This window comes from Manis pentadactyla, chromosome 7 (genome assembly GCF_030020395.1).
Source record: "Manis pentadactyla isolate mManPen7 chromosome 7, mManPen7.hap1, whole genome shotgun sequence".
In the NCBI taxonomy this organism is placed as follows: Eukaryota; Metazoa; Chordata; class Mammalia; order Pholidota; family Manidae; genus Manis; species Manis pentadactyla.
This window is the reverse complement of record NC_080025.1, coordinates 17168416-17739220: the sequence shown is the minus strand read 5'-3', so window position 1 is coordinate 17739220 and position 570805 is coordinate 17168416. Positions and strand designations below refer to the sequence as shown.

The 570805-nt window shown below is 40.3% G+C and overlaps 2 protein-coding genes, 1 long non-coding RNA gene and 1 other non-coding gene across 14 annotated transcripts; 1 reads left to right on the top strand and 3 right to left on the bottom strand.

Moving 5' to 3' along the window:
- Positions 1-126278: 126278 nt before the first annotated feature.
- Positions 126279-171765, top strand: TRMT9B (tRNA methyltransferase 9B (putative)). 4 transcript variants are annotated; one of them, XM_036894379.2, is made up of 5 exons: positions 126279-126718; positions 142572-142771; positions 158027-158181; positions 163879-164052; positions 168874-171765. In XM_036894379.2, the coding sequence occupies exons 3-5, from the start codon at positions 158028-158030 to the stop codon at positions 169899-169901; spliced, it is 1356 nt and encodes a 451-aa protein (XP_036750274.2). In that variant the 5' UTR covers positions 126279-126718; positions 142572-142771; position 158027; the 3' UTR covers positions 169902-171765. The 4 variants fall into 4 exon arrangements, with proteins under 4 accessions (XP_036750274.2, XP_036750276.2, XP_036750278.2 ...); XM_036894381.2 differs by lacking the exon at positions 142572-142771; XM_036894383.2 differs by lacking the exons at positions 126279-126718; positions 142572-142771 and having other exon boundaries at positions 158100-158181; positions 163879-163916.
- A 15527-nt stretch (positions 171766-187292) lies between these two features.
- Positions 187293-208625, bottom strand: LOC130684422 (uncharacterized). The gene is made up of 5 exons (XR_008998703.1): positions 207893-208625; positions 206499-206538; positions 197017-197819; positions 196361-196517; positions 187293-187498 (listed from the first exon to the last, which is right to left on the bottom strand). It is a non-coding gene; the product is annotated as an uncharacterized LOC130684422 (long non-coding RNA).
- A 6251-nt stretch (positions 208626-214876) lies between these two features.
- DLC1 (DLC1 Rho GTPase activating protein) lies at positions 214877-548805 on the bottom strand. 8 transcript variants are annotated; one of them, XM_057505150.1, is made up of 18 exons: positions 548491-548805; positions 534565-535712; positions 459449-459598; positions 452100-452243; positions 384390-384423; positions 241816-241887; positions 237120-237201; positions 231301-231364; positions 227494-228914; positions 226854-227030; positions 224262-224421; positions 223957-224155; positions 222182-222395; positions 220607-220721; positions 220079-220297; positions 219057-219274; positions 218126-218299; positions 214877-217367 (listed from the first exon to the last, which is right to left on the bottom strand). In XM_057505150.1, exons 2-18 carry the CDS (start codon positions 535585-535587, stop codon positions 217247-217249), a joined length of 4587 nt encoding a protein of 1528 aa, XP_057361133.1. In that variant the 5' UTR covers positions 535588-535712; positions 548491-548805; the 3' UTR covers positions 214877-217246. The 8 variants fall into 8 exon arrangements, with proteins under 8 accessions (XP_057361133.1, XP_057361134.1, XP_057361135.1 ...); XM_057505151.1 differs by having other exon boundaries at positions 452100-452240; XM_057505152.1 differs by lacking the exon at positions 459449-459598 and having other exon boundaries at positions 452100-452240.
- LOC118917008 (small nucleolar RNA SNORA29) lies at positions 376938-377077 on the bottom strand. Its single transcript, XR_005026634.2, has one exon. It is a non-coding gene; the product is annotated as a small nucleolar RNA SNORA29 (small nucleolar RNA).
- Positions 548806-570805: the final 22000 nt, after the last annotated feature.

Below are 570805 nucleotides of genomic sequence, written 5' to 3'. Positions count from 1 at the left end.
CTTCCTGGCCTGGGGGAGCCTCCCGGTGTAGTGTCCTGGGTGGTCAGGTGCACGCCTGCGTGTTCTTTAGTTCATGTCCACGTTACAGATGGATATGTAGAGTCTTAGGGCCTAGGAATGTGCAGTCTGATGAGTTGTGACTCAAGTCTAGAGTCGGTCAACTTTAGAAACAAAATAACCCCACCCCCGTTTCCCAGGTGACTCCCTCCAGAGGGCAAGACAGTTTTCCCCCGGTGCCAGGTTACTGCTGTCTTGCCAGTTTCAAACTCACCTCCCACCTCGAGGGAGGAAACCACCCAGTTCTGTAGGTGTCAGCTGTGTGCTCCACATCGCATTCACTGCCCCACAGCTGGCTAAGGCCTGTATTTGGCATTGTCTCAAGACAAAACACCGGATACTTTTCATAAGGTAGTCAACAAATCACTACAGCCCAAGCAGGGTCTGCAGTTTTGCCGAAGGAAGAAAAAAATCTGGGTTCTGTATAATGGGTTATACTTTCTTTAAATTCGATGGCAGTGAGTTTAAAGCTCACAGTTGAAAATATTTATAGATTTGATTATAGGATACTAGGTTGTTAATGCTGGAAGTAGCTTAGAACTTTTAGTCCTTTTACAAATGGTTAGAAGCAATGACCCAGAGAGGGGAAGTAATTTGCCCCAAATCACACAGCTCATAGAGGTTTTAAGATCACCTCTCATTCCACTATGGCTAACATTTAATTAACATCCCTCTTCATACAGAACAGGCATTTAGGTTCACAACTTTGAGTTGCACATATTTCTACTACACAATGAGCAAATTCAGAGAAGAGGTAGATACTCATTGTGACAAAGGGAACACAGAAAAAGCTGAGTTAAAAGCTAAAGCTCCAGTTTCAACAGGGTGCAGAGGCAAATAAGTTCATTTATCATTTATATTGCCCTTGGAGCAAATTGCAGCTGAGACCCTTAAGAAATTCCTAATCACTTAAGATGATTATTAAGGAATATTAATGTGAATTTATGACCATAACCTTGAATCTAATCCTATCTCCCTCAATTACTACCTTCAATAAGCAGAAGAATGACTTTAGTTGGATTTGGATTTCCACATGCTCATTTCATACTTGAAACCATAAGTGGTGAAGCAAATATCCATATGAACATGGCCACTAACTTTTGCGATGCATTCTTGTCCTTAACAGCAGCTTGCAAAATGTACAATAGTAAATACTTAATACATGTGCTCATGATTACTCAGCAAGTAAAATAAATTGATAAACATGCTTGTATTTCTTACCTAGTTCAAATCAGGTTTTATTATGAAATCCCCCCACCCCCAAAAAAGTAAAGTGTATGGTTCAGAAACATAATGTGAATTATCATTTGTCCTTTAGAGTTTCTTTCCCTCATAAATGTGACAAATAACCACATTTGATTCTGGTGTAAAATAAAATGGTACAATTATGATGTGAGAGGAAGAAAATGGGACTGTAGGAGGAATCTTGCCGTGATCTTCCTGGCATTTGTGAATGGTTATAATTCATGTTTGCTGGTTTATACATTTACATAACTGGTTCTCATTTATGTAACTTATTTATGTAAGAGGCTGTACTACCTCTGTGGCCTCTGTGTACTGTACAGTTTTCCTCTGAGTCAGGAAGTCTGGGGCAAACAATCACTGGCTGTACAACAGGTCACTTTTCTGACATTCTGTGCCACTAAAGAGGCTAAGCACTTTGATGTGGCTGCTTTTTAAATGCAGAGGAGAGAAACATTAGTATCTTCCTTCATTAATTATCAGACATGGAAAATTCGGACTTCGGTCTCTGACTCATCCAGTAGATTGCAATGGAGCAGAGGGAACCCTGGTAAAACAGCCCCAGGCCCAGGAGGAGTATGATGGGTGTGCTCTTTCCCTCCCAGCATTACTTGCTTGTGTCTTTGCTAACACAGTAGTAAAATCATGAGATTTGTATTTCATTTCAGTGTTTTTAGTGTTGTCTTCTAAAATAGATCAGTTATGTAAGAGAGTAAGAAGAAAAGCAAATCTGTTTCCTAATTTGGAAAATGCTTATCACCCTCATTCCCTGCGTAGCTCTGCCCTCCCCCTGCCACACCAGAAGGAGACTTTTCCTGATATAGATAAACTAGTTAAGAATAATGTAACATAGTGCTTTTCTTGTACACGAGTCAGCTGAAGATGTGTATATGAACCTCCTTTTTTTTTTCTCTTTTGCCGTGGGTGAATTTACCATTTGTTTCTTCACATTCTTACCATTAAAAAAGAGAGAAGGCTGAATTTACGCTTTAAAGTGCCAAGCAAAATTATGTCGTCTTCCTGACTCATGTCAGTTGGTAACTTCTAGCCAATGCACTGAACAGAGTAAACTCTAAAGTTGAATATCATCAGTACCTGGCCCAGAACATATCTAGACAGAAGCACAGAATGGAAGGGATTCTTGAGACCTCCTCTCTCACACCTCTCATTTTATGTATATGAGGACACTGAAATCTGAGAAGCTGTGGGCTTCCTAGAAGTCCTACTGGAGAGAGAATCCAGGGACCTGGTGTTGACTGTAGTTACGCCTCTATACCTGGGAGGAAGTCCTCTAGTCTCCGTGAGCCTCATTTGCTGTCTGTAAAATGAGGGAACTCGAACTGTCTCTCAGGTACCTTCTGCCTCTGGAGCTGAGCCCTAGGGGTTTGTTGGACACCATGAGAGGAGGCAGAGTCTCCCAGGCTCAGAGGTGACACCTGATGAACGGTAACAGCAGAAGGTGCAGGCTGAGAATAGAGGAGGGGAGAGGGAGGCACACTGTTGGTGGGCACCCAGCCCCGGCCAGAGGACAGGAACCAGTTTCTCGGATGTGAACATTGCAGTCACGGGACAGGGATCCGCCACCCCGCATACCTCCTCCCCCTGTTGTAAATCCGTGAGAGGCTGGAGGAAAGCCCGTGGGGGGGCTGGTTACATAACTTGGGCATTTGTGGGGAAGTTTATGTAAGATGCTAAAAATACAGTATATGATTGCTGTAATGCTGTTCTAAGTGAAAAGCCCTAATGAGGACAACCCGAGTAGGTTAAATGGAGGTGATGCTAAGTATGTGTCTAAACCTACCTGCCTGCGATGACTACCATCTAACCAAGTACAGTTTATTAGTCGTTACTAAAATATTGTTACTCCGTGGGGATCACTGCCAAAATGCTGAAGGGGCGCTACCCTTACCAAGGGCACCACTCTTAATTCTTTCTAATGCTCTGAAGGATCTAGAAATATTAAGTATATAATCCATATCCTGTATTATTGGTAAACAAATTGTTAAAATGAATGCATTTCCCAGTATCAAGCTATTCAAAAGAAACAAACATAGGAATAAACCCCATACAGTATCAAACAAGTTCTCAGAATTGACTACATATGAATTCTTTGGTACTTTCTGTCCTCTTTACTTTCTCCCGCCCTTCGCACTTATCATCATCAGATATGTTGTATGTGTGAGATCTGTCTCCACCTACCAGAATGCACATTCCTTAAGAGCTGGGAGCCCATCTTGCTCACTGATGTGTCTCTAGATGACTGAGAAGGTGTCAGATAATCATTGTTGAATGAGTCACCCACAAATTAGTATCACCTAATATTCTTCATTCTTGTTATTGACCAAAATACATTTACCATTTCTCCTCTCTTCCTCTCATACTTCCCATGTGGTCTGCAGAAAATCTTCTGATTCTGCCTTCAGAATATATCTGGAATCTGACTCCTTCTCACCTCTCCCTCCTTCTTCAACCCCCTTCCAGCCCTGCCATCACCCTGGCCCAAGCTACCAGCATCTCTCCTCCTAAAATAAGACAATCAGTTTGGGTATTCTGTAGGTCCAAGAAATAATTTTGCAAGTGGAAACATATAAAGAAAGTTATATTCAGCAATATATATATATATAATGCACACAATATATATATGTTGGTATATATAAATCAAGAAAACAACATATATAACAGTCTCACATAACAAAACTGTCACAATTTGAAAATTATAACACTCTCATACATTGGATAGAATCTACTATTATTATCACCATTATTATTTAGAAATGCTTGCTTAACTCCTGGGACTATCAGAAAGTCTTTGAAGATTTGAGAAGATTTGGGTCAAAGCCTATATGGGTCAAAAAATCTAAGCATCATCCTCCACGCCTCTGTTTCTCTCACACTTCACAGGCGGGAGGCCAGAAAATCCTTTTGGTTCTACCTTCAGAATATATCCAGAAGCTGCCCCCCCCCCCACTCCTCCCCTGCCACCGCCCTGGTCCAAGCCACCACAGCCACGCTCACCTGCATCACTGCCACAGCCTTCTAACTGGCCTCTGCTTCTGTCATTGCACCCTCAGCACGGCACCCAGAGCGATCACCTTAAAGCATCAACACAAAGCATCAACACTATGCGCCTCGGAACGCAGCATTTACTTCTCATTTTAGCTCAGAAGTAGATCCAAGATCCTGACCACACCCCAGAAGCCGGGCATTGATCTATCCCTCCTACCAGCCTGTGTGATCTCACCTCCCACTGGTCCCCCCAACCCCCACAGCTCTCCAGGCACATGGGCCTCATCAGGGCCTTGGACCTTCCTGTTCTCCCTGCCTGGGATGCTCTTCTGAGAGATATCCTCAGACTTTTGTCCAAATGGCACCCTCTCTGGGATGACTTGCCTGGTCTTCCCTCTCCTTCCCTATCTCTCTGCCCTGTTTCTTTCTTTAGCATTTGTCCCTAGTATACTGTATGCTTTACTTATCTTATTTATTATAAATTACAAAAGGGAGATTGCACTTATATAATAAACTGCTTTATTCACTGTTGGATTTTCAGTGTCTAGAACACATAGTAGGTCCTCAATAGAAAAGCTGTGCATGAAAGAATAAGAAAGGGGCTTTGGTGCTACACACAGAAACGTGTGCTTTGATGCTCCACTTCTGCTTGTGATGGCTGTGGTCACTTGTACCACAGCTGGAGGAGAGTGTCAAGTCTATGGAATTATGGATGTGGGATGGAACTTCTAACAGTTTCCTATGAGAGGCTCTAACAATATAATAATTGTATTTAAGAAAGATAAGTAGAATTAAAGTTGTAATATCAGCTTCCTTGAAAAGGAATCACTAGCCCCAGTGAACAACACTGAGTAAATTTACTCTTTTGGAAACTTCACATATGTGCTGGCAATCTGGCAAACTCCCTGTGCCCATCCAATATAGAGGCTCCTGTGTTACTGTCCACCTCCTATGTGGTTTTGTTTCATTTTACGTTCCCAAGACAGTTGGGCTGTCAGGACAACGGCCTGAAATGCAGTTTTGCATGGCTTATTTTCAGCCCCTCTGTGACTCTTTTGGAATCTGAGTTATTAGATAAATCGTAAGGATTCAAGGCTGCAATTCATAAAATAATGACTGAGTGGATGAAGTGAATATTTGTATAATTTTGCTGAAAGGCTGGAGTTAGTTGGGTGGGGAGGGCATTGAGGTGGTGAAGGAGATCATGCCTGTTATGTAGGAAGACACCTATGGCTAGGTGAGGCCAGGTGAGCTGTGTGCCAAGATGGTCCACAAGGGCATAAAAGGAGAGATGATGAGTTCAGATGGATGTATTATTTATAACCAGGAGATGAAAGTGTATAGATCAGAGAATCAAGATAGGGCATAATGGTAGAATGAGCAACCAGGTTAGTGGTTGAGAAAATTAAAAGGAAAAGAGGAGATGGAAGACATGGAACACATCAGCTTGATATGTATTACATATCATCTTTATTCACCATCCTGCGCACCCTTTAGGCAGGCCTGGTTTAGGGCCACAGACCAGAGAAAAGGATCTCTTTTGCATCTCTATCCCAATTCTGAAGTAGTTAGATGAAGGGACATTCTTTCAAACTTAAGTGAAACAAATTAACTAAACAATACAAAGATACTCATCCAGCATGGAAAACTAATCATCACAAAATGAACATACTAAAGGCTTTTGAACAAGTTTAAGAATGACAGATACATACTGAGGGATGTCAGACTCTACTGAACTTCTAGAAAGTTCAAGAAAGACATGATGCTTTCCCATGATTCATCCTTTGATATATCTGTCAATAAGAGCTAGATGGCCCAGGGGTCTAACCCCAGATAGTTCTCATATTCTTAATTAATTTCACCAATCCCCTTATGAAATCAAATCCAAAACACATAATAACTTTGAGTAAAATGCATGGCAACCAGAAATGGCTTGACTAGAGCTCCAAGTAAAATGTGAAAAATAAGAATATGTTCCATTTTCTTTATGATGTCCCTGTCCACTCCTGAGTGACTAGTTTATATGAACTCCCAGAATTCTGGCCACTTATTTAATTGATTCTGACCCTGATCAGTGCCTGAGAAAATTCAGGACCTCAGATCTCTGACTCACTTCTTGGTGACACTTCCCATCCAGTGTGGATGGAACCACAGACTCCCACAAGCACATTTATTACCAGGGTAACTTTGTTAAAAGTGCCTTTGCCCTTGAAGGTTTATCAGTCTAGGAATCACTATATCATTGTCCCCTTTTACATCAACTAAGACCTAAATTAAGAATTTAAGAATTAAGAAGTAAGGCTGGCCCACAGAAAATGCTTCTCCAGGTTTAGATCAAGCCTTTCTGAGCAGACAGGCATTTTGAGTAAGGAAACAGCTCCATTTTGCTTCCTCTAAATGTGATGTAGCTAAGTTATCTGGCTCCAAATATAACTAGATAGCTCAAAGGCAGCCAGCAATAGCTGAGTTTACCAAGCTTTCATCTATATCTGTTTAAACAACTTGCTTCAAAAAATGTTGGGAACTATTTATATGATAAATCAAACTTGTTTTGTGTTTATCTTAAAACAAAACAACAACAACAAAAATAGAGCCTCCTATATGCATAGGAAAAGTTTGCAACTGCAGAGATGGAGTGAATTGAAGGGCACTGTGCCACGTGCAATAATGCCCCAAACCGTATTTCCCATAAGATAAGCCACCTGGGTTCTGTATACCCGCAGGCAAAGTTTCTCCAACTCTGGGTATGATGAGGGGGTTGGAATATATTTCTAAAGCTCCTTCTAGCTCAGAGAGGCAGTAATTTCTGAACAAACACTTTCGGTAATCTCCGAGTGGAAAATCAAGCAGTTTGGGCCCACTTGTGAAATCTCTTATTTTGTAATTAACCCCTTCTACCTCCCCGCTTCCTCCCCTGAGGTTTTCCCTTCGCGGGGTGTCTACGCATGCGCGCTGCGCTTCCCGGGTAGTGTGGTCGTTTTTGCACGGCGCGGTCGCTGTGACAGGTGGTGGCTGGGGATGGAATCCCTACCCTGGGGGGCGGCTGTTGGAGGACCAGGGCGGTGTGACAGCGGTAGGTCCCTCTAGGCAGCAGAGGGTCGGTGCTCGGGTAGAGGGCTGAAAAAGCGGAAACAGCCGCGAACGCCCCAGCGGAGCGTGTCCCGGGTCTTTGTGCCCTCGGAGGGGCGCAATCCGGATGCACATGCCAGGTTCGTCCCCAGCTGGACCCGCGCCCTGGGTGCTCTGCAACAAAAAGGGGCCCACGCAGACCCGGGCTCGGCCACCTGCCAGGGGGGCCTGAGGAGCACGGAGGCTGCGAGGCGTGGGGAGGGAGCGGGTTGGATAAAAGAGCCTCTGTTACCGTACTACACAGGGTAAGCCGCGCGCAGCGAGCACCTTTACCAGGTCCTCGGGGAGGCTGCGGCCACGCAGGGAGAGTGTGCTCCGTCAGGTACCACCCATCTTTGAAAGCATCTTTATCTAGATCAGCAAAAGGGGAGAAGTGATCGATCTACACACCGTGTACATGGTCACCTTGAACCTTGTATCCACCAGCCCCAGCCTGGCAGGACCCGATCGATGGTAGCTGCTGGCCCAGATGTGCAGAGACCGCAGAGAAGAGGCCAGAGCCTCAAACACCTTGGGGCTAACCAGGCAACTTCCTGGAGTTTGTAAAGATAGCCATCCACCATCAGGAGAAACAACAGCTCCACGGGAAGCCTCCCATTGGCCACTCTTTTTACCCTCAGTAGCGTCCCTCCAGATGCAAGAGATCTTTTTGCTCCCTGGGAAAACCTTGTTTACCCACCAAGACCACCAATGGAGGCTTACCACCGTACCCAGGCCATCCCTACGGTGACTGACAGAGGAGAGCAGTGGTGATGGCCGGCCCCACAGCAGGCGCTGCGGACACAGAGGCAACTGAGCCTGCAGACTTGGCTCGGGCAGGAGCAGCCTTCATGGAGCCAGCAGGGAGTGGAACCAGCATATCCACAGCAGGTGCTTCTCACCGGTCCTCAGAGGTCTTCATATCATTGGAGCAAGTGTTGCTTCAAGCACACCCTCCAGCCTGTCAGCAGGAGCGGCTGGTCCCTCTGTAGAGGGCGGCTCTTGCCTGGTGATTACAGGGGCAGAGATGACCAGCAAAACTGTTGCAGAAACAGTTAAAGGTCCAATAGCATGGTCCTTGTCTTGGCCTTGGGGAATGAAGGCTACACAGTGAATAGGACAGAAGCCAGAGTCTCCTAGCCCAAGGCTGAAGCCCTCAGGGACAACAGGAAAGGACAGGATCCCCATCGGAAGTCACTCCCAGCACCATACAACTGGGGAGATCAGGTCACCACTCAGATCATCCTGCTCCTTAGCCTGCCCCCATGAGGGGTGAAGGAAAGGAGAAAGTCCCAGCAGCCTAGGGGACTGGGAACATAGCTCTTCCCCATCCGAATGCCAGCCTCAGTACTAGCAAAGGAGTCCAGGTTAACTAAAAAATTAGGAGAGTTAAACTACAACAAATTCAGGGTTTTCAAGCAGAAATGTCTCTTCATGAATTTCAAAGCCTGCCTTAATGCACATAATGGAGGGGGGGACATCAAATCCAAGATGGTGGAGGAGAGCAGCACGGAGGCCACCGTGCAGTCCAGAGTGCGGCAGGAGCTGGGCATCCCTGGGACCATCTGAGACCAAGGGGACAGTAATTTTGAAGCCCACTAAAGAAAGGAGTTAGGGACTGGAGACCTAGGTATTTCCAGTTTAGCTTGCCTTTGATTTAAGTAAATACAGTTGATCCTTGAAAAACACAGAGATAAGGGGCATTGACTCCCACACAGTCAAAAATCCACATATAACTTTTCACTCCCCTAAAACTTAGCTAAATAGCCTACTGTTGACCAGAAACCCTACTGGTAACATAAAGTCAATTAACACATATTTTATGTGTTACATGTATTACATACTGCATTCTTTACAGTAAAGTAAGATAGAAAAAAGAAAAATCGAACTTCTCAAGAAAGGGAAAATGCATGAACAGGACTGCACAGTATTTGTTGAAAGAAAATCCACGTAGAAGTAGACCTGCACAGTTCAAACCTGCATTCCAGGGTCAACCATAACTAAAAATAAATGAATAAAATACATCTTAAGAATGAAAGAGAATACCACAAAGGACAATTCAAAGGTACCTCTCTTTTCATCATGAAATTCGTGTACATGTGTTGGTGAGAAAAGTGTGTAGTAGGAGAAGGAGGAATCAGAAGACAGCTGCATTCACACCTACAGTGACCCGTGACTCAGTGGGCTGTTCAGAATAGTCTCTCACCTTCTGTCTTAATCTGTTTGGGTGGCTATAATGAAAATACCATAAATGGGGTGGCTTATAGACAACAAACATTTATTTCTCACCGTTCTGGAGGCTGGGAAGTCCAAGATCACAGTACCGGCAGACCCAGTGTCTGGTGAGAGCCTGCTTCGTCCTTGATGGCCATCTTCTCCCCGTAACTTTACACGGCAGAAGGGCCAAGGGATCCTTCCAGGGCCTCTTCTGTAAGGGCACTAATCCCATCCGTGAGAGCTCCACCCTTATGACCTGATCACCTCCCAAAGACCCCACCTCCTAACACTGCCACTTTCAGGGTTGGATTTCAAGATATACAATTTAGGGGGACACAATTGATAGCACCTGTTTCTCCAAAATACAGATATTTCATTATTTAGCCTTGTGATTCTCAAACTACCATGGTTTAAGAATCATTTGGCATGTTCTCTGAAATGCTGATTCTTGGCCTTAGACAGACCCAACCAGGGTTACAGGGTAGCACCATCCTGAGAGACTGTGACAGAGATCCAAGAACTGCACTCAGACAAACACCGGCACATGGTCCAATGTGAGAATTGACCTTGAGTCAGCAAGAAGCTGTAGGTTCCTCCTGTAGATCCCCTCATCTTTTTGAAGTATGTGCTGGTTTGTTTTAATCATACCTACTGTAGACATGCACTTATTAATACATATTGGAATAGATGTCCTGGTTGCAGGTGCTCTACCAGTTGAACTGTTTGAGTTCTTGAAGGTCTTCTTTTTATAGTGTTGCATAATGTCTGCCTGATTTTATAGCTGCTGCCTAGCATGCCACTGTGTGGGTGAGCACTAATGCAACCATTCCTCTAAGGGAGAAAGGATGGGTTGGAGAAGAGAGACAATGGCCTTCTGTATTCTTATCCTTGTGGTCACTTCCTTTGCAAAGTAGAGGGCACGTGCTGACCCTCCAAGGCTTTATAATGCTACCGAAATTTTAAATTATAAATAAATATGCCAAGAAAAGAAAATCGGTTTTCAACAATGGGTTGGGGGGATGCGAGGTTGTAAAGCAGTGGCTATGTAATAGAAAATAAAATTACACAATTCTTTTGATGTTTTGAGCAGGTATCTAAATTGGGAAACATAAATGGATCTTTCTCTTAATCAATGACTGGAAACTAGATATGAAGACATTCCTCATTCAGGAAAGGTAGTAAGATGCCCTATTGTTTTAAGATACCTAAGAATTGCTGCTTTCTCACAACATTATCTTGTCCCAGCCTTCTGTCATGTGAAGTCTTTTAGCAAATTGCAGGCAACATCGGAAACTTCATTTTGTTGTGGTTTTATACACCTAGAGAATGAGAGGTCTACAGTGTAGACACGTCTGGTGTAAGGCCTAAAATTAAGGCTTGTTAGGATGCACTGCCTTGACCACTGATGAGACTGGAGGGTCTTGGCCTAAAGGCCGTTTCCCCTCCTCATATATAAGGTCCCCGGACAAACAGCCCTCCTTACAAAGAAAACCAGAGGCACTTCCTAATTATCTTGCACTTAGTGGGGTTCAGTTCCCTGCCAGCTGGTGGAATTATTCAAACGAGCCAATCACATCCAAGGGACCAGATGTCACTTCATTCTTGATACTACAAAGTCTGCTTTCCACCACTCCTGTTTGTTCATTTCGTTCCCATGTGGTCTTGCGGGACCTCGGTGTCCCCCGGGGCTGTGTGTGTAACATCTGGGCATCACACCTGCCCAGTGTCGCATGTCACGTGCTCGTCCATCCCCATAAACCTACGGCAGGAATCCCTCCCACACCAATGGGGTGAATAGGAGATGATTAAAACACTGAAAAAGGATCTTTGTTAAACTAAAATAAACTTATTTGTTTAAATAAAACACACTTGTGTGTAACTTTAGAAGACATTAGAAATCAATTTTTTAGCCAATAACAAGACAGCCAGGACAAGCCATCTACTTGGATACTTTGTTTTCATCAGAGCCCGACGTTGTGATTAACTGGCTCCAAAAATACAGGTGGCTGGCCGGCTGCACGGTGCCCGCCAGGGCCGCAGGGGACCATGGCTGCTGAGAGCCCAGAAGTTAGTCACCATCGCGCGAAGGAGGGAGTCATGTCTCAGGACTCAAACTAGGTAGTGGCGAGAAACCAGGCCTCCCAGGAATCTATTTACTGGGGGTTAGGAGTGTGACTAACATCTGTTATTCACATAACCCATAGTAAGAGCTAAGCTCCTGAGGGTCAATCAGGGCGGTGGACACCAGGGCTCCAGAAGGAAGGCATGAATGGGAAAGAAAGGAAGTGGGGGGCGGGGAGGGGTGGGATCCTCACTAAGTCACTGTTCTGCCCAAAGGCACATGCCCAGCAGGGACATAGGGAACCTTCAGGAATTCTACCCTGGGATGACTTCCACCCCCTAGAGTCCCTGAAGGACCCCGCAGTTTGCATAAAGATTATGTTATGTAAGGGATGCCCTGGGAGGTGAGGTCAGCAAGTGACAAGGGAGAGGCCTTTGGCCCACAGAAGGCAGCCCCGTGCTACCTCCATAGCGCTCCTGTCCTGTGGACCATCAAGCCTTGTTTGCACATCAGCAAATGCAACTGGGGGGGGGGGCCCATTATCAAAGCAGCTACCATTTATTAGTTACTGTGTGCCACACCTGTTGCACTTTCTCCTTTAATCTGCTGAACAATTTTTTGAGATAGGTACTGTCATCCACATTTTACCAACAAGGAAGCTGCATTAACTTACTTAAAGTTGCACAGTTAATATAAGGTGGAGCCTAGATTCAAACCCAGAGTCAAGGTTCTTCATAGCCACTAGGATGTGTGTTTGGTCATTTCTGAGGGGAAGGGGCTGGGGAAGGGGGCTGTCTAGGACCCTCATCTCCAAGTACAATGCTACTAAAGAGAGAGATTACGGCTTTAATACAAACATAGACAATTGTGTCTTAGAGCAAAACAAATCAACTAGGTGTCCCGTAAGCATATACCATTCAGGGCTTAGTCAGCATACAGATGGATCCACGTAGGAAGTGACAAACTAGTTAAGAGGAAATAAATGCATATCCACACTGTGTATTTTGATGCCACTTTCCAAAAGCTTGCAACTTACTATGCAAATTCATGGCAATAGTATTTTGTGTTGTACTTAATTATAGCACAGTCCCAAACATGCCTGCTCTGAAGGGCCAGCACTTTAATACACAGCCAAGCACTGCACTGGCTGTATATTTATTTATCCTGTCTTGCGTAAGCATGTTTACATAACATCAACACCAAGAGCAGCAGCCCAGCGATGTCATGCTAATGGTGAGGCTGAGCTCAGCACCTTAGGATGGTGCTGCCTTCTGATGGAATCTAATAAACTCACCTTGAGACCACAGCTCCTGTGGACGTGTAGTCCGTTCACTGGCTTTTCTGCTTTTTAGGGGTGGACGGTAGCCTTAATTTAATTTCCATTTATTAGTTAGGTGTTGATTCAAGGAGTTATATTATAAAATCCTTCAAAGTTTAAAAAGCTGACCTGATGGAATATGTGGCCCCCTTCATAAAGGTCTCTTGTGAAAATTCACTGTTATGAAATACCTTAGACATAATGGTTTATAATGGTATTTGCAGAGCTTAATGAGAAGGCTGAAGGATTCACTTGTGGATTATGTACATTTGAGTTATATTTTGTGCTGTGTTAGTTCAGAACAGTGTACCTATTGGCATTAAATTACCGTTTGGGAGACACTGCCTTTCATTAGACCTGCCCATGGTTAGACCAGCCTCTGTCTACCACTCCAGCACTTCCTTTAATTAGTACTGATGTAGATTCTGTAACAGTATCTGTACATATCTGTTGTATGGCCTCTACTTTGCTTCGATTCCTTTTTATCACACTGAAAGTCTTTTATTTTTCAGATGGATATACGTCTCCTCCTCTCCAAGTCTCAAAACTTCTGGCAGAATACTCTGAACATTACGAACAACACCCACACAAGATTTTGTCTGACAATAAGAGTTTCAAGTCAGTTAACAATTGTGGAGCTTTTGGAAGTATCTCATAGGCAGCAAACCTAAATGACTCCTCCCGGATACAAGTCATCTCTTGGGCAGATTCTTGTCTTAGAGCAAAATGCTTCCAATTACTTGTTTATATAATCAAACGGCCATGTGCCCCTCTGAGACCCCGTGTTAGGAGGAAATTCAACATCTCAATAAGCGTTCACTTGTAAAAGAGTTCACTGTATCCAGAAGCTGAAGATCTTTTAAACGTATATCCTATTTCTGGGTTATTCACCTACTAATTTCTCTGCTTTCTTACTCGCTTTTTCTCGGCCTTTCCCTCAGATCTGTCAGTAATACTTCACTTTCCCAGCCCATGTTTACAAGTACTTTTAGAGCTCTTCTGCGTCCGTCAGTTACCTTACAGGTGCTTCTTATTTAATAAAATCAGGTATATTAAAGTCCGAACTGCTCTAAAAGTTAAATTGGGAAGGATGTTGTTCTCCATTACAAAGCATTCCTCCCTTTACAAAAGGGGCCAAGGACTTCTCACCTCTTTTCTGTAAATACTATTGAGCACATTTGCAAGATGATGAATTCTGTCGATGGGCACTGGTGATGCTGATATATCAATGTGAAAATACTGAAATCTACACTTAAAAATGGTTAAGATGGTCAATTTTGTATTACGTATATTCTACCACAATTAAAAAATATGTTATTGGGGAGGTGGAGCCAAGATGGCGGCGTGAGTAGAGCAGTGGAAATCTCCTCCCAAAACCACATATATCTATGAAAATATAACAAAGACAACTCTTCCTAGAATAAAGACCAGAGGACACAGGACAACATCCACACCACATCCACACCTGCGAGAACCCAGCACCTCACAAAGAGGGTAAGATACAAGCCCCGGCCCCGCGGGAGCCGAGCGCCCATCGCCCCAACACCCCGGCCTGGCGGGAGAAGAGCAGGCAGAGCGGGAGGGAGACGGAGCCCAGGACTGCCGAACACCCAGCCCCTGCCATCCGGGCCAGAGCGCAGACACAGTGCATGCGCGGGGCCCTGCATACTAGGGAAACAGGGCAGCAAGAACGGTGAGCGGGTCCCGGAGGCCTGGCGCCGGAGGACATAAGAAAAGTGAGTGGCCATTTTTTTTTTTTTTTTTTTGCTGTTTTGTTTTGGCGAGCGCTTTTTGGAAGTCTTAAAGGGATAGGGACCCCAATACTAGGGAAACAGGGCAGCAAGACCGGTGAGCAGATGCCTGAGGCTGGCGCAAGAGAATAAAGAAAAACGAGTGGCCATTTTTAAAATTTTTATTCATTTTTATTAAAAAAATTTTTTTTTTTCCTGTGGTCGTTGTTTTGTTTTGGCAGGTGCTTTTTGGAAGTCTTAAAGGGGCAAGGCGGGATGCTTAATCCAGAGGTAGGGAATCCGGGGATCTCTGGGCACCCTAATCCCCTGGGATGCAGGGAGCTCGGAGGCCCCTTACGGAGATAAATAGCCTCCAGGCCGCTCCTGCTCCAACGCGACTCCACCACTTTGGGGCAGCTGCCCGAGCCAGGCCACGCCCACAGCAACAGCGGAGATTAACTCCATAGCAGCCGGGCAGGAAGCAGAAACCCTGTCTGCGAGCAGCTGCGCAGCACAAGCCACTAGAGGTCGCTGTTCTCCCAGGAGAGGAGGGCCACAAACCAACAAGAAGGGAAGTCCTTCCAGCCGTCACTCGTCCCAGCTCTGCAAACTATTCCTATCACCATGAAAAGGCAAAACTACAGGCAGACAAAGATCACAGAGACAACACTAGAGAAGCAGACAGAGCTAACCAGTCTTCCTGACAAAGAATTCAAAATAAAAATCATAAAAATGCTGACAGAGATGCAGAGAAATACGCAAGAGATATGGGATGAAGTCCAGAGGGAGATCACAGATGCCAGAAAGGAGATCGCAGAAATGAAACAAACTCTGGAAGGGTTTATAAGCAGAATGGATAAGATGCAAGAGGCCATTGATGGAATTGAAACCAGAGAACAGGAACGCATAGAAGCTGACATAGAGAGAGATAAAAGGATCTCCAGGAATGAAACAATATTAAGAGAACTGTGTGACCAATCCAAAAGGAACAATATCCATATTATAGGGGTTCCAGAAGAAGAAGAGAGAGGAAAAGGGATGGAAAGTATCTTGGAAGAAATAATTGCTGAAAACTTCCCCAAACTGGGAGAGGAAATAATCGAACAGACCACGGAAATACACAGAACCCCCAACAGAAAGGATCCAAGGAGGACAACACCAAGACACATAATAATTAAAATAGCAAAGATCAATGACAAGGAAAGAGTCTTAAAAGCAGCTAGAGAGAAAAAGGTCACCTATAAAGGAAAACCCATCAGGCTAACATCAGACTTCTCGACAGAAACCCTACAGGCCAGAAGAGAATGGCATGATATATTTAATGCAATGAAACAGAAGGGCCTCAAACCAAGGATACTGTATCCAGCACGACTATCATTTAAATATGATGGCGGGATTAAACAATTCCCAGACCAAAAAAAGCTGAGGGAATTTGCTTCCCACAAACCACCTCTACAGAACATCTTACAGGGACTGCTCTAGATGGGAGCACTCCTAGAAAGAGCACAGAACAAAACACCCAACATATGAAGAATGGAGGAGGAGGAATAAGAAGGGAGAGAAGAAAAGAATCTCCAGACAGTGTATATAACAGCTCAATAAGCGAGCTAAGTTAGGCAGTAAGATACTAAAGAGGCTGACCTTGAACCTTTGGTAACCATGAATTTAAAGCCTGCAATGGCAATAAGTACATATCTTTCAATAGTCACCATATTGTAAATGGACTGAATGCACCAATCAAAAGACACAGAGTAATAGAATGGAAAAAAAAGCAAGACCCATCTATATGCTGCTTACAGGAAACTCACCTCAAATCCAAAGACATGTACAGACTAAAAGTCAAGGGATGGAAAAACATATTTCAGGCAAACAACAGCGAGAAGAAAGCAGGGGTTGCAGTACTAATATCAGACAAAATAGACTTCAAAACAAAGAAAGTAACAAGAGATAAAGAAGGACACTACATAATGATAAAGGGCTCAGTCCAACAAGAGGATATAACCATTCTAAATATATATGCACCCAACACAGGAGCACCAGTATATGTGAAACAAATACTAACAGAGCTAAAGGGGGAAACAGACTGTAATGCATTCATTCTAGGAGACTTCAACATACCACTCACCCCAAAGGATAGATCCACTGGGCAGAAAATAAGTAAGGACATGGAAGCACTGAACAACACAGTAGAGCAGATGGACCTAATAGACATCTATAAAACTCTACATCCAAAAGCAACAGGATATACATTCTTCTCAAGTGCACATGGAACATTCTCCAGAATAGACCACATACTAGTCCACAAAAAGAGCCTCAGCAAAATCCAAAATATTGAAATTCTTCCAACCAACTTTTCAGACCACAAAGGTATAAAACTAGAAATAAATTCTACAAAGAAAACAAAAAGGCTCACAAACACATGGAGGCTTAACAACATGCTCCTAAATAATCAATGGATCAATGAACAAATTAAAATAGAGATCAAGGAATATATAGAAACAAATGACAACAATAACACAAAGCCCCAACTTCTGTGGGACGCAGCGAAAGCAGTCTTAAGAGGAAAGTATATAGCGATCCAGGCACACTTGAAGAAGCAAGAACAATCCCAAATGAATCGCCTAACATCACAATTATCGAAATTGGAAAAAGAAGAACAAATGAGGCCTAAAGTCAGCAGAAGGAGGGACATAATAAAGATCAGAGAAGAAATAAACAAAATTGAGAAGAATAAAACAATAGCAAAAATCAATGAAACCAAGAGCTGGTTCTTTGAGAAAATAAACAAAATAGATAAGCCTCTAGCCAAACTTATTAAGAGAAAAAGAGAATCAACACAAATCAACAGAATCACAAATGAGAATGGAAAAATCACAACAGACTCCACAGAAATACAAAGAATTATTAAAGACTACTATGAAAACCTATATGCCAACAAGTTGGAAAACCTAGAAGAAATGGACAACTTTCTAGAAAAATACAACCTTCCTAGACTGACCAAGGAAGAAACACAAAAGTTAAACAAACCAATTACGAGCAAAGAAATCGAAATGGTAATCAAAAAACTACCCAAGAACAAAACACCCGGGCCAGATGGATTTACCTTGGAATTTTATCAGGCACACAGAGAAGACATAATACCCATTCTCCTTAAAGTTTTCCAAAAAATAGAAGAGGAGGGAATACTCCCAAACTCATTCTATGAAGCCAACATCACCCTAATACCAAAACCAGGCAAAGACCCCGCCAAAAAAGAAAATTACAGACCAATATCCCTGATGAATGTAGATGCAAAAATACTTAATAAAATATTAGCAAACCGAATAGAAAAGTATATCAAAAGGATCGTACACCATGACCAAGTGGGATTCATCCCAGGGAGGCAAGGATGGTACAACATTCGAAAATCCATCAACATCATCCACCACATCAACAAAAAGAAAGACAAAAACCACATGATCATCTCCATAGATGCTGAAAAAGCATTTGACAAAATTCAGCATCCATTCATGATAAAAACTCTCAGCAAAATGGGAATAGAGGGCAAGTACCTCAACATAATAAAGGCCATATATCATAAACCCAGAGCCAACATTATACTGAACAGCGAGAAGCTGAAAGCTTTTCCTCTGAGATCGGGAACTAGACAGGGATGCCCACTCTCCCCAGTGTTATTTAACATAGTACTGGAGGTCCTAGCCATGGCAATCAGACAAAACAAAGAAATACAAGGAATCCAGATTGGTAAAGAAGAAGTTAAACTGTCACTATTTGCAGATGACATGACATTGTACATAAAAAACACTAAAGACTCCACCCCAAAACTACTAGAACTGATATTGGAATACAGCAAAGTTGCAGGATACAAAATCAACACACAGAAATCTGTAGCTTTCCTATACACTAACAATGAACCAATAGAAAGAGAAATCAGGAAAACAATTCCATTCACAATTGCATCAAAAAGAATAAAATACCTGGGAATAAATCTAACCAAAGAAGTGAATGACCTATACTCTGAAAACTACAAGTCACTCTTAAGAGAAATTAAAGGGGACACTAACAAATGGAAACTCATCCCATGCTCGTGGCTAGGAAGAATTAATATCGTCAAAATGGCCATCCTGCCCAAAGCAATATACAGATTTGATGCAATCCCTATCAAATTACCAGCAACATTCTTCAATGAACTGGAACAAATAATTCAAAAATTCATATGGAAACACCAAAGACCCCGAATAGCCAAAGCAATCCTGAGAAAGAAGAATAAAGTAGGGGGGATCTGACTCCCCAATTTTAAGTTCTACTATAAAGCCATAGTAATCAAGACAATTTGGTACTGGCACAAGAACAGAGCCACAGACCAGTGGAACAGACTAGAGACTCCAGACATTAACCCAAACATATATGGTCAATTAATAGTTGATAAAGGAGCCATGGACACACAATGGTGAAATGACAGTCTCTTCAACAGATGGTGCTGGCAAAACTGGACAGCTACATGTAGGAGAATGAAACTGGACCATTGTCTAACCCCATATACAAAAGTAAATTCAAAATGGATCAAAGACCTGAATGTAAGCCATGAAACCATTAAACTCGTGGAAAAAAACATAGGCAAAAACCTCCTAGACATAAACATGAGCAACCTCTTCTTGAACATATCTCTCTGGGCAAGGAAAACAACAGCAAAAATGAACAAGTGGGACTATATTAAGCTGAAAAGCTTCTGTACAGCAAAAGACACCATCAATAGAACTAAAAGGAACCCTACAGTATGGGTGAATATATTTGTAAATGATAGATCCGATAAAGGCTTGACGTCCAAAATATATAAAGAGCTCACACGCCTCAACAAACAAAAATCAAATAATCCAATTAAAAAATGGGCAGAGGAACTGAACAGACAGTTCTCCAAAAAAGAAATACAGATGGCCAACAGACACATGAAAAGATGCTCCACATCACTAATTATCAGAGAAATGCAAATTAAAACTACAATGAGGTATCACCTCACACCAGTAAGGATGGCTGCCATCCAAAGACAAACAACAACAAATGTTGGCGAGGCTGTGGAGAAAGGGGAACGCTCCTACACTGCTGGTGGGAATGTAAGTTAGTTCAACCATTGTGGAAAGCAGTATGGAAGTTCATCAAAATGCTCAAAATGGACTTACCATTTGACCCAGGAATTCCACTCCTAGGAATTTACCCTAAGAATGCAGCAATCAAGTTTGAGAAAGACCAATGCACCCCTATGTTTATCGCAGCACTATTTACAATAGCCAAGAATTGGAAACAACCTAAATGTCCATCAATAGATGAATGGATAAAAATGATGTGGTACATATACACAATGGAATACTACTCAGCCATAAGAAGAGGGCAAATCCTACCATTTGCAGCAACATGGATGGAGCTGGAGGGTATTATGCTCAGTGAAATAAGCCAAGCGGAGAAAGAGAAATACCAAATGATTTCACTCATCTGTGGAGTATAAGAATAAAGGAAAACTGAAGGAACAAAACAGCAGCGGAATCACAGAACCGAAGAATGGACTAACAGGTACCAAAGGGAAAGGGACTGGGGAGGATGGGTGGGTAGGGAGGGATAAGTGGGGAGGAAGAAGGGGGGTATTAAGATCAGCATGCATGGGGGGGTGGGAGAAAGGGGAGGGCTGTACAACACAGAGAAGACAAGTAGTGATTCTAGAACATTTAGCTATACTGATGGACAGTGACTGTAAATGGGTTTATAGCGGGGACCTGCTATAGGGGAGATCCTAGTAAACATAATATTCTTCATGTAAGTGTAGATTAAAGATAACAAAAAAAAAAAAAAGAAAGAAAGAAAAGGGGGATTACTCCATGATAGGATAAAACTAACTGTAAATCAACGATTAATGCATGCTTTAAATATCCTTAACTTTGATCACTTAAACGGTGTCAGATGATCGGCTGTGGAGGTACACTTTTCTGATAATATTCCTTTCTCTTAAAAAAAAAAAAAAGCAGTTCCTGTGTGGTGACCTCCAACGATTTCTACACAATGGTATAAAGGGCCGATCAAAGTGTGGGCAAAGGGTCTGTTTGTATTTATACAGAGGATCAAAGCCTAATTTGGCTACCCAGAAAATGAACTAAGATACGATATGAAGAAGAACTTCCAACATCAGCACTCTCTGGAAGAGTCATACCAGAAGACGATCATCAAAAAACCTCAACAAAGATCCAGGCGATGCTGCATTCATCCCACCAGTTCCTGGACTTGCCATGGGAATGAAGAAGGAGATATCTAAGCTGGCCTGTGCATACAGTAAAACAACAAATCTGACTGGATCTACACTGTTGGAACTCAACCAAGAATTAGGAGAAGTGCAAGTTGTAGTGCTCCAAAATCTTACAACTACAGACTATCTACTGTTAAAAGAACATATGGGATGTGAACAGTTCCCAGGAATGGGCTGTTTTAATTTGTCTGATTTCTCTCAGACTGTTCAAGTTCAGTTGGACAATATCCATCATATCATAGACAAATTTTCACAAATGCCTAGGGTGCCTAACTGGTTTTCTTGGCCTCACTGGAGATGGCTGGTAATTATAGATCTGCTTTGGTTATGTAACTGTATTCCTATTATGTTAATGTGTGTGCGCAATTTAATTAGTAGTTTAAAACCTATACATGCTGAAGTTACTCTACAAGAAGATATATCAAAGAAATAACCAATCTTCCCATGTTTTCTTCTGTCTGCTACCTCTATAGCTTTTCTTCTTCCTTCCTAATTACAACCCTTAAATAGAATTCGTGCCTCATATCGAATTTACCGAGTATCATAATTCCTCCAAGTGGTAAAGATACCTCAAGACAAATGCTGGGCATAGAAGCCACAGGGCATAAATCTGCAAAGAAGTAAAAAGCTAACCTTTTCAAACAATATTGCTTCTCTGTCACTTACCAACTTTACATTTCCCTGTATGGTCCCAGATGATGACTGGTTAGCCAGAGACGGGTAAGATTCCTCAAGGGAGGAACAACCTAAGACAGGCACAGTCGCAGGGGGGCCATCAGGTGAGAAATTGGGGATCAACAGAGGTGAGGCTTAGAACCTCTCCCCCACTGTTTTGAGAGAAATCTTCTGCATCCGTGGATGTTTTATTGACCTTGTCTAGCTTGGATTAACACATAGTCTACAGGCACACACCTGATCATCTACATTTGCTTTCTTACAGCACTAAACTAAGTTTTCTACTTTTATCTTACATCTACCTACCACTGCAGCATTTTATTTAAAAATAATAATAATAATAATAAAGGGAGAAATGTGGGATCCACATATAAATCAAGTATAAAAATCAAATGAATATTCATATTTTACCTGATGGTTTACGGTTCATAATGCGTGATCAAAACCGAAAGTTTCTGTGATGACTGCCCTTGCACTGTTCACCATGTAAGAACTTATTCACTATGTAAGAATTTGTTCACCATGTAAGAACTTGTTCATTATGCTTTAGAAGATTGGAGACTGTTGAGAGTCAGGCTTGGGGTTGATTAATGATTGTGCATTGAGTCCCCTATACAGAATTTTATTGTTGTTAACAACCATTTGATCAATAAATATAAGATATGTCCTCTCAAAAAAAAATATATATATATATGTTATTGGGCATCTACCATGGGCCTGCCCTGCTGCCAATGCTGTAGTCACGGCACTGAGTGAAGAGATCCCCCCTCACGGCCCACATGGCATGTGACAGTCTAGTCTACTGAACAAGTGTGTTTCCACACAGTGTATTTTGGTGCCACTTTCCAAACAGCTTGCAACTTACAGTACAAAGTTACCGAAGTAGTATTTCATGTTGTATATAAAGCACAGTCCCAAACATGCATGCCCTGAACAGCACAGATCAGCAGCCACAGCAAATGTGGCAATGTGATAAGAAGAAAACACGCAAGGGTAGAGATTGGCGTGCTGTTTCACAAAAGGTGACATGGTGGAGAAGGTTCTCTTTGGTAAGGTGACATCTTAGTAGAGCCCTGAAGGCTGTGAGAAAGAAACTTGTAGGGATAACCAGCCGGGGACACTGTTCCAGGTAGAAAAAAGTCCAGACTGGCTTTTGAGGCAGGAGTGGCTCTGCATGTTGGAAGCATAATAGAGAACCTGAAGGAGCAGAAACAGAGAGTGAAGGGAGGGTGGGAGATGGGGTCAGAGCAGCAGGGAAGAGGGGGAGGTTGTGGGACGAAGCAAAATTATATTACTGGGTAAGACAGAAGCCGTTGAAGGGTCTAATAGAAGGGTTCATGATGTGACTTCCCTCTTCAGAGGTTACGTTGGCTGCCTTGTAAGGAGCAGACCTCAGTTCAGTGAGCGTGGAAGAAAAGAGAGAGCAAATGGAAGGCAACTGCAATGGTCCAAGCAAAAAATGGTGGGGACGGGACTAGGATATTCAGATCTGGGATCCAATTTACCATATGCTTTTTCAGGAAATCCAAAACAGCTCCAGGCTCCCATAATAAAAGATTCCAAATTGGAAAATACAGTATTATCCCCAAGTTCTAGTTCTTATTTGGGGGGAATCTGTTTCTTAGTGTACATGCTCGAAAAAAACTCTTGGCACGATAATTCTTCAGGTTGTCAAAAACAAATCAGCAAAAAAAAAAAAAAAAAGAAATCAGCAAACCTCACATTTTATTTCATAGGAAAGTTTTGTTTGTATCTGGACAGAATTTCTATTTGGGTGAGGATGGGCTCTTATTAAAAGACAAACTATGTTCTTTGTTATATAGATGCTCCTTATTTTTGAAGCTGTCAACATTCCATAATTACGAGTAGTCAGGTTGATGTAACTGGCTATGTTATGTAGCTTTTGAAGCACCTTGTGTCTCCAGAGCTCAGAAAGTACATAATGCTCATTAATGTATCTTCCCATGGAGTTTTTAGCTCACTCCTGTCATTGATCAACTTTTATGCTTAGTGTGGTCAAACTTTCTTCTGGAAAAAAACCTGACTTTGGCCCTGAAGTCTCCTTTTCCAATGGCTATTAATCAATTCTGCAAGATGCCCCAAGTTCTTTTTGGAGATAGGCTGTCATAAATCAGTAAAAATAGTCATTGGTTAGCCCCAGAGTGGAGAAGTACAAGCTATCATATGTGCAAGGTAGCATGGTATGGACAGACATATGCACATGGGAAAGACTGATTCTCTCTGGGGTTTACATGGGTCCTACTGCTTACATATCACTCTCTTCTCAGTCTAACAGAGTGTTGTAAATAGCATGTAATCCAAGAACCTACTATCAAAACAAATATATTTTGTGAGATGTGAACTGTCACTTCACTTTAGCAATGACTTGAGATCATTGCTTAGGGTGTATATAGAATGTTTTCATACGAGCCTGTATTTCTTGAAAAACATTGAATTTACAGGAAAAAAATTAACAGGGCTTTTTAAACAGAGTCTAAACTGGCCTCCTCATTCTTAGCGTACAAATAAATTATGTGGCTAATATGTGTGTAAACATATGCTGAGAAAATAACTTGTGCTCTATATTAAAAGGTATTATTTGCTGTGTGTGTGTATGTGTGTGTTTTCAAAAAATATTTTTAAGTATTTATAAAAGGAAAAATAATTTGGCTTATCTCAAACCTCAGATAAAAGAGAAAAAAGCTGGCAGGCCTAAGAGAGGGAAATGGTCATAATACATTTCACGACCTGTGGACTAGAAGAGGGCTCAGAGCAAACCACATTAAAAGCAGTGCTGTGTCTCTTCCGTCCTGATTGGGAGGGTAGGAGATTGGAGTCTGGGGACCTAATCCTCATGGATGGAGCTCATCTGAGAATGAAAAGAAGCCACCAAGACGGTTGCCCCTTGTATGTCAAGAATTGGCATATTTATGATCTTAGGGTAAGTGCATGAAGAAAAGGGTACAAGGGAAGAGGGAATGGTCCAAGGTTCTGGTACAATCCTGCTCTGGCTGCAAAACCACAAATCCCTGAACTTTAAGGGGTATGTGTCTATTCCACACCAACTATGGAAGTCACAAATCATGTGAGGGGTTCTAACTAGGATAGCTCTAGACTCTATGGCAGGTAACTATTTTATTCATAAATGAAGTATTTCAATTTGAAAGCAATCACCATAATCACACAGAGTATAACTATATATACTTATATGTAATATGTATCATATATATTACATATATATCAGTTATAAGAATTGCACAAGAATATGTTAGTAAGTAATAAAACTACCTCATTATTCAGACTGGGTCTTGTTTTGAAAAAATACTGTTTTCAAAAACTGAATACAAAATAAACCTTTTTAAAACAGCATGTGGGAGGTAAGGAAAACAAAATAATAAAAATGTCATGAAAGTGAAGGGGGAGAAGCAAGCCCTGATAGTCATACTTTCACAGACTCCTGAGAGCTCAAGACTGTTTGAAGATCTTAAACACCCAAACTTCCTGCATCCTGGGAAGTCAGCTCTGCTACACACAGTCCAGGACCGGAACTCATTTACGATATCTGAAACCTTTAAGTGCTAAGTTTGCAGCTATAAAATCCGCAAAAGCAATTTCAAAGTCAGCGAGGCCCTACATAGGCTTAGGGGGTTGTCTTTGTTAATTATGCTCTTAAGTACATCTCTGTAACCACTTGTAGTTGTTTATACCCTTATATGGAAAAAGAATGTATTTTGCTGGAGAAAAACAAAAATAATGAACTGGATTTATGGCTAATTTCTCCCAATTATCTCCTTCCAAAGGCCTTGATTCAAGGGTGTTCAGTGAAATAATGTTTCAGCTCTAGTTGTTAGAATTGCAAACACTACATAGGAAACAGATATTTCATTTTTAGATTGTATATTGTAACATTCTGAATTGCCTTTTTCCCGTCAAGACCTGGGCATTAAATTTCTTTCTGACTGAGGAGGTAAGTGAAGCAGTTAGGGGATGATGGTGATATTGTGTGACTGCTGATTTTCAGTTTTGGTGGCTGCCCTGTGATTAGGTAGGAGAGTGCCTTGTGTTTGGGAAATGCACAGTGAAGTGTTGATAGTTACTGCAGCAACATGACTACAATTTACTCAAATGCCTCCGGATAAAAAAACAGCAAAGGGAGAAGTAACATGTGAAGTGTGATTTTACAAACGTACCTTTACAACTTAAAATGTAAACGATTAGTTGAGGAAATAAGAAAGCTTTTTGTATTATTCTTGCAACTTTTCTCTAAGTTTGAAATTACTTCAAGATAAAAAGTAAAACAAATAAAAAAAAGATACATTTGAGTAGAGTTAAATAGAACCAGGGGATAATCCTTCCCATCAAACTGACAAAAGACTGTGGCATATTTATTACTCTGCTTATCACCTCCTCAACCACGAAACACACATCATGGAAGGGATTTCTGCTGGCTGCTGAATTTAAAGAGTTTAATTCCTGAGAGCTACAGGATGTTTGCTTCATGTAAGCTGACAAGTTCATGAGCTAAGAGAAGGATAAAGAAGGGTCTGCCCTCAAGGTCCCCGAGTGGTGTGTACTATTGGCACAAAGTAGAGAACCAGGTTGTTTGATACTCTGAAATCAGAAATTAAACAGCCAGCTTCACTCGTGACTAAGGTTGCCATTATTCACACACTAAAGGACAATTGAGGTCTTTCTTTGTTATTCTTATTAATAATACACATCTGTCTCAAGAACAGTTAACATTAGATCACATCCTGTATTCACAGTCTTCTGGTGTTCTCCTCAGCTATAAACTTTCTCCATGGTGGTATGGGTCCAAGATTCTAATCAAAGGCTCACTGATTCTAGCATCATTTAGTGTGGTCCTCAAATCAAAAGGTCCTCTCACAGCTCATCTTCAACAAAAATGTCCACTCTTTCTAGAGCCAGCCATTAAAAAGCTCTCATGGGAAATAAAATGACTTTTGCATAAACAGTGATTTGTAATGTTTCTATTCTTATCACAAAACATATCTCAAATTATTGTAATCATATCCAAATATCTTAATCACATATCTAAATATGACAAGATGACCAACCTTTGTGTATAAAGACATCTGACCTACCATTGCCCTGTTTTTGTGACCACACATCCTACTGCTCCCCTCGAGGGATGGGAGGTCCACTTCAGGGACAGTATTCAGCAAACTGAAATGTATTGTTATTATGTGCTAGAATTGGTACATAATATCCATCACTGGCATGCTGCAGGCTCTCAGATGGAATAAGCCAGCTCAGCATGACTACCCAGTGGTGCAGAATTTGGGGGAAAGGGCTCGGTTCATTGTTGTCGGGAAGCCAGGCAGAGTGAAACCAAAGCAGAGGAAGCAAGCAAGTTCATTATGCTCTGCAAAAGACCTAATGTCGGACAGGACCCCAGTGTTCACAGAGGGCTTCTTTTTATGTGGTTTGCCAGTGGTTTTAGGTGGGGCAATCTATGCTAATGAACTCTGATTGACAGCTCAGCAGTTATATGTCAGTCTTTACTGTGCTTGCTTGTTCCCAGAATTCTCTCTGTTTGCCCACCAGTTGGGGGTTCAAACCACAATGCAGATTTATGCAAACTATGTTACAATGAAGCTAGGTTACTTTAGGTCAGCTTTAGCGCACCACCCTCTTAGGCTGTGGATTAGGGATTGTCCATTATGGTTTTAATTTCTCTGGCAGGTGGCTTTTTACTGGTAGAGACACCTGTGGTTGGCCAACCTCTCCTCCTGCTAATGTCTAGCTTCCTGCCTAACAGATTGATAACTGGAAAATAATATTGCCTGAAGTTGTAACTTCCATTTGTTTACATTTTGTTGGGGAGGCAGAATAAGCAACGCTGTGAAAAACTTCGAAGGACCCTTGCTTTATACAAAACAATCCTTAAAATCATGGGCTTGGTGGAATTCTAGTTTTAGCTTTCTATAACTCTTTAATTAAGCCTTAAGAGAATGGTGGCATCCAAAGAGGGGTATACACTCCTGGGTGTGCTTGAGAAGATTCACTGGAATCACTACTTTTCATCTAAACACAGGGTGGGGAGTCAGCTTTACTCATATTTAATATACAAGTTGACCTTTGTGCTGTCCCTCTGGCTACACGCCAGCCATTCACTTGTGGGCAAACTGCACGTCAGGAAGAACCCGAGGGAAAAGTGGGATGCCGCCATACTCACACTCATGCAGATACATGCCTTCTTCGGCTTTCAGTCTGGATAGAAATGCTGTTTTGCATGATCCAGTGAAGTTGGGTCCCACATTACCAATTGATGCATTTATGCATTTTGAAAGAGAGGTGACACTAAAACAAGTGTGAAACCCAGACTGAACTGAGCAGTGAGTCTATGACTTGATGTCACTTTCAGGCTACTGAGATCTAAAGAAACTGAAAGTGGTGGCACTTGTTCCCAGTGGGACTGAGTAGCATTTATTTTGCTAATGTGTAAGTGGAGCTCTAATGGGTTTGGTTATAATAGTTTTCAGTTGTACATGGCTCACTATAGATGGGCAACTTTCTATACTGGAACTAGGAAGCCATGATAACTAATTATAAAGACCAAGTGAGTCAGTTCCACCAAAGTAGCTGATTCATGAAACAGTGGGGACCCTGATGCAGGAACTCCAATGCCCTGAAACAGCAGGAGGCGGGGCCCACTGCCGTGGGAATCCTCAGTTGCATTTCAGGTTTGCTGAGCAGCTTTTTGCTTTGACTTCGGGTGACACACTGAAGTCAGGGCAAACCTCCCTCTCATCTAGGAATACCTTGGGAAAGGCCCCTTTTCCATTCTAACCATAGGTTCTCAAAAATGCATATACTCTAAGACAATGTAATAATAAGCTGGTTACACATGACTTCATGTTTGCTCTATACATGGCACTGTGGTTACCATATGCATTAGCAACCTTATTACAAAATGTTCCTAAAGAAGTTACATGACACTGAACAGGCCTCACCTTAAAACAACCATGACTTAAGAGTCTAAATTCCAGAAGCCCAATCCATGTGTAGACTTTCTTTTCCCTGGTAACTATTATAATGCATAAGTTTTCTCTATGCAGATATCTCAGGTGTATTTTAATTATTCCAGCTGTTAACAGATCACTGAATCTGCTTTCAATTCCTTCTGCCTGAATGTTTTCAAAATACGGTACATGAAAGGCCCATTCTCTTGCACTGCTGTCCTTGCAATTGAAGCCCAGCCCAGGGATGGGGCAAGGCCTGTAGGGACCCTCAGTGTCTGGCCTGCTAAGATCACTCAGAAATGCAGCTCAAAACAAGGAGTAAGCACTATCTTGGGCTACATTCTAGCTCTGGAGCGATGCTAGGAATTCATGGAACATATATTACATGACTAGAAAATTTCTTCTCTGGACAGGGCAGAGGTAAGTGTAATGATCGCTCAGGAGAACTTACCATGGGGTCTGTGGTTTGCTAAGTGCTGATATATTATTCCACACACTTAAGGTTCTAGAGCCACACAACCTCATTCAACTACAGAACTCAGGAAAAATAGTTTACAAGCTGAGTGACTTGGGCCTAAGTTTCCTCATCAAGAAAGGCAGGACAATAACAATACCAACTTCAGAGGATTGCCATGAGGATTAAATGAATCATTATTTTTTTAAAGTGCTGAGAACATGCCAGTAACATAGTAAGCTGTCAAGGAAAAACACTTGTGTGTTTCTCCTCTACACTCCATGACAATGTTCTGTACTCTGGTCACCAAATGTTGGGGAGAGTTTCCCACACCAGGCAGTTGCCACACCAGCTGGGTGTCCTACAATTCAGTTCTGAAGCTGTCTACCTGGAGTAAGAGTCACATGCCACAGCTTAAGGACTCAGTCTCACAAGGCTGTCCCTCCTCCCCACCTACCTCAGACACAAATTGCAAGTGCAGATTGTCACCTGTGTTTTTGACTGACCTGCTATAAATCAGAGGTTCCCAGGACCCCCTCCTAGGGTTTGATTTATTTTCCAGAGCAGCTTACAGAACTCAGGAAAATAGTTTACTTACTAGATGTTAGTTTATAAAAGGACCATAACTCGGGCACAGCCACATGGAAGAGATGCATAGGGCAAGGAATGGGGAAAGGGGCTGAAACTTCTATGCGCTCTGCAGATGACACCCTTGTCACTCCTCCACCTGTTCACCAACGTGTCTGAACTCTGTACTTTTGGGAGTTTTTATAGAGGCTTCATGACACAGAATGAGTGATTATATAATTAGCCATTGGTGATTGATTCAACCTCTAGCTGTGCCATCCTGGAAGTCAGAGGGTAGAACTAAAAGTTTGAACCCTCTAAACACTTGGTTGGCAAAAACAACTTCATTAACATAAACTCTGGTGGGGTTGAAAGGGGCTTGCTATGGATAACAAAAGACAACTCCATCACCCTTTTTTTTTTAAGTATAGTTGACATACAATATTATATTAGTTTCAGGTATACAACATAGTGATTTAACATTAATGTCTTAGGAAATTCCAAGGGTTTTGGGAGCTCTGTGCCAGGGATAGGGATAGAGACCACATATACATTTCTTATTATAAATCACAGTATCCCATAAGTGTTCAACATATGTTGGTTATTTTACTCTAAATCCTCATAACAATCCTAAGAGGTAGATATTATTATTCTCATTTTGTAATTGGGAAAATAAACTCAGAGTAATTTTGCAATTTTCTTGGGTCATACACAAGTAAGTGATTATCATTGTATTTGTACCTAAGCTGGTTGGTCTGCCTCCAACATATAAGTTTTCTTCTCTAGATGACACAGCTCCATGAGAAAAAATACGTATGTTATAAATGAGAAGCAAGCAGACCCCAATAATACAAAGAAGGATATCTCAGTCATATCCGACCTTCATTTCTATTTTGATCAAAATATCTGGAAATCATATTTGATCTACACCTTTTTCAGACTGTAATGATTATGACAATGAATTGTGAGCTCTGAACTTGGAGGAACTATTTTATGAGATGTGGGAAAATCTAATGATTTCTTCAGTAATATGTAATAGTTGTGTGTGAAATGTGGCCTTGGAGTTTCAAATTTAATCACAGCACTGCTATCCCTATTATTTTTATATATGAACCAATTTAAATTTCTACTCAGTTTTAAAATTACTTATTGTCTTTTCTGGAGCTTTGTTGTTTTGGTTTACTTTTACATATGCTTGTGTGATAAAGATTGGAAACTTTTTTCTTTTTTAAGAATTAGAGATGTTTCACTTTTATAAGCAGATCATCCATTGAAATTGAGAGGGCTAAGCAAGTAACAAAATGTAGCCTACTTCTCTTTTTTCCCTGTGCTGTAGATAACTGGGATTGTTCAGGCACCACATCTAATCCCTTACATAAGTCTTATGCAAGAGATGTGAGCCAGTTCTTTCCTGAACCAGGGCCAGAGCTAATTCAGATATTGAAGGGCCTTTGCTTCCTCATATTCCTGGTAAGCATGGCATACACTTACTTTACTTAGTTCACTTAGGTTATTTTTAAATCACTTGGGTAAACACACACACTCACATTTAGAAACATTCTTGCCAGAACAGTGAAAGCTCATACTGTATTTATTCAAGCATGCTTAGCCTGGGCGGGGAAGAGGAAAGGGAGAGAAAACTTTGTGATGATTAACACTACTTCATTCATCTTTCGTAGAAACATATACAATAACTGTAGACATTTGTAAAACAAGCTATTATTATTCATCAACCCTTTTGCAGGACATAACTCCCATACAGCAGGCTAGCAGCTGTCTGTTAACTGACTCAGAAATTTGATTTTTCTTATTTTATGTGTGAGGTGATGGTTAGGCAGTCTTTGAGTGACTCCACTCAGGGACAAAGAAGAAATCAGAAACAGAAGTAGACTGGGTCTCAGAGATCCTGTCTGACCACAAGAACAAAGAGTATCAGAGAGGGAACATAAAAAAAAGAGCAAAAGATACAATTCAAGAAAACTTCTGATTTCTTCATTCAGAGCAGGGTAGTCTGTGACAGCTCCATTAGTCCTGGTCTTAGTGGTTCACCCCAACAATGCACAAGAATTATATCAGCGGTATTTTTGCTGTCTGGGTGAAGGTAGTAGCTGCCTTCTGCCACTCCTCTCAGATTATTAATTCATTCAATATTGCTTCAGGGAAGCTATTGCTCTAGTGGCAGGGAGTGTACTTTGAACATCAGATGCCTCTTGGTTTCTCTCCTCATGGAATTAATCAGGAGGATATGGTGCAGTACAATGGTTCTCAACCCCGACTGCACTTAGAATCAACCAGAAGCTTTTATCAAACATCATGTTTGGTCCCATGCCCCTGGGGTGGAGCCAGAAAGCAGCCACAGTTGGGAACTACTGGTCCAGGGGAATATTGCTGTGATACAAGCAGCTGCTAGCAGGGTATGTTGCCATGTTCTTTATTCCTTTATTTAAACTATCTTCCCAAAGTGTGTATTCTTATCTCTAATGATATGTGAGATGAGTTTAGGGTGTTCAGAGAGAAATATTTTTCATGCAAATAGTTCTTTGTTTTATGTATCGTTAAAAAAATATTTAACTGGCATGGCAAACTCATGAATTCACAGATATTTTTTGCTCTGTACAACAGTATAAAAGTTTCCTTTAAAATAAATGAATGAAAATTAAAAAGTGAGTCTGTTTAAATAAAAAGTATTAAGTAGACAATAGTACAGGTACTATGAGGATATTTAAAAAATCATGAAGTTGGTATGAGAATGACCAGAAATTAGCAAATGCTAATTTAAACAATATGAGAAAATGAATGTGCAGGGAAGAGACTATCATGGAGTGTCCAAATTATTCTTGGTGGTGTGTTCCTATGCATACACTACCATAGAGATGAGAAGGAAATGAAGCTGACTCTTTTCAATTCCCTAAATAAGCATTTAACTAGTGGCCACCTCACTGGTTGCCAGTTCACTGAATTAACGCCTAATCAGTTAACCAAATGAATGCTGAGAGACAAATATCTTAAATCAGGTTTTTTTGGGGTTTTGCCCTGGGATGCAGAAGCAAATGTATGGAAAGAACTGGGATAGGACATCAATCCTCCAAGGCAGAGAAGAGAGTAAGCTGCCTTGAAGTAAAGCTTACTGTTTCCAAGCACATGTGAGAGAAGTATTCTAGTATGTGAAATTTGAAACACACTTGAGATTCACATTCAGCTGAGCTGGGCTTAGACACTCATGGTGAGATGACTGCTGTGATACTGAAGAGAAGCTAAAATTAACCAATAAGAAGCCTGTCAGTAATGTAACAGCTGATCACCGTGAATTCATTTTTGCAGAAATGGCTTTCAGAGTAGCTTTCGAATAGCAGTTACCTCCCTTCTGGCAAACTGGAATACATTTTGTGTGTGTCTTTTTACCTTCTCTAGACTAACTGCTGGAGTGTAGGGTCACAGCTTTGCATCCCTTCTAACACCTGACTTTTGTTAGCTCGCTAAGAGGCACAAGCCCTATTTTGGTGTGTTTGGGTAGAGTACCATTTGCTCACATGGCAACTTAAGGCACTAATCCCAAATTCAAGTATCATTTGAGCCCAGCCAATTCAAATATCTATGAATAGGAATGATGAGTATGAGATCTATTCGTGTATCTATGAAGAGGAAATGACTTTTAACAAGGATTAAAACCCCCCCCAAATTAATTGAAAAAGATGAATAATTTCACACTATACATTGTGAACTGCACACATTTAATTATAGAGTTTACTTGATAATTTAATTGGGCAATTTTAAATATACAGTGAGTATTCTAATATCAATTTATATCCTTTCTTCCCAACAGGTGTTGACTTCCTTCCTTGATGTGACTAGTAGAATTGTTTCTGGAGTAGACTGCTTGGAATTCTCATCTTACATTGATCCTCCCGGTTCTATTGATCTTTTTATATACCTGCTGTGTGATTCTAGTCCCGGTGTTTGTACTGACATTGTCATTCTCATGTATTAAAGGCAGAAAATAGTCTCTTGCGTTGTAAATGTTTAAAGTACTCATTTTAGATACAGTCTTCACCAGCTATCTTTAGAGAGGTTGCTTTTCCTCAAGGGATTCTTGTTAAATGCCTGCCATTAACACTAACATTATAGGACTGTCTCCTTTATTATGTGACCTTGCATTTCTTCCTCTGACTCAAACTTCTGTATCCTGCCTTACGATGGCAATAGAAACATTTAAAACAGCAATTTCAGACAGGAAGAATAATTTCCTCATCTGAACTGAGCAGAGATATGACCCCTTTACTGTTCTGAGTCAGTTAACACCACTTGCAGTCAGACATTAGGTGCTCCAACTGGCAGCAGAATTTCAAGGTTTTAATGATTGGCCATTTCATAATCACTATTGTATGGGCCTCATTAGTATTATGGGGCACACAGTATGTGCACAGTAAATTTTTTAAAACTTCCCAATGTACTACCTGCATATAATGCTGTATTTCTCTCTTAAAATTTGATCCCTCTAGGAGATTTTCATGTTTTCATTTAGCCAATTGGTGCAGCCAGAATAGAACCAGCTATATGGACGTGAGGGACACAGGCACTACCCAAATATCATGATGTTTAAAGAGTGTAAGATAGATTGCCTAGCCCCAATTTCCCTCCTGACATCTGTAACCAGAGGCATTTATTTCACTTACTACTTTGAATTTGAAAACTAAGTTATTCCTATAAAGGGCTCTATATGATGCTCCTAGAGATTAAAATCTGAACTGGGTTTAGTGCACAGATGCCTTGAGATGAGACAGTCTTCTGGCGGATGGCATAGAAAAGGAAAAAAATATGCCCTGGTGCTTTCTGTGATGGGATAATGGAGGAGAGACTGTAGCCACTTGATGTGTTCAGGAAGGGGCCTGGGAACAGGAGTTGCTGGGTTCTGATTGTGGAAGGCTGTCGACACCTGGACTGCGGCTTTGTGACAGTAGCAAGAAGGTTTGCAGAGAATCTCTGGGTCTAGACTAGAACTTTCTGCAATGGTGGAAATATTTTCTATCTGCTCCATCCAATATGGAGCTGCTGGTCACATTTGGCTATTGAGCTTTTAAACTGTGGCTAGTGCAACTGAACAATGGAATTTTTTATTTAAAAATTTAAATATAAATAACCGCATGTGGCTAGCAGTGACTATGTTAGACACCTCAGGTCTAGACCACATTCCCTTTCAGAGTTCTGCCTCTGTGTTGCCAAGATCAAACAAACCTCTAATTCTTTAGATCCCCCCTTTGTTTTTTTGTTTCTTTGTTTTTTTTTTTACTGAAATATTTCCAAATGAGATAGGCCAAATTAATATTACAACTATTACTACTTCCATGTTATTGAGTATCTAATAAGTACTGAATACATTTATTATTATTTCAATTTTAACAATAGACCGTCAAGGTGAGTATTAATTTTGTAACAGATGAAGAAACAGATTCAGAGAGATGGTGAAAATAGTAAAGGACAACATTGGAATTTAAACCTAGATCTGTCTGACTTTGAAATCTATAGTCTTTCCTCTACATCACACTAGAGGTGCCGAAAAATATTTTAAAAATTACATATATGTCTGCTATTCTAGAGCAAACCATACCTTTATTATGTTTTGTTAGCATGAATAATAACATTTTCTCTCAGTCTATCATTTTCTGTACTTATTTAGCTCTGTGTGACACAGCCAGGAAGAGTGACTAATGTTTACAGCAGAAGTGGTTCTCTTAGGAAACAAATGGAATCATAAAAGGCATGGACAAATGTATGACTAAAAGTGACAAATTGCCATGACACTCTGGGATATAGTTGCTTTTACAGCTTGTTAGTTAGGACAGCTGCATGTTCCCAATGCATGTTAACCTGAGGTTACTGTTCATGGCTGAACACTAGGACGGACTGACGATCGTATGACTCCATTTGAATCTCCATGTTCTTAGGATGTGCCATTCGTAAAGTAAGGAATTAGAATTCCACACAGAGCTCAGTTGTAAGCTAGGAATTTATTCATTCAGGGATGGTCTCAAGTTTCATCTATTAGGGTCATTAGCAAAAATGTGAACTGCTTGAAAACGTGAGACTTAGAAAAATCAAACGTATTCCGAAGTACTCAAAGCAACTCATGAGAAGCGATACTAATTTTAGAGAAGGCAGAGAAGCATAATGCAACTGACAACACAGTTGCAAAGAGAACTCCAATTAATGAATTTTCAAGTGTTTTTTCCAGTTGTCACATTTAGTCTTCTTGAACCAGAGTTTAGATGGCAGCAAAATGAGGCGAAGTAGAAAAACAAAAGACTAAGTATACAATTATAGCCATAATCTCAAGAGAAAGCCAGGTTTCTGAAGAAGCAAGTAAGGCCAAGGGGCTGCTATTTTAGGAACAAATGGTACCCAGAAATATGAACTTAAAAGGAACTTTTAAAACTAAGAATTAATCCTCAGGAGAAAAACCAGGTGATATACAAAGTAAAAGCCCATAATAACTAAGAATGGGCCATATATTCATAAAAAGCCCCAGTGGGGGGATGTTGGCCTTGACAGGTTCAGAGATATTCTAAGAGAAAATGAGATCAGCAACAGAAAGTCCAGTCATTAAGGGGGTGACAGCACAAGGCAAGAAATAAAGTCTGTGAGAGGAGAGTAGATGCTGTGGTCTGAAGACTTGTGCTGTCTGCTCCCCCAGCTCATCTGATGAAATCCTAACCCCCCACCCCAAGGTGACGGCAGTAGGAGGTAGGTTTCTGGAGGTGTTAGGTCGTGAGGGTGGGCTCCTCATGAATGGATCAGTGCCCTTGTGGAGGAGACCCCACAGGTTGCCTCGGCCCTCCTGCTGTGCAAGGACGTGCTGTGGGGGGCAAGATGCCAGCTCCAAAGCAGGAGGAGGCCCTCAGCGGAACACCACCATGCAGGCCCCTTGATCCTGGACTTCCCAGCCTCCAGAACTGCGAGAAACACCTTTCTGTTGCTGATAAGCCACCTGGTCCGTGTACCTCGTTACAGTAGCCCCAAAGGCCCAACACAGGATGGGAGCTGAGCTACTGAAGAGCTTGTACTTTAAAAAGGAGGCTGACAAGCGTCCTGACTACCCAGCAGAGGGGATGCTAAATGCCAGACTGACTCATCGCTGAGCAAGCAAGCTCTCATCTCAGAACGGGGACAATGCCGTCTTGGCTGCTGGGGGTGAGGAGCTGGACCCGGAGAAGCCTCAGCCCAGTCTTTAAAGATGGGGAGATCTCTTGACGTGTGACCTTATGGAGAAGCCCTAGGAACCAACCCCAAGGACCCCTCTTCCTGGGGCCGGCTGAGAGGAGGCAGGGTGCCAGGCCCCTGTCTGCCCGGGAATGGATTTGGAGGGGGGCGGTGGCCATGGGGCAGGCAGCAAGGAGGGCAATTTAACCCAATTCTCTTTATCTCCACTTGCCATCGCTTTACCTAAAGGCCTAATCAGAGGTAACCAGAGATCTTCCCCCTGGTCAGTATAGGATGCTCTCTGAAGCAGGTGTTTTCTGATGACAACAGCAGATGATCCTATTTTCCTTTCAGTGTCTTCTTTCATCTCCATGAGCAGCAGATGCTACAGGGTCTTAGGTACTGTTAACTTGTACCAGGAAGATGGCAGAATGTTCTCTCTGTATTTGCTCCAGGGAAGGAGAGAGCTGCTAGTACATGAGGCCACGGTCCTCCTCCAGGGCCCGATGCAAGGTCCCCAGTGGTACCACCCCATGAAGGACGTGCTCACATGGCACGGTGCTCTTCCACGCGCATCCATTTCGTTCTTCTCAATGAGTCTTCTTGTGTTTCTCCATCCATGTGCGTAAAAGCAGTGGATTTCAGTGTCTAGCTTGTCATCTTTATGTGACAGGAGCCTTGGCTTCTGAGAGGAGTCAAGGATGGGGAAGCAATGGGTGAGCGAGGTGGACCTGGAGGCCTGCCATCAAAAAGTCAGCGCGGATTCTGTTTTTGCTCTTTTCCACCTCAATTTCCTGTAGTCTTGCCTATGTTGGATCCTCCCTTTTCGTTCTCCTATCTGTTGGGTTTCAGGGTTTTGGGGGAATTATTGACTGGACTCGAGTCACACACATTGGAGCTACTTGGCAAACAACCAATTAATCTCATAATTATCGTACGAAAAGCCTGAACACTAGCAAAACATATTAAGGATGTGCCTGTAGAAGTTTACAGATAGGTTCTGCAATAAAGAATGCAGTTTATGTTCTGTCTCATAGCATAATATGCCCAGGAGGAGGCAAGGATGCTATTGAACAGTGAGAAAGAACATTGTAAAGACTTTTCCGGAGGCCTGCTGTTTTAAGGATTATGTTGTAAGATGGAGATAAATCTAATAATTGGAATAGTGTTTTCTCAGATCTAATTTTAAAAAGTGTTAGCTTCCGGAAATCTTACTTGCTCCTTTGTTTATTATTTTGAACATGCATTTTCTGTCGTCTGTGGTAGGATTTGAGAAGTGCATGACTGGATCATGGGCTGTGGGAGTGACATGCCTTTGCTTAAATGACTAGCATCCCTGAATGGTTTGCAAAAGCCATTAGAGGTGAGAAGGGTAATTGAAGCTTCTAGAATCAAGAAAAACAACAAAAGAAACTCATTCTTATAAATGGTATTGTCTTATATAACTCTCTGGAAGACAGCCAGTTCTCACTTCTAAGTGCTCTTATGAGTCAATTTGTCATTTGATATTTTGTGGAGTTTGCAGTAAATTGAAAGAAGTGAATTCTTCTACTAAAGCTCTATGATAAACTAAATTCACTCTATTCTGTGCTTTCGATCCTTGAGGGAAGCTATTTTACCTACTTCCTCTCTTTCCCTAACCCCAGAATAGTTTCTTACCTGTATTAGGTGTCCACTAAGTATTTGTGCAATTAAATTGAGTTTTGGGAATTTTTCCTTCTTTTGGAAATGCAACTTTAAAACTATGAAGCCAGGAAGTTTTGCAAGCACTTCCGCCGTGGCCCCAGGCATGAACCCGCAAGCACCTGCCTTCCCTGAGGCTGGTGAGGTGAACCTTCCCCTCCCCTCTGCCTTCCTGCTCCTCCATCCTCCTCTCTCTTCCAGCCTCTCTACTGGTCCTTCCCTTCCCACTCCTTACTGAAGATTCGAACCAAGAAATCTATACACACAAAGAACAAAAACAAACAGGAAAACAAGATGCCAACTTATCAATAGCTGGGCAAGGACTCCGTAATCCCAGGGCAAGGCAGGTTTGTAGGATACAATTTAAGTAAGGAAGTCTCAGGAAGGCTTCATGCTTCCATGTCCCTGAGTCTAAGACTATCAGGGAGTCCATATAGCTTCCAATATACACCAAAATTGATATAAGGTCTTACTGCGAGGCTGCAGCCTCCGTTAAGGTCCCCAGCCAGAAGCACAGAGCCTGCCATGCGGACACAGGAGAGAGAGCAGGGCAGTGACTCAGACGGGTTTGTCCTTTAACACGTAGGCATTAGGGTCACAGGTTAAAAGTGGCCCCGTGAGAGCCTCATGTTCTCACCACCCAGGAAACCCCTGGTTCTCCCTTGGATGGGAGCTAGTGGAGGACTGGGGGTGGGCAGACAGATGTGCTTGCCTCCCTCGTGGACAGAGATTGGAAGTGGGAAGAGGGCACTGGAGATTCCCAGGCAGGGAAGCGTAGACACAGAACTGGGAAGGGAGTTTAGGATGCTATTCAGCCTGTTCTTGAGGAAAGCAGGCCTTAGAGCTGGGATTTTGCCCTGGGCCCAACTCAGTAGATGAACTGGACTTTTGCTCGACTCTTCCCCGGCTCCAAGATCACCATTTTCTCTCTCTCTACCCACCAACCTGCCGGATTAGACCTCTTTAAGTTCCTTAAAACAGCCTCTGTCTCCATGTCTTTGATTACCTTATCCCCTTCACCATTCTGTTATAAAGTTATATATCCTTCAGACCGCAGCTCGGATATCATTTCCATAAGACGGTCTGCAGTGGCCCCAGTCAGAAATAGTCAGGCCCTGATATGGTGCCCCAAGTGTGTCGTGGGTGCAAAGAGCAAGCTTCTGGCCATCTCAGTCGGAAGCCTGGTACCCCGGCTCTTTAGCTTTGATCTTGAGAAAGTTACATATCTTTTTCTCCTACTTGATTTCCCTATATATCCTATAGGGAATAGCCCTGTTGTGATAGTCAGCATCAAGTAAATCATACAATGTAACTGTATGATTTATGATTTATAAACTGCATAACCCTGCCTGGCACACAGGAGGGCCATCACCAGAAAGGGAACCTACCGTTACTGCTTATAGCCATATTTTAGTGTCTACTACAAAATATGGTGCATTATATTTATTTGTGGACCTGGATTCATATTTATATTTAAATTTCTTGTCACTGGATAATTCACTCGCTGAGGCAGCAACACGAGCTGCCCATTTTTATACCCTTTCCATCCCCACCCTGGTGTCTCGCTCAGTGCACGCAAACTATACATGTGATCAATGGGATGGACTTAACAGAATGGAAAGCCGAAACAGATGTGACCGTCTCTATCAATTCATATCACACTATATCATTAATTGCCACTTACCTAAAAAGGGTACCATATTAACTAATCAGTATTGTAGAACACCGCATGTATTAGTTGATCCAAAATATCAAATGACCTAACTTTGTATTTTTGTATATATCAGATGCATTTTTTAAAACAGGGTTTGTTTGAATAAAGTAGTAGAAGCTATCGATCATTTGCCTTAACTTTGGCTTAGTCATTGCCAGAAGTTTAGACCTTGCCAAAATTTTTTCCTCCAATGGCTTAAGAACTATTTCCTTTAGATGTAATCTGATTTTTCTATTATGGAACGTTCTTATCAAGATAGTTTAATAGACTTGACAAATGAAAAGTTTGTTGAAATGCGTTCATAATGGAGGGTAATGATGATTCTTTTTTTTAAAATTTTGTTATCATTAATCTACAATTACATGAAGAACATTATGTTTACTAGGCTCCCTCCTTCACCAAGTACCGCACCCCCTGCACCCCATTACAGTCACTATCCATCAGCTTAGAATCACTACTTGTAATGGTGATTCTTTATAGGCCGGACCCTGTGCTTTTCTGTTTTACCAGGGTGGGTTTATGCCACATCCGGGATTGGAATGGTGTCTGAACATCTCTGTGGAGTAGACAGACTCCTTTTGTAAGTGTGTTAGTTTCAACCACATGCCTCGTAGGCTTAGTTTGAAAAAATAAAATAAAAAACCTGTGAGTATAGTAAATCTGTATCACACTCACTCTTCAAAAGGCAGAGATTCTTTCAGAAACTGGAAGTAACAAACAGGGCCCCTTTGTTCCAAGGATGCACTTCTCAAGAGTGATTCCAACCTCAACAGGCTGAAGGGGCCCACGGCTGGCCCCGGGCGAGCCTGCCAAGAACCCAGGGATGTTCCTGGGAGTCTTCGGCTGCTGGAGAAGTGTCGACAGGCTCTCGAGCAGAAAGGCCAGGTTGTTAATAGGAATACATAGCTTGGGTCATCACAAAGCAACCTACTCAAACTGCTCAGCCCACCCTCCACTTCATGTCTATCTTCCAAACAATCCATGTACAGATTTCCTTTTATAAACCTTCCTCTAGTAAAGTACCTTCCTGCTTCCCTCCACTCGGAACAAATAAAAGCTTCAAGGTTCTCTAAGCCAGCTGGAGTCAGCTTCCCTCCACCCTCCACCCCGCAAGTTCCCCTGGATTCCAAGCGCCGGGGGGCGGGGAGGCCTGGGGTTGAAAGCAGCTCCCCACTGGGTCTGCTGCATCTCCCTTGGCATCTCGCTCACCTCAGGCTCAGTCATGTCTTCCGGCCTCACAGCGAGATGAAATGTATCCTTTGCCTACAAAGAATGTGGGAACCTCTGCATTCCATGAAGCTCTTCTATTTTACTTTCTTTTAAAAAGGCTCTGCTTTTCTAAAAACACGTAGAGGATACGCCTATTCTGATGGTTTTAGGGACATCAGTGCCTCACTGCACAGATATTAATGCTAGATAATAAAGCTCTGAATTTGTACAGTTGAAGATTAATGAGAGATCAATTATATCTCAATAAGGCTGAAATAAGTTAATGGGGCAGAGAGAGAGAGAGAGAGAGAGAGAGAGAGAGACAGAGAGACAGACAGACAGAAAATGCTAGTTGCCTTAATACTGATTTTCCTCTTCTATAATCATAAAATCTTTGACATTGACCTGAGGTACTTAACCATCTGGAACAGAGACTTCCTTTTTCAAGTTCCCTAGCAGCTAAAGGAGGTCATGTAGCTAATTCTGGCCAATGAGATGTAAGGAGAAGCCCCAGATGCACTACGCAGAGCATGCCCTAAAGTCCTCGGCATGTCCGTTCTTCCAGCACATCCTCAATCCTGCTGCCTGGACCGGGGACTTGGTGCCAGGGCAACCTCCTAGGAATGACAGAGTAACGGCACAGAAGGAACCTCGTGCAATGGGCCACCCCGCTGCCTCACGTCATCCCTGGAATGTCAAGCTCTGCCCTATTAGGGGAGAAAGAAACACATTTCTATCTTGTTTATTCCACTGTTAGATTGAGTTTCTGTTTTTTTGTGTGTAGTCAACCTTATCTTTCACAAGGTGGATTTGCCATGAAGCTAATACAGTGTGAGTTTCAGAAACCCTCACTTGCCTGGCATTCGAGAGCTTGAGAAGGAAAACAGCCTTGTGCTCACATGGTCGTTTTGTATTCTTTTCCTTCAAGGGCTCCCCCAAATTTGCACTGGCCCCACAACCCTGAATCCATACTTCATCTTCAGTGAGTCAGTGAATCTCTTCATGTGTGCCCCTTCTGGTGAGCCTGCCTTACATACATAGCACAGCAGACAGTGTGGTTTTCTCTTGCATTCGGTAAATTTTGGTGTACTTGGTGAGATTTGGGAATATCAGATCCCATTGTTTCTCAAACTGTATTCCTAGATATTAATGACTCTTTTAAGAAACAGGAGTATCATGATCAAACAATTTGGGGAAATATAATATTAGCTAAAATGTTTTTGTCTATGTTCTTAACTCCAATCTCTCTCAGAGGATGTAATTTGCAAATGTGCATAGGGAACCTCTCAGAGAAAGAGAATGCTGTGTTTCCTAGATTTATTGGACTACTAAGTGCCCTTTTAAAGGACGAGTTTGTGAGCTAGTTTTCTGTGGAGCACAATTTGGAAATACTCAGGTTGCAGCAGGAAAACTTTCTGGGTCCATGTCTTAGGGCAAACTATGTGTTTTACCTTTGTAGCTTTAATGGAAACAAGGCTTTTCTTCCTCATCTTATTTTTTTTTCAGTTGCTCCCTGTCTGGAGTTTGTTGCTCAGGAAGCATTAATTCCAATAACATTGACATTTTTTTGACTGATATTGGCCCATCCCTCAAGTGTCCAACAAATGCTAGGAGTGTTAGGTACGAAGTGTTAGATCACCTGTGGGGGAAGGAAAGGGTGTGATTTCAAGGGAAATGGAGTCACACAGAGGTTTCATCTCCCATGAGGAGGTGTTTGGATAGCAGGGTATGGAAAGCTACAATCACGGTGAGGAAGTGGTTCTGCATCAAAGACCCTCCCCAGCCACCCTCAAATCACTGCTTGTGGAAGTGTCCTAGCTCATTGGGGGAGCTGGGTTACCATTATTGGGAAATAATCAAGTCTCTATGCTTCTGGTCTCTAACTGAAGTTTAAGTATTCACAGTTGTATTTGTCTTCTAGGGTTTCTGTAACAAGGTGCAACAACCCAGGTGGCTTAAAACAACAGAAACTTACTTCCTCTCAGTTCCAGAAGGTGGAAGCCTGAAATGGAGCCGTTGTGAGGGCCATGCTCCGTCCGAGACTCTGGGTGGAATCCTGCCTTGCCTTCCCTTCTGACGGTGGCTGCTGACCCTTGACATTCCTTGGCTCGGCGTAGCACCCCTTCAATCTTTGCCTGTCTTTATGTGGTGTTTTCTCTTCTTACACGGGTTGGGATTTCAGCATAACTCTTGGGAGAATACAAGTCAACCCATGGCCACTTTAAAGAACCCTGCCTTATCTGCTGGGCAGTATGATGTCATGGTGGGGAGAGCTCTGACTTGGGAGTCGGAAGGCCTGAGCTGGTGCTGGGCAAATGTCTAGCCTACATTTTCAAATACATAACTGAGGATAACAATACAGGCCTTGACTTCGCTCTAAGATGTGTGACAAAGATACAGGAAAGTGCTTTGAAGACTTTCAGTGATAATGGAAGTGCTGTGAACATCTTTAGAGGGAAACATGGCTACTGTGGGTAACTGAACTTTGGTGTATCATCTCACATCTTATGTCAGACAATCATTTGAACTCTAGTCCATCCAGCTTCCTACTAGACAAGGATAGAAATTATTTTATTGCTGCCCTTGCACTGGTAACTAAACAATGTCAGGTGGTGAGGAGAATCCTTGTCAGTGCAGCCAACTCACAAATTGATTATATAGTACTGACTAATGGAAAAATGTCCATATTGCTTTAATAGCAAGTCTCTAACTGTGTTTTAACTTAAGGTAAAAGACTGAAAAATGACAGTGGGAGACTTTTCTTAGACTAGCTATAAATAAGTATATCCAAAATTACTCATCATCCATTGATCCATTTTGTGTGTGTGTGTGTGTGTGTGTGCGCGTGTGTGTGTGTACTCTTAAAGTCTTTGATGTAATAACAAGAAAGTAGTAGAGTTGTGGTACATAAACTGGGCTCCTAGGTCTCTAGAGGCACTGGAGGTAGTCGTAGGAATTTTCATGCCAGTTTCAATTTTGCAAAACTCCCTAAGGTCATAGTTTTATTTAGTTAGCACAGCGTAACTAAAACATTCTTTTTCTTTTGGATTGAATTGATTATATAATTTTGGTTCTACTGGTTGTCTCATGCTGAGTAGATGTTCACTTTGGCAATCAAATATCTTTTTAAGTACATAAGAATGAATTATTTATGATGTGTAATTTAAAAAATACAGGATTTTATAAAATGTGAATAGAAGGAGATTGAGATTTAAGAAGGGGTTCTTGGTAGTTAAACTGTTGAAGAAAAGGTAGATTAAAGGGTGAATACTGATCCTTCAACTCTCTTTCCATGAGCATTGACAAAACAAGGCAGTCTTCCGAATACTTTGTGCTGTTTCTACTTACACCCATTACTTGACTTAAATGCCTTTCAACTATGACCTTCTACAATTTCCTGTACAGTATTTCACTGTCTAAAATGTAGTTGGCTGATGGATTTCTTTAACATTTCAGAATGTCCTCTATTATTTTAATGACTTTGTGCAGTGTGACTTCATTGTCAGCACTATAAGTAGAGCCAGAACACTACAGAGAATAATCTCTCTCTCCAAGAAAAAAACCCAAGACAGGAAAGAATGCTTTCATGATGCAGTACTTAAAGGAAGAGAAAGCCGGGAGGGCAGAAACACGGTCCCTGAAAGATCTCCAATCCCAAATCAGAACATTCTACACAAGCAGACAGTCATGTCCTAGTGCATTTGTTGAAGCAATCTGCCTCGTTCATGATGAGATATTCCCACATGGTTTTCCCACAGTCTCTGAAATCCCCAGGACCATCAAGAGAACTATGTCCTTGACCCTTTGGCAGTTTCTTCTATCTTCCCTAAACTTTGGTATGATCTTACGTACTGTACATTTTTTCTTAGAGTAGAATTGGTTCTTATAACAAAGCATTTTGCACTTTTTGGGAAAGACATTCCAGGGATTCTATAAGCAGCTTATCTTTACTTTTTCCAGTATCTTGTCTTAAAATCAGTTCATTTCCTTTAAAGGAGGAGATAGGACATAACATTCTCTGCTGGAGCACATGTGCAGAGAGAAAAATCACTCCCTATGTGATTTAAAAAAAAATGTAAATGTTCTCATGAAATACAACGTAACTCCCAGCATTAACGGTACAGCTCAAAATTTTATTCAGTGAACCGTTTGTGGAACTACAACTAAAAAAAAATGAATTTTGCCAGAGCCCTAGAAACTTCTCTACAGCCACCTCCCTGCCACTCTCTACCCAACTCCATCCCAGAAAATAACCATTTTCCTGACTTCTATTACCGAGATTAAATTAACCTCATTTTCAAACTTATACAATGGAACCAGACAGCATACACTCTTTTGTACCTGGCTTAACATTCTATTTGTTGAGGCTGGTGAAGAAATAATTTGTTCATTTTTATTGCTGACTCACATTCTTTGGTATGAAAATGCAACAATTTATTTTTCCATTCTATCTTGGATGGAACGTTGGGTTGTTCCTAATATTTGACTATTAAGGATACTGCTGCAATAAAAATTGTTGCACATGCCTTTAAAAGAACACATGTACATATTTCTCTGGATATATATCAAAATGTGTAATTTCTGGATAATAAACAGTGGCATGCTGGAGCAGGCTTGTATGGATGCATAAGGTTTCCACAGTTAAATCTTTAGGACTTTTGCAATCTAGTTGTTAAAATAGCCGTCATTAAAGGTTAAGTTATATAAACTTACAGTACATGAAATTATTTCAAAAACAATAGTCAAAATCCTTCATCTAATTTTTTCACTACATTTTGCTATTCTCTGTGCTTTCAAGGTCATTTGCTTTTATTATATCTTTATAGTAGAAAAATAATATAATAGTGTGTTATTATACATCTCCTCTCACCTGCATTCAAGAACATCATGTTGCTAGCGGCACCCTGGTTTTTGTGGTAGTAAATACACCATGGAAATCAGTAATCACTAAAAAATCAGGAACTGACTTAATGTTGAGTTAATTAGTGAGATTTAGCAAAGATGGAGAAAATATTAATAATGCAGGTAAAGCATATAGGTGTATCCTTTCTGTAACCGTTACATTATACAAAGCATAAACTGGGAAAACATTTTTGAATATTTGAAAATGTTATCCAATTTAGTAAAGAACTGCTCCTGTTTCGATAAGTGAGTGAAGTTCCAAAATATGTCTTTTTTTGGTTTCACTTTTGTCTTACTTCTTAATATAAACAAAAATATCAGTCAGTGTTTATGTTGGAAATACACTTGGCGGGTGTTAAACGTTTGCCAGCAAATCACTGGTTAGAAGGCATAATTATGTTCAGTGTTAATAGAAAGGGCCAGGTTTCCAATTTACACTCCCATCAGTAGTATATGACGGTTTCAGGTCCTCCTAGTGAACACTATTTTGTTGCAAGTACTTTTTTCCTTTAATTTTAGTCATTTTGGTTCTCTGTCAAGGTATAACATTTTTGTTCTTATTTGCATTTTCCTAATGACTAATGATGTCGAGCATGCTGTCAAATGTTTATTAGCCATTTGGATTATCTCCTTTGGGAAGTGTCTATTTTTGTATCTTTTGCATTTTCTTACTGAGTTGTCTGCATATTCTTCCTACTGCTTCAGGAGTTCCTTATATATTCTTTGTTCCATATACAGCTTTTATCTGATGTCTTATATCTTCTTCTATTTGTCTTTGTCAGATATACTTCTGTCCATTTATAGTTTGACTTTTCCTTCTTTTAATGATGTCTTTAGATCTTAATTTTAATGTAGCACACTATCAATCTTTTCCTTTATGGTGTTGGTGAACCTACATAAACCAAGGTCATGAAGATAGTTTCCTATGTTACCTTCTAAAAGCTTCATTGTTCTTTCATATTTAGATCTACAGTGCCCCTGGAATTGATTTTTGCGTATGGTGTGAGAAGAGGGTTAAAATTAATTTCTTTCTACAAGTGAATCTAAATAGCATCTGATTTTTCCACATGGATATCTGTGTACCATTAGTTCAAAGGACTATCTTACCCTATTGCAGTGTGGAGTAACTGATTATAAGTCAAACAACTATATATGTGTGTGTGTCTGTCTGTGGACTCTGTTCTGTTCCATTGGTTTATATGCCTCTCCATTAACTAAGACCACAGTGTTTAAAATAAGTCTTGATAAAAGGTTGTGTAAGCCCCCCAACTTTGTTCACACTCAAGACTGTCTGGGTTATTCTTGGATCTTTGTTTTTTTTGTAAAAATTTAGAATCAGCTATTTCTCAACCAAAGAGAGAGAGATCCAAGGGGAGGGGATGTCACACAACATAATCTGTTGGTGTGTATACAGTTTGTAAAAAGTCTCTTCTGAGTTTGACGATGCATTAGGTTGGGACTTTTGCATTAGCTATTGGGAACAGTAGCATTAGATGACTCGGGCTGCAAATAGTAGACAACTTCAAGCAACCGGGTTAAATTTAAAGAACTTCGTTGTCTCACTGAACAAGAATCTGTCCAAGGGAGTGTAGCCCCACCCTCGGTATATCACTATCTCTGGGTCCACCTGTGTGTCAGTCTGTCCCCCACGTGCTTTGGTTTTACCTTCAGGCTGAGAGATGACTGTAATTATAGGTAACCTGTCCATGGAAAACGATACTCAAAGGAGGAAGCACTGTTTCTTTTTGTGTCTTTCTCAGGACACAAAGCTCCCCCACCAGACTTCCCCTCTTGCCTCATTGGCCAGAATTATAACTCATGTTGCTGCCTAAATCAATCACTAGTTAAGAGAATAGGACACCAAGACTAACTTAGGATGTCAGACTAAGTTTATTTCCTATGAGGTACCTGATTTTGCAGGAGTCAGTGTTTACCTGAATCAAAACGAAGTTGTGAAAATAGCTGTAGGGTAAACATATATCTGCTTCTGCTTACAGAGACCATCTCTTTGGATATTCAACGTGCAAACACATCTCCTTCTACCTACGCATCCAAAGATAATCATGTCTATAGGAATTAAAATTGCTGTGCAAACAACCCATGTTTCCTTCAGTTAATATGTTCAGCTCCAGTTCTGGTGTTTCATGGACGTTGTGACATCTCACTGGGTTTGGACAGAGCTTTTCATGATCCATTATCCTCAATAGTGTGGAGGTTAGTTGAAGAAGTTAAACAATCTCTGGATAATGTTTGCAAATATTGGAGTTTTTTCAGCAGAACAGTTCCCTTAAAAATGTCACAGGAATAGGTTTGATTTGTTTCTTATCCATTTCACATGCCAGAGCATGTGTCTGTAGAATCCTTGAGGCTGAGAATGTGTGATCCTCTGTGCCTTATCTCTTCTCTTGGTCTTCAATCAATGTCCTCTGCCTTGATTTTACTCAAATAATAGCCAGTACTAGCAACAGTCCAACATTTCCCTACACTTTTGTTTCTCTTGTTAGCTAGGGAATGGTTAATGGGCAGTGTGTGGGAGACTAGGCTTGTCTTTTACCCCAATCTTATTTCCTTGAAGTCTCCAGCCTCCCTCTCTGATTTCAGATGCTCACCTTCAGCCTAAGGTCATGTCTCTATTGCAGGACTCAGTGAAAGCTACAAAAGTGGACTATCCTCAGAAACATCGAGAAGCACTCCTGCTAGTTTTTCACAGACTATGTCCTGTCTGTGACCGAAGGTACATTAGGTGATGGTTTGACTAAATGTTTGACAACTGCAGATCAGTGGGTGTCATCTAACCTAAAATGATGGAGCCTGATTCCTTCACTCAACCAGTTTCACACGTTAGGGCCTGCTTCTCACAGAATCCCATTCCTGGAGTTATGATTCAATCTCCATTCATAGTACCAATAAGAAATGCCTGCTCTGTATTGTTTTAACAGAAAAGGGATATGGTGAAAGGACTTTAGGCAGGCACACAATCTCTGTGTGAGCCAGAAAACTAAGCTTAGGCAGAAACAAGGGCGGCCAAAATCCTGTCTTGGAAGAGGTTAGGCGCTAGTGGCACTCTTGTCCTTACCAAGCAGAGATGCAGGGTGAGAGCCCGTGGAGCCAGGCACCAGATGGCCCTGCTAGCCACATAGCTCGTATTGGCCCGGGAACACGCCTGACATTGTTTTGGGGCCACACTGCACTGTGGTCCCTTCTCTCACCGTTCCAGAAAGGGTGCAGGTCACGAAGTCCCTCCTACCATGGCTCTTCCCGTAGCACATCTATCCCATCTCCCCTGAGCTGCTCTGGCCAGGAAAGAAGGCGAAGACAAGGGCGAAGACCTCCCATTTCCTTCCCTCTATCTCCTTTCTCCTCCCGGAGCCTACCTGGTTCAGAATGAGCTGGCTTCCCCTGCATAGCCCTCCCTGACTTCCACATTTCCACATTTTCCTTCAAGATACTTAGTCTTGCAACCCGGCTTTAAGGTGACAAGGGACCCCCTTTACACCACGGATGCAGTTCTGTGGTCCGAGTTGGCCAGGAGTGACCTCTGATACTGAAAATCACAGAATGGCCCAGGAATAAGGCATTTCCAGTGGCAGGAAAACACACTGGTTTAACAGCTCCCCCCAAATTATTCCCCAGTACACCATACAGATTTGCTAAATCCACTGGGCAATGGCCAGCGAAGTGACTTTGAGGTTCTCATATTGAATGGTTCCAGGACGAACTGATTACACCAGTGCCAACCAGCATGGTTAGAGATTACCACAGTGTTGAAATCCATTAACTCCAGTTGGTTATTATAGTAGTTTGACAATAACTGAAATAAGCAGAAAAATTAATCAGTAATATACAGCCAGCACATGGAGACAGTCTTAGAAAATGCACATACAATAATTCTAATACACTTTTCTGCTCTGAGCCTTGGTGAGCCAGAGTTTGGGACCTGGCTGAAGATGTCCTATTTTGGGCATTGGAGAATTGTCTGGATTCTTGAGCCCGAGAAATTAGGTGTGATAATAAAGGTTTATGGCTTTACACTGCTGAGTTTTGAGGTAATTTGTTAACTGAGGAATAGATAACTGCTATAGTAGTGTTAGCATAACGATAATTCAGCAAGCTAGCAGCAGAGCAAGTATCTGTGCCATGCAGAGCAAAACACCTGAAGCTAACAGGCATACAATCCGTGCATAAACCCTTTAACTGGCACTAAGCGTGAGCATGTCAGACTGCAGCTGCCTTTATGTGGTGTTTCCCTGGCACCAGGATGCTTTGCTGCAGCCGCTTTCCCCAGTCCACACAGTTCTTGTTCAAATGCAACCCATCTCATCCAGAAATCAACAGAGGCCCACCTGGTGCTTTTCTCCACGCTCCATTTCTGTCTGGAGGTGGAGGACTTTGATCCCATGAACCTCCACAGAGATGGAGCAGAGAGAAGACTGAGATAAGTACTTTCCGGAATGGCCTTCCAATTTTCCTGTGTTTGTTTTCATTGGATTTTTCTCAAAGGGGTAAGATAAACCAAACCAAACCATTTAAAGTAAATGCTAAAATGACAAACCAATTTGGAATAAGCAGGGGGTCAAGGAGGAGGCAGTTTGAAAATGCTAAGTCAGGTATTAATACTTTAATCTTTCCTTAATTTTCTTGAAAAGCGCTGACTTCTCCCTCGCTTAAAAATGTACTCAGACCCTCTATTCTTTGGGTTGCTTGAACTGCTCGACAATGTTTTCTCTTGGCACCAAAGTATGTTTACATAATTCAAATCTCCAGTCTGTTCAGATCTTGTTGAAACTTGTTTTGCTTTGCCAACTCCTTGTAAAGTAAATGCATTTTTAGAGTTTGGGCCATAGTCTTAAGCCACGTTTGGCTAGATGTTTGCCTGATACCATCAATTTCTGTCACCCTGTCAAAAGGCTCTTGGAGATGGGGTTAATTTTCTTTCTGCAGGAATGTGACCCAATGTGTTTAATGAACCTGGAGCCTGGTTTTCGTGCATTTGCAGTGGCTCTTAGATGGCAGCTCAGAAAACAAACCAGATGCTGCCCAGTTACTAACATCAGCCAATGGAGATCAAAGGAGTTCATCTCCCGCTTCATCAAGTAAAAACGTGACACAGGTGCACTTTGTTAATTGGACGTGAAGGGCAGATGTGGGATCCATGGGCCCGCTGGTTTTTTACAACAGGCCAAAAAGTAATCAAGACCGTACTCGGTGGGGTGGGGGGACTCCAATTCAGGTGTTCGAAGTGATGACGTCCCGAAGCCTGACCCGTCTGCATTCCTTTCTTGGGTTTCTATTGGTCTCCTGAACGGTCCTTTGTTGGTGAGATTACTTATTCATTTCAAAAAGTTGTTGCTGCTTTCATTTGGAATTATTTCAATGATAAACTCCAGAAACAATGTAAGGGATACTTATGTATGTAACATCAAGACTGAAACATGTTAAAATTTAGATTCCACTTTTTGGAGAGACAACATATTTTAGACCAAGTCAAGGATCTAAGCCTTGTGGTGGACATGCCCTAAAGTTAGACCCGATGACCCAAACTCATATATGCCTTTAAAACAAATCTGGAGATCAGAGGCTTGCAATGAGAGAACCTCTCTTGTCTTTGCTGACTTTCAAAAAAGAAGCTGCCTTGAATCGTACAGTTGCAAGGAGTGTGTTCTGCCTACAGCCTGAAGAAGCTTGGAAGCAGATTTTTTTTTTCTTTCTTTTTTATTAAAGTATCGTTGACATACAATCTTGTGAGGGTTTCACATAAACAACACAGTGGTTCAACATTCACCCATATTATCAAGTCCTCAGCCCCTCTACTGTAGTCACTGTCTTATCAGTGCAGTGAGGTGTTATTGAGTCTATTAATTGTCTTCTCTGGGAAGAAGATTCTTTTCTGGTTGAGTTTCCAAAGGAGAATATAGTCTGGTTGACATTTTGATTTCAGTTTTGTGAGACCCTGTTCAGAGAACCCAGCAAAGCCGTGCCTGGATTTCTAACCTACAGAAATTGTGAGACAATAAATGGGTTGTTAGTTAAGCATACAAGTTGTGGTAAATATAATTCTGAGATAGAAAGTGAGTACAAGTCTTTGCGTTCCTTTATCTTCTTCCCCAGAGGTAACCCTGTGGCATGATATTCAGGCTTACTAGCATCAAGGGAAATACAACTTGAAACAATGAGATGCCATTTCACACTGTTCAGATTGGCAAAAATTGAAATGGAGTAATCAACGCCAAATGGAGCAAACACTTGTTACGTGTGTCTACTCTTTTACTACGTATATTCTACACAGGTTTTGGCACATATTATCCATTAACACTATGTGGGATTTTTGCGTTTTATAAGTTTTAGATAAATAGCACACTTTCACAACTTTTAAATTTAATATTCTGTTATCGAAATTCATCTATTTTTGACACCTATGATGATTTTTTTTAACTTAGTAAAAAAATATTCCATTATATTACAATACCACAGTTAATCTTTTCCCTAAACTATACCGAGGTGGACACACTTATATTCATTTTAGGGGCAGTTTCTCTACAAAACATACTTGGAAGTGACATTGCTAGATCACATAGACAATATAAAATTTCTCTCTGAAGTGGCTATACCAATTTTCATTCTCACTTCCAGTATATGAAACTTGTGATTACCCCAACATTTGGGGTTGTCAGGCATTTTAATGTCTGCCAATGTGATGCGTGTGAATCTCATCGTTGTCATTTATGTTTCCCTTCCTTTTAGTAAGGCTCTGCCTCACTTCCTGTTTTTAGTCATTCTGGTTTCTTCTTGGATGAATGCCTGTTCATGTCTTTTGCTCATTATTCTGCAGGATTGTTGTTATTTTCCTCATTGACTTGTAGAATATGTTTATATATTCTGGCTCTCAATCTTCCCCCAATTATATGCAAAGCAGATGTCTTATTCCAGTCGGTTCCTTTTCAAAAAAGTTATTTATAGTGAACCTTGGTTTCTCAAGTGCACAATGTGGATTATACCACGTAACTCACAGAGAAACGAGATAATACTTATGCAAATTCCTGCTCCACTGCTAGGCACAGTTTAAGTGTTCAGTAAACGTGAGTTCTCTCCATGTCCCTTTTAAAGGAGGATCTAGTTAAAAGACTAAGAGAATGGGCTCTGGAGTTGGACTGAGGTCTTACTGAACCCCCACATTACCACTTGCTAGCCCTGTGACCTTGGACCATGCTGCTTTAACTCTCCTCAGATTCTCGCTTATAAACCAGAGATAGATGCTTGCTTTATAGAGTATTGCAAGGAATAAAGCTCTAGCTTAAACACTGTTTATAACACAGGGAGCCCTCAAAACAGCAGTAGCTGCTATTATTATTATTATTATTGTTGTTGTTGTTAGTGACGGTGAGAACTGCAGAGAAGTAACAAACATGAACCAGAACAGGGTAAAATCTCTCTCTACAAGATGTACTAGCTCACCGCTATCAGAACGCAGGGTGAAGGGGAGGTTACATCTGCCAGGGGTTGGTAGAGATTCAGCCAAAAGGCTTCACAGAGGAAATGTCATTGAAATGCAACTTGGAAGAAGGGTGGGTGGGATATAAATAGTCCAAACTTGAGAAGAAAGACATTTTTGAAAATAAAACAAAAAAGAATGTGGGTTGTATTAAGAAAAACAAACAAACCCATCAGTATTCCTGCCGTACAAAAGTGTGGAATAATGTGAGAGGGTGTTGCAGACATTCTGGAGAGGCATGTTCAGACCAGATCATGGAGGTTTAAGACTTTGAAGTCAGAGAATCATAAAAAGGGCATTTAATTTTTGAAGATATCATAGTACATTTTGCACTAAATAGGATCCATGCCCTAAAAAGGACCCTCTCTATGTAACTATGGAGTACGTTTGGCGATGGAACACCGTTTGTCCATGAGGGTGGTGAATGAATTTCCAGAGGGAGAGTGGGGAGGACTGGGGATGTGTATCTAACTGATGTAAAGGAACCCGAGGGGCACGTTAGGGCCATGGGTACTGGGTCAGTGGCATGACGGAATCCAACGTGAAGCTGCTTATTTATTACCATCCCATACTAAGTATCAATAAGTTATGATTTTTTTCTCCTCTATCTGGGATCAGTTCCTAAATAAGACCCAGAAAAGGTAAGGAAGTACATAAATTTCTTATAGGCATCCCTTATGAGTCCAGATAATAGTTGCAGCCACATTGAAAAAAAAATGGATGAAACATTTGTTCATTTTTGCTTTTGTTTCCCTTGCCCAAGGAGATGCATTCAGGGAAAAGTTGCTCATGTTTATATTCAAGAGACTTTTGCCATGTTTTCTTCAAGGAGTTTCATGGTTTCATGACTTACGTTTAGGTCTTTGATCCTTTCTGAGTTTACTTTTATGTATGGGTTTAGACAATAATCCGGTTTCATTCTCTTGCATGTAGCTGTCCAGTTTTGTCAACACCAGTTGTTGACGAAGCTGTCATTTCCCCATTGTGTATTTCCTTCAGAAAGTTTCGTTTTGGACCGAATGCTTACCAGTCATTATCCATGCAAATCATAGAGTCTGGTGGTACCAAGTTATGCTAGAGTTACAATTATCTTTATTTCTTGTGTTTTATCTAGACATGTCCCCCCAGTTTACTATCACATGATCACTAACTTTAAAAGATGCTTTGGTCTTACTTATATGAGGAATCTAAAATAGTCAAACTCACAGAAACAAAGTAAAAGGATGGTGGTCAGGCAAGGGGGTGGGGGATAAAAGGAGGAAGTATTAGTCAAAAGGTACAAAGTTTCAATTATACAAGATGAATAAATCTTAGAGATCTATGTATGGTACAGCATACAGCCTGTAGTTCACAATACTATATTATATATTTTAAAATTTGCTAAGAGGGCAGATTGTGTATTGAGGGTTCTTATCACAAAAAATAATAATAAGAGGGTGCGAGGAAACCTTTGGAGATGATGGATGTTTATGGAACAGATTGTGGCGATTCACAGGTGTGCACTTATCAGCAAACTCATCAAGTTTTATACATTACTTATGCATAGCTTTTTGTATGTTAATCACACCTCCATAAAATGGTTTAAAAAACGCTTTGATCTCACATGATTGTTTTCTGACCACTGAACATTCCAAAACCTATTTTAGTCAGAAGAGAACTGACTTGCAAAAGATAACTAGATACAGTTGCAAAAGTCTATGAGTCCAAATTATGAGTCTGAGGTTAGAACTGTTCTCATTATTTAAACAAGGTCTAGGCTTCAGCAGGGTGAATGCTTTTTCTTAAACAGAAAATGGTGAGTAATTCTTTTAACAGAACGAGAAATGAGTCATGCCACAAGAAATTTCCTTCTCTTGACCTCTAAACACCCATTAGAAAAAAATCCAAAGCCATTTATTTCTAAAGGAAAAATGAAGACCGTTCAACATGAAGTTACCATATCATTGACCTTCTTGGCCCAAATGATTCTGCTGGTGTCGACTTCCCAGTGGGCCCGGATGGAGCTGAAATGTTCTCTGTGAGATCAGTAATTTCCCCTCATTTCTACCAGGCTTTTTGTAAAGCATCTGGCAAGAAGTGAGTAAATAGCAGCTATATTCACCAATGTCTGTTTTTGAGAACAATTTCTTAAGTATCCAATCTTCTCATCCTAATCTAATTGGTATAAAGTATACGTTTTTTGAAACAAGGTTGTTGTAATGAAAGTTTGTTTATCTGGGACTGTAGAAACACAATGGTTAATTAATGAGGATACCCCATCCTCACTGGAGCCAGAAAAAAAAAGAAGTCTGATATCTTGATTTGGGCAATGATCACATGAGGAAGGGCACATGTCAAAATTCATCAAGTTGTATGTCAAGATGTTGCATTTTACTGTATGTATTGTTTATTGTAATATAAAAAGCAATAATAGAAGAAAAAATTTTTAAAGTGAAGAAGTGTGAGACTCAGGAGTTGACAGTGAGCTTTTAAATCTTCACTTCGAAAGACTGTTTGCCTGTTTTTTTGAATTAAAAAGTTATCACTATTTTACAGAAAGGGAAATGGGTCCCTGAGAACTCAAAACTTCTGGTGGTACAGATACAATGGTGGTTCTACTGTGAGACAAGATTTGAGACCTTTCATTGTCAAATCGTGATTCACCAATGAGACTTGAAATTTGCCATTTTTCATCAAGAGGGTTTTATCTTTGTTAATGAATAAGTGAGGCAATTTTTTAATACTCCTATCGGTTTGCTGTAATTTTCCCCAAGTAGTGCTCCAGATGGCATGCTAAAGACCAGAACACGGGGGATTAAATGTTTTTAGGATATAGTGCCATCTCTAATAATACTTTCTTCTAGATAACATGGCCAACCTTTTTCTTCCTAATACCATCTAATTAACCAAGAAGGGAGCTGCCAGTAGAAAAATTCCTATTTTCCCTTCAGAATTAGGGCTCATTTTATGTTGACTTTAGCACCTGCAAAGCTTGGGCAGAAACACAGTTCAAGTTAGTGAGCACTTTGGCCTTGTTGGTAAATACAACATATACACTTCTAATCAGTTTCTTTGAGAATCACACACAAATTATGTTCCAGGCAGGCTTTTTAAAGGTCTTTGTTTGGCAAGGTGGCTTCATAAGCGGAACCACTGATGTTTTCTGATACAGTTCCAGGTGCTGCAGAGTATACACTGAGGCCAGAAAACTTTCCTCTCATGGTTTGTGTTGTGTTTAGCTCTTTGCTTCCTGTGGTCCAAGTCCTAAGAATTCCCAAATTGAGCACAGGACTCTGTTTAGAAAGGACGACTCCACTCGGATGTGGTCTGTAGGCTCTTCCCTGCCATCAGCCCCTGCAAATCATGGAATGAAAGGGCTGATGCTGGCGCACCAGGGGCAGAGTTGCAGAAAGCCTTCCTACTTTTACTTATGCACAATTTCCCTCACACTTTCCCTTGTTGCCATGATAGTCAACCTCTTAATATCTCACCCTTAGGAAATGGAAGCAAAGCTTATGGATTGGGCATGATCAGCACAGAAGGAACCCACTGCAGCCCTGGAGTCTCCCACCCGTGGCCGGGGCAGCCCACTCACTGCTGGCAGCTCGTGACAGATGGGGTGTTAATAACCACTCTTGGAACACGGCTTGGCTGTGTTCAGGCCCCGTGTTCAGTTTCTTGGCTGTGTATTTTGGTAGAAGTCTTCGGCATGGAGTTGGGCCTAAAAGCATCACGTGAACAAAGCAAGGTGTAGGCGTGTCGGGGGCCTCAGTCCGTGACCGACAAGACCTTCTCCAGGTTTTCCTCCTGCCCCACTCATTGGGGGGCAGGAAACAAGACAAATCTCTAACGTCATTTAAACGGAGTCCAACCTAAAAAAACAAGACATCCTTCCTGGAGAGAGCAATTCTCCTTTGGATCAAAATGTTCTGCGTCTCAGCCTTCTCCTTAAAGATGGTGTGGTTCATACAGAAGGTGGTCAGGGGTGGCCACACAGCCTGAGTTTCGGGGGCGTGGGGCGCTCTAGGCTTGTGTTGAATCTGGAGTGTGATCTGGCAACATCTGTGGCCCTCTAGAGTCACCTGGTCAGCTGCTGCCAAACCTGTCATTTGGGGCTAATGAATTCCTGGGTCTGTCCTTTGGGTGGCACCAGACACCTCCTGCTCCCGTCTCCCAAGGCCTGCTGACTTCCGGGCTCTACTTCAACCTCCAGAGAGTCGCCTGGCCAGAGAGTTCACCCTTAGCCTCTGCTGGGGCCACTCTGCCTTACCTGGCAGCCCCACGGCAGGTCCACTGGCCCTCAGCACAGTGTCCTCATCTCATGGGAAGGAGGGAAACCTGGGAAGCCACCTCCCCACAGCATTGCTCTTATCTGACTACGTTGCAGTTCCAAGTTTATGTGGATCGACAACTACCCTCTGTTTGCAAGGGGGCTGCTTATGAGATGCTTCCTCCCTGAGACTCCGACAAGCAAGGCAAGAGCCCACATACTCAATTTCTATAACCGGTTTCAGAGCGAAGGGTCAGGGCACATCTCTGTGGCCATCTCACTGTCCTCTCTCCCCATGCTCTTTACATAATCGTCTCAGCATTATTATTATTATAATCATAAGCAAAATAGGTATAACTTCTCAGGGCTGGAGAAGGGCCAGTTTCTCGGCTCCTCTTCTGCTGTTTGCCCATTACCTAAAACTCTAAGCTAAAGAAAAAGGTACATGAATCGAGCTAATTCTTTTTTGTGGCAAAAGCCTCCTCTGGAAGGCTGTTATTTTGCTTCATTTAAGCTACATCGTTAATGTTTTTTTAGGCTCTAAATGTTTTGCCTCATTTAAAGGGAACCGTAGTTTAAATGACAGAAACTGAACATTATCTGTCATTTTGTCATTGTTAATTTTGCTTTGTGTTCCTTTTATAGAAATCTTAATCTCCCTCCCTCAGGCTGATGGGCACCTTGAGGGTATTAGGGAAGTAAGGAGTGGAAAAAAAAAAAGCACATATAATTGTCACATTATTTCCCCTGTTACATTTATGCAATCCCAAATCTTCAAGGAAATTTAGCAAAATGGGTATAACTTCTGATGCTGTTTTCTAGATAAGGAAGCTAAACTTAAACAGATGTCAAACTGTATTTATTCCACTGGCTCCAAAGCCCACCTTCTTTCTTGGGCACCATGCTGCCTCTGCTGAAAAGCTGGAAGTTTAGACACAGATCAAGAGCTAAGAGAGGCCAGGTTGGAGCCATGGCAACGACATCATTCACACCGACTACAAGTCAGGGGCCAGGGCACCCTGTGCCGGGCAGTCTGGGGTGCCCCAGAGCTCAGGCAAATACCCGGCCATCCAGTCAAAGAAATAAATCTTGCATATCTGATGGCCTGTTTATAATAAAATCAGAATCAGCAGATGACTTCATTAAAATAGAACAAGCTTTGAGGCACATTCTCTGAATTCTTGATGTCACCTGGGAAGCTCAGACATTGTTCCATGATCCTGTAGAGAGAGGAGAGCAGATTCTGCTATTTTGACTTCATCCCATGCTGTCTACCCAGTCTCCCCTGCTCAGGCTAATGTCATACAATTTGAGTTCACAGGACATAAAGCTTACTGGGTTCTTATCTTGACGACTAAATAACTCACTTCAAGCCTGCTTTATTTAGGCTTATAAACATATTGCCCTGTGTTCTGGTGCACAGTTTACTCCACATATATCTTATTTCCCCCCTTATCTTCATTGATTTTATAAAGCATGGTGACTAATGAACAGTCTGATGGAGGAAGGAGCTCCCACCCTTGGACAGGGTGAGGGGGGCATCCTTGTGTGGATATGTCCTTGCTGGGGGTGTGAGAACCTGAGTGGGACGGGAAGGACATGCTAAGAGAGGGGTGGCCTGGTGTGGGGGCTCAGGGCTCCACAAATCACAGCTCTTAGAGTGCCAGGAGGGGGTCCACGGAGGAGGTGGAGGTGGTGCCCAACCTTGGGGTGCTGGATCCTGGGTATGGTGAAGGAGGGGTGGTGGCAGCAATGTGAGACTGTTCACACAGTGGGGAACTGATGAAATAAGTAGACATATTAAGGGTGATGGGAGATGGATTTCTCACTGTCAGAGAAGGCGAGAAAACTAAGTGAACCCAGGGGTGTTGCATTGGAATTGGTAGTGCCAACAAGAACACAGGGGTTTTCAGTCAGAGAGGTAATAAAGAAATAGAAGTAGATCTAAATGTACACACATACATACATACATTGCCTGACTCTGTCCACTGGATGAAGTGATGCTTCCAAAATGCAGTGAGCAAAATACCCAGTCCAGATCTGGTTTTCTCAATATCACTTTCCACAGAAGGGGAACCAAGTTCCCTAGAGAACCACCTGGCTGATTCCAGGGCTGAGGCAGGAAGTGAGCCGAGACAGAAGAACTCTTTTTTGTAAAGATTTCTTAGAAAGTACGCAAAGAATGAGGGGGACATGTCAAAAGAACACAGGGCCAGCCTGGAGGGGCTCCTCCAGGCCACATCTGGGACAACTATGCTTTAAAATAAATAATAATACTAGTAGATTATAACCTATTGAACAAAAAAGAAATCCGTGAGTCTAGACTGACATAACTAAATTGCAACTTGACAAGAAATGGCCTGTTTATCCTTAAAGTACCTTGGCAGAAAATACTTACTACAAAAAAAAAAAAGGTAACTTTACACTGGAGTGGACACCTTAGTCAAGTGATCAGAGTGACCATCAGCAGCAGCAGGACAAACTGGAACAATGTGTCACCAGCCGTGTGCAATGAGAAGACACCAGTATCATGTCTGCTATGTTCCTCCCAAGGATGCGTGACCTGAATCTACTCATGAGGAAACAACAAATAATCCTAAATTGAGGGACATTCTACAGAATAATTGATTTGTAACCTTCAAAAGTGCCAAGATCATGAAAGTTACAGAAGTCTGAGGACCAGTTCCAGACTGAAGGAGAATGAAGTAGATCCAATATGTGGTTCTGAACTGGACCCACTTGCTATAAAGGATGCTGTTGGGACATTTAGCAAGATGGGAGTCTGAGGATCAGACAGTTTCCTACAGTGATACAGTTGTGTATCAATGATAACATATGTTATGTAAGTTGATACAGTTAGGTATCAATGTTAATTTTCTGATTTGGGCGGTAGTGTTGTGGTTAAGCAGAGAATGCCCTTGTTTGCAGGAAATGCACATTGGATACTCTGCAGTTATGGGGGATCAGGGTAGTAACTTATTCTCCGTGATTCATAACAAAGGCCTTTGTGCTGTACTGACAACTTTTCTGTGGAAGACAAACCCTAAATAACAAATCAGAGAAATAAATATGCAAAAAAATTAAAACAAAGTGTATTTAATATAAACTTACACAGACCCTGGCATGTTTCTTTCTAAGGCTCTCAGATGATCAGACAAAGCTGTCTGTCCACCATGCTGGTCTAAGCTGAAGCAGAAGAATGGAGTTTTAGGTACATTTTCTCCAAATTACTATTATTAGTACTAATATTATTACTTTCAACTTTAAAACCATTGCAAATGTATGGAAAAGTTGCAAGAATAGTTCAAAGAACTTCCATAAATCTTTAAACTTTACCTACAGTCAACAGCTGTTAACATTTTATGATATTTGGTTTCCACCTCTTTCCATTTTTCTTCTGAACTCTGATGATGGGGTGCAGATATCAAGCCCTTTCCTCTTAAATGCTTCTGCCTCTGTCTCCTAAGAACAAGGATATTCTTTTACCAACCACAGTACGATGATCAAATTCAGGCCAGCTAGCACTGATACAGTATGGATAGTCCACATTTTCATTTTGTCAATTATCTCAACTATCTCCTTTATTCCCCAGGGCAAGATGCAATTCAGGCTCACACCCCTTTAATCTGGAACACCACCTCAGATTTTCTTTGCCGGTCATGACAGCAAGAGCTGTTTTGTAAAATATCCTTTCATATGGATGTTTTTCTCTGGATTATTTTTCTTTCCCCTCCTCCCCTTTTCTGGGCCAATTTTCCCATGGGTTATAGATATCGTTTCTTTTACTGCCTTCCCAAGTTCCGCCAAATTCCAGAAATTGACACTTGTTTTGATGGGTGGATTGTTCACAACATAAGCTTCTTCTAATTATGTTTTTCCACTTTGCTGGCTGAACCTGAAGAATTCAGTTATTCAGAATTGTAAAAGACAACAAAAGGATGAGTTGAGAACTAAATTCAGTTGGAATGAACTCTTCATCCCTGACTAAGCAATGAAGAATCACGCTATACAGCAGAATACAAATCATGTCCACAGTATGAGACTGGCATTAATTACCAACTGCATCTTTAACAGCATATATAAAACTCTCAGCTTGGAGGGATGAGGGTACTCTTCCTGCACAGGTCTTCTCCATCCTGTCTCCATGTTGAGCTTTAACACTGGTTCTTTCCCTAATGACAGCACATCGGTGTACTGCAGGGAGACTTAGAAGTGACAAGAGACAGAACTAATTTTCAGAGCTAGCTGGAGCAAAGGGGTTATTAAGTGGGCCTCATTTTGGGGAAGGTGGGGTAGGATGGGATAGAAAGCACGGGTAGAAGGATTACGCTAACTACAGAAACAGATCTACACGAAACGCAGGAGTATAATGTGCTAATTAAGTAACAAGACATTCACCTCCTGTAGCAGTATTATAATCTCAAGGCTCTCTGTTATTGGTATTTTCATCCCTACCAATATGGGTAACTGTTAGTTTATAAACGGTACAAATGGTAACATACAATTTAATAATACTGGGAATGTGTGTCCAGCTGGAAGGCTGCTGCCCTTATCAAATGCCTATTTCTGCTAGTGTTTTTTGATAAATTATATTATGTAAAAGCTAAGCGATATCAATACACATATCCTTCTACTAAAATGACCCCTCTCCAAAACAAAAACTGGAAACATTGTTTAGAAACGTTTAAACAAGCATTTAATTAATTAACATTACCTACGAATTTCTTAAAAAGTACTCTCCTGAGAATACTGGGATTTTGTTTCAATCTGTTTCAGACGCAAAATAGAAGACTCACTAGAGATTAGCCGGTCCTGCCTCACTTTAACTTCTGAGCCGATGCTGCCCCCTGGCGTTCTCTGAGGGTCTCCAGCTTCGAGGCGAACGTGTTTGGTATTTCCCGCTGCCTGCTGGACATTACACGAGGCCCTGTCCCCTCTCGGCAACCTCTTCAGGACTGACTTGCAGACGCCTCGTCCTCTTCTCTCTGACTTTCCTATTCCTGAAACTGTTCCCAACCCCGGGCTCAGTGCCCGAGACATGCAGTGCCTGGCACACCACAAGCTGTTAGTTGAAAGAATGAGTGATACTTGCCACCCAGACTAGAAAACATGAAGACATTTTAAATTCTCTCTTTGCTTCCCACGAAATGGCCAGGACCGTTTACCCACTGTCACTCCTTAGCACAAATCTTTACAGCTTCAAGTCTGGACTAGCAGCTCCCACTTACATGTCTCTTTTTCCAGTTGTAATCTCCACCACCCCTCTTCTTTCTGCCAGTAGCTCACTTGTCTTGAATGTCCGTTGCCCTTGCTTTCTGGACCAAACATGTACAAACAGGGTAGATACGGCATTAGAATCAGTATGTAGATGTCTGGATTCCAACTCTGTCACTTACAAACTGGGTAAATTAATTACATTCATCTTCCTACCCCCCATTTTCTTCATCTATAAAATGGGATTAATAATCACTTGTTCCAGGTGTTTATGTAGATACTCCTGAAGTGTGGGAGAACACGAATGTTATTTTTAGATCGCTTCCATTTGAGTCATTGGTTAAGACAGAATACTCTTAAGGAGAGAACTGCTTTTTTGTTGAGCAAATATCTTGGCATGTCTTTGGGGTCTGAAAGGCAAAGCTACTTTGTCATCCCCCTTCCCCACAAATCTAGATCATGGATTGAATTCACAGAGAGCTGACTCTCTCTTCTTAGTAAAATATTTGCTATCCAGATTATCTATAGACAGTCCAGGAAAAAGGGCAGGAGGGTGAAGAGCCAGAAATTTTTTTGTAATACTTATACATTTATTTTTTATATACATTATATGTTTTGTTATTTCTGCTCCCTTTTTTCTTCCCTTCTTCCTTCCTTCCTTCCTTCCTTCCTCCCTCCCTCCCTCCCTCCCTCCCTCCCTCCCTCCCTCCCTCCCTTCCTCCCTTCCTTCCTTCCTTCCTTCCTTCCTTCCTTCCTTCCTTCCTTCCTTCCTTCCTTCCTTCCTTCCTTCCTTCCTTCCTTCCTTTCCTTCCTTTTTAAAAAAATATACCGAGGTACGTACGTACAGTAAAAGGCACAAATCTCTGGGTACAACTTGATGAATTTTGACATATGTATACACTCATGTAACCACTGCCCAGATCAAGGTCTCAAACATTGTTTTCCCCATTTTTCCCCCTTTTGGAGAAGCCTGAAATTTGGAAAGAAGGAATAAGGGGAAGAGGTCTTTGGAGAGATGAAGAGAAAGTGTTAGATGTAAAATATTCAGTCTTAGGTTCCTTTCTACTCTGGTCTGTACTTAACGCCCTGTGTTTTTTCTCTCCAACTTTCAGGAAAGTTTGTGGCTACAGTGCACGGTGTGAGTGATATTTTAGGGAACAAAGAAGGGAGTTTTTTTTGCAAGAGGGATGAAGAGGGCAGAAAGAGAATGTGCCCACAAGCCCATAGCCTGGAGGCCGCGACCGGGAATCACTCAGGGAGGAGGGATTGGGGAGAGGAGGGGGGAGAACACAACACCTCCCACCCACCCTCACCCACTAGTACACACGTGGTCAGAAAGCCCCACAGATATTCTAGAGTGTGTTGGACTTTGAACCTTTTGAGGAATGGATGCTCAAGGCATTTTATGTCAGTATTAAAGGACAAACCCACAGAGAGCTGAAGGACTTGGGAGCATCCGAGTTGGATTTGAAAAGCCCTTCAACATGCTGCCCAGGACAAAGGAGGCACTCAAACGCTGAGCGCTAAGAACAATAGCCAGGCCACCATCAAGCTATTAACATTACTGTTTATTCAGGAGTCAATCTCCTAAGAGGGGTTTAAGATCTCTTAAAGTGTGAAAGTGAATTTCTGATTCTCTCTAGTGTGCACTGGTATTTTATCTTCATATGTGTCTCTCTCTAAAACAGTGTAAACTGTGACACCATAGCTGTGTCTTCTACATATGCCCCGAAGCTCCTCATCTGATACTTTATACGAGTAAATGCTGCAAGTGTTCTCTGATTAAAAAACCGTCCTGCTGTGTGGTGCTAACTCTTCATTTATGCACTCCACTGATGAACTGGGACAGCCTGGATGATCTGACCTTCACGTGTTCTCCAGATTTCAGCTCCCTTCCCTGCCAGATCTTCAGGGAAGGGCTTTCCTGACCGAGAAGGAGGTGATTTTAGATTACCTTTCCTGTCATTCTTCCATACACAGGCTGTGCTTGGGATTTTAAATTATCTGTAAAATCACCTCAGTTAAAAACATACTGGGATCGTAGTGAAAAATGCTAGTGCAACAAGGCTGTGGCTTGGAGCCTATCCAAGGGAGTCCATAAGCTAAAGGACCTCGCCAAACAGCACTAGCTCTGGGCAGCCGCCCTGTAAGCAAGGCTCCAGGCTGCCTGTTGCTGGAGGTCCCAGTGCATTTATTCTCAAGGTTGTGGCCCAGATGGCTTCCATACAACCCATGGGTTTTTGAAATTGATGCTCATGAGATGTTTCTTTGACCAAGAGCTGGAGTTATCATCTGTGACACCTCTCACTCATTTCTCAGCTCACTCAAAGCTTTTCCTCCAAAGGAATCATCCGAACTCTTGGGCATCAGTTTTAGCACTATTTTTCTGGATCTGTCTACCCAGGTAAGGGAAACAGAAGCAAAAATAAACAAGTGGGACTATATCAAGCTAGAAGACTTTTGCATAACAAAGGAGACCATTAATAAATGCAAAGGCAGCCTACTCTATGGGAGTAGATATTTGCAAATGATATATCCAATAAAAGATTTATATTCAAAATATATAAAGAACTTATACAACTCAACACCAAAACATCCCCAAACATTCCAATTAAAAAATGGTCAGAGGACCTGAATAGATATTTTTCCAAAGAAGACATACAGATGGCCAACAGGCACATGAAGAGATGCTCAATGAAACCCACAATGAGATGTCATCTCACATCAGTCAGAATGGCTAGTATCAATGATACTAGAAATTAACAAGTGTTGGTGGGGATGTGGGGAAAAGGGAACCCTCATATACTGTTGGTTGGAAGGTAAATTGGTGCAGCCACTATGTAAAGCAGTATGGAAGTTTCTCAAAAGACTAAAAATAGAAATACCATATGACCCAGTAATTCTACCTCTGGAATTTACTTGAAGAGAACAAAAACACTAATTTGAAAAGACATATGCACCTATATGTTTGTTGCAGCATTATTTACACTAACCAAGATATGGAAGCAACCTAAGTGTCCATACATAGATGAATGGATAAAGAAGATGTGGTACATAGACACAGCAGAATATGACTGAGCCATAAAAAAGAATGAAATCTTGCTATTTGTGACAACACAGATAGACCTAAAGGGTATTAAGCTAAATGAAATAAGTCAGACAGAGGAAGACAAAAGCCATATATTTTTGCTTTTATGTGGAATTAGTAAAAAACACATGGACTAGCAAACAAAACAGGAATAGACTCATAAATACAGAGAACAAACTGGTGATTGGTGGGGAGGAGAAGGGGATGGGCAAGATAGGTAAAGGACATAAAGAGGTACAAACTTCTAATCAGAAAATAAATAAGTCCTGGGACAAAAGGTACAGCATAGGGAATATAGTCAATATTGCAATAACTTTGGTGACAGATGGTAATACTTATCTGTAACTACACTTACCATGGTGAGCATTTTGTAATGTATATAATGTAATGTATATAATTGTGGAGTCACTGTGTACACCTGAAACTAAGATAATATTGTATGTCAACCATATGTTAATTAAAAAAAAAAGAATGAATGAATGAATTTGCCCTGCCCTCCCAAATGCATGCATATATTTTAAAGGGGAAATACATTTCTACAAGTTTACAGTGGGATCTAGTCAGCACTTTAAAAATAAGGGTGCATTTCACCACATCATTTACTGGATGACATCCAGTAGAACCCTGACCCTATTAGGCCTCAGCTCAGTCACCGAAACCCAGCCTCCAGGCTCTCCCCTGTGGTCTCCCATCCTCACCCACTGTTCCTGGTACCAGCCCCTTCCCCCAACTCTACAGCTAACACCCCACCTCCAACTCCAGTTCCACCTGAAACTGACTCTCAAACCCTTCATCCCTCAGCTGCTGCCCAGCCACAAATCCAGGCCCTACTCCCAAACAGAATATCCTACCAAGTACCCACTCGAACCCAAGCACTAGGAGGTCAGGCACTTGGTTTTGTCCACTGCTGTACTCCAAAGCCCCAAGGACTGCCTGGCAGAGGAGAAGCTAGGTAACATATGCTCAATAAAACAAAGAATGAATGAATTTAACCACCACTCACACTGAAATACCACCTGGTATAAATACACGACATGCAACTAAAAACTTCTGCTTTAAAGTAAAATAAAATCAGGAGAAATATGCAGCCTAAACCCTGCTTGTACAATTTTCAAGTGACTTTTAAAAGTTTTCCAATACGTGATGTCGCTTCAAGCTGTCATGCCACTGTAAACAGAGTAACAGACACAAGCTGAGAACACAAAACTCTATATATTTTTGTATAAAGAACAAAAATAACATGGAATGACTCTGTCGTAAAATTTAGACATGACTTTAAAAAAATCATGTTGAAATCCCCCAGACTCAGTTTCCAATATAAAACTAAAGTCCAAAAAGCAAAAAAAAATGATCTTTCACCCCATTTCTAGATCTGAGGTTGGGGAGGAAAAAATGAGGGCCATTTTAGAACCTGATTTTGTTTGAAGTCCCCTCACCTCAGTTTATAAACAATTAGAAGTTTTCAGATAAAATAAGCCACAAAGCAGCAACTCAAAGTTCCAAAGGCACAATTTTGCTAAATGCTTTTTAAAAATCTACGAAGCTCAGTTTCCCGTTAAAACCAACAATAGGAAGCACATACAAATATATGAACTGATTTTTTTTTCTCCAAAGAGGTGTCTACATTTGCTGAAACCTTCCCTCTCAAAGTTCTTAAAAATATTTTTAAATGAAAAAATACCTCTTTTAAAAAATAAAAGCCTACCTTCTACTTGGTTGGAACTCCAATTACAAAGAGCTAACGTTGGATGCACTAAACATGTTCCCTCTCCTGTGACAGCTTTGAGATAAAGGGACATGTATTTGGCAGGGCCTAGGGGCTCCCCAGAGCTGGGCCTGGAAATGGGACGGCGTGCTCCTCAGAAGGCCTGCTCCTGAGATCTGACCCCCGGGGAGGAGTTCCCGAAGGCAGCACCCCCACCAGCCGGTGGACAGTGCCCCACAGCCCACCCCACCTGCTGCATTTTATAATCCCTGAGGAGGATCCCGAGACGGACCGCTGGGATTTGGAGAAAATAGTGGAATCTCCAGAATCTCCTCATTGTGTTAGTTCTTCAGGCCCCTCCGAAAGGATCTTGTCTTTGACGGAAAAATAATACAGAACAGTATACCCTGTTTGGCCCTAATGCTCTGAATCTACACTGCGGCCTTGAGGACGTTGTCACTGGGAGGTGACTAGGTCAAAATGTTAGGCAACTTTCTGTGCTATTTACAGGACTAGTTTAAAACTCAGACACATGCCTGGGGTTCTATAAATTTAATTTCTCCATAGATTGTGATCCTTTCTGCCTCTGCTGAAATGGCAGGGGAGTCTGAGCCGCGCTCAGTCTCTACCCTTCCCCTCTGACCCTTCACCTCTCTTCCCAACCCTTCCCTTTGTTTTTGGATTCAGAAAACTGCTTGAACTGCTTGTCACAGACAGGTTTTTTTTTTTTTTTTTTCAAATTAAAGGCAAATCTTAATAAAATGTCTTAGTATTCTACAGGCTTCTCCAGCTAGAAATCCTCCGAGGCTTAAGGATTTGGGAAATTCATTCCTGGCTCTTAAAACAGTTATTAAAAGGAGGGAAAAAAAAAAAGGTATTTTGATATCTATGAGTTTACTGTTATGGAGAAATTAAATTTATAGAACCCCAGGCATGTGTCTGAGTTTTGTGGGCCCGGAACCCTCTGACGCAATTCCAGAGCACGAGGCTTTGGAAGGCAGATGGGGAAGCTTCTCTCAGCTCCTGAGGGCAGCTCTTTAAAGTCCTACACAGAGATAGGAGATGAATGAGGCCTTGGGTCACTGTCAGGTGGTCAGTGGGAGCCAGAGGCCAACAGTTAGAGGGAACTTTGAAAAGACTCCTCCCCTACTGAAAGGAAGCATTAGGAAGAAATCCACACCAGCAGCAGGAGACTAGGAGGTAGGGGTGTTTTGTTCCTGCTGCCTCGGGGCCAGGACCAGACATCCTGACACCATGTGCTCTGTTCATTATTCGACAATGAATTGCCTTCTCTTGCCTCTTAAGCAGAACACAAACTCAAAATTACATTATTTATCTGTCATTACTGCCCCATATTCCTGCAATATTATCTCTAGTTCTAATCTGAATGACTTGCTCACAGCTGCCTAAGCAGACGACTCTTCCTAGACCAGAATCTCTGAGCTCAAGGTTCTGAGTACCTGTCCAGGGTCCCCGCCCCCATTTCAGCACATGGTGGGCAACTGGTGTCTGTTACCTTGCCCTCTAGTCCAGACGGTGACACTCCTTCTCCCATATGTGTATGTGGATAGTTAACTTGCCCTTTTTTAGCAATGCATGTTCTGTTGAGGTGATCTATATAATCGTTTGTTTAATTTTTACAGTAATTGTGCAAGGTAGGCGTTATCAACTCATTTTAGACACAAGAACACTTTAAATTGAATCATAGTTCGCTCAAAGCTAGAAAGCAGTGGGACAGGATTTAAATTTAGATCTAATTTTCAAGCACTTGCTTTTTTCCTACTATGCATGATTGCCTCTTGCATATCCTGTTTTGCAAAATATAAAATCTAGAGCAAGACGTCCTACCTCATTCAACTAGCCGTGTACTGGAGCTGGCGTGGGGGAGCCAGTTTGAGCATCTCTTCCCAGTTCTACCTTCAGACTTCACATCAGTAACGTGAAATAAGTCATCATGGAAGCATTTACACCCCCAAATTAGAAAATGCTACAAATCAGTGCTTTTCAGAGAACCGATGGTTAAATATTTACTAGTACATCACTGCCTTCAAACTATGGTGATCTCTCCTCTTTCTCAGCTGCGGGTTTGTACATTTTAGAATTAATTATATGGTCTTATACTAAATTGCACATCAATAAATCTTATCCATGCAGACCGTCTAGCACAGGAGTTAGCAAACACTCTGATCTTTTAAACACAAGGTATAAGGACAACTGGATTTTAAGACAGATGTACTACAAGGTGCTAAATCTACCAACAGAGGGCGACTGCTTCCCAAACATTCCCTTCTCTTTCAGAATAGGGCTGCAAACAATGCAGATGAAAAAATATCTCACCTGGCTTTGACAAAATTTGTCAGAAATTCAAATATACATTAGAAATAAATTAAGACTATTCAAATAAAGTTATACTGGTGGAACAAATATGCATTACCCATGCTATGGTATTGGAAATAAAGGAGAACCTTGTACAAAAAATCTAGCAGAAACAGCAAATGAAGAGCTCAGAATTGTAAAAGGTAATGACACTTTTTCTAAAAGGACGATCGTACTACGCATTTTGAATTCTCTTATCTAGGCCTTTTCATAATATATGAACTATGCATTTTTCAGAAAGCTTATTAAAATATTCAAGGTTCTTAAACAATTTATAAATGTAATATAACTACAATCTAAATCTCAGTGGCAAAAACCCAATAAGATTATTTTATATTTTACCTAAAAGAATAAAATAGCCAGAAGTCTTTGAAAATACTGAAAAAATGAGAACAACCTTAACAAGAGGGAACTTGAACTTTCAGATTTTGCATCATACTATATAGCATAATAATTAACACAGTGTGACACTTGTTCCAAAACATACAGAAGAACATACTAGAATGTATAGACCTGAGTATTTGGGATTTGATTAAAGTGGCATATCAAATTGGTGGGAAAATTGTGAATTATTCAATAAATGGTCTGGGAGCATTATTTGGGGATAAAAAGTTATATACCATGCTCTAAAATAAAGTCCTGATGGGCAAGAGAGTTAAATTCAGTATTTTGTCTATATGTGTGTATACATATATGCAATACATCAAATGCAATGCATTTATGCAATATATTACATTATATTTATATGTATATATATATATATCCTCCAGCATTCTATTCTATGTATAGATAGATATGTAGAGATATCTACATTTCTTGACAATAACAAATGTACATTTTATGCAAAGGGATATTTGTACATAAATGTACATTTATGAAAAGCGATTAGCTACATTTGTGATCAGGTCTCCATGTGAATAAATAAACTCCTGTAGAACCACTAGAAGTCAGCACCCTATCTTGCATGCTCCACTCATTGTTTCTCTTTCCTTTGCAGGGTGGGTCTCATAACTTACTAAAGATAAGCCTTCACCAGTGATGGAGAAGATGGCTGTGGCTGTCCCCCTCATCTCAACCCTTTGCTGTTGCCTCTGGTATGGTGCCCTCATGGTATTGTGGCTCTTTGGGGAACAGTCCTGCATGGGGAATAGCTAATTTCACCCTAATTCCCACACTAGGGAAGGGACGCTACTCTCTGATCCATTGATCAGGCTTCCAGCGGCTAGGAGAAGTGATTACTCTTATAATCTAGGCCTATGGCTTACTGGCATATGTCAGATGTTTCATGTAGATTGCTTTACAGCTAATCCACCAGGGGTCTTCAGTTAATCCCTACTTTTCCCTCAAGTGCTGACATGAATTGAGCTTTTTCTGGATGAGTCTTCTTTTCACTGAAATCTCTGGTTTGCGTAGCCCCGCTAGTCTACCCATTTTACCATATGTTTCTATTTCTCTATATCTGCTTTTACAAGCATCTATTCTATGCAGCCTCAATTCCAGATTGGCTTTATTTTTGGAATATTTCTTTTAATATTAAGATGTGCAATGATTCACCAATTAAAGATTAAGTGTTTCCTGAAAATCTGGAGATACTGGTGAGTATAAAACACTATATCATTCTGATGCAATGAAAATGAAGCTCAACAGCATAAATTTCAGTTTCAGTTTTAAGAATAAACAGTAAATCAGGATCTGAGCAGACATTAATGCAAATCTGAAAGTCCACTTTGAATTTGATCCAGCTGCCTATTAGCTGGCTAATAAATGTCTGTAAATTTCTTTTTAAAGGTTAAGCTCCTAACACATTTATCTCAGAGTGAACTCAGTCAGATTGACACATTCTTGGTATGAACTTCAATTGAATGGCTTACAGACCAGTTGTCAGCTCTGAATCTCCACCGAGGCAGGCTGCCTTCTGTATCTTAGCTACTTGGTACAGTCCTTCAGACTAGCGTTGCTGTGGAAAGAGAATTGCCTCTTGGGCCACAAAGCAGATGGCAAGACCACATGAGAAGGGAGAGTCATTGCTTCATGTGTGAAAAATCCATGTAGAAAATTCCATGTATCTTATGAGAGACTCCACCTTCCAAGATGACAGCATGCACTCACAAGGTATTAGCAATACTTCCCATGGGTTTTTTCTCACTGCCAGCAAACTCTGAGTGTGTGGAGGAGGGGCCTGGGCTCTAGGGTCAGACACTGGCTCAAAATCCCACACCACTTAAAGTCACGTGTCCAGGGGAATTACTTAATGTATTTGCCTCAGACATAAGTGGGGATCGTGATGACCACCTCTGGGGGCTGGTTGTTCTATTAGTTGAGTTCAGGCATGTCAGTTGCACAAAACAGTGCCTGGAATCGAGAAGGCACTCCCCAATAGGAATTCCCTTCCTGCGATCTCCATGAATTCATTAAATCACCATTTCCCAAAGTGTGCTTGCTCAACATCCTTCTCAGCACCAGGATTTTAATAGTTATTGCACAAAGAAACGGTTCTGTGTCTAAATGCACTTGGGCAAAGCTGGGTTAAACAAAAAGTAAATAAATGGGTTACAGATTTTCTTTGTGTTTCTGTTTCCTTTTTAAACTGCAGGACATCTAGGGAACTTTTATATGGATCTCTAACTCAGCATTTCCCAGTCTTATTTGAGTATGCAGTGCATTTATCATGAAATACTAGCAATCTGCCAGGCACATTTAGGGCCATACTGCTTTACACTCCATCAAAGAAATAAACTCCTCAGCCACAATCGCTTTTCCTACATCTGTACCACAGTATTAGGATGAGACTGGTTGTCATATATTATTTTAAAGGAACTTTTCATTTTTTTCCATATTAATGTTCATATACTTGAAGGAAAAAAACGATGGCTTGCTATAAACAATCAATATACATTTCTCCTCTTACTGAAACAATCAGAGCCCAGGTTTGGTAAGTAAGTATATGATATACTTACACACTTGCACAGAGTTCTAGGAGTTTAAAAAATGCAGTAAGTCCATAAGGCTATTCAGTCTCACCTCTGCCAGGACAGGGTTACTTCCACTAAAATGCTTTTCCACTCTTTTAGGCTAATGATGCTGTGCTCAGAATGGAGTTTGCTTCAGCTCCAGATCCCCAAGTGAAGTGAGGTTTCTTCTTTTCTCCCACTTGGAAGACATGAGAACTCGTTACGACTCCACTGCCTGGGGAAGGTTCTACCAGCCTTCCCCCTCTTGCAGATGAGCAGGAGAGAAGAAAATGTCTGCCTCAATAAAGGAAGGAGAGGCGAGGACAAGGACATGGGGGAGTGGTGCCGCCTCCTTGGGGGCGCATCCTGTGCAGGTAGTTACACAGAAGAGCCTCGTCTTGGTTTAATGCTCTGTTGTCCATGTCTTGCAATCCTTAATCGTTTTTGGTTCTGCACATTTATTTTGTACTGAGCTCCTCGGATTATGTAGCTGGTCTCACTGGGGAGAAATTTTGAAGACAGCGTTTGAGCTGTGTGTGCTGGCTGGACTCTAGTGCTGACTGAGATCATACTGGGCCAGAGCTCTTGACCCCGGTGCTACAGACAGAAAAAAAAATGTGATCGCGCTACACTGTGCCACCCCAAGAAAAAATGGAAATGATAAAGACCTATTGTGTGGGTGAGCCTTTCTGAAACTAATAAAATATTTGATTCATTCTCCCTCCCCTGAAACCCTGAGCAACTTACAGAACCTGAAAGAAGAGCCTGGGGTTATCATGCTCTTAACACAGCCAGGAGTTTGCTCAGCCCTCCGTTTCCCTTAGAAAGTGTTGCCATGGGGAGGTCTGGCACACCTGCCAGTCACTGCTACACACCATCATTTAGCGAGCAAGTGGTTGAATTCTACCCTAAAAGGAAATGCGCAAGAGTGACCGTGTTAGCCGTCTTGGATGGCTTGTCCGTCGCGATGAAAATGTTCACAGAGTCTTACAGGCAAAATTATAATTCCACCACTCTTCATTCATTAAGGATGTTTCTGGCCGCTGTATATGCATAGTGGAAAACCTTCTAGGTGCGGCTGTTACAGAGGAGAACTGCAGAACATAAAAATGTTCATGGAATTCGGTTCTTAGAAATTGGAGTTGATAGGCTGGACCACAGAGACGAATGAGTATGTGTGTCCCCGTCAATTTCCGAGGAGTACTAAATAAAAGGAGTTTTCATACTGAGCCAAGGTGGGAGAACAGATAACAGAGATGGAAACATTGTGCGGAGGTGAGAAGATTGTCAAGAACCTGTCTTGTCCCAGGTCACAACAGGAGCCCCTCACAGATGGGGTGGGGTCGGTGCTGGCAAATGTACCCCTCAGTAACCCAGGGCAGGGTACACACAGAATGGCTGGCTCCCTCTAGCCTCTCTGACTCATTTTTCCCTTCAGCCTGAGAAGCAATCTCTCTGAATTCTTCTGGGTCTTGATGTCCCTTGTGATCAAAGACTTAAAATATCACGACTTTTGGATAACTGTTAATAACCACTTTGCAAATTCCTTCAGCTCTTTAGCTTTGGGGACAAAATTTCTTAAAGAGGCATTTTGCAGGTAAAGCCAAACAGACATCACTTTAAGTGGTTTCATCACAAGACCCTATAATGAAAAAGGTCAGTAAGCCTTTAGTGGATTTTTTTTTTTTTTACTTTTTTAGATATTTATTCTGCCAGCCAAACCCTTATTGCCCATCCACCATTGTTCTATTTTTGTCTCCTGAAAATGTCATTGATAAGATTACTTTATCATCAAGTGTATTTTTTTCAATTTAATCTGATTTCCTATTCCTCTTCTTACATTCATATTCCATTTGTAAATATTCTTTGAACACTGCTATCGGCAATCTCTCCCATCTGGTAGTCTTCCATTTGGCTAGTTGGTTAGCATCCTGACTTTTCCCACAGGACTTATGAAACGAGCCTGCACATCTTTGCCTCGACTCAGTAGCTAATCTTCTGAAGGGAAGAGAGCAGGTTCTTCCTGGTTTGGTTGAATTGGAAGGTTTTCACGTCTGGCTTGCAGTCATTCCCAAGTGCTCTTTTGACTTTGGCTAATGGCCTGAGTTGCAAAGTATTTTGCAGGCTTGTAACTCCGGGAGGAAAATATTTTCCCAGCCCGGGGCAAAATACCTTTGAAACTGAAATCAGTCAAAGGGAGAAATAAAGTGGGAGAAACCCATTTATTGCTTACAAGCAGTTGTCCGCTTCTGCTCACCTGTCTCTCGCGACCCAGCTGCAAAAAGGGACCCCACCCAACCTCTCTGGTCCAGATATGCCCTCCATCCCCCTTGTAATTACCTACTGATATGGAGATGTACAAAGGTCAGACTAGAGATTCTAGAAATATTGCAATTTTACCCACAAGGCCTCTCTGTGTGGGTGCCCTCCTCCCATTTAATCGCTTAGCATGGAGGGGAGAGGAAAGCTCCCCTAGAGAGCTGCCCACAGGTCCTGAAAACAACTGAATCATTTCTGCAGTGCTACCTCTTCTCCTTCACTCAAAATAGTCTTTAACATATGATTCCCATTTTCTGTAATACAACTGCACATGCTTGTCTTTATCTTCTCCAGCTGTCTACTTGTTCCAAATGGTCACGGCATTTCTAGGTAAATGCACTATGAGGAGAGGGATGTTTTTAAACTCATACTGGAAGTAATTGGGGTCCAGGAATATTGAACTGATGTTTGAAAAATGTTAAAACTTATTTATTTTTGCATATAAATATGCTATACAGAGTAAAAAAGCAATAGGAGTGCTCATATTTCTTCCAGGTAATCTCTTTGACAAGATAAGGTTTTCTCAAAAGGTCAGCAGACTGCATTCATTAATATACTGTTGGTATGTAAATTAATATATTGTTGCTTCTGTCTAGGACTTTGACAAAATCAGAAATAATATAATCCCCCATAAAATTCTTATCTACCACTTCTTATTCTTCCCACTAAAACCTCAGTCATGCATGTCAAATGCATGTCAAGGAGGCTCTGTTATCCATCCATAGAAGATGTTTTCATTTGCTGGAGTTAAAATGAATGAAAACATCTAGTGTTTTTCTACTCCTAGTGTTATTCCTACTAATGAATCAGTTCCTCCTTTCCCTCTGCCCTACTTTTTATCATTCAACAAATATTTAAGAATGTCCCTTGATGACAGTCCCCTAGAGAATGGGAAATATAAATGGATAGAGTGAGATACACATTTAAGAGGAAGTGATAAAGAGGGAGCACCTCCATTTACTGGGGACCCCACGTATGCCAGGCACTCCGCTGGGCCCTTTATATACCATATTCCCAGGCAGACCCAGAATTTTGCAGGCCTAAAACATAAAATTTAGGACCTTCTTTAGAAAAAAGAATACACAGAAAAACAAAATTAGGTACACGGATTTTGAAGAGGACTGAATCAAATCCCATAATTTTCTTATTTATAGACTTATAAAAAAATCCCTTTCACACTTGGAATAAAATCCAGACTTATTACCTTGGCCTTGGAGGTTCTATATCCTATAAAGGATATCCTATAAGGAATAATAGCTTATAATAGGAATAATAGATATAATAATTCCTTATATCCTATAAGGAATAAGGAATATTAGGCCAAAAGGAGCCACCCATTCTGTGTGTGACCTGCTCTACATTCCTGGGTAAAGAGACCTTGTGAATCAAAACAAATGTCAGAGGTTGCACACCAAAATAAGATTCACCCCAATTAAGTGGGGAGTCCTTACTGGGTACTTGAATCTTGACTGTAATTATCTGCTGAAGCATCAATTTGCTGGTAACAATGTCAACGGTATTGGGATTTTAATTTGAGACTCTTAAGAGACAACATCAGCAGCTAGGGCAATATGGTTCTAAGAACACATTTTAAACAAAAGAATTGTAAAAGACTTAAAGCTCCACATTAGCTTACATGCCCTCACACAGGGAAGTGACCTGAGACCTTAGGTACAAGTATCTCTAGTACCTTACCAACTCAGATCTAGACCATAATATGTGTACTTTTTCAATACCCACTGCAGAAAGGCCCATCATAACAAATTTTCTTGAAGGTGTCTTTTTTACCTGTCCTTGATCCCTTCATTTCTTAAGATAACACACGCATTCTCTCCCTTTTCCTCGCCCTTGCTCTTTCCTCCCCACCGACGAAGAGACTCAAACTTTAAAAAAAAATCCTAAATTCTTTCCCACTTAACAAAAACATCCTCCAAATTTAAAACTACTGAGAAATAATCTTGAAGGAGGAAATGTGGCTGATACAGTGTGAAAAATAATAAGTGTGACCCTTTGGGGAAGAATTAAAAATAACTTGGCAGGACTGATGAATCTAGCACCTTATGTTAGCAATAATGAAGAGGATATTTTTGTTGATTGAATAATGCATAATTTCTTCAGCTCAGATTGTTCTCTTCATAGTCCTTCAATTTTTCTTTTGTAAATAGACATAAATTAGTTATCAGAATTGCTCTGGTGAGGATGTTTTTTTAACAATCAGTTGTAGAGTTTCAGAGAAAGTCTAACGGGAAAAAAATACAGTGGAGGTCTAGTCCCCACTGGAAACCAGATCTAGTCCCCACTGGAAACTGGAGTGTCCTTGTGACCTGGCCCTGAGAAAGAGCAACTCATTTGGACTCCATTCCTTGTCCATCCTAATTATTGAACTATAACCATTGAGGATAGCTAATTGTTCAAAAAGTGGCATTATTAGGTTCCTTACTGTTTGAACTGCAGCCCTGCTCTGTGAAAAACAGAATGAAATGTACTTAAGAGCAGGATGTAAAAATCCAAGTCAGAATGGATAACTGAAGACCTGCCCTTCATTAGGGTTTCAAAGTTCAACTTTAGATGATTACATTTTCTGTATCGTTGCCACCCAAGTCAGGCTTCCAGAACTTTCCTACAAATACAGGGCATCTCTCTGATCTGAGATCTTGAAAGATTCTATCCTAAGCGGTCTCTATGTACTTTGTTTCTGATGAGTGATCTGTTGCGGCAGACATTAATTCCGCAGGACTGAGAGTAAAGGAAGCTTCCAGATTATTGTCTTAGACCTCCATCAGTTGCACCAGTGATTAAGACATCCACAAAAACATTTTTGGAAAACAGAGTAACAGTGATGAGTACAGCAAAAAGAAAAAAAAAAAGGAAGAGTGGATATCATGGAGGAGAAGAACTTCCTCACTTTTTGAAAGTGATTTGACTCTATTAAGCCTTCCTAAATCCCTCCCCACCCTACGTGGCACTGGCCTTCTTCACTGGAGGCCCACTGCTCAACATACCCCCTTCTATCAAAGCTATGTAATACTTGGTTGCATTTATTCACACATGAGCAAAAATGTTCATAAATGAGGCATAAGCAATGAACAAATGAAGAAAAATAAAGACATTTAATATTCTCGCACAGAGGTTCTCCCCACCTCTCCCCAAAATAAACATGACAAGTTAGGAAAATATCAACCTCAGAAAAATCAGTCTTGGTATTGTAAAGTATTTTAGCCTGACATTGAGGGAAGGTCTGTCTGCCAAGTTTTAAATATAGTTTCAAGTATTTCAGTGATTTCCTCTGGCTCCAGTAAGGCACATAAATTTTTAGTATGTCTCTTTCTTCACTTCTAGTTAGAACCCTGCTGAAGAGAGAAATGTTTTGTAGATAATTGAGTAAATGTCCATTTATACAAAGAGGCCATACAGACAGATTACTCTGAATTTTGGGGTATTACTGAATACAGGCATGCTCCCTAAGACCCTTATGTTTATAAGATTTTCAGAGGCTTGAGAATTAGAAAAGTTATGTTCAATATAGCAAATGATAATTGTGTTTTAATATGCCTAAGTATTTCAAATTTGTTTATCTAGCTATAAGATTATAGATAATATGACTTATTAGAATAAAAACATGAGTATATTCCTTTTCTTGGAACAATGACTCTCCATGTCTTTCAGATTTTAAGAAATGAACATGTAATTAACCACTGAAGACAAATTCAACAAGGGGTCTATCATTATAGACCATCTGTTATATTTGTGGACTTCAAGACAGAGCAACTTTCCAAAGCCATACATATCTCCACTGTAGTCTTCCCTTGGGGCGTGTGTGTGTGTGTGTGTGTGTGTGTGTGTGTGTGTGTGTAAAAAGTGGGAGGAAGGACCACGGCTCTGCTCCAGTGCTCTCAGCTGCATTGATTTCCTCATCTTACAGTCTCCTTTTCAGAACCTCTTCATGTTACTGAATCTTTGAAATACAGCTGAGCATAAATATTTAGCCATTTAATATGCATTTATATTATATATATTATACTTATTTAATGTATCATATTTCTGAGTACTCCTCTAATGTTCAAACTCCTTGCCCATTCGGCTCCCATATCGATATCTTGATGTTGGCTTTTGGGGACCTATGCCTCTATCTATGTATCTGTGCATCTAGAAGATGTGCTACAACAACATAGTCCAGCATGGTTTTCAAAGTGGGAACCTAAACGTGTACTCACGGAGGCTTGAATTGTCCCTTGAGGAGGCGAACATTTCTTTAGAAGGACACAGAATGTACTAACCACAACAGAAAAAAATTAATCGATCTGGACTTCATCGAAGTTAAGAACTTTTTCTCAATAAAAAAAGGCACCATTAAAAAAGTGAAAAGACATTCTAAAGACTGGGAGAAGATATTCACAATGCAGGGGTCTGTCCAAGGACCTATGTTTACAATAGGAATCCTGCAGTTCAATAAGAAAAAGACAACCCAACTTTTAAGAAAATGGGCAAAATATTTAAATAGGCATGTCACAAGAGGATATCCAAATGGCTAATAAGCATTTGAAAAGGTTCTCAACATAATAATCATGGGAGAAATGAAAAAAAACTGAAGTGAGATATATTAGGATACACTCTCCAGAATGGCCAAAATTAAAAAGGCTGAGACCACAGTCTCCCATACACTGCTGGTATGACTACAATGTACTTTGAAGACGTATTTAGTGGTATTTACTAAAGTTCCACAGAGATATAATGTTGGGCAGAAGCAGTCAGACTCCAAAGATTATGTCCTTTATGATTCCACTTAAATAAAGTTTGTACGGGCAAAATTAATCTATAGTGATACAAGAGTAGTGACCTCTGCAGGGCTGGGTATTCACGGGAGACGGCATGAAGGAGGCTTTAAAGGTCCTGGAAATATTTTCTATTTTAATTGGACTGGTATTTACATGAACACACAATATGTAAAAATCAATAGAATCATACACTTGGGATATGTGAAGGGATGTATGTTATTTACTCAATAAAAATGTCTTTTTTAAAGCAAGGATAGAAAATAAAAGCAGAGGAGGATACATCAAGTTTGAGGAACTGCTGAGGCTAATACACTATCTTTACATATAAAAGAAGAACAAAAATACTGAGAAAGCTATTTCAAAAAAGAACTACAAATGCATGATATTATGTATTATTTTAAATAAAAAATTAGTTGACATGATAAATATTCATTGTTAGAATATATTTAACATATTTAAATAACCCCAATATAATAAATTAAATTATAATTTAATGTTATAAAATAAGAATTATAAAGGCAATTGGTTTTATTTGCATAACCTGACTTTAGTAAGGAGCTTAATTCTACCATGCCATCTAAAATAAATCTGAGTCTCTTCCTTGCTTAATTTGCACTTCATTAATTAACACCTAATTTATAAGTATCTCCACAGTTGAAGCATTTTTGCAAATAGGGCAAACTAAAATAAGTACGGACATACTTAAACATCTTGGCAATACAAATGGGTCTGTCCCATTCTATTTAATAATTTCAAAGTCTCTTCTCCTGGGAAGCTTTCCTGGCCTGCTTAATAACAAGTAATAACTTCATTCTTGATGTTCCTGTAACATTTTGTTCTAACCTCCATCACAGCACCTGTCTCTTTATAAATAATATTTGCTCAACTGCGGGCTCTTTGAGGACAGAGCAAGCCTTATTAATCTTTGAATGCCTTTTGCCTTGTACACTGAGGGCATTCAAAAAACGTCTGTTGAATGACTGGATGCATCAATAGACAATTCTGTCTAGAAACTCTGTCTGACAGACTTGGGATGCATTTCCCAGCTTCGAAAATAAAGACCGTCCAACTCGGCCATTGGTTCCATGGACGCCACAGCCTTGTTCACATTCTCCCTTCTGCCTGCAGGGCCCTTATCCTACAGCCGTCCCCTCAGAGTTGGTCTTGAATAACTGCTCTTCGCTCCTGTGATTCAGCACAGGAGTTCAGAGCCTCGATCACCCACCTCAGACTGGGTTGGGTGTCACCGGTAAGTGCTTCTGTGACAGCAGCTGTGGCTCTCTGAGCCAGCTCTTCCCCAGCTGCAAGTTTTTGCTTTACATCCGTTTCCCCATGTGCTTGGTCAGAACTCTAATCTCCACCCCAGGTTTGAGGGCCAGCAAAATAGCAAAGTATATCCAGAATAAAGGTACAATGGAGTAGAGGTTCTGCTCTCTAGTGCCTGTGCTCATTATCAGCAGGGGTCGCCTGCGGGGAGGGAGCCTTCCAGGCCCCAGAGCTCAGAGCCTCTCTCCTCTCTCACGGGAAGAGCCAAGCCAGCACCCAGCGGTCTACCTTGTACCAGACGAGGCACGTCACTGCCCCAGCCTCCTCAACCCTTGGGCTTTGGTGGGGACCTGAGGCTCTGCTGCTCAGCTCACACTATCACTGGCCGCCCACTTCCAGGGGACACCTGCATGCCCAGCGTTCCTGAGCTCAGGCTCATTTTGTGTAAGAGCTTCCCAGCAGCACCCCCAGGAGGGAGGGGCACACTCTTCTAGCCTTGAGCCTCTTCAGTTCTGAATCGGATGCAGCTTAGAAGACACTGCTAAAGCCACCCTTTGTGCCCATTGCACTAGCGAAGGGCTCAGGCCTCTTCCCCATGCCAGGGCTCTGTTCCTGACTGCCCAGATCCACGATCTGAATCATCTGTAATGGAGGCTTCTTGCCAGCCTGCTGGCATGTCCAGGGGTAGAGTGCTAGTGAGCAGCTCTGTATCAGCTGTCTTCTGCCAGTTCAGACGTGGTGCTGGTCCTCGGAGGGATAAGCCACCACTGCTGGGACTCCTCTCCTTAGTGACCTTCCCATGGAATGAGTGCAGAGGGACCCCTGGGATTTCAGAGAATGGGTGTTCTGCACAGCAGCTGGGGTGATGCTCAGGTAGCTGGGGTGATGCTCAGTGACCCAGGGTCACTGCCACCACCAGCCTCTGTTCCCAACCAGGCAGGCAGTTCTCCACCCAAACCTTCTCCAAACTAATCTGTGTTTTGGTCCCATTTGGCACTGGCCACAAGAGGGACCTGGTTGCCACAGTGGGTCTTCTACTTCAGTACCTCCCAAAGTGGCCACATGTGTTTGGGGCACAGTGAACAGCCGCTCTGGGCCAGAATGCTGTGGGCTGGAAGCGGAACTCGTGCCGGCGGGGAGAGCGGACCTGCACCCGTCCTTCTCCCTCCAGCTACAGCACACCTTATTCTCGCCAACCCTACTGACTCCGGATGAACCACACCAGGGGATAAAGAGCAGGTCCGAGATGAGAGCTGGGAAAGAATGACAATTAGGATTTAAGCTGCTTTCACTTCAGTTTTCCTTCAAATCCATAACAAGGCTGCGTAACAGATACAGACTCAGGCAATATGGGGAGCGGCCTCATCTCCCCACGGCCTCACACAGATGAGGGGCCCCGAAAGGAGTTCTGGGTGGGAAAGGAAATCACCAGGCAGGAGCTTGGTGGGAAGTTCATGAACTTGCCTTTCAAATATTAGCCTTCCATCCCAAGCTTTACCTGCTTTATATACACCAGGTAAGGCAATTCTGCATTCTGCTCATCAGGCCCTGAGAAGGCTTAGCCTGGGCAGCACGCCCTCTATCCTCTGTGCTCCTTGAAGGAAAGAGAGTCGTGTCTTTTATCTCTGTACTTCCAGCCGAATACTGTACCAGGCCCAAAGGAGGCACCCAGAAAATGTTTGTTGATCAAATGAGTGCACTGATTGCTTTGGGTTCTCAGGGGAGGTGGATGAAACCTAGAAAGGTTGCTCGATGGTCATGGGGGGTTCTCCTTTGCTCTCATGTCCCTAGGTCTCAGTTATGTAGGGATGGGAGCCTGCGCTGTCCCACAGCTCCAGCTGGCCTTCAGAGAAGTGGGGAAGGGACCCTGTGTCCCGGGCTGGAGCCATTCCCAGGGCGTGATGAGCTTAGCAGAAGAGCCAAGCAGCAGGACAGAGACCAGGACAGGAGACGGGGGACGGGTTGCAGACGCTGCATGTAGCTTCATCTTTCTCTTGTCATGAAGATGAAATACCTCAAGTCCTGTATGCCACTGCCCGTCAAATACTTACCCACAGCATTGGTGTGAGATGAAGTTTGCAGAGACTTACAGAATAATAATAAAAATATGGATAGTGGTGTGATTGTTTTCATAAAGCTAAATTTACTGTCTTTTAAAAGAATTCCCTAATATAGGAATTTATATTTCCTAGGTTTTGTGGGGTGGAGGGAGAGGACTATTTCTTTTATGACATTATGATGATAACAGGTGGCATTTTATTAAAAAAAGTCTTTAGTTAACAAAAGTTGGTGTCGCTTTTCTGCTTGTCTGTCTAAATTTTACTGGTCTATGATATCTGAAAACTTTGGAAACCGCTGACACAATCTTTCTTGTAGTTTTTATTTTGAATCCCTCACTTGTATTTGGAGACCTTCTGTGAGCTTTCTACACATTTATCATCACTGATCTCAAGTGCAGAGTAGCATTTAAAGCTTTGCCTCTGGCAAGCGCTTAAAGTCCACGTCACCTCTTAGCTCCAGACCTGTATATCTTGCTATCTTCTTGACATCCTCATGGGACAAGATTAACATGTCCCAAGCTAAACTCATCATCACCAAAGCTCAGATCTTTCCCCACTGGCTTCCATGTTTCTGTAAATGACAATATTATCCACCCGGTTACACAAGTCAGAAACCTTGGAATGTCTCTCATTCTGCATATCCAATCCATTGCCAAAATATATCTTGAATCTAAATCTGTCCACTGAAGCCAGATGACCTTTTACAAATGTAAATCAGACCATGTCTCTTACCTTTACTCTTTGAATAGAATGTATAAATGATCTACCCTGAGTACCCACCCATATTTCTTGTCTGTATTAGGGTTCTCCAGAAGAACAGAATCGTCAGCAAGTACGTGTATACATATACACACATAGAGAAAGAGAGAGAGAGACAAAGAGATTTATTTAAAGGAGTTGGCTTATTATGGAAGCAGGCAAGTCTAGAATCTGCAGGGCAGAGGCTGCAGACCCAGGAGAGAGCCCACGCTGCAGCTTGGCAGGCCACCAACTGCAGAATTCCCTCCTGCTCAGGGTGGGCTCAGTTTTTGCACTATTGAAGCCTATCATTGACTGGAAGACAATCTGTTTTACTCAGTGACCATCTATTTAAATGTTAATCTCATCGAAACACACTCTCACAGAAACCTCCAAAGTAGTGTTTGACCACATTTTTGGGTACTGTGGCCCCACCAGGTTGGCACATAAAATTAACCATCGCCTCTTCACCCCCTCACCTACCATGCTCTAGCCATGTGGGCTTTCTTCCAGTTTTCAAAAAATTGCTTTCTGTCTTTGGATTCTTTGTAAATACTCTTCCTTCTGCCTAAGATGTTCTCTTCCATTCTTCACCTGGTTAACATCTATTTATCATTCATTCATTCATTCACTGCATTTATATGGCAAAGAGAAATCAGGAGGTCCCATTTTGGGTGTCCAACCTGATGGAAAAGATTCCTTCGAGCAGGACTGTGTAGAGGGAGAAAGCATCACCCCGGAGACCTGAGACTTCCCCCATGCACGGGGAAACTTCCATAAAGGCTGCCCTGATTGCTGTGCAGACTCGGGAAGGGTGTCATCTACATGTCAAACACGTCAAGGAATTCAGCTAGAAACATTACAGGTGGGATCAGCTTCAGGGGGAAGATAGGAATAGACTGTGACCCCCCTTCTGGAGAAAGCAGTGTGCCTAGGAATTAAACGGAAGGATCGTAGATGAATCCACTTACACCCTCTAACTTTCAGGGTGAGAGTAAGCGGCAAGGGCCGGCCTGGGGGAAGTGGAGATAGACCACTGGGAGTCACTCTTTGCTCAGTGAGTCAGTGTGTTTGGTCAATGGGCTGCCAGATGGAGAACAGTGGAGATGACCCCAAAGTAGGGGAAACTGGCACGGAAGGGGCTTGCCGCTGCCACGCACTGCCCCACCAGGCAGTTGGGGAGGTGCTGCAGAAAGCCACCGAAGGGTAACTGGGGCTTCATAGGGACTTAAGAGGTTAATAAAATATGCAGAAGAAATGGTAGGAACATAAGCTCACTGCGAGGTAGGTGACAGTACTTCCCACTACCTCTGTCCAGGTTGTTCCATCTCCAAACTTGAAGTGTCTGCTGCTAATATAAATTTAGTATAAATACATAAATGTTGTAAATATAAATGCCTTTTCAGCTAGACCAGAAGGCCTGGAACAGATTGAAGATAAGATGTTACATTAATCCAAATGTATTAATGATGTATTAATTCAAATCAACTAAAGAAAAATAATATATTAGATCCAAGAGATACAATGTATGAAGAATAGGAAATCCAAGAAGGTAAACAGAAGGTCAGAGTGGAAACAACTGTTGAAAGGGATAATAAGAATTTCTTAAGCTAAATCAATGCCTAAGTTAACGTTATCTAAAGGATACTAAATACTGATTCCCGGGTAAAATTCATGAAGATAGGTGTCAAACCTGGAAATAGGAAACGGTATGGTGGGTTTTAAGTTCTGGAATAAAATTTTACATATTGCAAATGACCAAGGAGAAAAAGAAAGATTAAAAATCAAGGGAGAAGTTAGACAGCCTGGCACATTTTCCGTACAGCGGGGGAAAAACTATAATCTAAAAATGATAAATCGACTCCTTGAAGGAAGGTCAATGCAAGCACAGGTTCGGGACTAGGATAAGGCATCCCGGGCCCCTCACTCTTGAGTTGATATTCACTTCCAGGGGCCTGCAAGGATAGGGTCAGCACCTGAGAGTGAGCCCTCCTGAAATTTTGGGTCCTGGGTGCCCTGGGTAACCTGTCCCTAGTTGTAACATTCTCTGATGCCTACGGACCTGAGGAAGTTTACCACCCACATGCATTTCTTTGAAGAAGTGTTCCGAGATCTACTTGAAGAGACTGAGAGAACAATCAGGAGAGAAAACTAAAGAACGGGGGAATTGTACTACATAGTATGGCATGAAACACTGGAGCCGTTCAACATGGAGGTGAATCTAATGAAGTTATCATAAATAGTTCTTGGAAAAGACAATGGGGATGTTAAAAAAAAATAGGTTAGTGAATATCAATATCCCTTCAATTTATTAATTAGATCTCTGTTAACTAATCTAAATACAAATCCTTATATTTTATGGCAGGTTAGCAATTTAATGCCTTCCTTTATTGACCTAATCACAGTCCCTGGAACGTCACCTCTGTCATTCTAGTGTATGGAGGTGAAATGTACTGCTGACAGTTAAAATGGTAATAAATTCCATAGTTTTTTTCCCCCATTATTTATGTAAGATTATTTGAGGTGGGATGAATGATGCCACAAGAGCTCCTATAGCTCCTTTTCAAAAAATATGTGTTTTCTTCAGTAATATGCTTCCCCAAAGTCTACTTGACATTCCCTATGCATCTGAGTACTCTAAGTTTGGGACATGGGACAGTAACACTTTTGAGTTTGTGATGCAGTAATGTCTGTCTTCACTGCATTGAGCTGGATAAAAACGTGTCCTGGTGCCTACGGGAAAGCTGTAAGCAATGTCCATGGTTGAGATCCCTGACATTCTACTTTTTCCTATAAAAAATTTTTTTTGTGAAGTTTGTAACTAAAAAATTTCTGGGGAATTACCAGAAAAAAAAAAAATGCTTCAGAGCATTTCATTGTTTTCTGTGCAGAGGTCTTTGCTGCAAATAACTGATATAAGAGGAGTAAATATAACCAAATGTAGCCAATGACCAGGTCAACTAACATGATGATGAGCTTAATTGAGTCCAGCTGAACCAGTAACAATTTATTGAGCAACTAGAGTGCAATAGACACAGTAGAGAAAAAGAAATGAAAGGGGGTACGGTAGAAAGAGGAATAAATGCCCACCCTGCCACGAGCTGGTTAGAGACCTTGGGGAGGTCTGTCCTCTGGTCCTCAGCTTCTTCATAATCACCTACTTTGATTTAAAAAATTCAAATCCCACCTTAAATGAGATTAACAATACTTAGCTGTAAAAGCAAAGCACTTGCCCTCGTGTCTGAAATGATCATCACAAAGACCCTGCCAGTGTCCATGAGCTCAGGAAGCCCCGTCCAACAGCGGGCAAGAGCCTTGAGCGGCGCCTCTGCGGCAGCTGTCTCAAGGCACTGGGCTGGGACTAGGGAGCGCCGGGTGCCCAGTTCCAGGTGTGCAGACGGCTCCCGGACCCCAGACACAAGGAGGCTCACTGCTCCTGACCAGCAGGCAAGAGAAAGCTGTTTACTACCTTGCTTCCTCTCTGGCTAGCCTGCCAGTGGGATCCATCTGTGCCTTGTGCATCAGAGAATCAGTCTCATTATTTCTGCTCTCTAAAAACTTCTTTTGCGTACCATTTGACTCAGGAATTCCACTCCTAGGAATTTACCCTAAGAATGCAGCAGCCCAGTTTGAAAAAGACATATGCACCCCTATGTTTATCGCAGCACTATTTACAATAGCCAAGAAATGGAAGCAACCTAAGTGTCCATCAGTCGATGAATGCATAAAGAAGAGGTGGTACATATACACAATGGAATACTATTCAGCCATAAGAAGAAAACAAATCCTACCATTTGCAGCAACATGGATGGAGCTAGAGGGTATTATGCTCAGTGAAATAAGCCAGGCAGAGAAAGACAAGTATGAAGTGATTTCATTCATCTGTGGAGTATAACGACAAAGCAAAAACTGAAGGACCAAAACAGCAGCAGACTCACAGAACCCAAGAATGGACTAACAGTTACCAAAGGAAAGGGACTGGAGAGGATGGGTGGAAATGGAGGGATAAGGGGGAAAAAGGAAAAAGGGGCGTTCCAATTAGCACACATAATGTAGTGGGGGGGACACGAGAAAGGCAGTATATACAGAGAAGACAAGTAATGATTCTATAACATCTTACTATGCTGATGGACAGTGACTGTAATGGGGTATGTGGGGGGGACTTTATAATAGGGGAGTCTAGTAACCATAATGTTGTTCAAGTAATTGTACATTAATGACATCAAAATAAAAAAAAGAAAGAAAAACAAAAAACAAAAAACAAAACTTCTTTTGCATCCTGGTTATTTTAGCCTTGTTTCTGTACAGTTGAACATAAAATGTCTAAAGGGAATGAAACCCACATAGATTCCAAATGCTAAGTAGATGCACTTGATGCACAAAAAAAGGAGCATATTTCTGGGCTCCAGGTATAATGAGCAGTTCAACATAAATGTGGAGGATCAGTTATAAAATGAAACCTAAATGTGTAGATTTAATTAGCATCATCAGCAAACTTGCCATCTGATAAAGGGTACAAATGAACATCCAGATGGAAGAGATGTGTGGGGCAGGTATGTGGGAAGGGGCATGGGGCACCCTCTTGGGGTGCCAGCCTCCCAACCCCTCGGCGTGTTCACCCACCTGGAGCTCTCCCGCACATAAGCATGGATGATCATTAACTCCATTTCCAGCCCCTCTCTCCTCTTGGATATGGCCACCCTCCAGGAGCCCACTAAGAGTCACCCTGTTAGAACAAAAGACACTGCTGTCACCCAGGCAACTCCCAGGGACTTAGGAACTGGGGCAGAGAGCAAATATGAGAGAACAAATGTGAGAACAAAAGAGGCTCCTAGTGCTCTTATCACTTAGGGAATTACAAGAGTTTTAGGAGCCCTGTACCAGGAACTGGTGAGATAGAAGGTAAATAGGTAGGTAGGGAGGTAGACAGATAGTGGGTATCTTTCTATTATCTCACAGTAGCATTATAGAAATATCAGCAAATTTCATCTCTAACAAAGTAAAAATGGCCCACATGATAGCTGTCAACTCATTCCAAATTAATTTTTCATGATCTCTATGTTAATGATTAATTTTACTGCTCATGAGCTGTCCAATACTCTGCTTTATAAAATAAAAAGCCATCAAATCGATTTATGAGATTATAAAAATAAATTGATATCTGCGAGCTGGTTACATATTGATGAGTATCAAGTCCATCTATAGCATGGGTTTGAGAAATTACTTCAGACAGTATGAAAGTAATTCTCACTTTAACTTAATCTTCCTTGAGCTAACACTAAATATTACCTTAATACATAATAGAATAGAATAACGTTTTGCCTTGCAGTGGCTAACTCCCTATTCAGAGAAATTGAGCAAAGGTATGACAATATTCCATCTAAGATAATCCTTGGGGAAATCTGCCCAGTTTAATGTTCTTTCCAGAATGATGGCACTTAAATTGGATGCCATTTTACCCTTCTGGACAGAAATCTCAACTTGTTTTAAAACAAAAGAACATCTGAGATTTAAGCATATTGGACATATAGCTATACTTCTGTATTTTTATATACATAGTAACTTCTGCTGTGGGGACACAGAGGACCTCACAGATTCCATTCCGTGGCTGCTACTTGTGACTTTCTTTTCTTTAATCACTTCCTTCCAATTATTTGCCTTGTAATGAATTACAAGAAGAAATATTTGTCTTATGCTGATTATGTACCTGATACTTCCTTGCTAATTAAACTCTTGCTATCTGAATATCTGTTATAATACTTTGCAAAAGGCACATCAAGTAATCCTGCTAAATAAAACAGATCCAGGTGCCCATGTAAGTGAAAACATTGTAATTATGTGCAAGATATGTACATACACACACACATATACATGCATGCACAAGCATGTATCTGCATGAAAGTATATACATATATTTCTATCCTAGCTTCATCTGCTGAGAGAGCCTAGAATGAATGATACCTCAGTAGCAATAGATACACCTGGCACCCAGATCATGTTTTCTTAAGAGCATTGTCTGCACTTTCCTTATCAGGTAAAGTCCTGAAATTTATGACCCTTACTGGCTTTGCTCCCCAGGTAGGCTACTTACTAATAGATTAAAAAGTAGAGGCTAAGAAATGCAACCATAACAAAGAGCTAGTAAATAGCTGAATGGAGATTTGAATGCAGCTCTATCTGACTCCTGTCAATGCCTAGTTTCCTAACCCCTAAGCCTTTCTGTCTTGCTTTGAGTCGGCATAGATAAGTTCAAGTTTCTAGACTATGTTCATTATTCACTTCACAATCAGTGATTCTTTCCCATATCTGTGGTTATCTCATGCAAAATGTTTCAAAGAATGGGAGGCAGCTGGCATAGCAAAAGCTTGTATTGAGAAGTTATTTCTATGAGATCTAGCATTTTATTCAACTTCTAAGAGCCTGAGGCTTTCGGATAAAATACGAATCACAAAGAAGAAATCATTCACTTAAGATAAAAGCAGGCTTTTTTTTTTTCTTCAGAAATAAAACAAAGTGAGGAGGTTTAAAAATTTCCTTACTTCTTTTTTAAGCAAACCCCAATTCTCACCTAAATCTGAACCCCAACTCCCCTCCTAAATCACCTTGTGGATTCAGGTGAGCAAGGAATACACTTCTGTTAAGCAACCAAGATTTGGGGGCTTGTGTTTTGCAGCAGTTATCCTACCATGATTAATACAGAAATGGGTGCACTGACATAGGGCACCGCTTTAACAAAAACCTAAAGTCTGTCCTAGCGCTCAGGTAGTGGGAGGTGAAGACATGGAGAAGACAGGCTGGCAGCCTTACGACTGATGTTGAGCAGGGGCCAAAACTTTTAAATGGTTGCCTGGGATAACCTGGAAGGCAGTCTACTAGCTGCCAACTGAAACAGAGGCAGCGAGTATAGATTGTTACAGGCTGTGATTGCTTTATAGGGAAAGAAAGCTGAGCTTCCTATAAATTGGCTGATCTGCAAGCAGGAATGAAAGGGAGAGTCTAGAAGCCTTCATGGCCTTGCAGGGCTGGAAATCCTGACTGCGATCTAGATCCTGGACAGTAAAAAGTACAACTGAGAAAGATTTTGAGTGGGAAAGACTCAGTAATGACCAACCCAACTGGACTTAATAGTGGTGAAAGTAAACCTCTCTTCCATTAAGCCATTCAGAGTCATGAGTTTTCTTCTTTCGAGAGTTAATGTACCCCTAACTGGGACACATCCATTGCCATATTTAATCATACGAACACCCATCCTTCCCAACCAGGCGTAGCTGAGAATCTAGACACACATAATTGCTGTGCATACACACACACACACACACACACACAAGTAGTACACAGGCTTTTTAAGAGCTCTATCTTAGCCGAATAAATTCATTTTGATTTTAATAGTGTCACCAGGGCTGTAAGCCATTGTATCAGTGATGCTCAGTCTAGTTTTGAGGCTGTTGGACTTTTAACATCCAACACCTTTTATTTTCTCATCAGCTAAGCCTGCTCACTTTCTCATCAATGTATTCAAAAGTTTAGCTGCTGAGCAATACCATATTTATAGTCATTTTACTCTTTAAATGAATAGTAGAAATAGATTTTCTCCCTTCTAATTATTGTGGGTTCCAAATAGTAGGAAATGAAGAAGAAACTTGCAAATATATGGTTAATATCATCAATATAAATAGTAAAGCTGATTAAAAAACCCCCCACAACTTTAAAGCCTAGATCATCCCAAATAATTTCTTAGGTAAACACCACACACTTTCATATTATGAGATACATAATCACTAATGCAGAGGTATGAATACAAAAAGAAACTGATGTTTCTAATAATTTCTGAAGTGAAACTGCTCTTCACAAGGAAGGCTGCATTGACAGAATAGTGTTCATTTTTTAGAAGAGTGCGTTCTTGCTAAAATCATGTTGTAATTTTTTTTTGGCGGGGGGGTTACATTTCCCTTTGAAGATGAGTTTCTTTAACTAGTTATGCAGAAGTGATTCACTCTTTCCGGTCTTAGCGTTAGCAGCAGCCGGGCAGAACGTCACAGCTGACGCCTGGCGATAGGCCTTAATGATGCTTCCGGGGTCTGAGTGCTTGTCCCCCCAACCTGCCGCTTCTCGCCTGGCCTGTCACCTCATTTCCCTCGCGTATCGCAGTAGCTTTTCCGTTGGTCCCCTGGCTTTTGTCCTTGCCCGTGCTGCACAGCCACCAGAGAGATCTTCCCAAATGAAAGTCAGATCAAGTCACTCCTTTGCTCAAATCCAATGGCCCCCAATTTCTCTTGGAAAGGAAACCAGAGCCGGTACCACGGCCTCCAGGCACTCCGGCACATGACCTGCTCTCCCTAGCCTCTCAGACCTTTTCTCTTTCAGCCTTTCGGCATCTGCCGCTGGCTTTGCTGGGAACACTGTCCCCAGGTCCTCACGTGGCTTACTCTGCCTTCCCTGCATAACCCCGGGGTCACCTCTGTGATGTCTCCGGGACCACTGCACCTAAATACAACCTGAACTCGCTATGCCCTTGCCCGTCTCTGCCCACTGCCAGCCCCTCCCAACCTACCCTTTATTCTCTTTTTCCATAGTCCATTTCGCCTTCCAACATACTACATTGGAATTTACTGTCAATTCTCTGCTCTCCCCTTTCCACTTCTAGAATGTAGGCTCCATGAGGGATAGTTTTGCTCACCAGTGCACCCCCAGTTCCTAAAAGTGCTTGGTCTATTGTAGTTGCTCAGACCTATTTGATGAAGGAATGGGTAATTTGTTATTAATAAGCCATTTCATCTTTCAAATTGAAATCATGATTTATACAGAATACTTTGTTCATAAAAGGCCCTGATATGTTTTTGTTTTTCCTTTCTTTGTCAAAATGGGAACATCTTTATTGCACATAATGTTCCCTGCATCCTTATCTCTCAAACATCCATTTCTAAACTCAAGGTCACTTCTAAACTCAAGGTCAGCAGATCCTTATGTTTTCAAGGGTTAGAGTTACTGTAAATATGTGCATTTCACAGTACCACATTGGTAATTTGAGTTTTGATTTGATTTTACCATGTCTTCCAATTTCTTTCATTCTTCTGTGGGTAGAAAGTGTTTGTAACAAGATGTGCCTTACCACTTGCAAACTTGTTTCTTGCCATGCTGGTAAGATATTTTTTAAATAAATGTGGCTCATGATAGTTGGCTCTGTTGTTTCCATTGTCATCCCTTTTTCTTTGCTAGGTTTTCCTTCTAGCCAGTGGTTCTTAATGAGATTTGATTTTAGGACTAAAGGCCATTAAAGTGTACAAAATCTTGTACTGCTTTCATGAGAGGATTTACTATGTGATTGCATAAATCCTCCAGAGGTCAGGTTTTATGCCATATTCATGCATAGTGCCAGTCAGTTAAGAAATAAAATAGTATGACTTAATTTTTCTGAAAAACAGCATTATTAGGAAATGCAAGAAAGTTGTGTTCAGGGTGGCAGGATGACTTGTTTTTGTACACTGCAATCTGTCCTATGAAAAAGCAGATTGACTATAGTTTTCTGACTACCTGTAAACATTCCTAAGTGCTTGTTACTCTGTAGGTAGTTAGAAAATATTTATCTTAAGTGTATTTTATCCCATAGGTTTCCCTTCCTGGTTGCAACTGGCACTGATTCTTTTCCCAAAGGGTATGTGTTTACTGGGCTCCCACTGACACTAGGGGAAGTGGCTCCAGACCTGGAAAATTTCCATTTCCCTGGGCCCTGAATTTGGAAGGACTCCATTGCATTTTGCTGCAGTTGAGAGAAGGAGGCTGTCAGTAGTGGTTGGCTGGCTGCAGATGCAGTGCAATATGCACCGGCTTACCAATCAGGCTGCATTGCCTGGTTGAAATGCTTCCCGCTGTCTTCTTTACTTATCTTCATGTTCTAGACTGCACGGACTATATAGACTGTCTTTGGTGTTCATTCTAATCTAATGAGCATAAAGTGACTATTTTGTGGGGAGGGGACTTTTCCTATTTTCTCTGAGCATAGAAATGTCCTAGGTAGGGGAAAGAGCTTTGGATGAAGACCTAGAAGAACCTGGAATGATAGGATGACTTGGTCAGCATGACCCTTGATGCGGAGGGTCTAAATCTTGTTTCAGGTGATGTTTCCATTAATCCACAAAATCTAATCCTTACTAACTATTTCTCATTGCCTTCTGGGAATGGATTAAGCAGGAGAGCCTGACTGGAAGGAGCCTGTCTCAATGCTTTCTCCATCACCAGGAGTATCCGCTGTCATGTCTTTCATTTACTGCCCAGAAGTCAGACATGGTAACATCTAGTGACTGTCAGAGGAAGCTTCAAAAAGACTTTGAAATGCAACTAGATGCTCTTCTACTTAACTTTAAATAGGGCATTAGGTTGGGAGCTCATTTGAGTTATGATTCTCAGTTCCATGTAAAGACAGTAATCTTATTGGCTCAGCATCAACCCAGTATTTGAGTTTATCCTTATAACTTGTGATAGTGAAACACCATATAGTTCCCTATCACTGCCTTTATGGACTGAATGTTTGCATTCTCCAAAATTCATATATTGAAATAACCCCCAATGTGATGGTATTTGGAGGTGTCACCTTTGGGAGGTGATCAGGGTTAGATTAGGTCACCAAGGGCCATCATGATAGGATTAATGCCCTTACAAAAAGAAGGGGAGACATGTGATCCCTTTCTGTGCTCTCTTGGCCATCCACCCATCCAACCTCCAGAACTATGAGAAATAATATCTGTTATTGAAGTCACCCTTCCTGTGGTCGTTTCTTACAGCAGCCTGAGCTGAAGAGGACACTGTGCTTGTTTGGTTTCAGCAACATTTCCACCTTCTACCCAAATCCAATGATACCTCTTCCCCTACATGGGTCTCTCCTTGGGTTCACTGTCTGATGGCCCAGGCTTTTACTCTGAACCTCTTTCTGCCTTCCTGAGTCTTGTTCAAGAACCCACTATTTTCTGCTGCTCCTCCCTGACACCAGCTGCCCGTCTTCTGATCCTTCTCTGGATTTCCTGGCTATGAGATATTGTCCACCCCACAATCCCACCCCAGTGGGTATCATCCCTAGGTCCCAGCCACAACAGGTCTGATCTACATCACTATTAATTTAGCATCAGTTGTATGAAATATCTGATAAGCTAAGCTATTGAAATATTTGGCATTAACCATGTTTGATGCTAACTGTGGATGGATAATCTTCACCCTGCCTAGAATTGGGATTTTATCCACAGTACCTATTTCCCGTAAGTCATGATATAAAACAAATACATAGTTCTTTGCATTTTAGTATTTTAAGTATTCATAAGTTGTATGCCATTTTGAAGATTAAAATTCTCCAGTTAGATGATTGATCAGGATTGTTGTAATATATCACTAGACTTTTCTAACTATATTAATATAATGTAATATAATGTAACATATATGTTCCCTATTTTAGGAACATAGTCAAAGGATGGCTATTCTTAGTAAGCCATTACAGGAAGTTCTGTGTTATGATTTCTGAAAAAATTGAACAAACTCCAATGCTATAAAATAGCTCAGATTCTGTTGTTCCATTAAGTAAGATAGATCAGGAAGACTATGGTTTTCTATAGCCCCATCAACCAGTGATCCCATTTGAGCTCAGGAAGCAAATAAACTACACACCCCTGTGGTGGTTAATTCTGTGTGTCAACTGGGCAAGAATATGGTGCTCAGGTGTTTGGTCAAACACTAGTCTAGGTGTTACTGTAAAGATGTTTTTTTAGATGTGATTAGTATGTACAATCAGTTGACTTTCAGTAAAGCAGGTTACCCTCCATAAAGTGGATGGGCCTCACCCAATCCATGAAGACCTTAAGAACTAAGACTGAGTTTCCTGGAGGAAGGAATTCTGTCTCAACTGCAACGTAGAAATTCTGCCTGGGTTTCCAGCCTTTGGGCTCAAGACTGCAAGTTGACCCCTACCCGAATCTCCTGCCTGCTGGCTTACTGTACAAATATGAGTCTGTTCAGCCCTCCAATTACATGAGCCAATTTCTTAAAACTAACATCTAGACAGATGGGAGGGGAAGAGAGATGATACTGGTTGTGTTGGTTCTATTTCTCTGAACCCTAACAAAACCAGTCCAGCATAACCCCTTACACTGATCTTGGGCACTGCTGCTGGCTATTAAATAGGCCACCTTCACCTCAGCCATCTCCCCCGAGGCCACTCTATCAGCAGTAAGGGCGTAGCCTCATTCTGAGAAACCATCATTATTGTTGTCAATTATTATTGTTCCCTGATTCATCCTGCTTATTAGCAAGACAAGCTTTAACAATAGCAAAATCACAGAACACTGGTGTCGCCAGGTCTCAGGGACAGCACAAAGTGACGGTACATGTTGAACTAAAGGATAGTCCATAGCTAAATGCATTCAGTATAATATCAATTCCTCAAAGAAAATAAATTGCAACATTCAGAAGGAAATAGCTGACAGCCGTCCTCTTATCTTCCAGGACGAGATAATAACTAACAGAATTTTTAAAATATCCTAAAATGCAGCCTGCATCAAATAATTTGGGAAATGGCCAGTTTTATTTCACCTTGTTCCAGGGAGACAGAAGATGTATAAGCAGACACGCGGGGAAACGTGCAAGGACCTGCACTGAATGTGTGGGGTGCGGTGACTCCACCAGCGTCCTCGGGGGGCGCAAACCTTCGTAAGAGACCAAGAGGGAAAAACAGTTCTTAGTGTTCTTGTAAAATTCAATAAAGAAGATTTTGTCTGAGATACTCGGTGTTACTAGCAGTCAAGAGGAAAATAAATGAGAAAAATAATGAAACCATTATCACCTATCAGGTTTATGAATATTAAAACATTTATAATACTCAGTGCTGATCAGGATGTGATAAGCCAGCAGTTTCACACACTGCTGCCATCAGTTTCAACTGCTGAAATATTTTGAAAAAGAAAGATATCACTATTATTTCTATTAACATCTACAATGCAGTCACTGATCTAATAATCCCACTGGAAAATCAAAGCATTGGAACAGGAGGATTTATGGACCTGGATACTTATTAAAGCATATGCATACTTATTTTAAAAAGACAGTTGCAAATAACCTAGATGTCTGTAAAGAAAGAATGGTTGAAATAAATTAGACTAGCCACCCTATAAAATATTAAGCATCTATAAGTATTAACTTGGAGGGCTGTTCATGAAATAGTCAAACGAAAGTGTAAGTAGCAGAGAGATGTATAGAGTGTGAATCCATGTTCATAAAAAAGACCTTCATTGGTGTAACTCTGGGATGAAATATGTTCCCAGCCCAGAGCAAATAACCTTTGAAGCTGAAATCAGTCAAAGGGAGAAATATAAAGTGGGAGAAACCCATTTATTGCTCACAAGCAGTTGTCTACTTCTACTTGCCTGTGTCTCTCGTGACCCGGCTGCAAAAGGACCCCACCAAACCTCTCCCGTCCAGATATGTCTTTGCTCCCCCAACCCTGTAATCACCTACTGAAAGGGAGACGGACTACTTCTCTCTACCCCTTGGAAACACCTACTGATATGGAGATGCACTAAGGCCAGGTGAGAGATTCTGGAAATAATTGCAATTTTACTCACAATTGGGTCAACATGTTTGTTTGCATGTGTTTACACAGAGAAAGATGTGGAAGAATACACACTGAAGAGCTAACCTTACCTCAGATCAGATGGAATCACACACCGGGTTGGGGAATGTGCATGTGAGATTGTTAAGGATTCATTTTTATGACTCTGTATTATTAGATTTAAAAAATTTCTGTACATTTTGATGTTTGGACAGCTTAAAAAGCCTCCTTTGGCTGAGGAGAGATTGCCCCTCCCCAGGCTAGCCCTTTGTGAGAGAGAGCAAAGGGCTCAGCCTGGCTTGCCTTTGATACGCAAACTAACCAACGCAGAGCCCCACCTCCTCTGTCTGGCCTGGGCACCCCAAGAGGTGATGGTTCTCTGCCTTAATCACCCCAGGGACAGGTACTAGGTATCTAGGGAGCACCCCATAGCTCAGAGCCCCCGAGAATTATTCAAACTAGTTAATCCTATACAATTCCCCTGCCCGCCCTGCCTTCCCCAAGGAGTGGCCGATGTAGGCTCTGACCCTGGCTTGCCCTTTGCTCTGTGCTCTCCTGCCACCCTGAGGCCTGCCCTCCTGATCCTTCCCTGCACGCTGTGTGCCTCCTGTGTCTAGGACCTGTGAGAACAACAAACTTCGCTTCCCTGAGCCTCTCCGGTGTCCCCTCTTGCGGCCACAGCTCCTGACCACACAAAAGAACACAGAACAGACCTGTTATACAACCATGGACAATTCCTGTCATTTAAAAACATCTGACATTTAAATAAAGTAAACTCTAAAACAAAAACCTAACAATTAAAAAGGCAGGGGAAGCTTTGTTCTGCCTGAAGAACGGGTCGTAGAGTCTTGTGTTGTTATGACGAAGGGCTACAGGACGGACCCCACCCATAAGGCCGCATGGACGCTCACCCTTCCAGCGTCCTCTGCGTTCCAGGGATGGCACTGCTCCACCCTGCGGCTTCCTGGTCCCCCAGCCCCACTGACCTGCACACTGCTGGGAATGGTGGAAAAGCGCTAGCTAGGGATGCCCACACCTCATGAGTCCTGCCCCTCTCTGGGTCTTGTCTGTTCTCATGGCAGCGAGACGAGCCAGCCACCTCTGTCCCTGTGGCTGTCATACTCAGGCTGTGTGTCACTCAGCTCTCGGAGGCTTCTTTGGCCCTAGACCCTGGAATTCCTATCCGGGTCCCCTCTGGTTTGCCTGATGAATATTCAACAGCAAAGTTCAGCATGTCCACCTTTGATTCTCAGGAAGTTTTACCAATTATAGTGCAACTACAACGAAAGCCCCGTCGCTGCTGAACTGTTGGATCCTGCGGTTTCCAGGAAACTTGCTTCTTGTTCGTTCTAGGCCTGGGCTTCCAGATGGACTAGGTGGCTAAAACAGATGGCTGTGATGCCTCTGCCTTTCAGCCGAGAATGTCTGATCCGGTGAAGACAGGCAATTGGCTTCAGCATCCGCGTCTTCCTTACCTGCTCCCGTCCCCTCTTGGCCCTCATCCCTCGCTCCTTCTATTCCTTAGTCTTCCATTTCAGCTAATGATCAAGTGGGGAGAAACAGCCTGGGATGCGTAACTCAGATGCAGAGACATAAGCATTTTAAGAATGGCTTTCAAAAATCAAAAGACCTTGACCTTTTCCTACTTTAATTACCAAAGCAATAGATACCCACGTTCCAGGCATCAGACAGAGGCAGGCCACCGAGACAAGGCCCTGAGGACACAATGCACCCCACACCTGTGTGTGAGGAGAGAGTGAACGTAAAACGGGCAGAGAACCCTCGGGAAGGCCTCTCTCCAAGGTGCCCTCCCTCCCGGAGCGGGCACCTTCCGTTAAGCCTTTGATACGAGGCTATTTCATGAGAAGAAGCACGAGTTGCTGGTGGAGACATTTAATTTTAGCCTCTCATTCTTTACTTTTAGTATGATTCAGCCTATTTGTTTCGAGCTTGGCTTCATTTTAGGAAGCAGATGTTTAACCTCCTGTTCTTTGAGCTAGTAATCTCTATAATTAAGTTCTAAAAGAATACTGGAAGGGGTACAACCTAGTTCTTGGATAAAATTGTATGTGTGCGTGGGAAATGCACTTCCTTCCGATTACTGTAATTATAATCTTGAGCGTCTATAGCATTTATTTAGCATTTAACTTTCAGCAACAAAGCTTCACTTGAAAAACATCGTAGAGATTCTCGAACGACTCCTCTCGAAGTCCTTTCTTATTTTCAGTTACATATTTGTGGCCAGTGAGTGTTGATGGACTCTCTCCATGGTTTAAAGGACTAACAGGCTAAGCTAGGCGATGGCTCGACCTTGTCACACCCTGACACGTCCGTGGCTTTCGTACACGAGCAGTTTCACATCTAGTGAGCTAAACCCTGTGGCCCTCCTCCGCTTTGAAAGGGTGTCCTCGGGGACCCACCTGGGCCTCCAAGGCCACCATGGCAGGGGGAGGGAGGGCGAGGGGAGGGGAGGGGATCTTTTTTGGACCAGGGCTTAAAGCGACTTGCGTCACTTTTTCCTGGATTCTAATGGGCAGACCCATACCCAAGTCAACTGCAAGCAAAGCTGTGATATGCAGAAGGACCTTTATTAGCCCAAATGAAGAAGCAGTGGATAAAGGGATATTTGTGGGATAGATAGACATCAGTTTCCAAATGAGAGAGAAACGTTTAAAGTCCACAGAGCAGAAAAACAGAGCAGGAAGAGGATTATTGTATCAGCATGCTATATCTGTTTGTTTGACGTTGCTTTCACACTGTTTATCAGAATCCACTAAAGGTACCGAGAGTACTGATTCTCAGAACACGTGAAACACTCCTAACTGGGGGCTATGTGAGGGGCAGACAGGCCGGATGGAGTCAGGCTAGGGTCACAGTTATGAGTGGCCTCTGTGAAGGGACACACCAAGTGTTGGAGTGTGTAAAAGAGAACAATATTCAAGTAGGAGATATTTCTGGAAGGCACAGAAGTAGCTAGATTTTCAGTTTTTGAAATTTTCCTTCCCCTATTGCTCCTGTCCTCTTTCTTATTTCCTAGGATTGCCTCAATATGACTCTTTCCATTTCTCTACTTTTCCTGCTTTTCCTAACTGGTCATAATTTATAAAAAGGTTGAAAATTTAATCCAAGAAAGAAAGGTGCAAGATTAGAGACAGGCTAACGTGGGGGCTCAACTTTTATAAAGGAAACAGTAATGCATCCAGAGACCTCAGACAATTGATTCTGAGGCCCACTTCTGTCATGAAGGATGCCACGATGGATAAAACACAGACCCCTTCCTCAAGTAGCCCACGTGGGTCAGGAGGAGGTGAACTGTGACTATCATATAATACGCCATAGGAACTAAGGACTCCACATACGAAGTACAATGAAAGCTTAAAGAGCCTGACACAGAAGGGATAGCAGAGTGTGTCTTAAAGAACGAGACCCTCAAAGTCAAAGAAGCCTGAGCTGACACGACTAGGTCTACAGGAGTGAGCCAAGCTGGCTGTGGGAAAAGGACAGGGGACAATGCCAGGCTGGGCTCAGAGGATGCAAGGCCCCAGGAGCCAAATTAACATATGTGAACATTTTTGGGCAAGTGATAGCAAGTCGTCACTTGACGTCAGAAAGTAGAATTATTCCATGAGAACTTCCAAACTGGTGTTTGGAAAACAACGTCTTTTCCAGTGTCCGCAGGCCACATAGTTTAGGAAACATTTCCTAATGTATCTTCTTCCTGGAGAGTCATAAGAATCCTAATGAACAGAACATATACTTGAGAATTCTTGAAATAAACTTGTTAAGTTTATCTCAGTATTTCCAAACTATAATAGTGCATGCATTAGTTTCCTATTGCTGTCACAAACTACCACAAGCTTAGCTACTTAGAACAAAACCCATTCATCAGCGACCAGTTCTGTAAGTCAAAAGTCTGATGCAGCATGACTGGGTTCTCTGCTCAAGTTCCAGTAAGGTTAAAATCGAGGTGTTGCCCACGTTAGCCTCTCATCTGGAGGTTCTGGGAGGAAATTCACGAGCGAGCTCATTCTTACTGTTGGCAGAATTCCACTCCCGGCCACTGCAGAGCTGACGGCCTGCCTCCCTGCTGGCTGAGAACCGGGAGTTGCTCTCAGCTCCTAGAGGTAGGTCCCTTCCAGGTTCCTTGCCCATGGGATTAGATTATGCTTAAGGTCAACTGATTTGGGACTCTAATTCCACCTGTGACGTCTCTTCACAACAGGAAATAGATTAATATTTGATCGAGTAACCAGGGGTCAGGAATCCTGAGGATCCGTTTTAGAATTCTGCATACCACAGTAAACAACTTTTTTTCTCATGAAAGATCTTTGAGGATACTGTACAACAATGTCCCACAATTGCCCAGATTGGTAAAAACTGGATTGACATTGTAGAAAGAAGGCTCTCGAGAAAGCACTGGAAATCAGAGATGTGGAGACATGGAAATGGGCTAAGGAGTTACTGTGGTTAAAGGAGAAAGATAAGACAAGCAGTTAAATTAAATGTGTTTGGAGACAGAATCAATATAACTTGATGAGCAAATAGGGGAAGTAAGAAATTGGAACCTTTCAGGTTTTTAGCCCAGAGTATGAAGTTAATTATAGTGGTATCAAACTTAGAAATTCAGAACAGGAAGTGGGATTGGCATGAAGAGATAATGAGTTTGGTTTTCAATATGTTGTTTGAGATCTAAGGCATAGATAGCAAGAAAAAAGTTTTACACTTTGGTTAAATATGGGAGCTGATGATATATATTAGGAAGTCATCACAATGGATAAGATTTCTTACAATAGGTCAATACAAGGAGAACAGAATAGAATGGTGGCTGGAGTTTATTAATAAATTCATTAAAATATAAGCAATGCCAAGTTAAATCCATAAAATCACTTACTTATTAGATTAGGAGCAGGCTACGATCAAATTCATCTTTTTTTTCCCCCCCAAAGCAGGGCAAAAGTTTTATTTGAATATACTCCAAGGGAGGAGTGGGGGCCAGAGCTAAGGTAGAGGAAGACCTCAAATTTACCTTAACACTTATTTCATAGGCTATCTCATGGTAATCTTGCAGAGAAATGAAAATAACATAAGGGCTTGAAGAGCTGCATAAACATTTCTATTTAAATGGTGGTGATCCGTGATTCATTGTCAAAGGAATCAGAGAAAGAGCCCTGGTCTTGGAGTCTGGGAAGGATCTGGGCTATTCCACTGAAAGTGAGTTCACATAGTAGATTAAACAACACATATACACACTTCCTGAATAAGTGAATAAGTAGTTGTGTGTCCTTGAACCAGTCAACCCAATTCTCAGATCTCTACCTTTCATCGATATGAATGTTGCATTAGGTATTCTGCAAAACGCTTTTATCTCCAAAATTCTAAAGATTATAAACCACACGGGGTGGAGTGCCCTCTTGCAGAGCACGGCAGAGTTCTCGTCTTTGTTCATCCTTGTTAAATACGTACTTCTAAGATTTGGATAAGTACATTTTTTAGCAACTATGCAGTTGAAACAAATCTGAGAGACATGGCTAAGTGACAGATGGCAAAAATCAATATTAAATTGTTGGCAGGTTGCTGGAAACAAAAACACAAATAATTAGCCAATACTTTGACTAAATAAAGATTGTCGCTGGAGCTTAGAATATACTTCTCAGTAAATATAGTATCAAAGATCGTATATGGTTTTACATCCTATTTGGTCAATTCCCGGGCTGTGGGTTACCCCAGACGGCCTCCACTCCCCTGAGCACAGTGAACCGTACCTGCCGCTGCCTCTATCCTGTTGTTCCATGCTCCCAAATCACTTCCTATCTCATTTCTCTACACATCCTGTCCCCAAACCAAAATTTCCTTCAAAATGATCTCAACGAGATGCTCTTCTAAAATACTTTATTATTTCTAAAAAGTTTGAATGATCACATTAATACAATGTCTCCTCTTGGAATCCTTCCTCATCAGAACAGATGTGTCTTCCTTTCCTCACCCTTTTCAGTGGCTGCATAGTATTTCATGGTGTAGATATACTACAATTTATTTAAACTATTATTGACAAGTGTGACCTTTTAAAATTATTCTAAGCTAGTCTTTTTGTTTTCATTAAAATGATACCTACACATAGCAGAAGAAAAAAAAATCAAACCACTTGGAAGCTTCCAGAATGGAAAGTTAGGGTCTCGTCACCTAGTTCCAATCCCCTGAAGTCACTGCTTTCATCAGCTTCCATTTCACTATGCTGCTGTGGTTAATTTCATAGCTTAATGATTTCTTGGACTAAAAAATTCAGTATCTACATGAAAGATGAGACATATAAAGCATTTATCCTATCTTCCACAACCTCCCCCTGCCTCCAGTGCCCCATTATACTGAGAAATTAAAATGATATGGGTAAGTCTCACTGATGTGGAATGAGTACAGGCTCCCACAGCTATCTGCAGCCCTATGCCAATTGATTTTCAGTGAATGAAAAGATGAAAAAAATCAAACAGAATTTTTGGACAGGAGGATAGTCAATGGGGAGCTCTCTAGTCCAGGGCCCCTCCCCGACCTTCCCCAGAGGGGCAGCCCTTCCCTGCTTCCTCCAACCTGTTCCCTTTCAAGATGAGATATTCCCTTTCTGAGATGTGCCTTCTAGCCTGGATGGGCTGGCTGGTCGTTTGTATGACATATTTCACTTACCAGATGGGGACTGTCTTTGCAGATGTATATCTGCCTATCCATTTACAAAGAGTACGAGGAAAAGCTCCCCCAAATGTCCTTATTTACGAGTATCAGTTACTGCTTATGCACACCTGGAGGTAGTGCATCTGCTTTTACTGAGTCTGCTGTACTGAAGCCAAAGCCTAAACTCACTACTGATATTTCCTCTTTGCACAGAAGTGGGTCCTGCCCAGCACAAAACTTCCCTGTCGGAAAAGAAACAGGACACAGGCCCTGGGCTTGTCATTGTAATTAGGTTGAGAGATGAATGATTGCATTAAAGGGATTACAAATCTCTTCAATTACCTTGATTTAATCTCTTTTATTAATGTAATAGAAATCTTGGTCAGAGAAATCAACCAGGAATACTATGTCATTTGCTAATGAAAAAATTGAGTTTAAATAACAAGGCTGGGACCCAGCTGAAGGTATACGGCTCCGAGCATAGCACAGTAATGCAATCTTCTTTGCTCCTTTCTATAGGTTTTGGAAGGAAATGAGGGAGAGAAAGGAGGGAGGGAGGAAAGGGAAGGAAATAAAGAAAAAGAAACTCAAGTAAGAGGATTTCTTACTCATCAGGACTATTGATTTATGTAGCTAAAATTATGCCTCACTTAATCCAGCCCTTTAATGAAAGCGGGTTGCAATGTAGTATTCTAGAAGTTTTACGTCTCTCGACTCCCTGATTCTATGCCTTGCACATGGATGTATCCTGGTGGGCCTGTTTATAGTGGGCTGAGAGTTTTCTTACTATGAAACTGTGTCCCTTGATCTACAGTCTGTGGACCGTGGACTCTGAGAGGGGTGTGTTAACTTTGGAAAGGTGATATTTAGGAACTGGGGTCTATAGCCCTGAAGGTAGGGCCACATTTTGAATTTATGACAGCACTTTCAGAGGACACTGTTTTCCTGTGGGAAGATGGAAGATTTGGGGCATGGGGTGGTCTGAGTATTCTTACATAAAGAGCTTCAGCTTGCTTCCTGAAGTGTTAAGACCTAAATGCAAGAATCTTATTCCAAAGTTGTAAGCAGCTTCAGCGGACTCTAAAGTTTGGATCTCATCAGAATTTGGTTTCTACTTTCTACTTAAATATTTGTTGAATTCTTTCTACCATGTGTAAGATGCCATGCTGTGCATGCCAGGGGCTCTAAATTGAATAAGGCAGATGCTGTTCTCTCTAAAGGGAGTGTGGGAGACAGAAACAAAGTGAAAGGGAGGGAACAACACTTGAGGTAGTTGGTGGTGGGCAGAGATTTGCACAGCAATGGCTAAGTATGACTTAGCAAGCCAGAAGTTCCAGCTTGGAACCCTAATAGGAAAGCACCGCTTTTAAATACAATCTCAACATTTGATTGTTAATGGAGTATTTTCCCAGGTCTGGGGGCTAAAGAGAAGACTGAGTACTGAGGTTCATTTAAAAATCCATTTCAGCATCTGGGTTACATGTACCGAGTCCTGCCAAGTACTGTCAGTACTTTGAATCAGTAACTACCTTCCATCTCTGTTGGCAAGTAAATGCTTGCAGTGCCCTAAATAAGGGCTGGGTGATGAGGATTTAAAAGGAGGATTTGATCCTACATCGGAATCCTTGAAACAAACCAACTCTTTCCACTTCAAGGACCTCACTGACAGATGAGATAAATGCTTTTAATATGTCCTTCCTGGAAAACATCTGACAAAACATCTCTGTAAAATTCCTGGAACCACAAGACTAATAGACTTAAATATTTTACTGCTGTCATGTGGGAAGGCTCTTGGAACATTGAATTTAAGCTAGAACATTAAGTTTAAGCTTTTCAATCTTTTAGCTTCTAGGCAAGAACTGATAAGGACAGTGAAATGGGAATGAAAATATATCCAAGAGCCTTTACTGTACTTTGACCCACCAGCACACTCCCTTATGCTCGGCTCCCAAGGCAACCATTACAGGTAATCAGAACCACTTGGGAGTCCTTCTCAGTCGTTGAGAGGGCACGGAACACCAGGATGAGTAAGGCTGCTTATTTGGAATGCTCTCCAAATGTGAATTAGATATTTTCCAATGATTATTCTTAAAACCTACAAAGATAAAATCATAAATCACAAAAACTGAGATCTGGAAGTAGGGAAAAGTAAAAAACTGATTTTGATTGATCCCATGCAACGTGTCAGGCACTAGTGCCCATCACATTTCATATCTCCTTTAATCCTCCAGACACTGGGGAAGGTAGAAATTCTGACTAGCTTGTGATACGATGCCAGCTAAATGTCTTCACCCTTTAAAACCCCTTGAGTGTTACTTAAAGAGCATAAATCTGGTTCCCTGAGAGTCCAGTGGTCACTGATCGTGAGATGGGGTGGAGGTACTGTGGTATATATCGAAGATGCTAGAGCAAAAGGGCTCTGCTTAAGAAAAGCAGAGAAACCCAGGCAGGAAACGAAGAGAACAATGGGGTTGTGTGGGGGAACATCCAAGAGGCCGGCCACTGAGGAGGGATGTCAAGAGGGAAGAGGAATGTTTACGGGATTTGCAAAATAATAACGTACGTGCTAAGTGGTTGCACAGTAACAATTCCCTCCATTTCTAGTCCCCCTGCCCCAAACCCACATTGGATCGGCTTTATGGACACATGTTTCATCTTGCTTCAAAGAGGGCACGGGGTGGGAGCAGAAGCTGCCGAGGCCAACAGAGGGGGAGCAGCGACTTCTGAAACCAGAGTTTGGGCAAATGAGACTCTCCAGAATCCCAGTGGCTTCCTCAGGCTATCATCATAGCCAGGAAACGGATCCAAGGATTTGATACCAGATCTGTGGGATCACAGAGTCCATTTCTCTTTTGTCTATACCAGTATATTCACAAATGTAGTACCCGGCCAGCCAGTAGTGGCAACCTCATGAGGGAGCCTGATAGAAATGCAAATTCTCAGGCCCCACCTCAGACCTGCTCAGTCAAAACTCCCGGCCTGGGCCCCAGAAGCCTGTATTTTAATAAGCCCTCGGGGTGATTCTGATTCGTGCTGAAGTTTGAGAACCACTGTTCTATAGAAAGACTCTATACTTCCTCAGGGGCTTAGGAAGCATCCGAGCCAACCCCTGTATCCTACAAACAGAAAGCCGAGGTTCAGAGAAGTGAATTGACTTTTCCGAAGTAAAATTGCTAGCTTTGAAAAAAATAGCTGAACCTAGAACTCAGGTTTTTAAAAAAGTTTTGTCCAATTAAGTTTTTACATCCTTGTCAAGGTCTCCCAAAATGTTGAGCATGAATCAGCATTGCCAAGTTCAACACAAAGTTCTCAATGCCATCTACCCAGACCTCCTGGAGTATTTTAAATACTTGATCATAATTCTCTTCTTGAATCACATTGATTTCTTGGCTTTGGTGATACCACCTTCTGCTTTTTTTTTTTTCTTGAAAAAGAGAAAGCAGCCCCTGATGGCTAAGAGCTAGTCTGATGCCAACAGCCAGGCGCTGGTGTTGCTAGGAGCTGGTTCTGCACTCACAGCCGGGGCCCGGGGCTCCCCTCTGGCACAGAACCAACTTTGCAGAGCGCCAACCTCAGACAAGGCCGCTCTGTGGCCACTAGGCATCAAAACCCAAAGACAAGGTTGCTTCATAATGCATCCTAACACAGTCCTACACACGAACAGTGTTCCAATGTACAAAACACACAACTCCCAGCCTGGAGAACACAAGGACTGCTGCTCCTCCATGGGTTACTGTCTTTCCCTGGCTCCAGTCTTCCCTTCTCCATAGATCTGTTCAGGAATGCAGCCCTAGAATCATCCTCTCTTCCTGACAGTGTCCAGGCCAGACCAAAGCCCTGCTCACTGTCCCCCAACTCATCCAACACAAGCCCCAATCTTACAAGAGTCATTTGAACACCCTGTTGCTGAGACACCCATGGTTCGCCGTGTGCACATTCTCTTCCTTGCTGCACCGAGTGATGAACTCACCTTTGTTCAGGGACGGGTATGTTCCTCGTGTCTGGCTACACAGCATAGGCTGCTGCTTTTCTCTTCTCTTTTGCTGAATCATCTTCTTCCAAATGTCTAGAGCTTCGTTTTGCTGCCGCCTGTCCTCTTCTCTCTACACTCCCTCTGCAGGCAATCTCATCCACTGCATTTGACTACCTCTGACTCCCAAGTGTACGTATCCAATATCCAGCTTTGACTTTTCCATGAATTCTCGTCCCTTCCTATATATCCATGTGACTATGCAATAGGTATCTCACACTTGCCCATGATAAAGCTCCATGTTTTTCCATTCAAACCTGCCCCACCACCAAAGTTTTCCATCTTAGAAAATGGTACTATCATTAATTCAGTAGGCCCACCCCAAAACATCTTAGAATCATCCTTAATAATTCTGACCCTCTTTCACAATGTCCAACCCATGAACATCCGGTGGGCTCTACCTTTAAAATATAGAGCAGTCCCCCCTTCTCCACAGGGGATATGTTCCAAGACCCTCAGGGGTCCTGACTGCAGACAGTACTGAACCCACCATATACTATGTCTTCCTCTACATACATTCCTACAAAGAAGTTTAATTTATAAATTAGGAATAGTAAGAGCTTAACAACGATAACAATGAAATACAACAATGATAATAATACCACTGACCCATGAACAACATGGGTTTGAACTGTGCGGATCCACTTATATGAGGATTTTCTTCAGTAAATACATTGGAAAATTTTTTGGAGATCTGCTACAATTTGAAAAACCATTTTCTTTTCTCTTGCACACATTACTGTAAGAGTATGATATATAATGCATGTACAAAATTTGTGTTAATTGACTGTGTTATCGGTAAGGCTTCTGATTAACCATAGGCTATTAATTGGTTAAATTTGGGGGAAGTCAAGTTATATGTGGGTTTTTGACTGTGCAGGGATCAGTGTCCCCCCATGTTGTTCAAGGATCAGCCATATACTGCAATGAAAGTCATGTGACTGTGGTCTCTCTCAAAAGACCTTAGTGTGCTGTACTCACCCGTCTTCAAGTGATGATGTGAGATGACAAAATGAGATGAAGTGAAGCAAATGCTGTAGGCAATGTGACTGGACTGCAGTTGACCGAGGTAACTGAAATCAAGCAGAACAAAATCACAGTTAAGGGGAGCACAGCATCCCAAATCCAACTGCCCCCACCAGCCCCACTTCCAGCGTCCTGCCATCATCTCTCTACAAGGTTCAGCAGTAGCCCCTTAGCTAGACTCCCAGGCCCCACCAGGGCCCCCTCTCCTGGGGCAGACACCAGAATCTAATCGTGCTGGTTTAGCAGAGGGTAAGTTACCAGAAGGCATGTTAGAAGCAGTGGGAGGCTGAAGAATCAAAGGAGTCTGAACCGCTAGTCAACTATGATGGCCCATCAAGACAGCGACTGCCACTCAGCTGGCAGGCTGCCATTGCCAAAACTACCCTGCTTTGCTGCCACAGTCAAAAGAAGCCACTTCTCTTGGCAGTGATACTTACTAGGAGAAAATAGAAGAACCGGGTGTCTCATAGCCATTACCTTACTAAATCTCCTGTGAGTGCATCTGATTGGTGAGATCTACGCACAGGGGATGTGATTTTAGCTTTCTAGGCTTTGCAGGATGGGGAGGGACTCAGGAAAGAGGTTGGAATGGATACTGAGTTAACACTCCCCTGTTTCACCTCTCAACAGCCAGGGTAATTCTGCTGAACATAAACCTCATTATGCCACTGCCCCGCTTGACACCCTCCCAGGTTCCCAGGTGGGTGGCCAGCATGCCTGGATTGAGATCCCAGGTCCTCACAAGACTTGATCTAGCAGCGGCCTCTCCCTCTGCTTTCTTTCGCTCTTTCTTCTGCAGCCACTCTGACCTTTTTACAGTTCCTGAAACAAGCAAGAATCTGCCTGCTTCTAGACGACTTGCCGTTCACCCTGAGCAGAACGGTTTTTCTCTTGGATGCTCATGTGCCTCACTGCCCTATTCACATAGATCTCCAGCCAAAGGGCCAAGGAGGCCTTCCCCAGCCACCCTAATGAACCAGTACTGCCCCCACCCACCCCCACCGCTTCCCCACCTACCCCTTGATCACACATCTGCCACTTTCTATGTCGGTATCTGGCTTTATTTTTCCTCACAGTTCTTACATTCTCTGGGATTATATTTACCTGTTTAAATGTTTGTAATCTGTGTCTCACTGTATACAGCTTCACAATTTTGTTTTGTTATACTTGGGACCAAGAAGAACAGTGTCTGGCACATGACACGTGCTCAACACATATTGTCAAATAAATGGATCTTTCAGTCCATCAAGATAATTCCTCAAATGTGAGCTAAGAAAAGTAGGTATCAGTAATGAAGCACATGTAGTTCAGATCCACAACTCCTCATCCTCCATTCTAAGCTCCAAAAGGCTCTACTAATTCAAAGTTTGATTTTATTTAATAACATACTTACCTTTTTCATGGAACATTATTTTTACTTGAAAGATCAAATGATAGAAAACTCTGGTTATTCAGACTGGGGTATTTGGCAAGCATTTTCTTGAAGATGGAATGGAGCGGGCCTGTTGCTTCAAAGAAGACAGCTGCTAATGTTTATTGCTAATGATAACATTTCAGCTTTTACGTGAAAATTAAAATTTTGGGGAACTTGTATTCACACTTTCAATACTTGAAGAAGACTTTTCTGATGACATCGATGATGATAGTAATGAGTGGACTTTTTAAATTTTATGTAATGAGATGTGTTAATACTTGGAAGATCAGCATAACTCAGTCATATTTGTCAAATGACTAATGCACCTTGTTACAAAATGGCCTAGTAAAACATATATTAAAAGAGCAAGGCAGATCAACAGATTTTAATAAGTCAGAGGGCAAATATTTCATTGGTAAGGTTTCAGATTCGACATTTTTATGAACCTACTATTACCAAATTATGGTGTAGTGTTAAAGAAAAAATCCACACTTACCTGAAAATGTTATTAAAACTTTTTTTTTGCAAATAAAAGTCTGTGTGAGGCTCAGTTTTTTCATATACTTCAATCAAAACAGCATGTTACAACAGACTGAATGGAGAAGAGACACAGAAATTCAACTTGCTTTTAATAAGGCAAGCAAGCATTAGAGAGATTTGCAAAATGAGATAATGTGTAGGGGCCGGCCTACGGCCGAGGCTGAGTCCCACTATGGCTGAACACCGCCCTTCCACTCTAGTTGATCAATGCCCTAAGATGGCGCACGCTTCCTGGGCACCACCCTGCCTGGTTCGGTGGCATTAGCATAAGGAAGTTGCTCCTATAGGCTTGCATGATCTTGATCACCATAGGCCAGCTTCCTTTATATAAGGCATAAGCAGGAAAGAGAAGCACTCTCTCACTCTCTCACTCTCTCACTCTCTCACTCATTCTCTCTCAATCTCTGTCTCTCTCTCATTCTTCCTCTCATTCGCTCCCCCCGGCTGTTGCTTCTTCTCACTCACCTTCTCCCGGCCTTCCGAGCAACAATAAACAACTGAAGTGAACCAGGTCTGTGTACGTATCGCTGTCGTCACCGCCACAAGGGGCGAACGCGGTAATAATGCCCTTCTCACTATTTCTTTTTGTTCTTTATATTTTTCATTATAAATACGTGTGTTAAAAGGTAATGCATCTCACTGTCATTTTTAATGAATCAATAAATATTTCTAAATTTTGTTTTAATTTCTAGCATGATAAATATTGAGAGATACATCCTGTATAAACAAAAGATCTAGTTTTTAAGTGTATAAAGAGATCCAGAGACCAAAAGTTTGAAAATCACTGTTTTAAAGAATTTATCAAATTGAAGTATATAAATCTAATGCCAAGGAAACGAGGGATGACTACCAAAACCACCCCACGGGACTAAACAGCCAAGGGAACGGATGCACGTACTGCAAGAAGAAGCTGCAGAATTCGGATGCTGTCACCACAGCCGCCGCTTCAGAACTGCACCCCTTTGTCATCTCGGAAGGCTGCTAAAACAGGAATGCACCTGCCTAATGAATAACAGCCACCTTATTTACAGATTCTGGAACTTGCTACCTCTGCCATGATCCACGCCTGCCACATGGATGCCCATGTCCTCTCTTTCTCTCTAAACAATTCAGTTTAAACATGTCTTCTGTAAGTACTGCCTATTGGTAGAACCAGATGCACATCTAAAAACCCTAGTCAGATGGGAGGCAGGCACAACAGTCATTCAGCGAGGCGTTCCATTGTGTTGGCCATGATTCTTATCTCATACCACCACCACAACAATAACAAATTACAAAGGCATTGTAAGAAAATACAGGCAAGTATTTTTATAAAAAACGTTTATAATCATGGAAAGGAGAACGATTTCATAAGCTGAATACAAACTCCAGAAGCCACTGTAAAAAAAGCTTGATAGTTTTGATTACCTAGAAATGTAAAGCTGTTATATGACAAAAGATAGACAAACAGAAAGACATATATGACTGGGAGAAAATATTTACAACATTTATAGCAAACAAAGGACTGTTTAAAATGTATAAATGGCTCTTGCAAATCAATAAGAAAAAGATATCCAACCCAATGAAATCAGAGAAAGTGAAATGAATAGGCAACTCACAAAAGAACTGTTAAGTAAAGAATTATAAAATTGTTCAACTTCCTTAAGTATTAGGAAAATGCAAATTAAAAGAACAAAGAGGATTTTTTGATCTAGAAAGTTGGCCCCCAAAAAAGTTACAAAGATTTTAATGTCCAGAACTGATGAGGGGGTACTCTGATACTGTACAGCTGGGACAATAAATAGGCAGAGTTTTTGTGGAAGGTCACTGAAGAATATCCATTAAATTTTTAAATGCACTCTAAATATCCTTTGATACAGCTATTCCACCTTTCCAACCTTCAGGACAGTCGCCTATGTGCATAAACAGACATATACTCTGATTTTCATTATAATAGTTCTCACAGTAATAAACTCAGAAATAATGTAAGTCCCTATCAATACAGAAATGATGAAATACAACGTAGTAAACTGACGTAATGGATGCACGGCAGCGGTGAAAAAGAATGAGGTAAATCTCTATGTGTGAGTTAAAAAGAGTGTCCAAGACACAGTTGTTGAATAAATAAAACAGTTTTGGAATAATACATGCAGTATGACAACATGTCTGTAAAAACTGTTCTCCATCGTCCCCCTCATATTAATAGAGGCAAATACATCTTGGCAACTGCACAGGAGTCGAGAGGGACAGTACACTGCCGTAACAGAGATTACTTCTGGAAGGAGTGTGCATTTGAGATGTCATAGGGTTTGTGAAAAGAGCCTTTTTTCTGTACATCTTCTTTACTGGTTAAATTTTTGCCAAAATAGTTTTGGATATTAGGCATATCATTAAAATGTATAACTTGTGTTACTGTCTGTCCTTATAATATTGGGCTGAAAAAAATCTATTTTTACATTTCAGGGCATAACTTGGGGCTGTTCAGCACAACGATAATCATCCTGGGCATTTTTAATGCTTAGCCATGTTCTCTGAAATCAGATTATGTGTATATTTTGGATAATGGCCACATTCTTCTCATTCAGAAGAATGAGAAGATACATATTACTTACTCACAGATACGTATTTCTTGATTTTGTAATTGGGCAATAAATACTTTTTCTTTTCTATTTATAGTACTAACTACTGAGCCTTTAGTAATAGAGTCAGGATCACCAGTCACTACCTTCCTAATATATCTCCAAATAATCATATCCTTATTTTTCCACCTCTATACAAGCATGAATTTGTGACCGCTTACAGAAACCACAAGGGAAAAGGAATATATGACAGAATACTCTAAACACCCTGTCTTTCCTGAAATCAGTATTGATTTAGAGCTGTTGCATCATTACCATCTCCTCTGTAAATACATCAGTCAGGCAAAAATAGCTTGTGTGAACTGAACTTCCTGCTCCGAAGTGCTGTGTCTGTCGGGTAACTGAGAAGCAAGGAAGATGTGAAATTGCCACACAAAGGAATTCAGGTCAAATTTAATGATAAATTTCCCATCTGTGAAAGTAATTAAATATTTGAAGAATTACAAAACTCTGATGAACACCTATTCTAAAAAAAAATTTGCACCCCCCTCCATTAGCATCAATAACACTTGGCCATTCCACAAACATTTTTTTGGGTGCCTCTCATGTGCCAGGTTCTGTCCCTTGTATCACTGGGAGGTATAAAGATAAATGAGCCATGATCCTCCACACCAAGAATTTATCAAACCTGTGGGAGGAATGAAATGAGCTCATCTATTCATGCATGTGTGCATTTGCATCCGCTCGTTGAGTGTGTGACTGAGTGCTAATAAATGCCAACCACTGGGATGCACTAGAGATACAATGGGGACCAACACACTCAACTATGAAAGCACAGTAAGGGAGTAAAGTTCTGTGACAGTTTAGAGTGGTGCAAGATTACCCTGACTGTGATAGGAAACAAAACATCCTATAAGGGAATTTGAGCTGAGTCATATGTAGGGTTTTAATTGGTAAAGATAGGAAGGAGGGAATTTCAGGTTGAAGGAACAGCAGAAGCAAAGGGCAGAGCAACAAAATAATAGAGGATATGTTGGCATAGTGCCTAATGTCTAATTGATGCTCATGGCATGATAAACACAACAGGATATTACAGGCTATAACTTCAGATCTCAACAGCTCATAATACAGGCAGGTTTAGTACTCAGTAGGTGGCCTTCCACATGGAGATACATGGACCTGCGAATCCAGTTGTTCTGTCTTCCATACGAATTCCATGTATGAGAGAAAGAGAGAGAGAAAGAAGTCTTATCACAGAGGAGGCTGGTGCTAGGGAGTAAGCACCAGAACTGGAAGGGCCCACATGCTGTCGGCCAGACCTAAGGATTCGGACATGGCCCCATTTAAGTGCAAAAGAGACTGGGCTATGTTATCTCCCCAGGTGTGAGGAGGTCAACAGACCTGGTTTGTTGATCACTTAACATTCTCTCTGTCACACCGACAAGATTATCTATAAAGACTACTTTCTTCATGTAAGAGGACTAGTAGCATTTAAGTATTTGTGTTTAAAAATTGATACACTGAACATAATCACCATTATGTATGTTGCATGCAAATGTTGAATAACTATTCTGGAAGATGATGTCCTAGATTCTGAAAATACAAGAAACGATAAAATTTACTGAAGCAGTTTATAGTTTAGCCAGGGACCAGGATTTACATATAATGAGAGAAACAGCACAATGTAACATATAGTTAAGTGCCAGTACAGAGCAATACTTTATATGGCGTTAGTTTAAGATTCTTACTATATTACTATTAAAAAAACACATGTACTGTCCTCTGGACTTCCTTATATAGTTTTAAGGTAGGCTTATAGTGTCCAGAAGCACAGAGACAAATATATTGCCCTTTTTAAACTCAGAGCTATGGAAAAGGGAAGACTTTGAGAGAATAGTATTTGCTCTCTGAGGGAGATTTAATTCATACAGCTGTCATGGTGATTTATTCAGAGAGGCTTCTAAAGGAAGTTACTTGATATCTCGACAAGTTTGAATAAAAAAGCTTTTAACATTTTATTTGGCTCATGTACATATTTTATGCAGAGGTGGTATATCCTAATCATTAAGAATACTGGAACGAAATTATTTCAAGCCACAGCTCCGTCGTTTATTGGCGACGGGCCAGTTACTTAACCTCCCTGACCCCAGCTTCCCCATTTGTAAACAAACAAAAAAGGATAATAACAATAATTGTAATAATGCTGCTGTAGGCTCTCCCGAGGATTTCATAAGTTAATGCATTATTAGACTTTGTCCACCACCAGGCACATAACATTTTTTTTACATGAAGTATTATGATGATGTTAAAATTAGTACTTCTGAAGATTACTTAACAATATATGTTGGGCAAAGATACAATTAAGGTAAAAGTGGACGTAATGTCATCCCATTTTGAGTTTTCATATATTAAATAGATTGACAGACAGACTGAAAGGAAATGAACCCAAATGTTAACAATGGTGTCTCCCATTGGTAAAATTATGGATTATTTTTTTCTTTTTCACACAATTCTGAATTCTCAGATGTTTTCAGACTAAACCTTTTTTTTCATATGCACCCTATTATCTCAAAAATCCCTTACATCTTTTAAACTCTGTATGCACAAATAACTGTTTTATTAACATGATATGTGATTTTTTAAATGTTATTTTCTCACAAGGACAAGAAGACCTCCCTGAGGAAGCTCTTTGTTTTACTCTTGTGTTAGAATAATTGGCCAAAAACATTAAAAATTAATCTGCTGAAAAGCAAAAAGGGTTTTTTTTTTTGCTCCTAGATTTAGTCTTTCTCAGTAATAGTAATAGCTCAGTAGGAAAGAGTTAAAATATCTTTTCAAATCTTTTTTTCCCCTTCTTCCCCTAACATGCAACTGGATCTCAAACCACTACATGTTGGAATAATTCCGAATAATTTCTAACATAAAAGTTCACTAACCATTGAACATGACAATCAGAAAAATATAAAACTCTAGAATTCCAGGCCATTTCAGATCTCCTTTAAAGCTGGAACTAAGATACACTGAATTTATACATATTCAGTAGCTTATGAACTTAGGTTGAATAAATTGAATTTTTGAAAAATAATATTCTTTTTTATTTCCATGTAAGATGGCTTTCTCTTTTGCATGCACATTTATTTTTTTTCAGTCAAATGAATCTCTGTGAAAAGGGAATTCTTTTAACATGTATTCAGTTTGGATATAGAAAAATTGTGTTTGATATTTCTCTTAAATTGTTCTCTTTACGTTGTAGTGATCTGATTTCTGATCCGATAGAACTGAGGATAGAAATGAGGTAACCATGGAAGGTTACCTATATTTACGGTACACTTGCCTGTGCGTAGCCAGAATAGTTAAGTGTAGAAAAGCTTCTGCTTGGGGAATGAAAGAGCTGCTGTCCCACGTGATGGCCGAGTTTGCCTACAACCATAGTAAGTGCACGGGCAGGGGACTTCAACAACTTGTTTGCCTTTGGCGGTGACTACAACCCGTGGGCCATTTCACCTGCAATCTTCCCCTTAGGAAGGCATTTTCTCCTGTTTTGTTATTCTTGTTGGATAATGGCTAAAAATGTTTGCTTTGAGATAAAAAACAGCACTCTCCCCCCTCCCACTCAAAACACCCTTCTATGGTTTTTTGTGGCTGTTTTCATTGCTCCGTTGGATTCTTTTGTGCTTTTAATCGCCTTCCGACTGATAATCTTTTTTGCTTATTTTATTTCCTTTTCTTCTTTTATGTCACGTGGGAAAAAGGAAGCAGCAATTCCAGGTCATCAGAGATGCCCGCAGTCTTCTGACAAGACACCCGTTTGCCGTGATGACCTGCGCACGCAGCTTCCCCATGGCCCAAGGCGTGCGTAGTCTCTGCTCTGGTCTCCGCCCCAGACCTGGAATAATGGGATAAAAGCAATCCTTGCAACCCTTTCCCATGTTAGTTTGCATCTTGGTTTGACTGTTGTTTCTAAACATAACAACTTTCTTGCCCACAATACAGAAGATGAAGCCACCTGGAGAAGGAAGGAGAAACAAGAGTTGCAAAGGCTGAGTTGTGAAAATACCAGCCTCATTCTTTGTCCGGACACCTGAAGGGCCTCTGTATTCTTTGGCAACACCACATCAAAGAATCCCGGCTCTGGTGGGGACATTAAGATAGCTTTGAAGCATGACACCCTACCGGACATATGGATTCCCTTTGCAAACATCAGCAGTGAGCTGGCCTCTTCGACTGCCCATCCAGAGACAAAGAATTGAACCTCCTGATGGAGCCCTGATTTCAGGCAGTTCAAGCTTCAGGAATCTCTTTCTCTTGTCGAGTCTACATTATTCCCTATAAGTTGCTTTCACTGGTCCAAGTCTGCCCTCTGGAGCCTCTCAGAATAAGTCTCCTTCCTCCTCCATATTGTGAGTTCTTTCTAAATTCTTCACGTAACCTAAATAGAAGCTAACACTAGCTGTTGACTCCACATCCAATCCTTTGAAATCCAGCTTAGAAAATAAGAACGTCTTACTCAAACTTTGGATCATAAGCAAATAAGAAAGGCACCGAATCCCTTCTTAATTTTATGAATTTCTAGATCCAAGCAAAAATACATTTTGTTTTGAGAACTGCGAGAGACCTCAGGGATCAGTAAGCTCCCTCACAGTTCAGGGAAGCAACCTAAGATCCAGACAGCTTGGTAGAGACCAGGGACAAAGAAGTCCAGATATTCGTAGGATTATAGTAGAGCAGTATTGTCTTGCTTGTTCTCAGAAGACAATAGCTATACTTTGATAACGCCAAGTCGTTTTCTAACATAGGTTTCTTATTGCACAGTTTTCTGAAACTGTTTTACATTGCTAACTTCCAGTAACATGTATTAGTTCCTAATCTTAAATACTAAAATGTTGTTTTTTTAAATTTGAATAAGCATCCCCCAAAGTTCAAAAGTATCATCAGAGAAATATAAAAGCAGTCATGTTGAAATTCAACCTCCATTTTCCCCAGAATATCAAATCTCTAGAAACCACACACAACACATACACACAGAGTGGATCAACTTCATTTTTCCTAGAGTTGCCTTTTATGTAAACTCAAGGTTACATTGCCAATAGGTAGATACAGTTCAGGTACTTAGCCAGGGAGCTGACATTTGACTTTTTCTCACAAACAGGATGTAAATGTAACAAATAATTTAGCTACAAGAGGGAGCACATATGTCTATGTCTTTGATGTAGCCATGAATAGCTTTCTGGAAAGTGGAGGCTGTGGGAATTAGGACTTCTATATTTAAGACAATTGGACTTATCTGCACTGCTGCACTTGAGAATTTAAAGTAGTATTAAAGTATAAAAGCAGAAGGGCTTTCCACATTTAATACTGCTTCTCACACTTGGTTGGTAATCATGTAAGGTGATTGGTAAGGATGCAGTCTCAACAAAATCCATGAGGACAAAGTTGTGGCTATAAATAGGGATATGCTTTGCTCTGAAACTACGTATTTTCTTTTTTAAAAATATATAAGGAAGAATATTATAATGAGAATTTCATCACGTGGAGAAAATGACTATAAACATTGTGGTATACCAGTTCAGTATTTTTCCCACACATATATGTAAATCTTGAATATTTACAAAATATTGATCAAAATGCTTTTTTCACTTAACATTATATTGTACTTCCAGGTCATTAAATTGCCTTAAAAATCATGGCACTCTATTTTTCTACATGCTAGATGTTCCATTTTTTATATAACACATATATTGCTGTTGGAATTTATTTCTTACAGCCTTTCCCTACCATGACAGATAAGTTCATTTTTCTGCTCCCTGTCCATTCCAAGCCAAAAACAAACAACACACACAGAAAAATCAGACCTGAGATTCTGTGCTTGAGACTGCTTCTTGAAAAAGAATTATGTAATAGCTCAGTTAAAAAAGAGAGAGAGAGAGAAATAAACCAGGAGACATGTGTCACTCACTATTCCAGCTAAAAGTCGACTCAAAAAATTACAGAATCAGACACAGAAGCTGATCAAAGAGCAACATGACAGAAATTAAGGATACAGAAACAATACATAAATAGCCACCGAGATGGAGCAGCAGCAGGAAAATGACACAAAAGATAGTGAAGGGTGACACCATTTCCCCAAGGGGCAGAAGAAACAAGGCTATTTTACATTTTCAGGCAACATTAGGAATGCAGAGGAGGAATGATGGGCTGGCACTGGTGGGAAGAGCAAATCATCAGTGAGTATAAGAATTTTTGCCATAAAGTCAAGAATGTTCTTCTGGATGATGCCAATAGAATAACAAGAATTTACATGTTGTCAGGCTGGTGAAGAAAACAGGATGCATTTGGAGCTAGATGACCCATGCATCTGTGGTAAGGGAAACGAAAGCAAGCAGCTGGAGCACCAGGGTGTCGAGACGAGCAGTAGGAAGAGCAGCAGCTATATATTTCACTCAATACTGGGCAATACAGAGGGTGTCAGACACTCAGATGTCAGGGGTAGATGCTTATGTGCCTTCAACAAAACCTAATTCAACACCTGCATAGGCTTGGCGCTGGGCTGGATTGCGAGGTCTCAGGGATGAATCCCACACCTATGTTCCCTCTAGGAGAGAGATGGGACACATGAGCTCTCATGAAATTCTGCAACTTTCTTTCTTGTTTCAGTTCAGAACTCTACATTCAATTGTGATATTTGTGATTAGTTGATCAATGTCTGTCATCCCACTAGACCATAAATTCCATGAAGGTAGGTGTTTTCTCTGTTTCACTCACTGTTCTTTTCCTAGCGCAGTGCCTGGCACACAGTGAATGTTCAATGAATACTTGTTGAATAAACAGATAATGAATAAATACTTTTGGTAAAAGTTAGTAGTATGTGTTCTAAGAGGTATGCAGATAAAGATTCCTAATCAAGACAGAGATTAATTCCAGATGAAAGCTAAAAGATTTTAAGGAAGAGATGGACTGGAAAGCAGGAGACCCAATCAAACAATTATTATCATTTAGGTGAGAAGTAACAAGACATAAACAATGAGGGTGGAGATCATAAGGGGGAGAGGCAGATACATAAGAGTATTAAAAAGACAAAATCAGCAGAGTGGCTCACAGTGGGATATGCAGGGCAAGGAGAGGCAGCTTCAGGAGCACCAGGAGCCTGGGAAGGTAGGGATTCACAGAGGAAGGCAAAGAGCAGCTGGATTAGGTCCGCAAAGGACACAGGACCTCAGCTTCCAATGCACCTGAAGGGCAGGTCAGGCAAGTCACCCACTAATGTGCATCTGGAGGTTTGTAAGACCAGCTCAGGGATACAGATTTTTGATTTGTCGACTCAGAGATTCTGCAGTAATAAAGGTGGATAAAATCATCCAGGGAGAGATTATGGAGAGAGGAAAGCAGAGTACCAAGGACAGGGGCTTGGTGAATGTCGACATTTTTGGCAGGACTATTTTTTATGTAGTTCAGGAAGACAGAGGCCCTTAAAACCCAATGAGATAAGAAACCATCTTGTTCCTCCTGCTGGAACATTCACTGTTTACTCCAAGGAGGCCTCCAGGCTTCACAGGCCTGGGGAATACCAGTTCCTTGGATAGAGCAGACAGCTCCACACTGTTTGGCACCAAAGTGTCTGGAGAAGTGAAGGGTTTAGGACTTAGGTGGATGACCAGCTGGACTCCAGCCCATGCACACACGCAAATGCCAAGGTCAGCTCTTAGTTAGCACTCCTAGTCCTAAAACGTGCTAATATGTGTTATCAACAGCTGGGAGCTCTTTGATCCGCAGGCTTGTCTGACAGGTTTGTTGTGGGGAATCCTTTGAAAGCAATGAGGTCATAAAACTTGAGCCTTTTCTGTTTCTGTTGTCAGACTGGTTTGTCTCCATGATTACGCTGGGCAAACTGGAGCACTTCTCCATCCCTTCCTGTAATCTGTAGCTAATCCTCCCCTCAGTGTACCGTTCCACCTGTTGAGGGGGCTCACTTTCTTATGCACCAAGATATTATCATGCTGAATCACTCAAAAATATGGAATGACTGAAAGGAGCAGTATTGTTAAGTTCCCATTATAGCAATAATAAGCACAGAAAGTGGCTAATAGCCAGTACTTGGTCAAAGTTGAAATGAACAAAATAATTACATAAGTATCACATAGTGACTAATTAATTCAAATATATGCATTGAGCTCTAACTAAGTGCCAAGAACCATGAGAGGCAATGAGGACAAAATAAATATGGCCAAAAGCTCTAGGGAAACAGCTCACATGAATTTCTACATAAATGCCCTAATATAAGTAACTAGAGGTTTCGGAGTTTAGGGCTGAATCAACTGAAGAAATCTCATGATGATTTTTCCTTGGGCCCAGAGAGGTAGGTTGGAGCCAGGTTGTGAGGGTTGCTGTGACCTTATTCAATGGGATTTGTGGTATTTAATAAGAAATGGAGAGTTGATAATGGACTTCTAGCAGAAGAGAGATAAAATAATTTGGTTTTGGTATTTATTGATTGTATTTTTCTTCTGTATTTCCATTAAATAAATGGTCTAAACATAGCTGCTAAGTTTGGGGTACAACTTTCAAAATGTTATTTTTTGTGGAAGAGGATTTACTTTACTGTAAAAAGTCAATTGGAAAATGTAATTTGATTTGTAGAAATTTGTTTTCAGATAACATTTCCAAGAAGGTCACTCTTCTGTTCTTATTAGGAGAAAAATAAGACCCTAAAAGATTAGAATCATAACAGGATTGTTAAAGCTCGACTTCCAGTCCCAGCAGTATTCTAGGCAGCAGTCTGTTGTCCTACGGCTGTGTTCATTCAGGCTATAAAGAAGAGGAAGAGGTTGTCTACTTGATGTTACTTTATTATGACTGCATGAGGAAGTAAGGGAGAAGAAGCAATAGTCTCCACACCATAAGCAACTCAGAAGGTCCTGGAAGGTCAATGAGGATACACAGCAGTACCAGGTAGTACTCCTGTCATCAAGGCAGCCATCGCTCCTAGAGGGTGACTTGGTCACACATGTGGCTCAGTTTAACCTGTCTGTTCTTCTCCCAAGGCAGTAAACAGCATGCTTAAGAACCAAGGCCCTGGAGCCCTCACTGTCTGGGTTCAAATCCTGACCTTGCTTCTAAGACCCTTGGGACTGAGTCTCATCATCTCTGTTCAATATGACACATAAGTACCTGGCAGCTTCAGCTCCTCACCTATAGGCCACAGGACAGACGAGACAGCTGCTTCAGGAGGACACAAATCCTTGGCTGAGTTACTCACTGGATGGAACGTATGGCAGCGTCCGTGTAAGGAGCCACCGTCACTGCCTTTCTCAGAAGGGGGCAGCTGGGACTCAGAGCACCACAGCCTGCTGTCTGCTCAAGAGGCGCGAGTCAGATCCAGAGTTAACTAATAAAGAACTGAGTTGACTAAGCAACATAATAATAATGATATAAAATAATATGTATTTATACTTATATATTATATAAACATGTAATAATATATACAATATATAAATATGTTAATAAAGGAACTTAACTAAGCAGTGTAAAGTGAAGTGTAAGTTTAGAAAGGAGAACACTTGTTTATTGTCCCACTGTTGTCTAATTTCTGTTGAGAACATTCATAATTAAATAGAAGAGAAAACCTATTGTTCTATATAGACTCTACTTAGTAATGATACAGCGGTCCCCCCTAATCTGCATGGCATGCGTTCCAGAACCCCCAGTGGATGCTTGAATCCGCAGAGAGTATGGAACCCTAGGTGTACCATGCTTTTCCTAGACATACACACCTATGATAAAGTTTAATTTCTCAGGCATGGTAAGGGATTAACCACAAAAAGTAATGGTAAAATAGAGCAATTATAAAATATGCTGTAATAAGTGCCATGTGAATGTGGTCTCCTCTCTCTAAAATATCTTACTGTGCTGCATTCACCCTGCTGCTTCCTGTGACAATGAGGGATGATGAAAGGCCTACATAGATGATAGATGACAAGAGGCCGATGACGTAGGCGCTGTGACATACTCCTGACCTTCTGACCAGTGCCAGGGGACCATCACCTGCTTCTGGTGTGGGAAACTGAGCAGCAGAAAGTGAAGCGGAGGATGGGGGGACTCCTGTAATCTTCTTATATGTGGTGTCACCAGCGTACTTGCATTATTTTTTCTCTTTGTTTTAATACAAAATTTCCATTTAACAAGCCAATTTAAGAAACAGCATAGGGTTGGTTATGTCTACCTGAGAGCAGAAATTAAGATTTTTTTCATGATAAATGCCAAATATCACAACTAGGGAGAAACTAATACAATAATACCTCCTATGTACCCACTGGCAGCAACTGCCACTGTTTGACAACAGTATTTTATCTATGTCTTCCCCCTTTTCTGAGAAATGAAAGTGAAATTCTCACATATAGAAAAAACGTAAGTGTTAAAGTCCAGAAGAGGGAGTGTTGTACGTCTCTAGGGTACAAATTATCTTTACAGCACATTTTTCTTTCCATTCCCTCAGCCATTACCCAAATTCTCTTGGTGGCCATGGAAATGCCTCATGATGACCTCAAGTAGAATAAGCTCCGTATTTTACTCCCTGCTTCCAAACAAGGAAATGGTAACTTCCACAGACTTCCAGGGATTCCACAGATCTGCTTTAGCCAGTCCGTGAAATCCTGAAAATGTATGCAAATATTTTCACATTTTTTTTTATATATAGAAGAGTTCCAAAGATACTTTCAGATTCTTGTATGGACCTATTACTTAAGAATCTGTGCCTCTGCCATATCTTGAAAGCACAGCAAACACACTCTCTCACTTCCATTTCCTAGCCAATGTGCCATTTCAAAATCCTGCACCTGTCACCATGTCCAGGATGTCTTCCCTGACCACATCACCTGTAACTGATTTTTCTCCTGATTTTGCTACACAATTTGAAACCAGGCTTCTTTCATATTTACCACATTCTGTTGGGATTCCATTCACTCAACAAGTAGTTATTAGGCACCTACTATGTGCCAGACACTATGCTATATTTACATAGGTGTGCTTTGTCTCTTGTTGCATTGCTAGGAGAGGGCAAAGCCCATCACTGCTCAGTATGTACCTTGGGACATAGTATAATTGCAGCTTCATTGAAAAGAAACAAAAAATGAGCAGTGGCGCTTCTGTGGGCTGCCATTCAGCTCAAGAACACATAAAACCAGGCTCTCCTTTCAAATGTGAAAAGGAACTGTTTACAGAAAAAGGAAATGTCAATTTGATTATCTCTGGCATGATGATAAAGATCCCCAAGCAAAGGTTCCCTCTCCTACGCCAACATACCGTGGCCCTAGAAAACGACTCCAGAATCACAAGCTGTATCTGCTGATCTTCACCTGGCCTTAGCAGAACCTTAAACACACCCGTGTCTATAGGAGACATATAGTCGAGTCCCCATAAAAAAACCAGTTGCCTGGAAATAATGACAAGGAGTCTCACCCCCACCGCTCACCCACTGAGTCAGGAACATCCACTTCTTTCATAACAGAGCAGCAGAGCAGTTACTACACATGTTAATTTTTCAATACTGGGCACGTGCATAGGTCTCTGATGATTAATGAGTCATTTAATAATAGGGGTAGAGATTATCATGCTAATGACCTGGCAGAAAGTAGTTAACCCTATTGTAACAGAAGCACGGAGGGATGGAGAACTGCGTCCAATTTTTGGCAGAAACTTGTAAGTTCCATCCCTCCTTGTGATCCTTGCTATTTGGATGGGGCTAGTTTTGCAACAGATGAAGCATACTGTTTCAGGGAAAAGATCTAAATGTAAGCATGGGCCCCGTGGACCTAACCTCTTTGATCTCCGGCTGTCCCACAAACCCAAGGAGGGCATTTCCGTTGAAGTAGGTGGTTGCTTCAAGGAGAGAAAAGGCGCGCTAAAGCGTCACGCGGTCACCACAGGTACCGTGCGGCTGCGCTCGGCGGCCAGGTGTGCTCGGCGCGGCGTCCTCTGCACGCAGGACGGGCCCCGCGCGGGAAGGCAGAGGAGAGCGCGGGAGGCGGCAGGAAGGTCACCCCCGTGCCAGGCCGGGTGGGAGCGTCCCCAGGGGTCCCGGCCGGGAGGCGACAGATCCCCCGGGCGCGCTCGGGCTGGGCGTCCCCAGGGGACCCGGCCGGGAGGCGACACTCCCCCGGCGGCACCGCTCCGCGCCCGCCGCCCCTCCGAGGCTGCCGGTCCTCCCGGCCTGCAGGCGCCGCGGGCCTTGGTCCCGGACTGCGGGAGCCTGAGCGCCGCCTCCCCAGAGGTGAGGGTGGGTTGGGGGGGGGCGGGGATGGCAATGGGCGGAGAACCGCGACCCCGGCGCGCGGGCGGTCACCCAGCTGCGGTCGCTGCCGCCCGAAGGCCCCCGGCCCCGGGAGGGCGCTTCCCGCGCGGGCACGCCCGGGGGAGCGCGGGCGCCGCCTGGGCCCGGGCCGCGGCGGCAGGAGGTGCTGGCGGAGGGGCCACCCTGGCTCTGCCCGCCGAGCGCGGCCCGGGAGGCCTCCGGGGACCTCGTTGCAACTTCTCCGCTGGAAGCCCCAACCTGCGCCTGGGCGCGCGCTCCCACTCGGGCACGCGCCTCCGCGCGCCCTCCGTCTATTTTTTTGCTAATGCTTTCATTCTCACACTCCAAAATAGGTCAAGGGGTGGAAGTTACACCTGGTACAGCCTTCGGCTCTGATGCAAAAGCAGCTTTTCCTCCCCTGCCCCGGGGGAGCCTTGCAACTCATTGGTTCGGTAGACCTTCCCGCCCCCATGCCGTGCAGAAAGCGCCGGTGACTGTGGCGCTGACAATGGTCTGCAGTGAGCAGCGGCGGGCAGCTGCGCTTCCAGCCTAGTTGTGCCGGCTCGGCGCTGCCCTGCCTCCGCGGACAGGGAGCAGGGGGCGAGGCAGATCCCCTCCCGCGCGCGGTCTGGCCGCCTGGGTGAGTGCGTGGTCTTCTCTGTCATTCCAGTCGCCGAGGGTGACCTATTTACCTAGAAAACTTAGACGTGATCAAATTCGGCGAGCCTGCCATTCAGTGGGGGATTTGCAGGATGTGCTTCCGACGTTAACTCCGGATAAATCAGAATTTAGAGCTTCAGGGGACAAGTTTAGGGTCTAAAAGGTGAAAATGAATTTGTATTTTCAGAGAGTCCACGTATATCTTTCCCTTTAGAAACTATCACTTGGGAATTGATTTTTAACGAGCAGGAGGCAGTGAAGTAAGCTTGAAGGCAGAAATGTCAGCACAATTTTTAATTTATCTAAAAGCTCTTATTAAAGTAGTCAAAGCTGATGACAAAAAAACAGTTTAAGAACGTACGTCAAAATGGGATGGATGGGAGGATTTGTATAATATTTGTTATATGTGTATCTTTTGATATCTGGATTCTTTGTGATAAATATTACAAGCATACAATGTTTTATGTAGAAAGAGGGTAAGGCTGTAAACATCTATGTGCAAAGCTTTACGTCAGTTGGTATGCATGAATTTGAAGGTCCATTGAACATTTTGTGCGGGCAAACAGCTGGAATGTATATAGTTTTGAGGTTAAGGTTATTAGCAATATTACAGGTAAAAACTGGCATTTAACCCACTGCTTCTGGAGCTAAAGGTGCTGTTACTCATATGACTCATTAGCATATCAAATCCTTGCCCTTACTGGCTAACGATTGGTTAATTGGTTTTGAAGTTCAGTGAAGGGAGAATTGTAGTATCTCTGTCTTTGATGTCTGGCAGAAAATGCAGGCTAACGTAGTCTCCAGTGTTTGTGAGTGATGCTTTGAGTAGCTCAGAGGGGAGGATCATTTGAGAAAGAAAGTGACATGATGGCCATTGATTGCACATAACTTCTTTTAAAGGAGATCTTGACAAGTTGGAAAATATCTCCTCACTAAGGCAACTGCTCTAGAAGTATCCTGCTTTATCAATGCATTTGGTCAAATTTCAGAAAGGAGCTCTCTATAGACTCTTAAGTCAAAAGAAATCCTATTTCTAGAAAGATTCAATTACTGTAATGATAGTCTTTGGAAATAATTTGGCCCTTTGTATGTGTGTCTTAATATAACTAAACCACCAAGGTAGTCAGAAGGTTTTTATAACGTTTTACTCACTGGAGGGATATGAAACTGAAAATGCTATGTCTGCATGGTTATTTCTGCCTTAAAATGGAAGGGCAGTGGGGCTTTCCCAATAAATACTAAAGCTCCATTTATGTGTATCTTATAAAGCCAAATCTTACTGGGGATTAAGAGGACTATACAGGAGGTATTAATGTATATAGTATTTCTGATAGGTGGATATGTGAATACTTGCATGCATTTCATTTGTAAAATAATTCATACGTGCCTTTAGAGAACTAGTGCCCCAAATTTGAAACCCGTGATGAAGGCTCTGCCACTGCTTGGAAGAAGGCACACAGGGCCACCAGGCAAGCTTGCAATATACAGGATCTTAACACGGAGAAAAAAATGCAACTGAAGCCTTGTGTTTACTGTATGATTGTATTTTAAATGGGAATTCAGTCAAGCTCTCATTGTAATTTAGTCCTTGTTATAATGCATTGTTGAGATTAGGCTGTCAGTGCTTGTCTGTGCAATCTGATGTTTTTGCTCACAGATAAATTAGGAAATGTTTTGAGAAGAGTAGCATGAACATATAAAGATACTGGGGATTTAAGGACAGACTGAAGGGACTAAATGACCAGGCTGATTCTGGCAGAGTTTGGTCCCTGGTAGGACTGACAGTGGTGCTACATGGCCAGTGGACTGTCCTTCAGCTTTTGTGTTGCACCTCTCTTGATATCTAAGAGAATAGACAGCATAGACTTCTAGCTAAGACGCTTCTGAAAGGAGTTGACATCATTCACTTTGGGTACTTACATCCCATCCAGAGAAACTTCTAACCACTCAAGAAAGGTATTTAGAGTTTGAACCCAGTCATCTTGGGGGAATCCCAGCTTGGAGCCACTTCCTGGCTGTGAATTGTGGGTAATGATACTTCTGAAGATGGGACTTCCAAATGTCAGCACATTGAGAGCAGTCTTAGAAGGAGAAATATGTTGACTTATGTATCATCTCCTGGGGGCTACAGAGAGTTTGCTGCAAAATTTACAGAATTGAATATTTGAGCAAATGGGTCATTCCCCCATCCCAGTATTCTTGGTATGCTCTACAGTACACACTAGTGTACACTAGACTCTTAGAAATCAGTATTGTTTGGAAGCCAGAGGCTCATACTGTCAAGTCTGCATCTCCTGCACCTTAGACAGACCTTTGGCTTAACTAGGTTGAAGAAGTTACCTGGGGTGGTTTTTTGAAGATAATGATGAAACATTAGGGGGAGGGAGACGATGACCAATTGAAAATCTATTTTAGACTTTAAACATTTAATTAACTAGTTTCTGTTAATGCTGATAGAAGAATGGCCCTCCTAAAAATGATAATCATTCCTAGTTTCCCCACAGACAAGTTATATATTTAGAAATGAAGACTTTGGATTTTGGGGATGAAGCAGCAATAACATTCATTCAGGTTTTCTATCACTCAGCATTGCCAAGGCACCTTTGCTTAAACCTTCACGATACGACAGCAAGACCAACAGACCTGATCCCTCATGGAATGCAGGTCTGCTGGGAATACGTAATAAATCTATAATTAGAACTGTGTTGCGCGCTATGCAGAACTGTCAAGGACAGAAACTGGAATGTGCCCAAGGAAGGAGGGAGGCCAGGAATGCTTGCTCAAGGGGGTGGGGAAGGAAGGTCCTTGGGTGGGGAACAGCACTGAACAGCGTCTTTGAACAGTGAACAGCACCTGCAAAGACTCACTCAGCATGGGCACGTGTGCTGAGGGGAGTGAGGTGGTGAGAATAGCAGGGGTGGTGGTGTGTCAGTGAGGCTGGAACAGTGAGCCTGGGCTGTGAGACATATCTTTTATTTTAAGGATTACAGTCTCAGTAGAACTCTCAATTTGTTTTGTTTTGGTTGAAGTATTTGGTTGAAATATATATTAATTAATATATTCAGGAGTACAACCTAGTGATTTGATAATTAATATAATATATTCAGGAGTACAACCTAGTGATTTGATAATTCTATGCTTTACCAGAACAATTGGTTTTGTGTAAAAGTCTTCCCTTAGGCTTTTTTTCAGACTATTGACTTATAAAAAGGATATTTACAATCTCTTTTTTTGTAGCTGATCAGAACCTAAACCAGTATTTACCATGATGATGACTTTTCAACTCTTTGCATTATGAATTATCTGACTTTAAAGCCAGCTGGGTTAATTACTTTTTTTGTAATCTAACAGATTTTTGTTTAAAATATGTATTTTGTGTATTTCCAGTTATACACATGTAGATATATAAATGAATATATTAAAATATGTAAAATATAAATATACAAAATATGTATATTTATGCAGTTTGAATCTCTGTATCTCTGCAAGAGCTGTAGGAACTGACTGACTTGTATTTCTCCTGTGAGAAGGCTCCCCAAGTGTGTATCTGAGAACCCCTGAGCCCAGCTCTGCAGGGCACCTTTCTCCTTGGTGGGTTGCTGCGTCCAGGCAAGGTCACGTGAGGAATCTGACATTCTTCCCACACGCATGGTTGTTTTTGCTTTGGAATTCCCTATTTTCCTCTCCCTTTACTTTTCTGTCATTTTTACTTTGATGTTTTTCCTCTCTCTCCCCAGGGGTCCTCATGACTATTTCTCAGACTTTATAATTATGATTTGGCCTCAACCTAACGAGTGTAGCCCTGACTTGGGTAGTTCTGGCTGGTAGAGCTGTGCAGTCTTCTGTCCTTACTGCATAACTGTCTATGTCAGACAAGCACACCCTTCCCCCTCTGGAAGTTCTCCTCAGGCACCTTACCTGCTGTCTTGTGCACTGAATGCTCTCGTCTCTCCTCTCCCTTTATGTCAGGCTGCAGATACAGAAACTAGCCTAGCTACCTTAGCAGAAAGGGGGTTGATACAGGAAAAGGTGCTCACAGGAATGTTGGAAGCAAAGGTTACAGCGTGAAGGAGCAGCCTGACGCTGCGTCATAAGCCTGTGTCAGCACGTATAGCTCACATCATCACAAGAAGAAGGGTGAATACAACACCGGGCCGAGCTCAAAGGACACTCCCAGCAGCACAGCCGAACAGGCCGCAGGGTTGCTGCATGATTGCCACATTCTGGAGGCTGTGTTCCATGACCAGGAAAGCTGCTGCAGAGTGCCATGCCACCCGAGACGCTGGTGACCAAACACGGCTGCCAACAACAAACACAGCCAGCAAACATCTTCCTTAGACACCTCCACCTCGCTTCTCATCCAGCTCATTCACGGGCAGAACCTGGTCTGTGCCCGGAACCTTAGCTGCAAGGGACTCTTGGAAATGCACTTTATAGCTTTCCATATGCAGAGAAGGAGAAACGAACGCTTGGAGGACACGGGAATGAATGCTGCGTGACCTCATGCCCCATCACGTCTAACCCTTTCCTAAAACATATTTTATCACAGACCTAACCAGAATAATTTCATTCAAAACAGGTAGGTGAGATAGTGTATCATCTACCATTACAAAAAGATATGGTTGCTAACCAATTTCCATTTCAAACAGATGGATATTACAGTCATTATAGTTGAAATTGCTGGAAAAAGCATCAAGCAGATAAATAACTAAAAATTACCACATGCGTACTTCTGCATGTGTTTCTATTTGAATGTGAAATAATATCCTTTTGTTTCAGTTTAGTAATCAATGTAGAATATCAGGAAAATGATTTTTAGTAAGGTCCCCCCTGACCACCAAAGCCCAGGCAGCCTACTTGTTTAATGAATAGAAATACAAAGGAAGAACTAGGGTCCAATCAGAGAAATAATAGCTCCTGGGAGGCTAGTTCTTTCATTAGATGAATTATCTATGTTTCTACTATTTCTTTGCACTTTACTTTTTTGCTTTTTTTGAGGATTACAGGGCTGGAAATGACCTATTAATTGAGATGAAAAGTACAGTAGCCCCCCTTACTCGAAATTCTGCATACCATGGTTTCAGTTACCTGTGGTCACCTGCAGTCAGGAAGCAGATGATCCACCTTCTATCATCAGAAGGTCAGTAGTAGTCTATCCCTACATCACAGTGCCTACTTCGTTCATTTCACTTCAGCTCACTGCAGAGGGATTTTATCATCTCACATCATCACAAAGAAGGGTGAGTATAGTAAAATAAGGTATTTGGAGAGAGAGAGACCACATTCCCTAACTTCTGTTATAGCATATTGTTATAATTGTTCTATTTGATGATTAGTTATTGTTGTAAATCTCTTGCTGTGCCTAATCTATAAATTAAACTTTATAGTAGGTATGAATGTCTAGGAACAAACCAAGTATATAAGGATTTGGTACCATCTGTGGTTTCAGGCATTCACTGGGCATCCTGGAATGTGTCCCCCATGGATAAGTGGAGACAACTGTATGCCTGAATTCACTCTAATCACTTATTTCACAGCTTGGTGCTTGTCAGATTCCTTTTTTGAAAACAATTAAAGTAAATATGATTGGATCGCAACAACTGCTAATAAACTATCATTTTATTTGCACTCAGAAATTACATTAGCACCTCAAGGAATTAGTCCTGATTATTGAGTGAAATCATTTTATATTTGCTTCTGGTAGTTGGAACTAGAAAATGAGAGAAGAGTAGCTGCTATAAATGGTGTTACTTAGTGAATGTAGCAGTCTATTACCTATATTTTTCGAAATTACTTTTTATGTCTCAAAAGGTAGGACTCCATTCAAATACCTCTCTGGTAGGTGATGGAAGTATGTAGGTGCAGGATTACAAATGTTGCCTGGGGCAAACCACAGTGTAATGTGAATATGCAGAGTCCAGTAGTAACACAAAGACTTTAGCCACTCTACCCAAGCCAACCAAAATAGATGTAACAAAATAAACACAACGCTCTTGCTCTGTGGATGCAGCTTCATGACCCATCTACTGTCTTCTGTCCCACGTCCTAAACCCTAAACCCTAGTTACAGTGTATTTGATTCTCAGGAGGGAACTATTTGAATCTAACATTTTATTACTTGATTAGTTGCAAGGGAAAGTAAGTAGTATTAATCTCTATGTTATTAGTAACACATTAATGAACCCTAATTCCAGCTTCTCCCTGCCTCCCAACAATTTTTCCATTTCATTCATATGTGAGTAAACATTCAAGAGAAAAACCTGGATTCTTCTCCATCTGGGATATAAGGGTGATGAGGTCTTATGTTCAGCTATATGGAGATCAGTTGAAGACTAAGTGGCAGGACCCAATTCCTTTTATGGATTGAAAATCAAAATGATCTTTTGATTTCCAAGTGTACTGTGTAGTAGACGGACATCGAAATATGTAATCTGAAATCGTTAGATCATTGATGAGCTGGGGTAGTGAGGTAGAGAGAGCATGGTGGGTATTTGTATTTTTTTTTAAAGCAAAATTTGAGGAGAACCAAGCAAGAGTAGTATTTTACCGTCACTGAATGATTTGTTTATTCACTGACTTAACAACTGGGTATTAAGAATCTTTTAATTTAGTGCTGGATTAGTCCTATGTGCTAAAGATATATGGCTCTTCTGCCTTTGAGAGCTTGATGCTCTGAGAGAGATAGCAATAAAGGGTTCTGAGAAAGAACAGTGGCTCTGTCAAAGAGAAAGTGGTGTATTTTTCTCATGGTGCAATGAAAGATGGAGTTAACTGAAACATAAATGTATTTCTGCCTTCAAAAACTATCTGCTAATATTTTTAACAACAAAACAAAAAAGATAGCCAAGAGAGGCAAAAAATAGCAACTGTCTAGTACCATGCCTTTTATCTCCTCCCTTTAACTCACAGAAATTGAAGTGGGCTTATCAAAAATAAGAGGGTGTTAGTGTTAAATATGAGTTTGTAAGAAAAGAGAACTGCTTTTGGTACTTAGGCCAATGTTCAGAAAGTAATCAGCAATCTTCAAAAAAATATTAAGGATGGCGGCAAGGAACGGGAAACCTCAGTCCTAGCAGGGACTTCAGTCCTGCAACCATAGGAAGTCGAATTTGGTTCCAAAAAAATGGACTTGGAAGCAGATTATCTCCCAGAACGTCTAAATGACAGCTCAGCCTGGCTGGTGTCTTGATTTCAGCCTCATCACATCCTGAGTGGAAAACTCAGCCATATTGTGCCAAATGTCTGACCTACAAAATGGTGAGCTAATAAGTGGGTGTTGTTTTCAGTTAAAAAAAAAAAAAAAGCACATAGCTCCAGGTCAAAGAAATTAATAAGTGAGAGCAGTTCCAGCACCCGAATCCCAGCTGAAGCATCTCATCAGTTACACCACATCTCAAATGCAGAAATTCCACCCCAGTTCTTTGCAGGTGAGGAAGATGAGCTCAGTCAGACTTTGGGGCAAGACTGCTCCCTTGCCCGGTATGTTTCCACAGTGGTTAGACTTGGGCCAGAGCACGAGGCTCCGCTGATAGCTCTGCACCCACGGGCCTGGAGCTACATATGGCTGTTCATCTTCAGGTCCCTCCAACCTCCTGCGATTAATTTTTCCTACTTCAGACACTGACTGGATTCTCCAGGCCGGCTTTCCTCTGAGCAAGCTCGTAAGGCATCCAGTTGGCAGGAATGCAAACCCCGCCCTTCTTGTTTTGCTGTCGAAGAATGTGTGGTTCCTACAGAACTCTGGCAGAGTGGGCTGGACCGCACACCACTCCCTTACAGAAGCTACACAGACACCACATACACCCAGACGTGTGCAGTGTATGTAGAAACCTGCAAGCAGAATGCTTAGACAGATAGATACTTTGAAATATTTTTTTTTTGGCCAACGTAATATATGATCTTGTGTCTGATAGTATGTCTATTCTGCTGGTGAATTTTGGGCCTTTGGAAATGTACTGGCAATATGTCCATACAGAAGCTTTATATTCTCATCAAGATGATATATTGTGGCATGAAATTGATGGTTTTATGTATAGCAGACTAACTTAACACCACGGCTGTCTCTGCTGTCTGCAGGGTATGCCCTGTCACTCAACTGTCAGGTTACAAACTTTTAACCACATAGTTTGGTGTTTTGAATGATTTCCAGTGCTCTGTATGTTATGATTCATACATTAAAACAGGAAGTCAAAGCTGGAGGAAAATCTGTATTATATTTTGACATGGACATTTTTATTACAGGTGAATAGTAATCACTAAAGCATTTACACAGGTTGTTGAATATTTTGTGCAACAGCTACTTTAGATAAAGCTGTTACTGTGTAACTCCTGTTTCCTGGATCTGTTTAGTTAAACTAGATACAGTGTGGCATGGTGGACCTCTGGGCTTGTAGAATCAGTGTACATGGATTCTAGTCCTTAGTCCTTAAGAAGTTGATCATATGCTTTCTTCTTCTTTACTAGTTGGCTCTCAAGTATTTATAAATGACCCCAATGATGTTAGTTTTCACCTGCTATGACAAAGAGCTCATCCTTCCTGTCCTTCCTCACAGCTGATATTTCACTTGCACCACCTAAGCATGATGCTATTCCCTGTGGCCCCTTATGTCCCGCCACCACCTCCTTTCATGCCTTCCTCAGCATCCGGAATCCTTCTTGCTTGCTGGATGACCAGTGGCTTTAGAAAGAGTGCAGTATGGCCCACAAGCTGATGGCCAGTCCCGGAGGTGCCAGCACGATGACCCTCCTGTGGTGGAATACAACCGTAGTTTTTTCCCAGGCTGATGTTTTATAAAACCTAGCAATAGGAGATTGTGGCAGGAAAGCTCGAGAGAGTTGTGAGATAGAGGGGCGTCATATAGCAGGCTGGCTGCAGTGTACTGAAAGGAGAATGGACGACTGGGAAGCAAGCAAGGTTTATGGACCCCTCTTAACAAGGAAGGGAGTCAAAAGCTTGGGGTGGAGGCAGGGACTGAGAATGGCCTGTTTGTGTGTGGCTTCCAATTCTGTCTAAGGAAAGGGGGCTCTGTACCTCTGCTGGTGGAGGACAGGAGGCCACTGGGAGAGACACTAAGTGCAGGCAGAGAGGACAGGCTCATGCCCCAGGAGAGAGGGGGTCCCCAGAGGAGGGGGGCTAGCCTCTGGAAGGAGCCTGGTAATTCTGACACAAGAGGGATTTGCAAGCTTTGGGGGTAGAAAGCAGGAGATGGAGGAAATTTATATTTTCTTAGTGAAATAGGAGCAGAGTTAGCCTGATCAATGCACTATTTTGTTAATAGCTCAGGCTTTCTGGGGAAATTGAGTTAAGTTCCCAATGTACATAATGAAAGGTTAAGCTTTGGTTTTATATCTGTTTGCCCATTTTTGACTCCAGTTTTCTCATCTGCGACCTGTGCAACTTCCCATTTTCTAACAATTTAGGAAGCCATAAAACAAAGATCTGATGATTAGACTATTGGCCTAACCAAAAAGCTATTTTAAAAGTCATTATAGTCATAGTTATTATTTTTGTCATTTAAAAAGTATTTTTCAAAAATATTGTAGCTCATTTTTAAAAAATATTTCATGTTTCAACATCATTGGGATTGGGGTGCATCTTATAGGATGGCATATCAGTGACTTTCTTGGTAAAATAATTGTGCATATTACAGAAAAGATGGTTTCTGAGCATGGCTATCATAAGAAAATACCACAGACTGTGTGGCTTAAACGATAGAAATTTATTTTCTCATGGTCCTGGAGGCTGGCAGTCCTAGAGCAAGGTGCCAGCTAATCTGGTTTTGGGTGAGGGCTCTCTTCTGGGCTGGCAGATGGCCGCCACCTTGCTGTGCCCTCACATGACCCTTCTTCTGCGTGCATGTGGAGAGAGAGCTTTCTGCTTCCTCTTCTTATAAGGACGTTAATCCTACCAGATCAGGACCTCACCTTTATGACTTCATTTAATTCTAACTACCTCCTTATAGGCTACATCTCCAAATGCAGCCACATGGGGGGTAAGAGTTTCAATATATTAATTTGTGGGGGGGATGTGCAACCATTCAGTCCATGAAGATGGCATCGCAGATTCTGTGAAGTATTGTATGTAATACTTAATTGTATGACCATCCCCAAGAGATATCTGCAACTTGCTACAGGAGCTTCAGGTTCAAGCCTTTTTCTTATTTATTCTTAAATTTTTAATTGAGAACCAGAACTCTAGTCTATTTAATTTAGTTTTTTTCTTAAGTAGATTACGATGGAAACCTGTGAAGGTTAATAAATGGTGTTTTCAGTTTTAAATTAGAAATAATAGACTCTGCATCCTTAGAGGCTCATCTCTGAAGAAACAAACAGTTAATAACAGGGAGTATGAAAACAGAAAAAATTAAACTTTCCAAAACAGTCTGGTTTATTCTGGGCACAGACTTAATAACTCCTGCTGCTAGGAGAAGTACAATTTACTGCCACAGCAAAGCTTAAATGTCAAACATATTCTCAGGAAATACAATGCAAGCTGCCTGCAAATTAGACCATTCTTTCCAGGGGAGTATTTCCTACTTCTGTGCAGCTTTCCTAATCGTGGCACTTACCTAGAATTGAAAGCCTCTGTGCGTGATGTGAATATTCAAACCCTACCACTGCATTGGTTTCTGTAGGTAGGAAGCAGGTGTGGGTTTGCTGCAGACAATGGAGGAAACTATTAGATCTGAGTTATTAGGGGCTTGGCATCTATGAAACAGAACCAGCCCTGCAAGGAGCTGGTGTCAGGGAGCTCTGGTTAAAAAGCAAGAGGCTGACAATGAGAAGGTCAGTACCCAAGACTCAGCAGGAGGTCACATCTGCAGCAAGCTTTCTCCAGCATACTGATGGCAAGTCAGAAACAAGAAGGCTTAGAAGAGGTCGGTACAGCTGTCAAGCAAGCTGGCTTATCCAATGCTGACCTCTCTGATGATCCAAAAGTCTTTTTCTTCGTATAGGTAGGATTCCAACCGGTTTAGTTGTTTGATTTCTTTTATGCGCAAAGCCGACTACGAGCAGCAAGAAGAGATTTCTGGAGATAAATGGAGAGTGACTGCTGACAGCAGGGTAGGGCAGAGAAGTGGTTAAGAAATACTCAATGTAGTGCTGCGTAGTGTCGATGTAGACGCCGTCACGGCCTGGAGAGCATGGCTGCTTGATCATACTTTGTCATGATTAGCCCTTATGTCATCAATAAAAAAGTGTGCTATTTATAGACTATATAGAAGACATAAAAAAGTATGTGGTATTTCCACAGAACTAGAACAAATAGTCTTGAAATCTGTATGGAACCACAAATGACCCCAAATAGCCAAAGCAATCTTGAGAAAGATGAACAAAGCTGGAGGTAGCACAATTGCAGATTTCAAACTGTAATATATACTACAAAGCTACAGTAATCAAAGCAGTATGGTACTGGTCCAAATAGATACAGAATAATGGAGTAGAATTGAGAGGCCAGAAATAAACCCATACTTATATGATCTATTAAAGCTACAACACAGGAGGCAAGAATCTGCAGTGGGGAAAGGACAGTCTCTTCAATAAATGGTATCAGGAAAACTGGACACAGCATGCAAAAGACTGAACTGGACTGTACCTTACACCATATGCAAAAATAAACTTAAAATGAATTAAAGACCTAGAGTAAGACCTGAAACTAAAAGAAAACAGACAGTAAGCTCTTGGATGTCAGTCTCAGCAATATTTTTCTGGATCTGTCTTTTCAGGCAAGAGAAACAAAAGCAAAAATAAACAAGTGGGACTATATCAAACTAAAAAGCTTTTTCACAGTAAAGGAAACCAGCAACATAATGAAAAGGCAACTTACTGAATGGGAGAAGATATTTGCAAATGATATATCTGATGAGGGGCTAATATTCCAAGATATATAAATAACTCATACATCTCAACACCAGGAAACCCCAAATCATCTGATTAAAAAATGGACAGAGGACCTGAGTAGACATTTTCCCAAAGAAGGCAGATGGCCAAAAGATGTGTGGCAAGATGCTGGACCTCACTTATCCTCAGGGAAATGCAAATCAAAACCACAGTGAGATACTATCTCATATCAGTCAGAATGGCAAATAACAAAGCAATAAATAACAAGTGTTGGTGAGGATATGGAGAAAAGGGAACCCCTGTACACTGCTGGGGAGGGTGTAAACTGGTATAGCTGCAATGGAAAGCAGTATGGAAACCACACCAATTATGTTAACAGAGAGAAGTTAATATGAGGACTTGGTTAAACAGGTATCAGAGGGTTGAAAGTGCAGAGCAGACAAATAAGGTAGGACAGCATAAGCAGCTGCAACTGCCATCTTTGGGGGAACAGAGAGAAGAGACTGGGCTTACGGGACCCAGGAAGCTTGCAGCAAGGCCCCCTGAGCTGGGACCTAGACCTCAGGATCTCAGACAGGGCTCATGGGGTCGGGACCAAGACCTCGAGAAAGAGGAGCTGCCAGCTACTGCTGATATCTCGATCTCTCAGACCAGGGGCCCCAAGCCGTTGGGACACAGACCCCTTGGCAGGGTATTGCTTGGCTTGTGTAGGTATCTGGTAGGGCGTGCAGAGGCCTGGTTCTGGGGGAGTGGGGAACACCTGGGGGCTAGCCAGAAACAACTGCAGGGTGAAGGGCTGCTGCTGGGTAACAATGGCAGGAACAGGAAGCCCTTCTCCCTCCTCTGCCCTTCCAGGCTGCCTTCGGTGTGCCCTGTCCTCAGAGCCTCTTGAGAGAAGAAATGTTATTTGCAGAGTTCCCAACCTGACAACACACAGCAACATGGAGAAGGGGGTGGAGGGACCACACTTAACACCAGGCAATGCCACGGACATTAGCTGGCAACCACTTGCATGTTCTGAAACTCCTCGCTAGAGCACCCCGGCAGGACGTGCAGAAGAAGTGGCTGAAATCTGTTTTTTTTTTTTAAACCTTATTAAAAAATATATAACATGAAATTTACCATTTTAACCACTTTTTAAGTGTACAGTTAGAGTGCATTCAGGACATTAATATTGCTGTGCAACCAATTTCCAGAATTCTCTTCATCTTCCTAAGCTGAAACTCCATATCCGCTGATCAGCAACTCTGCCTTTCCCCTCCCCCAGCCCCCGGCAGCCGCCATTCCACTCTGTCTCTATGAATCTAGCTGCTGTGGGAACCTCATATAGGTGGATTGTGTAATATTTGTCCTTTTGTGTCTTTGCTCCTTTCACTTAGCATGTTTTCAAAGTTCATCCAATTGTAGTATGCATCAGAATTTCATTCCTTTTTAAGCCTGGATAATATGAAATCTGCAATTGTGACCCTTAGGCTAACACCCACGTAGAAGGGCTTGCATACTGGGGAGAGGATTTACTTACACAGAATTTTTGGCATGCTGTGGATTTTTAACTCCACCCTAGTGTCTTACATGTACAAGAGGCTTAATTAATATTTGTTGAATGAATGAATGTGTATTTTTAATTTAATACAGATTTTTTCCCCCAAATGGACTTTGCTTGAGTCATATTTTGATGTGTGTCCCCCCATTCCCAGGAAAATACACACACATGGCTAACCTCAAAATTTCAGAAAGTTTGAGTTACAAACCTTTGCCCTAGAAGATGGCTTCCCATTTATTCAAAGAGAAAAGGAGATGAAATGCATTTTTTTATAACTAAATACTCCAGAGATCCATGGCTGATGTATAAAAGATTCTTCTGAATTAAGCTTTTTAAAAGATAGGTACTATTGTCTTTTGTCTTTGCCCAGTGACTTCATGGAGAAGAGAATATGATTCGTAGATTTTGGACACAGGTAAATGTGGACCAGAATTTAATAAACTCAAGGAAAGTCAATTACATGTCGGGGTGTTTTGGGGGTATGATTTGGACACAGAGGAGAAAGCTTTGCCACCCCAGAGCCCACCAGTTCGCCTTCCGCACCACCTAAAGTTCTTCTCATTAGCTACCTTACTGACACATCTTCAGTGGCATATCTGAGTGTGCTCAGTCCTTTAGGCACTGGTGCCTGTGGGAAGGTGCACAGCTAGACATGCTGGCTGTTGACAGCGGCCGCCTAGGCCAGGGCATGGATACAGGGGTGAGCCCAGGGGGACAGTGTTCAGCTTCTGGACTAGCATGGCAGCTCAGTAAACAAATGCTTTCTCCTTTATGATTTAGGCAGGCTCTAAAACTGCATGAGGGAAGATGAGATCCTTTGACTGATAGCTCTTTCAAGACCCATCTTACATGTTCTTCCTGAACAGCCAACCTGCATGGCTCTCAGGGCTGCATATAATTGGGAGAGGAGTGGGGCCAAATGTATGTGCATATTTGGAAGACCAGAGAGCAGCTTTGCAAAGCACACCCAGGTCCACGATTCTTACAGAGGGAACATGATCAGGGTGGGGTGGGGCGCAGGCATCCCACCCACCATCCTGAGAATCACTGTGTGTAATAAGAGGTACAGTTTGTGGCAGGGAGGTGTGTGCACAAAGGCTGTGAAGACTAGGGGAGATGGATGAGAACTGTCATCTAGACAGAGGCCCCCCCTTGACTCACTGACAGGTAAGAAATCAGGCTCACAGATATTACAGGATTGGCTTTCCCTACCACACTAGGCATCTCTCTTGACCACATAACCCCAAGACCTCTACATTACAATGTGCAGTATGGCGTATCAGGTACCCCCCGCCCCATTTTTTTAAACTAAGTGTCTTAATGGGTTTCATGATAGACCTCTATTTTGAGAAAAGAAAAAGCCAAATCTGAACAATGAACAATAAGTAGGAGTGCTTGTCAAAGTGACATGGAAGTCGCTGTTAATATGAACACATATCGAGCTGTTAAATTATACTGGAATGACTGCATACAACTTAGTAATATTCTTAAATAGTTACATTTAATTAAGCTACTGGATCCAGAGTTGACTCTCAATGCTTATAATTTTTCCAGGAACAAGATGAAATCATTAATTTGGGGTGAAACTACCGTATGTTTTCCAGAAAGCATAGAAATTAATTCAGAAACCACTTTTATAGTTCTGACACACTCCACATATTAACAGCTCTTTCTTCTCCCTTCTCTTCTGGGTGATTTATGCATAGGTCAAGAGGTCAACTTGGGCTGTAACTGCTTCAGTGTTTTTATGATGTAAAATGTCATTCAGTGTTTGTGTTTTGCCTAATAGGGCCTGTATTCCCTTCAGAGACTCAACGTAAAGTGGCTCATCCTGTGAAGGACTCCGCTGGTTGAGTTCACTCCTACTATTCTTCAATTACATTACACACTGAGAAAGTCATGAGAAAGATCTGTCGCTCTCTGAGGGTGGAAACTGCCATGATTCACAAAGACAAGAAGTAGTTTTCCTGTAATCACAAGATGACTCAGGTCAGTAGCTTTTAGCCATCATCTCAGTTCTAACAGTATGAGTGTTTCAGACACAGTGCATATTCAGTAAACCTAATTATTCCCAATGCCTATAATTTTAAATTTGTGACAGTGTGAAATAAAGCAAGTTGGAATTGATTTTTTGCCCTAGGTAGAAAGAAGAATTTGAAAATAGTTGTATAGGTAAGTTAGAATTAGGACTTTTTTAGAGGGCAAAATGCTTTCTAGGACTTAAAAAGCATGGTTAAGGATAATTCTCACCACACTAAAGTTTCCAGTATAATTTGTACTTGAAAATAATATGTAGATAGTCATAAATGATAAATATGTACTTTAAGTTTGAAGTGTCACATATTAAAAGGTAAAAAAAATGTATTTTATAATTAAGTATAAGTCAGGTCTTTGAACTGTTGTGACTGACTTGTATTTTCGCTCTAGAATTACAGCTTGAGTTTGTCTTTGAAATTTAAAGCAGTGTTTTGTGCTTTCTTTTTTAATACTGTGTCTTCTGTGGTATTTATATGAGGACTTATATAGAACAATTTATGACTTATGTTTATTTTTAGTTATAAGAATGTGACTATTTCCTGCCGAGGGTATATCTCTAAAACAGGCCTCTGCTGGGGAAGGAAATCATGACTTACAAATCACAACTGTAAACGCTTAGTCTTAGGCGTGCTTTCCTCTGAGTGCCTCTTGACCCCCAGCAAGGTATTTATGATTTATGACCAAAGATTTGGGGACCAGTCTGGAGTAAAATATGGTTGTCTTGCAGAATGGGCTGAGGAAAGAGCTTATTGATTCTACAGTCAATCACTGAGTCACTGCTCTGTATTCAGCACTGTCCTAAGCACTATGATGTACAGAGAGACAGAAGGGTCAAACTTCCATTCCTGCCCTCCAGGAATTCCTCATCTAGTTGGGAATGTACAAAGAGTTGAGAGTTCAAGATGGTATCAAGAAAAATGCCCTGAGAGTGATAGAGGTAAATGATATGCAGTGTACAGAAATACTGAGAGAGATACTTTAATCTAGAGCTGTCTTTGAGGTCTTTATGGAGGAGGAGGGAGCTGTGCTCCAGTGTGAAAGATCAGGTGAGATTTCGGAAGCAGAAGGTGAGAGTTGCACATCCCAGATGAGAGAGGCCAGGCTTCTGGCTTCAGTGAGGACCTGAACGAGGAGCTATATACAGGGTCCGCTCAGGGAAAGGTGGATAGCGTTCTTTGGGTGATGCTGAGAGTGGTAGTTACAGGATATAACACTGGAAAGACAGGCCGGGACCAGGTCATGGGGTTCTGAATGCCAGATTGAGGGGTGCAAGCTTTATCCCATAGAGAGTAGAGGCCCCCCAAAAGGTTTTCAACAGAGAGTGGGTGTTATCGAACAGACATTATAGGAAAATCACCCAACATTGGCATGAAGTAGAGGTTTTAAACTGCTTTTCTTGAGTTCATGGAAGGAAGATAAGCTACAGCCGGCAGGCCGGGAGCGGCACACAGGCCAGGCGGTCTCTGCAGTCCCCTTTTACAATGGAGCGCTCAGCATCTCCAGCGAGAGAATCCGCGGAGAAGCGGTGCTGACACGCCCAGCGTTCTGGGTATATTAGAGGAGGGAGATTTGGGGAGTGTGAGGAAGGCCGGGGGAACAGAGACCAACCAGCAAGTTGTAGTCACAGCTCAGATATGCGGCTGTGGCGGTACAGGGTAGATGGGGAGGCGGCGAAGAAATAGCGCTGTTTCGGCAGCTCTGATCGCCGAGGCTAGTGGCCGCTCCAGTATGCCACTGCCATGCCCGCATGCTCCATTCAGGCCTGTGAAACTAAGTCATGGTGCGGCAAACCTCAGGGCAAACTCTTCCTCATACAAGGAGGAGGGGTTTGCCGGCAGTGTACTGATAAGGAGGTGATAGGAGAGAAGAAAGCTGTAAATCCAAAGGTTTGCGGGGAAGGAAAGAAGGAGAAATCTGAGGATCTTTCCTCCAGGGTTGTGCCACTCCTGTTTGGCTCAAGTACCTCTTCTCAGTTTCCCAGGACAGGGAGAAAGATTGTCCCAGGTCACCTGCGCTGACGTGCCTTGATTTATATGCGTTAGCTGTGTTAGAGTCTCCAAGTTTGCTACTGCCCTGGAAAGGCGGGTTGGCGAGACTTTAAGAAACACAGTGGCTTGCCCAGCTTTGGGTAATTCTTGACTCGCTTGCCACTTCTACGTGCAATATATAATTGAGTTTTAAGGTGAAGATCCCTATTTCTCATGCATTCATTTTGAGATGCATTTTTCACACAAGCAGGGCTCACTGACAATTTCCTTTTTAATAATTTCCCATTACAGTGGAAATGAATGTAATATATTAAACTCCAACATAATACAGGTCTAGACTTGTACAGAAAGTTTTTAGCCTTATTTGGTATTATTTTGAATTTTAAACAGAGGTTCAAGGAAATTTCAGTTGCAGTTAGAAGTTGTCAAAGTCTAATTTCCATTAATGATTGACTAATGTGTACATACAAATCATATGAACAATATTAGAGTGCATAAATCTAGTCTGGAGTCCCAATTAGAAGATATAAATTAATAGCAAGCATTAAATTTTATATTTTTAGCTCTTCCTTTCTTCTCTCCATTTTTTATCTCTAACAATTCCCTTTTAAATCTTTGTCTCCTTTTTTCCCTCCCCATCTCTAGCTTCTTTTGCATTAACTTACATGAAGCCTGTGTTAATCACTCAATATATATTTGTTCCCTTTTGCTTCTCTTTTCTCTTCCCCAAGTGCCTCTGTCCTTTACCTTGTCATTCTATTATTGCTCCTTTTTAAAAACTATATTGGCACATATATTTGGCTCCTTTTTTCATTTTTGTGTTTGGAATCCTGTTCCTTTTGTTAGGTATGTGTGTTTCGAGAGCTTAACTGTCCAAATATCAGCTTGGCTTCAAATTGCTGTTACCTTGGTTCTAAGGCTTATAAATATTGTGAATCATTCAGAAAGATTTTATTCTGTGATAAGCAGGTTTTTCCAATGAGTGCACACACAGAGAACCCCATGAAAACTGGCTAAACATTCCAGCTGATTAACGAAGGAGTAATGAGTCAGGAAAGTTCAGTTTGTCCAAATACTTCTAACAAATGTAGTAGCTGAGAATTATCTTAATGAGTAACAATAACAATAAAAACAGCCAGGTCATTAGAGAAGGAAGGTAAGGTCAGAATAGGAATCACACACTGTTACACACCAAGGATCACGCAGCACCCTTCCTGGATTCTTTATGTGATTTCTGTTCCCATCCATTCGTTGAGATATCCATGATGCTCACATGTCATTATAGTTGTGCTACTTGGAGGCTGCTGCTGACATATTCATCCTTGATTTCACTTTGAATATCTAATAAGCACACAAATCTAAAGCTGGTAAAATGAGTTTCTTTTCTCTTGGCAGACTGGTGAGGCATGGACTTGCTGTCCTGATATATAACATCTTTACTGAGAGCAAATGGACTCTATTTGTCTCTGATTACTGGACCATGTGTTCATGTGGCATTTGACATTATCTTATTAAAATTATTAAGAAATGCTGAGTTAAATTTCTTCTGAGCTAAAACTCCCTTAACAGTTTCTGTGTACACTACTCCATATTCTAATTCAATGGGGATACTGCCTTGAAGTAGTAACTCAACTCAGCTTTGAACCTAGTGACCTCCAGTGCCTGGGTGTCCACTAGAAGGCACTGATTGAATGATATCTGTTCTTTATGGGAAGAGCACAATATTCTGCCTTTAAGCCAAAAATGGGGACGAAACAGCTCATCATAAGAAATATCGGCTATCTAGATAATGAAAAAGAAAAGCCATCAGTCATGTTCTATTAGAAGATAACGTGTTACTATGTGAGTTTGCCTTATTTTTTTCTTCATAAATACTAACATTTTTCTCTGTATGGTAGGTAAAACAATACTGGGAGATACAAAAATATAAAAAGATATGAAAAGGGTATTCTGCTCAGCTTTGATTTTCTTTTTTGTTTCTCTTGATGCAATTTTTTTTACATGTTCCCTGACTTATATTTATTTAATTTTAAAAATTAAGATATCAATGATATACAATCTTATGAAGGTTTCACATGAGCAATTCGCCCATATTATCAAGTCTCTTCCCACCCCATTGCAGTCACTGTCCATCAGCTTAGTAAGATGCTATAGAGTCACTACTTGTCTTCTCTGGCTGTACTGCTTTCCCCATGACCCCTCTACATTATGTGTGCTAATCATAATGCCACTTAATCCCCTTCTCCCTCTCTCCCCACCTGACCTCCCCCACTTCTCCCCTGTGGTAACCTCTAGTCACTTCTTGGAGCCTGTGAGTCTGCTGCTGTTTTGTTCCTTCAGTTTTGCTTCATTGTTATACTCCACAAATGAGGGAAATCATCTGGTACTTGTCTTTTTCCGCCTAGCTTATTTCACTGAGCATAATACCCTCTAGCTCCATCCATGTTCTTGCAAACGAAGGGTTTGTTTTCTTCTTATGGCTGAATAATATTCCATTGTGTATATATACCATATCTTCTTTATCCATTCATCTACTGATGGACACTTAGGTTGCTTCCATATCTAGGCTATTGTAAATGGTGCTGCATTAAACATAGGGGTGTATATATCTTTTGAATCAGGGATCTTGTTTTCTTCGGGTAAATTCCTAGGAGTGGAATTCCCAGGTCAAATGGTATTTCTATTTTTAGTTTTTTGAGGAACCTCCATACTGCTTTCCACAATGGCTGAACTAATTTACATTCCCACCAACAGTGTAGGAGGGTTCCCCTTTCTCTGCATCCTTGCCAGCATTTGTTGTTGTTTGTCTTTTGGATGGTGGTGATCCTAACTGGTGTGAGGTGATACCTCATTGTGGTTTTAATTTGCATTTCCTTGATGACTAGTGATGTGGAGCTTCTTTTCATGTGCCTGTTGGCCATCTGAACTTCTTCTTTAGAGAAGCGTCTGTTCATAACCTTTGCCCATTTTTTAATCGGGTTATTTGCTTTTTAGGTGTTGAGGCATGTGAGTTCTTTATGTATTTTGGATGTTAATCCCTTATAGGATAAGTCATTTATAAATATATTCTCCCATACTGTAGGATGCCTTTTTGTTTTGTTGATGATGTCCTTTGCCGTACAAAAACTTTTTAGTTTGATGTAGTCCCATGAGTTCATTTTGCTTTTGTTTCCCTCGCCCAAGGAGGTGTGTTCAGGAAGAAGTTGCTCATGTTTATATTCAAGAGATTTTTGCCTATGTTTTCTTCTATGAGTTTTATGGTTTCATGACATTCATTCAGGTCTTTGATCCATTTTGAATTTCCTTTTGCATATGGAGTTAGACAATAATCCAGTTTCATTCTCTTGCATGTAGCTGTCCAGTTTTTCCAACACTAGTTGTTGAAGAGGCTGTCATTTCCCCCTTCTATATCCATGGCTCCTTTATCATATATGAATTGGCCATATATGTGTAGGTTTATATCTGGACTCTCTATTCTGTTCCATTGATCTATGGGTATGTTCTTTTGCAAGTACCAAATTGTTTTGACTACTGTGGCTTTGTAGTAGTTTGAAGTTGGGGGGCATAATCCACCCAGCTTTGTTCTTCCTTCTCAGGATTGCTTTGGCTATTCAAAGTCTTTTGTGGTTCCATATGAATTTTAGAATTATTTATTCTAGTTCATTGAAGAATGCTGTTGGTATTTTGATAAGGAGTGCATTGAATCTATACATTACTCTAGGCATGTATTTTTCTCTACTTTTTGGAAAACATTAAGGAGGATGGGTGTTAGGTCTTCACTAAATGTTTGATAAAATTCAGTGGTGAAACCATCTGGTCCAGAAATTTTGTTCTTAGGTATTTTTTTTGATTACCAATTCAATTTCATTGCTGGTAATTGTTCAGATTTTCTGTATCTTACTGGGTCAGTCTTGGAAGGTTGTATTTTTCTAGAAGTTGTCCATTTCTTCTAGGTTATCCAATTTGTTTTATTTAGGATGGCCACTTTGACAACATTAATTCGTCCTATTCCATGATTGCAGGATATATTTCCATTTATTGGTGTCTTCTTTAATTTCTCTATGAGTGTCTTGTAGTTTTCAGGGTATAGGTCCTTCACCTCCTTGGCAATGGATTTCTATCTATTAATTTTGTATCCTGCAACTTTGCTGAATTCAGTTATTAGTTCTAGTAGTTTTGGGGTGGATTCTTTAGGGTTTTTTATGTACAATATCATGTCATCTGCGAACAATGACAGCTAACTTCTTCCTTACCAGTGTGAATGCCTTTTATTTCTTGTGTTGTCTGATGGCCGCGGCTAAGACCTCCAGAACTATGTTGAAAAAGGTGGGGAGAGTGGGCATCCTTGTCTTGTTCCCAACTTAGAGGAAAATCTTTCAGCTTTTTGCTGTTAAGTATGATGTTGGCTGTGGGTTTGTCATATATGGCCTTTATTATATTGAGGTACTTGCCCTCTATACACATTTTTTTGAGAGTTTTTATCGTTAATGGATGTTGAAATTTTTCAAATGCTTTTTCAGCATCTATTGAGATGATCATGTGATTTTTGTCTTTCTTTTTGTTGATGTGGTTGATGAATTTTCAAATGTTGTACCATTCTTGCATCCCTGGAATAAATCTCATTTGATCATGATGTACAATCTTTTTTACGTATTTTGGAATTAGGTTTGCTAACATTTTGTTGAGTATTTTTGCATCTATGTTCATCAGGGATATTGGTCTGTAATTTTCTTTTTTTTGTGGTGCCTTTGCCTGGCTTTGGTATTAGAGTGGTGCTGGCCTCATAGAATGAGTTTGGAAGTATTCCCTCCTCTTCTACTTTTTGGAAAACTTTAAGGAGGATGGGTATTAGGTCTTCACTAAAAGTTTGATAAAATTCAGCAGTGAAGCCATCTGTTACAGGGATTTTGTTCTTAGGTATTTTTTTGATTACCAGTTCAATTTTCTTGCTGCTAATTGGTCTGTTCAGATTTTCTATATTTTCCTGGATCAGTCTTGGAAGGTTGTATTTTTTTAGAACGTTGTCCATTTCTCCTAGGTTATCCAATTTGTTAGCACATAATGTTTCATAGTATTCTCTAATCTTTGTATTTCTGTGATGTCCATAGTGATTTTTCCTTTCTCATTTTTGAATCTTTTTATGTGTGTAGACTCTCTTTTTTTCTTGTTAAATCTGGCTAGGCGTTTATCTATTTTGTTAATTTTCTTGATGAACCAGCTCCTGCTTTTGTTAATTCTTTGTATTGTTTTATTCTTGATTTTATTTATTTCTGCTCTGATCTTTATTATGTCCCTCCTTCTACTGACTTTGTGCCTGATTTGTTCTTCTTTTTCTAGTTTCATTAATTGTGAGTTTAGACTGATCATATGGGATTGTTCTTTCCTAAGGTAAGCCTGTATTGCAATATACTTCCCTCTTAGCACAGCCTTTGCTGTGTCCCACAGATTTTTCAGTGTTGAGTTATTGCTTTCATTTGTCTCCAAATATCACTTGATCTCTGCTTTTATTTGGTCATTGATCCATTGATTATTTAGGAGCATGTTGTTAAGCCTCCATGTGTTTGTGGGCTTTTTTCTTTTCTTTGCATAGTTTATTTGTAGTTTCCTACCTTTGTTGTCTGAGGAGGCACAATTTCAACATTTTTTAATTTACTGAGGCTCTTTTTGTGGCCTTGTTTGTGATCTATTCTGAAAAACGTTCTATGTATACTTTAGAAGAATATGTATTCTGTTGCTTTTGGGTGGAGTGTTCTGTAGATGTCTGTTAGGCCCATCTGTTCTAATGTATTGTTCAGTGCCTCTGTCTTCTTATTTTCTTTCTGGTTCATCTGTCTTTTGGATTGAGTGGTGTGTTGAAGTCTCCTAAAATGCATGCATTGCATTCTATTTCCCCCTTTAATTCTGTTAGTATTTGTTTCACATATTTAGGTGCTCCTATATTGGGTACATAGATATGTATAATGGTTATATCCTCATGTTGAACTGACCCCTGTATCATTATGTAATGCCCTTCTTTGTCTCTTGTTACTTTCTTTGTTTTGAAATTATTTTGTCTGATAAAAGTACTACAACTCCTGCCTTTTTCTCTCTATTATTTGCATGAAATATTGTTTTCCATCCCTTCACTTTTAGTTTGTGTATGTCTTTGGGTTTGAAGTGAGTTTCTTGTAGGCAGCATATAGATGGATCTTGCTTCTTTATCCATTCTGTAACTCTGTGTCTTTTGATTGCTGCATTCAGTCCATTTACATTTAGGGTGATTATCAAAAGATATGTACTTATTGCCATTGCAAGCTTTAGATTTGTGGTTACCAAAGGTTCAAGGGCAGCTTCTTACTATATAACAGTCTAACAACTCACTTATTATGCTATTATAAACACTATCTAAAGATTCTTTTTCTTTTCTCCCTTCTTTTTCTTTCTCCTCCACTCTTTATATGTTAGGTGTCATATTCTGTACTCTGTGTATCCATTGACTGACTTTTTGGGTAGTTGATTTAATTTTGCATTTGCTTAGTAATTAATTGGTCTACACCCTCTACTGTGGTTTTATTTTCTCTGATGATAGCTATTTGGCCTTAGGAGCACTTCCATCTAGAGCAGTCCCTTTAAAATACACTGTAGAGATAGTTTGTGGGAGGTAAATTCCCTCAACTTTTGCTTATCTGGAAATTGTTTAATCCCTGCTTCAAATTTAAATGATAATCTTCTCGGGTAAAATATTCTTGGTTCAAGGCCCTTCTGTTTCATTGCATGTCACTCCCTTCTGGCCTGTAAGGTTTCTGCTGAGAAGTCTGCTGATATCCTGATTGGCTTTCCCTCATACATGATATTTTTTCTCTCTATGGCTTTTTTAAATACTCTCTCCTTGTCCTTAATCGTGGCCATTTTAATTATTATATGTCTTGGTGCTGTCTTCCTAGGGTCCTTTGTGTTGGGACATCTGTGAACTTCTGTGGCCTGAGAGACTATTTCCTTCCCCAGATTGGGGATGTTTTCAGCAGTTTTTCCTCAAAGATACTTTCTATCCCCTTTTCTCTCTTCTTCTTCTGGTACCTCTATAATGCGAATATTGTTCTGTTTGGATTGGTTGCACAGTTCTCTTATTCTTTCATTCTTAGAGATCCTTTTTTTTCTCTGTGCCACAGCTTCTGTATTTCTGTTCTCTAATTTCTATTTCATTTACTTACTACCTTCTCTACCTCATCTAATCTGCTTTTAATTCCCTGCATTTTATATTTCATTTCAGATATTGTATTTTTCAAAGTATTTATATCTTTTTTGAAGTTCTCCCTGAGGTCTTGAATTCTTTTTGTAGCTCTTTTGAGCATGTTTATGATATTTCTTTTGAAGTCTTTATCAAGAAGATTGGTGGTATCAGTTTCACTTAGCCCTCCTTCTGGTATCTGCTGAATTTTTGTTTGTAGAAATTTTTTTGCCATCTCATATTTCTATTGCTTCCTATGGAATAATAACTTTGTATAGGCAGTTCCCTCTAGTGCCCAGGAGCTCTACTCTCTGGAGCTGCCCAGCACCTGGAGCAATGGTGGGGGTTGTAGGTGAGTGGCCCTAGTGCCTGCCAGGAGGAAAGAGCTCTTTCCTCCTTCCTGGCTGTACCGCTTGTCTCCACTGCCAGGTCCAGTAGGCTGAGCACCCTGGGAGGAACCTCTGCATTATGCCCCTGTAGCTGCCATAGGTGGGGCCACCCTCTGGCTGGCCTGGCACAGTGGTGGGGGCAGCAGGTGTGCAGATCTGTGCCTGCCGGGAGGAAGAAGTGGCAGGCTGTGTATCACAGTTGGGAGGCCTTGGGGCTGCGTTGCTGGGCTGAGCGTGCTGCGACGATTTTGTCCACCTGCCCTCTCTCCTTATCAGCAAGCTTTGTGTAAGCTTTGCCCTTTTAGCACCCCTTTCGCTGTTGGGAAGTCTGTCAAAGTGCCTACCTTTCTTTTGTCTTGGAGCAGCTGGTTGTGCATACCTGTTCTCCACAAGCAGCTTGAATCTCAGTCTCTCCAAATAATCTCCAGAGTACCATGTAATGTGGATTTGTGCTCCAGGAGCAGATTTCCAGGGCTGGGTATTTTGCATTCTTGGGCTTATACTCCCTCCCTGCTTCATTTCTCTTCCTTCTGCCTGTGAGCTGGGTTGCAGGGAGGGCTTGGGTACCACTGATCACGGCTTTGCTATTTTACCCTTTTCTGTTAGGTCTTCTCTTTTCCCCAAATGTATGCAGTCTGTTGCAATCTTCAGGTCACTCTTTCAGGGTTAGTTGTATTTGCTGTATTTTTGTGTTATATGTGGTTTTGGGAGGAGGTTTCTACCTCACTTCTCATGCCACCATCTTTTTCCCTGCCTCCCTAGCTTTGAATTTTTAAGTAGTTTAAATACATAGCCAGATAACTGTCTGAAAGCAAAATGGATTTTTTAATTGAAATATACAGAGAAAAGTACATGTATGTGTAGAGTTGAATTTTCACAAAATGAGCACACTTGTATAACTACTTCCAGAACAATGGCATTAAGAAAGACTGAAAGTTGTATGGAATGGCTTACAGAGGGGGGGCTCAAGGAAACTTTGTGGGTGATGAGTATGTTCATTATCTTAAGTGTTTTCATGGTTTTCCCAGGTACATACATGTATCAAAACTTACCAAATTGCACACTTTAAATATGTGCAGTTTGTTTAATGTCAATACCTAAATAAGTAAAAAATACTAAACATAAAAAATATTGTTCAATTGACTAGAGTTTCATTTTTCATTTATTCATTGAACATGGTTAGACATATTATATATAAGCTAAGATATATATGAAATGTTTCTTCTTTAAAAATTCAGAGTCTACCAAGAGTACTAAGTTGCTATAATACTTTGTAGACTACAAAACATTTTAAGTCCTGTGGAATTTAGGGAGTAAGGTGATTATATTTATTTGAGAAGCTTGGAGAAGACCATGGGCAAAAAGTTGCTTCTTGGCTTACAACATTAAATTATCTTTTATAAAAGTGGGATGCAGAACTGTATTCATTCTCCCAATGTTATTATAATATATTTACAGTATGGAGAAAAATATTATTAAGAAGAAAAAAATAGGACAAACTCACATAGTAAGAAGTTATATTCTAATAGAATATGAGCATTCCTTTCACTTTTTCATTATCTAGGTAGTCAACATTTCTTATGATGAGCTGTTTAGAACCCTCTTTTGGCTTAAAACTCCCAACTCGTCTTGAGATCAGTCACTCAAGGATCTAGGCAGATGCTTGCCTGACTACAGAAATATGGGAAGGGGCTGTCATAAAGCTTCTGTTCAGAGATAACCCACATATTTTCTGATCACACTGCATGGTCAAAGCAAATCACATGGCTTTGCTAGAATCAAGTTGGGAGGAGAAGTGTTATCCTGATCACACATCGAGAACAGGAAAATCAAACATGAGTGCCATTTTCATGGCAAGCCCGTTGCTAACAAAGGAATTGCTATGTCCTTCCCTTGGTTCCTCTCCATGGGAAACATACCGAGCAACTGACCTCCCCTGTTGATTTCCTATCACTTCCTTTCCTCCCATTTACCAAGGAATAAAGGCTGGACATAAACAAAACACCTGGTGTAAGAAGTAATGCTGAATTAGGGAGGATCCTTGTGGTGACAAAGTCAAACACAGCAAGCTTAAGTGAAAAGGGGAATTTATGACACTCCAAATTGGGTATGGTTGGAAGTACCCACAATACTGCCAGCATCAAAGTCTCCAGGGCTGGAACCAGGATTTTAAGCTGCCATGATTCTTTTTCCCTGTATTTGTCTCTTACCTGTTTGCTTTGCCTGACTTCATACTCTTTTACCTAAAGACAGGTCTTTTCCATGTGGAGGGAAGATGGCCACTGGCAGCCTGACCTTTACATCTTTCTAGCTCTGTGATACCACAGGCAAGGCCACCAGCTCTTTAGTTCCATACTGAGATATCCTGAGGAAGGACTCTGACTAGCCCACCTTATGTTACCTGCCCACCCATGAGCCAATGATTGTGTCCAAGGATATGGGACACCATGATTGGCCATGCCTGGGTCACATATCCAGGGAGGACCAGATACAAATTTTTAGAAGAAGAGGGATAGTGAACCAGGTTGGACAAATAAAAACAATAGTCAGGTGCTACTTTTCTTTCTCCAAGCCCTAAACAAATGATTTGCAACTTGGGCAATGTGGCAAGCAGGCCCAAAACAACTAGTAAAAACAGGAAGATTCCATCTTGAAAATAAAATTGCCTCTTAAAACCCAATTAATTAAAAAGTAAGTTTCTTAACAAACAGACAATAACTCAGCCCACCTTGGGAGCAAAGCAGGCAGTCTTGAGTGATATGCTCCCAGACCAGGAAGCTGCTATCCTGGGAGGAAATCAGAGTAGTAAAATTCTTGTAAATAACCAGGAAGACTAATAAGAAACTTAGTGTCTCTTCAAAGATACATTTTGGGACCATTTAGCAGGTGTGCATCCCTAGTCCTTTGTCTCTCAACTGCCTATAAAATCCCCTAGACAACGCACCACCCAGGGGCTCTCTTGTCCCCTCCTGGCGTGAGCCAGGAGCTCTGCCCTTTTGCTTTATCTCTAAATAAAAGCCTCTGCCTTGCTCTCCTAAAAAAAAACAATAGTCAGTCTACTTAAGAGTTAGGTACACCTGGAGTGATCTTTTAAAATGGTAAATCCAATTATGTTGCCTCCCCACAACCTACCCACCAACTTAAAATCACTTTCCATTGCACCTGATACAATTTGTTTATATGTATAAAATTCGTGTGGAAAACATTGCAAGAAATTTATATCTGCATAGTCAGCTATGTCCTATTGGGTAGCCCCAGCTCTACAAATCAGTTTCATGGTCAACTACTTTTTCTGCTGTATATAAACTTAACTGTAAATTATAATAAAACAAAATGGATTTGTTATCATTCACACAATTTAAAATAGCTCTTTGAAGTTACTTGTTTATGGTAGAGGCCAGTTTGGGGGTATTTAGAGGAAGGTCTTTAAGGGCTGCTGTTTGGATACTACAATTTCTGAACTTCTGGTTGGAGCCAGATGGAAGGGAAGGAGTTTATGTTGATTGCCACTCAACATTTACAAGAGCAATAAAATAAAATGTATTTGCTCTAGAGGTCTCAAAATTGCATTGCCTGATTGATTCCTTGAGGAGAAAAATTTTAAACAGACTTAAGTCTACTAAGATTTTGATTAAAAAGAAAAACACTGAGTGTTTGGGCTCTTCTTATGTGTAGGCAGTTATAGCCAGCCATATGTTTACTTTGTAAATTCTAGTTGAGGGTGCAATATAAGCTGTTGCAATTTGGGTGGAAGTTTTGTCAGACCTCACAAATGAGATTTGTACTGTTAGGAGTTTGCCAGATTTTTTTGCAGGGGCTGTAGGCAGGTCCAGAGTAATTAAGGGTGGCTTACTGCTAGTTTGTTTTCTTAAGAATACACCCTGATAAGCTCTTCCTTGCAACAGAAGGAAAGATGGAATAAGAATATATATCATCATTTGGTGGTAACTGTAGTAAGAACTGGTGGAGGCAACAATCATCAGCAGATAGGACGCTAAAATTGGTGGGTGAGAGTATGAGAAACAGGATATTCACATGGTCTCAAAGCATCTCTCCAGGAGATATTAAATACAAAGAGGAGTAGGGAGGGAAGATGCTTTATAGTGGAGAAACTAATCAGACACCATCCTACCCAAGTGCTTCCTCCTACCCAAGGCGTGAGCTGGGGCTGGGGGTCAGGTGAGGGACCCAGAGGCTGTCCAGAGACAGTACCTTCTCTTGTCTCACTCCCTGCAGCCTGTGTCTGTAGGTTCCTCTCTTCCCACACTCTCTGGGGTTACTCTCTCTTCTGCCAAAGCCAATGCCACCCTCTGTATGCAGATTTCGATTCCATTCTGGTCGTTGGTTTATTTGTTCACTTACTGATGATCTGCTGCATGCTGATGACTGGGGATTCAGCATGAAATAAGACAAGCCCTTGTTCCCTAGGGATCTTCTAGCTAGTGCTAAAGAGAATATCTAATAGATAATAACAGCCCTTCATAACCTGCAGAGGTATGCACGGGATGCCCCAAGAGTATGAGGGGTGGGGCTGAAGTGGTTGCTGTGCCCCGGTTGGGCCAAATGGATTCATCGATGATTGAAAATACTTTCATTTTGATTGGTAAAAAGCCACGTTCTGAGCCTCTGGCCACTTCTCTGGGATGCTCTGCACTCACATGCCACAAGAGAATAATGAAAAGATTAAACCCATGACAGCAGAGCCTGTAAGATCTGTGCTTGTATTTTCCCACTCCTTTCTGATTGCCCGTCTCTGGCAAGGAAGGGCAGAGAGGCTTTCTGGAGGAGGTGATGCATCTTCCAAGGATGAACAGCAGTTAGCCACGTAAAGCACAGCACCTACTCAGGCCCCTGGACGAGAGGGAATGTGCCAAGTCTGAGAAACCACGGGTGGGTGCATACTGCAGGCTCATCTGATCCTGGGGAAAGATGGTGAGAAATGGTTTCAAGAGGGAAGTAGAGGTCAGATCAGAAAGAGCAGTATATGCTTTCCTAAGATGCCTGCATTTGACTGGACAATAAAGTGTCTCTGAAGAAGTCTAATGTACATTTATGCTTTAGAAAAATAATTGAAGGAAAGGGAGAGAAGGGCCAAGAAAAAATAATAATAACCTGTTTACAGGCTGGTGAAGTAATTCAGGCAAGAAATGAGTACCTTTTCTAAAACAGAATCAGTAGGGATGTAGAGAAATGGTTGGCATTCAAAGTCATTAAAAAAGTAGAATCAATAGGGCTTTGTGATTGGATTGGAGTGGTGAGCTACATGTTACAAACTTTAAAAATCTATTTAAATGATTTTATCCGAAGTGAGCCATTTGATAAGGCTTTAGGATATGCTTTCAAAATCAGGAATTGCTCTTGTTCAGGAACTTATTACAATGACTAGCTCATTCCCAAACCATGATTTCCTGAAGATCTGCAGGTAACATCTATGCATTGGCTAGCCTTTCAGCAACTATGGTGGCATTATAGTGAGTTTTGTTTCTTTGTGGCTTATCGGAGAGTAAAAACATTGCACACCCTCTGCAATGGGAGGTTCCAGACTTAAAAATCTTCATCCTCCTTTGGCTGTCTGTGGTGCATATGGTGACCTGCATTTTTTTGGGTGGCCCTGTTTTCCCAGGATGGACCCTGAAGCTGCCCAGCTGGAAAAGCAGCACGTGCACGATGTGTATGTGAGCATCGCGCCTTACTTCAGCGACCTGCAGAGCAAAGCTTGGCCTCGTGTCCGCCAGTTCCTCCAGGAGCAGAAGCCAGGCAGCCTCATCGCTGACATAGGTAACCTAGGGTTGTGCCACGTCGTCTGAAATACATCCCATTGTGCCTTTCCTTTTCAGATTCACCTTGCATTTTTGTTTCCACCAAAAGTCTGAAATTGTGTCCTTGGCATGCCAGTACCTAGACTGTTTACCTCATAGTTGAAATTCGCACAGTCGAGGCAGACAGTAGAAAACGTCCTCAAATCTCCATTTCGATAGTGGCAGTCTTTTTCAGAGACTTTGTGCACATCTTTCAACAAAATCGATCTGATATTGATTGAATATGAAGTCGTGATAGAAATGACCGCTTGTGAAATTGACCGTTTTCAATTTAGAGACATTCACATTAGCAAACGCAGTGTTTTGGGGTTCACCTTGAGTGGCTCCTATGCCTTCTAGAGAAGAGTGAGAATTGTGGGATTATGGAAGAGGTCCTATAACCTTTTGTTAATCTCATGGAGCCTTTTTCTTAATTATTTCATAGGTGTTGCATTATTAGAACATATCTCTAATTAGGTCATAGCCCCATAATCACTGATTTGCCTGCAGAACTTTGGTTCAGTATCTTTCTGAATCAAGAACTGGTAAACCACAACCCAGTAGATCTAAGCCTAAGGTTTAAGGTGGTAGGATTCTCCCTTGAGGCATGCCCACCTAAAACTGCTTTCTAGCAACTTCATGCAGAACGTGCCCATAAGGGTCCTAAGTCTGTAATGACAAATTCCATCTAATTTGACACTCACTCTAAATATCGGTAGAAGAAATACATATGTGTCCAGTGCTTTTGGCTTGTTAAACATGGTGCAAGCAGCATGGAACTTGGGCAAGAAGTGCATGTCCTGTAGAAATGGGGAGTCTTTAAAAAATATCTCACATCAATTTTTTTGTGTGTATTTATCATTGCCTTTATTTCTTGTATGGATCTGAGTTACTGTCTAGCATCCTTTCATTGTTGACCTGAAGGAGTCTCTTCAGCATTCTTGCAGGGCAGGTCTAATATTGAATCCTATCCATTTTTGTTTATCTGAAAATATTTATTTTTTCTTAAATTTTGAAGGATAGCTTAGCCAGTTGATGAATTCTTGGTTGACAGCCTCTTGTTCAGCATTTTGGATGTATCATTCCATTACTGTTTGGCTGCCATGATTTCAGATGAGAAATCAGCTGTTGTTCTCATAGAGGCAACCTTATATGGGTCAGGACTCACATTGTATTTAATTTTCAGCAGTTTGATTCTTATGTTTTGGTGTGGATCTTTAAGTTTTCCTACTTGGAGTTTGTTAAGCTTCTTGGATGGGCACATTCATAATTTTTGTCAAATTTAGAAGGTTTTTGGCCTTTAATTTCTTCAAATATTCTCTCTGCCCCTTTCCCTTACTCTTCGCTTTTGCAACTCTCATTGTGCTTATGTTGGTTCATTTTCCCTTTTTCTTTCTGCTCCTCATATTGTCTAATGCCTACTGACCTATCTTCAAGTATCCTGAGTCTTTCTTTTGTCTGCTCAAATATGCTCTTAAAACCCCTCTAGTGAATTTTCATTTCAGTTTAGTGTGTTTTTCAACTACAGAATTCCTATTTGGTTCCTCTTTTGTAATTTCTATGTTTGCATTATATTCCCCACTTGGTCAGACATTGTTTCCATGGTTTCCTTTGGTTATTTGCACATCTTTTCTTTAGGTCTTCAAGCATCAGTTTACTTAAAGGGACAGTTTCTATGAATTTCTTTTTGTCCTGTGTGTGGACCAAAGTCTCTCATTTCTTTTTATTTATTTATTTATTTATTATTATTATTTTTTGGTATCATTAATCTATAATTACATGAGGAATATTATGTTTACTAGACTCCCCCCATCATCAAGTCCCCCCCACATACCCCATTATAGTCACTGTCCATCAGCCTAGTAAGATGCTATAGAATCACTACTTGTCTTCTCTGTAACACATTAATTTTTAAAAGATAGATCTGATTTCAGAAGATACAGTGAACTTGGAACTCTTACCACCCATAATGTGAGCAAAGTACCAGGATCTTAAAATCAGTTGGGAGGAGAAGGAACTATTCAATAAGTAGCTTTAGGACAATATTATATATTTATGCTGTGTCTGCATGTATAGGTGTATCTGCTACTTTCCTATACCAACTTACAAGAATAATGATGAAAGGAAGTGAACACATGATTCCAAAAAGGAGAGTACTGGCTGCTTAAATGTATGTTGACAGGCATGCCACTTACATGGTTCAGGACAAAAGGACGTTTGGTGAAGATTACCACCCCACCCAGTGCCCGATACCAGGTACTCAGACTAGAGGCAACCACCCGTCTTGGCCTCTTGTATAACCTTTTTGAGATAGATCAGTAAATAAAAGCATATTTGTATCTATGAGTGGATTTCCTTTTTTTGATTACACTTACGATGGTGGGTTATACAAACTGTTACACACTTAGCTTTTGTTTCTTTTAATATATTGTGGCAATCATTCCATTTTTGTACTTACAGAGCTGCCTCTATTAAAAGCTGTGTTAACTGTATGTAAAGAGCACCATATTAAGAGATACATATGTTGTTTGCTGTATTTTGCTAATACAAATTATAGTACAAATAATATTCTTTAAAGACCCCTGCAAACCACTAATTATATCTAGTAAATTTTTTGACCCATTGTTGTATCTTTTGAATTTTGCGCTACTTACTTTTACCATTCAATAAATGAACAGCAATATTTTAATTACACCATGAAAGATATGTTTTACAATATAATGTAAATTAAAAAGACATAAATGAAAAGGAAAGAAAGAAGCCTAAAGGGATTAATAGAAGAAAAGAAAGTAAGATAATATGATTATCTCCAAAAGGAAACATTTTTTCTTTTTAGGTTTTTCCAGTTAGCTCAAATCATGTTTATGTCAGCTAATTTGATGGGTTATTAGATTAGCAACTTGTAATTAATGACTAATAAAACTTTGCATAGGAAATGAACATCCAGAAGCAATTGGATTCCGGTTGCCCATGCAGATGTTTTCTAGGCCCATTCACTATTTTAGCGCTGCAACTTGCAGTGGACTAGAATTTTATGAACCACACCACCCGATACCCTGGTCAAGCTGGGGTGGGTGATGAAGGCTCCTGATGGAAACAAAGTCTTCAGAGCAGGTATCAGGAATGAAGCAAGCAGGAAGTACAGCCTAACTGAAAAGAACTTTGGTGATTCAGAGAGAGCAGAAATGTACAGGGCTCTCAGGAGATACCGTGATTGGTGCAATTATGACAATACCTTTACCTAAGATGGGCTAGTAAGTTAAGGCCGTTAGGTGCGTGGAGGGTGTTCTGTAGTTTGAGATCTTGATTTGGACTAGTTTAGAAAGCAGGGAAGGACAAGCGTTAGATTTTTCCTGAGCAAGGTTACCTTTTTACCTGACATCAGAGACGACTGTCCTAGCAGTACTGAAAATTTTATTTTTGTTTACATAATACAAATTAACTTATGATGCCCTTTGCCTCTGAACTCTCAGTGTATTTATTCTAAGTCTCTGTGCTCAGGTTTAATTTACTCAGTCATTCTCTAAGTACCATTCTTTCACTGAGTCAATTAAAACTGAGCTCCGACGATGTGGCATGCACCCTGCCTGCAGAATAGAACATATTCTGTCATCTCTGGCCTCAAAAAATATATATAAAATGGGAAATAATAGGCTGGATTCTTCTTTTTCCAATAGGAAGACAGAATTCTCTTTCAGAAAAGATCTTAGCAACAACTCTGGATTTAAAAAATATTGTTGTTTCTGCAAGCTTCAGAGGGAGCGTTCAGATTAACTTAGTGACATTTTGTTGCACTGAGGCAATGAGCGGTTTTCTACTTGAGTTCTAGTGTGGTGCAGAATGCTTGCCAGAGGGGGATGTAAGCATGTGGACATGCTCTGTTCTCTCCTTTCAGTACTACGGAAGATGATCATTTAATGAGATTTTGTACAGGAGCACAATTGCCGTGTATGGGAGCTGGGTGTAGTATCAAAGATGTTCTGATCTACCTCTTGCACACTTGAGATAATGGGAGATCAGGCTTGCAATACCCTTGATTTCCTCATTAGGATAAAATTTCCCCCTCCCTGGCATCTCAGTGGATGCACTTAGAAATGGATAACTGCATCACATTTGGGAGTTCCACTACTATCCTTGAATGAATGCCATTTGAAACGAATATGGAATCTCTATCTTTGGGCGCCCCTGGAAACACTTCAGATGTTGAGATTTGAAAAGACCTCAGTTTCCTCATCATTACCAGATGCTCTCCGAATGCTTCCCTCTAGCTCTAACGGTCTATGAACCTGTTTTTATTAGTATCTTTGAAGTAATTTTCCCTCTCATTTCTCTAAATATATCCCCTGAGCCAATAAAAAAAAAAGCAAATGGATTTACAAGATGATTTTCTTCTTAAAATACAACCATTTTTAGATGCTCAGGATTTCGGTTTTAAAATACTTTGTGAATTGTATTTTCCCCATGATTGCCTTCAGTTATCGGGTACTTTTCCTCATAAGCATTCTGAGGTATGGTGACTATGAGACCTAAAATATTTCTAAGACCCAATCATTTATGTTGGAATAACACTGGAAATCTTATTTTTAATTCACCTGCTCTCCACTGTCTCATTATGGTCTCGATGAACCTTAATTATGATTTTGGTGTCTTATATAACTTTGAATAGCACCTAAGGAGGGATTATTAAAGAGTGTTGTGACATATTTCAGAAGCAGCAAGCTAGTCATCTTTGAATAGCGGTAGATATTTTTTCAGGCAGAAAAATCTAGAGCTAATGCCAGCAGGTATGACTATCAGCTCTAAGGATATCTTTAAATATTTCTTAAAAAGGAAATAGATGATATGTCACTGTCTGTGCTCGAATATAATACTAGGTACCAGACAGAAGGCTTTGTTTTTCAAGGTGATCATTCATTCCTGTTCCTACCTTCTTTTTCATACTATCAGTGGGATCTGATTGAGCTGTATCTTTGGGTTGTGTAAATCTTGAATTATTTGGTTCTCTGACACCAGAAAGTGACTGTCAAAATGGCCTATATAAGAAAAAAGTAGCTTTTTTAGAGTTGTATACTAAGTCAACTGAGGTCATTGACAACTGCCTCCTGGGTAAAAAGATGTTGAAATCCTTCTTTCATTCAAATTCAAATTTAAAAAAATTTAAAGCATGTTTTATTGTGTAAACTATTTTATTTATACCGATTGAAAAGCTGTTGGTGGTAGTTTGTTTTACATAACCAGCAAGTGGTAAGGATGTCTGGAGAGAGAACACGGGAATAATAAATGCCATAACGTACAGACATATGAGATACGCATGTGAAGGTCACTTCTGTAAAGGACAGACACTGCCTCGGGGATACCAGGGTGCTGTCGTTCCCTGCCGTGGGTCAGCTGACAGGCATGGTTGTACTGGCATGCTAAGCCCTATGGACATTACCTCATTGAATATTCAAGAAATAGTACTATGTTTTCCCCATTCCCTTTCCCTCTCCTATTCTAAATGGAAATACGTAAATGCTCTCAGAAAGTTTTTATTTTGCTTTTGTGACTATCTTCTTACCACGTTGTAGTCTGTCTTGGTTAGCTAATGTAAAATTATTTCTATTCCGTGTTGTAAGTCAACTGATCATTTTCCACTTTTCATTAAGGATGGCATGTAACACGGTTTTTTCTCTTACAGGTTGTGGGACTGGAAAGTATCTTAAAGTGAACAGCCAGGTACATACCCTGGGCTGTGACTACTGTGGGCCACTGGTAGAGATTGCCCGGAGTAGAGGGTGTGAAGTCATGGTATGTGACAACCTTAATCTCCCCTTTAGGGACCAGGGCTTCGATGCCATCATCTCCATAGGAGGTAAGGCAGCCTGGTCACATGTTCACTCTTTACCTTAAGAGCAACGTTACATGGTTGAGGCCATTCTCCCAATTCAACACCCATCCCCTGTAGAAAAGTCAATGTGATTCGCTTTATCTGATTTTTAAAAAACACTTCAACTGAACTATTAGACTCATCTCAAATGTACTTAATGGTGGCACCTATGACTGTTTTAACTAGTTAAACCTTCAGACTGCTATTATATTCTTTTTGAGGACTCATTCTACTTTGTTTTACTTATGACTAAGAAAGTATTAGAGGAATTAGACTTACTGAAAATAGTACTTTGTTAAATTGAAAGGAAGCCAGAGTCTTCCACCACCAAGGAGATCTTTAAAAGTCACGTTACCGCTTTTAGGCCACAGTGTGCTGTTTATTAGCAGTATACGGCAGGAGTCATGCAGCCAATGTCACCTGGAAGGATGTGTCACCCAATCTGCCACTCAGTGGTACACACGTCACTGGGGAACACGGCCCCACCTGGTCCCAGATTGCACTGTTTTCAAAATGCCTCTCTGTTGTCTCACTGCCAGAGATTGTCCATGAGTCTAGGGAATATGTTCCTTATAGTCTCCCAACAAGTGTGCCCATAGAAACACATGCCAAAAATGAAAAAAAGAAAAAAAAACACCCAGCAAAATTCCATGCCTGAAACATGCACAGATCAGGCTCATTTTACTCAGTATATGTATCCCTGAAACCTAGTATGTTAGTCATATTTAAATATGCTAGGGAAACCTGTGGCAAGTTCTTTTGCAAAGCAAAGTATTTACTCCAATATGCTTAAAAAATTAATCTATTTGAATATTATAAGCTTTATCAAATCAAGGTGATCCTACATAAACTGGCTGCTAGATAAAAATACAGAATAAGACTTTGCTCTCTCCTGAGAGAGCAGAGACGAGAATTCAATGTATTCAACAAGAGATGGGGATGGTACCTTTGCGTAGTGAGGGGATGCAGGGCTGGGCGCCATAACCTCGGAACTCAGTAGGACTGGCAGGAGATGGTTGCCATGGAAACCTGTTCAGCGACAGCCCTACTGCTTTGCTGTTGAAACTGTTAAGTCCATTTTGGTTATAAACATTAAGAGGAGGGATTCATGCTGAACCAAGCAATGCTATACACTGCTTTGAATCTTTAGTGGAAACAAAGGTTGTGGTTTGGCCACTGCACTGGAGGCAGAGGAAGTCAGAGAGGTCAGAGAAGTGTATTCTTTGCTCCTCTTTTGTTTACATTAGTTTTAGGGTCTGCAAGGCCACCTACATCCAGATTGTGTCACTGAGCCACTGTTACGGGCATGGGGGTCCTGACCTGCTTCCCTACTTCTGGGAAATACTCCATGTTACGTGGCTAAGTTCCTCTCTGCTTTCAGTCTTAAGTCTCATTCCTGGCTTGCAAAGGAAACAGAAAATGCCTGGTCACCATCTTCTAATTAAAAATACTTCCTGAAGTGTAAACATAGCATATGTTTTTAAGAACTGTAACTATAAATTAATCTGATGTGGTCATTTTCAGCTAGGTTTCACATTTAGAACTACATTCTGAGAAATTTCACTAGACTCTCTCTCTTTTGTCTGTCTGTATCTACTTCCCTGTTTAGAAGTCTGTATGTTGGGACTTCTTGCTTATCTTAACATGAAGAGATATATTTTTTTGCTTTTGTCTTTTAATAATAATGTGAGAGGTAAGCATCATACTCAGTTATACATTCCTTATGTTTTACCAACAGATTGGAAAAAGAAACACTCTTTTGACTTACTTTAGAGTAGTCTAACAAAAATTCTATGAAAATTTAGCAATATATATTTTTTAAAAGTCTATCAAGTATTTACTTTTTATGCCAGTGACTCTCACCTGGAGGCTCTGTTGCCCCCTCCATGCCCAGGGGACATCTGTCAATGTCTGGAGATGGTTTTGGTCTTCAGAACTGGGCATGTGTATCTACACCCTCCCACCACTTAGAGGGTGGCCCACACCCCCACAACAAAGAATTGTGTAGCCCGAAATGTCAACAGTGCTGAGGTTGAAAAGCCCTATTTTATGCTAAACCCATGGATTCTGAATGCATACAGTTAGACATGAGGCATGCACACTTGAAAAGTTAAATAATACATCACATTGATATGATGCATTTGGTATGAACAGGACTTTAAAGAGGATCTTGTCTAACTTCCCATATGATTCTAGAATCCTGTAACTGAATTCAGGCTACCTGATTTGGGGGCTTCCAGCAGGAGCACATTGCTATAGGATATATATATTAATATTTTTGCCTTTAGGTTGTGATAACAAAGGGGATTTTTTTATCCTTTAAAAATTCAACATAGATTTCTGCATTGATAATTCACATAAATATATCTTCACGTCCCATTTTGGTTGCATTTACAATGTCTCTTAATAGAACCTATATGTATATGCGTGTATAATACATTTTAAATGTAACAAAGAAATGTTAATTTGTAAACTTTTTCAAAAACATTTGGCCTACATGTTACTTAGTGTTACATGTAAAATATAAATATAAAACATAATAGAAAAGATTCAAGTATTTCCTTTGAAATATTTGGTGAAATTATGGTATTAAAATGAATTATCACATAATAAATATTTAAGAATGAATATAGACTTTCTTCCTTAAAAATTAGAACTTTTGCAGCCCAGAATCCTGTAATGTCGACGATCCATGGATCTGCTTAAAAGAGACTATTGTATTAAAATAGTCCTGTTTTAGTGGTGTTTTTTTTCTTTTATGGCCCCCCCAAACGAATGTAGTGAACTCTCATTTTTCACTGTAATTATAGTCTGTGAAGTCTCTTGCACACTTACTTAGTGAATACTAAACCATTGCTCCCAGGGGAAATACAGGATCAGGTTCCTGTAAGCCTCGGGTCCCCATGTTTTTGTCAACTAAGACATGGCCTTGTTTTACGTGTCCTTCTATTTAAAGGCAATTTAGTTCATTTTCAACTCATGTCACCAGTGCTGTAAGGCATGAACACAGCTTGTTGAACACACATATAGATAAGGTATATCTACCTTCTCATGCCCAGGAACCTGGGACAGGGCTTCTGTCCTGTCCCAGGTTCATTCACCATTTTAAACAGTGAGGTCACCAACCAACAGCACAAACATGCAAAACACGTGTCACTCAGCAAACCTTGGAAAGGACACTCATTAGCAGGAAGGGAGCGGAAACAAGAGTGCATCAGCCTGCGCACTGAGAGTTTTCTGCCACCATGTGCATGTCAACGAATGACCCCAGAAATACCAAGAGTACTGATTTGGGGGGAGGGGATTATGAACAAGTTTTAGCAAGTAGGCAGTTTTACAAATAATCTGCAGATAACAAGGATCAACCATATTGAGAAAGTACACCCATGGAGGTTCTAGAGTGAATTAGGTGCAAGTTAAGGGGATGTTAATGGCCACAAGTAGTCATGGATATGAACTTAGCATTGTCCTGACCCCTGTGCCGTTATTAAGCGGGCGGGATTGAGGGGACCATGCTAAGGCCCAGTGAAGTAAAGTGATGGGTCGAAGATCACAAGGCTGGTGACCGAGAGTGCCGGGACACACTGGTGTCCTGCTCTTCAAACCTATTTTAACCTCATACTTCTAGCTTCTTAACTGCCGCGTGGCAGAGCAAAAGACGCCAGGGTTTGTGCACTGCTCTTGGGAATGAAAACCTGACTGGTGACAATACAAAGTCTGCCTGTTGAAGGATGTCCCTTTGGCAGCTTTATCTGTGCAATGATCTCATGTTAGGTATTTACTGTCTCTCTGTGGCAGCTAAAGGACAGAGCTTTATTTGCCCGAAACTACTGCCAAGAGCTGGCTTTTGGTGATGGGCACAGGGACGGCTTCCACTACTACTCGTTTCTGGAGGAGAGCATTCAGACTGTCCTTGGGACTCATTTCCTGCCCAAGACATGTGGTCAGTCTGTGTGCAGAAAAATAATTTGATATTTTCCCTTGACACAGTACTGTAATTAAACTCTCCTAGGAGTGAACACACCAGCACGTTCTATATCTTGTTGGATAAAAATACGCCTAATAACATGCTTCAGACTAGATAAAGGCAGCCCTGATTGACTGTCACTTTAAGTTGGCAGGAATTGGGACTAAAAATGATGACCTGTGACTTAATTTTTTAAAAATGAACACAACCATTCTATATTATATAAACATTATTAAAAGTTACAAGCAATCATTTTGACTTGTGCTGACTGCTTATCTTTGCATTGTCCAAACATAAAAGCTAACATTTTTTTCCACTTGTATTTGCTTCATTCATTTGATTAACACTGATGAAGAATGATGCTAATCTGTCAGTGGTTAGAAGCACCAATCATACATTAAAGCAATGAATTCTTTCATAGAATTACCTAATCAGAGCTCCCTTCTGGTTAACAAAATTCACAGGATTTTGGAATCTGGAAGAGACCTTACACATTATTTAATCCAGGCATCTTATTATAGATGAAGAAACTTAAAAAAAATCCAGAGAAGTTAAATAATTGCCCAAGATCAGTTGTCTTAATACATCGAGGATCCAAAGCTAAAACTTGCATCTCTCCTAAAGCCAGGCCTGTCATGTTTCTACCATCTGCCCTGCTACGTTCAGATTTTACGACATAAAACATAGGTAATCCTGTGTTTAGGATTTCCTTTTACATTTAGGAAATCAGGTTTTACATGTCAAAATTGCATCATGGTTAGGTGGGAAATACCAGTGTATAAATGTGGAGGTTTATGTATGTACAGACACACTGAGATCTATAGTTTCTTCTTTTGCAGTCATACATCATTTTTCTACAAAACAAAGAAGAGTCAGAGCAATAAAGGAAATGGCCCGGGTCTTAGTCCCTGGAGGGCAGCTGATGATTTATGTTTGGGCCATGGAGCAAAAGAACCGGCGCTTTGAGAAGCAAGACGTGCTTGTCCCGTGGAACAGGGCCTTGTGTTCCCAGCGCATCTCGGAAGGCAGCCAGCCTGGCAGAACGCAGCAGTGTGGACATTCAGCAAGAAGCCACCCCTGCCGTCCTCCGTGCTCCGTCTGCAGTTCTGTTTGTTGTAAAGGGCGATGTGATTCAAGGCGGTCCCACAGCATGGACGATGAGACAGGCACGGCTGGAAGCTGCTGTGCAAATATTTCCAAAGGAGAGGACGAGAACGGCTTCTATAACGCATTAGGAAAATCTTTTCGCTCCTGGTTTTCCTCCCGGTCTTTGGATGAATCGACGCTGTGGAAGCCAACTGAAAGAGGGACACCCTTGAAAAACACCGACGTTTGGGCCCATAGCACTGTATCAGTGCAACCTTCCAGACACTCTAGTTCAGGTTTGGACCAACAAGAGCCATTTTCCACAAGAGAGCAAAATTTAGAGGAGGAGGTGTTCGTGGAAACGTCTCAAAAACATTTGGGGTGGCTGAGAGCACCAGCCACAAAGAAACATCGAAATGGAGACCCTCAAGGAGAAGTTGGGAGAAACGAGGATGGGAACTTTCTGGACGGCGCCAATACTAATGAGAATTGTGAGGATGTAGGTAACTTAGAAGAAGGTGACGCTTCTGCTAGTAAAACACTGAGAAGGATTTCTGCCGTGGACTCCACAGAGTCCAACCCAGATGCCACAATTTCTGTCGAAGAAAAGCATTCCAGTGTTTCGGATTCCAGGGCCTTTATGCGCTATTACCACGTGTTCAGAGAAGGTGAGCTCTGTGGCTTACTGAAGGACAATGTGTCAGAGCTCCAGATTCTGAGCTCTGGCAATGATCATGGCAACTGGTGTATCATTGCAGAGAAAAAGGAAAATTGTGACTGATTTGGGGTCATTTTAGCAACCACGTTCTTTTCACAGGGTTTGGTGTGGCGGCCTGAATTTTTATCCCATTTTGTTATTTTTTCGTCTATTTATGCTTTGGTCTGTAGAGACTATGCGTTGATTATTTTTAAAAAATCTTTGGATATGCACGAAGCCTGTCACGTAAAGCATTTGAAAATGGTATTTGTGGTTAAATGTTAATGTGAGAGATCTGAAGAAGCACTATAAAATGAACTTCAATAGGGTTTGAATTGTTTTTCACTGGAGGGTGAAATTATTGTAAGAACACACGTATATTGTTTTTCAGTATGATATACTGATTTTAAAAGATTCTCTTTTTAAGTATACCTTCTAAAAACAGTATTTTTATAAAGTAAGGTGTTAATTCCTGCTTCTCAGGTTATAATTTAGATTTGTGTGCAAGGTAACAGATAAAAACCTGTCCCACTGCACTGATGTACAATCAAGTAGGAGATGAATTATTTTGCTGCCAAGGTCTTGCTTCTACTTAAAAAACTTCAGAAAAGTGAGAGATGGTAGAGAGAGACAAGTGTCACAAAGACTTTTCTAAATGCTAAGCAAATTTGCTTCAAAATAAGTAAATAGGCTTTCAAAGTAGCTCAGAAGGTTTAGAAAGGCACTGTTAGCATGTGGAGAGTGGGTACTTATGGAAGTTGGTCCAAGTACCCAGGTGGTAATTTTCCAACTTTATTAGAAGCAGGAATACTTAGTGAAGATCCATGATAATGAGGCATTTTCATCTAGAATGATACTTCTCTTACAAACTGAAGGGATATTTAGGAAACGGGGATCTGATTGAAGCACCATTTTATTTTGGCTCTCGATATAAATGTATTCTTTAGGTGCAAGATACTTGACTTTGGTAGAGGACCTGTTTTTGGATTAAAAAAAATAATATATGGGCATTTACCTTATAGAAAGTGGCCACATTTTATTACTTATATTAGGGATTCAGACAGAATCAAGTCCTATTAATTGAATTTCTGCCACTTTGTAGACAAATGAATAGGTTGAGCACTGTAGGGCCACTGCATCTATTTAGATTTAACCATGGGTCTGTTTAAATCTGTGTCATGGATACAGAGACACTGATGTAATTAGGACAGGAGCGGAGAGCTAAGAAGCAGAGTAAGTTGACCCAGGAATATGGCCTCAAGTAGCAACTTAATAAGGAGAGAATTGACATTTAACAAAACGTTTTTCACTTTAGCGACTGCTATACTCTTAGATGAAAACCCAATTCTTGTTTTGCTTCCCACTAAAATGAAGAAAAATAGTAAAAGATTTTATTTGTCTTAGGGTTATTTTTCCCTTCAGGGACTATGTTCTAACTTAAAATAATGATGCTACTTTCAAAGAAACTTAAAGGATTATTTTAATAATTATCTGAAAATTACTGATGTTTTAGCTCCTTCTGGCTTCACAATAAGACTGCATTGTCACCCCTCTGGCTGCTGAGGTTGTCTTGTGGAAGTGAGATTAGTGTTGTTCACAGGTTGCATTAGAGGGACAATGAGAACAGACATACAAGTGGGAATATAAATTAAAAATTAATCTAGTGTCTTCCATTTCTTAAATGAGGACATTAAGCCATGACTATAAGTGGTTTTCTTCGTGGAAAGAAAAGATTGTTGGAGTTGGAGAGGTTCTTACAATTAAGGCTTGATGGCCTTTTTATAACGAGTGGATTTTTCCTCTCTTGGAAACCTGTTAGCACATGTATTTTTAATCCCAGCTTTGCTGCTAGAAATCTGTTTGAAGCCTTGTCTTTCTGGCAGCAACCTACCACTTACTTGGAAATCAGTTTATTGGCTCACACCGGAAAAGCTTTGATCTAATTGGTAGGAGCGTGCGCGCGTGCACGCACGCACCCCCCCCCACCCCACAACCCACTTTGTATAAAATAATTCTCCAAAACAGTTCTTGAGAAAGAAATATTTTCACATAATTTTGATGGGGCTGTAAATAGAAAACCACTAATTATAGCAATCTGTCACTCTTCATCTGCTGAGCACAGAATTCTATACATCTGGACGTTATTTTGTATGTTAAGAGTTCACTCTGTGGTTGATAATCTCTCTTTGATATATTCATATGAAAAGCACTCTTAAATCTAAGTTCTGCGTTTGGATGTACAGGTGACCCTTGAACAACAGAGGCGTGAAGTGCGCAGTGCAGTCCACTTATACACAGACTTTTTTCAATAAATACAATATAGTCCTGTTAATGTATTTCCTCTTTGTTAATAACATTTTCTTTTCTCTAGTAATTTTATTGTAGGAATACAGTATATAATACATACAATATATCAAATGAGTGTTAATTGACTCTTTATGTTACTGATAAGGCTTCCAGTCAACAGTAGGTTATTGATAGTTACATTTGGGGGGAGTCAGAAGTTATTTATATGTGGATTTTTGATGATGAGGGTTGGTAATCTTAATGCCCGTATTGTTCAAGGGTCAACTGTATATATATATGTAATATCTTTATTATTTAAAAATCTTTCTCTTCAGGTCTGTCCTCCAAGGGAAAATACAAGTCATTAGTGAGCTGAAATGTACACAGCTTATTTGTGAATGTTCAGTCTGCCTTAACTTGCTCGATTATGGATTTACTGATCTCTCTGAAGTAGTTGGAAAACTGAGACTTCACCATTAATAGTGGAGCAAACAGGGTCTTTCCTCTTCCTTCTCCCTATTTGCTGGTATCACCTCAGAGTCCCCCTATCGGAAGTAGAGGAGAGCATTTGGGGCATTATGGGCAGGTCGTTAAAAACCTTTGCTGGATTTTTGACATCTAGAATTTGGAAGGACACAGAAGGGCAAAGTGGAGTCAGGCCTCTTTGAGGAATCCCACAGAGGCAGTCAAACAATTGTGGGGGAAAGTGCTGTAATGTGGATAAAAGATGCAATCAAAATAACTTTGTAACGGGAACCATGCGAGTGACCCATTTGTTATTTTTTTGCATTGTCACCACGTGATGGAATACCCCCAACACGTCATGGTAACTAACAAACCTTCTGACAGCTCTTGCAGAATCATAGTGGTTGGGGCTTCCTGTCTCACCACACGTTGCTATGCAGAGTGTGTGTAATTCCTGACTCCGGTTTGCCTTTCTGGGTCCTTCCGAATTCTAGATATGAAGAATACCTCTGTATTTTTTTTTTATTTTTATTAGATAATTATTTTTTATTGAAGGGTAGTTGACGCACAGTATTACATTACATTAGTTTCAAGGGTACAACACAGTGATAAAACATTTATATACATAATTCTAGGTTCCAGCTATCACCCTACCAAGCTGTTACAATATCTTGACTATATTCCTTATGCTATACATTACATCCTGGTTACTTATTTATTTTACCATTGGAAGTCTGTCCTTTTTTTTTCTTTTCTTTTTTTTTTTTTTTTTTGTGAGGGCATCTCTCATATTTATTGATCAAATGGTTGTTAACGACAATAAAATTCTGTATAGGGGAGTCAGTGCTCAATGCACAATCATTAATCCACCCCAAGCCTAATTTTTGTCAGTCTCCAATCTTCTGAGGCATAACAAACAAGTTCTTACATGGAGAACAAATTCTTACATAGTGAATAAGTTACATAGTGAACAGTACAAGGGCAGTCATCACAGAAACTTTCGGTTTTGCTCATGCATTATGAACTCTAAACAGTCAGTTCAAATATGAATACTCATTTGGTTTTTATACTTGATTTATATGTGGATACCACATTTCTCTCTTTATTATTATTATTTTTAATAAAATGCTGAAGTGGTAGGTAGATACAAGATAAAGGTAGAAAACATAGTTTAGTGTTGTAAGAGAGCAAATGTAGATGATCAGGTGTGTGCCTGTAGACTATATGTTAATCCAAGCTAGACAAGGGCAATAAAACATCCACGTATGCAGAAGATTTCTCTCAGAACAGGGGGGGTGAGGTTCTAAGCCTCACCTCTGTTGATCCCCAATTTCTCACCTGATGGCCCCCCTGCGACTGTGCCTGTCTTAGGTTGTTCCTCCCTTGAGGAATCTTACCCGTCTCTGGCTAACCAGTCATCTTCCGAGGCCATACAGGGAAATGTAAAGTTGGTAAGTGAGAGAGAAGCCTTATTGTTTGAAATGGTTAGCTTTTTATTTCTTTGCATATTTATGCCCTGTAGCTTCTATGCCCAGCATTTGTCTTGAGGTATCTTTACCACTTGGAAGAATTATGATACTCGGTAAATTTGATATGAGGCACAAATTCTATTTAAGGGTTGTAATTAGGAAGGAAGAAGAAAAGCTACAGAAGTAGCAGGCGGAAGAAAACATGGGAAGATTGATCATTTCTTTGACATATCTTCTTGTAGAGTAACTTCAGCATATATAGGTTTTAAGCTACTAATTAAATTGCGCACACACATTAACATAATAGGAGTATAGTTACCTAACCAAAGCATATCTGTAATTACCAGCCATCTCCAGTGAAACCAAGAAAACCAGTTAGGCACCTTAGGCATTTGTGAAAACTTATCTATGATATGGTGGATATTGTCCAACTGAACTTGAACAGTCTGAGAGAATTCAGATAAATTAGAACAACCCATTCCTGGGGAATGTTCACATCCCTTATGTTCTTTTAACAGTAAATAGTCTGTAGTTGTAAGATTTTGGAGCGCTACAATTTGCACTTCTCCTAATTCTTGGTTGAGTTCCAACAGTATAGATCCAGTCAAATTTGTTGTTTTACTGTATGCACAGGCCAGCTTAGATATCTCCTTCCTCATTCCCATGGCAAGTCCAGGAACTGGTGGGATGAGTGCATCTACAGCTGTAGCAGTGCGTGGATCTTTGTTGGGGATTTTTGATGATCATCTTCTGGCATGAGTCTTCCAGAGAGTGCTGATGTTGGAAGTTCTCTTTCATATCGTATCTTAGTTCATTTTCGGGGTAGCCCAATTAGGCTTTGATCTTCTGTATAAACGCAATCAGACCCTTTGCCTACACTTTTATATGCCCTTTATACCCTTGTGTAGAACTCATTGGAGGTTACCACACAGGAAATGCCTTTTGTTTTGTTTTGTTTTGTTTTGTTTTTGGTATCACTAATCTACACTTACATGACGAATATTATGTTTACTAGGCTCTCCCCTATACCAGGTCTCCCCTATAAACCCCTTTACAGTCACTGTCCATCAGCATAGCAAAATGTTGTAGAATCACTACTTGCCTTCTCTGAGTTGTACAGCCCTCCCTTTTCTCCTACCCCCCCATGCATGTTAATCTTAATACCCCCCTAATTCTCCCCCCCCTTATCCCTCTCTACCCACCCATCCTCCCCAGTCCCTTTCCCTTTGGTACCTGTTAGTCCATTGTTGAGTTCTGTGATTCTGGTGCTGTTTTGTTCCTTCAGTTTTTCCTTTGTTCTTATATTCCACAGATGAGTGAAATCATTTGATATTTCTCTTTCTCCACTTGGCTTGTTTCACTGAGCATAATACCCTTCAGCTCCATCCATGTTGCTGCTAATGATTGGATTTGCCCTTTTCTTATGGCTGAGTAGTATTCCATTGTGTATATGTACCACATCTTCTTTATCCATTCATCTATCGATGGACATTTAGGTTGCTTCCAATTCTTGGCTATTGTAAATAGTGCTGCGATAAACATAGGGGTGCAGTGATCTTTCTCATACTTGATTGCTGCATTCTTAGGGTAAATTCCTAGGAGTGCAATTCCTGGGTCAAATGGTAAGTCTGTTTTGAGCATTTTGATGTACCTCCATACTGCTTTCCACAATGGTTGAACTAACTTACATTCCCACCAGCAGTGTAGGAGGGTTCCCCTTTCTCCACAGCCTCGCCAACATTTGTTGTTGTTTGTCTTTTGGATGGCAGCCATCCTTACTGGTGTGAGGTGATACCTCATTGTAGTTTTAATTTGCATTTCTCTGATAATTAGCGATGTGGAGCATCTTTTCATGTGTCTGTTGGCCATCTGTATTTCTTTTTTGGAGAACTGTCTGTTCAGTTCCTCTGCCCATTTTTTAATTGGGCTATTTGTTTTTTGTTTGTTGAGGTGTGTGAGCTCTTTATATATTCTGGACGTCAAGCCTTTATCGGATGTGTAATTTTCAAATATATTCTCCCATACTGTAGGGATCCTTTTTGTTCTATTGATGGTGTCTTTTGCTGTACAGAAGCTTTTCAGCTTAATATAGTCCCACTTACTCATTTTTGCTGTTGTTTTCCTTGCCTGGGGAGATATGTTCAACAAGATTTACCTCTGTATTTTAAATTATTATCAACTGAACCATCAAAAATAGGAGGTAACCCAAGAGAAAAGAATCCAAATATTGATCAGCTAGGAACATTAATGTACTTGAATTTTAATGGCCACAAAAAGAGTAAGTCCTGGGGGATTTTTTATAAGACTAAATGAGTTTAGAAGAGGATCAAGGGTCTAACCAAGTAGTTGGTGAACTTGCTGGGGAAAGTACCCCTTAAAAATGAGCAGTCAGCTTGGGAGGAAGGGAGAAGTGGGTACTAACCACAGGCCAAGCAGCTGCAGTCTAGAAGAGCAAACTAGAGCAAACTCTTCTGTTTGGTAGGAAATTTGAAATAATAATAAGAGCAGCTGACTTTTCTTAGTATATAACCTTTTAAATTTTATCTGTAATCCTTACCTTAGCATATATAAGGCCTATGCTAAAGTAAACTTGGACTTAATTTAATTGAGCTTGCCCTCAACCTACTAATATCCTCTAGCACCAGCATTCTGTGGGACACATTTCAGAAAATAATGGGTCCAACAGAATAAAAAGCAAACTCCTTAGAATGGCATTCAGGCCCTTCATAGATTGACCCTGTTATTTCTCATCACCTCCTGTAAGTGCATCCGAATTATTCTGTTCTGCAATCTGTTTCAAACAATGCTTTCATTAGAAATTACATAATGACAATTATCACATCCCCTAGATATTAAACTTGGATTTCAAATGCCTTCATTGTACTCCTCCAAAGAAAAATGCACGAAGCAGGCTTCATTCTGTCAATGCTAAGGGCAGCGGAGATAAGTGTTACACACCCACCCAGCAAATGGAAAGCCATGGGGGTCGAAGGGGCTTACAGAAGTGTCACAGACCCCAAACCAGGATCCTCACCTCCTCTCATCCCAGTCTCAACTCAAAGTTGTAATTACTGGTTTGCTAGTATAGACTCCATACTGGCAACTTCCGTTATCTACAAAACCAGGTGGGAAGATCTTAAAAGAACTCCCACCAATCAAAGATTGAAATTATAATGCAAATAGAAAACATTTGGCATGGCCTGGAGAACACAAACAGAAACCTAGTAGAGCTAATCAGATAGAAAATACTAACTGTGACTTGTCCTACTTTTGATTTCCCATGGGTCCCCCGGTATGTGATACACTGTAGGAATGTGAGTCATTTCAGTTATAACACACATTCTGTCCCCTCTGCATGTGGGTCTTCCCCAACTGATTTGACCAAGTGGTCGTCCTATCTGGATGGGATTAGAGCTCTACCATAATCTAGATGGACCACTGGTAAGAACTGATGGTCAAAGTGGACCCCTCATCTGGCAAATAAGTATACATTTTGTTTCTTCTTCAACTAGAGCTTGGAAAAATAAAGTTTACCCAACCCAATTATTAATTAATACCCATGAAACAATCTATTTTCTCTACATGGAAGATTTATTTTTCTCTGGATATTACCTCCACTAGAAAAGACAGGGGATCACTATAGTTGATCTGTAGCTACTATAACTGAATGTTGAATTCCCTGGAAAAGTTACATTGATATTTATGCTCACCCAGAAGGGAATTTGGTTGAATGACAGGCATTTCTCTAAAGAGTTGATCACATCACAACCATTAGATTTTCTATGAACGTATGTGAGAGACTCCATTAAAGGACTGGCAATAACTGGTAGCCCAGTAATGTGGACCCTACGGGAATTTCTGAGACACTCTGAATATGTATGTGAAAAGTGTCCCATTTTCTTTAGATGTTTTCTTAAATATGTACTATGTAAATATATATATATATATATATATATATATATATATATATATATATATATATATATATATGTATTCCTAAATGTCTAGTGTTTGCTGTCATTAGTGACCAAGAAAAATAGCCCTCTTATGTACTTGTCAAAACATTAAATTAGCAATTACCTTAGGAATGTATTTCATTAAGATTTTTTGTTTCAGGGAAATTGAAAAATGACTTTTAAGAAATGTTGTATTTCTTCTGATGTTGACATGTGTATTTGTATCAAAAGTGCAAAAACTCTTTTTTGCCACAATATACAGTTCCTTTAGCTTTTCCCAGAAGCAGCGAGCAATAGTTGTAAAAGCACAAATTGATGTAAAATATCTTGACTGTTATAATAATCTGAAGATCTTTTATTTGCATTAAGCAAAGATGTTTAGGATCTTTCTGTTGTATTATTAAAAATGGTATAGTTTGTATGCTTATGAAACATGTTAGACAGTTTTAAGTTGCATATACTTTTAAAAAATGTAACTAGATGAACAAAATGTTGCCTTTCAGCTCCATGCTGAGTGTGACGGGAGAGGAATTATTCTTACTCTGTATCAATTCAACCAGTCACCTCTCCTTAGCATTCAATAGAACTGGGCAGATTTGTGTTTGAATTCTAATATGTTTGTCTAAAGGAAACCAAGGTAACCATTTAAAAATAGATGGTCTTTAATGGGGTAATAAAAGAATATTATTGACTAAAAAAATCTTTTAAGATGAATAAAGATATATTAGACTACCTGAAAGTGGGTGTGTGTGAAAATATGGTACTAATATTGAAAGAACATTATTTTTTATGTTCCTGGAATGCAAGCCCATTTGTGCCCTTTCTGGATCTGCCCCATCTGCAGGTCGCCAGCAAATTATCCGAGTGTGGGTGTGAAGGAAGAGGGCATGGGGCCGGCACTGCTGTGGCTCTAATGCAGGCAGCTCAGTGGGGATGTTTCCTAGCAGCAGATGGTGCCCTGGCCTGGTACGACCTTGAGCACCTCCCACCCGGTTCCCTGGGAGGCAAGAAGCCACAGCGTCTCCTGGGGAGTGTTGGCTTGCCCCTCACGCTGGTTTCTTGGAAGACCAAAATGAGAAGTACCGATAAATGAAATATGCTCTGCGCCCATCTTTCGGCAAGAATCAGTGAAACCTCAGTCATGTGCAGAATGACACCCTCTTTGGCAGAAATCGCTCCGTGTACAACCAATGCTAATTACTGCCTTTAGCAACACCTCTTCCCTCTCTGTGCTTCGCGTCCATTTTTGAAATTGCTCACTTGAAAAGCTCAATCCTTCACAGACTCGTTAGCTGTTTTTACAGTTTTCTCTGCTGGAGAAATCTGTGAGAGCTGGAACCAGAAGGAAGCCGCCAACTTCAGTAGCTGCTTTTGTACAGGACAAGCGACTCCCCACCCAGTCCCCAGGAGCAGGGCCCAGTCCCCATGCAGCTGCACCCCTGAGCAGCCTCAGCAGGTGGAAACCACCAGATCCGAGAGGGCGGGACGTGCCCAAGCCAAGAACCAGACCTGCACTCCCTGCCCGCACCCCCCATCACCCCCCCACCCCACTCCCCCGCCACATAGCTCGCGTGCCTTTGGGTAGTTCACACCCATCCAGACCTTTGTCACACTGCAGCCCAGCTCAGGCCCCATCTTCAGGGAAATCACCCCATCCCACTATTCCTTGTTGATGTCCCTTCTCACCACCCTACAGCCCTTTCCACTTAGGATATTTCTCTGAACTACCCACCATATTCACCATCAGTAGTTAAAAACCTTCCTGAATCACCCACAAGGTTTTCCCTTATGTCTCTCCAATTTAAATAGAAAAAAAAAACAAAACATTCCAGCTCCAAAGCTCTTCCACCTAGTACCTTTCTCCTCCAGGCCACCCGGCCCCTGCTCTCCAGGAACGAACTGCATTGCCCTTTCAAAGGGGCTACAGTAAAGGGGCCTGAAGGGGTGCTCTGCCCAACACCGACCCCCAGCCTGCCCTCAGCAAATGGAAGGAAGAGACCATCTCTGGCCGATGGATTTCAGTTCCTGGGATCACCTGGCTGCAGAGAACCATGTCTCAACTTCACTGATTTCCTGCGTTTTGCATCTCCTGCCAATATCATCTCTCCTCTTAGATCCCATCGACGGAAGCCCCTCGCCCATCCTTCTCTAAGGCTCCCAGGTATGAAAAAGTGTTCATTTATTCATGAGACTCACAGTAGTCTCCCCCTTATCCACAGGGATACATTCCAAGACCCCCAGTGGATGCCTGAAACCACAGGTAGTTATATATATATATATATATATATTATACATACTGTTTTTCCTGTATGTACACACCTATGGTAAAGTTTCACTTACAAATGAGGCACAGGAAGAGATTTAACAACTAATAACAAAGCAGAAAAACCAAAACAATATACTGTAATAGAAGCTATGTGAAAGTGTTCTCTCTCAAAATGTTAACTGGGCTGGACTCACCTTCCTTCTCGTGCTGATGCAGATGATGACTGCCTGTGTGTGGGGATGACAGGAGGCGGGAGGCACGGGCGTTGTCACGTAGCGTTCGGCCACCATGGAGCTCCTGACGCTGCATCGGAAGATCAGCTGCCTCCGGACCAGGGCGGACCGCCGGTAGCTGAAACCGCAGGCCAGAAACCGTGGATTAGGGGCCATTCGTGTGTTTGAGTGCTGATGAAACTAATGATGTGCACTCGGTCCTCGGAGTTAATTGGTCAACGGTTAAAATGAAAATCACCTGTGACCAGTACTTAACCCTCCATTACTCGTTTTTTCTTTCTCTGGAAAAGAGGCCATGGTGTTCGGCTAAGCAGAAAATGAAAGGCAGAGGCATTTGAGGTACAAAGGAAAATCCCTCCCTTCCCACATGCCATCCCCCAAAAGCCAGGCCATCAGGCTCCTGTGCTCAGAGCTCTCTTGCTCCAGAGGACAGCACCATGCAGTCACCCGTGCCCACGCCTTGGGAAGGCCAGGGTCCCACAGGTCCGCCTGTGGAGATGCTGTCTGGAAAGGCAGGCTGAGGCAGACCCCCTGGCAGGGAGTGGGCTGGGGCAGTGAGCTGGGTCCCCCGACTCTGCCCCAGGAGTGGAACAGGCGTGACTGGGGGCAGCCTGAGTGTACCACAGACCTGAGCACTGGCCCCGGTTTGGGAGCCTTGGCAAGATGCCTGTGCCAGGCTCGGCATGAAGTGGGCACAGCTGCCACCTTCTAAGGGCACAGTGGGCCATGTAGGCCTGTCCCTGTGCTGTACATGAGGCCTCTGTGATATGCACAGTTCTCTCTGGAATATTCTTCCATGCTCCATGGGGCCAGACTGACTTGTACTCCCATGTCAGATGAAATGGACCCTGTCTCAGGAAGGCCTGTGGTGCCCTGCCCTAACTCAGACACAGTTACATTCCTTTTGAACTCCAGCACACACATTTATTTCCTTAGCACATCCTCTCTCTACCAGAGTCTCCGTGTCACTAGGGCAGGGACTTCTCTGCCCCTTTCACTGCAGAACCCCTAGGACCGCATAGATTGCTGGCCCAGTCGGGAAGTTACAGAGAGCCCAGGGACTCCAGGAGGGGGGGTTATCACAAAGGAGGTGACACAAGGCAGGGGTGTTCAAACCGCCACTGATAATAACAATGATGCTGACATGGATCATGTGGGCACTGTATACCCAAACTTTCCTCTATAGTTTCATTGACTTTTTATGCTAGCCTGAGGAGAAGGTATTGTCGAGCCCCACTTACAGATGTGGACAGGGGGAACTGTCTTGCCAATGGGTTTCAGCCCTGGGCAAGTTCGCTATGGATTCAATGTGACCAAAGAAATTCACAGCAAAACGTTCTTTGGGGTAAAAGGGTTTATGACCCGGCTTGTTCTCCGGTGGTAGGTCGAGCACTAGCATCTCTGCCTCCGCCCAGAACCCTGGGCCGAGCTCTCTATATAGCACAATAATGGCTTATTGCCTTAAGGTGTGGAAGTGGTAGCCTAGCAACAGGCCAGTTACATCATCAGGTGGTTTAAGTTCAGTGAGGATCCTGGCCATGGGAACCCCAACTTCCCCACACTCCACCCCTCCAGGATTCTTGCCTTACAATCTATATGCTTTCAATCTTCCGCAGTGGTCCCTGTGTGAGAAAGCTGGAGCACTGTAACCGGATTCCACAATAGCAAGAGGATAACAAAAACTTAGAGATAACAACAAAAATTATAATAATCCTCAAGCCAGACGAGGTTCTTAATAACAAAAGTCATAATAATCCTCAAGCCAGAGGAAGTTCCTAATCCACAAAGACTTTAGGGGCAATAAGACACATGTTTTAATGCCACCAACATAGTCAAATCCTGTCCATCAGGTAGAATGCATGCAAGAGAGTGGGCCTGTGATAGGACTGTAGCAAGAAGGGGGGGCCCTTCCAGGTCTAGTACAGTGTACTTTTACTCCTTTCCCCGTGGGGGTTACTGAAGGGTCTATATATAGTGCTACTGGAGGTGCATGCACTGGCCATAATGATAAAACACTTCCCGGTAAGATGCTCCTACCTCCTGGCCGTTCAGGATATACTACTGTGATCTTTGGTGGCCACTCTGCTGTTATTCCAGGAGTACACAGGAGGCCAGCTTCCAGGCCTTGTCCCCAAGGTACCAGGAGAGCCAGCCATCGTTGGTCCATGTGTCAAAAGGTCCAAGGCCACATCCACTCAATGGAGTCTCCGGGGTTCAGTGCAGTTGGTGCTGGCAGCAAGATGTTATTCTGGTGGCTGAACCTCAGCTTCAGTGATTCTTCCTTGATTTGTACTTGCAGTTGTGTAGGGGGTATGACCTTATTCAGTTCTCTGTAATCCACAGTCATATGCCAGGAGCCATCTGGCTTTTTTACTGGCCACACTGGGGAATTGAAAGGACTATGGGTGGGCTTTATAATACCCACCTTTTCCAGCTCCTGGGGAGTTTCTCCCATCTCTTTATGCCCTCCAGGCAGTTTGTATTGTTTGGTATTAGTCACCGGCCCAGACACAGGCAAAGCTGTGGGCAGGTGCCTAGCATGACCCCTTAGAACTGCCTTCACCACACGTACTCTCAGTCTGAACTCACCTGCAGTAGTCTGCAACCATAGACTGTGCAGGATATCAAACCCCAAAATATGCTCAGGGATAGGAGATATATACATGGTATATTCTTTTGGGGGTAGACACCCTATTCCCAAAGGGATCTGGGCTTTTTTCACTCTGATAGCCTTCCCCCCATATCCATCTTTGATAGTGGGGGTCCCGGGGAACCGCTCAGGGTTACCATGAATCAGTGAACATTCAGCCCCAGTGTCCACCAGAGCCCAGACACATTGTATGTTCACTGGGGACCAATGAATAGCTATTTCAACATGTGGCCTCCGGTGACCCCCTGGTCCCTCAGGGCAGATACCTTGACCTTTCCCTCAGTCAAACCGTGTTCCCCAATCACCTTCCTGTGTGGGCTCAAGTGAGGTTGGCTCGTTCTCCAGCAGGAAGTCTTGCAAACACACAGGCTGGACTCGTGGCTCTGTCTCTAACCTCTGCCTCTTTGGTCTTAATGGCTGGAACTGCTGCTCTGGTTCAGCTGTTGCCATAGCTCTAGTAAGATCCCATATGATTTCCCATCTAATTTCCTTCCATCTGCACGTGCCTGTATTAAATTAACCCACATCTGGGTCCTTGTAACAACCTTCATGGGGACCTGTAAATTCTTCTTGTGAGTAACAGGTCTTATTTCTTTCCGGATTCTCATTGCTTCAGCCTCTCCCAAGTCTGCTACTGTACATGTCACCTTGCTTATGGGATAACCTAAGTGAGGGGAAAGAATGGCCACTAGAGACCCAAAGAGGGATGTAGGAGCCATTTGAAGTGCAATATTTCTCATTCCAGTAGTGAAAATCTCTTCATCTGGGCCATAATTGTCTGGACTATAGATGGCATTTCTTATGCCTAGCTCTTGTAACACCTGTTGGAGTACAGCATATGTCTGCCATCTAACAGGAGAGGATGGCAGATCACCCGGATTGGGCCACACAGCACGAAGTGGAGCCATAAGCCAACCGAGGAGGGAGTGACTCCCTGGGGTCTGATGTGCATTTTGTAATTGCTGCCTCAAGGCAGGCTGCACTGTGAGGGAAGACAGCTTTCCCTTCTCTGATCCCGACAGAACAATTCCATCCACCCCTAAGTCCCACAGACGCAGGAGCCAAGCTGATATTGATTCCGAGGGCTTCTGCCTAAACTGGGAGCGCAAATCCACCAGCTCAGCCTGAGTATAGGGGCGGACCACAGAGTGCTCCACGACCTGGGGAGGGGGCTGCTCCTCTCCTTGGGGAACTTTCAGCTGCTGGGTCTTTATTTTATTTACAACCACTGGGCGTGCTTTCAGTACAGGAGGTGCGAGTGCCTCCGGCATCACCCCTTGGTCCTTCTCCAGCTCTTCCATTTCCGGGGCTGATGGCACCTTTCTCTCCCCTCCCCCAAGTGCCTCCTCTGCTACACCCTTTACCTTTTCTACTGTGCCTCGCAGCAATGCTACCTCAGTCTTCAGAAGGTCTCTTACCTTCAGCTCAATGCTTCGCAGCTGATGTTCTCGTGCCACCTCTGCCTGTGCTTCCCTCAGGAGTTCGTCTTTTTCCTTGATGGCCTCTTCCTCCTTCAGAACACCTGGCAGCACTGCTCTCATCTCCAATGGCACCTTGCTGCCGGGGCTCTCGTGCTGCCTCCTCCTGCATCAATGCCATTTCCCTCCTCAGGGCATCCACAGAGATTTGCAGCTTGTGTTCTTGTGGCATTTCTTGGGTCTCCTCTGTAGACTTTTGTAATACTGTGGGAAGCAGCCAACCCACGGTCCCCGCTGCCTCACGGGCACTCTGCTTCTCAAAGGATCTGCTTACTACACCAAGGGCCACCCCCACTGCCTCAGGTGTCACCTCCACTTGTCTCCAGTCCTGGTGTGGGGCCCAGTCCTCTAGGAGGCAAGCCACCTCAGACCACATACCCACTGGGGGACGATCCACTGTCTCCCCATTCACAGGGGCAGCCCGCTGAAGCACCCCTCCCATAAGGGCAGCCTTTTTCCTTGGTTAACAGTGAACCCTGCCGACTTTCTTCAATTGTCTTGCCAATGGGTTTCAGCCCTGGGCAAGTCTGCTATGGATTCAATGTGACCAAAGAAATTGACAGCAAAACCTTCTTGGGGTGAAAGGGTTTATTACCCGGCTTGTTCTCCGGCGTTAAGTCAATCACTAGCGTCGCTGCCTCCGCCCAGAGCACTGGACCGACCTCGCTATATAGTGCAATAATAGCTTATTGCCTACAGGTGTGGAAGCGACAGCCCAGCAACAGGCCAGTTACACCATCAGGTGGTTTAAGTTCAGTGAGGATCCTGGCCATGGGAACCCCAACTTCCCCGCAGGACCTCAAAGGGGTTGCGCTACTGGCCGAAGTCACACTGCGGGAGAGTGAAGGCGCTCAGCTTCCCGCTTGGATTCGTCTGTGCAAAGCGCCTCGTATCCACCACCTCGTAGGAACGTGGCTTCTGGGAGGAGGAGGAGAAGGCAGGGAGAACCGGAGAAGCAGGTTTCGGTTGGACTCCCAAGGGCCTTGAATGCCACCCTGAGGAGTTTAAAACCTCACCGATAATGCTCCAGAGCCGCTGAAGATTTCTGAGCAGATGCCTCATAAACAGTGCCCTGGAGGCCAGCGAAGGTGTGAGTGGGGAAGGGGGCAGATTTAAAGGGGACCCAGGGAGGAGCTGGGGCAGTAGGTTTAGAAATGAAAATAAGACACATGCGGAGTTAAGAGAGAATGAAGTGGAATCTGATTACGGGGCTGGGGAGAAGGAAAGTAAAAAATAACGCTCCCTCATTCCCGCCTGGCTGCCCAGGGTTCCCCGCAGAGCTGCGCCCCGGAGACGGAGGCGGTGAACGTGGAGCCAGGTCGCCCTCTGCTGGAGGAAAAGGCCGGCAGCGGACCTGTGCCGACCGCGCAGGCGCAGTCCCAAGTGCCCGCGCGAACCGCCCGGTGCCCGGGGGGCACTCGCTGGTATCACGCACCGGATACCTAACAAGCTGGTAACCATGTAGTCATTCAGACTAACCTGGTTGTTCAGAGATAACAAGACGCTGTCAAAGCAAAGTGTTACATCTAACGCACGTTATTTCACACTTAGCAGTAGTAGTTCAGTGATAACTGGGAATTGCACTTGAATGAAAGTAGGTAAAGAGTGTTAAGAGTAGAGGGGAAAGTGAAGGCAGGTCTTTGGGAATATTAAATATGTCCGGAGGTGATAAAAGACAGAAGTCGTCATCTTTAGCTGCTCGTGCTGCACCGGAATACGTAAAGCTATCAACTGTTGAAATGTGAAGGGTTTAAAAAATTTTTAAATAATACATGTGCAATTTGGGAAAGATAACAGTATAGGGGAAGAAAACTGGACTCAGTGGGTGGGAACTGCCTCAATGGGAGGCCTCCATGGCTTCCGGGTTACCTGGGGCCTGCTGGGGGCCTCCCAGGACCCACAGCACCGCCCCCCCCACCTTCTCCTCCCATCCCTTAGGGGCCTTCCCCTGCCCCCTCAGCTCGAGCCGCACGGCCTCCTTGCTGTTCCTCGAACATTTCAGGACTCAGAAACTGGTCCTGCTCTTCCTTCCACTGGGAAAGCTTTGCCCTGAAGCATAAGCAGTGTTCCCTTCACTTCCAGCCGTGGCGCAGACATCATGCTCTCAAAGTGGTTTCCTGCACATTTAAAACTGCCCACGACATTGCTCCTCACCCCACACCTGCACCCACACACATACTCCCTTCTCTTTCCATGTCTTGTTTTCCCCACAGGCCCTTGACACCTTAAAAGATTATATTTTATAGCAGCAGACTCAGAGACTCCAAGAAGGGACTTGCAGTTACCAAAGGGGAGGGGTGGGGAGGGAGGGAGAAGGGGACTGAGGGGTGTTATGATTGGCACACATGGTGTGGGGGGTCATGGGGAAGACAGTGTAGCACAGAGAAGGCACAGAGTGGATCTGCGGCATCTCACTACACTGATGGACAGTGACTGCAATGGGGTGTGGGTGGGGACTTGATAATATGGGTAAATGTAGTAACCACATTGTTTTTTCATGTGAAACCTTCATAAGAGTGTAAATCAATCATATCTTAATAAAAAATTTAAAAAATACATATTACATTTTACTTGCTACCTGTTCCCCCATCCCCAGGATGTAGGGCCTAGAGGACATGGATTTTGTTTTGAGGTTTTGGGTTCTGTCCGCTTCTCTAGCCCCCACACCAAGACCAGTGCTTGGCATCAGGCAGAAAATAAACCTTCCATGGGTCACAACGGGTCCTCGGCTCTGCGGTGACTGTGGTGGGTTTCGGGCTGGCTGGGCGCGAGCTGGGGACCCTCTGCCGCCGTTAGCTTCCTCCCCTGATGGCTCCTACTTTCCTCCCAGCCTGGGGAGTCGAGTGAGGGGGAGAGGGGAACATCCTTTGCTTTTCACCTAGACAGGAATTTTAGATGGAAAACCAAGAGTTGGCTTCCTTGGTTTTTAGGTTTTGAAAACAGCTGAGGGTGGTGCCTGCCAGCTGTTGGCCTGGGGAGATGCAATCTGGGCACAAGTAAAACTCCAGAGAGTGTGCTGAGCTGGACCAGGAGGAGGTCAAGAGCGGACGGATGGTTGCCCTTCCTCTGGGGTTTTCCCCTGACTGCCAGGTTCTGTCTCTTGCTGCCATTATGACTGTCTTAACCAAATCACTGGATCCCTCCTGCACATCACACATCAGATCCTTCCTTTCTCATCTGTACGTTTTCTTCACCTGTAAAAGCAGGTTAATGGTAGCAGTCCGGGGCAAATCGACTATGATCTGACCTCTTTGGATTTCAAAGCATCAGGAAACAGCTGCCGAGGATGGCTGCTAGCACAGGGGAAAACGTAATATTCTGTCCAAATGGGTGGCACAGACACTGTGTTTTGAAGGACCAACAGGACAACAGGAAGAGCTGGTAATGAAGTCATGACATTTGTCCTTTTCCTTTCTAATTGGAAAAGGAGAACCAGTTCTGTATTGGTTATGGAAAAACAAAGGTTGAAAGAAATGAAATGTAGGAAGGGAGCATTTGTAGCATCAGCAGGTCAGATTCTGGCTTCCTAATTTATAGAAAGGGGTTGCTGTGAAAACATATCCAACTAGGAATTGCCCGGTGGTATTAGCACTGGCTCAGGGCCAGGCTTAGGCGGACCTGGGAAATGGCTCCGCTGAGTTCTCACTGTCCTCACCCCCTGCACCCACACTGTGCCCACCCCACTCCCAGAAGCCCAGGGACTGGGTGTGCTACAGGCCATACATCCTGGGGAACATCTTAAGCCCAGAGGAGTAAATTTCTAGAACTTGGCTCTCTCCTCACCAAACCAGGCAGCCTCGTTCCCTCGGGCCAGCAGCTGAAGGAAGCTCCCCAGCTCCCATCCCCGGGAGCTCAGACCTCCGCCTCTGCTGTTTCACCCACAGCAGCTCGCCGTGGCTGTCAGCCACCTAAAACTCAAGCCGCCTTTAGGAACCTTTCCAGGGCTCTCCTTTGCTTACAGAAGGGAGTCTCAGCTTTGAAGCAGAGCTTTTTGTCCATACGAGTGAACAGTTATCACTCGGCGCCCGCTAATTCAGAGTGTCTGCTTCTGCGTCCTCTCTCATGTGCCCTGGCAGTTGGGACGCCAGCTCACAAGCCCCAGCCGCTCCCCCAGCAGACAAGGATCCCACCGGCACTTCCTCCTGCCTCGTCCTTCGCCGCTATCTGCGCCAGCACCCCTGAACACACCTGATCATTCTGTGCCTTGATGGCTTTATTCATCCTCCTATGGGCCTGGGGCCTAACTACTCAAAGTGTGGTCCACAGACAGGCAGCATCCACCTGGCCGGGGAGCCCAGAACCGCAGTCCGGGTTCGCCTTTCGGCTAGATCCCTATGAACATTCGACTGACCCGTATGAACATTCAAGTTTGAGTACTTCTCCAGCTTCTTCCCCAGCTTGCACCTTGTGACACCGAGCGCGTCACCAAGTCCAGCCCACGCTCAAGGACAGGGGAATGAGGCTCCACCTTTCATAAGACTGTCAATCTGTGGACATACTTTAAACCATCATATTTCTCCCTCATGCAAAATACTCGCATCCCTCCCGACACCTCCCCAAAGTCTCAGCGCCATACAGCAGCAGCTCAAAGTCCAGGATGTCAGCATCAAAGTCAGGTCGCAGGGCAGGTGACTGACTCAGAAGCTTGTTCAAACCGCAGCGTGCTCAGAGGAGCGAGCTGAGGGGAGGGGAGGGAGGGGAGTAGCGCGGGTCAGTGGCTGCTCAACGAGGCCGCGTCACTATCAGCTGAAGTTCTGAGAAGCAGGTCTGAGGGCATCAAACACGAGGGGAAGCAGCAGGAAATGCTGAGAGATCCTGGAGGCTGTGGTCAGGGGGTGAAAGGTGCTGAACTGTTTCAGTCCTTCTTCCAGAAATCAGAGATGTCACATGCCTTTATAGGGCTGCTAGGAGGGTTAGTCCAATCAGTGTATGCAAAGTGCCCAGCGTACAAGAAAGATGTTACTATTAGCATGGCAAGATTTCACGGCTCAGGATCTAGAATTTCCCCCAAAAGCGTTTAGCAGTGTAGGAATTCTTGATAGATTTTAACATCTTGATAGATTTGTTTAACATTAAACAATTCTTAAACATAGAACGTATGCCTTAACATTTCATGACTAATTTCCATAATATAGGGAAGTCCGTCTGGACATCAGGTCAGAGTGGGGTTGATCATGAACAGAAAGCACTGGTAACAAACCCCAATGCCTTCAGGACCTAAGCGGGTAACCCCGGGAGAAGCGTGCAACCTAGAGAGCACAGCCCCACCTCCAGGGGGCAGCAGATGCCAGGCTCCCGGCTGCTCCTCCTGAGGGACTGCACGCACGCAAGGGCAGCCAGGGGATAGCTGGAGAGCGTTGTTTCAATGCTCATCAGATTGAATACGCTGTCCTGTTTCAGCAGGGTGATGCTCATAGGATGCTTTTGGAAATTTACGCACACACAAACAACAGTGGTTAGGTGACAGGGTTCCTAGCTTAGGGAGAAGAGTACACTTCCCAGCCTGTCCCTAGCTATTGGGGGTTATTTGATTTTCATATTAAAATATTTTTCATTTGTAAATTAAGTAGAAAGTACACATTGACATACAAAACGTTTTAAGAAGTCCTACTCTAGAGCCAAGAAACCCATTTAACTTTACTCAGCCCAGTGATTCGCATACTATGATCACCCATAATATGTACGGACACCTTGCAGAGCAGACTTTGGGAAGTGTGCTGCCCAGCTTCAAAAGGAAGACCCGCACGGACCAATCAACAAAAAAACCATTTAATAGAATGCCGTTCCCATGCCATGCCTGGGGCACCCCAGGCTGTTCATGCAACGGCGTGCCGGTACCACCAGCCATCCTCACATCAGCAGGTGGGACATGGAGTTGCCCTTGAGTGCCTGACTCTACCTCTCCTCTGCACAAAAGAGCTCTGGGCAACACATCAGAGCTTAACAAATGTGAGCTTCCCCCTGAGTCCTTGGAAAATGCATTTTTAAAAACGACATCTAACAATCACCGTATGACAGCAGCTTTATGAGTATGTTAAAGATTGAGAAGTATCTCCTCTCTTGTGGCTTGAATACATCTGGCATTGTGGGACATGGCAAATTGCACTGTGCTGCACTCCACACTGCCCACAGTGTTAGGATGAATTACAATACCAGTAGTGTATGTCTCACTTGCTTCTCTTTTATCTACCTTACTAGTTTGTGAACACGGAGAGCAGGATGTGGTATGAGATTCCTTATCTGTAACATGAGTGTAATAATATTCACCTGGCGGGGTTTGGGCCGTCAGAATTTTTTTTAAGACTAAATAAAAAAGCAAATGTCTGTAAAGTTCCTAAAACGACACCAGAGATACAGTGGTAGCCAATAAGTGACAAGTATTGGTATTATTTCCACATCTCCTGTTAATAGGACACTCTGGGAGGATGGAAAGAATCATGGACCCCAAGTATGAATAATAAGAATTAAGCACAGAAGGTTAAGTGTTTGCAGCTGGTTGAAAGTTTTTAAAGGGTCAGAAGGGTTCTTATAAATTATTTTTTACAGATGAGGAAAAGAGAAACTGAGCCAGAGAACGATTAAGCAACTTGCTCACGTTTTTCAGAGGAGCATAAACAACACCCAGTGTGCAGATTCTGTACTAGGAACACAAAAACCTCACTGGAAAGTTAAAAACTGAACCTGAGGTGTGTCTCAAGGGAACACACCCATCAATCTTCACCCCGCATGGCCCCAGGGATTCTGTCGTTTACACACTTTTGCATGGTTAATAACAAATTTGAACTTTAGGTATACTAAGTGATCTGCTGTCCATGCTCCCGGTATTTTAAATTCCGGTTTGCCTCTCATTCAGTCAACAGGTTTTCTCCATCAAGCCCTGCAGGCATCAGGCAGCGGGCATTAGCCCATCTCATCACTAGATGGCGCTCGCCCCGCTCCGCAGGCTCCGGGAGGCCCGCCCAGGGTGGGTCAGCCTGTGCTTCAGGAAAACACGAGACGTTTAACGTCCTGGTTTCATTGTCAGTGTTCAAACTCGGACATGAAAGCAGATGAACTAAATTTGCCATTACCCTGCATACTAAATCTAATTGAATTTAATAAAAATAGAGCAGAGCTGGAGAAGTGGCAGCCAGCCCAGCGTCTCTGGGCTATATTACCGGCTGAGGGGAGGATGCTGACAGAATCCATCTCCAAGCCCCAGACATCCCCCCAGCAGAACAGGAAGCCAACACATTCTGGATCTTCTTTCTAAGAAAAAGTCGACGGTTTGTCATACTATTTTAGGGACAATGGTAGCTGAACAGTAAGGGCTGGTGAAGGAGGGGGACCATTTCTTGAAGAGCTTAAATGTAAGAGGCTATAATGTAGGGATGATAAAGGGAGATAGAAGGCATCAAAGGACACGTGGAAAGTAAAACCAGAAGGAAGAAAAACAAACGTTTCAGAACAACAAAGTGTGGGAAGTTGGAAAGTGAGGCTTTGAGTAGAGCTCCGAGTCACAACATTTCAGAGCGGGAAGGAGCCTTATCAGGAGGCAGGACTGGACCTGAAAACTGAATGATTTTCTGAAAATTACACTGACAATTAGGGGCAGACAAGCACTGAACTTGCACTGGTGTTAACCACTAGTCCTTCCACAAAAACATGTGGCCCTCTGACCGTCCAGCTGAAAAGCCAAGGAATCCATGTGAAAACATCCCCCCAACCCCGTCTCTGCGTGCACATGTGCGCACACCACTGTCCAACAGGCCAGGAAATTGAAGGAAGCCATCTGAGACTTCAATGTGGGGCACGGCTGCCACAGATAACATATCAAACAACAAGCTGGCTGTTCGTATTCACACAGGAAGCCCAGCTCAAGCTGTTTGACCCTGTTTAGTAACCAGTTCCATGTTTACAAAAGAACCCTACAACACAAACCAAAGGTGGCGGGGGAGTTGAAAAACAGCCTTTTTTGCTTAGGAACAAGAATTATTCCAAGAAGTTTAAAGAGAGGCCCAGCTAGTTTATAGAGTTTTGCAGGAAATTTGGGAACTATTCTGTGATGTCATTATCTTTGCTAGCCCAGGGGAGTGACGAGCTTATGCAGTCAGAGGGATAATTTATATTTTACCCTCAGGTGTGCTTAGCATTTTAGGTGAAAGTAGTTTGGACCTAAGTATTTCCGATAATTATTAGATGTACTGTGGTCTGATGGGACGTGCCAGGCAGACCTGTGAGATTTGGGGCAAGATGCCTGACTTCTGAGCTTCCTCCTTCTTCTGTCAAAATGGGATTGAATAACTATGACCTTGCAGGACAGTTCTGAGGACACATGAGAGATGATGTCCTAGGATGCAAAGAAGCATCTGTAAATATTAGCCTCCTCCTTTCAGTTTAAGTTTCTAATTCGCTTCCTTGGTGTGGATCTGGCTTCAAATGAAGAGAAACGTTGAGAACAACATGCCTCATTTTCTTTCAGGAGCGCCTACTGAGTCTTGTTCAGCCTAATCGAGGCTAGTGGCTGGCCAAGTACTTGGGTCTCAAAATTCACTTACACTCTTAAAATTGGGGATCCTAAATGGTTTTTTTTAAAAAATGTGGGTTATCAATATTGACCATGCTAGCAATTAATATTAAGAAATTTTAAAAATATTGAGAAGTGACAATAATAGCACATTATGTTAACACAGATCATGAAGAATAACTTTTTTAAAACAAAAGTTTACTGAGAAGAGTGATGTCACGTTGTACAAACCTCTTTAGTGTCTGGCTGAATAGAAAACAGATGGATTCTCATATCTAGTCTGCTTCTACATTCAGTGTTGTAATATTTTGTTTTGGTTGAAGTTTATGGGGAAAAATCAGCCTCTGTGTATGTGTGTGTGTGTGTGTGTGTGTGTGTGTGTGTGTGTGTGTGTGTGTGTGTGTGTGTGTGTGTGTGGCAGGGAGTATTTTGATAGTTTTTTAGTGGTAGTTGTACATATTCTTTGATATTACACCCAAATTCAGTTAAGTGCTAGTTTCTCAAAAGTTAATTTCAATGTGGAATCTGCAACCTTATCAGTAAACCTCGTAGACTTTCTTACATGAACTCCATCAATCTATTTTGTACTTTGAATGGCTCTTTTACCCATGGGTCATTTTGTAGCATTTGGAAAATAGTGGTCCCAAATTTTGCAATATTTTACTACAAGGCATCCAAAAATAACCTTCTTCATATGCTGCCTGCGGTGTCATCAGAATGGTCCAGAGGCTGTCCAGCTCACTATGATGCACACGAGTTTTCCACCATCCTCATTTTCTCTTGAAAGTTAAAACGTTATCACTGGCAACTGATACTGCCAGCCGTTTAACTTGAGATGACCAAGTAACTATTCATTTTTGAGAAATTACCTGTCAAACTATCCAAGTCTAGGTAACTATAGTTCACCCTTCATTCTTTATAGTAAAAAACAGTGTTCCATGGGGTTAAAAAAAAAGGCTGGGTTAGCTCACAATTCAGTTGCCAACTGCTTTTCCTCAGGAAAACCAACATCTTTCACCATTCAGCAGAAATGCTTTCTTGTGTATTTTCCATCATATCACATGGAACATCAAAGGGATGTGTGCTCACAGGTAGAGATTTAATAAAATTAGTAATTTTTACTGATTTATCAAAGACATTCTCAAATGGAACTGGAATCTGTTTTACTGTGAGTACGTGGAGGCAGTTTGGTACCACTGCCTTGGTACATGTTGAGGGGTAGAAATGTCACTGGAGTGAAAAAGATAACATCTTGATATTACTACGAAAACATTTTGACCTTACAGGCTCTCGTAAGGGCCTAAGACCCAGCCTGGCCCCAGACTTTCGTGGGCCACGCTTTGAGAACCAGTGCTCTAGGCCCCTCTCCCTATCTTAATGTTCCTCTCTCCTCAGTCCTCCAGCCCCACCTTGACCTCTGACTATAAATTTTCCTACTGCAGCATTCCGTAGATTGTCCTATTTCCCCAACTCCTCTGATTTATAATTGGCTATATTCTACTTTCAACAATTCAAAAAAAAATTATTACATACTTATTATATGCCAAACTCTGTTCTAAATACTGAAAATACAGGAGTCGACAGGACAAGTGGCATCCACGTTTTCATGGCCCTTATGTTCTAGAGTGAAGCACAGACCATAAACTTGTAAATAAATTCACATGCAAGATCAGTTCAGACGAGTCCTGTGATAACCATAAAAAATAGGCCATGTGACCAACACTGACAAGCTGAGCCTGTAGCGCGATGTCCCCAGAATGAGTGTCACCTTCGTGTTCCCAGGGCGAACACAAATTCAGGGGCGGAGACGGGCAGGGCAAGCCTCCCACGGACGGCTGGGGGAGGCTGCGATACTGCTGGGAAGGGGCCAGAGGAACAGGGGAGAACGCGTGGCTTTTTCACTTGAAAGGAGTGCTACTTCCTCCCTTCTGGGGGGGACTGTGTCTCAGCAGCCTTCCCCAGCGAAGGGGAAGACATGGGAAATTACTGAAGACCATCAACAGGCGGCAAGAAGCAGGGCCAAGAAGCCACCCGCCCCACAAGGGCCAGTGTGCGCGAGCCGATGTCGCCAGTGGCTGTTTGTCCTGCCTGCACGCCGGTGGGGGGCTCAAAATGTGAACCGTCTGCCTGCTCTAGAAAGGCTCACCCAAGGCACTCCATTCAATCCCCCTTACCCGTTAAATCAGAGAATACTCCTCTTCCATTAAATGGTAAAATTCTGGAGGGCAGGGGTTTTTCTTTATCATTAAATCCCTATGTCCCAGTCCTTGCACCTGGTTGACAGCTTTTATTGTCAGGATGTTAGAAAGTGTGGTTCACTCTGCTACTAATTTTCTTTAAGATGTTCCCAGAGGCAGATGGCCAGGGGCCGGGGGGACACGGTGCGGAAAGGGTAGGGGGAGGTGGGTTCTTCTCTAATCTCTATTCCAAGAACGACAGTCCTTCTGCTCAAACCACCTGTTTCCCAATCATGTAGCTGATTGCATGGTCCCCTTTGAGGCAGGTTCTCAAATGTTTAAAGCCACATTTATATGCTACATTTAGCAACTCTCTAGGATCTTATCACAAGCATCCAAAGAATCAGATACAAGCTTCATCTCGTGTTTCTTTGCTTGGTGACCTGTTGTTCCGACTACCGCATCTCCACCACTGTTGCTCCGTCTTCTCTTCTGACCTCTGAGATGTGTCCTGGCTACCTTTTGTCTACGGAAAGCAGACCCCCCACATAAACTTTAACAAGCAGGTCCTGCATTTCTCAGGCAGGGACATTTTTCACACTTCCAACGTTGCATGAATCATAGTGAGCCTTCACTTGGCCCTGGGGAACATTGCAGGGGCACAACAGGTTTTAATAAGGAAAAGACCAGTCTGTCACCAGGGGGCCAGTAGGTTTTCACAGCTGCTTAAATCAGTTCTGTGCCACCAGCGTGCACTCTGACACCTGAGAAACCAGCCTTGCCTGCCTACGGACTGGATTAGAAGGGGTTAGGTGGTAACTATCAGAGGGTGGTGGTAGCCAAGAGTGGGGGAAGCTAGCAGGAAATCATAAAGAAGGTCAGGAAAGCTGAAGAACTGTCCAGATTTCCTTTGTCCAATCTTCTGAAAGCCCTATTCTTTCTAGCATAGATTCACACACTGTAAAGGGAAGCTAAGAAGACCTGGGTACATTCTAGCCAGTCACTTTATCCCTGTTCATCCCAGATTCTTAGTTTTATATCCAGCTTTAATTCTCACCTCCGGCTCTTTAGTTTCTGCAAACATTTGATTCACCTCTGAGCTTCCTGAACTAGACTTTCTTTCTGTCTCCTTGAATCTGCTCAATTCTTGCTCTGAGAGTCTCCTTTTCAGCCTGTGAGCATCCTGTTTAGCCACTGGCTCCATTGCCTCTGGCCTGGAGAAAGAGAAAAGACTGCAGTCAGAAAAATCTGCTCTACAACATGCTGTTGCTTAAAACGAATATTAAGTGAATACAATACAAGTTGTGTTTGTGGCCCTGATCTTAATTGTTCAAATATTTTCCTTAGCCTTTCCCGTTTAATTTTTTTCAGTAGAACTAAGCTCATAGAGAAGAGAAATAAAAGGAGCTAAAACTCTAACCAATTAATGATTTGCATTATGTAATATCAGCTCACTTATTTTTCGATGAAAACCTACCCGGTTTTGTAACGGGCAACAGAACAAATACTCTGCGGCGTCCTCCCTCATCCATGGATGATGCATCCCAAGGCCCCACGTGGATGCCCGAAACCACAGATGGTACCAAACCCTATAATACTATGTATTTTTCTATACATACACACCGATGATAATAGTTTAATTCACAAATTTAGTCACAGTAAGAGATTATGTATGTGAATATGGTCTCTCTCTCTCTCTCTCAAATATCTTACTGTATGTCCTCACGTGATGATGTGAGATGATGAAATGCCCATGTGGGGAGACGCAGTGAAGTACATGACGTAGGTGCTGTGACACCGTGTTAGGCCACTTCTGATCTCCAATGATAAGTTAGAAGGAGGATCATCTGTTTCTGGACCATGGGTGACGGAGGTAACGGAAAAATGCAGAAAGTTAGCCTGAGGATAAGGGGGGTGGGTATTGTATACAGTTCTTCAAACCCATATTCCATCTTCATGCTATTCTGATCTCTTCTGGCCGATTCACACAAAGGGGCTGCGCTCGCCAAGCTGCTTATGGTGACCAAGTCCCCAGCTCTCCACTGGAGAAAGGCTCCTACTCTAACAGTGAGCAGGCAGCGCAGGAATTTGGAATCCAGGAGTGAAGGAAATGCCTGTGAAATTGCAGGGAGTTCACAGAGAAGCTCTAGAAAATGAACTCTAGTTCTATCTTTTACTCCTGGTTCTTTGTTGTTGTTGTTTTAACCAGTCCAAGAAGGAAATAATGCCATCTTTGGAAGATGCTCAGAAAAGGGTCACTGCGGAAGAATGAGAGGCGATATGCAGACCCCAGAGCAGTGTGTCCATAACACTAAATGTTCATGGAATGGACCAGCTATCCTCTTTCCATCTCGATATATTTTCCTGAATCCCCACCCAGGGGATTTCCTTTGCTTTGTTCAATCTCAAGGCCTTAAGCAGACAAAACTCATATGTAGGCAACTCTCAACACCCTGGCGATTCCTCAGCTCTGAATCCATACATCAAACATATGGGTGTTTCTTTCAGCCAGTGTTCTGCAGGGAGAAAAAACACAAATATTTAGCTCAGTTCTGATAACAGACAGATCTATTTCGATTTTCTGACTTCATGTATATAAGGACTTTCGACACAAGGAAGGCAATTTGCAATCAAAATATTTTCTTTCATTCAGGTCTTGTTTATTTTCTGCATTGGTAGCTCACTGACTGAGCCAAATAATTAAACATGAATCTGGCATTATAGGCATCTAGATAACATCTTTTTAAAGTTGTTTTATATGTGGAGTTTATTTGAAACAAATGCACAGTCAAGGATAAGTCCTTGGACTTGCAGTCAATAGAACTGGGTTCTTATGAAATGCTAGATGTAATGTAATTTGTTTCTACCAATGTAGACTAGATGGATTCTTTTCTATGAGTCTTTGAGGGGTACTGTACCTTGATGATGTTAACATGGATATAGGTCTAGAAACTTCAAAGATTAATTCTGCTATGTTGGATCAAGGCCAGGAAAAACTGGCTTCCAAGTTGGGTAACTTTGAGAATTATATTCAGTGTCCTTCAGAGTTCAGAGTCATCCTTCTCTAACAAAGGGACATAACTCTCAAGCAAAATAGATAATCACTTCCTGAGTAATATTAGGAAGTGATACTGTTTCCTAGGAAGCAAAGAAACTGGTATGTGGAGAGAGAATAAAGGGATGGAAGGCCCTTCACTGGTTGTGTAGAGGCAAATTTATTAAGAAGGTAACTCATTTAAGCTGACATGCAAATAGTAAGAAGATGCCAGAATTTACAGACTTAGTGACACCCCTTAGAGGCAGGGGTGGGTGCAGATGGAGAAATCACGTGCGACTCCCAGCCGTCTGCTTTGCGCCCCTGGCCTGGTGATGCTAATCTTCGCAGAGACAGCAGAGCGTGGGGAGAAGGAGAGGTATGCGGCCAAGTCGAGAGCTGTTTTAGACATGGCGTGTTTGGGATAACTGCAGAATTCCAAGGGGAGATGTCAAGTAGGTATGTATGAGTCAGAGCCCTGGCAGGAAACCAGGGTGATATGAGGAGAGTTTAAGGAAAGAACTAGGTGTGGGCAGAGTTGAGGAAACGGTAAGAGAGATGGTGCAGTACCCTGAGGCTGGTAACATGGGGAGGCATTACCATGCCTGGGCCTGAAAGTGGCAATAATGAGTTGGGGAGCAGCTGGAGGTGTATGGAGAGGGTCTCCTGATAGGATCTGTGGCCTTCAGTAGAGAGACAGGGTCAACCTGAGGGAACCCCAGAGAGGGAGCTAGGGTAGTAAATTCACTGACCTTACTCTCCTCCTGTCTTTCAGGCTTCTGCTGTAAACTTCTATTGGCCAAGCCCCACTGGAGCCAAAGAGCCTGTTGATGTCGCTGACAAAGGTCAAAGTACCAGGGCAGAGAGGAGGGTCAATAAAAGTAGAAAGTGGATTTAGAAGGACAGAGAACACATAGCACAACGCAGTTGGGTATACAAGTCTGGAGCTCTAAGGAGACACACGGGCCTGTAAGAAATAGTTGGTATACAGGTAGGAACTAAAGCTTTGGAAATAAATGAGGTCACAGAAGGAGAGAGAATGAGAAGGGACTGTGTACTAAAGATATTAGAGCTTAGCTAAAGGATAAAGAGGACTTTGCAAAGGAGATTGCAAAGGAGTAGCCGGAGAAAAAACAAGGTAAGAGTGGTGCCCCAGAAGGATGCCCACAGAAAGCAGTGGCCAGTGGATTGCCTTGAGTCACATATTCCTGAGAAGTTGAGTGACAGAAATGTGCCTTTGGGATCTGGCAACGTTATTCAAAAAGTATGCCAAGGGCCGGGCTCGTGGGCATTACCAAGATGAGTAAGCCCTTGATTTTGAGGACTTCCAGATCTAGACGGAACCAGACTCCACATTGTGGCATGACCACTCCAGCAGAAATAGGAACAAGTGCCTTTTGAGAGAGAGAGAGAAAGAGAGAGGCCTGGGGAGTTTCCTAAGGATCATCAGTTCTACACATGCCGTGTAAATTCTTCAGAGAACAAAATACCAGTCTTGAAAAGTCTTGCGTTTTAAAGAAGAGGGAAATGAAACTCAGAAAAGTAACACAATTCGGCCCTCCTTGACTCAGTGCTCCACTGGGAGCATGCTGACAATCTGAATACTCCCTTGATGTCAGACCTTCTTGATCAGACCTTCAGAAAAGAGATCTGTAGCCTATGCTTTATCAGAATGACCATGTTATTCATTTAAAAATTTTCTCTGAAAGTCTGTTTGTGCCAGAAAAATTTAACAATATAAGATAAAGAATAAAATTAAAACCACTCATAACTCCCTAATCCATACCCCTACCTTTGTAGTGCTTCTCCAATTTTTTCCCAAGTGCATCTATGTGTGTATAAATGTATCTCTTTAAAAAAATGTTGTACACACAATCCAGAGTGAAAAGGCAACTGCGGAATGGGATAAAATACTCTCAAATCTTGTATCTGATGAGGGGTTAATATCCAGAATACATAAAGACCTCCTACAACTTCCCTGGCCATCCTCCGTGGGAATGCTCCTGCCCCCACACGACACACATTCCCTAGCCCCCTTCCCTGCTCTCTTTGGTGCTGATACCTCTAAAGGCCAGGTCTTCTACTTGTTTCTCTTGCCCACTGCATCTCCCCTTCTCTAGCATGGCGATTCCATGAGGCTAGTCCATCTCTCAGTTCCATCCCCGGAACCTAGCAGCCAAGAACTAGGAACTCCTGATCCAGTGGCAGGAGCTGACCCCAAACGACAGCGTGACAGGGCTTCGCTGGAGGCGCACACATCAAGTGCTGGAGAAAGTGCCCCTGGGGAAGGGACAGCCAGGAGGTAAGATCTGAACAGAGAATCCAGAGCAGGGGAAGCGGACCCCGGAAAGGGACATCATATCCTGGTGAAGTCTGCACACTGGGATGGGGGCGGAGCCGGGGATGGTTGACTCAGGCGGTAACAAAGGAGAGAGAATACTCAAGAGCTGTAACTTGCACCTGTAGGACAGTGGTTTACAAACTGTGCCCTGAAGAGCCCAAGCCACCTGCCCGAGGGGGTAGGGTGGGAGGAGGCCAAGTGGAGTCCAAGTCTCCCCGTCCTCCCTCAGACTGCTTTGCTGCTGTTCATCTTTCTTTTGAAGTGTGTATTTCAAGGCCAGAATTTTGACAACCGTCTCTACTGGCAGTGGAATCCGTGGCCTTAAGAACCACCAAGTCCTGGTAGAATCGGTCCTTTCCTTCCACTACATGGAGGTCAGGCAAGGCCCTAAAGACGCGCAGGTGTTCTCCGTGGGCTGCAGTAGCAGCGGGGATAGAAACCTGCCTTGGGCTCTGGGGAAGGCTCAAACCTTATGGAGGCCCAGCAAGGCCTGCAGAACAGCCCTGCCGCTCTCCACCGAGACAGCCAGGCTGCGTCCTCGCGGCACCACACCCGTGATTAGATCCCGTTGCAATGCCGGGCTTCCCAACAGATAAGGAACGCGCTGGAGACACACCTTCCCCTGGAGGCGGGCGTGGGGTGAGCTCCACTGACTCTGCAGTTTCCGGTGTCTTGTTTCAAGTCCTAAACCACCAGGTAAAGGAGTTGAACCGCAGGGCCGTGCGAGGCCATCGCACAGAGCGGGGTGCAGGGCCGAGGCGCGCAGGCAGCCCCGCTGGGTCCCTTCGGGCTAAATCCGTTTCGAGGCGCCCGCGCTCCCCGAGCCCCCTGCCCAGCCCTTCCTAGGGAGGCAGCCTGCGGCCCGGCAGGGGAGCGCGCCCTGGGCGCCGCGCTGCGTGTTAGCGCGCTTGCCGCGGGGACGCGCTCCGCCGGGCCGCGCGCCGACCCGGGCGGGCGGGTGCGCCCCGGGCTGGCCGGGTCGGGGCCGCCGCTCCTCCCGCCGTCTGCGGCCGCCGCGTCTTCGCTCCCGGACCTCGGCCGTGGGGAGGCCCTTCGCCCTCTGGGCTGTGAGGCTGTGGTTTCGTGGACGTCGCTCTTCAACTCCGCAAAAATGAATGAGGCCTTTCTTCTAAAGGGTCGTGAGTTCTTTGGGATAAAAGTGCCGACTTAATTTTGTCACCCATCGCTTATAAACTCCACTAAGATGGCATTTTAAAAATCACTTTTTATCCAGACGAAATGATCATTCCTGTACAATCGCAATCACTTTGAACATTAGACTGGGCTCGAAGCATTACCTCCATTTTACAGATGAGGGAAAATAACAGTGTTTCTTGTAATAGTAATCATTATTACTAAAAGTTATATCTTTTCAGTGAAAAGCATATACTGATATATATAGACAGATATTCTGAGAATATTCCCTAGACAAATATTCGAGAAACTCCTTCTGGACCTACTTTTAAGGAATGCTCCTGATCTGACCTTAAACAAAAGGGAAGGGCAAGGCGATGTTATCTTTTAGGTCAGGAAAACAGAGTTTTCTTGTTTTCTTCCCTCTTTTGTAAGCAGTGACATTTGAGAGGTTTCTCACCAGCAGGTTTCTGCCAGTGCCTGAAAATTATCTGACTGACAGGGGCCTAAACAAGGTCGGGGCGATCCCCGGGCACCTCCCTTGTGCTCTAAACCGTATGTTGTCAGGCAACAGAAATAGGGGCTACATGGAAATATCTTCCTGCTCATTTATTGGTTGCTCGGTCGTCCTGCCCCCTGGGAATGGAGAGGAGGGTAGACAGGAATGAGGTTGTGGGCTGCAGCTTGAGAGGCTTGGATGATGTCTGAGGAACCCCAGCGCTGGCGTGGAGCTGCTTAGCTGGCCTGGGTGGGAGGATGGGTGGTGTAGGAGTTGCATGTGCAGGGCGACGGCTTGCTGTGCACTTGAACCGGTGTTGCAAACCTAGGAGACTGACACGGTTCTCCCTGTCTACGTAAGGCTCAGAAAAGTTGCCTCAAGTGAAAGAGTTTGGAAATGATACAACTTGGCTTTCCGTGCCAGCTGTCTGAATGCCATCTTTAGCGCGTCCCCTTCTGTTCCAAAGACGCAGACATCATGCATGTTTTCAGGCCCCATCAGAGTCGGGGTCCTGGGATGGCAGAGACTTCCAGGGGAAAGAGATTGTGGGTTTCTCTAATCTACCACGATCTGGCTCTGCAGTGGTGGGATTCGTGGTAAACAAGTCACCCAGTAAGAACTGGCAATTCCCGTGGTCTGTGGGCATAATCAAGCCCGTGGAAGGCCAGCAAGTTAAGACTGGTTTTTATATTTTTAAACAGTTGAGGAAAAAATTTCGAAAAGTTGTTTCACGACATAAAAACTTATGAAATTCAAGCTTCCATATCTATAACTGGAGGTTCATTGGAACCCAGCCATGCTCACTGCTGACATATTGTCTAAGGCTGCTTTCACATGACGAATGCAGAATTGAATGCACATGATTATCGTTATTTGCAGTAATTGTGTTCTATAAAGTCACGGGGAATTCTGAATTAGCAAATCCTGAACTATAATTGCTCCAAGGCAAATGCAGGCTTAGGTTCCTGCAAGCCTTTGGTCACAACCCATTTTTGCCAACGGATCAATACATAACCTTATTTTATGTGTGTTTCTGTTTCAAGAAACTGCATGATTTTATCTTGTTTATTCATTAACATTGAACTCGTGGTCAACTGCACTGTAACTCATGCTTGGGAAAAACTTACACGAAGTTTCCCCTTTTAAGATCCATCACAGCCTTTGGGTGTGTAGGAACATTAGCACTTCAGCACTATGCTTGGGGGCCATTGTGAACAGCAAACCACTCATAAAATGTGAAAAACATGACACCAAAGAGATGACAAAAGGACACTGTGTACAGTATGAGGGCTGAAATGAGGCACACTGTCTCCTTGTTCCTCCTCACAACTGGAAACACAGGCTGATGTCAGCTGACTCACAATTTCTGCTGCTCTGCACGTGTCCATGAATTACCTCAAAGGCACAAGTATTGCTTTTAATAAATTTTAGTGAATTCGTAAATACAGAACCTGAGAAAAGTGAAGATCGACTGTGCTTGTAATGGAGACCATGTGGGCTGCAAAACCTAAAATATTTACCATGCAGCCCTTTAAAAACTGTTTGCCAGCCCCTCCTGTACAATATTCTCAGTGCTCCTCCAAGGACAGTGGAACAATCATGAAGGGGCTGACCTCTCCATAACAGTGTCCCAATTAGAAGGAACGTATCAAAAAGCACAAAACTACATCAACTATGAAGTCGGGAGACTGGGAGCTCGTGTAATTCAATGTGGACAGACTTTCCAACCTGTAGAGGTAACTTCTGGTTTTCATTCAACAAACATTTATTCTGTGTCTTCTAATTTGCAAGGGGCTGTGCTAAGCTTCACGAGCCATTCTGAGTTACCGTTGACCAGTGTGTTGAGAAGTGAAGTGGTGAAGGGTAGGTAGAAGATGTGAAACAAGGTTCACAACTTGGATTATCGGTCTTGGAGACGGATTATTTAAAACACATTGTTTGCTTGTTATGACTTTTCTCATTTCCAGGAAAGGGCTGAAGTCAGGAGGAGGGAGAATATTGGGGTAGAGCAGGCAGCCATGGGGCCATGGAATTGTTACATGGAGTTTCAGATTAGATTCTGAGGTTCCCATCTCACCAAGCAAGGTCGGGGGAGCAGATACAGTCAGTTCTGAGAGCGAATTTGGGGGTGGGGTGGGGAAAGGCTTTCTGCAGCCCAAAGCAGTAACAGGTTTCCTGATGTGAGGTTTCTAGGTGGACACAGGAGGCGGAGGGGCCCCCAGCTTCACAGCCTAAGCCGATCCAAACCAATCCCTCATCTGCCTCTTAACCTGGCTCTGTGGAGCATCCCCAATGAAAATGCAACTCTGTATTTTCTTTGGAAGTAAATATTACATGTGGAATTGTTTACTTTTATGATGTCTGGCTGTACCCAAAGAAAGATCCTAAACTACCAAGAAGAGTGGTGAACTGAATAATTTTGAAATAGCCCTTTACCAGGAACTCTTTCTCAGCAGCCTTCGGATAAGGGTAGGAAGCCCTCAGCTCAAGGGCTTACAGAGACCGTATTTTGTGTTGTTAACTGACGTGCACTCCATAGGTTTCAGAAATCTGAGATTGCTGTGGAGAATTACATCCAGGGAATGGCAGGCAAAAGCCAGGAATTTTCTTCAGGAAACAGTTTGGGGTCCACCCTAGCCATGAACAAGTCACAGCTTTAGTCTACAGAGAGGGCTAGAGGTGATTTCATCCTGGAAGATTTTCAAAGTCCACCACCCTGTGAAAAAATTCCAGCAATGCTTACACTTGTATGGACAGAAAAACCGTGTTTTTCCTAAGCCCTGCGTGGAGAAAACCTGGTGTACTTGTCAGTCCCTTTATGCTCACCTTGACCCTTAGTCTAGGTGACATGCTTCTATTTCTTGGCAAAGAGGCAGAGGCTCAGACAGATTAAGAGCTAGAGCCCTAGAATTCTGATCCCACTTGATTTTTCCATTAATCACACTGTACTACTACCAGCTACCAGCGCTCAGTGATATCAGAAAGGCAGCCATGTGGGCAATATTAAGTTACAGGCTGCGAGCTGGAGAATAGCGGCAGAAGCTCGCTCACCCTGCACGTCACAAACACACCCACCGCAGACCTGTCAGCTCAGCCTGCACATAAGCTCAAGTAATTCTCACGTGCTGTAGTGTGGGCTTGAAAATCCTTGCAGGGGATCAGGATTCACCCTAGCCAAGGAAGAGCTAACAGTCCACCTTAGCGTTTGATCTGAGGAAGTGGATTTCACTCGAGGGGTCTCGTATAGCGAGCCATCAAGCTGGTCAGCTGTGCATTGAAATCCACACCCCCCTGCTTCGTCTTCCACCCCACACTCCATCAGGAGGCTCTGCACATTTCTAAATGGCTCCATATACCTGAGACCAACCAGTTGCTAAAGAGGATGCTAAGAAAACAGTCAGATGGGTAGACTGCAAGCCCTTTCGTGGCGAAGATTCATTTGAAGGCATTTGTCAAGCTCAGAGGTCTGGCTTGGAGGCATCCCAGACACCCCCTCTGGGGAATGCCAGTCAGAAATCACATCTTTGAACCAAGGTGCAGCCGCCCTCCCATGGTCCTCGCAGTTTACATTTCGAAGCACTTAAAAGGTGTAAGCAGCAGCTCAGAGCCTGGAAGTAAAGCCTCAGCCTTTAGCCTCACTTACATCTTTTTTTTTTTTTTCTCCCCAGATTGTTGGAACCCAATTGTCTCTCTTCTTGGTTCCTAGTTGCTTCTCCCAGAGGTGAGGCTTTAGGTGAAGATAAGAGGTATAAGGAGAGGCCCTTTATCTGGGAAGAGAAATGGAGGCTGGAAAACAGAGAGTGGTGATTAAATTACATACAGTGTGTTTCTATCCATGACAGACGGCTCTCTGACAGTTCAAAGATTTCAAAGGTAGCCTTCCCCCACCAATGCTCTTTTAAGCCTGGATTTCTATTTGTGAGCTCTGTGCTGAGTGAAAGGAATATCTTTTAAGATTTTGCTGCTTGTCAGTTTTTAAAAGGTAGGTGTTTGGGTCTGTGAGCAGGGAAATAAACTGGGGAGTCAGCTGAGATCCAATCACACTCCCTGAGACACATGTAAAGCAGAGTCAGTCCCAAAGAAAAGTGTCAGAGTAATTTGAAGCCAAGACGTGGAATGCACTCTCATACAGCTCTGGTAAAGCCGCAGACAGTTGAGATTTTAATTCCAAAGGGGGAGAAACATACCTTGTGATCATTTGGACTTGAATGGTACTCATGCCATTTTCTGGAAAGAGAGGGAAGGTATTGAACACAATACAAATGCTTTTGTCCACCCTCCCTCTCATTGGAATTTCCTCCATGCCCTGCTAGTCCTCCCTCTGAGGATACATGCTTTAGATCGATTGTGTCACACAATTCCAACCGATAATGAGGACTCCAGGTCCCCCTCCCCTTCCGGCATGTCTCAGGAAGGGGGCATTCACAGGGCCCTGCAGATATGCCCCATGGATTGTTAGATTTCTGATTCCCCAACCAGATGGAGGCTCCAGGTCAGCAGGAACCACATCCGGTATGTATTGTGTTGCCCTAGAGCCTTGCTGGTGTCAGGCGCTGGGGAATGTCTGCTGGGCGCTGCATGCATGTTCCGGAGGATGATTTCAATCCAGCAGACCCAGACACGAGGTGGCCCTCCTTCCCCACCATTTTCCTGAGCCCAAAGCAGGGGCTTTCATGGTAGGAAATACATGTTCTTCATCCTCTGTCTTCAAAGGAATGTCTTGTAAAGCAGAACGTTCTGTTCCAGATGGTTTAGGAGCTCTGGAAATACGCCTGGCATGGCACTGTGTTAGGAGTTGGAGACAGAGTAGGGAGTTTGGTGCTGTTTCTCTCCAAGAGAGGCTACTGTCTAGTAGCAGACACAGGGCAAAACCACAACAGATCAAAACAAAACACAGACCCAGACAAGGACAAAACGGAAGCCAGAGGAAGGACCCTGTGCACACCCACGGGGGGCTTCTTAGGGTCTAGCAAAGGATGAAATAGGGTTCGCTAGGTGGGATCTAAAGTTTTCCACTCATCTCTTCCATGGAAGGGTTTGGGAATGTAAGCAGGCGGAACCCTTTGGCCACCTCCCGGGATGCCTGTGGCACTGCGGGCGGCACTTAGCTCACTAACAAGGCTGGCGAGGAAGGGGCACAACACCAGCTGTGGGCTCCCATGCTCTCCACCTGCCGGGATATCATTTTACTTTGTTTTGTTCATTGTTTCATCCCCAGAGACTTCACACTTTAAAAATCAGTGTCTGTCAATTGAGGTACACTGCTTAAGCAAGCCTAATTAATTTTCTCATTATAATTTATCAAAAACCTATGTAACTGCCAATTGAAGCTTTTGATTATCACCAGACAGCAAATACCACCATATTGGGGAGGATGGAATTCCTGACAAAATCACACAAGTGTTCAATTAGTTGCATAGGCTAATTGTGCTAAAACATGATTGCATTAGCCTTTATTGGCATTTTCTTGTTTTTGTTTTTTTTAAAGAGATTAAAGCAGCAAGCAGTTCTCAGTAGTAAACACTAACAGTGTGAATCAGGGACTCTGTCTGAATGTGGATAGTCTAGGGCAATTTCTTACCTTTTTATTGGTGTGCACCCTTATTCTATGTAATTAAGGTTTTGGTTGATGACAGTCGCTCTCCATTCTACTTCTCCAAGAAGCCTCCAGCCCCTACAGAAGGCACTCATAAACAAACTCATTGTCTCCAATAAGCTAGGGTATTCAGGAACCTAAAACAAGTTGAGAAAAAAACAAACAAACCCTTAGGTTCCTGATGATTATTGAGGAACCTATCTGCCTACCCCGTGGCCCTGGACACTTTTGTAAAGTGACCCCCAGGCAGGTGGCCAGCATTCCAGGGCAGGGACAGGTGGGTGGGGCCTCTCGGTTTTTCCCGAGGCCAGGGCTTCTGCGTATCATCCATGGATGCAGCTACTATTTACCTTTCTAAATCCATGCCTTAGGCCAGGCTTCCCTCCAGATCTCCTGTCCAGTATTCCCGGGGCCCATGGGACAGTGCCCCTCAGATGCCCTGCAGGCCGCGGGCACCCAGTTTCTCTCACCACACCTTCCCATCCCATCTCAGATCTGCCACTGCTCCTGAGGGGCTCTCTCAGCAGCCGCCATCCCCTCCACCCAGGCTGTGGGGCTGGTCCTTCTCTGTCATCTCTCATTCCAAAAAGCCTGTCACTGCATCCTGCTGATCCCACCTCCTCCTGAACTGTCTCCAGCGGCTCTCCTGTGTGCCCAGCGCCTTCTCGGGGTCTGGCGCATGTGGCCCTCCGCGGGTCCCACTGGCAGCGACTCAGTGTGCTCTCCCTCAGGCCTCCCTACCAAATCCGCCCAACTCACCACCTGCAGACTTTTCCTCAGAACAGTCAGATTTAATTCTATCGCTCACTTCCTTAGTGGCTTTCCCATGCTTCCCATGGCCCGCAGGGAGCCTTTCAAACCCCTTAGAACGCCAGGCAAGGTGCTTCTCAATCTCACAGCGGCCGGCCCCTCCAGCCCTGCTCCTGCCACCCCATCCCCAACAGACCACCTTCTCCGACCTCAGCCAATGTTCCCCACCCCGCCACTGGGAGCTGGGCTCAGGTGTCATCGCCTTCTCTGGGCGTCTGGGCCGAGTCTCCACTATAGCTCGTTTTATTGAAATGATTTCTCCACCCCCTTAAAAAGATTCTAAGCACCTGCAAGTCTGAAGGGGTGACATACTTCTGTGGCTTTCCTTTGCTGGTTCGTAGCAGGGATCCATCAAATATTTGTGGATTAATGACCCAAGTAAAAATCTAGGCCAATGCTGCTCAATTCTGGAGACTCCATAAGGAAAGGAAGGCCTTTGCCACCTTGTGATGGGTCTGGCCACCCAGGCTGGATGGTATTACTCTTAGTTAATATTAGTCTTATGAGTGTGTAGTTTATTTTATGCACATGTATAAAGAACAGGAAACAGACATTTACAAGTGATAATACTTACGTAGTGGTGACTATGCGTTGGGCACGGTTCCAGTTTCTTTCCTGTGATCATCTTTGTTTTACAGATATGAAGGCTGGGATTAAGTACCGATTTCCCTGAGATCATACAGTTAGTGTAAATGGTGGTTTGACCTCTGAGAATCTTTCCAGAGACAGTGCTCCCACCTGCTACATAATGGGACCTCTTGTAAATAATAAAAAGATCAAGAGCGGGCAGACCTTGAGGGCTTGCCACGTACCAGAGTCTGTTCCCAAGTGCATTATATGGCTTTTCTGATGGGAACCCTGACAGCTGCACCTGGTGATGCCTTTTTCCCTCCTATGTCAAGTGGGATAATAATGCCTCCTCACCTCATAGGTTTGTGGAGAGGATTAAATGAGATAATACATGGAAAAATGAGAATGGTACAGACCTACCTGCTTAAATGAACAATTTCTCATGCAGCTCAGTGGTGACTTACAGCTTGAGGGGATAATGATGACCAGGTGGACATGATGCCACTGGCTGGCAGGGGACAGTGCCCCAGCTCCCAGGGAGTCAGAGGTGGGATGCAAGTCCCACCAGGCCACCTGCATGGAGGTAAGCTCAGAGAAATGGCTACTGCGGGGCTGCTCATCTGCCCTTTCACTGGGGAAGAAAACCTACGCCCCTCCACGGGGACTTCTCTCATCCAAATGTGGGGGGCTAGGCCATTCGTTGCTGTCATTTAAAGTCCAACTCTGCTTCCGCTTCTGGAAAATTAAATACATGGGTTTGGCCATCTCGAAAATCCCACCCAGTTCAGCCTTCTCTCTGTGGCCCGGAGGCTCTGGTTCACCAAGATACGTATTAGCCTGTCCTTCTTTGTGTTCCCAAGGAAGGCATACTCCTTCCTTTTTGAAAGCCGTGCTTCCTACTGTGAGCCCATTCTTTCCCTATCACAGAGGGCCTTTGATGCTGTGTGCATCCTCTCCTCCCCATCGGCAAATTTCCTTTGTCTTTAGACGTATGCCTGCGTGCACCCAGACTTAAGCAAATTTGGCCCAAATCTGCTTTCTCTGACTACCACCTTGCAGCTGTGTCCTTGACCTGTCTAACCTACCGAGTGACCATTAGCTCTCCCCAGGGCCTGACCACCTCCCGTAATATTCCTCTTGTAACAACTTTAGAGAGCTGTCCTTGCCCAAAGGGGGCAAAGGATAAAGAATCCCTCAGCTATCTAGCAGAGACAGGCCGAACACATGTAACCCAAATAGAAGCAAAATAAACACAAAGTGAATTCAAACAGCCATACCTTTATCATGATGTACCAGCCAGGTTGCTTTGCGTCTGGAAATTTCACTTCTCCTTTCCTCTCCTAGGGTGGCAGGAAAACATAGTCCATTTTCAGTATTCTGAGTCTCAAGGTGAGATATGCTTGAGCTCTTTGAGATACTGCAGCATTTCACATGGTCCCCGGGGGTTCACACTTCTTCCTGCTCTAATAATCTCTACAAAGTGTGCGAACTTTTAGTTTCCTGCCTTCTTGGAATGAGTTTAGTCATCTATTCATATTTTTACATTTTGAAATGCTGCAACAAAATAGAGCTCAGCTTATCTTTGTTATTGGAAAAAAATACATCCTTTCAGCCTGGCCTAGAAGTAAGGAAAACTAGTTTCTTTGGAGCGTGACATAAGTCCCTCATTTCCTTGGTTAATTATCTCCTGTACTAAGTGCTTGAGTGAGGAACCTTCAAGGAACCACAGATTAGGGATTCTTTCTGAGTTTCCATGGGAGTTGCTGATGGCCTTGGGCTTCAGCTTTAAAAGCCTTTGTAAGTTGCTTTTCACCGAGAACACTTTCAAATCATGTGCCAACACAAGTTATTTCACACTTCTTTCTAAGAGGCTTCTAGCCTTGATGAGCAGTCTTAAAGCACATGTGCCAACTGAAAATAAGAAATGCTTTACTTCTTAGTAATTTATAGTGTTTAATATGATAAATCTTTGACAACTTTGAAAAAGGATGGAGCATGTTAAAAGAGAGCAGATGCTTTGGAGCAAAAAGCAAGGAACCTCTGCTGAAGACACGTTGGTCTTAGAGTGGTCACCACTGACCTCTGGGTTGGGGTGTCTCACTGTCAGCAAACCCAGATTGAGAACCCCCAGCCGTGAAAGTCAAGCATACGCTTGATAGTTGGTGCCCAGTGGCCAGTCTCAGCAACAGGAAAGGAAGCCTGGGCACGAGAGTCAAAGACACCGAAGGCACAGGTACAGACCTGGAAGGGACAACTGTGGTTAGAGCAGCAGCATCTGTGAGGCACCCTCTCGCAGCAAGCCGAGAACATTCTGAGTCATTGCACATTCTTTCAGATCAGCTACATTGTTACCTCTGGTTTGCTGATGTGCAAATACTCGTTGAAAGAGAAAGAGGTCACCCAGCTGGAGCTTGAGATACGCGGAAGCTGGCCATAGGCTGGGGGAGATGCAGGCTGCATCTTGCAGTGGGTAGAATGTTGAACGAGTTATCTGACCTGAAATGCAGCCAGTTTGATTTTTATAAATATTTACCGTATTTCTTTCTTCTTTTTCTTTTTGTATTTTTTTTTTAAAGTACTATCATAGGTGAAGAGAGAGCTAGGAATTGGATTGCTTGGAAATATTCTTTGATTTTTGAAAGAAAACTTGTACTAATACAGTAGCCAATAGCTACATGCAGATATTTAAGTGTAAACTAATCTAGATGAAATAAAACTGAACATTCAGTTCCTCAGTCTGAAGGAGGACACATTCTGAATTAGGCACATTTTGAGCACCCCATGGCTACATATGCTAATGGCCACCCTAGTAGAGCAGAGATGGAACATTTCCATTGGGGTGGAATGTGTTGCTCTAGACTTTGAGTCCCTTTGCAAATGTTATATAGCTACTTTTTTTTTTCTTTAAGCCTCCCCACCTCTTTAAAGTTTACATTTATAAAAGGAGGCAACAAGGTCTTCTTCAAAGGACTGTTATGAAATTCAAATGCAGCATTAATTGTATGTAAAGCATACATCCCAGGACCTTGCATAGTTTAAATGGTAGCTCAATGAGTCCATTCCAACTTGAGCCAAACACATTTATATTTTAAAATACCTGTAACCTACAAAGCTTCTGGAAACAATTTCCTTAGGAATAAAACTATTTTTCCAGGAACAAGTCACTCATTATGGTTGATGAGAGCCATTCTTATGGGTCATACGGAGAGTAAGCCTTTCACTTTCCACAGTGCTTTGTATCTTAATAGGAAAGAGAAAGAAATGAAAATTCCCTATAAGGAGCAACATTTCTAGCTCTAGCTCTGAACTCATTTTTTTTTTTTTAAGTCCAATGAGATGAAAAATCTCTGCAAAGAGGTGTTTACACTATAGGTGTCAACACAGCCTTGGGCGCAGACAGGCAAACCGGCTGCTCTAATGCGACCTGTGTATACACAGCAAGGGTAATTACTTTTGGGCTACAGCTGCCAACATGATTTAGCAAACTCCCTGCTTGCAAAGGACTGAGAATGGGCCCAGATTCGTTGCAACTGTACAGACCTACCTGAGCTTCGCCTGCCACAGGCTCTTTGAGGTCTTCTGTAATTTGCATTCCTTAGGCAAATGGAATTTAAATTCCTTAGGCAAATTTCATCCTGATGGAACACCAAAGTGACATGCATGCATGATCTCATTGTTCAGGATTTTGGCTTTATAATCATTAATGTATGCTTCAACAGGCAGGCCAGGTAAAGCATCCGGGCTACATTCCCCTTGGCCTGCGTGAATGCTGCTTCACCTTTCAGGAGCCCTTGCTTTTCAAAGCGCCTTCACAAGTCTCTCAGTTGTACTTTGTGCTATTCCTGTGGGGTGGGGAGGGCACAACGAGGTATTGTTGAAAGTCACAAGCCCAGCGTCCTGGTCCTGGGCTGCAAGGTAAGAGGCTTCTAAACAGATGTCCCCCTTGTACCCATGAAGCAATGCAGCTGGATCAGAGGTGTTGGGTGGATTATAATTAGACCACATGTCTAATGGTTCTGTGCTTGCAAATGGGGAGAATCATGCCCTGTTTCATGGGAGGCCTAAGGAGTGTCTTTCCACATTTCAAGTCGTCATATATTCAACTTGCAAACAGAATTATACATTCTTTCAACCATTTTTCTGAGCAAAACTTCTGCCTCATATTAATTTTGACCTATTTAATTTGTCCTTAAGTATCTCAGTCCTGGGGCGGCACAATAATTTGAGACTTTGGCTAGTGTGGTTATTTTGCTATGGACCTTCATTTTCCTAGAGTTCTTCTCAATTCTGATGCTGAGGCCATGTGGACTGGTTGTTACTATGAGAAATCTTCCCAGTTAGGGAAAGATCAGCAAAAGGCAGATAGTCAGAGGTAGTGGACCTGGGCTGGAATCTCAACTCCTTCTGACTCCAGGTACCTTAATTCCTTACTACCTCACTAAGCCACATCCTCACCTTAGAACAATTATACCTGGGCTTCTCGAGGTACATGTGAGGCTTAAATGTGTGTGAAAAATGCTTAGAACTAGAATAAGGACCCATGAATGTAGCTATAGAATCCCACACACTTGTATAGCCTTTGTCTCCCCTGCACACACCACCCAACTGGTGATGTTAGAATGCATCCATTTGGATCACCTGAATTTTTCTTTAGATTTTACTTTCCAAAAATCTCACTTGTCTACATCAGCCCTGGAAAAAAAACTTCTTAAAGAACCATTTAATTTTATTAGAATTTCCCAAGTTATTCCATCTACAACTTGGCAGGCAGGGGGATGCTTTGAGTCTAACAGTAGCCTTGAGTTTTGTTAAGATCTTAGCTGCCTCTCCTGGATGCACAGGAACCTGTCCTAATGGTTATTACATGGCATTATCATTTTTATTTTAACATCTGTGAGAACAGATCTTAATTCCATGAGGGTAGGGTGATGTCAGCCTTATTCACCACTGTATCTTCAGTACTGAGCATGTTGTGAAGTAAATGGGTGTTGAAAAACTGAGTTAGATGTGCAAATGGGTGGTGTGAAAAGCTATGTAGACTCAGAGTGGGTGTCTGTGCGAACCTCCCCTCCACCCTGGTGACCTTTCACATAGCCTGGTAGTAATGCACGACTTCAGAATGATGTGAGCAACTAAAGTGGGTAGCTATTCAGGCCTAAGACATTTTGATCTTTATTTTATACAGCTCTGAGGAAACCAGATCTGGAGGCAAATAAAAAAGCCTTTGGTCTGTGTGTGTCTTCTAAAAAATTATAAAGGGGTTAGGCTTTTCCTCTTTCTGTGCCCAGAGAGTGAATAATGTTCTGAAATAAAAACCTATTTTGAGATCAATATCATGTTGTATCCAATAAATGAGATGGGTTAAGTTCCATCACAAAGAACTCTTTAATTATCGTCAGCATCCATAGCGTCTATATAGAACATCTACCTAAGCATCTCTACCAGTTTAAACTTTAAGATTCCATTAGGTTTGACCATTTCTCATCTCCACAATCTCAAAATGGGCAGTGGTGAGACAAAGGGAGGGTGTAAGACAGACAGCATCCTAGATTCTCATCCTTTCAAATAACAGAAGCTAATTCAATCAAGTCCTTTCGGCAAATAATAAATTTATTAGGTGCCTACAAGTATAAAACACTGAAAGCAGCCGGAGGGGATTATAAAGATGTGCAGGAAAGAAGCCCTGCCCTCAAAGAGCTTACAATGTAGGCAATCGGTCACAATTAGTAAATTGCGGCAAAATCATGTTAGATGACTTGAGCAGAGTTTTTGAAAATGTTCACATCCTTTGAACTCTCCTCTTGTCAAATATGTAAGGAATCTTTTCCACAGGAAGGCTGAGCAGTGGGAAAGAGACCTTTTGTGGAATTCATCCGTGACCTCGGCTTTGCTTATGAGCATCCTTCTGTTGCTTATTCTTGTAACTTTCTCAGCATCGTTTCCTAACGACCTTTGTTAGGAGAATCTCTGTGCTTCCTGAACCTTCACCAGGGTTTCCTGTTTGTGAGTGAGTGGCTCAGTAGCAGTTGGGCCTTGGAATGATTTGTAGTCTGCTTTTTCCTTCGGCAAATCTGCATTTTCATTTCAGCTGAGGCAAGCTGTGGTCTTCGGGGTGCGGGTGAGAGGCACAGCAAGGGAAAGCAGGCCAGACTTTTCCTAACGTTTAATAGTGCACTTACGGATTATATTCTGTACAGATATAGAGCAAGTTATAAACCTCTTCTTTCATTTTAATTTTTTCACTTAGGCTGTATTCATGTAAAGTGTATTTACATTAGGAAAAAAAAAAAGGTTTGAGGTACAAAACCCAAAAGAATATCTGAGGTATAAATACAAGTATATTTTAAATAATAATCTTTATCATGCTTAATCTATGTTTGAAAGCACAGTGGACATGTGGACATCTTTTATCTTAATAGTAATGTATATACAACATACAATCTTACAAATCTGAAAGCCATTCAAACTGAAAATATAAGTATATCTCCACGAGGAACACTGATATGCAAAATACTCAAATTTTAAAACTCTAATCTGCCCCCCACAAATTCTTCAAAGAACCTTTGAAATAACACTGAAAATGGTAACTAAATATGTTACAACAAAATAAAAATCCTTCTTACAATTCTCATTCATACATTATTCACTTTTGATCCATACAAAATAGATTCACTAATACTGTCTCTTGAGTCGATCTTTAACTATTACAGTAAAACCTGTATAAAGACTTCCCTTCCAAAAAATCATGCTGGTGTTTTTTCTTTTCGGTTTTTACTACAATATTTTCATTACCACTAAAATACATTCCAAGGGCATCATTATAAAGGAGAAGAAAAAGAAATGTATGAAAAACAAAGCAAAAAAAAAAAGCCACAAAACCAGAAAACCTTCGTGTTGATAAGGACAAATCCAATGAACAAACGTGTATTTCAGAAATGCTGTTAATAACAACAAGAAACCACTTGTGCAGCTGGGTTAAATCTACAGGGATTTCCTTCGGCCACACACAGTTCCATGTTCCCACACATAGTATCTTAATGACATTGTTTCTGTTATAAACATGAAAATGCGAATACTTCTAAAAGGCAAAAAGTTTTGATGTTTGTTTCAGGAGTAAATGTTAGGGAGAGTGTTCAGGTTTTACATCTCTGCTTAAAATGAAACAAAACAATGCTTTGGAGCTAGTAAGGGATGGGGTTTCATTTTTGAGCTAATCTACACTGGTCAAAAACCATATTGCTATTTGCAATCAGGTCTAAACGCAAACTGCACTTCACGTGGGACACCACAGTACATTTACTACAGTTACTTTTAAGGTAAAGAAGAGGTTGTCAAGAAGGAATACACTTAATAACTTGGAAAAAATTAAGAAATGGACAAGGGTGTTGGTTGGGTTCCCTTTCTGGATGGATCCATAGGTAGTCAGATATTCCAGGTTAAACTGGATCACAAGCATTGCTATCCATCTTGGAGGCATCTCAGTGTGCCAGACACTGTATCCCTACCTACACATCTAAGCCATTCAGCCGACAACAAACACACGTACACACACTCCTCTGTGCAAACCTTTCTGTGCTCATCTCAGTGAGGAAACATGTCAGAGTACCAACTATTCCAGTGGCTACACCAGTCCCTTAACACACTGCAAATAAAATGACACAGGTACACATACACCAACATCTTCATTATCTTCCCTACTGTATTTTATAGAGTTTTGCTTCTCAGAAGCAATTTGAATAAGAACACCTTTTTCTGCACAGTCTTATATTCCAGTCAAGGTCTACGATATAGGCCTTAAACAAACAGGAAGCAGCTTTAAAAATGTGTCAAATTGCTACAGTCAATTCCTACACTCCAACTTGCTAGTTTTGTTTCAGCATTAGACGCACAACTCCCACGGACTGGCAAGGTTCTAAAAACAAGTGCCTGGATGGTGAACGCAGTTATTTTGTTTCATAATCACCTAGATTTGGTGTCTTTGGTTTCAGTGTTCTGATTACTGAAAGAGTCTCGGATCTTCACAACTTCAGCTGCACACAAATGTCCAAAAGATTTTGTGTACCACTCTGGCATGTGGCCTCTGTAACAGAAAGGAAGCGCAGATGAATTAGTCAAGTTGGAAGGGCTCTGAGGTATCTGCAGGGAGCTCTGAATGCACTTCTGATTAGCAAAATGAGGAAGTAAAGGTTACTCTCACTATCCCCAGGTAATCTCTTGGCACACCCATTACACTTCTGGAATTAGAAGTTTGTCAAGGAATAACATACTGAGTACAGAACTGAGTGAAATTATTCAGAGAAAGCTTTGGCACATATAACAAAAACAGATTGCATAGATAGTAGAAAAAGTACCAAGATGTAGACATTGCAGATGAGAATTTACTTGACATGAGAGCCACTTTGGAAAGTTTTCAAAGGTTCATGTTTTTTGGTCTGTATTGCTGCATTTCACTAATTTTCCTTTATAAATACACATTCATCTATGGCACGGAGTCTAGGCCTAATTAATGAAAGGGCATGTCACATTATTCAAACACCTTTGAGTATAAAATGGGAAACATCTGCTTGCTAGGTCAAACTCCCACTTCCTATGGCTTTATATTTGTGGCAGAACTGCTACACCCACCTTGCTTTAGTACCATATTCTCTAAGGGATCGGCATTAGGAAGCAGTACCCAAAAGCCCAAGAAACATGAAGGTGTTACTTTGTGAGTACCACTCTTCATCAAGTACAAAAGACACAATAGTGTAGTCTTTTAAGCCACTCTTTGTATCAGACAAAAAGTCTCAATCTTCTTTGGGACCATCACCGTGTCAAAAAGTCAGTATCAGCACATACCTTAGGTCGGCTCTGCACATGTAGGTGAGTTTGGACTTCCCTGACCCACAGGGTTCGATCAGGTACCTGGACAGGAGCACATTGACCCTCACGCCCACCACAGGGGCCCGGTCATGATCCACGGAGGTGAGTAAAAGGGCACATGCCCCCTTGGGCAGATTAGTCCTCCACGTCCTGTAGACACAAAACCAGAGGGGAAAAAGATGGAATTTCCTGGAAGCCAAGTTTACAATGGGGCCTCACTCTGCAAGGAGACAGCTGTGGGGCAGGGTCAGTGGCCATGGGAGGCCCTGCCCTGTGCAGCCAGCATCCTCTGAGCTTTGTGCAAGGCCTCCTGAATATGAATAGTTCTGTACAGAGCCACTTCTGCAGCCGGTACATAGACTCTCAAAGTCAGTTCTGTGACAGAAAACAAATTTGAAGTGTGACCGAAAACCATTTTCATATGTCACAAATGTATTAGAATATGGACATCCAAATGAATGTTGCTCTGTTGGAAAAGTTCTGGACAAATGATGTGACATTTACTCAAAGATTTTTGGAATTCCTCTTTCAATAATGTCTCCAGAGAATTTGTGAATTACATCTGAATAAGCTTTATGCAGAGCTCACACTTGGGCCCCAAATGTTATTTCCTGGCTTAGGTGCTCACTAGCTGTTTCTAACGAGAAAATCTATTCTAAAAGGGGCAAGAATACACTATGCATGAGCATATTCCATCGATGGTGCCTCTATTTCTGAGTTCAATTCCAAAAGAATACAAACCACTTTCGGGGTTGAACACACTGTTTGAGTAAACATAGATACATTCCCCATATTTGGAAAGGTTAAAACCCTTTTCCAGAGGCACCTGCTCCACTTTAAATGACAGTCACCATCTTATAACTGTCAGTGACAGACACGTTCCTCCCTGCCTCGGTGGAGCTCTCACCTCAGAACGACGCAGTCCCGGGCAGGGTGGGGCGCCATGCTGTTCTGGACGTACTGGTAAATGTCAGTTTGGCTGTCCAGGATTTCAATCACTTTTGAATCCAGCAGGTCTACGTCCCAGAGATGCTGCTCTTTAAGTAGGCGCTTTAAGACTTCCTCAGGCAGAGCAGGAACTTCGATGGTTGACCTCCAGAGCCTCAGAGGGGGTCCCTCACTCACCTGAAAAGAGCATGTCTTTTCAGTGCTCAGATAATTCACACACACCGAGGCTTTGAAGGCAAATTGCTGAGCACATGGGCCTATGTTTAGAGGTCAGTGATTGGCTCTGGACTTAATAGGCTGCTGTCCCCAAGGACATTCAAGAGCAGGCCAGAATGCCTGGCCTTTGGCTGATTTTTCTGGTCAAAATTGTTATAACTGTTTTCCTGGGACCGATATTAGGGCCCATGCAATAAAGTAAGATTATTTATTTGTACCCCAAAGCCTGCATGGGCATCCAGATGCTCTGTTTCTTTCCTTCCACAATGGTAAAGGTGATATCAAACACACACTGCCTCTGGCCTATCATGCTAAGCTACATTAGATGCCTTCAAGAGGTTTCAGGTTAATTTTGCCCCCCAAACACTCCCTGCTCATGAAAGGGCCAAGAGAAGAGTGATGAGAACAGAGGTGAGTACAAGAGGATTCTGATAACTTATGAAAAAAATGTAAGCACATCATAAAATGCCCTAAAACTCAACACCTCTAGTAAAGCATCCCAAGAACTCAGGTGCGAGTCCGTGGCACCAAGATCCATTAGCTAGTTGGACTCCTCTGGGGAGTGTTAGATGAGCGTCACTTCCTGCTGGACGGCTTTCCTCTCCTACCTGGGGAATGGGGACCACCTGTCTGCCCAGCTCTACAAGGAAACGAGCGGGTGACAGGTCCCCACGGACAGCTGTGTTGGCAAAAGGCTCTCGTTCCTGCTGAAGCCAAGTCCTGGCCACTGGAACTTGTGCGGCTGACGACAGGGAGAAGACTTACCTTCTTGTAGGAGAGCTCGGCTTGCTCAGATGTAGAGTAGCTGACCCAGCCTTTAAACTTGTCTTTGACCTCTTTATACAGGCTATCCACACAGTCCTGGAGGAAGTGCTGATAGTCAGCTGGTTCATCATTATGCAGGCGTCCCAACGCTTCTAGCGTGAGGGGCTTCAGCTCCTGTTCAGTATAGGAGTTCCGACATCGGCTCATTTCCTCTGGAACCTGGGAGGGACAGGAGAGGCCACAAGGAGGTTTGTTGCCTGGATTCATTCTCGCTGACCGTTGCCGGACGTGGGGGCAGAAACAACAGACAGGGTTCTCGAAGCAGGGTGGGCAATGCAATGCCTATTCCCAACAGAAGGAGGGGCATCTCTGTTCACTATGAATGGCAGCGTGAGGACACACACATCACCTTCATAAAAGCATCTATAAAGCTTATTCTTGTGTAACATGTTCATCACTGGAAAGTCACAGTAGGAGGGCAAGTGACTATTTACCCTTAACAAATAACCAGTTTTCCAAATTCCTTACCTGGAAAAGCTTCTTGCACTCAGCAATCATATGGGCCAGCCCTTGAGTGGCAGCAAGATTTTCATTCAAATCCTTCTGATCTGGTTTGCCCAGACTTTGTTTTCTTTGCATTACCCTACGTGGAAGAAGCAAGGGGGGAGAAAGATTCAAATATTTATACATTTTTAACCAATGCGTTGAGGAAACCCAAAGGAGAGAAAAAACTGTTTCAAGGGAGCCTATTTGTCATAATGGTTCAAGAGAGCTTTACTTAGGTCACTAAAATTTCTCAGGTTTAACAACAATGCACAAAAAACATGAAAGAGATTGTTTTCAATGAAATCCAGCTATTTAAAGTCATCAGTTAAACAGACTCCTGTTTAACTAGGATGGCTTGTAAAGTCTCTGCGAATGTGGTGGAGAGGAAGGCAGCTTCAAGGGGGTGTGGGTGGGAAGCCCTGGACAGTGGGATAAACAGTGTCGCTATTCTCTCTGGTTTAAATAAATAGGAGCCCCTCCTGAAGGTGAGGGAGAAATCTATTGTCTCCTAGAGGTTTTGTCTTAATCTTATCTGATCTCTCTCTTCTGCTCACCCTTAGTTCTCTACCCATTAAAGCTGGAATGCACCAGCCAATGACTAGAACTAGTTAAAAAGGATATTTAAGCATTGTATGGTTGTGAGAAGCAAGGCTGACTTCACCTAGTACCACTAGGACCCATGCCTCTAGCTAAGAAATATTGGTACAGTCCCTTTATTGCTCAGGAAAGGAGTCGACTGGATGGATCTGTTACGTGGGGTGAAGTACAGTTAATGACACCTCTTACACACACTCCACGAGGTGGTCTTCTTGTGAATGTTCACAGAAGTAAGAGGCTCCAACTAGCTTTGCCGTTTCCTCCTATCAGACATGTACTTAGTATAACTGACCTTCTCTGCAGCCTCACTTTCATCTTGTGGCGCAAAATCGATACTATCTTCCCCTCCCATGATTTTTATGAAGATTTAAAGAGATACTGAATGTCAAGGGTGTAGTCCTGTGCCTGGACGGAATTAAGGGCAGAGCAAACATTAGCCTTTGCTATCTTACACATTCCTTGATTTCTTTTGCAACCACTCCCATCTTGTCTACATCTAAGGAGAAACTGCGAACAACTGGCTTAGGCCAGGTCCTAACTTTGAGGCTCAAAGTTACACCCACCTACTTCCTCTCACCTTCTGGCGAGGCCAAGGGCATGGCTTTGCTGACCGCTGTGCAGAAGCCAAGGCAGCAGGGCCCTTGTCCCCAGCCCAGTGTTTTAGGTGAGCAAATCCACTGAGTCTCTGCTGGCAGCAAGTGTAATCACGACAGTGTTGCCAAGGGCATGGGGAGGATGGGGGTAAACACTTTTTTTTACAATCGTGCCATGGCAAAGCACGATTCCAAATCTCTCTCTCAAAACCTGGTGACTATAGACTATCTAGGAAGTCACACCCTGGGGCTGTGAAGGAAGGAGGTCAAACTGCTTTCTGCTGGATTCAGGAATGGATAGCTGGGAAGGTGGGCTGCCTGGGTCCGAAGGAGAGAGCATGCGTGTGCACATCTCAGTGGACCGCACCTCGGAGAAGAATTCTCTCTCTTCAGGGTGTTGAGGTGGAAAAGGGAAGGTGCTAAGCACACGGCCAGGTTGGTGGGAGTCATCTGGTTTTCCTTCACAGCTGCTGTGACATCGCTCAAGAAGTAAAGGAGCGTCTGTAGGACTTCGCGGTTCTCATCGGGCAGGAGCATAATGGCGGCCTTGATCGCCTGGAGGCGCTGGTCCTTGGGCACATCTACACAAAACCAGAATTTCCCCCATCAACTCAGTGATTTTCCACGTACATTGCAGGGAAGGGACCCAAAGCAAATATCGACATTAAAGACCTCAGCCCACACTGAACAAGCACTTGGAGAAAGTGTACTTGAGGTTAATATGGAAGAAATCAGGGATTGCTACCAGCGTCACTACCCTCAAGTATTTCCTGTCTGTGGAAGAGGTAAAAATTGTTAAACACCTACAATGCCGGTATACTCATAAATCCCACTCAGGGTTCCACTCCCGAGCATGCCTGCTCTTTTGGTTTACGGAACAGTGTTTCTTTCCTAAGCACTTTTTAGAAATCCCTGGCGGACCGTTCTCAATTACTGAAAAGATTATACACTTAATTTTTTACGTTTCAATGAAAGATCTTATTTAAAATATGTACAAGAGGATACGGACGGAGATTTCTTAGCCTTCCTATAAAATGTCCAGTATCTCTGGGGAATTCCATAATTTTAACTGTGCACTCCATTCTTAAAATGGGAAAAAGAAGCTCCTAAAATATTCAACTTTCACAGCAGATATATTTAATGTGTAATTTAAGTTTCAGAAAACATACTGAGGGGTAGGATAAAACTGCATGCTTGAGAAATAAGTCCATAGAATAATTTACGTGTAGAGAATGCTGACCCGAACCTGCAGGTCTCTTCACCAGGCAAATCTTTCTTTTAAGAGGCAACGTGGTGGAAAAATCATGTCACTCAGATGCAGCTCCATAGGACGAACTGATTAAACAGCTCCGTGGTTACAATACATAACAAATACCTTGGTGGGGGAAAAAGTGACCTGTGTTTTCATAAAATCTGAAAGGATGAAACAAATACTGAAATAATCCAGACCAACTCCACTTCTCATAAAACAAAGTCCAATGTGCCAGTTCTAAAGACAATTTGAGCACGAAGAGAAGCGCTGTTACATTACTCTGTGGTAATACCACACGGGGCCAAGAAAAACACAGGCTGTAAAAGCCATAATCCTGATCTTGATCATTAATTTAGACAACTGTTTGCTTTAAGCTTTACTTAAAAGTGAGGAGGGCATGGGCATTGTTTTCCCAAGTATTTCTGGCAGAAGCTGAGATGAACAACAGAAAAAAAGATTATTTATTCATTTTACAGCAAGATAAAACACACAGGCACCTGTGACATTTTAAACACAACAGTCCCTGCTGGAGAGATGCGAAGCAACTGAAATCTCCATAGAAGAGGTGGAGAGAGATCTTGGTACCGGCTCTTTTAAGCATCTTAAGTAACACTGTTCTAGAAACATACATACGAATGAGCTCCTGGGTCAGAAGATAAAAACATACAGCTGATTCAATAATTAGCGAATGATGAAAGGGAAATGTATTTTTGTGTTCTTCAACAGATACACAGAAACCTGTTCCACAAACAAGGAGTCAAGGAAGAAATTTAGGACATGAGTTTCCAAGAGGTTGTCCTGTGGGTCCTGAAGGGAGAGGTCAGAGGAAGCTAGTCTTCAGCTGGCTCCCCTTTTCCCCACCACCAATGTTAGGATCAAAGAGCACTTACACTGGTAGATCTGGAGAAAGGTTTCTGAGAGTTTGTTTGTCATTAATGGCTCAGGAAGGTCTCGAAAGTACTGCTTCAGCATGTCTGCCACATCGTAAGCAGACTGCCCTTCATAGTTGACACAGTCTATGGCACTTTCATTCATGTGGCGCAGAGTCTGGATCCGGGATTTGACGCCCGATTTTCTGAAGAGCCCAACCTGTCAGAAGAAAAACGCTAAGTGTTAAGATGGAATCGACATTTTCCCTATAGAACTGTAGGAAGCAGCATGCATCTGAGTTCCCATGACGAAGTGGGACTCTCACCTGGTCCAAACAATGGTTGCGAAGGTAGCGCATGGCCTGCTGGATGCTTTGGGGCAAGGGCTGTCCAGTGCGCTGCACATTGACCGTCAGAGGGACCCCAAACACATTTCGGTCCTTGTAGTCTGGAACCTTGATCCTTTTCATGAACTTGGGCACAGCCCTATTTAAAGACATTGAGAGTGGGAGATACATTTACTTGTCTATAGGTCAACCCGGTGGGCTCTAGTTCCATGCTAATAAGGTGGTTATTTAAATTAAATTAAATACCATTGCAAATTCAGTCCCTCAGTTGTATTAGCCACAGTTCAAGCTCTCACTAGCCACCTGTGGCCAGCAGCTACCATCTTGGACTGTTCAAATACAAACCACTTCCGTGATCACAGACTGTTCCACTTGGTCGCACTATTCTAGATGTCCCAGGCTGGAGATTCTCCTTCCACTGTGAACTCTGAGAATTGCGTCTGTATGCTTAAGGGAGCTGATGCGTTTCCTTATAAAATGATGATGTAGGAAGGAAGAGACACAGAATACAAGATTCAAGACCCTAACTAGGTGTTTCATGACAGAGTTTGGAAAACAAGTCCGTATTTGAACTGAAAATGGACATGAATCATTTCTGAGTTCTCCATGAGATCCCAAATATTTAGGGTAAAAAGCTCAGGTCGTGCTGGATGAGAAAACAGCAAATACATGATGTCAGCCTAGCACAATGAGAACCACCCCCAGGACCCAATGGTGGGGGCCACACTAATGACCTCAAGTCAAAAAAAAAAATTCTCCTGCTGATGACCCTGGAGAATGAAACAATCTTTAAGTTTCTAAAGGGAGATGGAAAGAACAATGACGGTTTTGTGAGCCTACCCAGGCTCCCTGGAGTCCTAAAACCAGGTCCAGACCCAGCAGTGTAGGCAGCAGCAGGAAACCAATGTCAGGCGCTTAACGCTGTCAAGCAGAAATTTCAGCTCTGCAAGTGACCTCTGAATGCAACAAGAAAGGGCAAGGCTGAACAGGAAAAGAACTTTGTGCAGAATTGCCTCTTACTCCATGGATCCCACAATGAGAGGCTTTTACGTTTGGTTTTGACTCACTGGAAAAACTGACCAGAACTCAAGAAATATTATGGACTTTCAGATTCTTGAGAGTTTGGTGGCAAGGGAGAAGGCAACTCAGAAAAGAGAATTCAAAATATGTACTTCTAAATAGCCATTGGGGAAAATATGATGGTAAGCACAGAGGAACACTGCAGAGGACAGACCATCTTGACCTTTGAGAGCTTACCAACAGCCATGAAATGTTACTGTTTACAGCTCCAAGAAAGGTAAAACTGAAGTGCAGAGCCAAATTTGTATTTCCATACAGTTAAGTATATGGTATCACGGCTGTAAGTGTGCATAATACTCGCTTTGTTGGGGGAGAAAGCCCAGTGGTGGAATGTGCAAAGAACACATTACGACCTCCACCGAGAATCTGAAGCATGTGGGATAAACCGGTCAATACTTATTTCTGTCATCCAGAACAAACAACTTCTGTATTTAGCAGGGCTCACATAATAACAGCCTTTGAACAGGAGGTGCTTTGATGCTGAAGTTAAACTCACTCTGAGTCCTGAGCAGAGGAGGAGCAAGAGAGAGGACGCTACGCTGCTTTGCTGATGACGTCAAGCATCTCTGGTTGGCTAGCGCACCCCTAATGAAACGGGCTGCTTTTGTAAAAGGCACTAGTTGTAAAAGGCACTTTTAACTGGATAATTAACACTCAGATTAGTGAAAAGACCTAAGGATACCCACTGCAAAATGAGCGGGATGTCAATCTGTAGACATGTTTCTGCTGTGCGGAGACAGTAGACAAACCAATATATGTGCACATTAGGTCATATCCATGACCCAGGCTGTCCAGTCGTCTACATCTCATGTTATACACATCAAGGGCTGTATTTTCTAAAGTAATTGTGAACAGTTCATCCAATGAGTGTTTTCTTCACATATATTTTAGTGTAGTGAATTCCTTAGGTTTATTATTCACTGCTTAAGTCTGTTGGAAAAAACATAATCGAAACTCTCTATCTAGCACAGGCAGATTTTTAAGTGATGCTGAAAATATGCACATCAAATATGATTTCCAAAACATACTTGGAGAGGGTTATGAGGCCAGGTGCTGTACATCAAGCACTTTGGAGTTGTTCTTCTAACATCGTAGGATCTAAACATTTTCCCTCCTTCCTTCCTTCCATACATATGACCTGAGATGGTACACACATTTACCTATGGTGGGCTGTTCCTGCCGCTGCAAGGAGGTGCCTGTACGATGCACTGGGAGAGTGATGCATTATCCCCACTGACCAGCAACTTGTCACTCGGTGAGCTGAAAACTCACTCAACCAATCCTGCTGGGCATTCCCTAAAACTAGATTGGCTTATTTAATGAATAGGCGGGATTCAGTGTGGCTTCAAGAATGCAGGGATGGACTGCATTAGGATGACAGACTACAGATACTCATAAAGGATAGAACTGTCCTACTCTCCATGCTGGGACAGCCTCTGGAGCTGACCAAAACCGTTTTCATTTAGTTCACCAAGCGGCGTGATCCCTCACCAGCTAAAGCCATGCTTGTTGGACGGCGTGTGCTTCTCCAGTAGGGCGGTCAGCTTGAGCAGTGAGTACTTCTGCAGCAGGTTCATCTGGGCCACAGACTGGCAGCTGGTCTGCAGGGACACCGAGTTCAGGCTTGGCCGATGGGAGCTCTGGAAACTGTGCCATCGCAGCCTGTGCCTGTGGGGGAAGAGAGGGGAAGGGCGTGGGTACAAAAGCTTTGCAAGAGGTACTCGCAAAATCGGCAGTGGGCTGCCCACTGGCTTCTTAGCGGAAGCACTGAGAGGACTCAACTTCCATTCCACGCTATTTTCTCTCCCTGTGGTAAATATACATACCATAAAATTTACCGTCTTACCCATCTTTAAGCGTACAGTGGAGCGGCATTAAGTATGCTCGTGTTGTACAACCATCACCACCATCTATCCACGGAACTTATTTCATCTTCCCAAACTATTACTCTGTTCCCATTAATCAATACCCATTCTTGTTTGTATGGTAGGATTTTCCTGGTTTGTCACTTAGGAACTCACATGGCGCTGAATGCCGGACTTCATCCGGTTTCCCCCGCATAGTGGGTGGAAGTGGCCCTCTTTCTGGCCCCCCACCTCCCCCAGTCTGGAGGTGGAAGACCAGCTCTTACCTATTGGGCCTTGTCAGGGAGGCCCCGACCCCAGAATCCCTCCGTTCCGGGATGTCCGAGGGCTCCTCGGGTTCGTTCAGCGAGTTGCCCGTGCTGTCCAGGTCACTGGGTGTGGCTCGGTCATTGTCCACATCCAGGTGGATGTGTTTGGGAGAAGACGGGCACGGAGAGACCGAGTCCAGGGCTGAGTCGGAGTCCCCCTCATCGGAAAACTTCTCCGACCACTGGTTGACGATCCTCTGCATCCCCTTCACGTGGTCGAGGATGTCATCCAGCTCAGGGAAGATGTCCTCGTTCTCCAGGTCGGCCAGGTCACCCGAGCTGGAGTAGAGGATGGAGCCCGGCACGTTGTCGTAGATGCTCAGGCGGCTGCTCATGGAGCTGCACGAATTGCGTCTCTGCAGCTCCTTGGGGCTGCCGCTGCTGTTGTCCCTGCTCAGGCTGGTACGGCTGGGGCCGTGGAAGCTTCCAGTCCTCCAGTTCACAGAGCTGTTGTTCCCTGCGGGGGAGAAACTGCCGTTGGAGAGGGCTTTGGGGAACGTGCCGGGCTTGTGATCTTCCGGGATGTAGAACACAGTGTCCTCCGGGCAGCTCTCGCGGTTTTTAAAGTTCTGTTCCATGACACTGCTGATCGTGGACTGACGGAACGGGTCGAAGCCCTCTAGGTACATGCCCACCCGCTTGTTGCAGGCACTGAGGCTGCGGGTCCTGGTCACGGGGCTGGGCGTGCTGACGGCACTGCTGGTCTCAGACTGGCTGCTGCTGCTGGTCTGCGTGGAGTTGGACACGCTCCTCTTTCGTACCATGGGGACGTTAATGTGATTGCCGTTGAGGGCGGAGATCTCCACGCAGTTCAGCTGCTTCAGCCTGTCCTCGTCCATCCCTTCCTGCAGGATGGGCCCACTGATGATCAGCCCCAGCTTGGAAGGCGCCGTGTGCTTGCTGCGGTGCGAGCCCTTGAGCTTCAAGCTCTCCATGCGCTTCAGCAGACTGCGCGCTTTGGACTTGGGGTTCTTCTCGTGCCCTTTCATGCTGAAGCTGAAGCTGGACAGCTCCTTGGGAGAGGGCAGGCTGCAGAAGGAGTCCTCGGCGCCCACGAAGTTGCTGGAGGAGCAGACGCTGACGACTGAGTTAGTCCGGGGCGTGGCGGCGTCCCCGCCGTGGGGCGCGTGGCTGGGCAGGCTGCCGGTGCTGCTGAGGCTGCGGACGGAAGCCACCTCCTGGCGCTCGCTGAGATCTGTCAGCATGCTTTCGTGGCTCGTGGCGTTCTGCAGGTGGGCATCGTCTGGGGACCCGGGCACTGGGTCTTGCTTTGGAAAAAAGACATCAAACTCTTCAAGGCGGGACCACCTCTTGCTGTCCCTCTGGAAAGTCCATTTGCCGCTTATTGCACAAGGCTCATCCTCATCTGAATCCTCACTCTGCAAAGACAGAACGGAGGCATTAATCCATTGGTCTGGGCAGAGGGCAGTGAGCGGGGCAGCACTGAGGGCCGGAGGCCCAGGACATTGCTCATAATATGCCATGGGTGGTGCTCATTTGCCCTTTACATCTCTATTTTATTATTTTTTAAAATTACAAAGATGTATGTACAGACTTCAACAAGAAGCCTGACCAAATGTTTTGAGCTAAAAAGGAGTTATTTTCTGAAAACTCTGGGATCTATAGGCTGCCCTTTAATTGCTCACAGAGGGATCCTCTGCAATCTGTGAAAATTCCAGGCATGCAAAATATTCCGAACTGGACTCAGCAATGGGTAGGACTCTCTCTGGTCTGCCTCTGACTCTGCTGTCTGTTGACAGAATGTGTTTGTATTCCTTTTTGCAATTAGAAAGGTAGTTTTCAAACACTAGGTAGTGTGGTAACTAAAATCTCTAGCTGTCCTAAAGGTTTATAAGACCTAACAGCCTAATGGGGAAGCAAGCCAGGTAAGCCCTCCCATCTCTTCAGCCAGATACTCTTTAGCCGCTTACCTGCTCTATTTCAATGCCTCCCCTACCAGACACGATGTCTAGAGTGAAGGCCACAAATGTCCTGTGAAGTTTCAACCTGAGACATGCTCCAGGCAATTTAACAAGGCTTCACGGATACCTAGTCGTGGCAGCAAACAGCATTTGCAGATGCTACGGATCATCTTTGCTGATTGTGCATGAGTTATGGGCAGGACACAAACTACTGCATCTGAGCCTTTTAGGCAGGATATCAAAAGACATGATTCAGTAGGATGCATATGTTTCCCAGTGGTGTGGAAAATATCATATGACCCGTGTTTCACAGGATAATGAGTTGAGAGCTTTGGTGCTGACTGGTGGACTCCTCTCCACAGCTCAGTGGGTGCTGAGGTTCCAGTTCATTTGTTTAAAAGGTTTAACTCCCCCAAGAAGGCAACTTGTTGCAGGTCAGGGACTGTAGGATAATTAAAATCGGTACTCTGAACAGTCAGAAATATGTTCTTTGACCAAACTTATTCCTGTTTACTCTAATTTGTGACACTCACTCCCAGCACTACACCCACCTCTTCTCCTAAGGTCTCATAAAAAGGTCTGCACATTTCATACACAGAAGAAAACACCATCCAATTCAGTTATGTGCCACCATTTCACTAGAATGTGTGGGATTTCTTGCCCTCCCCCTTCTCTCCCCCAATTCCTTTCCTCCCTCCAAATCTCTTATTATTCTTCAATATCTCACAAAAGCCAGTCTTCCCTGCCATCTCTGCAGCTTGGAAACATAGTTACTGCTATATATGGGAAGGCAGAGAGCTCCTACAATTTCAGCTTTAATTTCTATAGGGAGCAATGCAAAATCCCCTAGGATTCCCCAAACCTCATCTTTTCGTTATGTAGTAGGCAAAATAATAGATGATTTGTTCAGATTGAAAACAGTAGGAAAACTCATAGATACAGAGAATAGACTGGTGGTTGCCAGAAACAGGGGTGAGGGATGGGTAAAATGGTGAAGGGGTCAAAAGGTACAAAAGTCCAGTTATAAAATAAGTAAGTCTGGAGATGTAATGTACAGCAGGGTGACTATAGTTAATACTGATTTGTATATGTGACAGTTGCTAAGAGAGAGATCTTAGAAGTTCTCAGCACACAAGAAAAAAGATTTTGTAACTATGTAAGTGGTGGATGTTACTAGATTTACTGTGGTGATCATTTTGCAATATATAAAAATATTGAATCATGCTGTATATCTGAAACTAATATTATGTTAATGTCATTTCTATCTCAGTTAATAAAACCAGGGAAAACACAATTTATTAGCTGGCTGAAACTTTTGGTTTCAACTATATAAGGCTACATGGGCTTTGGTAAATTTGACTGGATTATAGCATTAAAAATTCAGATGTTTTTTGAATAATCATATCTGACTTGATTGTTTATAGTTCATGATGCGTGATCAAAACTGAAAGTTTCTGTGATATGACTGCCCTTGCACTGTTCACCATGTAAGAACTTTCTCACTATGTAAGAACTTGTTCACCATGTAAGAACTTGTTCGTTATGCTTCAGAAGATTGGAGACTGTTGAGAATTAGGCTTGGGGTTGATTAATGATTGTGCATTGAGTCCCCTATACAGAATTTTATTGTTGTTAACAACCATTTGATCAATTAATATGAGAGATGCCCTCTCAAAAAGAAAAAAAAAAAAAAAAGAATAAACAAGATTGGTAGAAAAAAAAAATTCAGATGTTTTTGGAACAAGCACTGAGCATTTGGGAAACAAAACCTCTTCCAAAACACATGGCCCAGCTTTCGTTCTGCCCCTTTCCCTCTCATCCCTCTCATGCATTATATACTCACTCTCTTCCGATGAGGACTAATTTCCAGCTTCATCACCGCACATTTGTTCAAAGTATTTAGACGCCTACAGAGCAAAGGAATAACATTAGCAAAGTATGGAACCACTGCTGGATGGATAAATATTTTTTTCCAAACAGCTGACACGTTTAATGAGTTTCTTGGAATCCATTAACATAGGTAATTGAGAAGAGTATTAGAAACCTCTTTAAAACATGAATAGCTTAAAAATACCTTTATATTTCTTAAGTTTTTTCAATTAATTTAGTATGACTATTTTATAGTAACATGACACACGGCCCTGGCACGGTCAGGTACCTGTTCTCCACAGAACAAACAACTCCCAGTGCGGACATGTACTGTGCCAACAGTCCTAGGATGAGCTGCTAGATAACTGCACACAGTACCAAGAAATAAAAGCCGGTGACCTCTCCTTTCACAGAAAAAGAAACAGCGACAAGGAGCCAGAGTGGTTGGTGAAATATACTGTATTTGATCTCAAATCACAATTCAAATACCAAAAGAAAACAAAATTTAGTTGTCTCCTACAAAGAATACACAGCCTTCTAAAAATTTAGGTTGTTCTTGTACAGAAAGGAAATTAAGAGCTTTAATACACAGTTCTTTTTACAACTTTCTGTACAGGACAGAATAATGTTTGGTAAAGTCACAGCAGTAATGCAAATGAGCATTTAAAAAATGTGTATATAGTAGCCCCAAGGGTCGAGATCTTTAGGCTTCAAATACAAGCATGAAAATCAGATTCTTTTTTGGAACAGGAGTCAAATTTTCACTTTTTTCCCCCCACCCTTGTGAAAAAGTAATATGAATTTTAAATCAGGGAAATAATTTAGTTTTGTTGAACATGAAATACTTAAAAAAACAAAAACAGAAAAACAATCTCTCTGGGAAATAAATAACTGAAAAAAGAAACCCTTTATACATGCAGGAATATATATAAAAATATACAAAAGTGGGAATTGATAGCCCTTCAGGCCCTGGGTCTTTCTAACATCTTCCAAGTGGTTATCTCTCAGTCTTCTGCTAGTGAACCTTTAGTGTATCTATTGTCTTCCGCCATCGGTGTTCCGGTTTTTCCTGTAAGTGTAATTCTTCCTTTCTGATAGGATAAGCACATTTAATTCACACAAATTCAAACTGACAGTGAGACCTCTTCCAGGCTTTATCTTTCTGATCCTGTTTCTTGCGACTTGTCTAACAACTCTGATGCATAGGGATAGAAAGTATTTTTGCCTGCTGATAAGCCTGCCTTTGATTTCATAGATTATGTGGTAGCCTGTTTATAGAATAAACAAAGATAACCCAGAGCGCCTATGTTCAGGAAAATTCTCCCTGTGGATGGGGAGGGGAAGAAAACAAATAACTAAGAAAAAGTTCAGACTTTAAAATGAGTGGGTGTCAGTCCCCCTCTGAGAGGCATACTTGAGTCATTACTTTAATGACTTATACCCACAGTGTTTTAGTTCTCAAATGTTCTCAATATTCAAAGAATCTGGAATACTTACAGTTAGTCTTAGGTCTGGGTTTCATGAATCAAACCTGTAATCAAATATCCACTGGACTTCATTTGGGCTGTAATGGTTGAATGGTGTTTATAACCAAGTTTACTAGGCAGGGAGGCCTACGGAGGAGGGGGAGGGGCTTACCTTACAGACTCTAGATTTGAGTCAAACAAAAAAGACCCAGGAGACCAGTTTTATGAAGGTCAGTGTTATCTTTTTATGTCAGCAGCACCAAGCTAAAGGCATTTCAATTTTAAAGCCCAAAAGTTGCTCCCTGGGGTTTCTGTGGGATTCATTTGTCCCCAGGACCTCCAAAGAATGTCTGCCAGTGGGACCTTACCCACTTAGAGAGGGACAGTACTGAAGTGGAGTAATAAATGGTCCTAGCCAGACCTCACATGTATTATTTCACCTTGGTGTGGCTATTGCTCCCAGCAACCCTATTGTGTAGGGATCACTATTTACCTTTATTTTGTAGATGAAGAAATGGGGGCTTAAAAAGGTCACTGATCCTGTCCAAGTCCACAAGAGTAAACCACGGTGGACCTGGTATTCAAACATGAGTATCTTCTGCCCTCTTTCCTAAAATACATGGTAATGATGTAATAAATAGGAGCAGCTAATATCCTAAGTAAGGTTTGTCCAGTGACAGGCAAAACTCTGGTGTCATACACTGTCTGCCCAGAAGCCACAGTCATCCCACCCCCCCAGGACCCTCACAGGGCTCAGCTCCACAGGAATGTGTCAATCTTATCTGTGGGCAACTTGTACCCGGCTCAGGTGGGGGAGGGAGCCCAAGGGTGGGCCATCAGCAATTCAAGGTTTGCTGCAGGGAATCAGAGGCCCCCTGATAAACGTAGAGCGGGCAGGCCTCTGGGCCTTTTTTCAAGATGAAAACAGGGAAGAAGTGTGAGGGGGTGACAAGAAAAAGGAACAATTTTCAAGTAAGTCAAAAACTGTCCCAATTCTAATGATATTTTCTTGAAATTAGTTCAATTGCTTTAAAACATCACTTGCTTCCCTTCTACTAGAACAGACATAGTAATAAAGCTGAAATCTTACTATATACGGCAGGTGCTTGACATGGCTTAGACATTTCAAGGGCTGTCTGACAATAAGCACAGACTGGAGAGGATAGCATGGATACGTATTTATCACTATACGATTATCACCTTATTTATGTAATACTTTGGTGTGTTTATAGGGAGAGTCAGTTGTAATCCCAAAGAAAAACAGCAACACAGAATATTTTTCAGAAGCTACAGGGAGACCAAGAACATTTTAGAAGGGGCATTCTATCCGAAGATGAGGTCACAGTTGGCATTATTATCTGTATATCCTTCAAGACAAGCAGATCACTCCTGCAGCATTAATACTGAATGTGACTCTCTATCATCTTGGCCTTCTCATCAGGGCTGGATTACACAGCAAAGCCAGCAAGACTGGGACAAAAGCCAACCTCTCCAAGGAAACGAATACATAAACCCCTTACGAATGTGCGTGTAGGAATGTTGGTTAGCAATCCGAATCCCAAAAACCTGGTAGTCCCATAATTGTAACTTTGGGTCATTACCAAACTTCCTATTTAAGATAGCAGCATGACCAGTCCCAAGGGAACATTAACCCTACAAGTCTTCCGCCTCAAGCAGACTATGTTCAAAGATTTGTTCCTACCCGATTTCTGACCGAAGGAGCTATAAATAAGATCTGCAAAGGTTACAGGTATAAGAACGTTTAATAAATCTTCAAGCAGAACACTAGTGTGTACATGGGGGCATCTGTAACATCTGTGTGTGTGTTTGGGGTGGGGGGACACAGGGAGGAAAGAACAACCATGTAAGAATTATTTTATTTAAAATAAATTCATTAAAGTTTTATTTTAAGTAAAAACATTAAGTATTTAATAATACTGCACTGAAGTAAAACTCTTTTCAACTGAGTTTTTGTAACTATATTATCATATATATATTTAAAATCAGCTGCTTAAAATATTTCAACAGGACAAAAGACAGAATTCTACCAGAAGTCTGTCAGTCTGGAGAGAATCTGACAAATCACAAGGCGAGATTTCAAACAACACTTCAGCTTCATGATTTGCTGGCCCTTCATGGGAAGAGGCCAGACAAGCAGATGAGAGGAACATCCCATAATCAGTAAACCATGCAGCCCCAGCTACTCTGCTGACAGCCCGGGGCCCACAGAGCATTTCAAAGGAAGATGCTTCCAATATACTGTAGATGCCCCCATCTTTTCCTTCAGGAATTTGTTTGGGCCTCTCAAAAGGAGAATCATCTGCCATGAGAACCGGATGTGAAGATGTGGATGATGTGCACAAGAACCTTCGGGTTTCCCGTGACCACTGAGTTGATAACCATTAGTGTGATTTCCGAAGAATTTCTCTTTTGAAAAGAAAACGCACTTTAAGCCTTTCTTCACATACGCCAATCTGGGAGTCACATTTGGGTCTCATAATTTTTAAAGCACACTGACGTCAAACCTCTGCGTTTCCTGCTCCGACCGCACCTGTGAGATGTCATTCTGTGAGGGCACCGAAGCTCAGTGAGCGTACACTGCAGGGTTTGCACACAGATCACGGTCTAGTTGTTCCTGAGGCTTTTGTTTTTCACAAAGGATTCAAGAGCACACATTTATTACCTTTAAAGGGAGGTAGCTTCTCAAACTAAGTTTTGAACTGATATTATTAAAAAAACCAAAGTGTTCAAGAACCTAATCATGACCTCCTAGGCTGCAGTGTTGCAGCGATGTTCCTGTGACCCAGGAATTCCTAAGCTGTTGCTGCCGTCCCGACGGCCCACTCACTAAGTGGCTTAAGATGTGTGAAATGGATCATCTGACGCAATGCATCAAAAGTTCCTAGGACACATCTTATGAGTGAGCTCATTTATATGCATTATCACCAGAGAAGGATTGAAAAATAAATTAATTCTGCCCTGCAGTTAAGCATTCAAGCATTTAAAAAATGTCTGGAGCAGTTTATATTCCAGATGCTGACTTCTTCCCTCCTAAACTGCATTCGTGACATTTTTTCGCTCCAGATGACATAGCTATGATATTATGCATGCAGCGAGGGGCTTGGAATTAGGTTTCTTTTCAGAAAACGTGGACATACCCTGGGCATTTCTAAGCAGCCATTTAAGTGGGTTTGAAAAGTGACAGTGTTTCTGTGGCTAATATGGCTTTTATTTCTCCTTACACTTTTTCAGACTCCATTCTAAACATCCTACGTACCTTTCCCTAAAACCACTACTTAACTTAGTTGATTCAAAAAAACACTGTAGTCCATAAGAAAGGCAAAAAAGCAGTACTTTCACAGAGCCACCACTGCTTTCTTTGTCTGAAACTGTCGTTCTACCTTAACGATGTTTTTCCAAGTTACAATAAATGCTGAAAATAAAATGAAATTTATTTCAATTTTGCAATTAAATCAACATATGAATGTTGTCTCTGTATACTTTTCCCCCCAGCATGTAGCCTTTATGGCTTACGGGTGTTGAGAGAAATTATAATGGATGAATAACTTAAAGATGAATAAAATGTCATGAAGAATTTGGAAGGATTATCAGTGTTCCATTACTGTCTGCCACATGTTTTATTATTTTTGCTTCACTAAAACCTACCAGCTATTCCTAAGCCCAAAGACCTACTCGCATAGTGAACAAGAAATTCTGACAGTTTATTCACATTCCACACCAATGCTCATTTACCACGTGTCTACCGTATGTTAGTGGCTGTGCTGAGTTATTTTATAACCTTATTTAAGCATACTGTTACTACTTTGTACCTGGAGAAGCTGAAGAGGTTGAGAGAAACTTTTCTGAGTTCAAACAATGGTCTCCTGACTCCAGAATGCTGGGACTCCCCTGCACCCCACTTAGTCCTCCAAACGTGTCATTTCCATTCAATGGAACAGCAGCTTTGACTCTGTTAGGGGACCTGGCTGGGGCTGTGCAATTACAACGCCTTTTGAAAAAAACAACCCGGTTCCAAGTTCCCAAACCATCTGAATGTTATCTGTTTCACAGGCATATGGTATAAAATACAGAATGGTGCTCCTTGAGTACCTCCCTCCTAGGACAGTGCTATTTTAATGGCAATACTAAATATCAGGATTTTACCTATTTTAATGAAAAGGTTTAAATCACTATTTCCATTTGTTAACAAAGTCCTGACATAATTAATTTGAACAAAAGCAAATAAAACCATCTTGGTGGTAAGTACTGTTCTCTTAAAAAAGGACAGAGAAGAAAAAAAGGAAACACTCAAAATATTTCCACTTACCTGCATAAGGCCTCAATGGCATCTCTGTCCAAAAAATCATGTTCTCTCTTGACCAAAGAAATATCAATGGGGAACAGGAGATCTATAAGAAAAATAAAAACAATGACATTTATTGAGCACCTAAGTTTTGGTTAACCTAGCCTAGTTTAGCAGAGGGAAACAAAGTAATGTGTTGAATACCTACTGTGCACAGGATACCTCATTCCCTATCAAGTGCTACGGGAGAATGAAGTAACTGAAGACAATTCCATTGGAATCTTAAAGAAACTTAGATTTAAAGTAGTCTGCAGACTCAAATATTTGTTCCTATCAAAGACAAGTGGTTCAAAACACCATTCCACCTTCAAACAAAGTAATAGACCTCTGCTATAGATTATAATTTAAACATGAATGAATATCAGAAGGTGCTCCCTTTTAATGTGACTGGTTTTTCCCTGCTCCCGTGCATGTCTTTGCCTACATTTAATCAGAGAAGAGGTCATGGAAAACTGGGTGAGAAAAGATCCACAGAACAATGGCAAGTGGTAGTGAAGAGAATCTAACCGTCTGCATGACATGAAGTGCTGAAGAGAATTCAGGATACATTATTTTAAAACAAATATTAGCACTTGCATATGGCTTTTCAGGAGTTTATATAACTCCCCCTAGCACAAAAGGCCAGCTATCAAGCCACTGTGGAACAATAGAATCCCAAATCCCCTATCAGTAGAAGAGGTCAATACTCTTAGAACACTTAAGAGTTATATCAGAACAGAGAAGAGGTGGGTGGGGAAAGTCAATTCAGTGGAAGAATTCCCTTTTCTATCTATTGTTGATAAATACATCCAAGAAGAGCAGGGAGGTGGGCAGCCAGCACTACCACTGTGGAGGTTTACAGCAGCTCTGGAATGGCCACCAGATAAAGCAAGTCGTTCCCCTTTGGAGTTCCAGCTATTAAGGTAAATAATGGACCTTCTCACAGAATACTTATATGAGTAAGAGTCCTTCCGTGCAACTCTGTGGGTCATGAATGGGTGAGATAAGCCAGCACAGAAGGAAGCGAATGTTACCAAAACCAAAACAAACAAACAAAAAGACACCTCTTTGGCTTCTGAAATGGCTAACATTGCATCCTGGAAGAGACGGTAGTTATTGATAGTTCTGGAAATCTGAGTAATTAGTAATGCTCTGGCTCTCTGATTGACAGGGAGTACATGGATGTTTGTTCTTACTTTTTAGTAGTCATCTATTTTTTAGAGATAATACTTATGAGCACTTTTTTTTTTTTTTACAGTGTTGAAAACTAACATGAGCGTTGTAGTCTGTTCATTTTTCTGAAGACCAGAGGTAGGTTACTGATACTGTTCCCTGAAGGAGAACACAGGCAGACGAGTAAAGTAGCAGCAACCCAAGGATTTATGAAGAAATACAGGAAATTCAGTACTGCGGGATCACATCTCTTTATCAAGTTATAGACCAGTTTCCTAGGCAAATGATTAGTGGAAATCCATTAGTGCAGATGAGAGGCTTAAGGTGAATATAGACTATTAATACAAACAAGGCAAGCTGTAAGGCTGTTTGAAGGTGGTGGCGCTGTATTTCACTGTAACAGACATCAAGAACTCCAAGTATTCAGTAATAGAGCTGACCATTTTCTCTTACTTGCCTAGACTCTTTCTGAAGGGACTGGCTTTTAAAAGATGATGGTTTATTGATGTATAGAAGTTCTCAGCGTTCTTCAGGATAGGATTTAAATTTCCAGCTTGTGTTTAAGGGCAGGAAGTATAAATTGCCAGGGACCAAAATAATACTAAACAGGAAGACAAGGAATGTGTGGGTTGGTGTGGCGTGTAGGCTCACACTGCACGGAGTGGCGGATGAAAGGGGGGAAATCATAGCCCAGAACAATATACAGCATACCTCAAAAGCAGGCTTATGCTTTGAAATACTTAATGAATGTGAAGAGATCCTAAAACATGATGTACGAAAATGCAGCCTGCATTTTAGGATTTGGAAAGAAGTAAGAGAGAGACAGGAACTGGCTCTAAGCAAACATAGCATCCCAAGAAAGGGCTGCTTGGCAGCAAGCGAACACCAAAAATGGACATAATTGAAGGAAACTTAATTCCTAAACAGGAGAACAAAGGGAACAAAAGAACAGCAATGTTACTGCCACTGCAAAAGCAATTATCTCTCCCCATCTCCAGGAGAGCTGTAAATTGAAAATTCAACAGAATGCTGGTCTCTCATCTCCTGCCTCCTGCCCCCACCACAGTCCTACTGAAAGACAGAGATACGCTAAATGTTAATAGGTCAAAATTCTCTCCTTAAGAGAAGATAAGCAACTCTACCATAGTAAGTATGCAAATTAACCAAATGCCTGTAAAAAAAAAAAAGAAAGAAAAAGGAACTGGAGATGTTCTCTGAAATGGAAGAATAGTAAAATATTTTTCATAGTCTACCAATAAAGTAATTCTGAATCCATCTTCATGGTAAAATATCACAACAGTCAATCTGGGCTGCAATAAGGAAGATCAGATATAGTAAAGGAGGTAATGAATTAATTAAGCTCAGTGACCTAGGGAAATAAAAAGACCTCTATGATTTCTGGGGAGCCCAGTTTGCTTTGGGGCGTATTCCCCCATTGGCTTCATATCCTTCAAGGCTATCTGCTGGTCACATCTAGCACCTCCAGGCTCACATATGTAGCCATTCTTAGCATGGGCTCACGAGATTTCACTCACGTTTTATAAGGTTGGTAATGACCACTAGCTACAACAGAGAGCCTAGTGCCATTGCTTCAGGACACAGTCTGATGGTCATTATCCTAGAAGGACGGAAGAGTAAAAGACATGTCTTAAAATCTTTATTTGCTGTGAAAAATGTTGAACATTCGTGGTAAAAATATTTAAGTGCTGTCATTTCAACTGGATCTTCTAGAGATTTAGTCATACGGTGGCTAACCATCTGTTAACATCTCCTTCCTTCTTAAGTGATGAAAAAGATGTATTTTTAAAATGTACATCAACCAAAATTATGCTTGCTTTTCAGATTCTGGCAATCCCTTAAAGGTCTTCTTTGAGGTTTGAAATAGGTTTTATTTTATAAACTATGAAGTGGGTACTATAGTGTGGGGTGTCCTGTTGGTACAGATTTAACAGTGGCTTGTTCTGAATTGGATGGATGAAGGAATGAATTAGTGAGAGACACCATGTAGAGCCCACATCTCAGTAGAGTTGAAGAAAGAAAAAATGCGCAGGTGTGAGGAAGCCCTGGAAGTTATTTAGTTTATCCAAATTTAGGAATCACTTCACTATTCACCCAACCTTTGCTTGAAAAATTACTCATAAAATGGAGTTCGCTGGTTCATAACTGTAATTTTTTTATAAATGATTTCAGATGGCACATCATGAAACTCCTGTGTAAACAAACAGCCTGTTCATCTCACGGTGCACGGCCAAGCCCGACCCACACCCAGCCAAGGCACAGAGAAGGAGCAAGACCCCAGGAGCTCTTCATCTTTGGCCTCGGCATCTAAGTGGATCCTGGGGCACTGATGACAAATGATGGAGTAAAAATTCAGCCTTGATCTTGATTTTTTTAAAAAGGTCCATTTTCCTTAACTAAAAAATTGTTTGCCACAGAAAACATAATATTCATCAAATGACAACCTAAACAAAGTGGGAAGCCTAATTACAAACCCAAAGAAGGTATCTGTAACACATGGCCAACAAGGGCTTCGTACTTAGAATAAAGAGCTCTTACAGATCATTACGAAAAGCACTGTCAACTCAGGAGAAAAATGGGCATGAGACATGTCACAGAAGGGCAAACACATATGGCCAGGTGATAGGAAGAAACGTATATGATCACTAATGATTAGGGAAATGGAAGTCAAAATCTGTAAGATACCATTTTATAACTATTTGGCAAAAACTGAGGTCTGACAATATCAAGTTTTAAGAGCCTGTGGACAGACAGGATCTTTATATATTACTGGTAGGAGTGAAAAGTGGTAGAGACACTTGAAAAATTTGCATTGTAAAACTGAAAAAATACATATTTTTTATTACCCAGTAATTCTACTCCTAGGTATACATTCAGGATAAAATTACTGCACATGGACCACAAGAGAACAAGAATGTACAAGAATGTCTGTAAAGCTCAGTGCACAAGAAACAGCCAAAGAACCCCCAGTCAGAGTGTGGATGTGAATAAACTGGTTTATCCACACAATGCGGAATCACGCAGCAGTGAAACTGGGGGGACTACAAGGACACAGTGTAGAAGAATCTTAGTAACATTATAACCAGTGAAGAAGTAAAATCCCACAAGACTACATAGTGCATAAAACCTTTTCACATAAAGGTAAAAACAGCTTTATACAAAATACGTATTTTAGGACAATGCAATAAAACCATAGACGAGAAAAGCAAGGAAATGATAAGCAGAGGTTTCAGGATGACAATTACTTTGGGCGGGGGTGACAGAGGGCACCGAATGCGAGAGCTCGTGGGTGCATTGTCATCAAGGTCCTGGCCTTGGTTCTGAGTGGTGGGGGGTCTCAGCACCTTGCTACGCTGCTTCTTTAATGAGATATTCAGATAAATAATAAAATGTCTGAAAATGAATCATACATCAATAATATCATGAGCCAAGGATATAATTAATTATGCCATCTAACCTACCAACCAATCGAATGGCCTTCTAGGCTCACCTTCGTAAAGCTGTGCGTACTGAGGGAAACCTGTTGCCCGTAGCCAATCGCAGGCTTCTTTGGCTTCAATTTCTAGAATAGACCAGAAGAAAGACAGGAGTGTTAGTAATATGTACCTCAGCATGCTTCTTCTTCCGTAATAAACCCTGGTTTTGTTATACAGGAAAAGCATGATGTCTGTCGAAAACAGGTAAGTCAGAAAAACAAAACAAAACTAGAAAACCCCCAAAACCCCACTTAACCCAAATGCTTTAAAATGGTGTGCACTTTTCCAGCCTTTTAAAAATGCAAATAATTATTCACGTTTCCTTTAGAGGACAAAACAAACAAGGGGTCCCAGCAGTAAGTTACTCTGTCTTCCGGTTCCGGTTCTGGTTACAAGTGATTACAAAAACAGGGTATAATGAAAAAGCTGAAGAGGGATTAAATAATTAATTTTAAGCCTGGATGGTCTAACTTGGTTTACTTTTCACATCAATAAAAGGCCATGAAGTACATCTGCCCCCAAAGTAAGAGAACTAACCTGACCCATGGAACAGGCCCCCTGCCACCCAGGAATGCGGGAAAGCCCCAGGGCCTGAGACCCCGGGCCCTTAGGTGCACCCAGCAGCCGAGAGGCCAGGCTGTCAGGTGACCTGGAGGGCATTAAGTCAATAAAGCCCACAATCTTGGCAGGCTGAAACCCCTGATAAAGCTCTGCTTCCCTGTGGTTAACATTTTGTAGATGGTATTGATAAACAGAAAGGCCAAGGGCAACGGGACTCACTGTGTTCAAATTCACTCAAGCACATATTTACAATCCCGTTAAAACTGCCTCCCAGAGGAGGTGGGGCCCATTCATTACTTTCTCTGTTCGCCCAAAGAATATCCTTTCAACTATCTTCCCACCTTCCTCAGGCTCTTAGAGTGCTGAGGCAGGTAAGGCTATTCACTCATTTATAAATGTCTCAAGATTGCTTAATTTATTCCAGACTAAAACCATCCTTAAGCATCTCTCCTCTGAGCCAGACGGGAGGCAGATAATCCACAATGTAAGTATACATATCTTACTTTTGTCTAGTAACTTTATGGTATCAATGCTTTTTTTTTTTTTTTTTTTTTTTTACCTATTAGTTCATGAGTTTCTTGGTCTTGGAGAAAAGGTGGTTAAGAACACAAACTCATTAAAGCAAGTGGGCATGTCCTTATGCAGTGTGCCAAAGAAGAAACAGCGTGCTCTCTCCCGGGGAGCTAGTTAATACCCACACTAAAAACAGTCATGGCAGGAGAGCGCAAATAAACGGCATGGCAAAGTTTATTTCCATGAATCTTTTCAGTGTAGCAATAAAAGTAGCCCTATTAAATAGAAGTATACAAGGTGCAGGACTGAATTCAGGGCTGAAAGATCAAGTTGATATAAATGTGTAGAATCTCAATGTTAGCACTGAATAAAAGAATATGTAGAATTGCCCAATGTGAATTATTTGTGTTTAACCTTTTTTCATGTAGTTATATTCAAACCTTGTCTCAGAAAGGAACTAAGGAAACTAAATAAAATTAAAAAAGAGACATTATTAGAGAAAAAAAGTATCTAAAAGCTCAACATGTTAAAGAACTATTTTTTCCTCTAAGCTCTGTGGCCCCTGCTCAAAGAGAGATAGGGAAAAGAAAAAGGCTGTGTGTTTGTTTTCAAAAAATATTATAAACAACTCACTTCTGTCTCTTTAGAGGTTATTTCCACTGAACAGACTATTAGACAATGAAAAGTAGATTGTTAAAAGCACATGTGCCTGCTTTCCTAGAATCTCACTTAACAAGTGGTGACTAAATACTCGTAGTCTCCCCTTTTTGGACACCTTTTTTTGACCCCATTCAGACATAACAGGTCAGCACAGGCACAAAAGCCGCAATCAGAGACACCTCACCAGCCAGGGCCACCTTTTTACAGCATGTTCCAGATTTTCTTATTGCAATGGCTTCATGGCTGGAGGCACAAAGGTGGTAGGGTATCATTTTTTGAAAAAAACCTTTACATTTATTTACAAAATACAAAGGGTGGTCACATACATCACCCGCTTAAGGCCACATGGGACTTCACGGACACTCAAATGCCTGCTTTTGTCACTCTCTTACTCACTTTCCACCGCTAAGAAGGTGAAATGCCCCCAAATGACCAAAAGTTGATCTAAGAAGCTGTGACCCAGCAGTCACTCTTCTTAGGGCCACTTGGTTGGAAATAAATGACATAAGCATGTGAAGTCTTGCTTCATCAGCAGGTAATTTACTTAGAGGCTCACTGGCTCCAAAGCTCTACCTTTAAGGACTGCAGAGATCCAGTCATTTACCCTTCCTCTCCCTTACCCTAAAATAGATGAGGATTTCTTTCATTTAGGAATGAAACCACAGGAAACAGACAAGCCTGTATCTATTTTACATTTAAAAATGCCCTCTCATGAAAACTTAGGTTCATGAAAACTGCTGTTTCTGTAGAAATTAGAAAATTGCAAAACCTTGAAAAAAGTCGTTGGTCACTGATTTTTTTAATAAATGGAATAGTTACTGATTTCATTCCCACCCCTTTCCAATCACCAAGAGAAAATGGTAACAATGCAACAGAGGTACTAGTTAAAAAAATCAGTATTTCCATTTTGTTTAATAAGACATGCACCTGAGAAACTACATCTACAACCAAGTCCTGGTGGGAATCCCCTTTCTAGTTTCATCCCCTGGTCCAGGCCACTCCTTTCACCTTTAATCTCTTAGTTCTGAGCTAACACTCTGCGTCTCCTATTTTTCTCCTTCCTGAGAATCCACCTGCCACCTGCTCGTCAATCTTCCAAAGTTACAGTTCAGATCTTGTCTCTGCCTCTCCAATTCCACTGGTGCTCTGCTGCTTAGAAAATCAAGTCTGAACACTTCTTCGTGGTTTCTAGGTCTTCACGTGGCACCAACCTCCCATTCCAGCTCCCTTCACGCCTGCTATGTCGCAGCCAAAGTACACTTGGTGCTCATCTCTCCACGTAGATGGCCATGACTTTGCTAGTCTGAAATACTCCCCCATCCTCTCACTGTTGAATTTCACTCATCCTTTAAGTCCTAGCGCCATGCCACCTCTGCTAGGCAGTCTTCCCTGATGCCTCCCAACAATCCTATCCACAGCTTCCGTTCATTGTGCGCGCCATACGTGTAAGCCCCATCTAAGCTCTTACTGCCTTTCAGTCCACTTATTCCCTATAATAATCCTGGAACATGGACTACTAATATCATTCCCAAGATACACACATGAGGAAACATGCAGAGAAATAACCACTTCTCTTGAAAAATGAGCCTTCTTTACATTGAAATGTCACAGGAGGGTGAGAGAGAAAACTAAGACTCATGGCAATGAGCAAGATAGGTTCTTCCCTTAACATAAGTATGTAACAATGGACATTTAAAATATTAAAGAGCACCATGTACACAGGGCAGTACTCCAGTCACTGCCTGCCCATGACCATTTTTGGAGGCCTCTCACTGGCTCAGGGGTAAGACTTTTCCTTCAGTGTAGGTGAGGGGTAACGTGAAAACTGGGAGCACAGTTGTCAAAAAAGTCCCCACTGGGCAAAAAATGCCATCAGAAACTAAAAATACAATGGAAATACAATGACACCTTTTATACTTGGGTTTTCTCTAAGCAAACAACAGACATATGTATTAAGGAGGAAATAGGAAATTTTTATTGGAAAGAGCTGTAAGGGTTGGTGGTAGTGGATGAATGAGGTCTGGGAGACCCTTTGTGTCTGGCTGGGAACCATGAGGCCGTATTTGCATGTTTCCTGGCACGATGAGATGACTCCTATCTTCCCCTTTCCCCTCAAGAGGGAGTTAAGCAGAAATTCCCCATCAAGTCACATTCTGTTGAACTTGCTGATCTTAGCTGGTTGAGCAAGAGTAATTTGGGTGAAAGCCGGAGGTGGTAACTTCCACCTTCTGTTTGCTCTGTCTGCACACTGGAAACCCTCAGGTTCCCTGTCTTCTGGGACAACATGCTACCCAAAGCAGGACTCAGGCAGATGCTACAGCTACACGGAATTACCTCTTAAATAGAATTCTAAGGAAAGGGAGCCACGTAAGAAAATTCAAGCCATCTTCCAGATTCCTTGGATTCCCACAAACATGACAGCCTTGTGGCCAAAGATTCATGAAATTGTTGATGGTTTTATAGCCACTGAGAAGCACGCTAGCTGTGTGAAAGGCAGGCAGTCTTTCTGATCCAAACCAAGATTCATTCCCTTTCCCTGAACACTCAGATTCCTTCACAAGCAAGAAGATCCTCTTGGGTTCTCCTGCCTCCATCAAGGTGGCCAATTTTACAGGACTGTGGGCAGCTGGCCACCAACAGCCTATCTTTACCTGGCAGGTGGGTGTCACAGGGCGGCCACTGGAGAAGCAAACCCGAGCCTTAAAAGCTCGATCTCGGCAGGCTCTCAGCCCTGATGCAGGGAGGGGAGTTTTCTAAAACCATCAATACCACCCACTCCCAGGGACTCTGATTTTTTCAGTCTAGACAGCTTACTTTTAAAGAAGCTTCCCAAGTATATTTAAGGGAAGCCAGGATTGAGAGCCACTGAGCCAGACAACATTCTTCATATCCATTTTCCTGGGCTCTTCCCCGGATGACCTTAACAGCCTCCCAACTGAACTCTGGTTAGTTTTGTCCTCCCCTGAGCCCCTAGATTCGTTTTTATAAATCACATCGTTCATTATGTCACTCTTGTGCTTAAAATTCTTCAGTGACTCTCTACTGCCCTTTAGACACAATCCAAACTCTTCAGCAGACCCATATATTTAAGGAAAAGAAAGAATTCACTAATATTTTTCTTTTTTAAAAAACAAACTAAGAACAATGACTTGATCCCTTTCTCTCTGCAATTAATAAAAATAAGTGTTAAACCCACACAACTGCTGAAGACTGGTTGCCAGGAGTTACCTATGTAAAATGACGATTCCTAATTGGGCTCAGTCAGATAGCAGAAGGTATATACTGACATTTATTAAGCTCTAATGTTACCTGTTCATAGCAAAGATTTTGACTAGCAACATTCGTTCCCTCAGGTGCTTAAAAAAATTCTAAACATCTGCTGTGCATATTCTGAAAGAAACCAGTTAGGAGCCTTCTGGAAGAGCAGTCCATGATATTTTAATTTCTACGGATGTTTGGCTGAACAGTAGCTGGCCCAAACCCATCCTTAGGTATATTCTAGTACAGTCATGCATTTAAGTGAAGCTGATCATCCTTCAGTTTTCCCTTCACTCAATATTTATTTATTGAACATCTACTCCGTGTGTTGCCAGTGTGCTCAGGGATGGTCAAAGACATGGGTTCCTGCACAGAAGCAGGAGGCCAAACGGAAGGGTACTTGGCGTCCGATGGTCCTCTGCTTAGGAAACATCCGGTTCCCTAAGGGCTAGTCTAAGGTCCTCAGGTTGAGTTCCCAGTGACCTGGGCCGGGCAGCACTGATTGGTCCATCGCCAAGGGCGACACACCCTGGCTCCCAGTCGCACCCCATCATCTGCCACCGCCACTCCCTCAGGCTGATCAATCCAGTCCTGCTGGTCCCCTCTCATGGCTCCAGACCCCTTTTCCTGCTTTGTTTTCTCATCTTTCAAAACTCTTATTTATTATGTGTACTTTCTGTCTCTGCCCTCTGGAGTCTCCCAAAGGGCAAGTTTCTTCGTCTCTTCTGCTCTCTGATACATCATCCCAAGCACCTACCATAGTGTGGGGCACACAGCAGTTGTTAGGTAAATAAAATTACATAAAGACATAAACCACAATATGATTTCTGTTCTGGTGAAGTGGTCTTAATTTTTCTGACCAGGATCCACAATAAGAAATACAGTTTACATTGTAACCTGGCACACACATGAATATATATGTGTGTATATATGCACACTTTTATGTACACAAATACATGGATATATTAGGATGTGCATTAATTAGCATGTGAAACATTTCACCAAAGAACACTTACAGGAGGGAATTCAGGCTTACAGTTTTCTGTTCCATTGTATAAATGTTACTCGTTACCTACCAAAGCCACTAGTTTAAAATGCATTATTCTCACATATAGCTTTTTCTTGGAGAGAGAGAGAGAAAGAGAAAGAAAGGAAGAAAGAAAGAAAAGGAAAGGAAATTAAGAACTTCTGCACAGTACAAAGGAAATGTGATGCATGAATTCAGAGGTGGGAGCGGGGGGTGCGGGGAGGAGGTGCTTGAGCATGTTTTATGCTTGGTCTTTGTTTAAAGAGCGGTTATAATCTTTATAATTTTGTATAAGACTGGATGACGGGAGAGGAGGTTTGGAATAAAAAAGACAGAAATGCTAGGTGGAGAGATGGCAAAGCACATGTGTTTGTGAGAGCGAGGCAAACAGTCTGGATTTGCTGTAACACGAAATAAAGGAAGGGGAGGCAGGAAGTGGGAAGCAGATAACCCCACCGAGCCACCAACGAGCAGCCATGTCATTTCCTCAGATGTAAAATAGCTTTCCATCTGAGTGTCCCAACTCTTCCCAAGAATCCTTTCCAGAAAGGGGGCAAAGTATCCGCTGTGACAGGTCAGGAAAACAGTTCCAGAAAGAACCCACTGCTTAGTTAAGTAGCAGTAAGAATATGCATGTTCCTGGACCTATTTCCTCATCCATAAAAGCTGGGATTTCCACAGGCTTTGTAATTCCACAAGTTTCTGACTCAGATTTCCTTTATGCCCATTCACCCTTCTTCCTAAAATGACCATTAAGAATAGGTTCCATTTCTATTCTTATTTTTCCACATTTGTCATCAGTTATATGAGGACATTCTTCTTCCCTCAAACAATCAGGACAACAGTAACTGCTTTGAATGCCCAATTCTATAAATTCACAGATATTTATTGCTAAAATTTCTAATTTGTTTTTTAATGGATCAGTTCCTTAATTTGACCTTTGACGCCTATGTTCATATTACAGGGAATTCAAAACGCTAAATGTTTTTGCTTATGTGTGGGTCTACAGCCCTCAAACCAAAATTAATCCTTATAGGAAGAAAATACTGCAGATCCACAGAAAACTCTTTGCTTACTGACCTTTTACGCTTCTGGTTTGGCTATGGCCACTGCCTCCTACAGCATCGGCGAGCGAGCTGGGGGCTGAAATGCATCCTGGAGCAACCTCGTTACCCTTTACAGAGGAGGAAGCCGCTGAAGGTTCCAGGTAACCTGCTTAGCGTTCCAGCGCCATTCTGCTCTGTCAGGTTAGAGCACTTCCTGTAACCCTCAGTAGTATTACCTCCCTTTTAGAGGTTTGAAAGTTACCCTCCCTTTTAAGGCACCAGACTCTTTTCAGTACAAGGTGAGAAACTGGAAGATTTGGGGAATTTTCTTTTTAAGTGTTTTTTTTTTTTTCTTTTTCTCCTGCTTGAGTTTTGGGGGAAGATAGCTTACTTTCTAGTAAAGAACATTCCTAGAAATAATATAAAGGGGGAAAAAAGGAGCTATTTTCCCCAGTGATGTGATGACAACTTAATAAATGGCTTTTGCTTTGAAAGAAGGAAACCTTGGGAGACACACCCTGCAGGCCTGTACTGGGATCACGTGCATGACAATCGGGCAGAGCAGAAATGAAACCAACTGAAATCCCCTTTGGGGTCATTTAGATCTCATCTTCACAAAATACTGTTATTTCACATAAAAAAAAAAAAGGTGTGTTCTTCCCTTGCAGAGGCAAAGAGCTCTGTATTAATTTGAGCCCACTGCTGTCATGGCTCTATCAGGCACTCCAGACTTAAACTGATCCAATAATTTCCAGGAACAGAAAGTATCTCCTAACTAATCAAAAATCAGCACTCATTATACCCAGCACCAAGTAGTGAACAGAAATGAAAATAGACTATTAAGGAAATGGATACTGCATCATCATATTTTTCTATTTCATTTCAATCTGGGGTGCAATAAAAAACCTTGGTTTACACCCATATACACACATAATTCTAGTATCCTATACCAAATATTTATGCATTTCAAACCAAGCATGGCTAAGAAACATGATTTGAAATGGCTCTTAAAATACCAAGCCCTTTAAAGATGACAATTGCATAGGTGAAGAAAACAATTTCAAGAAAGGAAACAATCTAAATGTACTTTTAAGGGACCTTATTTTTCTGAGTCCCATTTTTTCACAAAGTGAAGCAGATGTTTTAAGATTATATAATCCACTTCCTTTATAACTTATTATTCAAGGCAAAATACCTTGGTCACAAACCTAAAATAGCTCCCCCCTGTAATTAAATATTGGCAGGCACCTTAGTTCTTTCTTTTTTGTATGTTAGCAAAGCTTATTAGACTAAGCCCTCTCCCTGCCCTCAAGTTTGTTTGTCTCTTGCTGTAAGTCCTATGGTGCTATAGCAAAGAAAACAAAAATACTGGGCAAATTGTAGTGCTACAAAACCTTAGATTAGAAATGAAGAGAATAGTGAGGAATTCTAAAGAAACTCTTCACTCAAATTTTAGTCCATTCTGACAGAGAAAAGAAAATCAATATAGAGTGAAACATCAGGTTGCCTTATCAAAGATCAAAGAAAATAAAACGTGACAGATACTGGTTCATATAAGTTGCCTCCAGCTATTCCAATGTTTAACCTCAAACAGGAAACACTATTCAATTTGATTTTCTCAGTTTTGTGCCAGGAAGTGTAAGAAAAAACAAGGTTTATTGTCTTCCCGGTAAGCTAAAGAATTATTTTCATCGAAATTGCTTGTGGCACCCAGCCCCCCCAAAACACATACAATCTGATGGTCAAAATTTGATTCACGTGTATCTACTTAGTTTAGGAGGGTTTCTGGTTTTAAAACTGATGAATTTTTCCTACCAACACATTTAAGATCCTCATTTTGTTTACACATGTGGGCAGGAAGGGGTCTGAGGTTCCATTCAACTCACATATGACCTTGGGCTAGTCACCGAACTTCCAGGCATCTCAGCTGCTCCTCAGTAGGGAAGAGGCAATATTTTTCCAGGCTTCCTTTGCAAAGTTCTGGAATTTCCTACAAAATTACTTTTACAAACGTACAAGTGTTACATAAGATCCTTTTCTCATGCTATACAGTTTGAAAAAGGGAGCTCTATAGAGATGGTCCCTTATGAGTCTGTGCTTTCTCTAGACTCAAGAGGTGAAGATGACTTCAGAATTTCAGCATCTTCTATCTACTTTGTCACCAGAGTGTGACAATGGGCTAGGCATGGCTGTAGTTGCCGCCCAGTGCACGGGCCACAGGCCATTTCACCTCCAAGGTCCCTTGCTCTATGGCTCTCTAAGTGCTGCAGCCTGGGAAATGCTCCAACCTCAGGGTGTGGAAAACTTTTGTCCCTCAGACATCCTCCAGAGGCTCCTGCCAGGAGGAGGAAGGCGCCTTTCTGACAAGCTCCAGGAAGCAGCCTCCAATCCTCTCTGCAGGACACTCAAAGGTGGGGCAGGGAACAGAACAAAATGTGGATGGGAGGTGTCAAAGGCATCTGAGGACTCAGGCTTCACTGACCTCAGCCTCCAGTTAGTTTTTGATTTTTCTCTTGGGGATGGGCAGGGGTAAGACAGGAAAGGCCCCCAAGCGGAGGGACGTGTGAATAGAAAAGGAGCATATACTTTCCACTATGAAACTCAATCTAGTAGCAGAATGAAAAAAAAAAACGATAAATGATGGATAGAGAGTGATTCCCACTTCAGCAATGTATACTATTGACTTTAGCAAGGTATAATTTTCTACCTGTTGGAAGATAATTTTCCACCTTTAAGGAAATAATGTCCTAATAGGCAGGCATTTTCAAGATGCTGTTCAAATATTTTCAGGGACATTGGGAGAAAACTTTCCCTTAGAAATACTTTTTAAATATACTTACACTGAAGAAGGCATTATTTGGCACAGTCAGAAGAAGCTAGAACACGTAAAGACAGCCCCCTCCCCCAAATGTTAAAGACAGAGGCTCCAGAGAGGGGATGCAGAAACCACAAATTTGTCAATCCTGGACTCTTAACATTATAGCTACTCAATGAGCATGAGCTTCCTGGGAAACCACGATGTAAGTATAAGGCTCTATCTGGCCACCAAATAGTGTTTCCTAAATTGAATCAACTCCTGCCAGATAAATCTCCATAAACTGGATTCTATAGCCACAGATGCTAGGCTGAGATCCCTGCTCCTGCACGTACAGTGGGTGATGGGATTCAACCCCCCAAGCCTCACATTCCTCATCTGTAAAATGGGAATAATTACATCTGCTTTGAGGAGTTGCTGTGAAGATGAAATGTGACAAAGAAAGCAGATTACATGAAAGTTTTTAGCTTCTGCAGTATTATTACTATGCCATTAATAGCTTCTGGATTTTTTATAAAAATAAAAAAAAAAGGTATCTTAAAGAGAAGACTAACTTGCTTGTGACGGATTCTAAAACTACAGAGGACAGACTTTCTTCCTGTCCACCATTAATTATGATGGCAAGGAGGGAAATAGCTAGTGAGAAAAAAGTTCAGACCCAGGAGCCCTAATTAAAAAGACCTCAGCAGGACTATTCCCAACTCCTTATCACTGATCATGAATAATCCTTAACAATAACACCGGATCCCACAAGGAAAGGACAGCGAGAGCCCTTCTCAGCTGGGAATCTTACCCCTTTTACATTAATTAGATTTCTGACTAATTTGAGGTTGAAAGAAAACACCACTGACCACACTCATACCAGAGACCCATCCCTACGAAACATTTTTTAGTCTTACAGCACTTTCTTTCTTAGAAGAGGAATTACCCTCAAGTCTCCAAATTCCTTCATATGCAATGGACACAGGGCCAGATAAAAAGACGATTGTGAAAGTCTGCTCCATACAAGGTTTTTCCTTCTCATTTCATGGTCATGGAAAAGAGGAACTGGGAACTTCACTTTTTAGGACACAGTGTTTTATCTACCCTTTCTGTGGTTGGGCATTAATTCACTTTGACCACCACAGCAAGGAAAATTTTTTATGTCCTGAATGCTGTACAGATCATTCCTTTGTGTTACAGCCCTACAACTTCAAAGTTACATATCTTAGGGGTAAATTCTGCTACAACAAGCACTCACAGACACCGAGAGGAATGACTAAGTTTAGAAATTAAATTCTCTCTCCTCCACTTGATCCCAACTCTTATCATTCTAATCACTGGACTCTGCAAACATTAAAAATGAAAGGCTGGTCTGCTTTGTAATGTCAAGAACAGGCTTGGCATGATGGGAGCCTCAGGCCAGTTACACTATGGGGCTGGGTTTTGCTACAATGTTCTGAAGCACTGAGAGCTCGGTCTTTAGTACTTTGCAATATCCAGGGCGGAAGGGGAAACATCTGAAGTTATTTTTATTTTTGCAAGTCTTCTGGTTGTACAGGGTAAATGCAGGGTGGGTCAAGTATTGTCTGCAGCCCTTCAGGGGTCTATTTTTTTTTTCTTTTTTGGAATGGTCTCATTTCCGTCTTCCTGTTGCTAGGAAGGAGAGTTAAGCATGAGGAACTTGTGTTTAGAATACTGGACCATCCTGTCCAGCACAAGGCTCTCTTAAAAAAATGTACAATTCACTTCACCCACTGTACTTTGGATGCCCCCATTCTTCTGGACCAAATCACCCTTCCCTGAATATTTTCAAGTTGCATATTTACTTGCCTAAGTCATAAAAATACCACTCTCATTTGAACATTGCATCACAGCTTAAAATCTCCATGGGGATACCAAGGGAAACCCAAGTACTTATTTTTGTATTTGAAACCACCTCTTGGAATCCCACCAAGCCTCTGACTGGAGGGCATCTCATGAGGGCCTCCCATAGCCCCTTCAAGCTGCATGCTAGTTCGACAAATAAAGAGTTTCCGTAACATACACATTTTTCACTCACTTCACAGTAACTTGTTTAAAATCATAACACGGTTTTCTCTTCATCTGGTATATTTTCCAGAAGCAACCAGACACCCCTTTGTAATGTGAAAACACTCTTAAACTTTGCTTGGTCTTTGCTCTTTGAACTATAGTATAGAACAACTACATCAAAATAAACAAACCAAAAAAGACCTTAGGTTAAAGCGCCACTGGCCTTTCACCTTTGCTCTACAGGAAAACAGTTTGGTGGGTCCAGTGTATTAAGACCTGGAACACTGCCTTCAATTAGCGATGGTTAATTGCTTAACTGTTCAACCTTTTCACTCTTTAAGGAGTAAGTGGTGTTTCTCATAAGATCTACAGTTGGGAAGTTAAGACACAGGTAAGGAACTGAGCTCCTCGTTCATTCTAGGGGAAGATTTAAGTGGGAAGCTACTTGTTCTGACTTTTCAGAGTCAGGAAACCAAGTCAGTCCTTGTTCTTGACCTCCTAACAGGTTTGGTGTAAAGGTGTCACTCTGCTTGAATTAAAATCTGTTTTTGTCAACAGCAAACTTTTAAAAGCAGCTGGGAGACAAAGTCAGTCTGCTGTGCTTCATTTTAAACTCTAAACAGTAGTGCTAATGAAAAAAATATGCACCCAGTCTTGGGCCACGCTGTAAATCTGGCACGCCACAGTAACAGTCAACACACACAATCGCCAATATTTTCTCAAAAAAAAAAAAGTCTCGAAATAACTTCTAAATGCACATCTGCTAACTATTTGACACTCATTCCTTAAGACTTTAGTTCTTCTATTAGGGGGGCTGCTGACTTACAGGGCACCCCTCTAGCCATCTGCAGCAGTCTGCAAGCCAAGATGGCACTGGGTGCCTCCATTAATTCCACACTTATGGTCTGCAAATTATCTCTGTTGAGGACCAGCCTGCAGTCCAGATGGATGCTGAATTCGTCAACCTCTTGGAGCTGCTGATAGATTTACATTCAGAGTTCTGCTGGGCTATTATTTTCCCTCATCCCTTCAGCAAACAGAGTTGGAAAAAAATGTAATCTGAGACTCAATTTTCTGCTTTCTCCAGAGCTGTGATTTTTTTTTCTATCCAAATGCGTCATATAAGCTACCCTCATGAATCTTTCCGTACTAGAGGCTGTGCCTCCGTTGTATTCCTCCACTTCACCAACAGCGTCTCAAACAGCCTCTGAACCCTGAGCATGAACCCATGTGCCTACGTGGTGGTTGCAAAGAGCCTCGCTCAAGCTAGCCTAAGGCAAGCTTTTCTTCTTTGCACTTCAATGACGACATGCAGGGGTTTCCTTCTACGGTAATTAGCATAAATTGGGCTTTTGTGGAACGTCAGTACTAGACACTGTGCTAAGCACTTGTATTAACTCCTTTGATCCTCAACCTCCCCACGCAGTGAATACAGTCATTAACCCCGCGTTGCAGGTAAAGGAGGTACAGAGAGGTCTTACCACTTCCCAGGTTCGCCCAACTAGCAGGCTGCAGCCCCAGGATTTTGAGCCCTCCAGCCTCACCCGGGTCCCCTCTTGTGCCTCTTTCAACAAGGGCTGTGAGCTGGAAAGACCCGCGGAGACTCGGTAAATTACACGTGGCAGGGCTGGTGTGCTGCGGCCAGGCGGTAGCTCCTGCCCAAGGATCAAAGGCTCAGCCCGTGACATTGGGATAGGGACAGGGACACAGAGCGGGGCAGGCTTCCAAGAGACTGTTGCCTCGCTACGAAAAGGTCGGGCAGGGCGGAGTGCGTCCTTCCTTTCGCCCGCCCAAGGACTTGCGCCACCCGGGCGTTCCCTAGGAGCCAAGGGCGTGGGCATCTCCACGGGGCATTTTGGGGAACCCCACTCAGCGCCCCAGCACGTGAAGGCACACTGCAGCGCCCCCAGCAGAGCCCATCACGTGCAAGCCATGGGCTTGCTAAATAGCCAGCAGCCACTACACGGAGGGCTTAGATTTAAATCTGAGTTATTTTCCAACATTTAAAATATTGGTGGGGGGGTGGGGAATAGTTTGAAATTAAAATGATTCTTTTGGTGAATTTACTTTCAAGCAGTTCTAAAAACACAAGTGCCACTACGGTCTAAACGCCCCTAAATAATAAATTCTCAGGGAGTCTGCGCTGATTGTGGACTTGTATGGTAAAGGCCAGCAAGTCCGAGCGCTGCACCGTCTCTAAGTGCAGAGACGCAGAGGGGCGGTCGCGCCGCGCTCCTGGGAGCCAGAGGCCACCGCCTGGGATTCAGAGTAAGAAGAGCAGGGCCGCCTGTGCAGCGGGCTGGAAGCCGCCAGGCCCTGCGCCCCCTGCGCCCCACGCCCCACCCCCAGCGGCACGTTACCGTGGGCTTCACTTAGCTCGTCGCTGTCATCCCCCAGCCCCCAGCCCTTCCCGCACCCCCGAGCAATGAGTAGCCAGGGGTCATTACCCAGGATTAAGTCCTCCCTCCCCAGACTGTCCCATTTTCCCCAAACTCCACCTCCTCCACTCCGAGAAACTTGGGCGACTCGGTCCCGAGCCTCCTCGGAAAGGCTTTCAAAAGCACAGAACGCCAGGCACCGACTTGACAAGGCAGGGTGACATTTCCTCCGCGGCGGGTCCCCTCCGCAGCTGGCTCCCGCTGCTGGCCTGACGGCAAGGCACAAGTCTAGCTTACGTGTTAGGATCATGATGTCCGGCTTCTCTCTGCACATCAAGTGCGGCGGGGGGCGCCAGGCGCGCAGCGGGCAAGTCGAGGCAGCCCGAGGCAGCTCGGCTCCCGCGCGGGGACCCACGGCGGCACCCGAGACACGCGCTCTCGCGGTCCTCAGCGCATCCTTGCTCGCCGTTCCGTGTCCCTCGCCAGGGCCCCAGAAAGAACGCGGTGTTTCCAGCGGTCGAAAAGGGAGCGCCCTCAGGGAGAAGGGAGGAAAGCCCGGGAGCGGAGGCTTCTGCTGCGGGGAAGTTCGGCCATGGCCCGGACGGGAGCTAAGCGCCCTCGCTCGGGCGTGCGGGACCCCACTGCCGGCCGCGCGCTCCGCCGGCCGCGCCCTCCCGCAGGGCCCGCCCCCCCGGGGGAGGACCGGGCAGGGCGCACCGCCCCCTCCCCGCCGCCGGGGGCCTCCGGCCCCGCCCCGCGCCGCGCGCCCCCCAGCCTCCTCGGCCCGGGGCTGGCAGGTTCGCCTCTGGCCTCCGCGTCCGCCGCGGGAAGCGCCCGGGGGTCTCCAACATCGGCCTCGGGGGCGAGGGCAGAAGCTGTGCGCGCACGAGACGTCTCAGCCGGACTCCAGGACACCGCACATTTCCCTCTTATCTTTTTCTAGGAAGCCTGGCACACTTTTCTTTCTTAAATCTCTGTGATTCTGCCCTTCATCCTGGTGGGGACCGCATACATTCGGGGGAACGGAGGGAAGAGGGGATGAATCAGTGTTTCCTCATTGGGGAACACGGTACCTATCCCTTGGACACTCGTCATTCACTGCTAAAGCCCACAGGGTACAGAACGCAGGCAAATAATAGCCCTGTCTTAGAGCGGGATGGAGCCTTCACTCAGCAGGAGTTGAGTCCACCTCTCCGCACAGTGACAGCCTGTGTTTTCCTAACTATGGCCTGAGCCACAACCCAATGAATGCAGTTCCCGCAACTGGCAGGACCCGCCTCTACAGTGCAGAATTAGAAGCTCTGCTGGTGAGAGAATCTGCATGTTTACAAGCCTTCAGGTGATTCTGATACTGTGCAATTTGAGGGCCCCTCATATAATAGGAAGACTCATTTTTAAAGATCACAATGCAGTACAATCTCTGTAAGATTTTTAAAAACCTGGACTGGAGGTTCCAAGGAAATTTACTTCAGGGCTAATTGATGCTTTCTGCCTATTACTTCTGGGCAAAGAAAACTACTCAAACCTATTTGTTCAACAAGAGCATTTACTATGTGTCAAACACTGTTTTAAGCTCTAGAGAGATGCAGCAGTGAGAAGAAAGGACAAACGTCCCTCCCCTCCTAGTGGGGACCAGGTACAATAAACAAAATAGACAAGTGAAATACATATGGTCGTGTCTTAGATGGAGATACCTAAAGTGGGGCAGGTGACAGGGAAGAGGAGGGCAGAATCCGTTTTTAAATCGTGTTATGCAAACAGAAGAATTTAGCCTCTCTTAATGATCATGTAAAATGTATTGATTTCATACCCATGTGTTAGTTTACATACACCAGACTCTTTGTCACCTCAGTTTTCCAAAAACAAAATAAAAATGCTAACTCCACCACTGGCTCTCTAATTTACCCAAAACAGAATTTGACTCTCAAGAGTGTCATCTCACACCTGAGGCTCTGCTATTTAAGAGAGATTCCCAGGGCTTTTACCTACTTACAAGTGCTGGGGGCACACAGGTAAGAAGGGCATGCCAGCCTCTGCCTGCAGGATGTTTAGTTTGGTGAGGAGGCAACACGGTGCGGATGGAACAGGGATGCTGTGAGCACCCAGGAAGTGGTGACCTGACCTAGCCCAAGAGGACAGGAGGCCTCGGCCCTCTAGGTCTGGCTGGATCCTGGAGGAACTGTCAAAATGCTCGCAGTTGCCAGCAAGGAGTGTGAATCAAAGGGAGGCTGGAAAAGGGCAGGCGAGGACTCTCACTTCCCTCCCTGCCTGACTGTGTTGACTGTTTTATCCTTAACAGTGATGAAACAGTGAGAAGCCATTTTCATGGACAAAGGTATCAGGTGAATAGATCTGCATTTTGAAAAGATCACTCAGGTTGCAGTGTGTACTTCAAACTTAGAAAATAGGAATATACCTCCTACACATTCTGATTTCCCTTATTTATTTAAAATGCAAACTTAAAAATATAGATATTCTTAGCATTTCCTCCAAAGCATATAGATTCTGAGAATAAGTTCTTAATGTGTATTGTTAGCTAGGTGAAGCTATATTTTAATTAGGCTTCCAGGAGTCTGTGTAATCCTGAGATATTACCCCCCCCCCCCCACAGTATTCATTTTTCCAGAATAATGCATGCTAATCTTGTTGTCTCTTCTTGTTCCAGCCCCATTCCTGTCTCCTTCATTATTGATGTTGTCATCTCTGGATCCTCTCTAAGTTCATTACATCTCCCTGGAGATTTCTGTTGTGTGGATTGCTCATCATCTAATAAGACTAACAACTCTAACAGCATTTTCCTTGGTGATGTATTGGTTTGCAGTTCACTGAATCTCATCCTCTTCCTCCATTCTTTGGCTTACTGACACAGCCTGTGTCCTTGGCCAAACCTCAGTTTTCATAGTTTTAATTCTTACGCCTGTTAGCAATGGCCATACTACATTTTGAAGGCTGCTGTACTTGCAGAATATTGGTTAAAGCAGGACTTTGGAGCAGGCTACTTACTAGCTGTGATGAGCACATGATGTAGCCTCTCAAACTTTCTTCATCTTTAAAAAAGGTGGTTTAAATAATGCATATCTCATGGGGTTTTTAATGAGGATTGAATGAGCTAATGCACACAAGTGCCTAGCCCATAATAAGCACTCATTAAAAGTAGCCATTACTGCTATATATTACTAAGTGGGTGCATCAACAGAAGCAAACGATTCCTATTTAAATAATCATCCAGGAGAAGATTAAAACAAAACAAAACAAGACTTTGACCTTAACCTTTGTGAGTCTGGGGAGCCTTTACAAACAGGGGCAGGGAGGAGTGAAGTCATCAAGAGTATCAACCAACATGGTGCATTAGCAGATGAAAGAGGGTCCCCGAGACAGACCGGAGTCCTTCCTCTTCATTTAACCTTCAACTCGTCATCCAGGGCTTCATCTTTCTCTCACAGGCAGGTGACGTTAGCCTGGGCTTGTTAGCTGCTGTGCATTAAGTGAGATCTGGGTATCGAAACGCTGGACTCTAAAAGGCAGCAATCAGTGTGGCCCTTTTCCCCGCCAGCAGTCTTTGGTCCCCCAAAACCCCTTCAATATGGGAGAATAAAAACCACCCCAAATTGCATCAGGCCTTGTTGCTATGAAAAGATCTGACACAGGCCCTGTGCTGTTTACTTCCTGCCACACTCTTGCCCGTTTCCACGCTCTTTCTGGAAGCTTTGCGCAGGGGTATCTAAAGCCTGTCTATTTGGATGTTTTCATATTCAACTGTGGTACTTACTAAGGCAAAAAAGATCACATAGCTAACTCCCCAACCGCACAGAAGGCAGAGTGGTTAAGCTCAGATAGGCTACTCTCTGGTTCCTACTCTATTTTAATGACTGCTATTACATATCAGTGATACTGGCCAAGGATATCAAAGTGCATTTTTTTTTCCCACACACACAAAAGAGTAAAACTCCAGTGTCTACAAGCACTCAAGCAGGTGATGCTGATGAGGAAAGCAAGGCACAGTGGGATGGCGAGGACTGGGGAGCCAGAACCCCTCCAAGCGGGAAGTCAAGTCAGGCTCACCTGATTATAGGCATGTGTCAACACAGCAAGCCGTTGTTCTGGGTTCAAAGATTTTTCAAAGGACCCTAGATTTCTATATTTTTACATTGACCCTCCCAATTTTTAGATGCTGGCAACTAATTAAAAAAGAATTTAAACCCATTCCAAGTAATTTCAACTTTGGGCCCTATTTAGCCCCAGGGCAGTGAGTTGAAACCTCTGCTCTAGTGATATGAGCCAAGCAATCTCTTTGGAAATTTATTTCTCTCCCACAGGAACCAAAAGACTCCTGCACCAGGAAAATGTTGTAATATGATTTGTGTTCAATGGCGCATTGTGAAATCAGTGCGGCGAATAATTTTTATTTGTAATGTTCAGAAGAAATAGGACAAATAGAAAGTTTTGAGAACAATTTTTAAACAATATTCAATTAAGAGAAATAATTAAATTTGAAATGTAATGGTTGTCCTCAAAACATTAGTTTATGTTTAAGCTCCAGTGACTCAAATCTGGATTCTACCCTCTTTGTCTACCATGGTATCTAGTCTTTTCAGAAATGTTTAAAACCTAAATGTTGGGGGTGTGGGATGGGAAAAGAGGAGAAAAAGAGAGGCCTTAAGCCATAAAATAAATCTGTTCCCTTTTCATTTTACCTAGGTTAGCTTTCTTGTTTGGTCTGAACTTTTTTGATTACATCTTTTAAGTTTAAAATATGAGAAAGGTTAACTAGTCTTCCAGTGATATTTTTAGTTAAGAGGGGAGGAGTCCCTTGTCGCTATATAAATGTGATATAAATTGGCTTTTTGGATAATCACTTATGCCCCAAATATGAACCTGCCTGGCATAGAACTTTTATCATTCAACAGTTATTCATCAAGCACTAGAAAAGGCAGTGTGTTGGTGAAACAAAAATGAACAAGAATAAATAAGTCCTGGGAATGTAATGTACAGAGGGGTGACTACAGTTAATCAAACTGTATTGTATAATTGAAAGCTGCTAAGAAAGCAGATCTTAAAAGTTCTCGCACAAGAAAAAAATATGTAACTATGTGTGGGGATGGATGTTAACTAGACTTACTGTGGTGATCATTTTGCAATATATACATATATTGAACCATTGCATTTTATACTTGAAACTAATGCAATGTTACATATCAATTATATATCAATAAAAAAAGTACTTCAGTAAATGACAAAAAAAAAATGCAGAGAAAACTTGGAAGAAAAAGCTCTTAGATGGAAAGCAGCCACAGACACAGTTTTGGAATATTCAGTAGAGGGTTTGAACATACTGAAATCTCAGTCTTGATTTACTAAATCAATGATCATGCTTTCATGAGATAATTACAGTATGTATGGTAGTCTCCTTTTAAAGGCTATTTGATTTAACAGCTTGGACAGCTGATTAGCCCCAGGCCTTATTGCTCAAAATGACACAGAAGTGACTTCAGGCGAGCTGGCCCCTAAGCCTCGTTTCTGCAGTCCTAACTTCCGTTTCATCTCCACCAGTGACTGCTCTGCTTCTTTCCTGTGGCCTCTGATGACACACAAATAAAGCCGGTGAAAAGTAAAAATTGCGATCATTTTTCACTCCAAGAAAGCCTGGGCCCCTTTCCCACTGGATCAGCCACTTTCAATGGCATGCTTTGATTCGTTGTCTCTTAGGACATTATCTTCTATATATAAAATATATATAGGTAAAATAGTTATTTTTTGAGCTTGTAGCACACAATTCATTGAAAGCTGAGAGTGGATAACATTATCTTACAAGTTCTAGTAATATTTAATGTCTTGCTTTTTTATTTAAATTTTTGACTATAAACTACGTGTTGTAGACAAAAGACAAATACGACATGATTTCACTTATATGTGGAATCCAACAAAACAGAAACAGACTCATAAATACAGAGAACAAACTGATAGTTTTTGCCAGAGGGGAAGGAGGTGGAAGGATGGACAAAGTAGGTGTAGGGGATTAAGAAGTACGATCTTCCAGTTATAAAATGAATAGATTATGGGGATATAATGTACAGCATAGGGAATACAGCCAATAATATTGTAGCAATTTTTATGGTGACAAATGGTCACTAGACTTACTATGGTGACCATTTCATAATGTAGATAAATACTAATCACTATGCTGTACACCTGAAACTAATACAATATTATTTTTCTCCAATTAAAAAAAACAAAATATTCATTGCTAAAAGTTTAGAAAATCTGGAAAAGCATAAAGAAAAACATAAAACCTTTTCATAAGCACACTATCAGAGATGATTGTAGACATATTACATTTTCAAGTCTATCCTTCCCATTCAGTTTTTTAATCACAGATACTTTATTGCACAAAACTGGAATCACAGTGTATATATTCTTTTGTAAATCTTATTTCACTTTATATGCCTGAAGAATATGATTTTTTATAGTTGTCTCATATTCCATCTTATAGATACACCATGAGTTATTTAATCAGTGTTGAGCTTTGGTTAAAAAATTTCACCATTTCTCTATAATGAGCATTCTTATATAATAAATTTTAAAGATATATTTTGATTTAAGCGGTCGAAGGGTATGAGGACATACAATATACTTATTTCTAAACTGTCATCCAGCAAGTTTGCAGCCATTCTACATTTTCATAGTGTTTGAATGTACCCATTTCTCTTCACATTGAGTACTGCTAGCATTATAATTTCCATTTCTATTGCTAATATAAAAAGCAAAAATATTATCTCATTACTGCCAAAGTCTACATTTGTTTGCATACTATACTGGTTGAACTTTTTTTATTGTAGTGAAATACACAAAACAGAAAATTTACCATTTCACCAATTTTTAAATGTATGATTCAGTGGCATTAAGTTCATTCACACTGTTGTGCAACCATCACCACTACCGGTCTCCAGAATGTTTCCATCTTCCCCAACTGAAGCCCTGTGTTTACCAGTAATTCCCCCTTCCCCCCTCAGCACCTTGTAACCACTGTTCTTACTGTCTCTAGGAATTTGACTATTCCAAGTGCCTCATATAAGTGGAATCATATAGTATTTGTCCTTTTATGTGGGTCCTTTTGTTATACTGGTTGCATATTTTCATCTTATTAACCAGTTGTATTTAAAAAAACTGCCTACTTAATCTGATAGCTCCTTTTTTAAATGATGCATTTTGTCTTTTCTTAGTGATTTTTTATATACTAGGGATATTAACTGTCACTTATTATGAAAATATTTTTACTAGTTTGTCATCTGCCTTATGAACTTGTTTACTTATGCTATTAAAAATTAGTAAGATTCAAACACGATTCAAAGGTCTTACTTATTTGTTCTTTTCAATTATTAACTAGGAGTTTACGTAAGTAGTTTTCCCTATACAGTTTGAAGCCAGAAATGCTAAGACACAAAATCAATTTACAAAACAAGGTCACTTAACCGTGTGGGATTTTTTGCCTTATTTTAGCTAGAGGTCCCATTAATTACTCAAAGAAATATTCTATTTGTCTTACTTGATTTTTTTCTCCCCTACCAACGCATATAGATGCCTTTCACCTTGTGGCAAAACATTTTTTTTTGGAATTGCTCTCCACCACTTGTTTAAAAGAGCCATTTATGTGGTTTCTCCTAAACTCTGACATTTAAATCAATATCCAGATGTTGTTCTAAAGCATCTGCTCAAAGAAAATTTTCTACCATAGCTTTGAAAATCTGAGTGAAATCACTCAATGAGTTTGTTTCTACTAAAGGAGATGTTTTATATTCATTTGTGTTGTAACGTGTTGCTGTTCTTCATAGTAGATTGGGTCCCAACACAAAGGTACTAGGGCATGGGTTAGGACAACTGCCTGAAAAGATACATAGCTCTTTTTCTTAGCTGCTAACTACAGCATGTTGGCCATTAGAGTGTTATTTCTGGAAACCCCTACGCAGCTCCAGATCATTAACTTACTTTAATAGTCAAGAGGAGAAGGGAGTTGCAGTGTGTCGTCAAGCTTGGCTTCTCATGCATAACCAACTTAGTCAATTATCTCTTACAGGTTCAGTTGAATTAAACTGTATTTTGGGAAAGTGCAAGGCAACAGATTATATATTTTTAATAGTGTACCTGGCAATTAGAATCATGAATTGCAAAAGACTGATATTTGAAGATTTCTCGGGGGTGAACAGACTAGATTGGATCTCTCCTATACAAACATTCTATTGTTGGACAAAAAGCGATTTCTGTACTAATTGTTGTCATCTTTTTGATGGATCAATAAAACAAATATATAAAAAAGGAGAAAAAATAATTAGAAAATCCCGCTGATTTTCATAACTGAGTTCTCTGATTCTGAAAAAGAAAAATGAATCTGTGAAGGTCCGTAAGTCCATGCATGTGTAGAGGAAACAGATCTGATATAAATCGAGTTTCTGATTTTTAGAATGGACTGCTTCTTTCATTATTTGTGTGATTTATTCACACTCTCACTAAGAGTAGTTTTCTACTTTTCATACACTTAATCTCCCTTCTAAGTTTATTCTCTTATTTATATATCCCTCCCAAGAAACTCTTCATGATCATTAGAAAAGAATACTCAACCATCCTCCCAAAGTATTACTGACAGAACACTTTGGACCCAAGCTTTTCCTTGCATTCACACAAACACTTTTAAAACAACTACCAAACTAATAAAAAGGTGACAATATGCATGCTGGCTGTCTTGTCCTCTTCTACTACAACCTTCTATATCTGAACCATTACGTAGTCTGTCTGGCATGTACCAACACTCTACTTTAGATAGGGCTCTTAAATATAAATTTTATTTCCCATAACATTAAATAATTGAACAAAATATTTTATTTTCTTCTTATCTTTTTATTTTCTCACCTCCCTTCTCCTACCTCCCAAATGCATTTTTTGCCTCTTATATTGAAGCAATTTTATATTCTAGAAAAGGTAAAACTGTAGAGATAGTAAAAAGATAAACGATTTCTAGGGGTTAGGAGGGAGGGAGGAATGAATATGTGGAGCACAGTGAAAATACTCTGTATGAAAGTATAATGGTGGATATATGCCATTATTCATTTGTCCAGACCCATAGAATGTACAGCACCAAGATGAGCCCTAATGCAAACTATGGACTGGGTGACAATGATATGTCAATGTATGTTCATCAACTGTAACAAATGTGCCACTCTGGTGGGTGATGTTTATAATGGAGGAGGCTGTGCATATGGGGGGTCAAGGGTTATATGGGAAACACCTGTACCTTTCTCTTAATTTTGCTGTGCCCTTAAATCTCCTAGAAAATATAAAGTCTATTTAAAAAAATGAGAGAGAGGGTTTAGAACTTGGAATATCAAATGGTAAGATCAAACATAAATGTTCTCGTGTCCCAGAAGGAGTCAATATAGAATAAGGAGCAAAGAGGCAACATTTGAGTTCATGGTGGCTGAGGAGGTTTCAGAACTGATGAAAGACATGAATCCACAAGCATAGGCAGCACGAAGTATACCAAGCAGAATAAACAGAAAGAAATCCACACTTAGGTATTTGGCTTACCTGCAGAGTACTTTAAAAAGAAAAGGAATCCTAAAATCACTAGAGCAAGAAGAGAGGTCAACAGCGAAAAATAGCATTTTGATTAATGGCATAATTCTCAAGAGCAAAAATATAAGCCAGAGAACACTGAGATATCTGCAAATTGAGAGAGCGAGAGAGAGAAATTTTGAGTATGTGTCCAGAAAAACAAATGTTTGAGAGTGAAGGTGAAAGATATTTTCAGATAAATAAGAATAGAGGGAGCTAACAAACAATACCATTGTACAATTGGAGATTTTGAAGAATGTACTTAAAGAAAAGGGAACATGACCTCAAAGGTCTGAGATTCAAGAATGAATGGAGAGCAAAGAAACTGGTAAAATGCAGGTAAGTTGCAGGGAAAAAAGTCTATGGAAAACAGAAATATTAAGAACAGGTCTAATTTGCTGGGTTTAAACCACAGAGACAATAATTAGGAGTGAGTAATTGGAGTAGAGTATTCTAAGGCCTTTATATTTATTTGTTGAGTATGCATAACAAAATTTCAATAATAATTTCTAAAAGAACAGAAATAACGTATTACTTCTAAATTAGCATGGGGAAAACTGGAATAAGAAAACAAAGAGATTGAAAATTTTGGGTGCAGAAAGGGAAGAGGATAAAGGCATAGCAGAGAGCAGGTCAAATTAAAAAACACAGAAAAAAGGGACATACAAGTCAAAATAGATCAGTATTTATCATTAATAATGATACATATAAATGGTCACAAGTTGCCACTTAATAGCTGGAACTGATAGATTCTATTGGTCTCCAATAAAAATAAAAATAGAAATCCAGCTATATATTGTTTACTTATGCTACATAAAAACATTCGGATCTGGAAAGGTAGAAAGTCAAAGGTGAGAGAAGATACACTAGGCAAATATTAAGCAAAAGAAAATTAGGGTAGCTACAGAGATAGAAATAAAAGGCTTTAATTCAGAGAGGACTGTAAGTGGTGAGAAGGCTTACTCCATATAACACTAAACCGTTCATTTTATGAGGAAAACAAAACGATGCTGAAGCCTATCCCTTTCCTTTAATTTTCCCACAATTCCAAAACAGTGCAACTCAGTTGCCTCGTTATATTCTGAGCACTAATAACATGCTCATTTCTTATTCCCAGAACTCTCTCTGAGACAGTCGCTTTCCTAGGGAAACTCTCTGTCTTAACTCTCTGTCATGCTCAGCCCTTCACTGAGGCAATGCCCTGCTCACCGTCAATTCACCTAATCTTAACATGTGTCCTCTCTCCGTCTGCTCCTCACCTCATTCAGCAAGTCTGATCCAGGTCCTTCTTGCTGGCTGTACACAGGCCCACCTGAACCTCCACTCTTCCCAGACAATCAGAGACAACATTAATATTTCTCAATCTCTCTTTAATCGCTGATTACTTTTCCCTCCTTTCAGGAAGGCAAAGAGATTCCGTATGCGCAGCCAGCCTTTCCACCAGTCGGAAGAACATCTGTATGTACATCGGAAGGAATGAGATACAAGCAAACCTAAGTCCCAGCTCCCTGGGGCTGCAAGAAAACAGGTGATTTGGAAACAAAAGACTCCATTAACAGCCACCAGGGTCGCTGGGCCTCTTGTTTGCACTTGGTTTGGGAAGTCTTGCCTAGGTGAATTACTCTCCAAGTCTCCAATGGAGACTTCATTCTGCTGGTAACCTCAACACTTGTTTATAGAGCTCTGCCAGAGCGTATAACAGGCATTTCCCAAGACCTGCCAGCTCTGGGCCCGTGTTAAATCAGCCATTTGTCTCTGAAGGGTGTAGTATCGCCCATAAAACCAACCCCACCTGAATGTCTTTTGAGGTCTGGGATGTACAGATGTACCTGTGTGTGAAGGCAGACACCCCGTCTGCCCCCCGGGCAGCTGAGGAGGAACATGGGAGACCCAGGAAGACAGGGCTATGGGCTGGGTTGGGGAAACTTTTATATATATAACACTTCTTTTATTACATGCGTCTATTTTTTAATAACCTTTTTGTAATTAGAAAAAGTTTATGAGTGTTTTCTTCTCAAATTCGTCTCACTTTTAATGTAGTCAAGGAGTCAAAACCCAGGCGAGCTGACAGAATAAGAATTGTAATGGCTTGCCCAGAAGGCTCAACCCTTCCTTTAAAGGCATATTTTTTTTCTTCTTACTACATTAGGCAGTGATTGGGAGGACGGTCACTAATAATAAGGGTTTCATTGTCTCTTTTTTTCCTCATCACTGATCCTCTAATTACTCACTATCCTGCACTTCACAAGGAGCTCTGGAGGAGCCGTGGGGTGGAGCCCCGATCGCGGGGCTTACTGGGACAGACGTGGGGTTGTGAGACACAGGACTGGCTGTAAAAGAAAGGGGCTCGGATGGCTTTAATATCCTGTTAGACAGAAGCATGACAGATTAGTGGGGGACTCCTTCCTTCTCAGGAAACCAGGCCTCTGGCTACAGCTTTGTCTTTAGCTCAGTCTTAGATCTTTATAAACACCTTCCCCCTGAACTTTAAAGGACCCATGCTTTTCAGCAATAGTTTAATGTGCATGAAACAAAAACTCAGATAAAGGGTTCAAATTTATAATCTCACTGAAGGGTCTGATTTCTCAAGATGCTTTCTACAAACTCCAGCTTCACAACCAAGGAAATATTTCAACAGAGGACTTTTTTTTTGCCAGAGAAAACACCAGCCTTAAAAAAATGCATGAGCCTTTAGACATAGTATTGAATCTCACTGTTTTAAAGAAATACAACTACTGGCTACACTCCATTAGCAACTACAGGTTGTAGTCAAGGCCCTCAGTAAGGGCCTTGGGTAAGAGATGTCTAACAGTGCAGAAGGGTGGTCGGGAGGCAATAATTCAGAATTATAGGGATTGAACCATACGATGGTGAAATATTTGCAGAAGATGAATTATAGAGAGGGGAATGTGAATCCTTATAAAACATGGATAAAGGTCTATGGCAGAGAGATGTCTGAAGAAAGTGGATACAAAAGAAGACTCAAATACATAAGAATGCATGTGATATTTACTTGGGAAGACTCCATATTTACATGTCAGTTCTCTCTTAATTAATCTTTCCATTTAACAAAATACCAATAAAAGCAACCACAGTATGTTTTAAGAGTAATGACCACTAAAATGTATTGAGTACTACTTATGTCATGTCATACACTTTGAGTGTTTTCATCTCTTAATTCCCACAATAATATTATGATTATTCATATCCCCATGTTATAAATGAGGAATTTAAGCAGAGTTGAAGCAAATTGCCTAAGGTCACACAGCCAGTAAATGGCAGAAGAGAGATTCGAACCCAAGGATTTAGAGTCTAGAGCTTAAGCATTATCTGTATTTTCAAGTCAGTGGAACTGAATTGTTGTCTAGACATTGACTCAAATAAAGGAATTAAGATCTTATTAAATGTAGCACTGCATATATGGGAAGGAAGAGATAGATGATTACTCAATACTCAATAGCCATCGGGAAATGATGAACCCTAGCCCACTCTGCACTAAAGTATTTTTCATGTGTATCAAAGATTAAAGAGTATAAAATGAAACAAACACCATCTAAACAAACCCTGGGTAACTGAATGACAGGTGTTGGAAAGACACTTACTTTTTACACTATTTGCGTTTACTGTCTCTTAAAATTATTTTAAAAGAAAAAGAAAAGAAGGTGGTAGAGCTGCCTATACTGTGTGGTGTGTTTGTGTGTGTGGGGTGTGTGTATGTGCATGTGTGTATTACGAACATATGTTCATGCCATTCAGACCTGTTCCTGAAGGACCAGATCTCCAGGGGTTAACTAACCCAGAAAAGTGTGGCTGTCCATTTCTATGTGGTATTATTGATGGTTCACTTTTTATAGTCTCTTACTAACTGAGCAGTATGAACATCCCCACCAGGTTCATAAATATTGTGGCTGAGTTGTTTTGAGTGAAAAGACTATGCTAGAATCTGAGGTATGCTTTGTGGGGCAGAGGCTGAGCTTTTGGAGAAGTTCAGTGCCTCTAAAAAGTGGCAATTATGCCAGATTTTCTGAAGTTTACACATCCTGGTCCTTAAGAAGTGTTCTGAAATGGCATAGAAGATAGCAGACAGTTATCATCAAGATTGACAAGTTTGTATCCTTTTCCTGACAGGTACAAATCATTCGTTCAGGTTCACTGCAAGGTTTTGGATAGAACCCAGTAATTCTGAGTTTATAAATACGTATCCAAAAGAAAGGATTCAATATATTTGATTAGTTTCAACAATATCTCCAATAAGCTTTAACTAAAGTATCTTCGTTCAGTGAAGTTTCAGATTATTCTTAGTAAATAAAGCAAGGGTTTTAGGTTCAATGGACTATTGGGGCTACTGTTGGAAGTAAGTCAAACTATACCCAGTCATATATATCAGGGTTTAGAAATCTGACTGATTTGATATGAATATTCTATTTTCATAATGTTTAAGAAATGGCCATATGCAACCACCTGGCACTTCATCAATTATCTGAGAAGCTGATGTCATTTTTGCCTTGGGGAATTAACTGGTGAGAGGAATTCATTTTAAGCTTATGATTTAATAAAGCTTGGTAATATTTTGCCCTATACAGTTTTAGGCATATTGCTTCCCTGTATGTCACCTCTGTACAATTTTCCCGCTCTAGACAATGTTCTATTCTCTGCTTTAAATTTTTAAAATTCATTCTTTATGTTACAGAGTATGTTACACAGTAACCTATCTAGTGTAGAAAAAATAGATAATACAGATGCTCAAGGAAGAAAAAAAGAGAAACCATTTTACCTTCCATCAAGAAAAAAGCCCTATTAATATTTTGATATGTAGATAGGGAACCTTATTATATTAATCACTGTTTTTTACAAATTTAAAAAATATATACCTAGAATATACATACTCACATTTAGAAAATGAAACAGAGAATTTAATGGAATTTAGTGAACTCAAAAGTGAAACTCTCCCACCCATTCAGATAGCTAGTTTGATTATTCAAATTATTTATATCTATGTAAACTGTTCTACAATTTGCTTTAAAAATATATAGAATGTAATGTCTTCATGTCAACGTAAATAGAGGTACCCAATTTTTAAAAAAGCTTGAACAGAATTCTGTTATATGGCTAAATACCCAAATTTATTGAATGAACCCTCTGCTGCCGGACATCTATAATGTATCCAGGCTTTACTGCTATAACCGCTTCAGTGAATATCCTGGCACCTGCAGGCTTTGCAGGATAAGCACATGATAAAACCACCTCCTTCAAAAAACAAACTAAAAGAAAAGGAGTTTATTTTTGTTGGGCATCAACATTTTGAGTCTTTGAATCTTAAATACTGTAATTACAGGGAACGTTCTAGTTTGTCATTTTTTTTAGATTTTAAACTTTTAATTTACTTATCCTTTATAGAAAAAGCATATTCACCAAAATCAAATGTTTTCAATGCCTCGGGAAGTTCACTAATAAAATACTAAGATATATACTTCAAGTTAAATAAAACTTAAACATTCTAACAGCTGTTTTATAAGCCCTCATATATTTTTAAATTATATTATTTACTATATTAATTTTTAATTTGAAGGCCCTTATTGTGACTTTGTCAAAAACCTTGCTACTTTAGAGTCACCCCCAAATTGAGGTCTCCTGGTAAATAATACTTATTGATGGAAACACAATAAAGATATCATTGAAGAAGTCACACGACAGATAAAAGAACCCAGGGCTTCAGGTCAATAGTGACTTTAACTGAATATATTAACTATAAGCCAAAATCCTATCCAATGGGATAAGAAACCTCCTAACTAGTTTTTATTTTATAAAATTGAAACATTTTTAAGTGTATTTTTAAATTATAGTTGATATACAATATTATATTGGCTTCAAGTATACTACACAGTGATTCAACAGTAAAAATACATGAAATAGATACTAGTCCTCTTTAATTTTTCATTTTGACTCCTAATTTTTCAGACGTTTTAAACAATGTGCTCTTTAGATTTATTCTGAATATGGCATCCCCCCTTTTCTGACTTAAAAAAATTGAAGTGTTGACATCCTATATTAGTTTCAAGTGTATAACTTGGTGACTCAACATTTATATACACTATGGAGTGATCATCACAATAAATCTAGTTACCATCTGTCACCATACAAAGTTGTTACATATTACTAACTATATTCTCTATGCTGTGCATGATATCCATGACTTTGCTATTTTATAACTGGAAGTTTGTACCTTTTAATCCCTTTACCCTATTTTGCCATCCCTCCACCTCCCTCCCCTCTGGCAACCATCAGATTGTTCTCCATATCTATGGGTCCATTTCTGTTTTGTTATTTTGTTCATTTGTTTTAATATTCCACATATAAGTAAAATCATAGGGTACTATTCTTCTCTGACTTATTTCAGTTAGCATTAATACTCTCTAGGTCCCTCTACTTTGTTACAAACTGCAAGATTTCATTCTTTTTTATGGCTGAGTAATACTCCAGTATATATACAAAACATACCTTTTATCCATTCATCTAGCAATGGACACTGATTACTCTCATTCTTGGCCTCTGTAAATAATACTGCAATGAACATAGGGGTGCATATAGCTTTTTGAATTATTGTCCTCCTTTTTTGGCTTTTAAAATTTGTGAAAATGTGATCATTTCTTTTGTTGCTTTGCTTAATGGGCAAGGAGAATCAACCCAGCATCTAGCAAAGATGTCGCTACAGTATTCAGGATTAATAATTTCTAAAATGCAATACTATTCTTTTCTACTGGAAAGTTAGTTTCTATTAACTTATTATTAAGCTCATTGTTAACCAGCTGCTCCAACCCTTACCTCAAGCTGTGTCCTAGGGCAACTTCCTACCATCAATATAAACGGCCATAATGCTATTCTAAAAGATACAAGTTAGAGTCACATAATTTGTCACATGAGTACATAGTTTTGCCCTGTTTCGAATTGCTTCCCTGTTACAAACAGTCACAAGGTTACGAGGTTCGAGTGTGTGCTGGGTGCACAGATGTGTTTTATATATTAGCTCTAACTTTGCCTTACATTGTTCTGTCTCGTGAACCGCCCTGAGGAAAACGCTGCTCTTCCTTCCCACCAAAGCCTAGAGAAACTCATTAAATATTTTCTCTCGGAAATTCTGATTCTTGAGTCATTGGTGGGCTATGTATGCACATGCTTCCCATCCCTTCCTTCCAGGGCTTAATCATGGTTGTTGGTAAGGAGGAGGAAAGGGTGGGTTCCTACATTTATAAACTCTAGAGTGAAAGGTTATGAAAAGTCCAAATGTTCCTGCATCTGATCTGGCTAAAGAGAATGTGTGCAACTCAGCTGTCTGGGATCTTAGGGGAAAGGCTTGCTGAGAGCATCCCCAGGTATGATGCAGCCAGCATGTAGTAAGTCTTGCAAAATCTACTCAGGAGTAACCTGATGCCTCGGCCCCTCTGAAAGTGGAAACCACACTGAAGTCAATGTCTATTTTCTGAGAATTCATTAGGGGTAGAAAGAATTGCTGTCTTCTATTGCTTTTATGAGGGAATATGCTTTCTCTTCAGGTACGAAGGTTAGACGAAAATGTCAGCCCTCACTGCAGTGACTGGAATCTGATCCCCAGGCAGGAAGTGTAAACACTTGTGTTAACGGTGTTCACAGAGAACCTTCAGACTGATTTACCGGGAGCCCTGTGGAACTTGTCATGCGTGTTGCACTGACCTTGCAAACTCAATTACCTAAGTCAGAGAAGGCAAGATATTTCTCTGTTCCGTACTTACAAATCAAGTCCAGGTACCCAATGTCACTATCCTTTTCCCTTTCTGGTAGAAATGATCATCTAAGTTTACAAAATCGGAGACATTCAAAACTCAGAGACATTAAGGATCTTTGGTGGTAAAAGAAAAAAGAAACTTACATGCAATTTGATGAGGTGAATTTGGAGAAAATGCAAGAGTGGAAAATGAAATTCTGGAGGAGTGCGGGAAGAGAAGAAAACCTACCACAGAGAAGAGAGGACGGGCTTTTGTAAGAGAGAGGCTGCTGGCAGTTAGCTCCTGAGGGAATAGGAGTTAGTAGGGCAATGAATAAAAACAACAACAGAAAAAGAAGGGAACAGTGATTAAAGGTAATTTAGCATTTGGAAAATAATAAAGCTTCAGTAATCACCAGGTAGCTATTTACTGGCTTCCAAATCATAGACTAATTGAGCTTAATCTCACCAGATTGAGTGAAGAAAGGTCCGACAGTCTGTCCCCTCTCAAAAATAATACATGTACTATGGGTGCAGTCATCTAAAGGGGTATTTCTTCAAAGATGCTGTTCCGGGTTCTTGAATTTAAATATGTGACAATGTGAACATACTTAAATTCTATCGAGATACACAGCTCCTTAGAGATTCTCTGGTATACTTTTGTGAAGTGGGAACTCGGTTTTTATAATTCTTCTTACATTTGGATCACAATTATGTTATTTTTCCGTTCCCACCAGATCAATTTACATTTTTCCTCTGTATTTTTATTTATCACACATAATACTTGATAACAAAAATAAGCGAAATCTAAAAAGAGAAAACATCTCTTACCAGTTCCATTTACTCACTAGTTTATAGTAGTAGAATTCTTTGAAACTAGATATCTTGGGAATATTTCAGGGTTTGGAACTTGGGCATATAAACCAGCTGGGCTTTGTTTTAAAATTTTAAAGCCTTCAAATATTTCACTGAAAGAAACCCAAGATATCTTTTTTTTTAATAGATGCCAAGAGGTCACATTTTTATTGGTTCATCTGTGTGTCATATAAAAAGTCCTTAATCTTTTTAACCATAGTAGGTCTTTAGATTCTCTAGCCCATCACCTCATGCCATCAGGAGGGGTTAATTTGGGCCTAACTTTTGTAAAGTACGGCACTTATTTATGGGAGCCACTTTTAGACAAACTTGTTCACCTTTCTTTTAAAAGGAATGAAATAAACAAAAGAAGCAAGATTTTACAATGCACTTGGTCTTCATGGAGTAACCAGGTTATTACATTTTAATTTAGAAACAGCTGTGCTGAAATAATTTGTGTATATGGGGAAAATTCTTGATTACTCCACTGTATCTTTCCTCTAACTTCTTTATTCTCAATGAAAGCAGAGGTGAAAGTTGTCAGACAAGGGTGGTGAGGTTCTGGGATGGGTAAGAGAGGGGGAAACGCATCCCATAACATCTGCTTGTTCTCTTCCCCAGGACAAACACTGTCTTAGGGGGATATCTGTGAAGGCTGAGGGTTCTTCCCAGAGTGAAATCTGCAACACCCTATCCTTATTTGCTGCTATAGCCCTGTTGGTTTCCCAGTGATCTCTCCGTAAGGTCTCTGCACATAATCTCTGTTAACTATTCCTGTTCACAACCAGCACGCACACGTGCACACACACACTCCCCACCCTCTCTTTCCATGTCTCATCTTTCTTTGGCCCCTCTCCTTCACAGAGCAGTTGTTTAGCTTCATTTGGTGAATGCATGACGTAAATCCAGGGTCACCCAGTATGGTCAACAGAAACAGGACTAGTACTTAAAACAGTCTGAGTTCCAGACCAGGCACCAGTGCCCAGACCCCTGTGTGGAGAGGTGCCACTTCTGGGAACCAGAGAGCTGTGTTCATATAAACAGCTGCAGAATCTAGCAAGGAAATTTATGTAATTAGCGAAGCAGGCAGAGATAGGATTTTTGGCTTCAGATTCAAATTCCAGTCCGTGATTCCAAGGTGGAGAGTGTTTTGTTATCTACCCACGTGGGGCTGATTTCCCTCTTAGGCCTCTAAATCAAATACCAGGACTGTGGCAGGAGCCCAAGAAACTTGAAGAGATTGAGGCAGAAAATTCTCATGTGTCCACTCCCCACAGCTTTGGGTCCCCAGTTCCTAGTGAAATTTGAACAGGAGAAGCAAAGCTGGGTGCTTCATACTATTCCCCCTGTTAGGTAGTGGTGTCAGCCACCCCAGAGGCCCAGCACTGGGTTGCTCAGATTGACTCCGGAGCACCGTCTTTATCAAGGGACCAGGCGACAGCTGCACATTCCTGCTCTGAGGTCTTTCTCTGGGTGGAGAAGGGACTTAGCTGGCTCTCCTCTCTCTGTGCCCTGGCATGAAGCTTCAGATCCATCTCCCTTGCTTGAGGCACCATCTCATTCAACAGCCCTTCTTTTGTTTACTTATTGTGCAACGTGTGGGTGTATCACCTCAATTACAAACCCAGACAGGGGCTTTGCCTCCCCCACCCCCCATCCCTTTGGTCTAATGACTCCCCTTGGGTGAGCGGGCACTGCTCCTATGGCACAGGTTGCACACAGCCTCTGTCACTACAGGCAGCATCTAGGGCAAACGTTTACCTCCCACCCGGAGTCTGTGGTGGCTCAGCTGGTGCGCGGTCCTTGGAATGTTCTTCCAGTTGTTGTGTGAATCTCAAGGGCAAATGGCAAGGAGGGAGAAAGGAGGGGACAGAGGGCAGGAGTGGAAACCTAGCACGAAAAGGGGGGGGTGTAACGCAAGCCTTCTAGCACCAGCTTTACGCTTTAAACCTTGAGTCATAAAGGACAGCTCTGATGAGCACCGAATGCTGTTTGGCTCAGACAGTATTCCAGTACCTGTCCTGGCTTGATTTAAACCCGGGACATGTTCCTCATCAACTGCAAGGTGCTGCCCTCCTGGATTTGGCAGCTGGGTGATCCCGTTTCCACGGCACCTCACTCAGAGGGCAAGGGCCTTGGAAATGTCCGCCTTCTTTGTCCCTCTATCCCTCTCTCTCTCTCTCTCTCACTTGACATCAGTTAAACCTCCAGAATGATTTGACTCTGAAACCACAGAAAGCTTAATGCTAACTCTGTTAAAGGAAGAGGTTTTTAACCAGGGAGGGAGAAGAACAGGGAATAATAGTCAATGTCCTATAATGTTTTGGGGAAATACCACACAGAGGAGGAGGTGGTGGATATAGAGAAAGGGTGAGGGGGTAGGCAGCAGGGGAGAGGCATCACTCCATAATAAAAGGTTATTCTATATCTAACCCACTCTAGACTCTTTCCTCACACAAAAGATACCACCTCCATGTGCATGAGACAGAACTGAAACCTAGATGAACACATTTATTAACAGTGCTAGCATAACAGCTGCCACAATACAGGTACAAATTCTGAGTAGTTTTCAGTGGAGTGAAAAAAATGGGTGATCTTGCAGCATAATCTTAGAGGGCTTTTGTAAAAAATTCTTCCCTCTGATTCTGATGCCAACTTAACCCACATGCCCCGCCCCTGCCCCTCCTGGAATGAGACTGACTGGTTTATGGGCCTCTGTTGCTTATGGACATGTACTGCAGCCCTGAGAGAGATCATCCCCTGCCCAGTACCCCTTCTGAGACAGAGGACATGGAGAACAGACTGAGCGATACAGTGCTGTTTAACCTGTGGACTGTGTTAGGAGCTTTGCACTTGTAAAAGGTCCATGGATCAGTATCTGCAGTATTTGCAGACTGAAGGGGCCAATCAGTTCACTCAGCTATGCACTGTTATGAAAAGAGAGGTATGACTAAAACACAAATTCACTTCAAACGGTACTAAACTTAGAGGGACTTTTTTGGTACCCTATTTCAATCAATCGAGAATAAAAGTACAGATACAGTTCTGTGGGGATTTATAAGAAGTTTTCCCTTTAATAAAAAATTTACCCCTGAAAGGTGGAGAACCGCTGCTGAAGGCCTGCCCAGGTATGGGCATGTTTGATTAGCACTGCAGTTACTGTTGCTGGAACAGCTTCACTGCTTGACAGAAACAGTATCAGAAGGCGTTCAGGAAAAGATAAACAGGTATGTGACTGTGGCAGAGGAACTGAAACAATTTCGGAGCTTGAAGAATATCAAAGTAAAAGCGATTACTGTCTTGGCAGCTAAACGGTGGTAGGCTATAGTTCTAATCAACTGGGTTGGGGGATTCTTAGATACTTATCAAATCTCTCCCTAAGTCATCATCTGCATTCCTGTATGAGATGGACACCATGTGGCCTCCTTAAACAAGACTTTGAGATTCCTCATGTAATAATCAGATCTTATTTTTATTTCAGGCATACTCCCCACATGAATGCATGAATAGCTGAAGGACAGCCACATAGCCTGTGATTTTAGCATCAACCCTATATGCTACCTGGCTAGTAGTCAGCTAGAGCCCAGCCCTGTATTGTATCATCACACTTTAATATAAGTTAAAATTGCAATGTAAGACAAATATTATCTCATACATTTATGGCACATTTTTCCTGCATTCCGTCACTACTGGATTGATTGGTAAATTGCATGGTTAGCTGATCGGAGCTGGGAGAAAGGAACAGAGTTCATTTAGTGTTGAGCATGGCCTTCAAGAACTGTGAAAGAGTACTCAGGACAAGAAATGACTTTGAAAATGGACAGCCATCTCCTGCTCTAGGGTTGGAGGACATGAAGGTGGGGGGGCGGGGAGTGGCTCCTCCAAACCGCCCTGGAGGGATGAATCGGCTAGATGAACTTGGTGTGAGTGGCAGCACCTGATGGGGTGGCTGGCCCCTTGGGGCTGTGAGCGGGGCAGGGACGGTGGGCAGCAATGCACTGCGGTGGGTGAAACGGCGGGAGACAGGAGGGAGGGCACTTACTGCTGCTAGAGCAAGGGGACTAAAGCTATTCGCTAGGCAGTCTGGGGAGAAGGAGCTGGCAGGGCTGAGATGGCCTCCTGGCCCAAAGTGGTGCAATGTTATTCACCCGGTCAAAGGAACTGGGCGGGTCGTCAGGCAGCAGGGCCTGGTTTCTTTCCTTGGTTTCCTAGCATCTTTCTGTGACCTTCCACCTCTTGGTGCTTCCTTGGAAGGCTTCCTGTGACACTGACTTTAACTGGGTCTTATCTATATGAAAATATTAACTGGGGACTATCGGTATGGGGCACAGACTGCGACTTGGTCTGGACACTTCTTCCCTCTGAAGCCAGCAAGGTGTAGCCAGAGCAGACAGTCACCCCTGTACATCAGGAGAAAACTCTAGTCGTAATTATATTTTAATGCAGACACTTGTCCTTCAGAGCTTTAGCAAATGTTCCTCACAGGTCTTGAGCATTTTGCAGATGTAAGTGCACGTGCGTGTGACAGCCCTGGAGGCCAGTGCGGGGAGCACCGTCAGAACAGGGGAGTCGCAGAGTGAATATGGATCTGGCTCTGTGACTGGTTCTCAGGCGTTTCCTCTTTGTGCTTGGGTTGCCAGATAAAATGCAGGGTGCCTGGTGATTTCTGAATCTCAAATGACAAGTACTATTTCAGTGTAAGTATGTCCCATGTGGTATCTGGGACATACTTATACTAAAAAAAAGTTATTGTTTATCTGACACCCAAATTTATTGGGTGCTTTGTATTTTTAATTGCTAGATCTAGCGACCCTACATCATACTGTGATCTTAATGGATTCTTAGTGTTATGCTAAAAAAAAAAAGCAGATCAAAGAAAGATAGGTGGCTTACTTCAAAAAGGGAGTAAGTAGGCAGAGAGTTTGGGGGCTTCGGGCCTGATGCACTGAAAGTGTAGCTGGGAGATGAATGGCACGTGGACTCAGGAGCAGTGATGCTGTATCTCCAGGGACAGTCTGACCTCGTCACAAAGTGCTCCAAGTCCTGGGCACTTAGTTTCAACGGCCAGCCAGTGGTCTCTACTCGAAGGGTCTGTTGGCCCCTCTAACACAGCACTGCTGGTGGTAAAGGGGGATGCATGGCCAGGACATCTGTTTGCCGTGGCTCTTTTGGAAAGAGAAGATTTGACCAGGATCCTTGAAACTTAAACGGCTGCTACTTCAGCAACGCTTTCTTGACGAGGATAGCCAACGAAGTGGAGGCTCCAAGAAAAATATTAGCCTCCACCTTCACGTGTTCCCCTATTCTGGGGAAACAGGCTGACCACACACGAGTGACAATGATTCTCTTCCCACTCACTTTTGTGGCCTCCTTGGATCCGTTTCCTTAAGGATGCATGGTTATCCCGGCTTATCTGGGTCACCCAGATGGCCAGATTAGCCTAGAAAGAAACCCAGGAAAGAGCCTGACCTCCGGGCGCACTGATGCTATGCTCCGCAGCGTCAGAGCCTGACGCTCTCACAGGTTATGCCCTGGAGTCAAGGCCAATTTCCTCAGAGGTGGGAAGGAGGCATGGCGGTAGGGGAGGGGCTGTATCTCTGCATCTCAAAGTACACGGCCAAAGAACATATTCTCAACTAATCTCACCGTCTTTCTTCCCTGGCATCCTGTCCTTAATGGCTTGATGGTGTCTAGTCACGCAGGCTCAGAACCCTGGCACCTTCTTTGACAACCCCCTCCCTCATGTTATTCTCTCCTGTAGCTGATGAGTTATGAAGCCCAACACATCTTGCCTCTGCAGTGTTTCTCCCACTTGCCTTGCTACTACCTTCATCTAAGCCATCAGGACTTTTTGTCCAGACTATGGACCATTACCCAGTCTCCCTGTATTTGATTTCTCTGCTCTTTAAAGCCATCATATTTAAACTGATTAAATAAGCCAGTTTACTGAGATGGCTGACTAACTTTTCTCAAACACATCTCTGATTGTGTACTTGGCTATTTAAAATCCTCCAAAGACTCCCCACATCATCCCACATCCAGCTAGGGGAGCCAGGTGGGGGCTGACGGGTGAGTCCGGGGGCTTCTGGAAACCTGCTGCCCTGTGGTCCTGGAGAAAACTGCTTATTTGTTGAGCTGGTGGGAAAGCAGGCAGGCTTCCTGAGCCATGAACCCACTTCCACAGGATGAAAATGAACAAGTGAGAGAAATTTTGTTCAATTCATCCCCTTTCAGAGGAAACAAACCCCTGCAAGTGGACTGAATTCTCAATGAACAATAAAACGTCTCCAAGAGGGCTGAACTCCACGCCTCAGGAAACGAACAAAAGGCCTTTCCTAGTGGAAGGAATCTGTGTACATTCTAGGGCAAACACTTGGAAAGAAGATAATTCGAGAAACGGTTACAAAGGGAGTTAAGGGGTAAAAGGTACAAAGCTAACTGAAGGAGACTTTGCTAAGCCTCCGTTTGCCTTAACATTTTCTATATTCTTAAGTCTAATTGATCAAGACTTTTTCTGAAAGGTTGCGAGGGTATTTAATCTTTATGTTAGGGATTTGGGGACTCTTTAGTAAGCAACTCTGATTACAGAGAATTACATACATTATGTGTGTGATCTGGACCATCCTTCCCCTTGTTTGTATCCGAGGTTCTTAGACTCATTCCCCGGAGGATTACGGATTAAAGCTGAATGGCTCCTCAGTAGGGCAAGGTGGGTATTTTATCTCCTGGGTCTTGACACTGTTTCTTATTGGATTGATGATGCCTGAAATCAGAGTCCAGCTTCCAGGGGAGCATAGCTTTTCCCATGAGTCTTGCTATGTGTTAAGTCACCCTGGCAGCTCTGAAATGAATTTCTAATAACAGCTGCCATTGGATCTGTGACTTAACTCCAGGAAGAGCCCCGCAAGGCAGTATTTATTTGATCCATACAATCCTGCAAATGGCATCACCTACATGGATTATTTTAGCCATAAAGTCTGCCACTGGGTAGTCTACCTTACATTTATCATTTCATGAAACCATGACTTAAAACAAAGGCAAAAAGGAAACCTTTTAGTTTTACACCAATCAACCAATTTGGCTTTCCATGACTGACAGTATATACCGACTACCGTTTACCTAGTCTATGTAGAAGGTTAATTTGTTTCTTAAGAAAAATGACAAATACACATGTTCTCTTCATTTTCTGAGCTCTAAGGGAAATTTAGGTTTTGAAAATGAGGAGGAGGCTCGAGGTTGACTCCTATAAGGTCTGTCTATGCCACACAACAACATCTCTAATAATGCTGTCACACTGAACTCACTCTCCAGTTCTTATTTCTTTATCTTTCTTAGAAGGCTGCTTCTAAGACCAAAAAATAAAAAAAGAAAATGAAAGTGTCTTTAAGGCTTTTTGGGAATGAACAAAGCGGCATAGTTTCTAGATTAGAGTTGCCTCTCGATAAAGAAATTTATTAATTTGAATATTAGATAGCTTTCCAACATTTTAATGCTTGGATGAGCCTGTATTATTTCCTAGAAGGAGTTCTTCCCAGAGCTCCAGGGCTGCATCCAGATTTTTATCCCAGTATGTCTCAGTTCATCCTAACATTAGGTGTCAGAAAGGAAACCTAATAAAAGGGTCTTTTAAATCTCTTTTACCTTTTACCCGAATGGCAATTTGATGCTATTTCTATTGCTCCTGTCATGAAAATAAATGAGCCACGTCCCAGAAATTGATTTTTATGCTTAAAATACATAGATTAATGGTCAGGATATTATTGCCAATCAGGAAAGGGAGTGGAAAGGAACAGACACAGGAAACCTCAAAGGAAAGGAAAAGACACAGTATTTTTTGTCTTTTGTTCTGAGTTGGAAATAAACTGTCTCCAGTCCTGATAAGCCCCTTTTTGATCTTCCTTGGGATAAGGAGAGATAAACAACTGGTTGTTCTACATTTGCTTTTAAAATTCAGTGTGAAGTCCACACCAAACCAATTATTGATGGACATCATTTCGGTCAGAGAACCACATAAGTGATCCCCTTGTTATTTTACCCATCTGCTTTCCTACGGAGGCCCCGAAATCCCCTGCAGCAGTCAGGAAATGACCTTGATGGTTAGAGTTCTGTGTTTCCTGATGGTGACCCTGTGGTTATGACTGTTGGTTAGAAGAGTCTGATTTATTATCATAATGTTGTGAGCAGTGGGGGGGGGTGCACATACTCCTCTTTGCATTGTAGAGAAGGTCATGGGTATAGGAAACGGGTTTTAGAATTTTCTGTGAAGTTTATTTTTAGTCCATAAATAGTATATAGGCATGTATCCTTATCTTCACTATGTTATGGGTTAAGGAAATGTGTAGTATTTGGAAATTTGGGGGCTTTACTACTAGATAGCTCAAGGTTAGGGCCTAACTCAGCACTATTCATTTTTAAGTTTTGATCTGTTTGTGTCTCATAGATTGACTATGTCTGACAAAAGACTATTTTCAGAATGTTTATATTTTAATATCCAAGAAGTAAAAAGAAGCAATGGACTGTAACACCTTTTTTTGTGGGGGAAATTCAGGTATTTAAACCTTTGCTCTGTTATTGAATTATCTATGAGAATTTGAGCAAATTACTTAATCCCTTAAACTTGAGTGTTTTTGTAAAATGGAGAAATAATTCCTACCTTGTAGGGTTTTATTGCTTTTAAACTTAGAGTTAATATGTGTAAAATATCTTGGAATATTGCCTGGCTTTTAGTAGAAACTCAGTGAAGAACAGCTCTTCTTACTAATAAAAGTCACCACTGGTCAGGTGTTAGGGGACCTGGGGTTCAGCCCACAGTTGGGTCCCAGAAGTTGCTTTGTGGCTGCAGCCAACTCTTAATCTTTGGAACCTCACTTGCCTTCTCTGAACGATTAAAGAGGTGGTGTAAATCAGGTTAACAACAGCAAAAAAGCCTCACGGTGTTACTACCTTTCACCAAATTCTCCAAGGGATTAAGAACATGGAAGATCATTTCATGAGTCAGGTCCTTAAAGCTCTAAAATTCTATCATTTATGAAATAAAGCTGACTTACAGCTTATTTAGCATAAAAATTTAATTTTTGCTAATTGTTACTAGAACATGCTATGCTAGAGAAAGCAACTGATGTGTACTAAAGTTCTTTGGGGATAAAGGATAGGATGGATACATTTTAAATGTTCTTTAATATTTGAAGAACCAAAAGTTCTTGTACGATGAGACAAACACAGTAGAATGTCTCATTTAAAATGCGGTCATAGTCACTGAGAAGAAAATTCATTAAACAGTCTTGCACAGTAATTAGAAATTAATAGAAGTCTTATGAATTGAGTTAGTAAGACGGAAATGGACACTCATTATTGATTACAGACTGCTTCAAAAATACACTTCTATACATCACAGAAAGTATGAGCTAACATTAATTTGCAGGCATCTAATGCTGGAGGAGTAGAGTCACATAGGGTGCCTGGAGAGAAAAATGAAAGAGGTGGTCTCAATCTTGGGCGTCTAACTGGGGGGTGTAGTGTAAGGATCTAACCTTCCATATCCTGCTCAAAGTGATAAAGATCCGCGGGGCACCGCTCTGTGGCTGAGGGCTCCCAAAGCGCTGAGGTTCAGTGGCTTATGAAACAGGACTCATTGCACATTTATTCAATACATTAATTTCACTTTTATTTACTGGTTATCAGAACATGCTATGGTGGCCATCTCAGGGGCTGCTGAAGCAGGGAGAGGAAGTAAATTGCTAAGATTATCGAAGATTTCGAAACCCTTCAAAGATGCAGGAGAAAAAAGAGAACCCCCCCCACCCCAGTTACACCTGGGGACTTGGGCAAGAAAGAGACCTCGGGAGCTGCCAGTAAGTTAGTGTCTTCTCCCAATAAAGTGTCAAGGTTTTTTACAAGGGACAAAGTAAAACTTTCAGGAATGGTACAATTTATGCCATTTAGGCAAAACAATAATTTTGTTATCATTATACAAAAGGATAAACTGATCTGTTTATTCTTATTCTCAATTTAAAAAATTTCTTACAGATTTGTAAAGTCAGTGACGAATGAAAGAGTTTGCTGAACTTCCATAGGTGGTCCACTTCCTTTTAAATAGTAGTTTACACCCAGGAGAATGTAAATTTCTATGTGAGGTCTAACATATATTATTAATTAAGGCATTGCAAAGGGTACTGCTAAAGACCACTCTGCTGTTCGTGCCCTTTAGGGAGGTCATTGAGTCTAGTGTGGGGGATGCCTCGGGTGAGGGCCTGTTTGGGGGGAAGTTTGGGTCCAACTGCCACAGACACAAGAATGCCTGCTCCTGGGAGCAGGCTTAAGTCCATGGGAGGGCAGAACTCAGGATTAGTTCACAGGCTTAGAAGTCAGTCCAAGAAGATCAGCAAGTCTACATGTGATCACCCCTATAAAAACGTTGATCATAGTAACATCAACTCAACAGGAACAACAATTATGCTTCATCAATATGGCGCCATCCTCTTGAGAAAAATGTATTTTTATAGACATCATTTGCTATCTTTTATAGACATCATTTTTATAACAAATTTATAGAGCCTAGGAAGTTAATGAGGCAATTATTTATTTTAAGAGTAAGGTTCCTAGCCTTGTACAGTGCTTAGGCAAATATTTCAGTGATACCCTTTCATTTTCCCTGGCAGAGACCCCTGATAGGGTGTGGCCAGTGGGTCCCCAAACCACAGTCACTGCTGGGGCCATATTTGAACATGAGAAACTGGAGGAAGGAAATCGATAGCTGCTTAGTACCTGGTGTGTTCCAAACACACAGTGCTGGGAATGTTACGCTTTTCAGCTCTTTTATTCCTTACGTTTAACTATTTCCTGTGAGATAAGTGGTAGTATATTTCAGTAAGGGCTCTTTTTGAGGCCATATGTCTAAAGCATCTAGATCAGGGCTTGGAAAACAGCCCTCCCTCCATAAATATCAGTCATTATAATAATTCCCTTTTACAGATGATGCAATTTAGACTGGTTTTTTTTTAGCGACTTCCCTAACCTATAGTTAGCAAGTGACAAAAATAAAGATTTGCACTTGCCAGACTTCAGTTTGTCAGGAACATGCATTCTTTTTTTTTTTTAATTGAAGTATTGTTGATATACAATCTTATGTTGATTTCAAATATACAAACACAGTGGTTCAACAGTTGCCCATATTATTAAATCCTCACCCCCTCAAGTGTGGTCACTATATCTATCAATGTAGTAAGATGTTATAGAATCATTGACTGTATTCTCCATGCTGTACTACCATCCCTGTGACCAACTTGTATTGTGACTGTGAATTATTGTGCCCTTTTATCGTCTTACCCCCATCCTTACCCAGCCTCTCCCACTTATAACCACTAATCCCTTCTTGGTGTCTATGGGTCTAGTGCTATTTTGAGGAACGCATATTCTTTTGAGTAAACTTCTGATATAGATTTGTATGGTTGTTGAAATACCAGAAAATGGAAGTTCTATTCCTCAGCAGCTTAACTGATGCAGTAAGAGCTTACTAAATCCCATGTCAAAAGGAACACAGGAATCAGCCGCCAGAATCTTCCAGATACTGCAAGATGTATTTTAACAAACCTCAGATTACTCTCATCCTGAGCTCCTGTCCCTTGGTCATTTTTTTCTTTTTCTCCAACTTTCTCAAATTCACTGTTGCTGCTTGTCTGATTTCAGTCCCCAACTAAGTAACAAAAATACGTTATTAGTCCGTACAACATGGTTTCTTTTCTCTGTATGTTTAATGGTTATTGATACTACAGTTCTTCTCAGCAGTTATACTGATTGTTTTGAAATGTCTTGAACTTGGAGTAAACACATTTAAAAAATCAACACAGTTTTGAAAGGGGCTTTCTGGGATTGTGTTTTGAGTATGTACTAGTGAATAAATAAATTTGAGCCCTATTTGTAAAGTGCGCCGACAGAGGTCTGGCTGCTTGCAAACCGGTGGAGGAAAGCCTTCTGGATATAGTCCAGGTCTCCCCAGAGCTTATGCGGGATGGGAAGTCAAGCTCTCCATGTATTCTCCTTTTTCACACCAATCTTTTCTTAACTTTTGGTGCTTTTAAAGACACCAAATGACATTTCTTCCTTTGTTCTGCCTCTTTTTCTCAGCTACTAGAGTAAGGCTAAAACTATTAGACTTATTAAATTTTAAGTATATATGAGACTAGAGATTTGGAATAGTTTGAGAATTAGGATGCATTTTTGGAACTGGTATTAATTTAGCTGGTCCATATCTCCACCAAATGTTAAGTAAGCCATAAATAAAATCCACTTTTTCTTCCTCAAACATTGCAGACAGCTGTATAAGTGCTCAACTCCAACTTCTGACTATCTGCCCACATTCTCATTTTCCCCTTGTTTTTTTAAACAGACATTAAAAAGCAACATATTTTTTAAATAATTATAGACTCACAAGAAGTTGCCAAAATAGTTACACCCACCCATCATTCTCCTTTTCCCAGTGTGCATTATCAAAACCAGGAAATTGACTAGCATAATACAACTATCTAGATGATAAACTTTAGTTGGGTTTCACAATTTTTGCATGCCCTTGTTTTTTTAAAATGTGTTTGTGGATAATTCTATGACCCTTCATTACATGCATGCATAGATTCCTATAACCTCACCACAATCAAGATACAGACATGTCTGTCACCACAAGGGAACATTCTGTCTCTTTCCTAACTCCTGCAATTGCTTATCTGTTCTCCATTTCTGTAATTTTGTCTTTCACAGACTGTTATATAAATGGAGGCATACAGTATGTATTGCTTTTTTATTGTGAATGGAGAATAAACATCCACTTAGTAGACATGAATCTCTAAAATTCAAACTTCATAAAATCTTGTTTTGTTAAATTATATTTCTAGTTTCCCACTTTGCTTTTCTGGATATACGCTTTCTTATGTTGGTTCATAAAAATAAAATAGGTTACAATCAGGTCAGCACACCTGGTTTGGTTTCATGGCTTCTGAAGCAAACTTTTAATACGCTTCTCATTTGTTCTCCATTTCCTCTAGGGAAAACAATTAACCAAAAAGTTTTAAATGGCTAACAGAGGGATGAAAATTGCCTACAAATAACTTTCTTCCTTGTAGAAAAGATGGTTGTAGCAGGCAGACTAATAGCCCCCTCTTCCCTAATGTCCATGTCCTCATCCCAGGAACCTGGGAACATGTTGTGTTCCGGGGCAGTGGAGTAGATAGAATTGTTTCCTAATCAGGTGACCTGCAAATCAGGAGATTATCCTGGATTATCCAGGTGGCCCCACTGTAATCACAGGGTTCTTACAGGTAGATGAGGGAGAGAGAAGAGGAGGTTGGCATGATACCACACGAGAAGCACTGGATGACTGTTGCTGGTTTTGAAGAGGGAGAAAGGGGCCTGGAGCTAAAGAATGTGGGCAGCCTCTAGACACTGGGAAGGGTGAGCAATCCATTCTCTGCTGGAGCCTCCAGAAGGAATGCAGCCTGCTGACATCTGGGTCACACCCAGGGAGACTTGTTTTGGATTTCTGACTTCCAGAACAGTAAGGTATACATTTGTGTTTTTAAAACTATGTGGTAATATTTTACACAAATAATAAATTCATGCAGTTTTAAGTCACAGAAACATGAAGTCAGGTGAAGTCATAGAAAATGAACACAAAGGTCAACACTAAAGCAATTAGAGGAGACATTTTGTAGGAATATTTTTCCATGATCTTTAAGAACAGAACTAATTTCTCCTGTCTAGACTGGTGGTGAGTTGGCAGGAAGATCTGATAGGAGGTAGATCTATTATTTTAAAATCAAATTGTTCAATTAGATGAAGGGGCCTACTTTGAAAAGAGGTTTTGTTGCAAATGATACTTTCACAATGTAAAATATTTCCATAATCACCTTTCCTGTACACAAATGATAAAGAATGCCAAGTAGTAGGAAACCCAGTTTTAAATAATCTCTATTAAATGCAAAATAAAGAATATGTCATGCTATTTTTATTAAAATTTAAAATATATCATTAACTTAGTTTTGTCATATCATCCATTAATAAGGTTTTGTTTAGCAACCAATACTTTGTATATGAATTAGCTGTGCACTAGGCCTGTGAGAGATACAGAAAAACTTTGCATGCAGTTTACCATTCTGTTTCCAAAGGTAATATTCACTTGCAGAACATGCCATAATTAACGATTCCTCCAGTAAATAGGTAAGGATTCTAGTTTATGATCACCTAAACTCTGTAGCAGTGATGGGGCTGATCTGAGAAGGCAGGGAGATCACGGAGGGCTTCATGGAGATGGAGGACATACGCTGGGCCAAGAAGAACTAATAGGACTTGTACAGGGGTGGTGTGTACCCAGCAGCAGCAGAAACAGTATCCTTGCAGAGTGCTACTTTGGCTCCTGCACTGTTCTGAGTACATTACATTATGTAATCTCATAGGAGGCAGGTATTGGAAATTATTATTCCCATTTTGCAGATGAAGGAACAGAGGCCCTGAGAATGAGTTAATAGCCAGTTAAAATTAAGTGGTCTTGAGGAAGTCACTGGGTTCTACATGGCCCGAGATGGCTTCAAGCAAAGCCGTTAGCTTGTTTCTCTGGGACCCCTGGCTCTCTGACTGACACGGGTTTTCTGCGTGTCCACCTGATCATCGAGTGCCTCTTGACTAACAGCTGCCAGTGACCATGCCTGAGCTGGCAGCCGAGAAACATCTGCAAAGGGAACACAAGCAACTCCACACTGTGTGCTCTTGAGAGGAGATAAAACCCTGTAAAGTCAAAATTGTGTGGTAGAAGAAACAATGCTTTTTTGCTTTTATTAGAGAAGTAAAGGCAACCAGCTTTGCTATAGGTTTAAAGAGTTGTGGCAACACGAAGAAAACAGAGTAAGATGGAGAGCTTACTTGTGAAGAAAACCTATGGGTAACAGTAAGAGTGAATTGTGTTCAGAGGCTAATGGTGGCGACCCCCTAAGAACAAAAGATCGTACTAGAAAGAGGATCGGTTGTTGGTCATGGAGAGAAAGAAGAGTGTCAGGAGGGTGGTGAGTCCTGAAATGTGTCCAGGAACCCTGGCCTTCCTTACCTTGGGTCCCCAGGCTTTTGAAAGAATGCTTACAATGAATGCTCAATAAGGTGTTCCCCAGAGGGGTATAATTGCATATGCATACAAACTATGCTTATGTATCTCCTGTAGGATGCATTTACCTCATTACCTGGATCATGCTTCTTTAAAGAAATACTTTAAATTAAACTGTATCCTCAAACTGGAAAGAATTCTCTTTGAATAAGTAAAATGGCCTTTCTCTGAACCATTAGAGTGATGAGTGCCCTCAACGAAAGTATACCAGATAAAGGCAAGTAAATGGGGAACCATCCTGAAATATTACTGAATGAGGTGTTTTTGTTTTTCCCCCCTTGGAGTAGAAGTAGGCCTCACATAAGTATGGCAAATAAGACTCTTTGTAGCACATATATATATTTACTTACTCGATCTGTATGTCCAAAGGACGTATGCACATTGTTCTCAAAACTGAAAAAACAAACCCTATTTGAACCACTAAAGTCATTAACGTTTCCACTGTCCGTGCATCTCAGTTGTGTTTGTGCATGCATATATAATGAGTATGTGATTTCAATATGTAATGTATGCATACATGTATAAATAATGCATGCATTATTTATATTTTTTAATTAGAAGAAAAAATTTCCAAGGGGGAACAACTCAGACAATTTTAAGTATGTACATGAAAGCCACTGAAAGAGCTCAGGAGAAGCAGGAAATGGTAGCTCAACAAAGATGCAAAAAAACAGGAAAGTGTTACTGCCCCATAATATGCATATTAATACGTATCCGAAATGAGATATTTTTGAAATTTTTGTTGTGGAGAATTTCAAACATACACAAAAACAGAGAAAAGTGATGTAATCAGTTTCCATGTACCAAGTACTCAGTCTCAAGAATGCTAAGTTCATTGTTAACATTGTTTTGTCCATATTCTACATTCCACCTGTTCCATCCCAACTTGAGTGGCTTATTGTGAAGTCAACCATTGACACCATAATCATCTGTAAATGCTTCAGAATGTATCTCTAAAAGCTAAATTTAAATTAAAAAAATCAACAACCACACAGAAAAAAATTGGTAGTTTCTTATAGTAACAACCAAGCATCCAAATTTCTTAACTCTCCCACAATTTTAAAATTTTTGCTTTTTTATAATTACCAGAGTATTTTTATTTGACAATAATATATCGGCCATCGAGTCTACTGACTGAGGGATGTGAAGTTAAATTTTGTTTTAGGGACAAATTTTGTTGGTTATTTGCATTCTATAAAACTTCATAATGTAATATTTCTCATCATTGTCTGAAAGTGTTTTTTAAAATAAAAGCTGGATATTGGATGATATGCCATCAGTCTTCTGTTGAACAGGATGATATGTCATCTGTTCACTTTGAGAAATGAAAATTCTCATTGTTTTCATAATTACAGGAACTGGAAAGAACTAAAGAGCACATTTAAATTATTTAAATACAGCAGCTTTCCATAAACAGAGTGTATTTATAGAAATGTTATAAATGCAATGGTCTCCGACTGCCCTCAGATTCCTGCGTAAGAGAGGGGGAAACACATTCAAGGCCTAGCGGCTGACTGGTACATAAGTCACTAAGCAATCACTCTTCAGATGGAATTTGGAGGAAGTAAGGGATAATGACAGCAAGGGCAGCCAGTGAAATCGCAGCAACCTTGGGCAAGAGTGCCAACATTCCTACCCATTCGCTATTTGATGTTTCAGATGCTGTTCCAATCATTAGTGTGACCAGGAGCGATGTGGGTTCTTGGACTGGGAGTCATGGAGAAACCAGCATTATTTCTGGACAGAATAGAAAATGCAGAATCACAGTGAAACTGCTCCAATCTAGTATCTGTAGAATAGATTTGTAGTAATGAAATTAACATTTCTTCTATAATTTCCTCCCTACTATTTGCTAGAAATTTCAGTAAGTCACACACACACACACACACACACACACACACACACACAAATAGTGCTGACAATTTAGGATTTCAGATAGAATGTATTAAGATGATGATATATTTGATTCTTATGTTAGTGGATATGTCTTAACTGAATTAAAATAATTGTCTATTTCAATAAAATAGTTATGAGTCACTTGGATTTCTGTATAGGAAAAAAAACCGCTAACCTTGTATGATATTTAGAACAACAGATTTCATGAACTGCAGCTCTAGATGTGAAAAGTAAAAGATAACAGCTTTTAGAGAAAAAGTAGAAGTTCTTCCTGACCTAGAAGTGGACAAGAGCTTCACAGATAACCCAAAAAAGCCCTAAGAATAATAGAAAAATGATAGATGTTCTGTGTTATAATTAAGAACTTTCATTGATTGGAAGACACCATTAAGAGAGTGGGAGAAAATTTTTATCCAATGGTGGTTATGAATCCAGAATATATAAAGAACATATAAAGAATGCCTAAAAACCACTAAAAGACAGACAATATTCTACACATTCACCAGAATGGCAAGTGAAACTCTCATAAACTGCTGGTAGGAGAATAAACTGGAAAGTGTGGAAAACTATTTAGAAGTGTTTATCAACTGTGATACAACAATTCTACCAAATATGCACCAAATAAAAATAGCAAATAGAAATGTATATGTTTGTCCATTAAAATACAAGCATTGGAATGCTCATAGCAGCATTATCTGTAATAGCTCCAACCTGGAAACCTTCCAAACACACGTCAACAGTAGACGGGATAAATGAATTGCAGCCTGTCGATACAATAGAAAGCTACAGAGCAATGAGAACCAACACTCTACAACTACACACAGCAATGATGGATGAATCTCACGAGCATTATTCTGAGAGAAGCCAGACACAAAATGGGGCATCCTGTGTGACTGTATTTATGCAGAAGCAGAACGAAGCCCTCCTGTTAGAAATTAGGAACCTTGGGGGTGGGCAGGGGGGGCTGCCTGGAAGGGGGCAGGAGGGGACTTCTGCAAATCTGGCAATGTTCTGTTTCTTGATGTGGGTTCTGGTTAAACAGGTGTTCTCGGTTTTGAAATTTTACCAAGCTGTACACTTATACATGCACTTTTCTGTATGTATTTTATTTTTTGTTAAAAAGTTAAAAAGGCAATTACTTAGCAAGCATGCTTGGTATGCCTATTTGGTCAGTTCTCTTTAAACTACAAACACATCATTGGCTTTGCAACACTGGATTTGCTGTGGCTTACTGAGTATTAGTGGCAGCCCTAGATGCCAATCTTGAATGTGCAGTGAATTCATATTATTAGGATTATTAGTAATCACGTACTTATCAAATATAGATTGTGTTTGTAGACATCCCTTCACTTCCTTAATTCATATTTCAAGGTTCCCACTAAAAGTTATCTTTCCTGAAGCCCACCCATTGTGTAACTTAGTCCAAACTCATTGCCTGTTTTTCTGTACTTCCGTGGTGTTTTGTACCTCTGTCTTAGCATTTACTCCATTACCTATGAAGTTTTACTCAGTTGCTTATGTATCTCTCTTATCCACCAGGTTGTTAGCCCCCCCAAGGGCAAGCATCTTTTCTGTGCCATAGAGCACGATGGCTAATAAATACCGTTTATGGAATAAATGTTAAGTTGTCTTTAGTACTCCAGAATGTGTAGCCTTTGGAAGCCAGATATTGCTAAAAACCAAACCTAAGCATACCATCAGGTATGTTGCACTGTACTTTTTATATGCTTAACTGCCTTCAAGTTCATTCCTTCCTTCCTCTCTTGAACCCACTCCAATCAGGCTTTAACTTCAGCCACTCCACCAGAACTGTTCATCTGGGTCACTACTGACTCACGTTACCAAATCCAGCGCTGCTTCTCAAGCCTTCATCTTCTTGGCCTGGCAGCAGTATTTGATAAGTTAATCACTGTCTATCATCCCTGAAAAGCTTTTTTTCTTAGGTTCCAGAGCATTACACTCCCCTAGATTTCCTCTTATCTCACTGGCCATGCCTTTTGGGTCTCTAGCTGGGTTCTACTGTCCCCTAGACTTTCCGTGTTGGAGAGCCTGAGGGCTCAGACACTGACATCCTCTCTGGAACTCCCTCTGTGGTGAGCCCCTCTAGTCTCGGGGCCTTAATACTATCTGGATGCTAATACTCTCAAATTTATATCACTTCTGCAAACTTCTCCCCTGAATTCTACTCAATTGCACGTACACTCAGAGACCCAACAGGCATTTAAAACTTGATCACTGAGCCCAAAATGAACTCCTGATCCCCTCCTCAAAACCTGCTTCTCCCTCAGTCTTGTCCATATTGGTTCCTGACAACTCCATTTTTTTTCCAAATAACTTCTCATCATCCTTATTTCCTCTCACTCATGCCCCACGCCTGATCCGTAGCAAGTCCTATCGGCTCAGTCTTCAAAATATATCTGCAACTGACCCCGTTCTCATCACCTCCTCTACTATCAACCATTCTAACCTAGTTCATCTCTTGCCTGAATTATTCCAGTAGCTTCCCAGTTTCCTTGCTTCTGTTCTTGTCTCTTTTGAATCTAATTTCAGTGTAGCAGTCAGAACGATCCTATTAAAACATAAGTCGACTAGTATCACTCCTCCACTGGCTTTCTTACTCAAAGTAAAAATCCAAGTCTTTCCAAAATCCTACCAGCTCCTGCCTTCTCTCACCTCTCTGACCTTTTTGTCCACTGTCCTTCCCTTGTTCACTCCTGTTCCCATATTGGCCTCCTTGGTGTTTCTTGAAAAGGAACCACAGCACTTATTACCTTCCAAGAGACTAATAAATACATCACCTATAATTTAACTTCCTTATTTTCTCTATTGTTTGCCTCTCCCCAGTACAGTGTAAGCTCCATTACAGCAGGTTTGTCTGTTTCAGTCATTGCTCTGTCCCTGGAGCCTTGGAGTATTTGGCACGTATAATAGGTGCTCAATAAATATTTGTTGAGTGAGAGAGCCTCTTTAACATCTCTGCTTTTCTCACTAGAATATAAATGCCTTTGGGGCAAGTCAAATTCATCTTTCTGTCTTAAGAGTTTAATACGGTACTTGGCAAAGAGTAGGTGGTCATTAATATTTGTTGAAGTAAACTATTGAAGAAAAACACTCCATGATTCTTTGAGTATTGCATTCCAAGATGGACAGAAGGATGGTACAGGACTAGAGAGATGATACAGAGGACAGTCAGAGAAAGTCGGTTAACCAACAAACACACAGGCATTGAATTTTATGTTATGTAAAAATGTAGACAGAATTTGGGAGATAAATTGAGGCTAGGGAGATTCTGGACTTTTACTATAGAGAGGAGTGAAGATATTCATCATAATCGCCTGGGAATAGTTGAGGCATTCAACATTGCTACCTCTTCAGGAGAGCCACTAACATTTGTTATTATGTGCCAGAGTTTTTGATGCAATTTCCAGCAGTGTCTCATAGTGTTTTCTTGGCTCCTAAACCCTCTAGCTCCAGCTTGAATAATTGTGTTTCTCTATGTGGTGACACTTTCTTATATAAGAAGTAAAGTCATACCACTTAATAATAATCTTTTCTCTTGCTCTCTTTCTCCTTAATGGAGAAATTATTTGCAAATATAAAACAGCTGCTTTGGGACTTTAAGTTGCTCTAAAGAATCCAGGATAATTATTTTTAGTAGGTCTATACAACAGAGGCAGTTTTAAATGGCTAAACCAGCTTTTAAAGCAGTTCGTTTGGTAGTAAAATTCTTACTAGAAGGAAGGTAATGATAAGCATGAAGTTTAGACTAGTGGTTACCTCTGGGAGGTGGGCGGGACTTTCTAAGGTATCAGAGAAGCTTAATTTCTTAAACTAGATGGTAAGTACAATGGTTGTGCTTATTTTGTTACTTTTTATATGTTTCTGGGAAATATATTTTTATGAAATATAAAAAAAGAAACTGCTCCTTTGGACCAAGACTCTTCTCAAACGATTATTTAAAGAACTTTAAAGTACATTAGACTTAAACTTACCATAGTCACTTCAAGAGCATAAACATTTCCCATGATAAAATAATCGTGAGCATTTCAGCTCTCCCTGTGGAAAGCTTAAATGTAAGAGTCATTCAACAATAGCAGCTAAAGTGGCCTCTTCCTGTGAATGTCTATATACACAGATTCATTTTGTTTTGTTTTTGTCGTTGTTGTTTTTAAGTCCTTTGTTTCAAACTCTGAATATTCTTCCTTGAGTACCAACATGATTGGGATTCCAGCTGAGAAAGAAAAAGCCTACTTAACTCAAGGAACTCCAATACAATATTCGGGCCCTAACCACTAAATGAAACTATAATTAAATAGAAATGCATTCAGATCCAAATGAGGAACACAATTAACCTGGAGTCAAAGGAAGATGGGCCTCGTGGCCTTTGCTTCCCTACAAGCTCTGGGCTTCAACAGGGCAGGAGAGAAGCACTTGGCCTGGAATAGGGGTGTTAAAGAGAGTTTGGAGCAATGGCTGTACAAAAGAAATGTGATATAACCTTACCTTTGCAATTTCAAATTTTCTAGAAGTCACCTTCACAAAGAAACAGGTGCAATAATCTTAATAATATAGCTTATTTAGCCCAATATATCCCCAAGTATCATTTTAATAGGTAATCAATATGAAGAGTATTGATGAGATATTTTACAATCTTTATCTCACAGTAAGTTTGAAATCTGGTATGTACTTTATACTCAAGGAATCTTTGATCCAGGCTTTGTGAAATGTAATGCTATGAAATTGTGGGTGATGCCCTCTTTAAGAAAAAGACACCAACATTATAAATACAAAATTGGGTATGAAAGTGAATGCTGGGTGATGGTTACAGGAGTGCAGACACATGTCAAAATTCATTAAACATCACTCGAAGATTTACGCATTTTATTGTATGTACCTCAATATAAAAAAATCTAAAAAAGTATTTAAAAAAAGATGAATACTGATTTAGAATGAAAAAAGCACAAGGAAATTAGAGTTTTGGAGATTCAAGTCTTTCTTTTGACATATCTTGGCAATTTACCAGATACACTGACGTAGAAGTGTTTCCTGATCCCAAACTAGCTTTCTTTCCTGCCTTGAGCCTTGAGCACCACTTCCCCTGGCACTGGATGGGGCCCATCTCAGTGAGGCTCTCGGAAGCATAAGTCTCACTAATGTTACGGGCTGAATTGTGTCTCCCTGAACTGATATGTTGAAGTCCCAAACCCTAGCACCCCAGAATGTCACCATATTTAGAGATATGGCTTTAAAGAGGAGGCTAAGTAAAATGAGGAGATACAGGTGGGGCCCTAATCCAATATGACCGATGTCCCTACAAGAACAAGGAGAGAGTCCAGGGGCACAGTGCAGAGAGGTGATAAGGCCACGGGAGGACGAAGCAGTGGGAAGGCGGCTGCGAGCTCAGGGGAGAGACTTCAGGAGACATCAGCTCTGCCAGCTCCTTGGTCTTGAGCTCCAGAATCATGAGAAAATAAATTTCTATTGTTCAAGCCACCCAGTCTGTGTCGTTTTGTTATGGCAGCCCAAGCAAACTAATACAGTTAGCTTCTTGACAAAACCAAGTTCCTCTGCTTATGGACTTTGCTCTTTCCTGCCTCTTAACACCCTCCTCTTCTCCCTCTTCTCCAGTCCAACCCAATGAGAGCCTTCCCTCCTTCTTCAGGGCTCCCTGGGGGACACACCCCTTGGCTCAGAGCGCTTTAACACTCACTGACCATCATTCACTTGGCGCGTGGGTCTGAGTTTCCTTGTCACTACTCATCATTATCATTTAGTATTGACTTCTCAACAGATGGCATCTTTCCTCCCTCAGTAGGTGGAGTCCTTGGAAGACAACGTCCTATATCAAATTTGAACATTAGAAACATTTCTTGAGTGATTTTTTTTTTGACTTAGAAAGGAGGAAGCCATTTAGAGGTGTGGGTAGGGTGGGAAAAAAGAAAAGAAAGGCTTTCAAAAAATGTTATTTCCAAAGTTATTTCCAAAGTATTTACAGATACAGACACACCAGATAGAAACAGCTCCATAGCTTTGGGTGAAGTCCCCTATTCCCTCCCTCTGCTTCCTACTAAGCTGTGGGTCAAAGGCATTTCTCTTTGTTTCTGCTGTTGCAACCCAATCCTGGTTGTTGCCTTCTGGTTTTCTACAGCTTACACCAGCAGAGGAAGTTCACAAGAATATCTTCCAAAAAGCTTTGGCCACAACTGAAGGAAGTGAGTACATGCGAGGGTGAAAGGATGATTCAACCTCTTTAATTCTTGGTATCCCTTCTGAAGTTGCCGAAAAGAATGCCAACAAGTTGTAATTTCCCAGGTGCACCCTGGGAGGTGGAAGTCTGCCAGTACTTATTGGATTCCCACCAACAACCCATTTTAAGTAAGTCATCGAAGGAAATGAGCATCTATTTTGGTCACTTATAGGGAATATCTGCAGCTCCTAAAAGTCCACCAGCAAAGCTTGATCCACAGTTTCATAAAACTATACTTTTTAGCAGCATTCTTGGGGCAGACTTTAATATGCACTAAATAAAATATGGTCATTCATTAGAGGGTTGATGACAGAGCCTGGCCAACACTTGGTATCAAAATAAGAGTAAACTTCTTAGCTCACAAAAATCAGCACTAGTTACCCACAGAGGAATGCACACTTACTCTCTGAGTACAAAAACATACCTGGATTCAAAATATTTATCAAGAGCCATATTTTTCCAGTGAACCAAGGTTCTCTAGGGGAACACCCATCACCATCCTCAGGAAAGTGAGAGGGTTGCTTTTGCAATCAGAGCAGCTTCCAAGGAGCTCCTGCCAGTGGCTGTGTGGAATGATTCAACATTAACTTTGGAAACTTCCTTGGGAGCTGAGTGGGCAGCCATGAATCATCTCTTGCCCTTTGCACATATCGTTACTGATCTCCTTGGAATATTGTTATGAAAATAATACCTTGCATTTTTTGTAAAGAATGCTTTCCCTGATGGCATCAGACAGTCCTGGAGTAAAAGCAGGCCTCAGTGAGCTGTGTACACTGGAATTGGGTATATACCAAAAATGTTTGCAATTGCTGTTTTGAGTCTGAGTCAACACACCTGATCTGGAAGGCTGTCCTGGGTAGAGACCACAGTGCTGGCAAAATCACAAAGACTCCGTTTTGGGGATGAAAAAAAACCAGTGATTTTATCCCCTTCATCGTCAACTTGAAGGAGCATTGTGATCTTGAATTACTCTGTTTTCTTTTGGATAAGAAAGTAAACCTAAGAGAACCAATCTCTCCTTTAAAAAAATGCTACACATGCCATATACTGAGAAAAATACGGGGTGTGGTTTTCCCCTTTGATGAACTATTTCTGATTTGGCCAAAGCTGATACTGTAGTATTCTGTCATGTGGTTAGGAATAGCTGGAACCTCAAAGTCTTTGGTTTCTAATCCCAAACTTATTATCAATCTGCCAGGTAGTTCTGGAGTTGCCCAGACACCCCAGGACACCGGGTGAAGTTGACTAACATATTTTTGTCAGCAACTAGAGATGGCAGTCATTGTGTTGCAAGATCAAAAGCAGATGAGTCGTCTCATCAAACACGTTCTTACAAGTAGCAACAGCTGCAATGGCATTTTTGAGCCTTCATATGTAAATAAATAGCTCCTGTCAATGGTGAACAATCAAGCTGAGGTGACTGTGAAGGCAGTTTGTTGTTACTAGAACCACATTCCGTGAAGAATAGATGATGGCAATGAGGATACTTAAATTGTAGGAAAGAAGAAACAGAAAATTTAGTAGTTTCTCTGTGTGACTTAAGGACTCTGTGATGGAGAATCAGATGTGTTACTGCTTATGTGACCCCAAAGTATAGAATATGGCTAATAGCAGAAGCCACAGGGAAAGAGATTTCAGACCAACTCAGGGGGTGATTCTGTAACAAAGCTCCTTAAAGGTGATGCCACAGTACTAAATATCACCCTTACCCGGAGCTGTCCAGTGGGCTGCCTGATGGCCATGGGGCAGAAACACTGACTTGACTATGGCAGTATCCCCCTTACCCTAGATTTCAAGGATTGTTAAAAAAAGTTAGCAAGGGGATCATAGTAGAAATATAGGCTGCGACTTTAAAATTTTTCTAGTGAAGGATATTTTAACTGCCATTTATTATTACCATCATTTAACAAAATAAAGGATATCTGAAGGCAAGAAGAATAGAAGTAATGCAAGAATGAAGGATAATTCTTGAATAGTAAATAAATTCTGCTCTACGAAAGATACATCATTTATGTAAACTAAGACATACAGCAACCAATATTTTACATCCTACATCATTGATACACACAAAGGCACACAAGTATCAACTTATGAGAAGAAGAAATATCACCTTACAAGAGTGGTCACCTCGAATAGGGAGAGTAGAATGGGATGACAGTGGGGTTTAAAAAGGACTCCAACTTCATCCACAATGTATTAGTGCTTTATGTAAAACTTGATAATGCAAACGTGATAAAATGTCCACATTTGTCAATTCTGGGTACAGAAAGCAAGGATGTTTATTATTATTTTGTACTTTTCTGTATATCATTGCCCTCTCATTTCAAACAAAACAAAACACCAAGGCGCTGTTGTTTGTTTCCCATTTTAACAACCACTAATGTCAACTATATTGCCCATTCCTGCTGATCCATTCTTTGGGAGATAGGAGACTCTTTTTTATCCACTGTATTTCCTAGCCTTCCTATGGGCCATGTATCATGTTTGTGCTTCTTCTCGTCCTGTGATTGTGTGGTTCTATGATCCTTAATTTTCAGCAGATAGGCCTTTTACAGTTTCTTTCAGATCTTATATTACCTCTAAGGCCAGAAAGAAATTCTTCTCCAGGGAGCCTTTGATAATCTGTGCTGATTATCCTTTGGGGCTCAGGGTCCCCCCCCACGCCAACTTGGCAGTCGTGGCATACTGCTGCGTGGATCAGCAGTTGATGTCAAAGCATCTTAAACACTTCTGTGAAGCCACTTAGAACCATGGCTTGAAATGAGACGGAACTATTTCTAGTAGTGGGTGTTTGGGAGTGGGGGTACAGGTGGAGCTTTATCCACTACTTCAAAGAAATTACAAACCATTCTAGAATTTTCTGCAGTTTTTTTTTTTCTCAACTTGCTCTTTTTTTGTCTCCTTGCAAAGTACCTGGCCTATGATATGTACTCAGAGGTTGTTTTTTTGATGAATGGATGAGTATCTATAAAATACTTCAGTCCTAGTTCTTTTCTGTTTCACACTTTTTGTCTAATCCAGGGAAGAGTTTCCAACCTAGGGTCCAAGGATATCTAGTGGAGTAACAAGGTCTCTGAGTCATTTTCAGAAAGCGTCAAGAGATCTAACTACAAATGTCCAACTTACTTGCTCTTGGATGCAATTATATCAACATAGTTTGCCAATGGTTGCTAAACTAAGCTGACCAGACTCCTTAATTGGTAGCTATTTAAGCCCTTGATTTATTATAAAAAGAAGAAGTGAGATTGAAGAAAAAATTCTTTTCAAGAAAACAAAGATCTCTTGGAAGCATATATCAGTCTTGGAAGAAATTCACAATCAGAAATAGGATCTAAGTTAATTAATCTAAGATCTAAGATAATTTTTAAAATAGTGTTGGCAAAACATGGATGGAGCTAGAGGGTATCATAATACCTCTCAGTGAAATAAGCCAGGCAGAGAAAGACAAATACCAAATGATTTCCCTCATTTGTGGAGTATAACAATGAAGCAAAACTGAAGGAACAAAACAGCAGCAGACTCACAGACTCCAAGAAGGGACTAGCGGTTACCAAAGAGGAGGGAGGGGTGTGGGAGGGTGGGTGGGGAGGGAGAGAGAAGGGGATTGCGGGGTATCATCATTGGTGCACACGGTGTGTATAGGGTCACGGGGAAGACAGTGTAGCTCAGAGAAGATGAATAGGGACTCTGTGGCATCTTACTTCACTGATGGACAGTGATTACAATGGGGTATGGGGGAGACCTGATAATATGGGTGAATGTAGTAACCATATTGTTTTCATGCGAAACCTTCATAAGAGTGTGTATCAATGATACCTTAACTAAAAAAATAGTGTTGGCAAGGGGACAAAGCAAAAAAAAGTTCACTCTCCAAATAAACAACAGCAATTCTTGCTTTCAAGGCTCTGCCATTTGTTTTGAATTGGTATTCTGAAAAGCAGAATAGAGATATTGTGCTGGTTTTAGATGTTACCTCCCAATATATCAAACACCCAGATAAAGCTGCAGATAAAGCTGCAATCCTTGGCATGGCACTTAGGTATGAAGTTCAACCAACATTTACACCTAAGGGTGATTTATCGCTGATGACATAATTTCACATATAATCTCATTTCTAGCCACTGATATATAAAACACGCCTTTTTTTATGCCTCTGAAGAGAGGCATACACATTTCTCCTCATTCTCCAGAACACCCCTGAAATATCATTTCTCCTGGGAGCTTCTCTTGCTCCGCTAACCCAGAGTTATTCCTGTCTTGTCTGCCTTCTCATGGCATTTTATATACACCTTTATAAAATATTTCTTATTTTATGTTACAAATAGTTCTCGATTTACATTAAAGTTATTTTTATATATGTCTTACACCCAAGACAGTGGGGAAGATAGAGTTTCTATGTATTTACGGCTAACACCACAGAGGTTAGGGATATGGGTAAACTCATAGGGCTGGTCAATTGAAGAGCTTTTTTGGGAACCAGGTCTTCTGTCTTTAGCTGATGCTCTTTCTACTCCGCAGCACTACTTCACAGCATGTTGTGATGCTCAGTTTTTGCTAAATATGACAGGGGTCACCATTGTTCTATTGACTAAAATTATGGTAACTGAAAATTTTAAGAGATGTAACACGGATTCTCACAGCTTGCATCTACTGAGTGTTTATGTATTAATTCATTTACTGCTCAGAGCAATCCTGTAAGTGCTGTTATTATCTTTATTTTACAGGTAAGGAAACTGAGGTGCTGAATGGTGACATAACTTACTTGCAGTCACCCAGCGGACTGGCAGCGCTGAGATCCATACCCATGTGGTTGCAAAATTTATACCTTGCAACCTACATTCTTCATGAAAGTGGGTGTAAATACTGATGTTTTCTTCCTCAGTGGAAATCTGGACATGAACACTGTCTGCACAATTGGTTTCAATTTTGCCACCTTACGTACTATGGAACCAGAGTTAGGCTCTGGGTCTCCATGTGTAGCCTCGAGTATAATTACATAGTGCAAAAGAGAGATGGAGTTGATTCAGATACAGACTACACTGGGTTTCATGTGCATAGTTATTATGCAACAAGTAGGGTATTTATTTTTGGATTTTCTCCCCATCCCACACATCATATAATAAAGCAAACTGATAATTGAGGGAGAAAAAGAGAAAAAGAAGCCAAACAACCTGTTTCTGATTTGTTTGGGATGGCATTCAAGGTTTTAGGAAGCATTCAAGGCTGCATTTCACAGGATTCAAAGCAGTCATTCTCTTTTGAAATCAGTGAGATGAAAAAACAAAACTGTAAAATATCTTACATCAAACTCCTATGTTAAGGACTTTTCAAGTATAAAACAAACAAAAAAACCTAAAACATTCACTATAGTTTGCATTGGAAAGATCACCCAAGTATAAAACTCAACAAACCATGAATAATAACAAACACTTTATAAGTATTTTCTGTCTTGTGATAATAATCAATCAAGAACTTATTTTATTAAAATAAGAAAGCAAATTTAAGAAGGCAGTATTTAACAACTACAAGAACCTTAAATACAGTTGAGAATGTATCCAAGAAGAAAAATGTCTGATTTCTAACATATTACAATGAAATTCACTGTCACTATTATAGTTAGTTAAATAGTATTATAGTTCAGTAATTGAGAAGAAAAAGGAATTTACGTCACTGAGATTTTTGGACTCTCCAAAGTCCTTAGAATAGATTCTGGACATTTTTCCCTATGTTCTTATGATGCTAACTCCTCATGGCTGACAGGTTCCCTTAAATACATCTTGATTGCTACATGTGAAGTTTTTATTCCTGGACACTTAGGCCAAGTGACCTATGTCATTATTATCCAGACTTTCTTAAATTAACCTTCTTTGTGGACTTCTTTATCTTTTCACCCCTTATTAATTCATGAATTCATTCATTCAATATTGATTCCACTTCTCACACCATAACTTCCCTCTTACCAAACTTGAAGTTTCCTCCTTTTAACACATTACATTTCCTCTCTTTATCAAGGAGAGCTTGAGATTTTAGCTTTGGAGTCAGCCATTCATGAAAAATCAATATTAGGAGAGTGAGATTCACTCACAGGCAGCACACTTCACACACTTCACCCCTCTTTACCCTTTTGTAAACTTAAGACGGGGTTGACTTCATAGTGTTTCGGTGGTGTTCACTCACATACTGTTCAATGACTAGTTTCTGTATTTTCTATTTTAGGTTGTAGGATACCAGAGGGAACTGAGCATCAGGTGTCAATAATCACCATACTTCTTTTAAAATTTTTATTTGGATTTTTTTTTTTTTTCAAATAATACCTGGGCTCTCCTTAGCCAAGATAATCAATAGGGAATTTCACTAGGAAATTAAAAACAGCGGAGGGAAATAAGAGGTGACCGGAAGCGTCCAAATTCCTTCTATCATTGTGGATTACTATTTTGAACTTTGGATAATTCCTGAAAGTTACATGAAGGTTGAATTTTCTATGAAAAGGAAGAAGCTGAGCAAAGCTGGGGGTTGTGTACATTCCTGTGTGAGTGATGAGTCAGCTGTTCGTAGGCGAACAGCAGCAGCTTGAGAGAGCGGACTGGGATCCCATCCTCTCTTTGGCCAGTTTTACACTTAGAGTATCTTTCCCTTGCTTCTGTACTAGTTGTAAACACAGGCTTCTACTTTTTAAGACAAGTGTTCCTCAGGGTTATGGACAGAAGAGGAAATTCCTTTCAAAATAGCTTTGCGATAGGACTCTTGTCCCTTACATGAAAGAAACCTTCTGGGAAACAAAACAGAATGGATGGGAAATAACATGATAAGAAAACAGCTCTGGAGCTGTGTGTTAATTTTAAATGCCGTCTCTTTACTGGGGGAGTCGTTAAGGGCTTGGGCTGACTCACTTCCCTGCTGCGGCTGCCATTCCCCTGGAGGGAGACACCATTACATCTTGCACAGACTTAGAAGCGTTAGTAACGTGTTGGGTCTTTGATGTGTTTTGGGTCAACAGAATCATTGTAGCACGCCTATCACCAGAACGGCTTTGAAGACAGCCTTGAGGCTTGGAGAGACAAAAATGCTTAGGGGAAAGGACTTCTGTTAAAGAAAATACTGCTGGGAAGCCAGAAATATTTCTGAAGTCTTCATTTGGCCCAGTGAATGTAAGGATGAGGACAAATGGGCCTGTAGACTAATAAAGTCTGCCGAGTGTGCTAACATACAGCGTCTGTTTGAGCTGGGAGGCTGGAAAACAGAAGCCTGTGGCCAGTGCTAATGCGGATGGGAGTGACTGTCCTTACAGACCTCACTTACTCTGTTATTGCAAAGTCAAAGTAATGAGAACCCCCAGCACAGGTGAAGGTTAAGTACACTATTTCCCTCAGACTTTAAAGATAGCTTTGGTATTCTGTTGATAACTATTGACATGGGTAAAGCTCAAATTCCAGATTTTTAAAAAACTTTTCACCTAGCAATAAAGATATTACCGTAGAAGTAGACAGTTTCAGAATAATTTTAACTCTTTTACTCAGTCTTGCATATATGTATATATGGACACATATAGATGCATAGGTTTTAGAAGCAATGAAATATCTTAAGCTGAAGTCATGGTTATGTCATTTCATTATGCATAGGATACTTTACAAACGAAATAAATCATTGGCAAATAAAATGCTGCACTTGAATAATCCAAAAACGTAACATCTTTTAAAATGGTCCCTGGGTACTTTGCCGATCTCACCAATTACTTGTCTCACACTCTGGTTGGAAATTCTGAACCATTCTGTTCATTTATTAACTGAGGCAGGGAACTGTTTTTAAAAATTTATGAGAATGCTTGTGGTCAAATTCCTTCACTGCCTGTACATCTGACTAAGTGGAGAGGTGGCTTTTCCATCGGTTCATGGCACAAGCACCTGTCCTGTGTTTTGCACCATAACTATAACTATGGTGCTAATTGGATTACTCCTCAGCACCTTCTGCATCACACTGTGTGAATTCAGCCAGTCTTGCAATGGAGCATTCTGTGATCACATGTTAAAACGACGCTGCTTAGAGTAGATGGCACGATTGGGTGGTCACATAGGAAAAAATCAAACTGCACTGCAAGGTACTGATTTCAGGTAGGAAAATAAGAGTTCATTTCAGTCTGCAAAGCAATCTAACATGCATCAATTGCACCTCGAAGAATAGCTAATACCTACCATAAGGCAGAAGCCCTGAAAGTGGGGTCTTGCAACCCCAGCCAGTGTGCAAGATGATCTTTTGGGGTCTGGGAAGATGATGTGATTTTAACTTCTATTTATAGGTTATTTATTTATTAAGAGAGAATGAAATTAGGCTTTGCTAATATTTAATATGTAGATGGATGCTGACTTCCACCTGCATCCGTCACAGGTAATACATACACATCCACTGCTATGTGTCACAGAACTGGGTCCACTGAGGGGAGAAGTGGATCTCAGGGCTTGGATGCGTCGGCAGGCTCCTCTACTTGGCTTTCAGCGGACACGTGTATGTTTTAGTTTGCCTGTGGATGGACAGAGGTGAACTGAAGAAATTTAAGAGATACATTATCTCATTTGCAAAGAAATTTGACTGAAGATCATGCTGATAAGTAGCTACAAAGTGAAGAGCAAGAGAAAGTTGATATTTTTTCTGCTTCTAATTCTGAACTCTTGTTGTGTGGACAACCTAATCAGATTTGGCAAAATGTCTGCCTTCGTCCACCTCTGCCATGAAATCATCAAGAAGACTACCAAGATATTGATGTACATTTGCTATTTTTCAGAGTGAAGCTTGGCCTAGGGGGATACTGTGCCTTGAAATGTCAGATAAGGATAGAACAAAGTCAGCATGATTAGCAAGAAATTTTTAACTTGTGCATCCAAAACACATATTCTCTTGATTTCTTCCCATGACGTTTGGCTATGTGATCTTGAAGCTAATGTTTAATGATAAATGTGTGGAAGCCACACTTGAAAAATTTCACTTAATAGCCAATGACTTAAAGACGCAATAAGGAGACACTTGGTCTCCTTGCTGTGATAAAATTCATTAAAAGAATCCTTGAACTACAGTAGGATGTCAAGCTAGAATATATTTCTTTGATAGTAAACACTGATAGAAAATGCTCAGCAAACACTGTTAAAAATTTGAAGAAGAAATTTTATAACAAATTATGTAGTATGAGAGGTTTGGTATATATAGTTAAGAGAAAGTTCAGATGTTTCTAATAGGTCTTGTGGGATTTGCTAAATTTTGTTTCAATGATGGAGTAAGAATGATTACCTTCCCTCTTTTACTATAAGTCACAAAAGGAAACAAAAAACAATGAGCTGATATTCTCAGTAATAAATGACTCCTGTAATAGAAATAATAGTTTTCAGAAAAACTATTAATTTAGTTACAGAAAGAATTCTAGGCTAAGTTTACAGAGACAACATTGCAAAATTAACAGATGAGCTATTTTAGCAAAGGTTTCAATTCAACAGCAAGGTTACAGCTGTTGACCACAAAAATGTGTAAGTTTACTGGTTATCTCATAGCCAAGGACTTGAACCTGAAGATGAGTTACTTATTTATCTTTAAAAAAAAGCAAATGTTTCAAATTTACTGACATTTCTTTGATGACACATAGTTGTCACTTATGTTAGCTGAGCATGTATTTTTAAAAGACCTACATGATTTTTTTTCTTCAAGATAAAGATGACATTGAAACAATGAGTGAGGAAGTAACTGATTTATAAAACAAATAAACAACAATTTGTGTTATGTACAAAGTATTCTGAAAATATTTTGGAAATGTGTGCATTGTTATGTGAATTTATTATGGGAAATGATGTGTATGTATTACCTGTTAAAACTCGCATAAGCAACATTAAAAAAAACCAAATATAGTTTTCTCACCAGCTAAACATTTTTCTAAATGAAGGGTTGTAGTAATTTCAAACATACATGTTAGAAGTATAAACATGCAATTCTTGTTTTCAAGACTTCAAAGCAGAGATATTTATTAGTAAAATTTCAGCAAAGTCTCTTGGGTAACTCGTTAGACTGGATGGAAAATTCTATACCATGATTTAGTAAAAAAGTTGCATTTTGTCCACCTGGCATGACATCTTTTTCTATCCTGATGGCCATTAAAATCAAGAATTGAAAAGAAATGAAGTTTGAATCAAGATGCCAACTCTTGTTAAATCAAGATTTAAGAAAATACTTGCAGTATATTCTGCCTCATATCTTTTCTTAAGAATTATTAATGACAGTATTTATAGAGAAAGCAAAAATTGTTTTGGCATTACTAAAATGTAAAATAAACTCAACCTCAAAAATAAACATTTTCATGTTTGCTTTACATAATATGTTAGTATACTATTACATGTAAATGGTTTAAAGGAGTGGTTCTTAAATGGGGCCATTTTGCTCCCCAGGGGACATTTGGCAGTGTCTAGAGATATTTTGGGCAAGGTACTGCTGATCTAATCAGTAGAGGCCAGCAATGCCCCCCAGTATTCTATAATGCATAGAACAGCCCCCCTTGACAAACAATTACCTGACTCCAAATACCAATAGGGCAGAGATTGAGAAACTCTGCTTTAGAGATATAAAAGAATACATGTATATATAGTGTGTGTAACTCAAAAATATTTTACTCATGTGTGTACATAGTTTTAAAAGTTTAGAGACTGCTATGAAGTTATGACTTCTAATTATCAGTTGTTACTTGGTTCAAAGTATAAAACTGGTATTTTTTTCAACTTATCCTAGCATTTTTGTTCAAAAATTCACCTCATTTTTATCCCTGTGAATTATAAATCATGGGTTGACAAGAGAAGGACTTTTCAGTAATCAAGGCCACATTTGTGTAATACCTTTAGAGCTGTTTCGTTATTGCTTTTTCTAAAGCACCAAAATGTTTAAAGCAAAGATTTCATGAGGTTAAATAAACATCTGCATACAGAATTCAAGAAAGTTAATTTCAGAGTATGGGTACTAAAATGGAGTTCATAAAACTTACTCTATCTTATCATCTATGAGTTTCTAGGCAGAGAAGAACTGAATTTACAAATTGGCTAAATATTTTTTGTTATTAGGCTCCTTCTCTCCATTTTGGTCATTTTGGTCAGTTTTCAAAAGAACAGCATAAGGATAAGCACAATTTTTAGTATTTATCAATCACTTTTTTCAGTAAAAAAGTAAATCTTGTTGACTGGTTAGCCAGAGACGGGTAAGATTCCTCAAGGGAGGAACAACCTAAGACAGGCACAGTCGCAGGGGGGCCATCAGGTGAGAAATTGGGGATCAACAGAGGTGAGGCTTAGAACCTCACCCCCCCTTTTTTGAGAGAAATCTTCTGCATCCGTGGATGTTTTGTTGCCCTTGTCTAGCTTGGATTAATACTTAGTCTATAGGCACAGACCTGATCATCTACATTTGCCCTCTTACAGCACTAAACTATGTTTTCTACCTTTATCTTGCATCTACCTACCACTTCAGCATTTTATTTAAAAATAATAATAATAATAATATTAATAAGGGAGAAATGTGGGATTCACATATAAATCAAGTATAAAAATCAAACGAATATTCATATTTGACCTGATTGTTTATAGTTCATGATGCGTGATCAAAACTGAAAGTTTCTGTGATGACTGCCCTTGCACTGTTCACCATGTAAGAACTTATTCACTATGTAAGAACTTGTTCACCATGTAAAATCTTGTTCGTTATGCTTCAGAAGATTGGAGACTGTTGAGAATTAGGCTTGGGGTTGATTAATGATTGTGCATTGAGTCCCCTATACAGAATTTTATTGTTGTTAACAACCATTTGATCAATAAATATGGAGATGCCCTCTCAAAAAAAAAAAAGTAAATGCTGCAAAAAAGTTGTAGATTCACAGTTTCAGTTGATACTATTAGTTTACCATCTTTGGTGCAGGGTTTTGGGATTACATGTTGCCTAAAGGTATAATAATTATTCTCCAACTTTAAATTCTTATCTGATATTCTATCAAACTTCTTTCCTTTCTGTAATGCCCAGAGTTTCAGATCAGTCATGAGTTATGACTTTGGAATAGAGATACAGGGACTGGGTTATAAACTGAAAAGGCATTTGAATATAGAAACACACACACACACACACACACACACACACCATTTATTATGCCTAATAAATGCAAAGAAGCAAGATAGTTTTACAAGTTTTTCCTGAAAAACTGGAGGAATTGATGATGGGAGGAAGGAGATCATAAAAACCTTCTATCAAAAAAGAAAAAATTAATTGCCCAATATTCATTATTTGCAGTTCAAGTTGTAAGAAGTCATTTATTTTGTCTGAGTTACTTATAGCCCATATATTATTTTAGTTGATGTTAAAAGATATGGGGAATGTTAAAGAATAAGAAAATAAAAGGAATGTTAAGGCTTTGACTGATGGCTTGGATTTATGTCCTTATATTTCTTAAAGACTATAAATTCTAGAAAAAAATAATACTCTGTTGAAAAAAAATTTGGATAGTAGTTGGGGAGGGGGGCCTGCCTACTTAGAAAGGCTGTAAGTTTAGTAGATATATTTGATGTGTATTGCTGTATGCATGCATATCTGTGAATATAAGTCAGTCTTTCTAGATACAAATGTAGATGTATCTATAAAGAGCATCTAAAGATTTTTGAGAGTCCAGGCAGTCTTACTTTGTATAATTTTCCCCATTAAACAGCATAGTTATTCATGAAAGTTACTGCATATGCAACTCTTAAGTAGAGAACAATAAACTCATGATGAGACAGACATGGAGGGTGCACAGTTGGCTAATTCACAGGCTGGATAATTTATGCTCTGACAACAAAATTAGAGGTTATTTGAAATTATAGAATATGCTATTGCTCATAGAAATACCATTAGAGAAGATAGAAAAAATAAAAAAATCCTGTAAATGTTAAATATGTATATGGCAAATGTAGGCAATAAACTAAAATCAATTATGGGTTTTCAAATGCAAAGATGATAGCTGATAAATTTCAGTGTCTTCTGGGGGTGGAGGGTAGAGAGAAAATGTTTTTTATCTTCCTTTCAAGTTTCTATAGTTCAATGCCACAGGAAGGGCAGGGGAGGAATGACTTGTTCCCTATTTGCCATTATTGACTGCTTGCTAATTTCTTGCCTTTATTTTTTCTTTAAATATATTTAACAAAACACAGCACTTTCATATAGTTTTCTCCTGTCTTTTGAGCTAAGCAAATGTTTTTTTCCCCCTAATTCTGGCTATTTTTAAATACTGTTTTAGTAATACAGAAGTAGTCATTAAAGGAGAAGATTAAAGTTACAACACTGAAATACATCAAGAAGGATTACAGTATTTATTGGAGGCAAAACTTCAGAAGAAGAAATCAATCAAAATACACTAAGCCTGCTAATAAATTATAAAATTAGGACACAAAGTGAATAGGATTTGATCTTCAATAAAGATCCGTTATATCAAAAACTTTTTTACTATATTAAATCAGTTTTGGAAATACTCTTTCTCTGACTTTTGGAAAGAAGGAAATTGAGACCGTGGTATTGTAAGGCAGATGGTCCTCATTTGTTATTTGGTACCATCTCTGTTGAACAACAAAATGGCATTCTTTTTATTTTGGTCATATGAGATGACCAGCCATGCTGGCCTTCTAAGCTTCCAGAGTCGCCTCTACCCTGGTCTGTATCCCCGATCCTCCCCTAGACTACGTTAGGTCACTCTGTTAATACACAATTCAATAACCCTTTGCTTTCCTTTGGAACACTCTGGAGTTGTTGTTTCTTCTGTTCTGCTCTCAGTCCCATGAGGGCAGGGAGATGTCTGCATTGTTTGTTATGTCTCTAGTGCCTAGCACAATGTTGGACATGAATGAATGAATGAATGAATGAATGAGTGAATCGGTGTTTGTTCCTTCCAAAGATCATATGTTCTGCTTTTCTTGGTTTATGAGGGTTTGGTTTTGGTATTGATTTTTACACTCATTTTACCAAAGAAGACTGATTTAGAAAATGTTCATTATAATGTAATATTTTAATGTCCAAGAACATGAGAGAAAGATTGGATGAAAAGTGATTGCCTGGTTTTTTTAATGATGGTCTGTGTGGTATTATTGACAGCACTTGTGTTTTCTCAAGTAGCTTTCTCAGAATAGTTCCAAGAACTTCAAACATGCCTTTCATCCTCGGTTTATCTCTGTGATACGTGAAGTATTTTCAATATCACCATATAACAGCTTGGGAGGCAGGCAGGTCTGATCTGAAAGGCAGAAGTCCAGAAATGTTTTCCATTTGACTAAATATTTGTTTCTAGTTCTGGACTTCACTCATTTTTGTTTGACCTAATCAAAGTTTGCTTCACTGCAGGGCACTGTTTTAACTTTTATTTGTCTAACTTTTCTGTTTGCTATCATAGAGATAAAAAATGGCTTATTCTTTCTTTTTGAATCTTTAAGTTTCAAGAAGAAATGTTTTATGTAGTGGGAGTTTAACAACTACAAGTTACTTGTAATTTCATGATTACAAATAACATTTATTTACATTAATTTGATTAATTTATTGCCCTTCTCTGTAGTCACACTCAGAGAAAAAGTGAAAGACTTTTAATCAAAATTCTGCATGATAATGCCAACATTAAAAATGCCCCCAGAAGGAATTTAAAAACACTGAGAAAACCCCCACACCAAATAAAGATTTCAAGTATCTTAAAGAGCAACTTGGAAGCTGGTGTGGAAACCGAGGAAACGTTATTAATGACTGCGGGGTACTTAAAATGGTGGAAGAGAATGGAAACTACGCAAACGAGAATCCTTCTAACTGGAGAGCATCCTTAAAAGATCAGGCTAGTGTCTTGCGTTGGTTTAATGGTTCTCTAGGAAAGCCCCTTGTTACCCTTGCGGAACTCCCCTGGCAAGCCCTGGAGGTAGATCCGTGTGCTTTGTCTGGTGGCCTTGCACCACTGCGCTGGAAAACATGGACTGCGGCCATGGTCATGGCTGGTGTGCAGGCTTCTCTTATCACTGTGGAACTGGCACACTGTCTTGTTGAAGAGCCCTGATTTCTGCAGCAGCCGAGGAGACTGGAGTGCAACGGCCCTGCCAGGCGCACACCCGCCCAGGCGATGTTTTCTTCTTCAGGAACATGGGAAGGCCACTCATGGGGAAAGGTGTAAGGAGACAAACCAATTGCCACTTCCGAGGGGGGGAAATTTGATCCCTTTGTGCTCTTATCTTTATACACTTCCAACTTCACTGACTTAACCTCTGCTGGGATCCAGAGGAGGAAAAAGGAGGAGAAAACTCTTGATTTGAGTGCTTGTGGCAATGAATGAGTGACGACAGATGAGTCTCAGGGAGACGACATTGATAAGAGCCTTAGCTCATGACGGGGGTCAGACACTGTCACACCCAGCACTACAGACGCGCGCAGCACCTGAGGGGTCCCACAGCCCTCTGGGAGGAGGGCACAAACAGCCTATGCTTCTCATTCATTCCTGTGCTCTCTCATCCATTCGACAAATCATTTATTGAGCGCTACCATGCGCTGGGCACTGTTTTAAGCACTATGGTTGTACAATTAACAAAACAGCGCCAAATCCATGCCCTTTGGAAGCCTGCATCCTAATGAAGCCTACATTCTACATTTTCTACACTCTTTTGACATAGTAAAGCTGCTAGGCCATTTCTCAAATATAAAATAAGTTATTATAACTAAAAAGAATTCTCATGGGAAATATTCTGTCTTAGTGCCTTGCTGGGAGAACTTGAATTTATGTATTAAGTGTGGGAAAATCAACCCTTGAAGAGCTATAAAAATACACTGCATCATGTATGCTTCAAGAAATATTACCATTATAGGGCTGTTGAAGGTGGGACACAATTCAAGGAATATTCAGAATTCACATTTTCTTAGAATTCTGTGTTGTTTACAAAACATTACTTGGTCTTAGAAACCACATGCAGTTTCCACTTGTACTCTCGCATTGCACAGGACTAGTGTGCAAGCTCATGGAGTGATCGGCCTGTTTTTCTGTGCCCCCTCTCTGCAGGGCTGTGACTCATCCCCGAGTATGTCCCCAGAAGAGCTGCTTGAGCCAGTTTCCTGCCAGCGGGTCGCTGATGTGCATCCCCAGGGCAGGGCAGGGGCTCACCCAGCTGCCCCCACTGGGGCCCCTCTCATCCACTCACGATGTTTCCCTGGGAGTAGAGGTGCCTAGAGGATTTTCCTCGCTGCACTCTCTCCTCCCACCCATCTTTCCTACACACTGCCAGGGAGACCTCCCCACAGCATCACTCCCCTCCAGCGACTTCCTGCTCCAGAGGGTCCCACCGGACCCCACCTCCTCTCCCTGCCAGGCTTCAAGGCCCTCACACTTCAGAACCAATGCAATCCAGTAACAATCACAATGATAAGGTTAATGACAGTACTTTCTATTTCCACTTATAGGAAGGGGATCTCATTTGATTAAAATGATGTCCACTGACAGAGGGTTACACTGAATTTCAGGGAAGTCAAGTGATCTGCTCAAAGCTGCCTCGCTAAGGAGGAGGAGAAGCAGGGCTGGAGCCCAATTCTCCTGACGTCCACACCACTTCTCGAGGCTCTGCTTCTCCTTTTCACAACACTCTTTGCTGCAGTTGGCTCAGCTCCATCTCCAGTCCCCAACTCTGGCTACGCTTCTCCCGACTGGCCATGCCCTCCTGCTCGCTTTGCCCCACTCCTGGACCCAGCAGGACCTTCCAGGACGCCGAGGCCCACCTCAGGGCCCCTCCCTTCCTGAGGGCTGCCTCAGGGCTCCAGTGCGGTTACCTTGTCTTTCTCTGAAATATTTTCCCCAGTAAAGGTTCAGCCTAGGGTTTCTCAACCTCAGAATTGCAGACCTATTGAACTGAGCCATTCTTTATTGTGTCTGTGTGTGTGGGGCTATCCTGTGCAATGTACAATATTATCAGCATCTCTGCCCCCTACCCACTAGACGGTAGTAGCATCTCCAGCTGTGACAACCAAAGATGTTTCCAGACATTGCCAAATGTCCCCTGAAGACCCAAATTACCCCAGCTGAGAATCACTGGCTTAGCCCACAGTTATTCTCTAGCTGAATGGTGTGGGTCACGTGTGTCTCCCTGTGAAATCTGCAGTGTGGGCGGAATGTCTGTATTTTGTTTGTATCCCTTGAAGATGTTCGGTGCTCAGTATGTGTTAATGGATCCTTGCCTCACTTTACAGTTTCAAGTTCGAGCCACCAGTCAGATCTTCACATTCCTGGTTGATCTGGAGTTGTTACAGCACAGTAATTAGGAGCCTAAGTTATAGAATTTTAAGACATGGATATAAATATAATTTCTATCACTGCTTAGATGTGTAGCCATGAGTCACTTTAAGCTTGATTTTCTATTTGTCTATGTCAGTATTTTCCAATGGAAATAAACATCATGCAAACCACATTAAAAGAGTAAAAAAGTAAGTGAAATTAATTTTAGAATATATTTTATGTAATCCAATATACCAAAAATAGTTATTTCAAAATGTAATTAATGTCAGAGGTATTCATGAGACATTTGACGCTCTTCTTTTTGTACTAAGCCTTTGAAATCCAGCATATATTTTACTCTTTCAGCAAATCTCAACTAAAATTAGCCACATTTCAGGCCCTCAGTAGTCATGTGCGTCCACTGGCTATGGGACAGCTTCCCCCAATAGGCTGTGAACATCGTGAAGGCAGAGACTGATTTTCAATCCTATGTTTAAAAACATTACAAACTGACTTTTAAATAAATTATCCTGATTTTTTGGTCAGAAAACTGATTCCTCTTTGGCTGCTTCTCCCCCCAGTTCCACCCCCACTTTGGAAACTATTTTAGCCCTTAGGTAAAATATAGGAAACATTTAAGAAGTAAGTCTCCTTCCTCCCGTCTACGTACAGAGAGAAAATATACATGTATGAACAACTAAAAAAAAAACCCAAAATACAATTATTAAGTAAAATGCTTCCAATCAGACACTTTCACAATTGAATGGCTGAGAGAAAGAAAAGTCTGTACAACAAATGTTACTGGGATAACTGTATATCCACATGCAAAAGAATGAAGTTGGATCCTTACCTCATGCGATATACAAAAATTAACTAAAAACGGGTCAACGATGCATATTTACGAGTAAAAACTATAAAATTCTTAGAAGAAAACATAGGTTTAAATGTCCATGATTTTGGATTTGGCAATGGATTCTTAGATCTGACACATGACATCAAAAGCATGAGCAATAAAGAAAAGCTAGATAAACTGCACTTAGTCAAAGTTAAAACTTTTGTGCACTATTGTGAGAGGAAAAAGGACAACCTAGACAATGGGAAAAAATACTTGCAAATCAATAGACATTTCACCAAAGCAGATAAACACATAGCAGCAAATACATGAAAAGATGCTCCAGGTCACTAGCTATCAGGGAAATGCAAATCAAAACCACAGTGAGATACCATGTCACACCGACTAGGGTAACTGTAATAGCAAAATGGAAAATAAAAAATGTCAGCAAGGATGGTAGAGAAATTGGAACCCTCGTACATTTTTGGTAGAAATGGAAAATGCTTCAGCCTTTGTGGAAAAGTTTTGCAGTTCCTTATTAAGCTAAAAAGATATTATCATATGACTCATCAATTCAACTCCATATATATATATATACAAAAGAATTGAAAACGAGTGTTCAAATAGATACTTTTATAAGAATGTTCACAACAGCTGAACAATAGCTAACTATTAAATCTATTTTACAATAGATCTATTTTCACAATAGCTGAAAAATGTAAATAATGCAAATGTCCGTCAATGGATAGATGCATAAATAAAATGTAGTATAATCACACAATGGAATATTATTCAGCCCTAGGAAGGAATGAAATGCTGATACATGCTACACCATGGATTAACCTTGAAAACAGGATAAACGAAAGAAGCCAGACGCAAAAGGCCATGTATTATCTAATTCCACTTACATGAAATATCCAGAAAAGGCATACCCATGAGACAGAAAGAGAGTGGTATCTAGGTAGCCCGTTGGTGGGTATGTGGGTTTCCTTTTTGGGTGATTAAAAAGTTTTGGAACTAGATACTGATGATGGTTGCATAACATAGTGAATATACTAAATGCTCCTGAATTGTACACTTTAAATCGGTTAAAATGATGAATTTTATGTTTTGTATATTTTACCACAATAAATAAAATGGAATGGTTGATAATGGTTCAGAAGGTGTACCAATGAGGACTATTTTGACCAAGGTGAGCTTCTGAGCAGAAAGGAGATGCAAAATTTGCATTTTTAGCAAAGAAGGATGAGGGTGACTCACAGATAAAGATAGAAGCCTGTGCTTAGCAAAGCCCCTTTACTTTCTACAGTGTTTATCCAAACAGGAACTGCTTTAAAGTACAAGTATATTTTCATCAGAGATGAAATGTTCCCAAATTGTTAAATACCATGATGAATAAGTGAACACATAAAACAGGATGGTATATTCACTGGACTTCATAATTAGATATTATTTCCTTATTAGTCTTAAGAAAAGAGTCAAACATTCCTTGGGATCACTCACAGTTCATCAATTTTTATAACATTTGTTTTACAAATTTATTACATTTGTTTTAGAAATACTGTGTTCTTATGGAGGAGAGAGGCTAGGACACACAGAGCATTATTTATTTATTTATTATATCCAGAGTGATATCACTGGGTTAGGAACTAAATATAGGCAACTGGTCTTTGATGTATGATTGCATTAAAGGGCACCCTGCAGTATACAGAGTTTAAAAGTTTGTTAACTGTTCACATGGAGAGCAACAGTCTCTGGAAATATGACTGTGTACCCTGCATGGGAAGCTCAGGGATGGCTGTGCAGTCACAGCCGACAACGCCAGCAAGACAGGCTGCGTGCTGAGTGATGAAAGGCTGCCCCACATGAGGAGGTGTTAGGTGATCACTTCAAACCTCACGGTGTAGACTCGGGTCCCGGCAGCCCTGGAAGTTATTCCCATGCGCCGGACGGTGAAGGGAATATCTTCTGAGTCTTTAGTTCTTAGCCACTTACAACTCACTGGATTTTCTCAGCCCTCAAGTAAGTTCATCACCTTTCACACGTTTTCCCTACAAACTAAACAAGCACTGTTGTGTCGCCACCTCTGACTCTGTTGGGGATGTTGGACCCCCCTGACTGGGATGAAGGCTGCTGGCAGCACACCCAAACAGAGACATCTAGACTGGAAAGAGGACTCGGACCCTGGCTGGCAACCAGAATCCTGACTCAGGCACCCATTCTGCTCCCTGGGAAACACTGCCTCTGAAGGCCTTCCGTTTCATCATGTCAAGGAAAGCACTGCCAAGGAGAAGCTAAACGTAGCTTCTAAGAGAAAACAAAGAAGGCTGTAATTATGATATCCAAGAAAGCCTTTTTGTTATTTTCATCAATTACTATTTATTTGGCAATCTTTGGAATTCATGGTACTGTGCAGCAGACTATATCACAGAGAGTTGTAGTACATCAAGAAATTTAGGGACACCCTAAAAAACATATATTTTATTAAATCTCTTAATCACCTTTGCTATCATAAATAACAGAGAGACAGAGGAAGTCCCTCATCTTAAACCCCGTCAGTTTGTAGAGGAAAAGTAAACCTTAAAAGGTGGTTGGTGTAAATGATCCTACAATGGATTTTGAGCTATTATACTAAAAGTGTTTTGAGAAAGGAAAATCATATTCTGCATCAGTATTTTGTTAAGTATATCAATGCTGTTTTATGTAGGCTAGGCACACCTTTTAAAGGCAAATAAAATATTAAATTTTCTTCTCCTTATTATCCCTTCGGACCCTGCCATCTGATTGTTCCCTCATCAGAAGAACCTAAATTCTTTCTGCTATATTTTCAAACTGTGTCTGAAATCTGCACACCGCCTGATGATCCTACAACTCTTGTTTCTCACCATGATTTCCCTCCAGATTCTGCCGCTTCATTTCCTGGGATGTTTTCTTCCAGACCATTCTGCTTTCTAGGAACTGATTCTTCTTTCCCCATTATGAGAAAAGCTCAGGATTTGGAATCAAACAGTACTGCTTGAAACCCTCCTTCTGTCAGTTACTGGTTGTGTGATCTGAAGTCTTCCCAAGTCTTTTCCTCAATTTCTTCGTTTGCAGAATGGGAGAGTGTATGTTTGTTAAAGGATAATATGAAAGACTATATATAAACCACTTCTTACAGAGAAGCGTACCTGGCAGGAATGCAATGATCCCTTCCCCGGCCCATCAGACTAGAACTGTCCTTGTCACCCACCCCCCAGTCCTTCAGTTAGTGCCTGATACCTTGTAGCATCTCTTCATATAAGCCAGCTGTGCTTTCTTTAAGTAACAGCAAATGCTCATTTAAAATAACACAATAACCTGTTTTACCTCTGTAAAGTCTTGCTTTTTTGTGATGTCTATTTTTGATCACCCCTCTCCTATTTTTCTGCAATGCAACAGACATTAAAAATTCTAGAAGAAAAAAATTGACTGCCAAATGATATTTATTAAATACGGTAATAAGAACATAAAACTAACTTCAGTTTAAAGTAATGTTCCCAACAAAAGTATCAACATTAATTGGTATAGAAACATTTCTTTGTACACATTTTTGCACAGGAAACTTTAAAAAAGAATTATTTGGTTGGCTAACACCAATGGAATGTCAATTTCCAATAAACAACAAGCATGCCATTTTATTGGTCTGCTAGGAATACATACATATGAAAGTAGAGCATTATAATTTGAAAAATTTATGATAGTCTGAAAAGTTTTAAAATGGCCTTCAACGGTTCCTACTTTTATTTTGCTTTTATTTTTTCAGTGGTTAATACATTTCAGTAAAAGGTGGAGAATTTTAAATTACACAGTAAAATAGAAACAAATCAAAAGATTTCCTAAAAAATGTGAAGAATGTCTGAAACCAGCTCTAGTAAAAAGAAAAATGTACTGGAGAGTATGTTTAAGAAGCTGTTTCTTTTTGCATTTATTTTGCCCTCAATTGCCATGATCAGATTTTGTAATTTTTGGAATTGACTGTAAGCACTGAGAGCATATAAAAAAATCTGACACACAGAAATAGTTTTTCTTTTTGGATAGCAACATTTGGATCTTTTGATAAGAAGCTGCTTAGTGTTTCTCATAAACCATTTCTATATAATACCTGACGATTTTAGACAGTGGTGGCCATCAGAGATGCTCACCTGTCTCCAGTTGTCCTTTATTGGACATCAAATTTGTCCTTCATATCTCCTTGAAGAGAGATGTGTCCATATGGCTTATTTTGGCTAAGAGAATATTTCTAAGCAGAAGTCTGTAAGGGCTAGTGGCCAATTCACCTGTCTCCTTGCCCCATCACCATGGAAAAATTGTAGCAAAAAAATGGCGTAGGCTCATAAATATGTGTGTGCCAGAGTAAGTGGAATGTAGTGTATAAGAAATGTGAGGAGACCTGGAAAAGTAGTGGTCAAGATGATGGAGCCATTCAGTGCCAAGCAAAAGTGTCTTTCAAAAGCAATGGAGGGCCTTCTGAAGGTCTGTGAGCAGAGGAATGAAGTGCGCAGAGCCGGGTTACACCAGAGGCTGGAAAACATTTGAGATGCACGTTGGAAAAAGCCCAAGGAAGTCGTGGATGGACTGTTAAGGGCGATTCTGGTGAGAGACCGGAAAGAAGGGTGGAGAAATGGGGTCACACCACACACTGATCTACCAGCATCTTGATCTTGGACTGTCCAGCCTTTAGGACTGTGAAAAATAAATGTCGTTTAACCCAAAAAAAAAAAAAGTCGCTTACATCCAGGTGAACATAAAGAGAACTACTCATTTATTCTTCCAGGGCTGCTGAGAGTCTTTGGGGAAATAAATCTGTTTGCTCTACAAAGCAACCGTAAAGCTTTTATGAAACAGTGAACCTTCTATAAAAATAGTGAATCTATTGGTTGTTTGAGACATGTACACTGAACTGGAGTCTATTTTCCAGAGGATCTCATTGCCTGTGAGCAGATTTCAGTCTCATTGGTCAAAAGGGCTTATCCATGAAATAAATGGCCACTAAATCTCATCAAGGTTTTGCTTCTTGGCTGCAAACGTGAAATTCTTTGCAAAGTGAGAACAAATGGCAGAGACTCATCTGTTTAGGAAGGACTTTCGAGCTTAAGTAGTATCTGAGAGCTACGAATGCCAGTGACATTAATTTCAGAGGAGTATTTGCGACTGTTTAGGGGCAAGGGCAGGCTTAGACAGGTTTTGATACGTGTATTCCTGTCAGGCAGGACAAGGACATGGGGTGGGGAGCTTTGAGTGGTGGTCAAAGGCCAGTTCTATTCTGGGAAGGTTCTGATTTGTTTTTCCTGCACTGCCCACTTCCTTCCTCAAGGAACTACTTCCTCCTAAACAATATTCCTCGGGGCCTGATATTAGCCCAGGACAAGGTGCACGTAAGGACGGGACAGGGCAGTCCCACAGCAGTGAGCACTGACCGATCTTCTCTCTCTACTATCTCTACTGTGGCCGCTCCTCCCGAGGCCAAAGGCCAAGTTACTCATCCCACCACAGTATTATACATTAAGTTAACAATCAAGGACAAAGCCAAAACACGGAAAGTTGGAAGCTCCTTTAGGAATTTCTAGGTAATTGCACAAGATGGGCTCTGGGGTTAGGGGCTCTGTCTTTCTTTGCTCTTGTTAGGTTTTTCAGTGAGTTTTCCTATGTACGTCAGGAAATGAAAAGCCAGTTGGAAGTATTCTAGGAGAGCCCAGCCACTTAATCTCTACAAAAATCCGTAGCACAGGGCGGAAATATCTGTTTCTTCCATACCTCTGTGCGACTTTAAATAGAAGGCAATGCTTATGTGAAGGTGAGAGTTTGGTCTTTAAGAATATCATCCTTCTTTTGCAAAGTGACTTTTGACTGAGAGCAAGTTTCCCGGATTGCGGGAGTCGTCTCAGGCTGCTCTCAGAGGCTTAGTTTTCCAGGTACTCCAACCAGTGTCATCATCCCAGTCACATCTGAAGACTTCCCCAACTGGGCAAGTCCGGAGACTGTCTGACAGAGTTCAGGAAGGAATGCGAACACGCGGGCTGCCCCTTAGACCCAGAGAGGGCGCACATCTCTTTGCCTTCTTTTCCCCAGCCCAGGAAATTTCTGACCTCGCCCCTGGAAAGAAGGGAGCTAAGAACTCTAAACTGAATGGACAGAACTGGAGGTGCCCATGTCCAAAAGTCCATTTTTGGCAAGAAGACAGTAGAGATTTTTCTTTCTTTCCGCAGTTGGAATTTCTGCCCCCTCCCCCCCAAGTTGATTCATCAATTTACATGTAACACTCTTGATTAATATTATTTTTGATTTATATTTTGAGTTTGCTCCAGGAAATTAATACTTTCCCAGATGCTTCCATATTCTCATAGAAACAGAGAAATTAGTGCTGCTTACACGATAGTGAATAACATGAGCATTTATATAGCACTTTGCAATCTGTAGAGGCCTGCCTTTTTATTTCATTTAAAATTAACAAATGCTGATGGACTGACTAAAATTGACTCAGAGAGCAGTTACCCTTTCCCAGAGTTGACCCCATGGGCAACTTGTAAGATCCAAGCTCGGAACTTAAATTCTAGAAGTGTGCACTTCTCTTTCCAGGCCAGTAGTCTTTCCTTGGGGAAGGATGCTAATGGCATCTCCTGGCAGTCATAAGAAAAAGGAAATCGTAGGTCTTAGACTTTCCAGAATGACCTGTATATACAATATTCTCTATTGTTAGACCATGTGACTGGGATTTTATTTCAAAAAATATTTTTCTCAGTGTAGAGATAGATGCTACTCTGATTTTCTGTCACGAATGTAACTTTAAGTCCTTCTGAGTCTTTGTAGCTTTGGGAACCTTGGAAAATGCTTAGACTTTGATCTGAGAAGGTGCTGGTCTACTTCAGTTGATTGTTCTGAATATAGACTTGATGCTCCTGAGCTTTAAGTGATTTGAATCAAAGATGGGGTACAGGCTAAACAGGAACCTCAAGGACTAATACTGTGAGGTGGTAGTCTCCATGAACAACTGTGGCAAATAATTGGGCATAAATGAGAAATAATCTATCAGTACTCTGGGTTTGGGGAACTACTGACCCTACTTGGAAGTCCCTGCTTGCTTAGTGATAGTATTAATGAAAACCATCATCCTAGTCCTACATAAATTCTCACATGGTGATTAGCCAATGAGACCTACATGCCCCACCACATCGTTACTGCTGCTTCTCTCCTGTTCAGATACCAGGAGGCCACACCTTCTCTGACGCCCCCCACCCCCTTTTACTTAAGCCCTAACCTGAACTGTCTCAGAGATCATGCAGCAGAAACCTACAGGTGTGGGAAGCCAGGAACAGGAATCTTAGCGGATTTGCTAGATGCTGAAGATGAAGCTGGGAGAGGTTTACCTGATGTTCCACAGTGAGTTAATGGCAGAGTGGCATGTACCATTCTCTCAGGTACACATGTCATTGTTAGACTAAAAACTCAAGATACAGACTCGACAGTCATACTGGATTCCTCAACAGTCATGGATACTCTTGGGAGGATAGACTTACGTATTACAAGACACGGCAAAAGAGAAGTTCTTTGGGTGTTTCCTATCTTGTGGTTGTAACTACGCCAATTTATTGTGACACAGGCAATTATTGTGCTTCTCATCTCACATGTAGGCATCACATACAAATGGATTAATTGTAAAAAAAAATCATTTTACACAACTGGTTTGATGGTTTTGGTGTTTCACTGAATGAACTTTGGCCTGAGTATTGTGGTATTTATGCAGCTGACATTTAGGCTGAACTTAGTCTTAAGTGTGACAATGTTTCCACCCCTGTTCCATCCCCCCATTTTTTCATAAGTAAATGAGATAATTGTAGTATTTCATAAAGCTGGTTAAGGAGATCATGTTTAGCAGGGTACTCTGTAAACTCTGAATCTATAAACTGAAGTGTCCATGATAACTTTACTTATTAAGCTTTGTTTCAATATTATTATTAGTTTTTTTTTCTCTTAGAGTTTGCATATTTGGCAAGAAGAGGGTTCTGAAATAGGCATGTTTCCTTTATTGTAACTCATGATTCTTTTTTCAGGAGTTGCCTGCTCACATAAATAGGAGAAGCACAACTGCCAGAGACCATCTAAACAAAATCAAAAAGAAAAGTTTTGAAAATTATGTGTTTGGTAGAGGATATGTATCTAGAATATATGAAGGACTCCTAACTCAATAACAGAAAGACAAATAGCTCTATTAAAAATGGGCAAAGGATGTGGATGGATGTTTCTTCAGGTAAGACATACAAATGGCCAGTGAGCATGAAAAGCTGGTCAACGGCACGAGTCACGAATACAGATGGGGATGCAAATAAAAACCACAAAAAGATACTGCTTCACGCCTGCTGGACAGACAGTAAGTAACAAGTGTTGGGGAGGACTTGGAAGAACTGGAACTCTCATGCATTACAGGCGGGAATATAAAATGGTGCAGTTCCTTTGGTAAATGGCCAGGCAGCCCCTCAGAAGGTTGAAGAGTAAAGTTACCATATGACCCCGCAACTCCCCATTTAGGCACATACTCAACAGGATGAAAAACATACACACATAGCAACTTGTACATGAATGTCCACAGCAGCATTATTCATAACAGCTAAAGAGTGGAAACAGCCTAAATGCTCATCAACTGACAAATGGATAAATAAAATGTGGTCTATATATACAATGGAAAATTATTTGGCAATAAAAATAATAAAGTACTGACACATGCCATGACAATATGAACCTAGAAGACATCATACTAAATGGTAGATGCCAGTCATAAAGGACCATATATTGCATATTCCATTTATATGAAATATTCAAAAGAGGCAAATCCACAGAAACAGAAAGTAGGTTAGTGGTTGCCTAGTGGGGGAGTGTGGGGACAGGGAGGGTGACAGCTGATGGCTATGGTGTTTCTTCTCTTCTTTTTCTCTATTGCTTTTCTATCTGTTCTTCTCTTCCACCCTCCCCACCAGCTTTACCTAGATATAATTCACTTATACCATTGTGTAAGCTTAAGGTATGTGACGTGTTGATTTGATGTAAGGTTTTTTTGAGGAGTGATGAAATGTGCTAAAATTGTACAACTCTGTGAATATACTGAAAACTGTTAAATTTACACTTTAAATGGGTGAATTGGGTTGTGCGTGAATTATATCTCAATAAAGATGTTGATAGGATGAGAGATGGGGAGAGAGAGAGAGAGAGCAACAGAGAGGATTCTTTTTTCCACATTCTAAATTTTACATGACATTCCTTAGTGAAAAGGGGTAACTTCCCAAAAGGCATGAGTTAAGCAGCTCTCTACTTCCAAATGATGAAGGCGACTCTGGCTCCTAAAAACAAGTGAAAAATTCTGAAAGTGTTCATTTCACTCAAATTGGTGACCTCCAGTTATTGGGAACCTTTATATCTTAGCAGATGGATTAGTCAAATGAATTTGGTCCCACGTAGACCAAAGAACCTAATGGCCAAAAGCTTTGATGTTGTCAAACAAGTGACCAAATAACACGCTGGATGAAAAGAAAACAGATGTACAGACCCCACCGACTGGGGCTTTGATCTCTTCTGTGGTGGCCGCATGATCATAGAGGACATTGGGAGACTTTGTTGCCCTTCCTAACGAGCCTTCCTGCTTTACTAGGTCCACTGATTTCATGCACACCAAACAGGCGGGTAACGGCACTGCTTTTTAAGGAAGGACTTTGATGTTTTACTAATATTAGCCAATAAACCATTTCTTGCATTCTCAGCCAACAAACAGTGATTATAGGACATATTTAAAAATACTACAGTCAGTCTCTGATGGTGTGAACAGACAGCACACCAGAAAGGGTTGCAGCCAAGAGTCAGGAACACCTTGGAAGTCCTAATCAGACTCATGCAGCAATTTGCATTTTCTAGTTCATACATTTTTTTTTAACTGAAAAGTCACTGTTTATCTCACGATTCTGGTAATTTAAAAGGTAAACTGTAAGGTAAGATTAGGTTGCAATGCATGTAGGAGAACTAATGTCACTCTTAGGTTTGGACACTTGGGAGCAGAGGGAAGATAGGCTGCTCACATGGAGGATGTGTACAGGTGTACAGGTGGCCTCAATCTAGAAAGAGAAAGCATTTTGAAGATTACTCTGTGAAGAAATACCATGCCAAAGGGTTTTAGGCATTGCCACTTTGCTGTGGTGTGGAGAAGGGCATGGTGGGTCACTGTGTCACAAACAGGCATGGATAACTGGGAAGAGAAAAGGGACCTGCAGAATCTGGGCCAGAACAGGAGCAAGTGGGGTTCCCTGTTGCAGATATATGTGCTTTACAAGTGAGTGCCTGGTCTTCAAGTCCTTTAAATTCTAAATAAAAAATAAAATAAGTTTTATTGCTAGTCCTCAGTGTCTTTTAAATCCTGATAGGAAATGAAAAAAATCAAGTGAAGGATTTTATTCTTGTTAACTAATGGAGATGACTGCCATTTTATGTTTTATGTTGATCACCAAAAACCACCAGCCTTGGGGAAAAAGGAATTATTTGGTCAGGGTCCTAGATTCACCACTGACTACTGTGCACATTTGTGCATATTACGTAACCACCTTACTCTTCCGTGACCTCATTTATCAAATGTTTCTATTAGTTTCTATAACGTTTCTAGAGTTTCTATTCCTATATATGTTAAATAAAAAAGATATCAATCAGTTATTCCTTCTTTATTTACAAAAGGACTCTGTGTTCCTTGTAGAACATTTAGAAATCATAGATAAGTAAGGAGTCGGAAATTTCACGATTCTTCATAATCCTGTACAAGTCTGATCCTCTTAGTGAACAGAAAGGAGACTAATCTATGACTTGTTCAGTGTTGTACAACATACTTCATTGAGCACATCACTGAGCTCCAATTAGTTTAAACTGTCTTGACCTCTAGTTGTTTGCGAATGGGATTTTTTGATCTTCACTTTGAAAGCTCTTAAAAAATGTGACCTTTGAACCATAATTTTAAATATGCAGATACGCTTGGTTCTATTTTCTTTAACAAAGTGTATCTTTGTGGATCTTTTTAATAGGTTTGCTATGTTCAGCTGTTGGTGTCTTCAGAAAACACAAATAACTCAAGAATCCCTGCAAATCTGGCATGTCCAATTTAGCCCGCTGTTTTTGCTCTTGCTCATTCTAAGACTGTCTCAATGGCCCTTCATGGGTGCTTAGCTCTTTGGTCCATCCGGTGTCAGCTGTTCGCCTAAATAAAGAGGTGGTCCCCTTTCACTGGGTCATTGGGATCTGCAGCAGACACAGTACTGGGTCAGGGGCAAAACAATATCATGAGAGGAAATAGCTAAGTGTACGGGGTGGGGCAACACAGATAGTCCTGGACCAGTGATCGCTGATGCTATGGTGGGGGCTGATGTGTGGACAGCTCACTTGCACAATGTAAACATGTGCCATTCCAACCTGATGATGCAACTATAGTCTTGGAGTGTGAAGAGAGCCACGGCTGAAAGCTGTCCTTCAGTACCTACATTCATCTCAAGTGACACGATGTTGCCTTGGCATTTGCAAGAGACATGTCTCCCTCATCATTTCTGGAATTTGCGATTCAAGTGCAAGTTAGTACTTGCATCAAATACCATACTGTATTAAACAGAGTTCTTGAAAATAGCTGTTTATATCATTGTGTTCTCTTATTCTATAATAGGTGGAAATTTTTTTAACGTAAAGGAGATAAAGATTTTTCATTTATTGGTTCTGTTTACTTGTTTGCTTTTCCTGAAGGCACAACAGTATTTTTGAAAAAAATAATGGCATATTAAGCAAAATGAAATAGTAAAAATATAGCCTTTATTCACACTTTCAACTACTGCTACATAGGTGTTTTACGACTCTGGTTTATATTTGTTTATGGCCCTTGGCTACTGTTATCCTCATTTCAGACAGATACTTATGTTTATCTGAGAGAAATTTCAATACATTCTTGGTATGTTTTTTTCCTGACAGTTAAAATTTTTCTCAAAAATTAAGATATTTTAAAGACTGAATATGATTTTAATATTTTATTTGGATCATGGAATATATTCTATAGAGGTAAACTTGCAAAGGAATGTATAAAAATGGAAACTTGCATAAGAATGTACATCATAGGAATTTCAAATACAAGTCCTATAAGCTCACAATGGATATGTACCTCATTTTGTATCACATTGTTTCAGTTCCAATAACATATTTAAACACATGAGTGAAAGTGGAATAATTTGGCCTGTTGTTAGATATTTTGTCCACACAATGTTCTGATACTTGGATATGCCTGAATTGGTCATTTTTCATCCAGTAAATAAATACAACCTTCATAAGCCATAAATCCTTAGAGTAAGAGTCCTGAATTGAAGATCTGGTTACAGGGAGATGAATTCTACTGGTTTATCATCAATCTGAAGCTAGCATAATAACAATGAATACTTCAGAAATCTTAACCACTCACACACTTTAACAAGTAAACATTTACATCATTCCTTTTTACTTTTCAAAATAACGGGTTGTATTCAAATCAGTGTAAAATCTTGGATCATGCTGTAATTATTTTTCATATAACAGTTCATATTAAAAAAAATATGATAACATGCTGTTAACTCTAAACAAGATACTGGGCCATCAGCCATTCCACAGAGGTAACTGCAGGTTCCAATAAGACATTTAGTACGTGGCTGGGTAATTCGGAACAGGTCTATTTCAAGCCTATTTCGGGTAAACATGAGCATTCTAGTCTAATTCTAATCAGCATCACGATCAGCCCTAATTAGTACTTATATTTTGACTATGTAGTTAATTTAAGACAACATAGCCTATGAAGAAAAGTTCTGTATGTTTGGAAATCTGGAGACAGTATCAAAAATGAAAACTGTTTCTTAGCGCTACCATCTTAGAGCAAAGAAGTCTAGCGGGGAGAACATCTGTTGAGTGGTAGAATGCTGTCGCTCAGTTTCTTTTCTAAACATGTCTCAGGTTCCACTTAAAACAGCAGTGCAACACAGGTTACACTTGTCAAATGAACGCTGGGGAGGTGTATGGATTAAGGTCTGAAGCCACACTAAATCCGGTTAAGGCACACAGTGCTTGAAGTGAAAAGCTGAATTTTGTGGGGCTGTTTTGACATGGGATTCTGGCAAAGAAAAAGAGAGATTTGTCTTAAAAAATAAAACCCTAAACAATTGGTTTGTAAATAATATTATTTTAAAAGAAGACAAAATAGAAAAACCTTGAGCCCCTCGACAAAGGCGCAGGTAATCAGGACTGAATTTGGGATTTGTGGCCTTAACTTGCCTTCTCTGCTGCGTCTTATTCTTATGCTGCTTCTTTCAGAAAAGAAAAGACAAGGAAAAAAGTGGATTTCCAGCGTGTGACTGTGTTACAGCCAATATAGTTGGTAGTTTACTGAATTGCCTCATTTAAATATCATTACCATTCTATAAATAGACATTATTGTGCCTGTGAGGTGAGCCACGAAGTTAAGATTCTGAAAAGTTAAGCACCTTGCCTAGGCTACTCATCTATTAAACTACTGAGAATTTGAACCCCACTCTTTTTTATTCCAAAGCCCACAGTCTTTGCCCTACAGCAAGATGCCTTTACACATTTTTCAGCTTCTTGGAAGTTAGTCTGAATCCATAAGGCAGAGGTTGAAATATAAGGTTCTGAGTGGAGGTCAGGAGCTTGTGAGACAGTGAGGCAAGATCTCAGGGAGGGGCCGCCATGGAGGGCAAGGGGGGTGGTGTCTGTCCCCCACAGGCCCCGGGCTGCAGGGGTGCCACCGTCACGCTCCAGCTACTGAGGATCACCGACCTGGAACACTGAGTCGTGTGCTCTACTCAAAGTGCCAATTACCAAGGTATATTCATTTAAATGAAAGGGAAGGTTTAGCCAATTTATGGCAATAAAAAGAGCCATGGAGGGATTTGAAGACTTCTAACATTTACTGTATCATATCAGCCCGATGTTTCCCCAAAGACAAACCAAGTTGTTTAGAGCATGTAAGTTGTGTAGAGATGGGTAATACATCTCATCCGCAGCCAATTTATTGATGGCAGCTGCTATCTTCTGGTCATTTGTATTATGACAGTCTTACTCAGTTATTTAATAACGAGAGCATGTTCAAATTTGCTTGCATTTTTATAACATACCCATTTACTAACGAAAAGCTGGGAGGGAGGCAGTAAAAGGAACAGGTATATTTTATCTTTTACTCCAGTTTTACAGATGAAAATGAAGTGTGTAATTTTTTTCTATGGAATGCCATTCAATAGGCCAAGGACAATGGTTGCCTTATTTACGCTTACAAAGTAATTTACTCACAGCTAAAAGCTGGGTCTAAAGCTGGGGCCGTTTTTCATTTGGAATATATAAAGAAAATGTGGAGAGAATGCACTGCATTCCCCTCAAGGCTTAAGGCCCAAGGAAATATTTCTTTTTTCAGTATATCTAACTCATCATATTTCATCTTTGCAGACTGACAGATTTCTTCAATGTGTGATATTCTAAGTCTGTGTAAAAGTAGCTATTCTGGGGCTAATTTGTATCATTTTTCTTGTGCAGAAGACAGAGATGTTAAAGGACAGACTCTCTTAAAATTTAACAATAATTAATCCATAGGTTTAATCCATAGGCTAGACTATTGTAGGTGACAGATAAGTAAATATCCTTCCAGAAATCACTCTCATGGAGGATATTTCCTAGGAAATGGAGCCAGCTGGCCCCTCAGCAGCCTGGTGCACCAGGCCATGGTAATAAGTTAATTTGGACAAATTGCCACATACACATTCCGCCTTGGCAACCTTTAATTTCTAACAGCTTTAAAAGCACCCATTAGAGCAAAATGGAGGAGAAAGGCCTATAAATACCTGACAGTTTTCAGAAGGACTGTTTGAAGATGAACCTTCGATACTTACACAAAGCACTAATAGAAGGAAGCAGGAAACAGCAGTAAAAGGCCAAGAGAAATTTAAAAAAAACAAACCCTGCTTCTAAGGTATTACCCATTTTTTAACGTTAATATGGAGACAGCCCATTTTTTGAAATTCTGGATAATTCACTTATGGTAAATCTCAAATATATTCTGTGAACATAAAATATTTAAAACCATGTAAAATAGAAGAAATTTTTAATTTACTTAAGGATTAAAATAATGCTAAAAGCAGAATCTATTGTTTCCGGCAGTATGAAATGTTACAAGGTATATCAATCTTTCTTTGGGTATAATCTTTTTAAGTTTCATTCATTTTTCCAACATTTATTGTTACAGATTCTTGATTTTCTGTATATTTCAGGGATTGTTACTGGTTTAATTCTTTTTAACAATCTTAGAGTTACTTGTTTCACATCATGAATGGTATTACTGTACCTTAACTAACAGGAGATGTAATTAAAAGATTGTCTGCTCTTCTCTGTAAATTGATATTAAAAACAGAATTAAAACTTAAAATCCCTTACCCACTAATTAGCCTGTCAACTTCGTCATACAGTCGTTTTTCCCATATCAATAGAATTTCCTACAATAACGTCTACAGTGAACAAAAGAAAAACAGGAATTCACTTGGGTGTGTTAAACCAGAGATTCTTGGATTCTTAAAAAATGTTAAACTCTGAGAATATTTCTGTTACAACTGAGACAGATAAATCTTACTATACTTGCTTTGGACATGATCCAAAAGAATAAATTAGGCATAATTAGGGTTAATGGTGTTCAGGGCAATGATTATCACTTTGATTATAAGGTTATTGAAATAAATACAACTTGAGATCAATAGTATGAGATCATCTCTGTCTAAAAGGGTTTTTACTACTTGCCCAGGTGAACTGTCTGGATGTTCCTGGCTTCTAGGAGTCCGGGGGAAAGAGGGGACATGCTTGCTCTGGAAAATAATTTGACATTTCTAACAAAAGAAATGAAATACAAAAATCATCAAACCTTTTCTAATACCAATTGCAGATTTCAAAGAGACTGGTGGCTTAGAGGCTTCAAGGTCCCTTGCAATCCTCATCTTTTGGGATTATATAAAAATTATTCTCACATACAAGGCCTCCCTTTAGGTGTTTTGCTTGTTCTTCTGAAGACCAGCCATGCAGAGGATGAACCCACATGCAGTGATCCAGGCCTGGATCCCAGGGTGGATCTACAAGGATGGGACACGGCTTTCTGTGGCTCAGCCTTCCTACTAATTTGCTGGCCTTTCTGACTGCAATGGAGAAATATTTGTACAGCATACAAAGTTGCACATTTCTTCCCTATTTTCCCCAAAGCTAGATATTAATCTCTATATGTAGACTCTGGGATAATATAAGACTAAGATCTATCAGCTCACAAGACTAATTCTGATCATCTTTCCTCCCCCTACATTATACTGGAACCTTTGCTCACCCACATGAAACCCTGAGGTAAACTAGGAAAAGGGACCCTCTCAGAAGACCCTGCGCCACGGGAGTGTGGTGTGGGTATCAGTACCTTCTAGCAAACTAGGATATGGCCTCCTTTCCCCCGGGGGAACTGCTCCCCTGCAGGGCATGGAGACGTGAGCACAGGCTGGACTTCAGCTCCCAGGTGTCCCCTTGGCTTGGAGCCCTTGTTCAGGGCAGACCCTGCCCATCAGGGCCCTGGGTCACCCAGTCAGCAACTGAAACCAGCCATTCCAGGAAGCTCATAAAAGTCATTTCTTCCCAGTGATGTATATGCTCTTTGAGATGTACTTCCAGAAGGGCATGCACTCCCCGTAGAACAATCAGAAGCTGGACGCGCATTTGCTGAGCCGACTGTGCGCCCTGAACTCTGCTGGGTGGTGTGGGGTGCGCAGTGAGGTGGACGGGTCCCTGTTTCAGGGCACACAGTCTAGTTGGAAAGTCAAAACAAACCAGGCAATGTGATGTGAATTGGAAGTCAGATTCTGAATCTACAACCACTGGATTTCTTTCTTTCTTGTTTTATACAAAAAGGAAATTAGGTAGGGGAATTTTGAGTGTATCTACCTAGGGTAATAGGCTTCTTATCTCTCATCTACAAAGAACAACTTGCACAATGTTAGAGCTAGTATCCACTGTGAGGAAATGGACTTAAAAGGCTTCTTGATTCAGGACTGAATGTCACTTCACATAGCAGTAAAAATCACTGGAGAAGACCAGGGTGAATAATCTGGTAGAAGGACGCTGTGTAGGCTAAGGCACAGAGGTGGGATTGCTGTAAAATGTGTGCAATAGTGAGAAGCCCAAGGTTACTGGTGAGGGTGAATTATACTGCGGGAGGCAAGCGAGGAAGACCAGATTGGGGTCTGTCACTCCATCCTCTCCACCTAATCACAGGCACACAATTACCAAACAATCTGATAGCATTTGGGGACCCAAGTTAAACCTGAAGCTCCAGAGCAGCCATCCTCAGTATGAAATGTTCGGGGACTGAATCCAGGATCCTAGCCAACATTACGCCGTACTCTAAGCATGAAACAATTAGCCAGCTCACACACACACGCACACACTCGCACATGGCACAGACCTCAAGAGGGAAACAATCCTGATATGTAATCTCAGGCCTGTGCCGCGTTCTCCTACTTCAAAGGAAAACGCAACGAGGGTAAGTATTAGAAATGGGCAGTTTTCCAGAAGAAGAGTGTTAAAAATATTGACTCCTGCAGAATGGTAACCCAGAGAGAAATGTTCTCAAACGACAACACAATTTACAAAGTGACCTAAGTCAGTCGGAGAGAAAGCAGAGAGTGCGGGGTGAGCCAAGGAGCCTGCATGTCTGTGATGCTTGTTTCAGTGCCAGTGATAAACACTGGTGCAGCCCTGCAGCCCTGCAGCCCTCTGCGCGCGGCAGAGCCGGCTGAGCAGCCGCAGCGCTCCCTAAACACAAACAGTCTTAATCTTCAAATGAACAGTAGATACTTGGGAACAAGATTCAGGAGACTTTTTTTTTCCTCAGCCCTTCATGGGCTCTCCCAAAGGGACAAACTTCGGCTGACTATGGAGTTTCACTTCAAAGAGTGACTCTGAAGACCCGGGCCCTTCTCCGTGCAGTTTACTAGACTGGCTTTGCTCTTCTCCTGTAATAACGTTCTCTAAGCTTTAGAAGGAAGAGGCTTCACCAGATTCAGAGGTGCGGAAAGGACTGGTAGCTCAAAGGAACATAAAAACGACCTTCCTCTGAGTCATGTGATGGTCACATGGACTGTTCATGTACTCGACCTTGAGATGCTTTTAATTTTGGTGGAGGAAAAAGGATGCAATAATCACTGGGATATATATATATATATGGTTTTTTTTTTTAAGCAACTTTGGATAACCAAGCCAGTAATGACCAATTCTCTTCAACTTGAAAACATCTTCAATCTGCATGGGGTCAATCCCTAAATGTGTAAGATCTGAAACCTTCCCGGAGACACAGGTTACCAGCGCAGATAAGGCCGTTGAACACTGTCACGTTGGCAAAAGAGTGTGGTGCAGCATGCTACACGTTAAATTATGAATAGTTTTGAATGGTGTGAGACTCTCCTAAGCAGATTCAGGAGGCTGAGAAAGAGAGGGCAAGAAGGGTCAAAGAAGAGGCTGAGAGAAAAGGGAAATAAATCTCTGCTGAGAGAGGGGGCAGCTAGGCAGGAAAGGAGAGAAGCAGAGCTTTTCTACATTTGCGTTATTCTTGCATAGGTTCAGTGTCTAGTCGAGAAATATTGCCCTTCAATATCGAGGCTTTGGGAGGTCAGACTGTGGATTTATATTATCCCTGCGTGCACACCTTGAACTGCTCTTCACCTGACCTAGAAGTAGATGCTTAGAAATTATCCAAAAAGGTGAGAAGTGCTTTCAATTAAGAGTTAAGAAAAAGCCACTTGGAAGGTATTATTATGCAAATAGCTACTGTAAACACCTTCAGTGTGACCAAGAGCCAATATCACACATGCACACAAGTTTTCCTGTGCTAAAATTCCCAACCTGATTTGGGACACATCACTCTTTTTTTCTGTGGTGTTGTTTTTCTCAGTTTCTGGTTTTCAAACTCATGATAACTTGTGTATGTTTTTATATTCTAGATCAATTGCAATTGTGGAGCATTAAAGGAAGATACCTCAACAATTAATATTCTAGTAAGCATCTCTATGAATGTAGCAGAGGAAACATAAGGAGAGCTTTTCCCCTTTTCTTCTCCAGCCACCTCCTCCCAAGTCCTGTAAATGGCAGATAACACTGAAGAGAAGTTTGTGGTTCTTTCAACAGGGACATAGGACACTGGAGGCCCATCTCCCGTTTGTGGAGCCCCCAGGTGGTATTCTTGCTGGGGGACCCTGCAGAGCTGTTAGGAAGTCAGGCATTAGCACACCACTCACTATCTTTCAGGAGCCAATTAGCTAGTTTGGAATATCCAGACCCTGGGTTCCTTTCATTTCTCTTTTTACAACTTGCCTTTTGGTCATTTACTGTGCTTCATTACGAGGGGCAAACCGCAGCTCTGTCCATTTGGCTGACCTTAGGAGCTCTGATGGGAGCTTTCCTGGGAAGGGCAATTGAAGCCACTTATGGGAGATGTGGGGCGCACCATGGATTAGGATTGTCTAAACCAGTGGTTTTCAACCCACTGAACTAAGAGTCCTTTCACAGGTAAAAAAAAAAAAAAAATGCATTCCCTGACATGACAGTAATTACACTGTTAGTATCTGTGGAGTAAGGCAAGTATGTGCTCCTGTGAGGGAAAGGCTTGGCCATCTTGTCTACTTGGTCTTTAAGCACGTTCTGTTCTCCTGTCAGTTCCTCTTGGGAAGACTTCTTTCCTAGGGCATCCATACTCTGAATTCCTTGCAGTTTAGACTCAAGGAATGAAGGTTCACAGAAGAAACCTGGTATCTGTCATCTGTAGGAAACTCTTACAGACACACACATACAGATTGTTGAGATGTTTTGGAGTAATGCGTGCTAAACACCAAGAGAAAAGAAAAAAAAATCCCTTTCCATTCAATTATAGAGGTTGCCCATTTGTGAAGGCTTTAATTTGAAGACAGCTAATCATTTTCTTGTTTGGCGATCATTCAGTACGTGTGTGCGTCAGAAGGAACTGCAATTGACTGTGAGGGTGTGGGGACTATGAAGAGTATGACCCTAACAAGTTTAGTGACGCTTTCGGCTGTTTAGTGTATGGGCTCACGGTCAGAACGCCAGAGCGCATGTAGAGGATATGCTAAATTCAGGGATGACTGCAAGGACCAGCACGCTTCTAATAGAGCAAACTTACTTTTTTCCTGTGCTATGATCTGCATTTGTTGTTTCTTTATGTTCATTGTGTTAAAAACTGTCCTATTTGGACTCCACTTTCTCTCAGCAGCAAACTCTGTTTTAATCATCAAGAAAATTGAGGTGATCAGGTCTGAGCTAGATTAGGTTGCCAGCAACATCTGCTTTCTTGGAGCCAGAAAAGCTCCTCCTGCCTTTCCATGCATTCTTCTTAGGCATCCTCATTCTTCTCCACTCACTGAGGACTCCAAATTGGTGTCTCTTGTTCTGCTTTTTTCTCCGAGTTTTGACTCAGATGCACAGATGACCACAGGCCATGTGCACGTGCCCGGCTACGGGTGACTCATGCTCACCATTTTCTCCCTCTAACCCACTTCTCTTCCAAAATTCATCTCAGTGGAGCCACCATTTCTCCAAGTATTCAGGGTAGGAAGCTGGTGGTAAACTCAGATTTCTCTCTTTCCTACACTTCATACACCCAGTTAATCTCCAGGCATTCATTATTTCACTTTCTAAATATTTCTCAGATCCATCCCCTACCATTTAGCTCAGCTCTACTTCCTTCATTCAAGCTCTCAAAGCCTCTCCCCTGGATGCTTACAATTACTCTTAGTGACTCTCCACTGCCTAAAAGTAAAGTCCCTGCCTGTCAAGATGCCTTTAAAGCCTTTGCATGGCCTCCTGTTTCCACTTTCATCTGCACTCTCCATGTTCCCCTTCACCGAGCTGCACATACCAGGCCACTGCTTGTTCTCCTTGAGATGCCCCGGCCTTTCCTCAGCTGACTGACTCGAATCCACCTTCTCTGGACCTTGTGACCAAGCTGAGTGCCTCTCCTCTGTGATCGTTCTACCTGGCACATACCTGTTTCTCATCACCTGTATGTCACATCATATTGTTATTATCTGTTAATTCACATTTCTTCCCACATCTTTGCCCTCCCTTTGAGGCCTCCATTCAAGAAGGAAGACGCTGCTTACACTGTGATGAATTTTTTTTGGTTTTGTTTTTGTTTTAAGAAGAAGTGCAGGAAATTCTTTGACATACTTCCATTGAGAGCTGACCTCCCTTCTTCCTCTCCCTTGAATTAGGGTCGGATTATCGCTTGCTTATAACCAGAAGCATGTGGGTATGTGACTTCTAAGGAGAGATGAGGTGACGCCACTTTGCTCTGCTTTCTGGGGCATTCCTGCTCTGCCTTGTAAGAAGACTGATGGCCCTAAGGTTGCCAGGCTGGGGGGAGCCCGACCGCATGAAGAGACCATGGGTAGATGCTACGTGGAGCCCCCAACAAGATACCAGCTGACGGCTGGCATCCACTGCTAGACACGGATGAAGAAGGTTCTAGGTGATTCTAGCCCCAGCTGCCAGGTCACCCCAGCCTTTGGGGAGTAGAGGACGCTGAGCCCACTCTTGGTTCTGACCTACACACTCTGTGACCATCATGAATGATTGCTCTGCACCTCAGAGTTTTGCAACAGCTGGAATCAGAGCACACCCCCGGGGCAGTAAGCTGCCCATAAAGCCTTGATTGGCTCTCCTCACATACTGGTCTCTCCCCCTCGTTCTTTCATTGTGCTTTTGGTAGGGGTCACATCCTAAGTAAGCTACCTGCACCCAGATCATTGTCTTGGGTACTTTTTAAAAAAGAGAAATCCAAGTTCAGATACTGTCCTGCCCCCGTCACCAGAAGTTATTCAGGTATGGGTATACATGCTTTAAATAACACTTTAAACAGGCTGCAGAAGGGGCTAGAACTTGGAGCAGGGATGGTGTCCTGAGAAAGCATGACTCTTAGAGAAGGCAGCTGGCAGGCTTACAGAGTCCTGTAATACTTTTGCCTGGAACTGAGGAGAGTTTTAGAGGCCACTTATAATGACGGCAAATTAATGGAAGAATTGAGGCTGAGGACATGTTTTCATTGATGGAAAACGTCTCATTTGGAGAAAAAAACCACTTGTTTCCAAAAATCTGAAAGCTCACCTTTCAATTATATTACACTTGCTTCTTGTATAGAATTTCCGAGTAACTATTTAGAAAGGACTGATTGGACCAGAAGAAAATTAGGAATTAAGATGGCAATAGGGATACCATTAGTACAAAGTTATTAATGTTTTAACATGTACTGTGTTCTTCCTTTCATTGGGTAGATTCAGTCACATGGCAGCATTCTGAGTTGTGTGTGTATGTGTGTGTCTCATCTGAAATAGAAGAATCTGATGCTCCAAATTTGAAATTTGAAAATGAAAACCACTCAGAAATCTCACTGACCAAAGAGTACAGGCATAGCAGTCCACCTCAATTTAGTTTCCAACTGTGTTTGCAATAAAAATACCTGCAAAGTACAGCAAGCCAAAAGACTTCTGTTTCTCACATGACCACCTTCCATCATGCACTGGCACACCTCTACCTCACTCGTTTCTCCATCACATCTATCTGAGTTTGTATTTAGATATCTGGAGAGAGTCTAGGGAGCAGGGCTACGTCCCAAGGTCCAGCACAGTGCCTGAGACATATTCACGGTATTTGTTAAATGCATAAAGCAGTGTGGAAAGCCAACGCAGCCCGTCATGGAGATCGTAAATACTCTTCATTCCTGCTTTGTCAGTACAGTGCCCCACCTAGAAGTGACCTGTGATTGCAAAACTCTAATGAACAAAACCCAGACTGAGTGTCTCTCCTAAATACAGGCAGAAACAGACTCCTCTGCTAACAAGCATACCGTCCTGATAGCCCACGTCCTTAACCGTGCGTAAGGAGTTTCACCTATTGCCCCCACAAAGTAAGTTGCTTTTTACAGGTACTTGATGCATGACCACTGAAAACAGAAAGACAAGAGGCAAAACGCCTGCTGAAATGATGGTAAGGAGGTTGGTGCCAAGAAAATGTCAGTTCCAGTTGTTCCATTAACAGTCAAAACTTCAGGCGTTGCCAGACATTACTATCTGCTTGTGCAATTTGGCACAGTTGTTACTAGGTCAGGATTACAACTGGGAAGGTAGTACAGCCAATGCTTTACCCAGCAGGACTGACTAGAGAAGATACCATACCTTGCAAAGAGTGACACATCATAAGCAATTACAGTAATGGTGAGCACTCAGCATTTACGAGGTGCCAGAGTTTCTAAGTGCTTTGCTTATAGGGACTCACTTGTTCTTCACAGCAGCCTGATGTGGTAGATGTGTTAATATCATGCCCATTTTCCAAAGGAGGATACCGAGGTTTAGAGAGGTGAAGGGACCTGCCCACAGTCACCCACACTGTAGGGGGCAGAATGGGAACTCATACCGCAGGAGTCTGTTGCCAAGCTCCACACGCTTAACTGCCACCCGGTGCCGCTTCTCACAGCTGCTCTGCCTGACAGCTCCAGAGCGGTGTGAATGCCTGACTTTGAAGACATGTTACAGGTATGTGCAAAGGAGTGAAAAGGAGAGACCTCAGCAGTGCAAGGCTAACAGCGGTGCTAGAAAGACTTTCCAACCAAACTATGCACAATGTTACTGGTATTGTAACTAGCCCCATAGTACCACCTGGAACTGCTCAGCGCTAAAAGCACTTTCTGGTCGGCATTCACTTTAGGGGGGTATTGTTAATGGCAAATCTGGTAAATAACAAGGCATGAGCATGCTTAGCTGCAGCTCTGCAGTCAGTCACTCTGGCTCTCTCTATAAAGACCATGCCTCGGCTCTCTATCATTTTTAACTGTGAAATGAAAAGGCAGACCGTCTGATTCTGAAGCTCCAGGAAGGCAGGGCACCTGGCGCGTCTTGGGCGCCAGTTGTATCTGCACAGAGCAGGAGCTCAGCAGGTAACTGAGGCCCCTCTTCCCTCGTGTTGCCTGGCACTTGCTCCTTCCTCCGGGTTCTCTTTCCTGGATCATCGGGCTCCTCCCTGGATTTCTCACCTACTCTTCTCTCCCCACCTGCAGCAGGTTCCACCCCTCCTGTCCTGAGGGGACCTGGCCCTCCCTGTACCCCCCTCTTCTCTTGCCTCCATATCCATCCCATTACCCAAGCTGAGGGAGGAGAAGTTCCCTCTGGGGTGCTGTGTGCCAATTCTTATTCTCCCATCTCTTGTGAAGTTAAGATCATCAGCTCTGCGTTGGTACTGATCGGACCTCCCGCTGCCTGTCCTTCACTGAAGACGCTGACCCTGGGTCACACGCTTCCCTTTCCTCCGGCTCTGACAGCCACGCCTGTGGAGGCAGGGTCCCTGCAGACAGCATGTACACTGTGACCAGGCAGCTCCAAGGCCATGGCCAGGCTGCAGTCTGTGTCATTTCAGTCCCTGGAAGTCCTTCACTCTGACACTGCCTCGTGATCTCAGCCTCCCATCTTATCTCGCCTCCACGGCTGGTCTCTGGTTCTGCCAGTCGTTCATTCCTGACGCGCTCCCTCAGTTCCCTGGAATCCTGACTTCTTGTTGCCTTCAAAGAGGAAAACCTCCACGCTGAATTAGAGCTGCAATTCTCCCTTTCTTTTTCCTGAACTGGTACCAATCTGTAGGCTAGGACCTGAGAGATACAGTCTTGAACACTGTAAATACCACGTGCACAGCCTCCACAGAAATGCCCTATTTTTTTAATTTACAGGTTTAGTTCTTGTGTTGCTGTACTTGGTGGTAGTGGAGTACTTAACTTGTGTTCTTGCAGAAATTTGCCATCATTGTAAAATGGAAAAATGCTTTGAGACAAAGTCCTTGCATACAGGACCTTTTGGGCAAATTTACATCCATTCAAAAATATCCACTGAGTGGCCAACTTTGGAATACAACTGACTCCTATCAGCTTTGCTGTCATGGAAAGAAAACTGTACTTAAAATAATAAGATCTGGATTCTAGCCCCCTCTTTGGACTTGTTTCTTTATTTTTAATATGGAGATAATCACATATGTTTTATTAATCTGTTAGAAAAGATTTCATGAGGGTGATTTACGTTGAAGTTTTCTCTTTGATGTGTAAAGCACTATACAAATAAAGGTACATAATAATGAAAAGACAGGACATACTTGTGTCAAAAATATGGAAACATGCAAGAAAGAATCAGATGAAACTGAAATTCCTCATAATACACAGTTCAATTTTTAAAGGAATTAGACTAGTAGATGAAGGAAATGACATGTATTAGCAGAACAGTTTACAACGATTCGGGGATGTTTCTTCAGATGGACAGGTGCTGGAACAGCCAGAGAGAGTTCCAGTTAGGCTGAGCCACTGCCTTTTAAGAGTACTGATAAAGGGATGAGTGTGGAGAGAGATTTCTGTTTGGTCACTGATCTTGTAATATTTTCAGTAAATTAAGTCAAAAGTCCTTGACTGGAAGTTCCAAGTGGCATGTGTATAAAGTCTATGGGTGTCAAAAGGCTGAAATAAAGAGCCTACAGAGGAAGGGGCAGAGACTCAGATTTACCTCAGTGCTGGGAATGGTGAATAAGGAGAGGTCTGTGTAAGAAAAATGGACAAGATCAGATTTAACTGGGACATAAGTCAACCCTATATTCAGGCTTTAAACAAAAAACCACTCCCCAAAACAAACCAAAAACCCGAAATCTGTGCTGAACAAGAGAAAAGGCCCGAGAATTCTAGTTCATTAAAAAGACCTTTTGCTTATAGGTGGTCATAAGCTTAATATGAATCATCAATATGGTGTAAGTGATAAACAAAGACTAAATGGACTGCAATCAGAGATGACATTTATAGTCATATGGCCTACAGTAAGGGGGGAAGGAGCCCTCCCCACCCTAGGCCACCTTGCTCAGAGCAGGCGCAGGGTATCTTGTTTACTAAAGAAGGCTATTAAAACTAGAAAACATCTAGAAGAGACTCTTTAAAGACCTTGAAACCTTTCCCAGTGAGAAAATGCTGAAATAACTAAGGAGATATGTTCTGGAGATAAGAGGATCTCTTTCTCACTTGCCTTTAAATATCTGAAGGTTTGTTATGCAGAAAAGTGGGCAAACATTTCATGTGATGCTCCAAGAACATTCCCGTTACAACGGTCCTGTTAAGGTCCCTAACTAAACGGGTCCTGTTAAGGTCTCTAACTAAACGGTAACAGCACCAGAAGCAGAGGAAGAAGAGTGCCTTGACCTACAGACGCACTTCTGAGACTGCAGAGTTATTTATAGGAAACGCTAAGTTGATCAAGAACTGAAACAAGAAAGGCAATTGCACTCAGGTATAGAGCACATATGTTCACTGTTAAACTACCATGTACATCTTAAAGAACATTACAATGGAGCTGTAAAATGTTCCCACAAAGTCATCCAGAGGACTGAAGGAAATGGGGAGCTATCATGGGATCTGTTCCCCAAACCTTGCAACAACAGGACAGAACTTGGGGTGACTCAGGTTAAACCAAAGCTGGGCTTCTAACACCAAGTAAGAAACTGTTCGGAATGCACATGGAATTCATTAGTGTAAGAGGTGAAGTCAGTTAAAATAGCCAGGTGAGTGAGTTAGATAAATTAATGGATATAGGACTAAAATCGGTTTTGAAGGAAGGAATTGCTAATGGGGTTTTTCTTAACTTCTTGGCATGGATGTCAGAGTAGCAATGTCCTTTTCTCAGGCTGTCCTAGGATGTTCACTGTGACATGGACTTGTTCCTGTGTGGCTGCTCTTGTGTGAGCGGTGGTTCTCCTCCCTAGAACAGTAAATTGTGTGTGTGTGTGTGTGTGTGTGTGTGTGTGTGGTGTTCATATAGGTATAGGTGTGTATGTTTGTGTATCTCTGTATCTAAAATCAGATAAAAAGAAAACAACTATGAAAAATTTGGACTATTATCAATTTTTTTCCTTTTCCTGTTTCCTTATTACATGATACTAAATCTAAAAAGACGTTTAGTAGATCACATGGCCTGTTTTAACTGAAAAAAGCACCTGAATGGAATCAGCCTTTTCTGAGCAGGCCCTGGAGCCTGCCTTCCCACAGGCTGCACATCCTGAGATGGCCTGAAACGGTGCTTAGAAAGAGGAGGAATTCAGTTACTCTGGGTCCCTGCCATATGCTAATTTGATCTCCCCTCTTCTCTAATACGTTCATGTATTAAGAAGTTAGAGGCTGAAACACAGAAAAACCAAAGGCAGCAAATGCTTAGCAGTAACAAAAACATTGCTAAGTTCTAACATCTGGACTCCATCCCTACAACCCTGACGTCAGGATATAGCCCAGATGTTAACTACAGTAAGCATCCAAAGTTTGCGTGAATGTGGTCTTCCCTTTAATTTGCAAAATCCTTTCTGTGAAAATCCTTGAAAACATAACAGCTTAGGGATATAAAGTAGTCTACCAAATATTTAGGAGACCAGTTTTGGGATTGAACACATACACCAGCTTTCTAGGTGAAATTCCTCTCCTTGGAATGTTGTGGCCGCCTACTCCCTTCCCCAAAAGAAAGAACAACAACAACAACAAAAAAGTGTGACCGCAAACATGAGAACGAGCCCTGAGCCTTAACAGACATGTGGCCATAGGATGCTCTTCTCATCCATTCAGAAGCAGAAGATGATGGATGAACATCCAGATCTCTACGCTTTACACGCCTCCTACCACATTGTCCAGGCAGCTGAAGAACAAGACTTATCAGAATGTAGATGGAAAATAAAACTATACACTGTATCTTAAATTTCTTTCCACCTTCAATCAGTACACTGAACTAATAACGGGTGACTGTACAGCCTTCACAGTCAGAGTCAATGAGGCTATGCTATGTGGGCTTGGCTTTAGGAAAATGCAACAAATTTTCATTCTCTGTCTCCCAACCCACCCACACCCCCAATTATCAAATATTGGGAAAACTACCGACTGGAGAAAGACCAAACTACAGCTAAGAAAAACTGGGTCTCTGAGAGGACAGAAAGGGATATAGATGGAAGTTCTGAATAGGACATATATTCCTTTTTGTGATTTCATATGCGGGGGTTGTGACATGACTAAACATCACTTCACATTTCACAAACTATTTGGAGTTCATTCAACAAATAACTTAGAAGGCAGACAGTGCCAGTCAAGGGCACAGGACCTGGAGACAGATGGTCTGGATTCAAATGCTGATGCCCTTACTTACTATCATCTTGGAAAAGTTACAGCCTGCTGGAGGAGTTTAAAATATCATCATGTGCCAGTTTTGTTTATTATAAAATGGGGAAAGTGACACCTAACTCATTATATATATATATATATGTATATATATATATATTTTTTTTCTAACTCTTTATATTTTTGTGAGAAGTAATGATAAAAATATGAAAAGCCTACATCAGTAGCTGTTCTGTAGAAGCTCAATAAATGACATTATTAATTATACTAAAGGGAAAGGTGAGTTCTGTCCATCTTTGCATCCCAATACACAGTGACTTAGTAAGTATTCGGCAAATAGTCTTTGGATATATGATGAACGAAAAAGGAAATAGGAAATGAACAGATTTGGGGGTTGAAACTGCAGCCTTCCATGTTAGCCAAGTGAGTTTACTCCTGGTTTCCTGAACTGGTCTGGCCTTGTTTCATCATCTCTGCGCCCTTCACCAGGTTTCACAATGTTCTGGCCTCTCTTTGCACCTTGCCTGCCTTTGCCTGAAGTGATTAACCCAGTCCCATCCTCCTCTGTCATGACCATGTTCCAGACAGCTCCAGCACTGGGCATTAGTGCCATCCACGTAATCTCTGCAGAATGCCTAACCTACAGGAAGTAATTGATATTCGTTAATGAAAAAATACTGCATTTTGTTGTTTAGTGTCTGATGTGCCTGTCTTGAGAGACAGCCTGAGTCCTGCACCTTTTCACAACAACACAGCACAGCAATGAACAAACACTTACACACATAGCATATTTTGGGTTTGAAGGACATTTAGAGAGAATATCATTTGACCCCATCTCTCCAGACAAACATGAGGGCCACCTAGGTCATAGAGTGGGTTTAGTCCAAGAGAGGGGAATACATATCAGACTCTTGACTCATCATATTGGGTTGAATGGATAGGGAAAAAAAGTCATGAAGGAGGTGTTTAAGTGATCACATGTATTTATTACCATGTCACTTGAGCTTTCAAACTTCCAAAGAACTCGAAGTCTTAGACTGAATGTGTGAAGCCAATGGCTTTTCTTGTCACAGAGTTCTAAAATAGTTTAACTAGACAGGAGACAAAGGCAGGCTCTTTGGAGATGGCAATAGGTGACTTGGCATAAACAGTGATCACCACTAACATGCAGATTAGGGTGCAGAACACAGGAAGTTCTTTAAGCATCCTTTACAGCCTCTGACCCTCCTTATTTGTGGCCTATGCACTGGCTTGTCTGTCTTGAAAACATGATCAGGCATCAAGTCCCACCCTAAACTTCTGTAGCACTGCCATCGCGATGTCACAGGACAGTTGTCCACGGAGGTCATGATCTGTGACACAAAGCCAAGTTCTCTGATGAGAGTTTTCTATCTCATCTTGCCATGCAGTTCCCAGGCCTGCAAGTGCTGACCTTAAAAAAATAAAAATAAAAGCAAAAGCAAAATGTCTGACATGCCCATGGAGCAAGTGAATAGCATTTATGCTATTGGTAGGGATGATCTTGTGTGATAAAATCTGTATGTTTTCATCATCATGTGAATGCATGCTCTGGTTAAAACACAGATTCCTGAATAATGGAATGTTTGCATTAAAAATTGTTTAGTGGAATATCCTGAATATATAAAAAATGTTAACTGTATACAGGATATGATGCTGACTTTGTTTATGTCAGCTACATTAAAAAAAAAAGAAAAAGGGCTAGACACTGTGGGAAAGCTGTGTGCTCAAAGTAGAATGCTCTCCTAATCCTAACCAGCTGTCCTTGTTTGAATGCATGGGAACTTAACAGCAATCTCTCTCTCTCTCTCTCTCTCTCTCATAATGCGTTCAGTGGGTGGCAAGCTCTGAAGTAATGACAAAGCTGTTTTCTAGCTTCAAAAGTGTCTAAAAACATTCAAGAGGGAAATAAAAAACAAAGTCAACTTGAACTAAAATGTGTGTTACGTACTCGTAAGAGATTTCTTCCCAAGGCTGTTAAATGGCAGGGAGCCAAAATCAAGTCATTACTTAAATACAACAAATTTCAATTTACTTATATTGCCTGGGAGCAGCTACCATCTCAACTTGATTGCCCAGTGAACTCCAAGTGCGAGCACAGTAAGACCGCAGCCTTCCAGCACCTGAAGATAAACAGCCTACGCGTCACGCGCCAAATCCTTCAGATCTTTCAACTCCTCCTCCACATTTTTCTTTAGGGACTGACAAATTATAAATCCTCGACTTCACAGAGGAAACTGAAGCTTTCCTCTGAATCCCTTGAAGTAATAGATCAAGAGGACACAGAGAAGTGCAGGAAAGAAAGAACATTTGTACAGTTGTTTACAAAAATCTGCTATGGAAAAAAATAGGCAGCTAGGAGGCGATTTAGATTTTTGTTAGTTTCTAAAAGATGGCTATCCATTTATGTCCTCCATTATTGAAAATATCTACTTCCTGGTTTTTGCTTCAGTCCTAAAAGGTTCCAGGAACATCATGGATTCTGGATTCAGGAGAATTGAGTTCACATCCAAATTTAAACTCTTAATAAAGTTACGTGACTTTTGATAAGGTACCTAGCATGTTGAGTTTGTTTTCTCCATTGTCAATGGGGGAAATAGTATCATCCTTACAAGGCTATTGCAGCACTGAAAGAAGTCACTGACTTATGTAAACTGTTGGAATATAGCAGATCCTCAATGAAAATTAGTTTCCATCTCTTCTGATGTTTCATTTTCTGTTTGCCCAGGGTTCTGTCATTTCTCATATGGTCAGGAGACAGTCTAGAGCTAGCCTTTGCCAATACTCAATTATATTTTGCAACTAAGGAAACAACAAGAAAAATATAGTTACAAAATGCCCACTCAGTCACTCCAGTGGTACTTGGCAGGAAAAAATATGGATACAAAAGGTCTTGGCTACCTCAGTCTGCCCACCATGAGAAGTTATGAATAAATACATAATGCTCACAGACAATCCAGTATGTGGATCATAATGAGCCATAAAGACCTCAGTTAAGTGCAGTTAGAATATCTTAGTTTTATGAATTTTACAAGAACATGTGAACACAGAGCTAGGGTTCTCTTAGGACCTTAGAAGGGCATGGGGAAGGAAGTGAGGAACTCTGAAGATTCATTAGCTTCATCATAAATCTGTCTCTCTGCGACCTAAGGAATCAGTGCTTTATTATTATTTAAAACGTACAGACACTACATTTTTTGAAAATTTCACATTTCTCCAAACCCATGACATTTCCTTAATTTTCTTTCCCACCTGCCCTGCTTGAACTGGCATGTAAATTTGTTTCTTCTGGGTTAGTGACGAAAATGTTGACTTATTTGAACTGGTGTGTGTGTGTCTATGCTGCCTGAGAAAAAAAAAAAAAGAACTGGTATGCTATGTGGGTGCAGACTGGTGCTGTGCACAAGTACAAGCGATGTTTCTTCTGTTCAACTAGATTCCTATCTAAGTGGGTGGAGAAGACTAACATATGAAATAGCAACAAAGAGATGAAATAAATTAAGCATATAATTCCATACATTTTAACAGTTGGTACATGCTACAAGACCTCAGATAAACTGGACATCAACAAAGCTTAACATTGTTCTACATGTTATAAAAGCAAGACAACTGAAAGGCAGAGAAGATTTGGATTATGGGGGTCATACTACATTTGTTCAAGAACAGGACAAACGATAGAGGAGGAATGAATACAGTGCTTTAGCACAACAATGAGGAGACTATTATGATACAAAGCAGCCAGATGGCAGAGGGTATTCACCAACAGGCAAAGATGTTTTGATTTTATGTGCCTGGCGATTGCATGACACTGAAGATTTCTGAGCAAAAATAGTGACACAATGAAGATGGCAGGGGCACGTGTGATGCACTGAAGTGGCAGATGCTGGAGTCATAGATGCAAGCTTAGAAGCCCTTGGCTTTATCCACGTAAGAATAATGGCAGTCTGCGCCATGGTGAATGGGGGGCAGGAAAGGAAGGGACAGACATGGAGGTACACAGAAGGCAGAACTGACAGGACTTGGTGATTGACTTGGTATGAGAGATGGAGGGGAAGGGAGGCAACCTGTAGAACAGGAATGGACTCTGAGGAATAGACAATAAAGTTACCCTTAGAATTGGTGACATTAATTTGATTTTACAAGATGTCCAATGTTTACTGGGCATGTCTAGTAGATGGTGGGAGAAATAGAATTAGAGTTCAAAGGTGAGGATAGGACAGAGAAAGAAAGAAAGAAAGATAGATAGATAGATAGATAGATAGATAGATAGATAGATAGATAGATAGATAGATGGATGTATAATTAGGTGGGTAGGTAAGTAGATGAAGGAGACGGACACAGGGCAGATACAAGTAAAACTATCATATCATTTGAGCTTTAGGAATTATCAATATCGAAGCAAGAATATAACCTGGAAATAATTAATGAAAAGCAATATTTGTGATGTACAAGGCAGTGGTTACAGATTCAAGTAACTTCTGACTATTTTGATTGATTCAGAATGAATGTCAAGTAGACATTTGCCTCAACTTCCTTGTATCTATTTTTTCTCTTAGTCCTATACAAACATACTTGTATATTCTAACATACAATATACTCATTTTTGCATTTGACAGTATTATGCGTGTGTATCTTGGTTTATACAACTATCTGTTGATAAATCCTACTACAAATGCTGTGTGTCAGGCACTGTTCTAAGCACTAAGACTACCTAGATATGCAATAGTGCGTTCCTGATCTCAAAGAAGAACTTAGATTCCAGAGGGGAAGAGAGAGAGGGAAACAATAAACAAACATATGTGACATTCTGGGATAAATGGATTGCAACTGGTTGATAGGAGAATGTGGTTTTAATAGAGTGATTCCAAATGGCCTCTCGGTAGAGGTAACATTTTAGCAGAGAGCTGAATGAAGGAAGGCAGAGAGCCATGTGACTCTCTGTGAAAGGAGTTTTTCAGGATCAGGACACAGCACCTGCCAAGGAACAGCACAGAGAGCGGGGTGCATGGAATGGAGTAAAGTGGGGACAGAATGCAGGGAAGGGAAGTAGGAAGGCAGGCAGGCCCCAGGTGAGGGAAGGGCTTCTTGGCCATAGAAGGGATTTGACTGTAGGTGTGAGGGAAAGATATTGGAGTGTGAGGAGTGAAAGGACAAGATTTATGTTTAAACATATCACTCTGAGTGCATGTTTGGAATAAATTATGGGAGTGGGGCAAGGGTAGAGGTAGGGAGGCCAGTTAAGAGGTGAGGGTAGGGACACGGGTTCCGGATGGCGGTGGCTTGGCCCAGGGTGCTATCAGTGGGGTGGTGACAAGTGGCTGGATTCTCCATGCGTTCTGCAGGTAGCGCTGATACGACTGGCTGATGGAAAGAATGTACGGTATGAAAGGAGAGAGGAGTCAAAAAGGACTGCCATGAACTGAGATGAAGAAGTCGGGGTTTGTGGGAAAGTGGAGAAGCTCAAGTCTTGGATATGTTAAGTGATTTTGGGCAAGTTACTAACCCCTCTGGACACGTCTCCTCAATTGTAAAACAGTGGTAATGACAGAATCTACTTCATAGGGTTATGTAAGCATTAAATAACCATGCTAGAAAAGCTCTGAGCAGAGGCTAGTAGTGAATGTTAGGTGTTTTCCTAAAATTAGGTATCAGGAAGTGGAGGAAAAACTTCATTCTCATATCCTTGCTGGATCATAACAAAAAGACTTAAAAACACTTGCTACAATTTCTTCCATGACCCCTCTTTTGGGGCCTGGAGACTCCTGTTGTTGTGGGAGAGTGTTAGTTTGCAATGTCAGTTATGTCATGTGTGCTAAAAATACTAATAAAGTTGATGGTGATTGTGATTAAGTAAGTAACTGAAGTATACAAAATGATGGTTATTTGAGGGGAGTTCTAATTGAAATTAGGAGACTTCACGAAAGAGCTAGGGGTTTATATAGTTTGAAAAAAAGTTGAAAAAAAATTTAAAGATTGCTTGAGGGGAACAAGTATTGAGAAATGAAAAAAGGCAGTAAGCTAGGAGGAAAACTGATAACCATGTGGTTATGAAGAAAATCAACACGTTTGAGAGAGTATGGCTTGTTTCCTTTTGGATTTTTACATTTTAAAGAATTGACTTATGATCAACTTCATAAGATGGAAAGAGATCATTTAGCTACAGAAACTATAAATCTACCAATACTGCCAGGCAACTATGAGAAGTGGATGATGTGCCCATTTTTAAGATGACATCTGAGACCTTCACAGTACAATGTAGTCCATTGCTCCCAACTTACCAATATGAGAAGCAAGATTACTAAATAAGTAAATCTCAAAAATATAATTCTGAGCAAAAGTGACTTGCAGAAGGATATTTGCCATATGGCAACACTTTAAAAATAAATTTAAAGACAAAACAGTAATTAATATTGTTTTTGGGTACTTAAATTTGTAATGAGAGTATAAAACCAGTGTGAGAATGATTCAAATGCAAGTTCATGACTGGAGAATTTCAGGGGCAGTTGGGGAGGAGGAGGGAAGGAGATGTGATTCAGGAGGGGCACACACTAATTTAAAATTTTTAAATGTTCATTTTAATGTGTTATTACTTAACTTAATGCTTTATACATGGGTTTCTGATATGACTAAAATAAGTAATGAAGATAATCTTGCTATTAGTTACTAATAATTGTATGAAGATATTTTTGGGGAAGGGGTTTTAGGAAAGTAAAGATACCAATTTCAAATGTTACCCAAATGTTACGACTGAATAGAATCAGAAAACAATGAGTATGTTATGGAAACAGAAACTTAGGCCCCATGAGACACTGGGATCAAGTGTCCCAGGGTACGGCTGCATGGCCCATTAGCTACAGCAACATTGCCTTCGTTTTACAAAAGCAATTAGTACATGCTTCAGTCTTCAAAGTGGGCAAGGATTACTTACTTTAAAAAGTTATTAAAAGCACTTGGCTTTTGACCCTTAGGACTCAACTGGTACAAGGTACTGGGGTCAGCTTTTTGTTATCATAATAAAAGTTGCCAAACGTCATTTTATTAGACTCCATTTAAAAATGGAGATATTACATCAATTGTTATGATTTAAAAACACGGGTTTTTATGTAGAGACAAGTGGATAGCTCCAGTCATCGTCTTTTATTCATCAGTTAAAATATTTAAAGTCCAAATAGGGAGGGAAACATGGAACAAGGGAAATAAAGCATATATACACAGGGAAAAAAACTATGCATTAGCAGCTTATTAAACTCAGTATCTCAATTTAAATACAAAATAGGTAAAGCAAAGGAGCAGACAATTGCAAAAGAAATTTGGGAGTCAGTGTATGTGTGGGTTGGTGGTTCACTCAGGGAATACTTCATGCAGCAAAGTGGGAGTCAGGCTCAGGGTCACAGAAATAAAAACATTTTCTGTGAACTGGCCTCACAGAATGAGAGCTCAGAATATGTGTGGTGGTGGCTGAGAGGTGGGTGCCCGGTTTCGACCCCTTTGCCCTAGTCTCTGGGAGGGTAGCATCAGCCGGTGGTGGCTTACATGCACCTCCCTGCTAATGCCCTTTCCAGACTGCATTTTCTTTTTCTTTTTCTTTTTAAATTAAATGTTTATTTTTTTCCCCTTTTCCAGCCTATTTACACCTGGCTCTGATGCACGGCTAATCCTTGGGGTATGCATGGAGGGGCTGGTCATAGACTGTTGTTATTGTCTTAAATGGTACAAAGGACATTTAGAATGGATTTTCAGGCACTGCTTTGAAATAATTTTTCTGGAGTTTACCCTCTGTGTTTATCTTCAGTTGTGCAATAACTACGCTGTGCCAAAGAGCTTTGGCTGGAAATACAATCTTGGATTTAAGTCATCAGTTACCCAAATGATCATTGAAGGATAGAAGGAAACCTTTCTCTATCTTCCTTTCTCACTCTAACAGAACAAAAAGACAAAAAAAAAACAAACAAAAAAAGGAAGATGGAAAGAAGCTTATATTATGCACAAACTGTTACATAGAAATTGGAATTTATTACTGAATGTACATTTCATAAATTTATAATATCCTAAATGTAAAATATCCAGTGGTATTTTCACAGTATTGCTGTATGTGCCATTTGCAAACAAAAGACATGAGAAAGGCATCCCTCTACATTCTCCAACCTGGAGCTCCTGGATGTGGACGTGTTTTGTTGGTGTCCAGCTAGATGTGGTTTGTAGCCCCAACATAAAGCAAAAGACCTCAGTTTCCCCCTGAGACCCAGTGGCACTCTACTTTGCTGGGTTCTGCTTTTTTAATAAGCTCTCCACACAGTTCCAATACAATGAGTAACTCTTAGACTATGAAAATCAATCCATGTAAAATAACACTGGTGTCACACTCACCCCCACATTGCCGTGGACTCGGACCCATCGTCTCCCTTCTCTGCCCTCACTGGTTGTCATCCCATTTGTCCCTCTATGAGCTACACATGAGTCAACATGTACATGCTAATTTCATTTGGCTGGAAGTCACTAAATGAAATTCTAGCTTGTAAGACCATAAAAGGAAGATATTTCTATTGCAGTCTGAAATTACATGTTCAAACTTGTTTTCATCAGCAAAATATTATAGTCCAAAGACTGTCTTATCAGTTGAAAAACAGTAAGTTTGATGGAATAGTTTTCAACCTAAGATGAGGCTTCATTGTAAAACATTTTATTTTAAATATTGCATATTGTAAAGGTAGATAAGGAATGTTCTTACTCATCTAGTTTAGTTCTTTTTTTTTTTTTTTTTGCCAGATGTTTATGTTGGTAAGAAACCAATAATACTGTCTAGACCTCTAGGATATAGTAATCAAGCATGAATGGAAAACATTCAGAGGTCACACTTCAATCTGGACCTACAACATCCTGCTATTCAAAACCAGATTAGAGATCATGGATCATGATAAACTGAACCGCACCGAATGCTGAGTCAGTGATTTGAGAGTTGTTGGCGGAAAGCTAAATATGTCACGAAGAATCTACAAGATGAAACAAAGTCTAGACATCATTAAATGTGCTGAACCCCTCCCCCACTCCAAGTTGTCAACAACCAGATGTTACTTTCAACTTTCACATCAGCATCCCCTAAATCAGGAATCCTCAGACTTTGATGAAGAGAGGTTCCTTGAAGCATGTGTGCATGTGCATGTATGTGTGTGTGTGTGTGTGTGTGTGTGTGTGTGTGTGTGTGTGTGTGCGTGCACAACTGCCTAGATATGCTTGTGCTAATGATAAATACCTTAAAGGGACAGAGAAAATAGAGAGAAAAGTGATATGTGGTGCCAGGATGTTCAGAGATCACCAAGGAAGACTTCACTGTGGAACAAATACCATGTACTTTTTCTGTGGCTTGGAGATTTTGTCTGCAAGTCATAATTTGTTTTTATTAAAGTTCTTCTTCACTGAAATGATTTACTGATTGGAGATTACTGCTATGAAGGTCAGCATTGACCCCCTCTGTCATGACACTGAATTCAACACGAAGACATTTGGCTTGCTTCTCACTCTGTACTTCTTGGAAGAGAGCCAGAGTAGGGGTTGGAAGGGGCATATACTGGCTGGCTCAGCAAGTAGCTATGGTGCCTGTTGGATCAGGCCTTAGAATCTTATTTCCTCTGCATATTACTTTTTCTTGCCAAATAGACTCTAAACAACAGAAGTCCAGAGACGATTTTTAATTTATCTCTGTATCCTTTCTACTACCTACCATTGTGTTTTTCTCATAGTTGGGACACAATCAATACTAGTTGATTTATAGTTAATAAAAGATTATGCTCACCCAGTACAAAACCTGTCTTTGTTACTCTTTGCTTCAGTGAAATTTCCGTCTGCCTCCTCGACTGTACAGTTCTGAGCCATGTCCCAAATGTCCCCTGTTTCAAAGCCCCATATTTGAAGGTGCAATGTCACTTTAAAAACTTCCCTGATTTCTTCTGTCCTATAGTCTCACCTACCTGGTCAGAGTAAGAAGCCATAATTAAGTAGAGACCTTGGAATTACTAGTGAAATCACCTCTAAGAGAAATTGAGGCCATGATACATGAACATACTGTCAATATTCAACACTTTCACTGAAAATGTGAAAACTGATACAAGGAATATCAATACAAACTAATATCTTCTTTGGCAAGTTTCTCATTTATTTCACTGATCTCTGTATTAAAAGGATGTCATTGATCTGAACAGCCTGGAATATTCTGAGATCATTTTATCTATGGAGCTGTAGCACTGCTTCACTATGATTGTACATGTAATTCTTAAATTCTATTATTGCAGATATTTTTCTGTTTAGAGTATGACATAACATGGTGATTGGTGAACAATTAGTAAATAAAAATTGTGCCAGAATTTTTTAATTGAGATGTAATAATTAAATACAACTCACTCATCATTATTTTTCTTATCTTTCAGAAATACAACATATGAATCTCTCTCTTAATTTTTATGGGAAGAAAAGATGTCCTGATTTCCAGTTCAGTTTCCATATGAAATTCCATGGAATCACAGAAGACTTAGGACAATCTACTTCAGTTTTATAGCCCATGTATGCTGAAATCTGAGAGTAATCTCACCTATAAATTGAAATTTTTAAGGGGTAACTTACAATTTTAGTTCATTCTAATTTCTGAATCAGTCAAGAGCATCATATTTTAGACCTTAGGTCACTTAAGCCTTGAAAAAAGGTCAGCATCTCATATTTTAAAAATGATTAAAGATATGACTTCACAGCTCTTAGGAAGTATGAGTCTCTGTCCCCTGGAGAGGGGAACGGTCAGTTCACTAGGGAATATACACTAATTTGCCTGACTGTTCTTTGTAGAGAGGCTCTCCCTTGGCTCTTTGGGGGCATCCTGCTGATGGCCTGATTTATTTATTTAGTTCACAGGTTACTCTCTGCTCACGAGGAGAGTTGGGCCCACAAGGATCTACAGAGCAATTTAAACTGGTGTTTCTCAACCTCTGCATTCACATCCCATCCCTTCCACCTACCCATGTTGTTTCTCTGACTTCAGCATTTTGTAAGAAGCAGTTTGTACTGTAAAACAATACATGGATCAGCTATAAAAATCTATATATGTTCTTTCTGATACTGCCTCTACAAATGCGTCTTATCCCATCTTCTCGACCATCACGGGTTTAAAGAATAAATCAGTGATGAGTTTCAGACATCCCTCCATGTCCAGGAGACACTGTGTATAGTTCTTAATAATATGGAGCTTAATAAAATGGAGCTCACTTTACCCATGCCGGTCCCCTGTTGAGTTCAAAGGCAGAATTTAGATGTCATATTCATGGCTGGCAGGCAAGGACTATGTCTGTCTTGTTTGTCATTCAATGCCTTGCATGGTGTTTTGCACATAATAAGTTTTCAATAAATATTTGTGAAATTAATGAATAATGATTGTCAGATTTGAATGTTTCTGAATTTTGTCCCTTGATATTCACTAATGAACTTTTAAGATATTACTAAAAAATACCCTACCTTAAATGAGAATAAAAATAGTAGTATATACCTCTCAGTATCACTTTGAAAATTAAATAGAGCTCTGACCACAGGTTTTGGAACTTAGTAGGCACTCAAACAACACCTTAATTACTGTTTTTTGTCATAAAGAATGCACCCACATGACGATAACCATCTATTACTAGGTGCCATATTTAGTTCATATAACAAAAAATTTAGTTTATATTACATGTCTAGCCTTTAACTAAGCCTGAGGAGAACAATAGCATTACTGTCATGAATTTGCTTATTAAGGTGATAGATAACTTTGGTCTTTGCTTAACTTTCATAAGACTTCATCAATAATTCCAAGCAAATGCTTCAAACGTATCAGTGGTTGTTCACAAGCAATGGGGGAAGGACACAGAAGCATCAATGCAATCTCATCATCATCACATAGAAACTAGCACATGCCCTCTGGATGGTATATCCTCTTTCTTCAAGAATGACAGATCATGGAAGACATACAGATGGCCAACAGGTACATGCAAAAAAGATGCTCAACATCACTACTCATCAGGGGAGTGCAATTCAAAATGACAATGAGAGACCACCTCACACCTGCCAGGTTGGTTATTATCAAAAAGATGTCGAGGATGTGGAGAAAAGCGAACCCTTGTGAACTGCTGCTGGGAATGTAAATTGGTGCAGCTACAATAGAAAACAGTATGGAGGTTCCTCAAAAAATTAGAAATAAAACTACCATATGATCCAGCAATTCCACTTCTGGGTATTTGAAGAAGATGAAAACACTAACTTGAAAAGATTATATGTGTGTGTGTATATATATATAGTACATATATATATATGCTTTAATAATACACACACACACTTTATATACCTTATAACTTAATAATTCCTCGAAACAGAGAACTTAGAATGTTTTCTTTAGATCCAACTTTGGCTTTATAATATAGTTTAAGATCTTTAAACAGACCTGTGACTAATGTTCATTGCAGCATTATTATAATAGCCAAGGTATGGAAACAACCTAAGTGACCATCTATGGATGAGTGGACAAGGAAAATGGGGTGTGTATATATAATATATATATATTATATATACACACACACACATACATACATACATACACAATGGAATATCATTCAGCTATACAAAAGAATGAAATTTTGTCATTTGTGATTATTGGGTGGACCCTCAGGGCATTTTGCTAAGTGAAATAAGTCAGAGAAAGACAAATACCAGATGATATCATTTATAAGTGGAATCTAAAAAAAAACAAGAACGAAAACAAAAATCCAAGCTCATAGATACAGAGAACAGATTGGTAGTTATCAGAAACAAGGGGTGGGGGACAGGCTACATGAGTAAGGGAGTTAAAAGGCACAGACTTCCAGTTATGAAATAAATAAATCATGTGGATATAATGTCCAGTATGGTGGCTATAGTTAACAACACTGTATTGCATATCTGAAAGTTGCTAAGAGTAGATGTTAAAAATTCTCATCACAAGAAAAAGAAGTCTGTAACTATGTATGGTGATGTGTTAACTGGGCTCATAGTGGTGATCATTTTGCAAGATACAGACACTGAACGATTATGTTGTTCACCCAGAACGGATGTAAACTTGCTTGTGAAATATACCTCACTTATAAAATGACAGACTATTACTGAAAATAGGTGACTAGAATCAGAGTCTGAAAAACACACACAATGACAAGTTAAAGCTTAACTTGACTATACACCTGAATACTTCCTTTGGAATAGAGAACTTCCACTGGAATGTTCTTCCAGATCCAGTTTTGGCTTTACAATAGAGTGTCAGATCCTTAAGCAGACCTGTGACTAATTAATATACCCTTCCTACCAAGCTTTAACTTGGGACACATCTTGTTATTGTAATTATAATGACCTCTGGCAAAACATGCCGACTGCTCATACATGCTATTTTAAATGAAGAAACTTACAGAAGTCTTGCTCCAGAGAGGGAGGCACAAAATATCCCTTTCAAGTGACAGCCTTGACATTTAACATACTTCATCCCATACCAGAGCTGGGCCATGTGCTGTCCTGTTGCTCTTTCCCATCTTTAGCTCCATCTATATAGCAATTTTCAAAGCAGGTTCCAACTTGCTTTGAAGACTCAGATACAGTATATCTAGCCTAACAAACTCATATGCAAGGATTGATTTCCTCATCAATATGTGAAAACAGTTATTCTCAAGTCATTTCATTTTGGGATTCACAAGGTCTGCATAATAAAAGTTGCCTCCATTAGACTTTTCTTTGTTTTTCTCCAGAGGTACAGAAATAAATTCCATTTGCCAATGTGATTTTACATTTTCGTTTCTACTTGTGGACTGGTTGAACTAATTTTGCCCAAAAGGCTCAGACAAATCATAGTGGTGCCATGCGAATAGGGTGAAGCCTTTAGGGAAGCAGGCCATAAGGAAAAGAGAAGAGGGATAATAATAACCCAAACTGACCGTGAGCCTTACCAAATGCCATGACTTCTCTAAGCACATTGCTCAGGAGCTCCCTGAATCCTTAAAATAATGTTAGGACATAGGTACTATTATCATCCTCTTTATTAGTGAGAAGCTAACCAATTTGCCCAAAGCTATCCAGTACAAGAGCCAGGGGGCAAACCCAGTCTGATGTCACAGCCAACATTCTTAGCTACTATATTATATTTTCTCTCATCAAAGCTTGACATCAACATGCTCCTCTTTTATTGAAACAGTAATATGTAATTGAACAGATACATGCTCACATCTCCCCGCCAGAAATGTGGTGGTGTCTCATGAAGCATCATTTATGGTTGCCTCCCAGACCCTTTAAAATGTTGGACAGTGTTGCATATGTCCAGGGAAGTCTTTGTTTACAGAGGCGCCTGCATAGTTTGAGGCATACATCACTCTTGGTTAAAAGGCATTATATATGCCCTTACTTGCTTTTTGCTGTGAGCCAATGAGCAGAGGACAGTTCCCAGGAGTCAGTGTGTGTGGTTGCCAGTCACGGGAAGGGGGCCAGAATTCTCGTTGCCTCACCGAGCTGAGAGCCAGGGCGCTGCAGGACATGCCAAACGTTCGTTTTGCTAGTGAACTGGAGACCTGATCAGCTGAAATGTAAGCCTCGATTTTGCAAGAGACAGACGACGCTAGACACCCCACAAAATTTCCCCGGGGCAGCCAACCTAATGTAGATACTTGAAGAATTTATTTTGTGCCCATTGAATCTCATCTGGATTGAAATTTGTCTACATTTCCTTGCCTTCTTCACAGGGAATTCAGTTTTCCTTCCTTCTTTTTAATTTTTAGAGATGGAAGTAGGGCCACATGTCTCATAACAGGTTGAGGCATTTAGATTTTTTTCCCTTGATGCGTCCGTCATGTTTCCCTAATAGAAAGAATAACTTATTAAAGAAAAAAAATTTTTTTTTTTGGTAATCAGTGTGTTTTTCCCTATATAAGTTGTTCTTATTTCATTAGATGTTCAATTAAGACTGACATCTAATTTCCTTTTAGTTTATTTATTCATTCCACTTGCCAAATTGCTGAAAGCTACTTTACCTGTGTATCTGGATCTCGCCTTACTTTGAGTCTGTTTCTTTCTAGTCTGAATTTTAGTCTCCTTTATTTTTCCTTAGAGGGAGCGTTATTGGTGCATCAGTCCAAACTTGTTTGTGGAGCTTTTGTCAAATATACGTCAAGGAATTCCAGCCATCTCGTGTATGAGAGCCCAGGATCTGTCTCTGAGAATTTCTGACTATAAATATTTGAAAGGCGCAGTAAGTATTAAGCAATGACTCTTAATCTATGGTCTGGATAGAATTCAAGGTGTCCACCAACCAGGATGAAGAAAAATTTCATGTATTTATTTTCATTAAACTAACTGAAATTTAGCATTTCTCCTATTGAATGTTGACAAACTGCCATCCCTGCCTCAACACACAATGGTATTCGCTGCCCCTGTGACTTGGTCACCGACAGAAGCCAGACTTTTCCATATTGTATTACAGTTGTTGCAGATATCACAACATACTGTTTGCATTCATCTCTACTCCACCGTGATGGCAGGCATCAAACCCGCTCCAGATAACACAGGACTGCAGTTTTTCTGGCCCCAGATGTTCATGTGACATTGCTCGTCCCATTCAGTCACCAAACTGTAAAGTTGAAGGTTTGCACGTTGGTGACCTAGATATAGATGCTGCCCCCCTGTATTCCTATCTATAATGGTTGGTGACAAGGAGGTAAATAGAAGACTACTGTATAGTTTAATGCTCTTTATTCTAGCCAAGCAGGAACAATATGCACAAGGTTATTTTTAGAAAATAATTTATGTTTACTTCCCTATATTTGAAACACATTAGTCTATTATACAATTCATTCATGTTATATTACTACATTGCGATTTTGTGTTTTGCATACCTTGATAACTATATTTCACTGCAACTGGCTTCTTTTATAATTCTGTGTATTTTATTCATACATTAAAAAAATACTGTTCTGAGAAGTGATCCACAGGCTTCGCCAGAATGCTAAAGGAATCAATTAGCACAAAATAAGACTAAGAAGCCCTATATAAAAGGGGACGGGTTCTCAGGAATGAAATGTTCCCTGAAGCCAAGGTGCCCATGTACCCAAGGGGAGGAGGAGGTGGTAAGGAGGGGTGAGGGCATAGAAGAGATTTGAGAGGGGTGCACAGTTCATCCAGAGAAGGGCTGCCTACCCGCTCCGTCACCCACTGTGAACCTCCAAGTCTGAACTCACTGCAAACTCGATGCCATCCTCTGCTCTCAGGAGCACGACAGCATGTGTGTGGGCTGGGGACATGAGTCATAGAGAAGACAGGGGCAAGGGAACCTGTGCGCTGTGGTTGGGCAGAAAATGGTGCTCAGGCATAAGGAGGCCACCAGCAAGACAGCCTGTTCTGTCACTCCTTGTGACACGAAAGCCTTTTCCTAGCAGCCAATTCGGGGTCTTATATAAGGCTGTGAATCTTCAAAAATAACAGACAGAATTCCTGTTTTATATATAAGGGAGTTTAGGGCAAGGACGGCTGGATGAAGGCTTTTGTACATGACATCATTTGGAGTAGAAGAACTAGGAACTGTTACATTATGGGGTGGGGGAGAGAGAGAAAGAGAGAGGGAGAGAGTGGGTTGGGTAAGAGAAAGAAAGAGAAAGAGAGAGAAAATACCTAACGTGTAAATTTAAAACTTTGTCCCAGGGCCACCTCTGGGGGGACCTGAAATCTCACATTAGTTTTTGAGAAACTTGATGAAATCGAGACAATGATTGTCATGGGAATAACATTTCAGATACAATAACAGAAGTATTTTCCTCCAGAGGCGTCCAAACGCTTTTTAACTGTCACCTCATTAATTTCACAACGTAAAAGTGAATTGGCAGGTCTGCACTTTCTACAGCCCTCTATTCCTGTGAGAGAGGGCAAAGCAATATGGTGCATAATGAAGACTGCAACTGGTGTTTAGAGAAGGACTTGTGGTGGATAATAAAAAGCTATTATTTAGCCTTCGGTCAGTGGGAGGGTTGGGCACAGAGAAGTTTGAGAGGAAGGATAGAAGTCAGTGCTTTTGAGGTTTGGATGTGCACCCACTTGGTGGCCACTGGACTGACACTGAGCAGTGAGCCAAGGGTCGAGCACACAGGAGGCGCCAGAAGGATCTAAGTCCACAGTAATCAGTCAGTCATGGTAGCCAAAGTCCTTTGTTTTCAAGTAGAGCACCTGGATTCTCTACTGTGTGAATTACCTAAGAGGTCATTCATACTCATCTGAGAAAAACCAGGCAATATAAAGAATTTTTTCCTTGAGTGGACCTGGAGCAGCTAAAATCTTATTTGCTATTGTAGCTATGGAAATGTTTAATTTGTCATCACACAGAAAGAAACTGTTTTTCTCAAAGTGCTTTTAACTTGATGCTGTATTTTGACTCCATATAGACCAGTGATAAATAATGGAGAATTACCAAGGCACAGGCAGCAACTTTCCAGGTATAATGTTCTCAGTCTCAGAGGTCAACAGCTGTCAAAAGCTCTACACTTATGAAACTATATGAGGAATTCTGGGAAGCAGGAATGTTTGAATTAGTCTTGCTTTCAAATTAAAACACTAAACTACAATAAGGTATTTTTGAGTTACCTTTAATAAGACATTATTTGTGGAACCTTTCCATTTATGGCAACAGATCAGTGGATTTGTCAAGACAATAATAAAGGAACTATCCTTTTTTTTTTCAAGTGTCAACCAATTATGGACGTGGATTTTATACTCTGATATCTTATTTCTTAAACTTACTCTGGCCAATTGCAAATTGTTATTACTAGATAATTCAGCTTAAAATAATTTATGGGAAAGTTGGATTTCTTTAAGGTATCACATTTTACTCTAAAGCCACGTAAAATGGTGAAATTTAAAATATTTCTCCCCTCCGCTACCTTATGGTTAGACTTGACATTGTTTCCTCTCTTCCAGTCTTGGGCAATTTTGTTTCATTTAACAGAGAGAAGGATTTTCATGAGCACTTTAGACAAACTTACAGCCTGTGATCGGAATGCAATTAGCATGCTGTCTTCAGAATCTGCTTTATCACCAGCACAAACGGTATATTTCCCCTCTTCAAGTCATGTCAGGACAATTATGTGAAAGTCAAATGACCTTTTATCAAGAACACACAGCACAGAAATATAGATTGACACTTGGAGGCCTCTTCTAATAGTTTTAACAATTCAGAACTTCATTCAGTATTTGAAAAACAGCCAGATTAGCCAAAAAGGCTAAGAAAACATAATCTTTGACCCTTCCACGTAGATGACATAAGTGTAGAGCCTTAGAGAGCAAACAAGAAGGAGCCATTAAACACTACTGGGATACCTTCCCTGGATGTGGAGAGGCTCTTTTACTACGAGGTTCTATTTTAAGTAAGGTTATGAATATTTTTAATACCAGAATCAGACAGAAGTTCCTGTTTTCTTAGTGCACCCCTTCAAACACAGCCTGCACTGGGTGGCTGGCACTTGGGTCCCAGAACGTTTGAATTGCACCACTCTATTTATGTTTTATTGTATTTCAAATGCCTGCCTCTAGCATACCTGACTCTCTCTCGGAACTCAGAGCAGCCCAGGCAGCCAGAGGAAATACCAGCAGGCTTTCCGTGGCCAGCACAGATCACTCCACTGACACACAGCCCTTCCAGGCCCCTCTCCTGCACACAGGCCAGGCCGCCTCAGGCCAGATCAGCCCCACAGCTGCCAACCCCCTCCCCCCACCCCAGCAGCAGCAGAAGGTAGGTCTGCCTGCAGTCATTTGTCACCACTGATTTCCTGATACCCAAAAGGACTGTGCTTCTCTTCTCAAGGTTAAAAAAAAAAAACTCTCATAAAACCGTATCTAGAAATAACCAGATCAGAAACCAGAGAGGCAATAGAGAAAGAAAATTATAAAAAACCAGCAACGTTAAACACCAGAGGAAGGAAGACTGAAATCACTGCCGCGACAGTGATGACCTTTGCCCAGCCGATGAGATCAGTAATTATCCGAGTTAATAGCTGCGCCCGTGCATTTAACTGTTTTCTTGTCGCACCTCTCGCCCCTCCCTCCCCGCTCGCCCCTCACCTGCCAGCCGTCTGTCTCTGGTGTTCTTCCAGATCACGTCCAGGGCTCTGGCCGTGGAGTCTCGGATGTGATCGCTGAAGGATCTCCGCAGAGGCGCTCGCAGGGGCCGAGCCATCGCGGGGGCCTCGGGGTCCCCCATGCACCCGCCCGGACTCAGCGCGGCCCTGGCGCCGCGACCATCGTGCTGCGCTCCCCCTGCGGTCGGCCTTCTCGGCGGCGGCGGCGGCGGCGGCTCGGCCGGCCCTGCGCCGTCAGGACCCCGGCATCGCCGCCCGCACTGCGGCCCGGGAAGCGCCGGCTGCAGGCGGCCTCCTGGACAGCCGCCAGCTCGCGGGCTGCCACATCTGGAAAGGCTTACAAATGAGCCAGCGACAGCTCGCGCTGCCTTCCTAGCTCTCTGGGTGATTCTAGCTGCCCGGGTAACCCAATAACTTCACTGGGTACATGCCTGGCTGCTTGTCTGTAAAACAGCATGTCTCTCCGTTCCTGGCATGTCAGGTTACCTTGATTTTTGAAGGAAAGGCAGGGCAGGAGGCAAATAAGAGAAGGAGTGGGGCGGAGGTTGCAGGTACGCATCCCTTTAATTTCAAGGTTAATTCCCCTTCACATTTGCATTGGATTAACTCTTGGTCACAGATAGGCTGTTTCTGAAATAGTTCAACCTTTAGTTGTAGTTGTGGGAAGAAGGATATGACTGTAATGAGCACCCTACAGCTCAGGCTGGATCCTCTAGGAACCAGATAACTGAGGTTTAAATGAAACATGAATCATCTCCTCAATTGCCCCTCTACTTACCTAACATTCCCTCCTACATCGCCCCTCTAAGCTTCTACTTAACATTCAGTGGTTTAATCAAATAATTCAAGGTTTTGCCTCTAAAGAAGGTTCAACTGTTTCCTGGTTTTGTGAATCTGCCAGTTTCAAATAAGCAAATTTCATGATTATAATTGCATATCACAATCTCTCCCCTGAACAATAAGAAAAGTGCCAAGGACTGTGAAATCAAAATTTGGGCCAACTGTTTCTCTGACATGTTTTTGAGTTTCTAAAATGCCAAGTAAATCTGTTCCTCGGCCAGTGAATTTGGCCTTTCTGCCTTTTAGTGCATTTGTTAATCCTCTCCTTTCTTACTGTGCCCTAAATTCCATCTTACAACTTTCACAGTTTGGCATGGAGGTTTAATACTGGCATCAGATAGAATCTAAGGGCCAGCTCATAACCTTTGCGAAATTAGATAATGCTGTAAAAGCACTTTGCAAATGGTGAGGTGCCATGCAAATGCTAATTATTATCCTAATGACTTTTATACATGAAATTATTTTCAACCCACAATGATTTCCTGAGTCTCCAAATTTCTATAGCATGCATCTTCTTTCCCAGCAACTTTGACAACTTAATTATACAAAGGATGGTAATTAAAATAGTGCAATTGTGCTCCTGAGTTATAACTAACACTGGTACCACTGCTTATTAGGAACCCACGTGTCCTAAACTGTATTGTTCCCACATTGTCAAAGCTCAGGAGTTTCTCTGACTGAGAATATGCTTCTTGGTAGATATTTACTTCTTTGCCTTATCATTGGGCTGGGCATAGATAGGGGGGCAATAAACACTAACTGCTGAGGTATGTAGGCCTCCTGTCCGTGGGAGCCAATTTCAAGGGAAAATTCTCCATTAAAAAAAGATCAAAACATAATATGGGTAAATGCAGTAACCACATTGTTTTTTCACGTGAAACCTTCATAAGAGTGTATATCAATAATACCTTAATAAAAAATTTAAAAAAAAGAAAAGATCAAAACATTTCATTGCTTAATTCCTGGTTACATTTTAAAACAAAGTATGTGTGTGCGAGGATGTGCGTGTGTGTGTTTCTCCTTCAATGAGGTCTGGGTACCCTGATGCACGCTAACTCACTTCCCGGTCAGGTTAAACAAGACAGGTCTATGTGGACCCGTTTTGCAGAGGAACAGCATGACGTAACCACAGCACAGGCAGTAGGCCACACCCCGTGCGAGCACAGGGGAGCTGAGGATGGCAAGACATCTACTCTCTCTTTGAGGAAGAGAAAGCACTACGATCGTAAGTAATTTCAAAATCGTGTGATAAGTTCTATGATAGATGCATGTGCAAAGTATTATGGGAGCACAAAGGAGGAAATGGTAGCCTACGTCTGCTTAGGCATTGACCTCACCTAAGTTTCCGTCTAGATCAATGACACACAATCATTTCCAGCATGAACCACAGCAGCTGACTGTCTGACTCACGCAAAGGGACTGACTATAATGGCATGAAGGTTCCTAATACCTGAAGGAAGTGGGAGCAACCCAGGAGAAATTGCATTTATTGAGGACCCATGTTGTACCACAAATCCTCCTAGCACCTCATATGGACCCATGTGTACAGACCACTATAGGCAATATTATCTCCTCTTTAAAGATGAGGAAGTGGAAGCACAGAGAGAAGAGATCTGAGAAGGGTCAGTTAGTAAGTGACAGATGTAGGATTCACACCCAGAGCTGCCTGCATCCTTGCTCATTAGCCCCCCAATCAACTTGATTGGTTGTAAATTCATGTTAATGGTGATAACGACCCATTCCTGTTATCTAGGTTCAGTTGATACTGGCCAAACCTCCACAATCTCAGCTAAGAAAAAAAAATTCACCACTGGTCTCACCATACAGAAGAAGCCTGAATCTCAGGTGGGTTTTAGCTGACCCTCGCTAAGGAAACGGAAGGACAGTGGGTCCAGAGAACCAGGCCTAGTTCTTGCAAGGCCTAATGAATGCATACTGTTCAAGGACAGGGTGCTCAGGCCTGGTCTCCAAAGTATTCCAAAATGACCCCCCTCTTCTACAACACTCTCTTTCCAGCACATACTGTCTTCACTTCTCAGTCACAAGAGAGTTGGATCATATACCCCTAGTACTTCATTGTAGGTCACCTTATTGGAAAAACCTGCTTATAAGGACAGGTCCCATTAGGTGGAACAATCCAGACACCTCACTTATATAAGAGGTTTTTATGTTGGAAAAAGGAAACTTACCAACATAAATGGAACTTTTACTGACAAGACTATTGGAGAGGGAGAGCAGTTAAATGTTTTCAGACAAGGTGGGCTTTAATTATTGATTTTTATCATAGCCCAATGTAGGGCTGGCAACTTGACCCCTTATTTCTGAAAACTGATTAAATCCAAATTTCATTGTGAGGATATTTCAACTCATTATGGAGGAACCTGAGCCACATATCATGGGTAGGGGTAAAAATCATTCTAACACAAAGGCAATTTTAGATTATTTTTATTTTTTGCTTTCTGTCTGCATTTATTGGCCATGAGACATGTTCCACACAGAAAAAGGGCTTTTCCCAATCAACTGTTCATAGAATAACTCCTTAAGTTTTAGTTCTACAGATTTCAAATGATCCAACTCTCTTGTGACTGAGAAGTGAAGACAGTATGTGATAATTAGTGTTGTCTCAGCTTGGCAGATGGGCAAAGTGGGAATATGATAAGTCCATTGTTTTTTTTCAAGATCCCACTGGGAATTATAAGAAAAATGAGAATAGCGACATTCTGCTTTGATTGCTTCTCAGTCCCTTATTTTTATGATAACAGGCTAGTTTCAGCCACTGGTGCAGCTGCTCTCTGAACTGAGAAAGCTTTGCAAACTCTTGCACATCCCTGGAGAGTACAGATTCTTGTCTGTATATTAAGCTAGAGATTCTGGCTCAAGTACACCCCTAATAGTTTCCATCTAAAAAAAACCATCCCATTTTGGTAAATGCACTATAGAGGTTTATCTGATTTTGTCTAATTAATAAATTTTGCCTTCCTCCTGCAAACAAAAAATGTACTTTTATAGAGTTTCCAGTTCCCATGTGCTTTGATATGTTAGGGATATCTATCTTCTTTCCCAAGGCCAGAGGGGGAGACGGAAGTGGAGGGTGTCAGAATCACACGGGGTTGGGGGAGCTCTCCTACTGAAGTGGGACACAAAGCTTAAAAGATTCTGCTGGGCTAGATGGTCTCATTCCATTTCTAAACAATACCTCAACAGAATAGTAAATTAACTGGCTATTTTCATACTTCCCTAAAGCTACTTTCAAGTTGCTTTGAATATGTTTCTTTGGAGTTGTTCATTTGTTTTGGTTTACTCCTCCCTCAATTATTTCTTTTCTATTTTCTGTAGTTGGATCTAGTTTCTGAACTGGAATTTTTGGCAGAGAGACAGGAAATAAAAGATACTAGAGGAAGTAGTGATGTCCCCAGGATTTGTTTTTAATGTAATAATTTCAGATTTTCTTCTATGTCATGACTTCAGAAAGTTAAAATATTTTTAATTTCTACAGAAAAATCAACAAGGGTACCTCACCCTTACTAGTGCTAAAGAAATAATATATCGATAATCTATATTGCCTTAGCAAAGACAAGGATATCTAATGGTAAAATAAATTTTAGATACAGTTTATAACCTTAGGAAGAAATAATTTTCTTTCTCTTCATTTTCTTTGATTCCTTTTATCTTTTTATTCTGCTATCCTTTATTCTTCACAGTGAAAAATTCCAGTATATTAAGTCCATCTTACAATAGATTACAGTGATGCAATTTTTTCTGCTCACTCAGATTTAGTGTCTGACTACTAGAATTGTTCTGAAATTGTTTCAATTCATACTAGCTATTTTATGTATGCTTATCAATATTGGCAGCAAAAAAAATCAACCTCTTGCTGATTTTGAATTATAGACTTCCTTCTGAGAAACAAACAAAATATTCAAATGCTTTATTTTACCTTCATGTAGTCACTGCCACAAATCTCTGTAAAGAGTGCCAGATGTGATTATCCTTTGGATTCTAACAATTGTCAATAACCTCAAGTAACATACTACAGAAAAAATAAAATTAAAAGCAATTTTGGATAATGGCTGAATGGTATATATATTCAAGCATACACATTCAGGGGTGATTTCAAGTTCAGACCAAACAAGAGCCCAAATATTTTTCTATGTTAATATGACCTATTTGTTAGACCTTTTCAACCATACTGTTAATATATGTCATATACTGTGACAAAACCCAGACACTGCCAGTACCAACAGGCTTGAATGTTTGTGAAAAGCTATTTTACAGGTTGACTTAGCTTTTGTTCATGAAGAGATCCTGCTGATATACCCCACAAACATACAAAAAATACATAACTGTTTTTCAGATTGCACAATAGGTAATGCAGGATTGTGATTTCTGAAAGGAGGTTGAAAAAAAGAAAAATAGATGAGCTCCACCACCACCCCATTTACTGTCTTGGAATAGTTTGTGGGCCACAGCGCAGAGAAAGGAAAACCAAACATAACCTGGCTATCCTGAGGTGACAGTGAGTTGAGTGAGTTTACGGAGACTGAGGCCGCTAGAATCCGCAGGCCCGAGTACCAAAGAGGAGGGGGCAGCTTGGTGAGCAGCCTACAGAGGGCGCTCTCCCCAGCCTTCGACTGAACACTGATCTGCGCAGGTGTGAGCAAGAGCTCTCCTAAACTGGGGAAAGAAGTACTGGAGGTCAAGGGGCGGATAATTTCTAGCGCTCATACAGGGCTGGGATTAACTTCTGTTCCCAACAGCCGGCAGGAAGAGACCTCACGCAATACAGGGCATTGGGGAGAATTCCTAGGACAGTCATGCCTCAGTAGTGGGGCTAAATTATTCCTAGAATAATAGCTCTTCTGGACCTGCCAGTAGAAGAAAGGAAATCATAAAGAGCAGAAATCATTGACATTGTAAATAGACAAACAACAGAGAAGATCAAAAGCTGGTTCTTAACAACCACATCCACTCCTAGATGTTACTCAAGAGAAATAATAACATGCGTTCATACAAACACTTGTGTGAGAATACTCGTAGCACTTTTTCCTACTTATAGATAATTCTACAAAAGGCACAACTGTGGTGACAGAAACTAGCTCAGTGCCTGCTAGAGGCTAGGGCTGGGGATGAGGTGGGGTGAGAGTCACTATAAAGTGCAAGAGGGATTTTTTTTGAGGGTGATGAAAAAAGCAAAATGGGAAATGGGAATATGTTTGCAACATAAATAGCCAACATAGGGTATAAATATTGGTAATAAATAAAGCATTTCTACAAATCAAGCAAAATAGAAACATCCCAATTGAAAAAAAATCAATGGATTTTATGAATAAGCATTTTATAGAACACATAGAGGTAACATGATTGGGAAACAGAAGCCAGTGTTCAAATTTTGATATCACTGAAAAACCTATGATAAAAGCAAATCAAATCATCAAAACTCTGAGATCTCTGAGAATCAGACAGATGTCTTCACAGAGAAGTGGGAGGCATTGTTGCTCAGAGAATGATCACTGGCTTGGAGTATGTTTATATGGAAGTGACACATACAGTGCTGTGTTATTGGATCAACTTAGCACTTCAGATATGATCAATTATACAATTTTGAATGACATCACGACTCATTCTACATTGTATAATTACTAGTATCATTTCATGCAATGTTATTAGAATTGGCATGCTATTAAGCAAGACAATAAAAGCATTTCACCTCAATAAATGATAGGCATTATTGGATTGGATTATTATACTAGGATACATTATTTGTGTGGAAATATATTCTTTTTCAGGGCACCTAATGAAACCTTAAACAAATTTTTATATAAGTGAACAGGCATCTTGCTAATATTAGCAGTAAAGAAGTCTCTTCCCACGTATTTTTAAAAAGAAAAAAAGTGAAACTTTTACTATTCTGACCGGCATACAAAAAGCTAAAGAAAGACAAGTGAGGAGAAGAAAGTGAAAAAGATTCTGACCCTAATTTTCCCTCCCACTCATTACTGACTTGGGCTTCCCGGTTTCTGACACTACTCAACGTGAGGCCAATGGCTGCTCAGGGTCTGGATGGGTGATCAGAGATGAGCACAGAAATCAAGAGGAGGCATTTAGAAACTTCTTGTGGTAGTTTGACAATGTAATTTTGTATCTGTTGAATCTAATGATATAGGAAACCGTCCTCTAAATGTATGTATAAAACACCTAGAGAGAATGACTGCTTGAGTATTTCAATGTGGGGTACTTAGCTCCCCTGTGCCTAGTTGGAGAGAAAAGGTAAAACGCTGTTTTGTGAAGTACAATTGAACAATGTGGGGGTTAGGAGCACTGATCTCTGCACAAAAATCCATGTGTGACTTTTGGCTTCCCCAAAACTTAATTACTAATAGCCTACTGTTGACCGGAAGCCTTACCTATAACATGAACCGTTGATTAACACATATTTTGTATGTTGTATGTATTAGATACTGTATTCTTACAATAAAGTAAGTTAGAGAAAAGAAAATGTTTTAAATAAAATTGTAAGAGAAGAGAAAATTTATTTACAGGACTTTATAGTGTTTATTGAAAAACATCTGAATGTAAGTGGACCTATGCCATTCAAACCCTTGTTTGAGGGTCAGCTGTATTTAATCAGCCTCTGAATTAAACAGTTGCTGGTATTTGCACATTTGTTGATACTTGCTATTTATGTGTAAGAGCAACATAGTAAGCATTTTAATATCACGAATTGGAAATTGAGAAAAAACATCTTTAAAGGTAATGAAAGTGTTTGTGCTTTTGGAATTTCATGTACGAGTGGTTCACATCTGGCTCCAAGACCAGAGATCATCAGTGATGCAAGAACACTGAAAACTGAAATATTTGAAGAAAAGCAAACAATGGATGGTGACAGGAAACAGATTGGGCAATTCTGTCATTTTAGTGAAAAATACGATTATTCTAAAGTAAACCTTTTTATCTATCTAGTTTTAAGGAAATGTTTGGCATTTCTTAGGAGAATGATTTGCTCTCATACCAGTCTAAAAAATTTGAGATCTTTAGAAGGCATTATTTTCTGTAGCTCTCTAAATTTATATGTCATTTCTTTTTTTTCTTAATGGTGTCACTTGTTATTTTTTATGAGTAATGGCTGAATTATAATGAAGCTGAAGTCAGTTTTTAAAACTGTATCACTAAAAGCCAAAGCTTAACTCAAGAGTCTTTTGACTTTTTTCTAAGCCCTTTGTGATGTGTACCTATTAAAAGTCCTTTATCAATAGTGATTATAACTGTTGTCTAATGGATTTCAGTATTGTAGTTCCTCATTAAAAAAATGCTTATCCCTCTTTTTTTCTTTACTACTGAATAAAGAGTTAAGAATAAGGATGTTTATATCTTTGCAGATAGGGTAATACCACTGATTCATTTAATGTGATTTACTATTCTCACTAAAAATTATAATCACACTCCAAGGCCTGGTGGAGTCCAGACACAACCCATTTTTCCAATTGTCTCTCCTCCCAAACAAACGCCATGTTCCAGCTGGCTGGGCTACCAAATTGCATCACCATGCCTTGTACATTCCCACTGTTCTAACTTTGCCAATACCATTTGCCTTGCCTAGAAATATCTCAGATGTTCCCTTACAGTTTTGCAAGGCCTTCCTTTCCCCCAGATCCTTTCTGGACCACCCTGGCCCAGGTGCCCTCTCTCAGCTCAGTGTCTAGTCTTGAGCATCTTACCACTCATCTTGCTCCATGGCTGGAAACATTCTCAGGAATGTGTTCTCGAGGTCCAGAACGTGGACCTCCTGAGACAACTATCAGGAGGGCAGGAAAAGCAGCACAAACAACCTCACTCGTTCCCAGTCCCTTTCCCCTTGTCACTGGCCCTCAGCTCTCTAGCAGGGGGGAGAGGAAGTGGGAGAGAAGGTGGGAGAACTGGGTGGGCTCACATTTGGCTGGACTTGGATTAATGTGGAGTTGGAATAATACGTTCCACTGAGGGGAAGCTGAAGGTTGTAGTCTCACTAGAGAATGGTGACATTCATATTCATTTTCAGCAATATATGGTAGTAATTTTTCGGTGTCACTTGGGTTTCCTGTTTCTAGCATTATAAAATTGCATATTACGTAATGTCTGTGTGGCTCCCCCACTGCCCTCTCTGAACACCTTCACTTATGAGGGCTCCTCCTTTTCTCTAAGGCAGTCTGTCTGTCTGCTGCCCAACTGTCCAGAGTCCATTGCACAGTGGTTCACTCTTCCCCAAGACGTCCCCCATCTCACAGAAACCAGGACTCCTGTGATATGGGTGCTGGATAATGCTTGCTGGGCTATTCCAGGAGGAAGTTTAGCCCTAGGAGAGGAGGAGGAGGTGTAGGCTGTAGAGAAATTGATATCAAGCAAGAACCTGGTCCAAATAAACATCTATTTATTGAATGTGAGTGAATCTGCTTACTGCCATTATGATTGCATAGTCTCTGTTGTCTTTTTCTCTCCCTAGCATGTCTGCATATGGAATTATTTATGCTGCTTTATTTTTTAAAAATTCAATTTATTTAAACTAATAAAATCTCCAAAACAATTCAATGATTTCTCCTCCCTTCCAATTCAGCATGTCTGGAGGCATCCAGGGATCTGAATTTTAAAACAGGTACTCTAGAAAATTACGAGGCACGTTTAAACAAACCATGCATTAAAAGGGTATGGATTTATTTCAAATTAAAAATGCCACTTTTCTTTTAATCAAAAATTATTGCATCCTTTATGTACAAGATATTCAAAGATAAACTAGATAAGGATTTTAGTATTTAATAGGGAAAATAAACCTTCATAATCATAATAGAGGGCATAAAGGGATAACAATCTTATGAAAACTTCAATTAGGGTATTCAAGTGTTCTGGAGAAAAGGGCTGGTTTCAGAGGAGTGGAGATTATGGCAGGCTTCAAAGAGGAGGTAAATATGGAAATGTGGAGATAGCATGAAAGGAAATTTTAGGAAAAGGTCACCGGTATTGGCAAAGACACTGAGGCAGAAGGTGCGGAATGTGGGGAATGCAGGCATTCCTGTGATGGAGTCTCAGGGTCGGTTAGAAATGAGGTAGGTAGCTTGGCTGAGTGATCACAGCTGGAGATTCTGTAGACATATCTCTAGCTGGGTGAGATTCCCAAGAGAAAGGACAGAGAAGAAAAGAAAACCTAAACATCAATGCCATGTAACGTATTTAAGGCTTGAGGAGGGGATTCAATGGGATAAAGATTCACAGTAAACATTATTCCTTAATTATATTAAGTGTGATCTAGATAGGTACTTTATGTGTTCTATAATACTCTTATTATTTGAGACAAACAAAATAAGACTCTTAAACTGGAAGATGAAGACCAATATTAAATCCATTACAATAAAAACCAAAGCATTATCTACGGTACTGCTGAAATATAATTCCATAGAATAGATTGGATATATATTTTTACTGTCTACATCACCTATGTAGACACTTAAAGAAAGACCAATAAGGCTAAGTTCTAGAGGATCATACAAGCACTGTGATGTGTTCCCTTGCTTTCTTTCCTTTTAAAAACAAAACAAAATAGAACACTCAACCTCCTCAGAGTTACATAATTTCACTAGAGAAAACAAAAGCGAGGTAAGCTGAAGTCATGGGAAATGGTAGAGAAAGAGCAAGAGGCTGAAGAGCTACCCCAGATGGAGCAAAGATTTTCCAGATGTGGAATTCCTTCTACGGATCAGTGCTGTTGGTTTGGCCCCCTTAGGTTCTACCAGGAAAAAAAAAAAATTTGAGAACTATGGACTCTTCTAACTTCTATCTGTAATCTAACTAAACCTACTTTGCTGCAATTTTATATTTTGTTTCCTTTAGGAAAGTATCTTGATATCTGTGATCTGCAGTTATTTTTCAAAAACTGTCTTACATTCTAGAGGGGAATGTTCTTGGAACTCCTGGAGATATTTGTATGTGTGTTGTAATATCTCCATGTGGAAAGACGTGTCTAACAACCCTGTGTCACAGCGCTCCTGTCTGCCTCACAGGAAGGCCAGCGTGCTCCCTGAATGTGAGGATGAGGGAGGTCACTTCTCTGTTTATGGTCTGCTGTCATGGACCATCTGGGAGAATGGCTCCTGATTAGCTGCAGAATGATGAGCACCATCTCAGAGTCAGGGTCACAAGATAGACTGAGATGACATTTTTTTTTTACAGACCCCCAAATTTGGTGCTCAAAAATATTACAAACTAATGGAAGTTTTCATGATATAATAAATTAACTAGTTTACTGCTTTACTAAAGTCATAAAGTAAGAAAAGCCTATGTCCCCCTTTGCACCACCTGGCTGGTTTTTGTTTGGCATAGATTTGAAAGTTAGTGTCTTCATCTTTACAGTTGGAATGCAGCCATTAAAGGTTTTAGGGGACAAAATCCTGCAAATGCCCCCACATATGTCATTTTTTTAAAGTAAAAAAATAATACTAAGTCATAGAACACAGATATGTCCTTTTAGGGATGGAAGTTAAGATGCGCAGTGGAACCTATCTGATTCAAAGAGTTCACTGAAGACTACAGCAGTTGGAAGAGGGTTTGTGCAAAAAGGTGGCACTCCAGTGAATCCTTGAAGGAAGAGTGATGTGGGGGAAAAGAAAGCAGAATTTTGGGGACAGGAAACTTCAGGAGCAAAGGCATCAGGACAGAAATAGATCATATCAACTGTACTAACACTTACAGTTTTACTGATTTGGGCCATACTTTTATTAGAACACTTGGAGGTGAGGAGAAATGGTGATTTTAGGCATGAAGAAGTAGAGAAATCATCTGCTCTGGAGCAAGAGAGATTCAGGTACTGTGTAGCTTAGCGTGTATTAAAGATAATGTAGAGGAAGTACCTAGCTCTCTTCTCAGAGACTACATGGCAGGTACACAATAAATAATAGCTGCTGATAATATATTTAGTAGTAAATTTTTTTGAAAACTTGAAATTCCAAAGGAGAGAAATGAAGTCATCAAAATTAATGGCTAAGAGAGTTGTTTTGCCCAAAGAAGAAAGGATAAAAGTCAATGTAAATGGAGTATGTGATGTATTGTATGATCAATGAGTTTTAAAAAAATTTTCATTAAAATGTACTAATAATCTCTTAACCATGGAATACCCAAACAATAGGGCATTATTCAGCACTAAAAAGAAATGAGCTATCAAGTCATGAAAAGACATGGAGGACCTTAAATACATATTGCCAAGTGAAGACAACAGTCTGAAAAGACTGCACGCTGTACCACTACCACATCACACAGAATAGTTTCCCTGTCCTAAAAATCCTCTGTGTCCCACCAATTCATGCTTCATTTCCCCAATCTCTGGCAACCTCTGACCTTTTTACTATATCCACAGTTTAGCATTTAAAAGAATGTCATATAGTTTGATCTGTACTTTCCACGCAGTTTTTCTATGAATCTAAAACAACTCAAAAAACAACTTATTAAATAAATAAACCCCTGTTAGGTGCACAGCACCATGCTAAGCGACTGTGGGGAGGCAAGGCTGAGACAAAACACTCAACAGACAGTGGGATCCACATACAGTTAACATATGAATATGAGTAGGACACATTCTATATGGACACAGATGTATCATATGTACACAGATCTATATAATACACAGATGTATCATTTCAAAAAGTATGAAGTTAATCTGAGCAAGAGCTGTCATGAAGATCCCAAGGAGAAGGTGGGAGCCGAGTGAGACCTTCGGGGCTGGGAGATTAATTTCTGGAAGGGAAACAGGAGGAGTGAAGGTCAAGTTGTGCAGAAGCAAATTCAGGAGAAAAGTGAGGCTGCTACCATGGCTAAGTGGGAGGGGTGAGCCAGAGGAGGATGGGAGACAAGGTTGGAAAGGAAGGGAATTCAGATTATGGAAGAATTTGTCAGCTTGCCGAGTCTTGGCATTTAACTTTCTCATACCGCTTAGTGGGTAAGAACATGCATTTTATCTATATTGCTTGTTTTGAATCCCACAGTATGACTTTGGGTATTTAGGACACATCTCTTGAGTCTCAGTTCCTCATCTCTATAATGCAGAAAACAATAACCCCTGCCTTACAGGGTTGCTAGGGGACTACACGAGTTCATATCTATAAAGTGCTTATGAAAGTGCAGGCACAGAGTAAATGCTTGCTATTATTATCCATTCAATCCACAAAAATCGAGTCAAAAACCTTCAAAGAGGCTGGCATTACACAGGTGCAAGGAAAACACCTGCCTTTCAGGAAATCACAGCATAGCAGGAAAAGTATTTGGATAAATATATCCAAGAAGACCATAGACTCACATTAAGGGAGGTAAATTAAAGATGTGATGATTTATTTATTACTGTTATCTTCCATTTATTTATTTCCTTAAATCCTCAGGAGAGAACTGATTGAACATTAAGAAGAAGTTTATAATATTCACATTTGGGAGCCACTGGAATGTGTTTTCTGGGAGGCTCAATGGTTAGAAAATTCTATGAGATATTTACAGTTTTTAGGACAAATAGCTTCTTAAATCCATGTTCCACTCCCCTGAAACAGCCAGACTGATGTTCTTTACAGCCTTTACACAACAGAATGGGCACTGGCCTTTTCTTGAGCATCAGTACATTTGTTATGGTTGGTAATATCTGTCTGAGACTTCCCACTTAGATAAGCCATATCTCAAAATGATATTTTAATTCTACAATAGAAATGTTTATGGATCCATGCGGAGGAGTTACTGCTCTCAAGTTTTTGCCTATAGAAAAATAAGTCCAAGTCCTTCAAATCAGTGGAAGCAAAAAAGTATAATTATCCCAGCAGAGTTGAAGGTCACTTCCTACTCAGACAAGTCAAAGAAATACCTTGCTTTATGTACCTTTCTGAGGTAAATGCACATCTCCAAAGAAATTAGAAACAACGTACAATTATCTTATGGGTACATACTTACGTATATCTTCATATTACTAATAAAAGTAACTGAGCTGCAAACTGCACTGGGAAATCATGATTTATGTACTTATTTTTAAAATATCTCTTTCCAGCCATTTCATATAGGAGGAAGACAGAAATAAATCCTCCCTCTTCAGATCTTGGCAATTTTAATTTATCCTATAAGCATGGCCATTACTATCTATTATTAGAAGAAAATGTGGTAGTCAAATGGGAACTCTTTAAAGGCAAATATGTGAAGGCATCTAAGAAATGATCAGATATGATTTTCAACCTAACTGAAAGTTCTCCTATTGCTTTGTAAATCAACTTGGTAGAAAGGAACCTTTTCATAAACCATCTTTCTTTCAGGAAGACTGAAAATGACTAATTTTTCTACTGACAAGAGGTCAATGTCAAGTAAAATACTGAAATGCAAAACTGTCTCCTTTAACCTTCACTGGCAGTTCATAGCCACCTCTTCATGTGCAAAGTATGCACAAGACTTTTTGGAGGAAGAAATTTCAAGTTTGTCAAATATTGTGAAAAATTATGTCCATTGATAAGACTGGGGATTAAATAGGTGCCTGTATGAGTTGTTTGGTATGTCAAACAAATGGATTGATTCATAACTATGTCTTGGGTATCTGCTTATGTAAGATACCACACTGAGTGTGGGCTGACAAAGATGAAATGGGGGGTTCACACTTTCAAGGGGCTCAGAGCCTGATATGGCAGATAATTCATGAACAGAAACACATCATGAGTGTCACTAAATGCCTCAGAAAGATACAGCCACCTTCAGCGATTCAGACCTGGGAAGGACACTACAAGCGTAGGAGGTAACATTTGAGTCGGAGGTTGTTAAAAGAGAACTTATCACTTACCCATGTTGCTTGAAATATAACTGAGAAGAAAAGGAAATATGTTTGCTTGGTTCTGGTGGTGGAGTAGATTTGCTTTACCAGCTTGGTTATAAATGAAATTCCAATCGAATACTTAGAATTAGATTTAAAAATTACCTGTATTGAAAAACGTCCTACGAAGTCAAGATCTTTGGCATTTAAGAATAGCTTACTTATATTTTTCATGAATTCCTTGTTACCTGAAAGCTAATGTATTTCATCCCAAAAGCCCAGTCAACCACAGCCAGCTTTTCATGGATTAGTTTACATTAGGTTTCGGAGAAACTGAGAGGTTATATGTGGGCATACCCCAAATTCCTTTCTTATAAAAAAGCAGGCAAATTGGAGACCATAATACGAAGAAAAGTGAAGCAAGTGAGTATTTATAAGTCATTAATATAAAAATAATGAAATTCATTTTCTGAGACTGAAAGGGAATAAGAATTTGGAATGTTGGCCAAAGCCCAGCCTGGCCAGATAAAGACAAAATTTTCAGATCCTGCTGGACCCTGTAAAACAGCCAGGGGTCTTTGCAGTTACAGAAAGTGTTGCACTTAGAAGACAATGATAAGATTCTACATTTGGCTTTGGGAGTATTATATGTATAGAGTAAAGCATTTGCTGAGTTTTAAAAGATTGCATTTCTTCATTCATTTACCAAACATCAAACAACTACCATAATGTTGGCCTCAGGAGTGGTGCTGAACGAAATAAAATTCTATCTTTTAAAGTGCTTCCAGTCTAGGCAGTGAGCAGACTAAATCCGGTCTGATCTGTACTAAAAAGAAACATAAAACAGGGCAGAGTCTTTCAAGGGAGAACTCTGAAATAAAATACAGCAGCCTTATTTTTGTTTTTCTTTTTCATTCAATCTTCTTGGATCCATCGATATTGGAACATGACTCAGAGTGGAATAGATTCCAACTGTATCGAAGCAATAGTGATCACTCTGGAAAAGGAGAGAGTTTCTTTGCAATGCAGTTTTATTTTTTTCATCTGCATTTCACTTCCCAGTGATCAAAGGCAGCCAAGAAAATTAATACCAAAAGGCAGCACGTCTGGGCTTTGTTATTTAGTGTGTTTACAAGGGGCTTGGAATGAAATTATGAAAACCCTGATTTTTCCCCTCACACATTTGTCACAAAGGGGTGTTTGATTTCTAGGTTCTGCCTTTAGCTACAACACAAAGCTGCAGAGACTGTGAGTCTGTTATATGCTTCTGAAAGCTATCTTTCACAAGCGTTTCAGGCTATAATTATTCATTATCTTGATTTTTAACATTTTCTGCCAACTAAATAACCTAGAGGCAGGACAACAAACATTTAAGGAAATGACCAAGGAATGCAACCAAAGACAGATTCTAAATCATCTTTCTCAATGGTGCCCTTTAAGCATTTGCACGGGATGGTTTCCCAAGTCACACCATTAATTAATTATCTAACTGGGATATTTGGCAGTCATGGGGGAAGCAGGAGTAATGGAGGGAGTTTGGGAGGTGGGGGGAAGTTGAATAAAGTTTTAGAACCATATAAACTCTAAATCATTAAGACTGAAGCCAAAGCATCTGTGTAATTATAATTTATTGGTTAACATGTATTTATAGAGCACTTACTATGTGCTAATAACTGTTTTAATTATAGGGTGCACAGAGACAGTATTCCTGATCTAGAAAAGCTTATGGACACAGAGCAAAAGAAGATAATAAGACTATAATGGAAACACAGAGAGTTTTCCAGGAGCACAGAAAAATCTATGCCTAACACTGCCTGGAAAGTAATTCATTAAGGAGGCAGTACTGGGGGATCTAAGAAAACACGGAAATGGCAAAACAAAGCCATTTTTGGCTAATGATAATCGTCTATTTTCCATGCGCTGCCACCTAGCCTGGGAAAATTTGCAGGGTGTTCTATGATTTAATTTTAGAATGAGATATTTCATATGACTATATTACTTTTTAAATATGCTCTGGGAGTCACATTTTCATGCCTGATACGCAATGCTAATTTTCTAATTTACATGCTTCTATGCAATGGAGAACACATTCTAAATCATAAGGGTTGACAGTTTTCTCCCCCGTGCAATTAAATGAAGTTATATTCATTAAAGAGGAAGAAAAACATGGTTCATATATTTTTTGTCCTGAATAAGCCATTTCTTTCTTTCTTCTCCTGTGTCTGTATCATCTACATTTTTAAAAAGGCAGTTGCATAATCTAGATAGAAGTAGAACAATATAGAGTTAGAAGGGGTTCTGGGTTAAGGCTGCCCAAATCAAAACACAAAGGAACAGAAAGAAGAAAAAATATTGATAGGTATTTATAAGCGAGAATCCTAACAGGAAACAAATGGCACCCTGGGTAAACTGAGGGGACTTTAGTAACAGAATTATCTGTAAAGGTGTAGGGAAATTACAAGGGCAAGAGGAGAGAATGACTGTCAGAACCTGAAAACTTGTGTGGACCTAGCCGGGGCCAACAGTGACTCCTAGGATGGCAGCAGGTGGCACAAATCACCTCTCGCAGTTCTACTGCTCTCCCCAACCCCCTGCCCCGGGATCCTGCTTTGGTCCTCTCGGGCTGACAGGGAAAACAGGAGGGTGGCCCACTGATTCTGTCCATGCTGGTCAGCCTCCAGGACACACTGCTGGGGAGGAGTAGGGAGGAGGGCGGATCTGAGAGGTAATAGGGACATACCCAGTACATAAAATTCTACCACATCTAGACTACAAATGTCCAGGTATGTCAGGCAGGAAGGTTTGACCCCATCTCATAGACAGTAGGGAGATAAAGAAAATGCTGAAGCAGGCATTGATAGGATCGCGTGGTCCTTTCAAAGATAACTCTGGTGACAGTGCAGAACGCGGACGGACGTAATGATAGGTTAAGGCAGGCAAACCAGTTCTGGGCACTGTTGGGAAAGTGCAGTGGAAAGCGGAGGGCTGCACTGCTGCAAAGGCAGGGAGCGGATAAGGGACAGTTATAAAGCGGTGGTGACGGGGTGTGCAGGAGGGGAGGGAGGGAGGCTGGGAGCTGGGTGGACAGGACCCAGTTCCAGAGGGACTAGGGATACAGGGCATAATGGAGTCCTAGGAAAATGGGATGCAAGGTATACATTGCTCAGGGACCAATCTTTTGGAAAAAAATCTCAGAGAATTTCACCCTGAGACAAGCATTTCTAATGAGAGGTTAAAATATGACAGTCTCTGCCTATACTGTGATAACCTCCATCTGAATTAACTCACTCGGAGGCTTATGGGGAGAGCAGTCTGTTTCCTCCACATGGGCAGCTGCTCAGCTGTTCCTTGGCGCCCTGAGGAAGCACGGAGGAGCCCTCGGAGCAGACAAGGTGGCGCTAACATGCTCGCTTCTATGTGGCTTGTACCTGTGGTGGGTACAGGCACCAGTAATTAACTGTAAAAGACAGTTACTATTTTTAGGGCCTGCTCTGTGCCGAGCACAGCTGCCTTGTGACCACGTGGCAGCTTCATTATTTATTCTCTAGAAATGGGAAAATGAGGAGCTGAAGTGACTTGCTCAAGGCTGCACAGTTAGGAAGCACAGCTGTGGGAGAATGTACTGTGGACATCCGGCCCACTCGTCTGAGGCCTGCACACGCTGGTGGCGTGAGGGATGCAATGTGAAAATACTGCGTGTTGGATATAATTACACAAATTGAAACTTGGGTGATTAATTCCGATTTTTAAGAAAAACAAGTTAATGGGACTCTATTTAAGATCTTGAGAATGCACCTGCTTGATACAGAGGCTCTTGGAAATAATAGCTTTTATTTGATTCTTTTTCTGGAAAGCTTTCTGAGTATGGTGGTTAAGAAACCCTCAATTGAGAGGAGGAAAAGGAGGATGCTGGCCTAATGGAATATTCTCAGCTGGAGTCTGGGTCCCGTCTGGGCGAGGACAATGCCCTCTTCCTAACTGCCTTCTTGGCAGGACCCAGGATGATGCCTAGGGTATGCTGCTGGTGAGGAAGCATTTGGGATGAATGAGCCGACGGGGGGCTGTTTGAGAAGGGCCTCCCCTTGGAGTTTCTGTCATCACAAGGCGGGAGACCAGCAGCAGAACTGATTCCGCCCGGCTGTGCTCATACAGCAACCTGGATCGGAATAGAAAGGGGCCACTTAGAGCCCACACAGGACAACCACACAACGGCGACCCAAGAATTATTAATGGAATGTGCCCCAAATGATTTTGTTTGGAGCTTCACAGCCTGCTGGACTTGGTTCCAGTTGGCTTGGATGAGAGGTCACACAGATTAAAAATAGACTTTCTTAATAAGGAACAATAGGCTACTTCACTTAGCAAGACAGAAAAAAAAAATGACAGGCCTTAGGGGTGCGACTGAAGCTTAATCCTATTTAAGAGGTCAATTAACCCCCAGAAGATTGAGTCGGGTCCCCTATCTTCCTTGCTGGTTCTTTGTCTAGCAGAGTTTAAAAATAGAAATTCAAAAAGAAGAATAAAGAGATTCCTATTTGTATATAAAACTCAAAATATTTTTTATATTTTAAATAGGGTATATTAAAGCTTAGAAATATAAGAATTAGACTGCTTGGACTATTATGGTCCCTGAAAACTTTGGAAATGAATCATATTCTTTTATGAATTTTCAAATCTGTTACCATTACTCGTAAAATATTCAATATAGGCTTTATCTCAATGCATAAATTCACTGATTTAAAAAGAAAGTATTTGTCTCTTGTATTTATTTTATCAAACAAAATTATATTTCCCCCTGAACAAATCAAAACATTCAAGAAATCTAAATCAAAATCCATTCTGGAGTAAATTCCTATGATTCTAATATTTTAATATACAGAAGCCAGGTTCTGCTCAGATCAGGGCATCCTGAGTTAAGCAGAGGGGATGGGGCCCCCCAGGGCCTGGGTAGGTTATCTATCCATTGATGGATCCTACTTTTCATGGATCATCCTGCAAAACCTCTATGAATGGAATTGATCAACTCTTTTCATTTGTGCTCCAGCTATAGAGATATGATCCAAAGAGAACATTAAACAGTCACAATTATTTTCATGGTTTTTTGTTTTGTTGTTCTCGAGATGAAAAATTCCCAAGAGTATGATAACAGGTGGTGGTTACATTATACCCATGCTCTCTGTTTGTTTTTTAAAATAATAATATCTTTAAAATCTTTGAGAGGCCTGATAAACTGATGGGCTTCTCCGTATCAAAGTGAAGTCACTGAAGCGGCCGAGGGAGAAGAGAACTCGGCCTCTCCATTCCCTCATACGCGGGCATTTCCAGGCTTTCTTACCCTTTTCCACCAGCTAAGAATTCACATCCTAAGTTTCTCTTTGGGGTCTGGGAGAATTTGCTGATATTCTGGAATAAGATGACAACTTTGCTCTGTTATATACTTTGTTTAAATTGCAGATAGTCTTGGGAATGACGGAAAATGTCACAACCCAAGATAAAAGCATGACTTTGGCGAAGTTTCTTTTTCTTTGTGATGTAAATGTTCACTTAACTATTTATTTCTTGTCCTAACTAGACAGTAAACACAACTATTTATGGCATTAGAGCCCTAGGACTATAACTTGGATTCCGTTAGTACCTGCTATTAATCCACGTCTTACTACTGCATTGTTAAACTGAGCGGGTGTTCTCTTTAACCGATACATGATACTGGTTCAATATTTTCCTTCAATTCTAAAGGGTTACCTTTCAACATATTAGAGTGAGAAAATCAGACACAGCATAAACACGACAGAAAAGTTTAGCTCATGGAAGGATACAAGCCATGAAAACTTTTCTGTGAAAAAAATCTAGCAGCAAAATTAAGATAAGTAACTTAGAAAGAGAACATCTCCCATATAAAAATCATGTCAAACTTTAATGCTTTTGTGTAAAATTAGCTGAAGTCAGGATATCACCTTTAGATGATACTATAAACTTTTAATATGGCTCTTAAAAATCACAAATGTCTAAGAGCTAAGTGATGTGCTTCCAGTTTCTTAATGCACCCTTAATCTGTTTTTTAAAAGATTAATATTATTACCTAGAAAATATAAAAAGATGTTGAGCAAGATCAGAAGATTTTTTAGAAGCACATATAATCTCTCAATCCAAGTCTAATTTTTCATATTCCCAGGTTTCTCTTCAGTCCTAATTCATTTCTCATGATACTGTTAAGTAGTTATAGCACAGAGCATAAAAAATATAACTTTTTTTCTCCAATACAATTATTAATACTGCTTCATGATTATATTTTTGATGATATAGTGTCAGTTTTAAACAAAGACATCTTTTTCTATGCCTGCTAAATATGCTACATAAGATTAAAAATTCAATCTTGATAATTATCAACAACTGATTTCCAAAGACCCTGTCCTGATACACTGAATCGCACAGTTTTCTTCCTCAAGATAAAAGGTGTGGTTACTGTTACACGTGAGGCTACAAGCAGCACACTTGTTATTCGGACACAATGTCGTCTTATGTCAGGAAACCATTTTTTCTTATATTTTGAGCAAAACACTTATTTTCAGGGAGTCAACATTTGTCCAAAGTAATGAGATTTATGCATTTTAGGTATTTCATGAAGTGTCTACCTGAAGATGGAATTTTATTCTAAACTAGATAGGAAGGAAAACACAAACAAATGCCAACTTACCAGCCTTTTCCTTCTCTGAAATACCTGGAACAGCCTGAAAAAGAAAGCAAAAGCCTCAAAATTCTGCTATTACTGGAAAGAAATATCAAACAACATTACTGGGAATAAAATGAAGTACTATAATTGGAGCAAAAATTAAATGGAACCTGACAAATAGAAAAATGAGAGCTCAGAGGACCTGAATAGACATCTTTCCAAGGAGACATACAGATGGCCGATAGACACATGAAAAGATGCTCCACATCACTAATCATCAGGGAAATGCAAAGCAAAACCACAGTGAGATAGTACCTCATACCTGTTAGAATGGCTATCATCAAAAAGATAAGAGATAACAAACGTAGGGAAGGCAGTGGAGGAAAGGGAGCCCTCGTGCACTGTTGGTGGGAATGTAAACTGGTGCAGCCACTGTGGGAAAGAATATGGAGGCTCCTCAAAAAAAGTAAAAGTATGATCCACCAACCCTACTTCTGGACATATATCCAAAGGAAATGAAAAGAGGATCTCAAGAGGTATCTGTAGTCACATGCTCACTGCAGCATTATTCACAATAGCCAGGGTATGGCAATGACTTGAGTGCCCATCAACAGATGAATGAGGAAAGATGTCACACACACACACACACACACACACACACACACACACACACACACACACACACACACAGGAATATTATTCAGGCATCAGAAAAAAGGAAATCCTGCCATTTGCAATAATATTTAGGACCTTGAAGGTATTTTCCAAGTGAAATAAGCCAAAGACAAATATTGCATTGGTATCATTTTTATGTGCAATCCAAAAAAAAGAAGGTGCAACTCAGAATCAGAGCAGAGAAGTGGCTGCTAGGGATGGGAGGGTAGGGGAAAAGGGAGAGATTGATAAAAGGGTACAAACTTTCAGCTGTAAGATGGAAGATGAAAGACAATCACAGTGACCCCATTGCTAACACTGTCTTATATAATTGCTATCTGCTAAGAGAGTAGAACTTAAATATTCTTGCTTGAAATGATAAATATGAGATGATGGATATGTTAATTAACTAGATGGTGGGAATCCTTTCATAATGTACATCACATACATATATCAAATCATCACAATGTACACTTTAAATGTCTTACAACTTTATTGACTAATTATACCTCAATGAAGCTGAAAAAAAAAAAAAGAAAAATCAGAGTGTGGAACTCTCGGGAAGGTTACTAGTTTCAGCTATCATAACTGTAAACCATCAAGTAATTGTTTTCTTCTCTGAAGACAGACTCCTATTATCCTTAAAACACACTGGCAATAAATAAGACAAAAACCACTCTGGATTGGGGTAGAATTTTTGTAGTTCATTTTCTTTGTCCTGATTTAGAAGGTAGGACAAGTAAATTGTTTGGTCTGTTTCTGGACATTTCTAATCTCTAGCCTGTCCCTTCAAGTCTCAGATTCCCATTTTGTAAGAGCTCAGAATGAGATGCCAAAAGACCTTAAAGTGTGAATGCCTTGTTCTACTCTTCATGGACGCTCTAAAATAATTAAGGACATTGAACTTCTGGTTCCCATTTACTTCAGTTATTCATGTGTTATATAGTTAGCAGGAGGGTACTGATACTGACTTGTACTGACTGCAGGCCTTAAATCCATTTGACCCAAAGATTTGTGACACCTTCTGTCCCACAGCCAGTGACCAAACAAGACACCTACTAGGGATGACTTTCCCCTCTTTGGGGGACAAAGTCCGCAGAGTTTGGATAAGAGACATCGGCTTGAATGGGTAGTTGATTTTGTTGGGTGAGTGTGTGTGTGTGACAGAAGGGGCAGGGGAGAGGAAGGCGTATGTGTACCCCCGCTGGAGGTCACCCTATGAAGTAGCTTCAGTCTTCATTTCCACAAATATCAAATATCAAGATAACTGATCACTTTGTGACTTACTGATTCCAGCTGCGAGCCATGCCTTTGGATTTCACAGGATTTGGAGATTGATACAGTTTTCAAATAGGAAAAAATCTTCTTATGGATTAAAAATAGAGGGGTTTTGTTTTGGCAAGATCGGTCTATAGTAGAAGCACAGTTTGACTTAATCTCTACCTACATTAAGTTGTTCACTTCTTGGCCTCTGGGTATGAACATTGACTCTGCACCCTGGAAAAGATGCAGTGTGAAGAGACTACCAGGTGGCAGGGTGGAGCATCATGCCCAGAGACCAGGCCGCAGAGGGATTGTGTGGGCTTAGCCAGGTTCCCAAGCATCTTTTCACATAAAGCAGGGGAATCCAATTTTCCCTTTGCTTCAAGAAGAGCTCTGATTCTACAGGAAAGCCATCTCCTCCCTTTATAAGTTATCATACAGTTTTGGAGATGTTTGTTTGATTTCTATGTGTCTTTTCTTGGAAAGACCTTAAAAATGGAATGAAATCCATCCTATGTATTATCTGTTAAGCCTAGCCCCTGGATTTTCCCCCCTGACTGGAGATCAGGGCTTTTAAATCAAATTTTCTGTTTTGTGACAAGCATATAAAACAACAACAAAAATCAAAACAGAAACCCTTTCATTGATAAGATTGTAAAGGTTGGTGATAGTCAATTCAAAGATGTTCATGGAGAAAATACCTCAGTACAAGAATAGCTAACACGTACTAAGTTCTCAGTATTTACAAGGTATTGTTATAAGCTTTTTCCTGCATAAACTCACTCAATTCTTAGAATAACCCCATGACACCCTGGAGAGTCAAGTAACTCTTGCAAGGTCACGGTCGGTAACGGAAGCCAGAACACAGCCACTGCCATGTTGGCCTCTGGGGTCACTAACACTCATTTCAAAATACTAATCAGTTTTGAAATGAAGGAGAAGAAGGATTTGGAGAGGTCCCAGGATGAGACATGGATTTAGGCCATTAAGTTTCAGTGTGGCAGTATCTGCACAGGATATTTAGAAGGTACCTAAGTAAGGTCTCTCTTCTTTTAGCTTAGGGCATTTAACACAAATTGCATGTCTTGCCCCAAATCACAAGGTGACCAGTGACAGGCCTTTTCCATATTTGTTCTATTTGATTGCAAAGTGTATAAACAACCATGCATACGAATCCGTGAGCTGTACTAGGAAGCAGACATGTATTAGCCTCCATAAAGCCAACGTCAAGACTTCATGTACCCAATGCCGATTACTTTAGAATCCCACCATATTCTGCACGATTCTTTAAGCTCCCAAAGCTCACTTCCATCAGATAACTTCAATAGCCATATTATGATATAGAGAAAGGAAAGTCAAAGTTTAATACACCCATAATTCTATAACTTCTTTTTTAAAGTAAAACCACACAGTAATAACCGCTGGACGTCCCTCAGCTGATTTACCTTAGAACTTGAGGGAGAAGTGTCTCTCTATAAATGGTTTATGAATACATTTTTTTAAATGCTGACACTTCATTTTCAATTAATTAAAGTTATTTGTTGACTCTTCATTACATGCCTCACATTATCCTACATTCAAAAACCCTTGGCAAGGTTTCCTTTGTGGAATTCACAATCCAACTGAAGAAGATACGGGAAAGACAACGGTTAGTTCCACGCAGTGGATGCTAGATGGCAACGATTAGCACCGCTACAGGGGTGGCATCAAAAGCAGCAGGAAGATGGTAGATAGTCAAGTATCACCCAGGTGGAAATGGAATGGCTTTCTTGGGCACCGAATGCTGGGGAACGAGGTACTGGTCAGGAGATTCTCCTGGCTTTTGACTTCTGAGAAGAGGCGTGGCTACATACGGGCTCCCACAGTGTTATATCTGTTCCTGGGCTCAGAAGAAAACATTCCATGCAGGCTGGCTGCATGGTCTGGTACAGAATAGGTGTTCACAAAACCTTTAAGGAATTAAAATACCAAACGCATGCAGTTTAAATAACATGCATGACTGTTGCTTATGAGAAAGCTCCCATAAAAAGCATATTTTTGAATTCATTAGGGGTTTTTGTTAATAGCTGCCATGTGTTTCATTTGAACTGTATCCTCAGGAAGTGATTTAACATTTCTGGCAATAAAGCAATTAAATAGGATTTTCCTGCTGGCCATATGGGTTTGCTGTAACCTCATATTTTCTTCTCTTATTTCTCAATGCAACAAACGGAAGTCTACTAATAATTTCCAAATGAGAGAAAAAAAAAATCATTCATAGTCTTGTTATTCTTCTCTGTGATATTCAAATGATAGGATAACAACCTTTTCTATGGCTAAACTGACCCTCCGATAATTCCCCATATGTAAAGATTTCCATTTGAGTTGATTTGTTAAGGTGTTTTAGGATGGAATTTAAAAAGCCATTAAGGAGAAAGTCTTGGTGTAGCCAAGATGGCAGCGTGAGTAGAGCAGCGGAAATCTCCTCCCAAAACAACATATATCTATGAAAATATAACAAAGACAACTCTTCCTAGAATAGAGACCAGAGGACACAGGACAATGTCCAGACCACATCCGCACCTGAGAGAACCCAGCGCCTCGCGAAGGGGGTAAGATACAAGCCCCGGCCCCGCGGGAGCCGAGCGCCCCTCCCCCCCAGCTCCCGGAGGGAGAAGAGCAGGCAGAGCGGGAGGGAGACGGAGCCCAGGACTGCCGAACACCCAGCCCCAGCCATCCGGACCAGAGCGCAGACACAGTGCGTGCACGGGGCCCTGGATACTAGGGAAATACGGCAGCAAGAACAGTGAGAGGGTACCGGAGGCCTGGCACTGGAGGACATAAGAAAAGTGAGCAGCCATTTTTTTTTTTTCTGTTTTGTTTTGGCGAGCGCTTTTTGGAAGTCTTAAAGGGATAGGGACCCCAATACTAGGGAAACAGGGCAGCAAGACCGGTGAGCAGATGCCTGAGGCTGGCGCTGGAGAATAAAGAAAAACAAGCGACCATTATTTATTTATTTATTTATTTTTTAAATTAAAAAAATTTTTTTTTTTTTTTTGTGGTTGTTGTTTTGTTTTGGCGGGTGCTTTTTGGAAGTCTTAAAGGGGCAGGGTGGGACACTTAATCCAGAGGTAGGGAATCTGGGGATCTCTGGGCACCCTAACCCCTGGGCTGCAGGGAGCAGGGAGGCCCCTTACGGAGATAAATAGCCTCCCAGCCGCTCCTGCTCCAACGCGACTCCACCATTTTGGAGTAGCTGCCCGAGCCAGGCCACGCCCACAGCAACAGCGGAGATTAACTCCATAGCAGCCGGGCAGGAAGCAGAAGCCCTGTCTGCGCGCAGCTGCCCAGCACAAGCCACTAGAGGTCGCTGTTCTCCCAGGAGAGGAGGGCCACAAACCAACAAGAAGGGAAGTTCTTCCAGCCGTCACTCATCCCAGCTCTGCAAACTATTCCTATCACGACGTAAAGGCAAAACTACAGGCAGACAAAGATCACACAGACAACACCAGAGAAGGAGACAGACCTAACCAGTCTTCCTGAAAAAGAATTCAAAATAAGAATCATAAACATGCTGACAGAGATGCAGAGAAATACGCAAGAGCTAAGGGATGAATTCCGGAAGGAGATCACAGATGCCAGAAAGGAGATTGCAGAAATGAAACAAACTCTGGAAGGGTTTATAAGCAGAATGGATAGGACGCAAGAGGCCATTGATGGAATTGAAACCAGAGAACAGGAACGCATAGAAGCTGACATAGAGATAAAAGGATCTCCAGGAATGAAACAATATTAAGAGAACTGTGTGACCAATCCAAAAGGAACAATATCCGTATTATAGGGGTACCAGAAGAAGAAGAGAGAGGAAAAGGGATAGAAAGTATCTTGGAAGAAATAATTGCTGAAAACTTTCCCAAACTGGGGGAGGAAATAATTAAACAGACCACGGAAATACACAGAACCCCCAACAGAAAGGATCCAAGGAGGACAACACCAAGACACATAATAATTAAAATGGCAAAGATCAAGGACAAGGAAAGAGTTTTAAAGGCAGCTAGAGAGAAAAAGGTCACCTATAAAGGAAAATCCATCAGGCTAACGTCAGACGTCTCAACAGAAACCCTACAGGCCAGAAGAGAATGGCATGATATATTTAATGCCATGAAACAGAAGGGCCTTGAACCAAGGATACTGTATCCAGCACGACTATCATTTAAATATGATGGTCGGATTAAACAATTCCCAGACAAGCAAAAGCTGAGGAAATTTGCTTCCCACAAACCACCTCTACAGGACATCTTACAGGGACTGCTCTAGATGGGAGCACTCCTAGAAAGAGCACAGAACAAAACACCCAACATATGAAGAATGGAAGAGGAGGAATAAGAAGGGAGAGAAGAAAAGAATCTCCAGACAGTGTATATAACAGCACAATAAGCGACCTAAGTTAGGCAGTAAGATACTAAAGAGGCTAACCTTGAACCTTTGGTAACCACGAATTTAAAGCCTGCAATGGGAATAAGTACATATCTTTCAATAGTCACCCTAAATGTTAATGGACTGAATGCACCAATCAAAAGACACAGAGTAATGAATGGATAAAAAAGCAAGACCCATCTATATGCTGCTTACAAGAAATTCACCTCAAACCCGAAGACATGTACAGACTAAAAGTCAAGGGATAGAAAAACATATTTCAGGCAAACAACAGCGAGAAGAAAGCAGGGGTTGCAGTACTAATATCAGACAAAATAGACTTCAAAACAAAGAAAGTAACAAGAGATAAAGAAGGACACTACATAATGATAAAGGGCTCAGTCCAACAAGAGGATATAACCATTCTAAGTATATATGCACCCAACACAGGAGCACCAGCATATGTGAAACAAATCCTAACAGAACTAAAGGGGGAAATAGACTGCAATGCATTAATTCTAGGAGACTTCAACACACCACTCACCCCAAAGGATAGATCCACCGGGCAGAAAATAAGTAAGGACACGGAAGCACTGAACAACACAGTAGAGCACATGGACCTAATAGACATCGACAGAACTCTACATCCAAAAGCAACAGGATACACATTCTTCTCAAGTGCACATGGAACATTCTCCAGAATAGACCACATACTAGGCCACAAAAAGAGTCTCAGTAAATTCCAAAAGATTGAAATCCTACCAACCAACTTTTCAGACCACAAAGGCATAAAACTAGAAATAAACTGTACAAAGAAAGCAAAAAAGGCTCACAAACACATGGAGGCTTAAAAACACGCTCCTAAATAATCAATGGATCAATGACTAAATCAAAATGGAGATCCAGCAATATATGGAAACAAATGACAGCAACAACACTAAGCCCCAACTTCTGTGGGACGCAGCGAAAGCAGTCTTAAGAGGAAAGTATATAGCAATCCAAGCATATTTAAAAAAGAAAGAAAAATCCCAAATGAATGGTCTAATGTCACAATTATCAAAATTGGAAAAAGAAGAACAAATGAGGCCTAAGGTCAGCAGAAGGAGGGACATAATAAAGATCATGGAAGAAATAAATAAAATTGAGAAGAATAAAACAATAGCAAAAATCAATGAAACCAAGAGCTGGTTCTTTGAGAAAATAAACAAAATAGATAAGCCTCTAGCCAGACTTATTAAGAGGAAAAGAGAGCCAACAGTATCAGAAATGAGAAAGGAAAAATCACGACAGACCCCACAGAAATACAAAGAATTATTAGAGAATACTATGAAAACCTATATGCTAACAAGCTGGGAAACCTAGGAGAAATGGACAACTTCCTAGAAAAATACAACCTTCCAAGACTGACCCAGAAAGAAACAGAAAATCTAAACCGACCAATTACCAGCAATGAAATTGAAGCAGTAATCAAAAAACTACCAAAGAACAAAACCCCCGGGCCAGATGGATTTACCTCGGAATTTTATCAGACATACAGGGAAGACATAATACCCATTCTCCTTAAAGTTTTCCCAAAAAAGAGGAGGAGGGGATACTCCCAAATTCATTCTATGAAGCTAACATCACCATAATACCAAAACCACGCAAAGACCCCACCAAAAAAGAAAACTACAGACCAATATCCCTGATAAACATAGATCCAAAAATACTCAACAAAATATTAGCAAACTGAATTCAAAAATACATCAAAAGGATCATACACCATGACCAAGTGGGATTCATCCCAGGGATACAAGGATGGTACAACATTCGAAAGTCCATCAACATCATCCACCACATCAACAAAAAGAAAGACAAAAACCACATGATCATCTCCATAGATGCTGAAAAAGTATTTGACAAAGTTCAACATCCATTCATGATAAAAACTCTCAGCAAAATGGGAATAGAGGGCAAGTACCTCAACATAATAAAGGCCATATATGATAAACCCACAGCCAACATTATATTGAACAGCGAGAAGCTGAAAGCATTTCCTCTGAGATCAGAAACTAGCAGGGATGCCCACTCTCCCCACTGTTATTCAACATAGTACTGGAGGTCCTAACCATGGCAATCAGACAAAACAGAAAAATAAAGGAATCTAGATTAGTAAAGAAGAAGTTAAACTGTCACTATTTGCAGATGACATGATACTGTACATAAAAAACCCTAAAGACTCCACCCCAAAACTACTAGAACTGATATCGGAATACAGCAAAGTTGCAGGATACAAAATCAACACACAGAAATCTGTGGCTTTCCTATACACTAACAATCAACCAACAGAAAGAGAAATCAGGAAAACAACTCCATTCACAATTGCATCAAAAAGCATAAAATACCTAGGAATAAACCTAACCAAGGAAGTGAAAGACTTATACTCTGAAAACTACAAGTCACTCTTAAGAGAAATTAAAGGGGACACTAACAGATGGAAACTCATCCCATGCTCGTGGCTAGGAAGAATTAATATCGTCAAAATGGCCATCCTGCCCAAAGCAATATACAGATTTGATGCAATCCCTATGAAACTACCAGCAACATTCTTCAGTGAACTGGAACAAATAATTCAAAAATTCATATGGAAACACCAAAGACCCCGAATAGCCTGAGAAAGAAGAATAAAGTAGGGGGGATCTCACTCCCCAACTTCAAGCTCTACTATAAAGCCATAGTAATCAAGACAATTTGGTACTGGCACAAGAGCAGACCCACAGACCAATGGAACAGACTAGAGAATCCAGACATTAACCCAAACATATATGGTCAATTAATATTTGATAAAGGAGCCATGGACATACAATGGCAAAATGACAGTCTCTTCAACAGATGGTGCTGGTAAAACTGGACAGCTACATATAGGAGAATGAAACTGGACCATTGTCTAACCCCATATACAAAAGTAAACTCAAAATGGATCAAAGACCTGAATGTAAGTCATGAAACCATTAAACTCTTGGAAGAAAACATAGGCACAAACCTCTTAGACATAAACATGAGTGACCTCTTCTTGAACATATCTCCCCGGGCAAGGAAAACAACAGCAAAAATGAGTAAGTGGGACTACATTAAGCTGAAAAGCTTCTGTACAGCAGAAGACACCATCAATAGAACAAAAAGGAACCCTACAGTATGGGAGAATATATTTGAAAATGACACATCCGATAAAGGCTTGACATCCAGAATATATAAAGAGCTCACACGCCTCAACAAACAAAAAACAAATAACCCAATTAAAAAATGGGCAGAGGAACTGAACAGACAGTTCTCCAAAAAAGAAATACAGATGGCCAACAGACACATGGAAAGATGCTCCACATCACTAATTATCAGAGAAATGCAAATTAAAACTACAATGAGGTATCACCTCACACCAGTAAGGATGGCTGCCATCCAAAAGACAGAGAACAACAAATGTTGGCGAGGCTGTGGAGAAAGGGGAACCCTCCTACACTGCTGGTGGGAATGTAAATTAGTTCAACCATTGTGGAAAGCAGTATGGAGGTACATCAAAATGCTCAAAACAGACTTACCATTTGACCCAGGAATTGCACTCCTAGGAATTTACCCTAAGAATGCAGCAATCAAGTTTGAGAAAGACCAATGCACCCCTATATTTATCGCAGCACTATTTACAGTAGCCGAGAATTGGAAGCAACCTAAATGTGCATCGATAGCTGAATGGATAAAGAAGATGTGGTACATATACACAATGGAATACTACTCAGCCATAAGAAAAGGGCAAATCCAACCATTTGCAGCAACATGGATGGAGCTGGAGGGTATTATGCTCAGTGAAACAAGCCAAGTGGAGAAAGAGAAATACCAAATGATTTCACTCATCTGTGGAATATAAGTACAAAGGAAAAACTGAAGCAACAAAACAGCAGCAGAATCAAAGAACTCAAGAATGGACTAACAGGTACCAAAGGGAAAGGGACTGGGGAGGATGGGTGGGTAGGGAGGGATAAGGGGGGGAAAGAAGAAGGGGGGTATTAAGATTAGCATGCATGGGTGGGGTGGGAGAAAGGGGAGGGCTGTACAACACAGAGAAGGCAAGTAGTGATTCTACAACATTTTGCTATGCTGATGGACAGTGACTGTAAAGGGGTTTATAGGGGGGACCTGGTATAGGGGAGAGCCTAGTAAACATAATATTCGTCATGTAAGTGTAGATTAATCATACAAAAAAAAAAAAGGCAGTTCCTGTGTGGTGACCTCCAATGAGTTCTACACAAGGGTATAAAGGGCATATAAAAGTGTAGGCAAAGGGTCTGTTTGTGTTTATACAGAGAATCAAAGCCTAATTTGGCTACCCCGAAAATCAACTAAGATACAATATGAAAAAGAACTTCCAACATCAGCACTCTCTGGAAGACTCATGCCAGAAGATGATCATCAAAAAACCCCAACAAAGATCCACGCACTGCTACAGGTGTATATGCACTCATCCCACCAGTTCCTGGACTTGCCATGGGAATGAAGAAGGAGATATCTAAGCTGGCCTGTGCATACATTAAAACAACAAATTTGACTGGATCTATACTGTTGGAACTCAACCAAGAATTAGGAGAAGTGCAAATTGTAGCACTCCAAAATCTTACAACTACAGACTATTTACTGTTAAAAGAACATATGGGATGTGAACAGTCCCCAGGAATGGGTTGTTTTCATTTATCTGATTTCTCTCAGACTGTTCAAGCTCAGTTGGACAATATCCACCATATCATAGATAAGTTTTCACAAATGCCTAAGGTGCCTAACTGGTTTTCTTGGTTTCACTGGAGATGGCTGGTAATTACAGGTATGCTTTGGTTAGGTAACTATACTCCTATTATGTTAATGTGTGTGCGTAATTTAATTAGTAGTTTAAAACCTATACATGCTGAAGTTACTCTACAAGAAGTTATGTCAAAGAAATAATCAATCTTCCCATGTTTTCTTCCGCCTGCTACTTCTATAGCTTTTCTTCTTCCTTCCTAATTACAACCCTTAAATAGAATTTGTGCCTCATATCAAATTTACCGAGTATCATAATTCTTCCAAGTGGTAAAGATACCTCAAGACAAATGCTGGGCATAGAAGCCACAGGGCATAAATATGCAAAGAAGTAAAAAGCTAACCTTTTCAAATAATAAGAATTCTCTCTCACTTACCAACTTTACATTTCCCTGTATGGCCTCGGAAGATGACTGGTTAGCCAGAGACGGGTAAGATTCCTCAAGGGAGGAACAACCTAAGACAGGCACAGTCGCAGGGGGGCCATCAGGTGAGAAGTTGGGGATCAACAGAGGTGAGGCTTAGAACCTCACCTCCCCTGTTCTGAGAGAAATCTTCTACATACGTGGATGTTTTATTGCCCTTGTCTAGCTTGGATTAACACAAAGTCTACAGGCACACACCTGATCATCTACATTTGCTCTCTTACAACACTAAACTATGTTTTCTACCTTTATCTTGTATCTACCTACCACTTCAGCATTTTATTAAAAATAATAATAATAAAGAGAGAAATGTGGTATCCACATATAAATCAAGTATAAAAATCAAATGAGTATTCATATTTGAACTGACTGTTTAGAGTTCATAATGCATGAGCAAAACCGAAAGTTTCTGTGATGACTGCCCTTGTACTGTTCACCATGTAAGAACTTATTCACTATGTAAGAACTTGTTCGTTATGCTTCAGAAGATTGGAGACTGATGAAAATTAGGCTTGGGGTGGATTAATGATTGTGCATTGAGCATTGACTCCCCTATACAGAATTTTATTGTTGTTAACAACCATTTGATCAATAAATATGACAGATGCCCTCACAAAAAAAAAAAAAAAAAAAAGGACAGACTTCCAATGGTAAAATAAATAAGTAACCGGGATGTAATATATAGCATAAGGAATATAGTCAAAATATTGTAACAACTTGGTATGGTGATAGCTGGTACCTAGAATTATCAGGTATATAAATGTTGAATCACTGTGTTGTCCACCTGAAACTAATGTAATACTGTGTGTCAACTACCCTTCAATAAAAAATAATTATAAAAATAAATAAATAAATAAATAAATAAATCTTCAGGATGCTGGGCCAGAGAGGCCAGACACACACACACAAAAAAAGAGAAAGTCTTATAGTAAAAGTCTTATAGTAAAAGGGGAGGGAACAATTTACTCTCTCTTAATGAGATCTTCTAAAGTTGTGTGTGTGTCTGTTTATGTTTTTGATGTGAAACGTGGTTGGGGAAGTACTGACTTTGACATGCCTTGTGGAAATGTTGTAGACGTATGTTGATGCTTGGGTCTGCTGCTAGAATGGCTTTCTACTTACAGGAGGACACCTTTTAGGAACTTACACCAACTACACAGAAGCTGCTGACATAATGGTTAACATGATGCATCGATGTCATATCTCAATCTATTTTAGTGCAATGACAGCTGAAACATTCTAATCAATCCAATTTCCTATTGATAATTTGAGGTGAAAATGGAGCATGATTTTTTCCTCTTTAATGTGTTATTTTTTTATTAATACTCCATGTCTCTCAGCTATGTAAGTTATTTTCTTCTTAGTTCTTTAGAATCAGAACCAAGAACACGACCATTAAGAAGACCCTTGGAAAGGCAACCCTTTCAAACAATGGGCAGCTGTGAGGCCCTGCAAGATGACAGTCATAGGTTTAATGAAGGGACTGCTTTTGTCCTGCAGTAAACAACATAGTGCTACCACTTATTTTATTCTTTCTCTTTATAGGTTGTGCTCGTTTCACATGTTTTCAAATATTAGAGTTGTTCACATAGAAATGTCTGGGATATTGTTTTGTTTTATAGAAACTTCCTCCATTTGCTTTTTTAAAAGTGGCAAGAATCAGTGGCAGAGCTATTTATCCTTTTCCCTTAAAAAATATTCACTTTTGTTCCCACAAGAATATTTTACAGGGAAATTTCAAAGTGGGCCATTATGTTCTTAGAAAATGCAGGAAAACCCCCCTGCATGGTGAATCAGCCTCTGTCTTAGAAGAGGGTGCAAGAGCCCACTGTGGGCACAACGTGAAACAGGAAGAGCTGGGGGATTCACATTTTTTGGGAGAAGACATGAAAGACGACATAAAAGAAAAGAAGGTACATTGGAAAATGGGTTTGTTTTCACCACTATTTAAAGATTCTTTTGAAATCATTCCAGTCGGTGATTTTGTTAGCCACTCAGTGATTTCTGTTTGCTCTCACTTGAAAGAAGTTCATTGAAAAGCTGATTGGCAGTCTGCAATCACCTATTTTGGTTTACAAAGTATTTCTCTGGTTTAGAGAGTCATCATTCTTTCATTAAAAGTATAAACTCTTCATGGTAGAGGGGGCTTAGATATATCAGTTATCTGTGTTTCCCAAACTAAGTACTTTGAATACCACCTTTTACAATTTTTTACTCTGTACATGTATCACCTATAAATTAATATTTTGAATATGAAATTTAAATAAATTTCCTTTTTGTACTTGATTTGTCCTAAATAACAAATATAAAATGCACGAATTTTATGGGTTTGAATTTTTGGGTATGTAATTCATAACACACATTAAAATAAAAAACTTCTAAGAAATTTAATGATCCAGTTTATCACTGGATCAGGTGATGTACACAGTAGTTGATGTACCTGTAATTTGGAAAACACTGATTCAGTTTTCTATTCCATTTTGTCTGTGAGGATGTTGAGATCCAGACGTTAAGCAACTTGCCCAATGTTACAGAGCTTTTTTTCTAGTCACAGATTTTGCTGGCGTGAGACTTTCCTTCTAGCTTTCTGATGGGCATTACAAAGGCAACCAGTCCTGCTGACGTTTATTTGTTAATGGTTTAACAGAATTAAATACGATATCGAGCTTATAACAAAATAACTTGCATTGTGAATTCATTTGTTCTCTGTATTTTCCCTTTGTCTCTTAGAAGGCTGAGAGATAAAGCATTTCATTCACACCCACCTTGACCAGGTTAATTATTACCAACTACATTCAAATATAAGCTTAGACTGTTATCGATAATTCAAAGCCTGCATGTTCATCTCTACTACATTACCAAAAATGCACTCATATTCTCATAGTTTCGTAACTTTCAATTTAAAACTTTTGGCAGAACAAAGCTTGTGGTAGAAATGTAGAACATACACCACTAAGAACTGCAGAAAGAATATAGAAAAGTGACTACTTAAAAGATGCACATAAATCTTTTTATGACAAACATAACCTTGTTCGCTTGAATTGGAATTTACTCTTATCAAATATTACTTCACGTAAGTGGGTTCTTGGCTGGGGCCCAGAAAATTTTTGTTACTGGAAGGTAATCATTGTAGTGGTACTAACAAACGTGATTTGAAATATGAATCTTATGCACACTGTGAACCATGTTGCCTTACTCACACCATGACACAAGACTCAGTTAAAATATAGCTTCTATTTTACCGGAAGGCAAAAGTGTTTGAATGCTCCAGAGCTCTAAGGTAGCTTATCACTTCAGACCCAGAGTGGACAAAACCACTATCTGCAATTGGGAACTACAGAAGAAATTTGCAAAGGCAGAGTGTTAACAGAATCTGATATAAAAAAAATTACAAAGACTTTCAGGAATGAGGGATATTAACCAGATAATAAGCAAAAGTTTGATGCTTTTAAAGCTGTAAATCTCAGGAACATTGAGATATTTTTTAAAGTTCTGCTCTTTGAGTCAGGACACACAGGCAAAGGAGTGAGGTACACACCTGAATCAATCCAGAAAGTGTGAGTTGTGTCTATCACATGAAGAAGGAAGATGCATTAATTTATCGGTGAACTTGACATTGGGGCCTTTCAATAGCCCGCCCCTGACAGCATGATAAGTGCCGAGGACCTCTCTCCCCAAGTCACAAGGTCATGGAGCCCAACTCAATTTTTTTTTTTTAAATGTTACCAGTGACCTAAATCTTTTCCTTTACTGTTTGGTGTCCATTTGCCCCTCCAGACTTTCTTTCGGCTCTGTCCTCAGTGCAGGACATCGGGCCTGGATGGAAAGGGGTGCCAAATGCCCTGGTTTGAAGGGGATAATCCTAGTGTACATGGGCCTCCTGCTCAGTTTAAGATTTCTCTCAGAATGCTCAGTTTTTTAAAAAGTAGACTATTTTTTTACAGTAGTTTTTGGTTCACAACAAAATTGAGTGGAGGGTACAATTTCCTCTATACCTCCTGTCCCAACGCACCTGCAGCCTCCCCCAGTATCAACGCTCCCCACCAGAGTGACACATTTGTTACACTTGATGGACCTGCAATGACCTATCATTATCACTCAAAGTCCGTGTTTCACATTAGGGTTCACTCCTGCTGCTGCACGGTGTATGGATTTGGAAAAATGGATAGTGACACGCACGTACCATCATATTGTCATACCGAAGGGTTTCATTGCTCTGTGAATCTTCTGCGCTCTGATTATTCATCCCTTCCTTCCCCTTGATCCCTAGCATCACTGATCTTTCTGCTGTCCCCACAGTTTTGCCTTTTCCAGAAAGTCATATAGTTAGAATCATACAGTGCATAGAGTATTCAGATTGGCTTCTTTCACATAATAATATTCACTTGAAGTTTCTCTATGTCTCTTCAGGACTTGATAGTCTGAATAATATTCTGTTGTCTGGACGTACCACATTTTATTTATCCATGGATATGGATAATAAAGGATTTTCTGGTTCTTCCAGATTTTGGTAACTGATTATGAAGAAAGCTCCTATAAACATCTGTGTGCAGGTTTCTTTGCATGGACACAAATTTTCAACTCCTTTTGGTAAATATCAAAGAGTGCAATTGTTAAATTATATGGTAAGAGTATGATTAGTTTTGTAATGTTCATCTTCTGTTCATTTTGTTCTTAAAACTATGAATAGTTATATTAAGTCGGTCTGTTTGGGCTTTAAATAATCAAATTGGCACTATATCAGATGATTTCTAGTTCGAAATAACAGCAAGATACTACTTCATTATCTGAAACCACTTTGTGATCACCAGTTGAGGTGTTTGTCCTCATTGTAATTTCTGCTCTCCATGAAACGGGTTACAAATGTGCCCCATAAATTCTGTACTTTGAGAAATTAGGCTTATCTTACAGTGACTCTAACCTTTGTATTGGGTGCAATTTCCAATGATCTATTTTCTGTAATTAACAGAAGACAATACTTGGTAGCCCATTTTGAATAAAAATATGAAAACGATATCACAATTTCCCCTGTTAAGGATGACAATATAACAGGATCCTAAACCCACAATACTGACATCATTTCAATAGCTAAAAGTGCAAAATCTAGTACTAGGAAACACCAATACATTTTTTGGAATATTTCGGTTTATTAATCTATGTGCTAAAAGGGGAAATAGAATATGAAGTGATTCCAAAGTGAGACAGATAGATAAGCAGTGAAGTGTATTTTAGCAACAAAGAGAATGTTCTCTCTGTAATGAGGCCCTTCCCTCTTTCCAATTAGCCACTGTCTTTTCTATGAGAAGTTACTATTATACGATGCTTGAGTTAAGATGATAATTAATGCAGCTCTCAGGAAACTGGAGGGTTTTCTGAAATTTCTTTCTTTCTTTTGATAAGAAACAAACATATATTTTTTTAATTGGCTATTATTTGCAAGCTCTCCTGATAATGATTCACATCAAACCCACATGGCCCAGATTAAAAAAGTGACTTACTTTTAAATGTCTTTTGTAGAATTTTAGTAAATATGCTATATTCTCTGGTAAACTTATTTTTAACTCCCATCAACCCTTCTTTTCAGTATTTGGGTCAAAATACCACTAACAAATGCTATTTTTCAACATAATCTCTACTTCCAGAAACTTGAGTATTTGTAAAGATTATTTGAAGTAGGCCTGAAAAAGATTTCTATTCAAATGCATTGTTTACGTTGGGGTCTTAAACAAGCATTCTTTTTCAAGAGCTATAGTAAATTATCCTTTATAATGAGCAAAATTTTGAATATAAAAAATTAAGATTGCTTTTATTAAATGCTTTGATTTCTTATTCCAAACATTTACAGTATTATTTATTGGCTATTTTAACTGGTACGTACTGCTGTTGAATACGCGATCATTTAGGCTTTGAAACACAGCCATATGTCAGTTGCTAAAATAAACAAATAATGAAGTCTTAATTGCTGGGCTTATATGTTTGGAAACTTTTTGTTCTACTTAAAGTGCAACCTCCTTGAGGATAAGGACTATAGTATTTTTATCTATTGTACCCCCTATAAAACTTTCTCACTTTGTTGGACACAAACTGTTGTGTTGAGTTTGTATTCTCACCTCGGCTTTCATACAGATCTGATAGTCTAACATGTAACAAAACCCCAAAGAATTTAAACTGGATATCTAGAGACCTCAGATCTAGCCCTACAGACTGAAGAAGGTTAAGCACTTTAGAACACTGCTTTCTTAGTTATAAAGTTGTAGCTTATCTTTAAAGTTCCAAATTTTGAATAATTCATAATTTGTGCTAAAATGTCTGAGTTTCTCTTGGCAGTATCTATCTGTTAGCAAAATACTTAGCCAAACCAAAACCATATGAGTCCTGGGAAGTAATATTTCTTGACTGAATACAGATGGCGTTAGCCATTGAGTTTACCGTAATGGTTTTAACGTATGTCCGCAAAGTCTTTGACCCTCCTCCCTTTAAAAAGTAGAGCCTCGGTGTCCTCCCTAATTGAGTATGGCAGAAGTGACACTGTATGACTTCTAATGTGTCACAAAGGCACGGCAGCTTTCTCCTTGCCCTCTCTTTTGGAGGCTTACGCTGGGATAAGCTGGGTCCCATGTCATGAGGACACTCAGTTAGCCTTGCATGGTTCACACAGAAAGGAACTGAGGTCTCCTACCGACAGCCAGGTGAGTGAGCAATACCAGAGACCGATTCTTCCGTCCCAGTCATGCCTTCAGAATCTTGATGCCCACCTCCTGAGAGATGCTGAGGCAGAACCTGGCTAGGCTGAGGGGCATGTGGCAGACACGTCTACTACAAACGGCTTTTGACAATACTTTGGTGATGCTGTGTAAAGATTATTTACCATAAAATAATCCAGGTGATTGATTTGTTTAAACCCTAAATGCTAACAAATGCTTGTCTTTCTTGAAATTACACATGTATATAAATGAATAAAGTGGACAACAGATGCACCCAAAGGTAGTGGGAGTGAGGATCACAACAGGGAAATTTTTTTTAGAGTCCTGTAACTAATGGCAATTATTTTATAAAACAACTGGAAGAAAACAACACTAAGAAGAGAGAATTGTAGAAGTTGGTGAGTGTTGGGTTCTTACTTGTACAGTTTGTCTAGAGCCCTGAAAGGCTGGGAAGGAAGTAGGAGTGAGGCTAATGAGCTTCTGGCCTTCAGACCAGAGCCAGTCCCTTGAGGAGACTGTTGGATTATTTCAAGTATGGCAAAGGGATAATGTGATACACAGAAAGGCTGTTTTCTTGCTTCTCATAGTTATACCGAATTGCACAACACTTTGGCAACCCTTTCCAACACTTATACATGTTCTGGGACAATAATTTTATACACACAGAGAAAAAAATCTCAGAAGGCCATAAATGTTGCTCTGCAACATAAAAAGAGGTTGATGAGTGGGTGGTTTCTGAGGCCTGATCATAAGGTAGAGACAGAAATGAAGCAAGCTGTCAGTGAACAATGCGCAGTAAATCATTGGTCATTCATGTGAAGACAAACAGCTGCTGGAACTCTTTGGGAAATGCTATAGAGGTTTAAGAATTCATAGAAAAAGAACTATGTGCTATCAAGGACAATGGTCAGGACTGAATATTCTCCAGGAGAAGCACACACTCCAGAAAGACTGCCTTCTTGCATTACATTTTAAACCATGCAGTGGTTTATATTTATTCCAAATTAAAGTAAGAAAAAGAGCCTTTCAACCACTCAATCAACATATACTAAAGACATATTGCAAGGCAATGAGGATATTAAAAATTGTGAAGTACAATTCCTAGTCTCAGTGAACTTGAGAGTTAAGAGACAGAAAAAAACATCCACAAGCAACTTTCAAGAAACTGAGAGGGGAGGTCTGAAGTGAAAGATTCCAGCTCTTTACTTAAGGAAGGCTTGCTTGCATTTAGACACTACAGCTCTGCATAAGCTGGCCTCTTCCTAAGAGTTTGTGATGTGGTCTAGCAAAACATCACAAAAATATACACATAATTGGGTATATTTCTTGCTACTCATGACACAAAAGCCACCTGGGGCCAACTTAAGTTGAACAAGCAACATTGGCCTCAGTGTCTTTACTCTAGTAAGCCCCCTAAAACAGCCTGACAAATCAGGTATAGCTCAACAATAAAGAAGGTGGAGTCTGGGACTCCAGGCATTGACGTCTCAGATTAGCTAACTCAGGGTCTCCAACATTGGCGTGCGTCAGAATCACCTGCTGGGCCCTGCTGCCAGAGCTTTGGGATTTAGGATGTCAGGAGGTGTAGGGCCGGGCTTCAGAGTTTTCATTTACTCTAGGTTCCCAGGTAAAACCACTGCTTCTCTGGGGACCATACTCTGAGAACTGGCGAGCTAGGAGAATATACTGATTTGGGTCTAGTTCTGAACATAGAATCTGTGGCTGGAGTCTAGTGAGTGATGGAAAGGAGGGCACGATGCGCTGCTCCAGAGCTCGGCAGGGGTGAGGTTCCACAGGACCTTTGTGGTTTCTGTTAAGCCCTGGGCATCTACACATGGGTTTTAAGTAGATGAATGACGTGATCCAGTTTGCAGCTTTCGAAGGTCACCCTGGCTGCTCAGAAGGGGATGTGTCGGGAGGAGGAGGGCCAGAGATGAGCTAACAGGCGAGACCTGACTGCTGCTTGGGCTGCAGTGAAGATGAGATGGGATGCAGGTGGGAGACGCGGCCAGACCTAACTTACATTTGGGGGGGGAGGATCACCAGAGGACGCCTGGTGATGGATTGCTTGTGGGAGTGTGGGAGAGGCAGCTGCCAAAGACGAGTCAGCCTCCTTCACATGAAGCTGAGTGGGTGGAGTCCTGGAGGCGGAGAACACTGCGTGCGGGGGGCTGCGTTAGGTGACAGCAGGAGCCGACTTGCTTTTTGGACAAGCTTAGCTGGACACTCCTGCTGGTTACAGGAGTATGGAGGTCAGAATAGAGATCTGGGAGGAATATAAATTTGGTGGGAGCTGAAGCTAGGGAGAGGAGGCTTCATGGTGACTGTGCCATGGGAAGGGCGTGGGCCTGGGCCTAGCATTTGAAGACCACGTCAAGAAGAAGCCAGCAGAGCAAACAGACCAGGACCAGTCAGAGGGAAAAGAGAAACACCAGAAGAGTGTGATTTCCCTGAAGCTGAAAGAAGAGACATTTTCAAAATGAGAGAGAGACAGTCTGGGAACAGGAGTGATGCTGAGGTCGGTAAGATGAGAATGAAAATGTGATCATTTGACCTAGCAACATGGAAGTGAGGAAGCTGCTGGAAAAAAATCAGCAATGGTAGATGTAGAAACCCACTGGGGATGGGAAACTACATTGGGGTGAGCTCAAGAGTGAGTGGGAGGGGACGAGTGAAGACATTTATTGACTGAATCAGTGGTCCAGACATCAAATTCATTCAATTCCGTTTTAAGCAAATATTACATGCAGCTCAGTCCTGGGGAAAGATGAAGAATCAGGCTCAGTAGAGTCTAGAGGAGGAGACAAAACAAGTCAGCACCTTCTCCCTTCCTTCCTTGCCCCACTTTCCTCAAACAGGTATAACTTTCTGGAATTGTGACCATCTGCTGATCTCACAGAACTTCCCTACTTTTTCAAGGCAAGACACATAGAAAATGCTAGAACATATTAGAACAGACCATTGAGTTGTCTGGCAGGGCTTCTCAAGGCTGGAGCTATGTTCTAGAAAAACACATCCCTGTCTCCAGACTGGCCCCATCTGCCACCACCTCAACCTAGGTACGGTCAATTCTGATCAGATCTAGGTTCCTCCCACCAAGATTATAGGTCATGAGGCCGAGAGGAAAGAAAAGACTTGCAGAAATAATGATTTTTACTGAATTTTGGGGTGGCCCACTTTGGGGTATTTTTTAAGCTCCTTATACACTTTATGATTAGGAAATAGTTCCATGACTAATGTTAAATTTATCTGACATATACTATTGTCTAAAAGTCTTTGTACCTATTCGTATTGTATATTCATAATGCCATGTCTTACTTCTCCAACTAGCCTCTGAGACCCTTCAAGACAGGAGCTGTGAATGCATTTTCTTTCCTTCTGTGCCTCTGTGCCCGTGCACTACCTTTCATGTGATAAGTAATGCCTATGGCCTGATCCATGCACAGGTGTGTGAGGTCCACATTCGATGCTCTTCACACAGGGTATGTGAAGTCCACATCTGCTTGTCATATAAGAGGAAGGAACACTGCTTTATTATCCAACGTTTAAATCAAGACTGATTCTTGCCTTTGGCTGGCAGACTCTTCTCAAACTCAAAAGAGCATGGCAAACTGGCTGAAGTGGAGCATTAGTGGACTCTGTTCACATTACTATTTTGTTTTTATTGACTACTAGATATTGAAATCAATACTCATGAACTTTGAACACAAAGGTCTATGGTACTGAAATAGGTGTCAGGTCTGTGCCTCTTTCCACATCCCCCCCTTTCTTTAGTAGAATGTTGCATATTCTGAGCAAATATTCATTCTAGCTAATAGTTTTGAGGTTGACACATTCAAACCGGTCAGCAGCTACCCTTCTCCACATCTTCTTGGGTGGCCTGGGGGACCTTCCTGTGAACGTGGCTGTGATGCTTCTGCCTCTGTTGCCAGGCCCCAGACCCCAGGTGTGAGACGACACCTGGGGAGAGGGTATGAAGTGGCCTACCAGTCAGGGTTTAGGATTACAGACAGCTTTCCTTCCTATTTGCCGTTATATGTTTGTTTTCCTTGCTTGTCTAACTTTTCTCCAGACTCTATTTGGTACAATGCATGAAAATACTACTCAAAATAACTTCCCTCACAAGTAAATTATCCTGAACATAGAACGAAGTCAGCCTGGCAGGTAGGGTTTCATTTCTCTGACAAATGTTTACACACTTGCAAACAGGGAAAGAATGAGCATAAATGATAGATATGAGAAGGAAAAAAGGATAAATCAGAGAATATGCCCAAAAAGGTTTAAAATAAGCCTCAAGGATACAGGAGTCCGTAGGAGAAGAGCTCAGTCCCTTTGTATGACGTGCTCTGAGCCAGCTTCCTGGCTTCTGTCCCACAGAGGTTGCATGGCTTCCTGGCTTCTGTCACACCAGCTTCCTAGGAAACAGCTTCTCACACTGATTACGCTGGAAAATTATATGCATTGGTGGTTTGTAAACGAGCCCAAACTTTTAAGTAAATTTTTAACTTTCATCATTTTATAAGTACTAAATTGGCCACCTTGGTTTCTCTACAGCAGTTACCTCTCTATTGGAGCCATGGCTGGCCCCACGGTACTGGGGAGCTTACCAAATGCCCAGTAAGGGCAACGCCTCTGGTACCCTACCACCTAGGCCTGGCATGCACGCCCGTGCTTCAGTTTTAGAGTCTTTTTAAACATTACAAACAACACAAGATAACTCAAGGGGCATTAACCACTCTAAATCAACCCTAATTCTGAAGCAGATTTTTCATTTTTTACTTTGTGAAATAGTTTTACTTATTTCTATTCAATTTTATTTGGTTGGGGGTAAAAGGATTTATTTATTTAATTAATTTACTTTAAAAAATATATATATATATTTATTAAGGTATCATTGATATATAATCTTATGCCCAGGTTTCACATGAGCAACACTGTGGTTACTACATTACTCCCATTATCAAGTCCCACCTCATACCCCATTACAGTCACTGGCCATCAGCGTAGTAAGATGCTATAGAGTCACTTCTTGTCTTCTCTGTGCTACCCCATGCCCCCCCTATATTATGTGTGATAATCATAATACTCCTTAATCTCCTTCTCCCTCCCTTCCCACCCACCCTCCCCAACCCCTTTTCCTTTGGTAACCGCTAGTCCCTTCTTGGAGTCTGTAAATCTGCTGCTGCTTTGTCCCTTCAGTTTTGCTTCATTGTTATACTCCACAACTGAGGGAAATCATTTGGTACTTGTCTTTCTCTGCCTGGCTTATTTCTCTGAGCATAATACCCTCTAGATCCATCCATGTTGTTGCAAATGGTAGGATCTGTTTTTTTCTTATGGCTGAATAATACTCCATTGTGTATATGTACCACTTCTTCTTTATGCATTCATCTACTGATGGACACTTAGGCTGCTTCCATTTCTTGGCTACTGTAAATAGTGTGAAGCACAACTTTTAACAAAAATGCTTTTTTATTGCAGTACAAAAGTTAAGTCCCTATCTCTATAGTCAAACTGAAGCCTTTTGAGAGGTGGTTACTTTGTTAAAAAGATACTTTCTTTGATTTCAGTGGAAGATTACAATAAGAGAAAATATGGCTTTCTTTGGGGTGGCAGTTCCAGTATGGAGGATTCTTTTTGCTCAGAGCTCACTGACGATGGGAAGCCATGGCTTAGTGTATAAAAAATGAAGCTAAGCCTAATAGTGCTTGTGTAAGTCTGGCTCAGTAAAAGACGCCACTCCAAAGAAGCCTGAGAATAAGAATGTCCAGATTGAGGACTTGTGAGGATTCATATTGTTTCGTGAAGACAACTATTGTCTTAGAGAATCAAGGAGGGGAATTAAATCAGTATGCTTGATTTTGTCTCTTAGCTGAATTCTGTTCACTGTAGAATGTCCTCAAAGTTCAAATGTCTTTGCTCTAATTCAGAAATAATGTGGATAGAAACATCAACAAGAAAACGGCCAGACCCCCTCACCCAAATAAACTGTATATAAACTCTAAAACTCAGGATATTCCACTTTCTGTTTAAAAATATATTTTTTGATTTCAGAAACACAAATGTTTTTATATACCAGGAAGAGTAAAATATTGATATTGGCATCAAGTCAGACCCTGGTCCTCACTGTAAGTGGCTTTAACATTACCCTTTCTGTGCCTTATGCCTTCCGTTGGTATGTTCTTGATATAACACGAGGCGAATGTGATCACAGTGCACCATGGGTAACTTCTGAGAAGGAAGTCTCAAACCATGTTAGGTTGACTTCAGGTTCCATAAAACAGCAAAAATCGTTTGAAACCAGTGACCTAGCTTCAGCATTTTTTAATGACCTCCAAATCACACATAAATAAACCTTGACTGACCAGAATATTTTGGAAATGGAATGTGAATTTTTTTCCTTAATGCAGCTTTACCATTAAAGAAGAGAAAGTTAATAACAGCCCTTGTTGAAAATCACTGTAAAGTGGATTAGGGCATTTTCCTACCATAGCAAACAAAACATAAAGAACACAATGCACTCTTTCTTTAAAGACTAGGGGTCTTGCAGTACCTTCAGCTTCTAATCGTCTGAGCTGTGCACCTGCCTCCCTTCTAGTTGCAAGCAGCACAGAGGCAAGAGCAGGCAGGGTAAGCACCGCTCGCCCTGGAAGCAGTTTGAAATGGTAAATCTGTGCTGCAGGTGATGCTCTGGGTTTGCCTTTTCTCTGAGAAGTAAATCATGGGTTACTTGATTAATTCATTAATTAACCCAGGTTAACTGATATTTTAGAGAATGAAGATAGTTTTTTTTAGGGAAATACATTTAAATGTTTCTGAATTATACTGAGTCTCTACTGAAATGGATGCATAAGGTGACTAATAACATAATGTTCTAGCAGAATCTAGATCTGTGGTTCCACAGAACCACACAGCACAGTTCATTTACCCATGCTGTATGAAGTCTGACAATATAAAGAAGCACAATTCATCGATCACTGTTCATTGCTCCTATACTAAGACATGTATAATTATGACTTTATTAATTTAAAAATAACCTGTTTCTTTTGACGAGAATAGGTTTCATACACAAATTGCAAACTATGAAAAAATTTACTTTGTCTTTCATTTGTGAAGGTAAAGTTTCTTCTATTTTTTAGTTGAAGTTTAGCTGGGAGAGGAAAAGATAGGATATTCAGAATCTTTGTAAAAACTGGAAAAAGTACGTATCTCCAAAGGCTCATCTCTTTTGAAAATACAGCTGAATGAGTCATTTTCCTTCTAGAACTTCCAATATGAGCTGGAGGCCATTCATCCAAACCTATGTAGCACATTCCATTATTTGATAAAATCCAGGGAAGCATACTAAAGTTAATTATTACTAGTATATTCTTATTGTTTTATTGTTTTTATAATGATAAAGTTTTTCTAACAAATACCCAATCCTAAGGTAAAGCTGCTTGACTATGAGATCATATGCTTTCTTCTTAACGGACTGGAGGTAGAATTACAATAATAGAAATCACAGCGTATCCATATATGTTATATTTGCTAAATTATTCTAATATTTCAAACTAGAAAATAAAGTTTCAGGCTTTTTAACCCTCAGAAAGAGAAGTCTTATTTTTCTCAGTGCATGAGATTATCTTGTGCTTTGCAGTTAAATTTATAGCTACTGAGACCTCACAAAGATAAAGCAGTCAAGATCAAGCGATTGTGCTGGCCACACTATGTGTTCTATCCTGGGGATCTGCTGTGTGATCAGAAGGATCTGGACGTATCAGAACATGGGTATCAATTCGAGCTCTGTCACTTGCTAGCTGCATGCTCTTGGCTATCCCTGCATCCCCTGAATCTATAAGGTAAGAATAACAACAGCGCTTGCAATGTGGCTGTGATGATTAATTAATTAAAATATTTGAAAACACTATGGGGCACACCACCCAAATACAAACTGGTATTGTTGCCATGGGACATTAATGGTGCCTCAAGAAGACAAGATCAAAACTGGTGACTAAGACTGGTCTCACATTTTTCATTTTCTCCAGTACGCTTTAGATACATAAATAATTGAATACAAATGAAGTAAATGATTTATTAAATAACCCACTAAAGGAGATACAATGGAAAACATAAGCAAAGTAAAAACAGAATCAATTGTCTCTGGCCAAAGGCAAATGGGAAACTATAACCCGCCTCCAGGAAAAAACATAAATAGAATGAAGACTTGTTCATATGCTTGCCGGTCAATACCTTTAATGTAGAACTGAATTCCAGAATACTATAAGAACATTTCATTTCTTTGTATTTCTGTTGTCCCTTACACAAAAGAAGGTCTGTATTAAAGAGTACAGTATATGGATATTATTTTCATAACACACCTTAGATACTGGCAATATGGTTTTTGAGTTTAAGTAAAGATACTTCTGATTAAAATAGGGTTATTTTAAAATAACTCATTATCTGCCATATTTCAGAATAATAAATTTCCTCATTTGTAATGAAAGAGGAATTTACTCAGTTATGTAAAATAATTGGCCCAATATGTTCAAAGGTCATGATGCAGGGTAATAACATATTCTAGAAAATTTGTGTTATGTAATTATTTTCAATGTCTTGATTTGATTTGATAATCATATTAGCACCATAGATTGTACACAGATGGACAAATAACAGGGAGGATTCTGATTGTTCACCTTTGCTGCATAGGTATCAGAGAATTTAGGAGCATAAGACAAATTCACATAAACTGAAATTCCAAGATAATGTATATGTTATAATATGTATGTACATAATTGTATCTACAAAGCAACTTTCCCATAAATTTAGGTAAAATGAGACCATAAAGCATATCATTACTGATATTTGACAGAGAAAGATTCAGAACAATAAGGAAAAAAATAGAGTATTGACTAAATTATTGAATTAAACAAGAGTTCCTTTGTGTCAAGAAGTTCCATTCTTTCAACTTTTATTGTTATAAATTACGTGAAAAATATTTTCTCATAATATTAACAGTTTATGCAATTTTGACCAATTAGTCTTCAGTCATTTATTCTTTCATCCAATGAATATTTATTGATCCTTTACCCTATGTTGAGTAGTAACCTTCAATGTTAACCAGCCTAACTGTATAGCTAGAGGAACTTCGTATCTTGGTTAAACTGCTGTAACATTACTTTTGTGGATGGTTTCATGCAATTCACAGAACATGGCTGCAGTTTGCCCCACCATACTTTTGACCTTAGTCAAGTCACTGGCCCATCTGCCCCCCAGAATCTACCTCATGGGACCTGGGATGGTCCTTTCATCCAATCAGAGGACCTGGGATGGTCTTCTCATCCAGTCAGAGGCTTGCTGGAAGATTAAGTGAGATAGTGTATTTTGAAAAGGTTAAAAATAAATTAGGGTAATAATGTCACAGTTTTAAGAATTATTATTTTAGTTTACCAGGAAATAATTGTGGTTGGCTCTGTAGCCACCACCTCAGTGGAACTCAAATCCTGAAGTTAAGGACTGGTACATGGGTGTGGGGTCACTGATTTTGTTAGAAAGGAGGAATCACATGGCAAATACTGCTATAAAAGAGAGAAACTGTCCTTGAGGTAGCCTCTCATATTCCATACTACAGCAACAACCAGGTTTGGATACTGAAAAAAATCAGTATTTAGTGAGCATTTATTCTTTGCCATGACCTCCTTTCTGTGAAGACACAAAGATGAATAAATCCTGATTCCTGACCTCAAGAAGTTCATTCTTACGAAATCCATTTCACTGTAAGGTGCATGATCCAGATGACCTCAGAGGGGCCATTCCCTCCGACCGTGCTATGGCCCTACACCCAGATCACAGAAGATGAGTTACCTGTCTAACTGGCCACTGGCGAGCGTCAGCTTACTCGAGATTCTTGAAACAGTGGAGTGACAGTAAGTAGCCTTTACTGCCGGTTGGTGGAAATCAAATAATTCCACAGAACCAGCAATTTTCATGAACATCTAGCATTTTACTTTTGTATACCTTGGTAACTTGTTTTCTCCACACAAAATGTTTATAAGGTAACCAAGCAATTAAACCAAACACATTTACTGATTTGGATTTTTTTTTTTTTTTTTTTTACCAGAAACTTTCATATCAACAATGTGTGTTTGGGAACAGACAGAGAGAAATTTCTATAAGAGCTGGAGCTCAGTAAATATTTGTGGAATGATGGATAATGAATTAATTCACTGAATCATCCTCTTACTGGTCAAATAGGAATTTTACAGACTGAACTACCTTTATTATAGAGTGTGAGGTTAAAAAGACAAAGAAATGATGCATGTAAGAACAATTTTCAACATTAAAATGTCTATACAAAGGGATGAACATAGCTGAAATGACAGCATGATTGGCCTCTGTGTCAGAGAGGGCAAGGAGTGGTATGTGACATTTGTGGCCTCTGATGATGACCTTCCTGGAGTATTTATAAGGAAGAGATGCATGTGAAGCAGTTAGCATGGTGCCAGGCCCATAACAAGTGCTCAAGAAATAAAGTAATATCTTCTGAATTCTTGAGCTTCAGTTTACCAATTTTTTCTTTTAGAGGGGGTACATCTTTAGGAGTCATTACATCAAACCACAGATTATGCTTAAGTATTTTAATTTTGTTGATATTTTTGTGTGTTTTTAGATCACACGTGATTGCTGACTTGATGCAGGGTAGATATGCCTTGTCATTGTTTCACTGTTTTGAAATAAGGAGAGTGGATGACTCTCTCCTGTCTAGAACATTTTCTTAAGAATCAGAGATTATTTCAGATTTAAGTGTAAGCGCCCATTTCTACAAAAGTGAATCTGTAAGCGCATAAAGCAGGGTATCTTAACCTGGGGCCCCTGGTTTTCGAACCCCTAAAATTGCATGCCAAATTTCTTTGTGCATGTGTAAATTTATTTCATACGAAAGCAATCCCTAGCTTTCATTAAGTACACAAAGGGATTGTGATTCTCTCCAAATTAAGAATGACTGGCATGGAAAGTCAAAAATAACTAAATAGCTTATGACGTGTTTCATTAGTGGCTCAGTGGTTCGCGTTCATTTCTTCCTTCTTTCCTTTTCCATTCATTTAACAAAAATTGATAGGATGTCTACTATGTGCTAGAGCAGCGGGAAGACAGCAGTGAATAAAACATACAAAATCTCTGCTGTTCTCATTGGACTTATGTGCAGACAAATGGACAAAACGCAATAAAGTATAACATGAAGAGAGGGAGCAGCAAGTGTTAGGAAGGAATATAAAGCAGAGTTGTGGGAGGGCCTGATGGGGGGTGCGCGGGGTGTTAGGATCTCAGTTGGGGCTCAAGGAAACCTCCTTGGTGAGGTGTTCTCAGAGGCCTGAGTGAAGGGGTGAAAGCCGGCCACTGAGCAGAACCACTGCAGGTGTCCTTTTAGGCTGGCTTTCATCTTCACTGATTCACGCTGACTTTTCTCCTGCCCATATATGGTCCTGCTTACCTTTGGTTGCTACTTTTTTTTTTGTTTTCCTTTCAGAGGCCCAATGGATGCACATTGCTTCTCTCAGTCTCATCTGTAATATGAAGGTGTCTGACTAGCTGTTCTTTAAAATGCTAACATGTTGTGGTGCTTATTGTTGTTATATTGTTATGAGGTTCCTATGTCCCAAAGTTCTCCCAAACTTGGCAATGATCTGGCCTGAGCTATAAATTCTGTAATTAATTCATCTAAAATCATCCACCAAAGGTTCACAAAGAAGTAAAATGTATGTCCTTGCCTGTGAGGAGCTCAGAATGTGACAACGATGTATTTCCTGGAAAGTTAAATTGTGCTCTTCAGCTCCTCCAAGTACAGTGAGTTATTCTTTCTCCTCAGGGTGATTTTACCAGCATAAGCATCTGCCTGAAGTTTTAGGGCTCCCCACGTCATGGCTCTGACAATGGCATCTCACTAAGCCACAGGGACATCCGGGGTCAGGACTGTTCTTTTGAGACTGATGTTGGGGGAAATACTGTGTTTGGTAGGATTTGAGTAAAAACATTTCAGGAGAAGCACTGTTTTTCCTGTTGAAACCATTTCTCTAGCTTATAATTACAACACTCTATGAAAGACCCTAGTAACAAACAAACAGTGGAAAAGAAAGTCCTCACGAAATCGGACAGCTTGGTGCATGCCACCATATCAACAGAACCACTGGGAACTGTCCAGTCTCTACTGTCTTCTGCAATCAGACCAGCCCACGGACAGGAACGGAGTCGGTGAACTTGTAACGCAGCTGTTTACTGACACCTTGGGTGGTGTGGGCATGTGCTGTGCCTTTTGATTAGAGCAGGTTCTTGAAGTCACCGTGCCTTGGGATCCCCTGAAGGGCTTGTTGAAGCACGGGCTACCCGGCCCCAGGCATCGTGTCTGCGGCTTTGGAAGTTTCATTTCTAACAGCTCCTCTGCGATGGGATTGCTGTGAGGCCACAGTTTGAGACCTTCGGCTGAGAGAATTCCTGCCTGGAGAACCCTTGCTGGGCTGCCCAGGGTATCCTGCAGTCGGGATGCTGTTAGGAATTCTTGTCGGCCTTGCAGCAGGGCAGCCAAAAGGGTGACTCCAGAAACTGAAACAGGCACTCTTATCTTCCTGGCATGCAGCTGCTGAGATGCAAGATGCTTGTCAAACAATGTATAGGTCTTAGGTTGGTGCCCCAGGGAGGAACGGGCCCCATCACAGCCAGCCAAGGGCAGGCTGACCACACTGTACTCAAAGTGGAAAGGACCAAAAGTCCCGAATCAAATGCTCTCATCACGTGAACATGAGATCAGCCAAGGTGTCAGCTGAACAGTTTTTCAATAAGTAAAATAATAAAATACTTAAAGTAGTCAACATTCTATAAGCCAGGCAGCAGTTGTTTTAGCAACAAAGAGACTCTTTAATTTGAAAAGTACAAGATCAAGAACATAGACTTGCTAAGTGTGAATTAAGGGAGTTCATTTGCTTTCACTCTGAGAATTCCTAACTAAAAACCATTTCTGATTGTGAAGATGACTGATTAAGAAGATATTGACAAAACTTAAGTAAAGGCCTATCTCTTCCTCTCTGCAATAAATATGAACTAATACATGACAGGTAATAGAAACTACCCTGTTTACAAAAATATTTTATGCTTAAACTAAGAAACTATTCATAGTTTAGGAAGAAAATGCTTAAAAATAAATAGCAAGTTTGGAGGAAACTCTAGAAACTTCTATACTATAGGATAGCAGGAAAAGCAAATAGTTTGGTCGGTCAAAAGATATGTGATAGTTATTTTATGTGTCAACTTTGCTAGTTTATGGTGTCCAGGTTTTGTTCAAACATAATCTAGATATTGCAGTGAAGATATTTTTAAAGATGGGATTAACATTTAAATCAGTTGACTTTGAGTAAAGCAGATTACACTCCACTATTTGAAGTCACACCCAATCATTTGGAGGCCTGAAGAACAAAGCCTGACGTATCCTAAAGAAGGAATTCTGCCTCAATGCTGCAACATAGAAAACTTGCCTAATTTTCCAACCTGCTGCCCCATGGAATTTGGACTTAAGACTGTAACATCAACCCTTTCCTGAATTTCAGCCTGCTAAACTGCTTTACAGATTTCAGAATTGCCAGCCCCCTAATCACATGAGCCAGTTCTTTAACATAAATCTCTCTCTGTCTCTGTCTCTGCCTGTGTCTGTCTCTATGTCTCTGTCTCTTTCTGTCTCCCTCTCTCATAGATATGTAATACTATTGGTTCTGTTTCCTCTGGATGACACTGACTAATAGACTAATAGAGTATATACCAAAGACAAGACTAATCAGGCCGGAGTTGTTGGACTTCAGACTCTTTTTAATGTGATGATGATGAACTCAACAATAATTTTTTACTTTGATTCTTCAGAGTGATTTCATTTTCTTCATAATCTCCATTGTTTCCACTCTACCCATTGAAAACAGACATATTTATTTGCTATGTATTGCTGATAATTCTGTGAAACAGGTTCACCAGTGTTTTCTTTAATTTCTTTTGCTTGGAAGATGTAATGAGAGGTAAATTTATGATTCCTCAGTGATTTGATCAGTTTGAGACATTGGATCATTCACCACCATATTTCTTCTAGTCATTTCATGTCATTTGCAGCCTCTGTGTAGCTATACTAAGTAATTATTCTGGCCATGAAGTGATGGTTCTTTGCCTGAGACAGGAACATCATGTACAAGGCTGCTGTTTTGCACAATTCTTGGGATTGTGCAATGCGGTGTCCCACATCAATTATGATCACTGAATGGAAAAAAGCATTAAAACTACATGTCTCTGTATACTTAGAGCTAAAATGTTCTCAAAAGTTACAAGATGTCAAATAATTTGTCTATTATGCACAAGGCACTATGCTCGGTAATTTAGTGTATATTCTTATTTGATTCTTTAACATGTCTGTAAAGTAGGTGGTGATGATGATGATGATGATTCTTATTGTCTGGGTAAGAAAATGAGGGTCAGAGATAATAAGTGACCTAAAAAAGTCAGACTGTGAATAAATGAAGGGACATGGACTTAAGTCATATCTGATTCCAAAGCATGTACTCTTTCCTTCCACTGGACTTCTCAAGAGCAAGACTGCAAGCTGGAAGGCCATCAAGTCATGATAAGAAATTTTAAGTGAAAATGACTTCCAACCTAGAATTCTATACCTACCTAAATTATCAACAAATGTCAGCTCAGATTAAAAGCATTTTCAGACATGGAAATTGATTTAAAAGGTGACGTTGCATGCACAGTCTCTTAGGAATCCATTGGAGAATCTGCTCAATCATAACGAGGAAGTAAACCAAGAAAGGAAAATATAAGTGAATTCTAGGGAACAGGGATCCAACCCAGGATAAACCAAAGAGATTACCCTGGATGATGTGACAGGTTGACAGCTGGAAGGAGGGATATGTAATAGACAGCCCACAGAGAACCAGACAAATGGAAAGCTCTTTGAGAAATATCTTCAAGACAAAAATAAAGACAAAATAAACCAACAAAAATAAACCTGACAGGTTACCAGAGGAGGATATCAACATACTGAAAGAAGTTTTACAGTTCTGCCAGAGAGTTGAGAAATGAATAAGCAAAAGGAATGTAGAAAATAAGCCCTGTCTCCCAAAGGAAGTAGGTAAGGGGGAAAAAAGTTGTTTCAAATAAGGGAATATAATCATATAATATTATGGTGTGTGTGTGTGTGTGTGTGTGTGTGTGTGTGTGTAGTGTAGTAAAGCTAAATTGTTATCTTTTATTACTAAATAGCTAAAAGGCTAAATCAAGAAATAGCAGTTAAGCATGTTATTTAGAAATATAGAAATATCAGGAGAAGCATAAAAACAAAAAAACAAAACAGTGACAAGAACAAACTATGAAAATAATTGCTCTGGGGAGCAGAATCAGGAGAGAGGAGAGATGGAGTAGGGATTCATTAATTTTTATTACACACAGATACAATTTAAAAATAAACATTACTAAGGGAAGCAAGCAAAATCATTTGGATTTGATGTTGACTGGGTAGGTGAGGTGAGGAAGGTTGAGGAAACCTGAGTAACTTCTTGTTTTCTAGGTGTATGACTAGATTGGGCAATGTGGAGCTGATTCTTGGAAAGGAGCAGGTATCTGGTGGTAAGAGATATGAAGAGGAAAAGGAAGATAAGCTGCATGCTAGATATTCTGAGTTGGAAGGTGGATGTGGCCTCAGGATAAATGGATCTAACTGTATGAAGATTCTGTCTCTCTTCTTGGCCTGTCTTTTGTTTGCTGACTTAATCTCTGAGACCAGCTTCTCCATGCAGTTGGCAATATGGCTGTGAGCATACTGGGAATTACGTTTTTTTGTATGTGACCAGAAACTGAAACAAGCAGTCTTGTCTGACAGTTCTGAAAAATTCTGGAGATACTTTGATAATCCAAGCTGGATCACATGCTCCCCTCTGTGGCCAGACACTGGATCTGTTACTAGGACACGTTGTCTAGGAGGCAAAAGTACTGCCCACCACAACTACAGCTTTTCTTAAAAATTGTACCTCCTTCTCTCAAGGCCCACCTGCAAATGTGCCCTGATGATAGATGGTATAACTACCTCCTGGAACTCATTTAGCCTTCATTGCTTTATTACTTGGATGTCCTTTAGCATTTACTGCATTTTTTTTCATGTGTGCATGTTATATCTCCTCTGCCAAGTCAGTAAGATCCCTCTGTGAAAGTATGAATTGTAACTATAAAGAAAAATACCAGAAGGTTTATATCTAAATGAGAATTGTCCATGTTAGAAAGTAAACATGGAAGGCTGCAGACTTTAATGGTTCCATTATCACACCTTACCTAGAAGGCCCTCTTTGTAAATTATTTTTCAAACTTCATACTTACTTTTTGATATTTTCTTTAGAAATATTTGTCCTTTTCAAGATATTATATTTTTAAGCAGTCAAATCTAGTGATAAGATTTCATGTAGTAGAATTTTTGAAGTAGGTTTTTGATATAGATGTTTAATTTTGATTTAAATTTTTGAAATGGACACATTCGGGACAGTTTCATGAATATGGGAGGTGACTATTATAATGCAATAACGGTTTCCTTCCTGATGTGCAAATTGCTTTGAAAGTCTTTTTATAGGATCCCAAATGTTTTCAAACAATGAGGTTATTTAGTAAACATAATTGTAGTATTTAGTGTATACCAACCACCTAAGTGCTTTACATATATTAATTCATTACCTCCACAATAAAAAAATTAGAAAAGCATTATTATTATTAGCCCCACTTAAAAGATGAAGAAATTGAAGCATATAGAATAAGAAACTCATGTCACAAACTAGGAAACAGAGTTAGAATTCAGTCCCAAATTCATGTAGTTCACCTCTGATGATATGCTACACTATCACTGTAATGTCAATTTTCCCAATATAATCACTAAGAAAGGGGTTGCATATTAAGCCTTCAAGCCAGATCAGTTTACCCCCAGTGTTTGTACAGCTTGTAAGCTCCATTTTTTGCTGTTTGAAAAACAATAAAGGAATATATTTGGCTCATGGAAATGATGCGAAACTGAAATTTTACTGTCCACAAATAAAATGTTATTGGAACTCATCTAGGCTCATTGGCTTATATATTGTCCACGCCGATTCTGCAGTATAACAGTCAGCAGAACTGAGGGGCTGCAACTGAGACTGGATGGCCCACCAAGCCCAAAATATTTCCTCTCTGACCATTTACAGAAAATGCTTGCAGACCCCTGACTGAGAAAAATAAAAATTTTCTGGATGTCTGTGTTCTGATACATTTCTTGGAAGAAATTCCCAAAAGAAACCAGTTTTAGTAGTTTATATTATAGTTGATTTAACTTCGTTTTAAATTAAATTCATTTCATGCATATAGCATATATCCATTCATTCAACAAATATTTCATTCATACTTGCCAGACATTGCTTGTAGAAGAATTTTAAAGCACAGGAAAGTATAAAGAGTAAAATAAAAACTTTAGTATCATTACAGCCCTCATGCTACCCGAAAGATCTATAGAGTGCTTTGAATGCCATTAAGAGATCAATAAATCTTTTTTAATAATTAATTTTGTTGTATTTGACATGTAGAATGTGTTTCACATTATGTGCTGAATGGCTCCATATGCTTATAAAGAGATAAAAGGGAATCATGTAGAGACAGCTTAATGATGAAAAAAAAATGTAAAACACTAAATGCAACTAGAAAAAGGTCCTGGAGACAAACTGTCTGCCTTCAAATATTGCTACAGTACTTCCTTGCTGTCCACGTTACTTACAGAAGCACTCAGTTGGATGGATTACCTCCTTCCCCTGGCTTCAGTTTCCTCACCTGTAGACTTACGTGTTTGAGACAAAAAGATCTGTAAGGTTTCAAGGATTTTATGACCATACAAGTTTACACTAAAGGACGGATAGAATGGCTTGCAATTTTTAGTATTTCTATTAAGACACATTTGGTGGGGATAGAAGATACCAAGCAGATAAGAATGAGGTCAAATAAATATTTACATTGACTAAACATTAAGCATTGCTTTGTGCTGTTAGATGAATTATTTTATCCTTCTTTCAAAAATAAAATGCTTACTCATGTGTGGATAAACATATTGGCCCTTTTATTTTTCAAAGTTAAGTGATAAATATGTAATAGAAGAGGTAAGTTTGATACCTAAGGAAATTGTTCAGAGCTACAGCTGAAGCTGAGTAATTTTTTTACTAAATCAAAATATCTGGAAATTCCCCCTTTATTCTTCAATTTAGAACATGATTCATTTAGAGATATGCAGAGATGGGTAACAGCTGATTTTGGATATTTTGCATCTAGAGTTTTAACTTGGATTATATCAATTAGACAGTGATAGGAAAATATATTAATAAACACATATTTTTGAAATATATCAAAGAGATTATCAAGATACTGCATGAGAAAACATTGTCTTCTTTACAGTAAAGTTCATGTCCTGTTAAACACTGATATATTTGTAAATTTTAGCTTTTTGGGGTACTGGGTTAAGGCAATCATTAGAAAACACTTTTCAATTAAAGGACAAATCAGTCTTCTCCATGTCAGCTACTGAATAGTGTGTATTGTGTATGTGTGCATGTATGTGTGCACTCATGCAACACACATATGCTGTGGACAGAGGCTCATGTAAAAATACTTAGAAAGTCACCAGATGGATAAGGAAGTAAAGGGGGATCCTTTCATCCAGTAAGCTTCCTATGTGAATTTACTTTAAGGGTACAGGAATAATTTATTAACCGAGTCATTATTATGTCATCAATATGTATATCATATGTTGGGGAAGAAGAATTATTAGGTGATTGTGATAACTGTGATTAAATGAAAAATAAAATAAATTGAACTTGTGGCCAGGATATTTACAACACTGATCACACACTTACCAATAATACCAGTATTCTTATTCATCCAAAGGAATCGGCTCATTCCATAGAGAGGATAAACAAAAGCCAATATGTGCAGAAATCTACTTAAAAAACCTATCTTAGCAAAACAATAGCAAACAAAGAATAAGCCCATTTTATTAGAAAATTAAGCTTTTTATAAAAGATTCTATACAGTTTTCATGTTCCAGATAATATTACTCTGTCTTCTTAGTTGTCTTTCTTAACATAGATCATTTGCCCTGAAATTATTGTATCAGTGGCTGGAGGTGGCTTTGCTCTTTGAGGCTTCAGCCCAGACAAGTTATAGAAGTTAAGCCCTCCTCACACCAGTCAGAATGACCACTATCCAAAAGATAAGAGATAACAAGTGATGGCAAGGATGTGAAGAAAAGAGGACCCTCCTACACTGTTGGTGGGAATGTAAACTGGTGCAGACAATGTGGAAAGCAATATGGAGGTTCCTCAAAAGACTAATATAGAAATACCATATGACCCAGTAATTCCACTTCTAGGAATTGACCTGAAGAAAACAAAATTCCTGATTTGAAAAGATATATACACCCCTATGTTTATCACTGCATTATTTACAATAGCTAAGATACGGAAGCAACCAAAGCACCCATCAATAGATGAATGGATAAAGAAGAGGTGGTACATATACACAATGGAATATCATTCAGCCATGAAAAATAAAGAAATCTTGCCATTTGAGACAGCATGGATGGAGCTAGAGGGTATTATGCTCAGTGAAATAAGCCAGGCAGAGAAAGACAAATATCATATGATTGTACTTATATGTGGAATATAAAAACAAAACAAAATAAAATGAACAAAATAGCAGTAGCCTCATAGACACTGAGAAGTAACTGGTGGTTACCATGGTTGGGGGGGGTGGCATTGGAGTTGGTGACTGGGGAGGGTGAGGAAGATAAAAGGGAACAAAAACCTGAATCACAATATAAATTGGTCACAGGGATGGTAGTGCAGCATAGAGAATGCAGTCAGTTATTCTGTAACATCTTCCTATGTTGACAGGTAATAACTGCATTAGTTGGGGGTAAGGATTTAATAATATGGGTAACTGCTGAACCACTGTGTTGTATACTTGAAACCAATATAAGATCGTGTATCAACCATACATCAATTAAAAAAATAAAAAGAAAGTAAGCCAGTATGAGGCTTGCCCTGCCCAGTTCTAGGAAGAGGAACCCCCAGGACAGGAAGTGGAGGTGGGCATTCCAGCCAGGGATTTCAGGCCATCTAAAGAATTTTTTTTTCTCAACTACACATTTGGCATTTCTTCTGAGTCAGATGGAGAAAATATGTATTCATATATGTAAGTGAATATAGATCCGTAAAAGATACCATAACCTGTAACTGCTTGTTTTCGTAAAACAACAAAAGATTATTTTTCTAAAGCCCCTTCCCACTCTGGTGTTCTATACTACGTAGTCAGTGGCACAGTTCTCCATTTATTCAATGACAGTTGGGCATAAACTAGGCTAATTGCTTTGTCCGTGGACACATGCTTCTCCACATTTCAGTGTCTTGGGATTCTGCTCTCTAGCCATATTGAACTTATTTTTGTTCCAACAACAACAAATTATTACTTATTTGTTATCTGTATTAGCATGAGCTGCCATAACAAAATATCATAGACTGGGTGGCTTACACAAGAGAAGTTTATTAATAAGGCTAGAAGTCCAAGACCAAGGTCCTGCAGATCTGATTTCTGGTAAGGTCCCCCGTCCTGGCTTTCAGATGGCTGCCTTCTTTCTGCATTCTCCTAGGTCTTTCCTTTGAGTACGCTGGGGAGAGAGGGAGGGCAAGCAAGCAAGCAAGCTCCCTGAGGTCTCTTCTTAAAGAAATACAAATCCTATTGGATTAAGGCCCACCCTTACCACTTCTTTTAATCTTAATTACTTCCTTACTCTAATTATAGTCACATTGGGGATTAGGACTACATATATGAATTTTGAGGGGACCCAATTCTATCCAAAGCTTTATCATTCTAGAATAACAGTTTAAGTAATTCAACTTGAAGCCCTGGAAATATTCTTTGGCATGTGTAACACAGAGTAGGATTGATTCATTACAAATTTTTTTTTCAGTTAAAAACTTTTATGATGATGCAAGGGAAGTTATTTTTCGGGTGTTTGGAGTAACAGTCCCTGACTTGGCACTATCTTTATAGGGATTGATATCGTCTGGCCAGATGTCATACAAAGTATTTCCTCTCAAACTTCTAATGTAATCATATTTAGACATTTAGACCTGATCTTGAACTCAGAAACCAACCAATCCAACTCCCTTATTTAAAGATGAGGAAATTTAGTCCCAAAGAGCCCGAGTTGCCCAAATTCCTCAGCGAGTTATTTAAAGCCTTTCACAGTTTGCCTCAATTTACATTTTATCTAAAATGTCCTTCCTTTTCCTGCATTGTTTTACCTCTTTTCACCTTACAAGATTACTTGTCAGTTACCTTCCAAGGTCCTGATTGAAACCCCTCCAGATGTTTTTGCCTGCATTCCTCAAACAATTGATTATTCATTTCTCTCTATCTCTTTAGAATTTTTCAAAATGCTTTTATATCACTTCTTGAATTATAGCATAGTAATGTGTGTTAATTTACATTTTCCATTAAATTATGAGCTCCTCGACATCAGTATCTGGGCCTTATTTATATTAACTAGTTCTAACCTATAGTTTAGGATCTTAATAAATGATTTTCAAACTTCATTTTTGAAGGCTATGTGCTAATACGTGTTCATCAGTAATGGAATCTGGTTCCCTGACTTCCTGGCCAGTGCTTTTTTTCACTCCTAGACCACAATTCACTCCTAAGATACGAGTTCTAGAGTTCTAGAAGCCTTCTAGGACAAAACACTTCATAAGGATAAATCAGAAAAGCCTCAGAAAAATTCTTTCCTGAGTCAGAGATCACATCCTAATTCATAGGTAGGTCTGATGCCTACATGTTTCAAACACACCATGCCAGAGAAAGCTGATCTATTTCTTATTGGGCAAATTTACCCCAACTATTCAGCACCAAAAGTCAAGTTTGACTTTTATGTCAAGACTCTGGCTTGGGGAGGCACTGTGCGAGGCCTGAGCATGGTCACGTTGTCGGATGCCTTATAGAAAGATCCCTGATGCCCCAGAGAGATTAAAGGTCAGTGAAGTTAAGCCTCTGGCAATTGTTCTCTGAACTCTGGCACATTCTTACTGGTTTTCTGCTGTTTTATTGCTTTTGGCCCTTCCCTTACGGTTTAGCAAGGATTGTGAAATTCTGAAAAAAGTTACGAGGAGGCAGGTTGATTCTCCTTTCATGAGTCAAATTCTTTTCATCTTCAGAATGTTCTTTCTTGAGGCTTACAATAGCTGAGATATTTTTGCAACAGATGCGTTGAGCTCTTACAAAAATGGAGATGGATGAAAAACACTTATTTTTTCAATGCTGTATGAACATCCTGACTTAAAAACATTAGAACTTCTGCAATGTCCAGAAGATGTAAAAATGTTTGAAATAAATTAAAAAAGGGCCACTGATAATAAAAAATATAAATTCCACTTAGGTTACACATTTTATTAAACCTATACCCATTTTCATAAATTAGGTACTATCTTAAAAGAGAGAAGAACTTTTTGAAAATTCCCAGGTAAATCTTTAAAGGCTAATCCTGCTATAACATTTTACTTTCTAACAAACATTACCCTATCCACCTGAAGTTTTTCTGGAACCAACAGCTGTGAGAAGAGTCTAACTTACTAATTAATTAAAACCAATGATATCAGAACAAATCTCTTTTCTCTATATGCAAAATACACATATAAACTACATCCATATATAGAAATACACATCTATAAATGTTCTTATTGATGAATAATAAAATAACCTGTGGAGCGTCAATAAAGCTCTCATCAGACTTTGATCTTAAAATATCAGTTTTTCCTCTAGATTAGTAAGACTGCAAAGGATATGTGTTGACTTGGTAGGAGACTCTTGATTTGCATTTAGTCCAAACAATGTTTGCATTGTCTGGTTAGTATTTTTTCTTACATGCTTACCAGCACAGACTATTATTAAGTTGCCTCCTAGGTCTTTGCTGGTGTACAGGAGAAGCAAGCAATGTACCAAGAACTTATTTCTTTTAAAATGTAAAAACTAAAATATTTTTCTATTTTATTCATCATCGTTCATCTTCCCCAAAAAACCCGATCACAAAGCAGAGGCTATAATACTCTTGAAAGCACAACATAAAATCCTTGCCAAAGAAGGAGCCAAATCAAATTGCTTAATGTTGAGGGGAAATACAGAAGAGGTGGTAAGCAGAAAAGATTTCCCTTCCTTCCAAGCACCCAAGCTGGACATTGTCTTTTTATTTTCTTTCTTTTCTCTTTTGAATGTACTCACTGGCAAAGTTACTCAAACTTCAGACTATGTTACATTGCAAGTTTATGGAAAATATCCGTTTTGCTAAATGATTTGAAAGGTAATGTCTATTTTATCCCGCATTAAAAGCAAAATGGAAACAAGTGATATATTTCAATAGCATTTGTTCTCTGTCCTCACAAAACCTGTCCCTTGAGCTGATTTGGAATTCCTGGTAATTGAAATGGCTTAATTTGTGTATCCTGAACCCATTGATATGGCTTTTTTGGGTAATGTTATGCTCAGGTAACGCTATACAAATCTGGGTATATGAGTTTAATCTCAAAGACCTAGGACTCAAGATTATAAGCAAAAAGAACCCGGTTCTGCTGTCAGTGTGCACCTGCAGGCTCTGCTTGAGGTCAGGGGGAATCTGACTATCAGAGGTCAAGTTTATTTTTATCCAGGTCAGCAAAAGACAACTCATCCTAAATGAAGTATCAGAGAGGAAATCTTAGCAAATCCAGAGATGTTCAAATTTTTCTGGAACAGCAATCCTAAAACTGGTTTTGTCATATTCAAGTGTCCCTTCTAGTTTTGCAAAATTCTTGAAGGAATTAGCAAAATATATGTAACTGTTTATTACCAGAAAAGTGATATAAAATAAAATAGAAATATGAACCATACCATGATTTTAGGAGAGACGTTATACAATGTCATAAAGTTAAGCCATGAGACACTATTTTAACTTTTAACAAGCTGGAAGTTTTAAGTTCTAAAGCATTACTGCGATATGTACCACGACACAAAGAAGGCTGAACGAATGCTATTCAGGTTGTTACAGAATGAATAAACAGAAATGCCCGGCAAAATGCTGATGCATTTACATTTGGTGGAGTTCAACGGGAATGGGACAATTGCTAATTGAAAGACTTACGAAGAGTCCCTGCATCAACATTTCAAAAGTGGATATGCCACATTCTCCATTAGGGAGAACTGGGGAGAATTCTTTCTTTGCCTATCTCCCCAGGAGACAGAGACAACCTGGGTTCAAATAAGCTGGGCTGCCTTGAGCAATTCACTTCATGTTTCTGAGTCCTAGTTTCCTCTTTTGTAAGATGAGGTTAATAGCCACATTGTTGGATTATTTTGATAATTAAATGCACGTAATACACTCAGTGTGGGGCCCTGTCCATAGTGAATACTCAGCACATGGGAGCTTACCTGAGACAGTGGGAGGCAACCCTGTCTGTACAGCAGAATCTCCTGAAAAAATGCAAAATGTACTAGTGCCAGGGCCCAACCACAAACCAATTAAAATCAGAACCTCACTTTAGGGACCGTATGTTGGTCTTGTTAAATAAAGCTCCCTAGGAGATTCTAATTGCAGCCAAGGTTGCAAATCGGTGGTTCTTAACCTTGGCTGCACATTGAAATCACCTGGGGAACTTAAAAATATTGATGCCTGGGTTTGTTTCTGATTTAACTGGTATGCGCCTTGGTTTGGGAATCTAGAGTGTTAAAAGTTCTCCAATTAATTTTTTTTAAACCTAGCTTAGCGACCTATGATTGGCATACAAAGAGCTGTACACATTTAATGCATACCAACTTGATACGTTAGAGGAGATAAATACACACCTGTAAAACCAGCACCACAATCAACACCATAGACATAGCCCTCATCTCCCCAAATTTCCTTCCCTCTTTTAATTTTTTAAGTTTATTTTTCCTCAGTTAATTCTAACATGCCCCAGGTTGAGAAGCAAAGAATCAAGAGGAAAACACTTATATTCTGTGTGTTTGGTTACATAATGTGATTTCTTTACTCTTATAAACAGTGAAATTTTTTTTGACTATGCAAGCAATCTATATCCTAGAAAATTATTCAATGCAGGAAACCATAGAAAAATCCATAATCTCACTGCCCAGATCTTCACATCATCAACACTTCAGTATGCTTCCTTCTTTGCTTGCTGTTTTGTATAGTTGGGCTCAAGCTGCCTATACAGTATTATATTCCTTTTCTTTTCAGTTTTACATTATAATACAACTATCTTCAATATCACTTAACACACATTTAGATATTTTAAAGAAGTAAGTAATGCATAAAAAGTCTCCCTTATATATCATTATTCCGCATAATTCAAAGAAAGTTCAGACACAGTATCTAGACACTTGCTGGCAAACTTTCCCTACAAAATCAAATGTTCTTCCCGGTAGGTAGGAAGGCGGAGACTCAAGCTCCTTGCTTAAGGCAGAACACAAAGGGCTGACAATAGGTAGTGTGGTCCAAATTCTCCTGATCAATCACATTTGTCACTACTCTTCCAGAAGGACATAATGGCGTTGGATGCCGGGCATTGGGCCAGGTAATGATTTGACTGCTAGGCCAAATTAAGGTAGATATCCAACAGTCACCGAAGGAAGAGGAGGGAAGAACAGAGAATGCCTTCAAACCAAAGAAAGAAATCCAGATTCAGAGCCAAAGAGCCACAAGACACAAGAGATGCCAACCACTAAACTCTTAAGAAATCAGAACTTCCCAGTTTCCTGCCCCAAGGGAGGAACGTTTTGAGCAGTGGCCTCAGTTGATTCTGCTTACAGGGCAGAGTTGAATTTGCACGTACTTAGCGTAGACACTGAAGACACAATCTGCAGAGAAGGTGAACCCTGACCCCAGAGCACATGCAAACTGCACAGCAGACTTCACATGACTTCACATGACTTGCTGGAAGTCAACTAGTACAAGTGGAGAAAGAGTCCATATTTCGGGGCATTGTGAAGTCTGGCTTGGCACAATGTCCGTGACATCCTCCAGAGCAGAGGCGGCAAAGTGTGAAATCACTACACCTGTCTTGGTGCTGTCAGATTTCCGGTCACTCTGAAGAGCAGGGAGGCAAGTGACTCAGAACGTAAGACTTTCAAGAGCAAGCCTCAAATAAGAAGTAAACTCTGATGTAGGTCAACCTCTTCCGGATTCATGAGCTCACACCCCTTTTGCTTCTGAACATCTGTTTCTCATAATCTATGATTAATTACCTGCCATCGAGTATTGTTGCCTAATTTTTAAACGAATGTTAATGTTGTTGCTAGAATAAAACTATAAACAAGAGGCGTGTGGAAGAGGGAAGGGGACTTTCATAACGTTTAGAATAAAATGCAAACATACCCTCATCTACAGGCCTGTGTGAACTAGCTGCTCATCCTGCAACCACCACAGGGACCCCTTTCTGTCCTTAGGCATTCCACACTCTTCCTGCCTCAGGGCCTTTGCCCTGGATATTTCCTGTCTAGAATTTTCTTTTCCTGGCTCTTTTCATGCACATGGCAGGCTCCTTTTCAAATGTACGTGTTCCAGGTTCCTAGAGAGGCCTTTCTAGACTTATTCTATCTAAAGACTTACTCCCTCCTATCCTTGTTTTCTGTATTACACTTCTGTTTATTTTCTTATCACAGCACATCCATTCATTTATTCTGTACTTACATGCATTTGCCTACTCTGTGCATGGAACGGGCATGCAATGGACGGTTTCTACTGACACAGCACCTACACTTCAGGGGGGTGGATATAAACATTCATCACACAATCACACCAGTAATTGCAAAATCCTAATTCTCTTAAGATCTACAAGCGAGCCCATGGAACTAACCTGTAAGTATTTCACTTGGGATTTCTTTGTGGTCTGTATCCATCTCCCACTTGAACATTTGCTCTCTGAGGAAAGAGCCTTTGCCTTCTGTCTGGTTCTGCACTGTAGCCCCAGGGCACACACACAGTGGAGACTGAATAGATGGCATCCAACCAATGAATGCTAAACTTTTACATTTATTCTTTCTTTTAAACTTCACTTTAGCTATGAGAACCAAGAACAACTGTCCCTATATTATGCATTAAAAGCACTGAAGCTCAAATAAGAAATTAGTCCAAGGTCATAAAGCTGGTGACAAAACTAGAAACTGAATCTAGTCATTGCTCTTTCCATTACACAAATGAAGGGACAGGCAGTTTACTGTAAACTGCTTTACTATGATGTAGATCCTAATGGTTCAATTATTTTCACATGTTCTCCGCATAAAATCAAAAGCCAAAAAAAAATCCACAACGCACTAACACACAAAAGAATCCTACAACTTCATTTTTCAATAGCATTACAGAACCAACAAAATCTAACCTTGCCAAGTATGCTCAAATATTTCTCAGTGTTTGGTGATTGCAAAATTGGATTTCATTAGGATCTCTTTATATTTGGCACCAAATGATAGCTTGAGAATCAAGAAAAAGCCGTGTGCGTGTGTGGCACTTGCTTTACTTGGTTAAAGGGAACCAGGTACAATGGTACAGACTGTCTAACACTTTCTGTAGCCAAAGAAGTTCTCTGAAATCTGAAAGGAATTCCTACAGAGGTTTCTCTGCTACTTGAATTTGAGTGTTAGCAGGAGGAGGGGTCTATGTGTATGTGTGTTTGTATGTACAAGGTGTGTATTATGCTCACATTTATGCATTTATCTCTTCTTTTTCCTGGGACCTCTCCTTCCAGATCTTGGATAATAAAGTGCTAGACTCCAGCTTTAGACAAAAGGCAGGAGCATGAGGGAAGCCAGAGAACAACTAAGGTGGTCTGTGGTCCACATTGTCAGGAGACACTGCGCTCTGTGGGGAGCCTTAGCCCAGTGCCTTTCTCTTAGATACGCACCACCCTCCTTGGACAATTTACTCCTCCCTCGTAGCCAGGCATTATTTTTGTTTCCAAGTCTCTGAGTAATGCCACTCCTAGCTCCCCTTTTGTTTGGTGACCCTAAGCACTGGCACATAAGCCTCAAAGCTTACATGGCTTTTCTTTTTTGGGGGATAATTTATACATTCATCACATACTAGAGACTTCTTTCCAAACTTCTCAAACATCAAAACTAAACACCCTTCCACTAATTATATAAAAACATGTATATTTTAAGGAAAATTGTCATATCATTCATTTACCTGCAAGTCATCTGAACAATAAAACCAACTGCTGTCTATGAAATTCTTTTGAGATTGTTAAAAAGTAATTGCAAAATTTTCTCCTCATACTTTAATGAGCCTCATATTTTGCCAAGGGTGAAGCTCCTGGTATGCGTGAGATTGCATGACAAATCTGTGCCCGAAGACTTTCAAACACTTTCTTCAATTAGGACAAATGCCTTCCTGTTCTCACTCTTAATTTATATTTAATCCAATCAGTATTCCTTTAGTATGATCCTGAGTAATCTAATTCCATTTCTAATTTCCATTTCACAACCTCTATCCTTTTACTAGCCTTCACGTAGGTCAAGAGACTGCCCAGTAGGGGTATGTTAATTGACGTAAATTGAGAGTAAAATACTGACTCAAACTGGTTTCCTCTTTCCTTTGGAACAGGAGCACACTAGGCCATTGAGTGCAGTCAGTCAAGTGCCCACGTGGCTTGCTAATATCTGAGGAATGTCTCAGGACCTGATCCATCACCTTTCGTGGTATGTTAGCCTCCCTTCTAGGTGGAATTACTGGCCTCTATTCACTTCAAGATAATGTGAAATTCCAGAATCCTCTGGAAGGTCGGGTAATTCTGTGCCATCATCCTGCTACAGGTGTGATCAGCCCTCAAACGTAAGACACCTTTGGGTACATTGGAGGGACAAATGCCAGAGGCCTGAAGTGTCAGAGACTTCTCTTTTGAAAATCTTGAAGTCTGCTTTCCTCAATTAACCACTTACAACACCTTCATTGTATACCCCTGAGCAAGCAGTTGAGAGATGGTGCTGCTTCTAGATTTCCAGACATGTGTCATCTCCACTGCATATTTAGTAGTGCATAACTGCCTGAAGTGGGGAGACCGGAATGTGAGGCATGTCTCACTGAGGAGTAGGGTTTTTATTAAAAAAAAAAAAAATCACTCAACTGCTAATGGAAACGTCAACCTCCCAGCCCTATTCTTAAAAATAAATAAATACAGGGAGTTCCTCGGGTGAGAGGCACATTAGGGACGCAAGATATTCATTTCCATGAAGTCACTCACAGCAGGCCTGTCTGGAAAAATGCTTTCATCTTCCGCAAGGGGAAGGGAAAATGCACTAGCAAGAAGGCTTAAAGATCAAGACTTTGAAGGAGAGGGTGAAGTGGGAAAAGTGATCCTGCAGTCTGGTGAATTTGGGTCAAACCAGACTAATTTCTCCAGTTTAACTCAACATGCGGGGGCATGGAGGCTATAGTTACGATTTGCAGAGCAGGAGCCTCTACATCTTGTCCAATGGGGTTCAAACTGGGTTTTGCACAGTCCTGGTGTTCCCGTGGGACCCAGGGCCAGAGAAGGCAGTGGCCACAGTAGGCTGCACACGGTTTCAGCCACGGCGCTCTGCCCTTCCTGCTGTGTGGACTGTGGTCTACTTAATGCACTTAACACACATTCACTGAGCATCTACAACAACGTGCTGGCACGACTCCAGTGTCATGGTGTGAAAGTGATCAAGAAAGACGTGGCCTAATGGAGCCTGCAGTCTACGCAAGAATCTTTGTGGGCTGCTGGAAGGTGAGGGAGGTGGGAGTTTCTACTGCCAAAACCACTAGTGGTGTTCTAACACACTCATGCTGAGAATGAATGAACTGAGACTCAGAGACACGAAGTCCCACAGCTCACGAAGAGCTGGGGATAGAATCAGGGGCCTTGACTTAGACGTCAGTGTTCTTCCTTCCAAGCTTAGGCTGGAAGGGAAGGAATACAGATATTTAGAAATTGGCTCAGCTAGAGAGGATGTGTATTTCTATGAACTCCCCCAGACTAGATCTTATTTGTGTTTCTATCATTTTGAGTGCTGTCTCTAGATAAAATCAAGGTGGTACGCCCATCCCTGGACATGGTGAAGCGCATATGCACGGGCCTTGTTCTTTCTGGAGCAGTGTCTTTGTTTCTGCCCTGCTGGGAGGTCAGTGCCTCCCCGGTCACACGGCCGCTCCCACACAGTCATCTCTGTGGAATTGCTGGGCTCCCCTGCATTCTCTGCTGCATTGCGCCACTTCCTGCCTGCCTTCCTTTCCGGTATGCGCGGGGAACGCTCTCCCCCCACCCCCACCCCCCATTCCTGTCCGCCCGCCCTCCCAGCCACGAACTCTGCCTCTTTTCCTCCCCGTGTCCCCCTGGAGGCTCTGTTAACTGTATTTCATAAGCTGAAAACTAGAACACAAGCAAGATAACATTCCGGTACTTTCCCTTTTGGTTCTGCATTTTTTGCCTTGTGCTCTCATTCTTTTCTGATTTGGGGTTTCACCTTTCGCCCTGGTCCTTCACTCGACCTGCCCCCCACACCATCTGTGCTCCTGTTTCCTGTCGGGCTTTACAAGGTTGGATCTGATCAGGCTTACGCACAGAAGGGCGACCTGCGATGTTTGTGCCTCAGGATGGGGAATGTTCCTTAGTCAGTCCACCCAGACCTTGATCTGCTAGGAAACGTGGCACAGAGAATTGCCGGCCATGACCCTACACTGCCCTTAAAACCCTGCAGCAGATTCGGCGTCCTGTTCTTGGGAGCTGCCTACACTCTAGCTCATGCATCTCAATCCTGGTGAGGGGGGCCTGGTGGAAGAAAAGCAAAAAGCAGACTCCACCTATCAATGATCCTTTCCTGAACTGTTTCTTGTACATTGTTTATTACTGCAACAAAACAAAAGAAGACATGTTTATTTGAGGGAAGGATTTGTTTTCTTTACATAGCCTAATACAGAGAATCTTTCCCCCTATCCTGTGAAATCCTACAATCAGATTTTTAGTCATCACAGTTTGTACTCGAAGTGAAACACTCTGTTTCATCTCCTAGGCTGTGTGCTTTCCTTCATCTGAACCGGGCTACCTGAGGATGAATTCAGGAGGGCTGGCCAACCTGCCAGCACCAGTGTACAGTGTAAAGAAGGCAGGATAGGAGGGAGTTTCAAGAGATTTTTGAGTTAAATTTGCAAATAAGAATGATATGACATTATTGGTACAAGAGCCTTGGGAAGGTTTTCAATCTAGAAAGAGATTTCTACAGAAATAAGCATACATTGTCTTCCAGCCCCAATTAGGATTAATAATTGTGTGGGGTTTGAATAGTGTTTATGGTTTTAGAGCTGCTGTCTGGGTGTAAAGTTAGTAAGTTTATCAAGGACTAAATCTTTGACGCTGGCTTCAAGTGACCACTGTTTCAAACAGCTGAATTGATTCCAGTAATAAACTTCAAGTGGGAAATAAAATTGGACAGCGTTCTTGGAAGAAATGACAGGGAATTTACAAGCAGCTCAGGTTTCAATCCCCACTTTATTGCTGCGAGATTAGCATCCCACAGTGAGGAAGGGTCCTTAACTCCCATGCCCCCCACCTCCTCGGGCAGGATATCCTCCAGGGTAGCAAACCCACGTTCCTGTGTCCCCTAGTCTCTTCCCCTCCCACCTCGTCTTTCCTTTGACAGAGCCTGCGCACCTTCTCCCTCATTGTAAGGGGGTATCCATGGCTGACTGAAGTGTTGTTTTTGCATTTCAGGTGGTAGCAGGATGATAAAGTTAAGTTCTTATTCACTGGAGGCAAATCATGAAGGGCCTGAGATATTACGGTGGGTTATTACCCATTTGAAAATGCAAGGCAGTTTCTCCCAGTGCAAAAACAAATCCTCAGAAAATATCAGTGTTCTCACAGAGGCCATGTGCCATTCAAGATACACTCGTTCGTGTACTGAGTTGGCACGTCAGTCCTGGGAGGTGAACCAGGTGGTCTGGTATGAACACATATGCTCTGAGCTTTTAGGCTGAACAGCCCTCGCAGATGGTCAGGTGAGGGCGGAATGCTAATCGTTCGCAGTTTCTGGAACAAACAGAAGTTCTTCCTGAGTAAAGAGAACTGGTTCTGATGTTAGCAGGGCTCTTCCTTCTCTGACGATGCTTTAGAGAATGGGGTGCTCAGGCAGCGCTGCGCCTGACTGCCTTACTCCCGTGCACACGCGCATCAGGAGTCACCAGTGCCTAGAGACCAGATGGTGTCTAAAATTTCGACCTCCCAGGTGCTGCACAGGCAGCCCATTTGTGGAATCTGGTTGAGCTTCCAATAGGCTCATTTTTTCTATTCAATAGGCTCATTCTTTCTATTCAATCTATTGATATACCTTCTTTTGCAGTCTAGTAGTTTCAGTATTATTGACTTTGGCCAAAAAAAAAAAAGATGACAATCGTTCTCCCTCAAGTCTTCAAAGATCTGCTTTTTCTGTTGTTAAATCACGTAAGCAATGCTGAGTCCCCGTCTTGCTCCCTCGGCTCTTCTGCACCATTTAAGTGTTAAGCGCACTTTCCTTCTTGAGACTGTGTCCTTTCCTTCCTGCCACAGCGCTTTCCCATGATTGCCTGGGTACCCAGGTCAGTTCTTCTGAGGGCTTCTCTCATTCTCCCAGAAGCTCAGGCAGAAACCCTGAAGTCACCCTTGACTTCTTTCTCTTACAGACGACTTTCAATCCATCAGAATTTCTGTCTTCTCTCCCTTAAAACGTATCTAAACTATGACCGTTTTTATCACCGCCCCTGCTGCTAGGTTGGCCCCGCGGGCATCCTCTCTTGCCCCGACTGTTACCCCTGCCTCCTGACTTACCTCCCGGACTCCTGCCTTGCTATTCTCAACACAGCAGCCAGAGCGGTCCCAGGAAAGCCTGTGTCGGATCGTGTCACAGCTCTACTCAGAGCCACCCCTGGGCTTCTCACTTCCCTAGTGGGGACTAGGGCTGTGGGTGCCATGGTGCCCCTTCCCTGTGCACTCAGCTCCAGCCCAGGGACCCCTTCCCGGGCCCCCCAGCACCCCGGGCATGCTCCTGCCCCAAGCCTTCTGACCTGGGGCTCCCTCACTAGACTGCCCTTCCTCAAGTACCTACATGGTTTGCTTTCTCACTTGCTTCTGATGTTTACTCAAGAACTTCTTAGTGAGGCCCGCCCCGGTCACTGTCTGAAAGCCCACACGCCACCCATCCTTCCTGTTCTGTCTCCTTTGAACGTACCATTATTAAACAAGCATTTCTCGACTGACTGACCGACTGAATGCTGCTGGGTTCTTTATGTCACCTGGGTGATCATCTCGTGTTCAAAGCCACCTATCCGTGGCTGATACTTCATGGTGGATCACTGCTTGGAGCTCCAGACGTGTGTACTCAAACTGCTCCCGGCCATTACCCTTGACATTTTTATTTGCTGGGACTCTTTCTTCTACAAGTGTCTTAAGCATATTGATATGTATGATGCAAAGTCCGGTCAACGGGCCAAGAGCAGGGCTCGCACAGTGTGCCCGGGGTCTGCCCGTTCTCGCTCCCTCGCTCAGCTCTGCTTTTCTACATGGCTGTGTTCTAAGTTTCTCTTTCTGGGGTGGTGAGATGGCTACAGTGGCCCAAGCCTCATATTCTTGTGACTCTGACTTCAGCACAGGAGGGGCCTATGTTCCAGTAGGTCCCACAAAATCCCTGATCTTCACCCACTAACTGGACTAGGCTAGGACTCCCAGCCTCCTCCCAGCAGGCATCGGCCACACACACACATTCACAACATGCCCACCTGAGTTGGCGGGGGGAACTGCAGCGTGCCTAGAGGCTCTGATCTGGGCCACATGCCGTCCTGCTGGAGGTAGCCTTGCTGTCCCTGGGAACTTGGTATTGGGGATCTGCAAATGAAAACTGGAGGTTCTTTCAGGAGAAGGGAACATGGATGCCGAAGATACTCCCTGCCTTGCTGTTATCAACTTCCTAGTTGCTCGGTCATTAAGAGGCTTTGCTTCTGCTCTCCTCTTTACATCCAATAAATTACTTGATTATATAGATTACAATTCCTTAATCTATCTTGGATCCATCCATGCCTCTTCCTCAGCATTCCTACTATGGAGGCCTCATCATTCTGCTTTATGCCTGGACTGCTATAAAGCCTTCAAAACAGTATCCCTCCCTAGAGTCATTTCATCGTATTCCCCTGCACTCAGAAGAGATTTTTCCAAAGTGCACCTATGACCTCTGTTCCCCATCTCTCCAGTGTGCTCTGGTGCTGTTCCCTCACCTTCCTCGTCATGCTGTAGGAGACACTCGTGATCTGTCTGCAAATGGCCTCTGTAGCCTCCACTCTGAACTCAAAGTCCCTGCCCTTCTGCTCGTCCCCAGACAGGCTGTGGGCTTTCTCATCTCCATGCCTTTGCCAGGAAGTTTCTCCTGCTGGCTCTCTACCCTTCAGCAGGGTAGATCCACCTGTCCTTAAATATTTAAGAAATATGTGAGAGCACCCGCGGTAGCCATCTTCCCCCGACGGATTCACGCAGTTCAGGAGTCCTGCCCCAGCTCCCCCGGAGTTCCGGCTGCTCAGTCAATGTGTTTACCTGGGCGTCTCCCTGAGGACGCCCATCACATCTCCAGTATCCAGCACAATGCTTGGCGTCCAGGGGGCCCTCAATAAATGATAGTGAATAAGCCAATAAGATGTAAATAACCGGAAGGTAGCATTTGGTATTAAAAAACATCTTCACTAACTTGGCAAGTACATTATAAAAGGATCAGATAAAAGCTCATTCTTCTCATTCATTCATTCTCCAGAGACAAATCCTCTTGAAAATACATTCAGCAACGAGCAACGGAGGCAGGTGACAAATGTATTAACACAGATTGGGAGGCCATTCATTTGACCTGTGATTTGAGATTTTGCTTACCGAGAAATAGTTAAATATTAAAGTTTTAACTACCATTTATATTTAATTGTTACTTCTTCTTAAGCTGTTGGCACGTGTGGTGTTGATAATGGGAAAAAGGATATTAAATAACTGAAAAAATGAGGCTACAGAGAATTGGCCTTTCTCTGGGATCATTTTAAAAGCCCCTGAAAATTCCAAGTCAACGGTTCAAAATCATGCTTTCCTTAATAATTGCTAATAAAGATTAAACATTTATAAAGAGAGCTGCGATCAATATAAAGCATTGTTTCTGGAGGCAGCCTGTTTACAACCATTTTGTACACAAACAGCGGCATTGTTCTGGCATGGTAGTCGGTTCACCAGCATTCCAAGAAAATGTCCAAACAAATTCTTCTCCAGTGACGTGGGAGGAGCATCACTTCTTCAGAGGCGCCAATACAATGCAGCAACCCTCCCTTTAAGTGTTTGCATTCATCACTGATGAAAACCGATGCCTATTTGCTGGCATTTGAATCATTACCATTGTAAGACAAACACAGTTCATGAACTTTCTCTTGTATTTTGACCAACTGCTAGAGTATTTCCTCATCTTTTCTAGTACAAAGGCGCGTGACATTGATAGACCCAGGAAAGTTCATCGAGTTACACAAGATACTTCATTTTGAAAGAAACAGTCCTCTTAACTCAATATTCTGTTCAGCACAAGATTTTTGCTCATAGAGAAAGAGGCCTATGCATTATGCTATTAGGAAGCCAGAAAAAAATTTTTCTAGAAAGACATGTATTTCTAATTTATAATATATATTCTTTGGAATATTCCCAAGGAGGCACCATGAGTGGGATGCCATAGGTGGGGTCAGAGAACAGCAGCAAAGCAGCACAGCCACAGAGGTGGCTAGGGCTGAAGCCACGACAGTTATTAAGACAGATGCAAAGGAGAGCTGACTGAATTATTAATCCTTTTCATAATCCTTGTCTTCCCAGATAATGACCACATTCATCAATGTCATTCTGAATACAAAAGTGCGCTGTGGTTTTTCCCTGATGATGAAAAGCCTCCTTCATCCTTTACTTTCCTCTCTGGCTGAATATTCCAATCTTCCTGTGAACTTGACTCTGGAAATCACTCCTTCTCTTCTGCAAGGTTGTACAGGACAAGGATGTCCTTTTTGGCCTCTTGATCTTCTTAACCTAACTGTCTTGGTCCCTTTCTCAATCATACATGTGTCTCTCTTTCATAGGCTCTGCCTATGAAATACCATAGCAAATACCACAATTGGGTTCAGCTCAAAGAACGACTTGCCAGAGAATGTAGGCAAACTGAAAATGTGCTATTAAAAATATTCAATTCGCCAAAAATAACGTCATGTATTCCTTTTGAAGACATGTCTATTGTATAAATTGAAATATAACAATGGCTATCATTTGTACTCTGTGATTCACTGCCATAAATCACTGCATCTTCATGAGTGCTCTTTAAAAGGGACTGGCTAAATTACTTAATTAAAATGAAAATACTTTTAAATCAGCTTAATAAAAAAACAAAAAAGGAGAAAAGGTAAAATGTATAGGTGTGTATTCACATGTGAAGTGTGTCCATCGTTATAAAATGTTAAGAATAATTTCACAAATCGGTATGGCTTTGTTTCTTGGAAATGTTACCATCTTTTCCAGGTTTAGGTTGCTTTATCAAAATTCAGTCTAAATCTAATCAATTTCCAAAAGAATTAGAAAAAAATAGAAAAAGCATTAATGATGGACAGATATTATGTATTTGTAATGTGATATTTTGTTTAATTAAGAGGTATGTATGGAAATGCCATAATGGAAAGAACCATATCTCTTAATGTGTGATTTTTAATATTCAAAATTTTGCTTCTTGGAATAGGTTTCAATGGAATAGAAATGCAGTGTCAATGGTCAGGTAGTTTCTCAGGGATTTAGATTCTCCGAACCTGTTTCAACTTAACCTCTGACCCAGGAGGCAAAAGGGCAGGCCAACTCAATCCTAAATTCTTTAAATTTTGCTCTCAACTGAAAATTTTAATGGCTATTTATTTATTTATGCTATATGATGAGAATTTTAAAAATCACTTATATACTTTGAAGCTTGGCTACTATTTCAATTCAAAGAACAACATTAAGTACATGTAACTATGGAGTAATGTATTAAATGTGGATTTAAAAACACACACACACACACACACACACACTATATATATATATATGATACCTATATATAAGATACGTCAGCTCCAAAATGCAGGAAATACTGACATTCAGGATGCTTGTTAGAGTAACTTGTAGATTTTCTTTCACCAACATGAAACCTGAAAAGCTTACACTGTGTTCTATTTACTGCTCAAGGATAAGCATCGAATGAAGAAAAGCCATTCCCACGTAGTCTGAGCTGTGTTCGAGGGTGAATGGTTTGACCGCGAGGAACTAACTCATCACAGGAGTTCGTACTTAAGGTCTGTGCAGCGGCTCTCAGTCTCTTACAGAGCGTATGGAGAGCATTTTCACATATTCGGTTAACACCATTCAACAATACATGTAATCACTGTTTTCTTTCAATAACGGGAAAACAGTGGAGTATGAGTGACCTCAGGCAAGCTGGATTTGCGGGAGGCTGGCTTTCGGCCTCCCTCCCCGCCTCTAAGGCTGCCCCTCAGGGAGCCGTCATCCCTTCAGCTTGGCGCCTGGAGGGAATTGTCTGAGCAGCTGATCCTGCCCTGCTCTGAAGGATAACACCCCTTTCCTTCTCCTCACCCTCCACCAACCCTTTTTAATCAATTTTGCATATAGGCAAGGCAATATAGTTAGAAAAGAAGGTGTGATGTTGTGATAATAGTTTGAAATGTTAAGAAATGGGGCAGGTGGGCGTGTGGGAGAGATGAGAGCTTTGTTTATGGATTCAAGGTCAGCACAGGGAGGGTGGGAATTCAGAGCTGTCGGTACACCTTTTTCATCCTTGAGGTTTCTGCCTCAGATCACCCCAAAGCCCTGGCAAAGTCACCACCTGCTTTCACCTGCGGAGGCCTTTACGATGACAAGGCAAGACAGACTGCTCTTTTCAGCCGATGCTTGAGCCTAGTTCTTGTCAAGTGACTCAAGTCGGTGGGTCTCACTGTGTCAGGATTCTTCACCTGTTAAATATTGATTGCTGTGCTGATTTTATGGCTACTTAGAGTGGATTACATTGTCAGCAAATTGTAAATATGAGAGGGAAAGAAAGAAAATCTGACAGAAACCATCAGGGCAAAAAGCGGTAGCTTGAAAAGTCTTTTAGATGCTCTGCACCCTGGCATTGTGATTTACCAGTTATGGGTTAGTTATGGGTCTTGGTAAACTAAAATGTTTTTGGTGGATTAGTTAAGGAAGTGGTACAGTGAAGATTTCTAGGAGTTAGCTGAAGTAATCCACTAAATTGCATGCTTTTAAGTCCAGGCATGGCCCTTTCTTTTTGAACTTGTAGTGCTTACTATAGAGACTGGCACATAGTAAGAGCACCAATATTTGTTCAATGAATCAATGAAAAGGAATAAAAACTAGCATGTGGGGATAGCAAATAATTATACTTACATAGATCAAAGCTAGCCCTTTAAATGATATACCCTTTAACGAATAATTCTAAGAGAAGTTACAAGTGTGAACAACTCTATGAAAGAAGATAGATGTCAGCCAGTTATAAGAGTCCTCTTTGTTGTAAGGAGGATATTTATTAAGGGTTTTTGCAAAATGCTATGAAATACTAACTATATAAAATACTATAAAAATATTCTGTCAAGGTGAACCACTTTGAAAATTAAAGTTTATAGAAATGAAAATAGCAAATACATGTCTAAATTGCTTAATTACACTTAGACATGCAGTCTTACAGAAATAGAGCAAAGCCAAATATTCCTTAGGGAACCTTTGCCTCATCTGTACTTCCACATGCGTGTACTGTACAATATACATTTTGATAGCATTACCAGTCCTGAAACATCCTCTGTGACTATAACTTCTTAAAGTACCTGAGAAGTCACTTATTGCTCTCTAGTTTTGGAACATTGGAGGCACAAATCTTAAATAGGTGACACCTAATGACAAAAGGTGAATTTACATAAACCTTGAATTGCCTCCTCTTGTGGATCTATTGTGTCTGTGAAGTGATATACAATTTGACCAGAAGATGGCAGCATTCTGAAAGAAAAGAAAAAACAAAACAAAGCAAAACCCGAAAACAAAAAGCAGGATACCGCACTTGGCCAGGTGTATGGTTCTTTAAAGTTTTAATGACGACACAATTTTAATTAGTGCTAATCTTTTTTGTATATTATCCTTTTCAAGGTGTGAGACATCCTCATTCTAAGAAAAATAACAGTAATGCTAAGAGACTGTTGGTACTATTTTTCATCTGTACTTCTTTCATTAAAGAAGATCCTTTGAAAGGTACAACAGTTATCTGAAGACTACAGAATTTTTAAGTCAGTAATATATTAATCTCCTCTTGGAATAAAATATAATTTCTAAAAATAATATATATGATAATCAGATTTGTGATGCAAACTAATGAGATTAAATATGTTAGAACTTTTCTCCAAAATAACTGTTTGAGGTGGAGGGACTTTCTTGTGCATTGTAAAATGCATTATATATAGAAACGCAATTTAAAAAGTATGAAAATATTCTTCTATGGATTATTATTACATATAAAATTTAATTTGCAAACCTTTCAAAACTGTGCTCTTATCTTAAATCTCTTTCTATTTTAAATTAAGTCTATTTTAAGTTCAGACATTTGATTACATATGTTTCTTTTGTTTACATCAATACTGAAAGCCCTTCATCAGCCTGAAAGAGTAACAAAACTTCCCTTATGTGCCTAGCTTACCAGGAATTTATTTGAATTGAAAAGATGCATAGAAGAGCATCTAGTCATATCCTTGTAATTTCCCTTCCAATTTATACCAAATGGAATCACATATAATCTGCTATGATAATATTATTTAAACCAATTAATGAGTAATGTTTACTCCATGTAACTCAGGAAAAAAAATGGGTTTTAATTTTGTGCCTCCTGCTTTTAAGTGGCATCATATGTTCTTTGCCATATATGCAGTAATTATTTTCTGGTTTGATGGCAATATTTTAATGAAAGTTTTCAAGTGTTTTGTGAGAAATGTATTACACTTAGTATTCTATTGTTTCAAAAAGTTGGAGAAAAATAGTCCTTCAGCCTGAGTCTGACTATAAGCAGGTGCCCTTGGGACCTATTCTTGCCGTTCTTGCTGCTCCATGCAGCAATTAAGTCAGAATATAAATCTTTATTCCCCTGGAATCAGCCTGACCTAATTCCTTCCACTCATGCCTGATCTGACTATTTGCGAACCATTAGGAGTACTTATTTCTGAAATCCATCCTTCTTAATTCCAAGAAGCTGCTGAAGCATCTAAATTTCAGCCCTAAACAGAACTTCTAGAAACTTTGGCTGGGCAAAATCAATCCCTGGTCATTGGACCTCTTCCTCATTACAGTTTCCAAGAAAGTCTGACTCACATGGAAGGATGTTTCTATAGCACTGCTGGAAAAGAAGAAACCAAGCCCCATAACAGATGATAGAATTATGTTACGTAGAAAAGAGAGAACGTCTAGGCAAGCTGATAAGCATACTTTATTCTCCCTGCAAAAATACTGTAATTGTTTTAAACTTGTCATCATTTTAAAAAATTGCGTGCAAATTTATCACTCAATCGTAAGTCAACATACAAACTATTCTGCAATGTTCTAACATGATCAGCTTGTTAGATCAGTGTTTGACAATGTATTTAAAGAAAATTCACTTTTATTGCCAATTTACAAATGGATCTTGTAGCCTTTGTGGAGCTTTTAGACTGCACCCCAGCAGACATCAGACTGCAGCCTCATGAAAGACACTGAGCTAGAACCACATGATCAAAGTTTAAGTATGATTTGTTATGAAGCAAAATATAACCGATACAACAGGTGAGAGACAGATCCAGAAATATCTTGCAGACTCAGAGCATTCATGTTCATTCAGGGAGGACTTTTCTGTTCCCCTTGCATCCCACCTCCAATTACACAGCTGCTAGCAAGTGACGTATGCAGTGAGCTGGAAAAATGAACTATTGATTAAAAAATATACTAGCACATAAAATGTTCATTAAATACCCAGAATAGTCAAGAATATTGATATTTTTTAAGTATGGCAACTTAGTGTGCCTTGACAATACAGAACAATTCCCTTAGTTTCAAATTTTTGTTCCATGACTCCAAACGTTTGGATGTATGGTATTTAGAGTATTCCTACTTGGTTGCATTTTTTTTTTTAACTTAGATATCTGGTATGTGGTAGACAGCTCAAAACTACAGTATAGAAGGCTCTCTCTGTGAACTTTGTATAACTGCCATTGAATATTTACATGGAATCCTTGGTTAAACATTCCAACTGACTTCAACTGCCTTTAAGGAGTGGGTGTTCAGGCCATCAATGCCAGGGGTAGAATTAATTATCAATCAAAGAATCAAAATAAAAAAGGAGAAAGAAATGGGAACATATTAAATATGTAATTAGAATTTTGGGACTAGTTTTGAAAAGAAAGTGAGGTCTGTGAAAATGGCTTATTGGTTATTATTATTGCTCAGTGCTATGAATGATATTTTTGGTTGCTGTGATGTGGCATGCTGTTGGCTTGCCATTTTACATTGCCCAGAAATAACTGGAAGTACTTATTTCTCTTGGATGAAAATATGAGCTGGATTTGAGAAGTAACATCAGTGCATGGAAAAAACTAAATTTTTCTCATTGTAGTGATGATAACATACAAAAGTACTATTCATATGACCAACTCTTAGGTTGACTTTTTCTTACTGTATCCTGCCTTAATGGAATCTATTCAATTCTAACTCTCCTGTCATTCATCTGTGTTCCATTTTTTCCCCACCTTTAAGAATGCTGCTTCAGAAATCTAATTAACTAGATTATTTTGAATTGAACACAAACAAGATAGAAAACAATTTTGCCAACTCCAAGAATGATATAAATAACATGTGCTCAGAGTTTAGTATTAAGGATCAGCGTAGCTGGATTCAAGTTATATTGATTCTTGGCAAAATGAAATTCCTACATTCAAAGTGAAAAAGCTTACGTGAGGAGGTCATTGTGGAGATCAAATAACCCATCCCCAACTAGACTGTCATGAATTAACGTGTAAGGGGATTGGAAACAGATGTATCTCCAAACACAAGAAATGAGATGATTTTGAATTTATTTTAAATATGAAAGCAAATGGCTATGAAAATGTTTCTATTTTTCAAAGCCCAAGTTTAATGAATTATATATTTACTATTTCAAAATCCAGAGTATGTAAATGAATCCTCTATGCTTCACAATCATAGAATTCTAAGACATATCTCATTTTAATAATCACAGAATGATTTCATTTTTAAAAACATTTTTCCATCTTTCTTGTGGCTCAGCTTTCCCTTAAAAAGCTATAAATTTTGTCTTATTTTTCTTTTTCATAAACAGTGAGGATCTTAGTGAACAAAGACAAATGTTTCCTTAAAAATCCACAGACTTCAATGTTATTGCTCAACTATATCAAAGTTAAAATGCCAAATTCAAAATCATTAAAATCAAAGGCATTGTTCTAAGACCATTATATTTTTGTTTGTGTTTATTAATGGTAAACTGTACTCATCCAATTTTTTGATGTTTCAGAAGAGGCTGACTAAACTTAAAATTCTTTTTGTGCCATTTTTCCTTTACTATGCTATTTTACTTATTATATGTGACGTTAAGGAATACTACCTAAATTTGAGACAGTTTTACAAATTACCTTATAATTTCTTCTCAAGACTGTAGTAAAAAGGAGTATTTGCAGTTCTTATTTGTAAAATAGACAATGATTTGTCTCTCTATTTTGTTTTAAATAGTGGACAGCATTAGGGAAAATTACCAGTTTTGTTAAAAAAAACTAATCTGATGACACAAAGGTAGTGTATAATATCCTGGCAAAACGAAATAGAGATATTACTAAAATTCTGCATATGAAGTAGATTTAAAGTGATACTTAAAAATAATGTGATTTGGACTCCAGAACTCACATGCTTTTTTTCAATTTTAGTGCTTACCACTTAAGATAACACAATCATAATGATTTTAGCTTGATGATCATATGTATAAGACATGTAATTGCATTTAAATATAAGATTTGGTTTAGATTGAAACAATTATGGGGAAAAGCTGATTTTTAAAAAAATTTCTTTCTTGGACCAGTTTTAGTTTTGTTAATATGCTGTATAATTAGGACAAATGCTAGTGATGTTTTCTAGTTCCATAGAAGAACTAGTTTTCACACATCCATGAAGCATGGCCTTATTTATTGCCAAGAAGGGACTGGAATTCCCCAGGAGAAAGCAAACGAATAGCTCCTGTCAATGTGCCTGAAGTGTAACAAAGATGTTCTCATGTGCATCAGATCTTTTCACTGGGTGCCTGACTAAATCATCAAAACTTGAATGAACACTTCTTTCTGGGTGGCCCATAGAGTCTTTTGAGAGTCAGATGAGGATATTGACAGTCTTCCCCTGTGTGTACACATAATTTAAAATATGACTTCAGGGGTTCAGGTGTCCTCTTAAACGTATCCATGAAAATTCCAGGTTAAGAATTCTTTTTCTAATTTTGTGTGGTTAACTCACCATGGATTAATGTCACACTCGCTATTAGACTGTCCCTGACATCTTCAATAACGCCATCAAAACAGTGTATTTTTGTGAGCTTTGTAATTTTTAAGCAGCCTTAGAGGAGGTCTTCCTTTTACAGAAGCAACAGTTAACAAGTTGATTATTGGTTATAAAAGGTGCCATTAACCTCTGTTTTTCAACCTTGTCAGCTTTCCTCTGTTGAAGCCCCTTCTCATATATTTGCAAATATTTGCAATCCTCAAATCTCCTATCCCAGATCCGGACACCACCATACTCTTCATCTGGTGACCATCAATAAATCTGCATTTGTAGTATTTGTGTTTATCCTGAGTGATTGTCTTATATGAAGCTAATAAATATAGTATTATTAAAATTTATATTGGGTAATACATAGATGACTATTTAAGAACTTCATAATTACTAATTTGGTTTCATTACAAATCTAACCATATAGTTAATTATGCAACACAGGCTTTTGGAGAACTAATATCAGAGAGTGGATATATATGCATACATATGTATAATATGAATATATATATGTATACAAATACATACACAATATGATTTCTATAATACATATAATACATATGTGTATACACAGAAATGCATATAAAAATCTTCAGTAGCTGGCTGCTTTACAAAATGATGTTACAACAATATAATCTATGCCATGCTTTGAAGAAGCAGCCACTGTTCTTCATTGTTCAGTGAAAGTGTTCTTGTGCAATTTGAGAATTCAAACGTCAATTATATTTTATTTCTGATATAATAATATCTCAAACCAATTTATGTTGGTTCTGAAGCCAGGTGGCTAGCATGTGAATCTTTGTATACAGTAGTGTTTAAGAGCATAGAAGATCTGGTTGCCATCCCTTACTAACAGTGAAACCAAAGGTGATTCAGATTAGCCATTATGAATCCCAGTTTCCTCATCTATGAATTCTATGTAATATAAAGCATCTACCTCAAAGGCTCTTTCTGATGGTGATGTCCGTGATATGGTATCTGCCACATAGATTGTACTCCACCAATGCTTGTTCTTTGATAATCTTTGATATTATCATACGGACAGAAAACTTTTCTCCATAATTAAATTCTCAATCATAATATAAGTTTGTCACAGGGATGGTAGTACAGCATGGAGAAGACAGCCAATGATTCTGTAACATCCTCCTATGCTCACAAACAGTAACTGCACTGGTTGGGGTGAGGATTTAATAATGTGGGTAACTGGTGAACAACTGTGTTGTATACTTGAAACCAACATGAGATTGTATATCAACTATACTCTAAAAAAAAACTTCTGGATCTTCCCTAAAGTTCATATTTCTGTAGTTTCTGCTTTTACTAGTATAGATATAGATTCATCAAAATACTAATGGAATTTATGGTTCTTATGTGCACATGGGCCAAAACATAAAGTGATAATTTTAAGAAATAGGTGGATTAGACCATACTCCAATGGGTGAAAAAAATGTAAAATAAGATCCTATTTCTAAATGACTTAAATTTTAATAACATTAATTAAAAATAACAATGTCAAAATTCTTACACAGTGTCATCACCTTCCTTTTCTCCCCACTTCAGAACATTTATACTCTGTAGGGAGGACAGTGCTATTGATAAATAAATGCCAGATCAGAAAATTACTGTTTGTTTCTATCATGCCAAAGGGGAGAAAAATAATAGGTTATATGTGAATGCCTCACTAAGTTGACTATAGCATAAGCAGTTGTTTTGGGGGACATTTTGAGAGGCTGTTTTCTTCAACGATAGGGTAAACTGACCAGGCACTTTTTGGAATTGCCAGTAAAAGTGGCTAGAATATCAGGTTGACTATGGGTGACACTGGAGTCTTTTCTTTTTTAAAGCCATCTGGAAATGATCATGAACTTGCAGCCAGGACATACTCTCAACGCTTTACTTAGGTCACATTACAGCAGCCGTAAGGCAGGGTTTATTTTGAACCACACTTGGAAGGAGTTGGCCCTATCTGACTGGTGTCATGCTGCCTGCCCCCCAGCTCCCATCCCTCCATGAGCTGATGAATCCCCCCTCATCCATCATCTCCATTTTGGTATTAATGCTGAGAAGATTAAGGGTGTGTGCAATCTGTGGAATTAGAGCTATCCTTGCCGCCTTGAGCTGGAATAAGATGTGTGTTGTTTTTTACTCTAGCAATTATAATGAAGGTTAGTACTTTCTGTTGTTTTTGATGCCTTTAATAAAAAGTTTTTTTTTTTTATAACTCTAGTATGCAGTACATTCTGATATGAATGCCAGTATATTCTAAAATTCCTTTAGATAGTTTAGGATAAACTCAAAGTGGTTCTGTCCAGCTGTGGTTCCAACATGCCCAAATGACTGAGAGTCTCATCACTGCTACTAGAATTCTCACTATCACAAAGCAATTGAATGAGCTTCTGGCGGGCAGAAGGGGAAGGGGAATTTGGGCTAAATTGCAAACATATCCTCGCATTGCTCTTCATGATGCTCCTGGTTATTCTACAGGATGCTAGAATCTCCCTGTTCCTCCAGTTACTTATTTATACAAATGAAATGTTTTCTTTGTTATCTAGGAGCGACCTCTTTCTTCATAAATGTATGATTAATGTGCTTTAATGAACACCTACACTTGTAAGTAGCTTTAGGAAAAACAACAACAAAGCCTCTGAGGTTTTAGTGTTTGGCTTTAAAATCTTTCCTGTGACAACCCTGTATTTAATACAGGAACTACTCACGCAACTGAATGCCATGGCCAGAGGGATGTCAGTTTATTGTTCTACAGTGAATCAAAGCACTTTGTGTAAAACTGTATGACTACTCATGTTTGCGGAAGTGTCTAGGCATTATGAACTGTTGCAAAAGAACAAAAAGATTTTAGGAGATAAATTGATGAGTTTTTGGACAAGAAGCATTAGACCTCTTTTTTTCCCTAATGTGTTTTTTGGTAGTAGATAGCCTACCTTTTAACTTTTCATTTTTGTGTGAAAAACATTCCAGAAATCTACTTGAATGCTTAATTGTCAGCATGCTATATACATATATGCAAGAGCAGGAGGCTAGTTCATTATGGGTGGGTGTTAGATGTAGGTGTTCTTAGAATTTAACGTTTCCACTTAATATTAAAATTGAAATTTCAGTTCGTGCTGAAATGAATGGCTTTGTAGGATACCACAGTTTTCCCTTTTCACAAAATAGCCAGACTGCCACGACACATCAGCTATTTCTCAAGCTACAAACTGAGGGGAAAAGTATCTGTTTCATCTGTCAAAAACAGGTAGAGTTCTTCCTTCTCAATATTCTAACCCAGGAACAACTAAAAACAAAACTGATCCATGGCTGAAGAATTATTTTCAAGCTGTAGTAAAAGGGAGTGCTCAACAGAATCACACCACCAATAAAAACAAAAAATAAAACACACACACATAAATTCAAAAGCCCCCAAAACAAAAGCCTGTGTTTCAAGCTACTTCGGTATTGGCCATTTTCTTGAAGAAATTTCCTGAAAAACCAGCTGTCTCTGGTAGTGGAGTGTTTCTCCCTGGGTATTTCTGTTGGCCTGCTACAGAATTTTCCTAAATTATGGTCAGGTCAGCTGGACAGAGTAGCACACCCAGTTGTCTGCCTCTGCTTGTGGTGTTGGTCGAGACCACGCTCGGCAGTTTTCGGCCGTCCTGAGGTGGCATGCTGGGCTTGGAGGCTGAGTCACTGTCCGATGACTCTCACTGCTCACTGACTAAGGAGTCGTGGTGTCACTTCGAAGCTGTGATCCAGATAACAACTCACACCTCAACAGCTGGATACATATTCACTTCTGGTATTATTGGACATTGACAACTTTCCAGTACGTATTTGATGAGGGGTGCCTGAAAAATATGTTTCTGCTCCATCACTGACTATTTCTTAATTTTTGTCTGGGGAGTGAACAATTTGGTCAACTGCTGTGGAAAAACATGAAAAATTTGCAGAAGAACCTATCCAAAAATACGCTGAAAGATTAAAGTCCTGGGAAAACTGATGGTTTTCGGTGTCTCATTCTAAAACTACCAGAGATGGTCACCATAGAACATATACACATAGCTCAATGGAAATAAACTGACCACATTTATAAATGTGGGGGTACTGAAGAAAGACTAAGGACTCCGCTGCAGACTGTAAACTGCTACAAATTATAAGGCGACTACACACCGAAATACATATGCTGCAAGGGGGAAATAGTGGTACCAATGTTAGTTGTTAAAGACGAACATGGGATAAATACCAGAGTGAAAAGATTGCTTTTCAGGATAATAGCAAGTGCTTTAAAAAGTGAATTAGCATAAATACCTTTACAAAAGGAATTCACCTTCCTTTCTACTCTTTTCTTAGACACCAGCCTTACACCTGTCCCCAGTGTTCAAGAAGCCAGTGCTCCGAGGGTTCCCAAACCTTCAAGTTAAATCTGTTGAGCGGCTTTTTATCTTTTTTCTTAATAAGAATGGGGTGAAATGAGATCACTGGATTTCATATTTTAATTTTGCTTTTGAACCTTCTTTACCCATTATAAAAAGGAAGAGCACCGTTTCACTGCAGTCCGCCCTTTGGCACACATTATTGCTGACCGTTTTTTTGGTGTCGCAAAATAGCATAGGGTAGTATGTCTTCAGCTCCTCCTACTTTTCACACATACAGCATGGATTGCATGTCACTATTTACATGCCTGCCTCCCTTTGCTAGAATGAGCTGTTGAAAGACAGAAAATACATTTTATTGCTCTCCACATCTTTTTCACCTAGCGTAATGCATGGCACATAGTAGTGTTTAATAAATATTTATCTCATCTATAAATGTTCTAGATATTCTTATAACTGAATGTATCTACCATGTTTTAAAGTCAGAGTATTCTCTTTTGAATCCTATTTCAGACTTGCCTTGTATTTAAAAGGCAGGCAAATAAGCTATCCAAACTCGTTTCTCTGTGTTAAGCTAACATGGGCATTAAAAAAAAAATAGTACGACACTATGATTTTCACTAAACTAGGAAAGGTTATTTTGGAGCTTTTGGGACTTTAGATGTTTGAAGTAGTAATTACTTCCTCTATAAATGTTACCTTTTAGAATCAAATACTGCTTTCCTGTTGCAGTTCAACTTTTTACTTAAATGAAAATGTTTTATTCACAATTCACCATGCTATGTTATTATTTGTTGTTCATTTTCCTTTTCATTTGTTTTGCTAACACTGTAAAGTCAGTGAAGCATCAAAATAATAATGATAGTAGCTTATATTTATTTAGTACTTATTCTCTGCCAAGGCTTTCACTGAGAATTTTGTATGTGCTATGTAATATCTACATAAAATTTATGATGTGTGATTTTATATATATATCTATCTCTTCTACCTACCTATCTATTTATCTATCTATCTTCTATCTGTCTGTCTGTCTGTCTAGGCTTAGAGAGGCAATTTTCCAACTGGTAAGCAGTGGTCAGGACACTAAAACAGGGAGAAACACCTGCAGAGTCTGCATTCCTGGTTCTTCAAAGTTCTCAGTATCCAACAACAAAACCTAATACCACATTGTGCATAATTCTGGAACCATGGCCTGTTTGCTGAAGTCCTTATTTTGTCATTCATAAAACAAATGAACGGCATCTGTTGGGCTATACTTAATTAAATGCTATCACGTCACTACAACTAAGACTCTGAGAGTATTTCTTCTATATTGAGTGGATGAGGCATTAAGTCTTCTTACCTGACGCTCATCAACACTTCTCGCTGAAACTGACTGCTACGTTTCACGACTTACCGCAGACTTGGGTTTGGTTCCAGAATTGGCCACTGGGGTGGAAGACGGTAGGTCAGTGGACTCGGTGTTGGATGACAGATTTGTTTGTGTCAGATTTACTGAAATGGTGTCCGCTCCACTCTCAGATCCTGACTCCAGATCCTCCTGTTAAGAAAGCAAAGCACTGGTAAGGAAGGGCATGCACATACTCTCTGCATGCGTTCCTCTCTGCCACCAGCATCTTTCCACCTTCTCCTTCTACCATCACACTAGACACACTGAGGACTTGCTGACAAATGACATTGACATGTCACCTGTAGCCATGCATTATTTTGTAGTAACAACTGTACTCTTCAGAAGATCGGATTTCATAAGGCAAATACTGGAGAAAGAGGTAATATACTTCTTCAGTAATTGCACAGCTTATTTTGAACTGGAAGGGCAATGTTGAGAGCCAGCTAGGGTATTGCAGTGAGTCAGGAGGTAGAAGCCCATACACACCCCTTGCTTACTGTGTGACCCCGAGTAACTCACTGAACCCCCCTCTTGCAACAGGGTTATTGTGGGTGACCATGAAAAGAGAGTTTTCATTTCTCCTCACTGTTCTTCCCTCTATGTTCCCCTTAGATCTCCCTGGTGACACCTACCACAGTGGCCTGGAATGGCTTAGTTCCAGCCTCTGTCTGTCTAATGAACTATAATTACTGGAGGGCAGGAATTACACTTTATGTGTGGATCGATTCCCTCATTTGAAAATGGGTATAATGACAAATGCATCCATAGAGTTTCATGAGGACTAAGCAAGATATACCTAATGTGTAAGTGACACTTAATGTTTCTTTACTGTATTGTTATTATTGATATCATATGTCTTCTTAAAACTAATACAGATTATATGGATAAGCATGTCTGCTGAGTGAAGGCAATTACTCAGTAATCTTGCCAAAGTCAGTATATTTAATTTATCAAATGCTCTCTGTGTTATACGGTGGCCTGAGAGTAGAGGAAAAGTGGGGGTGAGGAGAGTACAGAGGGGAGGGAACAAAGGCACAGGTCAATCTACAGTTTTAACCTGAGGAGATTATGAGATGAGTATCTCTGTGGCTACTCTTTCTACACCTCAACTTCAGCATGGGCCTCAGTCAAATACCATGTACCCTGCAGCCCAACTCTCTGGTCTTATATCCTACCATTCTCATTTCTTAGTGTGCTCCAGCCACAAGGGCATTTATCTGTCCTTCTAAAATATCAAGCTGGCTTCTACTGCACGGACTATGTCCTCTTTTGTTCCTTGTCCCAGAATTTCCCTTTGTTGGCCCCTTCTTGTCAACTTAGGTCTTGGCTTGAATATCACTATTTAGAGAAGGACAGTTGATATTTTAAGCTAAAGTAGTTTCCTCTTTTCAACCTCCACAGCAATTCTTTATTTTACAATCCTGTTACCTTGTTTGTCTACTATGTATTAGTAATATCCACCCATCATGCTGTCTATCTGTCTACGCACCCTTCTATCTATCCACCCTCCATTCATCTTTTTCTAATCCTTGTCTACCTCTAATAGAATCTATTGCGTATCATGACAGCAGGGACCTCACTGGTCTTGTTCACTGGTGTATCCCTAGATCTTAGAATAGTGCCCTGCACATAGAACATGATCACTAAGTATTGTTTTATGAAGGAGTGACTAGACTTAAAAATATTAATATCTCTTCTTTCTTAGTCTTCACATTAAAAATAGTTTTAGAGTTTCTTCTATGTAATTATAAATCACCAGTAACACTGAGATAATTTTTCTCCATTTGAAAGGATGGGGCAAAAGGTTGGTAAAGGGTACAAAATTTCAGCTATAAGATGAAAAGTTCTGACTTAATGCAAAACATGGTGACGATAGTTGATAAGACTGAATTATACAATTGATATTTGTTAAGAGAAAAGAACTAAAATGTTCTCACCAGAATGATGAATGAGTAAATGAGGTAATGCATGTGTCAATTAACTAGATGATAGGAATCCTTTCACATGTATATGTATATTAGAGCACCATAATGTACACTTTAAGTATCTTACAATTTTATCAACTATACCTCAATAAAGCTAAACGAAAAAGGAAGGGTACAAAAGCAAGACTGAATTGTGAAAAAATAGAAAATTTCAACATACCAATAACAACTAAAGAGACTGAAGTAGTAAAAAAAAATATTTTAACAAAGCAAATGTTAGGAACAGATGGTTTCACTGATCAATTCTGTGAAACATTTAAAGAAGAATTAATGCCAATCCTTAAACTCTTCCAAAAAATTGAAGAGGAAGGAATACTCCCAAACTCGTTTTACAAAGCCAGCATAACCCCAGTACCAGAGCCAGATGATGACTCCGTAAGAAAAGAAAACTATAGGCCAATGTCCCTTGTGAATATAAATGCAAAAAGTCTCAATAAAATACTAGAAACCAAATTCAGCAGCATATGAAAAGCATCATTCACCAATGTCCCACGGGATTTATCCCTGGCTGGTAAGGATGGTTCAACACAAACTAATTAATTAATGTGATATATCACATTAATAGAATGCAAGAAAAGAATCATATGATTCTCCCAATAAATGAAGAAAAGACATCTGACAGAACTCAACATCCATTCATGAGAAAAACTCTTAACAAATTAGGCATAAGGGAACTTATCTCAACATACAGAGGCCATATATGATAAACCATGGCTAACATCATACTCAGTGATGAGAGGCTGAAAATTTAGGCTCTACGATGAGGAACAAGATCAGGGCGCCCATTCTCATCACTCCTGGTCAACACAGTGCTGGAAGTCCTAACCAAAGTAGTCAGGTAAGAAAGAGGAATAAAAGGTATTTGAAGTATAAGTAAAATTATCTCCATTTGTAGATGACCTGACTTTACATATAGAAATCCTAATGACTTAAGCAAAAAACCATTAGATCTAATAAGTAAATTCAGTAAAGCTGCAGGATCACAATCAACATACAAAAATCAACAGAATTTTTATACACTACCAACAGATTTTCTGAAAAAGAAATACATCAATCCCAATTACAACAGCATCAAAAACAATAAAATATTTAGGAATACATTTAACTAAGAAGGTGAAAGACTCTCTACTCTGAAAACCACAAGACACTGCTGGAAGAAACTGAAGAAGACACAAATAAATGGAGAGATACCCTGTATTTGTGGATCAGAAGAATTAATACTATTAAAATATCTATATTACACAAAGTGATCTACAAATCCAATGCAATCTCTATCAAAATCCCATGGCATTTTCCACAGAAATAGAAGAAAAAAACAATCTAATAATTTACATGGTCCCAGAAAAGATCCTGAAGAGCCAATATCATCTGGAAAAAGAAGAACAAAGCTGAGGTAAACAAAACAGTATAGCCCTGCCATAAAAACAGACATGTAGATCAGTGGACTAGAATAGAGACCAGCAATAAGCCCATGCAGGTTTTTCAGATATTTAAAAATAGAACTACCACATGATCCAGCAATCCCTCTTCTGCATATATATCTAAAAGAAATGAATAAGTATTTTGAAGAGACACCTGTAATCCCATGTCTGCTGCAGCATCGTTCACAACAGCCCAGACATGGAGACCACTGGGCATACGGATCTGGGTAACACGGGAGGTCCCAGTGGTGACCGCCAATATGAAGGAGGCCATGGAAGCCATGGTAACTTGTAAGGAGCACATTCAAAGTCAGGCAGTAGGGAGAATTCAATCTCAAATCTGAAATAAGATTTAAGGGGCAAACGTAGGAAGAGGAGCCATTAAAGTGTATTTTAGTAACTGTTGTGGACATAGAAGAAAAGGCAAGACAGGAGCCAGACGCCAAGGGGGGAGGGAACGCCAGGGAGGAGGGGACACTCCATTGCATCAAATGCTACGGCTGGAGGCTGAGGAGTTAGTACTAGGTTTTTCAGCTAGGAGAAGAGTTGTGGAGAAATGATAGAACAATAGCCAAGAATTAAATTAAGAATAAACACTAGGTGAAGAGAAGAATACAGTTTGGCTCATAAAGGAAGAAGTGAGTTAGGGTGATACCTTGAGGAAGGCCAGGGGAAGTTTTTTATTAATTTTTTTAATTGTCCATAATGAGAAAGTAAAATTAACTCTCTTAGGCACCCACCTCCCTTCTCCCTATACACTAACATGGTAGGCTTAAACAGTGGAAGGGTTTATTTAATAGGTAGGTTGTAGAGAAAACGCAGTATGTATATGTGCTAAAGAGAGAGGGGATAGACACTCCCAGGAATAAAGCAGTGGATGCTGAACCTATGACAGAGGGCAAATAATTACTGGAGCCAAGCCAGGAGGTGGGCGGGAAGGGAAGCGAGGGCACAGACAGTAAGATCAGCATTAGATCACGGGAGCAACACCCCTTCGATTGACACGGGAGGAAAGAAAGAAGAGAAGGGGCAGTTCTGGGTCCTTGGACAAAAGGCCAAGGAGAAAACCAGACCACGGGGTCGGGGTGAATCCCCCAAGGCACAGCCTACTTCTAAGGCTCTATCAAAGCCGCCTCCTATAAATCTTTATCTCTACTCTTATTTTTAAAATGCTTTTCATCTTCAAGTCATTCTTAAGGACTCCAGCCTATATTATTCTTTACACTCTTTATTCTAGGGAGAACTTGCTTCAGCATTTTCTCATAAGTAATCTCAAAAGAATCACTATTTCATTCTATGCATTTTCCTCCCTGCCACGCTGTAAAGTCACAGCGGGGTGTGAGGGTGCTGTAGAAGGGGCTGCTCCTGTGGACTTGGGACAGTGCTCCTGGGTGGGTGAGCAAGGTCATGATCATGCTGTTATAATCCCTTTATTCCAAGGTGCAGTTAGTAAAAGGAATGGAAAGTGCCTGTGGGAAAAATCTGATGATGAGAGAAATATAAAATTAGCTTTTAGTACCAAGGAACAGAAATAAAAAACAAGGGATGACCTAGAAAAATATAAAGACCAAAAGACATTTTGAGGGCTGCAGGATATGTCTTATTCACCCTTCACCCAGTGCCTGGCGTGAGTGACTACATGGGAGAAAGAAAGGCAATTAACCAATTCCAAGTATGTCCTCCGTGCCCCATCCGTGCAGTTAGTCCTACGTACATCCTTTCATTTACTCCTCCCCACAACCTAGGTAGGAAACAACATCTCCTTTTTTACATGAAACTGACATTGAGAAATTAAATAATTTTCCTGTGTTCTGAGGCCAATTCAATGGCAGAGCAGGCCTTTCACCTAGGCCTGAAGACTCCACATTTCATAATGTTTCTACTGTATTATTTTGCCTATTCCAACTATCTATTGAACCGAAAACTTAGATGTCTTTATTTACAGATTCAACCATTGTTCAGCAATGGTGGTGATATTCCATGAGATAGTGCATGTAATATAAAATCCTGTTTATACTTCAAATGCAGGCAGAAGGTGTAGGCAGATGTAGGCAAATCCTAAAATCGTCACCCACCTGAGCTCCTGTTTTTATTTTGCTTTTACCATTCAACAGAGAACCATGTCAGCAGGAAAGGGCTATCCTGCTTGCTGAGATGGAGACAACAACATGGAATTATATTTAGGAGAACTCTGGGCTGGGTTTCCTCCCCTAGATATATAGGGATTGAGGAAAGGTCAATGTAGACAGAAAGAAGGGAGAGATTAAAAAGATAGGGAGATACTAACAATTCACACCCAACAACTTTTGAAGAGAAAAGTGTATCCCATGCCTACATTCATGATAAAGAAGTACTAAGAAATAACACTTACTGAAAAGATGGTTATTTCTGGTTTTAAAAGTATTGATGAAAATGAGTATGAAGCTTCTCTGCACCCTTCATATGTAAACAAGATTCAAATATCCCTGGTCTTCAGGAGGCTACTTTGATAGTACTGCCTCCATAAGGATGCCTGGCCTACTAAAGTATGTGCGAGACGCTACGTCAGAGCACTAGGGAAGGCGTAACTCATCCGTCAGGGGGACGGAAGGAGATGTAGAGAAGACTGCACTGTAAGGGAAGTATTTCAGACCAATTCTGAAAAGTAAGAAAAAATTATCCAGAAGATTACCACCAAAAACAAGTTTCGGTCTACGGGCTTTTAGGCTGAAGTATTCAGTTCCAGAGTTATGAATTTATGTGTATTTATGTATGTTGCTTGAGTATGAGATCCCTGTTGCAGAGAACGCAGTCTGGCACAGTGGTTAGACGACACAACTCTGGATCAAGACTGGCTAGGTCTGTATCCCAGCTCTGCTGCAGAAACTTACTAAGTTCTCTAGGTCCTTGTCTCATCTGAAAAGGGCTGTGAGGAATGAATGTGTTAACATGTGCACCACACTTAGAATAGAACAGTACCTAGCATATACTAAGGCTAGCCATCATTTTAATTTTTTTGCTTACTTTGAGATATTCTGCCCCAAGTGAGTCTTGCATAACTTCAGAATCAACAATTGAACTATATATCAATTAATGAATTTGATACAGAATAGTTCTACTTTGGTCAGTGTTCAGATTTACTTACAGAATTTTCCACCTCTTTGGTCTTTGGGAAACACAGAATTTCTTGACTGAATGTGCTGTTTATTGCACAACGAAAGTAACAGATGAATTGAAAAGGGATTCAGGACTTCATTATTAGTGAATCCTACCATTACATTTGCTAGATCTGTATAAATTATTTAATATGAAGCGTCTATTAGATATATCAAGTGCACACACAGTCAGTCCTGGAATCGGTGTCCTCCAAATTTTATTTATGATGTTAGAATCTCAAGAAGAGAGTCAATCTTATATGAAATTAATGCACAGTAGAATAAAGGTTCATTTTTGTCCTATTTATTGTATTTAACTGAGCTAGTTCTGTTTTCAAGTTAATCTCATCTAAACTTTTTTTTTTGTAGTTTGCTGGGTTAGTCTGTCCGTCAGTCCATCCGTCTATACATCCATCCATCCATGCACACAGCAAATATTTAAGCATCTTCTACATACAATATAAATTTGCAAGATATTGGAGCTAAAATACTAAACAAGAAGTACACAGTCTTGCTAATGGTGTTCACAGCAAATCAGAGAAGACTAACCACTAGGGAAATAACGACAGTGAAGAGGATTTGATCACTAGGAAGATCATTTCCCAAAACGAACCTCTTTCCTGCCTAACAATAACCATTTTCTTTTGGATCACACACTTCTGTGGACCCTGCATATGAAACATATAATTATCTGAGTGAACTTTGTGAAATGCTGTCAGGGTCACATATGGGTGGATGCTGCCATCGAAGAGGTTTCACTCGCCAGAAGGAGCGCGCCCTCCCGCGGGAAGGGCGGCGGAGAGCCGGGGACTCACGGGAGCCGGGCGCCGCAGGTTCGCGGGCGTGCTGCACGGCGAGGCGCCGCTGCTGAGGGCGTCCTCGATGTCCTGATCAAGCTGGTCCAGTTTCATAATGAGCAGCACCATGGAGTCCAGCCGCGCCCGATCGCGGTCTTCTCTTATTTCCTGAGGAACAGAACATGTTGTAACTGAATCTTGAAAGGCCATTTCTTGGAAAGAATAGAAGTTCCCTGTTTTTCAATGTGACAAAGAGGACACTGAATAATAGGCAGTCTTCTACTCAAGGGGGAAAGGAAGTTCTGTTCTGTATGATCAATGGGCTCTTCACTGGAAAGACAGTGACCCACTGACAAGAAAGCATTTTACATGAATATTAAATACATAGCTTCTGGAGCAGAGCACAGCAAAAAAGCAGCAAAGCATTAATGAACACTGATGCATATTTACCACTGTCCAATTATTTAGTCTGGGGAAAAGTTATATATTACTTTTTTGTCACAGTATGAGCCAACTGTAACATATGAATAATTGTTTGTAGTTAGATATTTAAGGATGCATATAAGAGAGTATTTTGGGGACACTATTTCTGAGTATGGCAAAAAACGGGAAAGGAATCATACAAGACAGGTTTTCAGTCTGTGCAGTGGAGAGGCGATATTTGCATGGGACTATGCTCTTGTCAGTATTTCTTTTCAAGTTTCTTTTTCTTTCATACACTTTTGAAAAAAAAACATTCCACAACTGGCTACTTATTCTGAATTCTTTATAATATAGACATACATTTATGGAAATACTGTTGCTTGTAGGAAGAGTAAAGCTTCTCATGGACCATATAGAGGTATCTGGACATGACTGTTTACTATTCTTGCTTGCTCATATAGAGTCAATTAGTATTAGCAAATCTTCCAAATTTCCTGTGTGTTGTCTAAGGTATCAGGGCTGGGTGGGGTATTGGCTTTAAAAAAAATAAAAAAAGAAGACCACGGAAAGCACAGTAAGGTTCTTTGGAGGCCAATCTATCAAGGGATGTGCAGACTCAAGACCAGCCCTTGGGAGGCAAACCATCGCTGTGACTCATGCTGTCAGCTCCTCTGTCTGAGGTGTTTACCTGGGTGAAATCAGCTTTGAAAAAAACACCAGAGGTGGACCTCAAAGGGACAATAGATCACAACAGAGACCTGAGGGGTGTGGGTACAAGGGAGCAGGTTGTGGGCTTTGCTCAGAGGATGGTATTAGCAGTAGGGATGAATGTGGTGACTGCCTGAATCAGATCTTTTGTTTTTGGCATTTTTCTTAATCTCTCTAAATTTCCTAGTCACCACTAAGAGGGACCCCCAAAGAACAGGGGCTAGGGTAATTTCATGGATTAACTTATTTCTATAGGGGTCTTTATCTCAAAGAGCTAGAGCAGATTATTAATATTACAGAGTACTATCTTTCAGATGTCAAATAATTGGTTTATTACGTTAAGTTGGTCAAGGAATCATTAATGAAGTTAATGCTAATAAGTTATTTGGATAAACTCAACTTGTGCTTGGTTTAACAGATTAATATCAAACTGAAAGAGCTAGTCTTGTTTCCACAAAGACATTAATTTTGAGACCAAATGAAGAACTGTTTTGAGTTGTGTTCCTCCCTCCAGAATACTATGCTGTGATTCATAATTCAATCTCCTTCTGTTGCCCCTGCGGTCCAAAACACGCAATGAGGCTCTGACAATTACAGAACTTTGCCATCATCAAGTTTTATTGTGCTTAAGGGAATTCAGCATTTTTTGCAAACAAACAGACCTGAACCTTACCATCCATCACAGTCCTCAAAACCATAGAACTTTGTTATATCCAGAAGAGCATTATTTAGAGTAAAATCCTGCTTGTACCTTAAAATAGAGTCCCAGAAATATTGGAGATTATTCAGTTTAATTCTCCTCTACATAAGCAAACTGAAGAATCTGACACTGAATAGAAGATTCTAAAGTCTCCTTGCTTACTCCTCCCATGAGTTTGCCTGCATAATTTCCTTCCCTTTTAAGCCAAGTTGTGTTTGGCAAGATAATGCTCTTTTGCATTTCTACATCCACATCTGCTTTTGTGTGACTGTCTTCCATTCCCCAGTTATTACATCCTCAAGAACAAAGACCATGTTCTTCTACCTGGCAGACACAGAGGCAAGTTATGCACTGCACATGCAATATGCTGTCAGGAATGATAATGAAATCTGTGGGTGCCGGTGAAATACCTCCCAAAGCCTTAGAAAATATATGCTGATATTTCTCCAGCTACTAAGTTAATCTTGGATAAAGCACTGTATCCTGCAGCTACCCTAGACCTATCAGCAGCAGTCTCAGAAACAATTTGTCTGAATCAACTGGATGCTCAGACAGGGCTTCGAAAACATTTTCACATCCATGGGCTGAGCATCAAATTATTCCAAATGATCAGCCACAGGGAATAAAACCAAACAGTGTCGGTCTATAACATTCCTTTAGCAAAATAAGCCTCTTGGGTTTCCCGTTTCCCTTACTTTCATGGGTGCCTCTATATTCACCACCCATCGCATTCGGCCTGAAATGCCAGGTACACAGGCCAGTATCATATGTTAGAAATACATTTGTAAAACTTCGCAGAATAGAGTCGACCACAAATCAGATGTTTTGGAGAAACATTATTGCCTTTGTTTTTAAAGCCCGAGTGTTAGTATTTCTCAAAGATCTAATCTTTCATATGTTGATGGCTGACCTCCAGCAAATAGCTCGTGCCTGAAGACGGAGCTGGGTCTTTGCCCATTTGGGCTGGGCTGACTCGGATAGTGGAGCTTTCCTTTCACGCTGCGACTATACGTCCGCGCAGTGGACCTTCCTAATAATTGAAGCTGCCTATTCATCAAATTCTTGGTATTGCAGTAACTTAATCCCCTAAATCAAGGCCAAGATGCTAAATTCTCTCTCCTCCCCTTTCCTTCTTTCTGAAATCACAGCTGTTTGGGTCAAACATTAGTAAAGGCACACAATATTCATTAGTGAATCAGGGATATAAAATCCCTGCTTTCCTGAATATTATTAGAAGGTAGATAACAAAAGCTAACAAATTCATAGTAAGATAGTTTCGGATAGGAACAAGTGTTAAGAAGAAAATACATGGGGTAATATAATAACGGCAGGGGGAGTGTCTCACTTTGTACAAGGTGATCAGAGAAGAGCTTTTGTGGAGGTGAGTCACATCATGATGGGGAGAAAAAGAATGAGGCAGGGAGAAGAGAGAGAGAGAGACAAAGACAGAGAGAGACAGAGAGAGGGAGAGAGAGAAGTAAGCTTAGACCAGTGGCAGGATATAAGTGAATGGGTGATATATTGTGTTTATTAAACTTTTAGCGTTTCTACCACAGATTGACAACCACACATTTTTGGAACCTCACCTTACTTTATATCCAGTAATGCTACATGGCTAATACATGAAAAATAGTCAGTTTATCCCAAGATTATTCTTCTAGTTCTAAACCACAGTGCTGGAGTCTGAATTGGACCCACATTGCAGTGATTATAAAGAAATAACATACTTTCATAACAAGGTCCTACATATTCTGAGATCAAAGTGAAAAGAAGAGGGCACGGATTCGGAAACCTATCTCTTGGAAGTAGGGAGTCGGTTGGCACTGGTATGTTGGTAGATGCTTCACAACTATATTGCCAAGTAAAAAGAAAGTCCTGATTTGTAGCATGTGCTGGTTTTTCTGTGGTGTAAATATTCATATGGCCAATTTCAAGCTACCAACTAGACATTATTGAATGCACAGCTGGAAGAAATGTACACAACTGGCTCTTGTGAGCTGGTGTGAGCTGGTGCACACACTAGCAGTGGGGACCAGGAGGATGGAGAATCATTCTTAGAATCTGACTTGAATAGAAACATTGAGAGTTAAGTAATTGTGATTATAGTTGAGTTGACATAATAACATTAAAATAATGTGTTTTATTTAATGCATTTACTTTAACTTTTGCTCTTGTTGTCCACATAGAATTCAGTATACATTGCACATTTAGTGTTCTCCCAGATAATTCTCTTTTTTTCCTAGTAGTGGTTCATTTATCTGCCTTCCTTCCATTGTCCTTAATTTGTATTTGTAAAATTCCCTAAAATCCATTATAATGAATACATCTTTACATTTGTATTTTTACCTAAGTCAAAACCCATTTCTGCAATTTACTTATTATGCCACTTGGATAAATCATTCAATGCTTCAGACTTTAGAAATCTGGAAGTCCAGGATGGCTGCTGCTGGTTCTGCAGAGTCGAGAATTTGCAGAGGAGGACAGGAAGTTCAAAGTCCAGATCACTCCTCTATCAGCCAGCTGAGCAGACTAGAGCCTGGCTTCCTCTAACTTCCCAGTTTCTCCCATCAGAACCAGACAGCATAAGTAGTGTCTATTCCATGAAACTTGCAAATAGATGAAGGACTATGCTGTGCCCATTTTCTTCCTTTTCTAGGTGAATCACACTCAGTTCCTTTAATTATCTCTCATATGACATTTTCAAATCCTTATTAGTTCTGTTTTCTCCTCTCTGGATCTGACACAATTTTGTCAATGACCCAATTAATGGTTAGTGCCCAGAATTAAATATCTTAACTGCACATGTTCTTTGACCAGAGTAGAGTAGGTAAATAGGTTAATATTTCCCAATGTTCTATATACTCTCTAATGCAGCTTAATAATTAAGTGCTACTTAGAACACGAATGAGCTATTCTTAATGGGATTGCCACAATCTACTGTTTTAATGAGGAAAAAGTATTTGGCTGTGAGCTGACTTTGAGTCAATGGTGTGATATGTCTCCTTTTCCTGCTCTGTGCCTGTGTAATGCAAAGAACAGAAATATCTTGTTGTCTTGAGACTAGCCAGCTGTTGTCAAGGTACAGATACTATATGTAGCTGTTGTGGAAGAAATTTCCAGTTGCATCTCTTGCAGACACAAGTCAGTGTACACTTAAGCAAATGAAAAGAGAAACTTCAATTTCATTAGTGGTCAAAAACCTAATGTGGCCAAGTCATATGGTGTTCACTGGGAAATCCAAAAGATGCTCCTTATTTACTCCCAAGAACTATTTAGTTCCTGCGCAGTGAGGTCATTTTGATCGCAATGGTGTCTGGGGGAGATAAATAAGGTTTTAGGGGATTAATCTCTCCAGGAAGCCTCTGAAATGAAGCCTCCACTACCCTTCTTTCCTTCCATCTAGGGATGATAATTTTGACCCTCCTCCTCCTCCAGATGCTCTTGACTGAACGACACAGAGCACGGCACACACATAGGGAGTTGGAAGGAGGTGCGTGCTACATTTTACAAACTGGGCAAATAGTAAGTCCAGAGAAAGCGGTGCCTCCCCTAGAGGTCCACAGGCTCTGCTATGCTGGTGCCAAGGATATGGAAGAAAACCAGAAAACTCAGTGAAATACCTGGCTGCATCTCAAGAGTGGCCATTTGGCCAACAACTATAGCATTGCCTGAAGGTTCTGCCTGGCAGCGAGCTGTGGCATCCCATAGGGCAGCCGTAATAAATAATAAATTAAAGGTCAGGCCAGGAATAGAACTGAGACTTCCTGATTCATAATCCAAGATTCTGCCCCGACACTGTCTTTGATGCCATATGCATCTTACCGGCTATTCTGGGCTGGTAGAACTCTTTGCTACCCGTAAAAGAAAGGGACCTTTCAGCAAAAGGCTTGGCTCAACTTCATTCTGAATTATTTGATCTGCAGCCAGCTGGACCAGTATGAAATCTCACATTAGTGTTATACGTTTCATTTGACAATAAATTCCTCATTCTAGACTCCCTTTCTTAAAATAATACCCTGTTTAAAGAACCAGAAAGTTATTAAATCTTTTTTTCTTCAGAAGCAGTGAAGATTTTCATCGGTATTGACAGAAGCTAAAGATAATGTAATTATCTGACGTCAAAGTTTCTAGGCAAGTGAAATAAGTCAGCCTTAACTTTTTTTCTGGTGCATTTCAAGACGAAACTTAGGCGAATGGGAAGGTAATAGAACAAACCAGCAACTCTCTCTCATTTGCAGGTACAGTCAGTTCAACAATAAAATCTTTGTATATTATATTTAATAAATAATAGCACCTATCTATACCAGTTTAATGTTAGATGGTAGTGAGTGATAAGTAATATCCTCATTTAAAGTTGCTACAAGGAATCTTTTAACTGATATGTAAATTGTGGCTTTACATTAAGTGTTTATGTTCACTCCCTATTTATCTCCGTCCATTCATAGGGCATGTAAAGATAATTGGTCTTCCCTTTGCTTGATTTTTAAATGCCATTGAGGCTTCAAATGGAGCATTTCTTAGCTGGGAGTTTTGTATATGGCCTACACAGTCTCCTGAATAGTTTCAAAGCACATTTATGCAGCTGGTCCTAAGGAGTGTTCAGAAGTGGCAGATGTGAACCAGGGAGGGGACTGTGTGGGCAGCGGTTCCCCTCTCTCCCAGGGAAGTCTGAGGGTGACGTCCTCCACTGGCCTTAAAAGCCCATTTTGGAGACTGGGATATAACTTCTATCTATAATTCTGAAAGCCGTCTTCCTGAAATTGGAGACTGACATTCAGGGTCACTTAATACATTTACAGGTACAAAGTCTGCCTTTCTGGCCTAAGTGATATCTGCAAATCCCTGCAGTTTTGTTTTTTTTTTTTCTTTTCTTTCCTAAGGGCTTTTATTTACAATTCTCAGTAGCTCTTTCCTTGAACTCAGGTATCAAAGGAGACAGGACTTTTCTTGGTTTGAAAATATAAGAAAAAATCTGTTTGACATCAAAATTCCACAAGCTGTTCTGGGAATATTGTGACGGTCCAACCTTAGGCATGGATAATAAAGAAAGGGATAAGTAAGAATTTCTTTCTGTTCCATAAAAATATATAACTTAATTCAGAAAACAGTCCTGTATTCACCTGGCTTCTGTACTTTTTGAGTTCTACCTGTCATCACTCTTCCTGGTCCTGCCCAGGGTTCCTCACCTGTCATCATGCTGAGGATCAGCACAATATATTTCTCAATTTTCTTTACTTAGATTCACCTTTTTAAAGTAAAATGCATTCTTAATGTACAAATGCTGTACAATATATGTGATAACTCATTTTTTTCTAATGCATATTACAAAATTATCAAAATAAAAAAATCCATACACTACCTCATGTAACCTTACAGAAACCATAGTATGTTTTCGGGTTTGCTGTGCTAGAAGTGCAGGACTTCTTTTGGTTTCTCAGACATGCCATGCGCTCTCTCATTTGCAACTAAGATTACCAGGCTTAGCACATAAAAATGTGGGATGCCCAGTATACTTGAATTTCAGATAAACAATAACTTTTTGCGGGGACAATATTGCATGGGACATACACTAAAACATTTTTTGTTGCTTATCTAAAACTCAGATGGAAGTGAGATCCTGGGTCTTACCTGGAAACTCTATTTCGGCCCCATGTTATAATTCTCCTTTGGTAGAACACCCCTTCCCCTACCTGGGTATATAGGAGGAGGCTTTTGATCTCGAGTACAATGTCACCCCTATAAGGTGATCATTGACTGTTTTGCTCACTGATGTAGCCCAAGAATCTAAAGCAGTGGTTGACACATAATCAAGTGACACATCATCCCACAGTGAATGATTTTTGATAGCATGCATGAATGAAATGCTGTCCTTGAATTAATTTAGAAATCCAAAGTAGTCTAACCCCAGACTCTCATGGGATATTTTTTAATGGAATGAGCAAAGCTGATTCTTAAAAAACAAAAACAAAGAATTTTTTGTATGAATATCTTCTAACCTATACCAAAACAGAGAAATGAATTAAACTTTGATGTCTGATGTACCTACCAGCTTCAAAATTTTCAATAGTTTGCAACTTTTATCTTTTTAATCTCACTTTTTAGAAAACAGCAGCATATTAGGTAAATCCCTGACATCATATTTTACCCACAAATGCTTAAGGGTGATTAATTGATCTGAAAATTCTCTTGCAAGAGGAAAGGAATGTTAATAACAAAACATCCTAAAAATAAAACAAAACAATCCAAGTATTCTATGGAATGTGACACCATATAAAAATCCACAAATTAGAGATTGCTAAAAATTACAAGGCAATTGGCAGACTGAGAGTAAATATTTGGAGCCTATGTGACAAAGAATTAATAAATTATAAAAAGACAATCTAATAAAAATGCTCAAAGCATACTAAAAGTCTCTTCACAGAAGAATTACTGATGATTTAAAGCCCTAAACTTCATTGGTATTCAAAATAACACAAATTAAATAAAGAATGGGAATTATTATTTTTCATCTACCAGATTGTTAACAAAGAAAAAAGAATTTTGACCATACTCAGGGTTGACAGTTTTGGAAATGTAAATGTCTGCCTTTTTCAAAGGGCAGTTTGGTAGTATCTGTTAAAATTAAAGTAGGACATATTCTTCAACTTGGCATTTTAATTTTAGATACCTATCCTAGAGAATTACTTGCATACATGGAAAATTAGTATGCCCAGTACTATTCACTGAAGCATTTTTTTTCCTAGGGGCCAAAGAACTAGAAATGACCTATGCTGTCTATAGGAAACTGTTTATTGAAATAAATTATGGTACCATTTTTACCTGTGTCACACTACACAATAGTTATGAACATGGAGGAGATACACATGCATTTACTTAGCCACAAGTAACTTATTTAGCTCTTCTGTGTGAGAAAATTGTGCCCCTTTAGAGTGCTGCAGCCCTATGCCCAGGTTCACCACTTCTGAGTAGACAGATTGGCCCCCAGTTCCCACTCAGCACTTTAGTCTGGTGTCCTTGTGCAGGGAACAACCTGTACAACTGTATTTAGTGCCCTGCTACTCATAGGAAAGTGCTCCAAGTGGGTTTAAGTGGAGAAAGGAAGGTGAAGAACATTCCCTACAGCATGAAATGCTTTAGATACCAAATGAGCCTGCACACATGCATAAACACACACAAACACATGTACACAGCACAATTCTGTATTTCTGTATGCATATAGAGGCACACACAACCACACAAAATTTGGAAGAATACCTATCCCTGAGAGTTGAGGTGGAATTGGGAAGGGCAAAGGGGACCTATACATTTTTCTGTGGATTTTGAAATTCCTACAGTGAATATGTGACTATGAATTACATCAGTGATGATTTTTTTCAATTAGGTAAAAAAAGTAAATATTCGTTAAAAACAAGAAAACAAAGCACTGCAAATCGCAATTTCATGACATCAAAGTCATGAAAAAGCCCAGGAGAAATGTTTTTAGTTGACTGTGTAATACTTTTTTCCTACCTTTTTTTTAATCATGAGTGATTTTAAAAGATTCTTTGGTATGTCCATATGTTGACATATCCTGAAGCATTTAGCATAATGATTGAAATATTTATTATTGATGGACAAGATGTCTACACATTCAGTAAATAAGGTTACTAAACTGTACTGAAGGTATATTTCCATTTTCACATGTGGGAGGACAGCATCTCTTTCTCAGGCATTCTAGCTCCCTCCCTAAGCGTCACTCTTCACAGCTGGGTTGGTTGAAAGGCAGTGACCATCTATCTCTTTCTGTGACCAGCACCTTCAATCGGCTGAATCACAGAGGGGTCAGTTTGAGTTGTAACCTGGTCTTCCTGGTTATTCATCAGAATGAATCGCAGTTCTCTTCTCATAGACCAGTTTCATGCCCAAATAGTTGCACTGTTGCTTTTAGCCCAACGGGAAAAAAATGGAATACCTTTATGACCTTGGATCTCTACAAAGCCAAACTGACATTTGGAGAGATGTGATACGATGAGGAGAGCAAAAATTTACAGAGATCTAGTGAGCATATAAAATATAATGTAGATGATTCTATATTCATGATTTTTAAGGCCAAATTTCAATGGATTAGTTACACTTGCAATGAACTAAGAAAAATATTATTTGACAAAATTGTATTTTTTAAGTCAAATTAAAACTAGTGCTAAGCAATGTAGCTGGATGGAATTTAACTGCTGATGCTATTGATAAACACTTAACCCAAATAGTGATTTAAGTAATATGTGTCAAAATTTTAAAGATATTATTAGGCACTCTGTTATGAAAAGGCAACTTACAGAATGGGACAAAATATTTGCAAGCTGTATATATACGATAAAGGGCTAATATCCAAAAGGGATAAAGAACTCATACAACTCAATAGCAAAAAAGCAAGTAATCTGATTAAAATGCGGACAAAGGACCAGAAAAGACATTTTTCCAAGAAGACATACGAGTGGCCAATGGGCGTATGAAAAGGTGCTCAAAATCACTATCATCAGAGAAATGCAAATCAAAACCACAATGAAATACCACCTCACACCTGTTAGACTGGCTGTTATCAAAAAGACAAGAGATAACAAATGTTGGTAAGGATGTGAAGAAAAAGGAACCCTTATACACTGTTGGTGGGCATGTCAACTGGTACAGCCATTCTGGAAAATAGTATGGAGGTTCCTCAAAAAATTAAAAGTAGAACAACTGTACGATCCAACAATTCTGGTTCTGGGTGTTTATCAAAGAAAAGGAAATCACTGTTTCACAAAGATATATGCACCCGGTGTTCACTGCAGCATTATTCACATTAGCCAAGATATGAAAACAACCTGAATGTCCACCAAAAGATGACTGCATCAGCCCTGAAGAGAATGTGGCACATACATAGAATGGAATATAAGTCAGATGGAAATTCTGCCATTTGTAACAATATGGATGAAGCTGGAAGACATTATGCTAACTGAAAAGCCAGACAAAAAAAGACAAATACTGCACTGTGTCACTTATATGTGGAATCTAATAGATTCAGAGACTAGAATAGTAGTTGCCAGGTGCTGCAGGGCAGCGGGGGAATGATGAAATGTAGGGTAAAGTGTACAGAATTTCAGTTATAAGAACAAGTTCTAAGAATCTCATGCACAACCAGTGACTATGATTAATAATATGGTATTGTGTATGTGAAAGTTGAAAATGGATCTTAAGCATGTTCACGACACACATACACATACACAGATGCACGTGTGTGCAAGTTATCTATGTGAGGTGATGGATGTGTGAACTATCTCGAGCTTGGTAATCATTCCACAATGTGTATGTATATCAAATCATCACGTTGTACATTTTAAATATATACAAATATATTTGTCCATCATGCCTCAATGAAGTTGGGAAAAAGTGGGAGAAAATCAGTGACAATTAAATTCCAGGACAGATATCATTTGCATTTAGCATAAGTATTTGTTTCATTGATCTCTTTTTACAATTACTAATTTTGAAAGGAATAACTAGTCAGTAGTAACTCCCTTATATCATTAAGCATTTAATGCACAATTATTTTTTAAAGTCCATATGAGAAGAGACAGGGCCTCATGCTTTCTTGTATCCACTGAAGTACGTAGCAGAGGGAATGAACACTGTAGGACTCAAATGTATTTTTTGATTAACAATTATATGCTAAGTCCCCATCTTTAATGAGCTTTAGGTAACACCATCAATCTCTAAAAGGCAAAGATCCACAGTAAGAAAGCATGGACAGCTGCTATGAGAATTTTCCTTTTTCTTTTTAACTGAAGAGAACTTTTCAGATGCACTGATTAGAAAATGTGTTAGCAGTAAAGAGGTTCATTGTTTGTGTCCTTAGGAGACTTAGTCAAAACTCAAAAATGTCGTCTTTGGGGTATAATATTTCTGAGGGAAACAGCATTTGAAACATAATATTTAGCTTCCAAAATACTGAGGTTCTGCATCCTCCAAGTCCCTGAGATCATTAAGACCTGTTTGTTAGCCTTTGTCTTTTGTGTAAGGAAACAGAGCAATGCCTTTTTCTTTCCCAATATGGGAATAACTCTTCACCCAAATTTCTGCCTGGGGAATCTCTCCAGCACATTGAAGAAAAAGATTTTCTTTATCTTTGTATCTTGTTTGTTCTCCATAGAAATTATGTGCCCATGAAAGAAACCTATACGTTTTGATGGTTTTCAATTCAAATGGTCAGATTCAGTAATACCTGAGTCTCCTATGGAGCTGATGTGCACCTATTTCCTATTGTATCAACAGAAAATATGCACAAATAAAAATGTGACTGATAAAGCTTGTGAGTTTAAGAATAATATTAAATAGCATTTTAAAATGAGATTCAGATTTCCTTAAAATATGGTTTGGAGTATATACATAAAGTACATATTTAGTGAGGATTGACCAAATGATTAAAGTAACTTTTTGTGTTTTCAAAAGGTAAAGTTAAGGTAAATGCAATTTCAGTCTTCTCAGAAGTCCAAGGTAGGTGGAATAGTGCTTAGTAATAAATTATATTATTTTCACAGTAAAATTATAAAGCAAACAGATTAGAAAGTAGTATTTAAGAGCTGAAAAGGGCTTTAGATGTTGCATAGCATTTATACCAGTAAAAAAAGTAGCTTAAGATTAGTAATATCAAGAAATAATTGGCTTGCTACATTTTGACTGCAGGAGATGGTAGTTGGAGCAAAGGTTAAAAATATAACCTGAAAAGAACTATAAGAGTTTATTGCATGTGTTAGTTGACAAATGGGTATTTTGGCCACTGTTAATCTCTTCTTTTTGAATGTTTAAGCAGCTCTTAGGGGCAAATTTGGCCCACCTCTCTTTCTTTAGCCTTAACTTCAGGGAAGAGGCTGTATACATTTGTTCCATATTTATTGAGCAACTATTAGATTGGTAACATTGTGTTGTGTATGAGATAAAACAAATCCCTTTTAAGTTTATATTACAGCTAGTAGAGTGCCATGCAAACAAACAGCTGTAACAACGAAATAACTTTAGTGCTGTGCCAAAGGGCTGGTAAAGCTAAAAAATAAGAGAGAGAAAAAAGAGTAAGACTAGGAAGGACGGAAGTGCAAAGTATGCTAGAAATAGGACAAAAACATACCTGTTAAAAAAGCAGGTGTGCATTCCAATTGAGTTGAGGGGTGGTGTGAGACTAGCTCTGGCTGAAGTCTTGTGTAAAGCACAGTGATTGACAGAAGCCGAACACACATACAGTGGTTAACTTGATTAACTGCACAGGTTTGCCCTGTTCCCCAAGTTTCCCAGGCATATCTCTCTCTGTTTTTTCTCTTCACACACCATCTCTCCCCTTTTCAGGTCTTCATTATGATATTTTCATGAGGAAAATAATTGTATTTTTGTAAAAATATTTCGAAACTGGAAAAAGGAGCCTTTTCTGTTCTTTCTGCCATCGGTCCTGCCTCACGCAGTCACCTTGTGTCTTGCCTCTGGCGGCACGTTTCCCCCGTATGTTTGAAGGTGAACCTATGTTGGCATTCAAGTGATTTTCAGAAGAGGACATGCTTTACAAGCTGGTGAGGAGAGTCCTCGGCTAGGCTGGTAAAGGTTTACCTCACTGTTCTTTGTGGCTAACAGTTGAGTCCTAGTATAAAGCATTAAGGATAATATATTTTTACATATATCAAATTTCAAGGCATTTCTTAAATGTTCTGTGACTATTTAATCAGAAATGGCATTTCCACATGATTTCTGCTTTTTCATGTGCCATTACTCGATTTGATAAAATTCTATTCAGATTTTACTTAACCACAGTTATTTGCTGATGACTAAAAGGTCAAAAGCATGAGAGGGCACAGATCTTTTCGTAGAACCTGTCACCATTATTGATAAAGTAATTTGAAGTACATGTTCTTCAACTAATAGCAAGTTAAAGGAAGGACTGGCTATTTTTATTCTAAATGTCTCCGTGTGGATTGAAAGCATTGATCCATTACAGATTTAAAAAGTCTGACCAAGGGGAAGATAAGAATTATGATCTCATTACTCTTAAGATTCTGTTATTTGCTAAGCAAAATGTAACCCAAATGTGAATTTTACTGTGGCTATAAAAATAGGAAGTAAATAATCCTAAGAAATGTCTTCACTTTAATAGGATTTTAAGGGGCTATTTCCATATGTTATTGAAAATGGAAACACAACAGTACTGTTCTGGCATACAGTTCTCATAAACTTCGGAAATTAAAATAAACAAATAAAAAAAACCAACCCATTGTCCTACTTGGAAAAAATAAAATAATGGTAAAAAATTAAAAAAAAATAAAACAAAACCAGATCTCTATTATTTGCCCTAAGATATTTCTTGGGCTTTTATTCAGAAATTAGTTATTTAATAGACCTGACCTGCTTTGAGCAAGTATTTATAACAAACTGCGCAGTTAGTAATACAAGACACCAAAGCACATTGAATATAAATAGCTATAAATGTGATAATATGCATGAATTGCTAAATTTTGTGAGGTAGTGAGTTGTGAGAATTCTACAATTTTTCTCAGACACCATGTCTCTAGGAATGGTGCCTGAAAAGCCCTCGGAACACTTAGGATATGCTTCTCTTTCCGAATTCCTAGAACACAATGTGCAGTAAAGGAAGAAGGCTGGAAGAAAGGGTCACTATCTCAAAGGGAAATATGCAAGCCCCACAGATGTGTGAACTAAGCGGCTGTTTCCCACAAACTCAGTGGCTCCTCTTGAGCACAGGAAGGGGAAAGAAAAATCCTTTAAAAAACTAACCACATGTTAGTATTGAAACGTTGCCAGGAATACAGACGGCCCTTGAGGGTTTGTTTCAAATCAATACTGATGGAGCCTGTGGTCGGTCAAGAAAATGGCACATCTTGCTCTCAGAGTTCACGGGACTGAGTATTTTTTATTCAGCCAAAGAGGAAGACTCAGAAAACAAACAAACAGCAGTAAGAATGATATCAACAACACTGACAGTGTGACATGTTCAGATTAGTGTAGAGCCAGAAAGTGGCTCACTATCTCAGTCAATGGCTCCTTGAACAAAATCCTTGGGAGGCGGAGGGGCAGGGTTCCAGCAGAAGGAGATGTGGGGGTGTGACAAGACCTCCTGGTGAATGAGAAGTTGGATTTTGCTGAAATTCTTGAAACACTGGGTCACTATCATTATTATACTGTGTTGTAGCAAAAATATGTCACATTGTATCACAAACTGATAGTAGTTTAATGCATATAAATAAAAAACTACCTACCTCCCCAATCTCCCAAAACAAACCTAAACACTGTTTCTCTTCCATTTTGTTGAATGGACTAAGGTGGTTGTATACATACTGAATAGCTGTCCATGCTTAATATTCCAAGTAACTGTTAAGTAATAGTCAACTTTTTTCTATAAAGAAATGACAGAAGTAGGTGAAAGGGAAAAATAGTGAGAATGTTTGATATTTTGATCTGGGCAATAGTTACATACGTGTATACACAGGTCAAGATTCAGCAAGCTGTACACTAAGGTTTGTGCATTTTAATGTATATATTTCAATATAAAAATTTAAAAATAAGTAGATAAGCAAGGATCATAAAAAATTACAGCTCTACATGCTTATGTACATAAACTTCTAACATAAAGCCAGCAAGTGGCACTTAACAAACTTCTTTTCCTTTCTTTTCTGAGCCTCAATAGCATTTTCTAAATTGCATTTTGCTTGCCTCATTCTCTATATTTTTTCTTCTCTTTCGAAGTTGCCTACATCTGTCTCTTAACCTAGCATTTCCTCCCATTCTGCCTGCAGTCTTTAGAGCTGACCTCCAGATAACTTACAAGGAGACTCCACTGAAAAGTTTCTTGTCATATCATGGGTTTTTCTTATTTTCGTCCAGGGCTAGCCTACAACTTGCCACTTCAATGTATCTCTTTCCCTGGCTTTTGCCTGAAGCAGATGTGGCCCAAACCATAATCTCTGCTGTGGGACTTCTTCTCCTTCTCTGAGCCCACACTCCTTGCTCTGTTCTTTTATGGGGGTGCAGGTGTGGTCAGTGGTATTCAGTTTCTTTCCCCTTCTATTCAGCCCAACGCCCTTTCCAGGCAAAGCCCCGGCTTCTAGCTGGTTTCCCAAACACTCATCAGCTAGCTAATGCATCACCCTCTCCCTTCAAGCTTTTCCACAGCTCTCTCTCAACTCCTGGCCCTCAGGGCCCTGCCTGGACCCTGGATTGTTCTGGTCTGTGCTCGTGGCTTCCCACACGAGGACCACAGGGCAGCTCCCAAGGACCACTCTGTGCTTCACTCATTTCTCCTGTCTTTGAACTTGCAGTGAGGGCAATATAATTTCACACCAGTTGGTTCTAACTGCACAGAAGCCAATTTTCTTAACATATGGAAAGATTAAACAAGTCTTTCTTGACCTGCTTCTGCCTCTATCAGCTTGAAATCTATGCTACACTTCAGCTCAGAATTCACTGCTTTTTCACTCCATGTGGAAAGACCTCAGTCATTCTCCAGGGCATAACTTATTAGTCATCTCCATGACTCCTTTCCTATTCCCTTTTCCCCCAGAATTAATCGACCCTTGCGCCCTACACTCATAGGCCTCTTGTTCTCTTATGGGCATTTTTTTGTCTATTTTCTTGAAAAAAAAAGTGAGTTCCTTGGGGTCAGAAATAAATCTTGCTCTTTTAAATGGTATGCTTTTCTCTTGAGCTTTTCACAATTTCTGCCCTTACAAGAAACGAACTCCTAATCCTTTATCAGACCAAACTCTGAGAATGCGGGGGTAATGTCTCTTGCTTTTGCACTCCTCACAGTTATCTAATAAAATCAAATATATTCTAAAAAGAAATTTCAAAGTAAATGCTGGCAGAAGAAGTAAAAAATGAGATCTTTATTTCCAATGTTGCTTAATTACCTTTTACCAGTGAATATGATTACTGGAGACCTTTAATCTATGCTAGATGCTACGTGATGATTACACATCAATACCCAAGAAGCTGCCCCCTCACTCACAGGAGTGTAGCCAGAGACACACTTGAGGGAATAGACCACTGACACACCACAGGCAGTCTTTTGAAAGATGACTTTTAGGTTACATTTTGAGGAGGTGTTCATTTTGCCCCACTTTTGAAGGTGAAAAGTAGAGGTTCAACTTGATAACACACTTTCTCCATTGAGCAAAAAATTGGGAAAATTACTCGCAATATTTTGGTCTATGAATTTGGTGATTGATTTAATATTTCTCAACAATGGCAAAGCTGAGATGAGCAGACATTAGGCTTCTCAGAAATTCTCCATCTTAAGACGAAATGTTATGAAACTAAATGTCATGATTCTAAGCCATCGATTCAAACTCATAAACCACTAGATTATCAGCCACTAGATTTTTTTTGTAAGATGTATTGCTACCAAATTGCCAATAATGGGTTGTATTATACATAAATATTTGAGATAGAAAAATATTCACAATATGCTTTGAAGCTTAAAAGCATTATAATATGGTATGTGTAGTTAATTGCTCCCATATTTAGTTGCATGTAGAATATTGATAAATGAAAAAAAAGAGAATAAATGATAAGAAATGAGGATAAGCTATAAAATTCACAGTTGCTTCATCCATGTCAGTCAAGTGAGGGTTTAATAGGCTATGGCATTAGCTTGAGTGTTTCAGTTATTTCTCACAGAAACATTATTCAAACTAGTTTAGGAAAAATCAAATGTACTGCGGATATAGCTGAGAAATCCAGGGGGTAGATTCAGGCACACACTCATTTAGGAATCAAGAAAAATTATCACAACACTGTCTCTCTGGCCCCTGTTGGTTTCCAGGTAAGCATTCTCAGTGTGATGGCAGAGATGGCCAGCCGGGATTCAAGACTTGATGCTGAGCCCAAGATAATCTCAAGACAATCTTGCTTAGGAAAAGTGCTCTCAGGAAAAAAACCACAGAAAAAAAACAAGAAACAAAACTGGGTGATTGTGACCAGGGGAAAAGACCTGACTGACCAGACTGGGTGACATGCTTACCCCCCTCTAGGGCTTGGGAGAGGTAGTTATGGGTGGAAAAGGGGGATGCAGAGTAGAGAGAAGGTGTTATGTAACTGACAGTCTCTTAAGGCCTAGAGCATACACAGAAATAAAAAGATCCTGGGCAGATAAAAGGTAATGCTTTCCATAATAGTTAGTATAGAAAAAGAGTCCAAAGAAAGAATATTTTTGACCAGATTTTAGAAATTCATATGTAACATTATATCACACCTCTTATATTTGTCCATATTTAATTTAGTAGTTTTCTGCCTCCCCAGCAAATTTTCCTTGTTAAAACCTTTTAAAAAATCTATTCATTGGAAAGCATTCTTAGATTGATATTTGAAAATGGTGGAACAATTTAAACTTGAGATCTATCATCACACGATTTCAACAACCTACTAATTGGACCAAAATAAATCCACTTCCATACAAATTATCGTAATCAACTCCAAAGTATGCTGTGTTGAAAATAAGACCTGAATAACTATAGTTAGCTTCAAAACAGATATTTATTCCACTTTTTTGGCTATAAGCAAATGCTGATGAGAGATATCCTTAAAAAATCGTGTACAAGGGAATTGTGATGTAATTTGGGAGCAAAACCCAAGAAAAATTAATGTGAAGGATTATAAGGCAATATATCACCAATCGCTAAGTGATCTAATAATCCCATGTGTACTCATGCTGATGGGAACGTTAGAATTCTCAGTTTAATCCTACCATTTTATAACTGTCATACACAGAAGTTTATTTACATTCTGCTAAATGTTGCTGGAGAAGTGTTTGATTCTTTTCACTGAGAAAGGAAATACCCTAAATCAGTTCTAAGGTTCGTGCTTGTATCATTCAGGGCTGGAAATTCTCTTTCACCTGCAGGAAGAGATATTGATAATGAAGAATGGTAAGCGCCTCTGGGTAAATGCAGGAAAAAGATTTCCGTGCTTTTTCATTTGGGCAATGAGGAGATGGATAATGACATTAGTGAGAGCAGCGCCAGCAGAGTGGTGAGTTGTAAGAGTCACATGAAGTGTCAACAGGTGAGGAAATGCAGACAGAAGACAGTGATGTTAGATCGGCCTTATGAAAGCTGGCCTCCGAAGAAAAAACATGCTCAAGAGTGGCTGCTAGATGGTTACGCAGACTTGGTACAGGTTCCTTTCCTTTCCTCACTCTTCCCCACCCTACATGCCTCTCCTTTTTGCAAGGCAGGAGAGACTAAATCTACTTTGTAAGCTGAAGAGAAATAGCTGGTAGAAGGAAAAACTGTTGATAGCAGAGAAACAGGAAATTTGATGCAGCCAGCCACGAAGGGGGTTGAAGGGACAGGATCCAGCAAACAGGTGAAGGCGTTGGCTAAGGGAGGAAAGAGGGATTCCTGTTCCAGTAAGGCTGAAGGGAAGACTGCATGAAGAGCCATGTACATTTGTGGGGAGAGGACAGGAACCTGAAGGGACTATTTGCCCCTTCATTGCTCCAAGAGGCAAGCTTCACTGCTGAGTATGTGTGAGGGTGTTTGGGGCAAAGTCACCCAATAAGGCTTGAGGGATGTGGTACATTTTTGGAATTGCCACGTGCCATATGTGAGTTAACAACCACATCCGTTTTCTAATTAATTGTCAAGTATCTAAATGATAAATCCAGTTATAAGTTGCACACCTCCTGAGCTTTCTTCCCTCAAAATGGCAAGTAACTGATTTTTGTTTTATCTCTAAAACTGACAGAATGAGATTATGCAACTATATGCAGGCTGTTATCTTCAATTATGTATGATGTCAGGGTACTTTGGTCCTATAAATTTTACAAACCATGCTCTGTTGACTCAAAAAAGAAATCTCTCTTCTGGGAACAAATACAAAAAATGACACAAGTTTTCCCTAATTACTCTGTGTTCCTTGGAGGAAGAAAGAAAAGAGTGGATGGTCCTATAGAATCATGGATTTGATGACAAACTCTAATTCAATTTTGTGGCTTTATAAATAAGGCTGATAGCCCAGATAGTACTCTCATAATTAGCCAGCAATGGAGTCGAGGTAGAAAAACGACTTTAAAGCCTCTGTTCTTTTTATAAAATATATCTCCATAATCGAAGAGGTCACTGCTGTAGATTTTAAATATACATATACCTACACACACACACACACACACACACACACATGAAACCAGTAATTTTACCATAAAATTAAGCAAAATTTATTAGCATTTTCTTTGGAGTTGTAAAAATGTGCAGGCATAGGAGTAAATAATGAGACTATTTAGTGGACGTATGTACATGAGTGTGTGAGCTCGTGTTCATGCATGTACGTGCATAAGAGACAATGACAGACCCAGATGGAGGGATGATGGCTGAGGATGTGGGTGGGTGTTGGCCAGATGACACTGAATATTGTGATAATCTATCAAGTCATTATGAAGCATCTGTACTATGAAAGAAACTACTAGACTTGGGGGAAATAAAAGCTATAATATATTTTAAGACTTGGGAATTCAAGATATAAATCCTCAAGCATTTAGTACCAATATAAAGCAATATTTGAGAAACTGTCAAGTGGGTAATAGGGAGCTGGAGTGGACTTAGGTTGGTTTAAGAAAAAATGAGGTGAGCTTTCTTTCTTTTCTCTGTCAGTACATGTAACTATTTCTTGGATTTATACTTGAATTTTTAGGCTGTATTGGAGACATGAACAATAGATGCTATAGAGACCACAGAATAAATATTCCATTATTTTACACTTAAGCATAGTCTTAGATAGCTGAAAGATTTAATGCACGCTGTCATCATGGGTTGTGTTGTGTTCCCCCAAAATTCTTAATCCCTGGTCCCTGTGACTGTGATTTTATTTGGAAATAGGGTCTTTGCAGATGGAATCAAGTTAAAGGGCGGCCCTAATTAATGACTGGTGTCCTTATAAGAAGAGGGAAATTTGGACACAGATGCAGACACATAGAAGACTATGTGATGACAGAGGCAGAGATTAGAAAGATTGGAATGATGCATCTTTAAGATAAGGAACACTAAGGCTTACTGACAACCCCCAGAAGCTAGGAAGGGACAAGGAGGGACTCTCTGGAGGGAGAATGGCCCTTCTGACACCTTGATTCTAGGCTGCTAGCCTCCAGAACTGTAAGAAAATTGATTTCTGTTCTTTCAGCCATCCAGTTTGTGACACTTTGTTATGCACACCTAGGAAACGAATACACACATTTTCTGATAAACCCACCAAAGATGTACAAATGTGAAGTTTGCTAAGATTGAGATATAGATAAGAAATTTTAGAGCTTTGGTACAATGTTCTCAATTACGAATGAGAAAATTTAGCATGACAGAGCTAACAATTACCTTTCTAAAATTGATTAATGGGAAGCAGGGATCATTATCCAGGTATCTTGCTTCCTATTCTATTTTTTTCACTGTTTTTTATTATTAAAGTGTCATTGATATACAATCTCATGTTGGTTTCAAATATACAATAGAGTTGTTCAGCAGTTACCCAGATTATCAAGTCCTTACCCCCTCTAGTGTGCTTACTATCTATCAGTGCAGTAAGATGTTACAGAATCATTGACTATATGCTCCATGCTGTACTACTGTCCCTGTGACCAGCTTATACTGTCATTGTGGATTATTGTGCCCCTTTATATCCTTCACCCTCCCCACCCAGCATCCCAAACCCCTGCCCCTTGGTAATCACTAGTCACTTCTCAGTGTCTGAGTCTACTGCTATTTTGTTCCTTCTGATTTTGCTTTGCTTATATTCTCCACAAATAAGTGTAGTCATTTGGTATTTGTCTTTCTCGGCCTGGCTTATTTCACTGAGCATAATACCCTCGAGATCCATCCATGTTGTTGCAAATGGCAGGATTTCTTTTCTTTTTATGACTGAATAATATTCCATTGTGTATATGTACCACATCTTCTTTATCCATTCATCTATTGATGAAATTTTAGGTTGCTTCCATATCTCGGCTATTGTAAATAGTCTGGCAATAAATACAGATTCTTTTCAAATCAGAGACTTTGTTTTTCTTCGGGTAAATCCCTAGAAGTGGAATTACTGTATCAAATGGTATTTCTAGTTTTAGTTTTTTGAGGAACCTCTGTACTGCTTTCCACAGCAGTTGCAACAATTTACATTCCCACCAACAGCGTAGGAGGGTTCCCATTTCTCCACTCCTCGCCAGCATTTGTTGTTTCTTGTCTTTTGGATAATGGGGATCCTAATTGGTGTGATGTGATATCTCACTGTGACCTTAATTTGCATTTCCCTGATGATTAGTGATGTGGAGCATCTTTTCATGTGCCTGTTAGCCATTCGTATTTCTCCTTTGGAGAAGTGTCTATTCAGGCCCTCTGCCCATTTTTTAAATCAGGTTATTTGTTTTTTGGGTGTTGAGGTGTGTGAGTTCTTTATATATCTTGGATGTTAACCCTTTAGCAGATGAGTCATTTACAAATATATTCTCCCACATTGTGGGATGCCTTTTTGTTCTGATGGTGTCCTTTGCTGTATAGAAATCTATAATTATTTTTTATATCATCCAAATGTATATAGGAAACATGCTGTGCTCTGTAGAGATAAGTTGGAAAGAGACCACTTCCTTCTGATTCTGATTTTGCCTTATTCTATTAGTTCAGCAGATTTTGTGCTTTTCTTGAAAATAACATCATATCAAATTTTATTGTCCAGTATTCAATTACCTATCAAGGCTAATCCTTGGAATGAGAAACTGTGGTCGTGTACCAGGACTGACTCTTTTGCAATCTCCATTATTTCCACTTTTCCCGACTCTCCCATAAAAACAGATTCTTAGATTTTTTTGGAAAAAGATCATTATCTGGACCAAAATTGGGGCTTCACAAATTTAAGGAAGTAACTAAAAGTCCTTTTCTTTAAAGCAGCTTTTTAACACACAGCAACTGGGCAATGCAGAAAACAGACAAGCTGAGGAGGAAATTGTATTTTCCCAGAGCTCTGCTTCATGGCTCTATCTGGTAAGATCTACTGCCATGTAAAAGATGCTTGATGCTTTAGTGCCTTATTTATTTGACACACTGCCAAAATGCATAGAATAATAAAGAATATATATACTACTAGAAATGCAAGAGTATATTTGGTCAATGGATGCTCACAGATTTAAGGCTCTAAAAAGGAGTTTTCCCTATGTCTTTGTACATTTTTTTGGGGAAAATCTATGGCTATGTGACCCCCCCCCCCACAGACCTCTTGTGTTAAAGAAGGCTGAGGATTTCTTGCATAGTCTATAAAAATCTGCATTTCTAGAGATACATATTAAAATACAAACTTCAAGAGTATATATGTCAATTTCTAGTCACACAGTTTTTGAGTTGGTTATCTTGAGGAATGTGCCCTAGAATATTAAAATATCTTTCAGTCATCTCAAAGATTTTCCAAAAGCTCTGATCACCTACTGAACTTCAACTGTGTCTTCACTATAGACAGAGCTCCCACCTCTTTATGGTCTCTTCTCCTCACTGCCATTTCTGTTTCTCAAGATGACAAGTTGAGAACTGAAGGTCTAGCAGACAGACTCAATTTTCCCTTGAAGAAAACATCCGTCAGGGTGAAGCAAAGCAAGGAGATGAAGGAGCCGTAGTGTGCTTTACCAAGTGCCTCATCTTTCTTAAAGAGATGCGGTTGGCTTTCTTTAAGTTCTATGCTAATTTCTTATATTTCCATGTTATGCTGGTGACTATCTTAGTTCATTGAGCCTCTTGTGAATGTTAAAATATGTCTTTCACTTTCTAACAGTCAAAACGCAGAACTCTATCTTACACATGATCTAAGCTGAGTGAATCATTTTCACATTAAGTAACGAGGCCTCCTTTTGTGTGATTCTGTGTTTATTTCTTTCAACAAATCACATCAGCAAATGGGACCTCATGTAATGACTATGCCTGAGATGTAGAAGGTCCACATGCTTATGTATAGCAAATAATACTGTTGCACTACTCTGGCAAGTAGTAATTAGGGACCACTGTGATCTTTAGGGGCCTCTGAGGCCCCTTTAAGGGATGGTCAGGGTGCAGATGACTGTGCTTAAAACTCCCAACCTATGAAATTCTCTGCCAGCAACACCATCAGGTCATAAATGTAGTACAGACTGATTCAAATAGCAGAATCAGGAGGCTGTCTGGGATCTCTAAAGGCCATTTGATACTGACACAGTTCCTATGCAGAGCTATGTCTGCTTCAGACAAATGGGTCCCTGATCTGATTTTATAACTGTCTAGGGTGCTGAATAATTTTGAGACCCTTATAAAGGCCCAGGAGGAATGAACTCCTGGTTGCGTGTGTGTTGCATGTTGATCTGGCTCTTTTATGGCACCATCCACTCAGCTGCCACACAACTGATGTTTTTTCTGTCTTCAACGTTTTTCTCTAAAGCAATGGTTCTCAATCCTGATTTCACATTAGAAAGATCTAGAGAGCTGTAAACAAACAAATGAAAAACTGATGCTCAAACGCCACCCCTCTCAACTTAAATCAGATGTCTTTGTGGACTCCAGCACTGGTATTTTTAAAAGCTGCCAAGTTGATTTTAATGGGCCACCAGAGCCGAAGCGAAACCACTGTTGCGGTAAATGGCCTTTGCTGGGGACAGGTGTTTAATGAGGAGTGTCTTTGTAGTTTGAGGTAGAATAAGCATCATAGTCTCGTGTGCTTGTTTTTTAAATCTGGAATTGCCCTACTTTGTTCCTGGATGTCTCTCTGGAGTTAGTTTTCAACAAAACAGCCTGAACGATTGTTTTAAAACAAATCAGTTTGTGTTACTTCTCTAACTCAAAACTAGTTCAAAGCCTTCTTACCAGTCAAAATCCAAATTTACTGTGGCCAGGAAGTTGTGATCTGGCCTCTCCCCTAAGCGCACATCCCTACCACTCATGCGCCTCACGTCTCTCTCGTCCCACTGGATTTCCAGCTGTTTTCCAAGCATGCCAAGTGAGTACCTTTGCCAAGAAGACTCCCAGATTTCCATGGGCTGGCTTCCCCACTTCTTTCAGGTCTCCCTATGCTCAAATGTCAACTGTACGGAGATGATCCCAGTCCAAAAACAGCCACTTCCTCCCTTGATTACTCTCCAGCCTTTTACACTGATTTGTGGCACTTATTAATACACGCAATGCCCGTTGCAAACTAGGATCAGCAGGCTTTTCCTATAAAGGGCTGGAGAGTAAATGCATCAAGTTTTGCATGTCTTATAGTTTCTGTCACACCTACTCAATTCTGCTGTTACAGTGCTAAAGCAGTCGTAGACAGTATGTAAGCAAATGAATGAGACTGTATTCCAGTAAAACTTTCTTAACAGAAAAAAAGGCAGTAGAGTCAGAGTTGGCCTGAGGCAATAGTTTGCTGACGCTTGCTGTTTAAGTGAAGTTCTTCCACTTATTTAGGGTTAGCTATTGCAGTTTCTGTTATTGATACAACCTTCTCCTTTTCAGAAAAAATCCAAATTAGTAATACGCCAAGGTGCAACTTAGCAAACTTCAAATGTAATTAGTATTTGGATCAATCCTTGTATTTTCTTTCAAATTCTAATGGGAACATATATACCTTGTACGTTCTTTCAGGGTCCAAAATCCTCGGAGGGGTAGAACCCAATCTAGCTCTTGTTTTCTAGTATTTTGGGGGATTTGCCGCAAGATCTGCCAACAGAAGACTACAGTGGGTGGTTTGTGATTTCACAGGAAGATGTACTATGTCCCCTTCTGAGTACTACTAACCGGCTGGCAGGCACTTGGTGCCTCTGTCTTTCTTAAACCTGCTTGGTATAGGAAAGAATGCCTCTCCCTTTATAATTCCCTTAGATGAGAAAGACTACGATAGCTCTAAACACAGTCATCTGGTAGAAGTGTTTTTTTCTCTGGGCCATCAGCTTTTTGAACTTTCTCTAAGAGTATCTTTCCCAGCAGGAAGATGGAAAGACTATACAAACAGTTAGGTGTTTCTTGAAGTATATCCTACTGGATGTCGGATCTGTGAGATGATGATAGGTATTAGGATGTAAAAAGTCTTTGGTCAAATAAATTTGGGAAATACTAGTTTTTTTACTGCAGGATTTTCAGAACATCTTGGATAAAATTATCAACAAATATTTTTCCCATTATGGATTTTTCAAGAAAATTCATAAATACTCTAGTGGAAGCTAGAGTATGTACAGGTTTCTCTATTATAGAAACCTGTTTTACTTATAGCAAATCTTGAAGAAATACAATTCTATGGAATCCATGTTGAATCAACAATTAAATTCTATGTTCAGGAAGCTATTTAATAATCTCAGAGGCTTCCTTGGTATTACCGAGTTTCACAAATGTTATTGACACAGACTGCTTTATCATTATTATTATTATTTGAAAACATGTTAATAAAGATAAATTGATATATAGTTTCCCTATAAAAAATTTCAAGGTTCCTGTCTCAGCTCATGTTGATTAGCTACATATCTCAATGTAATGTCTACAAAGACTGATATTGCTTTTATATATTAAACATTTCAGTAAAAAGTTAAAGGAATCACGCTCATTTTTTTTTTTCCTAAGATGAAGCATCTTGTCTTTTCATATAACATAAGACTATTTCAAAGTAGGCTATGGCAGTAAATCCTAAAAAATAGCTGCCCAATAAGAGTAAGTCTCATGGGTCTATAGATCAGTACAGCAAAGGAACATTCCAACTGGTAGAAGGAAGCAAGTCAATCCGAAAGAAAGGACAAGCAGTCACTATTCCTTTCACCAGTACTTCCTCTTCACTTCACTACCTAGCACTTTGTGTTGAACTACCGTTACTCCCCATTTACTCTCTACATATATGTTTAGGAATATTTTGCAGGAACACACTATTTTATTCCCACTTCCTTGGAAAGTGAATTCTGATTATGATAGATGAACAACAATCCAACAGTTCAAACTTGAAATATATCTTGAGATAATTCTACCAAAACACTTGTTTATCAAGAATTTCATACATCTTCAATATATTTAAAACACACTATTTTATTCCCACTTCCTTGGAAAGTGAATTCTAATTATGATAGATGAACAACAATCCAACAGTTCAAACTTGAAATATATCTTGAGATAATTCTACCAAAACACTTGTTTATCAAGAATTTCATACATCTTCAATATATTTAAAATCCTTAACTGGACAAATGTGCCTGATTTGAAAGCCAGGAGAAACATGATATTCTGTATACATTTCCTTCATCTCCATTTTGTTCTATTACCCAATAGGAGTTGAAACCAAAGGACGTAAGGGAAATTCCAGGAGCAGAGAGAGACCAGCTTTGCTTCCCCCTTAATACTCATTATCAACAGCCCCTTCAGTATTTTTTAAAAACAAACTAGATAATAATATATAAATGTAATTCAAATGTCTTGAATTTGCCTGTTAGGCACATTGGTCCCTTATGGTTTGTTAAATTTTGCGGACCTGAGATGGAATCGCCACTCCTGCCCACTGGGAGCCCCGAGGGCAGCTGAAGTTCTAGGCTACTTAGTCACCGTGTTCAAGCGTTCCGTCAATTACTTATCTCAAAGAATATTAATAGGTCTTTCATGAAAAGAGGATTCTGGGGGTCAGTTAGGGATACACTCTGTTAAACAGAGACAAACAGATTTCAGAAAAGTGGCAGTGCTTCTCCCAGCCTTTGTTTGATAATAACTATGATGAACACTCAAAACAGCCGTTTTATTGCATTTTTAGCTAAGGAGTGTCTTTGTTAATGAGTGGCTCTGATTCTTAAGCTAATGGCAGATGTTTGGCATTTCCTTATCCCTTTTACCCAAGATCTACTGTTCTTACTGAGGTGCAAGCTTAACTAGCAACATCCTGCAGGATCTGTAAAGCATCGTATTAGACGTGTCCATGGTGAAAACACACCAATGTATTTTTTAAGCTTTACAGTAGATCCATAATGCACAAATTCTTCTTACAAAGTAAAGCAAAGAAATAAAAATTCAGACTCATTAGCTCAGAGGACAGGTTTAGAAGTCCCAGTATTAAGACTGTATTGAAAGAGTGACAGAGAGGTTTTCAATGATTGATGAGGTAAGTTTAGGTGCATTCTATACTTCCAAACGAATGAAGAAAATGACTGTGGAAAACTTCAATGTATTATTTTTAAAAACTAAAATAATGTTGAGTTTTTTATTAATACAAGCTATAGTAGTTCTCTCCTCAAAAATGTGGCTTGATCCAGTTATTTTCTATTATAAAATATTATTCCACTATACTGTCTCTTAAAATTACAAGAATATAAGCAAATATAATTCCACATTCAAAGAGATTCAGGGTGATTACCTGAAGCATTTAGTGACAATTATGGTTCATGGAAACTTGAAAAACAGTCATTTTATTTTAGTAGTAATTTTGAGCTTTCTGTAATTACATTTCTTATTGGTTTGTACACTTTCACTTTCTTCCTTTTTCTAATTGGAGGCTTTTTAAGATCTACTCCCATTTTCTTCATTGATAAGGCATTAATAAACCAATAGTCACAATACTCACACACAGGTCTAGCCATTTCCCTTATTTTTCCCCAAATGTGTACTCCATGATTTCTGACTAAAACAGTGTAGAAAACCATATATTTATTCATTGATGAACCATTTGTTCTTTTAGGAATCATTGTTGGTCTTTTCAATGTATGGCCATTTTTTTCTCTACTTGTTTTTAAGATTATTGTTTTGAATTTTTTGTTTGTTTTAATCTAACTTCCCTAAAAGTGGATATAATTGCATGTATTCTTAATTCTATTTGTAGTACTCATGACTAATAACTAACAACTAGGTTATTTGTGGGTCTACTTCTATTATCTGTTTTTCCTTTGTTCCTGTTTCTCAGTATGCCTAGATATTTCTGATCACCTGCTAGAAATTTTGAATGGAGTATTGTAGAGACTGGATAATACTTTCTTCTTCCAGAAAGAGTTCAGCTTATTTCCTGGTAAGCAGCCATCACATTAATTCGATAAGGAACTGAGTTACCTTTAGGCTGGGCTGAAGTCTTGGTAAGCTTTATTCCCTGTTTTATTCCCATTCCAAGTGTGTTGCCCTCCAGTGGTTCCTCTAGGGGATAGTCTGAGGAGCTTATGGAACAGTTTCTCTTGGTTAGACCTGATTTCATTTTTCTCTTCCCAACATGTGAGTGCTAAAAGCTCTTCTTAGCCTCTCAGCCTTCGGTCCCGTGCAGCCTTAGAATTCACTAATGCGTTAAATGAAAAACCTCTGAGTCCCAAACCCATTTTTCTGTGTCTCCTTCTCACATCCTGGCTGCTGTTTGACAGCTCTCAGAGTCAGTATTTGCCTGTTTTAATGTGGTTGCTGCAAGTTCTGCTGTGTTCCTGCCTCTCGGCAGTGGCTCTCTGCCTTGTTCTCTTGCCAAATGTTCTAGAGGATGAGGAAGTGGCCTAGAAGAATGTCAGTTCATTGCATGTGGGGCCACCCCCCTGCATTTCCTTTCTTTCTGATACTTTGGATCCTAATTCCTATCGGCTTCCATAGGTCTCTGATGCCTTTATATATACTTTTTTGGGGCTATTTACTTTCCAGCATTACTGTTATTTTTGGTGGGAGCATTGGTTTGCTATAAGTTATTCCATCATAGCCAAAACCCGAAGTCTCTATTTGATTTTAACTTGGCAGATTCTCACAGACTCCATCAAAATTTGAATGATTAAACTCTCTGTCATAGTTTTGGGGTAAAAAAAAGACCCATTTATAGGTAACTCAAACTGATTTTCAAAAGAACATATGCATACTGAATCCTAAAATGTAGTTAAAAAGGACACTTAAAACATAAACAAATATATGTAGGAAAAATTTACCAGAAGAACTCTGGAACTAAGGAGGACAGAAGTAAGATTTAGAAAATATATGGAAATACAATTAGAGAAGAAATTATTTGCTTCACATTTCCTAAGATAATAGTCGTGTAACTTGTGATTTTTCAATACCTGTATTTTGGATTGCTTTTATTGGGATTTGGCTGAATCAACAGCATTAAAAGTTGGAGGGAAAAAGGAAGAAACTATAATATTTAAACTGAATGGAAGTCAAAGCCTGTCTCTAAGATGGCCAAGTGATAAGGGACTTAACTGATTTATAGAAGCCCTGAGGTCGGACAAATGAAGATATATCTTACTTGTCTTGAATGCAACATAAAGCAAATACGGAGGGAACCTTCATTTAAGGCTATGATTCGTGTAGGTGATTACAAAATTGTCAAATGTTAAACACTCCCCGAATTAAAGAAATCACTCAGTCCAGGAATTCCACACAAAAAAGTGAAAGGGATAGGCATTATTTATAAAGTCCTGTATTCTCCAAACTCTGTATTTAAAGGAATGAAGAGGGCAGGAAGGATGGAAGGAAGGGAGGGAGAGTCAAAGCAGAAAGGAGGAAGAAAAGAGAGATGACAGAGAGGGAGGGAATCAGTGGGAGAGGGAGGCAGAGAGACAGACAGACAGACAGGGACAGAGACAAAGAGTTCGCTAGTTAACAGCTTCACGGTTTGATCTTATCAAAAGCTCTTGGTGTCTTTCCATTTCGGTCCAAGTCAGCAGGCAACTGGCCACGGATTGCTTTATTCATTGTGTCTTTTCTGACCAGGAACAGAAAGCAGAATTGTTCTGGAGGAGAGGCAGGAGGAAAAATGAGTGAAGAAGGAAGCGGGAAGCTCTAGGAACTGACAGACACAAGCCTGTACTTCAGAGACAAAACTATAAAAACACAGTCTAGATATTCACCCTGCTTTTAAGCCAGAGATTGGAACAGCTGCACAACTTGTGGTATCTGACTTTCTACTCTAAATCCAAAGATATAAACATAGGCACAAAGTAAGGAACCACTACCAATTATTAAAGCTATCACCTAGAACAATCCAAAAGAGCAGAACATCTGGTTAATTCCACAAAAGCCACAGTAATGAGTGGGGACAGAATTAGTATCTGTGACATGTCAGTGACGACAGACCTAACTAGACATTATGTAGGGAGGTCTCTTTTTTGAGTGATATCATCCTACCCTAAGGTGCAACAGCTGTACAAGAAGGGAAAGCAAAACAAACATAACTCAGACGTTTCTCTTTTTCTAGATTAAAAATCTGAGGAATCTGCATACTCAGCACCTAAGAGTTTTCCAAGGAGTTAACCTCTATTCAGCATATCTATGTATTACCGACTGGGAGATACAAAAAAATGCCCAAAAAAACACCAAATTCCAAATCCCTGTGACCATATTTAGTCGACTTCTTTTTTAAATAAGACTTGAAGAACTCTATGAAAGAAGTTAGGGGAATGACTTAAGTCATTACTGAATCATATGGTTGTTGACTGAATGAGTTATCAGCCCACTGGTAAAAATTGCAGATACATGTTCACTATCTGAAATGCCTTGGGAAAAGACTTAGTGGTATATCAATTACCAATTAGAAAAATCAGATCAAAACAAATAACTTATTGTTTCTTTTCTAAAAATTAAAGAAGAAAAAGAACCCTAGCAGATAATTAGCCCTAAATTAGCTTTACAATATTCAGTGAAAGAAAGGTAAAACACCCTCTGGAAAGAATAAGAACATAACACAGACAAATGTTCCATCACTGAGAATAAATAAATATGAAAAATGAAGATAGAAAATAATATTCACCCTCAATATCATGAAATTTCTACCTTGTTCATCTTAACTCAGGCAAAACAACCCTCGGGAATGTGAGATTTGTGGTATAATGTAGTTCCACAGAACTATAACAGAATTTAATCTCATGCAATAATATATAACTTCTGGGCATTTAATTCTATTCATTTACTTTATCTTTTATTTTCAAATTGAAAGAAATGAAAAAATTTACAGTCACTTCTTGTTTTCATCTCCTGATTTCCATAAACTCTTTCCAATGAGGAAAAATGTTATTGGAGAGCATGTCCTGGACATGTTCACTTAGCTATGACTATGTTTTAAATCATCTTACACTGGAGGCAGAAACTTTGGCCCTACATAAATTAAAAAAACAAACAATAAAACAGCAAGCAAAAGCAAAACTAGGATTCAGTTCCCATGTCTCCTGTGATTTTAAAACTCTCTCCTACATTTTTACTGTGTGTAGGTCTCTAGGCTTTACTGCATTAGCTAGCATGTACACTGAGTCTTGGCTTATGAGCACAATTTTTTACAAATGTTGATTTTTGGAATCAGAATACAGTTCATTTTCAATAGAAAAAAAAAATGATCACCCTGGAAGTCTACTTATCTTCAATATAGAGATTAAAATATATGTTGTTTCTTACTACACATTTCGTGTATTCATTGTTCATATCATGTATAGGCACCCCTTGAACAATGCAAGGATTAGTGGTGTCGACCTCCCTACCCAATCAAAAATCTAAAATAAATTTCGACTCCCCCAAAACTTAACAACTAGGAGCCTACCATTGACCAGAAGCCATACTGATAATATAAACAGTCAATTAACACATATTTTGTATGTTATATGTATCACATACTGTATTATTACCATAAAGTAAGCTAGAGTATAGAAAATGCTTTTTTTTAAATTGTTGCAAATCTCAAAATAAAAAAACATTCTAATATATTTATTGAAAAAAAAAATCCATCTGTAAGGGGGCCCATGCAGTTCAAATCCATGTTGTTCAAGAGTTAACCATAGCAGTTATATGATTTATGATACTAACTCTTTTCGTAACATTGAGTAATATCTATTTTGCGTAAATTAGATTTGGTTCTGGTGACTGTGTGGTTGCAGAGAACTGTTTTGCCATACATTTTCAAATATTTCATCCTTTGAACAGATTCTCTCAACTAGTAAGTGGTGGAATTGGTATTTTTGTCCAGGCAATCTGCCTCCAGAACCTCTCCTTTTTCCTACTTCTCAATGTTATTTTAGAAAAGAAAAAAAGAAAGTTGCTTACTAAGATATTAGGTCTTTATTTCTTCTGGGTGATAAATATTACAATCAGATCTTTTCCCTAGATTTTTTTCAATTTTGGTTTATGCACAGGATAGGTTTTAATATAAGGTACAAGATCATAAAATAAATCTTTATCTAATATTTGCTGTCATTCTGGAGTGGAAGGTGTTGTATTTGGCCCTCATTTTTTTACTTTTAGTTTTTTTTTCATTCAGACCACTAAATTGGTATTCCTGATTCTTTGAGAACACCTTGCAAACCACTCTCAAATATTAAAATGTCCTGCATATGTGTAGAGTCTCATATGGCAAAACTCAGAGTAGTTAGAATGGTATATGTATAAATCTTCTTAAATTTTGTCCTTGGTAAAGTGAAATATATGAAAGATTCAAGGTCCAGGATATTGGCAGCATGGTAACTAAATGTTAATCGTTTTTTTTTTTTACTCTAAAGTGTACAGTTTTTTTTATATCATTAATGTACAATTACTTGAACAACACTGTGGTTACCAGACTCCCCCATTATCAAGTCCTCCCCACATACCCCATTACAGTCACTGTCCATAAGCGTAGTAAGATGCTGTAGAATCACTACTTGTCTTCTCTGTATATACTGCCTTTCCCATGTCCCTCCTGCCCTACATTATGTGTGCTCATCGTAATGCCCCATTTTCCCCCTTATCTCTCCCTTCCCACCCACCCACCCCAGTCCCTTTCCCTTTGGTAACTGTTAGTCCATTCCTGGGTTCTGTGAGTCTGCTGTTGTTTTATTCCTTCAGTTTTTGCTTTGTTGTTATACTCCACAGATGAGTGAAATCATTTGATACTTGTCTTTCTCTGCCTGGCTTATTTCACTGAGCATAATACCCTCTAGCTCCATCCATGTTGTTGCAAATGGGAGGATTTGTTTTCTTCTTATGGCTGAATAATACTCCATTGTGTATATGTACCACATCTTCTTTATCCATTCATCTACTGATGGACACTTAGGTTGCTTCCATTTCTTGGCTTTTGTAAATAGTGCTGCGATAAACATAGGGCTGCATATGTCTTTTTCAAACTGGGCTGCTGCATTCTTAGGGCAAATTTCTAGGAGTGGAATTCCTGGGTCAAATGGTATTTCTATTTTGAGTTTTTTGAGGAACCTCCATACTGTTTTCCACAATGGTTGAACTAGTTTACATTCCCACCAGCAGTGGATGAGGGTTCCCCTTTCTCCAAATCCTCGCCAACATTTGTTGTTGTTTGTCTTTTGGATGTTGTCATCCTAACTGGTGTAAGGTGATATCTCATTGTAATTTTAATTTGCATTTCTCTGATGATTTCTGATGTGGAGCATCTTTTCATGTGTCTGTTGGCCATCTGAATTTCTTCTTTGGAGAACTGTGTTCAGCTCCTTTGCCCATTTTTTAATTGGATTATTTGCTTTTTGTTTGTTGAGGTGCATGAGCTCTTTATATAATTTGGATGTCAACCCCTTATCAGATATGTCATTTATGAATATATTCTCCCATACTGTAGGATGTCTTTTTGTTCTACTGATGGCATACTTTGCTTTACAGAAGCTTTTTAGTTTGATATAGTCCCACTTGTTCATTTTTGCTTTTGTTTCTCTTGCCCAGGGAGATATGCTCATGAAGAAGTTGCTCATGTTTATGTCCAATAGATTTTTGCCTATATTTTTTTCTAAAAGTTTTACGGTTTCATGACTTACATTCAGGTCTTTGATCCACTTTGAGTTTACTTTTGTGTATGGGGTTAGACAATAATCCAGTTTCATTCTCTTACATGTAGCTGTCCAGTTTTGCCAACACCAGTTGTTGAAGAAGCTGTCATTTCCCCATTGTATGTCCATGGCTCCTTTTTCGTATATTAATTGACAATATATGCTTGAGTTTATATCTGGACTCTCTATTCTGTTCCACTGGTCTGTGGGTCTGTTCTTGTGCCAGTACCAAATTGTCTTGATTACTGTGGCTTTGTAGTAGAGCTTGAAGTCAGGGAGCATAATTCCCTTGCTTTATTCTTCCTTTTCAGGATTGCTTTGGCTATTTGGGGTCTTTTGTCATTCCATATGAATTTTAGAACTATTTGTTCTAGTTCATTGAAGAATGCTATAGGTAATTTGATAGGAATTGCATTGAATCTATAGATTGCTTTAGGCAGGATGGCCATTTTAACAATATTAATTCTTCCTAGCCAAGAACATGGAATGAATTTCCATTTATTAGTGTCCTCTTTAATTTCTCTTAAGAGTGTTCCGTAGTTTTCAGGGTATAGGTCTTTCACTTCCTTGGTTAGGTTTATTCCTAAGTATTTTATTCTTTTTGATGTAATTGTGAATGGAATTGTTTTCCTGATTTCTCTTTCTGCTAGTTCATTGTTAGTGTATAGAAACGCAACTAATTTCTCAAAGAGTACAATTTTTGAAACAAAACTCATCTTGGAAACCACTTCTAGTCAACTTACTCAACATCAGTGATTATAGCTGGGCAGGCGTCATACCAGGTGACTCACTCCTTCTGCAGTTGCCCAGTCCATGGTATGTCACTGTGGGTATCTGCAACACTCACATGGAAAAAAGGTTGGTAATGAATCATGAAACCCTGGAACAGAGGAGTATTTTTAAGCAATATTCATGGGATTTCCCAGGGTGGAAAGAATAGTTCCTCTCCTGTATCTCCTAAAATGTCTTTTAGGATACGGTCTACATTACCCTTTAAAATTAATCCCACTCCCTCCTGCCTCCACACAGTTTTTAATTTTTCCTTTTAATTTCAGAAACACTGTATCTTGGTTTAGAACACTTTCTAGGTGCATATGATGTAGTTTCTAACATCCTGTCACAAATGTACAATAACAGACTTGGCAACAAGGGAAATAACATTTTTTGTTTGTTTATTTTTTACAACATTGTTTTTTGATCATTTTCTGGGAGCTGCAGGCAGTTTAGGGGCATCTGTGCTTTCCCACTATGGATCCCTTTAGCCATTTTGTTTTGAGATGAGGATGGGCTCAGGCAACTGAGGCTGGTTTGCAGGCATTTTTCATGGATTACTGAGGAAGCCAATTTAATGAGCATCTTATACCTTATAAACCACAATCATTCCAGAGGTTAACCTTACAAAGCAATTAAGAAAAATCATCCCAGTATTGCGAAATGACCTAGAATCAGAGATCACTGGGCTTGACAAAGACTCTTTTTATGCAGAAAGTTAAGTACACTGTTGGACTTAAGTTAATAACAGTCTTCAGAGATGTGGAGATTGGCACACAGCTCAGCGCCAATACAGTGGATATAATAGAAACAAAGGTAAGCTTTGCCTTTGCAAGAGGAAGAACAAGGCAAGGCCATTTTGGAATTCATGAGACAGTATTTCCAGTGTCAGATGAGGGATAATTGTCTCCTTCAAAGAGATTATGTTGATATTTGGTTTAGTTAACCCACAAAGTGCAGTTTTCAAACTTTATCTGTTATTAACTGGCTTTTGTATGCATTACTGGGAAAAACACTACAGGATTTAGGAATCTGACACAGGAGAAGTGAATCATATGTGAAGAAAAATAAAAATCTTGATAAGATGACTATTATCTGACTGAGGAAAACTTATCAACTTGGTGACAGCTATAACTCTGTAATACCAGATTACAAATTCCCTTGACTCTGTTATTGTGGAAGTCTCAATAATTATATGTGCCATTGGGATTGTCAGATTTTAGTCTCTAACTTTATCATTATGTGTAACTCTTTTGATATTTTCTTATACATTTAGGAAAACGTGTTTTGAATGAATCAAGGAGAAATTGTACAACAAAACATATTAAGATTAGAGGTAATGAAACTTAAAAGGTTTAGTTTAAAAATAGAGTTAAAAGAAGAATTTGAAGAGTTATCTAATGAAAAAACTTAAAGTGAACTTAAGATTTAAAATATTTTTTCTTCATAAACATATATGCTATTTCTTTATAAACACATTCAACTTTAAATGTTCATTTAAAATAATTGTACCAGAAGATCACTGACTGACCATATCTTGACTGACCTCACTAGTTATATCTGTTCTGGACATTAAACATCACACAGCAAAAGTAAAAGTGTTTCTCAATTCTGGTTAGCCTATATATAGCTAGAGGTGATACGGAAACTTTTTCTACTTGATATTAAAATATCCAGGTATCCTCATGCCAAATTGATGATGTGATTACCATAGTTTACAAGGTTTTTCTTCTTCAATCCTTTGCTGAAGCACTGCAAACAACTATCATATAATCACCAGAAGAAAACTAAGTGGTTAATGAAATTATTGCTTTGTTCTCCAACTCAAGCTGCTACTCATCTTAAATGATCTTAGAAGTAAACACACTTGCCTAGGTCTCTAGCCTATAGCAACAATCGTAACTGAGAACTGAGAATGTTGACTTTGCCATACATCTGATCAGCTCGAACCATGCTGATCTCACCTGACCAGATCTTGATTCTCTGAGTCAGTGCAGGCCCACAGTCACATGTGCTTGGTGGTGCTGGCACTGCTAGGTCCCCTCACTGGGACCCTCTAGCGTCAAGATAGTCACCAAAGCTGTGCTTGCTCAGCCGCCGCCATCTCTGAGTTGACCGTAGCTGCTACATGAGAATGGTTATGCAAGAGTAATAATAAGGAAATAACTGTGGCTTGCAGTTTCTTGGTTTTGTCCTTTCAGAATGAATTCACAGTCATTTCCTTGCTTGTTCTTTGCAATGACCTATCAGGCAATATAATCCTTACTCTGCAGAGGAATTGAGGAAGAGGTGACTAGCCCAGGTCACTCTGAGTCTCCAGTTGTTTCCAACGGAATAAAAAATGAAATATCTTTTAAATATGTAATTATAAAAATAAACAGGAATGGAATTATACATATAATTTTAAATATGTATATATATAACTAAAATATTCATTTTACCAAAAAAGATAACAAGACAGTGAGTCATTTATATATATTCCTGTTTTTGTTACAACTAAGAAAATAGCAAACTTCCTCATGTGTTTAGTAATAAAATCCAGGGTATTTTGGATTTTTCAGATAGAAATGTTTACTGAGTCTAAACTGAGCAACCAGTGCATTTGTCTGGTTTAGGGAAATTAATCTCATTGGAAATCTCATGACGATCCTCAAAAGAATTGATAGAAATGCCACTCGACTGGCTAGGTTTTCTTTTTATTCAACTTCCTATGATTTAAGTAAAACTTAGTAGGACTTAGTTACCATTGTAGAAATGTTACCATTTTATACTTAAATTTCATTACAAAGACACCTTCCCTGTGTGCTAAAATACTTATTAGACTGTAAAAGATACTGATTTCTGCTCATTGCTTAAGCAAATAAATTCATTCTGAGGTTGCAAAACATGACTACTGTCTTTTTTTCTTCAGGTCCACTCAGCTGACAACCAAAAATTGAGAACACACTGCAAAGCCTTTCTCAGAATGTTAAAAAATTATTTTATGTGCCAAGGTTTAAAATCTTCCTCATGGCTAAATTATAAGATCAAAATATTTTAATTGCCACTATACTAGTATTCTTTGAACATGGCTTTAAAAAGAAAAGTGTGGGGAAAAGGAGGAATTATTTTTTTGGACTACGTGCAATTTGGCTTGTTCATGTAGTTATAAAAAACAAATGTTTGTCCAACAAAATGCTGAGAATCATGTCTCCTGGGAAACTTATACAAGGTCATAGTTTTGCGAGCATTAAAAAAAATCTTGTAAAAGCAAACTAGCATGCAGTCCGAGGAAGTAAGAGAGCGGCTGGGGAAAAGTTTTGATTCTGCTGGTTGAAACATCTATTAAGAGAAAAACGTTACTGTCTTCTGAAAATACTGTATTTCAAATGCAAAACACATTCACAAAGTACATTATTTTCTTTAAAAGATTATTCCCGCCAAGTTCCTGAGAAGGCAGAGCAAGGATCAAATTCCAGCAGAGAAGGGAGGAGTTTACAGCCTCGGAATAAAACTGTCTAGTAGGTGCACAGTGGACCAGGGGGTGTGAGTAGGTCAGTATCTGTGGAATGTGCAGTAGTGGGACAGTTTGGTGGGGGCCTGGTGGTGATAATGAGGGAGGATAGAGAAAGTGTGGCTGTGACTCCCATCAACTCTGAGATCCTGTTGGTTTTTTTCACTGCAGAATCCCTACATGGCAAGTTCCTGGCACCTGGGGGACTCGCAACAAATACTTATTGAGTGATTCAGTGAGTAGACAGTAAACAATCTAGTAACACAAAGGTGTGAGAACCGATCTGACATCAGAATCTGTGGACAGTTCACCACAAATTAGGTGAAATATCTTCTTTGCTTGTAAACAAAACTTAATAGTTCCTCAGTTAATAAGAGCAAATATAAACAAATATCACAGCATGAAAATATTTGCCTTTAGTATAGAAAAGGGATGAGTGTTGTACAAACAGAATCATTTGTGTTCAGATGGACGCACTGTACATGCAGAAATGTACTTGACTGGCCTCCTAAAATGTCCGTATCAGATCGCACTACTCTTCTTCTGAAAGTCTTCCAAAAGCTCACGTGACATTTGGGGTAAGAACCTAATGTCCCCAGAGATCCTCACTCTTGGACCTTCTCTCCTGCAGGCTTTCTCTGCTTCACTCTGCTCAGCCACACTGCGCCCCCAGCTCCTGTCTGCACCCCTTCCTGTTAGCTGTAGCGGCGGATCCCACACCCCACCCTGCAGAGCTAGCTCCCTCCCTCATCTGCTTCAGTCTTTTCTCCAATATCATCTGCTCAGCAGGGCATTCTCCAGCCATCCTGTCTAAAATTGCACTTCCTATCTTTTTTTTTTCTGCTTTATTTTCACGTATCACTATGGACCATCCCCACGTATTTTACTTACATGTGTTTTATATTGTCTGCCTTCCTCACTACAGTGTAAGCTTCCTGAGGTAGGAGATTTTGTCTTTTTTGTAGTTGTTTTATCTACTCTTTGTATCCCAAGACTTTAGAACATTATTTGGGAGACATTTGCTGAATTAATGAATGAGAAAATAAATAACAGAATTAACAAAATTTGAGGGCTTTCAGGTTGAACTATTTTCCTTCATTTCCAAAATTTAAAAGGATGTAAACTGATTGATGACAACTACTAAAAGAAGGAAAGAAAGCTTTGTGTCTAAAAAAGGAAAAACATCAATTATTTTCCACATTTCATGTAACAGAGTTCCATGTAACAGTAAAAATCTTAGATTAGGGGTTCTTAATCTGGGGTTCATGGATCCCGAACAATTGCAGAAGGGGGTCTCTGAACCTTCCACATATTTCTAGGCTAATTTGCATTATGTAAAGTATGAATTTTTCTGATAAGATGGACTATAGCCCTTTTCACATATTCAAAGACAATGTTTCCAAAAGTATGGTCTCTTTATCACAGGGGTCGGGGTGGGGTGCTTATAAAAACTGTATATTCCTGGGTCCCCTTTCCAGACATGTTCAAACCAAAGTCTCTGGGGTATGGATTCTGGATATTATGTTTTGAAACACATCTTCCAGTGGATTTTTATCAAGATGTTATTTTGGGATTCACTGCCTCTAGAAGACTGCGGTCCCTAAAATGTGATAACCATTCACATGATGGTTTTCAAGGTTACACAGTGTCCCTCACATTCGATCGTCTGCACAGGCCAGGGAGGTCTACAGGATGCACAGCTATTCTCCTTGTTTGCTTGGCAAGGACATATGCCCACGAAGAAGTGATCTGACCGAGTTCCCAAAGCTCAGTCCAAGGCTCTTCCACTCTCCGTGTTTACTGTCTGAAGATGAGTTTCTTCCACAAAGAATTCACCAGGATGTTCCTAATATGGTAGCCGTAACAATTCTAGTAGTGCTCAGGACATTTACTGAATTTTTCAATGTTATCAAGTAAATATGTAGGACAGTGAAGGCAAAAACCAACCCAAGCACTGCAGAAATTTTGAAAGCACTGCTTGACACCTCTACAGAGTCCATCAGCTTTTTGGCTTTTTCGTAGGTGGTTCCTTTACGTTGTATTCCTTTACTGATTTTGTTCACACTGCCCTTTTTCTTAATTATCTTTGCTTTCAGGTCCAAACATCACAGTGTAGTCCTTGTAGGCCAATAATTTCATGTATGATAGTTTTCAGCCCTGCCTGCTTTGGCCTTGAATATAGGAATTAAGTGCTTACACTTCTCTTATATGGGACTTGACAGGTAGTAGATCCCCCAAATATGATGGCTTTTGTGATCTCTCAGGTTTGAAAGCCACGTCATCTCCAAATATAGTTCGCACTAGCCTTGATTGATCTCCTTTTACAGCACTCTTCTAGGTGCTTGCACAGACTCTGACAGCTACTTATCCAGCTGCAGAAAATCAATTCAAGACAACGTAATTAAATCTGCACTGTTATCAATGGATTTAGATGGCTGCACTGCTTATTTTATTTTGTAGCTGTCATAACTGAAAACATTGTATTTAGAATGCATTTTGATTGTGGCCTAGATGATCTGTGTTACACTCAAATTGGATTTAGCATCTTTGTTCTTGACATATTTCTATTTCTGTGCACGATTCTTTAGTTGCACTTGGCCTTTTTAAGATACGTCTCTCTTTCTCAGTATTGTGAATTTCTTTCCTGAGTCTAGGCCCCATACACACTGACTGATAAATGTTTACTTAATGAAAGAATGATGGTAAAATTAAAGTTACCATTCCCAGGTCTATTTTATTGAATTATTTAAATATATCCTGTTATGATGATTATATATTATAAAATATGCTCCTTTCTTCTCAATATAATAATGACTAGAAGGTTCTTAGACATTAAATCAGGAGAGATGAAGCTAGAGTAAGATATATCTTACAAAAGATATGAAATGAAGTGGAAACTAATTTTATAAATATATAAGTCATAAGAGAAAAAAGGGAGAAGTAATAAAATATTTATTTTTAAGAGAGCAAGGCAAGTGTAGTTAATTAACTTGGTGTTTTAGGAAATTCGAAGAATACTAAGAAGAATAGAGCATGAACAGTAGTTTTCTAAAGAAACCAGTGTATAAGCAAATAATGCGAAATGTTACTATGAAAGTAACAACAGAGTTTACACAGACCCTCGTTGGGAGGCTGGTGCTTTTAGTCAAATTCACTCTTCCTCCACCACCAAGTAATTAATCCTTTACTTTTGCCTCTGTGTCACTGTGTAGTGTGACAACAATTGAAAGGATGAATTATTTATCATTACCACTTCTCCAAATTATCATCATTTATCTCTAAAACCCTTTATTAAAGTACAGAGTAAGTTCAAGGAGAACCACCACAGACCACAGTTCTCCTAATGAGAATTAGGAGCCTCAGAGCGAGTCTCTAAATGACCAGCAGACACTAGAAAAATCCTCTAATGTTAGGAAAAGGCTACTACAAATCTCTTTAAAAAGAAAGCAGATTGGTGTAGTCCCACTTGTTCATTTTTTATTTTGTTCCCTTGCCTGAGCAGATATGTCCAGGAAAAAATTGCTCATGCTTATATTCAAGAGATTATTGCCTATGTTTTCTTCTAAGAGTTTTATGGTTTCATGACTTACATTCAAATCTTTGATCCATTTTGAGTTTACTTTTGTGTATTAGACAATAATCCAGTTTCATTCTCTTACATGTAGCTGTTCAGTTTTACCAACACCAGTTGTTGAAGAGGCTGTCATTTCCCCATTGTATATCCATGGCTCCTTTGTCATATGTTAATTGACCATATATGCTTGGGTTTATATTGGGCTCACTATTCTCTTCCATTGGTCTATGGGTCTGTTCATGTGACAGTAACATACTGCTTTGATTAGTGTAGCTTTGTAGTAGAGCTTGAAGTCAGGGAGCGTAATACCCCCAGCTTTGTTCTTCTTTCTCAGGATTGCTTTGGCTACTTGGGGTCTTTAGTGGATCCATATGAATTTTAGAACTATTTGTTCTAGTTCATTGAAGAATGCTGTTAGTACTTTGATACGGATTGCATGAATCTGAAAATTGCTTTGGGCAGGATGACCATTTTGACAATATTAATTCTTCCTATCCATGAGCACAGGATAGATTTCCATCTATTGGTGTCTTCCTTAATTTCTCTCATAAGGGTCAAACTAAATAGCAAAGACACAATCAGCAGAACAAAAGGCATCCCACAGTATGGGAGAATATATTCATACTGACTCGTCTGATAGAGTTAACACCCAAAATATATAAAGAGCTCATACACTTCAACACCCAAAAAATAAATAACTTGATTAAAAAAGGGTGGAGGACCTGAACAGACACTTCTCCAAAGAAGAAATACAAATGGCCAATAGGCACGTGAAAAGATGCTCCACATCGCAAATCATCATGGAAATGCAAATTAAAACCACAATGAGAAGTCACCTCACACTAGTTAGGATGTCCACTACCCAAAAGACAAGAAATAACAAATGCCAGTGAGGATATGGAGAAATGGGAACCCTCCTACACTGTTGGTGGGAATGTAAATTGGTGCAACTTCTGTGTAAAGAAGTATGGAGGTTCCTCAAAAAAAATAGAAATATCATTTGACCCGGTAATTCTACTCCTAGGAATTTACCCAAAGAAACAAAATCTCTGATCTGAAAAGATACATGCACCCCTGTGTTTACTGCTGCACTATTTGCAATAGCCAAGATACGGAAGCACCCTAAGTGTCCATCAGTGGATAAATAGATGAAGAAAGGTGGTACATATACACAATGGAATATTATTCAGCCATAAAAGGAAAAGAAATCCTACCATTTGTAAAAACATGGATGGAGCTAGAGGGTATTATGCTCAGTGAACTAATCCAAAATGGAGAAAGACAAATACCGTATGACTTCACTTACTTGTGGAGTAAAAAACAAAGCAAACAAAAGGAACAAAATAGCAGTAGACTCATAGACACCAAGAAGGGACTAGTGGTTACTAAGGGCAGGGGTTGGAGCAGGTTCAGGGGGATGATAAAGGGAATAAAAGGGCACAATAATTCATAACCACAATATAAGCTGGTCATGGAGATGGCAATACAGCATGGAGAATATAGTCAATGATTCTGTAACATCTTACTCCATTTATGTTAATTGCAGTAGAGGGAGTGAAGATTTAATAATATGGGTAACTGTTGAACCACTGTGTTACATATTTGAAATCAACATAACATGGCATATCAATGATAACTTTAAAAAACAAAAGCAAAAAACACACATGAGGACAGATTTTTTAAAAAAAGCAGAATGATTTTAGAAACTACAGAACACAAAGTTTAAGTCATAAATGGACATACAACAGTCAAATATTATCAGAGTGAGGAATTTAAATACTAGCCAAAATCTGTGTATTATTAGTATATTACCATTAGGTCTGCAACTTCAGTGGGGCAATTTTGGCAAGATTTGTAATTTTAGAGTGGGAGGGAACCTTAACTATCATCTATTTTAGCTCTTTTATTTTACAGATAAGGGACATGAAGACCCAAAAGATAAAGGGGGCTTACCAGGGTCAAAGTGAGTAATTATTAAGACACAGAACTCCTAACTCCCACAACTCTGCTAGTTTTTTTACTAAGTGAAGTTTTGATTTTGGAGCCCTGATAAAATATAACCAATAAAACGTTCCAACATGGGATGAATCCATTAAACTTCCCTTGTTATCTAAAATGCTAAGCTGGCATTTGACCAAACTCCAAAAGAAAAACAGAGCTCATACTGTATAATACATGAAAACAGTGACCTGATATTAGGTCACTGCTACAATTTTGAAATCACAGATGTTGCTGACACTTCATGTGTCAGAAGTTGAAAGTACTTCAAATTACCTTTTAAAATATGGGCTTAATCTATAGTTACAATTTCTCCCCCCTCGAACCAGATTGGGTGACATTTCCACCACTATCCTACCCGTCACATGTAATGAGCACTAAAAACTAAGCCCGTAGCTTTTTTTCACTTAGAAAACAAGGTGTGCTTATTCTTTTGGGTAAAAAAATCTCCCTGAAGTTTATTTATTGTTAATTTGGTAACCAATTTTGTAAAAGAGCATATTAAAGATAAGCCTCATACATTATAAAAATATAGAGCGTTTTTTTATAAAATAAAATCCAACCACCTACACCAGCTACAAACGCCAGCCTTAGATGTTGTTCCTTTTCCATGGCTCAATATATTTCTTGTCTCCAGCTAATGAATAAGAATTCTTTCCTAAAAGAATATGATTTTAAACAACCAATGAACTATGGTTTGATTTTCTAAATGTGGCACTTCTTTTAAAAGTTCTCTAAAAAGCAGTTCTCTTGAAAGCTCTTTTTTTATTCTTTTATCTTTGGAGAACTTCTAAGTTCTGTGAAACTCTCTGTTTTTCAGATTCCTTCTTTCCCTCCTTCTCTTTCGTTCCCTGTCTCTTTTTCCTCTTTCTGTGGGACAGGAAGTTGAGGGTGTTGACCTCATCTGGATCTTTCCCAATGTCAGAAGGTGGTCTTTTCAAAAAGATTCCTAGTCGTGGATTTCTTCCTGATTTTATTTTTCAGGTAATTATGTCAACAAATAAGTTCTAAATGCTTTTTTCTCCTTCTCTTTTCATAGCTGTAAAATGACCAAGTGACTTCTTTGAGGCTAATTACTGGGCTCTTAGAGAAATAAGTACTATCTCTTTGTTCACTAAACTGCACTGGGTTTTCCTGGCAGGGCAGGGATGGGGGCTGGGAGTGCGCGGTGGCAGCCCCGCCGTCCACAGGACCCTCAGCTCACTGGCATGGGGGTGCTGTAGGCTACCTCTGTGGCTCTACTTCTCCAGGGCTGCAGTTTCTCAAGTGCTGCTATTATGATTCCCTTTCCCATCCGGTCTAAATAGTGACCCCTTTGATTTTTTTAAAAAGGGAAATGTTATGGAAAAACTGCTTCCTGTGAATAAGCATAATAAAACTACAAGGACACAAATGTCACATAACATACTCTATAAAAAGATTATTGTGCACAATTCTTTTTATAAGCTTGTGGGTAGGAGGATGGCCTGGGGAAGACCCCTCCACTCACCCACCAGTGCTCAGTGCACATGTGCCTAGAATGCCATCCTGATGATTCCTCAGCCCATTCCTGAAGCTACCCCTTCTTCAGTTGGAATTACTTCATACCGCCCCTTCTGCAACTTCCCCGAGATGATTCTGCTCACTGCTCCAGGGTTAGCAGCCAGGACAATGCCTGGAACGTATTGAGCCTTCAATAAAGAATCGATGAACACACGATCAAATGAATGCCAGCAGCCAGGGAGGCAGCCTTACCCAGATATGTATTGTCTGTACCCCTTGCAGGTTTTGAAAATGTGCCGCCTTCTACTCATTTATATCTGAAAAGGCCTGTCTAATTGCCTCACAGCATTTAAGGGGCAGTGTTTCTTCTCTTCATAACACATTTTTATCTCCATGGATCCTTGCAAAGTGTCCTGCTTGTTCATGATAAAAGCTCAGCCAATGTGGGTTGCCTAATTAAAAGACTTGCCACGATTTTTGTCAAGTTCACTGTAAATGTTCCAAGCATTTATTCATTTGGTCATCATGACACAGTTGTTCGGATCTGATTATGTGCTGGAGTGGAAAATACGCACTAGGTCCTTGGAGGACCTGACCTCCTTGGGGGAGGCTCAAAGAAATAACCCTGAGTGTTCAAGAAGTGAGTGTCGCTCCACACGTCTGAGAGTGTAGGGCTCTGAGAAGGGACCACAGGGATGGGGGGTCCTGGCAGAGGGGCTCTGCAGACCAGGATGAAGGGGCACAGGAGAGACTCCTCCTGTGTGTCCTGACAGCGCACCCCTGCTCTCTGAAGGGTAAAAGGGATTCCTGTATGAGGAGATGGCTGGTACTGAAGCCTGGAATATCTGGGAATCGCATTGCACATGACAAACACCAGTATCATGTGGGCCGATTCTGAAGACAGATTCTTTCTGTGTAATATGGTGGTTTATGTGTCACAGGGTGAGGGAAAGACAGAGCCCAGTACAAATATGTGTAGAAATAATGCGATAATGACGGAAACTATCATGCCAGTGAAAGAACATCTCACAACTAATGTGTCTTGGGATGATTTCACCATCTCTTCATGTGAAAATTCAGCACATCGGTCCACACAGTATTTCTCAATATTTAATCACATGTGCAATCACATTCCTCCACCCGTTTAACCCACATTCATATCTTCAGCCTCTTCCTGCCCTTCCCCCTCAACCCCTGCCCTGCCCAGGGCCTGTCTCCACCTCTAAACTTGATGAAATATAATATCTAGAGTTATGTTTATTACTGATTCCAAACTACTTACGGTCCTTTGGGCAGGGGTATTCCCCCAGCCCCCTGCTCATCCTCCTTGCACAGTGTTGCACCCAGTCCCCTTTCTCTGTAGGTTAAGGAGCAGATTCACTGACCCACACAAGGTCACAGAGCTAGTTAGCAGTAGAGCTGGTAGGAGCCTCATCTCTCTGCTCTGATGTCAGTGCTCTTCCTGTCACCCCACACCACCATCCTTATTGATGTAAAGGTCAGTATACATGGTGTGCAAGGATGCTGCCTGATCCACAGTGCGATGCTTCTCTGAGGCTAGCAGCCTCCGTGTCAGTGGGGCATCTGCCTCCACTAATGCCTAGCTCATTGGACCTGAGCAGTAGCGGAACGAAAGTCCAGTTCTAGGAGCTCTCTTCTTTTTTCCACCCTGCTCCATATCTGCACCACAAGGGCACCAAGGCACATTACAGGGACAGATGGGGCACAGTGAGCCTCTTACTGACTCCAGCCCTTTCTCCAGGAGGGCACAGAACTACTGCTCCAAGATTATGGAGTTCATAGGCCTTATTGTTCTGCAAATATATTTTCAATACAGTCCATACAAATTCTACCCAAATGTATTCAAGATATTTTTTACTAAAAACCAAACTATTTTTCCAGCGGTCATTTCATCCTGTCATCTATAATAACATATACCATACATGCCAAGAAGAATTGAAAAACTGAGTCCATCTGGGAAGTTTTATTTTGCAATGTAGTTGACAATCTATCCTGCACAAGCAAACCCCTGCCATCCTTGTTCTTAGCCACCGGTTTTTATCGTAGATGTGCCTGTCCTTTATGTCTCAGTATCATACCCTTTGGAAAGCAGAAGAAATGAACAGGGATGTAATCAAAGTAACTTTACAAGGTGTTGATGCTTACTTTCTACCCACAACCTTTAGAGAAGAGCATTGAACACATGGCTTATTAGTTGCAGTAGCTGCTTTTGAAGCTCTCATAACTCTGTGGTTTTAGGGTGCATAGGTGTCATTAGTGCAAAGAATAAAAATAAATTGGAAGTAACTGGACTTTCTCTTTGTCATCGCAGACAACATACATCTGGCAATTTTCAATGGAAATATCCAGACTGTCCAAGGGAGCCTCTCATGTAGTCTTAGAAAAACAAGTAAAGGAGTTCAGGAGATGCTTTTTATCTGGTTACCAGCATTCAAGGAGTTTCACCAAAGACTATTATCTAGCATGGTGACTTGGTGTGGCTGAGCATGTATCAGGTTTGCCATTTTGCGGGAATATGATTGCTGGAATTTGGACCTTGATGATAACAAAAGTTTCAGATGCTATTACGTGCCATGCGTATCTGCTTGGGGGTGATTCTGACCCCTTTGCTATAAGGTAACAGAAAGTAATCATGGAAAAGGAATGTTTTTCCTGATAGGCAAACGACCTGATAGGACACGGATTAGTTTCTCCAGATCTACTCAAGGAATAAAATATAATGATGTGCGATCTGATTTTAATTATAATAGAACTGTAATCTGATACATAACCAGACTAGGTGACTATTCACTATTCTGTTTCTCACATTGATTTGTTACAGATATTTGTTTATAAAAATAAGCTTTATTTCGGTTTAGCTTTGGAGTGGGCCTGCTGCAATGAGTGAATTTGGTAATGATTTCATGTAGATCAGATACAAGAGCTTTTTGTGTTTGATTGTCTCCGAATTGGGACTGGTCATTTCTGGTCATGAGGAAGCAACATTGTTCTAATAGCTGCTTAGAGTTATTATTTTTGGCTTATTATTCTCTGATGAGGAAACAGAAACCTGACATTTTGCTGGATTCCCAGGCCCTGTGTCTTTAAAGACGAGGACTATCACCCTTCCCCAGAGAGTTGTCTGGCAGGGAAAAGGGCCCGTATGGGACTAGAGCAGCTGTTCTATTTGTGGGGACCTAAAACAGCTCAGAGGAGCCGGAAGGAGATGGCAAAGCGTCTTCCTTCCTTGCAGTCCAAGGGATGCAATAAATGAGAGAGAGAGACTGAAATAAAAGGAAGAGGGGAAAAAAGATGAAATTCGAATACAGTTTAGTTTTTCCCAGAGTCAAGAAAGACTCAAGTTCATTCAAGGCTAAAAGTGAGTAAAAAACGGCAGCCTCCTTGATGTGGGCTGAGGCCTTGGGACAACTTAACAGAGGAAGAACGTTTCCTAAAGCCCTGGGTGACCGGGAAAAGGGACCTTTACCTTCTTATTCTGGGGAGCTACATGTCGTGACCAAGTGCAGAGGGTCAGATGTAATCTAGACTCACTCGAGCAAAAACGCAGCACATACAGACGAAAGGCAACAGCAGACACTGTTTTTCTTCACCGACTTAATGCATTCATACCTCATCATATACCAAGTGTTATTTAGAAGTCTAAGTCACAATCCTTGCCTTTGAGCTGTTTACAATGTAATTAGGGAAAACAACTCAAACACAAGATCTTAAAACATGACAAAAAATCCTCTCGTAAAAGTGTTACAAGATTATATTTTTTTCTTGGCTAAGTTACATTTTCTTAGCAATCTCTACATTTCACCTAATTTTTCAAGTTTATTGACAATTGTTTATACTGTATTGTCTAATTAGTCTTTATCAGTCATTCTAGTCACTTTTTATTTGTAATATTTTTGTGCCTTCTCTCTTGACTTGATAGAGAGGTTGGTATACTTATTTTTAGGTCTTCCAAATAATTGGTTTTGTTGTTGAGTCTCCTAATTTTATGTTTGCTTTCTTTTTCCTTTTTATTCTTAATCATTTCTTTTTTTACTTTAATTGGGTTTATATCATTTTTTTCTTAATCCATAAGACGCTTGCCTGATTATCTTTCGGCTTTTCTTCTTTTATAATATAAGCACTTAAGATTTTTACATTTCCCTACAAGTACCTCTTCTGTTGTGTCCCACATGTTTAGATGTACATTCTTTTTTATCATTCAGTTATTATTTAAAAAATTTTAATTATGAGTGTTTCTTTATCTCTTGAAATACTGGCTGAATGTTTTAATTTCTAAGTGTATAGGAATTTTTATTATTAAATTCTTACCTAATTGTCTACCTTAATTGCATTGTGATTTGCATATATGGTCTCTGTGAAAGCAATTTTTTGAAATTTATTGAGACATACTTCATGGTCTACATGATCAATTGTTCAAAATGCTCCATGTGTGACTGAGAACAATATGTATGTTCTATTTATTGTGTGCTGAGTTATACGTGCATCAGATTAAGCTCGATTATTGTGTTGTTTAAATCATCTCGTTTATTAATTTTAGAGATCTGATAGCTTCCCATCAAAATTTTGTTAGCTAATATTTTCTTTATGCATTTTTAGTCTATTTTATTTGTTGCATACAGTTTTAAATTGTTATATCTTCATGGTGAGTTGAAATTTTCATCATATAAGTGATTTAAAATTTTATGTGGTGATTTTAAAACTTGGTTTGTTTTAAATATCATGTCTTTACTTTTTGCCTTTTTTTAACCTTTGTCTTTCAACGTTTCCAAGTCTTACACTTTACACATCTTTGCAAAAAGCATGTAGCTGGAGGTATTTTCCCCCCATATAATAAGCTTTTAACTGATTATTGAAATCCATTTACACTTATTGTGACTATTGATACACCTAGGTTCTGTTATACCATTTTAACATTTTTCTATTTTATTTTTATCCCATTTTTAATACCCTATGCTTTTGATTTGACTTTTTACATTTGCTTGTCTCGCATTTTGTTCTTCTGTAATTTACTACCTGATTTCTATTCCTTTAGTGATTATGCTTGTACCTTATCATTTATTTTTAGTATGGCAAATTTACATCAAAATCTAAAGTTAAAAAATAAGTCTTATTTCAACCCCCACTTTCTAGAAAGGTATAAGGAACTTAGAGCTTTTAAACTTGGATGAGCCCTCTCCTGACTGACTTACTGTCAGATGCAGTGGCCGCCTTCTCTGGTCTGGAATCTGAAACTGAATATCCCACTGCTTCATTTAATAGGGAGGAACTCTGTGGGCCTAAATCAGGGATGAGGGAACTGTTTTGCAGAGAGGCTCTGCTTGTGTGAGTAGCTCGCTAGGAGATACTACCAAACGTGAGAGGCGTAGCTCAGCCAGGGCTCACCTCCCATCCTGAAGCTGGCTCACCACTCTGTGTCCCAGTTGCAGTTGATCAGGCGACCCTGTTCTTCCTGTCTGCCCACCACCCAGGTTCCTATCAAGGTTCCAGGTCTTCCTTTTATCCCCAGCTCATGTTGTTGTAATGTTTCTAGAAGAGAGTTTCACTGGTGATCTTCCCTACCCTTTATAAGACCAGTGCCATCTGAACTCAGCTGACTGAGTTCCTTTAGGGCAATACTGCTGTAAGAGGAGGGCTCCCTTTCAGTCACTCTAATAATGAAGTAAAGCAGGAGTTATTATCACCCTTTTACCCTGACGAAACTTTGACACAGAACGGCTAACTCACGCAAGATAAACAGCATTTTAAGTAAGAGACTGGACCCCTGATTTTGCTTTTTACTTCAATTCCATACTCTTTTTACCTTAACACTATTAAAACACATAAAATAATGTTCAAAGCAGTAAAATACTAATGTGGAGGAGAGGTGGAATAAGGATGTGATCAGAGACTTTTTTCTTGTGGAAGCATTGTTGTTTTTAAGGAATATGGTGGATTCTGGTCACGCATGTACTGCGTATATTTTCCTGGCACTCCCTGCCCCGCCTACCACCAGTTCCCAAGCCTGAGTCAGGCTATCGCCACCTTGGCTACCATTCGTTGGCCTCCTTTGTGACAGATTTCGTGATAGTCATTTTCCATCCTTATGTCTCATTATTATTCCAACTCGACAGATGACTGAGATTGTCTTGTTAAATAACTTCATCAGTGTCACCATCAATTTGGTGGTGAGATCCAGGAATCCAATGGAATCTTGTCTGTTCCCAGAACCCACACCCCCACACTTTCTTTCATGAATTTTGTGCAGCAGCCCAGCTTTCTAAGTCAGAAAGAACTGGACCATAATTATTGTCCAACTAGCAGCACTGCTCTTTAGATTTTCAGAGGCCCACTTTCCGAAGAATAGGTCAAAGGGTAAAAGTTCCTCTTTTCAATTATGTAGATAAATAACAGTCTTGGAAGTTCTGAAGTCATCTATATTTTAAATAAAGACTTAAGAGCTGAGATCATTGTTGCTTTTCTAAAATATCCTATGTATTCCATTAGTATTGGGTTTTCACATTAATGCCTGGTCCTAAAGCCTGTCCTATGGCCAGTCTAATGGGCTTTAGAGCCCTGATTCACCAAGTCAGAATAAGAGCTTGACACTTAATTGCTCTGTGACCTGGAAGTATGTTGCTTATTTGTTAAGCCCTCAGTTTTTAATCTACCAGTTTGTACCTAGTTTGTATGTTTTTGTGACAATTAACAAAGGTAATGCACATAGAGTCCAGGTCTGATGGTGGCAATGTTTGTGCTCAAATAGTAGGAATTACAGGTATTTGCAAAGGTAAATTATAGATGGGTTCTGGCATTTTCCATATCCTAAAAATTATATTGAAATTTATTTTGAATGTTAAGATTAACATCAAAATTTGCAATAAGAAATGACTGGAACATATTTTTGAAATACGTAACCTGCATATTTGGACATGATTCTGACCTTGCAATAGTTGTTAAAATTGCACATCTAGAGACGTGATATTGCTTTGCTAAAGTCTCTACAGATATTCAAATGGCCCAAACTCTTGACTTCTATGGAAGAGAAAGCATAAGTTGTAAAGGGTATTCAATATATAAACAACTCTAGTTTCTGTCTCCAGAATAATGCTATGATAGATGGCACTGTAAAGAAACATCTGGGCAAGGCAGCTTATTTTGTAAAAAAAAGTGGCAATTGGATTTCCCTTGATTTTTCTGCAGTTTATATAAAGCACTTGTGTTCAGCCACCCATTCAACCTCTTTTTTTTCCCCTCAGTGAACAAAGTTACTTCCTCTTGTGGAAGAATTTAATAAAACATTTGAATAATATAATCCTTTGATACAGCTGAGAAAGAGGAAAACACATTTGTCTTATCCGACTACATAACTTAAAAGTAATTCAGAAAAGAAGTAATTTATTGCCCTAGGGACTTTTATTTTTATTTTACTAGTCGAGCATAATGTGCTAGGTAACTATTCTAACGGCCATTTAGAATAAAGAATGCCTTTCAGCAGAGTCCCTGGAATGCTCCCTGGCAGACCCCCGACCCTTTGCACCTCCCACTTCTACCCCACCCTGATGTCACTCCCACCCTGATGGGTGCCTGGGGCCCTTCCCCAAATGGAGAGCTGGGGCCTGGGGGGGCGGTCCCGGAGCTGTCCCACTCTGGGACCACAAAAATCCCGAGAGTTCCTTAGCTAACACCCTTTAAAACATTGAGGCCTGTGGAAAACCTACGCATGGAAAGTCTGTTTCTATTTCAGTTGTGTATCAGTTAAGATGGAAAAATTTTAAAGTCCACACAGATGGTAAATAAATTTCTGCTACATGAGGCAGTTCCTGGAATAAAGCAATTTTCTCAAATAACAAATGCCAACTTATTTTTTCAGCGGGACTTATTTTTAACTTTCCCAGGGAATGGTTGAGAGGCTGGGAGCGGTGTCCTTCACTGAAGGAATCCGAGCCTCCTTCCAGAAGAAACTAACACAGTTCTCATTACAGGCTTACGTGTATGTATACATTCATACATACAGAGAGTGAAGAGAGTGGTTGTTCATTTCCTTGGGGGGAGGGGAAGGAGTGATGGACTGGGAAGATAGAAATTTTGCAGAAATATTTATGTTTTCACTCAGTGTTTAGTTTTCTATAACTTATTCTAAACAGTATATGATTAACTCATATTCTTGCTTAGGAATTCATTAAATATCTTGAACAAATGACCATTAATCCTTGGGAGTTCTTTACACACTGTTAGACTTGGCGTGCGCTGCCAGAAGTCTATAGCATTAGTCTCTTGGGACAGAGTTGAACCCCCTAATGGTTTGCTGGGTCAGGCTTCATTGGGGAGAACCATCTGCAAGCTGCAGTTGGCAGGGAATGCTAGTGTGTTAAACAAAGCTATGCCGTTGGCCAAACCAGGATAATTCAAACATTTTTTTCTAGTAATAGTTTCCTTATTCAGAAGAAACACAACCATTAACTATAAAATGAATGAAGTGTGTTATAACACACGGATAGTTTTAATGAAGGTATTACAGCTGTGTGCTAAGTACATTGCCCTTACAGATTTATTAACTTTGTTGCAAGATACTATTCGGCACTACAGAAGGTCTACCAGACTATCAGTAAATGTTTACTAATGGCCTAGATACAACTCACCGTAGGAGTGAGGCGAAGAGAGAAATATGCCTTTGCCTTAAAGAGATTATAGTTGAAGAGACAAATGTGGAGGAATTAGAGGACCACCAAGAGCCATCACATGTTCCGCTGGACCCCTAACCCCTGATACGGTGGTGTCAGGAGGTGCGGCTCTGGGGAGCTAATTAGGTTTAGACGTGGTCATGAGGGAGAGCCCCCGCTATGGGATTAGTGTCCCTATAATGAGAGGAGGAGAGAGCAGAGCTTCCTCTCTCCGCCCCGCAAGGACACAGGGAGAAGGTGGCCTGTCTGTGGGCCCGGAGGCCCGTTGGCCCCAAGCTCAGACTTCCAGCCTCCAGAACTGGGAGAGAACAAGCATCCACCGTTTAAGGCCCCGAGTCTACGGTATTTTGTTACAGCAGCCTGAGGAGACTAAGACCGATGCCCAGTGCTCAGGGGGAAATCTGGGGGTAAACCGTCCTCATGGGACAGGAAGACAGATTTTCAGAAGGATATTTTTAAGTCTTTTTTTAAATAACACTGTTACAACCTTTCAATTGCAGTGACGGCTGTGTGTGTCACATTCTAATGCCTGAGAGTAAACACTGATAAATCAATGATCAATACACTGAAACAGAGACATAACCTGTCAACAAGTATGTGAGAATTAAAAAGTGGGGAGCTGGGAGGGACAGAAAGGTCCTAACTCAAACACCCTCCCTTGAATAATGAGACAAACTTGAGGGGGCAAGAGACTTGCTCTGGGTCACAGGTGCTGTCAGAGCTGGGATGAAACGACATTCTCCCGAGAGCTAATTCTGTGTCCCCTCCCTTATCACAGAAGAAACAATAACAAATTTAGCATTATCATTCTTTAGTAAGTAGAAAATGTGTGAAATGTGGCTTATTGAGAATAAAAGGCCTCTGAGATTAATTCCCTAATTTTCTCTCTTGGTTTTCTCTTACTTGGTCACTAGATTTCTTGTGATTTAGTGTAGGCATTACAACTGAATGAGAATATATTTTGATAGTGATATAATTATAATGGCATTTTTTTTATAGCCAAAGAAGACTGAACTATAATTTCAGTTTTAAAAAGTAGTAAATTTCTAAATATTTGTAGCTGGTTTTCCTTTTTTGACTTAAATGTGGTATACTACGGTTGAATTTGTTGTATCAGAAAAAAGTCTTTGAAAAAAGGTGTTTCCTTTAATACAGTTCAGGTATCTTAATAATTAAAGTTTATTTCTGAAAATCTTTATACTCTGGAGAAAACCTTAATTTTGATTTTGGTTCAAAAGGACATCAGTCTTCTGATTTTGATGGCCCAGAAAAAGATCATCTTTTCTATCAGGCCTTTGAGTAAAAAAAAAAAAAAATAGTATTAAAATAATGAATTTCCTGTTATTCTTAGCATGTGCCCAGAAGCCATGGAGATTTTTGGACTTAGTGAATTAAAGAAAGAAAGTGAATAAAAGATCCTATTATGAATAGCAAGCATAGAAAATAAATTATAAATAGTAGTAGTTTCACAGTGAAAAGAAAGACATAGCTGTATCCACAAAATCTCTTCCAGGGATGGGGAGACTCCTTGGTGTGTCAACTCTGGGATTTATCGGAGGAAATACAGACCCTGGGGCTGCTACTCAGAAGTACAGAAGAACATACTATGGACTGAGGTCAGGGATTGCTAAGTGTGCGTATGTGGCAATAAGAATTGAGTCTGAATGTGAAAGAGACCTGAAGGTCATCTCAGAGAACTAACTAGCAATGAGTGAAATTATGTGGATCTAAAAAAAATGAACCTAAACTCTCATTGCCTTCAACCTGGTCTTTTCTGTAGTTCACACTTGCTTGGGTCATTACCTCAAAACCACTGAATTCTGAGGTGGATAGTGTAGAAACTCCTACAAGATGACCAGGTCCCTGTATAATTAGCATTACCCAGGGAATAAGTAGAATGGGTAGATTGCCTCTTGAAGAAAAAAGAATCTATAGGGGTGAAGTGTGATGGGGAAAAATGTATCCATTTAAAAGTAATAAGTATTTTATACTTTTTGAACTTAAAATAGAATAAGAAATTATTTATTGCTTCAGAAACCTAATTAGTATCATTTATTGCTTTGTGAGTGACTACTAGCTTTTCCATGGCTTTGAACAAAAAGCAATAAGAGCTTTATTTTTCATGATGTTTTAAAAGCATTTTAATACCACTTATCTAAAGCCTAATCTCTATTGAAAAGACTGGATTGAGGTTTTCAAAATACTAAGAAAATTAAAAACAAAAGTAAATGTATTCTGATAGTTTCAATAGATTTTTCTTATGCCTCTAAGAATTTTAAATTTGATAGGAAACATGGCACATTTTCATTTTTACATCTACATCCAGAGTGTAATTTTACCCCTATTATCAAACTTACTGAAAATGGAGATAGTTTGGGAGTCAACTTTGGCTGCAGGAGTACAGACTCAACCATTCATCCATCCATCAGCCCATCGACCCACCCACCCATCTACCAGCTGGACAACTCCCTGTCGCTCACTGTGCTATACTGGTCACAGAGGTTACACAGGGGAAGCACAGAACCCCTGCCCTCAGTGTATATAGTACCACAAACTCAGGGCATTTATTATTATTTCAGGTTCATCCCCAAACAAGTTGAAAAAAAAGTACTAATCTTTTAATCATTAACACTTTACTTCTCTCAGTGGAGACATTTTCTGGGAGAGGGAGGAAGATTTAGCTTTGGGAACTTAAAGAAAGTGGAATGAGTTTGAAACAGTTAAGCAGGAGATGCTGGAGTGAAGCCAGTAGCGGGTGACTCCTAAGAGACTCTAAAACCCATGGTGGCCAGAAAGCATGGATTTAAAGTGCACTTAAGTCTAAGATTTTTAACGACGACTTAAATATAGAGGACTTGAAAACATAAACTGGGGGATATAATCTTCATCTGATAAAATCCAAGAAATTGAGTTAGCTTTTTGATGAAGGGAAATAACTTAATGATGTTTTCTTAGGAAGGTTAAATCTGGTTATAGTGTATAGAATGAGCTAGAATAAGAGAGAAAGCTGAAGCCACAGAGATAGCAAGGAATTTATTATAGTGTCTTCTCATGCTGAGATGAGTATGTAGATAGGGTGGAAACATGAGAAATGGAGACACATAAATGATTTCTACAAGAATTCCCAAAGAGATTACATGCCAGTCACCTATGCTAACCAATTTTCCTTAGTCATAACCAGTAAAGGCCAACAAAACCACTAAATGTTTAAGAAAAATCAATAGCAGAAAACAGACTGCTGCATAACAGGAAGTAATTCAGGGAATTTCAAATGCACATTAAAACCCTCTAAACTTCATATTAAATTATCCCTATAATTAGTATTCTCAAAGAGGTTTAAGAGAACATTGCATCTATAAAACAGGAACACATTACTAGCAAAGACAAGCACAGAACGTGCTCCATGCCCTCTTGTTACACTTGCCCTCCTTACAGGAATGAATTCTTGGCCCCATCCCTCTACCGGGCACAGGATACCATTCTGTCTCATCAGTACAAGGACATTAACTCCTGGAGCTCTCTCCTCTATTATAGCATGATATTTCCTCTACCGAGTCATTTTTAACCAGCTTCCAAATATGATTGGCAAATATCTCCCATTAAAAAATTTTTTAAAATTCTCTCTTGACTCCACATCTTCCTCTGGCTTTCACCCTCTTCCTTCATTTTCTTTTATAGCAAATATTAAATAATTATTTAATGGTTGCATTGCTCACTGTCTTCAGTTCCTGTCCTCCCTTTTGCTCTTGAACCCTCTGAAAACAAGCACCTGTGACCAGCAAAACTGCTATGGACAAGCTGCCAATGGACCTTACCAGGTGAAATGCCAAGTGTCTTTCCCACCTGCCCACAGCAGTGGGAACTCTTGATTTAACTCTTCCTTTAAAAACAGCTTCTTCACATGGCTTCTAGGAGCCTAGAGTTTGACTCCTTTCCTTTGTTTGTCAATTTCATGCCGTATAGGCTTACTATTCATTTGTTGGTTTACTTCCTACTCCCCTACACTAGAAAGTAAATCCTTGAGAGCAAAGGTGTTTATTTACATCCCTCACATCCAGAAGAGTGTTTAGTACAAAGCAAGTGCTCAGTGACTGTTTACTGACCAGGTAATTGAACCAAAAAGAAAGAGTTAACTATATAGATTTAAAAATATGACTAAAACAATACATTTTTTAATGGACAGTGAATAATAAGATGGATATATCTGAAGACCAAGGTGCTGATCTCATCCAGTTAGTGAAGGAAATCTCACAGAAAAAAAGCAAAAATACAAAGAAAAAAGAATAGAAGTTAAGAGACATAGAATAGGTTATTCAAAACCATCTAATAGGAATTCTGGGCAGAAATAGCAGAAATAACAAAAAGTGTTAATATCATAAAGTAAAGGAAGAAATATTTCCTAAACTGATGAAAGACATGGCTTTTCAGACTGAAAGATCCTAGTAAACATTAGGCTGCACTCAAAAGAAGCAAAGTTATTCCTGGTCACCTCCAGATAAATTTTATAACCCAAAGGACAAAGAAAATACCTTAAGAATGTCCAGAGATTTAAAAATAAGTTACAAAAAAACAAATGATCAGTGTGACATAAATCTCCATATTCTAAGTATTGGGTTATAGGAATATTAAGGAATGTTATCAAATTTCTCAAGAAAAGAAACTTAGAGTTCTAAACTTATTTAATCATTAATTAAAATAAGGCAAAATAGAGCTGACATAGGTGGCACATATACTAAAATATAGGCAAAACAATGATCCTTGTAGGTATAAAAGAGCTTAAAAATATGCACAACTATGTGATAAAGTCATTCCAGGAGATATGTCAACCAAATAAGATTATAAGAAAGATATAGAACATGAATACAAGAAAGATGTGTTACAGAAAATGGGAACAAAGTAGAAGGAATTTAAAAGAAAATCTATTAGACTTTCATGCCTGGGTGTAATAGATTTTTAATGACATGCATTATGTCAGTGTCCCTGTGGGTCCAATTTCACTGCTTTTTTTTTTCTGGAGTGGATATTTACTTATTATAAAGCTTTTTGTGGGTTTTGAACTTATATAATTAACTGATAGATGAGCATGGAACATCATAGTTTTAAGAGAGAATGTTATTTTGATAAAATCTTGAAACTATAAAAAATTATCAATAAATATTAGAAGACAGCAGGGGAGAAGAGATAGATCAATGAATAAGTGTTAAATATTCTAAACTTCTGAAAAGGAAATATAATATTATTTAAAAGGGAAAAATCAATAAATAGAGGAATAAGCATTTTATTTAGCAGACATACTCATGAAGGCAAAAGCCAGAAGAACACAAATATATAATAATAAAAATCAGTAGGTATGGGGGAGAAGCTTGGAGCTAGTATGAGAATACTAAATTCCACTGGAATGTTAGTTTCTGATGACAGAAAATTTGTCAGCCCATTACTCTAGTCCGTTACATGGGTTGTGCTTGGCACAATATAAGCATTTGTTAGGGGTTGAATTGCCTCTCCCTCTACCCCACAAATTCATATGTTGAAAATCTATAAAGTCATACCGGCATTAGGGTGTGCCTTCACTCCAATGTGACTAGCATCCTAATAAAAGGGGGAATTCTGGACACACACACACAGCACGAAATGTGAATACAAAGGCAGAGATCAGGGTGATGTGCCTCCAAGCCAGGGAATGACCAGCAAACCACCAGAATCTAGGAAGGCGGCATGAAGCAGGTTCTCCATCACAGCCAACAGAAGGAACTACGCCCTCCTCATACTCTGATCTGTCTTCTAGCCTTCAGAGCTGTGACTGCTGTTAAAGCATGCAATTTGAGGTGCTCTGTTGCAGCAGCTCTGGCAAACTGATCCAGCAAAGAGTATTTGTTAAATATACAAATTGAATACCTTGTCTCTCACAAATGGACACATACATCCTATGTAATATCCTAAAGCCTGTATTTATAGTTATGCAGATAATGAACTGGAATTGGAGACAGTGGATAACTGTAGTCTTTTGAAGGATGGGACTAGTCAGAGAGGAAATTTAAAATTTCACTTCATACATTTCTTTTTGGTTGTGCACATGTATCACATACATAACAAAAGATATAAATAGATAGTTGATAAATAAATAAATGCTATCTTCAGGTGGTTTTTTTTTTGAGTTGAACAGTGAGGTGATTTAAAATTTGGAATCAATTCAGGAATTCACTTTATATAATTACTTCTAACTATAGAGAACATGCTCTCAATGTGCATCTTATGTAGAAATGTCCTTATTTGCTATAGTTTACAGTTATTTTTTATTATAATCATAAATTCTATATGTAGAATTAAAAACAGGGAATTATAGCATGAAGTGATAATGTGATTTTATACGAACAAGAAGACAGCAGAACCATTAATTATTCTGGTGCACTAAGGTAATGCTTGAAATGCTGGGCTTGTCTCACTTGAATGCTCATTTTCCAGATTTGTAGGAAGTGCACGCTGTATGCCAGGCACGCGCTGGGCATCACGGCAGAAGGGCGAATACATTTTAAGGATGCGAGTCCCTGCCTTCAAGGGATTTAGTCTGAAGTGTAGGTATGTACATACTACAGTGGTCTCCCTGTATCTGTGGAAGATACATTCCAAAATCCCCAGTGGATGCCCGAAACCGTGACTAGCCCTGAACCCATTACCTACTGTTTTTTCCTATACATACACACTTAGGATAAAGCTTAGCTTATAAATTAAGGCACAGGAAGAGATTAACAACAGTAATAGTAAAATAGAAGAATTACAACGATATACTTTACTATAAGTTACGTGAATGTGGTTTCTCTCAAAATACCTTATTGTGCGGGACTCACCCTTCTCCCTGTGACGTTGTGCGCTGATAGATCGCCTGTAAGAGAGGAAGTGAGGCCGATGACGCATGCACTAAGTGACTGCTGACGTCACGCTGCGTCAGGAGGATGACCATCTGCTTCTGGGCTGAGGCTGGCCCCAGATAACTGAAAGCTCAGAAAGTGAGACCGCGGATAAGAGGGGACTGCCGTAGTTCACGGAGGCTGCAGTAACAGATTTACCACTTTGACGCCTTAGAATGATGGAATTTTTTTCTCCTGGTTTTTGGGGGTCAGAAATCCAAGTGTGTCCACAGGGCACGCTCTCCAAGGCTCTCGGGGAGGATCTTCCTTGCCTATGGCAGCCTCTGGTGGCTCCAGGGGCTCCTGGGCTGGTTGCTATGTAATTCCAGTCTCTGCCCCCGTCTTCACATGGCCTTCTCCTCTGTATCGTCTCCCCTTCTGTCTTTTGTAAAATTCTTGGCATTGGGTTTAGGTCATCCTGGCAATCTGGGATGATCTCAAGTTGAGATCCTTTACGTAGTTGTATCTGCAAAGCCCCTTTTTCCCAAATGAGGTCACATTCAGAGGTTCCAAGGGTTAGGACAATTTGACCACTACGGTACGCATCTGGAATAGATAATACCAGCAGCGTGGGAATGCTGTGCGAGGGTAGCTACAGGGGACTACCAAGCCCGGGGAGCACCTGCAAGGAGGCCCCAGTGCAGTCTGAGGGCAGAGAAGACTTTCTGAATGTAGTGAACTGTGAGATGAAACCTGAAGAACGGCAAGGGCAGGGTGAGAGAAAGCACGATGAGCTTAGGTCACAGAGAAGTTCGATGCGGCTGTAAAATGTGAGATGAGGAGATGCACAGAATGAGACTACATGGGTAAGCAGGGCCCAGACTGTGACTCTCTTTGAAATCCCTATCACAGTGGAATTGTAAAGCTGTGGAGGGTGTGGAGACAGATTTGCATTGTATTAAGAAAATTTTGACTGCAGTGTGGAGACTGGGTTGGTGGGTATTGGACTGGAGCCAAGAAACCAGTAAGGATGATGTTGCAGCAATTCAAGCAAGAGATGGTGGGAGGATTAAGGGAATGGAGAGGAGAAATATGCAGGATGTAGAATTACTATTTTCATAACAATTGTTTATTACAGCTAAACTCACAGGCGCATTTCTACACTGTTTCTTAAAGTGAAGATAGATTCCAAAGTTCTTTCATCTGAACTTCCTGAACTATGACTAGCACACACATCTATCGATCTACCGATCCATCGATCTGTATAGCTATAAGCTACATAGAAATAGGTACCAATATGAATCTAGCAACAGTTTCAATAAATATTTTGAATTTCTGAAACATACTTTTTATGCATGGATTGATTTCCTTTAGTTTTTAGAGCTATGGATGTACTTTAATTTGCATTGCTTCAAAGTAAATTGTTCTTTTTAAACTCCCTCCTACGTGAAGGGATGGGCCTGTACATTTGGGTGGTGGATATTGTTTATGAGGGACAAATCCTACAGGGACAAATACTGGGCAGCAACTCACATTTCACAAATTTTCACGAGAAGGGAGTTAGGAATGCGGAAGGGTGTTATCAAAGTGGCAGTGGAATTCTGTGCAGAAGGAACTAAGGCAGCAGTAGTGGGAGAAGGTAAATATGTCACTTGGAACATAAGCAGTCCTTCAGGGTGAACAGGAGTGCATGTCAGGAGAATCCGTCTGCTCCCTCTCCCCTAGGTGCCCACTGACCACAGCAGGAGCCACGTAACGCCTGACATGCATGAGAGAGATTCCCAGGCATCTGAAGTGGCCTGGCCACAGCACCCTCAGGGTGAAATATCTGTTAATTTGCTAATAATTCTTCCAGGATAAAATTTTATTGTTAAGTGGTTGAAACGGAGACAACTGAAAGCACTGTGTCAGGTATAACTGCCCTGGATTTGAAATGAGGAACAACAAACATACCTAGATAAGGTTATTATTCACCTTAAAGAGTGTCGGCTACACTGCTTTGGTATTTTAAGTATGACTTTGTATCCCCTTCCAACAACAGGGATTCCTGGGTTCTACTAACACTTCTATTTTCTCCTTAGAGAAATTATTTTTCTTCCAGAGCCCCTATATGGTGTTGGAAACATAGTGTTTCCACTTATATTATTCACAATATTCTGTCTTAGTCGCTCATCATAACTAATAGTTTTTAAATGAATGCTCCTGCTTTGAGCCTGCCACTCCCCTTATTCTTACACACCTCTCCACCCAGCGCCTCCACCTCAAACAATTTTACGTGCGCAAGTTTTGCTAAGATGATCTGTGCATAACTGGAGCTTCAGCTTGGTTATATGGCCCTCTTACTTCAGAAGGGAATCCTAGAGGGACAAATACTGGGCAGCAGCTCACATATGTCCCTCCCCATATCAATGTCAAACAGACTTACCTACTGACATCTCCTGAGTAAATTCAGTCCCCTTAAAAATGGAAAGATTTACGTGGAAGTTAAACATTAAATTTCATTATCAACTGGCTTCAGGTAAGCAATACAACTATTGTCCATTTATTCTCTATCAAGAAAACAAATGATCTCAGTGGTCAGGGTTGGAAATTTGGGATTATAGTAATATAAGGTATTTCACCTGAAAAATAGATTTATTTCTATTGTAAGTTGCCCAGGATAGGATGATGTAGTATGCTTTTTGTTTCTAGTCTAGGCAGAATTTTAAGTATAAAACTTTAGCACTTTACACAATTACTAATATGTTTAAAAAGAAAAATTTGCATGAAGATTATTCTGAAATCTCTGGCTTATTTCCCTTCTCTCTTTGCCCTCTTAATGATTGCTCACAGTATGGAACTTGTTTGAAATACTTTTTAGCTTGTTTAATATTTATCATGCCTCAACCCAAACACTGCAGACGTCTGAGAGAAAGCACTTTGTAACTTCTAAGTGGATAGAGATAATATTTATGATAAAAGTCTATGTTGATCACAGGGAAAGAGTACAGAATAATCGAATTAAATGAAAATTCATGCCTCAGGAAAGAGCAACTTTTTGTTACAAAACTAGGAACCAGGAGAAGCTGAGAAAAACAAACTTCACTTTAAACTCTATTTCAGATTTTAAAAATTTGCATTTTCGTCAGCAGATACCTGAAATGGTGGTTGAATTCTCAAAGCTGTTTTATTTTCTGCACACAAAGTGGACAAATGTCTGAACTACAGGGATAGCACATTTTTCTTTCATCGTTCAAAAAAAACCTTAATATTAGGTTTGCGTTACTTTCCACGTTGGTCAATTCTTTCTGATTACTTTTAAATTACAGCTTTTCCATGATAATATGCAACTCAGCATCTTCTCCGTGGGATAGCAACTTTGCATTAGTAACAGGACAGTCTGCTATTAACACTGTAAATTACAGCTCCTTGGCCTTGTCAGTGCACACCCACTATTCCAGTTACAGTAAAATGCAAAGATGTGTAAAGTCTCTTCCATCTGGAACATGGAATGAACCTATGGAAAGCAAATTCTCTGTCTCCCGTTGAGTGTTTGTAGGGTGCTGCCTACCCCCATCTAGTCAAGTGAGCACTGCCTTGTGGGATAAATAAACACGTGACAGGACATTAAACATCACGTCATCATCTTACCCCAAAACGAAGGCAAAACACAAGGGATGTTGCTGAGGAATGGACTGAAAATTAAAGTCTCATCTACACAATGGCAAACACATACTGTGAGGTGTAACTAGTTTGCATCCCGGAGCTCAGCTGTCGGTTTCGTGGGGCAGGCACACCAGTTGGCTGTGTTGATTCAAACCCGTGGAGGAGCGTCTTGGTGGGACGAGGGTGGGTGAGGAAATGAGCCTGAGGTGTCCCTGGTGATGTTTCCCACAGAGGCTCAGCCTGCTTCTGGTTTCCTTTTGCACCTTCTTTGGAAACATGGGAGCAGAGCACCATCAGCCACTTGTTAATGTCCCTGGGGGAGTGACCGTTGAGTGCCTGCGTCTTTGCCACCTCCTCTCTTCCAAGTCTCAGCGAAGACTGTACTTGTTGCAGGAAACCAAGTACTGCATCTCAGATTGTGCTTGATTATTGCAGATAGTGAAAATTAATTTAAGTATGTATATAATTTATATATGCATCTGTATTAATTTATATATATATATATATACGTGTCATTTGTTATATATATATGTGTGTACACACACACACACACACATATATATATGTATAGACAGTATTTTTGTTAAGTGAACTTATTTTATTCTTAGTATTCCTGCTATAGGTTGGGGCTTTATACACTTCATAATTCTAAGAAAAAGTTTGACTCATTGAAAAATTCATCAATGGATTTTGTGGCATAAATATTTAAATAATGTTGAAAACAAAGGCTGTTATCCAGCGCACTGAGCTTGAACCCTAATCTTTCCACCCAGAGTTTCCTGTATGACAATAGCATGGTTTTCATTCACCAGAAAATTCACGTCACCCATACAGGCTATGGGCTCATATTACTAAAGAGTTTCTTGATCTAAACTCAAGGAAGACGAAAATTGAAGTTTTACCTTTTATCAGACATTTATGAAGTACAATTCTCATCTGTTACACTCTGACTGAAGCATCTTTGGGTACCTCTTCAGAGTGCCTCTAAAGAAAATTTCCAATTATGCATTAAAACAAAATGTGAGTGGAACTTGAAACATCATAATCAGGATTGAATTTTTAACAAGGAATTATTCTTTGGCTTTTTATTTCTCATGCTTTTAGTCAATGATGCTGCTAAATCACTTTGTTATGATGCTCATAATTATAAAAAATTAGTAGCATTCCATTGATGATTCTTACATATCTATGAGGGTATGAAAGTTAGTGGGAGTCACTGTCTTATTTCCTCAATTATTTAATAGTTGAACCATTTTGATAGTATATCTCCTGATAATGTTTTAGTCATCAAGCAAATCCATGATCTTCATTTCTCTTTTCTGCTAACTAATTAAACACTAGCTGGGAGCAACTTAACATGGCTAACAGTTTTTTCATGTTGCAATCAGATTATCTGTTTGTTTATTTACTTTAGATAAAGTGAGCCCAGAAATTACTGAGCTAAAAATCTAAGTTTGAAAATAGAAAGGTACTGTGCCTAAGCTAAAGTATAGCATATGAAATACTGTCATCCTCATTTGATTTTCATATCACCATAAAATCATTTGCAAGGAAAACCTTAGCATTTAAAAGTGTCTGTTTACAAAATAGCCTCTTTGAAGTATTTGCTTTCTCACTTACTACCTATGATTTAAGCCTGTGTATTAAAAAAAATTATATTTCTCAAAAGCAGTTAAAGTAAACAGAGAGTCTCCTCATTCTCACAAATGTGAAGTCTGCATTCTTCAAAGCTCAACTCAGGTACCACTTGGCAAGGCTTTTCTGACCTCCTCACGGGGACAGATCCCTCTGACAGCCTGTAAAGTTCTAGCTCCACAGATCTGGACACTTTCTGCTTTAAATTAGGTTGAGCCATGATGTGACTATACTTGTGGTTCAAAACCTAATATTATATTAGCGTCTAGTAATAATCATTACTAATGTGACTTTAACTGAATCTTTTGTTATTTGTGTCACATTGTCCCTACTAACACATAATCTCCTTTAGTTAAGAATGCTTATATGATTCCTGTTCAGATTACACAGCATACATGCAAAATGCATGGGAAAGAGAAAGTACTTAGTATTTAGATAGTTGATGAGTGCATAGCCCAGGCTTTACTATAAAATAGATAGCAGAGATTGTCCATATTGGTTGACTTACTTTCTACATTCTCTTTCAATTTTTGTCAGTCTTTTCCCATAATTATTCCCATATTTTCAGCTTACTTTCAGGTCTATAACTAGAGCAATTTAGTAAAACAAACAAAAAACAGCAATTACTACTAATAGCTAAAGTCACATTGTGTTTACAATATGTCAGGCACTGTTGTAATTACTTTATAGATAAGCTTATTTATTCTTTCTCACAGCAAAGTGAAGTATCAGATGAATCATGCAGATGAAAATCCTGTGGCACAGAGAGAAAAACATTGAACTTTGCTTACAAAATGGATTGTTCTAGTGGTTGTACTGTGTAGCTGTTTAACCACATTTTCTATCTCATTTAAAGTTCCTAACAACCTTGTGACTTAGGGGTGTTGTCTCCATGTTGCAGGGATGCATAAGGCTCGCAAAGGTTAAATAACATCCCTCAATTTAGATTGTGCTCTTTCTCCTCATCACAGCTTCAAACTCAAACCAAGCTATTCATTTTCTAGACCAAATAATGATGCTATGTCAACTTGAAAAAAGAAAACCTGTGGGTTAACTTTTGATACATATAAAAAGAAGTAAACCCTTTAGAAGTTTCACTGGTTCAAAAATAGAACCAAAAATTAAAGAGGTTCATTAATCACTAGTTTTATTCTTATGCCAATATAGAAATAGAACTGAAAAAAAATGTGTACCTCTCTGCTTGCTTATGTTGCCTTTGAAAATTGTGAGGTTATCTCTGAAGTAGCACTCTAATTTTCCTGACAGCTAGAAAATTATCTGTGGAATAGAGACCTTGTTGGCAGCAGGATAAGTACTTTATTTCTAAGAACACAAGCCAGAAAAGGAACAGGGTCTGTTGGCACTGTTGTGTTTAGTGGGCAGATAACAGAGGCAGCAACCTGTTAAATAGGTTACACCAGTGATTTGGACTTTGGTGGATACTGGCTTCTCCTCACAAGAGGCAGCCAAGACCTATAGTGGTTTTGTTGGTATTACAAGATTAAGAAGTTGCTCCTGGTTTATAGTAACAGAAACCCATGAGGAAGAAACTAAATCAACTTTACTATTACGAACGCTTCTAGTGGTCAACTGGCTCTGAAATATCCATTAATTATTTAAAATAACATAAAATTATATTAATTCTTGCTCCAATAAAAGCTGATGTTGGGTTAATGTGAACTTATTAATGATCTTGTTACTAATAATGTCATTTTGAAGTTTTAGTCCAAGCTGCTTGGATGAGAGGTCCATCACACAACATTACTAATTTTTTCAAAAAAGTATCTGGAACAAGTAAAGCTCAGATCTAATTGCTCTCATTCAGAGTATATTTTTCTGCCTTAAGGGCACCTGGCAGTGTATCTCCCTACTTTATGTGGTTTTTCACACCAGAAATTAAAAATAAATTTACTATTGTTTGACACTCTCTAAACAAAAGTCCCTCAATCCCTCCTTACTCATTTGTATTTCAGTCTCTTACGATATTTTCCTGTCATCTCCATTCTGCCCAACTTCCTCAAATGACATTAACCAGAAAAGCTAGAGAATTTCTACATCAATGGCCTCCCAACATTTTTTATTACATATGTTATATATATATAAACTGTGACACATGTACTTTTGTATCAATATGTCCTCTTATAAAATATAAACAAAATTAAACGGTAAATTAAAAATAAATGTGAATGGATACTCTAACATTTTTCTTTCTCTACATTCACCCCCATCAGCTCCTCTCCAGAGACAACTGAGTAGATTGTAAATAACATTTAGTGCTCAGATTGCTACATAAGTAGTTACAATTAATTAGCTGTTTTGTGGAAAAGGGTAATAATAATCGTAAACTTGAAAGTTGCCTCAGAGACCCAGGTTCCACATAATTCCTTTCTTCTTCTTGTTCCCTCACATGTGTTTTAGCATGGAGCTGGCAGGGAGAACGGAGAGGACATTATAGTACAAATTATGGCTGTCTGGTCTCGGGTTTTGGTTGTATCACTTCATTTCCTCTGCATCTTTATAACTTAGGCTATTGACACCTGATACTGTATTCTGAAAATAAACCCTTTACCTTGACAGGGATATTCTCACACGACACTTATGAACAGGTTTCTGAGCAGTGAGCTGGATGCTCTAGACACACAATTGAACTGCCACAGACATAAAACTGTCCCCAGTGAGCCTGTGTTTTAGTCAGCCATGGTTGGACCAAATGAAGTTTGTAGTAAACATTATCATAGGAATAAGTCCTTCATGGGTGAGGGGAGAATCAAGCAACTAATTTGGCCGAGGAAATTGGGGAAAGGCCCCTCACAGTAAAAATATTTGGGTATGTTGATGTTTAACCCTCTCAGGGCTTCCGCTTAGCCTGGGGGAGATGCAGCGTAGGAGGGCGTGCAGAGTTCCGCACGTGGAATGCTGAGGACGACAATGTATCTCCTGCTCTGTGACCACTGGCGTCAAATTCATGTTCTCTGTGTCCTTGTTAAACTCTGCCAGTGATGGCCATCCCTTCATCATGCGGAAGTAGAATCTGATTCCAGCCTCTACGCATCCACCTTCTGTCAAGGATTTTGTGTTGTTTTTTTTTCCCCCGCAACTGACTGGTGCTCGCTGGGTATCCTATTTCAGCCTGTCCTCCTGTCAGTCTGTCCCTCTGTCTCTCTCTCTCTCCATTTCTCTTTCTGTTTTCCTTCTTCTCCCCCCACCTCCTCCTCGTGCCGCGCCCCACCCATCGCTGTTTCTCTCACTACTGTTTCTTCCCTTCAGGGCTAGCCTTTTGTGTCAGCCAAGCACAGGGCTTAAGTGGGAGCCCCTGCAGCGCCTCAGGGACCATATGCCACACAGGGTGAGGGACTCTCCTCCTCTGCTCACTGTCTCATGCCAAGTACCGAGGGCAGGGTCTGGGGTATTGATCAATATTTATCCAGATTGCTTTTGCCAGACACTATATTTAATGGTATGCTTTATCATATAATTAAATGCTTTCACATTTACATTTAGGGAAGAATTATATTTGTTGGGAGGTGAAATATTTGAGCCCCAAATAGCTGCAGATAATGTTTGTGGCTTTCTAGATGTTTAAATGGTAAAAATCAGTATAAGTGGCACAGAATAATGTGATGGTTTATAGTGGTCTAATGACATAAAATGAGCTACTCACAAAGCTGTCAGCTTTACATGGGGGACAAACCCAACTAAAAATATGGCGGAGAAGACCTGGTGTTTTCCATCTACACACCAGCTTTCCATCTGGTAACAACTTGGCTCGGCCAGGCCTAATCCTTAACCTAAGGAAACAAAATTAAAAAAAAATACAATCTGCTCAACAGGCCAGTGTCTTTAAAACCAGTGTAAAATAATAGTGTCATTATTAATCTATGTGCACAGACATATACACTTACCCTGCTTCCATTCCTCTCCTCTTTGTCAACTGATACTAGGTTTATTAACAAATGGATTCTTCCACTAGTCCTTGCTGTCATTCAATATATCCTGGGGACATGGAGATATATATATATATATATATATATACTTTCTGTTTTTTATTTCTCAGACAACGTTTCCTTCCCTTGTATATTATTTCAGTTGGCCTACCTTGGTCTTCTCCTTCTTAGCATGATTTATTATGTTCCTTTTGTCACCTATCAGCCAATGTTAGCTTCCTCATGCTATCAGATAACCATACAGGCGTTCAGGAGATAGAGAGGAACAAGAAGCTCATAGAAAAAGGAGTGAAAAGATGATTGCAGATGTAGGTGTACTTTTACCATATTTACATATACTTTAAAGTAAGAAGAGAACTTCTTATTTTGATCAATCTTTGTGAATTAATGCATTATATTTATCCAGAGATAGGTAAAGTATGTATGGTATAATCTTTTGCTCCTGGACAGTTTTTCCATAAGAAAAAGTGTAGCATTTGAACAACATCACTTCAACATATAAAATACTTTCCTAACATGGAAAGGTATTCTGGAGTGTGAGATTAAAGCATGAAGTGTTTATACTGAATACCACAGAACATACTTGCAGCCTGTTTATTCCTTGCACAACATGTCGTGATATACTGGAATAGATTTATGAGGCCGTGTTGTTCCTCAGGATTCTTATTACAAGTTATCCCACAATATAAAGTGTCCCCCTACTTCCTTAAGAATCAGTGCAGATTTGCCCAGAATACCAACTCCGTTTCTCAGCCCTTGTTGCTAGGTGTGGTCACACAACCAAGTTCTAGCACATGAAATATGAGAAAAAAAAAATTGTGTACCCTCTGGATCCTGCCTCAGCACTGGAATGTGGCCATCCCTGTAGCCTTTCTTCCTGCTTTGAATATAGATAAGAGCCCAAGATGGCAGAGCAGTTAGATAAAAGGAGCCTGGGGTTTTGAAAACATAGAGCCTACAGAATGGTCCAGAATTGCTGATACCCAATTATGTGTGTGTGACATAAAGATGTTGTTTAAGTTGCATTTTTGCTGGTCTTTTGTGATAGCAGACAAATTTATAGCATAAATGATACAGCTTAGTTTGTTGTTGGAATGTGAGGTTTTTGTTTCAGTGTGGAATTAGGTGTCTTCTCAAAGTTCAGATCATTCTGCATTATCTTTTGGCATTTATTTTGCTTTGCAGTATGGATTATGTCTTATGTGAGCAAAGAAAAATATGTCCACACATTTATATAACTATTATCGTTATGTAAAAATTTGGTAACTACTGAGGTCTTTAGGGAAGACTGAATTTTGGACTCTCTTTCATTAGTAAACCACCATCAAGAACAGATACACTAGTGCTTTAAAAATGTCTAACCTCAAGTCTTTTCTACATATTTTCCGTCTTCATATCTCATTTGGTTTAAAGAGACCACTTCTTAGACTCTCTCCCTCCTCGAAATTTTTTTGGAATTTGTCTCTGAGAATCACTCTTAACCAGTTGTCTTCCCCCAAAGACCCACCCAGGCCCTATAAGTGTAGGTCACATGCCACATGATCTTCTGACTCATGCTAATGTCTGCTCATCATCTACTTGGTTTTCCTTTGACTTCAGTGGCTTCAATCTAATGATATATTTCATCACATTTAGGGGAATTATTAGCTTAAAAGGTTAATATTTACAAATACTACAAATGCAGTCCTTTTCTGTTGCGACTCCTAATAAATATATGTGTGGCCATGTTTGATAGCCAGAAATATCAGAAAAGAAGAAAAAACTACATCATATAAAACAATGAATGCTTTCTAAGATTTATAAGTTTCAAGGAATGATAATTTAAATCTAAAGTACAATGATATCCCTAGAGTACTATTTCAGTACATCTGAGAATCACTCTTAAGAACTCTTTTTCTTTTTATTTCAAGTCTTAGAATCTTAATTATATCCTGACCCCCTAAAATAAAAATCATGCTCATAAATTCAAGGATGCATTTGGTTTACTCACACAACCATCAGGTAATGAAATGATTAAAATTCTCTAACTAAAATTTTATAATCTTATATTCTATCTCACCTTTCCAAGCACTAATCTTAATTCTGTCACATGGCTGATAGTTTTAAAGATACAGACCATTAAACAAACTGCTTTCAGGATCTGACACCTAATGCCTTAGACATGAAAATATGGCCTGTGTGTCTCTCTAAAGGGCTTATCTATTTTAAGCTAAGTGCACTGGCATTAAGGACTGAGTAGTTGACTGGAACCATTGCTCGATATTTTGAAAATTTTTAAAAATATTTGTCTCCATTTTATATAATAATCCTAATAACTACATAAAGAAAGGGTTATCTTGTGCCATGCCCAAAATGCTTCAAATGCTTTATGTATGTAATGTTATTTTGTTTTTGTACTTCTGTTCATTGTATACATTTCACCCATAATCCCATAATTCTATCACCTTTTATAAAAATTAAATAGGGTCAAAAGCGAAAAATCCCCTGCCTCCACCCTTTTAATTCCATTATCCCAAAGTAATTGCTGTTAAGAATTTTGTGCCTTGTTAGCCAGAATTTTACATATTCTTTTTAATCATATAGAGAGGTTTACACCCTTGTCTATCTCTCTCTCTGTCTTTGAGATGCACATTCAGTTAGGGCACAATGATCTCACTCCATCTTTTTAATGGCTGCATAGCTTTCCAAACTATAAACAATAATTAAACATTCTTTTTTTTGATGGACATTTAGGGTTTTTTTTGTCAGTAATATCTAATACAATGATGAGCATCTCTGACATATTTTTATGAATTTTTTAATTATTTCTTTTGGTGAGGTCCTGTAAAATGGTTAATTGCCAACCCAAAGGTATTTAATGCTCAATTAATATCAAACAGAACAAAAATTCCTACACATTTTGATTCTAGAGGTTTCTCCCATAACCATATTCTAGAGTAAATTCCAAACCTAAAATTTTGCATTTAATCTGTTTATTACAAAGCATCCCAAGTGAGTTGTAGAGTCAAAGCAAATTTTCCCCCAGTCAATGCTATAACACTTCAGAATGATGGAATCCTTCAAATAGAATATAAGTTAGAACTTGTAAATGAGATATAATTACAGCTCTCATAATGCAACCATGTTATAGTGGCATGTCCAAGAGCAAATTCTTTCTAGCATTCTTGGTATTGATATAAATGTCCAAGTGGTGAGCATATGTTTCTGGAATGTTTAATGTTTCTGTCGACAGTTGGACAGGGTTTGCCTTATTTTAAGGGAACTATGTCATAGGTCAGTTAATACTTTCTTATGTCATTATTGCATTCTCTCCAATAGATTTGATAGGATATATGGAAATTTCTGAAAAAGTGACCTGAGCATTCCAATCATAACAACTTGATGGAGCATTAACATTTTAGTACAGTTTATATAAGGGAGGAAGAGTTTGCCAGAAGCACAGAATGCTCTGTTGGCACATGGTTGGAGCACATTGATCTTTGTTATAAAGTCTTTGACTTCACTTAAACGAACTGAGGACACATTATTGATCTAGTTCATTAGCAAAACCACAGTTTATGGAAACACAATTTCTTTACCACAAAGAGAGCTAGAGAAGTTTTTTTCTCATGATAGATTGCCTGAGTTGAACAGAACTAAGAACATTGTGTTAGAAGGAAAACTGCAACTATAGATTAACATTATCTCAAGAGAGGGGCAAGGATGTTACACAAAAGTGTCCAATCTGCAGGTTTTTTTCAATACCTATTGCCATTTGGATTTGTGGAAGAAATTGTACATCTTTGTGCATTGGGTTTCTAGAGCACTGTACTGCTGGAAGAATTTGGGGGAAATCCTAAAGATCAGGCAAATTTTGGTCAAAAGTTCACTAGATAAACCATGCTTCATGTAGCTCCACTCCAATCTTTGCTTGTCTCACTTGGAACCTTCTTAGAGGAACATGGCATCTATAGGATTAGTCCAAGAGACCTCAGCATGAAAAAATAACTTCAGTTATTGGTCCACTTTTGGTCAAGAGTTAAAGGAAAGTTGATATATCTATTGACAATGAATATGCCTGCATCAGCTTATGTTGTGGGAGGAAGGACTACTGCCTCTGTATATATGTAGAGGGGTCATTTTTAATAGGTGATTTATACCACTGCTATTATGATGAAATATACTTTTTAAAGGGAAAAAGAAACAAGCCCAAATAAATGATATTAAATAAAAAATACCAGCTATGAGCTAGCTATCTGGTTGTTAATAAATTCCCACAAAAGAAAGTGAAACTAACTCTGTCTTCAAGACAATTCCAAAATACAATGTTCCTAAACCACTTAAAATATTAGTAAAATGAATGTGCTATCATATTTTAATGTTTACATACTTTTATGGTCTCCCCAAGAAGACACTCTTTAGTTATACTACTGCACTACAAGGCAAAAGAAACATCTACATATCTCTTTAATCCTAGCACAATAATAAATCATGGAAACAAGGGTGTTTACAAAATTGCAAAATTCCAAACAGATAATTTGTGCATGTGCCTTACCTTTCTTTTGCGAAGCCTGACTTGGTTATCTGTGGGTTCCTGGGTGGTCAGAGTCTCTTTTAAGTGTAAACACTGCATGCCATCTCCTGAGTTGACCTTTGGAAAACTTCTGTTTTGATGTTCTGAGAAACCACTCTTCTCCAGGCCATTTTCAGCTGACATTCCACTAGAGCAGGGAGAAGGCGGCAGAAGGCAGCTTCCAGGGTCTGCTTTTAATAATGGCACTCCTGTGTCTGTACAAGGACTAGCCAAGAACTCATCTTGTACTACACTGCAGGTGTCTCTTTCATGTTCATCTTTAGGGAAGTCAGGTTTCCTTCGTTGTTGAGCAATTACAGCAGAATTAAGCAGTTGCTTCTCAGACACAATATCTTTCACATTCAGAGAATTGCATGCACTTATTTTGGAGGCATCTTTTATTTCACTTAAGCTTATATCATTACAAAGCTCCAGGCTTTTACTTATAATGTCAACAACTTTTCTCTCCCCTCTTTCTCCTACCAGCTCTAAATTGGCTCCACCAGCCATTTCCCAGGAGTTACAGGAATCTTGGTTACCTTCCATGATGGGCAGTGTCTTTACTAAGGAGCCTGCTCCCTTGACGCTCTGCTGATCTGATGTTTTATGCTCTTGGGTAGTTAAAATCTGTTTATCATCTGTAACATATAGATCAGAATTGGTATCCTCGTCAGAAACAGGCACTAGTGTTTCTGTGCTGGCCTCCAGAGAAAGAAGCTGATCTTCACTTTCGTAGCTGTCGTTTCCATCCACTTCCTTTGAAGTGTGACCCATTGGCCTCCCAGGAAAATCTGTCAGCTCTGACCCATGACAGCAGTCAGGTAGCGAAACACACTTTTCTTTGCGGCCCACATTTACAGTTGCATCTTTTTCCATACTTGCCTGCAAGCTGTCAGCTACTAGTCCATGATGACATGATGTGTTATAACCATCAGAATTAAAAGGCTGTCCCATCCATTGGGTCACATGTTCTTCCCAGCTTCTCTTCCGGATAGCTACAGACATGTCATCGTAGTTTAACAACAGACAGGGAGATACGTTCCATATGAGACTAAAGGAGATGAAACTGGATGAAAGATCACTTCAGATTCACTGATTGAAGAAGAGAGTGAGTTTTGTCATTTCACCACCTATTAAAAAAATTTTGAAATACATAGTTCAGGAAATAGTCAGTTCTAAACATATCAGGATATATCCAGTTCTAAAGACAAAATATACCTTGGAAAAAGAGAGCATTTAATCTGTGCTATGAAAGATTAAGACAGAGATTTTGTAAAGCTTCTGCACCATAGCTTTAATAGTGTTACTTCTTTAAGAAGTAATGTAATGCTAGATGAAAATTTCACATTGAATAGTTCCGGCCAAAAATCACTGATAATGCTTTTAAATGAACCTGAAGTGACTTATCATTAATGAACAAAGATAGAAATAGTGAACATTTAAAATACCATTAAGAAAATATTTGGATTGCAATATTTAATCAAATTCACAGGAAGAAACTTGGTACTCTAGGTTACATGTTTTCCTGATTTTCTTTTGTGAACCTAAGTTGTCATAGAAATCTACTTGCTGTTTGGTTTGCAATGCAACAAAGGCCACCAGGGAACTGTTCATGCAAAACGTGGGCTATAATGACATCATGTGTAATGTATGAGTGTGTGAAAGAGAGTCTACAGATCCCAAACTACTGGAATACATTTACTCCAGGGAGTGACTAAGAAACATGGAAAATAATCTAGTTTGGCCCATATTACCACATAATTCATGGAAAGGAGAGTATAACAGCACCCTTTACAATGCTTTAGGATAAATGCATTTACATGCATTCTGTGATTACTACTAGATGGCAAACCAGAATTGTTAAACCTCAGAAAAATTAAATATCTTGTCCAAAGTTAGACATCAAGGAAGTAAGCCAGGATTCGAATGAGACCCTGATTCTAGGGCCCAGGCTTAGACAGCCAACAAATTTTCTTGTCTCTGTGAAATGAGAGTCTACCTTCCCTGCACATATATTTAGTATGTATAAAATCTAAACTCAGGCAGGAATTCAGAGGAACCAAAAAGAAGATACGAGCGTGATAATACAACTGGGACAGTTCTTCAGAAAGTTTAGTCTCTGCCTTCTAAGGGGTGTCATTTGTATACTTCTTTTAGAATTTGGCCATAAAAATTTAAGTAAATAAGAAATCCAGGCATAAGATAAGGTCTGAATATAAACACATTCCAGTTATCCATCCTTTGTGCCTTGGCTTATTCAAACCTTTAGTGAAAGGAAATGAATTATATCAATGTAAACTCAACCTTATAAAAATGACTAATCCAAATGTTGTCCCATAATGAAACCAAATTATTGGACTATAAAAGAAAAATCCTATTCAATGAGCAGACACTTCTGGTTTTTCCTCCACATAAGAACTGTCAGCACAGAACATGGATCGGCTCATTGGTTTCAGCCATAAACAAGATTAACTGCTGTGCTGGCTTTGGGTCACTTCAGTCTATTGAAAAGCATTCTGACTCTCTACCAAAAATTTCAAGCTATTCTGACTAAGCATATGCCAGAAAGATAAATATTCCCATCCTGTAAACCAGTGAAGTTAAGGAATGTACTAGAATTTGGTGCCCCAACCTGACCAAGTATCTTTCTGGATGCTATTTGGTCCCCTCAAAGGTCTGTGACCATCTTTTGAAAATGGTCAGCGTTCACATTTTCCATATTGGCACTCATTCTGCACTCAAAAGAAAATATAAAGTTCCTGAATTCCATGCATAAGTCATTATAGTGTGGGAGGCTGTGGAAAGTAGAAAAAATGCATAGACACAGGCCAGAAAATTTCTGCTTTCATGGGGAAACTTGGTTTGTAATAGGGTGGTTCTGTTTTAGATGCTTTCTTTTCTTTATTTTTATCCAGTGTAGAAAGAACAGCCTAGCTTGAGAAGTGCCAAGTGGTATTTCTGTGTCATTCCTAAGCCACACTTACATTTAAGTTGAGATTGAATTCTGGTTTCATTTCTTTGACTAAGGAGAATAGAATTTTATTCCCCTTGGGAAACAGAGTACATAAAATTTTTCACTTTAAGACTGTAATAGTTACCGTAATATTGAGTAACTTATTTTACTCATCTTTGACAAATAGAGGAGTATTTTTATAATGTAAAAGGTAGACAGTTCAACAAGTTCTGAGACAATTTAGCTGCAAAAAGAGATTGTAAATTAGGTAGAGTCAACACAACATTAACAACTCCTGCCCTGACCAGTAACTAATCTAGGTTCTTGGGACATTCCCAAATCATTCCTGTGAACCTACAATGTCTTTCTTTTTAAGACATAAAATTTGCTAATATCATTATGGAGATCATCAATACATTTTGATTGCTATTCCATATCCTATAGTCTGATAGATTTAAAAGAATATTATCTCTAAAGCTTTCTTTTACACTTCCTATTAAAATTCTGATTTTAAGATTTATAGTTAAAAACTGCCTCTGTGATCTGTAGGTTGAATGGAGTATTTGCAAAAAGGAGCACTGGATTATTGTCAATCAGATCTGAAGATACTGGCCTTATTTTTCTAGATCATCTGAATCTACTAGAATCCATCCTTTAAGACTGTTGTAAGACCTGACTTTCCCTATGAGCCTACTGACCAGGCCACCTTACTTAAAATCATATTTTGAACTACTGACTACTTAGTTTGCACATTTCTATTACACTTTTTTGGTAATCCTTTTTCTAAAGTTTCATTCTGAATGAGCTCAGCTGCTGAGGATTTGGACGAGGGATCTGGAAAAGTGTAGGTCATTCCAGGGTGTCGATTTTATTAAGTGAATTTCCATGGGGATTTTTCACTTCTTCAAGGCATGTGCGCAACACCACTGTATTAATATTACAAAAGACTCCATGTACCTCTAATTACGTAGCGATTCTGGAAAACATCTGTGAAACATCCTAAGTTGTTTTTGCGATATTAGTGCGTAGGATGATTAGACACAAAGTGATTTCAAATTATTTGCTTGAGTTGATCCTTTAACACTTACTCCTCCTTAATATAATCATCTTCTACATACAATGTATATTTTTTTAATTAATCAAAATTGAATGCTATGAAAAAAATGACAATTGGGACATTCTAGTTTGAGAATCGTTAATCTATATCTGATATCAAATGGTCATGCTTTCCTGTGCGTTTGCTTCTGAAATAAACGCATCCCTTATATTCTGGCCTTAGGGAAGAAGAGCCTGATGAAAGGACTACGGCTGATTCTAGAGCCTGGGAAACCCGGTGCAGATGGAGGACTTGTGGCTGGAATCCAGGGGGCAGCGCTACAGAACCGACAGCAGTGTGGCCTGACGCTGATCATTCGTTCAACAAGTGGGCCACAGCCACTCTGCTAAACACTGGGAATTCAAGCCTACGTAATATATTCTACCTTTTCAAAAGGAACTTCGTTTCATGGAAGAGACTCATATAAACAAGGATAATAAGTCTCATGCCATAAATACCATGAAAAGTTTAATACAGTGCAAGGGGTCATCGATTCTTCCTCTCCCCCTCCTTCCCTTTTCCCTTCCCCTCCCCTCCCCTCCCCTCTTCCCCTCCCCCCGTGCCTTCCCTCCCTCCCTCCCTCCTTCCTGCTGAGTGGTGTTGGGGGTGGTGAAATGGCCACAGGGCTTCCAGAGGAGGAAACTCCTGAATGAGGCCCTTCGTGATGAAAGTTCCTGCCCTCACAACACCCTGGCCAGATGGAGGTGGAGGGAGAGTTTCCTCCTCTGATTCAGATTCTTACTACTGTGGAATCACCTACTTTGGGAAGGGCAACAGAGGCAACAATAAACTCCGGAGAATTACTGACAACCTGAAAACTTATTTGGCCCCTTGGAGGGGAACCACGTTTCTCAGGAGCATTTTAGATAGAACTGAGGGAAGAGATTTCTCAGGAAAATGTTTCAGAAAATTTCCCAGAAGTAATGACCCACGTCTTCAGATTGAAGGGAACCCATGGAGTACCCAGTAACGCAGGGGATGACAACAGAGCTTACCAAGGGGCAGCATGAAACTTCAGAACTGGAGAGGTGAGCAAATTACCACGAATGTCATCAGGAAGAGAAAGAAGAGATTACAGATCAGGCACTGGGAATCTGTATTACGGTATTAGATTTCTTGACAGCAACACTGGAAATAAGACTGGGAATTTATCTTCAAAATTCCGATGGGAAATTATTTCTACCTTCAAATTATTTTTTCCTTAAACATTTTCCCCTCTTCTCAAGAAGCTACTGGAGGGACGGTTCCACCAAACGAGAGAACAAACAAAGTGGGAATGACATGAGAAGGAAGGCAGCAGTTCAACCCAGCAATCAGGGCATGGAATTTCCAGGATGGAATTCAATAGTAGGTCTAGCTGGCAATCACATCACATAAATCCTAAAGTTCTCTATAAGGGACGTGTCTGAGAAAAAAACACGGAAATAATAGATTACATGATGTATGTGATCACACTGAGAGGAATTTTATACTAAAGTCAGATACTATATGTGGAAGGATTAGTAATAATTACATAGAAGACTAGGGAAATCAATTATTAACTCCAGGAAAAACAAAAAATTTTAAAAGAAAGGAAATGTAACCATAGTCACTACCTGGCTTAGTTTGAAATTGTTTATGTGGCCATTAAAATGTAAATAGTACCGACTTAATAAACATTTATGAAATAATTATTTTTGGAGCATGGGATTTTGTGTGGGATGGGGTTAGGGATAGTGGGGAGAATAGTTCAGAGTGCTAACTCCTCATTTTTCTAGAGTAGAAAGTTAACTAATAATGTCCAAAATGAGGAAAAATAGTATACTCACGTTGTTTAGAAATATGGAGGTAAATATCAGGAGAGATAGCTAAAAACAATACAAACAATTAAAAATATTATGATACTGTGTAACAAAAAACTTCTGAATCTGAGAAAGCACATTGAATTACAATCTAAGTTGTAACATGTTCCAGAGCAGTAATTTTAAGATTGAGTTGATACATAAATAGGCCTGCAGTTCTTGTACAATATACCCAGTGGGATCAAACTATTCCTGCTATCCCTTCCCCACTCCATCCCCTCACAATCACACTTATAGCTGCCTCATACCTTTAGCCAAACAAAGGTGCTAGTCTGAATATTTCTTTTGGGCTAACAATGTCCATATAGTTTTCCATGGATTTCCTTTAGGGCTTCCTTTCCTCCCTCAACCCTCTGGGAACTCCTGAAATCTAGGACAGATGTTCTTGGGAATCCTCTTAGGTACAGCTCTTCTAAAATGCTATTGAATAGAAGTCTAAGATACAGAAAATAATATGTAAATAGCCTTAACTGAGTAGATACATAGGAAAAGAGGAATTTTCCATTGCATTATTTCCCAACTTCTCTTGGTCATTTCACTCACAGTACTTGGAAAGATGGTAACTTTTCTGCTTCAACCCCTCAAATGCTGGTATCTTACTCTTTCACAATACAGGAGACATAAATAGATATGCATATACATACTCATATATAATCATAAATACAAACACACACACGTGATTGGCACCTTCACACAGATCCTGAATATTTAATAGAAGGGAAAATAAAGACATACTAGTACTGTGACTTTTTCTTCATTTTCCTTTTTTCTTAGATGGCCAGAGTTACTTCTAGTTTCCCTTAAAGTCTTCTTAATTACCAATCCCAAGCTAAATTTTTAGGTCCTTTTTTTCCTCCTATGTGGAAAGCATGTGCATGTGCAATATCTACCATACAGCATGTTCTTAGGCACTGTGGGAAGAAGACAAGATAGAATGGAAATAACCTCCTTTTAATTACAAGTAGGTTACACTCTCTCAAGTACACTCCTGCAAGAACAGAGAAGGCATCTGAACCAAGAAAAGAACATTGCTGCATTAGTTCACTTTGTTGCTAATATGATAAGGATAAAGTCAGTGAGATGGAGAGATGGGGAATCTGAATATCTTTAAGGGATCTGAATCTTAAGGTACCTTAGCCTACTCTTAGGGAGTTACGTTCGTGTCCTGCAAAACACTGAGTTTCATAATAGGAACAGAACTGACAACATAGCAACAAACATGATCAGAGCTTAATACAGCTCTTCAAATGTGTGTTCACTGATGTTGAAGTAAGTTTTCATTACAGTAAGCCTTTCTGGAAGCCAAAATTGAATTCATTTTCTTAATGGAGTTATTGAAGAGCAAATTATCTAGCAAACTAAACTGTGCATGATTGGGATCTTCCCACTCTCTCAATTCAACGATAATATGATGAGGAATGCTCTTCATTTTGCCAACCTGATGTCACATACGCAAGATGCTTAGGAGAAACAGGAAAGCCTAGGACAGAGAGGATTTTTTTCTTAATGCTTTTCTGTAAATGCGTAAACAAATAGCAAAACAAGATAACACATTTTAAAAAAGCATTTCTTTGAGTCTAGTCAGGGTAACCAACTTTTATTAGAAAACCGTTAGTGATTTTTCTTCAAAATACTCCTGCTATCTAATCTAAGTTAGACAGGGCTAGAATTAGGCTGTGGGAGAAAGAAACCTTTAATAACATCATGTAAGAACTTATCTCCATGTGATTTCATTCAAATTTCCTTTCTTGAGCAGCACTCTGTGCCTTAACTCACGACAAAATCATTATCCATCTACCTCTACATACTTAGTCAAATGGTGGAATTTACTCATTATGTATAATTGGCTATGGAAAAAAACTCATGCTAAAATTCTGTATTGATAAATTGCTAATGAAGCTTAAAATATTATATATGAAATAGCTTCTATGTCTTTAGGCTGTCTGGAAATCATCAGACATTTTATAAATTACAGAACAAACTGTCTATAATGAACTCTGTCAGTGGAATACGTAGCACATCACTTTTTCCAAGCCTCCAACATTTTTGGTCTTTAGCAGAAAAGTGAAGAAGTAGGTACCCAATTAAAAATACTCTCTTGATAGTTACCTATTTTTATGTATATCTCAGTTTTACTGAGCTTGGAAAACTTTTTCTGATTTCTTAGCTTTCACAGTCAAAGGTATTCCAGGAATCAGGCAAATTTGAAAATTAACTGTCAATCCCCTAGAAGCCAGCTCATCGGAAAAGAGCAGGGTGTTATAAAATTGCAAGTTATTATTTCTATGGTGCCCTGTTTTTACCCTCAACTTCCTGCTATTCAATATAGCTTCAGTAGTTTCTCATTTTCTTGCAGGAGGGGCCCAGATCCTGGCAGTGTTTGACTTAACCACTGCTTTAAAGTTTAGGTCAGCCAGGTTTGAAGATTCTCTTAATGTTTTCTTAAGTAACCCATATTTAATTTGAGGAAATCTTGGAACATTTCATATTTGCCTGACATCACTAAGACCTTTCTGGTTTCCAAAGATCTCAGAGTTAACATAGTCTTGGGGGGCAACATTGCAACCTGCGTGCAGTAATTTTCTTTGTGTTTCCATATTTTTTAAAAGTACACAGTCTTCCCAATAATAGTGCTCCATCCTATTCAGACAACATTGAGAATTACATTGTATCTTAGCTATTTCTGCAAATACATTCATTAATAATCATTTGCTTTTTTCCCTTGATCTCTTTTCTATAGAATCCCTTAAAACCAAAGAGAGGTATTGCTTTTGCTCTGAATTTGTTTCCCTTGGAATTTCTCATGCAACAGGAAAGAGCTTAGAGTTAAATTTGATATCGGGAGTTTGGCAGTCTTTTTTTTTTTTTTTGGTGGCATGGACTATGGTTGAAATGTAGTTTTGTCTTATTATAAAAAGATATTTCTATTCAGCAAGGGACACAGATTATAATGCTTTATCATCAGTGTGGTGAGAGGTGTCTTTGCTTTAAGTGGCTACTTTCTATTTTTAGCTTGGCTATCATTTCTAAGAACACTCTAACGGTAGACACAGTAATCACTAAATGTAAATAAAAGCTACAGCAGCACAGGTGCTCAGATGGCTAGGTGACAACAGGAATGAGCTTTCTGGCATTCAATAAGAACAACTTTCCCTGAAAGCAGACACATGAATCATGGGGAAGTTAGCTACTTCTATATTTAGTATCTGTGATTCTCACCTTATTTTGTCATCTACCTGTGTACATTCGAGGTTGTTTTTATTAGCAAGTGTTCTGCTATATATTCAGGTAAAGTAGGTGCCTTAGAAACTTTTGATGAACAGGTACCAGGAAACAGTAAAAGTAAAAGGCCTCCATTTATTAAGCATTTACTGCGGGTCAGGTGCTATATTTGGTGTTTTACTGACACCATCTCCTTTCCTAATAGTACTCACAAACACTCTTATGAATGAGGTACTATTGGCTGCCCTAGTTTTTATAGGGTGGAATTTTGGCAGGACTCAGTAACTAGCTCAATGTCAGACACCTATTAGTGGGCAAGTGTTATCATCTCCATTCTTTTTTTTTTCCTCCATTATTTTGTTTATATTTTCTCCACTTTTATGAAGACTCTGTAAGTATTGTGTCCCTCAGTTTTTTCACTTCTACCATGGAAATAATGAAAAACTCTTGAGGGCAAAATAATAATATTAAACTAAATAAATAATGAGCCAGTAATATAGGTAGAATGGCTTAATCCATGGCATATGGCAAGAGTTCTAGATGCGAAGTGACATGATGATTATACAATGAGGGTAACAATGCCTCCTTCAGTTTCTGGTGGATCTTAGCACCAGAATCTATGGCGGAGTACGAGCTAGAACTATTCCTTGTATGCTGGTGTCACTTCAATACAGATGAATGATTTGACCAAAATGTGAAAAACCAGGATTCTTTCTTTCTAGACTAACTGACCTGTGCCTTTTTAAACAAAGATGCATTTATTATACTGTATGCAAATCAATTTGCACATACACAATCTCACGTGATGTGCAAAATGACCCGATGATATAAATATTTTCAGCATCTTCCGGACTTTGCCAATAAAGGCTCCAAGGAGTGATGGGGCATGCTTCAAATCACCGAGCATCAAATGGCAGAGAGGCGAATCAGAGCCAGCTTTCTGAGCTTTTCAGCACACCACCCTATTTAAGTTGTGGCAAGTCCGCTAGTGCTGTGCTCTCACTGATGTCAAGTAACTTTGAATATCAAACTATTTCTGGAAGCTCATGCTTCCTTCTGGTCCTTAATGAACCTGCAATGTCAAACGATGAGAGTGCTGTTGACATCTGGCCTTGGGCTCTGACGGCCCCTGCCCATCTCCCATTCTCTTTCCCTCCCCTTACTTGCCTCTCTCCCTCCTATTTGGTCCACAAATATTTATTGACAAACGTGTATTGACAGCACCTAACATGCTAGGTATTTTGCTATTTGCTGAGAATAAAAAGAAATACTGAAGTTCTAAATTTGCTCTCTGATCTTCCTATGCCTTTCTGTCTCATTTCATGAATAGCAATGATTTTCTCTTTGAATCATTGGAATTTTATGGCCAAAACACTTTGTTAATTCAATGTCATACAAAACAACCACTTTACACATTTAACGAGCTGCTGTAGTTTTTCTATCCATCTATTTTACTTAATGAGCAAGTTCATGTGCACAGTTCACATTGCCTTTCAGCTTTATTTTTGCATCAGAGTTCCTATTTCATCTTTTCAGGTTCACTTATGTACAATATAATCCAGTCAATCTAAATCAACAATCTCTTTTTAAACCAGGTCTCAGGGACCACACGTCACCTGTACTCTGTTTAACTTCATTAAAATCTAAGCCCACCTCCTTCTCAAAATTCTGCGAACTAGCTAACAGTTTAATGCCAAACAGAACCATGGACATCAGCGCTGAATTTCTACATGCACACCAAAGTCAATGTGGAGCTTCTCTGTTGAATTGTGAACATATCATTCCTGTCAGAGAAGAAGGCACAATATTCATGTCACTTCCTTCAAATCTGGAGGTTCTTGCTTTTCCCTCATCCTCCTTTAAATTCTCATGTCCAATTCTTCACATTTCTCTATTTTGATAATGAAAATCTCTTATCCAGATATATGTCATCTCTCCTTTGGAACTTTGCTGTACTGATTTCTACAGAGAGATTCTCATTGTAAGATAATAGCATTCGTTCATTCATTCATTCTCCAAGAAGAAACAAATAAGACAAAAACAAAAGTTTAATTTAAAATGTCTCAATTTAGATGTGTTTAAAGTCTGTAAGATCCAATCCTTGATAAGTAAGATTAAATCATGCCTAGTTTTAGTAGTGAGATTTGGATAGAGCCAGAAAGATTGTCCTTTTTAATTATGATGTCCTTGAGAAAAGAAAAAAATGATTCACTCTCTTTTGCTAGGCCCTATAGTAACCATGCTGGCAGTTCTATAGGCTACGCTGCATTCATTCCTCACTGCAATAACGTGAAGTGTGGTGATGCTGGGAGTGTTGCATAGTGTGTCTTTTAAGGGTTAATAACATCAGGAAATTCAATCTGGTTCATAAAAATGGAAAAAAAAATTTATCATGGTACACATTCTCACTGCCAGAAATGACATATATGAGTTTTATGAGAAAGGCTCTTCTTGCCTTGGAAAGTGCAGTGTTCAGTATGTACAGCAACATGTACTGTCATATATGAGGTCTGATACAGACTAAGCAGCCAAGCTCTCATTTTACACCACCCTGGTCATTCATTTATATACTGTAACAAATTCTGTATTCTACAGCTTAAGGACCTTGTAGATGGCTCAGAGCAGATATATGAATCAATTAAAGGATTGAAAATAATCCATATAAGGAAAGATGAAAGCAAGTGTGTTTATTTGGCTTAGAAATGTATGCTTATGTTTTCATATGTCTATTTAGGCTTTTTATATTTCCACTGAGGAGGAAACCTGTAGAACTGGAAACAGGCTGCAGCAGCAGAGATTTAGGCTAGATAAAAGAAAGAATGTCTGGGCACAAAGGATTCTTAAACTGATTCCAAGGTGGGGTAGTAAAATCTCTTCTGAGTGTCACTGGTTAGAACTGTTTCATTATACCATTTGAATACAAGGATATGAATCAGATAAGTGCCTTTTTAGCCCTATGTTTTTAAGAAACATCAGTTTAAAATTAATATAATTGTTAGCATATGGTTTGATCTTCTTGGCAAAAACATAAAATGTAACAAAGTGGTCACAAATAAATTACTCCTTTAAAGTGTTTGTTGCAGGCCTAAGAAAGCTTTTGCATTTGAAAAAATTTTGTTTCTGAGTAAATTTGACTCTTTGTCAAAACCATGATTTCTCTACACACACTGGAACACTGATGGCACTTTAAGCACACCCCCCACCTTATTTTTTCAGAGGCACTCCAATTTTCTGTCTTAAACTAGCCTCCTACTGGACATGTTCATACTTCATTTTGCATAATTATTATTTGAGAGCAAGATGGTGCAGTATAAAGATATCTGAACTATGAAACAGGGTGCTGTCATGTCTTCTACCAGCTAGTAGTGTGACCTTGGAGAGGCCACTTTTGAATGTCATTCCTCAGCTCTCTGGTGGCAACCTGTGCACAGCGTTAGAAGAGGTGGTCTCATATGTTCTTTCCTTCCTTGACATTCTATTCAGGGACTTTATTAAATCATGACTTAGATAAGTATTTTAATATGCTAACAATAGATTTTTAAAGTCATATTTTAAAGTCTTGATACAACTTAAATTGTTAGTGAATGGTTAAAATTTTTCAAGATAAGCTATTCTAGCATAGAATTTAAGAATAAATTAGCTAATACAGCAAATAGTCACCTTGTACTAAATAAAAACTTAGAATTAAAGTATTTGATTTCTTGTGACCCAACAGTCAAAAAGCTCTCCTCTTTCATTTAGTATATTCTGTGTTCATCTGCTAGATTAGGAACTATGTATGAACTTGCTTCCCTTCAGATACTATTCTGTATTATTTCTATAAAGTAATGATTTTCATTCTAAATATTCAGAATTATAAATATACAGTATGTTATACAGTATAAAGACACCTTATTATGGTCATTAAATTTGTTTCCTCATATACTGCACACATAAATATTTAAGAAACTTTAAAGAGACTAGAGCCAAGCACAAATGTAATTTTATGACTATATGAACTATGAACACATGACCAGCTTTTCATATGATTGTAATGACTTCCAGCTACCTTAAAACTGTGATAATGACTGCTGTTGTCACTGATATCTTTCAACTGAAAAACATTTACACAAAAAAACAACCTGAGCAGTGAGTCCAGGAAAGTTAATATAAGTTAGATCCAGTTCTGATACTTAACTTTTTTGAGAATCAGATTAAATACTACTTAGGATAGAGATTATTCCAGAAATTCCATTTGTTTACTTTTCTTTTGAAAGAAGCATTTAAGCTGTACATTAGCAGCTTGACCTGTGGTTGAAATTGGTCTGGGGAAATATTGAGGAATCCACTTTTCATACTTAAAATGAGACACAAAATATTCCTCAGAACTTCATTATTTGCAAAAGTCACTCTAGCGTTAACTACTTTCCCTGTTGGCAAAGGAAGGGGCTAAAAGCATTCATTTACACCTCCCTCTTATATGTGCAAATATGTATTTGTTTCATATTATGAAATGTAATAGGAAGCCTGGCCTTAGAGCTCTAGTCACAAGTAAGTTAAGGATAAAAAGGGATAAAAATAAAATCTTCATTTAGAGGAAAAGGGTAAAATCTCCATGGAGCCTATTTTAGATTTGACATATTGCTAAACAATTTGACTCAGGTTTTCTACTCACACATTTTCTACTTCTGATTTCATGGCTTAGCTCTAAAACCTAGGAAATCACCCCTCGGCACAAGATGTTAACATTTCTCTCAATCCTTCTGCCTCTTCAAAGATTGCCTCCGAGTATAAAGGTAGAGTCCACAGCGTCTTACCTATAGACAGCGAGGAGCTGAAAACACCCAGCATGACATTGTTCAAGGCTCAGAAGTCCGTCCCCGTTAGTTTCTCCAAAATATAAGTTCACATTTCGTGGTTGAGATCATGGCTCTATTCTAAGCAGTTTTACGCAGTGTGTGATTCTAACAAAAACACCCTCTGCAGCTGGAGGGAGCCTTAGCAGAAGCAGGAGTCTGTCAAGGCGTTCCTAGTGACTTCTGTCTACTAAATTCAGACTGATGTTTTGCGAAAGGGGCCTCCACAAGCAGGCCCAGATTGCCTGGGAAGCATTTCCTGCCTCTGAGAAGTGTGCATGTGAGAAAGGCTGCACCAGGGGAGGGAGGGGAGAGCAGAGGCTGACCGGGCGTTTTAGGAGTTCTGATTTTACACAGAACTGAAGTGAGTTTGTCCAAGCTCTTGAGGTGATTAGCTGGAGAGTCATAAAGTCGTACAGCTTTTTCTATCCCACACTGCTTATGGAAAAAAAAAAAAAAAGAAAACATGGTCCTCTCCCTCATTTATAACTTTTCCACTGTATTAAATGTATATGCACAATGTAATCAAAATAACCTTGCAGTTTCCCTTTCAAAAGATGTTTTAAGAGAGCACTATGAGTTTAGTTTTCATACCGTGATCCTTGTAAATTTGAAACCCTTCCTTACACTAGTTACAATTTAAAAGGCTGCAGCCTTACCTACTGTACCTGAGAGGATCTGTAAGTAAAATGCCAAGAATCCAGTAAATAGGGAGTTTTTTTTTCAAGATCCTTCCAATCCCAAGAACCCTTCACAGAAGTGCAGTAGTTTGTGTCATGGCATATGCAGCATTACCTCTGGTCAGATTCCTCCAGTTACACAAGTCCAGGGCTGGGAAAGCAGAAGACAGACTCCATCTTGATCTTATTACAGTCTTGCTGACATTAACCACTTGCAATTGTTTCCATCTCGCGTGACGGAGTCCCTGAATCCCATCTCTAAAGCAGCTTACAGTAACTGCATCCTTCGTCCGACACAAATTTTGTGAACTATCATCTATTTATCTTTTCTGCTTTCTTGTGCCTCCACTGAATGACTTCCTCCTAGCTGCTCCAGGCTGGGAACTTGGACTACCATTTGGTTTTGATTAAAACCAGACAGCCAACTCTGGAGAATTTAGAGAATAAGCTAATGGAAACTGCAAGTATGGCTTTAATTAGCACATCAATTAATAATAGATGTTAGCTCGTCTTATAATAAGATGACACAAATATAAACGCAGAGGGAGCTCAGCTCCTCTCAGGAAAGAAGTTACACCGATTCTCACTCTTTTATGACCCAGAGTTCTCCTTAGGGAATGTGGAAGGAAAGAAGAGGGATGGCCTTGGGACATCCAGGTTGTGGAAAGGCCAGTGGAGTGGCTTCATTGTTTATACCACAGAAACAGGAAACAGCATCTTTGAGTTTAACGATCTTGCTCAGTTGAAATTGCTCTGTAATTTCTCCCTTCTACTTTATTTACCTTCAATGAGTTCTCTTGCTATTTATGACTTAAGCTTTTTTTTTTCATTAATGATCAGATTAAATGATTGGGTCTAGGTGCATCCTGCCAATTTCTAGGGACTTTGCAGTAATGGAAGGCACAAGAACAATTCCAATTCAATATGATAAATGGGTAACATATAAAGAGGCACAAGAAATATTAAACTTATGAGCCCCAAGATCCATTGTGTATATCTCTGAAACTGTAAGTAGTTCTCATTATTCACTTTTATTTTCAGTTCGCTCTAATTTTTGTAAAGGCTGACAGATACCTGGCTATCACAATGGCCATCTTTTTAGTAGTCCCTCAGAATACTGGGTAAGTGGGTAACCCAAAGAAGTATAATATTACAGCCACTATTTCTTCCCTCATTGGATTGCTAAAATCTCTCAAAATGAATGCAAAGCGTGGAAGTTAGAGAACTGTTAAGTGGCAAGGGTCACTTATATTGCACATGGATTTGAAGATGAGAAGAAATCAAATAAAAACGTGGTAGAAGCAATTTGTAAAAGTTTATATCAAACCATCACTGACTTAAAAATGAACATTTAGATTCCTTTAATGTAACCTTTAACCATATAGCAAGAAGGAAGTCCATATTTTCATAAATTTTTTAAGAGTTGTTTGTAATCATAGTCAAACTACTTCCACTACAACTATGCCCGTTTAATCTTTCCAACAATCTTGGTGTGTATTCTTATTATTATTGTACAGATAAGTATTAGTAATTTGTGGAAATAACTTTCTCACAATCAAGTAATGGAAAGTGGCCAAGTCCACATGGGAGCCCAGATTTTCTAACTCTAAATTGTGTGCTTTTTCTCTCCCTAAAAGAGTTCAACTGCCTCTCCTGATGCCCACTTAATTGCTGTGCGAAATTGGGAAGACTTCTTAAAAATTGGGAAGATTCCTCTTTAAAAATAATTCTACATAGCTCAAAGATTAGAAAGTAGGATTAACTTTATATACACATAAATTTAAAGTTTATATTTATTTCCCTTAGGAAAACACTGAAGCAGAATGGAATGAGAATTCATCTAAGTTCTTTCCTGAAATAACTTTTGTATCTCTCTTGCCCTCTCTCTGCCTCTAGTCCTGTCTCCAGGATGCAGTGGATGCTCAATAAATATTAGCACTCTGAGAATTCTTCTTAGCTAGATTCTCTTCATGAATTCTATAATCCCAACCCCTCATATAATTTAGCTTTGTTTCTGTTTATATTGGCCTGAGGAAACAACAAAACCCTATTCATGTATGTTACAAATGCCTTTTTAGATAGCTAGATACTCTTATTAGTAATTTTCTCTTTCATGTCTCCTCTCTAAATAAATAAAACTTTATGCTTTATTCTATTATTGGAAGGATTACTCCCCAAATCTTTACTCACTCTTATTTATTTTTCACCCTTCAGTTGCCTGACTCCAAATTTCAGAATTTATATTCTTATAAAGGCTTTACCAATTAACATTATAAAGATAAATTATAATGCAATTTCCTAAATGTTTAACATAGTGTGTTAGGCACATAGAAGGGGTCCAAAATATTTGCCCTTTTCTCCTTTCTGTTTAAAAATCTAAATACACAATTTCCTTATATGTTTGCCTATTACTCCGTACTAGATCAGCTAATAAAAAAGGATATAGATGCAGAGAAAAAGTTGAAAACAGAGTATCAGGTTAGGAGTCTGGCTCCAAAACTAACAACTACAATGACCTAGAGCAAGTTATTTAATCTGTGTAAGCTTCTCTTTTAGCCTCTGGATCTAAGGGTTTTTCAAAGTTATGATGATAGTCCATATACAGCCATCAGACTTCATGACTGGTGTGGTACGTGGTTAACTACACTTACGTTTACCATTGAAATTACTGTCCTTTTCATCCCTCTACCTCTCTTCTGTGATGATTTTTCAAAGAATGTGACTATTTTTGGAACTTTGAGTTGAATGTGTGCATTTGGAACAATTTTATTGGTGAAGCGATTCTGTACTTTTTTGCTCTTTAAGAAAAGAGAGTAGCAGAATGAATATTAAAAGTTATTTTGAAGATCAGCTTTCTTCCCATGTACTACGATCTAAATAACAAACACGGGCTATGATTGACTAGTCCATCCTCAGTCATCTTCAGGACATTTGAGTCTGGACTTCTACAGAATTGCTCAGTGAGTCCATTGTAGTCTGGCAACCTTTTGACTGCAGAGTGAGACCTGTCCTTTGAAAACTATGGTCTACTATTTATGAATTGAATAGCAAACATCCTTAATTCAGCACATCCACTTAACATTTACAATATTGTGAGTGTAAGTAGGCTTTCATTCTTTCCTTTTTCATGAAGGAATAGTATGATAATACTAATGAACTTGAAATTAATATGTAGAGAGAACAAATGCCTTTAGAGCACATAAGAAGTGCCCACATATGTACAGTTAAAATAAATGTAGGAGTGCTTTGTCTATGAAAACTGATTGTCCAGAAATATGTATTTAATAAGTTTGTTTGAAACTTATTGGAATTAGCACATGTATGTCAAGGCAGTAAAAATAGAATGCATTTGACCAGACTTCTGGTTAATTTTTTCAGTACACTAGTATTTGCTAATATTTTTCAGCACTAGTTAATTTTTACATGCACTTCTTTCTAGTAGTACATACAGTGTTAGTATCCTTCTAATATTTTCTTCCTACCCATGTAGGAAAAAATACAGTTTTATAATTTGTATTTAATAATCTGCATGTACATTTATAGTTCTTTTGAGCAACTTTGTCCAACTTTTGACACCCACTTTTACTAAACATTTAGTATTCATCCAGAAATACTCAACAAAGGAACACAACACAGTTAAGTTTGGTGTTAAACTAGCAAAAGATCAAAACCATATAAATTGTACAAAACCAATTGTCTCTGCTGCTTGGATGATTATGTTCATTGCTTCCCTTCATTGAAGATTATTAGAACCCCAAATTATAATGGCAAAAAAGTATTTTGATAAATTTCAAAGAGCTTTGAAGTCAATAGTATTAAAAAAAAAAAACCCCACACACAACACTGGCACAACCCCTAGAGCGTATATGATAGTAGAAACTGATGACTCTCCCTGCCTGTCCAGTAAGCCCAGGAGACTCCCAGAAGCATGAAGATTTCAAGTGATGCAAAGCTTGTTTTAGAGAAGTCAGGGTGTGCCCAGGCAGCAGAGGCTGAGGTTCTTTCTATGTCACACAAAGATTTGTTCTATATGAAAACTTAAGCTAATATCACCATAAGGCACACTTCAGTATTCTTGCTAAGTATTACAATAATAGTCTTTGAAATTCTTATTTCATGGCCAAAAAATGTCCCTGTATCTTCAGTCTAGTCAAAAAAGCTTCCCTGTTCAACGTTTGGCTTAGACCTCATGCTCTCTCTAGCTTCTCTTACAGTTCTTTCAACTGGGGCTGTGCATTGTCTCTTATACCCTCTGTTCACCTGGTAAAAGAGGTAAAACTGCCCATGTCCAAACTCCTCAATTCCAGAGCCAGATTCCTTCTCCTCTGCTCCAATTACATCTATGCCCCTTGAGAGTCACTCTACCTGGCTCCTTATCCCACAGTCTGCTACAGAGAATACAAGGCTGTATTCTCAGCTCACCTTTGCCGGGCAGGGGCGGGGGTCATGAAGCTGTTGCAAAGGCTTGTGCCTTTGAAGGAGTATCTGTTCAATTTCTGTTAAAATCCAAATATAGTTTTTGTCCCTTTAAAATGGAACCATTTGAGAGCCTCAACATACACCCCAAATAAACACACTTACTATCCATCTACACATTTAAGTAATATTTACCGTGTACTTACTATATTCATGATACTGTTCTATTCACTTTGCACTTAGGATATATCATTAAGCATGACCAGACAGAAAAAATGAAAGAACTTTGCTCTCAAGGAACTTAAATGGGGGGGATGGGGGTGGTAATCAACAATAAACATAGTAAATAAGTAAATTATCTAGTGTATGGATAATTACTAGGGAAACAGATCCTGTGGACATGATAAAGAGTATGGGGAGTGAAGGCTGATGGACAACCGTGTTACAGAATTAAACAAGACATGTCAGGGTAGGTCTCATGGAGGGACTTTTTAGCAAAGACTTCCAAAAGGTGCAGGAGATGGCCAGATAGACATCTGGGGGTCACAGAGTTCCAGGCAGAATAAACAAGTCCTAAGGAAGAGTGTACCTGGAAATTTCCAAAAGTAGCAAGGGAATCAATGCAGTTGGAACTATAGGAGAATGAGGTAGAGAACTAGAAGGTGTGTGCTCAGGGAGGTTAGGAGGACCACCCTGGGTAGTGTCTTGTAAGGACTTTGGCTTTGTGTAAAAACTGGAGCTCTTAGAAAGTTTTTGAGTAGAGGAATGGTAAGGTTTGCTTTATGTCTTAATAGGGCTACTCTGGCTGCTGTGTGAAAATAGGCTGAAAGGAATTAAAGGCCAAAGAAGGAAGACCAGTTAGGAGGTCACTGTGCTCATTGAGGTGAGGGACATATATGGACGATGGCTCAGGTGAAAGTGGGGAGAAAGGTCAGACATGAACTTCTTGTTTGGTATTTAGTGCTCAGAGTGTCTCTTGAGGAGGTAAATTTGCTACATAGGAGGAAAAGGGGAGTTGAGAAAGCTTCTTGAGCAACTCAAGGATGAAGCTGCCATCGTTGGAAAAAGAGAAGCAGAGAGGTTGGGTGAATGTTGTGTGGTTGAGAGCAGAATTTGTTTTAGACACATGACACCTGAGATGTCTGTTTAACAATTCAAAAAGAAATGTCAAGGAAGCAGTTGGACGTATGAATCACATTGGAAGGGAAGTCTAACTGGTGAAATGAATTTGGGGATCTTGAGCACAGAGTTGGAATTTAAAGAAAAAGATTGAATGAGATCACTAATGGAGTGAACATTAAAAGAACGTCAGAGGAGGAAGAACTAATTGGCCACTGGATTTAATAATGTTGGTCACTGTTGGTAGTAACAGGAATAAGTCCAGAGAATCACCTGGACAAAAGCCCTGATGAACACAGTTTAAAAGGGAATTTGAGGAATGCTCCAAGAAGAATCAGTTTCTCAGAAGTGTTACTGCAAAGGGAACGGGCAAATGGCATTGTCACTGTCCAGGGCCATGAGACACTTTTATTAGGACGGCAGAATATTAGTATGTTTGCAAGTGTTTTGTTTTCTTTATCAGTATGGTATCCTCCTAAAGGGAGGGAAAACAATAAAGAGAGAATGGAGAAATGTGGGGGTGGGTATTTGAGTAGGAAAGAGAACTTGGGACCTAGTGTGCAGAGCCTGATTTTCGGGAAGTACGATGCATATGAAACTTTAGTGGATATTAGACATCATGATTCAGTCGGTCACTCAACAAATCCCAGATAGCCACTATTATAGTTTTTATTGCTATTCAATTTAAAATTATTTTTGTTGGTTTTAGACCTATAAAATCATATCTATAATAGATGGTTAAAGAGATGGTATCTATGAATCAAAAATGCAAAAATTTTGCAACTATGCTTGTGTGTGTAATTCTTTGTATATTCCTGCCTTTGTATTTCTGTGACAGAACCTGGTCCAACCAAGTGCAGAAGACTTTTCTCTCTGGCACTGAGCAGTCCAGTTCCATCCCAACTGCAAATAAAGGTATCGCTTTTGTGTTTCTCTCATTTTCAGAGTGTGTTTGTTCTTTTCTAGTTTTGTCATTTTGCTAGTTTCTTCATTTTTGTTTTCTGATTCATTTTCCAATCCCTTTAGATTCCAGTTGCTTTTGACATTTCATGTATACTTTTAATACCTTCAAGATATAATTGATACACAACAAAGTGCACATATTTAAAGTGTGCAGCTTGACTGGTTTTGACAAATGCATGTACCTGTGATACCATCACCTCCAGGTTTCCTCAGGCCTCTTTCTCATCCCTCCCTTTTGCCCCTTTCATCTCCTCCACCGCCAAGCAACCCCTGACCTATTTTCTGTCCCTGTAGATTACTTTAAATTTCCTATTCATTTACTGTAGGTTTCCTTGCCTAATCTAAGGTCATAAAGGTTTTCTCCTAGAAGTTTATGGTTTTACATTTAGAGTTAATTTAGTGTTGATTTTTCTTATATGGAGAAAGTATGGATCAAGGTTATTATTATTTTTTAATATGGGTATCCAATTGTTCCAGCACCATTTGTGACAATCCTTTCTCCACAGAATTGTCTTTGCCTTCTTAATAAGAATCAATTGACCAAATGTGTGTGGTTCTATTTCTAGACTCTCTATTCTGTTCCTTTAATCTATTTGTCTATATCTGTGTTGTACCACATTGTACTGATTATTGTAGTTTTACAACAAGTTTTGAAATTAAGTATAATAAACATTCCAACTTTTTTTTTCACAGTTCTTTTGGATAATCTAAGGCCATTACATTTCCACATCAATTTTAAAAGCAGCATGCCCACTTCTACAAAGAAACCTATTGGGATTTTGATAAGTTTGGTACTTAGATCAGTAGGGAGGGAATTAACATCTTAATAATACTGAGTCTTCTATTTCATGAACACAATGTATCTCAAAAGTTTTTAGTTTCTCTTAGCAATGTTTTATACTTTTACTGTAATAGGCTTGCACACTTATTTGTCAGATTTACCTCCAAGTATTTCGTTTTGATGCTATTGTAAATGGTATTTTTAAAATTTCCACTTCCAATTGTTTAGTCCTATTCTACAGAACACAATTCATTTTTGTACATTAATTAGTATCCTGCAAACTTGCAAAACTCACTGACTAGTTCTAGTAATTTCTTGAAGACCCCTAAGATTTTATACATAGGTGATCATGTTGTATGTAAATATAATCATGCTGGTTCTTTTCTAATCTGAATGCTTTTTATTTCTCTGTTTTGTTGCTTTATTCCACAGAATCTGCATTATATTATATAACAACATTGGCACAAGAGGACATTCTTGCCTTGTCTTGGATTTAAGGGAAAAAGCATTTGGTCTTTTATCATTAATTATGATACTAGCTGCAAGGTTTCTCATAGATGCCTTCACCAGGTTAAGAAAGCTCTCTCTGTTCCAGTGGTTCTCAAATGGAAGTGCTTTTGTTCCCCAGGGACATTGGGAAAAGTTTGGAGGTATCTTTGGTCATCACTATTGGGGCAGAGTGGTGCTTCGGCTGCAAAACAATGTAATACCCATGACCACTTTCCACAACAAATACTTATCTCAACAAATTAAAATTTCATACTTACCTGGCCCAAAAGAGAACAAACCTGAGGTTGGAAAACCGTGCCCTGCTCTATTTCTAGTTTGCTGAGAGTATTTTTTATTTTTTTAAAATTTTTGATGAGCAAAGGAATTAGAATCTAAAAAAATATTTTTCTACATAGGATTTTTCTTTCTTTTAGTATCTTAGTAATGGTACATTTCATCAACTGTTTTTCAAATGTTAAACAAATCATACATTCCTGGGATAAACCATAATATGTCACGATGCATTATTATCTTTTATATATTATTGAATCTTACTTGCTAAAATTTGGTTAGGAATTTTTACACCTATGTTCAAAAGGGATAATGGGTTGCCATTTTCTTATTCTCTTTGTTACTGATTTCTAATTTAATTACATTATGGTTGGAGAACATACTATGGAAATTTGATATTTTAACTTATTGAGACTTGTTTTACAGATGAACATATGGTCCATTTTGGTAAATACATTTGAAAAGATTGCGTGTTATTTTTTCTTGTAATGTTTTAAGTATCTGATCAAGGTCCGTAGAATTGAAAAATTTTCACCACTATTCTGCCAAGCACGAATAAAATAATATCTATTATATATAAGCTGGAGTCATGTTTTTAGATAGCCCTTAGTTAAAGATTCCCCCTGAGCAACTTAATATTTTCTTGGAACAAATGTTACCCTGAGCCTGGAATTTTTAAGCATTATCCAGTTTAAACTCTCTACCAGTAGAGTAATCATGTATATTTTAAGTGAGTATTAACTGGTATTACCAAAGTTTGACAGTTGAATACGGCCAATTTTTAAGAATAAACATATCAGTGCATGTACTTGCTTAAGCACCCAATAGAGATCAGTATATTACTTGTAGTTTATTAGTCTTAATAGAAGTGGTATGTCAACCATTAGAAATAAAGGACAAAATTAGAACTGAAAAGACATAAGCAATTATTTCTCATAGTCTTGAAAAATGTTGATCTTCTATTCAGTATCCAATAGAATATATTCACATTTATGTAGTATCACTTCTATAGCCCGGTGTTATTTTCTTGGATAAAACAACATACAATAGAGTTTTCTTTAATAAATTCCAATGACCAGGCTTCCATTTAGTATGAAAAATGAAAATTTTTAAAATCTTTAAAATTAAAATTTTTGTGAAATTATATATCTCCTTCTAAGCTGGAGAAAAATATGTTGGGTGGAATGTAGCAAGAACTTTGCCAAAATTCAAATGTTAGAAAAATAGTTTGAAAGAGTTTGCAAAGCATGTGTCATAATAGGTTTTTCTATCCTTATTTTGGAAGGTTGTATTTTACTACTAAAATAATCTTATCGTGGAATAAAATATAGCAGAGTTTCCTCTACTTATATTAGTTATTCATGGGCCAAAGGAGAGTGTTGACTATAGTTGCCAAATTCCTATGTAGACAAATGAATCACAGAAACACAGTAGCTATTTTACTTGGGGCTTGCTGAGCTGCAAGATTTTTAATGAGTTAAAATAATATTTTGGGTTTAGAGTAGAAAGTGTGAACTATCAAAAACAGAGACAGTTGACTTTAAAGTTTAGGACAAAAACAACTCCACATGCAAAGTCATTATGAGCAGCAGAGCCACTGAACCTGGAGACAGAATCCTGAGTGATGGTCCCTATGCCAGTTTTCTTTGGGCTATGTGCCAGTGAAGTTAGCCTGATGATACTGAAACTCTTGAGGGAAGATCATTGTATCACTACTATGTATGCTCAAAAATGTGCATTTAAGAGAAACTGTTTTCGCGTATGTCTGAATAGCCATGCCAAGATGATTATTTGCTTCTCTTCTGGGTGGGAAGATAATAATAATAATTATTGCTAAACACTGAGAAGATAGAAACCACACAATGTGCAAGATATATAAGCAAATAAAATAAGTGAATCAAAAGAAATATTTTTCTTAAAGTGGGTCAAGTAGTTGTTAGCATTAATCTATTTTTTTGAAATGGTAATTAGAAAAAATATATATCCATTAAGCACAAGTGTTTTTAAACACCCACAGCAAGACCAAGTATTGTTAAGGATTTTTAAAGAAAATTGTGACAATTTAAAGGTAACTGCAACAATTATTTTATAATCTGATGATTTTTATAAATATTTAGACATGCATGATGCTCTATAAGCATTTGGTATTGCTTTCCCATTTTAACTGAAACTTGTTCCAACACTTCTCTCCAAATCTTTGTTATCCCAAAGCCTAACTCTAATATCTGCTTTTCTGTGCCTGCTTTCCCAGATGACCCAGAAATTACCCTTGGTTACTCTTTCCTTGGTTTTCTCTTAACACTGTACTTACATCTCTATTCAAACACACATGTTAGGGGAATACTGTTAAGGGATAATTGTGAGAGTACCCTAAACCAAACACTGATCTCTTGCATTTAGGAAGACCACTCTCTGCAACTGAATTTCAGGATGAAGAAAGGCAAGTAGATGAGGAAAAAGGGGACACCTATCCTTCCAGGAAAATGCAGCAACCAAATCCTGCAAATCCATCAGGAACATCACGGCCAGAATCCTAGGTTCTCCTATATTGTGAATATATGTTACTGCTCTGCATACTAAGATGAATCACGTCTGACTCTCCTACTGTTTAAATTCAAGGCCATGTCTTATTTACAATTCTATTCCTAACACAACAGAATTCAGAACTAAGGAAAGAAGGGACAAAGGCTATCAGGGAATCACATTTGCCCATAAGTTTAATTAGATTGTTTTCCTTCTATCCACACGTTGGAAAATAGAGGAATTTTGATTAGTTTGGACTGTGGGGAAGGAGAGTTGAGGTAAAGCAGGAGGTGAGGAACAGGGAGAACAGCAGAATACATCTCTGCACAGAGGGACTGAGAAGTAAGTCTGTAAAGACACTTTGGGGGCTTATGGGAAATGAGCAAAACAGGATGGTACCCGAGGGATTGGAGGAAAAAGCCAAAAAACGAGGGCTGCTCTGCAGCCTTCTCTGGAGTTGACCTGTGTGTTATTTTCCTTTTCCCGTGTTGTGTTTACATGCTTTCTCCAAGTTCTCTGTGCTTACCTACCAACCTGCTGGCGTCACAAAGTTAACACATCTGTTTCTGAAGAAAAATAGAATCATGAGATAATACAAAAAGAAACTTACTTACTGCTGGGTTTTTACAATTCCTTGAAGGGCAAACCACAAAGGGAAATAACCTAGTTGCTTCTCTAAGAGATGGCGGAACTTGGTAGGACAAGATACTCGGTTTCTGGTTTTTGCTTTCATTCTCTAAGACATTTCTGTGTTTCTTGGCTCTGGGTATGTGTGTGTGTGTGTTTCCAGAAACATGTAACATATCCTTGAGCCAGACCACATGCCTGTGAGTCAAAATTTCAGCCTGCATTTGTCTTAAACCGTGAAGGTCTGGGTGTAACCTAACAGAACCTGGCAAGTTGTCTGAATAGTTCTTTCACCACTTGACCCAAAATATAGTAAATCAGATGACATATTGTTCCAATTTTACATTAGTACTCATATTTTAATAAGGAAAGGAAGAGTGTGTTCTATCAAGATCTTCAAATACAAACAAAATCTAGGTTCAGATCCAAGCTATTACAGAATTAAATATTGGAGTCACCAAATGCAGTTTGCTTAAAAAAAGAACAACTGGATATGTAAGTATTTTGGCATTTGTTCTGGACTGAATTCTGGTCTCCTCCAAATTCATATATTGAAGCCCTGACTTCCAGTGTGATGGTATTTGGAGATGGGGCTTTGGGAGAGAATTAGGTTTAGGTGAGGCCATAAAGGTTGGGCCCTTCATGGGCATAAGGATAGGGATTGGTGCCTTATAAGAAGAGGAAAAGACACGAGAGCTTTCTCTCTGTCACATGAGGACACGGGACATGCAGGTGGTTATTTGCATGTTAGAAAGAGGATCTCACTACGAACCAGACCATCCAGTATTTTGATCTTGGACTGACCAGCCTCCAAACCATAAGAAATAAAAGTCTGTTGTTTGAGCCACCATCTATGGTATTGTTTTATAGCTGGCCAGGCGGACTGCTATAGCATTTTACAATGTTGAGTTGCATTTAGTAAAACTTGATACTAGAAACTCAAATATCTATAAGTAGTAGTAACAGTGTGGAAATAATAATGTTAGTAATTATGGTGATGATACGAAGAATGGAATTTAATAATTATCCCTTCTCTTTTCTTTCCTGGGGGAAAGTCAGTTAAGATGGGGATGAAATTTTATCCTTCCTTCTAAATAAATATTGGTGCCATACAGAGTGACCGCACAAGCCATTCTGAGCTCTGCTGTGTCTAAGGAAGATGAATCAGAACACTTTGTATTCTTATTTTTAGAAAGACTTATCGTAAGTCACAAAGGGGAAAAACACTACGTATTTCTGCTGCTGTAAAAAACAGGTCCAGTTATAGAACTTCATTTAGCTTAGACGACTGGCCTAGACCTTCAGTTAGTGAGCGACAAACTCCCTGCTCCTGGCCCAACAAAAGTTCACCTAGTCTCAGGGCAGAAACCTATGGTATTTTTCTCCAAAATTTTTGTCTGTGCTCTAAATGCATTGAGGCCTGATTAGAGCCGAAAGAGGCAATAAAGTGAAGAAAGAGTTACAGTCTTCTTTCAAAGGCCAGAAGAGGCTGTGTTCCCTTTCTGCCAATACCTCTTCCTACGAGGCAATAGGCACTGAACCACTTAGCTAACTGCGGTGGGATGGGGATAAGGAAATGAAAGGGAATGGGAATACTGGAAAAATATTTCTCTGAATATGATTCTGGAAACACTCTAAAGGATATTTCCAGGCTCACTTATCTCTCAGCATCCCTCTCCATCTGCTTTTTTCTTTCTATCCTTACACACACTTCAACTTTTCCTAAAATAAGAAAGCTTTCATTAGATCCTGTTTCCACTTGTAACTGTAATTCCTGACTCTGTTTGTTGTTTAAACTTTGGGAATCATCACAGATATGCCCTGAGCATTTACTAATTGGCAGGCCCTCTTCTCAGGGACCGTATGGGACTGCTCTTTAAACCTGACAACAAGCCTAGGAACTAGGATCTATTAATATGCTCTCTGTGTTGATAAGGTAATTGAGGCTAAGAGGCTTCACTAATGTGTCAAAGTTCTCCTGTTGGGAAATGTGTCAGACATCAAAGCACAATACCTTCTGCTTTTCCCTGTGATTGTGTTGTACTCCTCTGTACCCTCCCACCCTGTCGACCCCCATCCCTCCATCTCTAAACTCCTGTAGGGATCATTTACAAACTTCCCTTCAATACTAACCTGAAATCTCCCACATGTATCAACTGGAGGGCATAAAAGTGAGTAAGAGGAGTGAATACTTTAAATTCCAATTACTTTCAAATCATACTCAACGCCATTTATGACAGCACAATTCCATGTGCATTTAGAAATATCCTGTTGAATAACTGTGCAACAAATTGAATTATTTATTAGTTGAAATGCCATGTACCTTTAATCATGCTTTTATTGGAATACTGATTAATATAAGATGGAGGCACTTCACTACAGAAACAAAAACTCACAAAAATCTACCCATAGAAACACCTGAAAAATATATCAAAACATAATAGTGATTGCCTTTGAGTAATAGAATCTTGATGATATGCTGCTATGTTCTCTAATTTTTAGATTTTCTGTAGTGAGCACATATTACTTCAATAATGAAAGGACGAAATATATTTGAAGTTTAGTAGAAATCATGTATCATATGACATAATACTCCCGTGTATTACATTATTATTTCATTTACATCAACTCCTTTTAATCTCACAAATAATCACGAGAAGTGGACATTAGCCCACTCTTCCTGGAGAAGGAATTTGAGCTTCTAAACACGTAAGAAAAAAAGAGGCAGTGAGGACCAAGAATCAAAACCATGGATTTCCAAAGGGGATGTTTAAAAATCTCCCTCATCACAAATATTTTACATACTCTGTTCCTAAGGTTCTGATTATTTATGACATATTAATGTCATCTCTTAATGTCATCCTTTTGAGCAGTATCTTCAAATTCCTTCCAAGCTTTTTAGGTTTCATCAATGGACTCTTTCTCGTTTATGCTTGTACTCCCATTAATATCATACCTGTTTCATTAAAGCCTTTCCTTGAATAGCCTAGCTGAGTTTATCTCCTTATCATTTTTGATAGACACAAAGAGGATGTTAAGAACTTACATGTTTGTGCCCATTTTACTCCATTAATGATAAGGACCATATCTTCTCTGGGTATTGTGTTTTTCTCTTAAACACACACCCACCCACCCTCGCCAGCTGTAATTCAACAGAGGGCTAAGCACGTTATAACCTGGGGTTTGCAGACTAGATCATTTGGGGATAAAACTGGAACACACTGTTCTGGAAGTCCCCAGATAACACTGTGTGTGTTTTGTTAATGCTCAGCTCCCATTTGGCAAGCAACATTTACCTCCTTTCCTGCTTCAAATGCCCTAGAGATCTTAAGTGGAAGTTACAGTACGATTCCCAGGAAAGGTGCCACCACGCCTGTGACCAGCATGGCAAACGCTCACAGGGACGTGTACCTGTCACTGTCAGAGCCAGAGCCAGTCTGAGTCAACCCTGGAGCCACTGTCTTTTCTCTTGGCCGCAAAAACTGCAGGACTGATGCCACCAATATTTTGTTCTCTTAGTCTTCTATAGAGAATTTAGAGTTTATTGATATAGTTTTGTTATTGCACCCATTACAAAGCTCTGGGGATTGTAATGGAGGAAAATCAAAGTGACTTCATCCTGAGCATCTCATTGCTGCAACACTGGACCACACTCTGCATGTGGACCTGGTCCATCTGACTCTCACTCACCTTCTGATAAGTTATAGGAGATGCCTTATCTCTTCATAATCACTCATTCGATCACTCAACACATATTTACTGAAAGTTCATTATATGCCAGTTACTGACCAAGGTTTTGGTCATGACCAAGAGCAAAACAAAGCCTCTCCCCTTTAGGAGTTTATATTCTAAAGAATAATGGACATTAAGAAAGCAAGTATATATTAATTATAATCATAGCTGCTATAAAGAAAAATAAATCAGACCAAGGGACTAAATAGAGATATGTCAGTGTGTGCATTTGTGTGTGTGCATATGTGTGCATGTGTTTGCACTATTTAGACAGGTCACCAGGGAGGAAGCCCTCTATGAGAAAGTGATATTTGAATGAAAGTGTGGGGAGAGGGGTTTCATGATAAGGGAGAGGCAAATATAAATGCCATGAGGCAGGGACAGCCAGATCTCCCTGCAGCTCAGGGTGGACAGATCTTAGGCACAAACTGAGTCTCCTGCTCTACACTGCTTCCTGCTTTATAAAGAAATGCAATAGACTATCTCAAGAAAATGTTTGGAAGGGCAAATTTCAACATTTAAAAATTAAGCTATACATCTAAATAATAATTTGCTCCATAATATAAGCCCTAGGGACACAGCTGTTGAAAAGACCCATTTGTTCCCTGAAACCATCCAAGCAAGCTTTAAATGAGGTAGTGAGTAGGACTGCTCATAAAATAAACAAAGGAACCCTCCCCCAACAAAGCTATATGTTGTGATACAAAGACTGGGGATTATTACATAAAATAGTGTGCTGCCTTTGATCTATATTAATATTAATAAAATGTCTATTATATATATATATATATATATATACACTCTGCTTAACTGATTAGTAGATTTTGACCCCCAACATTCTCTATAGTTCCTTCTCAGCCTAATAGAACCAGCCATATGTTTACTCGTGAGTGGAGATGTAGATTCACGTTACTGTTAGCAAGACCTGTGTGAGCGCCTAACACAGGCAGGATGCTATGTCCATGCTGGATGCTGTAGAGCGGTAACACACCTGATCCTGGCTCTCAGGTAGCTTATAAAATAATTATGGATAAAGGAGATTCATTTCGCCACCAGTGAATTAACAGCAAAGAACAATACACAGCATTGCCCTCTCTATACACCAGTGATGTCAAGCTGATTACAGAAGAATGAGAGGTACACATCACCCATAACATAGTTGGCAGGAGGGTCTGATTCCAGAGGCAAATGAAGTCAGGAGGTTTCATTATGAGAGGTGTTAAGACGAAACTGGAGGGAGGGAGGAATTCTAGGGAGTGTAGGTTATAATCACAGTGGAATCACAGAATCCAAAGTAGTTTGATGTACAGAAAAATAGGTAAAAGACGTATTTTTAGGAGTGACTACACTGAAGGTGGATTGAAAGTCTTAAGCTTCCTCAAACTACTTAACGGGAACTTGTCACAGTGTCAAGCAACAAGGCAGTTACTGTCATCCGTTTTGCAAGTGATCAGACTGAGGCTTTGAGAGGTTAAATGCTTTGCACCTTAGTAGTCAGTTAGTGAGTCACAGGGCAGGACTAACCCAGGTTACATTACCCGTGGTCACAGGCTTCTTCTGCTGTCCCTGGTGGCCTCTTGCTTTCAAAATCACAGGCAAGTCTTACCCAATGACATACAGCCATAAGCCAATGACAACTTTTGGAGAAGGGATATTGCATATCCATATGACATGAAATAAGTCATGCCTTTGGAGAATCTGCAATCTTCTTCCTATTTGTCCTTTGTAGCTATGAAGTACTAGGCTATCTGCACATCAAAAACTGTTTCAAAAACCTATTTCAAGGTAACCTTTTTTTTTTGAAAACACATTATTGGATATTATTAGTTATAAGAGGATTTTATGTTCAAATTCCAAAATTATTAACATCTTTCTTGTAAATCAGCCAATATGCTTGACAGGACCTATACAAACTGGCAGTGATGTAATTGACAAGGCAGTATATTGATGAATCTTTAAGTTGGCATCTTAAGCATATTAAGTACTTAGTTAGAGACTGTAATAATAAATAAACACACACTAGTTTGTTATATATTAGTACAAGCTCATGATAGAAAGGTCTCACTTGTTTTTAACCATAATGTTGCTCATGTAATTGTAGATTAATGATACCAAAAAAATAGATTGAGAAAACAAAATCACAGAATATACACACTCTGCCTTCACTAAATATCAAGAATCACTTTTTGTTGCTGTGTTTTGGTTCTGCTACTTACATCTTCCACAAAAAACTGTTGTCACATGGTACGTTTAATGTTTGCTGGTTTACTCATTCTAACACATATTGTTGTAAAATAGTATGAATGGCAACAATGAATCTCATTGGTTGTTCTTTTGTCATCCTCTGGAGCAATCAAACACTGAAAATGTTCGAAATGCAAGCTGAGAATCCCATACAGTTGCCTTGTCAAGAACGGTACAAGTGCTTTATGCTGTGAAGCCACCTCAAGTCCTGAGTCAAGGTTTCAGTGAAACGGTGCACACAGGCCAGTAGACTGAGGCACTTGCAGGTGGAGGATCAGCACAGAGTGAGGGCAGCTATCAGTGGTGATAATAGTAATAACAGAGACAAGAACACGAACAGTGATAGTAGTAAGAGCTAACTCTTGACAGTTCAGTACATTCCAGGCTCTGGCGCGGGCATAGTATAGCAATGACCTCATGTAAATCTCATAAAGACTCTATGATATCATAACAAAAATAATTAATGTTATTTTTAAGTAATTTAAAATTACTAAATATTTATATTATATCAATGTATAATACTAACTTATGTTACATTGTATGTAGTATTGATTATATATTAATATCCATCTTTCTTCTTTTTTCTGATTATATCATAAATTACATGGATATAAACCAGCTTTGCATGCGAATAAACCTCCTTGGCAATGACGTTATAAATTAAAGAGAAAGAAGCTAATAATGTTGCTTGTTCTAATGATTCCTCTGCTTTGCATATGACTGGCGTTTAGTGAGCACTTATTTTTAAATATAGTCAATCAAAATAAATGAATGCAAAGCAAGGAAAACATTTGTGAAAGGTTAGACTTAGAGAAAATATGACTTCAGAGTCTTTCCTCAAGGAGTATCTTGTAGAATTGTGATATTTTGTTTTGCAAATTTCCTTAACTTCAGAAATAGATAACTGAGATCTAACAGTTAATGCAGTCACCAATGGATAGGTAATCTTAGAATGGAAAAAATAATTATTTCATTATTATTTTACAGCATTTGCAACCCATTTATAATAATACATAAATTGTATATATGCACACAAATTAATCAATTCACTGTCCTCTATTACTGTCTCTTACACACACACACACACACACACACACACACACACACACACACACACACACAGGTACAAATAGGAAATAAAGCTTAATACACTGATCACTTAACTGATAAACCCAACAAACTGCAATCCAGAGGCCAAACTAGGTCTCAACAGCCAAACAGAACAGTTTTTATCAGTGATTTTCCTCATCTATTTCCTCATGGTCTTAAGAATCAAATTTAAACACACATACACACCACACACACACACACACGCACACACACACACACACACACACAGCATAATTGTTTAGAGCAAGTCTGATTATGTGGCTAATCTGTACAGAGTAGATTAAACACAGTATTTCAGCATGAGAAAATGAATTTAGTAATAGGTGCAAAGATGGGAGGATCTGAGAGCTGACAGCGTGGAGGGAGGGTTTACAAAAAGCAGACAAAAGAACTGAAAAGCATAGCAGCTGGGGCTGCTCTGTGACTGCATGTTATTGTGCATGATTCATGCCCCTGAGAATAATCACAGAATTTGAGTACATCTAATAGCCTGTGTTCAAGATGATGAAATGGAGTCATTAAGCATAAGTTAAGTCTGATCAGTATATTCTGTTTAACAAGGCATGGAAGTGCCCAGTCCATTTAAAAAAACTGTCCATTAAAATAGTTGAAAATATTTTGGCACTTTTTGTAGTAAGTCTTACTTATTTTGGGAAATTCACTTGGACAATATGCTTCAACATTTCGCTCAATGATATTCCTAAAATCAGAAACTTGATATATCACGAGCAGTCACCACATAAGGGCCACACACTGCCAACTTGAGGGGACGCTGTTCACATATTTTTCAAGTTTAATAACACTGCTCTGGAATTGTGCGGTACTGCAGCCCTACCCACAGGGGCCAGGATTTTAAGTTTCTGTTTCATTCACTATTGTATCCCCAGTGATAGGACAGTGCATGACACCTAGTAGGCACTTAATAACAATTAAAACTAACTACAAATAATGCTTATGTAACTAAATTCATGCTGCAATGGTTAGAAACAAAATATCTGAGTTCTCATTAGACCTAGTATGTCATTAAATGCCCATGTATAATATGAATAAAACTTTATGGCTATTCTATTTAAGTCAGAGTAGAACATTTGACTGAAAGGCATTAGGGGAGTGTCTACAAAGGAAAGGAAAGACTTGGGAGAACTTCAACTTTATTAATGTCATGGAAGAAAGCATAGGGTTTCTCCAAGTCACCTTTGCTGCCCGAGTTCACCCTTTCTTCCCTGGCCAAAGCACAGCCCACAGTGACCTCCTGCATTCCCAGGATTGGATCAAGGTGCATTGCATAGATAAGGGTTACCATTCTTACTCTCTGCTCTTATAACCTCAGCCTATTGTACATTGATTTTGTGGTGGTGTTGGATTCTACATATTTAATATACTTTGTCAGTTCTACTTTCAAACCGTATATAGAGAGCATTTAACTGGAGGATGGTACTAATGATGACAAGGCAATGCATTTGGAATCTGCAGATTAAAATTCTACATCTGGGCTAAACCATTTATGTGAAGATAAATGATAACATTTGGGGGAACAGGCTTTTCTATTTGCCTGATATCTTTTGTTTGTCTAGGAGGTCTTATGAGATGCAAAAAAAAACTTCAGAATTACTATACTATTATGACAGTAATTAACTTAGGATCCAAAGTTCCTATACTTTATGATGAATAAAATGCTACAAAACCCTATTAAACATATTAAAAATTAACCATTTTTGCAACCTTAAGGTTATTAATTTCTTTAAAGGCACATTGGGATACCCGCCAACACAATAGTTCATATATAGTCATTAGATGTGTGCAGTGGCCTCAAAGGTATGTTGAGGAGAATAGGGGAGGGGACTAAGGAAACAATTTTTTATGCCATCTTGGAATTCTTATCTTTTGTAAAGTCAAAAATAGTTTAGAAAAATCCTGTAAAGAATATGCTATTTATAGGCCCAGCTTGTCAGATGTAATGGTTTTCTCATATTGGTCATTAATCTTTGTTTCAGCAATAATCATAGGCCACCGTAAATTCTAAATACCCATGGAATTTCATGGTCTGAAATTATTCTGCAGTTTAATGCCCAAACATTAAAAATAGACCAAGAATTTGAGAATTTGTTTTCTTTTAATCAGCTTCAATATAAAATGTTTATGAATCTCAATCTTGAAAAACTATTTTAATATGATGAAATATTTTGGAACACTTTAAAAAGCCATAACAGGATTGAATTACATCTTTTATACTGGAATCAACACAGGAACTTTTTAAAAAGCCATATTTAGCTGCAAAGTTTTACAAGATCATGTTTAAGGTGCAACTTTAAATCACCTTCCAGATGTCTCATTTATGGAATATGACTGGTTTATCCATGAATCACCAGCATGTCATTCTGCTTCTGCATTGAGGTTTCACGCAAACTAAGGAAATACCAGAGCCCTCTGTTCTCTTGAGTCTTTTATTATAGGATCCTTTCAGTACATAATGCCTTTTAATAATGAAAGCCAGCACTAGAAGGTAGGCCACGCTTTCTTCTAGTAATTGGCCTTAATTACCCTGGAATTAAGGTTTAGGCTTCTTCCCAGGTTTAGGCTTCTTTCCATCTCCCATATTTTATTCCTCAATCATGGGTTCTGCCATTAAGTTGGCAGAAGTCTCTAGAATGCTGTATATTAAAATAATCCTACATTTCCTGAAATAGACACTCAATGTATCCTAGAGTGACCAAATCTTCAGAGAAGTGCTTTTTTCTTGAATTAGGTTGTATATAAAAAACATACTTTTAGTTTAATAATAATCATATGATAAATATTTATGACAAATAATTTCTTAAAGTATTTTTGGTGAATCAGCTTCTTTTATAGCGTCTGACCGCTCCAAGTAAATGAGGAGGAAAATTTCACATTATCTAACAGAAGCTGATGATAAAGCGGAAGTATAACCTTGTATCAAAAGCAGTTTAATTGGAAAATTAAATAAAAGCAGTTTAGTTGGGTTTTCAATGAAAAACTTATGATAAACTAAACAGATTTTTTTAATGACCTTCTGGATATTCTTAATAGTTTTCATTGATCAATTATTGATTTTCCCATGGATTTACAAATAAAACTCAAATTCCTCAGCATTATATGAAATGATCTTCATGTAGGTTTAGGTGAGAGGAAATCTCTTGTCATGGACTCAAAACTTAGAGGATTGCTCACGTCAGAAGTCACATTTACTACATCGATGAAAGAAGAAAATGGGTGATTCTGTAAGTACCATAGCACAACCTATAACCATAGATACCACTTTCTTGACTAATACTCTAAAGGC

Excerpts from the sequence above, each read along its gene's own strand:
- TRMT9B (XM_036894381.2), top strand. The coding sequence starts at position 158,028 with ATGGACCCTGAAGCTGCCCAGCTGGAAAAGCAGCACGTGCACGATGTG. Across the intron at positions 158,182-163,878 it reads CAGCCTCATCGCTGACATAG|GTTGTGGGACTGGAAAGTAT; the intron begins GTAACCTAGGGT and ends TTTCTCTTACAG. Across the intron at positions 164,053-168,873 it reads TGCCATCATCTCCATAGGAG|TCATACATCATTTTTCTACA; the intron begins GTAAGGCAGCCT and ends CTTCTTTTGCAG.
- DLC1 (XM_057505150.1), bottom strand. The coding sequence starts at position 535,587 with ATGTCTGTAGCTATCCGGAAGAGAAGCTGGGAAGAACATGTGACCCAA. Across the intron at positions 452,244-459,448 it reads ACCTGCGGCGCCCGGCTCCC|GAGGATCTGGAGTCAGGATC; the intron begins GTGAGTCCCCGG and ends CTTTCTTAACAG. Across the intron at positions 228,915-231,300 it reads TTAGTCCTCATCGGAAGAGA|AGTGAGGATTCAGATGAGGA; the intron begins GTGAGTATATAA and ends CTGTCTTTGCAG.